The sequence below is a fragment of the Dipodomys merriami genome, unplaced genomic scaffold (assembly GCF_024711535.1).
Source record: "Dipodomys merriami isolate MVZ:Mamm:240054 unplaced genomic scaffold, mDipMer1.0.p SCAF_5, whole genome shotgun sequence".
NCBI classification, from domain to species: domain Eukaryota; kingdom Metazoa; phylum Chordata; class Mammalia; order Rodentia; family Heteromyidae; genus Dipodomys; species Dipodomys merriami.
The window spans coordinates 59,023,302-59,600,017 of NW_027206068.1; the positions used below are offsets into that span (position 1 = coordinate 59,023,302).

Here is a 576,716-nt window from a genome sequence, read left to right on the forward strand (position 1 = left end):
CCACTAAGCCACATTCCTAGCCCCTAAAATCTTATTTTCATATTTATTCTTATTTTTTTTTTTTGTCGGTTGTGGGGCTTGAACTCTGAGCTTGGGCACTATTCCTCATCTGTTTAGCTTAAGGCAAGCACTCTACTACTTGAGCCACAGTGCCACTTCTGGTTTTCTGGTGGTTAATAGGAGGTAAGAGTCTCACAAACATTCCTGCCTGGGCTGCTTTAAACCATGATCCTCAGATCTCAGTCTCCTGAGTAGCTAGGATTACAGGCGTGAGCCACCGACACCCAGCTAAACTCTTATTTATTTTATTTTATTTTTATTTATTGTTATTATTATTTTTGTTAGTCGTGGGGCCTGAACTCTGGGCCTGGGCACTGTCCCTCGGCTCTTCAGCTGAAGGCTAGCGCTCTACCAGTTGAAGTACATCACCACTTCTGGCTTTTTCTGCTTATGTGGTGCTAAGGAATTGAATCCAGGGTCTCATGCATGTAACGCAAGCACTGCACCACTAAGTCACCTTCCCAGCCCTAAAATCTTATTTTTAAAGCAGATTTTCTTCTTTAAATAGTTGCTGTTTCTTACCATAAAATATTTTTCACTAAATTATAATCCAACAGGTTAAATGCAAATTTAAAAAAGTCATATTTCTGCATCTCTCAAAACACTTTTAAAACTCATTGCCTATGGAGGGAGGGGAAAGAAAAAGAGTGTGTTTAGTAAATATTATAGATTTCAACCATTCTTCAAAAGTCTTAAAAGGAGGGCTTTACAGAGGATATGAACTTGATCAAGTATGCATATAAACATCACAATAAAATATTTGTATATAATTAATTTGTGTTGAGAGAGACAGAGAGAGAGAGAGAGAGAGAGAGAGAGAGAGAGACAGACAGACAGACAGACAGACAGACAGAGACAGAGAGAAAGTCCCTTCAAACTAAGGCACCTACCTCTTCTCTTTTCACTCTTTACACTGTATTAATTTCTTTCCTACTTGAATAAAAGTGGTACCACTGAATACTGCAAAATACCAAAACAACAACAAAGAAAATCCCAATCCCACTGTAATTTGAGAAGCAGTATATTACCATTAATTACCTTAGACAGGTATCTACAAACTTTTTCTGTGAAGAATCAGGGAGGAAATATATTACCCTTTGAGTTTTTGTAGAATGGTAACAGCTACAATAAGTAAACATAGATATATAAATATAGATATGGGCTGGGAAGTTGGCTCAGTGGTAGAGTGCTTGTCTTGCATGCCTGAGGCCCTGGGTTCAATTCCTCAGCACTACATAGCAAAAAGAAAAAAGCCGGAAGTGGCGCTGTGGCTCAAGTGGTAGAGCGCTAGCTTTGAGCTGAAGAACTGAGGGACAGCGCCCAGGCCCAGAGTTCAGGCCCCACGACCGGGCCCCCCCCGCAAATATGGATATATCTATCTATATATATTCCAAATTTAATGTATTTAAAACAACAACAAAACCATTGTCCATTCTTATCATTTATTTATACAGTCATGCAATGAAAACTTTCTAGAACTTTATGTCAAGGAAAAGTTAGTCTCTTCCCATGAAATAATATGCTTCCTTTGACAAATGAGAATTATATAACCTCGTTTGAAAATTTGTCATGATTGCAAGTAATTCAAATTTAAAGTTTAACTGTCATGATGATTCCAACTGAATTCCTGGCATTTGAATATAAGCCTCTAGAAGGTAAAGATTTTTGTTTATTTTTGTTTCTATTCAAGGAACAGAGCTCTAGGCAGAATGAAATGGTGTTTTCTGTTTTCTTTTTTCTTAAGCATGTAAACATCATATAGCTCTATAGTTGGTTAACCTGTTTCAGTAGCAGCATAAAGCAATATCCTATACTCTTAAACACTCTTAAGAGAGTAAACTCTTAATTGGTCTTTACTGAACCACAGAGTGTAGTGTAATTTTATTATTTCAACTTAGACCACTCTGAAAGGTATGAGACAAAGACTCAGGGCAGAGATGTTTTCTGCTTTCTGGTGTCTCTTGATAGGAAGGTAGAACATGGCTGAAATACAGTATCATGCTACCAGAAATACTTATCCAATAGGAGCATGAATGTGGCACTCCAGCAAAGTGCACCTAAAAAAAATAGAATGGATCATCTTGAGATCTGCTGAGTAAACCATATGCCTCTTTAAGTTGCCACCCGAACTCTAGCTTCTTGCCCTGTGCTCCACTCTAAAAAGACAATCACTTGTATTTTTGAACTCTGCTTCTTTCCTGATGGATGCCCCACTCCATAGCCAACTACGCTGCTTCTGTTCATTTTCCTACTTGGTAGCTTGCTCTTGCTTTGCCTTCTTTCTTGCTCTGGTGGGAGTGGGGCTTAGGAGTTCTAGAGGGGCAGAACAGGGCCAGAACAAAGAAGAATCCCAGTGCTCAAGGCACCTCAACACCTGTTTCTGATAATCCCTTGTTACTCAAATGTCATCTGCGCCTCCTCTGTAGGAAGGAGAAGCCTTACAATAGGCACTCTGGGCAAACTTCTGCTCTCTTGCTAGAAATAGACAGATACTTTTGGCGTTGGTTTTTCTTCTTTCTTGGCTTCTTTTCTTCTTTTACTGCCTGGGGCTGGAGCAGTGAGTTTCCAACTAAAAGCCAGGGATACCGCAGTGGTGTCTCTAAACAAAGCTCTCCAATTTCTTGAACTGTAAAGGAAAAATGTGTAATTATCCCATTAAAAATACAGTTTCCATTACTTGCCAAAACTCTTGTAATTGAGTTTGCTGGCAACGGACTTCAGGATTCTGGATATGGAATGCAGTATACTCCATTTCTATCTTGCCTTGATCATCTGCATTGAGAGACTTGGAATAATATGAATCTTTAACAAAGGTAGTACCATGGGATGGAGTTCTTCTTATGCCTTTTCTACTTGAAAATTTGTGTGGCAGGCAAAGACTATTGGGATAAAACCCACCAGGGTTCAAAACCAATAGTTGTAGCAGGAGTAAATCAATATACAATTACCCAAGGTGACTGACAACCCATATGCATTAATTAATAGCATTTGGGAGAATGGCCTTGCCATATAGTAGCATTAAGATAGGGTTTCAGTTGACTCCTTTACTGAAAGTTTTGTAATTATTACTAAGATTAGGTGCTGGTAGCTCTTACCTGTAATCTTAGATACTAAGGAGGCTGAAATCTGAGGATCGCAGTTCAAAACCAGCCAGGACAGAAAAGTTCATGAGACTCTTATTTTGAGTTAACCAGTGAAAAACTGCAAACAAAAGTGTGGCTCAAGTGGTAGAGCAGTAGTCTTGGGCAAAACAGCCAAGCCAGAGTCTGAGGCACTGAGGTAAAGCTCCAATACACACAAAAAAGTTACATACTTGTATAACTATATATCATATTTTCACAAGTCCTTTTTGTTGAGTTATAAAGATAGTGCAAGGTGGGAAGTGTGCATTATTTTCCTTGGATTGCTATAAGTTTTATGCTACAAGGTTTGAGAAACAATGCCTAAACTTAAAGTAAGTAATATTTTTTAAAAATAGAATTTGATTTTCACATTTAATATTACAAAGTAAAATATTTTTGATTTCTTAATTTTTAAAAAAATTTTATGCATTTTTGAAAAAGTTCACCTATCTATACATGTGCATATTTTGCTTTTAGAGGCAAGATCTTACTGCTTATAGCCCAGCTGGTCTCAAATTCTTGGTCCTCTTGCTTCATTTATCTGAGTGCTGAGTTTATAGACACACAACACTATGTCCAGCTGCCATTATGTATTTTAATTAAAGTTGAACTACATAAGGCAAATGGAAAAAAATGTGAAAACCTACATAAATAGCTATAGCAGCAGACATGATAGTAAGATTAAATATAATCTGATGATGTGCTACAGTCACACAGCTATGTGTGTTACATTAATTAAAATCAAATGAGGGCTGAGAATGTAGCTTAGTAGTAGAGTGCTTGTCTAACATGCATGAAGCCCCAGGTTCAATTCCTCAGTACCACGTAAAGAGAAAAAGCTGGAAGTGGGGCTGTGGCTTAAGTGGTAGAGTGCTAGCCTTCAGCAAAAGAAGCTCAGGGACAGTGCCCAGGCCCTGAGTTCAAACCCCAGGATTCAAACCCCAGGACTGGTACAAAAAAAAAAATGACGGGCTGGGAAGGTGGCTCAGTGGTAGAGCGCTTGCCTTGCATGCCTGAGGCCCTAGGTTCGATTCCTCAGCACCACATAGGCAAAAAGAAAAAAGCTGGAAATGGTGCTGTGGCTCAAGTGGTAGAGCGCTAGCCTTGAGCTGAAGAGCTGAGGGACAGTGCCCAGGCCCAGGGTTCAGGCCCCATGACCGGACCCAAAAAAAACCAAAAACAAAACAAAAAAAATGACATAGGAAGTAAAGCTGGGGCTCAAGTGGTATAGTGCCAGCCTTGAGCAGAATAAGTCAAAGGACAGTGCTCAGGCTCTGAGTTCAAGCCCCACTACTGGCATACAAACACACACACACATACACACACCTATGTGCATGCTTGCATGTGTGTACACACACAAACCAAAAAATTCACCTCCTTAGTTGTACCAGCCACACTGTAATTGCTCATGAGCCACAAGTGGTTGTTAAATACTGTGTTGGACAGAGTATATAAATAACATTTGTTAATATTGCAGAGAGTTCTTTTAGATAGCACAGACCTTGAGCTGGGGATATGGCTTAAGTGGGAAATAGCACTGACCTAGACAGCTTGAGTTTGTGAGGCTTTTCCTTTAAATGAATACAAAGTAAAACATCAGTAAAAGAAGTAAAACAGGGGCTGGGAAGGTGGCTCAGTGGTAGAGTGCTTGCCTTGCATGCAAGAGGCCCTGGGTTTGATTCTTCAGCATCATATAAGCAGAAAAAGCCGTAAGTGGCACAGTGGCTCAAGTGGTAGAGGGCTAGCCTTGAGCTGAAGAGCTGAGGGACAGCGCCCAGGCTCAGAGTTCAGGCCCATGATCGACAAAAAAAAAAAAAAAAAAGTAAAACACAGTAAAAGAAGCAGAGGAGGAAGAGAAGAATGCTGGAAAGTAGGTCATGGTCAGGTGACCATGCTGTGCAAGTTGCTGGAGCAGAGAAGTGGATGTAATAGAGAACCTCAAAGAGTTAATTGGAGGTGGGTTGGGAGTATTGAGGCAGGAAGTTTTTCAAATGTTTCCCCAAAGGAGGCTTACTGGAGAAGTGAGAATTCTTTACCCATCTTCTCAATTCTACAGGTGCAGGATGAGGATGAGGGTGGTTTGTTACTCTACCTGAGAAACAGGCTGGTCAAAAACACAAGTGTATTTATTATATGTGATAGTTCTGAGTTCCTATCTTGATTCCCTCTCTGAAATGGTTCACTTAGCATGCTCTATTAATGCTGCACACGAATGCACCCTTCACCCCCTTAAAAGAGATTGATTATATCTACTTTGTAGGGTTACCCTAAAGATTCAAATATATAATATAGGTAAAGGCATTTGGCACAATTATGTTTTGTGCACGTTTAGTGCTCAATATATTTTGGGCATTGTTACTGACTCCGAGAACCCGTCATTATGCAGCAACAGGTAACTCATTACAAAGTAAAAAGGACAGCCACCACGATCAGAAAACGAGATGTTTGCCTTGACAATTTCAGACATGAATTTATACTGCTTCATCTGTCCAGAGAGGGGGTGCAAAGGTCAAGTTCATTACAAATGAAAGTGAGGAGAGGAGAGGACAGGATATTGGATAAGTCCTGATCATAAATATTGAAGTTACTAGGGACCACTGTGTAAAGTCGGTGTGAGGACAACTTCGAAGAACACCAGATGGAGAGTGGTAACAATAATCGGATGGCGTTTCTTTTGAAGAGAGGTGAATTCGTGGGCACGGGAGACAAAATGAAAATAACCCTTTCTCAAAAGAGTTATGGAGAATGGCTGTCTTCAGTGCAGAGCCAGGTTTTTACTATTAAATGACAATACATTTAAGGCCCTGGGCTCTACGTATCCGGCTTTTTCTCGGGAACATTTCCCCCCTGTAGCCGTGGCTTTCTTATCCTCTCCTAACCTTACTAACCAAGCCGAGGCCGAGTCGAGGAGGGGGTGCAGGGAGCACACTCCAGAGCTGTTCCTAACTTGGAGCATCAGGGAAGAGGCCAACGAACGACATCATTTTCCCGGGGCTACAGGCTAAGTCGTGCCCATAAAATATACTTATTCCTTCCATCAACCGTAAGTAGGGCGCCTCCTAAGCGCTGGATCCCAGATACACGATCGAAGTCCAGGCCGGGACTCGGCAAGGAGCTAGCACTGCGCTGCGCCGCCAAGCCCAGAGCGCCCGCTCCAGCTTCCGTCCACTTGGGAACCTCATCGACGTCGGGGGCGGGGCTTAAGGGGGCGGGGCGCAACGGGCGGGGCCAGGAGGGAGGGTGAGGTCGGGGCTCCCAGGTCCCCTCGCGCCCCGTGGCCAGATGCTGACGTGTCCTTTCCTTCCCACTACACCTCCCGACACCACCTCGGCGGGCTGCCCCGGAAGTCCCGCCTCAGACTTAGTCCGTCACCGCAAATCAGCTCTTTCAGCGCTTCCTGGAGCTCCCCACCTTTTTTGAGATTAAGGGGCGGGGCTTCGTGGATAGGTTGCCTATTGGCTTGAGGTCCGGCGGGCTCCGTGCGCTAATTGGACGGAGGGCGGTGGCGCTCTGGCACGCTTGCGCGGCGAGTAGAACGTGTGGCGGCGGCCGAGATCGCGTCTCCTCTTTTGCTCCCATTCCCGCTGCTGCTCCGGTGTGTTCCCGGGGAGTGTCCATCCCGTCCGTCGCCCGCAGCCTGGTCGCCCGCCTGTCCCTCGTCTCGGCGCCCTCTCACCGACGCCGACACTCATCTTGACACTTCCAGCCAGGCCCTCCGCCCCGCTCGCTGCCTTTCCAGCTCCACACATGGCCTCCTCGGCGCAGAGCGGCGGCTCCTCCGGGGGACCCGCGGTCCCCACCGTGCAGCGGGGCATCGTCAAGATGGTGAGAGTGGGGCCCCGGACCCGGACCCCTCTGCCGCCTTGGAGCTGGAGTCAGTCCTTGACTCCTCTTCCTGTCCCGCCAGCCTGCATGGTCTCCCCTGTCCCCTTCCTCACTTTTCACCCACCCTTGGAATCCCCTCACTAGACCGAACCCTGTGCGAACCTCCTTTACTCTTTGCCTTCCGGACACCTGGTCCTGGTGAGGAGGGGGTCACGGTGATTTTCGTGGTCACAGCTTTAGTTAGGATCTTCTCTAGCTTTTTACCGGGGCAGATCCAGTACAGATCTCATTAGCGGAGGAAATTCGTGGATAGTTCGTACCATCCCCCTTGTTCTGCTCATTTTGACATATGCTGAGCAGTTTGTAGTTTTCTGAGATCCTCACATCCTTCCTCTCTTCCCTGGAACCTTTGGATTACTTGGCCGTCGTGAAACTTCTGTCCACCAACGCTGAGTTTCTTACTTACTCCTAAGTTTTCTCACTTTCTGGCTCTGATTTCCAGTCTCTTTCCCTCCATCTCTTGTTTCCAAGTCAATGGCCTGAGAACTCCTGATCTTTGTATGCTTTTGGCTCTTAAAAATTTTAGGCCCGCAAGAATCTTAATTACCACTATAATTTCCTCAGCTCCTAAAGCTATAGTGACCGGTTTAAGAAGGGCAAGTGACTTGCCTTAAGGGCACATGGTGATTTGGATTGGAGCCAAGACATGAGCTCCTGTGTTCTGATTTCCAATGTAGGCCTGTGAACACTATAGATTCTGCCTGATATATACCTGCATTTTCTACGTTCTTGAGTTTGAATTAATTTAATTGTGCAAGGTTCAGCCCTATTTAGTTCTGTGATAATTGTATAGTATAAATCTGCTTTATCATCTGCCTCCTTTATTGTTCTCCACTAACTCTCTCAAATCTTAAAATCTGACAATTCTTGGTTGTTACCAGATTTTCTGGTTGCAATGACTGTAAACTTTTACATTTCATTTCAGACTGTGACTCCTAACTTTGCCATCTGGAAAGGCAAATATATTTTAAGATATTTTCTTCCAAAGTTCCACAGCTTTTGTTGCAGAAAGTTAAAAAAGATTCTGTGTTAATGTCCCTTTGTCTTTAATTGGGTTAAAATGTTCTGTGTGTGTGTGTGTAAATTTAATTTCAAGATTCCCCCAATTCTTAGGTATTCATTTCTTAGGTAATAATCTGTTGCCAGCTGAGATTCTTGGAATGTCCAGTATTGCCTTTTTATTTATACATATATAACAGCCAGAACTTATTAGACATGTAGAGGAAAAGGGAATTTCCAAGGCTGATATATTCTTCCTTTTTTAAGCCTGAAGAGGCTCCTGTGTCATTAGGTTTTTCCTTTGTGTAGGTTTTCCCTTCACCATAGCAATAAAGCATCACTTGACTATCTAGTATTGGGATTGTTAGCATGGGATAGATTTTTTTTTTTTTTTTTTTTTACTTGCTGAGGTTTGAATTTTTTGTTTTTAAATCAGTACTAGGGATCCAACCCACAGCCTTAGACTGCCACTTGAACAACACTCCAGCCTTACCCCCCCCCTTTTTTTTTTTTTTTGAGAAAAGGCCTTCCTATCTGCCCAGTCTGGCCTCGTTATGGAGATCCTCTTGTTCTTCCTTATGTAGCTGGCATTACAGCTATCCACCACCCAAGGCTTGACTTTTTTCTTAAAGCCCTTCTTTCTTTCTTTTTTTTTTTTTTTTTTTTTTTGTCGGTCGTGGGGCTTGAACTCTGGGCCTGGGCGTTGTCCCTTAGCTCTTCAGCTCAAGGCGAGCGCTCTACCACTTGAGCTACAGCGCCACTTCCAAAGCCCTTCTTTCTTTTGATAGTGATGGAATGTATATTTGTTTCTGTCGGTGCTGGTGACTTCCAGCACCTCCATGGATATTAACGATCAGCAGTCACTTGTAAGTCACATGTTCACCTGACGTTTCTGTCCAAATTAACTCATTTGTAATTCTTAGCAAGTAGGTATCAAACCTGAGGTTTAGGAAGAATAGAAGGAATGGGTACCTTTCTTATTGGTAATAAGAGGCATATCTGAGACTTTAACTCATGCCTGTCTGCTAGCACACAGTCTCTAGAACATGCTGTGAGGCCTCTGACTCCAGGGTATTACTTTTTAACACAGAGGGTGGGGCCTGTGATGCATGGCCACAAATTACAGGAAAGTGAAGCTGACCGTAATTGAGTTGAGAAAAGATTAGATGTTTCTCCTTGCCTTGTCCTGGAGCTGCTATTGTGGCAAGTGACTTCATTTGATGCTTTTGGTGGTTTGTGCATAGGAGTGTTGTGTGGAAGACTTTTGAGTCCGGGAGGTGGCATTTTACAATTCACTTATTGGAACAGTGCATGGATAGCTCCAATGCACAATGACCACACTGCAGGGGGTGAGTGGGTAAGTTTGGGTCAGCCGGTAGGGGAGGGAGGACTAGCACATTTGTGCCAGGCTTAAAAGTCTTGTCTAAAATGAAAAATGGACCACTGGCAAATTGCTCTGTGTGAGGCTCCTCTACTAAGCAAAGTTGTATTTTCCTGGAGAGTAATGGTTTCTTGTGGTATTAGGAAGTGCTTTGTAAGAGCTCTACAAAGGAAGATTGAGCTCAGTGGAAGGAAAGCAAGAGAGAAACACTTTCATGAACAGGAAAACAGAGGATGCTGCTTTTCTGTCTTTTGAGGAGAGGGCAGAAGTTGGAAGGCTGACTAAGCAGAGGTGTGCCTTTCAGTGGAAGCCTTCAGATTCCTGTGGACTCAGGCTAAGCCAAGATCTTAAATGGTCGAGAGTTGAGGTTTGCTGTGATAAGAAGGAATTGTCCTTCCTCTTTTGGCAAAAGAAACTGTTACGGGATGTAGAAGGGCCACGTTTCTTCTGGTTTCTCCCTTGCTGTTTTGGCTCATGAATGCTGTGTTAATATTTCTTTTTGAAGGTTGAAGAAAAAAGTTGAAAACTAAGTTGTGAAAATCTTCCTCTCTCTCAGGGTGTGTGTGTGTGTGTGTGTGTGTGTGTGTGTGTGTGTGTGTGTGTGTGTGTGTGTGTGTGTGTGTGTGTGTGTGTGTGTGTGTGTGTGTGTGTGTGTGTGTGTGTGTGTGTGTGAATGGCTGTGTCTGCTACTGAGATTAGGGGGACAGAGTTGGTTTTGGAATGTTCTAGGAGGAAGTAAGTAGGACGTGGACACATGTGTGTGTGTGTGTGTGTGTGTGTGTGTGTGTGTGTGTGTGTGTGTGTGTGTGTGTGTGTGTGTGTGTGTGTGTGTGTGTGTGTGTGTGTGAATGGCTGTGTCTGCTACTGAGATTAGGGGGACAGAGTTGGTTTTGGAATGTTCTAGGAGGAAGTAAGTAGGACGTGGACACAGGCATTTTCAAGCTGAAAGACCCAATAGGATGATGCGAACTGGAGGATTTACGTTTTCTCAGTTGGGATGAGACTAGCAAGTATGTGGGTGAAAAGGTATAACTTGGATAAGTAAACATCTTTGTCAAGTCGTATCTTATTTTCTCAAACCTGTAAGATTCTAACTCTGGGTTTTTTGAACAAGTCATTAGCTGTTTTTTAACTGTAACAGAATATTATCAACAAACCTTAAATGAAGTTGGTTTTGGAGCATTTAGTATAAACTTCAGTCACTCCAATTAGCAGCTACTTAGAGATGGCTATTTTCTTTAGTTTTACTGACCTGGTTTACTTCTGTTTTTTCAGGTTTTTTTTTTTTTTTTTAATTTTAACTTTCCCTTCAATTTTAGTCTGTCTGTATGTCTCTTCAAGCAGGACAAGCAGGAACATATATTGGGTGGCTTTCGCAACTGCTGAATGAATTGACCACGTTCTCAAGTCTTCTGTGTATCTTAGAAGCAGTCAAGCAAGTAGCATATCTTACCTTCCTTATGGTATGGAAGGACAGAGGATGGAAGACAAGGCCAATCCCAGTTAGTTCCCACTTTCTCCCCTACCCTTTCATTGAACTACCTCAGAAAAGGAATCTGCCAGTCTTCTTGGTTTTATACAAGACCATGGTTCTCATTGGGTGACTTAAGACAAACGGATACCTAGGAGGAGGTGACCGTAATTTTCTCTTTCTGTATGACTTAGGCTGTCAAGTTGTTGTCAGGCAAAATGCAGACTTTTTGCTGAGTAGCTTAGTGGAAATTTCTAAGTCTTCCTACAATTTTAATTTGTTTCTCAAGTGTCTGAAGTAAGAAATACACATCTTTCAAGAACTGAGTAAAGACCAGGTTGTCTTCTGTCCTTTCTATATGCAGTTAATTTATACAGGAGAAAAAATAACCTTGCTATGGTTTCAAAAATACTCTTATACTGCCATTCATATGGACAAGGTAGCTGATTGACACTATTTTAGAGAAAACTTGCTTTATACAAAGACTCAGAAAAGTTGATAATTTTTCTCCAGGTATTTATTTATTTATTGTGCTGGCATTGGGGCTTGAACTCTGGGTCTCCTGCTTTCTTGTTCTGCTTGCTTGCTCAGTAGATGTTCTACCACTTGAAACATGCTTCTCATTTACCTTTTGGCTAGTTAATTGGAGATGAAGCCTCACAGACTTTTCTGCCTGGACTGGCTTTGGACTGTGGTCCTCTAGAATTATAGGCATGAGCCATCAACAATCAGCTTCAGTTTTTAAAAAATTTTTATTAAAAACTTTTTTTTATACCACTATCACAATATCAATATCACAAAAATGTAGTTCGACCTAAGACTAAATTTAGGGGAAATGATGCAATAACTTTGGCAGTAAGTAGGTTTATTATTTGGATATAATCATTTCTCAAACATAATTAGGTTTTATTATTACTATTATTATTTTTGTTGGCATGGGCTTGAACTCTGAGCCTGGATGCTGTCCCTCAGCTCTTCACCTCAAGGCTAGCACTCTACCACTTGAGCCACAGCTCCACTTTGAGTTTTCTGGTAGTTAATTGGAGATAAGAATTTCACGGCGGGGTTGAGAAGGTGGCTCAGTGGTAGAGCGCTTGCTCTGCATGCATGAGGCCCTGGGTTCGATTCCTCAGCACCATATAAGCAAAAAGAAAAAAGCTGGAAGTGGTGCTGTGGCTCAGGTGGTAGAGTGCTAGCCTTGAGCTGAAGAGCTGAGGGATAGCGCCCAAGCCCAGAGTTCAGGCCCCACTACCGGACCCCAAAAAAAAAAAAAGAATTTCATGGATTGGCTAAGAGTCTCAGGCTGGCTTTGAACCTTGATCCTCAGGTCTCAGACCCCTTAGTAGCTAGGATTACATACCAGTGCCTGGCCTATTATTATTGTTTTTAATATCTCCATTTCTGCTTTTTATCATATAGACAACTCTGTACTTATTGTTAATGTCCTTACTTTATTATTTTTGAACTGTATTTAAGTTCATTTTGAAATAAACATGCAGATAACCCAAAGGGGGAAAATTATAGTAGTATCCCATGTAATAGATACTGTAGACTTTGTCCTATAGATGTAAGTAGGCCTGGCAAGAGAGTTAGTATAGGAACATTAAGTTATTACTGTGCCTAAAGGGCTGTCTGTCATTTTCTGTGAACAGAAAGCATCCCTTGGGCTCTAGGTATGCTGACAGTAGTGACTGATGAAATAGAAGGATCTGCAGTCATATAGTCATAGTTCCTTTTTTTACTGAACAAATAGTTATTGATTGTATCTGTCTGGGCACTGGAGAAATTGAAGTTAGAAAAGCAGTCCTTCCTTCAGGCGAATGGGAGAGCCACACAGTGAAGTAAACAAGAAATGGGTGTGATAATAGAGACATCAGTGATTTTACACAAACTAGGGCGTGAAGGAGGGCCACAAGAAATCGTTTGGTCCATGAGGGGACAGACATTTATGCTTCTCTTACACTTCTTTACTTGTGCCCATCTTGATAATTTTGAATGATGTGTAAATATCCAAATAGTTTCTTGGTAGAGGAAAGGTTCTTTGCCCCTGCCAGTTTAAAAACTGTGTTTAGGAAAGAATTCTCTCAGAAGATGGCATTTGCCCTGAGAGCTGATGAATATCAAAGAGACAGCTAGAAGGGAAGTGTGTTTCTGCCTGCTAGAACAGCAAGTATGAAGCTCCTGGGGTTTCCATTGATAATTTTTCTTCAGTTTTTAAAAAAAAATAGTAACTCTTCAGTTTCTTCAAGTTCAGTATCCTACATAGATGGTATAGGTTAAGCTAAGTTATTATGTAACATGTGTTTAAGGGTGATAAAAGGAAGAGAGGCTGTAGAGGTGGTCATTGTTCTGGTATCCTAGTGAGATCAATAGCTGACATTCAGTCCATTGAATAAATGTAAAGAATGGGAGACTGCTAAAATATACTTGCTCTAGTCATGTTCTTAGTGAAGCAAGACTAAGGTTTTCTGATTGCCTGTCAGTGAGTTCTGTGTGTTCTTCAGTCACTGGTTCCAATGAATGGGATGCAGATGAGAAGTCAGTACCCAGAGTTCATAGGATCTATAACTGTTAGTGTTTATACTTGACTAGCATTTTGGTAGTGTGTGAAGCTTAATGCTGCTCCAGGCCTCTGGATGTACTTTTTAGCCTAGCACGCTTTTAGCTGTCAGAGTTGGTGAAAAGCAAAGGTTCATGCTTCAATGCTCACACTAATGGTTAGGACAGAACAAGTTCAAGTACAACTTACTTAGCATGGCTGGGGGCTTTAGAGGACAGTGACCAGTGCTGGTGGTAAGTGGGCAGTTGACCTCATGCAGTCTTACTTCTCAGTTTACTAGGAGGGTGAAGTGTGGAAAATGAGAAGTTGTTAAGTTTCCAGTTGTAGGTTCAAAAAAGAAAACTAGCAGATTTTTGAATTTAGGTAGAAATTTTCTTGTGTGTGTGTGTATGTATGTGTATGCATGCGTATGAGTGTATGCCTTTATGCATGTATGTGTATATTTGAGCGCATGTGTGCGCGTGCGCCATGCCAGTACTAGAGCTTTGAATTCAGGGCCTGGGCATTGTCCTTTAGCTTTTTAACTCAGGGTGGTGTTTTACCATTTAAGCCGCAGCTTTACTTTTAGCTTTATGGTAGTTAGATAGATAACAAATCTCAAATTTGTCTGTTTTGTTTTGTTTTTTGGTCGGTCGTGGGGCTTGAACTCTGGGCCTGAGCGCTGTCCCTTAGCTCTTCAGCTCAAGGTGAGCACTCTACTGCTTGAGCCATAGTGCCACTTCCGGTTTTTGAGTTTATTGGAGATAGGAGTCTCATGGACTTTCCTGCCTGGGCTGGCTTTGAACCTCAATCCTCAGATCTTAGTCTCCTGAGTAGCTAGGATTACAGGAGTGAGCCACTGGCGCCTGGCTCAAATTTGTTTGCCTAGGTTGGCTTCAAACCATGATTCTCCGGTCTCAGCCTCCTTAGTAGTTAGGATTATGGCTGTGAACTACCAGTCTTATCAGATAGAACATTTCTATATTCTCCTCTGTGTCCACTTCTAAGCCTGGACCAGCTGTCCAGCTGATGGTGTTTCTGACAAGGGTACAGTTGAACTTTTGGGGATCTGGTCTTTGAATTCTTTTACTTCTCCAAGAGTCTAACTTAATTCTGGGCCTTCCGAGGGAAAACGAAAGCCAGACCTCTGCATCTTTCCTTCTTACTTATGATTGAAGGTGGATACACACCCAGTTTCTGTTGTTACTTTCTTTCTTGGGAGACTGACATATGCTTTTTGTTTTTGCAGTACAAACTGATGTGGATTCCCAGGTTGTGAACATTTGATGCAGATGGAGTGTTGTGGGATTTCAGTCACTTTCAGTGAGACTCAGTACGACAAATTAATGTTATGTTTTTCTCACTTAGCTCTAATGTTTAAGAAAAAAATGAATGGTAGTCTAATTTGACTTTTTTTTTCAAGTTAGGAAGTTAAGCAACTTCAAGAAAAAACTATTGAATTGAGGGGATTTGGAGAATCAGTTCCTCTGTCACTTGAATTATGCCTTCAGCCCTGCTTGCTCTGGGTTAGATTTTAGGTAGGGTCTTAACATTTTTGCCTAGTGTCAGCCTTGTCTGTAATCCTACCTATGCTTGCATGGTTGGATGAACCACCATGCCAGCCTTGTTTGTTGAGATGGAATTTTGCTTATTCTTTCCGCAGGCTAGCCTTGTACCTGCCTCTTGAATAGTTGGCATTCTAGGCATGAGCAAATAAATCTAAGTTATTAACAGTGAAACAGTGTGTCAGAGAGGAACATTTTGGGCTAGATGCTGCTGTTCTCCATCTGGGTGATGTGTTGGTTAAGATCATCTACTTTGAACTCAACTTTTGTCTAGTGTTGCAGTTCAACCCATCATCTCTAAGTGTATTCCCATAAGACTGGTTACATAAGAAACCCTGTATTGTATTTCTTTTAGGCATGCTGAAACAAGGCTGAGAAATCACAAACTGTATGGTAGGCTGAACTCCAAAGTGCTCAGTGTCCTGCGTGAAGCATACTCCATTCTCTCTCTCCTTTATACCCCTATCTTTGGTGAAGGTGGATTAGTTGAAATATGGTTTTCTAGTATGGAAGATGAGAAAATGTGGATTTAACCAAGTGATTAGATGGTGCTTAAGTGGAAGATGGATAGAAATAAGGGAAGTTCTGGTGCCCTTGTAGGAATTGATATAAACTAGTGCGAGTGTTGCTTAATACTCAGAGGAAGGTGATACTGTTGGGTTTTTTAGATTGGGTCTTGTGCTTTTTTCCTTAGGGTTTGCCTCAGTCCTTCTAATGCTATTTGCATAGTTGTGATTATAGGCATATGCCACTATAACCTGATTGTTGAGTTTGGAGGTCTTGTGAACTTTTTGCTTGAGCTGACTGTGAACTTGGATCCTTCTGATGTCTACTTCCTGTAGCTGGGATTACAGGTGTGTACCACCATATCCAGCTTTAGGGCCATCTTAATGTATACTTTGAGATGCTGAGTGTTGAACTCAAGGATGTTGAACAGCTAGGCGGCTCCTTTACCACTGAGCTACATCCCCAGCCCATCTTAATCTGTTCTTGTTTCTTCCTTATATGGTTTTTTTTCTTAAGTTTATTATTACTATTTGTTTCCCCTTAGATCCTTTCTGAAAGTAGATGTAGAACCAGAGTAAAAATCCCAGAGATTTCCTGAATAGGTCATTGCATCAGGACTGACCACCTGGAAGACCTTTCAGAGGCACTGAATTAGAATCCTAGGGAGTGGCCTAGAGCCTGTTGTTTTGGAAGTCCTTTCTAAGTGATTCAGGAAGTCTTATCTATTTGGGATCTCTGTGTGCTGATTTTGAGATCCACTGATTTTTGTCTGGCTTTTTAATTTTAATTTTTATTATTATTGTTGTTGGTTGCTTGAACTCAGGGACTGGGTGTTGTCTACTGAGCTTTCTTTTTTTCTCAAGGCTAGCACTCTACCACTTTGAGCCACAGTACCACTTCTGGTTTTCTGGTGGTTAATTGGAGATAAGAGTCTCACAAACTTTCCTGCCCGGGCTGGTTTTGAACCACAATCCTCAGATCTCAATCTCCTGAGTGCTAGGATTACAGGGGTGAGCCACGGGTACCCAGCTTTGTTTGACTCTTGTATGCAGGTGGAGGACTGGATGTGTTCATGTGTGTGCATGGGGGCGTGTGCTCTGGGGCTCATGAGGGGAGGACAGCAGATGAGCATTTGTCTTGATGGTTCTCAGGGCACTGCATTGATTTTAATCTGTGGTTCAATTTGGAGTTAGCATCCTCAGGTTTTGTTTCCAGTGCCTGGACTCCTGTTCCTGGGTCATAACTGACAGCTGTGAAGTTGTTTTAGATGTCTGACTTAGGCCATATGCTCCTTTTAACACTTGTCTGCCACTTTCCCTTGTATTTGCATAGATTCCCAAGATCTTCTTATGATTTGGCACCAATAATTTGGCACATTATTGCTGTGGAAGTCTTCTGTGTCATTTGTAAATATGAAGACTCTAAGTTCTGCATTCTCTGTTCTTGGAATCCTGAGTAGACTGATACTTGAACCTCTTGCTCTGGGTATTTAGATCTATGCTGTTCCCATTTATAAAGCTCCATTCTTGACAATAGTAGCATCTCCCCAAATATTCTACTCAGTGACTTTAGTTTTTATTCTACAAGCGTATCAAACATGGAAATTAAATTTTCTTGGCATTATCAGATTTTTTTTCCTTCTGATTAGAGATCACATTTGCAGTTCCCATAGTGGCTTTTCTTCATTTGATGAACAGTTTCTATTTCATTCTGGAATTTCTTCCTAATGTTTAGATGGATGATACCCAGTATTAGTAAACTTTTTTTTTTTTTTTTGCCAATTCCAAGGGCATAGTGGGAGATGTCCTTTCTAAATCTCTTCTGCTGGCCTCAAACTGCACTTCTGAGTTTAGCCTCCTCAGTAACTAGGATTATAGGCTTAAGCTACCATGCCTGGTTTGCTGTCCTTTTCTTAATGTTTGCTTATTTTTGCTTTTTATTTTTTCTGTGCTGCTCCTGGGGTATGTACTCAGGGCCTGAATGCTGTTCCTGAGATTTTGCTCAAGGCTGGTGTTCTACCACTTGAGCCATAGCTCTACTTATAGCTTTTTTGGGGTTAAATGGAGATAAGAGACTCACAGACTTTTTTGCTTTGGCTTTGAACCAAGATCCTCAGCTCTCAGCCTCCTGAATAGCTAAGATTGTAGGAATGAGCCACTGGTGCCTAGCTACAAGGCTTTTTTTTTTTTTTTTTTGCAGTCCTGGGCCTTGAACTCAGGGCCTGGGCTCTTTTCCTGAGCCTCTCTGTGTTCAAGGCTAGCACTCCACCACTTGAGCTACAGTACCACTTCTGGCTTTTTCTGTTTGTGTGGTACTGAGGAATCCAACTCAGGGCTTCATGCATTCTAGGCAAGCACTCTACCACTAAGCCACATTCCCAGCCCTCTATGCATAATCTTAATACCGTTTAACATCTTGTTTACCGTTAATGTATTCTTCTATGTGTGGTGGTTTGGCAGGTCAGATGGACCTTTAGGAGCCCCAACTCTTATCTGCTTCTCTGGGTTCTAGAGAACTACCTGAGGTAGCGAACGGTCATCGGTGGAAGTGAGAGGAAAAATCTCTTGGAAATCTGACTTTCCTTCAGGTGGAGACATAGCTCCTCTTTTTTTTCTCTATCTTAGATAAGCAGGTATGGTACTTTGTGTGGATTGTGATGGGAGATAAATGTTTAGTTTTCCTGGCGCTGAGCCTCAACACCTTGTAGTTCTCAAAGTGATAAGATGATGAAATTGAATATCTTTGGTTCTCTTATCAGGAGGAGCCCCTGTTGGTCATACCTGAGTTTGGGTTCATAGATGACTTTGGAAAGCTCAGAGGGTGGGACTGCTTACCAGGGTGTTGAAAATTCCAGAGTGTTAGAATTTTTAGTTTCATCTACCTCATTCTAGCTGGAGGGAAGACTCCACGTAGAAGAGAATGGCTATAGATTGGTCTCTGTCACTATTGGCCAGTGATTTTCATGAACTGCGCCTACGGAGTGGAACCCTGCTTCCCTATTTGGGGACATTTGGGGGGAGAACACATTGGGAGGGCTAGAAAGGAGGCCCAGAGAGGGAGAGGACATCGAAGCTTTTCACTCCATTCTCCAGACCTTCCTCTCTTCCATCTGGCTGAGTACTTCCATCTTCCAGAGTTTGGTGATCTGGTCTAACTGAGAAGAGAATTTTAAGAGCAGATGTATATAGCAGATGAGTCACAAGAGAGGCCGGAAGCAGAAGTGAGCATATGAAGTAGGGACACTTAACTCTCTGAGGGCTCTGCTACTAACTCAGGCAGACAGAATCAACATTGATTTGGAGGACACCAAGGTTGTGTCCACAGGGAACTGGACAATTGTTTGGCATGGGAAAAGCCTTCACATTTGGTGTCAGGAGTGTTGATATGATACAGGAGAAAACTCAGTTTTTTTTCTTAGGACACTACATCAGCAAGCATGACAACATCTGAACATGGTGTTTTAAGCAGGGGATCTGCTCTGCAGTTTTTCAGGTGGGAGCAGTGCCGGACACAGCTCAAGAATTGGTTCCCCTAATCTTCCAGGCTGTGGGTATGTGCACCTAACATGGATTTTGGCAACGTTTAGTGAGGTAATCTTTATTATTGTTTAATAATCAGCTTAAATATTTTAAATTTTATATTTAAAAGCAACTTAATTTCACTAGTGGAAGTAGAGAGAGAGAGAGTCATGTTAAGGAAGTAGGCTACTCGTGACACTTGGACACTTGTTAAATGTGACAAGGCAAATTTCTATTTAAGGAGGCTGGGGGTCTTACAGCGGCAGAAGTGGGGTGGTAGTGATGGTACGTGGGGGAGAATTTAGAGTTTGGACTCAGTTGTAATGCCAGGAGGATGAGTGGGGATTTGTAACTAAGAAGCAGTGCGTGTAGGGTCAGAGCTTAGAAAATGGCTAAGAGGAGACACTTGAGGATAAGGGGGTATCTGACCAAGTACCCCAACATGGCTATAGGAATGGGTCAGGAGATTTTCCCGAACTCATGTAGCAGATGCGGGCAACTTGCCCAAAGAGTAAAGGTATCTGGGGAGTCTTTTGCAGAGAAGAAAATGAAATGACCTTCCAAATTTTCCAAATTTGTTCCAGTCTCTGGAATACACTAATGTAATACTAGTAAGCTTTTCAACCTTCTGAACTTTCTGCAGAAGACAAAACATTTTCTTATAGTATATAATACCAGAAACAATTTGGAGCACTAACCCAAAACAGAATCATTGTGCCAAGTGCAATTTATCTGTGTAGCTCTCTGGGTCTTTTGTGTGTTCCTCCTGTGTGGAGTGCAAGGTAGAGAGGGACTACTGGCTATGGCCCCTGAGGTCTCAGAACTCTGGGCGCAGTTATTACTTGTGTTGCTGCTCTGGGCATATGAGCTCCTCCCAGCCCATGGCGATCCTCTCTGGTGAGAGCTTTAGTCTCCTGAGACCTCATGGGCACTACTTCATGGGCACTGCCAGGGTGCAGGCGCATCCCTGGTGAAGCCAACCTGCCTTGTACCTACCTGTCTTCTGGCTTTCTAGCTCCATGTTACACAGCCACGCAGTGTGTGGGGTGAGTTCAGATACTTGCTTTCTAGGGTTCCTGGGAATTCCCACATTGATGCTGGCAATGAAGAGAAGCTAAGGGGCAATGGAGAAGGAATAATAAGCTCTGGGATCTGAGGACAAAAAACTCAGCAAAGTGATTTTTGCAAGTGGTTGACAGCACAGGACTAATCAAAGATGCCCCATGACACTGAGCCTTCATAACCTGTCACTTGATGTTTCTCTGTTTTATATGCTAAAAATCTGAATTACTTTGTGATATGTTAGAGGGAATGCCCCCTTTACCCTCTCAAAAAGTGAAGGGATCTCAGCGCTGGACTTAAGCAATGGCGTAGGAAGTAGAGTATTGTGGGTATTTTACAAAAAATGGACGCCCTGTCTTTGTTATGAGCAGTACTTGCAGGTGCATATCACAGGCATGGAGGACTAACAGCTTTGTGTGAGAACTTCCTAAGGAAACTGGAGGTGTGCATGTTGCTGTGGAGGGTAGCTGGGCTGGGACACACATCACTGTATGTATGTATGGGGGCAGGGGAATGAACCGTTCAACATTGTCAGCCTTGTTTCCTGACTGAACATCAACCTCCATTCCTTTATGAGCAGCAAACTTGGACTTTCAGGTTAAGGAGAATCCTGGCATACCATGTGAATTCAGCAGTAAAAAGTCTATGTCTGTGGTAAATTCGTGATGTGCACTTAATTTTGACATCTGAAATTTACTATCAGCCTTTCAAAGAGGGACAGTTTTCAAAGAAGCTTAGAAATGAATTGGAGAAATTAAAGCTTTTCGTGGTTAACACACACGTTTACGTACTTCCTTCAGTTCCTACACATACACCAGAATAAACATTTGACATTCTTCTGAGCTGACTCACTGAATAATAGTAAACATTTATGCTCAGTAATATAGCATCTGTGGTGCCATACTTGAGTCAAGGTGTACATGACATTACAGAAACAAATCCAGTGAACAGTAAGCACAGTACTGTCATTTCCCTGCGATACTTCAACACTTTCATTTAACTGTCTCTGCTGAAGACTCCCTCTCATCATTTGATTACTGTTGCATGTTTTGTACAGGACATTTTGCTCAGGGACGCAGCCCTAGCAGTGCTGTGGCTGTGGTGGGGAGGTACCAGTGGCTTAGAAGGCCACCCCCCTGTCGGGAGCTGTAGCTGCACTTCTGTCCTGGCACTGGTCATTGGAGTTGGGGAGACAGCTAAAGAAAGCAGGGCTGGACATAAGGATACAGTTAACTGAGCAACTCTGGCTTCTCAGACTTCTTCACCTGTTTTGGCTCTTGTTCCACCTCTGCCTGCCCTGAAATCAGAATTTCTTCTGTTACTGGAAATGCTATTTTTTTCCCTTGGGTTTCCAAAGGTGATGGTTGTCTTTGGAATTGCCTCCTGTACTTTGTGGTGCTAGCACAGAATTCTGAAAGAAAGAAATGCTTAGGGTTTGCTACCCGTGTGCTCACCTGGAATTCATTATGAAACAGTGGGCATATATTCAAAAATTTATTATTTGAAACCCCCAAATAGGCTGAGGCCAGGTACTGTGGAAACAAACTTATTTTTGCTCTACTTTATTCCTAAGAGTCAGCTTAAGAGTGAGTACTTCTGCATTCCAGTGTGGGAGTTTTACAAACAGCAAGCTCTTCCACCCACATCAAGAAGGCGGCCCATAATTATTCTCACACTGTCTTACCATCAGGTATCAGATCCCACTGGGCTCACCCCCACTTCACACAGGAGTCTCAAGTCCCAGCTTGTGACACAGATGTCTGACTGAGCAGCTAAAATCAGGGGAGTCCCCACCCCACTACAGGCTCTCCAGATTGCTACCTTAGCTTTTTTTTTTTTTTTTCCTCTCTTTTTCTTTCTTTCTTTTTTTTTGGGTCCGGTCATGGGGCCTGAACTCTGGGCTTGGGCGCTGTCCCCCAGCTCTTTAGCTCAAGGCTAGCGCTCTACCACTTGAGCCACAGCGCCACTTCTGGCTTTTTTCTTTTTTCTTATGTGGTGCTGAGGAATCGAACCCAGGGCCTCAGGCATGCAAGGCAAGCACTCTACCACTGAGCCACCTAACCAGCCCCTCTCTTTTTCTTTCTTGTTTCGGTTTGGACCTAGGGCTTGAACTTAGGACCTGGATGCAGTTCCTGAGCTTTTGTGCTCAAGGCTACCACTTGAGCCACACTTCAGTCTCTCTTTTTTTGCATTGGTTGTTTTTGAGATAAGGTCTTGATTTATGCCTAGTCCAGCCCGGGCTGTGATCTTCCTCTCAAGCTTCTGTGTATCATGGGGGATGATGAAGGGTGTGCCACTGTGTCCAACCATTGTGCTTCCTGGGAGCTGGGATCACAGGTGTGTCATTGAATCCAGCACTTGACTGAGTTTTCGAGCTGTTATGCCCAGGCCTACCTTGAACCATGATACCCAGTGTTTAAGAATTCTTACAAATTATATTAAGTGAAGTAAGCCAGGCCCAAAGAAACATAGGTCCCATGGTTTCCCCTTATTTGCAATAACTAGTATATGTCTGAGTCAAGCAGAAAAGGTCAGATAAGTTGATGTTAGGCGAAATGAACCCCAAGATAAGGACTCAAATGGTTTTTCTTTCTTGCTATTGTTTCTAATGTATTTATAAGATGATTTCTTTGTTGCTTTGTATGTCCTTCCCCCACAGATAACCCCTGCTCTCACTGTATTTGATGTTGGTATAATTTGTGGAGGGGAAGGGAAAAAACAAATGGTTTAAGTAGGGATACAGGTGGACCCACTGCAACAATGAGATGTACAAGTAGTTATGTTGAAAAACGAACTTTACAACTTTGGCTGGGGAGGGGGGTGGGATGGGAAGGGATGGGAAGGGGAAACAAAGGAGGAGTTAACAATGCTTGATAAGAAATGTACTCATTATCTTGCCTATGTAATTGTAACTCCTCTGTATGGTATTTTCACAATAAAAAAAAAAGAATTCTTACAGTAGCCTGGCATGATGATCTTTGAGTCTAGGAGTTGGAGTCCAACCTGGGCAACACAGTCATCTCAAAGTATTTGGGCTCAGGAGCTTGTTGCTACCCTCACAATGACAGGATGTTGGAGCTGAAAGAGTGAGAACAGAGTAAAGAAGATGAGGATGGTGGAGGGGAAGTAGGGGGATGTCAAGTCAGTCTCATGGGCTCTTGGACACTGACTGAGACCTTGGATACTGAGTTCCAGAAGCAAGCCTATTTATTTAAAGCCAATTTATTTAGTTCACTACAGGGGAGGTTAGTACAGGTACAGAAAACAAGGTAGCAATCTATCTTGTGGTTACAACCAGAACATGAGACAGTTTGTATACATAGTAATAATTGACTCCCTTTTGTTAGGGAGCAGGGGGGAGTGGTGAACATTTAACCAGAACACAAACATTCATCATACTCCCAATGTTTCAAACTTTATAGGGTCCAAACAGCTCTAATTTAAACATCATAGGGTCCAGTTAATAGTAATTTACACATCTGTTTTTTCTTGTCTGTTTGACCTTTCCAGGGTCCAGTTCTCAGTCTTTTGAGTACTTAAAAGGTGGCATTCCAACTCCTAACCCTTTTCTGGTCACACAGCTCAGCCTCAGAGTTTCTTACAGTCTTGTGCTCGCTAGGGAGGTGTTCCTTATCCCCCTCTCCCCCCAGTAATTTTTCAAACAAAGTCTTGCATCTTTGGGCTAGGCTTACATCTTCATGCTACTTATGGCCTCCTGTATAGCTTGTATTATAAGCATGTACTACCATCATACCTGGCTTATTTGTTGAGATTGGACTGGTTAATTTTTTTGCTTGGGCTGTCTTTGCCCACTGTCCTCTCAGTCTCTGCCTTCTTAGTCGCTGGGATTATAGGAATGAGCCACTGTACCTGACTCTTTTATATATATATATATATATATTGTTAAAAAGGTGATGTATGGAGGGGTTACATTTACATAAGTCAGGTAATGAGTATGCTGCTTTCCTTGAACTCTCTGTTTCCTTTTCTTTTTTTCATATAGACCTTGAACACTAGCCACCCTTTCTCAGGTTAGTGGATGGGACTGAAAGTTCCATCCCTGTCATTTATTCTGATTGGTGCATCTTCAGGCCATCTAAGCTCTGCCCCAAGTAACCTCATAAGCCCAGACTGGTGAACTGTCAGAGGTCTCCATGGATGACAGAAGTCAAACAGTACATTCCAGGGTTTCTAAGAAGTACAAATGCAAATGAACACCAAATGTACTTCACATTATACCATACCCTAGTAGTGTATATTTTCAAATGTTTAAGAAACTGATGACTTAATAAAGCACTTAAAATTTTCTGGTGGTACCAATTCTTTGGGCAAGTACACCAGTCTATCATTATTTAGCAGGCATTAATATAGATAGGCTAGTCCTTTGGAATTCTAACACTATTATTATTATTTTTTTTTACTGGTCCTGGGGATTGAACTCAGGCCTGGGCACTGTCTGCTTCTTTTGCTCAAGGCTAGTGCCCTACCCCTTTAAGCCACAATGCCACTTCCAGCTTTTTCCCAGAAGTTTATTGGAAATAAAGAGTCTCAGGGTCTTTCCTGTCTGGGTTGACTTTGAGCCATGATCCTTAGATCTCAGCCTCCTGACTAACTAGGATTACAAGTGTGAGGCACGGTGCCAGGCCTTCTAACACTTTTTTTTGAACAGGCACATGTCAGTAACATACACACTTGCACATATGTTATTTAAAATAGACCTTCACATCAAAGTCAGTCTAGAATTTGATGTTAGCTACATTATATTTCATTATGTAAAATACAATATTAATTTTTCCAACAGGAATCTGCGGGTGGAGAGGCAGGATTTTCTTTTGTGCCTATCAGAGACTTCTCTGGCTTGATTGATGGTTGCCTTTTCCTCCGATCACCTCCCTTCCCTGTCATTGTGTTCTTTGCCCATTAATTTCCATTCTCTGTGATCCTGCTTTTCTAAAGATAAACGGAAGCAATATCACTCTCATTGGTGTCAGTTTAGGTACTTAGATTTGTTTTTATTACCATGGTATTTGGATATAGGCTTTGGGATATAAATCTACCAAGAGATTCCTATCTATTAATCAAGAGCAAATACAGGAGTCATGGAGAATATAATCAGAGAAGAGATGACAGCATTTGTTTAAGCCATCAGCACCCCTTTGGGGGATATGGGAAGTGACTGAGGAAAGTGGGAAGACAATTGAATATTGAACAGTTAATTAGGAGATTCTCCAAAGTGGTCAGGGATATAGATTTGAGTGGTTTCTGTTGAGAATAGAGTAGGCTTGACAGCTCATAGGAAGTAATCAATTGAGTGGTTAGAAATGAATTAGGCAAGACATTCTTGAGGGAGGTAACAAGGGAAATTTGACATCTGAAGCAGGCTGGAGAGAATTCTGACAGAAATATGAACATGAACTTCCTTGGGGAGCACAAAGCAATGCTGAGGAAAGTTGGATGTGCGGTAGAGGTCAGAGGGTGAAGGTTGGGCTATTGCACTCTGGGAATGGTGGGCTATCCAGGCAAGAGGAAGAAAGATGAGGGTTTCTGAGCAAAGCATTTATGATTATAGCATGTGCTTGGGCTCCTGTTCTGTAAAAATCCCTTAAGCTTATGAACATTTTAAGGTTTGTATCCTCTTTATCTAAAGTCTAGCACTGCACCTGGTATATAGTAGGGCCATTCATTTAATATAAAAATAACAAGACAGACCCAAAAACCCACAACAATATAGTCTGTGATTATATTCTGGGCTCTGGGCCACCATAAGATGAGACACCTTTCTTTTTTTGCCTTTACAGAGCTTGCAGCCAGAGAGGAAAACTGATACTAAATATTTGTACTGATTTCATGCTGCAGTGAGTGGTGTGGGGAGGTTTGTGAGCAGCAGGGCAACTGTGGGCTCTCTGGATGGGAAGGGCCTCTTTGGGAACCATGTTTAAGCTGAATATGTTAGAGAATAGAGATTGTTGAGCCAGTCAGTGTGGGGTGGGGAATAGTCAAGGAAAATGGACAGCACCTGTCAGACTTTATTATATGCTACTCAGTTACCTGAGAATCTCATTACAATGCAAATTTCTATTCATTCGGTTTGGCTAGAGTGTGAGGGACTGTCTCGTATTTCTAACAAACTCCAGTGCTTGCTAGTCTGTAACTTCCCTTTGAGGCTTTCTGTGTCTTAGTTTCTGTCTTTTCTGTCCTTTAGCTGCTGTGGGAAAATGGTGGTATCCGACTGACTTTTTTTCCTTCCTCTTCAGTTCATGGGCAAAGTGGATGCAGTGATATAACGTAACTGTTTAGTGCTTTCAAACTGTAGTCAGCAGTAGAGACTATGTGCCCTCCATGTGACATATTACTCTGGGGGTCTTGCACTTTGATGGACTGAGCCTAACTTTGATGGACTCAGCCTACATTGTAGAGAAGGCCAGATGTACAAGGACTGAGAAGAAAACTGGATTGTGAGTTGGGGATGGAGGTGGGCTGGGGACTGGGGAGATAGATCTTAGTGGAGAGTGCTTGCAGAGATAGATCTTAGTGGAGAGTGTTTGCCTAGCATATAGAAGGTCTTGTTTGGTCCCTGGCACTGCAAAGGAAACAAATCCAGTTACATTGAAAAATTTCAGAGAATTTCTCTTGGCTTTTTCCAAACATCTTTCCCTTCTAGGTTAACAAGGAGGACTCAGACCTTGTTCTTGGTAATCTGATTCTGATCTGATCATAAAGTAGCACCTCATAGTGTGATAAGGGATGGCATCAAGATTGCAAATCTCTACAGTGTTCTTGCCTTTTACAGAAAGTTCTCAATTACTAGTACTCTAAACTTGATCAGTCTTCTCCAAAGTCTTGTAATTCTGAGGATTTTTTAAGTATATGACCTAGTTCTATTGTGCTGATAAGTAATTAAAATAACCCCACCAGATATCTGGCATAGAAAGAGAAGGGGCTCTCCCCAAGGCCCTGGGTCTTCCTGGGGCAGAGTCTCAGATAGTGCACTCAGAGAAGGCTGAAATTCTCTGACTTGAAAGGATCTAGCATTTGATTTCATTAGGAAGAGCATGAAGGGGCCATGCAACTCAGTTTTGTATGTGTGTATGAGTGGTGTGTGTTTGTAGGTTTAGAGAGGGAGAACAGAGATAGGAGTCAGACAGTCAGAACCACCAGTGAGATCTGGTTCTCATGATTTGTTTGTTTCATCAGTCTGTACTATGTTTAGTACCTTAGATGGTGTTTCTTTTTAACTTTTATTTGGAAACATTTTCAAACTTGGAGAACAATTACATGAACAGTAGGATTAACTCCTGTATCCCCTTCTGGAGATACCAGTTCCATTATTGCCATCATTTCTGTATTTATTACACAGCCATTATTTATGTTACGTAGATTTTGCCAAGTTGCAAACACTGAATTCATAAATACTGAAATTTTGCTTTAGGTTAGGTTCCTTTGGATTCTGGTCACATTTTTATTAGCTAGTTAAAACATAACCTTGATCTATATTGCTTCTGTTTAAAGACACCTTCTTTGTGTGTGTGTGTGTGTGTATAATATTGATTGCTTAACATTGTTTTTATAGCCGACAACATGGTGCTTGAATGAAAGTTATTTAACATAGGAACACATGAAATTTCTCTTTAAGGTACAGTCACAAGATGTACACTGTGCATGGCATTAGACTGTATGAGTAGGCAATCCACAAGTACAAAATTTCAGAAATGAGGAATCTGTTTTATAAGTTTGCCCAGAACTATTTGCATGTGATTTTTAGATATAGTCCACTACCTTTCAAGAATTAAAGAATTACCTTGAAAATCAAGGATATTTTTCCACATGATCATAATAAAACCATGAAGGTAAAAAAAATGAATACATGTACAGGGGCTGCCGTCTAACTCAGACTTCCTTTCAAGATTTTGCCAGGTACCTTAGCAATAGTGTCCTTCAAGGTGTGGGATCCAGTCCAGGGTAATCCTTGGTTTTCATAGGAATAATTCTTGATTTGTTCCTTGATGACCCTGACAGTTTCCAAAAGTTACTTGTCAGTTACTTTGTAGCACAATACACAATATTATTTGTCTTGCTTCCTCATGAAGAGACTGGGACTTTGTGTGTGTGTAATATTGTACATGTGTGACATATGTACGTGTGTACTGGGGCTTAAACTTGGCCTGGTTGGTATCTCTGAGGTTTTTTTTTTTTTGCTCAAGGCTAGTGCTCTACCACTTGAGCCATAGCTTCACTTCTAGCTTTTTGGTAGTTAATTGGAGATAAAAGTCTCACAGACTTTCCTGCCTAGGCTGGCTTCGAACCCTGTGTGTCGCAGAGAGTGAGAGACATTTTTGACAGGACACCGTAAGTGATGATATATTCTCAGTGCAGCATGGTAGTGAGGCACAGTACTATTAATTCTGATAACTAAGTACTTGCTTAACATAGTGGCAGTCCAGGTTTCACCAATGGAACATTAGCTTATATTCTCTAATAATGAGTCAGTTTAACCTCTCTGTCTGTGTGTCTGTGTGTCTGTGTATCTGTCTGTCTGTCTGTGTGTCTGTTTGTCTATATTAGGTGGTACTGGGGATTATGCACAGGCCTTGTGCTTTGCTAGGCAGGGGCTTGACCTTGGTCATACCTCTATCCCTCTTTTGCTTTAGTAATTTTCAAATAGGGTTGTATACTTTTTACCTGGTCCAGCCTCAGATCATAATCCTATCTATACTTCCTGCATAGCTGAAATTACAGAGATGTACCACCTTGTCTGGTTGGTTTGTTGAGATAAGGTCTTGCTTACTAGTTTCTCCTAGCTGACCTTGAACAGTGGTTACTCTTATCTGAGCCTCCCAAGTATCTGAGAACATAGATATGAGCCACTGCACTGGGATTAATAAATATTGTATATAGTAAGTTATTTTATAGTGTCCCCTGGCTTCACCAGCACCAGCTAGTCTGACCACAGTGAAAGGAGTTAGGGCTTTTTAAAGTAATGTTTCCTTTTTGTTGATGCTGGTGATTGAGCCCTCAACTTGTCCTTACTAGCTGTGTACTACTAAGCTGTGTCCCAGCAAGGGCTTTATTTCACCGTGTGGATGGCATATGGTGAATTGGCTGTGGAAAAGGTGCACTCTTAAAGACTGCCTTGAATCCTGGCTGAAAACTACTCTTTGTGGGTTTTTTGTTGTTGTTGTTTTTTGTTTTTTAATGTGGACCTGGGGGAACCTTTGATTCTAGGCTTTTTTCTTTGAAACGTTCCCAACTTCTTAAACTTCTTGGAAAGCTTCAGCTGGATTTATTTTTCTCCTCCAAATTCTGTTCCCCTTCAAATTCTGTGTGCTTTTGCTATCTGTCTGTAATTGAACTTTAATGCCCCCCACCCCTCTCCCCGCCTTACTGAGTTTTTAAATTCAGGGCCCTGAGCTTGTTAGCCTAGTGCTCTATTTCATAGGCATTTCTCTAGCCCTGCTTTCTGCTGGTTATTTTGTATTTATTTTTTATTTTATTTTATTTATTTATTTATTTTGGGTTCAGTCGTGGGGACTGAACTCTGGGCCTGGGCGCTGTCTCTCAGCTCTTCAGCTCAAGGCTAGCGCTCTACCACTTGAGCCACAGCACCATTTCTGGCATTTTTCTTTTTGCTTATGTGGTGCTGAGGAATCAAACCCAGGGGCTCATGCATGCAAGGCAAGCGCTCTACCACTGAGCCACCTTCCCAGCCCTGTGCTGGTTATTTTGGAGATGGAGTCTCATGGACTTTACTACCTGAGCTGATCTTGAACCATCAACCTCTAGATCTTGGCCTTCTGAATAACCATGATTACAGGTGTAAGCCACTGATGCCTGGCATTTTTTTGGTAGGGGAGTTTTTATTTTTGTTTAGGCAGTGTGAAAATTGAATCCAGGGACTTGTACATGGGTTCTGCCGAGCTATAGCCCCTGCTCTGTTCACTTTTTCTGTGGTTTATTTAGTGTTTTGCTTTGCTTTTTAAAAATAAATCTCCTCCCCTCCCATTATTAAGTTTCTTTACCCCTATAGTATGCATTTGATTCCTTTTTCCTATGAAGCACTGTTAGACCTAAATTTCCAATTAAATCTTGGTGTTCAGAATTAAATCTTGGTGTTATATGGATCATGTAGTAATATACAGCACACTTAGACTTGATACTGTCATTGTTCAAAAAAATCATAAGTAGGTTTGTGTGTTTATGTGTGTATAGGTCGGTACCATGGCTTGAACTCGGAGCCTACACACTCTCACTTGTTTTTTTCTGCTCATGGCCATTTTTTTCTGCCATTTGAATCATAAATCCACTTCTGGCTTTTGCTGGTTAATTAGAGATAAGAGTCTAAGATTTGTTTGCCCAGGCTAGCTCCAAGCCACAATTCTCAGATCTTAACCTATATATCTAGGATCACAGACATGAACTATCAGCTCCAGTTGTGCACTAGTCTTTTTTTTTTTTTTTTTTTGGTCAGTCATGGAGCTTGAACTCTGGGCCTGGGTGCTGCACCTGAACTCTTCTGCTCAAGCCGAATGCTCTACCCCTTGAACCACAGCGCCCACTTCTGGCTGAAGAATTGAACCCAGGGCCTCATGCATGCGAGGCAAGCACTAGCACTCTACCACTGAGCCACCTTCCTCTTTTTTTTTTTTTTTAACCACTTTGTTTTTGTAGATGATGACACTTAATGAAATTTTTGTTTTTTCATGAGCACAGAGGATTAAGAGCCCTAATCACTGCAGTAATTTTCCTGTACCTTTAAAACTCTGAGTCCCCTTTGGTAGAGGGTTCAAAGTTCTCTCTGATAATCCTTTTACGCTTTGGAGTCCGTTTAGTTTGGGTTAATAGTTCAGTAAGGTAACCCATGGACTTTTGCCCAGTCTGATTTTTTTTGTTGGCAATGGAATTGATTTTTCTGAAATGACACTGGCTCTACCTGTCAGTTCTATAGGCTAGTTCCTTTCTGACTTCTTCTGAGTTTTCTGAGTAGCAGGTCTTGATTTTTTTTTTTTTTTTTTTTTCAGGTCTTGATTTTTGAATCCATGAGATCAGCAGCGCTCAGTGTCTGATTGGAAGGGCTGGGCTCTGTCAGGGACCATTGTCTTGGAGACAGTCTTGCTTCCAGGAGCTTGAGTTCAGGGGCTGAGGCATGGATTGCTTGTGCTCACTTATGTAGGGCATCACTACTAGCTCATGGTTCTTATTGCATATTAAGTATTCGGAGTTTATTGGAGAGTGCACTGGGCCCTGATATATCATCTTACTATGCTGTGGTTTCCTCACTTGTGAGATGAGGATAAATAAAAGTGGCTTCTCAATTTCCTTACAGCACAGTAGGAAGGTAGTAGAGAGTTGGGAAGGGAGGGAAGAACAACCTGTGTTTCCTTAATGTTTATTGAGTTACTTGTCAGAAGTTATCTACTTAGGTCATTTTCTGTGGCTTAACACAGTACTACAGACTGGGCAAGTTCAAAAGAAAAGAGGCTTTGGCTCACCATTGTGGACTAAGGTAGAGACCTCAAAATGTGCTCACCTTGTTTGCCTGAGTCCTGAGCCTACAACAGGCCATAAGATGGCCATTGTCAAGTGTTCTTGTGTGTGTGTGTGTGTGTGTGTGTGTGTGTGTGTACATATGCGTGTGTGTGTGTGTGTGTGTGTGTGTGTGTGTACATATGCCCATTGATCCATATCCTTGTTTTCCCTCCTTTTATAAAGCCACCAGTAGTCATGGGGGCTCTACCTTTGATTTTATTTAATCCTCGTCCTCCATCAATGGTTTTCCCTCTAAACACCACAGTTAGGTTGTTACAGTGCTGGGAATTGAACCTAGGTCTTTGTGGTAAGCATGCACTCTACTACCAAGTCAGCCCCTGTGTTTTAGAAGGAGGGAGCAGAGTCTCACTGGTGGCCTTGGAGCTCTGTGTAGTTGAGGCTGTCCTCAAAACTCAAGATTCTCCTGCTTCTGCATCCCACCGTGCTTGGTTCCTCAGCCTAAGAATGAGGATTAAATTTGTCTGTGAGTTTTCAAATGGTGGTTGTCAAACATCTCATTGAAGCAATGCAGATAAAATAGTATCATTTTTATTTGTAGATGAGTGACTTGTAGATGATCACCAAGTTCAAGGTGTTTTTCATTTAGTGTGTCTTCAAATTAGAAACTGAGAATTTTTCTTTTCTAGAAAATAAAAACGGCAATTTTACAATTCATCTAATGCTAACAAGCTAATCACAGATTTCCTTACATTGGCTATATTCTTTAAACAAGTCTCCACATTAGCACCAACTACCTAGCATTTTTCTTAAGGTCAAAGATAACTTAGAATCCGAACCATTATATGCTCATATAAAATGATTATATGGTAAATTAGACCAGGTTTATCACCAGCATTTATAAAAACAGGCCTAGGGAAAGACCTAGGTCTGGGGACACATGCATGTTCTTAGTGCAGAGAATGTTTAACCTGTGCCGATTATTACAAAATCAATACAGTGAGAATATTCGCAGTGTCTTTAAGTTTTTTTGAAGTGTACAGTCATTCTTGGCTACACCATCTGAGGCTGTTTGCCAGAATACTTTGTCAAATGTGATTTCAGTTCAGTATGAATTTAAGAAGTGATACTTAACTATGATAACCTCTGAGGACAGGGGTTCTAACCTAGACACTTAGATCCACTTTCTTAGAGTGGATACTTAGCTAATAAAACAGGAACTAGATCACAGATTACCTGTGTAACATTGAACCAAGTGGTGGGAACATTTCCATGGTTTTTATGTTTACTTTAGTACCCCATAAGAAATGTGATTTTTTTTTGTTGTATAAACTCTTCTAGTCTCTTTTAGTCTCAAGACCACACTTTGAGATACTTCTTATATTAAAACTCTTAGCTTTTGTTTGTTGTATTGACATTCAAATGGGTTTTAGTGTTGGTCCTTGCACTCTTACCACTGAGCCATGCCTCTAGCCCTTATTTTTGCCCACTATGTTGAAATGGGCTCTAGCCTCCTGCTTGAACATGTACCTGGACACAGTCCACTATGTTAGGCTTTCCTAGTAGCTAGAATGATGGACATGCACCTTCTCCTTGTCCAGCTCTTTGTTGAAAATAGATCTCATGAACTATTTTCTGCCGAGGTTGTCTCAAACTATGATCTTAACAATCTCAGCCTTCCAAGTAGCGAGGCTATAGGTGTGAACCACCAGTACCCCATACTAGTCATGTTTTTTTGTTTTGTTTTTTTTTTACCACTTGCCATGCCTCAGTCCTTTAAAATGGGACTCTCTTTGGTATAGACTTGTGTTGCTTTTCTGAATATAAAATGAGCAATTTGAATAACTTGGAATTGTCCGGAATTTATTTTTACTCAGCTTTTGCTGTTTAAACTACTATAAAACTTGTTTTGATTTTTCCTTCTTGTCATAGTGCTTTATATCAGGGCTTGGCAAGCTTCTTCTGCAAAGGGCTAGGTAGTAAATATTTTAGGCTTTATCAGCCATATGGTCTCTGTCACAGTCGTCCAACTCTGCCATTCTAGTGTGAAAGTAGCTGTATACAATATTGCAAACAAATGAAGTTGACGTGATCCAATAAAACTTTATTTATAGACACTGAAGTATGAATTTTATACTCTGCACGTTATGTGATTTTCTTTTTGAGCCAATCATTTAAAATTGTGAAAACCACATTTTAGTTCATGGATGGAGTGAGCAAGAACAGGTGGTGAGCTGATTTTGGCCATTGGCCCATAGCTTTCCTGTCCTGCCTTTTATCATTGTGAAACATTCTTCCTTTGTGTCTCCTTTCTTGGGTGTTCTATGGTAATATTGAACTCTCAGTCTCTGTTTGCCTGGCATGTAATGTTGAATAAATGTTGCTTTGATTTGGAACAGCCAGCTCATGGAATCTTTCCTTTCTTAGTGAAGTAGTCTCTGACAGCTGCTCTGCTGGCACATATAAATGGAGATTTTTAATTGGTAAAAGGATTAATCCGTAGGTAACCTCAACTGCCATTTGAACAGAGAAATGAGCTCACAAATGCTTGTTTCTCCACACAGCATAGTAGACTATCATAATTGGGAGTCTTCAGTTCTAGTCCTTGCTCTTACCTTGGTATTTCAGGCAAAAGTCACCTTACCTATCTTTATTCAGATTTTTCAGTTGTAAAGTAGAAGGGTCCAGATTAGATGCTTTCTTTATGTCTTCTCTTCATATATGATCCTTCTGAGATGTAAAGTCCCCTAAACTGCACAGAAAGGGCCAATTTGTGACACAGCTGGCCTAGAAGTCTATATCCTAAGCTAGTAAACAGCAGGGTTGGGTTTCCAATTCACTCATTTTCATTGTGGGGCCCTTTAATTTAGGTTTACTTCTTGCTTGCCAGAGTGAGAGTGGGAGGGAGTGAGCCCTTTGTAAAGTATGAGGTTCAGACATCATCTTTAGAAAAGCCCTGTTTAGTCCTTGGTGGTTACTCCCCAGTCTTTCTTCCTTCCATCTCTGGAAACCTCTTATCTACTTGGGGGTCTCTGAATCGCTTTCTGGACATTTTTGTATAAATGGAATCATCCCATATTGGCCTTGGTGTCTGCCTTTGGCATAGCATAGTAGTTTTCTCCCCTTCCCTTCCCTTCCCTTCCCTTCCCTTCCCTTCCCTCCCCTCCCCTCCCCTCCCCTCCCCTCCCCTCCCCTCCCCTCTCTCCCTCCCTTCTTTTCCCTCTTTCCCTTCCTTCCTTCCTTCCTTCCTTCCTTCCTTCCTTCCTTCCTTCCTTCCTCCCTTCCTCCCTCCCTCCCTCCCTACCTCCCTCCCTCCCTTCTTTATTCCCTTCCCTCCCTTTCCCTTCCCTCTTCTCCCCCCTCCTCCCTCCTCCTCCCATCTCCTCCCATCTCCTCCCCTCTCCTCCCCTCTCCTCCCCTTCCCTCCCCTCTCCTCCCCTCTCTTCCCCTCTCCTCCCCCTCCTCTCCTTCCCCCTTCCCTTCCCCTCTTCCCCTCTTCCCCTCTCCTTCCCCCTTCCCTTCCCCTCTTCCCCTCTCCTCCCCCCTTTCCTCCCTCCTCTCCTTCTCCTCCTTCTCCTTCTCCTTCTCTCCTCTCCTCCTCCTTCTCCTTTTCCTCTTCCTCCTCCTCCTCCTTTCCTCTCCTCCCTCCCCTTCCCTTCCCCCTCCCTCCCCTTCCCCCCTCTCCTCCCCTCTCTTCCCCTCTCCTTCCCTTCCCTTCCCCCTTCCTTTCCCTCCCCTCCCCTCCCTTCCTCTTCCCTTGTCCTGGGGTTTGAATTCAGGGGCCTGGCTGCTGCCTTTGAACTTTTGGGCTCAAAGCTAGTGCTCTACCACTTGAGCCATAGTTCTACTTCTGGCTTTTTTGGTACTTAATTGAAGATAAGAGGCTCACAAAGGCCGGGCGCTGGTGGCTCACGCCTGTAATCCTAGCTACTCAGGAGGCTGAGATCTGAGGATCTCGGTTCAAAGCCAGCCCGGGCAGGAGAGACCGTGAGACTCCTATCTCCAATAAACCACCAGAAAACCGGAAGTGGCGCTATAGCTCAAGTGGTAGAGCGCTCGGCTCCCAGGCTCAGAGTTCAAGCCCTACGACCGACAAAAAAAAAAGAGGCTCACAGACTTTCCTGCCTCCACAGGCTTTGAAACACAATCCTTAGATCTTAACCTCCTGAGTAGCTATAGCTGGTTCTGATCCTTTTTGAATTGAATTCCCCTTTGTAGATAATGTAAGATACTGTATCTAATGGTTTTTCCACTAATTTGTTGAAAGGGCTACTCTCTCCACTAAATTATCTTAGCACTTTGGTTAAAGGGCACCGGTGGCTCAAGCCTGTAATCCTTGCTACTCAGGAGGCAGAGATCTGAGGATCGCAGTTCAAAGCCAGCCCGGGCAGGAAAGTCCGTGAAACTCTTATCTTCAATAAATTACCAGAAAATTGGAAGTGGTGCTGTTAGCACAAGTGATAGAGAGCTAGCGTCGAGCTGAAGAGCTGAGGGACAGTGCTTAGGCCCAGAGTTCAAGCCCCACGACCGACCAAAAAAAAAGAGACTAATTGTATGGGCTTATTTTGGACTTTCTTTTTTTTAATATCTATCATCTAGTGTCTGCCCTGGTCTTTTGTAGTGGTTTTTCATATTGGCAGTTGTTACTGTTGACATTTACCTAGTAAGGCAATCCTTATTGCAAAGCTAATAAGATATTATCTTCAGGCTAGAATAATTGTTGCTGGAAACCATGATGGCACTGCTGGCAAACTTAAGGCTCTTTTTTTTTTTCGAGACTAGGTTTTTGTATAATAGGTATCAGTGGCCTGGGAGTTAAAGTGTTAAATGCACCAAATCATTTATCAGTGTCTAGTGAAGATTTAATGTGGTGTTGCTGTTGCCAGGCAACATTTTAGTAGCTGCCCATCTAGTGTTTCAGTGTAGGTAAATCTCCCATAAGCCTGTCAGTTGGGTTTGAACAGTTTGACTCCCCATTTTCCTTCTCAACTGACTTGGTTCAGCCTTTGTAGCTGTCTGACTCATGCCCTGAAGCTAGGTCCTTTGAATCACACTGCATCCTTCTGCAACCTTTATTGGCAGCGATGAGAAATGTCTAATCCATAACCTCAATCAAACTGACTCATTGTGACAGCTGGTTTCATAAACCTTCTGCTTTATCAGGTAGTCCTAAGATCGTTTTTCTAGAATATGTCATTTTATTAATCTAATTGGATAAAGCAGCAACCATATGACTTGTTTTCTATGCCCTATAAATTAGCAATTAGGGATAATTACCACATCCATGAAAGTTTGCAACATGAATCAGTCAGTACTGACTGCTCTGGCAGATCAATTACCCGTGACAGTTTCTTCTCAATCTTAACACAATTCTGAGATTAAAATTCTGATAAATGACATGTTTTACTTGCTTGTGGTATTTACCATTTGTTCTACTCTAGAATATTAGTTCTCCCAGAACAGATAGTTTCATCTGTCTTACTTTACTGAAATGTGAAAATTGCTTAGAAGAACAAAGCCCTGCTCATAGTAGGCACACGGTATGTATGTGTTGAATTAATAAATGAATAAATAAGCCTTATCAGTGAACATACTTATAAAAAAACTCAACTTAGATATTAAGTATTTCACAGAAGAAAACTGACTCAATGCTGGATGAAATACAAGTTGATTTATAGCCTCTTGGTCTTTCTCATATTTTACTTAAGACATTTTAAGTATTTTCTACCTGAGGGTATTTCCGCTGGGTTTTATTTGGTGGAGAAACTTTGGTAGGAGGAGATCATTAAAATATCTTTATTGGGGAAGAAATGGAATAAAAACTGTTGCTAAGTAGGGCAGGTGAAAGAAGATTAGCAGTGCTTGGCAAGTGAGTGGAGGAGGCAGAGAAGAGGCAAATAGTGTGTTTTGAACATTTTCAGTTCCTATAAACAGTATAAGGGAAAGGAGATCTTCCTTGCTACAGATAGGTCTTTTTCTTCCACAGTGATCTACAGACAGAGGCTTCGCCTACCTTTCCACCAAGGCTACCAGCTAATGAGGGGAAGAGATCGGAGAGGAAAGGTATACACATACCTACCACCGGAATCTGTCCCTGTTGCTTTGGAGATTCGATTGGCGACTGCTGCTTAATAGTATAAAATGTACAGAGTAGTTGAAAAAGTAATCTCTCTCAGGTTTTAACTCAAGTATATCTGATGCAATAACACAAAGAAGTTCTGATGGCCATCTTCTGAATAGTATTCTGGGAGATGGGAGAGTGTGCAGAGTTTTGCCAAAGTGCCCTGAGTGGGGCTGGGATAATAGTTGTAGACTCATTGCCTCCAAGGATCCAACCTGGCAGAGACAGGTATTCTAATATTTCAGGTGAAAGAGGGTTCTTCTCACTATTTATTCTGTTCTTGAGCTTTCATCAGCCTTTGTCAGACATGAGAAACAAACATGGTTTCTTGGGCAGGTGCTTGTTTGTCATAGTTTATCTTGGACGGCCATGGTGAATTCTCTTGTAAATGGGCTTAGCTTTCCCAGTGGGGCTTTACCAAGAGGTGCTGGGTCTCTTGGAATGCTTTATTTCTGTGAAAACTTGAACTTACAAGAATTAAGGAACAGACACTGGATATTTGTGGTCTGTGTGGTATATGTAGCTTGGCTTCCTTAGACACCTTCGGAATGTATTTAAAGAGGAAGTATTCAGTGAGTGTGTGTGTTTGGGTTTGGAGGTTCTGGAAATTGAACCTAGGGCCTCAGTAATCATTGGCAAGTGTTCTACCACTTGAGCCCCCACTCCAGCCCCTAAAATGTGCTGTTGCTACTATATATATGGCTTTTGCTACCCATAAGGAAGAATTGATTATAAATTGGTGGATCAAGCTCTTGACTTTGACTTTTTTGCTCTGTTTCAAGAACTTCAAGATATCCTCTATTTTAGCATACCTGTTCTTTCTTGGCTTTGAAAGATTTTTTCTGTTTAGAACCTTTTTTTCTGAGATGTTGCCCAGGGGATGGGTTCTCAGGATAGACTGTTTAACAAGGTTTGGCTAGAAGTTTGAGTTTCATTGCTTGTTAACACTAATCAAAAGATAAAAATAAAGAATATACCTCATACCTGGACTAGTTCGACTGTGTGTATATGAGAGACAGAGAGAGAGGGGAGATAGAGAAGGGGGGGTACATATGGCCAAAGAGGAAGGAACTCGGTCTCTTTTCACCTAAGGCTGTCACTCTACTACTTGAACTACACCTCCATTTCCAAGGATCTCCGTCTCTGTGCTGAAGTCATTGGAAATACTGAGATAAATCAGAGCACTAGTTTTATAAAAGTAGAATATTCATATTTGTGCATTGGACTTTGCATGATATAAATATGAATGCTTTCATGTCAGCAGAGGTGAATTTTAGTGAAGAAAATGAGCAGAAGCAGCCTGTTGTTGTTTGGTTCATATAGTAGACTTAATTAAATCGGAGTTCAGAAATAGAAAATGAAGCTATACTGCTTAGGGATGTATATCTAGATGAACTGTTCAGAAAATCAAACAAGGTAGGGTTTATCATAGTGGTCAGTGGGTGTCAGAAAGGGCTCCTAGGAGAGGGTCACAGAAGAAATCCAAAGTTTGGCACTGTTACAGGTTTTCAATTTGGGTTGTGGTTATTCAGTTGTTTTCTTTTCTTTCTCTTTAACTTGTATGTTTAAATTCATGTCTGAATATATGTTAAGAGGGTGAAATGTCAGCTAGTGAGTATATATGCCTTTCTTACGCCTTTCTGGTTCTGTTCCCTTCAGATCGTTCCTTTATAGTCTTGCTGGTCTCTTCTTCTGTTGTTCTGTTTGCCAAAACCTTCCACCCTTCTATCTGCCAACCTTTCAGCAGCTGTTGGTTGTTGGGAAGCCTGGCATAGAGTTTGCTTTGGATCCAGTGAAGCCAGTACCTGAGCCCACCTGTTCTTCATAGTGTGTCTTGCCAAGCAAAAGCAATTTAAATAGCTTGAGTCACTTTCCTGCCCACTCCCACTTTCCTTCTATTCTCCCACTTGAGTTTTCTCCCCTTTTTTTGTCCTTACAGATATTTTAAAGCTAAATGCTAATGAGCTTTAGGGTCTTTTCACAGTTCTGTAGATTCTGTGCTGGCCCTCTTGATTGGTGAGAGGGAAAGGAGTCTTTGTGTGCTAGATTCTCCTGATCATCTATGGTGTGGACTCTATAGATTACTGCATGTCTGTATTTTTCTTTTGGCTTTGGGAATGCTCAGTTCCTCCTGGATGGTATGGTGTGGATTGGCTTCTTCCAGCCCCCCCCCCCCCCCCGCCTTTTTTCTCATTTTTGGTGGTACCAGGGTTTGAATTCAGGACCTCACACGTATGTAAGAAGGCACTCTGCAACTTGAGCAGTGCCTCCAGCTCTTTTTTCTTTATTATAGGTAGTCTTGTTTTTTGCCCAGGCCAGCCTTGGACTGTCTACTTATGGCTTTTTATGTAGGCCAGACCTTAGGCATGTATCACTATGGCTAGCTAGTTGTTTGAGATGGGTCTTGCTAGCCTTTTTCGTAGGTTGACCTTTAATCTCAATAGCTCTTGATCTTTTACCTCCTAAGAAGTTAGGATTACAGATGGGAGTCACTGACTCTTGGCCTCCCCTTTTTTCCACTGTTTTCTAAAATGGAAAATGTGGATGGAAATATTAACTTCTTAATAATTGAACATGAGTGTTAGTGCTTGCTGAGATGAAATTGCAAAGATCATTAACCTTTGTGTCTCACGTGACTTTTTACTATAGCCTATTTATTTTGTTTAACTCCTGTTTGTATTTTTGTTTCCATCATTTCTGAATCAAAGCTTTATGTAGGTACTTCTCATATAATTAAAGGTAATTTGGTTTATTTAGTCACTCAACACATATTTAAAAATGGGCCTCTAGTCTACTGAGCACTGTTGGGCACTCATTAAAGAGCAACCTACATTGTGGTGATTTTGCCTCCAGGTCGCTAATTTTCTCTTTTGTTCCCTTGCTTAGGTGCTCTCAGGATGTGCCATCATTGTCCGCGGGCAGCCACGAGGTGGGCCTCCTCCCGAGCGGCAGATCAACCTCAGCAACATTCGTGCTGGAAATCTGGCCCGGCGGGCAGCTGCCACACAACCAGATGCAAAAGACACCCCAGATGAGGTAGGTGCTTCCCAGGGTCTTCCTTATGATCTTTGTAGCAGGTCCCATCTCTTCCTGGATTGATGCAGTTTTTATATGTTTTCTCTTTTTTTGTGCATTTTCAGTATTATTATATCTTGGGATTGATGACTCTGGATTTGCTCCTGTGGGTCTGCACCTGTTCTTGTACAGACTGATACCTGAGCAAAAGTCACAGGCTCATGGCTTTTTCTTTAGTCCTTTCCCACAGAGTTAGGTTTGTCTGTGTTTTCACTACTCATTCTCTGGGCATAAATGGAAAACACTTTTTTGTTGTCAGAGCCATTTTAAGTTTTTGTTGGTTATAGAACAGCTGTGAAAAATCTAGACCTGTCCCTAGAGACAACTGCTGTTATAAGTGTCTTCTTCCAGAGGCATTTAGCATTTACAGAATGTCATTTTCATAAATGGTAGAGAACCATTATTTCACGTATTTCTTTCTTCCCTTTTTTTTTTTTTTTTGTTGGTTGCCAGGCTTGAACTCTGGGCCTGGGCCCTGTCAACTCAAGGCTAGCGCTCTCACGGACTTTCCTGCCTGGGCTGGCTTTGAACTGCGATACTTAGATCTCAGCCTCCTGAGTAGCTAGAATTACAGGTGTGAGCCACTGGCACCCAGCTCTTCCTTTTTTTTGTGTGCTGGTAATCAGGCTTGAACTCTGGACCTCTTGCTGTTATTCATCTTTGTTCGCTGCTCACAGCTGATGCTGTACCACTTGAGCCACACCTCAAGTTCTGACTTTTTGTTAGTTAATTGGAGATAAGAGTGTCTCAGATTTATCTTCCTGAGCTGGTTTTGAATCCACAATTCTTAGATAACAGCCCAAATCACTGGCTCTCAGCTTATTGCACATCTTAATTTGGGATCCATATACCCCTAAAGGAATCTCATGAAACTGTAAATTTAAAAAAAAAAATTGATTTTTTTTTTTTAAAAGGAGGGAGTTTCCTTTGGTTTCTCAGTAACACATCGCTTTCCACTGTGTTCTAGTGATGTGAGAAACTACTACTTCTTCTTCTTTTTTTTTTTTTGGGGTCTGGTAGTGGACCCTGAACTCTGGGCCTGGGTGCTGTCCCTCAGCTCTTCAGCTCAAGGCTAGCACTCTACCACTTGAGCCACAGCGCCACTTCTGGCTTTTTTTCCTGCTTATGTGGTGCTGAGGAATCGAACCTAGGGCCTCATGAATGCAAGGCAAGCACTCTACCACTGAGCCACCTTCCCAGCCCCATGAGAAGCTACTTCTGAGCATTTGCCCCACTATCTTGTTCACATCCTGCACACTAGCTCCAGTGCCTGGCCATTTGGCTTCTTTGGTCTGGCTTTCACTTGTTAAGTTCTTGTGCCTATGAATCTCCTTTTGGCCAGGTTTAGTCTTCTTGGTTTCTACATTTAGAAACATTGAATGCTGCTTTGGGTATGAGAAATGGAATTCCTTCATCCTTCATTGTCCTTTGCTCCATTTCGATGACATTGGGAGATTAGTAGTCAGCTCTCCTATGCTCATCCCTGCTACAGAAGTGGAGAAGAAAAAGTGAGAGTTCATGAGGAGCTTTTCAAGAAGGAAAAGCATTTAGTGTTTTCTATCTTTAACAAAGGGTATTTTGTTTAAGAAGATCATAAAGCAGCAACATTGTAGATAATGGAGATAGAGAAAAATGACTTTATTAACAGCAATCAGTTAGATTCTCAGAATGACTTAACTAGATTAAGATCAATTCTTTCTCATTGTTCCTCTAGCAGCAACCATATGAGTGATAGTGTATACCTCAGAGTTGCCCAATAAGGATTAAATAACAATATATGAAGTGTTTAGGGCATTATAAAATACTTAATAAATGTTAGTTGTGGTAATCACTACTGCTTGTTTTAGACCAAGTAAAAGAAGATTAAATCTGTCTTTCAGCACTGCTAACCAAATGGGTAAAACAATATTTCCTCAGGCCTCTTCCTTTTAGCTGCATATTGTATAACATAACCCCTCTGTATGGTATTTTCACAATAAAAAAAAACCAAAAAACCACCAACAAAACAAAACAGTGTGGTTGCTGCTGAGAGGTGAAGAATGTTGGCCCTTCTTGGAGTTGATCAAGTTCATTTCCCCTGAAGAAAGAAACAGTGCAGTCTCTGAGAAAGAAGGGTTGTGTTTTAATTTCCTGTTTTGTTCTTGAGAATGGGGCAGAGAAACACAAGGCTAGTTGGGACTTGTTCTCAAACATCATAACTGTAACAGAACAATAGAAACTGACCAGAACTATCCCAGCATGAAGGATAGCATGTAATCGTACCTGACATTCCATTATAGTTCCCTGTATTTATGCATTCTATGCTCTTCTAGAGCAGCTTAGTGTCACCAATATTTTTGTGGTAACTTGTCAAAGATCCTGTGGGATGAAGTATTCGGTAGCTGTAGATTTTACCCTTCCTAGCTCATAGTCATTTCTCTTCTCTAATACCCAGTCTCTCCTTACCCTGCTGTGATTTAGTTTTCATTCTACCATGCTTTCAGAGCTGCTCTTACATGTTACTAGGGAGCCCAATTGTTATCCCAAACCAGAAGACTGATTATCCTTGCTCTAGTTTTAGTCCTCCACTCCCCTGATGCCAACAGCCAGGCCTTTATCAAGCCTAGAGATTCTGCTTCCTTCAAATCTCTTATCCATCCTTGCCATTTCATTACTATTGCTATTGTTCTTTGTTCAACTCTGATAGTGTGCTTGGAATGTTGAAATAATAGTCTCTTTGCCTTTCTTCTCCTTCCCTCTCCTCCTTTCTCTGTAGGCTCCCAGATCCATTGACACATAATTTCCATTTATTCTGTGGCTCATTGTTATTCTCAGATGCTTCGCTGATTCCTCATTACCTTTGTGACAAACGTACATATGCCTGAGCCTGGAATATAGCCTATTTGTGATTTCACTTGCATTCTCTTCCTGAAGCCCCTTTGGCTGCTGAGGTTTAACTATTGCAGCACTGGGTTTTCCTCCCAGGCTGCTTGAGTCCATTCTCCTCTCACCTTCAGCTCCTGATGCTCTAGTCACATTTCCTGTCTATGTGGCCTGGTGACCACTTCCTTTTAGGATCTAGCCACTTGAGAAGACATACCCACATTTCCTTCCAGGTCTGCATGTTTCTTTCTACTAGATCATAAGCTCTTCAAAAGGAGGGACTTTTTACTGTCGCCTTTCTGCCCTTGTCCCCTTCAGCAGCTGACACAAAGCAGCTATACAGTGAATAACACTAATGTGGGTAAGGAGGAAGAGTATCCGTGTTTCCCTTTTGGGGTTGGATTGCACAATGTAGCACTACCTTTCCAGGCTTTCCATTTATATATATAGAGCATTTCCCATAGCTAGTTTTCACATTTAAGGAGAATTGGAACATTATTACTCTTTGCTTTCCTTTGTATCATTGCCCCTTAAATCATTCACTTGATTATTCTGTCTTCCCTTTCTTTCAGTGATACTCAGGTTTCTCCTAAGTCCTATGGCAGCTTTACTGTATGTCTTTCTCCTAAGTCCTATGGCAGCTGTGTCTCCAGCCAGCACTGCCCAGTTCCAGGCTAATCCCTACTGTTGCCTAGCTACTCCAGGCAGCCTAGATACTGTATTGATGGGCACTGTGGGAATTATATATTTATTTCCCACAGATTAATTGAGCTCCTGCTGTGTGTGAAACTCTTATGTAGGCTTCATAAGTCCAGAAATGAATGTAACAGTCCTACTTTGCTTAGAGATTTGAGGATTGGGGTGGTGAGGGAGCACTGGTAGAACAAAATACTCAGGTGGTATAATGGGATGATTAGAAGAGCAGGAGGAACAAGACGTCATGTACCAAAGTAACAGCTTTTAAGTTTACATTGTTATGAGGTTTGATTTTTTTCCCTAGTAGTTTTAGGAGTCTAACCATAAAGAGAAGATTGGAATTAAAAAGTTTTATTTCACAAACTTTAGACATTATCTCAGTTTGAATCTGGGTATGGAGAGCAAGCTGCCAGCTTATACCTACTATTGGGCCTTCTAGAGGGAAGAGGCTGTTTTGAATCTGTTACTAAAAGGCCACTTGGTTCTTTAATGGGGCTCTGGGGCATCATTTGAATAGATTGCAGTTATTCTTCTATTCTGACTCCAATAAGTGCTTTGAGCAAATCTCTCCATATTTCCTCTTCTTTGGGGAGGTAGTGTGGTCCCAGGTAGCCTTCTGTCTGGCTGTGCTGTGTGGATACAAAAGCACTGGCCCCAGGTCCACAGTGATTCCCACAGTACTTGCCTGTGTTCAGTGGAATGATGGTCCAGTGTCTCCTGACAGGCAGCCTCTCTTCTTAGCTAATATCTCATCTAGTTACAGAATTTGCTCAGCTCTGTATAGAACAGAGTTTAAAATGGAAAGGAAGATTATGGAATCTCCATGGGTTAGCTCTATATTTCAGGGCCTCCAGTGTGGGTTTATCTTATTGCCCAGTGACTGGCCATCTGTAAACATGAAGGTTTAAGATGAGGCTGTTCTTTCAGCAAGCACTAAAAGCTTTTAGACAACTTCTGTTTGGTGGATAGAACCTGGAAGATCTCTAGGGGCAAGGTATTTATTTCCTTGTGAACTGACCCTTGATAAGTGAACTCTCACCAAAGTAGTGGCTTCCTTTAGGAAGACTTGTGTTAGCAGAACTTTTCCAAGCATTTAAGAACGTAGCATATTACTAAATTTTAAATATTAGCGTGGTACTTAGGACTAGGTCTTCAGTCAGGCTATATGCAGATGTGTTGTAGAATAACTTGAACACTAAGGTAATAAAAGTGTAGGAGGCTCAGTACCATTTATGATATGAATGATAGTTAGAATCATGAGTCTCACCTCAGACTGGTGAGTTTTCAGAAGTGGGGAGTGGTGAAAATAGTAATAGGTGAACTTTATATTGCCATTGAGTGTTTTTGTTTTTTGGCTTATTGGTACTTTGAAAGGGCATAAGGTAATTAAGGACAAGGTAGTTTGGAGGTATCTGAGCATCTGTATTCAGGACTAGTTTTTCTAAACAATTCACAGTCTATGTTAGGTAACTGCTCTAGTTTTCATGACTACTGATTTCTGGCTAGTCGTGCATGTTTTTCTTTTAGAAAAGCTTGAGCTTGTTGAGTGACTCCATGTAATAATCTTCATTAACAGAAAGGTTGGCAGAGGCTTTCTTTTTAGGTCACTAATTGACTGCTCTGCTTTTATCATGTGTATCCCTAATTTTGTGATTCCAAGGGATTCTAATGGGAAACTTATGTACAGTAATTTGTTAAAGGGGAAAACACTTGTATATTTATTTTGCTTTTTTTTTTCAGCATGTGAACTCCTACAGACCACATGCCCATCCCCTTTCTTTTTTTTAAAAAAATTATTTTTTAATTTAATTTTTGTTATAAAGTTGATATACAGAGGGGTTACAATTAAATAAATCAGGTAAAGAGTACATTTCTTTTTGGACAATATCACCTCTCAGTTTTTGTTTTTAACATTCTAACCTTTCTGTTCAAAGGAAACTTGGTGTACTGAGCTAGGTGCAGATTGCAGGTTCAAATGCTGTGGCTACTTTGATAGGGCTGCTTCAGAGGAGAATCTCCATTTATCTTTGTGAATTATTTTGTTCACATGGAGACTGTAGTCTCATCTGTGGAGTGTGTGGCTTTTTCACCTGTGTCTGATGTCCTCTATGGGTAAGCGGAGATTAGCCATTATCTAGGTGATCCTTATCCGTGGCTATCACTGGTGATCTCCCAAGATTCTAGGATCTGTTCAGAGCTTCAGATCAAAGCCGAAAAAGGAGACATTTGGGAGTCTACACTCAAAACACCACTGTTGTTTTCCTTCCTTGTTTTTTTGTGGTGCTGGGGATCAAACCTAGGGCTTGTGCATGCCAGGAAAGTGTTCTACTACTGAGCCCTATTACTGTCCTTCATAAGGTGGCAGAAATGTCAGAAATAAGGCTCTTATTTGAGCAGAGGACTTACTCCAAGGTAATAGTACTAAAACCTTGTTTCCACTCTAATAGTGCCTTGAAATGGTTTCAGGGAAAGTACTTTGCAAACAGGAAAGAGGCAAACAAATGGAGGTAGTAGTTTTTATTTATGACATGCTCTGTTCTAGGAGGTTCTAGAGCCTGGGCTTCCCATTCTGGTAGTAGGTTGATATATTGAAAGGAATTAGAGTAGTGGCTGGCACATGCTATGTACTGTAAAAGCGTTGGTAAATATCATTCATGAAGTCGGCTGTAACTGAACAGTGATGGAGGAAAAGTGCTATTTATGCCAGTGTCTGTAAAGCTCCAAGGCCTGTTTTTAAGTCTTGAGCTAATTCATGTATGTGGCCTCTTAAGTGTGCAATTTGTGTTGTATGTATTTTGTTTCCACATTCTCCTTGGCCCAGTGAAGGACCAGGACCAGGCAGTGATTAAAGATGTAAAGTTGTTTGAATGCTGGCTGGGGTCTGGAATAGACAGCCCTGTGACATTTCTGTTTTGTCTTTCAGCCCTGGGCATTTCCTGCTCGAGAGTTCCTTCGCAAGAAGCTGATTGGGAAGGAAGTATGTTTCACAATAGAAAACAAGACTCTCCAGGGGCGAGAGTACGGTATGATCTACCTTGGAAAAGGTGAGCAGCAAGGAGGAGCCAACTTGCTTCTCTTGGACTGTCAGGTTCCTCTAAGGATTGGTTTTCTATTATGTAGTACAAGGCCAGGGTGGGTTCTGGTAACAGTAGCTCTTGGATGGTTGGCTGAAGGTGACATTGGAAGTGTAGGTACTAGGCACATGGTTCTGAGGAACAGAGGCACACTCCCAGAAGTCCTGCTCATTTATTCCTATGCTGCCTTTTTGGCCCATGTGGCATAGCACAGTGTTCTTCCTTATGTTTAGGGTATTTGCTTGTGGAACTCAGTGGCTTTGTGCTTTGAAGTCAGTGTGTTAATTGAATTCCTATAGATTTCCTATATTACACCCTCTTGTTCTTTATCTTGTGGCTTTTTTCTCCCTCTTCCTGGGACTCTTCAGTAAAGGAAGTTCAGTTCAGGACTGTTGTTTTTTGCAGACCATACATTTTATAATAGAATAGAAGAAACTGGCTTTTGAGTTGTGTAGCTGTGGATTAGAATTCTGACTTTGCCATTCTATATTCTCATCCCTTAGCCTCTAGTTTCTTTTGTAAGCTCTTACAAGTTTAAAAAAGATATATGGAAAGCACCTAGCTTTTGCATGGTCTTTGATTCAGTAACTCTGTATATGTGTTTGTGTGTGTCTTTTCTGTGCATAGACTTATAGCTGTTGTTTAGCCAAATGCTTCCTAGGAAGCATTTGTGGTCCATTGATTAGGTAGACAAAGAATAATATTGGGGAATGGACAAAAGACAATGAAACAAGTGAGTGTTTTCTAAAAAGCAACCAGGAAGAAGGTAAACATTAGGGAAGCTGTTTTCTTTTTTTTAAAGTTTCCTGTGTCCTTTTAATTAAAAAAAGAACCTTCCTAAAAATCACATGTAACTAATGTGCTTTAGATAATCTGTTTGATTTAGGTAGTCAATATAGAGGCAAACAATTAGGGCTGAGTGGCCAGGCTAATGACATTCTGTTTAAGAATGATTTTAATTATGGAGGTTTCAGAAAAATGAGTTGAGAATGATCTTGACTTGCTCTTTTCATGGAAGAGAATGGGTAGAATTTGTAGGTACCCATGGAGAAAAGCCACCTTTTCTATCAAAGTGGGTTACTTAAAAAGTTGCTACTTTGGCTTGGTGGCTTGGCTCTGGTTAATTATTCTGCTAAGACAATATCAGCAAGTAAAGAAAGAGAAAAAGGAAATGCTTTGGGATAAGGAAGGATTTTTGAAATGTAAAGTTTTGTCTTAAGTGGTTGTTCCAAATGGAAGAGGAATTAAGATGCACCTGAGATTTTTTTTTTAAGAAAGTAGCAGAGCAATGGAAGAATCATAACCTCTTCAACTATTGGTGCTGAGAAAACTGGGTGGCCACATGTAGAAATATGAAAGTAGACCCTAGCCTATCACCATGCACTAACATCAACTCAAAATGGATTAAAGACCTTAACATCAAACCTGATACTCTGAAACTACTGCAGGACAGAGTAGGAGAGACACTTGAACTTATAGGCACAGGCAGGAAATTCCTGAACAGAGTCCCAGGGTCACAACAAATTGGAGTGAGACTGGACAAATGGGACTACCTTAAAATAAAAAGTTTCTGCACAGACAAAGAACTAGCAACCAGACTAGAAAGACAGCCAACTAATTGGGAAAAAATACTTACCAGAGAAATATCAGACAAGGGTCTTAATATCTATTATATACAGGAAACTCAAGAAACTAACCCCTCACACATCTAACAAACCAATCATGAAATGGGCAAAGGAACTAAAGAGAGATTTCTCAGAAGAGGAGATAAAAATGGCAAAGAAACACATGAGGAAATGTTCATCATCCCTGGCTGTAAAGGAAACGCAAATAAAAACAACACTGAAATAACACCTTACCCCAGTCAGAATGGCCCACATCCTAAAGTCAGCCAATGACAAATGCTGGAGGGGATGCGGAGAAAGAGGAACCTTACTGCATTGCTGGTGGGAATGAATACTAATACAACCACTTTGGACAACAGTCTGGAGATACCTCAGAAAGCTAAATATAGACCTCCCCTATGACCCAGCCATACCACTCTTAGGCATCTACCCTGAGCAACAGGAACCAGTTTACAAAGACACATGCACCTCCATGTTTATTGCAATACTGTCTACAATAGCCAAGATTTGGAAACATCCCAGATGTCCTACTCACTACTGATGAGTGGATCCAAAAATTGTAGTACCTGTATACAATGGAATATTATGCAGTCATTTGAAAGGACAAAATAATGACATTTGCAGGGAAATGTATGGAACTAGAGCAGATTATTTTGAGTGAAGTAAGCCAAGAACAAAGAGACAAATGGCACATGGTCTCCCTGATATGTGGATACTAAAGCCAAAATAGAAGAAGATATGGCAAACAGGACTCAAGACACAAAGGACAGCCACCCATTTTGTCATATCATTGCTAAATGACTCCATGTTCTTGACTATATATATGGTAGATATATGCACGCAACAGAGGGAAGCCAGGAGGAGGAACAGAATAAGTGGGAACAGCCCACACTAAGCAAAAGGAGAGAAATGTAAATATCACCTGATGTGGAAAAAATAACTTGTAATGTCAAAGTTCATAGAATTCACAAACTGTAGACCATGATAATGACAATTTGCCTTGTGAAAGTTAAAATGTGTTTGTGACTCTTAACTATCACTATTCCTCAATACTGTGAAATATGTGAAATTTATGTAATCACCTAATCTCAATTAAAGAAAAAAAGCTGAGAGGAGAGATGGGTTAGGAGAGATGGGTGACAATTTGCCAGATACTTGGTGCTCATATACTGTTTTGTAGAATGGGAACTTCTTTGTACAACTACTTAAAGATAATAAAAATAAAAAAAATTAAAAAAAAGAAAGTAGCAGAGGATGTATGCTTTGAAGAGAAATTAAGACACACTGTTCCAAAATGGAAGAATGAGACAGACCTGAGCTTTTTCAAGAAAATAGCAGTGGGTATGAGTATGTTTTGGGATTGCTTCATCTTAAAGTCTTTTTTAAAAAATTATTTTTATTTTTATGTTTTATTTTTGTCGGTCACAGGGCTTGAATTCTGGGCCTGGGCGCTCTCCCTCAGTTCTTCAGCTCAAGGTGTGCGCTCTACCACTTGAGCTACAGCGCCACTTCCGGTTTTCTAGTGGTTTATTGGAGATAGGAGTCTCAGGGTCTTTCCTGCCCAGGCTGGTTTTGAACTGTGATCCCCAGATCTCAGCCTCCTGAGAAGCTAGGATTACAGGTGTGAGCCACCGGCGCCCGGCTCATCTTAAAGTCTTTTAATGGTCACTTTACAACTAAGTATGTAAACTGCATATTGAATATATTCAAATTAGCCAGTCATGAGCGTATTGTGAATCTGAGCTTGGCCAATTGGAACACAGAGACAGGACCTGTTGCATTAGGGATAAAGAGAGAGTAGCCTTCCTGCTCTATGTGCTTGCTTGCCAATTTTTGGCTGATGGTGCATAGAAGTAAACTTTGTCAGGTTCCTTTCAAGTTGGTGTAAGCATTATGCCCACCTTTGGTCCTCAGCTCCACACAGACCTGAGCTCCTCCCTGCCCTGGAGTTCCTGCCATACAGCTGGCCCCTCGTTCTCCCTGACCAGATCCTCTTATCTTTCATCTATCTTACTTCCTAACCCCCAGACCCTGCTCTTACCTAGATAGTGGAGGCTGTCATGTGCTCTCTTTCTAGGAGAAATATGGCTTCTCTAATAAACCTTGTAATAATCTTTCTCCTGTGCCTGCCTGCCTCTGTGTGATCCCCCGGGATGGATGTGACGGATCCTTTCAGTTGGTGCTCTTATTCCTACATAACACCCCAACATCCAAGCCATCTCTTAATACCTAGAATTTACTAAAAAGGAGATGGTTTGTTTCTGACTTTGAAGACAGGTTATCTACTCACTGGCTCTGAATGGAATTCCCCTGATTTTGACACATTTCTAAGTTGATAAATAAAATGAGATCTTTGGCTTGTAAATGTAAATGTCTGTTTTTAGTTTTCTGTCTACCAAATCTTGTTGTCTCCTTTGAGAATTCAGCTTAAGTAATATATTTTTTTTTCCTTTCTGAAGGAATTCTTTCTGAATAGAATTCACTTTTTAGAAGTGGGCTATTTTAGAGTGCTGTGTGAAAAGGAAATGTCTGAGATACTGGTGTGTTGTTGATTGGCAGGTTTTTAGGCACCTTTTTAGTGCCTGCATTTTATTCTGTTTACCCTCTCAACTCTTGGCATCAGAGTACCCAATTTTTTCCTAATCTTTACATCCTTTGTTTTATCTTTCTACTTTGGGATTCCTGTTGCTTTGAAGGTACCCTTGTAATATTTACACAGTCTGTGCCTGGCTTCAGCACTAACCTCAGTGGAAAGGGTTAGGTGATCTATGCTCAGCATGTTCTTTGTATAAATATCATTCCTTACAACTCTTCTTGGGAGAGGAAGTGGCATGCAATTTACCTTTGCAGAAATGTGGACATTCTAATGACAAGGCTCTGTGTGTGTATGCTCATGCATACGCTTCTTACTGTAATATAAGTGGAGATGTAGTGTACTGAATATAAATCTTACAGAGTTTTACTCTGTGCTGACATTAGCGATCAGCTAGACTGCTGTGTTTCAGTTTATCTGGGAGCTTGTTCTCTTCCATGTTAAAGATTTTTATGCAGTGATTCCTTCGTAGATGTCTTCTTTTATGGTTTCAGTTGACAAGCAAAGATTTAAGAGAATATACCAAGCCTAAAAGCTTTTTCAATACTGTGGAAATGCAATTAATGTTTCAGATGCCTAAGTAGAACCTAATCAGGTTGAGTTTTATGTTTAACTTTATTTTTCTTGCCTGTTCTGCTGGCTGCTGTGAGAGATTAGAAATCTAGATGCTCTCCTTTCTGTATCTCTGTGAGAGCAAGAGATAGACTTTCTTAAGCAGTGTAGCTTCTCAATGGTGTTCTTTTGGAGCAGAGAATGGGACATGGTGTAGAGGGGTTGGACATTCTGGTGTAAGTGTGATCGACAACCCTAAATGAATGTGTCTATTTGATACTACGAAGTGAAGGGAATAACTTTTTCTAATTTCTACTCTGAGTTAGTGATTAATACACAGTATTTAATTTTCACCAGAACTTGTTGAGGCAAGTGCTCTCTCCGCTGCAGAGATGAGTAAATCAGGATGTTGAGAGATCTTGTCTTTTCCAGTCTCGTCTTTGGCCACTGTTTCCTGTTCTCTTGAGTTGCCTGCCACATGTGTCTTGCTTTCTTGACAGTCTCCCATGGTCCCAGAGATTGCCTTTGGCCTGGGAGAAATACTAGAAAATAAGAAACTCCTGAGAAGAAGATTGATAGACCTTTAGATCCTAGAGACTAGTCATATCGGGGAAGTTTCCTGAAAAGGCCAGTGCTGCATCCTTAACTGTCCATTTCTCTGAAGCATTGTTCTCCTTAAGAGCAAGTGTGAAAGTGACTCATTCCCTGATGCTTCTTTTATTAGTGGAGCCAGTTTGAAAGCTGTACTTAATTTCCCTTCCTCCTTCCTCAGATACTAATGGGGAAAACATTGCAGAGTCACTGGTTGCAGAGGGCTTGGCTACCCGGAGAGAAGGCATGAGAGCCAATAAGTAAGTATTCAATTCTCTTCTCTGTTTTATTTGGGGGCATCAAGGACCATTGGTTAGTCAGTTGTAAATTGTCATGCTTCATTTTTGTGTGTTCTCTCATATAAAGGGATAACATCAGGGCTGGGAAGGTGGCCCAGTGGTAGAGTGCTTGCCTTGCATGCATGAGGCCCTGGGTTCGATTCCTCAGCACCACATAAGCAAAAAAAGCCGGAAGTGGCGCTGTGGCTCAAGTGGTAGAGCGCTAGCCTTGAGCTGAAGAGCTGAGGGACAGCGACCAGGCCCAGAGTTCAGGCCCCACAACCGGACCCAAAAAAAAAAAAAAAAAAAAGGGATAACATCAGTTGCTTCCTATGTCTTCTGAAATATTCTGGTTCATGGATTATGTTGAACCAGGAGGTCACTCAGTATTCATGAATGGTATTGATGTGTATACTGCCTTGAAAACAGGCTTTGAGACTAGGCAGTTCTGCTCTTTGTATTCGTCTTAGCCTGTAGATTTTCAGTCCCAGAGTATTTGCCATCCATCAGCCCCACATATTGTTACACCACACATAGTGTTACACCAGGCTGTGTTCTAGACATCGATTCTCCAAAGCCTTTTAGATCTGTTTGGTCTACGAGCTATAGATGGTTAATTAGTAAGTAAAAACATATTTGTCTGCCGGGTGCTGGTGGCTCATACCTGTAATTCTAGCTAGTCAGGAAGATGTGATGGTCAATTAGTAAGTAAAAACATATTTGTCTGCTGGGTGCTGGTGGCTCACACCTGTAATTCTAGCTAGTCAGGAAGCTGAGATCTAAGGAGCACAGTTCGAAGCCAGCTTGGGCAGGAGAGATTGTGGGATTGTTATTTCCTATAAATTACCAAAAGCCAGTAGTAGAACTGTGGTTCAAGTGGTAGAGCTCTGGCCTTGAGCACAAAATGCTCAGAGATAGCATCTAGGCCTTGAGTTCAAGCCCCAGGATGGCAACAACAATAACAACAACATCAAAATGTATTTGTTTAGGCAATGGAAATTGAACTTGTTTTAAGGGAATTAGGTATATAAGGTTTATGGCACATATATCATGTTCAAGTGAACTAGTGTTCGCGCTCTAAGTATAATGGATTGCAGCTGCCTTTAATTAACACTTTAGTCTCTGGAAAGTGCATCAGAAAGTTAGAGGCTATAAGCATGTTGCTTAAATCATTAAGTCCTTGTTGTATTATATAACTGTAGTAGCTGAAGAAAAAGCTTTGGATAAGTATTTGTATGAGTTTGACCAATGATGAGCCTGAGCAAAGGCCCCATTGTACTTTTTGCCTGCTTTCTGTGTGCATAAATTTTGGCACCAGGTCACTCACTGTACACTTCTGGTATTTTCTATTGCTGGACTTTAATTGGTGTGTTTCCATGTGCGAATTTGTTTAATTAAGATACTTGTTTTAGGTGATGTTTTTGGAAGCATGCCACAGTTCTAACTTAAGGATGATTAGTGTTGTAGTATTTTTGTTTTTGTTTTCTTTTAGGAAGAAGTTAGTTTACAATCAGTGAATAATGTAAAAAGGAATCTTACAACAGTTTTGTACTATGTAAACAAAGAAACTGCTGTTGGAGTACTAATCTCTGAAGACTTAAAGCCTCCTTTTTCCAGTTTTGTTTCTGTCACTCTTGCTACATTTTCATATCTGACTTCTGGCTGGGAATTTGGATTTCTGAGCATGTGGCAGCTTTTTGGTTGAGATAAAGAAGTACTGAAGACTTAGCTCAAGAATTGGTAGGTCAGTCTTGTATGGATAGGTAGGAGGAGATTCAGTTAGGTCTAAAGCCATTGTTTGGAGTCATGCAAAAGACTTGCATGGTCCCTAAATTTACTCTGCTATGAAAGAGTGAAAAGTCATTTCCCTCCAGTCCCCCTTTCTTTTCCTGGTAGTGTGGCTTGAACTCAGTGCTCTAAGCTCTCACTTTTTCACTCAAGGCAGGTGGGGGCACACCTTCATTTCCCACATTTTGCTGGTTAATTGGAGATAAGACTCAGACTTATCTGTCCAGGCTGGCTTTGAACTGGGATCCTCATATCTCAGCCTTCTGAATAGCTATGATTACAGGCATGAGCTAACCAGTACTTACCCAGTACTTACTTGGTTTGGTCTATTTACTGACTTTAGCTGTTGTTGTACTAATGTAGTTTGTTTTTTTGCCTGATAAAGGAGAGGCTCAGTGTTCAAACTGTCCCCTGCCTAGCTGGCCGAAATGAGTGTACCAGTTGTTTAAGGCCAGTGTTATCTGTAACAAGGTACACTGGGCATGTCCCAGCGTTGTTTTGTAGATACAGAAGGAGTAAGGGTGCCTGTGCTCTGCTGAGCTGTGCCTGCTAAGCAGCTGAATGTGGGATAGTTCAGTGAAACTGTACCCGTGCAGTGGCTCCCCTCTGAGCCTCTCACTCGTTTCCTTTTCTACTCACTGGTGGTGGCAGTGCTTGAGTATGTTCATTCTGTCTGCTCCTAGAATCGAATCTCTTGTTTGGAGAAACAGTTTGGAATCTGGAAATTGTGCTTATGGTGATTTTCTGTTGATAGGTTGAGGTTTAAGCCATAGATCTCAAAACAGACACTTTGGTCTGTTCCAGGGAGAAGATGCTAAAGAAACTCTGTGAATTCATTTACCACACATTTGTTTTTCATGTCCCAGCCCAGAGCAAAACCGGCTTTCAGAATGTGAGGAACAAGCAAAAGCAGCGAAAAAAGGGATGTGGAGTGAGGGGAATGGTTCCCATACCATCCGGGACCTCAAGTATACCATTGAGAACCCAAGGCACTTTGTGGACTCACACCACCAGAAGCCTGTCAATGGTGAGTCTTGTAGGCAGAGACAACTATAACTCAGAATGATTTCTTTCTGTTTGTTCTCTTTGCTTCTTGAGATTTATAAAATCTAGTGAGTCTTTTGCTTATTTAGTATCCGGAGGAAATCCTTACAGTTGAAACAATACCGTAGCATTTTGGAAGGGAGTTTGAATTCCATTCACACAGGTTAGGTGCCCTTGCTGTTGTCATGTGGTAGCGTGTTGATATTTTGCCTGTTGGGGATCTTCTGTTCTGCAAAAAAAGCTACTGGAATATACATCCCTGAAGCTTGGAAGTAGAAACAAGTATTCTCAATAAATGTAAACATATATTTATGTACTATCTGTTTTTTTTTTTTTTTTGGTTCTACTTTGGACCTTGTTAACTACAGGTTCAATAAAGTAAAAGGATGACCAATCCTGAATTTTTAAATTATGTTTTGCTAATATCTGACACTCAGATGAACATCCTAGATTTTGAAGAACAAAACTTTGTTGGGAGCCATGAGGTGAGGGCTTAGAGGGTTCAGAAGATGGAGAAGCAGGTTTGAACTGTTTCATGCAGGACTGGTTTGTGTGAACCCTCTGGATCTGCCAGGACTTCTTCACTTCTGAGAAGGATGCTTTCTTAGGGTTTGGGGAAAAGGAACTGGGTTAGATACAGTCTGATTGGGCATTGTATATTCTTGAAGTGATTTTGCCCTAGGATTAAAACTGTATTCTGTCATGCAGCGATTATCGAGCACGTGCGAGATGGCAGTGTGGTCAGAGCCCTGCTCCTCCCAGATTACCACCTCGTTACAGTCATGCTGTCAGGGATCAAGGTCAGATGTACACTGGGCTATGTGGTGGGTATGGGATTTGGGGAAGTGTTTTGGTTCTTTGTTCATTTTTAATTGGGGACCTTGGATCTACTATTTCTTCCTATCATGGGCCATTGACCACAGTACTTTATTTTGTCTACAACTTTGCAACAAGAAGTTCTAGTGTGATTCTTTTTCCTTTCTCTTCCCCCTTTTCCTTTCCCCTTTCATCCCTTCCCCTCCCCCCCCTTCCTTGTTTCTTTTAAGTACATTGGATTTGTTTAGAATTGGAGTTTGTTGAGGATATAAACCTAGAGCAGGAGAGATGAGTGGGTCTGCAGGTTGCTGGATATGGCTCATATTTATATATTTTTATTTATATATATTTATATTTAAGGAAATTAGGGTTAGAAGCTAGGCACTGGCAAATGTTTTCACGGAAATGGGTCATTTCCATGACCCATTAATGGGTAAATTACTTTTTTTCACATAATCATATGTCTTTTAACAAGAAGGCTATAGGAACAGGATGTTTTCCAAAGGGTTAGAAGAGCTAATGCAACATCCTTCCTCCCTCTCCCCACTTCCCCTAACTTAGCTTGTGGAAGGTGTGCAGGTGAGGGCCTTGCCCTCTCTGCAGGTGATTGGGTCTCATCATCAGGTTTTTTTTTCTCAACTGCCCTTACTTTCCTTTAGTGCCCAACTTTTCGTCGGGAAGCAGATGGCAGTGAAACACCAGAACCTTTTGCTGCAGAAGCCAAATTTTTCACTGAGTCTCGACTGCTTCAGAGAGATGTTCAAATCATTCTGGAGAGCTGCCACAACCAGAACGTTCTGGGTACCATCCTTCATCCAGTGAGTGTACTGTGTGGCCTGGGTTGTAATGGATTAGGGGGTGCTCTCAAGAGTTTGAAGGGTTGCAGTTTGTAAGTCTGTTCTTTCTCTCTTACATCCATTTAGATATCTTGACATGATTATCATCCAGTGATTTTGAGGTATATGCTAGGGAGATATCATTTGTTTTACAGAATTGGCAGATCTGTGCATGATCTTGTCTAGGAAGTTGTTAACTGGGTTCATAAGGAGAAGGAGAACTCCATCACATACTTTTCTACATGCTTAATCCAAGAGATTGCTAGTAGAAAGGCAATCTTTTTACTATCATCTTGTAGGGAAACATCTTGTAGAAGTTGAGCAGAAATTAATGTACTGTGGTCAGTGAGATTTCCTGTAGAGTTAGAAGTCAGCTATCTGGAGTATTGATTGACAAATCAGAAAGAAACTGACATATGGAAAAAATATTTTGCCTATACAGTTACGTCCTAACTTGGATTTGAGCAGGAACTAGGTTCTTTATGTCCTTGTAGTTCTGACTATTCGTACATTGACCCTGTCCCATACTTTTTTAGATGGATTCTTCTTGGATATGGAATAACTGTTTTGTAACAACTAAGTGACTTTTCAGTGCTGTAACCTATTCGTAACCCAACATTTAAGCTGCGGTTACTTTTTTCGGCTAGATAATTCTTCCAGTAGTAAAGTTGTTGGAACGCTTGGTTTGGAGTGGGCCAAGGTCATGTGTGTTTCTTTGGAAGTGCTGTCTGGTCGTGGCCTGCCAGATGGCTCTGTCACAGTAGCATATGAATTGTAGTTGGATGGGCAAAATATGCCTTACACAATTCCCTACTCAGCCCATTCTTTAGCTTTCTCTTTAGAAAAAAGAGGAAGAAGTGCTGATATGAGGCAAGGGAAGAATGAAGTGTAATCTTTCCAAAAGATGAACATCCTTCTTTGCTGGAAGAAGAGCTACTGAGATGTCAGTTCCATAGAGTGTTACTAACATTTATTCTCCTTTTAGTTGAAAGGCACTTTCCTGTGAGTTGTTGGGATATGAAGCCCAGGCTATGCAGAGGGGGTCTCACTCAGGATGGTGTCTTCCATCTGAAGGGTGGTTTTTTTTTTTTTTTTTTGGTGCAGGTCTGTGTTTAGAACTCAGAGCCTGAGTGCTGTCCCATACCTTTTGTCCACTTGAGCGAAAGCTTCCAGTTTTCTGGTGGTTAATTGGGGACAAGAGTCTTATGAACAGTACATCTTAGGCTGACTTTGAACCTTGATCCTCCGATCTCAGCCTCCTTAGTAGCTAGGATTACAGGTGTGAACCACTAGTGCCCTGGCTCACACTACTTTTTTTTTTTTTTTTTTAATGAACTACCAGTAGATTGTGGCAAAGTATGTCAGAGATCTAGAGAAAAGGATTCTCTTGTCATAGAATCTAACTCACGTCTGCCTTCTCTTACACCTTGTTTCTCAGAACGGAAACATCACTGAGCTCCTCCTGAAGGAAGGCTTCGCACGCTGTGTGGACTGGTCCATTGCAGTTTACACCCGGGGTGCAGAAAAGCTGAGGGCAGCCGAGAGGTAAGGCCTGCCAGGGAAGTCTTCCAGCCAAGGCTTTTGTTAAGGTTCTTAGAGAAAGAAACGTAGCCATCTTCTCTACTGTCTGTGTCAGTGTCCGTTTTATTTTACTACAGGAATTGGGAAGTCATAGAAAGGAAGGATGTAAATTAAATTAACCTTTGGGTTTGGTTTAATTTAATGCAAGGTAGGTAGTAAGTGCTTAGTTTTTCATTCAGACAATATTCTTTACTTGATTTGCTTTTTAATGCTTTCAGGCCACGTTTCTAAGTTGTGTGTTTTTTTTGGCATTTGGAATAGAACTTGAAGCTCATTTCAGGATGTTGGACCTGCCTGTCCTGAGTTCTCTCAAATAGATTGGCAGGCTAGAGCAGGGCTGTGATGGTAGAGCCTGTGAAGTTCTAAATGAGGATTAGACTGCATTGTAGGACTAATGCCCTAATTTGTAAAAGTGAGTTTTAATTATAAGTGATAGGACAGTTCTAAGATGTTTTTATAATGTTTTCAGCTTAGTGTTTTATGATTGAAAGCAGATGTAGAATAACTTATTTGCAGAAAAGTGAGAATGGAAGTTGCAAAGTTTGGTAGCTTGTTCAGATATCCAGGCCAAGTTTTTCTAGATGTTTAGGTAAGTATCTTCTATTTGATGGGGTAGATGAAAGAAAATAAAATAGGTGGATGGAAATACTGCTCAGGAAATAATATTTCCAAGTTGTAAGCAGTAATCAATGCAATGGTCCAGTCAGGGTTTAAAGAACCTTATGATGATATGAAGTTAATCTTAAAACTGGAACTGGGGCTGGGAAGGTGGCTCAGTGGTAGAGCACTTGCCTTGCATGCATGAGGCCCTGGGTTCAATTCCTTAGCACCACATAAGCAAAAAAGAAAAAAGCTGGAAGTGGCGCTGTGGCTCAAGTGGTAGAGCTCTAGCCTTGAGCTGAAGAGCTGAGGGACAGTGCCCAGGCCCAGAGTGTTCAGGCCCCACGACCTGAAACAAAACAAAAAAAACCCCTGTAACTATCTTTTTAATGTTATTTAGTGCAGCTGAGAAATGTACAAAAATAGAAATTGATTAATTACAAATTCCATTCCTTTCCTGCAGTCTTTTTACATACTCCAGTATCTGTAATCAGAAATATTTGCAAGTGTTTATGAAAATAGATTTTAATGTGGACCTTCTGATATGGCATGCTTGAAAAATGTATATTGTCTGGTAAAGAAACAATGCTTGCTTAAAATTTTGGGAGGAGTTTATGTTGTTCTATAACTACAATAGAAAAATAGCCTTATCAAATATATTGTTCCAAATACTTCTCATTATGTTGTGTTCATTGTCTATGTGTATTTGTCTCAGCCCATCTCCTTTCCCCTTCCCCTCCTCTTCTTTTCCTCCCCTCTCATTCTATTACTATTCTGAATTATTATTTTGGTTGATCATTTTTGTTTTTGAATTTTTTAAGATTCTGCCATTTTAAAGAAAGCAAGTACTTATTAAGGTGATATCCACAAGTTTTATAACATCTATAGAAGATTTTTATGGACTTTTTTTTTTTGAAGAGTACTCATCATTATAAAGCAGGCTTGGACCATAATTCAGTATTTGATTACTTGCCTGCTGTTTTGAATGTTATATTTGAGGTAGTTCCATTCTTGGTAAAATTACATACTCTCTATGGAAGTACTTTATATGTTTTACATCTGCTACATTCTTTTTCTTTTTTCCATTTCAATGCATTTTTCAAAAAATAAAGATGCAGCACTTTTTCAAAAATAGTACCTTTCTATTGCATATGTATCCACTTGTAAATAGTTTAAATAGGTATTCACTGCTTTTTTTTTAAGGTTTTACACATACTCAGTTTCTTAGTTTAACTTAGAAAAAAGATTTACTTGTTTTAGTACTTTAAAAATAATTTTTCTAGGCAGTAGAGGTATGGCTCAAGTGATAGTTATAGACTTGAGTAGGAAAAGCCAAGTGAGAACCTGAAGCTGTGAGTTCATGCCCCACTACTGGCACAAAACAAAACAACAACCACAAAAGAGCTTCTGGTAGTATGTTTTTCTAAATGCTTATTAATGAACTTCTATAGAGATTTTTCTTCATTTTTCAATTCTGTGTGTGTGTATGTGTGTGTGTACGTGTGCACACACGTGCATGCGTGTGCACATGCAGGTTGCTGGGGATTGAACTCAGGGCTTTGCATTTGCCTCATAAGTGCTCTACCGCTTGAGCCATGTATCTAGCCCCTTTTATGTTAGTTATTTTTAAAGTGGGAGAGTCTCACTTTAAATCTAGACTGCAATTCTTCTACTTGTGCTTCCTTTGTGGCTGAGATGACAGGCATATTATCATTGTGCCCAGCCATTGCTTGAGATAGTGTCCTGTAAACTTATGCCTCAAATGGCCTTAAGTTAAGATCTCCTAATCTCTGCCTCTCATGTAGCTAAGATTAGAAGCTTAAATCACGGCATCTGGCTCATGATGCATCTTTTTTTTTTTTTTTGTTGGTCATGGGGCCTGAACTCTGGGCCTGGTCCATGTCCCTCAGCAGTTCAGTTCAAGGCTTAGCGCTCTACCACTTGAGCCATAGTGCCAATTCTGGCTTTTTCTGCTTATGTGGAGCTGAGGAATCAAACCCAGGGCCTCATGCATGCAAGGCAAGCACTCTATTACTACTAAACCACCTTCTCAGCCCCTCATGATGCATCTTTAGATGCACTTTTTATATAATTGAAATGGCAATTGGATAAACTTGTAATTCTTAAAACATGTTTGTTTATATATGTTCATTCTTCTCACTTAAGAAAGTAGTTGCTTTGTATGTCAGCCTACATTGTTGTAGAAGATACTGGGTAAGTTAATTATTTAGATAGACTTGTGCTGTATATGTTCAAACAATTGCAAACCTACATCTCACCCCCTCTCCTAGCCTCAAGTTTGTAGTATACAAGTTGTCTTGGATTTTTCTGTCCTATCCAGTCTACCAACCTTGAGTTTGTAGCATACATGCATCTTGGATTTTTCCATTTGCTATACACGTTTTTGGATTTTTAAAAAATATTTTTCCTTTCCTGTCATTCTTTTTTGATTTGAACTGTTAGTCACTGATATATATAGAGTAGCATTCTGCACTTACTGCTCTCTTAATGGTGGTAGATTCAAATGCAGTGGACTTAAGCTGTCCGAATGATCTTGCATCTTGCTTTGTTGCCAGGTTTGCCAAGGAGCGCAGGCTGAGAATATGGAGAGACTATGTAGCTCCTACTGCTAATTTGGACCAAAAAGACAAGCAGTTTGTTGCCAAGGTGAGTCATTGTCAACATGTTGATATACAGAGTGGACATTGCCAAACAGTGTGTGTGAGTGAATGTGTGTGTGTGTGTGTGTGTGTGTGTGTGTGTGTGTGTGTGTGTCTGTCTAGGGAGACAGAGCGAGAAACCATAAGAACAGTGCATTTTCAGTGTAAATTAGTATAACTTCATTATGTTCATGGATTTGAAGTAGTGAATATAGCTCTCATATTATTGGGATTCTTTTTTTTTTTTTTTTGGGTCCTGTCGTGGGGCCTGAACTCTGGGCCTGGGCGCTGTCCCTCAGCTCTTCAGCTCAAGGCTAGCACTCTACCACTTGAGCCACAGCTCCACTTCCGGCTTTTTTTTTTCTTTTTGCTTATGTGGTGCTGAGGAATCGAACCCAGGACCTCATGCATGCAAGGCAAGCACTCTACCACTGAGCCACCTTCCCAGCCCCATTATTGGGATTCTTTGTATCTGCTTAGCAAATGGTGTTTTTGAGATTCCCTATATATACAAACACCAGTTTCTGTTCATTCAGCTTTGAAATTCAGGTGGTTTATTTTTATTCTAGCAGCTCTTCCTTGATGAGTTTTGAGTTGGCTTGCTTCGAAGGGAACTAGAACAATATATTAGAAGTTCTAATTGAATCAAAGGGTTATAAAAATGGTTTTACTTAGATTTTGGTAGCTTGAGTGGTAGAAAAGTTCTTCAAGTTTTGCCAAAATTCTGTCTTTTTCTAGCTTATTTATACTTTGCCAAGAGACACTGAAAATTTTGTCTATAACCATAATGTGGTTAAATACTTATATTGTCTTGGTCCCTATTAAATGACCATTTTAAGATAGAAAGCCAGTAGGTGGCACTGTCAGCCTGACAAATCCCAAAACTTTATCTTATAATGGCAATTTTTTTGCAGTCTCTGAGGAATTGGCTGAATTTTTTTTCCAGTCTTTTTTTTCTTTTCTTTTCTTTCTTTTTTTTTTTTTAATGATGTCTGTCATACTATGTCACAGAGTGCTCAAGTAGCTTTTTTCCCTCCTTAGTAGGTGTTAGGTGGGGGTTAATCATCCTATGGTAGACTTGTGGGGAGCTCTTCCTGCAGGTTATGTTTCTGTGCATCTTCTACATCTAGAGGCAGATCAGAGTGGACCTCTGCTTCCTTCCTTTCTCTGAGGAAGGTACTAGTGTTCATGTCATTGCAGCCTGCTATGTCTACTTGGAACTCTTGCCTATACTCTTGTAAGTGAGAATGGGCTACACAAAGGATGATCATTCACTCACCAATTGAGCAGGCTTTCAGTTTATTCTCATTACTTTGAAGGTCTATGGTGTTAGTGATGTGGATGAGTCTCAGAGTGTAGTTTCACTAACCTTCCTCTATTGAAACTGAGTTTATACAAACATTGGAAAGATGAGTTGTGGGCTTTCTACTGGTAGACTATGGAATTGCTATTGAAGAAAAAAATTCTAAGGATTAGATGATTGAGCCAGTATTGATTATTGATTGATTGTCTTGCCATAGCCCAGGGTGGCCTTGAACTTGTTATCCTACTGCCTGAGCCTCCCAAGTATTGGGATGACATGTGTAGACCACCGTCTTCAAGTTGTATTTGTCTTAAATATGCCTTTTTCACAACAAGAAAAGGAAGAAGGGGCTATAACAGCATTGTTTCCCTTTTTAAAAAAATCCAAGATCCCAATTTTTTTTTTTTTTTTTTTTGTGGAGGCTGGTTCTGGGACTTGAATTGGATTCAAGCCCCTGTTCTCTTGTTTTTTTGCTCTACCACTTGTGCCACACCTCCATCCTAGCTTTTTGATGGTTAGTTGGAGTAGTCTCGTGAACTTTTCTGGATTGCTTCAAGTGTCAGACTTCTGAGTAGCTAGGATTATAGGTCCTAGCTACCAGAGTCTTTTTTCCTTTTGTGAACAAGCCAAGTCTTTTATCATTGCAATGAAGTTTTATTTGTTGTTATATCAAAGTAGAAGAAATTGCCCCTAGAAATCATCTGAGGATTATGAAGAATATCCTATCTCCTGTAGAACTTTAAACATAATTTGTACTTATAGGTCTGCTTAGAGAGTAAAGAGAAAAAAATATATGTATTTTTTGGTCAGTTGTGGGGCTTGAACTCTGGGCTTGGCTGCGCTTTTCAGCTCAAGATAAGCACTCTACTGCATGAGCCACAGAGCCACTTCCAGTTTTCTAGGGGTTTACTAGAGATGAGAGTCTCACGGACTTTCCTGCCCGGGCTGGCTTTGAACCATTCATCCTCAGATCTCAGCCTCCCGAGTAGCTAGGATAACAGGTGTGAGCCACCATCGCCTGGCAGAAAAATACATTTATGGGTAGATAAAACCTTTCTGAGGTTTAAAAATTCCTCTCTCTATATTTTTTTCCCCTCCAGTACTGCTCTTGAACTCAGGGCTTGGGTGCTGTCCCAGAGCTTCTTTTTGCTTAAGGCTGAGCACAACTCTACTTCCAGCTTTTTGGTAGTTTATTGGAGATAAGAATCTCAGACTTTTCTGCCAGGCTTTTTTTAGTTGGGATCCTCAGATTTCAGCCTCTTAAGTAGCTAGGATGACAGACATAAGCCACTAGTGCCTAGTTGTTTTGATTTTAAAATAGGACAAATCATAAAGAATGTAAGCAAAATACTCATTCTGCCTGACACTGAGAGATAGCTTTGTGTTTTTCTAAATGAAGTTGGCCTTATAGTCTGTCCCAGATTTAAGGAAGCTTGGTCCATGGGTTAAATCTGTTTCTGCTTGTGTTGGTGCATTTAACATTGAAAAGAAAGGAGAAAAAAACCATTTAAGTGTCATGAAGAAATTTTGGAGCATAGCCTTGGCTATTTAAGTATTGTGTGTGATTTTACCTGATGAAATGGTGGTGGCAGACTTAGGGTTGTTTAAAACTCTGAGATTCAGCTGGCAAAACCTGGAATACCCACCCACCAAGTTTGGAGGTTCCTCCTGTGTACCAGTCTTATTTGAATGGGAAGAACTTGAGATAAAATTTTAATCTAGGCTTGACTAAAACTTACAACAGTGTCAGCAATGTTCTTAGAGATATATGTTCTGATCAATGTTCTGGGTCAAGTTCCTTACCTGAAGGCAAGGCTAGCAGCCATTTTCAGCATTTGGCTAATTTGTATCTCTGAATAAAAACGTTTATATTGCTGTTTCTTCATTTTCTACTTGTAAGCACAACCTCTTTCCTTCATACCATGGAAGGAAAATGGATTAGGTTTTCTTACTTAAATATATATATCCCTATGGGTGTACCTGTGCTCTTCCCTATCCTTTCAGTATGATTATATCATAAATTTTGTTAAATTAATACTCATTGTTTACTTTCTAAGTGTAAGAGCTACATAGCATATTAAAGTTAACTTTCATTTCCTATATAAGTTTTGTTTCTCCTGGAGTTAATACTTTCAACATTTACATATATATTACTAACGGCTCTCAAACTCTGTTGTGTTAATCTCCTCTCCAGACAGTCTTTCAGTCTACTTAATCTTACCTTCTATAGTACTTTATTGGAGCCTTGTGTCCTGCACCAATCTTGACTGGTTCCTCCTTTTTTTTCCTATTAAAAAGCTATCTGTCATCTTTGGAATTCATTCTTATTAGGAGGGACGGCTTCTTTGCATTGCTTTCCGGTTGGAGTTACGCTTGCTGGATCCCACGCCTTTACTTTAAGACTTACCTGCTTTATTTTGGTTGCACACATTTTCTCTAACTTCATGGCTAAAGTGCCTGCAAGGTAAATTTTCTGAGACCATAGCTGTTTTCTACTTAAATTTGGTCTCTAATTTGGCTGTGCATAGAATTTTCTTTTGAAAGTCATTTTCTATCAGAACAGTTAAGCTGTTTCTTTGTTATGTAGCTCCTAGGGTGTGGCTGCTCTTTTCTCTCCTTCCCTCATTTTCTGTTCCTCTCTTCTCCCTCTCTTTTGATTTTTCTTGTCTTCCTACAAGGGTTTAGCTGAGACTTTTTGATTCTAATATTCTAACGTTTCACAACAATGCAGCTTTAGTTAACGGTATGTGAACATTTTATGATTTATTGTTTGGACCTTTAGTTTGGGGACTTTGTTTTTCAACTGTTCTGCTGATTTATGTAAATTTCTCTCTTCTCCCAATTTTTTTTTCTTTTTTTCCACTTGAAATGTGGCCCTTTTATTTGAACTGAAAGGTGTCATTACAAAGTGCAAACAGGTCTTTGGTACTTATTGAATACAATGAACATAAAAACAGCCTTGGGCCACTGGCCACAGTTAGAAAATAAATAAATATATACACGGCCTTCACCTCTCACAGCTCACAGCATCGACGGTGGCTACAGAGTTCACCCCGGAGCTGTCTGCCGTCTTGGGTCATGAAGACAGAAGATCCAACTGGTCATTCTGCAGACATTTTGGCTTGAGTTACAGAATTTCATTTCCTCGTCCTCCTCCTCCTTCCTCCTCCTTCCTTTTCCTTCTTCCTTCTTCCTCCTTCTTTCTCCTCCTTCCTCCTCCTCCTTTTTCTTTTTTGTTAGTGGTGGGGCTTGAACTTGGCCTGGGAGCTGTCTGAGTGCTCTACCACTTGAGCCACAGTGCCACTTCCAGTTTTCTGGTGGTTTATTGGAGATAAGAGTCTTATGGACTTTTCTGCCCTGGCTGGCTAACCATGATCCTCAGATCTCAGCCTCCCGGGTAGGTAGGATTATAGGTGTGAGCCATTGGTGCCTGGCTTTCTTCTCCCATTTCTAAGAACTGCAACTGCTTTTATTTAGATGTTGGACTTTCTGGTCTTTTGTTCCATTTCCTTCCCATATTTACACCATTTTTTTTTTTTTTTTGGTTGTTATTTGTTTTTTGTTTTTGAGACAGGATTTCCGTGTAGCTCAGGCTGGCCTTGAACTTTCTTGGTCTTTCGTTCATGTTAGATTTCTTTCTGTTTATCTTTCAGCCTTTTTTTATTGAGTATTTATGATACTGTGTTTAAAATGTCTAAGTGTTTGGTTCTCTGAATGTTTTTCCCTTTATTTTAAAACATCTATTAAAACATCTATTTCTTTTTCAGATCATCTAGATTTCTGAGTAATTTATTTTAATGTTTTTGAGATTATTCTTACATATTCTTTGTTCTCCCCTATCCACCTTTGGTTATTTTGGTCCTTTTTTTTTTTAAATATGAGAGTCTTTCATCAGATATTTGATGACTCTTGCTTGTCTCTCTTATTTGAAGATGAGGTATTAAAATACTGGGTTAGAAGCATTGAACCTGCTGGGTGCTGATGGCTTACTTTTGTAATCTTGCTATTGAGGAGGTTGAGATCTGAAGATCTTGGTTGGAAGCCAGCCCCATCAGAAGAGTCCATGAGACCCTTATCTCCAGTTAGCAAAAAATTGAAAGTGGTGGAGCATCAACAAATCTTAGGTGAAAAAGCCAAGGGGAGAGAGTGAGGCCCTGAGTTCAAGCCCTTAATACTGGTACCAGAAGAAAAGGAAGAAGCACAGAGTCTATGTATAGACGTACATCTTGAAATCCAGAAGCTTCTTAAATTTGAAATCAATCCTAGTGTTTGTCCCCACTATCATACCTGCTTGAATTCCTGATTTGGCAGTTTCTGAATCTTTTGTTAAGCTGAGCAAGGCAGGGGCTCTGCACCATACATCAGATTGGTGGTTTCTTACCACTGGCTCAGAATTTAGCTTTTACAAACCTGTGGAGTCATTTATTTCACAGATTATAGCTTCCAGATATGTTTACATAGAGATAGGGAAAGCCATCTTGTGGCACTATTCTTTTTCTCTACCCTTTTACTCTTTTGGAGATAGTTGAATAGGTGTCTTAAATAGATCTACGGTCTTCCCTTTCCCCTAGCACTGGAGCTTGAACTCAGGGCTGTGAGCTCATTTGGCTTATTTGCTCATGGTTGGGATCCTGCCACTTGAGCCACACATGTAGTCTGCTGTTGTGCATTTAGAGATGGAATCTAGACTTCTCTGCCTGAGCTAGATTTGAACTTTGACCCTCCAGGTCTTTACCTCCTGAGTAGCTAGGATTTATAAGTGAGCCACCAGTGCTCACCATATCTCCATATTTTTATTTAGAGGTGTATAGGGAGGGAACAAAATAAATCTTTACACTTCTTTAACTGGTACATAATACTCCAATATGAAGCTGCACCGTAATTTATTTATTCAGTCCTCAACAGGTCGATATTCATGTAGTTGATTTCTCTCGTATTAGAAAATAGAGTAAATCTCTCTGTAAATGACAGTTATTTCTTTAGAAATGATTTAAAGCACAATTAATAAATAGTTATTCAGAAATGCCAGCCAGTATATGCCATTATCTTCTTATATGTTGTAGAATACACTAGTGGTTGGCCAATTTTTTTCTGATAGGAATGAACAGGAAATACTGTCGAATTTACAGGCCACATGGTTTCTGTGAAGTGAGTTGAGTAGCTTTGGGTAATATTTGCTAACATGTCTTGTAGATCAGTGGATATCAGCATTGAATTAAAAGGGAACAGTGTAGTTGTATTCCCTTTCATAACTGTGGAATTCTACTATAGTTCTGTAGTCATTTTACACGATTTATGTTCGTAATGCCCAAAAACTTATTCAGGAAATCATATAGAAAGTTGTCAGGTACTTGAGACCTTTGTATCCATAGGAAAGTCTTGTAGGCTTTGCTGAAGTAGGTTTGCTCTGAGGATCATCTGGTTATGAGGCCTGGATTCTCTCTTCAGCAGTCACTCTTTTTTTTCTTTCAGAATTTAATTGTATGAGACATGGCTAAAACACCTTAAAATGCCTGACCTCTTCTACTGTGTGCCTTTGAAGCCTCATAGTTGATTTCTGGAGCTAATACAAAGCTGTAGATGAGTAGTTTGCCAAGAATCTCAGTTTGAGAACCTAGAAATTTAAAGTATTTTCTTGATACTTGTAGTCTGTTGACAGACTGGTTTCCATTGTCAGCTTAGGTCCACTTAAGTGGTTTTACTTTGCAAGAAAAGAAATGCAAGGGAGGGCTTGCCTTGTCTCTCCAGGTTAGCAGAGAAGCATGTTCCCTTCACAGCGATTAGCTGAGCCTGCCTGAGACTTTTGTGCCTGTCGTGGCCTGCCAGTTCCCTGCCTGCCTTCCCTGTGGCGTTTTAGCTGATCTGTGCTGTTTGTAGCCATATGGTCCCCTGAGCACGTGGCTTGGCTTCCCTGTCCCTGCTGCTGGATCTGTGGGCTTTGCAGATTTCACAGACCTGAATAGCACTATTGGGGGGGGAGGGAAAGTGGAAGCATGTCCTCAAGAAGTGTCTTCTCCTGCCCCGTTTCTTAGAGGCCTCTTGCTAGATTTTCTGCCCCCATGTGATAGCTGAAACTGCCCTAAAATAATACTTCAAGAAAAAAAAAAATCTAGAAGTGATTCTTGCCTGTAGGGAGCTTTACCCTGTATGGTTCTCTTGGGAGCAGTAAGCAGTTGACAGGCATTGATAGCCAAGTCCACTTTGGAGATCAAATTCTACACTGTCCATGGATGTAGCAGATTTTACAAAGTAAATGATTTTTGCCTTATACTTAGGAGTATTAGCATCTTAGCTCTAGATAGAGTATATTAACAATCTCAGGGAGTTTTCCCACCCAGTTTTTCTCTTGTGGTAAAATTCATTGGACATGTAGTTTATTGTCTTAACTTTATGTGTTTATTTATTTACTGTCAGTACAGGGCCTTGAATTCAGGATCTAGTGCTCTCCCTTAGCCTTTTTGCGTGAGACTAGTCCTCTACCATATGAGCCATACCTCTACTTCCTGTCTTAAATATTTCTTCCTTTTTTTTTGTTGTTGTTTTGCTGGCACTAAGAGGCCACTGGTATGAGGCATGGCTAAAACGCCTTAAAATGTCTGACCTCTTCTACTGGGTGCCTTTGAGGCCTCAGTTGATTTCTGGAGCTAATACAAAGCTGTATTAAAGGCCAGTGTTCTTTCTTGCCTTGTTTTTACTCAAGACTAGTGTTCTACCATTTGAGCCATGGCTCTACTTTAGTTTTTACTGGTTACTTAGAAATAAGAGTCTCATGGGCTATTCTGCCTAGGTTGGCCTTGAACTGAAATTTTCAGATCTCAGCCTGTGAGTGGCTCCGATTACAGGGGGGAGCCACCAGTTGCTAGCCTATCTGAACCATTTCTAAATTTACAGCTCAGTATTATTAGGTATATTTATATTGTTGTGTATCACCACTATCCATTTCCAGAATGTTCGCTCTTAGAAAATTAAAACCCACCAAACAGTAATTGCCCCTTCTCCCATTCTCCTTTCACTAGCCCTTGGCTGCAATGTTCTGCTTTTTGTCACAATGATTTTGACTGTTCTAAGCAACAAATACAAGTAGAATCAATGACACTTATTTTTTCATGACTGGTATATTTCACTTAATGTAAAGTCTTCAAGGTTCAGCCATGTCATAGCATATGTCAGGATTTCCTTGCTTTTTAAGGCAGAGCAGTATTGTATGCACATACATTTTAAGGTTGTCTAGTTACATGTTGATGTGGGTTGCTTCTCAGTGTTGTGAGGAATGCTGCTGTAAATATGACCACATGAATATCCTTTTTAAGATGTGTTTTCAATTCCTTTGAGTATGTACCCAAAAGTAGAATTGCTGGTAATTGTATTTTTTATGTTTTTGAAAGGAACTGTTTCATTATACCACCTTACATATTCATCAAGGGTTTCAATCTTTATCCCTGACTTAATTAATTAATACATGTATTTGTTTATTTTTTTGATAGAAGCTATTCTAGTAATTAGGAAGTGGTACAGTATTTCATTGTAGTTTTAGTGTAAGCCTACCTAAGTGATTAGTGATCCTGGGTACTTTTTCCTGCGTTTATGATCTCTATAGATCTCTTTATGAGAAATGGCTGTTTAACTTATTTGACTAGTTTTTGGTTTAAAAAATTATTTTTGCAGTGCTGTGTATCAAGGAGCATTTGTCCCTCTCCCTTTTAAAAGTGTGATTTGCTTTGTTTCATTTTATTTTGGTGGTATTGGGTTTGAACTCAGGGCCCTGCTTTGCTAGACAGGTTGTTTGCCACTTGAGCCACACTCCTGACTCTTTTGCCTATTTTAAAATCACTGTGTTATTTCATTGCTAAATTTTAGGAACTCTATATAATCTCACTGTCAATGTCTTGTTTGACATATGATGTGGGAATGTGGTCTCATTCTATAGGTTGGTGTTTTACTCTATTAGAAGTGTTTTTGTTACATAATTTTTTTGTTTTTTTAGTTTTAGGAGATCTAATGTATTCATTTTTGTAGTTATCTGTTTTTGGTGTCATATCCAATAATTATTACCAAATACAAAGTTGTAAAGTTTTTTCCATGTGATATAATATTTTACTCATAGTTTTTGCATTGAAGATATGATCCATTTTAAGGTAATTTTTATGTTAAGGCTTAACTTAGTTTCTTTTTTTGCTTTTTATTTATTTTTAAATTATTTTTTATTATCTTTAAGTAGTTGTATAAAGAAGTTGTCATTCTACAAAACAGTATGTGAGTACAAAGTGTCTGACAACATTGTCACCCATATCTTTTAACCTATCCCTTCTCTCACTTTTTTTCTTTAATTGAGATTAGGTGATTACATAAATTTCACATATTTCACAGTATTGTGGAATAGTGATACTTAAGAGTCACAAACTCATTTTAACTTTCCCAAGGCAAATTGTCATTATCATGGTCTATACAGTTTGTGAATTCTATGGGCTTTGACAATACAAATTATTTTTTCCACATCAGGTGATGTTTACATTTCTTTCCTTTTGCTTAGTGTAGGCTGTTCCCACTTATTCTGTTCCTCTTAACTTAGTTTCTTTTGCTTGTGGATATCCTGTTTTCTCAGCAGAATTTGCTAAAAAGACAGCCGTCCTATTATCCTGTTGGCATTCTTGTCAGTAGTTACTTGACCATATATGCAAAGTATTTATTTCTGTTCTCTTATTCCCTTGGTTTAAATGTCTTTATGCCAGTACCATATGATTTTAATTTCTTAGCTTTATAGTAAGTTTTGAAATAAAGACGTATGTATTTAATGTTCTTTTCTTACATTGGTTTGGCTCGAGATTCAGTATGAATTTTATGGTGGATTGTTCTATTTCTGCAAAAATTATCCTTGGGTGTTCACTTCAGCAGCTCATACACTAAAATTGGAATGATACACTGTAGATTAGCATGGCCTCAGCTAATCTTTATTTGCATGTTAAAATAAATATACAAGCAAATACATAACCATCTTATAATTAAGAAGTATATTTAGGATCTTGATAAGAATTGCATTACATCTTTAAATCACTTTGGTATTGGTATCTTGATAGTATTGTCTTCAATCCTTAATGTAGTATGTGTTTCCATTCATTTAGGTTGTCTTTATTATCATTCAGCATTGTTTTATAGTTTATAAGTTTTTCACTTCCTTGGTTCATTCTTGGGTAGTTTTTCTTTTTGATGGTATTGGAATATGTTTCTCTTTTGGATTATTCATTGTTAAGCTATAGAAATGGAACTCATATTGGTTATGGATTTTGATTTTGTTTGTTTGCTTTTTGGTCCAGTTGTGGGGCCTGAACTCTGGGCCTGGGCGCTGTCCCTCAGCTCTTCAGCTCAAGGCTAGTGCTCTACCACTTGAGCCACAGCGCCACTTCCGGCTTTTTTCTTTTTGCTTATGTGGTGCTGAGGAATCGAACCCAGGGCCTCATGCTTGCAAGGTGAGCGCTCTACCACTGAGCCACCTTCCCAGCCCTGATTTTGAATTGTACTTTGTGAATTCATTTATGAATTTCATTTATGGAACCATTAAGGTTTTCTACACATATATCACATGAGAAACAGTAATAAATGTTTTCTTTTTTTCCTTTCCAATCTGGATACCTTTTATGAATTTTTCTTGCTTAATTGCTCTGGATATATCTTCTACTACTGTGTTGAATGGAAGTGCATTCTGATAAGGTTTTTAACCTAGATTTTTAGTATTACTTAGCTTTATTATATTCTCATAAATCTGAAGAAAAATTATAAAAACAACAAAATACTAGCTCCTGGCTGCATTTTATCATAGATTTTTTTTTTTTGGTTGGTTGTGGGTCTTGAACTCTGGGCCTGGGCACTGCCCCTCAGTCCTTCAGCTCACGGCTACGCTCTACCACTTGAGCCACAGCACCACTTCCAGTTTTCTGGCAGTTAATTGGAGATAAGTCTCATGGACTTTCTTGCCTGGACTGGCTTCCTCAGACATCAGCCTCCTGAGTAGCCAGGACTACAGGTGTGAGCCACCAGCGCCTGGCTTATCATAGAATTTTTAGTTAAAAGGAAGTTGTGAGGGTGTCTGGCTGGAAAGATAGTCCCTACTTCGTGGAGGAGGAAGGGCAAGACTTAGTTTGCAGCTTTTATTATTAACAAATCAATTTGCTGACCTAAATTCAAAGAGATTTAAGAAAACACTTGCCTTGTTTTAAAAGTTGCATGACAGTTTTAGTACATATATTTCAGATAATTCCCACAATACCCACTACTACGAGCCCAATTTCACTGAATTTTACATGTGTGGTTTGTTTGTTACAATGAATGCATCAATATTGGCAATATCTTATTAACTGGTCTTTACTTTGTTTAGGTTTCTTTAGTTTTCCCTGAATGTCCTTTTTTTTCTTCAAGTATACTATATTGCCTTAGTTGTTTTATTTCCTTAGGTTCTTTGGGATATGACAGTGTGTCAGACTTTCCTTGTTTTCTTAGATGGCTTTGAACATTTTGAGAAATTCTGGTCAGGTATTTTAGAGGCTTTTCCCTGTTGAAATTTGTATGATGTTGATTTCTTTTGAAGTATTTGTAATATCTGATCTGATGGATAATTAGATGCCTAAAGGCGCTTTCATTGGTATATTATTGTGATAAATACTTATATATGTATGTGTATATTTGTATGTATGTATTTTTTGAGGTCAAGGGCAATCACTGCACTTTTGTGAGGAACTAGGGAGGATATACATACAACCTTAGGAGGATTTCATGATGTCAGAGAGGTAGAAGGTCATATGTATCTCATTTTCATTGGTCTCATCAAAGGTAGTGCCCATAGAAGCCTTGTTGGGCTTGTAGTCCTTTGCTTCTATGTGGTACTGAGTTTGGAGGCAGTATTGGAAATATTGGTGGTTGTATGTAAGGGCTGTTAGCGGGTCTCTCCAACTCAGAAGCATTTTAAAGGTTTTTTGTTCATCTTGTATATGCTCTTTAGAAACTAAACAGCAGCTCTGGCCACCCAGAGAGCACTATGGGTGGACTGTGTATTGTATGTAGCTAGGCAATGTGGCAGGGGGCCAGAGAGAGAAAGATGGATGTGAACTTCCTTTGACAAAATTCAGTAGTTTTCTTGACTTGTGGCAACCTTTAGTCTATGCTGTGTCATCATTAAACTATTTTTCTCTTTGCAATTAGACTTGAAGAGATGGAGATGGAATTGGGTTTAGTGCATCTGTCTTGAGTCCCGCTCATGGCTTATTTCACATAGATTTCTGCTCCCAAGTCTTAAATGATCTGGTCTGTTGTACATTAGGGTGGTAGAGAGAGTGAGCAGTGGGGGCGTGTTTCAATTATGTGGATGGAAAATGCCCTCAGAAATATCACTGCTGGTGAACAGGAATTTGTATAATAATCTACTCTGCATTTTACTTATTGCACAGTGTGACTATAACCAGTGTTTCATTACTTATTCTCTGTCTCTGCTTAGGAGCTGCTTGCTATCTGGATAGTAATGACACAGGTTACATAGGAACAGAAAGCCATAAACACTTTTCCTATGCATGCGTATGGACACATGCGCTCACTCACCATCCCCCTTTCCTCCGAGAGCTAAGCCTTCCATTGCTGTCAGCGTCAGAGTACGTAGTTCCTGAAGAGGAGGTTTCTAATCAGGGAGATGCCTAGCAGAGAGTCTGTTGCTGTGGCCTAAAATTTACAACACTGAGAATCCATTTTCTGCTGCTGCTCTAACACATTGTAAGGGCTGACGAATAACCAGTACCTTGTCACAGGGTGTGCTAAGATGTTCACAGAATTGGAGTGAAGGTGTGAGCATTTTGATACTTCCTCCTTGCTGAGCATGACTGGGGCACAGAGAATGTCACTATATTTCTCATGTCTTGATTATAAGAATTTCTCTATGATTTTGGCAATTGCCTGTTTAACAAGAGTTAGTTAGGGTCTGAGAGGAGATGTGAATCTATCCAACACTGAGATTTTGGAAATGGGGTGAGATGTGTGCATTTGAGATGCCTGAAGATTATCTTATTATCTTTTGGGTATCCTTTTGAAGGAAGAATTATATTGATTTACTAGGCTACCTATTTTTCTGGGTATGACTTGGAGGAATTCTCTTCTCTTTGAAGTTAGAATAACAAAATAGCATATACCATGGAAACTCACTCTTCGAATATTCTATTATCCATTTTCTTTCACACAAATGTGGAATTTGTGATGCAGAGGGAAAGCATTTGCTGGGGCTTTTCTGTTTTGGATGTTGTCCACTACTGGTATCATTAGGCAGTTTCACCTGGCACTAATGTGAATAGATGGTAACAAATGAGATTTCTCTTTGTTTTCAGTTACTGAATCAGTATTTCTGGTTGTGCCTTCCTGACAGTTTTTAGGTTCTAAAATCATGTTGGCATAAAAGGCCCTTTGATTTGGAGCATCCTATATGCTTCAGTACTACCCCAGACATGGGTAACTAGTGCTGACTATGGTGTTGGTGTGACCATATACCAGCCTTTCCTTACCCCTGAGTGTTGGTCAATCTTTTTTGGCCAGATGAATTTTGGATTCTTTCCTCCCTGGGCTTTAGTGTTTAGTTTTCTCAATTCCCAGATCTGTGATGAAGGATTATAGGAAAATGATTATTATTATTTCAGGTTCTTCTGAAATTATAAATCCTATGTTTAGTAGAAAATTAAAAATTTCCTATTCTTCCTACTCAGCCCCTTCATTATAGAGCTTGATTCAGCCACTCCACTCCTCCTCCCCACATCCCCTCTCCTCTTCTTCTCCCTCCTTTTCCCCTTCCCCTTCACTCTTCCCCATTCTTTCCCCTTCTTCTTCCCCACCTCTCTCCCTCCCTCTACTTCTCCCTCTCTTCTCCCTCCTTACCTCCTTCCCTTTCTCTTTCTCCCCTCTCCACTTTTAGATAACTGTGGGAGCTTGAGCTCATGGTTTCTTGCTCTTGCTCAGTTTTTTGCATTTAAGACATGTACTCTACAACTTGAGCCATGCCTCCAATTCTGGCTTTTTTCCCCCCTAGTTAATTGGGGATAAGAGTCTACAAGATCTGGTTCTGAACTGTGATTCTCAGATCTCAGCTTGTACATAGAATTATAGGCATGAACCATCAGCTCCTGACTTTGCCTTGTGTTTTTCATTATTTTTATTTGATGGCACTTGGCTCCTGCCATTTTTTTTGTCACGCATAACTTCTCACTTGTTTTGGGTTCTTACTCTTTTTTCGGATTGTCCTTTAGAGCATTCTTTATTCTTTTGGTATGTGATTGGATGATTCTTTGGGAAAGATAGAGAATAGTTGCACTTAGAGGAGTCTGCAAATTGATATGAGTATTTTGTTTCTGAAAAATAAGTCTTCCAGGAAATAGAGAGGCCTTCTTTAAGATGCTTACCAGTGTGACATCCATTATGGCAAAGGAGAGTCTAGCTGCTTTTGTTTTATGCATAAAAGAAGAGAGACATTTTGCCAGTCTACCATCCCTGTGTGGCAGCTGACCCTATAGTTCAGCCACCTGGTGGTTCCTAATGGGGGCCTGATTGGAGCATAGAAGTGTTTGATTTTCATTCTGCAGATGGAGTGGATGGTGACAGTGTTTTGTAGTCAGCAGCTACCTTGTAGCAAAGTATTGCTTGCAAAAAAACCCCCAAACAGCCTTGAAACAACAGGGTCTGAATATAATTGGGTGAATTGTAGACTGCTGGCTGTATTATGGGTTCTGGTTATAACCCTGATGTGGCACTGTCCCAGTTTGAATGGAATTTATTCTGTATGGAATGTTCTAATAACCTTCACAGAGAAATATTTGTGCTTTTGCCCTTCAAATGGATATCCTTGTACCCCAGACTGGAAGTTAATCGTTTTTAGCTGAGAAACGGGGTGCAATGTTAATGATTGTGGTTTCCAAAAACAGACATGTCCATAGAAGTGCTCTAAAAAGGTGGCTTTTAATGTAGCTGAGGTAGTATCTTAGTAATTTAGTGTTTCTGTCTGTGAGATTAACAACTGAGCCTTTCCTTTCCTCTGCCGAGATGACAATTCTTTTGCCCTTCACTTGCCTTTTGAAATCTTTTATTTATTTATTTTTTCTCATCTAGTACCGGTACTTTTTTCTAATGCAACCCTGGCCTCTTTCCCTAGATTCATACTGAGATATAGAGGGTTTGATTTTAGTTTAGCACCTGTTTCAAGGAAAATCTCCAATAACGTGTAGAGATTGAATTTTGTTTCTTAAGCTTTATGGTTAACTATATGTGTTGGTCAGGGCCAAAAGCAAGATTTTTTTTATCATTCATCTTTATGAATGATACCTCATTGAGAAATTATCATAAGGTCTTTAGGAATCAGTGATTATTACATAGTTTGCAATATGCCTTATGCATTGTGGCATGATGAAGGATGGTGTTGGATTTATCCCAAATAGCTGTTTATCTCTCTGTTAGTAATTGTGATGGGCCTGGCTCCTTGATGTGTAGTGGGGAGCACTGAAGCCAGTTTAAGCATTTTTTTTTTTTTTTTGGGTCAGTCGTGGGCTTGAACTCTGGGCTTGGGCGCTATCCCTGTACCCTTCAGCTCAAGACCAATGCTCTACCGCTTGAACCACAGCGCCACTTCCGGTTTTCTAGTGGCTTATTGGAGATAAGGGTCTCACAGACTTTCCTGCCTGGGCTGGCTTTGAACTGCAATCCTCAGATCTCAGCCTCCTGAGTAGCTAGGATGACAAGTGTGAGCCACTGGCGCCCGGCTCAGTTTAAACGTTTTGCCTTCTTACTTACAGGTGATGCAGGTTCTGAATGCTGATGCCATTGTTGTGAAGCTCAACTCTGGAGACTACAAGACCATTCATCTGTCCAGCATCCGACCACCAAGGCTGGAGGGGGAGAACACACAGGTGAGAGAACAGAAATAGTCTCTTTGCAAAACTCTTAGGAGACGGAGCTAGAGAATTAAATATGGTACTATATATGAGAATGCAAAAGAATAAGTATTTTATATACTCAAAACATTTCCTAATTTGCAGCTTGGCTACCATTGGGCAGGCCTCCATGTCTCCTGACCATATCTACTGCTCCGCTACATTTCAGAAACGGGCACTTTTGGCACTCTTCCTGAGGGGGTTTGAGTACAGTTAAGATGGGATATGTAAAATAGTGGATATGTTTTATTTACTGACAAGACCTTAATTTTTCTAAGACTAAGGAGAGGAAAAAAATCTGTGTCCACCCACATGGTAGCAGGACCTGTTCCTGTTGATAATTTTTATTTGCTACTTACGTTTTTGCTGTAGGACAAAGTAGATCTTTGTGTATGTGTTCTCTCCGGTAACCTCCTCATTGTTTGAAAGTGTTAACTCTTACATGGTATACTGACTGCTGTATTTGTTGTGTCTTTTGACTGTCATGCTTAAATGAACAAGGTGTATGACTTGAGCATATCAGTACTGAAAAATTAATTCTTTGCATGAAACCTAACAAGATTTGGTATTCAAAATGTCGATTGGCAGTTCTTTTCCTCTTTTAAATTTTTTGTGCTTATTTTCTTTCCATCTTTCTGAGTTGTGAGAGATTGGGCATAGGGATTAAACTGAACATTTTCTTGGGTTTGTTTATATCTTTGTTTTTATAAACATTGTTCACTCTCTTGTTATTGCCCTTTGCTAACTTAAGCGCTTGTTGATTAGTTATAGAACTAGGTCCTCAGTGAGCCAGGGCCAGAGGCAAGTGTTTGGACAGTTTTCAGAAATTAAACATTGTGGAAAAGCAAAGGAGTGCTGTGGATCTTTAAATTTTTTTTTTTTTTTGCTTTAAATTTATCCCTTTTGTAGTTGTAAAGATATATATATATATATATATATATATATATAAAATTTGCTTTCCAATGTTTGGCACATATACATGTCATGGTACATTCACAAGTTGAGATTCATACTCTGTTTCCATTTGTGTGAGAGTTTATAGACAGCCCATAAGAGTAAAATAAAAATATCATGATTGGCCTGTGAATCAGATCATGCATAGGAACACATACAAGACTGGTAATATGAATGTCTGGCCAATCAGTTCATTCTCTTTCTTTTTTTTCTCCAAAGAGAAGGCAATTTAATGCAGCAAACAGTATTGAGGTAAGGTTGAGAATTTAAATGCATTGAAAGCATAGAAATGCCAAAATGAGGTTGTCTCAGTAACTGTAGCTGTGCCTCATTGCACAGAGTAAATATACATCTCCAATTTTATCAGTATTGGGAGTAGTCCATGATTCTGCATCTGTGCCCTACAGTTGGAATTAAGGTTCCCACAGCAACCACAACTCTGAAATTCTTGAATGTTAATTTTTGTGCCTGCATCATCAGCCAAAGCATTATGATAATGTAGACTATGTAGCTGAATTTGAAGCTGTTTTTAGGGGGCTAGGGGTATTCTAGCTTAGGTAGGATGAGAGCATCTTATCTGAAGAAGACCTAATCACTGAGAACTTTGAAGTTATCCCAGGGTTCTTGGGAGCTCCTTCAGTGGGTAAAAGATGTACTTCCCTTAGTCTAGTGGCTGATGAGAAGTTATTGAAATATATTGCCTAGTTTAAGCAACATCCTGATTATATAATTTCTTGTTCCCTACCAAAGTGAGTGAGTTTCCTTTCTTTTCCCCTGCTTCTCTCTTTCTCTCTCCCTCTCCTTCCTCTCCCCCCACCCATCTCTCTCTCTCTCTCTCTCTCTCTCTCTCTCTCTCTCTCTCTCTCTCTCTCTCTCTCTCTCTCTCTCTCTCTCTCTCTCTCTCTCTCTCTGTGCTGTTTACTCCTTAGCTCTTACTCCATTTTAAGAAAGTGTTATGTAGAGCTTAGCTATAATAGTCTACAGCATATGGCTTTTAAGGGAAATGAGGAGTGATTTTCATTATTTGTTCATTAAATTCCTTTGGAAGCTGGTACTGAGGGATCTCATCAGAAATAAGGTAATATAACACACCTTGAGTATAATGGTAGAGGGCAGCCTGGGAAGGCTTCCCAGGCCAACTATTGTATCCTTGAGTATTCAAGAATGAGAAATTAGCAAATGAGAGGAAGGGCACTCCTATAATGGATCTGTCATACATATCACATAGGCCAGCTATTTATCTCTGTGGCTATTTCAAGTAGCTCTGTTTTAAACCTAAAATATTCTAGCTTTTATGGATCATACGTGACTTACAATATCCAAAATATTATCATTTAAACATTTAACGAGTATGAAAACATTAATAAGATATGTATTTGTTTAGTCTTACTACTCTTTTGGAATCTGGTGTATATTTTATACCTGAAGATCATCTCAATTCCTTTTAGCATCCATTTAGTCCAAAGACTCAATAACTACATGGGCTAGTGGCTGCTGTTAGGGACAGCACAGTTCTAGAATTGAGGTGAATGGTTTAATCATCTTCAGTATTTATTGGTTTCTAGCTACTGTGCTGAATGTAACAGGCAGTGAACAGATACTGTCTCTGTTCTCATGGAACTTTTAAAGTTTAGTAGAGAAGCACACAAATCATTTCACTTATATTTATATTGTGTAACAAAAGTAAAATTCTGGAAAGTGCATAAACTGCAAAAATTTCTTTGAGGAAGTGACATTTAGTGGGAGATGGCAGGTTTTGGCCTGGAAAGCAACGATGACAGGTTTTAGTGGAGTTTTGTGGAATGAGAATGGACAGTCATGGGATGATGTGTGAGTCTTGTCACTTGGATGATATGAAACTATAGTCACGGCTAGATCATACATGTTCTACACATCTCATGTCAGAAGAAGGAATATGGGTCTTATGACGAATTGCAATTATTCCTATGTGACCAGGAAGCGAGAATAGCTAAAAGCCAGAAAGTGGTGAGAAGTGGGTTTGCCTATTAGTCAGGGATCATGTATTGAAGACTTGTATGCCATGCTTTTTAAGTTTTATCTTGAAAAGTTTGAAGCTGGAGAATGATATGTTTGGATTTAAGAACTCTTGTCTTGGTTTGAATTTACAAGATAGGAAATTTGCATTTGTAAGAGAAGTTTGTTACTAGATCAGAACTGATCTGCAGCTAGGAGTTCAATTGAGCAAGGATGTGGAGGAGAACAGTGCAATGAATGAAAACTATGGATGTTGCTTCAGCAATCCCTCTTCATCCTGGAGAGTTACTGTAGTTGCTTTTCTACTTAAAGAATTCCCTAGAGCCCTTACAGAAAGTGCTAGACTCTGTTCTATGTTTATCGTAAAGTTAACAAAGATTTACAATATAGATGTAAGGAGAGAAATCATCTCCACTTTGCAGTGGTACTGTAATTTTATGCACGTAAAGCCTGAGCAATAGGCATGCACTTGGAGTAGGTTTCTAGTCTCCTTTATTACATTCCAGCTATTCTTATAGTTACATAGGAAGAGATGTTGGAGCCAGGACATCTTTTAGCCCACATGGCACCTTTGTGCAAATTACAGAAGGAAGCTTAATTCCCCAGGGAGTCTCATCACTGGGCATATGCTTGGCAAAAAGAATGGAGCTGAGCTGCAGCTCCTGTTCTCTCTTTGTCCCATTGGCCAGGTGCCCTTGTGTCAGACACAGTGTGCCCAAGACTATGTTCTTGCCCTAGTCAGAGCCAGGCTGGGAGAATCTGAGGAAAAGGTCAAAGGTGTGTTTTGGGAGTTGGGGAGTGGTCTTGAGCTTGTAGAAACACTATCTATTACAGGTTTGTTCAAAGATGAAGGTCTATTACAGGTGAATTTTGGAGGGCCTTGAAACACACACATAGGAGATTGCCTTCTATTACTGGGAACTTTCTGGAGGGGTAGATGGCTCTGATAAATAATCTGATACTTTATGATATTGAGACCTTTCCTAAACCAAAGAATCGAGTTGGGGAGCATGCAGATTAAGGGACGCTGAAGGAGGAGGCGAAGAGGGGAAATCTTCATGTGAGCATCCTCAAGGGCAGGCAGATGGTGTGCAGCAGTCCGCCACAGGGAAGCCTTCCTTTGAGCTCCAGATGAGGAAGCTTTGGGGCTTACCCTTCAAGAAAGCAGGAGGAGATCCTTTTATTGTTCCTCTTCCTTGTGCCCTAGCAATTCTAGTAGCCTGACATCAGCTCACATAGATTTTTCATCAATATGAGGGATAATAGGACAAATTGGGTATATCTTTTTTGTACACATAGATAAGTTCATTTCTCTTGAAATTATATAAGAACACAAGGTTTTGGTCAAGGCAAATAGAATATGCCTACTTCTTTTTTGGTTATTTTCTAATTGGAACCAAAGAAAGTGCTCGGACTGTTTCCACCCAAGGCAACTGCTTTCCAGTATTGCCCAGGAACGGATGGGTAACCTCAGGTTCTGGATTTGAATCAGAGCTTGGTTTGCAGATGGAAAGTGTGTTGGAAGGGTAAAAATCTGAGTGGGTAATATTTCTCTCAGGAAGATTCCAGTTTGATGTGCCTGGTGGTACTGATTGTGTTTCTGAATTCCTCGGGGGTAAATCCAGTGTCACTTCTTTAGGAGATCTTCCCTTCTCCAGGCTGAAAGCCAGTTTAGAACTCATATGTGGTGTTCCTGTGGACTTGAACAGGCTTTAGAGGTCTCTAAAGGTAGAGCTTGTTTTATCCAGTTGTTTGCCATAAAGAAATAAGTGCTAAGTCTTGGAGAAAGACTCTGGATTTTCTGAGCTGCTGCCTTAAAGGAGATAGCGCATTGTGCAATCTCAGGGCTTCCCTGGGAGAGCTTGGCTTTGATCTGAAACTGGAAAGCCTAGTGCTCTATTGCCCAGGGCTGCTGGGGGCTTTGTGTTATACTTGGAGTGTTAATGACAAAGGAAACAGCCCCCAGGCATCCAATGAAGGGGCTGACTTATTCCCCCCGTGAAGTCTGCTCTCACAGTGCTATTGTAGTTGGCACAGAGATACAGAACTAAAATTTACCTCAAAAATAGGTACATAATTTACCCACCTTCAATGTATTTAGTGTATAGTTTGCTTTTAGTTGTAGGTCTTTTCCTTAAATTTCTCTCCTCAGCTTGTCTGACTCTCTTCTCTGTCCTCTTCTCCACACCTGACAAAGTGCTTGAACTTGATGGAGAACCAGGAGAGCCTTTTCCCTGCTGGTAGTCCAGTGCTATCTATCGATGTTTAATCATTTCCACTGCTCTATGTTTCAGCCTCTTGTGAACTCACAACTAAAGATTCTTTTACAACAGGACCCTTAGATTTTCAGACCTAGGTCCTAAAGATATACCCAATCTTCCTAATCCTTTCAGCTTTCATTTTGGGAGTTGCCAAAATGACCTTCCCCCCAGCCTCTTGGGCAGGCAGATGGTAGAGACAGGCAGGTAGGTGTATTATCACTGATGCCCTGGGATTCTTGAGAAGGCTTTTTACCAGAGGCAGAACTGTTTGGGTTCTGATAACTCCATCCATTGTGCAAGGCTCCAGGGTGCCTTGCCATTTAGACACGATTAACAGCAATTCTGAACCTATTCCCTCTAGTTTAGATTTTTGAAAGCAAGATGACTGGTCCCTTTGGACCCTCAGGCAGAGGATGCAGCTGCTGAGATACATACCAAGAGAAAGCTAAGGGGTTGGAGCCCCCAGGTGAAGTGGGGCAAATCAATAAACCCACTGACTATGATCTTGTGCTTGTGACTGGGAGCATAAGGCAAATAGCAAATTAGAGAGGGATTCCAGCTTGGCATTAAGGACCTTGGAGAAAAGCAAAAGCTCTTTGAAATGGATATAGCATTTCACCGGTTTCCAATGGAGAGATTTGGGGACTGCAGCAATGTGATCAAAAGACGTAGAATCTGTTAGAGCATTGGCAGAGGCATTCTGTACCAGTTTCCAATTTGTTTGATCTGGGCATTTTTGAGAACACTTGAAACCCTCCCTTGTTAGAAGCCTGAAAAAAATTACTATTAGAAGATTATGGGTGGGTCTTAGTTCACCCATTTAAGATTTCAGAATGTGTACATCTGGTTTTCAAAGATTAATATCTAGGTGTCATCACTTGAAACATTGCCATGACGTGTCCCTCAGTTGGAGAGGTCACTGGTGGGCAAACCTGACTCCTTGTGATGAGGTCAAGGTATTGGGTGTCTGTGTAGTTAGTAGTTTCCTAAAATGTACAGTCCATTGATCTAAGTGAATTTTAAATTGGAGAAGACAGCATGTGTCTGTCTTACTGCCCTTTGATTTTCTTTCTTTTCCCTCTTACACATTATATTTTCTTTAGTTATATATCCCTCTTTGCCAGTATCTTGCCTTTGTCTTTCAAATATTTTTTGTGGGATTTTAACAATCTCCTAGTGGGTCTTGGTGGTTAATCCTTCTCTGAACTTAGTGAATTTACCTCCTTCAATCTATCTTTCTGGTTCATCATCACTATCACACAGCTCTACATTTTCAGTTTATCTAAATCTTCCTTGTGCTGCATGTTCATATTTCTTGCCTCTTCTCAGTTCTGTGAGCTGCAGTGAATCTCTAGAGTTGACAGCACCAAACTCTCCTGAGGGAACCCTTCCTCGTGTACTGCTTCATATGTATGTGTGTGTGTTTGCATGCGCACATACATGCTGGTACTGACTGAGACTTAAACTCAGGCCTTGACACTGTGCTTTAGCTGTTTTTCTTAAGGCTGGTACTCTACCACTTGAGCCACACTTCCAGCCTTGTCATGATAATTGGAGATGAGCATCTTACAGACTTTTCTGTCCTGGATGGCTTTGAACTGAGATCCTCAGATCTCAGCTTCCTGAACAGCTAGGGTTACAGGCGTGAGCCACTGGCGCCTCTGGCTTGTCCTTGTTTTTTTTTTTTTTTGGGTCCGTTCGTGGGCCCTGAACTCTGGGCCTGGGTGCTGTCTCTCAGCTCTTTAGCTCAAGGCTAGCACTCTATCACTTGAACCACAGCACCACTTCCAGCTTTTTTTTTTTTTTTTCTGCTTATGTGGTGCTGAGGAATTGAACCCAGGGCCTCATGCATGCAAGGCAAGCCTCTACCTCTAAGCCACCTTCCCAGCCTTGTCCTTGGTTTTTGAAGGTTCCTTTAGGCCAGAGATTTCTTTCTATCCATGTAGATTTTCTTTTTTCGTAGCTTCTTATATGGCTTATTTATGTGCATACCTAGTTTCCATTGTGAAGTCTAAAATGAGGCTTTGTGGCTCCTATTTCAGAATCATACAGAATGCTGTGAATATAGTAGGCAATTATTAAATGTCTACATCAGTTTCTGTGAAAGTAAGACAATTCCATATATTGCTTTTGAGTGGACATCATTCTGGCCACCTTCAAATCTCCTGCTAATCCCTTGACCTGTTTCCCATAGCCATTTTTAGGTGGAGTCTGTGTACCTGTGTCAATGTCCCAGAAGGGAGTTTTTGCACTTCTGTTTTTCTGTGTGTGTGTGTGTGTGTGTGTGTGTGTGTGTGTATGTGGTATGTGTGTGTGTGTGTGGTGTGTATGTATTTGTGTGGTATGTGTGTGTGTGTGTGTGTGTGTGTGTGTGTGTGTGTGTGTGTGTGTGTGTGTTTTCAGCTTCCTAATTTCATTACTTGCTTGCTGGCTAGTACACACATGGCTTATTTTTCTGTAAGCATTTCTTTCCCACTTTCACTTCTGGTTTAGTCGTTACCATTGGGTTGACCAGCCCTGCCTCTTCCCATGTACTGGTTTTCCTTATAATAGTATATCCCATTAGCACAGTGGAGATTGAGTTCAGTTCATCAGAGGGGTTAATTTCAGGATTTTAAGTGTTTGAAGATCTGTCCCCAGTTGGCTTTCTTTGAACACCTCTACTCTTACTCAGGCTTTTCTGAATATCATTTGTTCAGGTAGTTCAGATATGCTGATTCATTGAAGTCTTGGGTGCACTTTTTGCTGAGGAATATATATATATTTTCCTGTTGTTGACCTTGTTGGTTGTCAGATTAGTTTTTTGCTGGAACTAATTTTAAAATCAATTAGAGTGCTTTCCCTTCATCTTTCTCTCTTTATTTATGAGATACTGATTGCAGAGCTACCTACACTGTGTTTAGATAAATTACCTTTTTTTTTTTTTTTGCATAACATTTATATTCAAGGCAAGTTTAGTGCAGTCATCCAGTGCTTTGCATTTTCACAGGCCAGGACTGTAGGCTTCATTCCTTGGTGGGCTAATTAGCTTTGGTCTAGGAAAATTTTGTTCAGTTCAGAAACCAGACGTTTAAGTCTGTTATGTATAATAGGCACTGCGATTCTGGGAACTTATTAGTAAGGTGGTTATGATTTTAGGGGCTAATATCTAATCCTGAGCTGTATATATGTGTGTTATGGTGAGCAGGTAGACTTGAGATGGGATGCTGGATAATGGATGAAGCATCAGTGGCCCATGTGACAGGTTCAGCTGAGGTTTTTTTAGAACTCAGACTAGAAGGGGATGCTGAAGGACACAGATGCTTACTTTTTGCTTAGCAAATGACAGGCCTATTGCTTAGGCACATTGTTGGTGTCACTTTTCATCTTAACTTTCCTTTGAAAACCTGTGGTCAATTTATGAGGTGTTCATGTTTCATAGTGCTTTATTTTCCATTCTGCTATGATATCTGTCTATTTCTGGATGCACATGCCTTGGCTACCTTGGTAGAGGTTCTATTGTGGAATTTGTATGTAGGTTAGCAATGAAGATGCTGTAGACACTTTGTATTCCTTATCTTTTCATTTCCTGCTTGAAGTTAGTGGATGTGACCTCCTTCATCCTGGTTTCCTTGTATTGGGCACTTACTTAGTGAGGCCAAGTGCCTTTGAAATGTGCTGCATCTCTTTATCTAGACACTGGTCCTCAGAATTTGTTGCTTCTGTTGTTCTACTGATTCTTCTTCTTCTTCTTCTTTTTTTTTTTTTTGGAAAGCCCCCTGTCTCCCTTTGCCCCTTTTCAAATCCCCTCTGTCTTTTTTCATTGTCACAATTTTTTTTTTGGGGGGGTCGGGTGGGGTCAAGATTTCTTATCTCTTCAGATCTCTTGCTAGCTAGCTGCCTAGTACATAGTTGATAGGCAAGTGTTGGTTATGTAAAGTCTCCTGGCATTGGCCCTCCTAATTCCTTAGTCATGATTTGGGGCTTCCAATAGGGCACAGTACACCAACACTTGACTGTCTTGATTTTACTTCTCATCATTCCTAGGTCATTTTTCTCATTAGCAGAAAGATTAGGAGGAAGGCTGGACTCTTTCCATGTGCTGTCTCGTAAGGTGGGCGCAATTAGAAGAAAGCCACATTCTTATTCATATGGAGCTGCCTTTAGCATCTGCTTCTCCAGCTGGAGGGGCTTGTTTTAGAATGACTGGTGTTCAGGAGCTGGAGGTGGAGCTCTGTGGAAGGGCTGCTGCCTTGCCCAGGGCTCCCTTCCCAGCCCCTTGCTCCCTCAGTTTTTGGCTCAAGGCCTGCCACTGTGGATGGGTTGCACACCTTACTAACGACCCTGTTCTTATTGGAGTCTTTTTCTTCTACCTTTCACTGTAGCTGCTGTAAGGGAGCGCACTGTGTTCTGCATGGAAGAATTGGCAGGCAGCACTCTTTGCTGGTTTGGCTATTGGGATGTCCAGAATTATTAGGCCAGTTTGTACTTCTGAGAGGAGGGAGATTTGACATCACTCAAAGCAGCTTATTTTATTCATTCCTTAAAAAGGGTAAAGAAGTTATCCCAGTGCTTTGTTATTTCTTTCAGTATGTATTAAACCAATAGCTCAGCATTTTCCTCAGGAAAACATCCGAGTTCCTGCTGTGTGAGTGAGGTTGGAGCAGGCTCTGACTTGCCTAGCAGATAGCTCTTGGTGGTATTGCCTGCTCCCTCTGGAAGCTTTCAGCCTTACCCTTTCTTCCCTTTCCCCCTCCTAGTCCTTTAGCCAATACCCTCTTGTTTGCATGCTATATTTCAGTTCTTCTGGTGAAATCTGGGCCCATGAGAGCAGAATTGTGGAAGAGGTAGGTGCTTCAGTGAAGCTACTTCCCCCTCTGTATCAGCCCTGAAGTCCACTGTTAGGATGAGATATCATTAAGTACAGCATGTAGAGGAGAGGCATTGGGTCCTTTTGGAGAGAGTTGTCTCACTCCTTGAATATAGAAAATAGCAGGGTACCTGATACTATTGATGGAACCTGAAAATCTGAAAATTCAGTGTAATAAACTCTTGCAACTTTTCTATTTCTTACCTTTATCATTCTTTGAGAGTCAATGATAGTATTTAGTATCTTTTTCACTTTTCCCCAACATGTTCTGTCCTCTCTGTCTAGGAATGTACTCAATATCTAGACGCAAGCACGCTCATTTCTTCCTGTGTGTAACCCCAGAACTGGACAGGGAGACTAATGGTCTGATTCTGTATCCTTTTTCTTACCTCATGGTTTTCAGATGTTTTGTTTGCTTTGCAATTATTTCTAAAAGTATAACAGTATAAGTATAGATTGGTGTTCTTGCTACTTTTGTTTTCATTAAGATTTATTTGAATCACCTTCACCATCCCTGCTGGTCCTTCCATTTCGACTTGCTGTACTCCCTCCTGGAGTGCAGAGGGAGTTGGTAAACTTCACATTCCTGAGGAGGTTATTCCTGGCCAGTACACTTGTATCATTCTATTACTTGTTCCTGTGGGGAACATCCAGCCTCCAGGTCCTGCAAGTACTGTAAAATCATTTAGTACATGATGAAACATGATGCTCGCATGCTTCTCATCAGCTGCCTGTGGTTGTTTGCCTGTGTTGATAATTTTATATGGCCTGCAGGTGATGTTGTAAATGTTCAAATGGCCCCTGACAGAAAAAAGTTTCCCAATCCCTATATGTAGACCTTACAAAGGAGTTCTTGCTGTATACTGTATGCCTGTCATATTGTATTGCGTTTAGAGCCTGCCAAAGAAAGTTCATTGCTTGTCTTGTGAGTTCAGCCAGAGAGAGTGGCATTTTAAACCTAAATTTACTACTTAAAACATGGGCAACTACAAAACTGCATTGTGTTCCAGTTTTCTTGAGAAACAAGATTCAAGCTGCTTATTAAATGCAATCTCATGTTCTAGGAAACTACATTTGTACAATTTAAGCAAGACTCTCCCAGAATTTGCACTAGTTGATATCTTCATTGGTAAAATCCCTGAATCTGTAGCTTCTTATAAGAAAGAGCCTCACTCGTTGAGATGGGGGTCTTGCCTTTAAGAAAATGAGCCCATGCTACACACTCATGGAAAGGCTGGGAGAGGGAGGCCCTTATTCTGGCTTGTTTGTAATGCCAGGTCTCAGACTTGGCATTTGCCACTAGTGGTGGGAGGCTTTAAAACTCCAGCATTGAGAGACTGCAAGGTTTCCTTCCTTGATGTGTGTGGGAGGAGTCAGGCCTCTGACAGATAATGTTTTCCAGCTTCTCCTTCTCCCTCTTGGATTGTGGGCTTTACCTTCCCCCCACCTGATCATCATTACATCTCTTGTGGTCAGGATTAAATGAAGGCCTGGAGGATTGGGAAATGAGGTAATTAGTTCGACTTTCCTTAAGTGCACATGGATGATGTCCTTTCTGCTTACTTGTGACGTGGAACCCTGGCCTTTTCAGGGATATAGAGCCTTTTGTGGTAGTAGAGGTAACTGATATTCATGTAACATGAAACCTGGAGGCTATAAAATAAGACCATAGAAAGCATTTTGACTCTCCTACTCACACACATGTGCATTTTGTTAGTATCCTGTATGCCAACCATGCCTCAGAAATGTTTGTAAAAAAATTTGCAGCTGTAGTCAACATATATAGACTCTTTTCTTCTTCTTTTTTAATTCTTGATTCTAGGAATCAAACCTAAAGCCTCAACATGCTAATCCATCGTTTTACCACTGAGCCATGCCTCTAGCCCAAGACTCTCTATCTTGTCATTATGTCCTAAGTAGATACATTGCAAATACTCTGCCATTTTATATAAGGGATTTGAGCTGAGAATTTTGGTACCAGCCGTTCCAGAGAGTAGAGGTAGGGTGGGATAGAGGAAGAAGGGAAGTAATGACTGAACCAGTCCTCTGGATATTAAGGGGTTTTTGGTGTCCTGATGGCCCTGAACTGCCTTGGAGTTTTGAAGTGGGGAATAGGAACTCATTGCTATTTCTGGTTGCTACTTGACCTTGGTATATCTCTCTTTTACCTTTGTCCCTTCCCTGCTAGGAAATAATGCTCATATATACGCTTTCAAGGTATCCCTTGATGCCCAGTTCTGCAAGGGCAAATTTGATTGTTAGCTGTTAGTTTCACTGCAAATATGGCTACCCAACATTATTGCTTCTCATTTGCTCCAAATGAACTCCAAGCCTTCTGGGTTTACATAGAACTTCTCTGAGGATAAAGATTAAGTAGATCTCTGTTGGTGTGGTATATTTTGATTGAACTGCCTGGTTGCAGTGTGTGTGTGTGTGGTGGGGGGGTGGCACTACTTGTCTTTCTGGTCTCCCCTGCTCCTAGGCCCTAGTTCAGATGAACAGTTATATTCCCTGTTGGCTTTCACAATGAACTGTGGTTGAACTTTTCTCCATAGTAGAGGCCAAACCAGTTTTCCTTAGGTTGTAGGTCCGAAGGTACTTGTATTAAAGTCTCTGTGAGTGAGGTCCAGAATGTTCATTTTTCTTTACTGCCAGACACTTCAGCTTGAGAACTATTGTTCTAGATTGTTGATCCTTGGTAGTGGGAAAGTGGGGGTTACCAAAGCTGCCTCTCAGCTGCCTCTCATAGACTCAGACAATGTCATTTTCAATTGAGCCAGATTTTGATGTTATGCTTTTCTCTGCTACTTACTTTATGAGCACCCTCATGTCCCCAGGATCACAGAGCCAATTGTTATGCAGGCATGTTGCTCTTGGCTTAGAATATATGAAGTACCAGTGAAAGGGCACAGGAATGTTCTGAGATAGAGAACAGGGCTGTCTAGGGAAGAGTAGAGTTTCTTAGAGTTTTTTGTTTTTGTTTTTGTTTTAACATACAGTTGGGACTGATGTTTCAGGTGGGGCCTAGTATTTATGGTTTTAGGGTTGGCTGATTTCACTGCAGAATACCAAGAGAGAAGGTTTATGAAGTGGTACCTTATTAGGTCTGGGTTCTCACCTCATATGTGACTTTATTAGTTGTGCTGCTAAGGCAGAGAAGAGGGGATAGGTTAAAAAAAATGTGCTTGCATGTGCAGACAGATAGCCCTTATATTAGAGGAAAATACAAGTGTGCTTCATAGCACATCCAGTGCAGCCATTAGTTCAGGATCCAGTCTAGCATGTCTTCAACTGCTTTTGAACTGTAATGGGAGCACAAGTCTTATGCACATTTAGTGTTTGGGGTGGTTCTGTATTAAGACAGGAGGAGGAAAGCAAGTCTTTTGTTAAGGTCTTACAATAGCAGGTCTTCTGCTCAGTTCTATTTAGGCCTCAGCTCTGGACTCTACAGGCTATGAAATGCTGCTAGATTTACTCATTTATGTTAAATACATGAAGACATGATTTAAAACAGCTTGAGGGAGCTGGGCACTAGTGGCTCATGCCTATAATCCTAGCTATTCAGGAGGCTGAGATCTGAGGATTGCAGTTTGAAGCTAGCCCAGGCAGAAAAGTCCGTGTGATTCTTATCTCCAAGTAACCCCAGGAAACCAGAGGTGGAGTTATGGCTTAAAGTGTTAGCGTGCTAGCCTTGATTGCAAAAGCTCACAGACAGCGCCCAGGCCCTGAATTCAAGCCCCATGACTTCGTTGTGGGCGTATTTTTATTTATGGAATTATGAATTCCAACTGCCAGACAGACTAGGGTGTTGTTTTGTTTTTGTTTTTGTTTTTTGGGGTCAGTCTCAGGGCTTGAACTCTGGGCCTGGGCGCTGTCTTTCTGCTCTTTTTTTTTTTTTTGGTTGATCGAGGGGCTGAAGCTCTGGGCTTGCGTACTATCTCTCAGCTCAAGGCAAGTGCTCTACCGCTTTGCCACTTCCGGTTTTCTAGTGGTTTATTGGAGATAAGAGTCTAACAGACTTTCCTGCCCTGGTTGGCTTTGAACCGTGATCCTCAGATCTGTCTCCTGAGTGGCTAGGATTATAGGTGTGAGTCACTGGTGCCTGGCTTGACTAGGGATGTTTTGAAGGGCCAAGAATTCCCTCCTTCCTTCTGTCCCATCCCCTATTCCTCCCTCCCTCAATTCCTCCCTTCATGCTGAGGGTTGAGCTCATGGCTTTGTGCTTACGCTACCCCTTGATTCACAAAAGGTTCCTAGCTCTTTTTGCTTTACCTTACATTTCAGAAGGGTTTCCTGCTTTTGTGTCTAAAGTAAGCCTCAGACCATGATCTTCTTACTTCTGCTTCCTATGTAGCTAGGATTACAGGCCTATACCACCAAGTCCGACCTTTTGTTCACAGAGGAAGTTTGCTTACTATTTATAGAAAGAGGAGGTGGCAGGACATTGAATAAAGCTGTGATGTCCCTAAGTACTTTCACAGTCCAGACAGGATATGAGGTTGTGGGCTTCTTGTTTAATCCACATCCCACTTGGTTAGACAGATGAACAAATAGCCATGGGGACAATTCTGTAACTTGCTTATGGTTCTTTCCCTGGTAAACCAGGGACCAAGGATTTAACTGCTTTCCAAAGGTGCCACCAGAACGTGGATATTGTGTAGGCTGATCAATGGTCCTCTCCCTTAGTGTTGAGTAGACCTTTCTACACTCAGATGTTCATTTTCTGCATTCTACAGGAAGCTACAATTGCTTGTCTGTGTTATTACAATGTGTGTTTGTGTTTCAACATATTGTTAGAAAATTAGGGCATTTCTTGAAACCACTTTTTGGAGACACCATGATTAATGTCAAGTAAGTGCTATTTCTTATTTCTCATGAGTATTTACCTCCAGATAACTGGGTAAACCTGTATCTTCTTTATTTTTATTTTTTGGAGGTGTGCTAGGCATTGAACATAGGGCTCTGCCCGTGCTAAGCAGGTGCTGTACTGCCTGTATCCCCTGCTCAACTGTATCTAGTAAAGTAATGTTGTCTCCTATGTGAGGTTTTCCTAGTAGTAATCTCTCTGTTCAGAATAGTCAGACTAACCCTATGAAGGGATTGTGTGCTTCCTTTTAAGTAGAGTCTCAATACTAGTCATTTTTGTACACAGTCCTAACTCTAGGGAGTAACTGTTTTTACATAGTACATTATCAATTTAATTTTCAACCATTATTTTTATACATTAACCCCATTAGACAGATGTCTTACATTTCTGCTTTTATCTTAACATCATTCTACACTTTAGAAATTTGCTCCTCATTATAAATGTAATACATTCATTTTATGAATTTGGGCAAATTTAGAGAAGAAAATATAAATTACTTAAATCCCACCACCCAGAGGAATATCTCACTGTTAATATCTCCTGGCTTTCTCACCAGCATCTCTGTTCATGGTTTGTAATAGAACACTTCCCCAGGCCTTTAAGTAATTTTCTAAAACAGAATTTTTAATGGGTATGTAGTTTTTAATAATGTGATGTACCATAATTTATTTAACCAGTTTCTACCTAGTTTTGGAGACATAAATTATCTTCAATTTTTATGATTGTATCTTTCTGCTTAGAATGAAAATTTGCCTTGAAGTGGAAACCTGAGCATCAGGTCCATTCAGAGCAGTGGTGGCCACCGTGCAAGCTGTCTCCACAGATACTGCTTCCCAGAGGAGCTGATACTCAGTCTCACTGGCAGTATATTCTGTAGTCACCTAATTCCTTATCTGGTTGAGCTTTTTAGAAGAAAACTGGACCTAAATCCCTTGTGATTTGTTCCCCCTCTCCCCAGCAGCTAACTATGGCTGCTGTAGAAGTAAATGGTAGAGGAGATGGCAAGTCTTCTCCTGGATACATTGCCCTCTTTGGCTGCCTGGCTAGGAGATGCCAAATGAGACTTGGGTATGTGGAAACAGTCTCATGTGCAGCATTGCCTTGTCTTAGCCCATGTGATGCTCCTTCCCTCCTTCCATAGAGTTGTGCACTTGTGAGTATTGCACAGTTACGCTGTACATTATTTAATTGTACCCTATTGTGAGAAAAAGCAGCCACCCCCGAGTAAGTGTATGTAAAGCAATTATATTTAATTAACACATAATAGCATTAGTGACCGGAAGGCAATTACAACCACAGTTGCTATTTTATAAAGGAATATAGCATGCCTTGGTCTTGTGGAGGAGGATGCTGCCCTGTCAGGGATTGGGACATGGAAAGAAACACATGAGGGCTCCCCACAGCTTTTCTGTCGCTATGCGGAGCCTGAGCATGCCCACAGTCTCGCTTGAGCTCATGCAGTGGAGTGGCATTTACAAGGAGCTCCCACTTACGTTGTTGAGGGTTCCATAGGTTCCATCCAAATACACCTTAAAGCAAAAAGCTAACCCTGGACAACCACAGATTCATCATAATACTCTGTTCTGTGCTGCCAGTTAGGGTATAGAGAATATATTAGAAGAATCCCAACTCAGAAGTGACTGTAACTCTTTATGGCTAACATCTGTGTGGCATCCTTAAAAGATACTTTCCGGTGTTCTCATGCTCAATTTTGCCTTCTTTTCTTGTCTTTTTTTTTTTTTTCCTGTGTCTTTTCTGGAAGTCTCAATGTTTACTCTGGTAGCCTCATGCCCCCTGGCTAAGGACTGGAACCTTGATTACTCCCAGTGCGTTTTCCTCCCAGCCACTGTCAGTCTGGCTCTGACCTTGCAGAAAGCTGCTTCCCTAAGGCTCAGCTCTTTATCTGGGTGAAATCCATCAGTAGGAGCAAGTTGTATCTATTTACTGTTTTTTCACTCAGGTTTTTTTTTTTCTTCTTCTTCTTCCCTTCTCTCAGAGATGATCATCATTACTTTATGCAAACGATGCAGGGAACCTGGGAGACCAGAGGAGATGGAATACAACTGAGTTACCAGATGCTGGCTAGCTACAGAAAGTGACTCTTGGGAGGTCTCCCACTCTTTCCTCCCCGCTTCCTGATTCCACATGGTAGACGTTCTCTATGTCCCATATTACTGACTCTCAGGAGAGCTAGGTGTAGGTGCTTGTAGAGAGCTCTTTTACATCCATAGGGTAGTTGTTCTGATATATGGGAAGTATGAGTGGAGATGCTTGAATTTGTTGTGCAGGTTTGTAGCTTGGAGCAACATTAGTTCCCTCTGGTTCAGTTTTGATAAAAAGAGCTGTGGATTTGAAATGAAATGTATCTGCAATTTCAGGAAAGGAAAGGATGGACTGAGAGCTGGAGATCATTTAGTAATCCTTTGACACTTGTATCAGTCCTTCTCTGAGGTTCTGAAGAAGAAATTAGTACCTTCTCCATTTATAAAACTAATTTTAACTCGTTGACTCCCTGCCACACTTGAGTAACTTTTTGAAAGTGTAATATTTTACCCTGAACCCACTAAATATTAGGCATTCTTTCTATATTCTTTACTGTCTTTTTACTAATAAGAGAATATTTATGGGAACTAGAAGGCTGATTTACTTATTTTATTGTCTTAAAAAAAATAAAGTTGCTTTTCCCCAGTGGTGAGTACTTTCCAAGACCCATACAACTGTCATGAATTCTTGGATGGTAATTATCTGCCCTTCCTCAGCCAGCATCTTCAAGGACCTGCTTGGATTTTTCCAGCTCTAATGAAGCCTCTAGCTGCTTTGTACCCTGGGTGGGTGGTCATAAGTCCACCTAAAATGCCCACACCCAGGAACAGTGTAACTTGTGTTAAGGGGTAGAGCACATTAGCTGAAGAGATGCAGAAGTGAAAATGGCACCTGACTTTGCCTGACTATGCCCTGACTTCTTGCTTTAGAAACCTTTTTGTCTGTTTGAGGGCTCATTTTCTGGTCAAGGTGCTCCAGATATTCCAATGTCCTGATGTAGAGGCAAGAAGTCAGGTTGTTGAAATTGTCTCTTGAGAGAGTGCTCTAGAAATAGATAATAGATCTGTTGTCCCAAGTCTTAAAGGCTTACTGGTGGAAGAATAGTCAGAAGAAAGCCTTGGAGTAGAAAAGTGCCCTGAGGCAGTACTCATTCCTCCCTGCCTTCTTAGTTGCTAGCCTAAAGGAGCTATATCACTTCCTGTCACCCTTCCCTTCCCACTCTATGCCTAGGCAGCTGTCCATAAATTAAATTCTCCTTTCCTATAAGCACACATCTCAGGCTGTTGTTGTTGTTTTAAAGGTTCCAAGCAAGTAGGTTTCTGTAAATCTCTCTTGCTCTGAGAATAACTGTGATTGATACATGCTATGCCCAACCGTGTGTGTGTGTGTGTGTGTGTGTGTGTGTGTGTGTGTGTGTGTGTGTGTGTGTGTGTGTGTGTGTGTGTGTGTGTGTGTGTGTGTGTGTGTGTGTGTGTGTGTGTGTGTGTGTGTGTGTGTGTTCATCAAATAGCAATTGGGTGGACAAGGCTAAAATAAATGCTACTTTTCTTGACATTATAAGATATTCTACTTATTTTTCCTACTAATCCACTTAATATCATCAAAAGAAAGACAACTAGACACAATCTGCTTCCTGATAGCCACTAGCCACATTTGGAAAGCTACTGAACTTTTGAAATGTCAGACTGGTATGTGCTACAAGTATAAAATAAACACTGGGTCTCTTAGACAATTTGAGGTACTTGAGTTATCTTTTAAATGTTCATTTTTTTAATACATTGAGCATGAAATAAAAAGCACACACAACCTGGAATGTAACGAGAATAAAAAGCAATGAACTTCTATCAGTTTCACAGCTCCACTAAATTAGAGCCAGTAGCTCATCTGTAGATCAGGGAATGAAATGGATTATTGGCTGCTGTGAGTCTGCTGGGTAGCAACATGGCTTAGTCAGCAGAGCAATGTAGAGGAAACTTTTAAGTGTCAATACTTTCAGTGCAGAGGTTTGTAGCCCTTGACTGTACATCAAAACCATGAGGAGCTCTTCATCAGCATATATGTAACAGGTCTCCGGAATCACAATTTCCAAGAATAGGTCTTTTTTCTTTTTTTCCCCCTCTCAGAAAGCTTTTGTTACTTAGCCATCTCCTGGAAGTTGGGAGAGAAAGTCATCAACATAATCTGAATTTTTTGTCCTAAAGTCAGGCCAGTTGTTTAAGGGCAAGTGCCTTAAGGTGGCCTTAAAGGCACGAGATGGTGGCCTGATTTATGAACCTTTGAGAACACCTGTAATGGAGCTAGGATACTTTGATTTGTCTTATTTGTAATTAGCTTTTTCAAGAAATAAAAACTGGGTGGTGTGATAAGGTGTATAGCCCAGTGGTAGAGGACTTGGCCTAGCATGTATGAGACCCCTAGTTTGATCCCCAGCACTGCAAAGCCAAAATAAACAAAAGTAAAAAGGCCTTTTTAAAATATTGAATTTTTTCCCTCACTTTTTACAAGAAGGCTCCTTGAAGTGTCCTTTTCTCCATCTGTCCTTTACTTGCTCTTTTTATTGTTTGTTTTGTTTTTAACATTACTTATGGACACTAGTGGCTCATGCTTATCATCCTAGCTAGTCAGGAGGCTGAGATCCAAGGATTGAAGTTCAAAGCCAGCCTGGACAGAAAAGTCCATGAGACTCTTATCTCCAAACTGTTGAAAGTGGGGGAAGTAGAGCTGTGGCTCAAATGGTAAAGCATCAGCATTGAGTATAAAAGTTAAGAGACAAGACCTAGGCCTTGAGTTTAACCCCCCAACCACCCACACTTAACTCCTAGGGGAGCTTTAAAAAAATAACAAAACTAATATCCAGGCTTTGGCCAGAAGTCTTAAAATGAATCTCTGGGAGTAGAGAACAGACAGTTTTGTGCTATAAGTGAAACAGGATTCAGCCATAGCTTTGTTTTTTTTTTTTTTTGTCTGTCATGGGGCTTGAACTCTGGGCCTGTGTGCTGTCCCCGCACTATTCACCTCAAGGCAAGCGCTCTACCGCTTGAGCCATAGCACCACTTCTGGTTTTCTAGAGGTTTATTGAAGATAAGAGTCTCACAGAGTTTCCAGCTGGCTTTGAACTTCGATCCTCAGATCTCAGCCTCCTGAGGAGCTAGGATTACAGGCGTGAGCCACCGACGCCAGGCTCATTCACAGCTTTGGAGGATGGCTTGATAGTATGCTTCTGGACCAGCCCTTCCTCTTTCTTCCTCTTTCTTCCTTATTCTTTGCTAACATTTCCCTCTTCTGTGTTTGTTGTGACCTCTTTGAGAGATCAGTTCTCTTCTGTGGCTTTAAAAGGTCTGCTTGTTAGAGTGGAGCTCAGGAGATTCCTCCATTCTTTGAACTTTGCTTTTAATAAGTGACTGTGTGCCTATTTAGTGTTCTTTTGGGGTAGCTCAGCTATCTTTAAAAGTCTTATTATTAATACCTACTGTGTTTCCCTAGAGTCAGGTAAAGTTTCCTTATGGTTAAATCTAATACCCTGAAATTATTGGACTATTTCCCTGTTTTCAATTTGAATGCTTCCTCTGGGGTTGGATGATACTGAGAATGCCTTTCTGGTAACCTGAGCAGTATGATTCATCACCTAACTTTTCTTGGCCAGAAAGTAAGTCCTTTGAGGATCTCAAACATGGAATTCTTTCACTTTTTGGTAATGAGATCCACTTGACTGGCAGCTAGAGACTGGACAGGGGTAGTCTTAGTTGAAGGATGTTGTAATCTTAGGGTTAGTGGGCATGAAAACTGGGCCAATTCAAGGCAGAGCCAATGAGACCAGAGGACAGCTGTGCCACCAAGACATGACTTTGGCTGATGTTTAAATTGCATCAAATTAAAGGGTATTTCTCATTCTCCATTGTCGTATCACCAAAGAGCAGAATTAGTGTCATTTTCAGCAGCTTTGAGCTTCTATAACTGCCACTCTTCCTGTGAGGGTCAGTAGTCTTTCCCATTCTGAAGAAGCAAGAAACTTCTCGGTTGGAGGATTCTTAGGAGAGCAATCATTCCAGGTCCAGTGAATCCTGCTCATCTTTTTTTTTTTTTTTTTTTTAATCTCCTATTCCCTGTATTGTTTGTTGCTCTGTAAAATCTGGATTAAGAAATTTCTATTAACCCCTCCTGTCAAGATAGAGTAGAAGTATTTGGATGTGTGGAGGGGATGGAGCAAGCACCATGTACTTTTTCTTATGTGAAAGTGCTCCATAAGAATAGGTCCCAGGAATGTTCTGTTTACTCATTTTCCAGCAGTTCAGTTCATTGGGTGGCTAATCACTCCTTGCTCTGTGTTGGGGATTAGGAATGGTCAGAGGCATGCAAGATGAAGCCCCTGCTGTCACAAATGTACACTTGAATAATGGGAAGAAGGTGAGTACATGTGTCAAGGCAGGGTATGATGACACTGAGAAGGGATATAACCTGAGAGGTATGGGGATTCAAAGGAGAAACTATCTTTCTCTCATTCATTGCCCTTGGCCACTTCCGGTGATTCTGAACTCTGGGCCTGGGCGCTGTCCCTCAGCTCTTCAGCTCAAGGCTAGCACTCTACCACTTGAGCCACAGCGCCACTTCCGGCTTTTTTCTTTTTGCTTATGTAGTGCTGAGGAATTGAACCCAGGGCCTCATGCATGCAAGGCAAGCGCTCTATCACTGAGCCACCTTCCCAGTCCCCCGATGATTCTTAAGTTGGATCTCTTGTGAGGCAGAGACCAAAGTATAGTACATTCAGAGAGTAATTTATCTGTCATAGGATAGGACTTGGGAGGTTATGTATTAACTCCTTATCCCCCTTATATTTTGTCTGTGTTTCATCGATTTCAAGTTTCTTAAGCTTTTTCATTACCCCAATGTTGTAGGAGCCAACCTCTCCAAACCAACTTTTTTGGTGAAGATTGTTAGATAGCTCCATACCAAAGATGGAACTGGATTGTAAGCTGATCCAGACCCCATAGACCTTTAAAGTGTTGGTCATTGGATGTGTGCTTACATGTTTTAAATTTAAAGGGATTCCTTTGTACTATATGGAGACCTCAGTGTGCAAAGGGTTTTCTCTTGAAGCTTTGCTTTATACCTAGACATTTCGTGAAGGCCACTTCTCAGGCAACCCTTGTCATTTTGCTGAATGTCAGCAAGCATTTACTGTCACTTCTCTGATGCCAGAGAGGAAGGTGATGCCTTTACTTTTCTAGCAAAATAGCCCCCGGCCTTTTGGTAGCACTACATTAAAGGTCAGTATCCCCTTTCTCCTTCTCTTGCCTCCTCTGTCCTCCCTGTCATCTTTATAACCTGTCTTTTTTGGAAGCTGCTTTTATAAAATGCACTGGAGCTGTGTTTTAAAGAGCTTGGTTTCATTAAGTATAAGAGTACTAGTTTGTTGATGGCAAGCTTGGGCTGGGTGTCTTGTTCCTTGGGAGAAAGTCCATGATTCTTGGTTGATTCTTGGAAGAGAGCTGTAGTGATTTTTCTTTCTTTTTAAAGTTAAATGTGTTTTACTGAGAGTCTGTGTGCCTGTCATTCTTGGATTATACCACAGTTTAAGCACATTGTAATTTTGAGTAGTTTTCTTAATGAAATTAGCCTAGGCAATCATGGTAGTTTTAGTGGTAGAATTCTTACCTGCTGTTGAGTTCCTATTTACTTTCCCAGGCTTTGCACCTGTCTCTTAGCGATTGGAATAAAAATTGTACATGGATACAAATATTTTTCAAATGTGTAATGATGCTAGTTTTAATGAAGAACCAGAGTTGCTGTAAAAGCCTTTTTAAAATTAAGTTTGTATATGGTGATTTTTAATGATAGGAGATTATAATATATCTTTCATGATGATGATTAAGCTGTAAGTTTAGTCAAACATCTGTTTATTTTGCAAAGTGATCATGAATATTCCCTTTGCAATTAACATTGATTTAGGGAAGATCTATATAATTAATAGATATTGAAGGTGTACTAAATATATTTAGAGTCCTGTTTCTTGCTATTTCTCCCATATTTTCATTCATTTTGTTATTTTTGGGTGGATTTAGAGACATTTTATTCTGAGGGCAGCAGGCATGGCTCAAATGGAAGACCTATCTAGCAAGTGTGAAGCCTTGAATTGAAACTCCAGTGCCACTTCCTTCCTGTAAAACCACTTTGTGCTTATGTTTACTTCCCTTAGTGAATATGTATTGTGACCAAAAACCAATGTATGCCATGCTGTTCTACCTAAGGATGCCTATTATGCTTGTACATCTATATATTGCCAATGTTCTAACTTTGTTACCTGCACATTGGGTATGAAATAAATACTTGATACTCAGAAATAAGTGATCAGACACTTATTTCTGGGTCTTTTGGCCTGTCTTACACAAGTATCAGTTTGAACTTGGCTATTATTACATGACAGTGTGGCATTTTCCATCAGAAGCTCTGTGCTTTTGCTCAAAGTAATCACGTGTGTGCAATCATCTTTTCACAATAATGTTGTTGCTGAAGTCCCTTGTCAGATAGTAATCTCAAATCTTGGTCATCTGGGGCTGCATTCAGAAGATAGAGGTAAAAAGGGAAATGATTTTGGAGGAGTGTGAAGTGAATAGTGAAAAGAGAAACTTTGGAGATAGAATAAATAATACTCCTGTTAATAGAGGCATACCTACAGCTCCCCAAATGCTTAGATGGCTGCTTGGGAGCAAGATGACCTCACCTGTGATTGATTTTCTGTTCCACTCTCTCAGAGCAGGCTTTCCTTTCTTATCTTCAGTGGCATTTGTAAACTGATAGGAAAACTAAGTCCAGGAACTGTACATTTTTGTAAAAATAGTGTTATTTCTTTAAACATCCTTGGCAAGTACTCCACAGGGTAATGATTCGGGAAACGGTTATAAGCAGGGACCCCTATTCAGTTCTTTTTATTTGTTTTGGCAGACAAGTTTAAGGATGTTTCTATGTCTTATTTTCAGAAGTCTACTACTCATGTTACCAGAATCTTCTGAGTAGCTTTGCCTGCTGAAGCATGCCATCAGTGATTCGTGATGATGCAGGCAGACATCTTGTTAGCACAGGAGAAAGTGACTGGAAGGTCATGATTAATATATGCTTCTTGTTCTCCTTCCCATGGCTGCCACAAAGTTACCTACAAGCGATTTTTATCTTGTTTTGATCACTGAGTGCCTCCAATCACAGATTGACCCAACTCCTGACGTTGTGTGGTATGATGGAGTGCTGACTAGCATTGATAATCCTGGTTCTCTGTGGCTACTTAAGGGCCAAAGGGTTGGTGTCATAGCGTGCGTGCATGCGTGTGTGCGCGCACGCGCGCGCGCGTGCGTGTGCGTGTGTGTGTGTGTGTGTGTGTGTGTGTGTGTGTGTGTGTGTGTTCGGTGGGGGGTGGGCTTATAGCTTTTGAGTTTGCTTATACTGCTTGCTCAGTCTGAGAGCTTTAAGGCATTGTGGAATATTCAGCATTTTTTATCTGAAGAGGAGGCTGAGAAGGTGTGCACACCTGTATGTGTCAGCATTGTATGTTGGCCATCAGTACCTGTGGTGTGGAGGGCACTGGGAAGTCTCTGGGAAAATAGTTGTGGCAGAGAATTTTGTATCTTTAGAACTCCTTTTTAAATTTATTTTGTAACAACCCTTGCCTGCCATTATCAGGTTATTATAATTATTTTTCCTGCTAACCCACGTAATGTCATCAAAAGGAAGACAACTAGATACTCTGTGCTTCCTGACAGCCACTGGCCACATGTGCCTACTGAGATTTTGAAGTCAGATGGGTAGGTACTATTAGTATTAAGTACGAGTTGCCTTATTATTATTATTATTTTTTCTTTTTTCCAGAGCTGAGGACTGAACTCAGGGCCTTGCGCTCACCAGGCAGGCGGTCTTCTGCTGAGCTAAACCCCAACCCTAGTATTAAGTAAATTAATCTTTTAGATAATTTGAAAACAAAAACGGGTAAAAAGTCTGCATTTAAAGTTGCTTTTAAAAACACAGTACAGCTTTGACTGTATCATCTTGCAGAAGCAGGGTTCATAATTTAATCCTTATATAGAAGAAAGGTTAAAAATTTACTTTAGCTCTTTCCTGACAGAAATACCAGGTTTTCTGAGCCCAGCCCTTGTGGTCTTACATCTATTTCCATAACAACGGGCTGTTGTGCCTCAAACTCCAGGAATTATGCTTTGATTTGAGAGTGAATAGCAGGAACCAAAGAATGCTCAAATGAGAAATCTGTTTGTAATGTCACAGACTTATCAGAGGAGGGCATGAGAGATGGAAAGGAAGAATGGAAACACAGGCATCCTGCTGGCAGAATGAAGGTCTCTTTCCTTCCCAATTTTCTGGGTCTTATTTCATTTGGAGATATTTCAGATTAGTTTATGTGGCTGGCCTTTTCTTACTAATTCAGTCTTCCCAATGGATATTCATCATTTGAGTATTGTGGTTTCTTAGGCCAAACAAATGTCTGATCTTTATTGTACAAAAATACCTATTTATACCCTGGCATGTGACTGCTGCTGTAGTACCCTCTTCCTATTAAGGCAGACTGTCTGCTTGGGATGTATTTCTTAGCACACCCCTGATGATTCAGATATACCACACCCTTAAGAAGATAAGCTGGGAAAGGGAGCTTGGAACCAATATTGAAAGGTCTTGGAATCCACCTATAAGGTAGTTTTGGCTTTATTCTTCAGGCTGAGAAGTCACTGAAGGTTTTTAAGCAGGGACTTGACATGATCCCAATATTGTGTTAGGAGTGTTTCTCTTGCAGTTAGGAGGATTTTGCTGGTATTAATGAAGAGCTGTGGAGCATCTGAATGGGCAAGAAAAGCACGGAAGAATGCTCACATCAGGAGACTGCAAGGTCTGTTGATTGATTAAATTTGAGGCAGTGTCCTCAAGTTATAGATCACTGGATACAAATTTGTCAAAACCGATTTAAGATTTTGATCCAGCAGATAGGAATTTAGTTAATAAAAATAGGTGGTGCTGTTTTGGGAGATTGGGTAAGCACAATTACACAAGCGTTAGATGGTGATATTCCGTAGGAGGTTAAGTAAATGAGGTTTAGGCCAGGCACTGGTGGCTCATGCCTGTAATCCTAGCTACTCAGGAGCCTGAGATCTGAGGATTATGGTTCAAAGCCAGCCCAGGCAGGAAAGACTGTGAGACTCTTACCTCCAATAAACCACTCAGAAAACTGGAAGTGGTACTGTGGCTCAAGTGGTAGAGCGCTAGCCTTGAGCTGAAGAGCTGAGGGACAGCGCCCAGGCCAGAGTTCAAGTCCCACAAGTGACCCCCCCCCCAAAAAAAAAAGAGGTTTAGCTAAATAAAGTTTCTTTATGTGGCACCAAATGATTGATTGAATTGCATAAAAGCTTATTGTTAATCCCCCAAAGAGTTCTCGCAGCTGCAGATAGGTCATAGAATAAGCTTTAAGAAGTTTGGAGAGTTGGGTTGGAGGCCTTGTAGGCCTTCACTGTGCTAGTACCTAAGGAGAGAGTTTCAGAGATGCTTCACTGGTAAGAGACCATTGAAGAAGATTAAGGAAAGGAAGACTCATAACCCCTTGCCAGAAATCCTTTGTGATTGAATTTGGAAGTGTTTAGATTTTAGAAAGATTATATGGTACCTGTGTGGTTATATTAATTACATACTATTCCCAAGGGGTTGTGGATAGCAACCCATAATTAAGCTTAGTTTTTTTTTTTTCTGTAGTGCAACATGAATATTCACAGTAAATCAGACAAAGAACTGAAAATATCCTCACATCTGTTTAGGTGAAGTTTTGCAGCAGATAATTCAGACTAGGTTAAGTTTTGCCACCAAAATAATCTTTTGGTTTATAGAGCTTTATGGAATTTGTAGTTGTGAATAAAGAACTTTGCATTTTTGAATCTATTCTGTTAGAGAACTTTAACGAGGACAGAACAAAGGTAGAAAATCAAATGTAGATACTCCCTTAAAAGGATGAAATTTATACCAGTCTGTGTGGACTCAAGATAGATAATTCTTTCATATTTCCCCTTCATTAAAACTAGTTTTATTTTGGAGTATGTGGAATGATCATCTATAGATTATCTTTTCTTCTTTTGAGGACTTAAATAACAAAATAATATTTTCTCATAATTTTGGAGTTAGAAATCCAAGGCCAAATTATTGTCAAGTTTACTTTTTTATGAGCCGTCTCTTTTTGACTGGCACATGACAGTTCTTTGTTCTCACATGGGTGCCTCTTCATCAATGTGTCTGCATCCTTATGTCTTCTTATTCCTTAGGGCTCAACCTAATGATCCCATTTAGTTTAATTACCTCATTAAATTTCTTGTCTTCCAATACTGACATATTCTTAAATACATGGGTTTAAGATTTCAACACTGTTTTCATGATAGAATTTTACTGGCTGATCAATGATTCTGAAGGGGTAGGACATACTTGGTCCTTGATTGATGTTACTAAAGTAGATCTAGAAAATCAAACAATATAAACAGCTCCATTTTAAGTGTTATTCCTATTTGCTTTCCATGGCAGACTTCTTTATTGAAGCCTATTCAGTCTCCTTCCTCTTGTTGAAAGATGCAAGAGCAGAGATAGACTTAAGGTTATAGATGATCAGACTTGGTACAGAGAAACAGTCACTAGAATGTAGTTTCTGTAGAGAGCTTTTTGTAGATTTTGGCTTTGCTCAGAGCATATGAGAGATTTAGCATTCTAGCCCATTAGCTAGCCTATTAAACCGTAGAGTTGAAAGTAGGTGTATCCTCAGTGCTAGAGCAGTGTGTGCTGTTTCCAGTGTCAGATGACAAGTGGAAGCTGTCTTTCTGGCTGTGCAGAGCTGATGGCAGGAAAACGCTCCTAGTATTTTCCCTGGCTATATAGGAGTTTAACCAAGGAGTAGGAAGTGGGAGGTTTTCCAAGGCAGACTAGTTCACAAATTAAGAAAGTAAGTTAGCTAGCGGGAACGTCTAGCTGATGTATGAAGACTGAAGGTTATAGCCTTCATTTGGCCTGGGGACCATTGTGTTTAGGGGGGGCTCAGTGTCTTCATTTGTTTGATAGATAACAATGTGAAGTTGGTGTGACTCACACCAAGATCCCTGTTCTAGCAAATCTGCAACTAGAGCAGGATTTGGAAAATAAGGTGAGTCCTTGCAGTTTTCCAGGATTGTTGTTACGAACAAATGACCCTATTGCGTTCCCTGGTTACTCAGCACCCTCTGGACACTGGCCTAGTCATGGGCAATTGGCTGTCCAAATAGCGTGTGTGGGTTTGCAGCCGGAGCTCTTAGTGAGGATGAGGCACAGTGCTTCCCCAGCTGACTGCTCTAGGGAGCATTACCCGGTGTGCAGCTGTTGCCTGAATTCTAAGTAGCATCCGAGTGTAAGGCTGGCGCTTGCCTCTCCCCTTCCTCTCTACTTGCTGCTCTGTGAATATCTGATCTATGGGGTTGGGTGTTGGCTGGGATCCAGCGAAGCCAGCCATGTTTTTTAGATGTGCCATTTCAACTTCCTCCCTTCAGATCTTTCCTTTTAGTCAACATCTTGAATGTGGTTTTTTCCAATCTGAACTGGAGAGTTTATTCAGCTGGGATTCTGCTGGTTCTGCTGGTCTCCATATAAATCATGACTGATTTTTGTTGTGTTCTACTTTAAACAAAAATGTGGAAAGCATATGGCATGTAGGTCAGCCTTGTATGGTTTGGTTTGGAATCAGCATAATCTATGTCCACCTGCAATTCAACAATACATTTGTTAGATACCTATTGTGAGCTGGGCCTGGAAAATAGGTGAAGCATTTTGCTCCCTTTAGAAACCCAGCCAGCCTTACTGCTGCTCTGCTTTGTTCGCTGTTTCTTCAGTGGTCATCTCTGGGATTTTAGATGATTTCCTTTAGGTGAAAAGAAAAATTTGGAGGTGATAAGTCAGAGGGCTGACACATTTTGTGTATATGTGAGAGATCGGGGTGGGGGGGGAGAGGTGGGGGAGAGAGAGAGAGAACATATTATATAAAAGTTTAAATAGTAAATATTGAGCAAATATTTGTGGGCCATAAAGCCCTTGTAGTTGAAATCAGTGGTATGTATAGACTAAACCCAGATAAAGGGCTGTAGCTATGTTCCAGTAAAAAGTTTTTGTTTTTGTTTTTTTGGTTGGTCATGGGGCTTGAACTCTGGGCCTGGGAGCTTTCCCTGTGCTCTTCAGCTCAAGGCTAGCACTCTACTGCTTGAGCCACAGCACTACTTCCAGTTTTCTAGTGGTTTATTGGAGATTAGAGTCTCACAGAGTTTCCTGTCTGGGCTGGCTTTGAACTGTTATCCTCAGATCTCAAGCCTCCTATTAAAAAGGTATTTTTAATAATGAAATTTTGAATTGCATAAGAAATTCACTTTATATCTTTCTTTTTTTACTTTTTAAAAATCATCAAAAATACAAAAACAAAAAGGCCACATGTAGCCTGTGGGCAAGTATTTACTCGCCTCTAGCTCCAAGTGCCTAGTTTTCCACCTCCATACCCAGCTCTGCTTCCCTCCTTCTGATGGTCTGAGGAGTGTCTCCTAAAAAAACCGCTGGCATAGCATCGATTAGGTGTGGTTTCCTGAACTCCTGTTTGTGTATTTTGGCAACACGGAGATAAACAGGGTATTGACCCAGTGATCTTGACTCACTCCTAGTTTTTTAAGGGACAAATAGTGATCCTCTTCAGAGCTACAGAGCACTGCAAGTTCAGTGTCTGCTCCCAGGTAATGAATTCCTGTCAAGTGGCTCTGAGTTTGCTGTGGAAGAGACTGTTTTACATTCTAACTGGAGTAGTTTGTGCTTTGGGAAGATGATCTGAATGGGAAATTTTACCAACAGCCATAAGGATAATAGGAAACAATGTACTTTTTTTTCTGCAAAGGTAGAGGGAATGCAGAAGAGGCTCTCAGCATCCTTGGGTGCTAGGAGCCAAATGTTATTTGTAGGTGTTTTTGGCATGAAATTGAGATGTAGATTTTTCCTGAAATTATCGTTTAATTGGGAAAACAAAAACACTAATTTCCTCTCTCACCTGACACAAAGTCCCAGTCCCCTTGCCCTACAATCAAACCTTGCTTATTTGAATATTCGTGGTATAACAGGGCCAGGGTGAAGGTAGGCCAACAGAGACTTCTAAGAGTACCTGAGTGCCTAGTGCTTTTTAAAATTTTTGTGCCAGTACTAGTACTGGAGTTTTATTTACACACTGAATATAACTGTGATCATCAGCGATCATCAGCTCTCAGCCCCCTCAGTAAATAGTACTACAGGTGTGAGCCCCTGGAGCCTGGATCACAGTGCACTTTTCATTTCTGAGAACCTTATAATGCTTGCAGAAAATGAGTATATACAGCAAGTAAAGTTGATTGGGTCTGGATTTGTGGATTTTTTCCCCCTCTTTGCTATGTTCATTAAGACACTTGTTACTCTTTTTTTCTTGAAACATGAATATGTATTTCAACTCTGATGTTCTATCTCTTGAACCCTGTCTAGTAAATAAAGCTTTAATAATGGGTTACTACTAAAATGGTTACTTCTTTTTCAACATTCCACTTATCCAAATCACAGTGAGAAAATAAAATTTTCATCTTTTAACAGTCAAGATAGGTACCTTTGGCAAACTTAGCATGTCCTGTAGCTCCTTTAAACACACTCAAGGCCTATTTATTAGCATTTTATTCACATTTTGCCCAAAGTAGATGATCAATTAGAAGTGAATTGGAACCCTAAGCCTGCTAGCAAGATAGGAAGCAGAGAAAGATAAAACAGATATTAGATTCTCTGAATATGATGTGTCATTTTGTGCCACTGTGCCATTTGCTGTTTGGAGAATAGAGAGTGATTTCCCTGTTAGAATTGTATAGATTATCTTCGTGAGTGAAAATAGGGCTCAGGTTGAAGAGGTCAGATAGAGTAAAATAATTTTTCTTTTTTAAATGGGCCATCATGCTTCGGAAGCTCATGTTTTGTTTTTCTCATGGGGTGTTTTGTTGCTTTTTCACTACATCAATGCCCTGGTTCAGACCAAATTTCTTACAGCTTTTTTTCATTCTGTGTGGTAAGTTGTATTGCAGTAACAGAAGCCCACTGGCTTCTCACTCATGTCTTAAAAGGTAGGCTAAGGCTTTATCCCAAAATCTCTTCACATTGTAATCCAGTCGGCTCGATTATTTGTTAACTGGTATTTCTCTCAGCACAAAGAGAAGTGTGGCAATCAAGAGCAGACTCATTGTGATTTTGCTGGGCACTCTTGAATCTTCCAGGGCAAAGAGTTAAAACCCTTGCACAAATCATATGACCAAGCCTTTCAGTGTGGTTTGGAAGTTATTATCTTTTTGTAAAGAGGAACAGATAGTGTTTTGAAATTATACCACCAATGATATCAAGATAGTTCGCCAAATTTATTCTGTCACAAATGGAAACATATTCCTTTATATGAAGAAAAAAGTTAAAAATGACTTTTTGATGGCAAAAATCATGTTAAATTACGGGTCAATGACCATAGCATTCAAAACTTAAAGGAATATAGTATTCAAGTTGTGGGTTTTATTTTCTTTAGCATTTTCACCTTCACAGATGCTTCAGTTTTTTTTTTTTTTTTAATGAGTAATTGTTCGGGGCTGGGAAGGTGGCTCAGTGGTAGAGTGTTTGCCTCACATGCATGAGGCCCTGGGTTCGTTTCCTCAGCACCACAGAAGCAGAAAAAGACAGAAGTACTCAAGTGGGGAGTGCTAGCCTGAGCTAAAGAGCTGAGGGAAAGCGCCTAGGCCCAGAGTTCAAGTCCCACAGCCGACCAAAAAAAATTATTTTTCAAAGGAATTTCAACTCTACAAGTCAAATTATGAGTACAATTCATCATGATCAATGTTACCCCTTCCATTGTTCTCATCTTTTCCTATCAGAAACTTTAATATTTCCCCTTGTTCCATAAGCTTGTTCTAATTGGCTTTGGGGCCAAGTTTTTGGTGCAATTTCTGGAACCTACAGAAATATGTGACACATAGTCTTCCACCTGCCACCGATTTGTATTTTGGGTAAATGATGCCAAGAATTATGTATTATAACTGACATCCACTTCCTTTGGCCTGAAATAGCTGAGTAGATTCATGCTAACTTAATTCATGCGTCATTGCTTATATATTGGATAGCACAGTGCTCAAGAGGAGAGTGACATCTTGTTCTCCCGGAGCCAGTGGAGTGGCAGCTGAACACCTCTACCTGTGTGCGGTTGTAGTGTGGAGGCAGCTGATTAAAATGAACCAAAAGGAAATTCTGCCCAGAAAAAGTACATTTCTCTTTCTTCTCGCCTCCCCTCCCCTCTTCTCTCCCCCCTGCCTTCCCCCTTCCCTTCTCCCCTCCTCTCCCATCCCTCTTCTTCCCCCTTCTCTTCTTCCCTCCCTTTCCTCTCTCCCTTTCCTCTCCCTTGCCTCTCCCTTCCCTCTCCCTTCCCTTCCCTTTTTTTTCCTTTCCTGTAGAAAAATAACGTTTGGTGGTTTGATATGAGCCAAGTGCCACTGCTAAAACCCATTGTAAAATCTGACTGTGTCTTTTGCCCTTGTCAGCCAAGATGAGGACTTGAAAAAGTGGAATCTGCCTGTTTCAGAGGCTTCTCAAAAATACTCTCCATCTAATACTGGGCAGCCAAAGGGGTTTTGCATTTGGAAGTGAAATTTAAAATCTCTCTTGCTTCTGGTGAACAGTGGGATGTATGCAGAGTGTCTGTGTCTGTGCCCTTCAGAATGTGCAGCAGCCGGCTGCAAATGATGGTCTAATTTGATGTGGTAGCTCCGTTTGAAAGCGGAAGCTGCTGGTTTCAGACCGGCTCCCTGTAGGATAATGAATTGTCATGCCTCTGCTGATTATCTAACAAGTTTGTACAACGTGTAACACAAGCTGACAAGACAAACAATTTTATTAATTTAAGCCTGCTGCTAATGGGATTGCAGTGCTATATGAATGTAGAAGTATTATCCTCAAATACAAGACTATCCTACTTTCACAAATACTTGTAGTCTGGGGTTGGTAATAGAAATAGTCTATTACTTTTTTTAAACAATGTTTAGTATTTCCATTTGTCTTAAATAAAATGAAATTCAGTTGGATTTAAAGTGAAAAAATACTCATGAATATCTAGGGATTTATGGAGCTCAAATAAAATGAGCTGTAATATCAGTCTTTGAAGTGTTAGAGTTGATAAATGCCAGTGGGCAGTAGATAAACTGAGGGCTTTTACACACCAATTACAACAAGAGGAGTTTTTGTCTTAAATATGTGTGGAATTTGGTCTTTAGTTGGGAGAGTGCTGAGGCGTCTGGGGAGAAGGCTTTTATTTTCAGTATGTGGCCTTTGATCTGTAGTATTTTAATTTTAAAATCTTTCATGTTCTTAAATATGAATTTGACAATTTGGAGTAGTTGAATCATGCATTGTTGACTGGTATTGATGCTTATGAAAGGAATTTATCATCCAAGAGAAACTGGGCTTGTCTAGGTGGATAAGAAGGAGGCTTCCTGTGTATTCTATGTAATGTGATCCTTGGATCTGGGAGATGTGTTTTTTCAGTAGGGAAAATAACCCAGCATAAGCGCCAGTGAGTTTTAGAACCCGTAGGACTACGCAGATGCTGGGATAATCTCAGCAAGAGTGGCTGTATTTCAGAGCTTCAGAAGATAACAGCCGTGGGCTCTCCTTTGAGAGCCTTGCTCAGGGAGGGTAGCAAGGTAGCAAGCAGCCTCTTGTCACTTGTGCAACCCACCACCATGCAGGACTTCAGAGAATGGGGGCTATAAAGTGTGCCAAGTTAATGCAGCAGGCACTCAAGAATTTAGGGCAGATGTAAGAGCCTTTTTTTTTTTTTTTTGGGTTTGTGTTTTTGGTTCTCATGAAAAGTAAATCTAAGACGTGTGTGGGGGCAGTGTGGTCTGCATTATGTTTTATTTGTATTGGGACTTTAAGTGCCCTGTTTGTACCCCAACAGTGATGCCATCATTACTGCTTGTTCTGCTGTTTCCTTTCTTCTCGTACCTCCCTCAAAACATCTGTGCTAGGATTAGCTTAGATGCTTCAGATCTCATTACTGTTTCAAAGCATCTGGAACAGAGGAGGAGGGGAGCCCCGTAGGTAAGCTGTGTCAGTGCATTTTGGGTAATATAAAATAATCACAGACTAGAGAACAGTCTGAGGGTGTGTTTCCTGTCAGCCCTCCATACTCTCTTTCACCTTGCTCCTTGCTGTGTCTTTTTGCACGGGTTCAGTTTCTTTTTCCTACCAGCCTCTGCTCATTTTTTTTCTGAGATTCCTTTGCTCCAGGAATTTTCTTCTATTGGGTTCTATGACAGCATAGAATCTGGACTTCCTTTTAAGTAAATATACTAGCTCCCCCACCCCATCTCACCCCCAAATCAGATATAAAGTTTCTTTATGTCTTAAGAGGTAGAATTGCTACTTGTCAGGAATAACAGTATATTTGCATAACAGTATAAATTTCAAGTAATTTCCAATTCTATTCTCAGTACTAATAAAAGTTATTCTTCATTTAAATGTAAATGGTATTACTCTGCCTATATTTTCCACTTCCTAAAAGCTTTTTTTGGACAAAGAACTTTTTTATAATTGAGATCAACATCCAATCATATAAAAAGGTATAATAATCTTAAGTGTATAGCTCAATTAATTCTATATATATGTGTGTGTATGCACATACATACACACACGGATGTCTACATCAGAATCAAAACATAGAATACTATTGTATCATCCTTTAAGTGTCCCTCGTATCCATTTTCGGACAAATTTTAATGTAACAAAACTTCTATTCTGACATTTGTCATAATCAGTTAGTTGCACTTAATCTTGAACTTCATTAAATGGAGTCACAGAATAGGTACCCTTTAATTTTGAACTTTTTTCATGTACAATAATGCCTGTGAAATCCCATCTATGTTCTCATTTGGATCAGTTGTTCTCTTCTGTAAAGGATGGTCATTTAATTTCTGTCTTGGGTTTATTATGATAAGCCCGTTAATGAACATTCTTATCTATGTATTTTGATGAACCTGCACCTTCATTTATGTAACAGTAATTTTGGGTGATTGGATAGATGAATGTTTAGCTTTAGCTGATACTGCCAAATAACCTTCCTAGTGTAAATGTATGGGAAATTTCTCCACACCCTTGCCCAGACTTAACATTTTTATGTTTTTAATTCTTGCTGTTATGCTGTTTATAATAGTAACTCATTTTGTTTTCAGTTTGCATTTCCCTGATAACTAGTGTGTTGAGCAACTCTTCATAAGGTTATTGTGTATTTGGATATCTCTTTTGAAGTATTTGTTTCCCAGTGAAAAATTTTAAAATTGGACTGTACATCTTTTTCTTATTGGTTGATAGAAACTCTTTACATATTCTGAATGTGAATTTTTCATTGAATGTGTGTTGAGAGTATGTTGTACTAATTTGTGGTTTGCCTTTCAACTCTCTTGGTAACTAATCACTTTTTTCTCTTTTGGAAGTACTGGATTTAAACTCAAGACCTTGCACATTCTTGTCTTTCACAATGTCACTGAGCCATGTCTTCATCCCTGTTTTTTACTGTTTATTTTTAGGGAAGTTTCTTGTTTCTTGCCTAGGCTTATATCTGGCCTGTTTTAACTTTCAGATTTTCTGTTATTGCTAGAACAAAAGCATGCACCACATTGTCCAGCTTCCCTCTGTGGAGATAGAATTTAAAAGACTTGTCTGTCTGAGATGGCGTGGTACCTTAATCTTCCCAATATTAGTCCCTCAGGTAGTATGGGATGATAGGTACTTGCCTATGTGCCCAAACTATCAGTTATGAAGTGGGTTTCGCAATGTCCAAGCTGGCCTTGAAGCATTATCTTCAGATTCTCATCCTCCCAGGTGGCTAGAATTACAGGCATGAACCATAGGTGCCCAGCTCTGATAGTCTTTGATAAGTGTTTCTGAAAAGGTTTCCTGTGCCCGTATTGTCTTATTATGTTGTGAGGGAAGCATTGATTTCTTTGATTGAGATCTCAAAAGTTTCCCTACCGGTTGATGTTTGTTGGAATGCAGGTTTGAGGTAAGTGTGGAACAATTGCTATACTACAGGTTCTTCCTGACTCCCAGGTGAACTGAGGTTTTCTAGTATAAAATATATAAGATAGAAATGATAGTAGCCACCATATACTGAAAACTTGCTAAAGAGCATTTAAATATATTCAAGTGAAAACATAGCATTGCTGATAGGTATTGCCACTAACTACATTTTACAAATGCGGATATTAATGCTCACAACCATGTCCTGTATACCGTGGGATCTTGCTGCTTCATGTCCTTATTTCCATCATAGGTTGGGTCTATCCTCCATATGGTTATCATTTTTACTATGCTCAAAGCACATCATTATGAAGTCAGCTATAAATGAAACAGTCTGTATCTCTGTGGAATTTACATTCCTGTTTTATTTCTACTGTAAATTACCTCTATTGAGTTAGAGGTTAATAGTATATCAAGGCATTTACTTTAATTTTTAAATTTAGCAGCCTGCATACCTGACTAGAATTAATTTTTGTAATTTTATTATTAATAAATTTTTAGGATGTATAGCAATAGTACTGAACCCTTGGTTTAGTTTCTACACTTACTGCAAGCCGGTCTTGTGGTTTTGAGAAATTAATTTTTTAAATAATAAAACCATGCTGGTATGTTTTAATTAATCTGGTGTCCATTGTGATTTAGTGAAAAATTGAACACCATTTTCAAGGGGATATGCCCTTTTTACTTTCAGATTTTTAAAGCAACAGGTACCTGTTGCTTATTAAACAGTATGTGGAACCAGTTTAGTGAACAGAAGCATCATCTGAGTGTAATATGCAATGTGGAAGATGCACCTCTTGGACTTTCCTTCTCCAAGTAACCCCTTCAGGGCATTTGGTAAATGTTGTGTGGGGAGACATGTTGAAGCAGTACAAATTCTCACCCTTATCAATGGACCTGTGGCATGGTACTTTGTTCAATGAGTTACAAACAATCAATATTACTTCTTGCTTCGATAATTGGTTATTGCGATTTCAGCAGTGATGTCCCTTTTAAGCTGGTTTCTGTGTCTTTGACAGGTCCCAATATTCTTTGATCACTTTCTTGCTTTTCTGCATGAGGCCTATCAATCCATCTCCACCTTAACTCTACAAGTCAGCCATTTCTTTAAGGAATTTTGTTTTTTTTTGTCATTTCATCACTTGAGCCACATCTTCAGCCTAGTACTTTTTGCTAACAACTGGAGATAGAGTCTCAGATCCTCTAGGTCTCACCCTGCCAGATGTTTTGTTGTTCCTTTGATCAGAACTAGAGAACCAATGTAACATACACAAGAAGTATATACATATAGTTACATCTATTTCTGTAGCAAAGTGTTGAAAACCATTATAGTAATACTACCTTCTCCCTCTCCTGTTCTCTCTTCCCTCTCTTCTTTCCTTTGTAGTTACACGTACTGCTGAGCCATACCTCCATTTCTGATGTTTGCTCATTATTTTTGAAATAGGGTTTCTTGTCTGGTCACAGATATCAGCACAACTCATGAGCTCTTTGTTTGTGAAAGAGTTTTAGGAACCTTTTTCTGCCCTTATTGGCTTTGAATTGTGATCCTAACAATCTCATCCTCTCAGATAGCTAAGATGGCAGGTGTATACCTGCCAGCTTTTTGCTTTAGTTTTCGAGGCAAGGTCTCATGCAGCTGAGACTTCCCTCAAACCTCCTACCTTTGCCTCCTAAGTACTGGGAATACAGATGTTCACTATCACATCCATTTGCAACCCTTCAGATTCAAATCCAACTCTAAGATTCATCTTGCCCACTCAGTTTGCATTTGAACTTCTTTGACATGTTTGATTCATTAATCATTAATCTGTCTCATTAATCTGCCCTACTTATGTATGACTTGAGGGACTGCATGAAAAATGGAAAAGGAATAGTCGAAGTGTTGAATTAGTTTGTATCTGAAACTAACTCCACCCCTAGCCTCTGCGATATTGTGAGGACACTGTCTTTAAGTCAGTGTTTAAATGTGTAAAATAGGCACTGTAGTGGTGACTGTCCATCACTGTTGCTTAGTAACAGAGCTTGAATGAGATAGACCTTTAATAAATACTCCTTTCTTTTGGTGTGCTTTCTAGAGGATTCTGATCACTTGCCTTGTTAGTCATTCAAGGGCAAAGCATTTTATTTGACCATAAAAACCCTATTAAGTTTGAACTTTGCTATCTTTATGTGCCTTGATGACAATAGGAAAATCAACAGAAGAATACCTGCTTCTGTTTCTGTACCATTTGTTTTGCCTTTCCATCTTCTCTTTTCTGTGCCTAAGGGAAACTGTCCTGAGGACAAGGTAAAGGGAACTCAGTCTTAGGCCAGCAGGGGCAAAGTTAGCCATTGATCTTAGGTGAAAAACTTCAAGCAAAAGGACTGAGTGTCTCAAGTGGTCGTTAAAAAATATTCATGATAAAAAGAAAGTCTTTTGCAAATGCATTTGAATCAAACATCTCTGTATTTAGTAGTAGTCTTTTAAGTGTTAGCTTTTTGTCTGACGCTGCTTTCTTCAGTAATGTTTTCAATCAGAGACCATTGTATGTGTCCAGGCTCCCAATGGTTACTGCTGTTGCAGAATTACTGCAACAGCACAGTGAATGACAAACTACATTTTAATTGCAACTGTTTTGATTAAATGTGTAGATCTTCAGAGTTTCGGTTTATGGCATGATATAAATTTTGGGAACATTTAAACAGCACAAAAAGATTTAGGAATAGATCTCAAGTGGTATATTGTGCTCCATATATACCTTAACTAGGGCTTCTGGAGAACACAATTTTCGTCACATCCCCATATGGCTTTCTAGGCCACCTAGCTCTGTCATTTTGACCATCAGATACAAGATTAGAATACTGGAAAAGTTTAAATATTTTGTATGCATCTAATTACAGCTTAACTTGCCTGACTTCAACTAAATTAATCATCCAGAAGTGGTTTAACAGATTTCTTTTTTTGTGAGGGTTGTGGGGAGGATAACAGTTTAAAGAAATCTATATGTAAATTCCTCTGTAAAGGAAATCCCTAGATCCTGGGGGTTAAGATCTAAAGCTGGGCATGATTATCATTTTGTTAGCTATAGTGTTATAGTTTCTCTTTGTAATTTCAACATAGAAAAGCTGTGGGCACTGCCCTGTCTGGTATCCTAGGGTAAATACTCTTGGATTAGCTGAGAAAGGGACCAGTAAGGAAGGAAAGCTAAACAACAAACAAACAATGAATGTGCCAAGCATAGAAGTTGATTTGCAAGATCAGATTTTATCTTTGGCTAAATTTCATTCCATAGTTGACAGCTAGGATCCATCGAGTCCTAGCAGTCATTCAGTCTTATTTTTTAACCCTTGTCTTTCCCTGAAAGCTGTCAAAATTAGCTTTATGCCTCTGTAGGTCTGTCTTATTTGTTCAAAGCCCTTGTCTTTTCAAATGCTACATTTTTTTTTATGAATAGCAGGTATGATTGTTATATTGTATTCTCCCAAGGCCTACATCTTGATAAATTTTTGTTCAAAACTATCAGCTGCTTTTTGTGCACCCTCTAGGAATTTGTTCCAGAAGTTAATTGATTAAATTGTGATTCTTTGGTACTGATGATGAGAAATGCCTGTGGTTCTTATTTATAATTGTTCTCATACTTGATGGAAGGATTTTTGGCGTGGGACCAAAAGATTTGGATTTTCTACCCTGGTTTTCTGCTTTCTTGTTCTGAGGTCCTAGATGAAAACATAACTAAAGTTAGTGAGCTTAGTTTCATATCTGTAAACAAAAGGATTTAGAGAATATTGGGAGGAGCCCATAGGAGCCCATGGAAAAGTTCACAAGACTCAAACTTACCATTTTACCGATCATTTCTAGGTGTTCCATAGCAAAATAAAACAACACTTAGACGGCTTAAAAAAAACAGCAATTTATTTTCTCACAGTTTTGGAGGCTCTAAGTCTGACTCTAAGGTGTGACCGTTGGTATCCTTGGCTAGATTTGGTTTTTTCTTGAGCCCACATTTATTGCATTGAAGGTAACTCTTCCATTGTTATGTGCCATCTACCCTCTTGTCTATTCCTAATCTTTCTCCATTTATGAGAGCTGGTGCCAGATTAGAGTCAGCTCTCAGGACTTCATTTTACTTTAATCACACCCTGAAAAGGCCCTAGCTTCAAATGTAATCAAAATCTGAGATACTTATTTGGATTAGTGCTTTTATATGACATTTGGAAAAACACAGTTCAACCTATGTTACATAAATTAGACATTTAGTCTAGTAGAGAGAATGCCCTAGACTTTGTATTTACAATGGCTGAGCCCAAAGAAGTCCTGACATAGGAAGCTGGCTGTTTGAACCAGGCTTTACATTCTACATTGAACTCATAGCTGGCTTGTGAAACACTGATTTTTTTTTTTTTTTTTAAGAAATGGTTGTTAAAGAAATTGTATACTCAGTGAGTTGTGCCCTTTGCTATTGAGACTAGGCAGCTAGATTGACTAAATATATGGGTGTTTTCATCAGTTGCCCACAATCTTGGTCAGAATTCTGTCTCTAATAAGTCTCCTAAAAACAGCATTTAAGAAGAGAGCCAGGCTGTGACTGGGAAAGTCACTGTATTAAGATCTCCCAGAAAGTAGAAATAGGCTAAATATTCAGAAATAGAGGAATAATCAAGTAAATTTTGAACAATTATTGGCCTACAATTCTAAAAATTGAGATTTCTTTTAGTAAAGTGCAAAGATCTTCAGAGTACAGTTTAAAAAGTGTGCATCTGAATTTTTTATCTATCAACATTACAAAGGTTATATCTCTAATTGGAACATTATTTAGGATACAGTGTTAAATGATCAAAAAAGGCCAAGATTATTTTATTTGTATGAGTTATATTGTACAGAAATAGGTGAACATATGGCAAGACTGAAAAAAGTACTGTTGTAGGACAGAGTCAAACAACTGTTCAGATAAAGAGTTGAGTGAAATTTTTAAAATTCTCCTAAGGCTTTCTTTTTATAAGCTATCTGTCTAAAAGACTCTTATGTAATGGCTGAGTTTTGATGAGGAAGTAGCACAATCAGGCCGTTTTTGGGATGACTGTGATTCTTAAACTTTTTGGTCAGACTTTACTATGTTACTATAAGTTTCAGAATACCCCCTCAAAACTTTTGTTTGTATTGACTAATTATAACTATTGCTACTTCCTATACTGGAAACTTGAGAAGTTACAGAATATCAGTTGATTTTAAAAATAGTAAACCCATGTTATAATATAAGCAACTTTTTTTTTTTAGTAACTCCCCAAATAATTGAAGCGTAACATTATTTCTCTCCCTACTCCTGATGAAGAGGGAGTATAAATCTTTCCGTGTGCCTTAATACAGAACAACTGGACTCCGCTATCTGCCTTTTGATTCTCTCTCTTTGGCTTTGTTATTTTAGTTGAAATATTAAAAGGAATTCTGACCTTGCTGTGTAAGTAGTTGGAAAGGGAGAAAAAAGACAGAACTAGAGGTCTCTAGTCTGCATTTTGACAATGATGCTCTAAAATAGAAACCTTTCCCAAGTGACACTGAAGTACATTGACATGCCTGTGAATTCCCTGCTTACTATCTAATCTTTTTTTTTTTGTGTGTGTGTGTGTGGGGGGCGGGGTTTGGTTGTAGGGCTTGAACTCTGGATCTGGGCGCTGTCCCTCAGCTCTTCAGCTGAAGGCTAGCACTCTACCATTTGAGCCACAGTACCACTTCCGGTTTTCTGAATGGTTTATTAGAGATAGGAGTCTCAGACTTTCCTGTCTGGGCTAGCTTTGAACTGTGATACTCAGATCTCAGCCTCCTGAGTAGGTAGGATTACAGGCGTGAGCCATCAGTGCCCAGCTTTACTATCTAATTTTAATGGGAGCCATTTTTTTCTGAACATTTGGAACTGCTACTATTAAGTTTTTATCTGTGTAGAACTGGCTCTCAGACATGTCCATATGGCAGAGTTGGAGTATTCATGCTTCATGGAAATGGTTAATGTTCTCATTTAAATCTGGGATGATTCTCCTGTTATAAATTACATGTGTGTGCTCTAAAATCAAGTATAGGAGTAAACCAAATAGAATTTAGACAAGGTGAGCACAACTATTATTTCTAGTTATATTTCTATTAATATTAATTTGTTATTTGTACATTGATTTTTATTGATATTTGGTAATAAATGTTCTTTTTTGGTTAAGGCCAACTTTTGGTCATTAGTCTCAAACAAGCAGTGTTCTCTTCACTATTCTCTTTATTTAACGTTCAGTGGTAATGATGATATATTTTCTACATTCTATTTCAGAAACACCAGTATCCTAGGAAAGCATAAATTGAGACCTATTGAAGTACTTCATCATAATTTATTGTCATTTCATCATAGTCTATTAAGTCTAATTTCAAATAATGATAAAATTATTTATGAGATAGCATACAATTCTAAACTGAATATAACTACTTCCACTAAGGTAGTATAAGAGTTGCTGATGTTTTACCTATTCATAATTTTAAAAAATGCTTTAGATTTCCTTTTGCCAGAAGAGCCGCCTCCTCCCTTCTGCAAAATGTATTTCCTACAAAATTCCTACAAAATGTATTTCCACATTTCTTTTGGGTAGATCCATTGAATAAGTACAATGTCTGTGTGAGTGTGAACTCCACATACCCATTAGTTTTCAGTTGTTGCTGTATTGCAGATGCTGCTGAAGGCATCCTCTCTGCCCTGGACCTCCACCTTCAGTTTGCTTGGTGTAGAATAGAATAACCAAAGCAAATCAAAACAAATAGAACCTTGATATGCTTGTAGTCGAGTAGGGTTGTTATTAAAAATTTCTTGTTAATAGTTGTGTCTTTGTGCTTTCATTGAGCTGGTTTACAGATACCCTGTCTTTCTTCTTTCCTATTTACATTTCTGTATCAAAGGGAAGAATTTGATATGAGAAAAGAATAATTTGTAAGTTGGTACCAAATGATGTTTCCAGGACTGGTTTGTAGGATCAGATGTGAGTTTTTCAAATTGGAACCTTTTCTAATAGACCCCTGGGAAATGTCTTAGCTAAATTGCAACAGTGACTGGTGAAGTTGATCGAGGTAAATTGCTCCCATTGCTGAGGGTTCAGAAACCAGGCAGTGGAAGTTAAAATTCCACGGGAACTCGGGCAGAACTATTGCAGATGGTTTCCCCTTTGATTAGAGTAGGGGGTTGGTGTCACCATTGATATATGGAAAGAGATTAAAGCCCGTTTTTTGCAATGAATTGGCCACATGCTCTTTGAAAAACAAAAGAGAAATTTATGAGAAGACCATCAGGAAAAGTTAAATGATTATTTTAAATATTGGCTACAAATGACATCTAAGAACATACTATGATACAATTGGACTCTGCACTATTTGTGTCAGAAAAGTAGCGTCAAGAGAGGTTTGTGGTCTTCACTCTCAGTGAGCTCAAAGGTTGAGGGATTCCCACGATATTTTAAATTCTACTTCATATTTATAATTTTAGATTTTCATTTTGAAAAGTAGACCTAACTGGTTTTAACTATGTTGGTGATATGTTAGAATAAAAATCATTGTGCCAAGTGTATTGCTGTTGGTGATGACTTGATTTATATTACACTAAGACATCATCTGCATGTTTGGGAAATCCCCTAAGCTCTGTGCAAAATGAGAATAATAATCATAGAGTTATGTGGCAATATTAGGTCCTTTGTAGTTGGTAAATCTCAATATTAACAACATCTATTTTTCTTGTTCTCTGGCAAGTACAGACAATATTGAATTAAGAAGCAAGTGTTAAACCCTTCAATTAAAGATTTTTGTGGCTGAGGCCTAGAGAACTTCTTGTGTTTTAGCTCTCTGTGATACTTGGGGATGCTTTGTTTACAGATATTTTAGAAGATCTAGTCTTTTATTGAAGTCTTCGTCAAGGAGGATAAAGGATGTAATGACCCTTAGATAAATGGTGACAGCTATGAAGACATCATTTGTGTGGGCAGAACTTAATGTAATTAACAGCTCTTTCCAATCCATTATTAGGTCATATTTTGCTACATTTTCTTTCCTTCATGAAAAGTATTGGGATCTTTATTTGCCATTCATTTTTAAATATCATTTGGATGAACTGGCTTCATATAGTTACAAAACCAAAATTTATGTTTAATATATGTTGTGGGCTGAATGATTGCCTCAGAATTCATGTTTGAAACAATCTCCCATGTGGGAGGTGGGGACTTGTAGGAGAGGTGTCTAGATCACAGGAGCAGAGGATAAATTCCTAATATAAAGAAGCCAAAAGGGGGAGTCTGTTCCACTTTTTGCCACTTCTGTCCCCCCCCCCCCCCCCCGGGCCACTTGATGACAGAGAGTTCCTCTCTCTTTGAAGACATGCCAGCAAGGCACCATTAAGTCTAAGGGACTTTATACTCAGTTGTATTCAAGCCTTAAGATCTGTCTGTTTATTATAAACGACTCAGAATTCTATTATAATCACCTGCATTCTGTTACAGCAGTATGGATGGACTAAGACAGTGCCAAAAGTTGTGACTTTGGGTTATGTAGGTTGGCTTTGGTTTGGGTGAATTCTTTCTTATATATTACTATTTAGTGGTCCTTTTTTTTTTTTTTTTTTTGTCTCTCAGGTTTGTTCTTGGCACATATTTGGTGTAACTAAATATTTTCCTGTTTCCCCTACTGTTCTGTCCCTGTCTAATTTAGGCTGAGTTCCTCCAGGCTCTAGTCTGTATGTTCTATGGTTTGTAAAGTGCTGTGTACTTTTATAGCCTCTATAAATAACAAACTAGAGCTCATGGCAATAACATTGTAGAACCAGCCTGTTTAGATATAGTATGTTAAGAAGGAGGGAGGGAGGGAAGGAAGGAGAGAGAAAAGAGAGGGATAGAAAAAGAGAAAGAGGAGAGAGAGGTCTATCTAGGGAACAAAATATCTAGCATGTGCAACTGTTCATGGTCACACACTCATTTTACACTGTTTCCAATTTTGCTGATTCATCAGTAGATGTCTTCTCCTTATCTTTGAACATTTTATCTGTAGACTAAACATGATGTTGTTTCCCTCTCTCACTGCTCCCTTCTCCTGTAATGTAGTAGAGTTGAAGAAGGCAAGACTGCTTCACAGTATGATGAGATTCCAACCAGATGCTTTCGTGCCGGGGGCCCAGCTTCTTGTCCTGGTTCGAGTAGATCACCACAGCTGCCTTCACACACTTGGAAGATGTGAACATAAGAGCTAGAAGTTATTTCTATTAGTCCTGTCAATATAGTTTGATGAATGCAAATGTCTTTAAAATGGTAGACTTCCAATTAAAAGGCTCCAGCAGGGAGTCTGTTTTGATAATGAAAGTGATTAAGAAGGCTCTATTTTTTTTTCCATTGGTATGAATGTTCAGCTAAAATAGCTTGACTTTCTGTCTGTAATTGGACTCTGCTAATGAGGTTCTAATAACTCTTAGATTCTAATAATGATTCTAACATCTATTAGTTCTCTTCAGTGATCAATGCTGGAGACCATAAGAACACAATTTTTGGATTGCATTGTCATATAAGGTTTTAAATGTCATCCATTTTCCTTTATTCTCTCATTCTAAGGACTCAACAGAACTAAATGTATATTTCCTTTCATTCTGTAATCTAGGTGCATCCTAGGTTTTTTTTTTTTTTTTTTGGGTCAGTTGGGGCCGACCTCTGGGTCTGGACACTGTCCCTCAGCTCTTCAGCTCAAGGCTACTGTTCTACCACTTTGAGCCACAGGGCCACTTCTGGCTTTTTCTGCTTATGTGGTACTGAGGAATCGAACTCAGGGCCTCATGCATACAAGGCAAGCACTCTACCAACTAAGCCATCTTCCCAGCCCACATCATAGGTTTGAATAAAGCCGAACATTCGTGGTTTATCAGTGTTTATGTTTGAAATTGCCCTCAAAACCTACAAGTTTTAAGCCTGGAAGCATTGGCTTTAGTATATAAATGGGAGATGCAGAGTAAACATACCTACAGAAATAAAACAGCCTTAGCACCATCTGAAATCCCATTTGAAGACCATGCAGTCAGTTTAATCCCTCTCCATGTAGAGCTGACAGCCACAGGGAACAGCATGGTAGAAGCTTTTCTGCTAAAAGTGTGTTGGATAATTGAGTATGCTCCATCTCCTCAACCCATATAATCTGGGACATATATTGAGCTGGGACTATTGGCAAGGATGGGCTGCTATGGCTGTCTTATAGCACCTCATTAACAGCCTGTCTCCTTCTATATTCCCTTATTAGACTCAGTGTTTGTTCTTTGTCTTTAATAAACACCTTCCTTTTCACTATTTTTAACTCTTGTTCACTGTTTATTCTCAAAGGACTTTAGACTTTTTCGTGTGTGTGTGTGTGTGTGTGTGTGTGTGTGTGTGTGTGTGTGTGTGTGTGTGTGTGTGTACGCACATGTGTGCATGCATGCATATGTGTTTGCATGCTTGGGGCTTGAACTCAGGAACTGGGCATTTTTTGCTCAAGGCTAGTGTTCTACTCCTTGAGCTACAGCTTTGTTTCTGACCTTTTGGTGATTAGTGGAGAGAAGAATCTCATGGACTTTCTTGTTGGGACTGGCTTTGAACCACAATTCTTAGATCTCAGCCTCTTGAGTAGTTAGGATTATAAGCTTGAGTCAGTAGTGTCTGGAAGAGTCTGCCTTAGCTCTACTAGGAAAGGATTACCAGGGGATTAGAGAACTGTTAGGGCCTGCTTATTGACTCCCGATGGTAGCCTCTGTTAGAAATGTTATCCTGTTTTAGCCATGTGGCTTAGTGTGGGTCAACATCAGAGTGGAATCATTGGGGACTCTTAGGGAACAAAGGTTTTCTATGATCTTGATAGTTGAACAATATTTTCAAGTGAAAGACTAAGAATTTGAATTGACTAATCTTGTGTTTGTGTGAGCTATTTTCCTCTGGTTTCAAACTTGTGTCAGTGCTGTTTATATTCTCTGTAGCTCATTACACAGGGAATTTGTTGTTGTTTTTTAATATAAATATCAGAATATCTGCATAGTCAAGTGAGGTGAAGATTGTGTATAGTTGGACCCCTTCCCCACATCCATTTAGTATCAGTCAATTCAAACTGGGCTTCAGGATGGTCAGAGGCATTGTCTGATCAGGAACAATTTATGGTCAAGATCCTTCCCTTTTGAGTAACACTGGGGAGGAGCAGAGCTAGATAGACAACTTACAATGGTTAAAAAGTTGTGTCTCTCCTTCCCCTGCCCCCCCCGCCCCCCCGCCAGCATTTTTTTCTCTTTAAGAGAATGTGGTCCTATACCAAGAAGTATATGTGAATGTAGCAAATCTTCATCGCACCTCTGGATTTTATAAGGAATTGCCTCCTGAAGAAGTAAATACTACATGATTTATGTAGGTATTAGGAGATTCAATTGGGGATAGATGAGGCCTTGCTTCTGCTGGTGCAAATGTGTCAGCAACAGCTGCAGAATTAAGAGTGGTCAGGAGAGAGAGCTTTGGGTTTTTCTCAAGGCCTGGTGGAGTGTCTTTTAGAAGTGGCAGTGCTGATCAGCTCCACTGTGCTTCCTCAGGGTGGTGACTAGTCACAAGCCTTGGGCTGGTCTGTCTGATCACAGGTCAGAGTTTGCCACAGGGCATGATGCAAACACCCAGTTCTGTTGTAGTCTTTGTCATTACTTGGTGACTTTCACTACCTAGGGTATTGAGAGACTGCACAATTCTGAGGATTATTCTGATGTCGATTCAGCAGGCTGTCCAATTAATTCTGATTACCTCTTTTATTTTTCTGACAATTCTTCCATAATATCTCTTCTGGCAGGTATAATCTGATCACCTACCTTACTAGTTCAGGTATATTTATTTCACAGATCTTGTTCCCTAGTGGGGTTCATCAAAAGTGTCTGTTTTCTCTTTTTTATATCATATTGGTGGAATCTGTCCTTAAAATTCTGGGCACTGAATGCAGAATTCTGTGTATACGTATCCTCGCATAGCTTCTTCCTCCTTTTGCTTTACAGAGGCGGCTGTATTAGCTGCCCTTTTGTAGCCTACTGGAGTGTGCACTGCTTAATCCGCTCTTGCTTTTTAAACTCTGAGCCTATAATGAATGAAATAGTTTTGACTCTTCCTGATAAGGGTATTTATGGGTCAGACTGGCAGTTAGTGTCTCCTTTAGGTTGAGGTATTTGTGTAGAGGCATCCTTCTGAATGGAGGGAAGTAAAGTGAGGTATTTGTGTAGAAGCATCCTTCTGAATGGAGGGAAGTAGAGCTGCCTGAAGACTGTTTTTGTGCCACAGAGCCTTCCAGCCTTGTGCCACGCCCTGTTCCAATGTGCAGGGTGGCATGCAGTGAAAACCAGCACCCAAAGGTTTTAAACAGGCAATTAAGCTCATTCATGCTTCATTCATTCATTGCTCAGATTTTTCTTTAGCACTTCTGTAGAATTTAAATATTTCTTAGCATCATGTTACCTACTGAAGGGGTACATAGATATTTCTGAAGGTAGATAGGCATGGTGGGTGTGTAAGCAGGACAGAATGCAAATAAATAGTACATGGTAGAATAAAAGGGCTTTTAGAGAAAGCAGTGCATTCAAGAAATTCAGAACCTGAGAAATTTGAGGGCAGGAAATTGCATAGCTTGGGAGTACTATGACTGATGCTGATGATAAATAGAAAGTATTTTGTATGTTTTACCTGTGCCAGACACAGAGCCAAAAGTCTTTCCTGTGCTGTCTATTTAATTGTTCACAAAGTCTAAGTCCTATAAAGACTGAGCCTCATTGTCTTTATTTTGCATGCTAGGAAATGGAGACTTAAAAAGTTTAAGGTTCTTGTGCAAAATCAGATTGCTGGTAAGTAGAACACCTGGTACTAGAACCCAGGTCTGGTCCAAGGACTGTACTTGTACCCCCCATATCTCACTGTTTGAATTGACTTGATTTTCAGTTCACTGCTTTATCTGGGTCACCCGTTCTTTCAATTAAAAAAAGTGTGGTGAAATGAATGTGTTGAGTAATTTGTGTTGTGCTGAATGCTTATTTCGATTTCATGCTATACACTTAATTGCTTCTCTATGCTCATTGCTTAATTACATAAAATGCAGTAGTTCCTTTATCATCTTTCTGCAAAGCTGCCCCTTATTTACAGTGACTTAAGCAGACCAAAAAGCAAGAAAGGTTGCTAATTTTTAATTTTGGTGGCCTAAGTTCTGGGTAATGTTTTCTTTATGAGTATACTGGTAATCTCTGTGGTCAAAGCATGTGTCTAGTCAGAATGCAACTAGCCAGCAAAATAGCATCAAGCAGCTGTCACTGCAGCATCTTTTCCAGGCACCAGGAAGACATCTGGACTTAGTATTTCCGTGTAAGAGAAATGGTTCTTGCTAATCATGTTGTCACAGGATCATATATCAAACTGAGCTGGGGGCTGTGTCTCTGCCAATTGTCTTCTGATCATTATTCACCCTGAGTTGGTGGAAAGACAATGATCAGCTTGGGGGGCTACAGGCTAATTCTTGATATACACATACTGTTGTTTTCCTAAGGGACTAAGTTTAAGTTTAATTAATTTTAAATTTTCTCTGCATTGGTGAAAGTGACAGTAATAGGTGATGCTTGGCCAAGCCAGAAGCTAGTTAGGTTCCTCCAGTGTTAATGCTCTTCCATTTGGTTGTTAGATTTTACTCTTTAATTACTTGAAGTGCATGTCTACTTGCAGGTAGATTGATTAGGCTTGATAGGAATCATTAAAAATGATGTAAAGAAAAAGGTAAAATAGCTATATAAAAGGTATTTATGCGTGCGTGCGTGCGTGCGTGTGTGCGTGTGTGCGTGCGTTTATGTGCACATGTGCTTGTACCAGTATTGGGGCTTGAACTCAGTGCATGAGTGTTGTCACTTAGCTTTTTCTCTCAAAGAGGGCACTGTACTCAACTTGAGACACAGTTCCACTTATGGCTTTTTGCTGATTAATCAGAGCTAAGAGACTCATGGCCTTTTCTGTTCTAGCTGTCTTTGAGCTGCAATCCTCAGGTCTCAGCCTTCTGAGTAGCTAGGATTACAGGTGTGAGCTACTGGTGCCTAGCAAGAATAGTGTGATATGATAGTTATTGCCAATAATACTGCCTTTTAGCTGTGAAAGGTAGATCTTTGTATTTATGGAATATATCCTGCCTTCTTGACCTTATTGCAGATTTGCTGCACTTTTTTAATTCTTAAAGAGTATGTCTAACCATCCCCCCCCTCCATTTTAACACCATAATTGACAGCGACATATTAAGTAATGATGTGTCTTAAAGTAAGTGGAATCTTATATTTGATTAAATATGATGGCTCTATTATGCATCATTACTTGGTTCTCAGTCCCCATTCTCTTCTCTATTTCTGTCAGCGTGGTAGATTGCTCAGGTAGATTGCTCAGTGGAGTTGGAACAACTGAGTTCATTTGGTGTCAGCCTGACCATCTATTTTTAAAAAGACCCAGGTTATTTACTGTTCATCATTGGTGGTTTTCTACCCATCAGATAATTTATCCAGCACTTCATTGGAGCATAGTATTCACAGATATAATCAATGCAGAAGGACATTGGAGGAGTGTGGAGCATAATCAGTGAAAACTCATTTAGATTTCACACTGTTTACTGTCATCACGGTAAAGTGAGAACAGTTGTTATGTCCTTGAATCTCAGAGACATGGACCTAGAGGAGTCTGAGAGTATGTGTCTTACTAGTCAGGATTAGGTTTATAGAAGTCAGGTGAATAATTTTTTCATATGAGGAAAGGCTTAGCATTTCTCATCCATTCAGTAAGACTTTTTTTTTTTTTCTTTTTTCTTTTCTGTTGGTCATGGGACTTGAACTCTTGGACATGAGCACTGTTCCTGAGCTCTTCAGCTCAAGGCAAGTGCTCTACCACTTGAGCTACAGTGCCATTTCTGGTTTTCTGGTGGTTAATTGGAGTTAAGAGTCTCACAGACTTTCCTGCCTGGGTTGGCTTTGAACCGCGATCCTCAGTTCTCAACCTCCTGAGTAGCTAGGATTACAGGCATGAGCCACCATCGCCTATTCAGTAATACTTTCTTGTGCTTGTAAACTCTTCATAGTAGATAGGGAAATTTGTAACCTGTGTTCTAAAGAGATGCATCTTTACTATGCATTTATTTACTTACCCCCCAAATCCCCAAATGTAATGCCTGTGATCTTTTCTCTTAAACATGGTAATTTTTAGGGCTTGAAGAAATGAGTGTATTGGATATGGTTTAGATATAGATCTAAAACATTTTTCTTATATCAAGTCATTACAGAATTACCCCACACTCTCATTTGTATTACCACAATGCAGAATGTTAAAACATTAAAGGGTTATTTTGACAATTGGCATGTATGTGCTTAGAAATAAACATGAATCATGTAGTTTCTGTTTTTCTTAAATTAGCAAGCAGTATGTGAAACAAATACCTTTAGCTATTGTCTTGCAAAGAAATCATGGGAACCAGAGATATTTGTTTAATATATTTGCTTTGGTAGTAGGCTGAACCCTTAGTCCTCTGCCAACAAAGTGTCGTTCTTTGAGAGTTTATATTTGAATCTCAGATGATTTATATCTACCTTAAATTTCTTCTTTATTTATACAGTGGGACTCATCATTTAATTTGAGTTAGTATTATTTTACAATAAAATTTCTTTTGTTTTCCATTTGAGAATCTATTTAATAGATACCAGTATTTTTATTTCCAGATTATGCTACCCTGTTTGATTGTTGCATGCATATTTGCGCGTGCGCGCGCGCGCACACACACACACACTCTCTCTCTCTCTCTCTCTCTCTCTCTATAGAAGCCACTATTTGGCTTTTAAACTTAGCCTTTGACTCATTACAGTATAATCATACTGTGTTGTCTGTTTGCTTAAGTGAATGTATATACAAGCACATATTACATTAATGATCTTAAAATATCTTTAAAGTGTTGCCTTAACAAAGACTATTTTTTCCTTACTACTTATAAATGTATGTTCTCAGCTTTCAAAATTGAAGTACTGTATTTGAGAGTGAAAAGTACTTATTAATGAGAGGGAGTAAGGATGAAATAAGGATTAGGGTTCTTCATTGTAAGCACAGTCTCAAAATTCAACCTTGAGGTCTCTTGATTCTACACATGAAATGGCTGTCACTGAGTATTTAGAAGTGAAGATATCCCAGTGCCTGTAGCTCATACCTATAATCTTAGCTACTCAGAAGGCTGGGTGTACAACCTCCAATAACCAACCCCTAAGAACTTGAAAGTAGGGGCTGGGAAGGTGGCTCAGTGGTATAGTGCTTGCCTCCCATACATGAGGCTCTGGGTTCAACTCCTCAGCACCACATAAGAAGAAAAAACTGGAAGTGGCACTGTGGCTCAAGTGGTAGAGAGCTAGCCTTAAGCTGAAGAGCTAAGGGACAGAGCCCAGGCCCAGAGTTCAGGCCCTACCACCGACCGAAAACAAAACAAAACAAAACCTTGAAAGTAGAGGTAAGACTCTCCGTGGTAGGCAGAAGCTGAGCAAGAGCGTGAGACCTTGAGTTCATCACAGAAAAAAAGAAGTGAAGATATTTCTTGTGACCTTAACTGAACTTTGTTCTTTCTATTATTCCTCCTTATTTCTGTCTCTTCAAAGAATGTGTCCCTTCCCAAAGATTTGTTAAAATTCTACCTGGGAATGTGACATTACCTTAAGTTGAGATTCTGACCTTGAATAATCAAATAAATACAGTGAGATTATATTGGCTTAAGGTAGGCTGTAAATCCATTGCCTGGTGTCTTTATAGGAATGTTAGGCCACAGACCAGAGGGAAGAAAGCCATCTGAAGACAAAGGCAGAAATTGGAATGATGCAGCTGTGAGCATTGCTAGCAACTACTATTTGAGAAGCTAGGAGAGAGAGGCAGTAGTGGGAGCATGGCCCTGTCAGCAGCTTAGTTTTAGACTTTTGGCTTTAAAGAGTGAAAGAATAAAGTCTGTTGTTTTTAGCTATCCAGCTTGTTTTGGCAGCCCTTGTGTTTTATGGTTTACATTTCATGATTAAGAATGACTTTCCTAGTTGGGTGCTGTGGGCTCATGCCTATAATCCTAGCTAGTCAGGAGGCAGAGATCCAGAGGAAAGCATTTGAGGACAGCCCAGGCAGAAAAATACAAGAGACTTAATCTCCAAAGTAACCAGCAAAAAGCTGGTTAGATGTTTTAAGAGCCTGAGCATGAGCAAGTAAGGTGAATGAGTTCAACGCCCTGAGTTCAAAGCCTAGTACCTACAATAAAACCCCCAAAGAGATCATTTTTTTTGTTTTTTGTTTTTTCTTCTTCATACAGTAATAACAAGAAGCAAAAGGAAAAACCAGCTTTTAAACTAAATATCATGTAATGTAAGTTTTCATTTTGACTTTTAAAATTTTTTAATCAATCATAACAACTGGCATTGCTGGAGGTGATTGGATGAGGCTCACAGTCACTATTGTCCTTGTTATACATAAGGTCATATTTTGCCCTACATTGTTTCAGTGGCATTAGAAAATGATTTTTTTTTTTTTCTGGTTGCATCTTCCTATTCCACATGTGAATTCAAGTGGTACTGAGAAAAATTTCTTAGAGTGATGAGTGTCCCAGGAGTTGTGCAGCCTCTGTTTCTCTCAATGACCTTTTCATAATTTTCCCAGCTTTTTTCCAGTAAGAATTGTCCCTTTTCGATTAACTAGCTCAGTGGATGTTATAAAGCAAAACAAAAGGTAGTTAAGCAAAACTCCAAAGAGCCTAACAAACCTTATACTTCTCCTGTGATGATGTGCTGCATGTTTACTGATATTTAAATTATTCTTATGCTGTGTTTTTTTTTAAATAGTTGTATTGATATTTTATTGATGTTGCAGGAAATCCACACATACCTAAAGTATACTGTTTGGAAACATTTCAGAAATAACAAAAACCATGAGTTGTTGCAGTCAAGATAGTGAGCATGTCCATTACCTCCACAGAAGTACTCTTGTGCCACTTTGCATTCTTTCCCACTGTACTGCCTGTATAGTCCCTGACCCCTGAGTTGCTTTGCGTTTGTCAGTGTACATTTGATCACATTTGCTAGTGTTCAATATAAGTAGAATTAGACAGATGTCCAAATTGTTTAAACATCTACTTCTTTTGCTTAGCATCTGTATTGTAATATATATCCATAGTTACTCTTTATGGAATAGTGTTGGTTTATCCACTTACTTGTTCACAGTCATTTGTTTCCAGTTTTTGCCTATTTATGTGTAAATATTTATATATTAATAAATATTTTTATATAAGTAATTTTGAACATACACTGTCTTGTTTCAGGTAAGGACAGGATAGGGAATGATTGGATCTTAAGACAGTATTGGTACTGTTTCTTTGAATACTTTCTGATGGTTCATTTCCTCACCTCAAAGCTTATGTTTTCTTCACACTCATGAATTGATCCAGCTTCTGCTCAGAGGAAACCATAGGGCAAATTCCAGGGGTTATACTTTCTCTCTTTCTTTATGTTGTCCTCTTATTATTTTTTTAAAGTTGGAAATGGGATTTTTAAAATTTATTTTTTATTTTGTCAAGGTGATGTACAGAGGAGTTACAGTTACATAAATAAGATACATTTCTTGTCTAACTTGTTAACCCTTCCCTTATTTTTCTTCCTCTTTCCCTCTCCCTCTAATCCCCCCCCCCAAGTTGTACAGATCATTTCCAACATATTATCTTGTGAATATTGCTGTTATATTGGTTCCCCCTTTGTCCTTTGTCTCACCATTTTGTTGTTCCCCTTCCCTTCCTTAGTTCAGAAAAACATGTGTGTATGTGTGTGTGTGTGTGTCTAGATATAAATATAGATGTACATATAGATACAGACATAGATATATAGAATACCCAGGGCACCAAAATCAAATGCAGTGACAACAGAGGATAAACCATAGAGGGAAATAAACACGATAAGCTGGGAAGGTGGCTCAGTGGTAGAGTGCTTGCCTAGCATGCATGAAGCTCTGGGTTCAATTCCTCAGCACCACATAAGCAGAAAAAGCCATAAGTGGACTGTGGCTCAGTGATAGAGTACTAGCCTTGAGCAAAAGAAGTTCAGGGACAATGCCTAGGCCCTGAGTTCAAGCCTAGGACTGGCAAGAACAAAATGAAGATATTGGACATAAACACTAAAAAAGAAATCACATAGTAAATTGAGAACAACAGCAACAGACAAGGGCCTCATATACTTAGAACTCAAAAAATTAAACCCCCCAAAGGCAAATACTCAAAGAAACAACTGTCCCATTAATAAGTGGGCTAAAGACTTAAAGAGAGACTTCTCTGAAGAGGAAAGAAGAATGGCCAATAGAGACATGAAGAAATGTTCAACTTCTCTAGCCATAAAAGAAATGCAAATCAAAACAACATTGAGATCCCCCCTCACCACAGTTAGAATGGCTATAATCAAGAAATCTTCTAACAACAGATGCTGGAGGAGATGTGGCCAAAAGGGAACACTATTGCACTATTTATTGGTGGTAGTATAAATTTGTTCAACCACTCTGGGAGTATGGAGGTTCCTCAAAGAACTACACATAGAGTTCTCCTATGACCCAGCAATCCCACATTTACCCAAATGAAAACAAACAAGGCCACACAAAAGCTACCAGCACAACTATGTTTATTACAGCATAATTCACCATAGTTAAGCTATGGAACCAACCCAGATGTCCCTCAGTAGGTGAATGAATCAAGAAAATGTGATATATGTGAATTCTGTGCTTCCTTCAGAAAGAATGACACTGCCCCATTAGTAAGGAAATGGAAGGACTTGGAAAAAAAATCATATTAAGTAAAGTAAGCCAGACTCTTACTATTGATGATATTGTGCCATCTTGGAATTCCCAAACCTTGTCTCTGTACACCAGAAACTCTTGTAAGGCAGTGAGCTAACAATTGCAAGGCCCACTTGTTTGCTGTCTCATGGATCTTTGTCCTTGATTGTCTGTATTTCAATTATTCAATGTGTTTAAAAGCTGTTTAATAGAAAAATGAGAGAGGGAGTAACAAGTTTGACAAGAAATGTGCTCACTACCTTATGTATATAACCGTAACCCCTCTGTACATAACCTTGACAACAAATTAAAATAAGAAAAAATCAAAACACACAAAAAAGCAGGTTTATAACACCCCTCCCATCCTTTGGCATATTTTATGTAAGAAAGTACTTTTTGCAGTTTTAGTTTTATATATAGATCTATAGCTATTATGTTAGACATTTCTTATTTTCTTTTTTTTTTCTTAATTATTTTCTTATTCTATGTGTCACTTTTTTCTGCATGGCATTAAACATAATTTTTTTCCTATTTAGAATTACTTATTATAGGAAAACATCCTGAATGTTGGTTAATAGTTCCAAAGGGCTAAGCAGTTTTATTTTCCTTTTTAAAAATCAGATTCCTTGATTATTTATAAGCAGAATTATTTTATTGGCTGTGACTTGCATGACTTTTGGATGGGTTTTACTGTTAAACTATATTTGAATATTTTATTTAAAATACATATTGTTTTTTGAGAACTGTTTTTGTTTTTATATTATCTAGAATATACACTATTTTAGGTCATAAGTTTCTTTTTTTTTTTTTATAAGTTTATTTTCTTTAGGAGCTGGGCTTACATATTCAGTTTCCCCTTCTGATTCTCTCCCTATTTATTTGTTAAATGCTCAAGTTGGTGCTACAAGTAGAAGTTTATTTCAGTGCCATGGAATGAGCAACATTTTTATACAGTACTGCTTGGTATTATCTCCTTGCTCAGCCAAGCCATAGATTTAAAACTGCTTATTAAAAGCCTCACATGCAGTCCATTTCTCATTGCCTCCTGTCCTCTTGGCTGGGGCAGAATCTGGTGACATCTGAGTAATTCATTTGTTTGTAGCTGACCTTAAACACATGGCATAGGTTTTAAAATTGCTTAATAAAAGAAGCTGCTAATTTCCTCAGAAGTTGTATGTGCTCAATTTGATTTCCAAAAGTAATGTTTATTTTTATGTATGTTTTCTTGTTTCATTTAAGATTCAGTGTTGGTTTTCATATTAAGAAGCTGGAAAATAGAGTACTGGTGACTTAAATTAGAAAATAAGTGTTCTTGGTGGCCTGATGATACCATAGTTTATTAGGTAAAACAAATATTTTTAATAGCCAGCAAAAAATTCTGTTCCTCCCAATTTCCCAGGTCTTTTCCAAGAGTAGTATAGCAAAGACTTATGCAAAATAAATAAATAAATAAATAAATAAAATGTGTGAATTCAGTTTGCCTTTGTGTATAGATTTAATGAAGAAATGATGGAGGATACTTTGCGGGGAGGGGGTCCTGGTTCCACTAACCGTGCCGTTTAAACAATCAGGTACAGGAATAATAGAAAACAGTGGGTATTTCTTCTAATCAAAGATTCAAAGTACTTACAGAAATGGCCAAACAATAGGAAAGAAGATATTGAGGTTATATTCATTCTCCTTGCTTAGAGCTTATGCAGGACTCCAGATCTGTCCCATTTAACTCCAACTCAGGACAGAAATTTCTGCTCAGGGACCAATTAGTTTTGAGACTATCATGGCCTTTGGGATCTGTGGGTTTAGGGAAAGCATATTCCTCTTTACTCCTGTTGCCACCAGCAGCATTGTGATACATTTCTTCTGTCATCTGCTGTATACTTGCTTTCTGGTTTTCAGTCACTAGGGTCCTTTCCATCCTCATTCACCGTGAGTAAATTTTGTAGCTTGTTAGGTTAAGTAGTTAGCCAGTGACCCAGCTTGTTCAGAGGGAAGATCTAGTTGCTGCTAGTTGCTTCTCTGATGTGTGGTCAGGTGCCCACCTAAGTAAGAGGCAGAAACAAATCTTAATATACTATTTTAGATTGATATCTCAGCATTACATACAGACTATCATCTTAGAGTCTACAGAAGTGAGCCTTGAGAAACCCAGGAAGAACGGCAAAGTTGGTTCAGCACTAGGACTACTAGAAGAGTAGTTTCTTAGCTTCATAACTCAGCTTAGCTTTATAGTGCATGGCTTGATTGGATCTTCTTCCTCCTCCCCCCCCCCCCCCCCCACCTGTGGTTGTGTCTCACTGATACACTGGATGTGTAGACTAGAGACACATGCTACTTTAACTGGATGACACTGGGTGTTACATTGTTGATTTTAAAATCAAGGAACCACTGTATTCTCTGGAGTAGAAAAGACATCCAAATGAAAATGCAGTGTATTTATCAGCTTCTAAAAGTAAACAGTTGATTTTGAGATTTTTGTAGTATAGCATAGAAAAATTTTGCTATAACAGAGTGATAGCCTAAAAACTTTTGTGAATGTTGGGTTTTGTCCTCACTTTATCTGTACCCCTGCCCTTGTCTGGAGGAGAACCCAAAGACTGTTTTCTCTATGAGCTCTGTTGGCTATCCTACTGGCTACTTTGGGCTTTCTCAGAAGTTAGCACTTAGTTTTTACCTTACATCCCTGGTACTCTACCTGAACCAAAGGTTTCTTGAGCTTACCTGTAATGCTTTGTTGTCCCCTGTCCAGTTCTGTTTGCCATTACTTTGGCATCCTATACTAATATTTTAAACAGGAGATTGTAATCAGAATGACCTAGGCCTTGAGTCTACTTCTGTATTTTAGTGGTGAATCAGCCTTAGGATGAGGAGTTGAACTCCTTTGTAATCTTCAAATGGTGATAATTGTTGAATTCCTAGTCTTTGGGTATTGAACGAGTCTCACATAGTGACTATGAGTAGACATTAAAATATTACATAGCTCTTTAATACTTACTATTGTCTCTCAAGTTTACTTAGTAGCTCTGCTCACTTCGGTTCCCTAAGGTATCTGAATTCAGCCTTTAGCTTTTCATTTACTATGTATCCAGCTCACATAGTGGAGAACTACTAGCTGCTTCCCTTAGGTCTGATGGATTTTTTTCCTGTTGAAAGACTTATCCTAATATTCTTGACTTTCATTTCCAATGGCCTATTCTCAAGTGTCATTTTAAGTTGATTTGTTATGCTAATACCTTAACAAATAATGTACTTCCTAATTAGTGTATATGTAATAAGACAAGGTACTGCTGCATACTTGCAGGCCAAATTTTCTATGCAAAAACCCTTAGCTCAGCTTTACAGTGGTATTGGGATTGTTGCAGCATATAAAAAAAAATCTGTTCTCTCTCTGACATGAATGATAGTGACATATTACACTAGAGTAAATCATGAAAGCTAAGGATACATGGTTGTGGGAGTCATTTGAAATTGGTTTGGACAAGTTGCTGTTGAACAGAACACCTTTAGAGCAGTTCTGGTCCTAATTACATCTTTCCTCTACCACCCTAAAAGCTTCCTATCCTGCCTCCTGATTTCTAGATGTTCTCTTCTCTAATCCATTTCTATATTGGGTGCAAGGTTAATCTTTGGGAAATATACCTCTGATTCTGCCACTTTCCTTATACTAAACTATTGAAAAGTCTTCTATTTTATAAGAAAAAAAAAACTCTTAAAGGTTGCATACCTATTTCCTATCTGCCCTTTATGCACTCCTTGCTTTTAGAGTGTTCTTTTTTTGGGGGAGGGGGTCCAGTCGTGGGGCCTGAACTCTGGGCCTGGGTGCTGTCCCTCAGCTCTTCAGCTCAAGGCTAGCGCTCTACCACTTGAGCCACAGCGCCACTTCCGGCTTGTTTTTCCTTTTTGCTTATGTGGTGCTGAGGAATCGAACCCAGGGCCTCATGCATGCAAGGCAAGCGCTCTACCACTGAGCCACCTTCTCAGCCCCATTAAGAGGAATTTGGGAAAGTTTAAGGACATTTTTTGTGTGTATGTCATTGGGCACACTTCGTTGCACCCAGTGTGCTAAGTGGTAGGATCCCACTCTGGCAGTGATGTGTAGCTGGAGCAGAATGGCACAGTTTTACCAAATTCCATGTTGCTTTTCTATTCCTGTGTGTGCGTGTTTTTTTTTTTTTTTTTTTTTTACGGTGTTGTTTGTTTTTCCTTTTTCCTTTTCCTGTTCTGCCTCCAGCTGGATTGCTCTTTTGCTTTCTCTGAGTACCAGTGTTTCCCACCCTTGGGTTTTCAGGCAGACAAGACCATCTCCACCAAACTCCTTCAGATCCTTTGTGTTTGAAGTAACCCCTCCTGCTGAGTTGCCTCAGTACTTTATCCCTATCTTGTTTATGGTACCATTTTCTCTTTCACGTTGTAGGCACAAGTCTCATCTCCATTATTAGACTTTAGCTCCTTTGAAGGTAAGATTCATGTTTGATTCATTTCTGTATCCCCAGCATGCAGCATCATACCTTGTAGGTCATAAACACTTGTTTTATATGAGTGGAAGGAGAAATCTGTCCCTGTCTTGAATCAATGGCAAGTTTAGGAATTGTTTATTACTTCAAAATCCCCACTAGAGAGGCAGAACCATTTTATGGCAGTTTTGGTTTCTCATTTGCTTTATATGTCATGTAATTACTTTCTTATCACATTGGGTTAAAGTATGGTAGCTTCTGGTTATGAAATTGAACATGTGAAACAAATCAGGCAGTCTCATGTAAGTAAGACCATAGTCTTTGGAGGAAGCTATAGGCTTGGCACCCGAGTCAGGTTTCCTTTCTGCCAGTTAGGATAATGGATTATCAAAATTGTCAAGGTCTTTAAAAGTACATGGGTCCCAGGTTCCTGATCTTCAAAATAACTTGGGGCTCAGTGCGGCTAATTTGTCCAAGAAAACAGCAGGAATCTCATCAGAAATAATTTTAACATTGCACTTCTGTTTTATTTGACATTTCAGATTTGGACTTTGAATCATAGCCTCTTCTTCCCCCTTTGTAACTCTTCTTCCTGACAATAATGAAAGCCTATCCTGATGTTCTCTGTTTAGAGTTTAGCTCACTAATCATAATGACACCATTAGTCTTCTTTATCTTTTGCTAGAATTGTTTCAGTGCCTTAACAGGCAAATTAGACAATGAGAAGAAGAAATCCTTAATTTTAGATTCCTTTTTTTAAAAAAATCCAGTTTAGTCATTTAGAAGACCAGAGCAACAGGCATCCTAGTTCCTGAAAAACGGCTTCATGGTACACTGGGGATTTCGTTGCCCGAGGTGTCCTATGGCTGAAAAGTGAGTTCTTTATGATGCTGGCAACATTTAGAATCCTACTGAGCCACAGGAAACTCAAGTTTTATGACCTCTTTGTTAGGCTGCACTGCAGAGACACTAACGTTGCCTAGTCAGAGTGAAAGATTACTAGATTTTTTCTGCAGGACATCAAAAGTAAAACTAGGATTGGTTATATGGGAACATATTTCTGCTTAATGTGAATAAAAGGAACTTTCTAAGGAAAGGAGTCCAGTGAGAGAATGGGCTGTCCCTGGAGGTGGCTATAGTTTCTTTTTGTTGTAGAGGTTTTGGTAGAGGTTTATAGTTGGAACATGGATGGGGGAGAGGGGCTGGGCTTTAAAGATTTTCAAGCTCAGCCGGGCGCTGGTGGCTGACGCCTGTAATCCTAGCTACTCAGGAGGCTGAGATCTGAGGATCGCGGTTCAAAGCCAGCCCGGGCAGGAAAGACCATGAGACTCCTATCTCCAATAAACCACCAGAAAACCGGAAGTGGCGCTGTAGCTCAAGTGGTAGAGCGCTGGCCTTGAGCTGAAGAGCTGAGGGAAAGTGCCCAGGCCCAGAGTTCAAGCCCCACGACCGACAAAAAAAAAAAAAAAAAAAAAAAAAAAAGATTTTCAAGCTCCTGTATAACCCACAGATCCTGTGATTCTTGCTGTCTTTAATTCATGAATGTGATTATATCAGTTCGCCATAGAAATAATAACATCACTAGTCGTCTTTTTGTCTCTCAGTTATAAATGACCTAGCTGAGTCCTGCTGAAGCTACTTGACCATGTAGCAATGATCCTATTTTGTTTTAAAGTCTCCATTATACCAACTACTAGATTCATCAAGAAAAAGTAAAACTGGTTTATTGCTGTGATACTGATTTTCATATAAATTTTAATTTATTTTTGTTGGTCCTGGGGCTTGACCTCAGGGTCAGGGTGCTGCTCCTGGCTCTTTTGCTAAAGTCCAGCACTCTACCTCTTGAGCCACAGTGTCACTTCTGGTTTTCTGGTAGTTAATTGGAATCTCATGGACTTTGCTGCCTGGCCTGATTTTGAACTGCAAGTCTCAGATCTCAGTCTCCTGAGTAGGTAGGACTGCAGGTGTGAGCCACCAGTGACCAGCTTCCTTTATAATTGTAACATCCCAGTTATACTAACTTGATGGGGCAGAGGTAACGGCAGTAGTTTGGTTCTATCAGAGTTAGGAAAATAAGAAAACATTTGGATTTTTTATTTGTAATGGAAATCTACACGTGAACTAGATTTATGGTTCGATTTATAAATCCTACTTTTTATCCAAGAGAATACCTTCTGGATAGCTATTGAAGAAATTAAGTCAGATGCTTTTATATTTGGTAGAGCTTTCCTTCCCTTACTAATAATTAAAAGCAATTGTAATTAAATGTCATTGCAATAATAATAGAAATGTCTCCAAACATACTCAGATTTGTGATCTCATAAAACATGGAGAAAGGGGCTGGGAAGGTGGCTCAGTGGGAGAGTACTTGCCTTGCATGCATGAGGCCCTGGGTTTGATTCCTTAGCACCACATAAGCAGAAAAAGCCAGAAGTTGCGCTGTGGCTCAAGTGGTAGAGTGCTAGCCTTGAGCTGAAGAGCTGAGGGACAGTGCACAGGTCCAGAGTTCAGGCCTCTCGACCAAAAATAAATAATAAATAAATAAAAAACATGGGAAAAGTTGCCTGAGTTCTTTTCAATAATCCTATTAGAGAGGGAGAAATAGGAGATGCTGAAATTTAGTAGGTACTTGCAGAAACTAGTCCAGATTATCTTTTTCTACTTAGGACAAGTTGCCACAGTAGTTGAGCCTGGGTTGTATATTGTTTATTCAAGAAGTAGCCAGTTCTTTCTTAGGTCTCTTCACCGTCAAGCTGCAGTATTTGGCTGCCTCCTCCAGGTTGCTCATCATTGAGGAGGCAGTAATCTACTTTGTAGAGCAAGTAATGTACTTACTGGTGTTGCTTCTCCAAGCCTGAGAGAGTAATTCAGAAATGCTTTGTCTACCTTCTTTGTGATTGTTGCATGTGATCACAGTTGAGCCTGGTTGGTTTTAGGGAGAAAAGGGAAGTTATTTTAATGGGATCTTCATCAGAACCAGACAGATTTCTGTGGTCTGTATACTTGAGCTTGGAGAAGAGTATCAGGATTCTGCATTCTCATGCTGGTCTGTACTGCCTTTCACCTGAGGACTATGATAACATATTGGTTTTCACAAGATGTGTAATTCCTTTGAGGTTAAGATACCTTTAAACAGCCCTGGGAGCTTATTTTTCTATTTAAACCTCATTCTGTCATAGGTTACAATCCTTTGGGGGTAGAGAGGGGTTGTTAGTTTGCCTAAAATAGAATTTAATTGGCTACTGTACAGAGTAATGATTTTTAATTTGGCAGGAAAGTCATGATTCAATCAGCCTATTAGGTCTTTAAAGTTGTATGGAAGTTAGAGAAAGTAACTAAAATCCCACTTCACATGTTTGAGTGTGGGTTGTGCATGTGGTTGTGAGTGTGGCCATCAGGAGTAGTGGGAGTTTGGGGCAGGCATTCTCCCACTATCCCCCACTAACATTTTCTTAGTGGCCTGGGCTGCCCCTTAATTTGTTATAGCAGTGTTATAGAACTGTCCAGCAGATGAAGTATTGTCTTGTTCCCTAATACTAAATAGGAAATTGGCCTATTGAGGGAGGGATAGTAGTGTAATTGGCCAGTGATTTTGCCTTCAGTTGAGTGAGTATATTGCAGGAGAGTAGGACTTGGACTAAGATGCTGCTCATAGGAAATCAATTCTGCATATAGTTTTGTTTAAGCATGGCTATCATTCACCTTCTGAGGCATATATGAGTTGCCATCTAGTACAGCACACCTCTTTTGGTTATATTGTGGAGCTATGTTTACTGTTCTCAGGAGACAGTGGACCAGATGTGCCCACTATTACAAAAGTCATGTCTGACAGCTGTTCTGAAACTCTCCCATGTCCCTGGTTCTTTTTCTTCCTTTTAGATTTTGAAGCCTTTTATATATAAATGATTTTTGTCCACAAGGATTAGGCTTCCTGTCTTTGGTGATTGACTAGATACTGGTCAGTAGACCATGATTAGTAGAGTCTTGGGATTCTCATGTTCTCTTGATGAGTGGCCTTGTGTTACAACAGAGTCATTTGGTGTTATGGGACATAGATTTTTTTCCACATTAAACTTTTACAGTCTCATGACTAACACATAAACTTGGTTGCCAAAGCCAGGGAGTTGGGAGTGTTGGAAGTCAAGTACACTAGAACATTCCAGGGGACCCTTGTAGTAGCGGCTGTACTTGGAATTTACTCTCAACCTTTCTTGGCTCATATACTTCATGTGACAATTCATGAGCGAAAACAATTTTGGTCATCAAGTATTTATTGAACATGTACTATACTTATATCATTTTGTTCACTCCTTTGGAGATTTATTAACAAAATTTCCCCTAGTTGGTGGTGAATTTAATTTAACGTTTGAGGTGGTACTGAAGTTTAGACTCAGGGCTCTGTGTTTGCTGGGCAAGAGCTGTATTACTTGAGCCACTCTCCCAGCCCTTTTTGCTTGAGTTTTTTTTTTTTTTTTTGGTTGGTCGTGGGCCTTGAACTCTGGGCCTGGGTGCTGTCCCTCAGTTCTTCAGCTAAAGGCGAGTGCTCTACCACTTGAGCTACAACGCCACTTCTGGTTTTCTGGTGGTTTATTGGAGATAAGAGTTTCATGGACTTTCCTGCCCGGGCTGGCTTTGAACCGTGATCCTCAGATCTCAGCCTCCTGAGTAGCTAGGATGATAGGCGTGAACCACTGGCGCCCAGCGCTTGAGTTTTCATATAGGATCTCCAGTGTTGCCTCAGACTCCAATTCTCCTGTATACCTCCATGCCCTGCCTGGTTATGTCTTTAGTTTAGTTTGAGCTTAGGTAGTTATTGTGAATGACAGTGTGACCTAGCCCATTTTTTAAAGTTGTCTTCATGTTCTTTGTATCAATCAGAAACATTAAGTGGAAATATTTAACTTCTAAGATATTTGTAGATTAATGCTATGACCACATCTGGATGTATATTGTAAGTTATAAAGACAACATATTGAAAAGAAAGCTGTTAACTTTTATGAGCTTCTATTCATAGGCTATATTATGATAGCTGCTTTCTATATATTAGGTGATTTAAGCCGAAGAGGATCATCTCAGAATTCTTCCTTTCGTCCCTCCCCTCGGCCCTAGAGAAGCCTTCATCTCCCATTTCATCTATTGTATAAGCTTTTTAGCTCCCTGTTTCAAGTGTCATACTCTTCAGTCTATCATCCCACACTGCTTCTCATTTGGTCTTTGTAAAATTCAAATCGCATCACTCCCCTTCCCAAAAGTTTTCTTCCCTTTTGTATCCGACAGGTTAACATCTCTGCCTGACAAACAAAGCTAGGCACTTCATGATTTGTCCCCTGGCTCCCTATCCAGTATTACCTCTTGTCATATCCTTTCTTGAACATTGTGTTCTTTCCTGCTGCCTGTTTCCTTTCTCTCCCTCTGGAAAATCATCTCATCCTTCAACTTTGAAGGCTGAAGGGTAGTACATCTCTCTTTCCTACTTATAACATCATGATTTCTTAAAACAATGAAGAAGTACTTCTAAAAAGATAAAGTATAATTTCAGAACAATGAACTATCCTTAAATCTGGAGTAATTTGCAAGCCCAGCTCACTACACTGCTCTGCCTTGTTTTATTTTGTGAGTATGGGAATATGTCACCATCAGCTGTCCCTGCTTCACAGACCTATGTTTCCGACCCATGTCTAGGTCATGAAATTTGTTGGAGTTGTGAGGATGTGACTGAAACAGGAAAAATTAAATTCAACTTATTGAAATGTATTGGAATAGAATAATTTTGAGAGAAAGCCTTGAGCAGATAACAGTACAAAAACTTAAAGTAACCTGGTAATCAGGGAAGCGAAGCTGGTTAGAAGAAAAGGAAGGAAGAGTTTTGATTGACCAGTGGGAGGGAAGAAAGGAAATCCAAATAAAAATTAATTGGAAGATGAATAGCATAAAGAACAAGGGCAAGACATGTTGCCCTCCTCCAAGACTGTTTAATGACTACTTCAATTTTGCAAGCTGAGTTCCGATTAGTCAGGGACAAGAGTAGTATTGATTTGTTTTGTGACTTCCGATGTATTCTCTACAAAGAAAGAAGGAGAGAAAAAAAATGCTTATACAAGTTTATTAATTGTGAGATGGCATTCTTCAAGATATATGACCCGTGATAGCCACTGAGGAATTTGAGCTCTTTCGACTTAGAAGTATCTTTTTGGGTGATTATAATTGCTAGATAGATGTTCGATAGTCAAGAAATTTCTTTAGCATTCTTGCTATTGAATTGGTTCTTAATGTTTATTTGCAAAACCTCAAATGTGTGTCTAAAGCCTTGAATTCTTTCTCAGAGTTATCCATTGTATACTCCCTAGATATGAAATATCAATTTTACAGGCTAGCAAAATGGTATTTAATGGTGGCTGACAGGGTAGTGTTTAAGGACAATATATATTGGATACTTAAATTTTTCTATTATCTGACTCTGGGCACAGATCATTGAATTTAAGTTGTATTGAGATTGCAGAAGATCTGGCTGCCTTAATAACCCCAGCTCTGCTGCATGTTTATTTAGTCTCAGGACCTTCCTATGCCTTTCTGCTTTCCAAACATGTACAGAAGAAAATAAAACAAATTCAGTTTTTACCTCCACATCTACTTGCATTAGGAAATATGTCCTAAGAAATGTGGGGGGTGTTTTTCAGGATGCTTTACTTAGCTTCAGACATGCAGTAGACTATTGAAAGGAAAAACACATTTATTTATTTTTTTATGCAGTTTAAAGCAGCACATTTTTATCTAGATATATTTTGTGAACTAGAAGTCCAAGCGTGGCTTAGCTGAGTCCTGTGCTTAAGGTTTCCCAAAGTTGCAATCTAGATGGCAGCTGGGGAGAGGCTCTTTTCTAAGGTTCAGAGCTCTCTTCCAGAGTCACATGGCAAAATTCCTTTCTTCATGATGGTGTAACTAGTGAGCAGTACTTAGTCAAGGCTAGGGGCCTCTTTATTTTTATTAAGTAGCTATGTAGAAGTCTAGTTATGAGCACAGTGGATCTTGATCAGCTCTATCCCTTCCATTGTTGTCCCCCATGTTTTCATCTCCCATCCCTTCTGTCAATTTATGTACTTTTAATTTTTACATAATATACATTGACTATAATGATTGTATTTGCTCCCTCTTCTCCATTTGTGTGCCCTTTTGGCCCTCCATGCTTAAAAACAAAATGTTTCTCTCTTCAGGCATACATTCTGTTGAACTGTACATTAGATCTTCAGAGGCATTACACCGTTGAATTCCTTCCTAAGTATACCATCCCTTAGTCAATTTGTTTGTGTACATATGCATAGACCCTATATATGTTATCATGTATATTTGTATTTTAGATATAGCTTCCACATATGACAGAAAACATATACCATTTATCTCTCTGAGCCAGGCTTACTTTACATGATTTTTTCAGAGGTACACCCGTTTCTCTATAATGAAATAATCTTATTCTTTATAATGAGGAAAATTCCATTGAATATATGTACCACATTTTATTCATCCATTGTAGGGCATCTATGCCACTTCCATAACTTAGCTATCATTAATAGTACAACAGTGAACATGGGCATGCAAGTGTCTTTACTATATCCTGACCTGTATTATTCTAGGTCGATATTTAAAGTAGAATTACTGGATCACAGAATCTCTAAAATGCCTTTTATAGTGGTTGCACTAGTTTACATTCCCACCAATGAAGTAATAGGGTTCCTTTTCCCCCATCCTTCTCAGATTTTGTTGTTGTTTGTATTCTTGGTGGTAACCAATTTCACTGGTGTGAGATGGAATCTCAGTGTAGTTTGTTTGTTTGTTTGTTTTTGGTTGGTCATGGGGCCTGAACTCTGGGCCTGGCGCTGCCCCTCAGCTCTTCAGCTCAAGGATACAGCTCTACCACTTGAGCCACAGTGCCACTTCCAGCCTTTTCTGCTTATGTGGCACAGAGGAATAGAACCCAGAGCCTCATGCATGTTAGGCAAGCTTTCTTCCATTGTACCACCTTCCCAGACCCTCAATGTAGTTTTGACTTGAATTTCCTTTCTGGTCAGTGATGTTGAGCATTTCCTCGTGTATTTATTGGCTATTCTTGCTTCTTCTGAGAAGTCTCTATTTAGAACCTTTGCCTACTTATTGAATTATTGATTTTTGGATAGGTTAGTTTCCTTGTATATTCTGGATTTTAAGTCTTTGGCATACCAGTTTTATGTGATTCATTGACATCAGGTTTATTTCCATCTCCTAGTTCTGCTGTTTTTGATTATATTTAATGGTCCAGAGTTTTGCCACATTTCAACTTAAAATATGAGGACTAAATTTGGTAAATTTAAAACTCTGCAAAGTATAGTCTTTCATACCCATATAATTTTCTCTTGAATTTCATTTTAAATTGATCATTGTGTATTTTAAGAATATGCAATGTCTTCTTAATGGTTTCTTAGATCAAATGCGTTGTTCAGTTAGATAAGTAAATGAAATCGTCTGGGTTACTGAGCATGACTCATTTAAAAATCTCATTTGGAACAATTTCTTTGTCCATTCTTTGTTAACCATCTAGTGAGCTGGTTTTATTTTTCAAAAAAGTTAAAATTAACCAGTGAGAAGAGGATTTGGGGTAACAGCACATCCCCAAGACTGGCTTTCTTTGTGCCTTTCCTTTGATCTGTTGTTGGTTTTCCTTTGATCTTTTCTTAGCTAGTGTGTGTGTGTGTGTGTGTGTGTGTGTGTGTGTGTGTGTGTGTGTGTGTGTGTGTGTGTGTGTGTGTGTGTGTGTGTGTGTGTGTGTGTGTGTGTGTGTGTGTGTGTGTGTTGTTTCTCTCTGAGCATGGAATATTTGAATTAACAGTGAAGAAGCTTAGAATGATTAAGTTGATTTGGTATCCTCTGCATAATATAGGGGTGTGTGAATAAGATATTTAGGATTGGTCCAGATATATGTATTTTTAATTTTTCCCTCTTAGAGACGGAGCCTCTACACACACTTTCTTCCCATGTGTGTCATGCTTTTATTCATCCGCCCCATGGAACAATTTCTCCAGACTTCTCTTGCCCAGACTTCTCTTGCCCTTTTGCTTAATGTTATAACCTCGATGTAGAATCACAAGGGATGATAATATCTGTAATCGGCAAACACCATATAAAGCTCCTGATGAAATGGGATTTAAAAAAAGCACAGTCATTATTATTTTCTTTATTCTTTTTGTCTCCACAGTTTAGACTTAATGATGCTTAAATGAAATGAAGTAAATAATGATAATGTACAAAGATGTTTTGAAGGCATTGGAAACATGAATGGAGAAGGTGTATTGTTCCTTTTTATAAAGTTCCTGGAATTCTACAAATAAAATCCACTTTTACTGTGTCAGTTTATGCTTTCTAGGATCTAGGAAAATGACTGCAAATAAGGAAACAGGGTATTTTCTGTAGTGAGATACACCTTAGTTTCTTTTTTGAGTTTTCCCCCCTTTCAGTCAGCTTTAAAGAGAGTGCTAAATGATTTCTTTTTGGGTCATTTCATGTAATGGTCAAGTGTTTGCTGATCAATATAGAAAATATAGAAGTTCCATTGATGTAGTTTACCAATTATGAACCAGTGGCCATATGGTGACTTTATGTTGTTATAAAATGATGTTAGGTAAAAAGCTTTGTTGCTAAAACTGAAAAAGTTAGTCTAGATTAAGTTGCTGGACCTTTCCCATCTATTCAGAATCACTGTTGAAGAGGCTTGAATCTTTTTATTTAAAAGTTGATCTAGTGGATTGAATAGTAGTACTAGGAAGGGCATGAAAGATTGGAGGTGCAGGTATAGGGAAGAAGTTAGTGGTGATCAGGTTTGTCTAACAATTGCTCTTCTGGATACTGATTTTTTTGTTTTTCTTCCTTCCTCTAACTGCTTAATTTTGGTGATGGAGGGGTCAGGACATGTCACTGTTCCATCATTCCAAACTCCTAGTTTGGAGTTTAAATTTTAAACAGCTTATGCCTAAAAGATATAATGAAACTTTTATATCACTGTAGATTTATTACTTTAAATTTTTGAAAATGAACTTTGAAAGATTTCGTTTTCATTTTTAAGACACCCTGCTGATGTCACGGAAGAATAACAATTAACGTTGGGAGAGGGGTGGACAAAAAAAAATCCTCCTATACTCAGTCAAGCATTTTCTGTAGGCCTTTAACTTCCATTTTCTTTCTATGACCTGATTTAATGGAGACATTTCCACCTCAAAGGAAGCTCTCAAGAATGCATGTATTCTTACTATTAGGCTGAGGGGTACAGCTTTGATGTTCTCATACCCTTGGTTGAATGTGAATGTTACAACATGACACATATTCAAGGAATCATAGGGAATTGACCCATTTTATGTAACATTTATAGGCTGATGGGCATTTAGAGCTAGAAGGAACATCATTTACATCTAGCCAATTCTTCTTCTTTTTAACAGGCGGAAATTGAAGTCCAGAGAGATTAAGTAATTTCATTCAACAAATATTAATTGAGTGCATGAGTACCATGTGTCAGATGCAATACTTGGTGCTGGGGGCTACAAGATGAATACGTTTAAGTCCCTATTGCAGACAATACAGGTTCTCAGATCATATGGTTTATAATTAGCAGATCAGGGAATAGAATATTTGTGAATCATTCATGATCTCACCATTTTGGATTCCTATGGTAGAATTTATATATACTGTCTATCCCTTTCCCTACCTTTTATTCATTCAGTAAAGATGACTGTCACTTATAAAAACTTAGTGCAGTCTTCTCCCTTAAACCTAATACGCCCTTTTAGACACCACTTTTGGTCATATCTTCTTTCTTCAAACTATCTTCTCCCTTGGATCCCCGAGATTCTGATTTGTCTGCCCTTTCCCCCTTTTAGTGTTCATTTCCAACTGCCATTTTCTATTCCTTAGGTGCCTATGCTAATCTCTGTAGCAATTGGTCATGTGTTTGTCAAGCCTTATTAGGTCAAGTAGCATCTCATAGAGCATATCTTCTCTTTTCAAGAATTTAGGCACTTCCTGCAAGGTGTAGGTAACTCACTCCTCTCATTCGTGCTGCTCAGGAGGCTGAGGTCAAAGGATCATAGTTCAAAAGGTAACCTGGACAGGAATGTCTGCGAGACCCTTATATCTAATTAACTACCAAGAAGCCAGAAGTAGAGAGAGCTGTGGAACACTAGCCTTGATTTAAAAAACAAAACAAAAACTCTGAGGGATAGTATTCAGACCTTGAGTTCATGCCCCAGGACCAGCACACACAAAGATTTTTTTTTTGGCACTTCCTCTCTCCCCCACCCCCCTTTCTTTTCTTTGCTCATATATATTTCCTAGTCCTGAAATCTTTTGGTGTGTTTGTCAAGCTTCTCCCTTTTCCTCTACTGAGAACATGCATATGTTTTCCAGTAGCTGGCACAAAAGTACATTTTTATTTAATTTATTTTTTTTGGTTGGTGGTGGGGCTTGAACTCTGGACCTGGGCGCTGCCTCTGAGCTCTTCAGCTCAAGGCTAGAGTTCTACCACTTGAGCTACAGCGCCACTTCTGGTTTTCTGTTGGTTTATTGGAGACAAGAGTCTCATGAACTTTCCTGGCCAGGATGGCTTTGAAGCACGATCCTCAGATCTCAGCCTCCTGAGTAGCTGGAATTACAGGCATGAGCCACCAGTGCCCAGCAAGTGCATTTTTAAAAGTGAGATCATTTTACCCAGAATAACTTTATACTTGATCAGGTAAATAAGTATGTGTGAAGGCTTCCTGCAACCCAGCAGCCCATTCCTCCAGCTCTTTCAACTGGGTTTTGTGAGCCAGGGCTGTTCATTGCTGCCAGGAATCTGCCTGTGGTGATTCCCTGTTAATGGAAAATTTATAGTTCTATCAATTGTCTGTCAGTGTATTAATTCAGTTAAGAAGCTTAAGCATAACCCTTAGTTATACTCAAATCGATCGGCAAACTTTTTTTAATTCATAAATTATAAACACATAAACTTAAGCCTAGCCCTGTCTAATTAAATCTTGATTTTATAATTAGTATAAGATGAATTATTGAAAAATTTTACAGCTAAAATAAGAGAATTTTTACACTTCTTACTCTGGCATAGAGAATATCCTACATGGTTGTATTTTGCCCATGCTTAAGTTCATTATAAAGATTTGAGGTGATTGGCATACTGGTAGCAAAAGACAGTTTTTGCCTTTTGTAAAATATTGAAGTAAAAAATGGGCATGCTGTGTGGTTTTCTCTAATCATCTACTTGTTATGTGACCATTATAATTCTTTTGGGACTGACATGCAGAAACCATTTGCTGAGTAAGAATGTTTTTCTCTTGATTCCTCATTTCATTTAGGTTGTAGACCTCTTATCCTTTGCTGCATACTTGTCCTTGGTCAAAATCAATAAAGTTAAATCAAGCTAAAAAGAGGAATATCTTCCAAAGAAGTAATGATCATGTATTACCATTACACTGCTAAGAAATTATGCATAGTTTTATTATAGCCTTGTCTTTAATAACTGCTTAATTCTGATAGCAAACCTTGCACGTTATACCTTTGAAAAGCATAAAGGTGGTAATGTAGATTTTGTGTGCTTGTTTTTTTGTTTTTTTCTTGTAACCTCCTGGTCTTGGGTTGTGTTCAAATCAGGAAGATTTATTAGGTGAACATTCTGTAGCTAGGTGGCAAGGTGTTCTGGCTTTCTCATTAGCAGTGACCCTGGATAGTTTTCTCACATTCAGCAACATTTATTAGCCATCCAGCAACCTTGTCATCTAATGGTGAGGTGGAGCTCAGGTTCCAGGTAAAGAGGTCACCTTGTGTACCTTTCCCTCAGGCTGAGGATTGAAGGTTCAAAGGTAGTTTCCCCTTTCCATTCACTTATGAGCTCTGTTCTTCCACATATGAACTCTCTGCTTTTCTAGGACCTAGACTTGATGGTTAGAGGGCAGGATTATACTTTTTTGAGCTGTTGGAAAGGCTTCATAGAATTGTTGGATGCCTTGTGGTAGTGTCCAGAGGCCACCTTTTGCCCCTCCATTTTCTAGTGATGTCACTGAGGGCCTGCATTTCCTCAATCTTCTCTTCATTTATAAAACTAAAGGTAGCACTTGCTGTTTTCTTCAGTTGTATGAGGATTAAATGTGTATCCAAAGGGCAGAATGTCATTTTTCACATCAGCCTCAAATTACCTATTGGTTTGTAAGGTGCATATGTATCACCTTAGGTCAAATGTGCTGAGAGAAGAGAGGAATTAAAAAAAAAAAACTATTAATTATCCTTTGGTGGCATTGGAGTTTGAATTCAGGATTCAGAGCTTTTTACTTGTCAAGTGGTCTGCGACTTGAGCCATGCCTCCAACTCTGTGCCTTTCATGTTATTTTTAGGGGCCCATATTTTTGCCTGGGTCCTCTCTGGGATTATAATCTTCTTCCTTATGGCCTCCCATGCAGCTGGGACCATAGGTACATGCCACCACACCCAGTTTATGCATCTTGCTAATTTTATGCCCAGGTTGACCTTGCATTACCATATTCCTGATCTCTGTCTCATATGCTGTTGGAATTACAGGCATACAGCTACTGGAGAGAATATTTGATCAGAGAATTTACAGAAGGCTTTCGTCAGGTAGTGTATGTCATTTGAACTTGGCATTGCAGAACATTTGACATTTTGATTGATAAAGAGAAAATATTTGGGGTTTACAGAACAGTCAAAAATAACATAAAGAGGACTAGGAGATTCATTCATGGGACTTACTCAGCAAGCAGACAATTTGGAATATAGTTGTTGGGAACAAAACTGGGCCAGTGTGCTTGATTATCTCCATAAATTGTAACTGAGCAGTCTCTTTTAGCACTCAACCAAAGATCAGGCTTCATATCTGAAAATTCTCATATGAGTGTAGAAATTAAATTTGATGGCATGGCTGATGGGTCTCCCAGATTAAAGAAATCAGTGAGATAGTATCTTGCTTGAGTATGCTCCATTTTTTTTATTGTAACACAAAATTACGTGTAGTACAAAAGTTTAACTATATTCATATTATTATGCAATATATTTGCTGACCATTTTCGTCTTAGCACTGCACTATGAATATAGTCACCTCCCATTTCTCCATTCTGCAGCTTGAAGCCCCAATGAGCTCCACTATGTTTTTTCTTTTTTTATGACTGCCTTAGGAGATGCATTTCAAGTACATTGCATGTTAAGATACGTGATAGCAAATCTAGGCTAATTTTCCATCTTGCTAGAGTAGAAAAATGACATTCTGCTGATATTATTGGACCTCCAGTGTGTTTTTCTATCCTCTCTAATCTTTACTTTATTTACATCCCACTTCATGTGATGTAGTAACCACATTGGCACATTTAAGCTAACTTTAGTTTTCCATCTTTACCACAATTGTGATTTACAAAACTATGAATGTAGCCTCCTGTGGTTGGGCTTTAAAGCCACAGAATGATTCACTACCCATGAGAGTGTTCAACAACATACCAGGCAGGAAAAAATTATAGGTTATATTGTTCCCTTATCGTGTAATTTTTATATCTTGTAGGCTCCATAGATAAGACACATACTGGCTTGAAAATCTTCTTTTTACTAGTTGCCAGTTGTTAAATCTTTGAAGCATTTCTCCTCCATCATGTATCTTAACTGTGGAAGCTCTTCTTGTGCATTTGGTCTCTTTGATCAGCTGTTTGTGTGCATTACAAAGTACAGGTGTTCATGCGAGATGGAGATACATGGTAAGGAATAATCTCTGAAGAATGTGGTTAGTTATCAGGAGACTTGTACTGCTACTGATCAGTGGTCAATTTTCTTTGTCCATTTATATGGAGAAGGTGCTGTGTATCAGCATTTATAGTAGTTATTGAAACAGAAAACTTTAAGACATTTTGTACCCAGGTGTGAGAATACTAAGGAGATAAAAGTGAACCCTGTGGTAGCATGTAGATCATACTACAAGGCATAGCTCCCTCTCCTTGGTTTGGGGCCACTTAGAGAAGAGATTAGAAATCTGGAAAAACAGAAGTACAGAAGGGGACCCTTTGACACTGGAATGCAGACTTCTTCAGCTGATGCTGTCTTTATGCGGGAAGTAGTCATTCTGTGGATCTGGCAGCCCTGTCAGAAGGCACTAGCCACATAGGTTTATTATACCTCCATTGACATTCTAGATCAAATCTGAGAACATGTGAATGACTGCAAGCTGTGTTCACTGCTGCTACTGGAACACACTGCTCTTGCTGGGAGGAAGAAGTGCTGTTCTGGACAACTGGAAAAAAGAGTTTATCTGTTCTTTTTATCCTGTCTCCTTACAGCAGCCCTTTATTAGCAGAGCATGACAGGATCCTGGGAACTGTCCCAGGATCCCAAAGGAGAATTTTTAAAAGATCAGGTTGGAAACTTGAAGGACAATATTTTGACAACTTCTACCCCTACTTAATCAAATTCACTTAAGCTTAGTGAGCTCTTCCTAGGCGTTAGTTGCTTTGAGTGGGCATACATTGTATGTTGAACTCAATGGACCTCTCCAGGTCTGCGGGGGTATAGTGTAAATGGAAAGCCTGTGGTAAGCCTACTTACCACTTCACGATCATCGTGACTGGGCTGCAGGTGATAGATAGGAAGCAACTTTGTATTCTACGACTGATGGATCTTCTGCTGTGTGTATTATAGGCATGTCATTTCTTTGGTTTCCTAACATGCCAGGTCTTTAAAGCAAAACTAGTAATTCTAGCTTTATTGGTTGTAGTAGAGGTTAGAATGAATATGTTTAATGTGCCAAATACATAGCAGACACTCAAAGATGGTGGTGTTCATTTGCGTTTTGATGCTGTGTTGTAGAAACTGAGAGTGGAACAAGCTCTATTTATGAAGGAAGTTAAGTTGGAAGACCACAATAGGGTAAGTAAGTGTAGTGTTGTCAGTGCTATCACACAGTATATGATTGACATCAAAACATTGTTAAGTAGGCACTGTCTGAGCTTCTTTTATGGCTAGAAGCCATATGGCTTGAATTTAGTGTGGCATTACGTAAAGCAGTAGTAAAGTTGTATTCTTCCAGAATCAATTTTACTAGGTGCCAGTCTCATATCTACATTGTTTCCTACAGGTGAAAACAGTTGTAAGTGACAGCCATGGTTGGAGAATAGAAAGCTCCTTATTAATGTTCTCCATTCTCCACCCACAGCAGCCTGCTATTCTCTTGCCCTTATCAGGGTCCTTTCATGCAGTAGGCAAGGCCTTCTCTCTCTTTCCCTTTCTCTTTTTCTTTCTTTCTCTTTCTCCTTCTTTCTCTTTCTCTTTCTCTTTCTTTCTCTTTCTCTTTCTCTCTCTTTCTTTTTCTCTTTCTTTCTCTTTCTCTTTGTCTTTGTCTTTCTCTGTCTCTGTCTCTGTCTCTTTCTCTTTCTGTCTCTGTCTCTCTCTGGCTTTCTGTCTGTCTGTCACTCTCTCTCTCTCTCTCTCTCATTGTGTGTGTGTGTGTGTGCACGTAAATATAAATGAAATGCATGCCAGCTAGATGCTGACTCCAGATGTCTGTGTGGTTCATAGTCCTTTCAACTTCACTTGTTTGTATTTCTCTGTGGCAGTAATCTGGTGATAAATATTGGAGCATTTTGATTAATGTCAAGCAGATTATACAGTAAAGGAAAGTAATCTTCATTCTGTCTAAAATTCGACTGATACCTGTTCTGAAAAGGTATTGGTCTAATTTTACTCTGAATATATAAGCACAGGCTTGAGGGTAGGTTGAGTTTGGTGTATAAAATATGTGGCACTTGGAGAGATGCAACTGGCAAGACAGAAACTCAGTGTCTAGAGGGACACCTTCATGCCATGCACTTGGATAATTTAGTCTCCTCTTTTGCATTGCTCAAGAATTTATTACACGAATTTGACTGGAATTCTGGCTCAGTTGAAGTTTCCACTGGCACCAGCTAAATAATGGTGTCATATCCAGCATCATTTTCCCTTCTGTGTTATTCCAGGAAGAAGCTTTAATAATAACTATTATTTTTTAATATGGTGAAGAAAGGAAGACATTCACAAAGAAACATTTCTCTAACAAAATGATATGATTCTCCAAATGGGCTTGCCCGATCCCGCTGTCGGTTTCAGAGAAAATTGGTTTCCTATTGTAAGAGATGAATTTTCTTTCCCTCCACTTCCTTTCTTCTCTTCTAGAACTGTGGGAGGGCTTGTGGCACATCACGGTGCTGGACGGGTTTCATCTGGCTTGTAGCCTATACTTTAAGTAACGGGGTTGTCTCTTCTAAGGGCATTGGCTCTCCATTTATAGCCTGGGTATGAAGGATAAGAAATGTGGGGAGAAGATTTCTCCATTACTAGAAAACATGATTTAGGGCCAACTGGTTAATTATGAGCCTCCAGTGAAGAGGAAGGTGGTGCCAGAGGGGCAGAGCCCCTCTGAGATTTCCAGGTTGGCTCTCTGTTTCAAAACCCCAATTTAGAGACTTTTGAATGTTCTTTCCAACCAAGGAGATTCCCCTTTAATACAGATTCATATCGCAGGTAGGGAGAAAGAGGCTCTGCTAAAGAGACCCTAATTATTTTTTCATTTCTTCTCTGTTCTACCTACTCACTTGAACAGATGAGAAGTGTGTTTCACAAAGTAAAACCTCAAATCTGGTTTGTGTCACTGCAGGTTAGTCTTTCCGAAACAAAGGGAGGCTTCGTGATCCTTCAGTGCCTTTTCCTTTATTTTTGCTTTTCTCTTCACCCTCAAAAATACTAGCTCAGAAAAGTGTCCTTGATTAGACTTAATTAAATCTTAAATTCTATAATTTTGAGGAAACAGTTTTTTTTTTTACAAAGTTTCACACTATAAGTTACCTCTTTCATATCATAGCTTAGTATGATATTTAGTGTAGATTAGTCATGAGCTCAGCTTTACTTGAACTCAGAATGTTATCGCATGTGTTCTGTAAGAATTTCTCATGACTTAGCTAAAGATAGATTGTTAAGAAAACAGAAGATTGCTTTAAAGAATTAGCTAATTCAAGCCGGACGCTGGTGGTTCATGCCTGTAATCCTAGCTACTCGGAGGCTGAGATCTGAGAATCACGGTTCAAAGCCAGCCTGGGCAGGAAACTCCATGAGACTCTTATCTCCAATAAACCACTAAAAAACCGGAAGTGGCGTTGTGGCTCAAGCAGTAGAGCATTTACCTTGAGCTGAAGAGCTGAGAGACAGTGTCTAAGCCCAGAGTTCAAGCCCCATGGCCCCTCCCCACCCCCCAAAAAAGGAATTAGCTAATTCACAAGAAAACATACTAATTATTTGGATTTTTGTGATTTTTCTCTAATATCATGCAAAAGAGTATTATTTTTGCATTGGAGTTGGGGTTTCACAGTTTTACAGTGTGATTTTGAATCTAGATGCTTTCTAGTCTTGATTCATTGATGGATGTGTCCTTACATAGCATAGGATCATTTATCTTCACAGTAGCTTTCTTGCAATCAACTAGTGTTATACAAGAGGCCTTCCTATATTCATTTAATTTGCTAACCTTGTTACAAAATTGCAGTAATATTGTACCTCACTGCATGATTTATTAACCAAGTTCATTTGTCCTCATAATCACAATAGATTTTGATTTATCAAAAATAAATTTATTTATTTATTTATTTATTTATTTATTTATTTATTTATTTATTTATTTATTTATTTATTTATTTATTTATTTATTTATTGCTGGTCCTAGGGCTTGAACTCTGGGCCTAGATACTGTCCTTGAGCTGCTTTTGCTCAAGGCAAATGTGCTACCATTTGAGCCACAGCCCTACTTCTGGCTTTTTTTGAGTAGTTTATTGAAGATAAGAGTCTCATAGTTTCCTGCCTGTGCTGGCTTTGAATCACAATCCTTAGATATTAGCCTCTGGAGTAACTAGGATTACAGGTGTGAGCCACCAGTGCCCTGCAAAAGTAAATTGTAAAATAATATTTTCCTTTCTCCCGTGCGTTCTTCCTCTCCTTGTGTTCTCCATTTTCGTCTCAGAATATTAGCATTTTCTACAAATGTGGCTCTATACCGGACACTTACTAGGTACCGTGAAGATCTATTTTCTCTTATGAGGCCTGGTAGAGAAGATAAGACCTATGAAGTAATTAAATTACAGTAATATAAGGCAGAAAGTGATTAGTGTTGTAACTTTGGCTTATCTCTTTTTCTGTCTCTTGACATTTTAGTTCTTGTTATCAGCCATGTTAGATGTTGTAAATCTTAGCTAAGTAGCTTTACTTCTTAGTAACATTATAAATATAATTTGATTTCCCACAGAATTTTATTTGCTGAATATAGAAATACCTTAATTTGGACCTATAATTGTGGTTTATATACTTGGTTTTACTGCAAAAACTATGTGTGTATATTATATCTATCTACATAGATATCTGTATCCATCTATCTATATAAATCCTGGTGACTCTTACTCTGGTGAGTCTTAAGGAGAAGCCGAGGTGAGTTGCTAAGTAGGAGGCCAATAACTCATACCAGAACCACTGCCTGGCGTGCTGGGCTTCTGTTCTGTGGATTTGCAATAAGCTGCCACCTACTTCTGATCATTAGATGCTAGGTGATATTTGAGGAATGTTTGGCTACCAGGGCACTGGCCTTATACTTTGTTCTCTTCTAGGATGCCGTGCCCTTTCTGTTCCCTTATCCCAGACTTGTCTTTTTAATCCTTTCTATTTCTCTAGGAAAGGTGGCGCTGTTTTAGTTCCCTCTAGGAACATATTTTTATTTTCAGAGCAGTTTATGCACCAGAGAAAGTTGTTTCTATGCCTATATAAAAGGATAGATGAGACAGTCCCCCGTGCCCTTTTCACTTTCTTCTCCCTTCCATGAGAAGGGAATCTGAGAAGCACTTTATGTTGTCTGCCTATCTTCCTACTTGTGAACCAGGGCTTCCTTATGCATTCAGGTCAGTGAGAGGTGGTATTATTTTATTCCACTCTTTCTGCAGAAGAAAGGGAAGAAACTGCATCTGAGTTACTGCTTGTAAAATGATTTGTGAAACGTTAGTACCTTACGCTATTTTTCCCTAAAATCTTCACAGAAGCTTGGGCTGGGGGGGAAGACATGATGCTTGGCTCCTGTTATTTCCTCTTTTCCCTCTCTCCCCTCTTTTCTCCCTGTCCTTTTCCTTCTCCATTCTTAACTGCATCTGAGCAATAAATAGCAAGCACTTCTGAAAAGGCTCTCCGTTGGCTTATGTAATTGAGTAGAAGAGCAGTCTCCAGAGGAAGATTTTTTCCTTACATGATAGTCTTGAAAATGGTACTTTAATTTTGGGATGTGCAAGTCCTTTGGAATATAATCATATGCTGTACATTGGAGATAACAGGTCAGTTTCTTCAAGGACATAAGGCTGCCTAAATTTGCTTTACTTCTCTCTTTATCTTCTGATACTGAAGCTGTTCCCCTACTGGCAAGTTGCCAGGAGGCATTTGTAACTGGGACTGTTTCTTGGAATCACCACTCCTTGTGCTCTTCTGCTGTCATCCTGGCCAGTTTAGGTCCAGACCCCTGAATGTGAATGTGACCCATGAGCCTGGACAGAGAAGGAGTGAGGCTGTGTCTGTTCCTGCTCTTCCCTGGCACGGTCAGCTTGGCTTGCTTAGTGAGCTTCTCAGATTCCATATTCAGTCTCAAAACTTGGAGATATTTGGAAATTGTGTTTTCCTGCCACTACTATATTTCTAGATATCTTACAGGGTCAAGGAGCATTGACTTCCCTAGTTATTAACCTACTTAACTGTTTGTTTGTTTTTATTGAACTATTCTGACATTAATCAAACACTTCATTGTGGCTTTCTGGCCTATCTAAACCTCTAGCTTTTTTCCCCCTTTTAATTGCCATTGACTTAAGTAGGGCTAACTGTTTCTACCACTACCTTTCCTTTCTCTTCTCTCCCCCCTCCTTCCCTTTACTATACATATGCACACACACAGCAGCATTTCTCATGAGGCCTACATACAGGTCTTGCTTCTTACTTGAAAATTCAGATTGGTGGTGATTACACCAGTACTTTTGAATGAATGTCTGCTGTAGGCTGTCAGTCTGTATGCTTATGTGCTTCCAGGTTATTCTTAGGCTTACTGCTAGAGTCAGTGATTGTCTTGAGGCCATCCAGTTTCAAGAGAATGCACCATGATGAACTTCTAGGATAGTAGCAGCCAAAATCCTAGCTCTTCCTTTGATAGTTAAGTGACATCAAGTAAGTTACTTACACTTTGAGCTTTGCTTTCTTTATGATAAAATGGCAATCATGATCATTGCCAGGTAAAATTGCTGTCAGCATTATCTCTGTGTAGTAGAGTTGTCATTTATAGCTATTATTATCATATTTAAATTGTAGGGTTTTTCACACTATGTAGTATTAATAGAGCCTTAGCACAGGATAAGCAAGAGGAAATAGGGTTATCAGAAAATTGGAGGGTCATGCAAAAGACATGAAACATTTAAGGGAACTATTTGTCTTATATAACCAGCTCATCTGATCCTACACCTATAGGCGTTTTAAAGCAGATTTAATTTCTTCTTTCCCTTCCTTCCTTCCTTCCTTCCTTCCTTCCTTCCTTCCTTCCTTCCTTCCTTCCTTCCTTCCTTCCTTCCTTCCTTCCTTCCTTCCTTCCTTCCTTCCTTCCTTCCTTCCTTCCTTCCTTCCTTCCTTCCTTCCTTCCTTTCTTTCTTTCTTTCTTTCTTTCTTTCTTTCTTTCTTTCTTTCTTTCTTTCTGAATTGGATATCAATTTCTGTTGTTTACCATTTCTTCTTTGCTTCCCAGTGTATGTATGAAATGTATTGCCTTGTAAATTTAGCACTTACCCCAATCTGTCTCCATAACAGACGTACTTACATCTAGTTGAGAAGTAAAGATGCATTTTCTTTGCAACAATTCCTAGGGGAGTGTTTGGATATGCAATATGCACAGCTTCTGTGCCTAGTCCTTTTAGATGTATTAGGAAGATAAAAGATAACCTCCCATTTGGCCAAGGTGAATCCAAGTTTAAGCCTCTGCTCCCCCCTTTACCCCCTGCAGCTTTCTAGTTAGAAGACCTGCCTTTTATAAAAACGTGCTACTACACAGTATTAAGGACCACAAATGAAAATTCATAATCTTTGTGGATTCTGTCTTCTGGCTGCCAAGGGAATTCAAAGGTCCTTGATTGTAAATATGCCCAGGGCATGTGATACAGTTCCTATTTTAAGTCTATAATTCAAATGGAAATTTCAGCTTTTTTTCATTAAAATGGCATGTAAGGCAGAGCTACTGGGACTAGTCCATTATTTACTGTTTGAAATTTTATGCATTTTAAGTCTGATCATGTCTGTTATTCTTACTTTAATTCAGTTGTAAGTTCCAAGCTCATCATGGAGTATCATTCCACTTGGCTACATTAATTAATATATTAAATTTGTCTCATTTTTAAAACAAAAGTCAAACTTCCTTTTGACCTGTTTATTGGAGAGCACATTTTTGGTTAAGTTATTCTCTGTGCATCACAGTAGGCTGCATCATGAAATAGTATCTTTTTTTTAAATTGAGGAAACAGTGGAATTTAATGTAATTTCTATGCTGGAAGGAATGTCCAGTTGTTCTCCTGTGAAGAGAAAGAGAAGTATGAGATATTTGAAGCATTGCGAGTTGAAAGTTTAGAGATCAGCTGGGTTTGGAGATTTCCTGTCCCTGAAAACTAATAGCTTAAAAATTAGTTTATAGTATAATGTAACAAGCATCTAGGTTCCCTATTAGCCTTGATATTATCTATTTGATTCAGATTCTTTCCCCCTTCTTTCATATTAAGTATTACAGGCATAGTTGAAAGTCCCTGTGTATTCACATCTTTAGGCTCCTTTTTTGCTCCCTCCTTTTCTTTTCTTCATCCCACCTCAATATCATTAACTTGGTTTTTCATTTCTGTGCATTTTTATACCTTTACTGCTGACATAGATCTATGAATAGTGAAATTTTGTTTGTATTGAGCTATAGTCTATATTCATGAGGGCTTACAAAATCATTCACTTTTCTTTCTCAGTGTTTTTATATTTGTTCCTTTGTTATTTTTCTCTAAGCAGCATAACTGCTCCTATTTCATTGTATGACTGTACTATAGACGGTGCTAATGTGAATGTTGTACATTTGTCTTGTATATGTGAGCATTTTCTAAGGTCTATACCTTGCTATAAGTATCACTGCCTAATTAGATGGACATACATCCTCAACTTGAACCGCACATTGCCATGTATCTCTGTGGCAAAGTGCCGAAGGAGTTTACAACATTGTAGAATTGAATCAGTAAGTGGCATTTTTGTTTCCTCACATTCCTTTTTTTTTTTTTTTTTTTTTTTTTGGTCCGGTCGAGGGGCCTGAACTCTGGGCCTGGGCGCTATCCCTCAGCTCTTCAGCTCAAGGCTAACGATCTACCACTTGAGCCACAGGCCACTTCCAGCTTTTTTCTTTTTGCTTATGTGGTGCTGAGGAATCGAACCCAGAGCCTCATGCATGCAAGGCAAGCGCTCTACCACTGAGCCACTTTCCCAGCCCCATGTTTCCCCACATTCTTAATTTTTTTTTTTTTGGCCAATAATGGATTATAATATAGTATCTCAATTTGTGCTTCCCTGATTATTGTTACAATTTTTTCATACACATTGTATACTAGAAGTTCTGTAGTGAAGTTCTTATACATACTTTTTATCTATTCTGCCATTAGTTTCTTTCTTATTAGTGTTTTTCTTATTGATTTTTCAAAATTCTTGACTAAGTGAATAGAGGTAATTAGAAGAGAATCCCACCAACTTTCATTCTCACAACTGGCCCTCCACCTAACAGAAGTTGTAGCCACACAGCTGTTAATGAACGATAGGTTATTCTAGGTGAAGCCATTCCTTCCATGGATAGTCAAAGACAATTGCTTTCATGTTCCTCACTTCTCTTTTATTCATGTCATTTTATTCATATTTATTCATGTTATTTATTCTCTTTTATTCATGTCATCTGGACCACTGCTTGCCATTTCTTCTATGTAAAATCACAAATGAAATCCTCTTCTTGACCTTGTTCTTCTGAGAGTTATAACTGAATTTGTACTGTTTTGAAAGAGTCATATACTTAGTTTGATTTTTGTCTTCCATTCTCTCATGTACCTATTCCTAGCCCTATCCTGGCTTTTATCCCTACTGTCCTATGAAAACTGTCCTTGGGAAATTAGTAGCAACCTACCATTGGCTAGATGCAAAGTTTTAATCTTAGTCTTACTTTATTTAACTGACTTTAAGCATTTGGCACAATTGATTATTCCTTCACAGTCACTTTTCTTGGCTGCATAACACAGCACTCGGGTAGTTCCCTCATGCCCTGCTTACTGGCTGGTCCTTGTCCATCTCTTTTTGCAGAGTAATTACCTGTGGGTTAAATTATCCTTCTTAATCTCTTAGCTTTAGGATCGACTTACATCCTAGCAAATCCCAAATGCATTTCACTAGATTACACCTTTCTTCCAAATTCCACATTTGTATATCTAACTGCCCACTCAGCATTTCCATAGGATTATCCAACTGCTGAAGCTTATTAGCATGTCCACAACTACCTTATTTCCCTCCCTGCTTCTAACTTATTGTAATAATAACATCTATAGTGCCATCCAGTCTCCTAATTTGTCTCTCATGCTCTACTCTTTTCTTGTTACAATATTAGTTTCCAGCATTCAAGCCAGAGTGATTCTTTCAAATGCTGTCACATTGGTGTCTTCATTTCCTAACACCTTCCCTCCTATGTTCTTCTCTAGATCCTGGTATTTTTGTTGTGTTCTGAAAATATCAGGCATGATTCTGATTTTCACTGGCTGTTGTCTTAGCCTGTTTTCATATGATGGGTATCATATACATTCCTTGAGAAAATCTGATCTTCTTAGTCTGTCCTGAGAACATTAAACTTATGAGCACCTCCACTTCCATGTATGTATATGCATGAGTATGTATGCACACATGTATGTGACAGTGCTGGGGCTTGAACTCAGTTCCTTGATGCTATTCCTGAGCTTTTTTGTTCAAAATTAGTGCTGGGCTGGGAAGGTGGCTCAGTGGTAGAGCGTTTGCCTTGCATGCATGAGGCTCTGGGTTCGATTCCTCAGCACTACATAAGCAAAAAGAAAAAAAGCCAGAAGTGGGGCTGTGGCTCAAGTGGTAGATCGTCTGAAGAGCTGAGAGACAGCACCCAGGCCCAGAGTTCAGGCCCCACAACCGGACCCCCTCCCACTACCCCCCCTCAAAAAAAAAGTTAGTGCTCTACCCCTTGACCACAGCTTCACATTTGGGGTTTGGGTGGTTAATTAGAAATAAGAATCTCATGGACTGCTGAGCCTGACTTCCAATCATGTTCCTTCTGTCTCAGCCTTCTGAGTAACTAGGTTTATTATGCATGAGCCACTGGCACCTTGCTATGACTCTATCACCTAAAAACAATCTTTACTTTGATCTTTCACTTTTTTCATGATATCTTTTTCTTGAAGAACTTAAAAAACCTTATTGCATGCTCTCTCTGTCTCTCTCTTCTTCCCCTCTCCATCTTTGCACAATATGTTTATTTTGTGTTGCTTAAGAAATCCTGCTCTTTGTCAAGGTAATTACGTTTTGTGGCTATAGATTTTAAAGATAGTCTCAGTTAGAACTGAAAGGTATTCAGGACAAGTACTTGGTTGGAGGTCCCTTTTATGTTCTTCAAATCAACAATGACCAGATTTGTCCATCATTTTGGCAACCCACCAAATATACATTTCTGGAAAAATGCCAGATGTTTCTTCAGATGCTAAATTGTGGGTGTTGGGTCTTGCTCAGAGGGAGAGGGACAGATGACTGAAGTTACCTCTTCTGTCTCTGATGTGAGTCATTGCAGGGTCTATATGCAATGTCATTTTTCAGAAGGAACAGTGATTACAGCACATCTTGGTTTGTATATTACCCACCCACCAGATAAAACTAGCATTCTCTTCTATTTTTATTTTTGAAAAATATTTCCATGTAAATTAGAACCTAAAGCAGGCAGATCTTTTTAGCAGACAAGATTCATCTAAAGTCCTGTTTTCTCAGAATACATTCCATACCTCAATTGCCTCTTAGAGATTTCAAAGGCTTTTATATACCTGGTAATTTGGAGGAATTGCTTTTATTTTGTGGTTTCTTGGGGACTTCTAATACTCTCTTGTAAGATGTTTGCAGATGTCAATAGCTTCCAGCTCTGAAGGGTTATAGTAACAAGATCATTCTGTTTTCACTTGTGGTATCTTGTTTTCTGCCTGTGCTAGTTGTTCTTTCCTGCCTTCATCAGAGATGTATAATCAGACTCTAAAGTTGTTCTTTTTTTTTTTTTTTTTAAATGAGGTGTTTGTTGGTATACTATTTGTTTCTTTTGGCCGGGGGGTAAGGGGGTACTTTGACTTGGTCTAGTTCTGCAGAATGTCTTCAAGGCACTACTCTCATTTATACAACCTTTTTTTTTTATGTATAAGTAAGTGTAAATCTTCCCATGGTCTTCATTTAAATGCTTGCAGGAAATCTATTTCTTGTCTTTTCATTTCTAGTTTTGGAGTTCTAATTAGTATATGCCTTTCTAAAACTCTGTGGTTTTCAAAATATGTAGGGAAAAACATAGAACTGGAGATTCTGTGGCAAATCAAAAGCCTACATATGGCAAATGTCATTATTTTGTTCAATTCATTTTTAACAATGTTTTCACCATGAAATTATTTGGCTACTTTTCTGTAAATAGATTTTCCTCTGTTGCTTAGTGAACATGAATATATTGACACATCTTTACTCCTTAGGGCTGATTCTGATAACAATTGATTTTTGTCTTTATTAAAAATCTTGTTTGGCTGTGGGTAAATCTCAATGGTAGAGTGTTTGCTTATCACACACATGGTTTTAGCTTTAATCTTTTGCACCTTGAAAAAGAATGGAGTCTTGTTCATTACTGGCACCTAGCATCTTCTGTGAGCATTATAGATACATCACTGGGTATAATCACTAACTCTTTCGGGGATTTGTATGTTCCATTTGGCTCCCTAATAGATCTCTTTGTGGTCTTCTCTTTTTACTTGGCTTCCAGGATATGTGTATCTGCCCTGTGTGTTACTCAGCATTCCTTCAGACCAGGCAACTCTCATCACTCCACATTTGTTATTTCCTATTTCGTTTGTCTAAAATTCTCATTTAGGATCTTATCCTGCTTATAATGATGATCCTGACATTCTCAGACCTTTCTTTGACCTTGGCCACCTTCCCTATTTGTATTTGAACTATTATGTAGATTTTCACATGCCTTTTGGGAAAAAGAGGTGGCTTCACTTCCTGGGAAAATGATAATTAAGAGAAAAAATTTGTATTCTGCAGTGGAAGTAGACAGCACTGGAATGATGTACATGAAGCTTACATTTCCTTGTAACTAAAAGAGTCATTTACCTTCTCACAAGAGAAATGTCTTGGCTATATCAATGTATTGAAATGTTTTATAATATGTTTGATGCATCAAGGCTCAGTTAGCTTCTGAGAGGAAACATCTATTTTTATTCTGTTATCTTCTGTATTGCTATTGGGATGAGTTTAGAAGGAAGATATTAAAATGATGAAGCTTTTCATTCGAGAAATTGGCTATTTAAGAGACATAATAAGCTATGAATATCTTCATTGAGTACAGAGTGGATTAGAGAGAGCATCTTGTTTTCTCAGATGCAAAATAGATGGCAAAGGCACATCAGGCAGCTAACTGTAGATGGAGAATCATTGGTGTACAGATCAGGAAGAAGCAACATCTTGCTTTTCTACTTTCTGTAATTGTCCAATATTAGCTTGGACCTGGAGATGCTCAAATCTAGTACTGCTGTCTCAGCCTTTTGTTCTGCATGTTTCTTTTGGGGCAATTTAATCCAACTGCAGTTACTGCTTATGTACTACCAGGAAGTTGCTGCACATAGTTGTGAGCAGTTAAACAACAGTGTTAGGATGTCTTTTGTGTTGGACCTTAGAGGCCTGTATGAGTCACTAAAATAATTATGTCAACCTATGTAGCTCTACTCTCTTACTTCTTAAATGAATCTACTATGAATTCAGTCTCTATATCTCCAATAAAAGGCCAGAAGTATCTCTAGCCTTCTTTGACCTGTCATCAGGACTCAATATTGGATGTCTACTCTTTCCTTCCTGTTGTCAGTTCCTGTTTACACCTTTCTTATGATGGTACTTCTCTCTCTCTCTCTGTCTCTCTGTCTCTCTGTCTCTTGTCTCTCTGTCTCTTGTCTCTCTGTCTCTGTCTCTCTGTCTCTCTCTCCCTCTCTCGCTGTCTCTCTCTCTCTTTCTGTCAGTGGGGCTTGATCTCTGGACCTGGGTGCTGTTCTCAGCTCTTCAGCTCTAGGCTAGCGCTCTACCACTTCAACCACAGTGCCACTTCCAGCCTTTTCTGTTTATGTGGTGTTGAGGAATGGAACCCAGGGCCTCATGCATGTGAGACAAGCTACCACTGAGCCACCTTGTCAGCCCCTCATATCTCTTAAGTTTCTATCTATTCCTGCTTTTGTGAGTCTCAAGGTCCTGAGATGAGTAAGAGTAGGGAGAGAGACTGTTTTTTTTTTTTTTCCTATATCTCTTATTCAGTTTTTTCAACTTCTAATTTTCTTGTTTTTGTATCTGTCCTGAAAATGTACATTAAGTACCCCTTTATGAATACAAAATTTCTTGATTATTTCATTTTTCCACTTCCTTGAGCTCTTACAGCATTTAATCCCTAGTATATAACAGTTTATCACTTCATCAAAATTGATGTGTATATATTGCTCTTCTGCCTTTGACTAAGATCAAGTGCAAAACAGCTGTATTGCTGTTTCATATCTGTAAAATTTCATCTGTAACCATATTAAGCTCCAAGATTTTTTCAGTTCCACATGTGTACATACATACATGCATAGATACACATATATTCACCCACAGAATGCTTTATGTGCTTTGTATGTAGCTATTATTTCTAAGTGTGATAGAACTGTATATATAGGTTTATATATATGTGTGTATAGTCTCCTAAGGTTTATAGAATTTATTTTATATTCTAGTTTATTTTTCATTTAAAAATTCTCTCTTTTTAAAATTTATTTTTATTGTCAAGGTCATGTACAGAGAGGTTACATATGTACTATAGTGAGTACATTTCTTGTTGAACTTGTTACTTTCTCCCTCATTTTTCTCCCATTTTCCCTCTCCCAAACCCCTACCCAAGTTGTGCAGTTCATTTCCCTCATATTGTCTTGTATCGTTGTTGCATTGATTCACTTTTGTCCTTTGTCTTACCATTTTGTTGTTCCCCTTCCCTAATTCAGATAAATGTATATATAATACCGAGGGTACCAAAATCAAATAGTGACAACAGGGGATAAACCATAGGGGGGAAAACGAAGAAAGAAAAAGAAATCACATATGACATTAAAAACAACCACAACAAAGAAGTACCTCTTGTTTCCTATCTTGGGATTTCATTTCGCTTAGCATCATCTTATATGGTCATATACACATAGCTATTGAAGTATTTTGCTCATCTGCTAGGACTGTCGTAGACTACTAATTTTTACAAATGAGGGCACAGGAGCTCATGACATAGAAGTGAGAGAAAGGAGGTGAGAGAGGATTCTGAAATTGATTGCTTATGAGGAGCAGTTATGTTGTGTCCAGATGAGATCATTACAACTATTCCATTGCTTCTTTTTCAGTCTGTTATGTAAAATAAGTAATTCTATCCCTGATAAAACATTTCAACTAAATACTTATTAACCATTTATTATCTAGTAATTATTTAATATATAAGGAATAACCTGTTTCACATGTATTCTATTATACTACATTAGTATCTATATTCATTTGCTTTTTCATTCACATTATCCTATTTGGCTTTTAGGATAAGAACAAGAAGCTACGTCCTCTGTATGACATTCCCTACATGTTTGAGGCCCGGGAATTTCTTCGAAAGAAGCTTATTGGGAAGAAGGTATGCAAGAACCAAAACATATTTGCAATTGGTTAGACTTAATCTAATCCTTTGGAGGCAATTATTTTAAGCTGGCTCTTTCCCAGCAGATGACATTCCCTCACTAAGTCAAGTTGAATTACTTTGATAGGAAGAGAGGCGTGTCTATGTGTCAGTAAGTGGTACCCCTTGAGAGAGGTTTAAAATTGGGGCCCTGACCACAGTTTGATTGCCGGTGTTCTCACAGCAGGATCCAGGCTCGATTCCAGTTTCAATAATTGCATATTGCCCTGAGCTCCATTCACTCAACTCTCTTGTTTGCTCCAGCCACCTCCATTAAAAATCTGAGGCTGTGGGCTTTACCTGTAAGAGAAAGTTACTGCTATTTCATATTTCCCCTATTTCAGAGGGACAGGTTGACTACAGGAGAGGAAGTCAGGGTCTCCTGGAATAGGAATATGCTTCCTGTGAAGAATTAGGCATGAATGAATGCAACCTCCACTTCTCTGGCTTATAAGGTTTTCCATAGCCTGTCCTCTAGATATTAGTAGACAAGGTATATATAGATTGTTATGTAGCATATTGACTATGTTCAATAGCTTGCGTACCCTAGGGGGCATATCCTAGTTTTCTTAGGCAGAGAATAATCCTAATAGTCTATGAATATTACAGTTGGGAGTTTTTGAGCATCCTCTTAATTGTCCTGACATCCTTGTTCTTCAAATCCCAGGAATATCTTTGTCCTTAGTGAACAAAGAACATAAATGAAATTGTTCCTTTGATGATAGTTGAGAAACTGTTCAGAGAGGGACTGTGATTCATGTCTTTCTTTGCTTCAGTTAAGATTCTCTGAGAGACTTCTTTTGGATCAATTTTTATTGTGTCTTCAGAATGCTAAGGCCAATCACCTTTTTGTCTGGTCTTAAAACATTAAATCCATATTAGTATTCCTTACCTAAACTATTGATTATGATAGATTTGATAAAGGTCTAGCTTTTGAACGAATGCCAAAATAGTGTAACATAAACATAAAAATAATCAGGTTTATTATATCATATTCAGTAGGATGATAAATTATAGCAAGAGATTTTGAAGTTAGATATAAGATGAAATTTCTAATTTTCGGGAAGGAAAACCAAACTGGATTCCCTAAAATGAGTATTAAATCTCCTCAGGTTTCTTCAGAGAATAGGCTCATTTGTCATTGTATAAAACTTGACAGAATGTTGTATTCATTCATGAAGTGTAGTGCCCAATGATGGCTGTAAGTCTCTTTCAATTTCAACATCTCCAGTTATCTGATGTAATGTCTAACATCTCTATCTCACCCAGTTGACATCTTATCAGTCATTTACTGCCTCATAAACAATTGCATATAGACAACCTTACAAGTATGGATTCTTCCACACAGAGTCATATGGCATGGAATAGCAGCCTCCATTTGATCTGTGTGCATCCAGTTGTGTGCATGATTTCTTGGACTGTTTTCCTACCCTGATTCTGTTTCATCCCTGAAAACATAGATCACAGCTTGTTGTAGCTGCTGCTGTATGGTCCTGGAAGGTTAGCCCAAGGCTTTGCTCTCAAGTACTGTGTGCCAGGCCCCTGTACAATCCTTCATCACAGGATAAAAGCACTGACCTCAAGTGTCAGACATGGTGTCAATTCTTAGGCAATTAGGGGAAGAAACCTTGTGTACTGGTTCCTACGCAACAGAGTTGATTGGATACTATTTGTGCTGAGCCTGAGTTTTGTCCCCCACAGTGACATTGTATAAATGATGAACACTGTATCCTCGCATAGGGAGTTGGATGTAGCTCAGCTCTGCTGGGCTGGAACATTCCTGATGCCAACTGCTTTTCCTGACTCACCACCTGAAACCACTTGCCTGTCTTCTGGGCCTGTCAGTTGCAACAGTGAACACCCATGCGCAGTGGCATCTGGGAGCAGGCAGGGCAGTGCTGCCTCAGGAGGGGTGGCTAGCACATCATTGCACATTTCTGCCAATTCCCTTCAGACCTCTGCAGCTGTTCAGCGTGGCACATGGTGATTAAGAGTCACCACAAGGGAGCACATGTGCCTATGTGCACGAAAGCTGATTAGGGCAGCCAGTCACAGCTTAAGGAAGATATGGAGGGAAAAATCATCTTCTTTGCCTAGGCCTTCCCAGAGAGTCCATAATATGACATTTTTGAGAAATGTCTAGCATATGGAGAAATAAGATTGACGGCCAAGTGCTAAGGTGTTTTGGCTTTAATGGCTCCCATCCCAGTTATAGAAATTCACATTGATTTTAATCAATTTACATTGATTCAATTCTGGCTGTGTACCATAATTAAAATAAAGCATACTGCTTTTGTAGACTTGGTTTTAGCATTGGGAAATGGAGCTGTTATTTGCCTTTCATTGGGTTGGGCCATGAAAATCCAGCATGATCCAGTCTTTCATGATGGTCCATAGATCAGTACATTATTGTTTGGTTTGCTTAATGATTTTTCCTTAGCTCTGTCATTTCAGATTTATTCCTTTCACTCCAGTCAACAGAAATATATCAGTGTGTCACATAACAGTAGTTTTTCATTGTTGTTTGAATCGCTGTTATTGCATTTTCACCCCATTGTACAGATTCAGGTGAAACCTTGTATGCTGAGACACCTGTATTTAACTTACCCAACAGGAATATGTGAGTGTGCTAAAGGGTGTGTGTGCACGTGCGTGTGTACACATACACTGTTTGGGTTAAGAGATTGGTAGAAAGTGTGTGTGTGTGTGTGTGTGTGTGTGTGTGTGTGTGTGTGTGTGTGTGTGTGTGTGTGCATGCTCTCTTTTGCTCTTCCCTGTTTACCCTCTACCATCCTTATACTAACATCTTAACTAGAGGTTATTCATGGTAAATACCTCTCGTGCTGATTTCTTTTTTCTTTTTTTTGGCGCGGGGGTCTAGTCGTGGGCCTGAACTATGGGCCTGGGCACTGTCTCTCAGCTCTTCAGCTCAAGGCTAGCCTTCTACCACTTGAGCCACAGCGCCACTTCCGGTTTTTTTTTCCTGCATATGTGGTGCTGAGGAATTGAACCCAGGACCTCATCCATGCAAGGCAAGCACTCTACCACTGAGCCACCTTCCCAGCCCTCGTGCTGATTTCTTTAAGGGTTCATCATGAAATAGAATTTGTAATGATTACAGCATGTCTTTTTTCCAGACTTATAACCTCACTGTGTGCTGAACCTCAATGTGTGAGTAATGTATTGAGATTGACTCCTCTCTAAAAGAACAAGAGCTAATCTTCTAACGGTATTTTTTCATAATACTGAGGGAATACCTTATAGATGAATTTGTATGCCCTAGTCATTTGCTTTCAGCACATCAAGGTAATGACCAGACCCTTCTTCATTGCGGATTCCCCCCAATTGTTTTGGGAAATGTTGTTTTAATATTTTCTTCCATTAAAGTGTAAATTTACTCATTCCTTATAACTCTTGATTGCTTAATTACAGATATTTGTCTCTCTATGCTATTAGTGTGAGTACTGCAGTTTTAACTCAGTGTCTGGGCCACTGTCACTTAGACTTTTTTCCTTAAGGCTGACATTTTAACACTTGAGGCATAGCCCTACTTCCAGCTTTTTGCTGCTTAACTGGAGATAATAGTCTCATGGACTTGTTTTATTTGTTTTTGTTTTTGTTTTTTTAACCTGCTCTAGCTTTGAGATATTCAGCTTTCAGCTTCCTGAGCTGCTAGGGTTTAGGTGGGAGCCACTGTGTCTGGCTTTGCAGAATTTTTATCACCATAGGAACCATTTTGTTCAGAGTTGAAACTTGTTTTACTATTTGCTCAGAAATAATAGAAGCCAGAATATACTTAATGTTTTAGTGATAACAATAAATAACTAATAACAGACTTTTGGATCATCAGAGATCTCTCTCCTATTATATGTGGCTTCTGTAAGTTTTGTGGGGGAGGGATAGTACTGATGTTTGAACTCACACTTGTTAGGCTGAGACACACTACCATTTGAGCCATACCTCCAACCATTTTTTCTTTCATTATTTTTAAAGTAGGTTCTTGCTTTTTTTTTTTTTTTTTCCTCAAGCTGTCTTGGACCATGATCATTCTGTTTATGCTTCCTATGGGATGACAGGCATGTATCACCATGTCCAGTTATTTGTTGGTTGCAGTGGAATCTCACAAAATTATTGTCCAGGCTGTCTTCCAACTACAAGTGTTCTAGATTTCAGCCTCTTGAGTTTGTAGGATTGAGTTAGAACTAGTTTATGAGCCACTACACCTGGATTCTTCTAGTAGCTATTGGTATTAAATTAATTTCATTATGTCCATTAGGCCTTACATCTGTTTTGTTTACTCTTTGTGTCCATTACACAATAGGTGCTTAATAAATTTTAACTGAGTGAATTAACATAGGGACATTGGACTCAAGCTGTAGAGAAGGTTCTATACTTAATCCCAAATAATATACAGAGCAAGGGTGAAGTAGGACTTACCTGATTTGCCTGTGGTTAGTGATAGTTGTATGGATTTGCATAGATTAGGGTAAAATTTTAGTAATACTGAGTCAATCTGGAAATGATTGCTACTGTATGTAGTGTTATCTCTATCCTGGGATAATGTGCTTCTGTGAAGTAAGTTTGTACTTTTTTCTTATGGGACAAAATATTTTAAATCTGTAAGCAAATTTTAGCCACCTTTGTATTATTTTCATACAATTCACATTTATTCTTTGAACTACTTTTTTTAGATACCTTATATAATAATAGTTTAAAGGATTTGACTTCCATTTATTGAATCTTCTCTTTGTGCTACATAAGTAGCTCTAGTAGCAATGTTTGTTTTTACCTACATCTTACAAAATGTGTGTGTCAGTTCCTCCAATTTTTTGTGGGTTGTGGGGCCTGGGTGCTGTCCCTTGAGCTTTTCTGCTCAAGGCTAGAGCTCTACCACTTGAGCCACAGCGCCACTTCTGGTTTTCTGGTGGTTAATTGAATATTAGAGTCTCATGGACTTTCCTGCTTGGGCTGGCTTTGAACCATGATCCTCAGATCTCAATCTCCTGAGTAGGATTACAGGCGTGAACCACTGGTGCTTGGCTCAGTCCTCTTTTTATAGCTGAAGAAACTGAAGCCCAAGACAGTAAATATTTTACCCAAATACTTCTAATTGCTCTGCTAAATTAAACGCTATTTGTTTTCCTGTTCAAAATACTGACTCTGATGTTGATCTGTCATGGTACGTATTAGGAGCACTGTTAGTTCCTGTATGTAACATGCACTTTACATGCTGCAAGAAGTTAATTCTTCAGCCACCTTGTCCTTTTAGGAGCTTTTAGGAGGTGATGATAGCACTATACATCAGACTTTAGAGCGCTTCCAGCCCTCTAGACATTATCTCATTAGTCTTTGAGATGTCCCTGTGAGGGGGTGTTCATCAACTTGTTCTTACAGAATCAGTGTCAGATTATATGCTCTTTTCCATGTTACACAGGCTTTAGGAGGTCAAAGGCATTATGGCATAGCTGATGATGAAGCTGGATTTCCTTTCTCTTCAATCGCTTGGAATAGCTGCAGTGTCTGAAAGTGTCTGGGAGGATGGAGGGGAGTAGAGTTTGTATTTGTTTATCAGCCCAGAGCTTGGGGACAGGTGAGAAACACTAGGTGCTAGCTCCTCTGACTAAGGATGGGTCTCTGCAGGTACTGGGAGCCATGTTGTTAGGAGGGGCTGTATTTTTATTCAGCTACTACAAGCTCCTCAAGGGCAAAACACCTTCCTGAAGGAGTAGACCTCATCCTCCCTGTTTTGTTTTTTTGTTTTTTTCCTGGACTGGTCTTTTCCAACTGTGTACATGGCTGCTATCTGTGTTTCTCCCTGTATTCTGGAATCTGCTATGCTGAGCCCAAAGCCGGTAGGGTAGGAATTCTTTTCTTAATTGCCTCTGATGTGCTTTAGTTTGGATTTTTAAACATTTCTTTTGTCATCTCCACATTTTTCACTTCATATTAATTTGATTCATTCACGCCATGGAAAAGTCCTTTACATTAATGATCAAAACAGGCCCTAAGGTTGTGAATGCATTGTGATTTAAATTGACAGGTTTATGTGAGGTGACTTGTCCTTGCCTTCCAGTGCCAGCTGTTACCATCAATGTGGCTGTAAATTTTTGAACAAATGACTGAAGATATTTCACCAAATGTAGCGATGTTTGGAATGACTTACAATTTCTGATCATATCTTTTTTGAGTGGGCATTCTTCCACCAGGACACCATAAGACCTTGCTCATATGCTTTAGAGACCAGGATTCACTGTATAATTCCTCTGTCATGTAGGTCTCAGGAATGATCCTACACTTTGACCCCTTGAACCACTAACTTCCTTGTCTGAGGATGGATGAATAACAAAAATGACTTGAGTTTCCAGTTTCTGGAGACTCAGCACAAAGTAGCTTTCTTCCTGCTGCTACCTAAATGCTCTTTGTGATAATGAGCTCTTGTTTTCTCTCTCTCTCTCTCTCTTCTCTGTGTGTGTGTGTGTGTGTGTGTGTGTGTGTGTGTGTGTGTGTGTGTGTGTGTGTGTGTGTGTGTGTGTGTGTGTGTGTGTGTGTGTGTGTGTGTGTGTGTGTTTCCCTGCAGATTGTGAAAAGTACCTCAGTGCTTTGGGGGCCATCAGTGTGTTGAGCTGAGTACACATCTCTTTTGGTGAAGTGTGTTATTTGTATGACGTATATTGTAATATCCTCTTCAGTAAGCATCTGTAAGGAAACTTGAATTTTCAGTTGCATTCCTGGAAATTTCTTCTGTATGCTCACCTGTGGGAAATGATTTATTACCTACCAGAATTCTCAAGATTTTGATTCCTCTAGGCAATACTCTTGTATTACTTTGCTTGTCATTAAAGACTTGCTTCCTGGACCTCCCAAGTTGCTCATAGTTTTCTGGAGAAAGTTCCTACATTTGTAACATGATTTGTGGTCAGCTTGTCTTCAGCTACCCACTCCCTGATCTTTTCTGATAGATTTCTGAAATGTTGTCCTTGGAGTTGGAACTTTCCATGTTTATTTTCTGCAAACTGAGATTTTATTTTAGGGGGAGATTTGTGCTGATTCAGCTCAGCTGTGTTTGGGGGTAGGGAGAAGACAGGATTTTTTTCCCCCAACTTTAAAAATAACCCTTATGTGCCCAAAAAACCCCCCCCAAACCCTATAAAATGTGCTGAATTGCAAAATTTCCAACTTCGTACACCTCCTGGTTTATAGAGAACTGATTCTTTTGAGCTCAAGTTCAATGGTAGTTTGATGTTGTGGAAGACCGTAAATCCAGACTCGTTCCAGATGTGTATATTTGAGCAGGAAACATGATTCACTCCATTTTTTTCCCCTGTCTTTTTCCTCCATAATTCGATTTGCTTTTGAAGGCCTATACACGGATGATACAGGCACGTTTCCTAATTAGAATTTGTTAAATATAGTTGTAAAATAACATATCATTCAGAAATAATGAGTTTTAGTTTCCAAAGTTTCTTTCAGAGTGGTGCTTGTTTTGTTTGTTCTGTAAAGTTAGACCCGTCATTGAGGTTGCTCAAATATTTCTTTCCCAAGTATGTGACTTGCTTGTACATGTGTAGGAAGTTAGCGCATACAAGGGCCTTCGTTCTGAGGTAAAGTTCTTTCAACTATATAGACGAGTACTGGCAATGTGAAATGCCTTTCATATAACTCATTACAATAAAATAAATTCTCTCTCTATATATATGTAAAAATGCATGCACTTCTTATATGGTGGCACTTTTTTTTTTTTTTTTTTGCCTTTTTACAAAACAGAATTGGTAACTAGACCTTCCTTCTTTACTTTCTGCACTATCTAGGTATCTCCTACGGCAAATGTTCAGATATCTCTAAAATGCAGCAGTTATAATGTTCTATGCAGTTGATTGGCCTTCTTGATGTTTTCATAGTGGTTAGTGTACTGAGTTGAATGATCTGAATTTTCATCTGTCTGCAATCTTAGAATATGACCTGATGGGAAATAGTATCTTTACAGATATAATTCAGTAGGTTAAAGCTAATGGTTACCTTGCATCTTCATAAAGAAAGACTAGGGGAAGAAGGCCAAGTGACAAAGGAGGTGGAAATTTGCTTGAGATGGTGATGAGTCAAGGAATATCAGTGACTATCTAGAGGCTCCAGCAGCTAAGATGATGCAAAAAAGGGTTCTTCCCTTAAAACTTTAGGACCCTGTCTACACCTTGATTTCAAATAGAAGCCTCAAGAATATTGAAAACATACATTCCTATCATTTTAAGCCAATTAGTCTATGTACTTTGTCATGGAAGACCTAAAAAACAAATACAGAATTTCTTATAATGTTTGACCAGACTTCTAATTTCTGGGCTTTTACTTCAGTAATGACCTCTTTTCCAGTGCAATCCATGGTGTATTTCTCATGGCACAATTTTTACCTGTAGTCAGCTGTCTAGTTCATCTTGCTCCCTTTAATTGCTGTAATTTCTTTTGGGTAATAAGCTACTCCTCCTCCAGGCCAGCTGACTGCTAAGAGTAGAGCAGTTGGTACCCACCATTTCCACTTATTACAGTAGGCTTGCCCTAACGCAACTACCTTGTCTTCCTTTGTTGAAGAATACAAGCTGGTATTCCTTTAAGAGGCTTCACTGTCTCATGGCCTTCTTAGTTATGGAATTTCTGTTTTGATCATTAATGACAGAACTGTCAAGATTCCTGACAGTAGCTTTTGATAGGCTGGGCACATCTCATTCAAGGTTGATGAATAGAAAACGAGGAACAATTATTAGAAATCTCTTCTGGAACACATTTGTGACTGTTTTGGCTGTGTAGTGTGAGTGTTATGTAGAACTCTGCTGGAATTTTTCTTCTGTAACCATAAAAATCCAAAACTTTGCCCTCATTCTGGCCTTTTTGGATGATCTTGGGCTTTGTTTTTTCACCACTTTTGGCTTAACAAGTAGGTTAAATTGACCTGGGTTGGGCTCGTGAACAGGTAATCCTTCAAAAATGATATGTGTTGTGTTTATTCTCTTTCGGGACTCAATCCCTATTCCTACTCTTAACACATTAGCCAAATGAAGTCAATTCATTTTTATTATTCAACAAGGATATTTTGAGGACCTTTTGGGAGGTAAAATAAAGATAAATAGCATCTCTATTTTAAGCTGCTTCGTGTATAACTGGGATAAGATGACACCATCACGTGAGAAGTTGAATAAGAATGATTTTGAGTGACTGCTAAGATAATAGTCTCTTAGCATTATTTGATGAATATTAATGTGAATTATATAGATCACAGCTATTGGTCTCAGATAGGAAAGCTCTCCCATGTTGGGTGACCTTATGTAATAAGCCCTTAGTGGCCACACACACTGTTCACACTTACTTAGGAATATTTCCATTCCTACCTTCTTGCCCTGCCTGCAAATACCTGGTTTCAGTTGCTGACTATTGGATACCGAATTACACATTCCAGTAGACAGCTGTCATCTATTAGGTCCACCTTATATTTCATGGTTTCACATATTTTTTTCTCTACCCACATGCTGTATTGACTTTGTTCTTGATCTTTCTTAATGTTACCACTATCCACTTTCCCAAAATTCAGAATCAACATCTTTTGACCCCTACCCAGTTTTCTTAGTAACTGGATTCACCAGTTTTGTGCCTCCTTTATCCTCCTTTTCACATATTTCCCAGGGAGAATCTTTGAGTCTGTACACTGTAACCTCTCATTTTAATTATTGCAGCCCTGCCTTAACTAATTTCCTGCTTCTTCTAAGCCTGTCATCTTTCACACTATTGTCAGGATTGCTTTCTGTTTGCACAGTCCTAATATGCCATCAACTCTACTGATACCTGATTGCCTGCCAAAAAGAATGAACATAAAGTCAAGGAAAGGAATTGTATATAAAATGGTATAATTCCATATAAGGATTGTTTGCATTTTCATCCTGGCTTTCTACTCTTACCATCTATACAATATGTCCCAAAGACATCAGTAGTTTTTTAAATTTTTATTGTCAAGATGATATTCAGAGGGGTTACAGTTACATTAGAAGACCTCAATATTTTAAGGACATGTACAACTGTTCTGCACTTTTGTGTTTGCTTCTTGGTGTACACTGTGGTGCTGTCTGTACTTATGTAACACTTGTGGGTCTGTTTCTACAGTAGTGCTTCCCTGATTTCCTTCCTCACTGCACAGGGCAAGCAGTCTGTCAAGCCTCCTCATCCCCATACTAAATGTTAGATGATGCTGAGGAGCATGTTAGTATCCTTAGAATCTTGATGAAGGAGGTGGCCTTTGTCCTGATCCTTTGAGCATTTTATAAAAAGATCCAAATATTTGCTTGTGGAGAAGGGATGTGGAAAACTCATTGTGTAAGGTAGAGAGATGCTTTCCTTGCCATCTACTTTTAATTTTTTTATACTGATGCCCTGGGCATAGTACTGTCTGACTATAATATAAGCCAAGACCTTAATAAAAGATTGAACAAATATTCTTTTCTTTTGTTTTTCTATCTATGAATTAAATTATTAGCATCTTACTTCATCTCATTGTTGACAGCATGCCTGATGTCTAATGTAGTCAGCTTCCCATTGTTAGGCTGGAGTTGAAAATCTTTGAGAGGCAATCTGGGCAGTCATTCCTTACTGGTGAGTGGGGCTATTTCTGTGTCTTTTCTTCTTCATAATCGAGAATGTACGCCATTGTCATTTGTTCTCCCTAAAAATGACAGGAGGATTTACTCAGCTACTAGACACTGTTAATATTATCTGGCTTGAATTACCCACTGTTATTTTATAGCTCTAAGTGGCAGCAGCCTGACAGACACTGACTGTGCTCTGCTGGTCCTATGGCCCCCAGCACGGGGCTCATGATGTTCCCATTCACCTAGCACAGTCCACATGGGTTGGGAGTAACAAGCCACTTGCGCCAGTTTGCCACATTTCTAATATAGGGTTTAGCTTTTAGTCCTGCAAGTTGCTGCCTCATGTAGGTAGACCTGTCAAACCTGTCCTGAAAGACCTTGATGCTCAGTGGAGTCCTAAGAAAGAGGGGGTGTGGGGGGGAAGTACCGTTAAAATTCCCATTTCCTCACTAACCAGGTTTGCTACTTCTGGAAACCTCTAGTCCTTTAAAAATACCACAGAAACAGGGTGCCACTGGCTTGGGCCTGTAATTCTAGCTACTCAGAAGACTGAGATCTGAGGACCAGGGTTTGACCCCATCCCTGGCAAGAAAATTCATTTTAGAAACATCTCCAGTAAAAACTACCAAAAAGCCTGAAGTGGTGGAGCATTAGCCTTAAGCAAAAAAAGCTCAAAATAAAGAAAAGTGAGGAATGGGAGAGACTGCACTCCAGAGACACCATGGGCGCAAGCAGGTTTTGGTGAGTTGGGGTACTTCTTTACTTTGCTAGATGGAGCTAAACTGCCAAATGGAAAAATCTTATGTACGCTTGGTGTGCTCACAAGGCCTCTGTTTGTTCATTTGTAAAATGGGCATGGTGTTTGACAGCTGCACTTCCTTGGATGTAATAGTATAAGGAAGGAATCTTTGCAGACAGCTGCATTTGCAGTACATTTTGGGCAGGACAGAACGGATGGAACTGTTAGTTCCTTGGGATAGAAATAGAAGCCAGCACTTCAAATGCAGACTTGTATTCTTTTTCCACAGTTTGTTAAGCTACATTAAAATGTAGAAGTAGAACATTTCTATGACTTCAGAGACATGAAGTTAGGCAGTTGAAGATTGTCTATGTTATATTCTTATGTTTGGGATACATGAATTTCTTCCAGTATTCCTTTGTTTCTTAATTAATTTATAAATTGAAAGCAAGCTTCATCTATCCTTTTAAAAGAAACTCTTACTTAGGGACACAGAAAGGCTTAGTCAGTCATCCAGGTATGTTCAGACCTGATGGTACATTGATTTGCAAATGTGTAGTTTTTCTAGGAGTGACTGTGAAGTGGGCCGGATAAAGGGTGCTGGCAGATTACTGCACAGGATGGAACCCCAGACCCAAAGTGTATTCATCTCACTCCATTTATATGTTAGCCCTTAGTTATTCTGCTCTAAAAGACAATCTCCAAGCCTTTTCATGAGGATTTGCTGCTGTTCTTGATGTTGATTGATGTATTTGATTCTGTTACAGCTCTGAAAGTTTAATCTTTTTGTCATCAAGTAGCTGTTTTACTTTAAAACTCAATGCATGTGAATACTTGATGTGAGTAAATGTGTATCACACACATTCCTTGAGTCTTGTTACCCTCAGGTGATTCTTCATACTGACCATGAACAGTAAATGCTATGGGTCTGTTTGCTGAGGATACAGTAACACAAATCTTTATTTCTGGGGAATAGCTTTAATTTTATCTTTTACCCACTGTGATTTCCACTCCACACTCTCTCAGAAAGCTAGGAGACTGAGTTCCTTCTTTCCTTGCTTCTGCTTATGGTATAGAATTATGTCCTAATATCTGGAATGTTTAAATAATTAGGGTTAGCATTTTCAGCAAAGTCCTCTCCTCAAAGATCTATGGCTCCAAATGTTATACTCCCATCTGAGGGCTGGCATTTGTTTCCCTCTGTCATTGGGTCAGTGCGTTAAATTTTGAAATATGACTTTAAGAATCAAAATTCATCCAAATGATTGACTTCTTGACTTTGGCCAGGTGCTTTTTCACATTTTCTCCCATGGCCAGTGGTGGAATTTGCTTGCTGCAAGCTGTATGGAAAGAAAGCAGCATGCAGTTTGAACTCCACAGCATGGGAAGTTTTTTGAAGATGAAAGAGCAGATGAGTCGTATTGCTGCCCTTCAGTATTTCTGATTTGGTAGTAGTTAATCATATCTTTCCAAGGGGAAAATGGTAACAAGATCACTGAGCCTGGATACATTTATTGTCTCACTATTCAGGGGCTGAAATTGGTCTTGATAGCATCATTTATCCCCTATCTCAGAGACACAGACTTGTTCCTTTTTTTCTGTCTCTCTAGCCTTTCTGCTTTTGTTGGAGAAAAAAAGAAAAATAGAATGAGGAAAAAGTTGAGTCTGACATTGCTTAGTGTAGATATCCTCCACTGAGGGATTCTAGTTGATGGGCCAAGCCAAAGTGTGCGGTTTCTAGTGGGTGCTCTATGATGCACCAGCTTGATGCTTCCTCAATTACAAAGAACTGTGGGGTGCAGGGGTATAACTGTTTTGATGACCTGTGGCCTGTATCAGGGTCTATAATAAACTATTGGCTAGCAACACAGGATCAAAATTTTTTGGTCTTTGTTTTCACCTTTGCATGTTAAGATTGCATTTTGCATTGGTAATGTTTTTTGTGGTCAGGCAAAGATACTTTTCTTTGCAGGATTTTAAAAAATGTAATTGTTGTTAAGCAGCCAGGAAGATATAATTTAAAAAATATATTTTACATAACTTGTTCTTTACATTTTAAAAATAGATGTAGGAAGGATGTGTAGGAAAGAAATAGAGGCACAGAAAGCACGTATATGGATATAACAGTAGTTCTTTTTTCTTCTAAAGATTTTCCAACACAAATCAAGAAAATAAATGGATTTGGTTGCTTTATTTGCTGAGACAGATATTTTGAAGTCATTGGCAGGAAAGCCAATATGGGAACATTTTTTTATAAGCTATTACATAAAATAGGGAAAAATTTAAGTTATTTAATCTATCTTTTATCCTTTAGAATGTTTATAAACTAGAAACCAGAAACATTGTTTTTCTCATGTTCTGATGTTTGTTTCTTTATTATTTTTAGTATATAATGCATTTACTTATTTCAAAATTCTTACAGTAAGAGTATAGAAGGTCTTTTGTGGTATTTCACCAATTTAGTATCTCTCCTCAGAAGCAACATTTTCTTGTGAATCTTGCCAGACATATTGTAGGGCTATATAGGCAAATGTGTTGGTGGGCGTGCGGGCTGTCTTTTTTTACATAAATGCTAGCACTCTAAGTGCGGTTGAAATTTTGTACATGTAACCCAAAATAGCTCTACATTTCTGTTTCATTTCAACATGCTTACAAGTACTAAAACATCATCTTTGATCTGCACAATTTAGTAAAAGCTCACTATTTTCCTACAAACTTTGGGCCTGTTGTTTTCTATTGTGGTAATTTTCCTACTCGAAAATATAATGATCAGTTCTTCTAATATTAGTTACATTGTTCACTTTATCTTTGGCTATGATACTATATTTTATTGTTTTGTTATAACTAACATTTACTGCCCAATTTGTTGGTCACAAAACAATTTGTTTCTTTAAAATATCTTGAAAACAAAAGGGAAGGAAAAAAGAAAAAAAAAACTTTACCACTCATGGGTAGCACCTGATATTACTAGAGCATATATTAGTCCAATCTTTTTGATGCATTTGGTTATTTGCATAGTTTTCATCTTAGCTAGTAATTATATGGTACTTACTGCCATGTAACCTTCATGATGGTAGTTTCCTTGTGTTGTTAAATAGTCTTCTTTGTGAGCTACTTTTATCATTTAATATCAAACAAATGCATCATCAGTTTCCTGTTGTCAGCTATTTGGGGTTAAGTAGGTAGGCTTTGGAACCAGACAGACATTGGATTGAATCTCTGGGGCAATGTTTTCTCACTCAGGCCTGTTATGAAAAGTTAGATAATATATGTTAAGCACATAATACAATGCTTGGAGTTCAATCAGTAACAGCAAACTACAGAATTGTGGCTTAGGAATATTAACAAAAAGGAACAGACAAATAAAATGAATAGTTATTCTTTATTCTGATAAAGCAAAGTGTGAGAGGGAAGGGTAAAGTAAAATTTGCATTGGAGAGAAGAGATAGGAGGAAGTTAACTGGCATTCTAGGAGGAGTTCAGTCTGTTGTTTGTCCTCCTCCCTCAGAAAACAAAACCATCCCAGGTATTCAGAAGCCTGGGCTATAGTCTCTTTCATCCTAGGAGTAGAGAGGGTCCCTGGAAGGGAGAGTATGGTGAGAACCTTTTAATATTTTCTTTCTTTCTTTGCTGAGTTTCCTGGCACATTTTTCACAATCTGATATATTGTTCCCATGGGAACTAGCAAGATATCTGAGGAAAATTTTAATCTATTATAACCCAAAGGAAGCTAGAGTAAACTATCCCCCCCATCAATTTTTGTACCCTTAATTCCTCTGAAAGTGCCAAAATTAAAGCTCAGAATTAAGGATCCTTATTCACCTAAGCTCACCATCTGATCAGAATTGCTTGAACATCATCCAGGTGCAAATGTTGCATGCCTTGAGGTTTAGCTACACAAGTGAACACTCAATGAACATCCCTACCCCACTTGCCTGGCAGAGTTGACAGATTTCTTTTTAAAAGCTGCTGTTAATGGAGAAATCATTGATGAGTCTGGGTAATGATTAAGTTTGAGGTAACATCATAAAATCAACTTTTTTTTTTTTTTTTTACCACATGAGCAGCATGTTTTGTTTAAAGTATCTAAATATGTCAAATTTGAAGTTTGGCATGGGTCATGTTGTACAATGAAGATTCTATAGTTATCACTTAGCCAATAATGCTTTACCCTGGTATTCAGCATAAAGCAAAATAGAGTAGAATATTGGTTTATTAAACAATATTCACAAACTTCAAAGAAAAAAAGGCAAACATTATGCAAAAACAGTGCTCTACTAATATATTCTCCTTTTCTTTGATGTTACTTTTAAACTTCCACGGATTTTTAAATGGTATCTTTTTAATATTAAGTGCTTATTCACCAAAGTACTTAATTAAATTTGTTTTCATTATTATTCTGTTTCAGTTCCTTATTAAATATATGTAGTTAGCATTAAAAAAAGTAAAGTAGCATGTTTCATTTCTGTCTCCTGCACATCTTGGTTTTTCTGAAATGTACTGTTCAAGTATAGTATATTTAACTGAACTTCATGTCATTTTCCTTTCATTTTGCAATTATTTCCAAACTATCTTTTTTAAGAGATGGTTTGCATGAAGATCTTGGCCAGTGATTGCAGTAAACTCTTGTCTGTAGTTGGAAAGATCACCTGCTGATTGGTACTTTACCAACCTCCAATCAGGGATGCTTTTTCTCATTGCCTGAGTATTATTTCATTATTATCTATAGCTGCTAGGTGGTTTTCCTTTTATTTTTCTTTCCTATGGAACATTGCATAGTGGCAAAACATTATTAAGTATCTCTGTCTCTTTGGCTGGTTTTTGGTAACCAGGATAATAAGTTTGTAGCTCAAATTATTACCTTAAGAATAAGTCAACTCTCCTATTCTTGACATAATGACTTGTCTCCTAGACATAAAGGAGTGTTTTTGGAATAGCCCAAGATCTTCTTTTATTATTGTGTTAGAAACGTTTATTATTAGTTTTCTCATCATGAATTCTTAGTGGTAGGTGTAGGAGAAGTGGCAGGTTAGCAAGCTGGTGTGAGGAGCCCCCCTTCTTGCATAGAAATTATTAGAAGACTCATCAAGGAAAGATTTCTTGCTGTCTATACCAAGGATATTTCCACAGGCCAAGTGACCAAGACATGAGAATCCTTGAAACCTGGGTTGCAGGCAAGTTTATTTTGAGAGGGGGTATGCAAGGCAATGCAGGAGCCCTCCTGCACAGTTTTTTTGTGCCAGACTTTCCATACTTCACATTTTGATTCTTTTTTTTCCCCCCCATTCTACACAGTGGTTCTATGGTTTTTCTCAAATAGCTACTAGGAGTTAGCTGTTTCTCTTGGCTTATTGATTCCTTATTTTGAGACAGTGTTTTTTTTTATCTTTATTTTTGTTTTTAATGCATTTGACTGAGGTTCTTTGAAGCAGACAAATTAGGAGATAAAGTTATTTCTTTTATCTGATTTGATTCTGGTGGCTTGCATTTATTAAAGATAGCTCTTTCACATTTACCATTAATTGCTCTGTCAAATGAACTCTTGACATACTTTCTCTTATTACTTATTACTATTTTTATTACTAAAGTGGTCCAAACACAGTTTGTCTTATTGTGTCACAGTCTTAGAAGAAATTTCTTGAATAAATTATAATAAATCCTTACAGTCAGTCTATTCTCTATAAAGTAGTGAAATCTTGCTCAACACTGCCATGGAAGTGATCTTAACAAGCATTTTTTCCCAAGTAAAAAGTGACTAAAGATTACAAATTGTGTAGTTTTATTTAATTAGTTTTAAAAAATTTTATTGTCACTCTGATATACAGAGGGGTTACAGCATTATATGTAAGGTAGTGAGCACATTTCTCATTGAACTTGTTACCCCCTCCCTCACTTTTCTCCTACTTTCCCTCCCCCTCAGGAGCTCCCCCCAGTTGTACAGTTCATTTCCAACATATTGTCTTGTGAGTATCGCTGTTGCATTGGTTTGCCCTTTGTCATTTGTCTCATTGTTTTGTTGTTCCCCTTCCCTTCCCTTGTTCAGATAAATGTATATATAATACCCAGGGATCAAGAAAATGTGTAGTTTCATTATATGAAATGTTCAGAATAGAGAAATGCACAGGGACATGACTAGATTGGTGATTGCCAAAGGCTAGGAAGTTAGAAATGAGTAATTGTTTAATGGATGCAAGGCTTCTTTTTAGAGTGATGAAAGTGTTCTGAAATTAGATAAAGGTAGTAATTGCTGACTGAAGTGGTACAAGGTGTTTTTTTCTTGTTATTGTAAAGGTGATGTACAGAGGTTATAGTTATATAAGTCAGGAAATGAGTACATTTCTTTTTGGACAGGGTATTTGTCAATGTTAATGGTAGTTGGTATTTTGTATAGTATAAGAACACCACCACCAAAATGTAGGAGTCCCTTCATTGAAGAATCACATGCTTGCCTAGTGACTTCCTACTTCATGGAAAATCTTCTTAGGTAATCTTTCTCACTGTCAGTATGGACACAAGGACTTTGATAACATGCTTAATTGATTCAAGTCCCTTTTATAATTTCTCAGGCATTCGCTCCCATTTACCCAATCTGTATTGAAAATCTCCTACTCTTCTTTAAAAACTATTCCTGGTTGTTGCTGGTTGTTGCTGAGGGTGGGGGGTAGATAGTCTGAAATTCTCCTATAAATGTTTCTAAGGGTGCAGGAGCTTCCCGAGACACAAACTGTGCTTTTTCATATTATAATCTCTCTCCAGATGATCTGCTTCTCTGAAGCTCAGCTCCTCATGCCACATTCTATGCTTATCTCTGCATTACTTTGAGGAGAAAAAAAAACCCTACGAGATGATAGGTTTTATTGACTAAACTATGATGATTTAAGGAAACAGCATGTATTCAGGCTACTTTTCTACTAAAGGGGAACTGGATCACAAGGTACAAATGAAGAAGGGGTACAAGTTCTTCAACCTAGCAGTTCTTAGGACTAAAAAAGGAAGAGCCGACCAGGCTAGTCTGCTGCTGCAAAATGTCAGTCTATTGGCAAAGCAGAATTTTAGATCCTCTTCCACTCACTCCCCTTCTGACCTTAAGAAGGGCTAACGCTAGGTACAACAAGCATCAGCCTGTAGTATGAGACTGTTGGTGATCAGTGTGCCAAAATGCACTTCCTTGTTACATTGCAAGTAGGGAAAACATATGGCAGGCAGGTGGTGATGGCAGGATCATTATCAGCTCACAGTGAGATTGGCAGTTCATTTGCAGATAGTGATGCCCACCTGCCATGGCAACAGTACACCACTGGGCACCAGAAGTCCTCTGATCCTGTCCTTCTACTCGCAGTGCTTAGCCTGCTTGTCCCACATGATCCATACTGGTTGGCACACACTAATGAGCAGTGGCCATGGCCTCAGCATGGGAACTGCGGTGATACTAGATGACCAGCATTGATGAACCCTGGTTGAAAGCTGGTTTCATATTTTCTCTGTTGGTTTTATTGTTTTGTTTACATACTTACTTGAGCTTATTCTGCAAATTTCCTTAAAACGTAACTGCATTTCCACTTTAAAATGTAATTTAAAATTTTAACCTTAACTTTGTGCTGGTAGTTTATACTTGTAATCCTAGCTACTCAGGATGCTAAGACCTGGAGGATCATAGTTTGAAGCCAGCCTGGGAAGGAAAGTTGGAAAGACTCTGTTAGGAAAGATCAAGCGGACTCCAAGGGAAGAAAGAATACAGAGATCTCAGCAGACCGAAATCAAACTTGAATCATTGCTGGCAAAGGGTGCCTATTAACACTGAACAGAGCTCGTGATAAAAGGGGCCCGGCAAGTGGGGTGGTGTACCATGGTTTAAGTATAGTCAAATCAGGCAGCTGTGGCAAAAAGGTTCTGCCTGGGACAAACGGACCAGGTGAGGCTTTTCTGAGCACTGTTCCAAGTTTCTGGTGGGAGCAGGGCCAGTGGGCCAGGAAGGCAGCCATTGGGTTATGAAAGATTTCCATCAGACTCTACCTGCAATTAGCCAGAAAAATGTTGGGCCAGAGGTGTGGCTCCCATTGTAGAGTGTCAATTGTGTTGAATAAAGCTGAGGGGAGAGTATGAAGCCCTGAGTTCAAGCCCCAGTACTTGCAAACAACAAAATAACCCTCAACAGAAACGTACAATGAAATGAAATTGCCCTATATATATATATATATCTTCAAATTTTCTGTTCTTACTTTCATTTCCCACAATAGGACTGTGTTGAAAATACCATTGTGCAGTAGCTTTTTATATACTGTATTTCTGTAGTAGATTTTAGCCATCTCCCTTATTTTCAAACGCTTCGTCATCATCATTGTTGAGAAATGCTAGTAGTACAACAATGAAAAAGAAATAGGGTCTGTCTACATTAAACTCTTTGTCTCAGTTTGCAGTTATGCATCAGTGTAATATGACACTGCTTTTGTTAGCTACTTTTGTTTTGATACTGTGAATTTTAGAAGTGGAATTGTTAGGGCAGAGTAAATCCACATACTAAATGTTAGTACAGTTGACATCTTGACCTCCAAAGAAGTAATAGTTTCGGTTCCTGACAATGCTGGCAAGTACTATTGAGAGAAGCTCATGAAAATTATAGGTTTAATTGACAAGAGCATGGGTGAAAGTAATTCAATTCAGTATCTGGAGAACTAGATAGAAGTTGGAAAACTGTGATGGGATGTACTGAAAATTCTCAAAGGATAAATCTATAGGTGACAGATCTCGTAGGGAGGCTAATTCCTCATGGAGGAACTATGTCAAAGCATATGACATAAAAAGACTTTCGCAGTTTCCTAGGAAGTCAATAAAGGGTAGTCTTAGCCCTCTTCTACAGGATACTCTTAGAAACTTGTGGTCTCTATACATGCAACTGTGCCTACAATGTTGGCTTTCCTTTTAAAAAAATAGAGGGAAAAGTTTTTCATATTCTAAGAATGGTGGGCTATTTTGCCTGATATAACTTTGATCTCTTTTCCTTTATTTGCTGGTTTTTGGACTTGAATTCTAATTATTAATGGTTTGGGGAAACTACCTGCTGTGTCCTCTAGATGCAACTAAGAGATTCCCAGTTGAGAAGATTTTGACTTAGCGTTGCTTAATATTTTCCTGGGTTAGGCTGCCTAGCTGATGTTAACTTCTGGAGTTGTGGATGGTGCAGTCTAGTTGTCTTAAGATGCATATAGTGTAAGTGATGGTTAAGTGTATGGTCACATTGGTGTGCACTCCTCACCATCATCCATCTCCAGAATTTGCTTATTTTGTAAAACTAAAATGCTATATTCATCAAACACCTTTCCTTCCAGCCCCTGGCCACCACTGCTTTATGAATTTGTCTACTATTGGTACCTCAGTATCCTTTTTTTTATAAGTAATACTTTTTTGTGACTTAACATAATGCCCCTGAGTTTCATTCATATTGTAGCATGTCAGAAGTTCCTTCCTTTAATATTCCCAGGTATGTACATACAGGATGCCCATCTTATTCTTAAGTGTATTACACATTGTTGGGCCAAGTATGATTACACATAATAATAAATAAAAATAAAAGAAATTAAAATAAAACTTTTCAAGTCCGTAGAGTTAGTCCCTTGTTATTGTCAGTAGTTTTCTTCCCCTTAATTTTACAAAAATCTGCCTTTAGAAAAGTAAATAGTGCCCAAACATCAAGGTAAAAATAAATTTGCTTAATTTAAATGATACAGTAAAAATGTACATTCAAAAGGTGGCATACCTCAGGGTAAGTGTGGCATTATGGGAAAAATGAATCAAGCATGTTGCAGTATAGTGCAGAACTCAGTGTCCTGAGTAGCTGCAGCTTTTCTTCAGCAGTGGTCTCCTTGGAACCATACTTCTACAGATCCTAAGGGTCTGCCTAAGGTACCACATTTTGTCTATCCACTCATCAATTCATGGATATTCCTCTTGCTTCCACTTAGGCAGAATAAATTCTGCTGTGACCATGAGTACTTCTCCTTGTGACCCTGCTTTCCATTTGTTGTTACATACCCAGAAGTGAATTGCTAGATCAGATGGGGATTCTGTTTTCAATTTTTAAGGAACTTCAGCAATTTTTCTTGATGTCTCTGATAACAGGAGTGAAAACTGTTGGACTGGGAGATGACATGCTTTTCGATGTAGATAACTTGAGCTGATTTATATCATAAATCTTGGCTGTTTGAGATGTACAAACTGCATCCAACTGAGTCTTACTCTCCAGTGATAACTGCCTACTTTCTAAATATGCATGCATGTTTGTGGGGTAGGACTTGTATATATGATATAGAAGTGTGGCTTCTAGTCAAGAGAGATGAACTTGGAGATGGACAGATTTGGTGCAGGCTATTCTTGAGTCAGTGGCTATGCTCTGTACTCCGTGCCTTTGATCAGAAACCTGGGCCCAGGTGCTCTAAGTTCTGATTGAGACCAAGGGGAAAGTGCTAAGTCTACAACAAAATAAAAGTCCCATTGCAGGCTGGGAATGTTGCTCAGTGGTGGTGCTCTTACCTACCATGCTTGAGGCCATGGGTTGGATCCCTGACACCACAAAAGAAAGGTCCATGTTTTGACACCTGGATATTTTGGAATGATTTTTTTTGGGGGGAGGGAGAGTGGTCAGTTGTGGGGCTTGAACTCAGGGCTTGGGCATTGTCCCTGAGCCTCTTGTGCTTAAGATTAGTGCTCTACCAATTGAGCCACAGCTCCACTCCGGTTTTTGAGTGGTCAATTGGAGGTAAGAGTCTCATGGGGACGTTTCTGGCCTGGGTGGCTTCAAACTGTGAACCTCAGATCTCAGCTTCCTGAGGAGCTAGGATTATAGGCTTGAGCCACCTGGCTCCCTGCTGGAATGATTTCTTTGTTTTTCTTTCTTTCTTTCTTTTTTACCCATCTTAGGGCCTGAACTCTGGGCTTGGGCACTGTCCCTCAGCTCTTCAGCTAAAGGCTAGCACTCTACCACTTTGAGCCACAGCGCCACTTTGAGTTTTTTCTGCTTATGTGGTGCTGAGTAATCAAACCCAGGGCCTCATGCATACAAGGCAAGCACTCTACCACTGAGCCACTTTCCCAGCCCCTGGAATGATTTCTTAGCCACAAAGTTGATGATCTGTACACAAAGTGATCGATCATGAGGCTATTCTTTTTTTTACTAGTATACATTAGTTGTATAAGGGAAGTTTCATTGTGACATATATGCCAATGTATGCCAGCCAGCTTCCCCCCTCCCCTTTCCCCCTCTTTTTTCTGTCAGTCGTGTGGCTTGAACTCTGGGCTTAGGTCTTGTCTCTCAGCCCTTTAGCTCAAGGCAAGCCCTCTACTGCTTGAGCCATATCACCACTTCCGTTTTTCTGGTGGTTATTGAAGCTAAGAGTCTGATGGACTTTCCTGCCTGGACTGGCTTTGATCTGTGATCCTCAGATCTTAGCCTCCTGAGTAACTAGGATTACAGGCATGAGCCATCAGTGCCCGGCTCAATTTCCCATCTTATCACTCATTCTTATCCCATTCCCTACTTCTTAAAACACAATTTCAACAAGTTTTATCATTCTCTTTTTCGAACATGCAAATAAACATTCACCTTTTTCCTACAGTAGCCTTTCTCCCACCACTGATAGATCCTTTTTCCTACAGACTGCTTTACTTTCTTGTCACTCTTGTGTGTGTATGTATGTATGGATGTATTCACTGTGGTTTTTAGACATGCATATATTAAATTTTGCTCAGATGGACTATTCTATGTGTCTTTGGCAGACATTCTAGAAAAATGATTGCAGTTATTGTCATAATTCTTCTTTGAGGTCATGGTACAGTTCTGTACCATTTTACCTTTGGTTTTGAGTTGACTTCACATGAATGCATATTCCCTTTTCTTAATGACTTCTCAATGTTAGCCTGCGGGCCTGCTTGAGAGAGTGCTTTATACCATGCTGAATGCAGGTAGCTTTCCCATACTAGCTTTTTTCACCCAAGCAATACCTAGCAGAGCTGTGGCAATTTATTGGAACTCTTAGCTGGATGAATATTTTACTCCCACATTTATTGCTTAAATTTCTCAATTTGGCCTCTTTATTAATGGAAACATTGCAAATGTTCATAAATGGTTAGATATTTATAGAGGAAATGTAATATAACCTTTTATTTTTATCCATTCTCAGTGATAAGCCCCCTTCCCTCACTAATTCTTTCTACTACTGCTGCTTTTTTAAAGACTGGGTGACATTGTATGTATTCTCCACGAAGGCGTTAAGTGTCTCCATGTTTTCATACTGTTTATGTGGCTGGAACTCCTCCAGGGAGACTGCTGGACAAAGTGATTTAATTTCTCCCGACTGCTGGTGACCTTGGAAATTTTGGGTACAGATGACTTTGATTGACACTGGAGAAGAGAAAAAAGACCCACCCTAGAGTTCCAGCCCTCTAGAGGAGAGGGCAATGATGACAGGTCTCTGTGATAGAGAAAGCAGGCAGGTGCATGTGGTACAGGGCCAGTTCTTGGTCATTCTTCTGAGGCTTCAGTATTTCATCTTAGGGACAATCAGTGTGGTATTAAAAGTAGGAGTTATGCCAGTGACATAATAACAGATTACCACAAACCTAGATTAAACTCCTTAAATATACTTGTAGGGTTATAAGGATTGAAAAATCAAGAGGTTTTAATGAAAATGCTGGTGGCTGTGAAGTCATTTTCAAATGGTGGTGTTTACTTTTTCTTTAAGGTCCCCATCAGATTTAATGAAAAATATTTGTAATTATTAGCCCTGTATTTCCCTGTTGATTTTTGTATGTGTATGTGTCTATTATCTGCCCCACAGTTAGCAGTACAATATATTTTCTGGTCCTGTTCTTATGTTTCTTGTCAGGTTGTTATCACTATTTGTAGAAATGTTGGCCAGTCTGGAATAGCCCCTTATATAAAATGTTTTACTGTAATGTTTTAGATTTTATGCTTGTGCATGCATCTAATTAAATACTTACCGTACTGGAGGTTTATCTTTAAGCAATGAGGTCCATTTAAATGAGTGTCTAATGTCAGGTAGGGACACTTAACATTTCCTCTTGCTCTGTATTAATCTGTATTTTACCTCTTCCTTCAGTACAGATGAAAGCATCTGCCCATCTAGGTATTGGGGCAGTGGATTGATACAGGAGACTTGTTTTTTTTTTTAATCAAAAATGCATCAAATAAGGAAACTGACTATGGGTTTGTGAAAGTTTATAAGCACTCTAGGTTACCAGTCCATTGATGAAAATGAAATGTGCTTAAAAATAGTTCTGACTGGTAGAGGTGGGAAGCGTGATTATAGATGGGAGAGCAGCAAAAATACATCAAATAAACAACCAGCCTTAGCACCTAATTACAATGATTTGGAAGTGGGTATTCCAGAATACATTTAGCCTGGATGGGAGAGGTAGTCCAGAAGCACTGGTTTATGTACCTTAATCATTGCATTGTATCTAAGACAAAACGTGTATAGTGATGAATACAAAAGTTGTTTTGATGTAAGAGATCAGGGTTCAACAAAAGTCTGAATAGAACAAATAAACTTCAGCTTTTTTATAGTTATAAAATTTGATAAAAATAGTTATTTGTAAATAGTACCCATAATCAACAATAGCCTTAATTTTAAAAACCAAGGTAGAAGCTTCTATAACTGGGTTGACAAATCACAGGTTAATTTTAAAAATCCAATTATGGGAATAGTAAAAGTTGTTGAAAATATGCCTTCACCTAACTGTTGATTCAGAACTATGGCTTACAGTGATAAAGCATTTGTTTAGCATGTTCACCTCCCTCCCTGAGTTTTATCCCCAACATAACAAAAATTAAAAACCAATGAAGAAAACCTCTATTGAGTAGAAGTATTTTACAATGGTAGTTTTCTTACTAGAGGATTTTTTTTTCTGTCTGTGTACAAATTTATCCTGTCATCAGAAATTGTTTTTTGGAACTGAAAATGTATGTGGCATATTTTTCCAGTCTAGTCAGGTAATACCAAAAAGAAAATGAAAGATAAACATTTTACTTTTTTTCTCCCATTTCTCATACCATATTTTGTCATTCTTGGTTTAAGAGTATTCATAGGAGCTATAAAATGTAAGTCAATATCAGTTCACAAGAGGAAAATAAAGGAGGAAGTTAGAACCAGAATGTAGGATGATAGAGGAACAAGGCACTCAGAGTTGTAGGAGATATGTTGGGAATGAAGAGTATGAAATTGCCCAGACCATCACTATGTGTGGTGAAAATTGATGTGTGCTATACGCCTAAAATACTAAAAACTCACTACCAAAAAACTAGTGAAATATTGGTTTTATATTGTTTATGGTTATAATTTATAAGTTATCTTTGTTGCTGCTAGGAAAATTTAGCATAAATGTGTGGCTCTGATTGGTGACACTCATTAGATTCCTCCCCTCACAATGCTTTTCTAACAAGCAGGAAAGGTTGACACTGTTTTTGCTTGAATTGGAGTGGGTCACTTTGCTGGGAGGTAAGCTGAGAGCATGCTCAGAGACATGACCCATAGACCCTGTCCATACAATTAATTTGGAAGCTCTTCCATGCTTAGATGTATAATTGACAGGTGTTTGAAAATATTTGGAAGTATCTATCGCTTTTAGAATTTTTAGAGTAATTATGTAAGGTACTTTTAGTAAGGAGAAAAGGTGAAGAATACATAATTTAACTACTGTATAGCAGCATTATATGTGAGGTTTACCAAGTCCAAAGCATGTAAAAAGAAGGGCCTTGTCTTCCTCATTTTGCTAAGCACAGAAGTATTTTGTCCAGAATACGTCTCGTTAGTTAACCTATAATTAAGATGGTTCACAGCACTCACTTCAATTATCTTAGTAAATAAAATATCCAATAACTGGTACCTGCAGAATTAATCTGTAAAACATCTAAATAAATACCAAGTACTATATCATTCTTTAAAATAAACTCTACTTATCTCTAAGTTGGGATGAATATGTATGAGGTACATAGTCTTGTTTGCTGTGATTCCTTAAGGAGAAAAGTATATTTAATTGAGTCTTTCTAATGATTTCAGGCGTGTAATGATTTAAGTCAACATGTATCTTACTTATGCATATGTGTGGGTGTATTTGTTTATTTATTGCATGCATACCTATTTAGCACTTACTCTGTGCCAGGCACGGTTGTAAGAAAATAAGTTAATCAGAAATAAATGACACTTCCATGGAGCATACCTTCAGTCATACTCTGTTCCAAATACTGCGCTGACATTGATGCTTTTCTTCCTACCAGAGTAAGATGGGCACAGCTGTCTGTCTTATGAGGAAGCACAGGATGCTAGGTGACTTTTCCAAGTTCATGCAGCTGCTCTGTCAGATTACCGAAAACACACCCGGCATCCTGGTTATTCCCTGTCTATGGTCTTCCCCATGCTGTGTAAACTCTTCACTGATTTTTAGTTTTAGGCAGCATGAATTACATTTAGGCCCAGATGGTATTTTTTCTCTCTCTCAGGTGTGCACAGAGGTTTTTCCATAACTTCCAAAAATTTTGTCATGAAAATGGTCATAAAAGAGCTTATTTCTTGAGGCAGAATATTTATTCCATCTTTCTGTGAATTTATGATTGGCTGTGTGGAATAATGAGTGGGATATTATGGTAATTATGCAACATAGCTTCTCAATAGCACCATTTTTTATTAAAACATCTCAGGCTATGACATGGAAATGTTGTCACTGGACAATTGTTTTTCTGTGTACCTCATCTTTAAAGTTTAGGTAGTTGACATTTTATCACTCAATTATCTTCATCAACATCAAAGTCTATGAAAGAGCCCTTGGTGATTTGACATTAGCAATTAGTGTAAAGAATATACATAGACTATTATTATTCTATGTATAAAGTATATACAGAATATATAGAATTTTATAAGTGTGGTCCAAAGCAATTTTGCTATACTGAACTGCTCCCAGGCTTTACAAGAGACAGACTGGATTATAAATGCAGACTAAACTTGCCATCTTAATGGACCAAGGGTGAATCATAGTGTCTACTATCCTTTCTTTAAGATTCTCTTGGACAAAAACAATTAATGGTGAATACTACAGTGTATATTTTTGCTTGCTTAATCTTTCATGGTAGCTGGTTTTATTTGGCATGAGAACATATCACAAATTTCAGTATAGTTCTTCTATCTTAGTCTTCTGTCACCATATCTGCAGTTGAAATAACTACACTTTTGTTACATGAAAGAACAGAATCAGAAAGTGGACCTTAAAATGCCTAACCTCCTCATTCCAAAGTTGTCCTTCCAAATTTTATGTTTGAAAGAGTCCCTGATCACATATATTCATTCATTCATGCAATAAATATTTACCTTCTACTTTGCAAACCAAATGCAAGATCTCTTGGTGAATAAAAGAAGTCTCCTCCTGGTGTATACTATCAGTGTTTTAATTATAATAAATGCAAAGTGGAATTTACAAAGATTTAATAGGATACACTGCATCCTATCTGGCCAAGTTATCTTTTATAATTCTACCATGAGATGATACCATAAAGTTCCAGTCTAGTGCTCTCCTTTGTCAGATGAGGAGAAAATAAGACTCAGCAATGTTACATGACTCATTTGCCAGAAAGTGACAAGTAGAACCTAGCAGGAGCCCAGGGCTCCATGTGGTCATTACCATAAACAGGTCTGAGATTCTGGGTCAGTTGTATAACCTTTGGTTGCATATGTAAAATACTTGCATTTCAAGTATTTCAGGTGCATCTTTGCTTCAAAACAGAGGACCACTTGTGTATAATTAATGTCTGCTCTTTAACTCATGCCAGGCCATATGGACATACAAACCGTAAATTTACGTTATCATTTATTCAGACGATATTACCAAGATTCCTAGTCATTTTCATTGAACCTGTTTAAACTTCATCTCTTTTCAAGGTGATTGACATGTCAGTGATGAATAGCTACAGATAAAAAAACTGCAAGATAGAGAAACACATCTTAGAATCCACATGAGAGGGACATGTATGCTAATTACGCATTGACTTTAATTCCTGGTTTGTCATAGTTGCCTGCAGGTGTGTGTCTTGGCTATGTGTTGTTCTCAGGGCCTCATTTATATTTGAGATTTTCTTTAATAATGTTGCATCCACAAAGAGCTCTTTAATCTTGGACTCATTTGCAATTCTCTTTCTCTTGATATTGGAAATAATTAATTGGCAAATTAATGTAGTTGTTGTTTCTTTAGTTATTGATGATTGCAGGTTGTAGGGTTTTTGTTTTTTGGATATTTTTTCTTTCTACTTGGGTTTTGCTTGTTTTGTTTGTCTTGTCTTCCCATGTATTTCTTTAGAAGACCGTTCTGGGACAAGCTTGTTGGCTTGGGTGGTGTACAGATGTTCACTTTTGGCTTGTTGTTGTCACTATTGATGCACAGAGGTGTGGTGTTTGTACTGAATAGCTGTGGTCCACCCCTCACCCACCCATCAGTGGCTGAGGAGGAGGCTTGGCATTGGCAGGTACAAGGTAACCTTGAGATTCACTTAGTTTATTTTTAAGCAGGAATGATTTTTTTTCCTCCTCTGCTAATAGAATTGAGGACTTGAGCTCGTTAGATGCATTGTGTGAAAATACAAGGATACGTGGACCTTCGTCATCTCCACATATTTGTTACATTCCCACTCAGTGCCCTAAATTGGATGATGCCCTGTGGCTATGCCCTATTTAAACTTGCCCCAGAGATACTGTGCATTCCATGGTTTGGCCACCCTTGAACTTCGCTTACACTTGTGATTTCCTCTGTAGTTCTTGGCCTGACTCCAGATCTCTTGTTGCTTTCTTGGCGTCTTCCAGCTTCTGCAGGTTAGCTATAGGGCCTTGACTGAGCAGTTCCAAATATATCAGCTTAGACATTGTGAATATTTCTCCCAGGCATCTGAGTCATCCATGACGTTCTATGCAGCCTTCTCAGGCCTGGCCTCTTCAGTGGCCTCTGGTAAACTCGGGTCAGTGCATATTGGGAAACTGCTTCATATGAGGTAACAGTTGTTTAATCCCCCTGTTTGATCATATTCCTCATTTTTACCTGAGTCCTTAGCTTTACAGAAGTTGGTAAGTCCCTAGTAACAATCTTGATGTAGATACATGATTTGAGGGGTCATCCTTCAATTGTGTTGTTTTCTTTGTTTTTAAAAGGAAGGTTCAACTTTAGCCCCTAATTAGCCTAGTCTTTGATATAGGTACTTTTTGGCTTCAAAAATATGATATGTGAGTCTTAAAATATGTTATCTGACAGTTGGATTTTTTTTTTTTTTAATATTCTGTCCTGTTGCTTAAACTCAAGGCCTGGACACTATCCTTGAGCTTTTTTGCCCAAGGCTAGCTTTCTATACTTGAGTTACATTTCCACTAACCAGCAGTGTGGGCAAACTCAATGCTTATGTATGTGCTGTCTTTATGCTGGGTGGTAAGAAGTGAAGATATATTTTATTTAGAAGAGAGATTATAGTGGTGGTAGCTGACACCTGTAATTTTAGCTACTTGTGAGGCTGGGATTGTTGGGATTGCAATCCCACATAGTTGGCCTCTATCCTGTCCTGTGCTAGGGTAGGAAATGAGACCCTATCTCAAAATAACAAGCAAGAATCATACCTGGGGTGTAGTTCAGCCGCAAAACGCCTGTCTAGCAAGTATGAAAAACTTTGTTCAAACTTTGAACAAAGGTGGGGAGGAAATCTTGGACAGTAGAGGTGGCCAACATAATATCTTCAGTGTAGATATGTAAATTGTTATGACTTTACCAAAACCAAGCATGAAGACATGTTTACTAATTAATCCCATATACTTGTTTCTTGAGATACATGAGCATAAGATAAATGGTAACATGAGAAAAATTACTGCGTAGTATGACCACAGCTGTTTATTTCATACATGGTAGAATTAAATGGTTTTCCCATTTATAACCTTTTATTTGTATGCATGTTTTTAAAATTCAAAATGATTCTTATTGTCTGCCTTATCCTTGATGTAGCTGCCACCCCCCAAGAAAACTTCTTCCTAACTCCAACTGTGTTGCTATTGGACCTAGTTACCTGTGTCATTCTGATTTACACACTGTTAAATCAATTCCAAACATCTTTGTGATTGTCATCTTGTTCTTACTAGTTCTTAACTTGGTCCAAGAGAGGATAGTATGACAGGCCAACAGTCCATCCAATCTTTCTGGAAAGACAGGTCATGTTGTGCGTGACAGGACTGGGCTTTTAACTCAGTGCCTCTTGCCTGCAAGGCAAGTGCTCTGTCATTTGAGCCACATCCCCAGTCCCAGGTCATAGAAGTACTTAGGGGTTTTCATAGAAATGGTTAAGGAACTGTTTTTCCGTAATATCTGGCAGTGCCACAGGAATATTGCACACCTCTTCAATCAAGTAGAATTTCTGTGGGGCTTCATGTGCTCAGCCATTTGATCTTTTTTGGATTAGCATCTTTCTTTTTAAAACAGCCCTTAAAAAAGAGTTTTAGGTTTGTAGCAAAAATGGAGCAGAAAGTACAGAGATTTCCATGTTTTTCTGCCCTATACTTGTACTACAGTATCCCACAACAGAGGGATGTAATTGTTCTGGAAGCTGATGAATCATTATCACCCCAAGTCCATGGGCTTCCATGTTTGATATTATACCAGCTACGGGTTTCTACCATTGTATAGCAATATATAATTTACTATTGTAACAGAATATAGAAAGAATAGTTTCATTGCTCTATAAATCCTCTGTGCCCTGGCCATTTATTGCCCATTCCCACCTACCCCTAGCCACTGGTGTCCGCTGATCTTTTCTGGTGGACTTCTTTCACTTAATTATGTGCATTTACAATCCTCTGTGTCTATTCATAGCTTACCAGCTCATTAGTTTTAGCATTAGATCCATTGCCTGGATGTTCCACAATTTATTTATTTACTGATGGCATTATGGTTGTTTCTAAGTGTTGGTAGTTCTCAGCTATGTTAACATCCATGTTCAGGTTTTTATGCTAAATTTTTGGCTCTTTCAAGTAAATTCCAAGGAGCTACCTTTACATTCTTGAATCAGATGGTAAGGGTATGTTTAGTTTTGTAAGAAACCAGAAAACTATCTTCCAAATGGTTATACCATTTTGCACCAGAGGGTGAATGAGAGGTTCTGTGACTGTATATCCTTGCAAAGCATTTGGTGGTGTTAGTGATCTGGATTTTGGAGAGTCTGTAGTGGTGGTTAAATTAGGTACTTCCCCCCAAAATTGTTTTGAGGTGATGGAAATGGAACCTGGGTCTTTGCCATTGTTACCAAGTACTGTACCAATAGTGCACCCATATTTCATTGTTTAAATTAGCAGTTCCCTTACTGCATATGTTGTGGAATGTCTTTGCTATTGGTATGTTCTCTATGAACTGTTCAGGGTTTTTTGCAGTAATTTCCTTATCATTCAGTTTTAGAAGTTCATTGTATATTTTGAGAAACTAACCCTTAGCCTTTGTCTTCTGCAAATAATTTCCCTGTGTGCTACTTGCTTTTTTTTTGTAAACATCTTAGATATAGAAAATCCAATTGAGTTGATCTTTCACAATTGAGCAAGCATATGTGACTGCTAGTAAAACACATTGCAGACTTCCAACTCTAATTCCCTTGATTCTTTTATTTCCAGGTCAATGTGACAGTGGACTACATTAGACCAGCCAGCCCTGCCACAGAAACAGTGCCTGCCTTTTCAGAGCGTACCTGTGCCACTGTCACCATTGGAGGAATGTAAGTGGTCCAGCTAGCAGGCATCAGCTTTCATCTGAAGTAGCCAAGAGTTCTCTACTTAATCAAGTCTCTCCTTTCTCTCTGCTTTGCTTTCTCTTGCTCTTAACCCAGTGGTTTATAATTATGTGCCTGTGTAACACTTTAGATTTGCAAAGTACTTTATAATCACTCATTAGCTAATCATATACTTTCATTATCGTTTTTTAAGATTTATTAGGCTCTGTGTGCTTTGCTCCATGAAGTACACATTATTACTATTAATAATTCTATTTATTGAATATCAAGCTGGCCCTAGGTACTATCCAAAATTAGTTCAAAGGATTTTCTGTATATTAGTGTAGGAATTTGAGTTGTAGATGAAAGAGGGGGCTTGGAAGGAGGAGAGGAAGAAAAAAGTAGAAAGGAAGAGGAGTATAGGTTAACTGTATATATTCTTTGCACTAGAGGACTGTAACCAGTTGATAGAGTGCTGCTGTTCTGGCTGTGCTATGGTTATATACGCCAAGGTCTCTTGGTTGTCTGGTTGATGAACAGAACCGCTGAAGAGAGCAATCTGACAGGGGAAGGAAGAAGCCTGCTGGGCTAAGCTTCCACAATAAATATTAAAACAATCAGTCAGTCCCTGGTAGCAATTCTTACTTTGCATAAAATATACCAGCATGGTAATTGTTTCATTCTCTATTTAACAGTCTTAAATGATATTTGTTACCAAACTGGTATTTTTCTCATTTTAAGGGTGCATAGTAGAGGGGAAGAAAAGAATAGGTCTCTCTCTTATCAAAACAGGGATTGTTTTATTGAAAGCACAATGGAGCCCCTTAGGAAAAATACGTCTAAGCTATAGCCGCCTCTGAAAAGATGCAGATTTTGTAGTTGTTTAGCTTCTAGAAACTCAATGATCAAACTGGAGCCTCTTCCCCCATCCTTGTCTCCACATTTGGAGTAACTATTCTTAGCCAGTTCCCACTGCTGTATTTATTATTGTTGTTAATGTTGACACAATTGGAGGTTTCATTTTGCCAGGAGAAGCTCAATATAGGCATTTGATGTCATTACCTTCACACCATCACAGACAACAGGATTTGTGAGAAGCAAGTCTCTGACAGATCACATAATATTTTTGAAATGTGAAAAACTAGGACATGTTTTGGTGATTAGTCTATCTGTATAACTTGCAATAATGATTTATTGCCACCTTTATTACCACCTCTTAGGAGCTAGATTCATGCTTCTTTACCAGAAAGAGCTGGGATGTTTATATTTCCCTGCATTAAAAATTATACTGGCAGAATTGGGGAGTTAACTCCATAGACTGCTGCTCCTGCTGTCAGATTACTGGGGCAACAGTTTCACATCTGTAAAAACGTACTTCTTTACTTTTGGCAGATGGTCTCCACCAACGTTTATTTAGCACTCCATTAGAGTGAATTATCTCATTTAGTAACCACCAAGGTAAATTTACACTGTGTAAAAGCATATATCCAGACAGTGTTTCTATGGGATTCTTACATTTTTATTTAGGATAATTTGGAATAGCTGGCTTCAAGAAAATTTTCCTGAGTAGAGGATGTGGCTGTGGCACTCACCTTTGACATTCATGTGCATTTATTTTGACATTGACATTACTCTCCTACGAAGGTCCCTTTTCCTCCATATATTTGGTACTTGTTGCTTTGTTGATAATACCTGGGTTTCATTGTGGTTTTGCTTTGCTTTTTTCTGTTGGTTCATGATGATGAATATTTTTTCCTAGCTCTGCTGGCCATTTTAATCCATTTTGAGAAATGTCTGTTCTAATCATTTGACCCTTTTTAATTGGATCACTTTTTTGTTGTTGAGTTCGTTGGGTTTCTTACATAATTGTGGATATTAAAATTTATTGATATTATTGAAGTCATCTTTTTCTCAACTGTTGTCTTCCTAGAAACAGGGAAATTTGCCGTCTTTATTTCCTGTGTGACTGTGATATTCAGCAGATGATAGGAGCTGGTTTAATAATTTGTTGGCTATATTGCTAAGGTCCCTTGTTAAAAGTAGTATCTCAGGGAGGACTTGAATGTTTTATTACTCAGGTGGCTTCAGGTTTTTGTATTTAAACCTCCTCAGTATTAAGATCTTGTATTGATAGTTTTTCTCTTATTTGGATATTGGATGATGGGTGCCACAAGTAGATGATCTCTAACAAGTAGCCCTGTAATGTAATTCTTGTGTTTGTTCATTTATTTATTGGGTCGGTTGTGGGGCTTGAACACTGGGCCTGAGTGCTGTCCCTCAGCTCTTCAGCTCAAGACTATCACTCTACCACTTGAGCCACAGCACCACTTATGATTTTCTGGTGGTTAATTGGAGATAAGAGTCTCACAGACATTCCTTTCTGAGCCAGCTTTAAACTGTGATGCTCAGATCTAAGCCTGCTGAGTAGCTAGTATTATAGGCATAAGTCACTGGCACCGGCAATTCTTGTGCTTTAACTTGACTCCAAGCTTCTGTTTATTTTGCCTTTGTTTTGTTATTATTTCTGTTTATCCTTTTCTGAGTTTACTTTGAAAATATCTTCAAACAACATTGTAGCACATTGAGGTAAAACTAAAGTGTACTGAAAGCCTTCTGATTTAAGAGTTAGTTATTCAAAACCACTGGCTGGAGAGAGGGATTCATTAAGTATAAAATATGCATATGTTTCTGAATCTCTTACATATAAGCAGCATGGATCCCCTATTTGATAATCCAAGTGAACTGCTCAATCTCTTTGAAATTAGGACACAGAAACACTATTATTTCTGAAACTTGTATCTCCTCATTTGTTATAATTGCCCTACTCTTTCTTTTCCAGCCACTGTAAAGACATTCTTCTTGATTAAACTTTTTTAAGCATGCAAATATATATGCCCATATATACTTTGTATGCTTATATTTTAGTGATTAATACAATTTATAATGGGATATATATAATTAAGAAGCACAACCAACATGAGCTAGATTTGGGGACGAAGAGAATGGTCTAACGGCTTGGAGCCATGTGCCTAATTGTGTTAAAGTATCCCTCACAGGCTTCATGCTGGTTGTATGAGAAGGATTAGTTAAGAGAGTTTCATGTCACTGCCTCTCTGAAAGGTGGGCTTTGAGCCAACTCTTAATAGTGTGCAATTAAAAACACACAGTCTAATGATGTCTGTCATAATCTGAGGATTTACATACCTGTATTTAGGCCTGCCCTACACCTCTTGATTTTCCTGTTATTGAAGACTTGAGCAGACCACTCTGGCCAGAAGAACTCTTTTGAAGTTGTTGATTTCAGGAGGATGAGAAGAGACAGGCTGATGAGATGGTGTCTTGCAGAGGGCTATTTCAAAGCAGATTTTCAGATGTATTTCACATGCCAAGTATGTGAATTGTTTGTATGCCCAGAAGGGTTCAGTGGAATCCTTCTAAACATACATATTGATGTGTAGGAGGCAGATCTCAAGACCCTGGTGTGGGGCCTTGCTGGTGTGACACAGGCTTCAGCTCTCTACCTTGCCCTCTGGGGAACCTTGTTTAATGGAAACAAGGTTCATCATTTCTCTAATAGATTAAATTTTTTTCTTGATTAACTTTACTGTGGAGTTGGCAAGAGTTGTTATCTGTTAATCAAAACAGTTTAAATAAAAAATAAAAAGATCAAACCTTGAGTCGGTTCTCATTCTCTGGCTCCCGGGTTGGGAATTAGCTGATCTTTTCAGGCTTGGTTTGTGACATGAAGCTGTCAAGATGGCGCTTCTTGTTAATTACTTTTTATTGTATTTAAGACACTTAAATAACTCTTCTTGTGATTTAGTCTTCTATGTAATTAGCTGCAGTGATTAAAATCTCATTCTTTCATTCTTGCCAGAGCCTTCTTAAAGAGTGAGTTTTTTCTAGGGTGACCTTTCCCTGTACTGGACTTCCCAATAACTTTGAGCTCCAATCTTGCAAACCCATATAATCTATTAAGTCATTGTGCATGTCTTTCTGCATATCATATTTTCTAAGAAAAGTGTGAGAAGAAAATCTCTTCACTCTTAGAAAATGTAAGTAATGTCAGGATTTATATGTAACACTTATCTTCATCCTCATCCTCATCCCTGGAAGACTTTCAGATACAAGAGAATACAATGGTACCAGGACTTTACCCTAATTCTTTCATTTTGTGATGTTTTGAGTGTTGCAAACTGCCATACATTTGAAAAGGGGAAAGAATGGAGATGGAATTATGGAAAAGGAACCATGGTGATACCATGTAGGGTAGGTTCTTTTTCTCTGCTAATAAAGAATAAAAAGGTGGGAAAGTGTCTAAACATAAAATTTATTACAAAGTCAGAGGAAAGAAGCGTTAATAAAAGCCGAGACTGCAGTTGGGGGTCCAAATCCCTTTGTCTGAGCCCTGCCAGATGCTAGGTCCATTTCCCTCCCTCTTGGAGTAGTGTATCTTTGTCCTGATTGGTTGAGCCATGATCAGAAGTCTGTCTTGTTAGATCTCTCTCACACTGACCAGGAGGACAGAACTGTTAGGACTCATCTTGCACCTGGCACTTTTTTTTTGGGGGCGGGGGGAGTGGTTGTGGGGCTTGAACTCTGGGCCTAGGTGCTGTCCCTCAGCTCTTTCAGCTGAAGGTACGCGCTTTACCACTTGAACCACAGCACCACTTCTGGTTTTCTGGTGGTTAATTGGAGATAAGAGTCTCACAGATTTTCCTTCCCCGGCTGGCTTTGAACTATGATCCTCGGATCTCAACTTCCTGAGTGGCTAGGATTACAGGCATGAGCCACCAGTGCCCGGCTACCTTACACCTTTTATAAAGGGCAAATGTCACTGTTTGGGGATCCATCTGGAATGGATTTGTGTTGTATCCTGTGCAGTTACCTGCTATGTGGACTTTTGTTCCAGTAGCCATTTTCTTCCCTTAATACCTCATGGGTCAGCTGCAGATGCCTGTTTATTTTCTGCATTTTAAGGAGATGGTTTATTTTTGGAGCAAGTTACACTCTACTGGTTTGTAGATGCTTATAGGATGCTTGCGCTCCTATATTTCCCTTCCTTCATCCATGCATGGCTACTCGTTGATGCATATATGAGTGTAGAGCCTCACACCTCAGCTACTGGCAAACTTCACTGGGGCTGGTAACATCTGAGGCGACCTTCTTGCTCTAAGGATTGTCATCTGGCAGAATCAACACCATCTTTATGAATGAACTTCCACTCAGTCTTTCTGGATTTGTCACAGATACAACTTAAGTTTATTATATTCATATGATCCAGACTTTTAAACTTAGAAAGAGAAACACTTCCTTTGCCTTTTTTTTTTTCCTTTGGTTTTTGTTTGCAAGGATACTTCCCTCTCCCCTAACCCCCAGTTGTTCCATTAGTGACTGAAGCATTGGGTTAGGTCTTGTCTTTATTCTAAATAATCCTCTTTTAATCCTAGTTTGTTTTTGTTTGTTTGTTTTTTTACCCCAGTCACAATAGGAGTAAATGTCATATAATCCTCAGCTTTTCTGGCTTGAGTTTCATAGCTTTTCAGCATTCTCGGTCAGCCAAATCTTAGAGTTTTCAAAAGGTAAATTGTAGCAGTGATGTTTTTCTTTGCTAGCTCATGGAGGGACCTCTGTTTCATAGCCTACTCTTCTTACCCAGTAAGGCCTCCAACATCCTGAAGGCTCTTTTCCTTTACCTGAGAAAGAATAACCTTTACTGATAGTGATCTAGCTAATAATCCTTCTCCCACAGTGTTACTATTTACAGTTCTTTATCTTTAGTGGGGTTATCTAAATATTGTTACTTTTGGCTTGTTTCATTTGCTTGTGTCTATTGTTTGTTTTGTTCTATCCTGCTTTGAAGAAAAAGAAGACACTAGAATGAGGATTGAGAGAGTTCCTCCTTCTAACAGCAAGAAATCTCTAACCTACCTCTAACCATATTTAAGCCAGGCATGGTGACAAATGCCTATTCAGGAGCCAGAAGTTGGAAGATTGAGATTTGGACTCCAGTTCCCACAAAGTTAACAAGACTCTAAAAAACAAAACAAAGATCATTCTTACTGGAGAGATGACCTGCTTTCAATCTATTGGAAGTGTATAATAATCTTTCCTATCACAAAAATAAATAAAAAACAAAGCACTGTGGATGTTGCTGAAGGAGGAGAGAGTCTCCTGAGTCCCTAATTCAGTCCCCAGTACATTAAAAAAAAAAAGAAAAGGCAGTTTTGATCATTTTCTGGAAGTCTTATATTGCTTGACCTACATAATTGTGTTGCTTCCTTTAGCACTGAATAGTGGAGATATGCCTGCTGCCATTCTGAGGACATCTGCAGCATCCATGACAGTAACAATACTCTGGAACAAAATAGTTGAATAACTGGGCATATACTCAGCTAGCTCAAGTATAGCAATCATTTGAAGAGACTTGTAGGAACTTGGCTATTGAACAACACAGGACTCAGGATTAGAATTAGGAATATACTGTTGAGTTTCAGACAAATCTGTCTCTTTTGTTTAGATATTTTGTGGCTGGCTGTCTGTGGAAGCTTTATGCTGCCAAATCTTATTTCCTTAAAAATCCTTGGTTTCAGAATGCTTCATAATGATCATCTCTGTATAGAAGTTGAATGTAGCTTTCTATAATGGCACCCACAGATCTAGAAATCAGTAAAACTTACTGTTGAGGTATGTGAGAGCTCCCTCCCTCCTTCCTCCCTTCCTTCTTTCCCTCCTTCCTTCCTCCCTCCCTTCCTCCTTCCCTTCCTTCCTTCTTCCCTCCCTCCCCTCCTTCTTCCCTCTTTTCCCCCCTTACTCCTTTGTTTCCTTTACTTTCCTCCCTTCCCTCCCTCCCCTTATTCCCCTCCCTCCCCGAGTAGCTATGATTACAGGTGTGACCTGACTAATAATATTTTTTTTTAATAGTACCAATTGAGAAACATGCCAGGCTATATGCATCTTGAGTATTTCCTGAACTGATCCTTTGGAAACTAGCCTTCCTGGTTTTTCTAAGTAGACTATGGGGAGCCTGAGAGATAATAAGTTTTTTTTTTTTTTTAAACCAAGGAACCCATTTGAAAAGATTACTTCTTGGAATGTTGAGAGACACTTCAGGGAGTGGGCTCAAACAAGGGACAAGTCGCCACTGTTAAAGGTCTTCTAAGAACTGCTAGATGTATATTTATTATTCAGGAAATATTTGTTGAGTTCTTACTAATGTCTTGCCCTGAGGATGTTAGGAGGAATAAAACTACAACCAGTCTCCAGCTGGATGGTCTTCTGGTCATTGTTCATCCTTGAATTTTTTTAACCTTAGTGTTAGAGCCTCAGATACCCTGGTGAACATTCCCTACCTTTTCCAGTCATAGAATTGTGTTTGTTAAAGAGTTTTACTATAAGACACATAGGGATTTTTATTTAATAAGGACATAGAAAAATTCACCTCTGTTCAGGATTTGCCCGGGACTTTGTTTTGTTTTGTGGCACTATGGAGTAAATTTAGGACCTTTAGTTTGCTAGGCAAGTGTTCTACCTCTTGAACCTTAACTCCAGATCATTAGTTTATTTTTCAGCTAGGTTCCCACTTTTGTTTGACTTAACCTCTGTCTTCTAAATCACTGAGAGTACAGATTGTACCACTACTCTTGGCTTATTGGCTCAGATGAGGTCTAGCTAACTTTTACCCAGCCTGTCTGGAATCACAGTTTTCCTGTTTCTACCTCCTTCTAAGTAGCTGGAATTATACAAATGCATCACCAGGTCCAGTCATTGCCACAGCATTTTACTGAAATGTCACCTGAAAGTAGACTAAAATATAAATGAAAACTAATTCTTCTTATCACTTCCCTTTGGGTGAGTCATTTACTTACTTGTCATTAGGCTATATGTGACCACTCACTAAAGTATCCTGTCTTTTTCTTCTACATAGGATGTAGTACCTGGGTCATTCAAGGTAGAGGAGCCCAGGGAATCCCTTCAAATCGCATGATCCTCATATCAGCAACTCTAGGTGCCCTGAGGAGCCTTCAAGATCGCTGTCTTTCTTAAGGGTTTCACCTGATGGAGGCCCAGAAGCTGTCTTGCTCTAATGGTTTCTCTGAGTGTGGTTATCCTTCTATTCTTTTAAATTAATACTACTCTTTTTAAGTTTTCAGCTTTAAGCATTATCTATTCACTACCTGTATTTTATCAATTTTGTCAACAATGAATTTATTAATCTGTTTCTGGTTAAATTTATTTGCTTTACCTTTTTTTGAAAGATAATGATGTTGGAACTTTCCCCCTTTCTTTTCCACTTCTAAAAGCTTAATTTTTTTCTGTTAAGATTTATATCATTTATTGCATTTCTCATCTGTAACTGGAATAGTCTTCTATACATTGTCTAGAAATTTATTACAGAAATTTAATTTTGCCCCCATACAGTAATAATATCTAATTGTATTTGATACTATAATATGTTAGAGAGAGAAGTTTAAGAGTGATTATTAAACCTGTAGAAGAAGAAATCTATCTCTCTAAATCTTTATAAAGAACTGCTGACTTGATTTTCTGTTTTTTCCTTTCTCTTTTCCTCCTGTGTGGCTGCCACTAATCTTCACATCTTTTCTTATTAGTTCTTTATATTTTACTGAAGGATTGTGATTTTTCTTGTGTGAATGATAAACTTTCTGAATTCCTACATATGTAAAATGTTTTAATTTTGGCTATATTCTTTGTTGTTAGTTTCATAAAATTCTAGCTTCAAAATTAGGTAGCACCCCCTCCCAAATGTCAGAGTCATTGCCTCCTATTGTTTCATGAATGCTTATGAGAAATTCAATTTCCATTTCTATAAATGTAGCTTTTTAAAAAAAATCCTCTTCTCTGATTCTCTAGGCTTTTATAATTTTCCACTTAACTTTGGTTTTTTGAAACGTTATTGTATTGTTTCTGGTATATTTTTTTCCCCCAGCTGCATACTCATTGGACTTTTTAATTTTGAACACTTACTTTATCTAAGAGTTTGGTTTATCTTTTTGAGACAAAATCTTTTTTCTCTCAATAATATCAAATTCATTTATATTTTCTAAAACCTCTATAGAATCATATCATCTCAATCTTTTATCATTTTATGTATATATATATATATATATATATTATTGTAAAGATACTGTACCAAGGGGTTACAGGTATACATGGGTAAGATTATAAGTACATTAAAAAGAACAGCGACAAAGATTAAACCTCTTATGTCCCTATCTTGGGGTTCATTTCACATAGCATCATCTTATATAGTTATATGTACATAGCATTTCACCATTTCTGCTTGTCTGGTAAGATTATCCTAGACATATACTAGTTATTGCAAATAAGAGAAACCATGGGACCTATGTTTCTTTGAGCCTGGCTTACTTCACTTAATATAGTTTTTTCCAAGTCCTTCCATTTCCTAAGAAAAAGGGCTGTGTCATTCTTTCTGATGGAAACATAGAATTCCATTTATATGCAATTCCACATTTTCTTGATTCATTCATCTACTGAGGAGCATCTGGGTTGGTTCCATATCTTAGCTATGGTGAATTATGCTGCGATAAACATTGTTGTGCTGGTAGCTTTAGTATGGCCTTGTTTGTGATTGTTTGGGTAAATGCCCAAAAGTGGGATTGATGGGACATAGGGGAGCTCTATGTGGAGTCTTTTGAGGAACCTCCATACTGCTTTCCAAAGTGGTTGAACAAGTTTATACTCCCACCAACAATGCAATAGGGGTCCCTTTTGGCCACATCCCCTCTAGCATCTGTTGTTATTAGAGTTCTTGATTATAGCCATTCTAACTGGGGTGAGGTGGAATCTCAGTGTTGTTTTGATTTGCATTTCTTTTATGGCCAGAGAAGTTGAGCATTTCTTCATGTGTCTATTGGCCATTCTTATTTTCTCTTCTGAGAGTCTTTCTTTAAGTCTTTAGTCCACTTATTAAACGGGCAGTTGTTTTTTGAGCATTTGTTGTTGGAGAATTTAATTTTTTGAATTCTAAGTATATTTTAGATATAAGACCTTTGTCTGTTGTATTGCTAGTGAAGATATTCTCCTAATCATGGGCTTTCTATTGATCCTGCTAGCTATGTCCATTGCCATGAAGAAGGTCTTCAACTTCATGCAATCCTATTTGTCCAACCTTTCTTTTATTTGTTGTGTTTCTGGGATTTTATTAAGAAATTTCGGCCTGTGCCAAGGAGCCCTGGAGTTTCTCCTATTCCTTCCTGTAATGTTTTCAGGATGTCTGCTTGACTTTAAGGTCTTTGATCCATTTGGAGTTGATTCTGGTGCAGTGTGATATATAAGGATCTAGATTTAGTTTTCTACAGAAGTTTAACCAATTTTGCCAGCACCATATACTGAAGAGGCTAGCTTTCTTCCATTCTATTTTTTTTTTTTTTAGTTACCTTATAGAAGATTAGGTGGCTATAGGTCTGTGGGTTCATTTCTGGGTCTTCGATTCTATTCCATTGGTCCTCAGCGCTGTTTTTGTGCCAGTACTAAGCTGTTTAGATTACTATGGTTTTGTAGGAGAGTTTGAAATTTGATACTGATATTCCTCCAGCACTGTTCATTCTGCTAAGGATTGTTTTTGCTATTCAGCGTCTTTTATTATTCTATATGAATTGTTTCTTCTATATCATTGAAAAATGAGGTTGGGATATTGATAGGTATTGCATTGAATTTGTAGATAGCCTTTGGCAGGATTACCATTTTCAGTATATTAATCCTCCCAATCCAGGAGCATGGGAGGTTTTTCCACTTCCTTAGGTCTGTTTTAATTTCCTTTTTCGGGTTTTTTAGTTAACTCCTAGGTATTTTATTTTTTGTAGGGCTATTACAAAAGGAGTTCTTTTCCTGATTTCAGATGCGCTCTTCTCGTTATTGGAATACAGAAAAGCCATTGATTTTTGAAGTTTAATTTTATTACCTGCTACTTTGCCAAAGTTTCAGATCAGCTGGAGTAACATGGGAGCAGAGTCCATTGGGTTCTTTAAATACAAGATCATGAGACAGGCCATAGGCTGGCATCGAATTTACAATCTTCCGGCCTTAGTATCCTGAGCTGGAGTACAGATGTCCATTACCACACCTGGCTGTCAAGCAGACATTTTTCCTTCATGTTGCATTAATTTTATTCTCTTTGACTTTTGTCTTTTATTTCTGGAAATTCCACTAGTATTGTAGCTTTTGCTTATCTTATTGTACTTGTATAGGGATCCTTTCTGTGTGTTTGATCTCTATTCAAGTCAGTATCTTCACATTGATTTTCCAGCCAACCATGCATATTGAATTATTCCCATTTATTGCCACTTTCCTGCCTATCCAATAATACTCATTGGATAATTCACTTACAGATATTTATAGAATATCTGGTATGCCTTAGTCACTGTTGCAAGGCATCATCAACATATTGGTGAATGCAAACTTAACATGATTTCTGTTCTTGTGAAATTTATAGACTGTTGTATTAATCTAGCTCATTTTATTTTTTTTCATTTAAATGTTTTGTTCTTTAATTGTTCTATTTTAATAGCATCCTCTTTAGCTTAGAGCTAGTGTAATGTCTGTGGATATTGTCTAAAACTAAAATAAATAATTTCCACTTCTGTTACCTTATCTTTTTATTCTGTAGTTAAATATTCTATTAATCTTGTTTCTTTCTTTCCTAAGTCCTCAAATCTTTCATGAGCTTTCATTTATATGTATTGGACATTGATGTGTGTGTGTGTGGGTATGTGGTCCTGGGGCCCAGGGCCTGGGCGCTGTAGCTGAGCTTTTTTGGTCAAGGCTAGGACTACTACTTGAGCCACAGCTCCACCTCCAGATTTTTGGTCATTAATTGGAGAATCTTATACATTCCTTCCCTGGAATTTTGTTTGTTTGTTTGTTTTTGCTAGTCCTGGGGACTAAACTCAGGGCCTGGGCACTATCCCTAAGCTTCCTTTGCTCAAGGCTAGCACTCTACCATTTGAGGCAAAGCTTCCAGCCTTTTCTGTTGATGTGGTACTGAGGAATTGAATCCAGGGCTTCTTGTATGCTAGGTAAGCACTCTACCACTAAGCCACATTCCCACCCTTCCCTGGGCTTTTTTGAACCATAACTCTGAGGTCTCAGCTTCCTGAGTGGCTGGGATTTTATGCATGAACCACTGCTATTCGCCTCTTCATTTATATTTCTGAGGAAGGGCTGAACATAGGCTAGTGTTCCTCTTCAGAGACACAGGCTGCCCTACCCAGGTTATCTCTGGCATATTGTATCAGATTGTATCAGAACAAGCAAATCACAAACCCCAGTAAAATTGCCAAGGCCAAGAGAGGCTGTTGGACCAGCTTTTGTGTATTTCCCAGGGCTGAGGTGTGAGAGTGGGGGCAAGGGGGGGAGTAGGCAGTGATGAGCTCTGCAGCAGCTGTCTCAGATGCTCTGCCTCTGTTTGTATTCAGGTCACAACTGTTGTCCAAGGTCATTTCAAAGTTACATCTCCCACTGTCCTCTCTACCATGACACATGTTTCTTTGAAGTGAATTATCTGCTGTGACATTGATAATTTGGACAATGACATTGTATAAGATGACAAGTCAAGTCTGTTAAAGGATTTTCAGAAGTACTGAACCAATAAGGCATAAGATTTGTTACATTTAGTAGTGTAGAAAGGTTTTTTTCCTTTTAATTCTGGAAATCTAAATATGAGAAATCTACAGTAGTAATTTCCTTTCTTGTAAGTTGTGACAACTTTAGTGTCTTTAAGAATCTTTATGCTTCTTCCTCAGTGGTGAGTTATAGAAATATAGTGAGATAAATTGTGAAGAGGGCTTTTTGTTAAAGTAGGGGATTAATGAAGAAGGCTTAAGCTTGGATTGGTTTTTATATTTTGATAAAAATGGTTCCTATTGTAAGCAAACACTCTAGTATCTTATCTAGAAGGTTAAAATGGGACTGGGGATTGAGGCTACTTTGCCAGTAGGCACTCTTCTGTGTGTGTTATTTTGTTAGGGTAGGCTTAAGTGGTCTTCCTATTTTCCCCACAAACCTGCATTGTTTGTGGGGAACAACCCCTATTTTGTATACCCTTCAAATATGGCATAGCAGACATTCCTGTACTTGTTCTGTGGTATTCCTTGAGGTTCTTCCAAAGCTTAACCCCTCTACTCTTAGCTATTCTGTGGGCATCAGGAAACCAGAAGAGGTGGGCACCAGTGGCTCATGTCTATCAATCCTGGCTACACAAAAGGCTGAGATCTTAGGATTAGTTAGAAGCCAACCCATGCAGGAAAGTCCATTAGCCTCTCATCTCTACTAAACTACTCAGAACAGGTCAGAAGTGATGCTGTGACTCAAGTGGCAGAGCATTAGCCTCAAGCAAAAACAGGCTAATGGGACATTGTCTAGGCAGGCCCTAAGTTTAAGTTCTAGGACCAGTACAAAAAAGAAAAGAAAACCAGAGGAGGCCTCTGACCTGCCCATCTCCTCTGAATGCAATTCCTAATTAATTGTTCCCTGTTATCCTTAATGCCTACTCCATGTGGTATTTATAATTGGAATGTTACTGCTTAGTGTATGTGCTACCATTTCTCTACCAATCTGATCCCATGTGCTTTCTGCCTTTTGCATTTGTACAAACTCACTGCCACATTATTAATACAATTTCTTCTTTCCCAGTACTATGAAAGCTTTATTCTTTTCCATTTCTTTCTTTCCTTTGTTTCATTTAAGATCTTGTAACCGATGGCATGTGGACAGTCCACCATTCTGACCTCTTGCAAGCATTCTTTCTTTATTTCTTGGGGATAATCCAATTGATGTGATAAGGAGAAAAGGGACATTTGACATGATTACCAATGAGCAAAACTTGTGAGTTTTCTTTGTACCATTTCCCTACTCCTTTCTCTTTACTATTCCTGTGGTCAGCACAGTAAAAAAAAAAAAAAAGTGTTAAGGGAAATAGGAATGGCATTTTTATAGATTTTTCTGTCTCCCAGTTGTGCTGCTGCTTAAAAGAGATTTGCTCCAGTTCATTCTGAGTGATCTCTTAAAGAATAAAAACATTTTCAAAAAAGGTTAAAAAGTAGGAGAAAATTCCCATTTTTTAACCATAGTAATATAATAGCTATTATTTTGAGGGCATCCTCTTTTTAAGAATTTAATTTAGGCTGCTGGTAGTGGCACACATCTATAATCAGAAGACTAAGGAGTTTGAGGCCTCCCTGGGCTATCTGGCAAAACACTGCCTCAACAAATAAACAAAAAGTATTAGTAGGAAGTGCTTACTCACCACTATAACCCCAGCTACTCCAGAGGCAAGGTAAGAAGGGTTGAAGTTCAAGACCAACGTAGGCAAAAAGTTGGATAGATTCTATCTCAACCTGTAAGGAAACAAAAAAGATAGGCACATTGGTGCATATCTGTTATCCCAGCTACCCAGGAAGCAAAAATGGGAGGATTGTGCCCCAGGCTGGCCCAGGCATAAAAACAAGACACTATTTACGGAGAGGGGACAACTAAAATGTAATTAAGGAAAGGATGGAGAGGAGTGGGAAGGGAGGGAGGCAAGCAGGCTCAGAGTCTGCAGCAAGCAGTAAGCCCGACTCTAGTAGCATATTTTCCTCAAAAAAAAAGGAGCAGAAGGACTTGCACCACTTAAGTGTAGATGTTGAGATCACGGCTAAGGTAAATTATTGTTGGGTATGAAAATTCTCTGGATATTTTTTAAGTCAGCTTTGGAAGTAAACAAACCTGGGGTAAATAAAGCTGGCTATTAGCTGTATAATCTTGGGCTAGAGCTTATTTTCTGTAAATTAAGAGATATTAATAGTATACATTGACATACTGGTATAAGATTAAATGTGATCATGGTTAGCATAACAATCATTTAAGTACTTAGTGAGCCCTGAGCCTGCCACCCAGCCAGGCACTATTGAGCTTATTTCAGATCATATTGTCTCTTCTGTCCATTCTACTTTGTCTTGGATCCCACTTTTCTCATACATTTCTGGCCATTTCTTTTTCCTCAGTTTTCATTTATAGGGATTTTGCTTGTGTTTTTATATTCCACTCTCTTCTTATTTATCACACTTCCCCTGATCAAGCTCTACCTCAGATAATACCACTCCCTAATAGACTGGTCTAAATGTTAACCTAGTATAGTACACATAGTTTAAAAGCCCAAACGAAATGTCCCATTGAATTATGGTTGGAATTTTCCTGTATTGCTCCATTTTGTCTTATTGGCAGTCAGTTTTTTCTTACTTTCAGTTGGTATAATGGTTTACCTTTTCCCCTTCAAACTGTATTAAGTAGTTACTATCAAGTAATCTGTGTTTGCCTTATACAATAATGACCAATAAGCCCTTGCATAAAAAGGTTTAAATGATAGGTGTGGATCATGTTTTAAATCTTCAAAAAGCCTTACTACGTTTACTGTTTAGTACATATACACTGTTGACTTCTTACTAAAATAGCTTATTGGCTACTGTTCAATACAAAGGGTGTGCTAGCCAGTTCCTTGTGCTTTAGTTTCTTATCTACTCACTACCTGGGTGTCTGATGTTGTGAACATAGAGGGCTACCAACTTTGTGCCTTAGGGAATGGGCGGCATTTAGAATGACAATCCCCATGATCAGTGAATATGCTTTTAAAGTAAAGAAATAAATTGAACTTGGATGGATTTAGCTTGACTGGATATTGAGAGGTAAGTATATATGGAAAAATGTGTAAATATTTGAGAGCATGGGCTTTTTAAAGGAACTAGGGATTGCCTTCTACAAGATTTCAATGTGGGTTTTGCATGGAGCCTTTTGGCTTTCTGTTATATCTGCTTACATATAAATTGAGATTCAGCAGATTCTTGCTCTAATGTGTGCTACTATTGTGCTAAAATTGTGATTTGTAAGCCATCTCATATCAGGTCAGCAGCAAGGGGAGCTATTTTATAATTCTCATCCCATCCCTTCCCTTTCCAAAGAAAGGATCATCTTGGCATTGACTTTAGAATTGCTTTTCTTTAAAAAAAAAAACAACAAAAAACTATGAAGCAATTGTGCAATGCATTTCTTTTGACACCACTTTTCCAGAAACCTCCCCCTGAAATGTTTGTGTTCCTTCATGTGTCACTTGGCACAGTCTGCAGCCATAGAAACATCAGAACACAGAGTGAAGGTTGACCACAGAGTCTCTGTGGTGGTTTATTGTATTTCAAAGCAAAGAATTGAAACCCCATCTCTAGTCCCCAGTACCACCAGTGTAGGAGAGAATAGAAAATTTCAAAACTCTTAACCTTTTGATGTGCCCATATACTACTTACACTAGAACTATGCATGTACTTTTGTAAGATATCCTGTGCAGCAGTTCTTAGTAAAAAGCAATCATAAGCCTCTTTTCACATATTTGGTTTTGTAGTTAGGATCCTGTATCTTACCTGGAGAATTTCTGTACTTTGTTAGCAGTACAAGTGTAAAGCATTTACCACATTCTAGGCCTTGGGCTTGGTCCAGGTGCTGGTACACTCGGGGAAATAAAACATTCCCCTGTTATTGGGGACATAGTAGATTCTTCCCCTTCCTCACCCCTTACCCCCTCACTTATTGTGAGTTTCCACTCTAAGAAACAACCTATGCCAGAACAATTTTCTTCTAGTTTATTTAGAATGAATGGACTCAGTAGGGAACACTGTTAAGTGTAACAATAACCCCATGGCATTTCTCTGAGCAGAATGACAACCTTCTCAAGCCTTTACTATTATTTTGGATTTTTTCCCCCTCAGAACCAAGCATTGTGGACTTGTTTTTTTTTTTGTTTTGTTTTTTTTTTTTGGTTTGGTTTGGTTTGGTTTGGTTTGGTCAGTCAGGGGGCTTGAACTCTGGGCGTGGGTGCTGACCCTGAGCTCTTAAGCTCAAGGCGAGCACTCTACCACTTGAGCCACAGCACCATTTCCGGTTTTCTGATGGTTAATTGGTGGTAAGAATCTCAAGGATTTTCCTGTCCAGGCTGGCTTTGAACCATGATCCTCACATCACAGTTACCTGAGTAGCTAAGATTACAGGTGTGAGCCACCAGCGCCCAGCAAGCATTGGTTATTTTTAGTCAACATTTGTATTAAGTATTGGGGTGATGTGAAAGTGACTTTCTGGGGCTTCCCCATCCCCAGCTTGGATGTTACTAGACTTCTTTGGTTTGGCTGGTTCTGCTTTCACTGTCAGAGCAGATCATTCCAGATGCCATTATGTAATTTTCTGTCTTGGGGTATGTGTTTGTGTGGGCGGGTGGTTTTGTTTTGTTTTTAAGTGGTGGTTAATGTCAAGCTAATAATAAACTGGGTACGTAGGCCTGGTTTTGTCATAACGGCCACGAGTTATTTGTCTCACTTCTTCAGAGAGGGGGAGAGCCACCTTCTCCCAACCCAAGAGGTGTCTACATTTTAGAGGGGCTCTTGTCATCACAGCGGCTGAGGAAATGCCGGGGAAATGTGAATAGGTGAAGATGAGGAGTCCTCTGCCTGGTTGCTATTACCATTGATTACTTGACTTTCTGCACCTTAAATAGAACCATTAGAGATGAGTTTGCTGTTTGTGAAACAATAAGAAAGTTTAGTCTACTCCCTACTTCTGATTTTCAGGTTGTGGTACATAGGTAAGACACTTTGACATCTTTGTGATTCTGTGGGCCTTAGGTTTTGCTTATTCATTGTGTATGTGTTGGATATGTGTGTGTGGGATATCCTGGGGCTTGAACTCAAGGCCTGGGTACTGTCCCTGAAATGAACTTTTTTGTTCAAGGCTAATGCTCTACCATTTGAGACACAGCTCCACGTCTGAGTTTTTGGTGGTCAATTGGAAATAAAAGTCTTAGAAACTTTACTGCTTGGGTTAGCCTCAAACCTCTATTTTGCCTTCTAAGTAACTAGGATTATAAACATGAGCTACTGGTGCCTGGCATGGTCATTCATTCTTGAGAAGTTGAATATATTTCTTGAAATATTCTATTTCTGTTGATAGAATGGGGTCAGAAAACCTGATAAATCATCAGGGTCACTTACAAAAAACAACAATGCATGCTCCAAGTTTAAAATACAAATGTGAATATGTAGTGTTTTTGTAATACTGATTTCACTTTTACAGGTTCTTGCGTTATTGGTCTGGAGTGGACCCTGCCTTTGTCTTCCATAGTGATTCCAATGTGAAGGCAATAGCAATAACTATTGAGACAGGAAGGGAAGTCTAGCAAAAACAGGACCATTCAAAACCAACATTTTTGCCCTTAGATTGGGCCTATAGTATCGCCATACATAATAGGGTGATTTTAAAAAATATTTCCTAATGTATATTTTATTGGATCACTGAGTATCTAAGTACAGCCTTTTATAATTTTAGTAATGGTTTCTGTACCAACTCTAGTAGAGTACAAGATAGTAGAGCAATGGAGGACTGATAGTTATTTCTTATTCTGCTCCCATTACACGGTATAACCTCAGCAAGGTGTTTATTTACCCTCTTTTTCCAGGTTCCTTATTTGGCCATTTTGCAAAGTAGCCTTGTGTACCTCTTCCAATAATCCAAAATTTCTTTAAATCTCTGGTTTTTGACAGGTGGGCCATGTGTTGCTGCTGGTAGGACTGGGTATTAAAGAAGCAGTAGCAGTGAAGTCCCTTTCCATTGGCTTTAATATGTAGCCATGAATTTTTCCTGCACTTCCTCCTCCCACCCTCTCACCCTCCCCACCCAATGGTCATCATGGGAGTTGGCTTGCCTAGGAATCTGCATATACTAGGCTATTTAATACTTCTGACTTCACGAATGTATTTAGACTTTTACTGTTTCAGTTCATGTATAGTAACCTATATAAGTTACCTCAAAAACTAGGTTGCCATTTAGCCACCAGCTACCAACATGACCTATCCAGAGTAGTAGCGCAACGCAATAGTGATGTAGTGAGTCTGTATCTCTTTATAACTGATGATCAAGTTTCTAGGCTTTTGTCTGTTTAGAAATGAATGTATTAGAACCAGGTTAAATTAAACAAATAGAGTATTAATTAGACCAAGGAAAGAATGAAATTTAATTGGGACACACAAGTCCCAGGTATCCTGGGAAACATAAGTACAGACCCTAGGAATGAGCAAACTGAGGCCTGGCATTTACTGCGATTTGTAAAGTGATTAAGAATAAGGCCAAACTTGAAAGGCAAAATCTCCTTATAGAAACTTCAGGATAGTCATTAAAAGGAAAAATTCCAAAGACAGAGACTTGAAATAAATTGTTGAGTTAAATACCAGGTTACTCAGATTCGGTAGGTAACAGTTAAACTTTTGGGGTTTGAGAAGTAAGAAATTTAGAATATGGCTTTTGCTTTGAGGATAGAGACTGTAATTGCTATTTCACTGACTTGCTTCTTTGATGGGAAGATTTGGGATGAGGACTTTGCCTGTGACTTATGGCCTTGGTTATTGGAATGACTGGAATTGTAATCACTAACTGTTAGTTGTGCTTTTACAACTTGTTTCTTTGCCAATCGTGAAACTACCTCTGTCTACCTGCAAGAGGTGCCCTCCTCCGCCATGGATCTTGCCTCTAAATACCCTGAGCTATTTGACTTCGCCACTAGTCTTTACTGTCTTTGTATAGACAGACACATGGCTAGTAAATAATTCCTAGCCCTATTGACTGAGTGTTGGTGACCCCTTTTGCCAATTATGGATTCGAGTCCTACTGGCCTCAGGAAGCTGGGATATTTCTAATGTACCTTCCTGCTCTACAGAAACTCATAGGCAGTATAAAGTATGAACTTTTTTTCTTGTCACTGTTGCTAATTAACCAAAATTGTATTTCTAAGTAATTTTTTCAAATTCAAGTATAATTTATCCATGTATTGGCCTTTATAAACACCAGTTGTGGGATTTACTAAAAACTTAAGCCAGTAGATAAATACCCATGAAGCCAAGTATTTATTGTGTTTTATTTTAAGATTGATGTTTCTGAAATTAACGTGTGTTTTGATGAGTAAAGCATAATTATTTGGAAGCCTTCAATCTAAATTAATATCCTGGAGTAGATTTGTGGTTTTATGTTGATGCCCTTCTAGCTATAACCCCATTTGTAACACTGGTTGCTCTCTGTCATACCTTTCTATTTGCAAATTTGGCTTTTATTCAGCCAGCATAGACACATAGAACAAACAAACCCATGCTATAATGTTAAATATTTTGAGTACCATTTATAGTTGTTACAGTGAGATTGAAGAATTGGGTCACCTGGACTTTGAGAGCTCTTCAAGGCATCTTATGTAGGAGATAGCCAAATCTTATTCTTCTAGTGGGTTGGCAGAGAGCACACTATCAAGAACAAGTAGGGCTGGCTCTCAATATTCACAAGAATTGGTACCAGAATCCACAGATGCTCAAGTCCTTTATGTGGAATGGCCTAGTATTTGCATATAAGTAGGCACTTGAAATCATGTCTAGATTCCTTGTGCAACCTAATACATAATAATAAAGAGTTGTTATACCATATTGTTGAGCAATTAATGGGAGTATAAAACATGGGTATATGTTCAATACAAGCAGGATTTTGTTTTCTGTTTCTTACCTGTTGTTATTTGGATCTGTGGGTGTGGAACCTACAGATAAGAGAAGGCCGAGTATGCCCATTTAGTTTGGCTTGTCTGAATTAGAACTATTTTCTTCAACAGTACACTGCTGAAGTTTGTGTTTTGAGGGAGAGATGTCATTAGTTTAGGTGGCTAAAACAGTAGGTACATGGCTCTGGAGGCTGTGATTTTTACATCTGGAGACTCTGAGGGAGCCGTTGGAGTGCGAGGCAGAACCCAGCTGTGCCCACTGTGCCATGGTTTTGTTTGTCACACAAGTGACAGTGTTCATTGTAGAGTGGAAGGTGCTAATAAGAGTTGCTCATGTTGCTACCCTTTTCTCCAGCCCTTGTTACAGTTAACTTTCAGTTTTACTTGTTGAACAGTCTTTCTGGGAGTCATAGTTCTTTATTTATGGTGGCTTCAGAAATCTGAACTGAAGAATGGCTTCTACTCTCTGGAATCCATTAAACTGCAGGCATTAGGAAACTATAAGCAGGGTGTAATTATAATTAAATATATCTAAACTAAACTTGTTTCCTAGGTACAAGGTATTAACAGCCTCACCTTACGTCCCCTACATTACAAAAAAAAAGAATGAATACAATTTGGCCACTTGGCCAGAACTCCCTTCTCCCTCATGTCTCTGTGAAGGTATTTGCTCTAAAATTCTGTGCCATGTGAATTTAGGGTGATAATTCCCCATTCCTCACATAACTTGTATGTGACCCATTCTCTGGCTCCCTTGAAATAATAAAATTGCTGTGATAGCCATCCAAACAGGTTTTTTAAAAAATCAGGTAATTCATTTTTAAATTGGAACTTGTTTCTTTTTAATCAGCCTTGTAATATATTACAGACATCACTCTCAGCATTGGCTACAGAAGTGATTTAATGCTGGGTTTTTAATGACTCCTTCATTAATCCTAGTACTCTGGGATTTAACACTCACTGGCCTTTGACCACTGGAAATGATGAAAACTTTGATTTCACGCATATTGGATAAAACTGGCCTGTTGCCGGAGCCATGAATCTTGTCTTTGCAGTGGCGTGTGTGATTGAGAGTGCTGCGGATGGACGGATGCACTCCCTGGCCACACTTGGAAGCTAAAGAGGTGACCATGATATCTCTATCAGCTCAGGGTGACCTCTTCCCAGCCCAGCTGGGTTCGAAATAAGAATCTACACTGACAGCTTTGTCTGCGAGACAGCTCGCCAGACTTACCAAGTCAGAGCTTACCTCTTCTTTTTCTTCTCCTTCCTAAAGGTGCTTGCTTTGGGAATGGCTACTGTAATGTCTATCCATTGAACTTTTTTCATCTAAATAAAGTCACAATATTTTACTGTGGGAGGATGTCTTTAAGTATATCTACTGTACCTCCCTCGTTTTGCCAACAGGGTACCTCAATCCAGTAGGAGTGACACAAGCAATCCAGTGTTAATAATAATGAAAATGAACTGCAAAATTGTGACCCTCTGCACATATAAGGCTTGCTATATGCCAGGCGGGATCTAAATACAGTCATTCATTTTCCCCTCTCAGAGCTTCAGGAGGTAACATTGCTCAGCAAGTCCAGTGTTGCCCACAGCTTCTTTCTAGCCCTCCTGCTGCTGCTAAAAGCAGAGATGACAGTGTTGGTTGCACTCCTTCATCCTAATGGAAGAATCGTGAGTGTTCTTTGGAAGAGAGGTGCCAGCTTATTTACTGTGCAGTCTGTAGCCAGTGTTAATATGCTGAATAAATGCCAGCTTCCTTCTTTTGTCCATCAAAAAAGCACTGTCCAGAGAGAGGAAGTCACCTTATCCTGGCAGTCCTCATAGAGGCTGTCATATCTCAGAACACACACTTTCTCAGCTGCTTTGGTCTCATGAGCTAGCTTGGGACATCCAGGTCTTTTGCAGAACCCTTAACCATAAGCTACTTTAAAAAAAAATTTATTGTAAATATAGTGTACAGAGGTGTTACAATTACATGAATAAGGTAATGAGTACATTTCCTATTGGTACCTCCTCCTTTGTTTTTCTCCTACCATCCCTTCCCTCTCCCTCCCACCCCCCCAAGTTATAAAGTTCCTTTTCAACATAGTGTCTTGTACATCTCAATGTTAATGGGTAAACCTATATTCTTATTTCAGCATGTTGTTATTTTCCTTCCCCTCCCCCAATTTTTTTTTTTTAACACAATGTGGCAGCTATGCCAGTTGCTGGTGGCTCACACCTGCAATCCCAGCTACTTGGGAGGCTGAAATCTGAGGATCGTGGTTCAAAGTCAGCCGAAGCAGGAAAGTTTCTATGAGACTCTTATCTACAATTAATCACAGAAAAAGCTAGGAGTGATGCTGTGGCTCAATTGGTAGAGTGCTAGGCTTGAGCAAAAGGAGCTCAGGAACAGTACCCAGGCCTACAGTTCAAGTCCAGGACCAGCCAAAAAGAAAAAAAAAAAAAAGTATGGCAGTTATTCCTGTATGACCCCTAATTGGTGTTTTATTATGGGAAGTGACCTTTTAAAGAAAGATCATTTTAAATAGTATTGCTCTAAAGTAGGGCTTGGCAGACTTTTTTCATAAATGCTAGATGATATTTTCAGCTTTGAGAGCCATATGGTGTCAGATGCCCCTATTCAACTCTGCATAACAGTATGCCACAATTGAGTGTGGCTGTTTTCCTATAAAGCTCTGATAGCAAAATCAGACTTTTAGTTTGCCTGCCCCATTGTAAGAATTTACGGTTGTGGCATGAATGTGTACCTGTAGGAAAAGTAATGTGTTCAGATGAAGAGAGGAGAGAACCTGTCTCAGTGATACTCATCATCTAATGATGAATAAATGCAGAGTATAACTTCAGTAAAATTTCCTTGAGATATAATTGTTTAAAGAAAACATACTTGTAGATTAATAAATAATTATGAATGGATATTTTGTGTTTTCACTTATGCAAAAACGTTTATTCAGGATGAACAAGAACCTTTACCCCACAAAATTTTCAGGAAATCAGGCATTGTTTTATATGCACCTGTATTTCTTGTGTTCTTTTGTCCGGACTAATAACAAAAGCTCAATTTATAAGGAAACGGCTGGTTTGGGCACTGTATTTGAGAGTCTTTTCTAACAAAGATATTCTAGCTATTAGGGATAGAACCATTGACTATTCTCTGTATTTGGGGTTACCAGACACCATCTGCCTCTCAACATTGACCTTGTTCTTCTGGCTGTTTGGTCCCAGAAGCATGTCCTTATTTTTCTGGGTGTGTTTATCATTTTTGTTAATGCAATCTAGATCCTATCCAGAACAATCTTGAATCTACAAAGCGGTGAAGTCTTCCCTGTTTAAATTGTATTACTTTACTATATATTTAATTGTCCAATTCCTTTCTTATTATCTTTCTCCCTTTTGTCATTCTCAGAATTTCATTACTGACTTACTTACCTTTTCCTTTGTCTTACACCTTGCACACTGTGTTTTTCTGGTCTACTAGAGACAGTTTTTCTTTATTTTCAGATTATTCATTTTCAGATGCAGGTAGAATAACACCTTTGTTCTTACTGCTAGATAAAATGCATTAGAAAAGCTTCTTGTTGGATGATGGGAAATTCCAGACCACAGCCATCACTATTAGGGTCAAAATACTAATTTTTATGGCACAGTCATACGTGAATGAAGATGTAAATGACCTGGTTGGTGTTAGAAGCACCACTTGTATTTGTTAAATGTGAGAGATTAGATAATCTGTCTCTATGCTAATTCTTAGTAACAGATGGTGGACAGTTCTGTATCTTTACCACAATATTCACCTGGAAAAAATGAGATTGAACTCAGATTTACTATCAGGTAAGAATGCCAATGAGAAAATGAAATGCCACTGGTGACTATAGTCAGATGTCCCTCTAAGGATGTCCTAACATAAACTAGCTATTTCTCACTAGTCTTCATGTTTGTGGTCATGAGACTTTTTGCCTCCTTTCAGTCAAAAATTTGAGGTCATTTCTCCATGTAGTTAGTTAAGGAAGATCAAGATTGGAAATAGGTTTGGAGAATAGGGAGACAAGGAATATGATAGAGAAGTTGAGATTGATTGGGATATATATGTAGAAATGTAATAATGACTCACTATCTCCTTATAACTAATGTTAGCTAATTTTAAAAATACTGGGGCTGGGAAGGTAGCTCAGTGGTAAGTGCTTGCCTTGTATGCATGATTCCCTGGGTTCTATTCCTCAGCACTACATAAGCAGAAAAAGCCTGAAGTGGTGTTATTTCTCAAGTGGTAGAGTGCTGGCCTTGAGCGGAAAAGCTGAGGGACAGTGCCCAGGCCCAGAGTTTAGCCCCCAAAACTGGCCAAAACAAACCCCAAACAAACAAACAAACAAACAAACATGGTCCTCAAAGCATTGCTGCATTATATAACTTTTTTTGTATGTTTTTTAATTGTAAAAATGTTGTACAGCCGGGCGCTGGTGGCTCACGCCTGTAATCCTAGCTACTCAGGAGGCTGAGATCTGAGGATCGCGGTTCAAAGCCAGCCCGGGCAGGAGAGACCGTGAGACTCCTATCTCCAATAAACCACCAGAAAACCGGAAGTGGCGCTGTAGCTCAAGTGGTAGAGCACTCGCCTTGAGCTGAAGAGCTGAGGGACAGCACCCAGGCCCAGAGTTCAAGCCCCACGACCGACCCAAAAAAAAAAAATGTTGTACAGAGGGCTTACAGTTACATAAGCGTAATGACTACATTTCCTGTTGAGCATTGTTGCCTCCTCCTTTCTTTCCCCCTACCATCTCTTCCCTCCCACCTCCACAATTACCCCCCCACCCCACACCCCCACCCAAGTTGTAAAGTTCATTTTCAACATAGTGTTTTGTACATCTCATTGTTACAATGGGTCAACCTGTATCCTTATTTAAGCATTTTGGTTTTTTCCTTCCCTTCCTCAAATTAGAAAAGTATATATACCAGATGCAGTGCACCGACATCAAATACAGTGAAAATAGGGGTTATACCATGGGGGAGGAACATACAAAGCAACAAAAAAAATCACATGGTACATTATAAATACATTAGAAACAATAGCAAGAAAGAAAAAAGATATTTGTGTCCCCGTCTTATTATATAGCTTTTATTCAAAGAAAGCTATTCCACAAATACACTGTTGATTGTTAATCTTGAGAAATGGACATTAGAGATAAAAATGAGACACAGGAACTGGGAATCTTCTTTCTTTTATCTTTGGTATAAGTACAAACTGAAAAAAAGGCCAAAGTCCTTTCTTTGGCTTTACAATCTAGGGGTCAATCCTGATCCTGCAATTTTTTTTTCTCTGAAATGATTTCTTTTCAGTATTTTGTAAATCAGAGCTTCACTTAGCCTCATATATGGTGATAATTTATCCAGTTCTTTTTTTTACTCTCAACTTGCCATATACCTGTTTTTTTCATTTCCATTTGTATGTTTTCTGAGAGCCAGCCTACTTAATGGTAATGCTGATTAAAATTATTTCTAACCTTAAATGTAGCCTAGAGTCACCTATCTGGGCAGCTTATTAAAATACATCCTAGGCAGTCCCCACCTTTGGAGAGTTCATGAATTACTGTCTTCTTATTCTTTTCCTCCTTGTCCCAGTCAGTGGTCAGTGAGGGTGAGCTTGGTAGAAGCTAAGAATCTAAACAGAGGTCATTTTTGAAAAGTAGTCTAGGTTGATTGGACTGTTATTAGAATTGATCACTACTTAGTGATAGGTTAGATGTGCTTAGTTCTCAATGTGCTTTAAATAAGCCATCCTGATATAATGGATTGGTAAATTGGATTGTCAGTGACCGTTCCAGAGCCTGTAAGTATTTCAGATCAGGAAAACTAAAAGTTCTATGGTTCCTTTTTGACTCTTCAGTCAAAAGCAGTTTTCACTATGCAGAAGTAGAGGGTTGTTGTTTATGTAGTAAAAGATTCCCTACCTAATTATTTCTGGTTATTGCCTTCACTCTACTTCACATACTCCACCAATCAGATTAAAGTTAATGTAGGATCCTTCTAGATAAAAGCCAGTCTTCTAGCTTTATTACCACAGACTTGTCTCTCTCCAGCTCTTCCTTTGTAGTACAGCCATTTCAAAATACTATGATAGAATACTATTATTTTACCACCACAGCTATTTGGGCTTTCACAGCTGTCTTCAGTCAAGCTCTCAACTCAATTTTATCTCCCCTCACTGTCAGCAGTCTTTCTCTACTTTTTGAAATAAATATACACTTGTCAGGAGCATGAGTGTAACTTGCATTCTCAGCCTTAAACTTGTCTTCCTCGTTTTTGCATTCTTGTCTCTTGCTTTCCCCTCTCATGTGTCACCTGCTTCCTTTTCCAACTATGTTTTCCACCTTTATATTCTCCATTTTGTTTTGTTTTGATTTGTTTTGGTTAATTGTGGGGATTGAACTCAGGGCCTTGGTGCTGTCTCTGAGCTCTTTTGCTCAAGGCTAGTACTTTGCCACATTAAGCTGCAGCACCACTTCCATTTTGTGAGTGGTTAATTGGAGATAATAGTCTTGGACCTTTCTACCTGGGCTGGCTTGGAACCATGATCCTCAGATCTCAGTCTTCTGAGTAGCTAGAATTATAGGCACCAGCCACTGTTGCCCGTCTTCCATTCCGATTCTTTAGTCTTCTGGAGACTTTTCCCACTTTGAACTGATTTTTAAAATATTTTAGTTCTACTAAAATATTGGTCTACTGTTTTTATCTTATTGTCTTCATATCCATGCCAGTTAGAAGAATTAGAAGGAAATTTAGCTCTCTTTCCAGTAGATATTCATTGCTTTGGCTTTGACCCTTTCCTGTTATTCACTACTAATGTTTCCTTCAAGTAAGTTTTAAATACTTCTCTAATATTTAATACTTATTTTTATTTTTCTTATTATACAGAATTGAACCCAGGGCCCCCCACATGCTAAGCAAAAGCTCTCTAATCACTTGAGCTATGCCACCATTCCTTGAAATTTCCTCCACCAGTTTTTTAATAGATCAAAATCCTGAATTTCCTTCTAAACCTCTCGTTGCTTCTTTTCTGTTTTGTGTGTTTCATAACGGTTTTTGCTTCTCAGACTTCTCCTCTTCGTCTGCCTTTCCCCATCTCTCTTCATAATGCAGAGACTTGAACTTGGGTCTTCATACTTGCTAAGCAGGCACATGAGATTTCCTGTTGCATGCTTCCTGCCCCTAGCAGGGATGATGGGCACACACCATCACACCCAGCTGTTGGGTGAAATGGAGTGTCTTGAATTGTTGTCCTGTCTGGTCTTGAACTATGGTCCTACCAATATCCTCCATAGAAATGTAGTAATACAGGTATTAGCCCCTAACTCTAGGCCCTCATTGTTCTTTTTACCTTGACTAAGTCTCCATACCTTCTATGATTTTAGTGTCTCTCATCTCATGGTTTTGATTTTCTGTAGATGCTCTGTTTTTCTACCAGGCTTTCACCAACATATTCAGCTGCTCACTATATATCATCACTTAGATACTGAAACACTGTGTGGCTACACATGAGCTCATAGTCTCCATAGAAAAATCAAATGATTCCATCCTGGTTGATGGTGTAACTATTCACTTACAGTTTGGGGTATCCTATTACCTCTTCCCTTACTTCTACTACCAGATTACATGTGGTGCAACTCAAGAATGTTGTATCCTCCTTCAACCAATCTCAGTTCCTGTTCTTGATTACCACGTAGTGTAGCTCAGGTCTTTCAATTCTTTCCTCTTCTCTGCCTGGTTTTTCCTGTCAGCATGAAATAATACAGTCATCTCTATACTATAGAGGCCTTACTGCTTCTAATTTCATTCTTTGAGCCATTTTTTTACATAACTGCTGTAATTCTCTTTCTGAAGTACAAATCTAATGATTATCTTTCTGATTAAAAGTCTTGATTTATTATTTCAATCTAGGGTTATACAAACCTATGATCTGGCCTGTGACTACCTCTACATGTTTATATTTTAAAGTTTTCATTCATGATTCTTGCAAGTCAGCAACTTAAACAATCCTTCCTTGGCCTTGGCCTTTCCTTTGCAGCTTGAATTCAAGCCTTATACTACTACCTGATCCATATCCTGGCCCTAAAGCTTGCTACTCTTAAGTTCCAAGTACTCTGCCTATTATGTGCATTCCACCTACCTGATGATTGCTTGTGCGTCAGAATTTTCCTTCTTTACTTGAAGTACCCTGTCAAACCGAACTATGACCTGAGCATTTTGTAATACAGATCACAGCACTTGAGATACTCAGTTACAAATGTGTGTGTGTGTGTGTGTGTGTGTGTGTGTGTGTGTGTGTGTGTGTGTGTGTGTGTGTGTGTGTGTGTGTGTGTGTGTGTGTGTGTGTGTGTCCATCTCCTTGACTCCTTTTCTCTCTCTCAGAGCAGTTTTTGCTCTGTAGTGAATCTTCAAGTTAACAAATGTTCAACTATCTCCCATGGCTCCATCTGGGTTATCATTATTTCTAGGCTCAGCAGAGTTAGACTTGAAATGAGGACATTCTCTGTGTTTTTTTGTGGCATCATTTGGACCATATGCCTAGGACCATATAGGTCCTTGAGTCTCCTTGGTATGATCAAATAGAAAAATATGACTTAAAAGGTAAATTGTCTCAAGCCTAAATTTAAATTTGAAATTTCATATTTCCAATGTAAAACTCAACCTCATTTACATGTCATCTCCAAATTGTTCCTATTCCTTATGTCACAAACTAATGACAAGCATTTTACTTTTATGTTTAGTTACTTTTAGATTTAATTTATATACTTACACTTTATATACTTATTTATATACTTATTTTCCTTCTCTCCCTCCTTTCTTCTCTTCCTGTTTCCCTCTTATTCAATAGATCCTTTACTAAGTAGGCACATGAGATTGCCAGGAGCTGTTCTTGTTTTATTTTAATTGTTATTAGCATCAATTATGGACAGAGGTTTCATGTTAACGTGTCTATTCACGTATACAATATATACTGATCAGAGTTATTCCCTTTGTCATTCTCCCTCATCTGACATTCCCCTTGTCTCAGCATTCCATTTTTGTATATGTATGTGAGTGTTTTGACAATATTCTTTCTCCCTGAATCCTGTTCATCCATCCCCTTTCACTAATACCTACATCCATGTTTCAACTTACTCATATTCATTTTCATTAAAATACAGGTTCATTGTTTGGTGAAGTTTTAATTTAGTGAAGTTTATCATACACACACACACACATACACATATCTACACCTGTATATCTAATTTATCTATCTCTCCACACACTCACACACTCCTCTAAATGTTCATGTGTGTGTTTGTTATGGGTCTAGCATTCACATACAAGTGAAAACATATGATCTTTGTTTAATATGGTGCTTTCCAAATCATTTTCCTGGAAATGACATAGTTTCATTTTTCTGGTTTTCTGGTGGGTAATTGGATAAAAGAGTCTCTCACACTTTCCTGCCCAGGGTTACTTCACACCGAAATCCTCAGATCTCAGCTTCCTGAGTAGCTAGGATTACAGGTGTGAGCCACTTAGGCCCAGCCTAAGTGGTTTGGAGTTGTATTACTTTCGTAAATGGTATGGTGCACATTTCTTCATATAGTTGTTGGCCATTTGTACTTCTTTCAAAATTTGTCTGTTCATTTCATTTGCCCATTTGTTATCTGGGTTGCTGATCCTCCCCAAATATTCTGGTTACTAATTGCTTTTCTTCTCCCCATCTGTAGGCTCTCATTTACAGTTTTGTGACTAGTACAACCTTTGTTGTCCATGAGTTTTTAATTTGATGTGATTTCATTTGTCAATCCTGATACGTGTTTGCTGAACTGGTTTTTGTGGCATCATTTAGAACTATAGTTTTCTATTCAGAAAGTTACTGGTAGGTCAGTAAGTGCTAATATTTTACCTGTTGTCTCCTATAGTAGTTTCAAAGTTTTAGATTTTGTATTAAAGTCTTTGATCCACTTTGGATGAGAAATATGGAGGTCCAGTTTCAGTCTTATGCATGTGGACACTAGTTTCCCAGGATGGTTGTATAGCTACAGGTATAAGGATTTATTTCTGCCTCTTCAGCTCTGTTTTTGTACCAGTACCATGCTGGGGTTGTGTTGTTTTGTTTTGTTTTGTTTTCTGTTTTGTTTTTTTTGGAGGGGTCCGGTCGTGGGGCCTGAACTCAGGCCAGGGCACTGTCCTTCAGCTCTTCAGCTCAAGGCTAGCTCTACCACTTGAGCCACAGCGCCACTTCCGGATTTTTTTTTTTTTTTTTGCTTATGTGGTGCTGAGGAATCGAACCCAGGGCCTCATGCATGCAAGGCAAACCTCTACCACTGAGCCACCTTCCCAGCCCTGTTTTGTTTTGTTTTGTGTGGGGTTTTTTTGTTTTGTTTTTTATTTTTTGGTCGGTCGTCGCAGGCCTGAACTCTGGGTCTGGGTGCTGTCCCTCAGCTCTTCAGCTCAAGGCTAGTGCTCTACCACTTGAGCCACAGCACCACTGCCAGCCTTTTCTGTATATGTGGTGCTGAGGAATTGAACCCAGGGCCTCATGCATACAAGGCAAGCGTTCTACCAGTGAGCCACCTTCCCAGCCCCACCATGCTGTTTTTTGTTTTATGTTTTATGTTTTTTATTGTGAAAATACTGTACAGAGGGGTTACAGTTATGCTAGCAAGGTAATGAGTACATTTCTTTTTTTTTTTTATTATTGTGAAAATACCTTACAGAGTGGTTACAATTACATGGACAAGGTAATGAGTGCATTTCTTATCAAGCATTGTTTCGTCCTCCTTTGTTTCCCCTTCCCATCCCTTCCCATCTCCCTCGCCCACCCCCCACTTCACCTCCCCCATCTCCCCACTCCCCCACCCCCTCGCCAAAGATGTATAGTTCTTTTCGACATAACATCTTGTACATCTCATTGGTGCAATAAGTCAGTTATTTGATACTTGCAGTATTTATAGGGTTGGATTTGTTTATTTGTTTTGTTTTGTGTTTTGGCTCAATTGCTTTGATAGTTTGGGATCTTGTATGCTTCCATATGAATTTTAATATTGATATCTCTGTCTTTGTGAAGAATGGCATTGGGAGCTGATGGATATTACACTGCATTTGTAGATTTTCTTTATCAGTTTGGCCATTTTTCACAATATTAATTCTGTCAATCCATGAGCATGATGGTCTTTCCATCTTCTAGTGTCTTCTTTAGTTTCTTTCAGGGTTTTTGGTTTTCACTGTAGAGGTTCTTCACTTCTTTGGTTCAGTTTAATCTTAAAATTGGTTGTTTTAGTCTTTATTTGGATATTGTGAATGGAATTATTCTCCTAACTTTCCTCTCCTCTTGTTTATTGTTGATGAGCATAAAACCTACTGATTTTTGTATGTAAGATTTATATCTTTCTTATTGATAAGATTGCTTTTCAGATCTACAAGTTTAAGGTTGTGATCTTTGGGGGATGTAAGATCATCTCATCTGTAATTTTTATAAGGATAATTTGACCTCATCTTTTTGTATTTGCATACCTTTTATTTCTGTCTTGTATTATTCTGATGAGAAATTCCAATGTTAAATTGGGTAAGAGTGGAGGTTGTGGCTTATTCTTCTCTTATTCCTTATTTTAATGGAAATGATTCCAAGTTTTTCCTCACTTAGCATCATATTCTCACTTAGTACTCTATACTATATTAATGCATTTTTTTCTATCTGTAGTTTCTTTAGAACTTTTATCATGAAAGATTGTTGAATTCGTCACTCAACTTTTCTCTGTCAATTGAGATGATTCTATATCATTTTTGTGTTTGATCCTACTGTATGTATATGTCTATCTATCTGTATGTACTGTATTATGTTTGTTGATTTATATATGTGGAATTAAACTTACATACCTGGAATGAAATTAACTTGATCATGATGGACAATCTACTTAATTAGTTGTTGAATTTGGCTAGCACATATGTTATTGAGGATTTTATGTCTATATTTATTTTTAAAAAGATTGGTCTATAGTTCTCCTTTCTTTGTTGTTACGTGGCTCTTAGGTATTGGAATGTGTTTAGCACTGGCTTCATTGAATGAATTGGGTGGTGACCCTTCTCTTTTGGAGAACATGGAAAATGAGGACTACTGATACACTTTCTTCTTTAAAGGTCATAAAAAGCTGAGCTGTGAATATACTGGAATTCATTTGTTTTTCACCCTAAGCCAATATTTGTATTTGTCAGGTGGATGCGTTTCTCATATTCAGTATATGCTCAGTTCGTGTCTTTTGATCCAGTTCACCATTCCATACCATTCTTTTCAATTGGGGAATTGCATCCATTACTATTTAAAATTGAAGTGTATAGTATAGTTCTTGCCTTTTGAAAAAAAAATTTAAATGTTAGTTCTTTCTCATTCCAGTTATGGTTACTTATTCATCTAGTAGGATTTATCTCCTTTTAAAAATATTTTTTTTTCTGGATAACATTCAGTGTCTTCTCTGTTGCTGGTTTAGTGGTGAAAAATTGCTTAATTTTTTGTTAATCATGGAAATTTTTTCCCACTAATTATGAGTGATAGATTTGTTGGTTACTTTGGGCTGACATTTGTTAACTTTTAGCACTCCAAATACATCATTCCATTTCCTCCTTGCTCTAAGGTTCTGTTGAAAATCTGCTGTTATTCTGAATGTTTATTCATTTTAAGTGACATATCTTTCCTCTTCTGAAGCTTGTAGTATTCTTTCCTTGTTCTCTGCTCTTTCTATTTTTACTGTGTTTTTAGAGAGGTACTTTTCTGGCCTGAATGGGTTCTCTTTTGTAAGTTTTGGGGTGTTTTCTTCTAGTACTCAGTTAAGTATGTTCTTTATCCCTTTAGTTATCATCTCCTTGCCTTTATCTATGTCTGTAGTTCTTAATTTGTATTTTAATAGATTCCTAATTTTTTTGGTAAAATTCCTTTTATATTCATTATATATTGACAGGTTTTGAGAGTAGTGGACAGAAAACAATCCTGGGTACTTACTTTTTCACCTAGTTTCTACCAGCAGATTTGTCTTACAGAATTATAGTACAGTATCAAAACCAGAAATTTGCCTCAGTGCCAGTGGCTTATGCCTACAGTCCGAAGTACTCAGGTGACTGAGTATTAAGGATCACAGTTCAAAGCCAACCCGGGGAGGAAAGTCCATGAGACTCTAATCTCCAATAAACTACCAAAAATCTGGAAATGGAGCTGTGACTCAAGTGGTAGAGGGCTCACCCTGAGTGATAAAACTGAGTGACAGTACCCAGGCTGTGAGTCCAAGTCCCAGTACCAGTGCAAAACAAAAACAAAAAGATCTCCGGAACTTATACATTTATACATTTGTATTTCTGTGTCATTTTATGATTTGTCAGTTCAGATCACCACTATCAAGGTAAAAATCTTAAGTTATCACAAAGGTCTCCCTCATACTGCCCCTCCTACCAATATCCTTTTTTGATATGTATGTGATCCTCCAAGATGGACTTTCCTCTGTTAAATGAATTGAGTTATTCTCGTTGTCTAGAGCTATATTAATTTCTCTTGCCTTTTCCTAACCTGTATCTGAAGCAGGTTGTCATGTGGAAAGATGCCTGTTTTATGACCCGATACTGGAATGTTTAACCCAGTTTTGTCATTAAATATTTTTATAATTTCTCTGGATCTTAGTCACATGTGGAATAGACCACACATGTGGAGTAGACCACTAAGATCATTTTAGCAGTAAATTGACTTTTCAATGCTGAAGTAATGGAGTCCACCCTACCCCCTTCTCTTGGCATATACTTTGCAGTAATCTCTTATTGTTTTCATATTTTGTCAAGTCCATAGTTGTCATCAAGAAGTATTCATAATGACTTTATTGAGATGCTTTGCTGCCACTTATGCCTTTCAAGTATGAGCTTGATAGGTCAAAATAGTACTTGACAAACTGTATGTTCATGTGAAGATACATCTGATTTTTTATTATTCTCAATGCTTGGATATGAGAGTAAACTTTCGTGTTTACATAACAGTCAGTTACAGGGACCAGAAATGTGGAAAATTGCTCTTAAATGTCAGTTCTACTCTTGAGTCAATTCTTCCTTCTCAAATCAACTCTTTGAGCACATTCTCGCTAATGAGCTAACTCGAGATTGTTGCAGATGAAAAACACTTAGCCAAAGTAAAAGCAACTAGCCAGTACTAAGAAACCTAAATCCAGACTTCAGTTTCTGTGATGGGGGAATGCTGTACTGAATCCTTTTCCATTTGTGCATCCCCACTGTTCCTGCAAAGCATTTGAGTAATGCTATTTTAAGGAAGTAATAGAAATCAAAATGTTGAGGAAAATATGCTTATTTCATAAATTTGTCAAGCATCTAACTCCCCAGGCTCTTGTGTAAATGCTGCCCGAAGGCCATTCCCAAAACTGAAGTGATATGAAATCCATTCAGCCTTGAATGTTAGCCTCATGTGTTGCATGGATAGATGGTTGATGCTGTGTCAAATGCGCACTTCCGTTACAATAAATCCTAGTTCGTGTTAAATATGGATTATAATAGCATCTGATATGAAGGGTATTTTGTAGATAGTTGAGATTTACCCTCTCTTATAGATGTGGGAATTAGCATAGACTTGGTAAAAGTTTGTGAGATGAAAGCCTGAGAGCTGGGTTTTAAGAGGCTATATTTTCTGTTCTACTTCACTGCTCTGTGTCTTGCTGGCTTTATGAAATAACTGCAGAATTGCTGTTGGCCAAAGTGCTGGAGAAAGTGGAGAAAGTGGGGTACCAACTTCACTATTGAACAACAAATATCAATACATCATGCATGATAGACCACATTTATTCCTCTCAGTCCCTTTTTCCATGGGCATCTGTTTCACTGTGATTTCTCTCCTCATTTATTTTTAATAATTTAGATAAAGATTTTCCCTATTATTTCATATCAAGAGATCCTATCTTCTGGTTAGACTTTAAACAAATAACTCTGCCATATTGTGATATGGCTTTTTGAGAAAGTTGGTTTTTTCTTATGTGAGTTTTAGAAAACAAACACAATAAACTAAGCCAAAATCTAATATTTTTGGTGCCCACAGCTATGACATTGTTTTAACTGTTAAGCAGTTTACTGCCAGTGATTTGTTTTATCTATTAAGAATATGAATGTAGTTGGGGCCCTGTTTTGGTGTATAAACATGCCATCAACAGACCTTCACATTTATCTGTTCATTCTTTTAAGCACCTTTAATTGATCCCTTTGTCTGAATATAGTATTGGTTTTTGGCTGGTAGGTAGGTATGGCTTTCAGATACTCTCCTTTTGTATATGCCACTCTTTAATATGTGGCTCATGTCTATCCTAAGTTGCTTTTCATTGTTCAATAGGGAAGTAGGCTCAAAGCCTTCCTTACTTTCTCACTTTTTTTTTTTTTTTTTGCTTTTTTGCCACACCTGAGGCTTGAATTCAGGGCCTGAACTTCTTTTGCTCATGGCTAGTATTCTACCACTTGAGCCACAGTGCCATTTCTGGCTTCTTCTGTTTATGTGGTACTGAGAAATAGAACCCAGGGCTTCCTGCATGCTAGGCAAGCACTCTACCGCTAAGCCTTCCCAGCCCTTCATCACTAATCTTTTGCCACATGCTTTTTCTAGCAGAGTGCTTAAGCCATTATAGGCAGGTTGAGAAACCTCACACTCACATACTCTAATAGAGAATGCATCACTGTGTCCTTACTTAGGAAGTAGTAAGGTGACGAAGACTAGAAGCCTTCCTTCTTAGACAGGAAAGAGTCAAAGATGAAATACTGACTGCTACCTGCCCTGGATTCTGCCACTGGAACTGGCATGGGATGATACAATGAAACACAGTCTCAAGGCCTTTCCTGGGCCTTATAGACTTCTTGAAGCCTTAGTGTAGAGTCCACTTCTCACCTGGCCTAGGCTCCCTTGTTTCTTGGGAGAGAAGAAAAGTGTGCCTACTATTACCCATGCTTATGGGTCTTATATTTTTTAAATTTTGGGAATTATTTTTCAATGTGAATCTGTGTACTGCTTTGTGTTGCAAAGAAAACAACTTATCTCAACAAGCCAGTTATGTGGGGGAACATAATATAGAACTTATATAGAACTGACCTAAGACTAGAGTTAGCAAGCTAGGGAAATAAGTAGGGACCAGGACAGCTATCAAAAAGGTCAAGAACCAGAAAACAGAATGATTGTCTTTAATTAGAAGTGGTTTGATGAGGGATACCCTCATGATCTCCATTGGAGAACTCTTGCTGAGGGCAGCATTGGACACCATTGGGAATGAATCCTAACTGTCCTCTTTGTTTTACTGCCCTGGCAGCAGCATTTTATAGCAGACTCTACTACATGTCTGTTGGGATCAAGAGCAAAGATAGCTTTGGATATTCATCTTCCATGGTATACAATTATCCTTGCATCCCATGAAGACTATAGCAGTTGTATATGCCAAAGGAAGATGGTAATTGACTGTTATTGCCATTATTCAACACATGTGTATTTGGCATTCTGATTTGTATTTAAAGATCATATTTTACACTAAAGCGGAGATTACATCCCATAGGACCCCTTTCAGGTCAGTGAGTTTAGTCTGGAGTTTGAGATGGTGATGGGGGAAAGAAGAGCCACGGTGTGACTCTATAAATTCAATTCAGGCTCTCTACCACCCACCAGTACGTAACAGAAGGTGAGGATGTTTTTGCCTCATACCTGTGTCCATAGTTGTTATACTGCTTTCCTTTACTCCTTTTTTTTCTTTTTTTGATTCTGGGCATCAAAGCCAGTGCCTGAGCATGCTAAGCACGTAGTCTACCATTAAGTTGCACTCCCAGCTCCAACACTGCTCTTTTGTGAAATTTTATTTCTCCAAGGATAGCAGAACAGAGAAAATAGGAATAAAGGAAACATACCTATGTCTTCACTGAACATTCCTGCTGTATGTTGGAATATATATTGAGAGGGCATCGTCGAATCATTCATCCCTCAAATAAGGCCTCTGAATACCCAGCTAGCAGGCAAATTATTGTAATTAAATATCTAATATATATATTTTAGCTAGGATATTAGTATTAGAGTGGTCAAATTTATAATATGTAGATAGATTATTTTAATGTGTTGATACATCTTTAATGCATCAAAGGTCTGTTAGATAATTCATATGAACATTATATTTATTCTTGTTTTATAGAACGTTAAAAGCATTGCAGTATAATAAAGGGAAATGGACTGCGACTCAGAAAGCTCTTAGATGTCCACAGTGATGCTGTCATCTTCCATTTTTCTCTTAGACACCTCACAGTTTTCCTTGAGTTACTTTTGGGGTCTGTCTTGATCTCTGTATGGAAGCATTTGGATTACTTTATCTCTGTGGACTCTTTGCTCAAAAATTCTATGACTCAGTCAGTTATTACTTTGTTTTCATCCAACAGCCCACATAGCCCCCTGGGAACTCAGTGAGTGAAATCAATCTGCTAGCCAATAAATATTTATTGAGTGCCTACTAAGTGTGTGGCTCTGCTTGGGCCAGCAGGGAATATGATGATCTAGGTGGTAAGACAAGCTATGTAAATGGAGAATGATAATATACAGCAGGGACAGAGGAGTGCCAGGTAAGATGAATGCCAGGTTTTTGTGGTTAAGAAGTAGACTGTGTACTAAAGCACAAAATGGAAGAGGGTTTCCTAGAACAGTGATAGAGAGGTCCATGAAGGCTGGATTGCAGAATACTTTTAATAATCTATTACCTGTCATGCGTGGTGCTATTTTATTAGAAGATAACTCGATTTGGAAGTGGAAAGCCTGTCTTCTGATTTTGGCACTGCCCCGTACTACAGGGTTACTTGTGGCAAGTGTGAGTGGTTTACTCTTTTGGGAAAGCACTAAGGACTAGGTAGGCTATTGTGCATTACAATGTGGATCCTAAAGAAGATACCCTATAGATGTATGTTTCATATAAAATGGTAATTAAGTAAAAATGAAAGAGCTGTACTTTTAGACATTGTAGTTTAGGTGTTAGAGAAGTGTCTTTTCCACTAAATGGCTCCAGGAACCTTTAGCTTTGTATAGCCTCCATGGTTGGCTATAACTATAGTTTACAAGTGGTGTCACCTTCCTGTTCCTGTGGCTTTTCATTTGTAAAAGAGGGGGTGATAACAGTCCCTGTCTTACCAGAATTAGGTGAAAATAAGCTGAGTTATGTTCTTCCCCCTTTGATATATCTCCTGTTGTCACTGTATTTGATTTTGGCACCCTGTATCTTGTATATACATTTATCTAATTTGGGGAGGGGAAGGGGTATAACAAAAGGCTGAAATAAGGACACAGGATGAGCCATTGCAACAATAAGACTCAAAAGACACTATGTTGGAAATGAACTTTACAGCTTGGCCAGGGTGGTTGGGGGGTGGGGGGGAGAGGATGGGAGGACTGAGGGAGGAAAGGGATAGTAGTGAAAAACAAAGGAGGGGGTAACAGTGCTCAACAAGCAAATGTCCTCAATACCTTACTCATGTAACCCCTCAGTACAGAATCTTTACAATAAAATATAAAAATACATAAATGTAAACTATTTGCCGTGCTCAGTACATAATAGTTGTACTATCCTGATCCTCCCACTGCCTCTCATTCACTGCTGGTCCGTTCTATCTTGATAGTCCTCCCTCTCCATCATCATCATCATATAATAAGTTCATATTGGTCTGCATACCGGAAACTTCCATGCAGGTGTTCCATAGTCACAGTGATGGGTTTGAAAATAGGAACAACTTCTCATCCTAATACTCTAAGGTGATCACACTGACACTGCAAGGAAAGCTCCTAAGGAAGACTGGGTAGACCACATGAGAGAGTGTGGGGGCCACCACTGGAGTAGCAGGAAAGAACAGAAGAAGGCATTTATGAGAGAAAGAAAAGATTTGAGTTCAAGGGCTGTCTTCTGAAATGAGAACAGTGTCAGGCCTAAGTGGTTGAGACTATGACTCTCCAGATAGACTGTGATTTGGTAGGATTCAGCAAAGCTTTTAATCTAGGAAAGTGAGTTTTATTTTTGAAATGTTGAGTTTTGCGTAGTGATGAATCATACAAATTCACATCCCCTGCAAATAGTTGGAAATGTGAACACATGGTATAGTTAGCAGTGAGCAGGCCAGTTTGGCTGGATTGGAAGCATGTGCTTGTTAGATTGTTTACTTCCTTCAGGATAGGTCTTGCAGTCAGTTGTTTAGGAGGGATCTCCTGTCTTTGAAAGAAGCACATTTTCATATGGAGATTGTTGCATTCAGGTACACTTACCCCTGTTCTGTCATAGAGGAAGATTGAGACGAGTTCATGCTGTTTCATTTTCTGAACTATATTTTTCTTCTTTCCTCTTTTGGTGCTTGTGAATCAGGGAGAATACTAGATGATTTGAAGATGGACCTTATTTTATTGCCTTGGCATTCATATGTTCCTCATACTTTGACCCAATATTCATCCTTGTCCTAACTTCTAGATGTTTTGCTGACTTACAAGTACACTAGTATTCAGATAGAAGCTGGCATAATGAAGATATAATATCAGTTTTACTTGTCTTACAAAGCCATAACCACAATGCTGCTGAATAAATGAAACTATGAAATAAAAGGTGCAATAAGATTATAGCACTTCAGAAATCCTGGGGGTAGAATAAAATAGTCTATTTACTCAACATAACTATTTGATGTAACTATTCGATGTTATACTTCTTCTCCCTCTTTTTCTAAATCAGTTTGGCCTTTTCTTCAACAGTATACTCTGAACTAGCCAGATTTATGTAGTAAGTTACGTTGGTTAAATGTACTTCTAACTTTTTGTTGTTGTTGTTATAATCAAGGTGATTTACAGGGGAGTTACAGTTACATAAGTCAAGTATTTAGTGCATTTCTTTTTGGATAATGTCACCCTTTTCCTCAGTTTATCCCTCCAAGTTTATCCCTCCCATCCCCACCCTCAAGTTATATAGTTCATTGTCAACATGGTGTCTAGTGAGTACCACTGCTGCATTTGTTCAGTGTTTGTCCCTTCTTAATTGTAATTCTTCCAACCATATTTTGTCTTCCAACCATATTTTGTCCTCTGCTATCTTGTCTTTTTTGAAGATCAAGTTACACGTGTTCACCTAGGTAGTTAGTCCACAAATAGAAATAAGGTAATGGATACAGAATGGCTTGGAGGTAACTCTGACTAGAGAATTAGCTATTTGGCAAGGTAAATATGAACTGATTTTTTTAATACCCCTTTTAAAAGTCCCTAGGTATTTTTTTTCTTTCCCATTTGAAGAGTATTACCGGAGTTTAGTGGGATGTAGCCTCTGAAGCTAGAATGACTTTTTTCAGTGCTCAAGTATAAGCCTCTTACTAATAATGAAGTGTAGCTGGATATTTGCTTTATCAATTTAAGAATTTATTTGTCTATGACACAATAATTCCATGAAATGACTTTCCCCCTTAATTTCTTTCCCCTTCTCTTTCTTTTTTTCTCCTTCCACCCTTCCCACCTTCTCACCGTTTCCTTTCCATCTCTACCTGTTCCTTCAATCTCCACCCCTCCTCTCTCCTCGGTCTTCTCTTCTATCTCTTCTCTTTCCTTTTTGCTTTTTATCTTGACATAACAGTCTCATGGATTTGTCTGCCCCAGCTGGCTTTGAACCATGGTCCTCAGATCTCAGCCTTCTGAGTAGCTTTACAGGTGTGAGCCCTGCTCCCTTCTATTCTTATAAACCATTTCTATCACCTTTGGTTCTAACCATGCATCTTTTTAAGTTCTTTAAGTAGAACTTAAGTTTATTATCTGTAATTATTTCTTCCTATTCTCATCTCCCAGTGAGAAAGAGTGATTTTGATTGCTGACACACTCACACAGTCATTATTCCAAGAGTTCTTGACTTTCATATCTCAACTCTAATCTTTAGAAAATGTTCTTAGTTCTCATTTGTGTGTGGAATCACAGACCTGTTCATATTTGGAATGCTCACAAAAATTGAACCGACACTAGAGGGGTGGTTTAAGAGTTTCTTGAACTTGATTTGCTTTTAAGTTCTATTCCATAGTTTCTTATTCATGTCTGGCTGTCTGAGGTAGTGTTTTCTATGGGTCATGCTGTGCCTTGTGCTGCTGTGTTAGCCCAGCTGGGCTGGTGAATTGTCAAAGGCATACACTTGGCTCTCAGAGCTTGCAACAAGAGTGTTCCGCACCAAGTTAATACAGCTTTGATAATCTTTATTTTCCCTTTACTTCATTCTGGTTACTAAAGCCTGGCTAGGAACATGTAAGCATTTGAATCTTCCTTTTTGTGTTCTATCTGTATTGTAAAGGCTGGGAAAGTCTCTGGTCACTGTTCAGATTCACTGTGGCTATCTTGGCACAAGACTTGTTAAATGGAAAAAGGAGCATTTCAGTCTAAAAACTTTAAAAATCAATTTGAGTCACTTTTAGAACTTGTTTAAACGGGATAAGTGAAAAATGGGGAAGATGAGGGAGGAGAGATTTAGGAAATCTATAAAGGATTGTGCCACCTCAAATGCTTCCAATTATTGATGTTTCTGATATAAAAATCTCCTTGTACAGATTCTGCTTGGCATTGTGAGACATGCTTCCTGGCTGTCTGTGGAGAACAGGGTGCTAGGAAGATAGTCAGAACAAAACATCTTTGATCTAGTGTGTACTTGGGGATCAACAACATCAGGGGGGGAGAGATACAGTGTGTCCGGGAGAGTCATCACACTAGTTTCTGGAAGCTATCACTTAGTGGGACTTTCTTTTTGAGTCCTGATTTGAAAATAGTCACTTACTGAAGGATTCTTGTTCATTGTTCATTATCTCTAGGTCTCTCCCATGTAGACTTTTGCTGGATTTTTTTTTTTTTGCTTATAAAAGCCTGTCCCAAGCCTGAAATTGCAAGGTTCCTGCTTCAAAGAATATGGATTTTAGAGGTCTTGTTGTGAACTTTTGGAGATCTGAAGAGGCTTGGCTTATGGGACTATGAGATGTTGAGCATTTTCTCTTCTTGTTCACTGTGTTTGGGGATGAGGGAAAACACATTCTCCATATATATGAGCAAAGATGGAACTTAGGTTTTTGAAGAAAATTGTTTTCCAGTCTTCTAAATTTTCTATCTCCTAGTGGAATTCTGTAATGACTTCTTTTTCCAACTTGTCTCTAAAAACTGACACTTAGTATCCTATAGCTTGCCAGAAAAACATCAGTACTCTATCACTTCTATGTAGCCCCATGTAGAACTTTTCCTGAATAGGTGATGAGAAGCAACACCAGCCTCCATTTATTTATGTATGTATTTTTTAAATTTTTGCCAGTCCTGGGTCTTGAACTCAGGGCCTGGGTACTATCCCTGAGCTTCTTTTTACTCAAGTTAGTGCTCTACCATTGAGCCACAGCATCACTTTCAACTTTTTCTGTTTATGTGGTACGGACTGAGGAATCAAGCACTCTACCACTAAGCCACATTCCCAGCTCCAAGACCAGCCTTCTTCAGGAATTAGTGTTGGGGCTCTGGCAGCTATGCTTTTCCAGTGTGGCACTTGTGAGATGCTTTACTTGTACCAGAAGTATAGTGAGTATGTAAAGGAAAGAGGGCTAGTTTCCCTGGTATTAAATCGGCAGCACATTTGAGGGACAGAGGTTTAGGGTACATTTGAGCGTGACAGAGGTTTAGGGTACATGCCTAATATTTCATAGGTTATGGGTATGCTTTGTTTTGAGTGCATGATATGTAACACAGGACCTTGAAATTATTGTAAAGAAATTGTATGTGTACGTGTATTTCTTTCTGTATATGTGTAATACATGGATATGCCTGAGGTATGTATCTCGCTACAGATGGTGTGATGGTTATGAATATATTAAAATGTTAATTATTTTTCATCATTTCCTTTAACCTTGACTAATACATATTGCAGACACATTTCTTCATGGGTTTGCTTTAGTTGAAATGTGTACCCACATGTGTTTGCCTTAAGGAAAATATTCTGCTTTTTAATCTCCATGGACACCTCAGGGACTGATAAAATGTGAATGGTTTTTAAGTGGAAAATGTTAGGCTCAAAGACCTAGATAAAGATCTGTAAGGCAAAGCTACAGAGTTATATGTTATCCTTTTTAGATGGAGAATGAAGGGGAAGCATGCAGGGTATGTCAAGGTATTATTCCCTCTGCCCACTCTTGATATCTTTATCCAGTTAACCCAGGTTCTATTTTACTATGTAGTATATTCTCTTTGAGTTTGCTCTCCTATATTCATCAAATCGTCCAAGTTACACAGATAGAGAAGTATGTTTGTATGGAGAAAATTTTTATCTTTATTCCCATTTGATATATATGTTATTTTTTTAACCAGACAGACAAATGCATAATATCATCTAGTTGCTTGTGTCAATCATCCTTGAAAAACTTCTCTATATCTTCATTTTTAGGCTCTGTGGAAAGTTAGTAGTGGTTGGTATTTGTAGAATATGGAAACAACTGTTTGTTAAAACACTTAGGGCAGATCAGAGGTGGTAAATCTACTCAAAATATAATAGGCAGGCCTCAGGTGTCAAGACCAATAGGAAGATAAGGCTCAAGAACAGAGACCGGTGAGTACAAACATCTATTTGAGAAGAAGGCTCAGATCCAAGGCCTTGGAATATGAATATTCATTTAGAAGGAGGTGACAGCAGTGATAAAGATTGGTTCCATTTAGGGGTGTTGGTCCTGGAGTTGAAAACACTGAGGATAAGTCTCCTCCCTGTCAGAGAGGGAGTTACAGAGATGGAAGGGGAGAAAACCCATGTTGAATTGGGAGTACAGGTATCTGTGTTAACACATAATATAGATATACTGCCTTAGCTTCTCCAAGAAGGACGAAGTATGCAAGAAATTATTGGGAGAAGATTCTGCTGAGGGTAACCAGGGAGGGAGCTGTGGGAAGCTGGGTGAATCTTCAGACTGCCAGGCAGATCAAACACTTCCTTTCCTACATAGAGAAGGAAGAGAATGGAGGAAGATTGTAGAACAAAAGTCTAAAACAGTGAAGCAGTTCTGGAGGAGTTTCCTTAAAACAGATATACATGTGCAACAGTGTTGAAAGGTGGGGCCTATAAAAAGTAATGAGGACAACTGAATGGAGTCCTCATAAATGCATTAATGTAATATTCCTAGGAAATGGTCAGTTATCCTTAGAGTAGGCTCTTATAAATTGAGCTCAGCGCCTTGTCTGTTCTCTTACATATACTTCCTAGCTTTTCTACCATCTTATGATGCACCATGATCTTAGACTTATTAGCCTCTAGAACCATGAGCCAAAAGAAAAGGAAAGATTTATTGCAAAGTGTGTTATAGCACCAGAAAATGGATGAAGACAGTCCTTACGTCCAAATTGCCCATCAGTAGAGGTCTGTGTCTCTCAGCACTCGGCCTGCCTTAGTATCTCTGCTGGGTTTAGTTATTGGCTAGTAGCAGCTGGTGGGAAGCATAGCCTTGGCTGTAATAGCAGTGATGGATTTCAGAGCACAGCAGCTGGGTTGTCAGTCAATTATGCTTCCTGTACTCAGAGATCCAAGAGGCACATTTTCATGTCTAGCACACATGGTTTTCAGTAGTTACAGAACAGATACAGAATTAAATGTATAGAAATAAACATATATCAAAACATATAGCTCCTTCAGTAAGTGGCTAATTCCAGAGCTAGGGTAGACAATACAAGATAAGCTTGGAACACATTTTTCCAGAAAACAAGGAAGTGCCCAAAGGACACTGAAGCTATCCTGTACCTACTGCCACTTGCCAAGTTGAGAACTATTTGAACATCAAAATAAAGAACAGTAGTAGCAGATTATAACCTTCCGAATAAAAAGGGATGCTATGAATTCATAGTAATAAAATTAGGTAAATAAATAACTTGGAAATTTTATGAAAGATGAGAAAGTGTTTACTCAGAAAATACCTATTACTTTCAAAGGGAAAATGAGCAACTTTAGAGTGGAGAAGCCTGGTAGATACCACTCCAATCAAGTGATTAAGTATAACAATATCAGTGAATAATAACAACGCTGTATAACTTCTGTGTGATTATGAAGACAAGCCAGTATACCTGGCCAGAACATCTTTGAAAAATATTGAGGTCATGTAAATCAAAGAAAGACAAAAGAATTGTTTCAGATAAGAGAGATATGGAAATTTAATGAAACATTTGATTCTGAATCACAGCAGCCTTTGCCCCTTCAACACCCCCTTACCCCCCATAGACACACACATATACACCTATGGCATCAGGTTCTCATGGTCGGCTTCAATCCAAAAGTACTAAGTGAAAAATTGCAGAAATAGCAAATTACAAATTTTATAGTATGCCATTCTGAATAGTATGGTGGAATCTCTCGCCATCTTCCTCTGCTATGCCCAGGATGAGTCATCCCTTTGGCTAGCTATATCTATACTGCATATGCTACCCTCTCCCTAGTCACATAGTACCTGACTTTATTCTCTGATTGACCACTGTGACCTAACCATTTAATAATGGCCCCAATTCTCAAGAGTAATGTTGCCAAGCTTAGCTAAATTTTTTTAAAAGGTATAAAGTTCCTCTTAAGTGAAAAAGAAATACAGAAGGCAAGAAAATTTTTACACTAAATTTTCCTTACAGTTTTTAATTATTCTGTTTTATTCATTACTGTTAGTCTCTCTTTTTTTTTCTTTTTTTTCTGACTCTTACTGTTCCTCAACTATCATATTTTGTGGGAAGGAAATCTTGGAAAATTCAGTTGTTCCTTAGTATTCATAGAAGATTGGTTCAAGGCCTCCCACAGACAACAAAATCCATGAATGCTCAAGTCAAGTCCCTAATATGAAATGTCTTAGTATTTGCATAAAAATTATCTATATCCTTCCTAATCTTGAAATCTTTGCCATAAAACATACTACCTAATTCAATATAAGTGCTTTCTAATAGTTGTTACACTGTATTCTTTGGGGAATGATAACAACAAAAATGTCCATGTATGTTCAGTACAAATAGAATGTGAGATTGGTTGCATGCACTATATAAGACTCATCGAATGAGGAACTGACTGCCTGTATAGAGTTCAGTACCATCTTGGTAGCAGGCATCCACTCTGTATCCTGGAACATGTCCCCCATGGCTATGACTGGGAGACTAAGAATTCTGGAACAGGTTAAGTTTTTTTATTAAATGGCAGTTAATGTGTCTATGTTTATGTTCTTGTTCTACTTGTGTTTTGAATTTGTAGGAAAATAGCCTGGTTAATAGGAGAGGCACACTTGAAATTCGTGAGGATGGTGGTACAACTTACTTTCAAATGGTTCAAAGAAAACTTGTTCTCTGACTATTTGTAGCCTTTTCTCTAACTCCAAATAGGTACAATATTACCTACATACACAGTAAAGTAACCTAAACAATTTTAGACAGTTATCTCACCTATCAACTTATATTATTTATTTTTTTCGGGGGGGGGTGGTCCGGTCGTGGGGGCTGAACTCTGGGCCTGGGCGCTGTCCCTTAGCTCTTCAGCTCAAGGCTAGCGCTCTACCAATTGAGCCACAGCGCCACTTCCGGCTTTTTTCTTTTCGTTTATGTGGTGCTGAGGAATCGAACACAGGGCCTCATGCATGCAAGGCAAGTGCTCTACCACTGAGCCACCTTCCCAGCCCAGCTTATATTATTTGTTACTTCCAATGTTGGGTTTGTAGTAAGGGATGGGAACAACAGCAAAAATGTATTTGTTAGATTGTTACTTTTTAAGATTCCTACCCTTTCATATGGGCCTAAGTCACCTTTTGTCATGTTTTCAGCACAGAGAACCTGATGGATTCAAAGCTATCATAGAGTAGGAAAGTATGAAATGATGACAATGGACTTGCTATGTAGAAAGTGGGTAGGGAAGATGTCAATGCTTTAGGTCCTTTGAGAATGTCTGCAAATTGAGCCCATGTCATTGTCTGTCTATCAGTAATACCTGACAGTTCCTGATGGAAACTTCCCTTACAGTAAAACACTCAATTTCTCTTTTAGTTTGGAGAAATATTCTCTAATGTTTCTCTTTTTCTAGCTGATGCAGAGTGATGGGTTACTGTGAGACCTCCAAGGCTGGGTTAGTTTTCGTTTTATATGCTGATTGTAAATTATTCATTTGTGCCAGACATGTGTAATTGGAATGGAATTACTGATACACTCAAGAAAGCAGAACTTATAAATTTGTCTAAAGCAGCATAATATCATGGCACACAATATAATGTTCTCTTTTCTTACTGGGCGACTGATCAATGCACTCGTTTGGGTTCTGAGCCATCTTTTGCCAGGGGAAAAATCTTCTGACCTTTCATTAGCAGCCAAAAGAAATGAACGAGACACTCAAGTACATGTATCTAGGCTAATTCCATTTTCACTCTCTCCTTTTCATTCATTTTTCAAATTGCAATCTCAGATAATGGGGAAGAGAGAGACAAAAGCAGAAAAGGCATGTAGAAAGTTATTGTCCTCATTTCTATGCTGGGAAACTTTGGCTAGAAAAAGTCACGTTTGAATACTATATTTACAAAATAAATAGGTGTTTTTTCTCTACCTTAATTCTCAAAATTTTCTGGATAGTTTTAAGACAAAATTAAAAGCAATGATATAATTCCACTACATTTAGAAATTATTTTATCCTAAAGGATTTTGTGTGTGTGTGTCTCGGTCATGGGGCTTGAACTCTGGGCTTAGGTGCTGTCTCTATGCTCTTCAGCTCAAGGTGAGCGCTCTACTGCTTGAGCCAGAACACCACTTCCGGTTTTCTAATGGTTTATTGAAGTTAAGAGTCTCACAGACTTTCCTGCCCAGGCTAGCTTTGAACCATGATCCTCAGATCTCAGCCTCCTGAGTAGATAGGATTACAGGCGTGAGCCACTGGCGTTTTTTGTTTGTTTGTTTTTTTAAATCCCAAAGGATTCTATTTTACAGACCTGAGTGGAAACCTTTCCATTCAGAAACCTTTTACAAAGTAATGTGCTAGAAATTGGTGATTGTATAGAGCAAGGAAAAGCGAGCCTTTCCCTCAAAGGCAATGACTTAATAATTGCAATATTATTGCATAATTATTGATGGTGAGTTATCATAGGGGATGCATTAAGAAGAGAATGCATGTGATTCTCACATGCTGGAATGTAGTAAATAGAGAGTAAAGAAAGTTTGTTATCATTTCATTTATTTTACTCTCTTTGTTGTAAGCACCGGTACCACAACTGTTCAACTGGGGAAAATCCTTAATTAGGGTAAGTAGCTAAAAGAACGTGGCTGGGCTCTGATGTTAGGCCTTAGAGGACAGGGACAGATAATGGTGGGCAGAGTGTGGAGTGTGAATTGGCAATCTGTGAACTCAATAATGGCAAGCCTTAACAACAGCAATTTGCTGATATATAAATAAAATAAGAAGCTGGGCACTGTTGGCTCATGGTGTTACTCAGAGGCTGGGATCTGAAGATTTCAGTTTGCAAACAGCCCAGTCAGGAAGACCAGGATACTATCTCCAGATAATCACTTAAAAGCCAAGAGTGGAACTGTGGATCACTGAAGTGGTAGAGTAATCAAGCACCCTAAGTGGAAAAAGCTAAGAAAGGCGGGGCACCGGTGGCTCACGCCTATAATCCTAGGTACTCAGGAGGCTGAGATCTGAGGATTGCTGTTAGAAACCAGCTCTGGCAAGAACGTCCATGAGACTCTTATCTCCAATTAACCACCAGAAAACTGGAAGTGGTGCTGTAGTAGAGTGCTCACCTTGAACTTAAGAGCTGAGGGACAGTGCCCAGGCCCATAGTTCAAGCCCCATGACCAACAAAAGAAAAAAAGAAAAAGCTAAGAAAGAACACCCAGGCCCGGAGTTCAAGTTACAGTACTAGTGCTCATGCACACATGCATGTGCGCACATGTGCATGCACACACACACACACACACACACACACACACACACACACACACACACACACACACACACACACACACACACACACACACACACACACACACACACACGGACAAGGACAAGGACAAAGACAAAGACAAAGACAATGAAGAATAAGAAAGTACTGTGCCCTAGGTTCCCTGCTGGCCAGGCATATATAGGTGCTAAATCTAGGATTTGATTTGAGCAGCATTAACAGGACTGGACCATTAAACATTGTGCTTTTTTTGTTGTTGTTTAGTATTTGCTAGCTTCTCATATAGAGGCTTATTTGAATGAAATTTTCCTTTCTTGCTATATCATTCTTGCTTTCTCCTTCAGACCCCATGTTGACTGTAAAATGCCAATGCTCAGTAATTGAAAATGCAGTAACAAATATTTCTTTATTCTCTTGGCATTTAAAATCACCAAGGCATCTCAATCTGTCACAGTGGAATTGTCTCCCCGCCCCCTCCCTCTTCCTAGCTGTCTCACTAGCTCTTTGGTGGGTGGAACCTCTTTCTGGCCCGGGTAGGGCTCCTTGGTGACAACCTTAGTTAAATCCTCACCGTGTATCAACATCTACATCTGCTGATTTGGGGCTGTTGCCTTCTCTGGGCTGCCAAACACAACTCTGATAATGACAGCATTTGCCAGCACGCTCAGGCAGTGACTCAGGAGACAGGGTGGCCAGCAAAGCAGCCTCTTTGTGGGAGTGGATTTTGAGAAGTGCTAATTCCGTGGCGGTTTAGAGATATTAATATCATGCTGGCAGTAGATAAACAGACAGTAGAGGGACACATAATGGAAGAGAATCAGCCATAGCATCTTTTCCTCCTTTTCTCTACCAGCTAATTTTTTTTCTTTTTTTCTTTAATAAATCCTGTTTTCCTAGGGTTAGATGAATAGAGCCCTTAAATGGCTTAAACAAAGAAGAGATGCTATGCTAGTTAATCCAGTTGCCTGTACTTTCCCCTCCCCTGCCCCCATGACATTTTTATGGGGACCACTAGTGTGTTAAGAGTTAACTACATTTTCAAGCAATTCTAAATCATAGCATATGGCAAAGTAGCCTATTGCTTACTGTACCCTCTCCCTAAAGGGCAACGAACCAGATGGTATGAGTGGGGCTTTTGGTGTAATTATGACAGATACAAAGAAAGACATAACCACCACTCTCACTCAATAATATCATGACTCTTGCTTTCCAGCATTTGCTATAGTTAATTTTTTCACAATTTAATTTTACAATTGGCTGTTTGTGTCCATGCTCCCATTCCAGATTGGAGAGGAACCATGCAAATATGCTTCATTGGTTATCTTAGCATTATCTTTTGTTCTCTCCTCTTTTGTGCTGAAGGCAACTTACAGAAGCACCCTCATTCCCAGTGGGAGCAGTTTTCCTATTTTTGTGAACAAAAGATTCCATATATGCAAGAAGTGCTTCAGGTCAGATTTTAATATGAGGTCTTCTGTAGTCTCATTGGCAGACTGCTCCAAAACTGGTCATCTCAGGTTTTATACTTTTTTATTTTCTCCTTCCCCATGTGGTTTTCTTCTATAATACAGCCTCCCTCCTTCCCTCCCTCCCTCCCTCCCTCCCCTCCCCTCCCTCCCTCCCTCCCTCCCTCCCTCCCTCCCTCCCTCCCTCCCTTCCTTCCTTCCTTCCTTCCTTCCTTCCTTCCTTCCTTCCTTCCTTCCTTCCTTCCTTCCTTCCTTCCTTCCTTGCTTCCTTCCTTCCTTCCTTCCTTCCTTGCTTCCTTCCTTCCTTCCTGCCAACCCCCCTATTCATTTGTGGCTCTCTTCCAGACTCACTTCGGATAGGAAACCACACGTATCCAGAGTTGAGAAGAGAAGAGACATACTTTGACTATTATGTTAAACTGGTATCTCTTAACAGTGCCAAAGTAAAACAAGACATTTTCTAGTTACAGTTTAGTATAGAAAGGAGATTTTGAGAAATTTAGGTCATGCTTTTATGTGTTTCATTTTTTTTATCTATGTGCCTGATATTTTAGAGCAGACTTTTCTTGAGGGTAGTGGCTTGTTTATAACATTCTGTAAATAGCCTGGCCTGATGTGGGCTTTTTACAGATATTCTTTGCTAGTTTTTATTTATGGATTGATATAGCATCTGACTGTACTAACCAGGAAAGTGCTGAGGTAGGGAACTTTGTTTGTGGTTCATCTTTGTTTATTTGGATTTCTAGCTTAGCAACTCATTGGTCTTGAAATCCTTGGCTTCTCCTTCACTCTGCCAGAATGCATTAAGACCTCCAGGTGCTAACTGTTATTATTTCTGTTGACTGAGCCCCATATGCACCTTTAGTGCTCACTGACCTATCTTTCCTGTTGCAGAAACATCGCTGAGGCTCTTGTCAGCAAAGGTCTAGCCACAGTGATCAGATACCGGCAGGATGATGACCAGAGATCCTCACACTATGATGAACTGCTGGCTGCAGAGGCCAGGTGAGTTTGAAAAATGACTAAACACATTGGGTCCTACAGCCCTGTTTTGTTTTGTTTTCTCCTGTTTCACTATTGTACTTGTACCTGGGCAGAATGTGTTAGAAAAACATGTTTTGTTAGAGCTTGCATCCTTTTTTTAATTCCTATTTCCACCCTATGAAGTCCAGAAGGGCACACTCAGAACTTGCTTTCTAACCTTCATTAAGTACCCTTGCACATCCATTTTTTCAACATACGTAAAATCTCCCTGTGTTGATGTTTAAAAAGGAATCACAGATGTGCACACTAAAGCAAACATCTTCATCACCATTCCTGGGACCAATAGGAAAACCCTGCTTATGTGTATAATTCATTTGTCTGGGTCTTTTACCTTCAGAGGGCTCTCCCCCAAGTTCTCCCACTTGTCACCTCTAAACCTTTTGTCATGTACAAAGGAAATGAAAACATTTATTAGGAAATGAGTTTTGGTTTGAAGCACTTCTGACAGCTGGCAGGAGAGCATAGGAGAGGCCTTGTGACATTTTACTTTTGTCCTTCATCTCTGTGGCTGGTTGCCCCAAGGACTTGCAGTCTGCTCCGCAGTGTGATTTGCTGTTGACATTCCTCAAGGCTCTTGCTCAGAGACACTTTTGTCACTGTGGTGCCATTGGCTGAGTGATTCCTAGACTTCCTGGGAAACAGCAGGAGTTGAGCTACTTACAATTGAGCACATGTGAATAACTCAACCAGCAACTTGTCCATTGTTTCCAACTGATTCCATGAGTTTGCCTTGCTAGGTGCTGTTTTTGTGACCTCAGGACCCACTTAGAATTTGTTCATTGCCAAGTTATACACTACAGTTAGAAAAGGCATGAGTTTCACAGTTGGTCATTAGTATCATTTTTCTTGCTATTTGGCCCAGAACTTTGCCCTGATATATGACATTTACCTCTAACACATTGCACTTCGTGAAGGCTAGAGAATCTATAGAATGTATTACAGAATGTCACCTAAGAAATAAGTCAGCCAGCCCATTGTGTCTTCTTGATTCTTTGTTTTGGACTTTTCCATATGCTTTGTATAGGAAGTGATTATTAAGCATGAAGAGTTTACATCTTTGATTATTTAAGGCTTATTTAGTAGCCATTAAAAACAAAGTGTAATGCATGCTTATAATCCCCACACTCAAGAGATTGAGGCAGGGGAATTGTTTTTTGTTTGTTTGTTGTTTGTCAGTCATGGGGCTTGAACTCTGGGCCGGGGCACCGTCCCTTAGCTCTTCAGCTCAAGGCAAGTACCCTACCAGTTGAGCCACAGTGCCACTTTCGGTTTTCTGGTGGTTAATTGGAGATAAGAGTCTCATGGACATTCCTGGCTTTGAACTGGGCTGGCTTTGAACTGTGATCCTCAGATCTCAGCCTCCTGAGTAGCTAGGATTACAGGCATGAGCCACTGGCGCATGGCTGAGACAGGAGGATTGTGAATTTCAGGCCAGCCTTATATACATGGAAAGACAACATCCAAAAAAAGCTATAATAAGAACAGTATAGTAGTAGTAGTAGTAATAATAAAATAATAATAATAATAATAATGTGGTATAGATTGGTAATTAGTCTTCCTCATAATACTCCTTTCTTTCCCTTTCTGTGTCACTACTAATCCAGGTAAGCTTAAAGAACACATGATGACAAAAATGTGGCTATAGTTTTCTTAATAATGTGTAATCATCTAACTAGCCCCTCACTAAACAGGTGGGACTTATGGTGTGGGCCCATGGTCAGCTTGTCATCCTGGTCTGATAGCAACTCGAGCAGGTGAGGTATTTCCAGAGTAATAGAAACACTGAACAGCACAACGGAATGCGATTCATTGTCATATATCCTGTGCTTGTTTTTACTGTGGCACTATTAAATATTTAATTCTGATAGGCAGGTAAGCTGCTCTGAAAAGTGAAGCCAGAAACAGCCTTCTTATTATGTTTTTAGAAATAGCCATGGTGTGAGGAATGTTACAAGTGTTGTTTAATGAGTACACCTATATAGGGAAATTTCTGAAGATTTAGATTTTAAGAAGAAAACAACCTCTTTAGTGCTGATTTTGTGCTGAAGTAATATAACAAGATGGTTGCTTGCTAAAGCAGTGAGCTGCCTAGAGATAATTTTGTTGAACCATTGCTTTCAGACTGATGGTGGAAAAATTGGCTTCAGGGTCATTGCGCTGTTGCAGGTTGAGTAAATGGAGAGAAATTAACGCTTTCTCAAAGCCAGGAGGCATTGCCCTAAGGCAGTACAGGCCTCATAAAGAATTTGGGGAAACAGCCAACCTGCACTGTGAGTGGGTTTTCCTTTGGAACATTATTGTCAGGGAACCCTAGGATGATGGCGCTATGCCATCTTGTAGATGCTAACCCCCAGCCAGGAAAAGGGAAGTCCAAGAAAGACAAGAGCTTCTGCTCAGTAGGGATGGTGGTTTTGTAGCCCATTAAAAAGGATTTTGAAGGCAGAATGGCCTTTTTTTTCTTTCAAAAATAAAGTTGACCTCTTTCCTAGACCACCTGTCTCCTGACACTGCTTTATTTTAGTTTGCCTTCGAGTTAATGCACTCTGTCTCTCCCTGGTACCCCCTTCGAGTCCCCTTAGCATTCTTACTTGTTCTGTCACTAAGTTACAGCATGTCTGAACTTTTTTACATGCTTCTGCTGCTCCTCATTCTGCCTATGGATCGAACATTATCTGAGTTTAGGGTTTTCTTCCCCTAGATAGATTAGCTACATTTTTTTTCCTGTTGAACTCTTGCTTTGTGATTTGATGACCTTGTCAATTCAGTTTCTCTACCTCCCAGCTTTGCATCCTCTGCAGATCTCATTAGTGAATTGTTTACTCCTTTACTGGACCATGAATAGAGACCCTCAACAAGAAAGGCTTTGGTGTTGACCCCAGGTCTCTCACTGCATGGACTGTCACTTAACTGTCTTTTGTTTATCATCCCTCCGCCACTTTTTAATCTTCAGTAATTGTGTACTGAACCAAGCCAATTTGAATTAATTTCCCAAGTAAAATTTCTTGCACTCCTGTGTCTAATGCTTTGGCAAAGGCCAAATTAATAACATCTGCTGCATTTGTGTCAGTTATTCAATCTGAAACTCTTCAAGTGGGTGAAGGTGACCATGCAAGGCTATCATTTTCATTAGTTTCTCCCCACAAGGGTGCCAATTCCAACAGATTTTTCTGCTCCTGACCTTGGTCACTGGTTTTTCTCTCGTTATCGCTAGTGATATCAGCAGTGGTACAGAGTGCTCTTCCATTGACTTTGCTTTCCAGTGCACTGCTTGGCCATTAATCCTTTTAGAGAAACATTGGTAAGCTTTAGGGAAAGGGCAGCCAGTTAACTTATATGACTTCGCAGGTCAGCTCAGCTGCCTGTCTAGGAGTTGATGAGCTTTCTTAGAGCTCTGAGGCGCTACTTCCCCAGGCTGGGGCTGGGGTGGGGGGGCATAAAGATCTGCCAACCTTTCTCATGATTTGATGGGAGCTTAGGGAGTGCTATGTTAGGTACTCATTGGGAGAAGATAGAAAAATGAAGAATACTCATGTACAGTTTGCCAGTTGCTTTCCAGCATAACCACTAGCAGCTTTTCCACCTCTACAGCTCAGCTCTCATTCGTTTGCTGACCCTTGGAGGTGTCTTCCTTTTGATGTCTGCTTATGGAAAACCCTCATTATGTCTCTACCTGGCTCATCTAGAGGAAGCCACATCTTTTTGTTTAAAGGATAAATAAGCCATTAATTCCTCAACGGCAGCCTTCCTTTCTAGCTCAGTTGTCTATCATCAGCTATATCCTCCCTCATTACCTTGTGTCCCAGTAAGATAAGGTTTTGGCATTTGCTCGCATATTCTCAGGCCTTGTTTCACTGATGGGCTCCATTGAAAAGCTGTTGATTTTGTCCCAGGATTTTGAGAGCTTCAGTATGTTTGTCTTCGGGTTTAGGGTTTTTTTGTTTGTTTGTTTTTCAAAAGAAGTTTTAAGTATAGCTGAAAATTAGCTGACAGTTTCTTTATGTACATTTCTCTGTGACACCCCTGGATCTGATCCCCCATTTTAGAGGCGTCATAAGAGATCCTGAGGGAATATAACACCTCATTTCTTTTCTGAATGATTCTAATGATTAATTCCCAGATTGGTTTTCCATCATTTCTAAATTCTCATCTTATTTCTGTATTTCTCTGTTCACTGGTCTGCTGTATTCCTAGTCTGGATAAGTGTTCTAAACTTTTCCCAGAGATTTTCTTTTTACTCCTTTGGGGAATGTCTTATACCTGAGGTATTCCTCAGAGAGTGAATCATTATAAGGACTTACTATCCTTTCTGAAGAACTATAAAAATACCTCATATACTATGTATTTTGATTTTGGGGAGACCAGAATGGAGCTAAATGGTTTCCATGTGGATTCTTGTTGAACATGGCATGGATACCAAAGACAAGCTCATAGTGAGTAGAGTCAGATTGATGCCTGGCTGTGTGACATGTTTTCTTTAGGTATGCAAACATGAGCCTTCTCCCATCACTTCCTTTAAAACTATAATACTTTAGCCAAGCATGATGGTTGGTGCATGCCTGTCATCACAACACTTGGGGGATTGAGGCAGGTGGGTTAAAAGTTTAAGCCAGCCTGGGCTACATCTAGAGACCCTGTCTCAAAAATAAGCATTTAAAGAATTTCTAGAAACTGTTAGAAGCTATGGCTTATTACATGAAAACAAAGAAGTTCTGTTAGTTCAAAGCTTTATTCATTCAAGATAACTTTTAATGTAAGATTTTATGACTTCAAGATAAGGTGTGTACACACACACACACACACACACACACGACATTAATGCACACACACACACACACACACACACACACACACACACACACACACACACACACACACACACACACACACACACACACACACACACACACACACACACACACACACACGACATTAATGCCCCAGCCTGACTTTGAGGAAGCAACTGTATGGAGAAGATTTAAGTGATTCGTTCTAGACATACATAAGGAGGTTAAGGTTGTCTCAGGAGAATAAAAAGCTAGACACTCTTACTCAGTTTCTTGCCTGGCTCAGTGAAGATTCAGAAAACTGTGATGATGTTCTCTTTCTCTGAGAGGCAAGCACAAGCCAGCCCTCTTCTCAGCTCTGCTTTGGCTCCTCTTTGCAGTCCCCTCTGTTTGAGCAAACCCTATCTTTAAACTAGTGTTCCTACCTTATTGCGTCTCCAAACTCCAAACCCCATAAGTATCCAATCCTTGGCCTTTTTTCAGTGTGATTGACAGTGTCCTCTTATTGTAGGCTTTTTTCCTGAAGCTCTGGGGAAACTGTGCTGGCATTTCTATCACATAGCTTCGATGCTTGTTGGTGACTCTTCTTTCCCTAAGCCATTTTCCTGTGCATTAGTAAGAAGGATACAGCTTTCATTGGTTATTTCTCCTGGTGATAGAATTACTGGAGCAGAGAGGTCTTTCCAATTTCCATACATTTATACCCATCACTTATAAACATGTTTTACTGCTTTAACTGAAGTGTCTTTATTACCACTGGGAAGGAATTCCTCTTTGTCTTCTATTTATGACCTAGTGGTTTTCTGACAAAGCAAGTTTTTCCATAACATTTTATAAGTGGAAAAACTTCTGATGGAGCTTCTTATATCCATATCTAGATTACTCACAGAATATAAACATTATTCTCTGAACTTCTTATTGCTAAATTAAATGATATAACCTTAGGGGCTAGGACAAAACTCGGTGGTAGAGTGCTTGCCTAGTATGTCCTAGACCTTGGGTTTGATCTCCAACTCTGCCAAAACAAAATAACTGAAAAGACAAAGCTTCAACTCCTTTTAAAATGAAGAATTTATACTGGGTTGTCCCCATTTGAACTTGGAAGCAAGTTTCATTTATTTCTTTACCAATCCATTGAGAAAACTAGTAGGGAGTTGTGTGTCTGTTTCCAGCAACTGTTTGTATGTTTGAAACTTTAAAAACTGAGCTGTCCTATCATAGTGTAGGGACATGGGTTAATCCATCTTCCAAGATTGCAGATAGATCTTTCCTCTGTGAGGATCACCTATGCAGAGCTGCTTTGTCTTGCATGTGATGGCTTTGCATTCAGTTCTTCTCCTTATTCTCATTTTCTTGAGTATATAGCATGGATCCTAGTACTAGGAATAATAGTAGTGAACAAAAAAGATAATAGATTTAGCCCTGTACAAAGCATGCAATCTCAGAAGGACAGGCATTAAATAATTTTAATAGCACCTTTGGATATTGCTATTTTTCCTACTTCTTCCTTTTTCTCACCTGTTTTCTTAGCCCTTCCTTTTCCCACTATTATTAACAGTACTTGCCTTACTTCTTTTTTATTCCATCTTTCATTTCTATTAAATTTTCCCATGAGAGTATCTCCTTGAAATTCATCTTTTCTGTTCCGCTTCTGTTCTTTTCTTTTCAATGGTACACCTTTATTTAATGGTACACCTTTAAATAAACCAAGATTTCTCACTTTGAATCTAATGACCTCAACAAGAAAAATTCTCTTTGAATAAAACTAGAACTATTGAATAGTATTAAAAACAGAGCTTTTACTTGAAGTTTTCTCCTTTTCCTTCACTGTTTAATAGTAGATTCCTATAGCACCAGGATATTGTTGGATTTTTTTAGCTCAAGCATCATAGAAAGAGTCAGGTGAATTATCTTCTGCCCTCTTCACCCAGCTGCATTACTTCATACCAGTGCAGGTTGGAAACCAGCATGCAGAAAGCAGACTGGCTTTTCTCTTAAACATCATCCTGGCCTTTTCTTTTTGTTAACCCTTTGTTAAGCCCCACTGTTGTTTGGGGCTTGCAGAGTGGTGTCATGGTCATGAGGTTGCTGATGGGGGGAGAAGAGGTGCACTGTTAGGGAATAGGGTAGATCAGCTATTGCAAGTGGATGTGATAACAGGAAAATGCATTCAAAGAGCTGGTGTGGGGAAGTGATTTGACGACACAGCTGAATGTGGGGAAATTTAGCTTTTTTCTTTCTTCAGAAAAGATGATGCACTCAACATCCAAATAGCAGTAATCAATCTGCATTTAAGGCAGCACAAATGGCCACTTCTGGAGAGCTGTATAATGCCTTCATTCCAAAGAGTTTTCTCCTTCAGGATATTAAGAGGATCTGTCACTCCCCTCGTCCTCTTTTCTTCTCTCCCCTCCCCCTGGTTCTTTCTGACATAAGGCAAGTTAGTAGAATGTACTTTATAACCACAACTCTGGGGTGAAGTTAGAAGAGCTCTGCATGTTCTGTTGTGTACCAGTCTTATGTAGAAGTTTCTATAGGTCATGGGCAAATGATGAGCTGGCAATAAGAAATCGGCAAGAATGAGGAGGAGGGAAGAGGAACAAGGAAAGGACGAATAATTTGAAAATACATTGCAACTATGTATGAAGGAGGCATAAAGAATTACAATGAAAGCTGTTAACCAAAGAGGTTTGGGGGAGGGATTCAGGAAAAGCGAGCAATAGAGAAAATTATTCTGATCAAAACATAATATTTGACCATCTGAAATGCCATAGTGAAACTGTTATTATACACTAAAAAAAAAAAAAAAGTGACGGGAAAGTGAAATAGGCTCTGTGAGAGGAAAGGAGGCCAGTAGGAGGGGCTTGGGCTAACATGGGGGGAGTGAATGAATAATGACTGTAGTTCAAATAGTTTGTTTACATTGCATGAAAATAGACCTGCTGAAAGTGGTTTAAAAAGACAGGAATAGGGAAAGGGATGGGGGATTGATTGGGATGTATTTACATGTGTGGAAATGTCACAAAGAACCTATCCCTTGTACAATTAATCTATTTTAACTGAAAAGAAAAAAGAAATCTCCTTTGCCTAATTTCTTCTATAATCTTCGTCTATGCTAGTTGTTTTCCGTCAAAGGAAATTCTTCTAGACTAACCTTGGTCATAGTCGCTGCTATGTCCCTACAATGTTCAGCTGTGATGAATTTTATCTATTCAGAAAAGCTGTGACCAACACTTCTCACTGACCTCTTCCTAAAAGAATCTTGCTTCTTTCACAAGATATTTATACATTTGAAGACCATCATACTGGGAATATCATTTAATATCATTTTAATCCAAAATAAGCTGTAACTATGAAATGATAATACTTAACCATTGACTTCCTTGAATATCTTATAACTTGACTTCCTAAACCATTGGTTCTCATATAGCAACATCAGTGCCACTTTGGGGACTTGTTAAGGTGACCCTTTCCCCACCTCAATCTGTTTAATATGTTCTTCAGGTGGTTCTGATGTACACTAGAACTTGGAGGGCCACAACTGTAAAAGAAGCTCAGTTGTTTGTCTTTTTAGCAGGTTAATTGTTCAATCTTCATTATTGTTGGAGTCAATAATGGCGGTTATAAGTAATAGAGAGTAAGGTATGAAATAGCTAAGCTACGGATGTCTACAATACATTAAAGCTCTTTTTTTCTCCTTGGCTCCTTTTTCTCCTCTCTCCCACTCTGCATTTGTGCCTCCTTAATTCTATTCCTTCTGAGTAGCTCTACCAACTCTTGGCTAATTTAATGTGAAATCATCTTGAGTGGTGTAGGGCTTGCTTGGTTTGGCTCCTTTGCAATGTCATCTGGCTGAATGGGTCTGAGAGCTGAGTTTCTCAGAAGGTCTATATTCTTTTCCTACTTCTGTCATAATCCTTATAAATCTCTTAGGAGGATGATAATTCAAATAATTAATCATTAATACATTAGGGCATACAGTTTTATAGCTGGTTGTAAAGGGAAAATCTACTTCATAGCTTGCTTGCTTTGTAAGGATTCTTTGCATCTCAATTTCTTACCAATTGCCTTATGCATTTCTATTTTATCTTAAGCTTCCTCTGACACCTCCTCCCCTCCTGCTTTGGACCCCAAAGCTGAGAAAGATTACTTCCCATTCTGTTTTCCTGTACATCGAATTTAGAGAACCAAATCTCTGGAGGATGGCAGTGAATCCTTTCCAATCAGTTTTGCTCACCTACTAAATTGGAAAGAAAGGCTGCTTTTCCTCTGTCAAAGGGCACATTAAAATTATGTGTAACTGATGTATACATTCATGTCATAGTGGCAAGTGTTCATAATACATAGTTTTGATGTCAGTGAGCAAGTTTTGCTTGTTGAACCCAATTATTTAAATCATAATTTAAGTTGCAAAAGGATAGATAGATAGATAGATAGATAGATAGATAGACAGACAGACAGACAGACAGACAGACAGACAGACAGACAGACAGACAGACAGACTGACTGACTGACTGACAGACAGACTGACTGACTGACTGACTGACTGAATAAGGAAATGAGCACCCAAAGCCAAGGGTTATCCATAAATAAGAATCCATAGAGCCAGGCATGTTCTATCTGATTGCCTTGGGGAAAGGATATGCAAAACAAATACAGAAATACTTGCTAGCCTTGTGCCCCAGTAGTGTAGTTCTCTGAATTTATCTTAAGATTAATTAGTGAATTGCCTGTCAGTTTATCTAAAAGCTGTTCCTCATGGCAGTATTTATAATAGTAGAAGGATTATATTCACAGAATTACCTAGCAATAGGGGATTGAATAAATTATGAAACATGCATACATATGATGGATTTACTGAATAAACAATAAAAATGATGTGAAGAAATTAATAACACAGGGAAATGTTCATTTAGCTGTTGTTCCTAGTAAAATAAAAATGAGCCTACAAAACTTTTTCCACAGTGATGCCATTTTTTAAAAGTCTAAGTGGGCGGATATGTGTGTATAAGCACTCAGAAAACATTAAGGGAGATTTATCTTGGAATAGGATTATGAATCATTGTTTCCCATAATTTTTTTTTCTGATGGGCTTTGTGATCAGGACAGTGAAAGCTATAAAATCAGAGTCTCTGAGGCAGTTTCAAGTAATCTTACCTTTCTGTGGCTTTTAGACTGCTAATGGCTACTTCTGCACAGCACTAATAGTCCTTCGATCCTAATGTGGGACCAGTATCTGTAGCAACTGTTTAGTCTGTCATTGTACAGGTTATTCTCTGCCATGAGCTCATAATCCTTCCTCTCTTGTTTTCCTGCCACTGCAGACCCATTGTCATTTTTAGCACAATAGCATGTGTCTTCATTTCTTACTTATATTAGTCTTAGATGAGAGGATGACCTGGAGTTCTTTGTTACTTGCTTCACTGCCTCATAATACATACTGAGTCATTAGTCTGCCTGCTTCCCTTGACTGTAGAACTCAATTTCCTCATTTGCAGTCTGTGTGCTCTCCATTTTTTCTGTCTTATCAATAATTCTCATTTCATTGAAAATTCAGCCGTATATATAATCTTACCTCAACACATACCTGGACCTGTGCCTGCTCAATGTCTTACTTTCTAGTACAGTACTTTCCAGTTGCCCAGGAGCCAGTATATTTATTGAAAGGCTAAAGGAATTGTTCATTGATGCCTTGTTTCAGTGATCTCTGTGTTTGGCTCAAGCTAAAACACCATATTCATTAACACGCCCTGAAACGCAGTGAGAAGTGCCTCAGAGTTTTAGCCAGTTATTCACTCTTTGTTCTGATTTTCAACCTTTTCTGTTGAGATTATTTTCCTTTCTTGTGAGTCATTTATCCTTTATTGTAGGGTAGCAGCTCCTGCCACTTGGTTCTGTTTTATTGTTTAGAGTGGTCAGAATCCTAGTCTTCCCCAATCCTCCCACTGCCATGCAAACTCTTGCCCAATTCTTCCAGCTCCAGGGGACTCTGGGGCTGCCGTGCTAGATGCTTGGAGGTTGTCTGCTTCTTACACACTGGTTAGGCCATCACTTCGTCTGCCCTGGAAGCAGACAACACATTTAGGAAAGGAAGCAAACCTCATTTTGTTGCCCCACAGTCACTTTGCCATTGTTCATGTCTTCCATATGCAATCTTTTCAGCATTCTGTGTTTGATAATCGTTCACCAGGCATGTATTTGTTCAGCTTTAGCAATCACATTTTAATTGAACTAGGGATTGCCCTGTGTTTATCTAATACTATGAACATAGGTCTGTGTTCATATCATAGCAAATATTTTTAAATGTTTTTATTGTAAAAATAGCATACAGAGGGGTTATAGTTACATGAGTAAGGTAATGAGGACATTTCCTATTGAGCATTGATACCTCCTCCTTTTTTTTCCCTTACCATCCCTTCCCTCCCCATTTCCCAACTCCTCCTTCCCTCCCTACCTCAAGTTGTAAAGTTTGTTTTCAATATAGTGTCTTATACATCTCATTGTTACAGTGGGTCAGCCTGTATCCCTATTTAAGCATTTTGTTTTTTCCCTTCCCCTCCCCAAATTAGAAAAGTGAATATACCAGATGCAAGGCACCGGAATCAATTACAGTGAAAACAGGGGTTATACCATGGGGGAAGAACATACAAAAGAAACCAAAAAAATCACACAGTACATTATAATAAGTACATTAAAAACAATAGCAAGAAAGCAAAAGCCACTTGTGTCCCTGTCTTGGTTCATTTTCCTTAACATCATCTTATATGGTCATATGTACATAGCTTTTGACCTTTTCTGCTTGTCCTAGACATATACTAGTTATTGCAAATAAGGGAAACCATGGGTCCTATGTTTGGTCCTGGCTTACTTCACTTAATATAACTTTTTCCAAGTCTTTCCATTTCCTGACAAATGGGGTGATGTCATTTTTTCTGATGGAGGCATAGAATTCCATAACAAACATTAAGGGCAGTATCTTAACCCTCAAAGGGCCTTCATTCTAGCTGTAGAAATGAAGATCAATAGTGAAAGTTGTGTGTTACAATTTACAGTTGCATTCTGAACGGATAGATGTATGTACATGCACATCTGCAATTTAGCTATCATTTCAAAGGAATTCATAGATACTCCCTGCATCTTAACTGTAGCTCACCTAGAGCCCCGCTTCAAAATATTTATGTGACATCTATCTTATGACTGGTAAGATTGTATTTACAGATATGTGACAGAATTTTCCTTCTATACAGTGAAAGACCTAGGGGACAGATAAGATCAAGAGGAAGTAAAACCCCAGGGAACACACATAATTATGAACTTACATAGAAGGCTTCTAGAGCAAATGGGCCTAATTGAATTCAAAGGAATGATGTGGAAATCGTGCAAAGACATAAACTGGGACCACGTAAGTGAAGACCTGTGAAAGTCTAGCATAAGGATTTCCACTTAGTTTCTCTGAGTGGTAGTCTTTGTTTTGAATCTAAATAGGGTAGTGAAATGATGAAATAAATTTTGATGGAGAAGTCATGGTGGTGATATGCAGTGTAGGATCAAAGTGGTATGTATGCAATATGAAGAAGGATTGAGTGAATTGATTTAAAATATTTGTGAAGTTACCTTGATATAAATTGCTAAGTGCCTAAATTGAAAAGGTGACAAAATGGTGAAGTGAACACTATTAAGGAACAAAGTACTACCCGTAGGGGATAAAACAAAAGCAGAATTGTGGGACATTGTGGTCTCTAGTGACCAAGACAGCAGCGTTCAAGGGGAATTAAAGATGAGGAAGCCCAGCTAGGAGCTCCTGACCTACTAACACTGTCACCTCCCTGCCCCCATCATCTCCCTTCCACTCTCTAACATATGCCATTTCTACTTTCCATTACTTTATTGTCTTTAGATCTTTTTATCATGAAAGCAATTCTTTTTTTTTTTTTTTTTTTTTTATGAAACTGTTGAAAGTTTTTTCTCTCTAGGAAAATTCACATATATACTTCAAGGTGACTTACAGATAGTTATTCCTAGCATCCTAGCTGACGCTCACTAATGTCCCCAGGGTAAGAATTCCTGACATGACAACCATTTTATCATTGTGATAAAATTGGCTCTTGGACTGGGAATGTGGCTTAGTGCTAGAGTGCTTCTTTAGCATGCATGAAGCCCTGGGTTTGATTCCTTAGTACCGCATAAACAGAAAAAGCCAGGAATGGTGCTGTGGCTCAAATGGTCGAGTGCTAGTGTTGAGCAAAAAGAAGCTCAGGGACAGGACCCAGGCCCTGAGTTCAAGCCTTAGACTAGCCCCCCAAAAAAAAAAAGTTCTCACTCTAAATCCTTTTAATTTCTTGGCAAACTTACAAACTCTTTGTTCAGAATAACATTCTGCCATTACTGACTTGGTAAGAAGATATCCTGATGATTGGGCTATTAATTAGTCCGGGGCACGCTGGTTCTAATGGTACTGACATCCAGCTTGGAGAGGTGTTCTTGGAATTCCTTTGGTACCAGGTGAGTACACAGTGTCAGCTGTTAGGTGTGAAAGAAATGCAAGATGCTACTCCTGCAGTAGGAATGAGGTTATAGCTCTTAACAGTGCTCATCTACCTTTGCAAAGTGGTGAGTCTTACCTGCTAGCAGGAGGGTAGTGACTGTAATATGAATGAATTTCAAACTTGGCTATTACAGAAAGATTTAGTGATCTGGATGGAGATCATCTCCCAGTATGTAAAAACTGCACTGCCTTTATGGGTCCTAGGAAAACATAGAAAGCTGTTTTCATTCCTCTCCTGACAAAGGTGGTTTGTCTATTCCTGGTATTGCTAGTCCTTGCCATCTTTGAAAGCTGTGAATGGAAAAAGAAAGCTCATCAGAGGAGCAGGTTGTGTTCTGCCCCACTGCTTCTATTCTCTGGGCCAGACTAAAAACGAATATGCCTTTGTGACGAAGCTGTGATATAATAGAAGTTGAGAATTTGGGAGTTTCATTCCTTGAAAACGAATATAGATCTGTTCTTAATTGGAGGTTGTATGAGAAATTTTTAGTTTTCTCAGTGGCACAGGATGCAGACATGCTCTTTTTCCACCTATCCATGTCACAAAGATAGAGCTCTTGGCCTGTGCTGGAGAAGCAAGATTATACAGGGTGCCAGGGAAGAGCTCCTTGGAGACATGATGTGTAGATCATACATCTTGCTCTCCATGGCTCCATTCCATAGAGTACTTTAGCAGCCCTGTCATAGACCCTGTGTCCTAGAATAAAGGTGCATGCATTAACCCCAACTCACTTGCAAAGTTATTTCATGCAGTTTTGAACAAGTATGGTCAAAAAATAAAGAATTTAAAAGGAATTTCAGAAACAAAGATTTTAAGTTTCTGTGAGCATACACTGCTCAGTTGATGCCGAGGAGCTCAGTCCTTTGCAATCATCACTTGTGTTTAAATGGCTATGTGATCTGATGAGTGTTTCCCTATCCTTAATTTTGTGAAAATATGCCTCCCCCAAACAAATGATGCCCCAAAGGCATCATTAGTGTGCTTAATTTAAATGATAAAGTGAAAATTTTAGATTCACTGAAAGGCAGCATGTCTTTAGTGGAAGTTGGCTGACATTATGGGAAAAAATGAATCAAACCTTCACAGTAGTCAACATACAGAGCATGAAATATGACTTCATTTTAGGGAACACTATTAATGGGTACAACACTAACTTTTATGACAGTAATGTAGCCTACTTTATACAGTTTCAAGTTATGTATGCTTAGACCAACTGTACACATGGTAGAAGTAAACTTGAGTAATTTTAGAGTATTGAACTTTTATGTATTCTGAGCATTCCTCAGTGGTGATCCTTGTGATGTGATATATATCATAAACGAAGAATTTGCTGTATTCCTTTGCAAAGAGCAGCAAATGTGCTCCCACTTCCCCAGAGTTGTTCCCCTAGATTCTTTTTCAAGATGTACCTGCAGTTACTATCCACCTTCTATCAGTCAGAGGGAGCTGTTGCTGAACATAGCCTACTTAGGGTCATTTCTGCAGCAAGATAAGAACAAAAACCAAAGTGACTATGCATGGGAAGGAGACCCAAAAGAAGAATGACCACTGTTGACAGATCCCTCACACTTGGTAGCTTGGATGGCACCATTTTTTAACTCAGAAGTTAACTGCCTACTGTGAACTGGGTATTTTTATTCTCTTTTGTGAAGAATTAGTAAAACAAGAAAAGTTACTTGGTTTCAGTGTCTATGGTTCGTTTTAAGGGGGACAGAGTCTTCATAGCTCATTGTCAGTTTGAATTCCTGGGCTCAAGAGGTCCTCCCCTCTCAGTCTGCCTGGGAGCTGGGGGTTCCACCACACTCCCCTCTCAGGTTATAGCTCCTGTTACAGTGCACCTTCCTTGTTGCCTTTTAATGTGTCAGAAATTGATCTAACAACAATTATAGCTTAAGTGCAAAAAAAACTCTTTGAAGAATTTCTAAAATTAATGCCTGAAGGCAAGTAAGCATCTGATAATATGCTCTTTAGGAATAAGATAGAACATAAATTAGATGCTTTTAAAAAAAAAGATGGGGGGGCGGGGAGGATTGGGTGGGGGGGCGGGGTGAGGATGGGAAGGGATGGGAAGGGGAAACAAAGGAGGAGGCTACAATGCTTGATAAGAAATGTACTCATTATCTTGCCCATGTAATTGTAACCCCTCTGTACAGTATTTTCACAAGAAAAAAAAGATATTAAGACTTAACTTTAAAGAATTCTACTGTCACATGTATATATTATTGCCTATGTTTTCTAGTTTTGTTAGCCTCAGCCATAAGTCTTAGTCTTAAGATCTCTGCTACTGGTGGCCACATGGGAGTGGGGGGGCTACTTTAGATACCAGAAAGAAAGCAGAAATGTAGTTTAGTACTTCACGGCTTTTGCCTTGAGAGCCTTGCCTTTCTGTCTTACTGCTCAAGCCCTGGGCTCTTTTCCTTCTACTGTGTGAGATCCTCTTCACCGCAGGAACAGCCACGGGCTCTGTAGTGCTCTTACATGAACTTGTCTGTTCAGAGGACAGACCCATTTATTTTCCTTCTCATTTTTGGAAGAGGATAAGGTGCCCCAGCAGACCTACAGAAAACTCAGTCTGCCTCCCCTTACAGCTTTCTGTAGGCTGCTCCTTCCAGTTGACCATAGCATAACTAGGAGAGCCTATTGAATGGCTTCTAGCCATTGGTTTCCATCTCAGCTTCTGTTCTATTGGTTTGCAAATGCCAAAATGTGCCAGGGATACACCTTGACAATGATCTCTAGTCAGTACCCCTCAGCAGGATCCTGAATGGTAATAGAGTACTCATGAAGGAAAGTAGTCTATTTGCTATTTCTTTTCTTTCTTTCTTTCATTTGTTCATTCTTTTTTCTTTATGCCAGTACTCAAAGCTTTGAACTCAAAACTTTGCACTCTTGTTTGCTTTAACTGTTCAAGGTTGGTACCTTACCACTTGAGCCACCCTCTGCTTCTGGCTTTTTGCTGGTCTGTTGGAGATAAGTCTTACTTACTTTAATGCCTAGGCTAGCTTTGAACCAAGATCTGAGGATCCTGGCATCCTGAGTAGCTAGGATTATAGCTGGTGAGCCACCAGTACTTGGTGTTTGCTTTTCTAAATGGGATCAAGGAACTTGGGAAATACCTTAATTTTGGTTAGCCTTTCAGAATAGAGTGAGAGAATATGATTTTTAGTTCTTGTTCATTCTGTTCTTGCCAACGTTGTAGAGTAGCAACTAGATGTAAAGAAATCCTGTTGTTTCTGAACCAAAAGCATTTCAAATTAGTTGAGTTGAATGACAGATCTCCTGGAATGGCCCAGTGGTTCAGTGGGTGATAGAGGCCCAAGCACACCTGAAATATAGCCAGTCAGTTAGTATTGCACAACACCCAGCAGTTGTGTGTGTGTGTGTGTGTGTGTTTTATTCCCCTCATTGTAGGTCTGAGTGAAGGAGAAGGTAGAACTGTGGTCACTAGGTTGAGCAAGGACCCACACACTGACCCTCTACTCTAGCATCTTTCTTGCCACTTCCTTGTGTGTGGGGGGTGGGAAACCCCTAAACCTTCTATTTTATTTTTTTTATTTTTTTATTTTTTTTATTTTTTTGCCAGTCTTGGGACTTGAACTCTGGGCCTGGGTGCTGTCCGTAGGCTGCTTTTGCACAACACTGGCACTTTACTACTTGAGCCACAGCACCACTTTCGGCTTTTTTGGTGATTAATTAGAGATAAGAATCTCATAAACTTTCTGCCTGGGCTGGATTCAAATCACAGTCCTCAGATCTCAGCCTCCTGAGGAGCCAGGATTACAGACGTAAGCCACTGATGACAGGCTACCTCTTATTGCCAATAGTACACAGGAAAGCCTTGTCTAATAGTGTAGGCCCCTAGCGATTTCCCAGTCCACTTTATAGTGTGGTACTTCCTTGTCCCACAGTAACCATATACCCAGTGAGGCTTATGTTTCTGTCCCTGAAGCTACTACTCAAAGGATTTGGAGATAAAAGGGAGAAAATTGGAGCAAACCAACATGTGGTCAAATGTGTGGCAGAGCCCAGAGTCCCCCTGCTAAATTCTGTTATTACAACCTGAAACTGATTGGGAATGAGGCTTAATATCAGTTATGAGGCGTTTACTAATTTTTTTTCCAACTGTTAAATGACTTTTCTGTACAATATTGCTTCATTCAGGGCAACTTATCTTTTTACCTGGAAGGAACTTATTTCCATTAGAATTGGAACACTAGCTCCATATTTTGCATTTAAAATGTTTCATGTGATTAAATGCTGAAAGAAACACTATTACTTCTGTTTCTTAGGAGTGTGCTCTTCCAACTGATTCTTCTTTTGTGCCCAGAACAATGCCTTTAATTTGGAAACAAGTAAGGGAGCTCTCTGATTACCAGGCACACTGTTAACAGAAACTGGCAGCCAAGTACTGGTAACTGGGCTCAGGAGAAGAACAGCTAGACATTGTTTCTCCAGCAAATGCTCCTCACAGAGTAGCTACTTACTAGCATACACTGTGACCTGTACATTGACATCTACCATTTTAATAACCCTTGCTTAGCTCCTCTTTTCCCACCCTCTTCTGTTTTTGTATTTTATCTGTCTTAATTGAGTTTTCTCTTCTTCCTTTACAGAGCTATTAAGAATGGGAAGGGATTGCACAGCAAGAAGGAAGTGCCCATCCACCGTGTTGCAGATATCTCTGGGGTAAGTACTGTCCCTAAATCCAGCAGTGGGGCTCTGAGGCTCCCAGAGCATGTGTGAATACTCACAAAAGACCTCAGCCTCTGTGTTTTCTGTAGCTTGCTGTTCTTCAGGCCCTGAATTTGAATTTTTCCAGAGTATCTTCTTAGGCATTCATGGGGATTCTCTTTCATATTATGCAAAGATGTTTTAAATTCTTGTTACAAACCCATGTTTTACAAAATACTAGAATGAATTGTCTCTTATTTTTTTCTATACTATGAACTTTAGAAGAGACTCCTTCCCAGTTGTATAGAAATAAAATTAGCTCTTTAAAATCCCTGTTTAATTCTCACCATGAATGGATTGTCTTCATGGTAAAGATCAACTGTAGGTTTTAGAATAAGTCTAAGAATTAATTGTGATTTCCTAATGACTCTGGTTGCTTGCAAAAAGGAGAGAATGAAGAAATGTATGAATATCTTTTGAGATAATAGCAATTGATTATAACAAAGCATTATTGACATAAATGCTTCTAAGCACCCAAATGAACATTCTGCAATAAACCTTATCCTTCCACATTGAAGATCTGTTTGGATGAATAGGTCTCTGTTGGTTGAGTGGATATAGTCTTCAGCATTTAGTGAGTACCTACTACATGCTAGGAACTGCACTAAGAATATAATCATGACTCCACTAACAGGACAGTGACAAGTACCAGTATTGATTTCAGTCTGGTGGCTGGGGAATATACCTATGATGTCTTTTCATTTCCCATCACTACCTGTGATGAAGAAGATCAGATTGTGTCTGGGCATAGAGGGCAATATCATCTGGAGAGCTAAAGGAAAAGGGGCTAGGAAATCTTTGCCTGTACAAACAGGGTATTTGCCTTGGCCATGGAGAAGAAAATGCTAGTAGAGACAAATGCTGCTAGAGCTTAGCCTGACCTAGAGCAGTGATGAATTAGAGGGTAATGGCTTCTCATTAATGTTGTGTTACCAGGCTTGGCCGACTCTTTGTAGTTCCTGGTGCTCTGTTACTGCAAATGTGTCTGGCCGTTCCTCCTTGCTCGGGTATCTTGATACTCTGTTTATTTCAGGCAATAGGATCTGGTGAGCTTTTCTTTCTCTATAGCCAGTTAGTGCTGATGATGATTAAACAAGACCACCTATGTCACATGAAATGGATTTCCTCAGTCAAGAAGTCAAGATCTCTATTAAGCGGGTGTGATGTATTGATATGCTTTTATTGTGGCTTAGAATCCTGAGAAGTCTAGAAGCTTATTGCTAATGGTCTTTGAGCCACAGGTGACTGTATAGTGTCTGCTGAGACTCATTGTTAACAACTGTGACATGCCCAGTGCAATGCTATCTGGCCCATTTTCTCTCTGGCTTACCCTGCTGAGTTATTCTTATACATATATTACTAATTTCTATAGGTACATGCTATGGTGTTCTCGACAGTATTTTCTTTAACATTGTTCTTTTGCTAGAGATATTAGAGCAGTCATAAGACAATTGGGGGCTGCTTAGCTTCAGGGAAAAAAATGTTACAAGTCTGTATTTTACAAAGTACAGTGGGGGCTTATATTCAAAGACCATCTCCCCATTAAAAAGCGCATAGAGAATCCACACTTTCGGACTTTCTCAGAGCTGAATTAAACCTTGGGATAGTATGTCAATTCAAAATAAAAATATATATATTTTTTTTGGGGGGGGGAGAGTCAAATAGAGAGAAGAAGGGTGACCAGTGTACTCATGACCTTCAATGTTCATATGTGAAAATGGAACCAGGTAACCCTGAGGGCATGAGTGGGGTTAGGAGGGATTGGGGAAGAATGATGGAAGGGGAGGATTCATCAAGATTAATCAAGGTGGCACTGTACTGATAAACTCACATGTTGAAATTCCTCTCTACAACTCCTTGAAAATAATTTTTATAAGAAAAAAATAATAAAGATATATTTAAAATAAATTAAAACTTTATCACTCTTCCCTGTGCTTCAGATGGAAACAGTTTGGGGGATAGGTTGTTCTCTTCTGGTTAGTCAGGTTCACGTTCTTGCTCTGATTTTGTACCTGTGGGGAGAAGAAGACCTAGAAAAGAATGTTAGGTAGAGGTGGGTCTGTCTGAATTTCTTCCCAGGACCTCTGAGTTCAGGATCCTCAAGCTCTTTATTGCTGCCTTTGAATCTTAGGCCCCCTCTGCCTTTCTGGTCTTTGTGCTTTTTTAACCCTTGGTTTTTGTGTTTGACAGCAATGGATCTTGTGAACTTGTCTTCATTTTGTCATTATTATTCTTCCTACCTCACCAGCTCTCCCTTACACTGTGGCTCAATATCATACCTATTTTTAATCTCTTCTATCTGGTTATTAGAGAATTGGTTTGCTCTTAAGTTATTTAAAAATAAATGCCAGTTAAATTTTGCTCAGTTACCACATAAATAAGAGAGGAAAGCTTGGGCAAGTAGAAGACTGGAAGTGAAAAAGCTATTCAATTTAAATAGATGTCAGGTATGACCTTGTCTGCCTGAATCACAAATTATTCAGCTAAGATTGCAATTTTTTTGTGCCCTCTGTAATAGAGTAGGTTTGTCTTTTTCCCCCTTTTCACCTTCCCGTCTCTCCATCACAGTGTTAAGTATGAGTGTATATTGGGTGCCCTTGTGCTGTTTAAGTGAGATGTATGGCTTTTCCGCTCCCTGGAGCATGCTGGCAATTTTGCTGTCTGAGGGACAGGTAGGCATGCAGGGTCATATGGGCAAACAGCATATAGCCTGATGGAGAATAAACACCAGGAATGATGGCAATGTAGTATACACTTATATAATGGCTTCATAAAACTTTCTTAATCTCTTTTAAATCTCTAGCTGTGCTCCCCCACTGCCCCAGATTGATTCCCCCTCTTAGCTGCAGGTCATGATAAATGGAAGTTTCTCTTGAGATGACAATGTATGCACTATGCTGCCAAAATGAATTTACTATGAACTGTTATTGGAACACAGTACCTCACTCCACCCTCCTTCCCACCCCATGCCTATACTTGGGGAAAAAGAGGACATAACACACTTTGTCTCCTAAACACACTAAACAACATGCAGTATGAAGGAAGTTATATCGTAATGGTGAGACAAAGAATGAACCTGCACTTCTGTCCTTGTGTTAACTGCCTCTGTCTTTAGGAGTTCAGTCTGCACTCATTCTTCTTTGCTTCTCCTGTATTTACAAACTTATTTCAGCATGAGGGTCAGGGTGTATTAGAATGCTTTTGCTCCCAATGATAAGAACCTACTTGGCTACTTGGGAAAAGTAGGGAATAAGTAATCCAGGCATAGGAGAGATTGACTGATTCCTTACAAGGTGAGCACCACTGACCACTGAGGTGATCCCATAAGCAAGCCTTTGTTTACTAATCCTGATCATGTTTGAAATTAGGTTGAGTCTTACATAAGATATCTGTATATACACCAATTGGATGAATGCCTTCTTTGTCTAAGACTTTAGAACAACATGGTCCTCTGATACTATCATACTTAATTTTAGGTTAACTACTAAGAAAAGTATGCCCAGGCCAGTAATTTAGGTCCTGAAGAAGTGGCTAGTTTCATCATTTTCTCATTGTTCTAGGTATGCAAACTAGGGTCTTACAAATCCCAGCCATTGCTATCCTTTCTATAGTATTCTGCCCATGAGTTTGACTGACTTGGTTCTAGATCTGGTTTGACTGGAAGGACTGTACTCTGGTGACTGCTTCACTTCACACATCCATGTTTCCATTATATAGAACATTGGTTTGTTTTTCCCTGATCCTGTCTCAGTACAGAAAAAGGTTGGGCTTTGTGTATCTGTGGCATGTAAGGCTGTTCTTTATCTTAGGTTTATTTTGTTTTTTGCTATAGCCTGCTCTGTAATAATTACAATCTCCTGCAGATACAGAGTATAAAACAGGAAATAAAATGAGGCCAGTGCATGGCTAACTGTTGTTCTGGTAGATCAGAAAAATTAGTTCTGGTTCTGAAATGAGAGAAAGAGAGCTCTCCACTCTTCAAGGCAGCCAACACTGTGAATGTACATTACTTCCTGCCCCCATTCTGCTTCCTCTTCCATATGTGCATGAGGAGGCCTTGTGTGTGTATTTGAGTTCTTCTCTCTTTTTGTCTGTGTTCTTTCTGCACTGGTGCATAAGCATTTATGATTGCTTGTCTGTTTGACAACAGAAGAAAAAGATAGAGCCTATACTACCATCCTCTTCTGTTACATTTCTATAAGCCATAAGGAGGGTGAGATAACCAGAATGGGGAGGGGGTTGTATTTCTCTGAATATTTTCTGTCTTTTCATATTAAGTGGTCCTGACCACTCATCTGTTAATTTCATTCACTATTCTTTACTTGTGGAACATGCTGTACTCAGCTGGACATTTATATCACCTTCTGACTTGGCTACATACTGTTTTTTGACCTCTTCTGCATGATTAATTTTGTTGGAGATGCATAGTATTACTATTAAAAATGTGCCTTGGAGTGTTCCAAGGGCTAGCTCTAGGGCGTCAGACTTTGAGTTGCTTTTATTCATGAAGTAAATCAAGTAATGAAAACTTACTAAGAAGACAGTGCAGCTTTAACTTGCAAATAAAAGCATAGAACTGTTCCTGTAAGATAATAGACAGGAAGTAGGTGGACTCTTCTTTTTCGAGCAGCATTTCCTGACCTTTTCCTTCCACATCTGGTTTTCTGTTGAATTCTTTTTTAATTTTTTATTAATATTATTTTTTTGTAAAAATACTGTACAGAGGGGTTACAGTTACATGGGCAAGATAATGAGTACATTTCTTATCAAGCATTGTAGCCTCCTCCTTTGTTTCTCCTTCCCATCCCATCCTCCCCCTGCTCCCCCACCCAATCCTTACCCTCCCCCCCACCAAAGTTATAAAGTTCGTTTTTCGACATAACAACTTGTATGTCCCATTGTTGCAGTGGGTCCACCTGTATCCCTATTTAAACGATTTGTTGAATTCTTACACCTGAAGAACACTACCCTTCTCCCCAGCAATAGATATCTCAGATCATCCTCCTTTTGGGGACCTTTATGGCAGTTATCTTTCCTCATTATCTCATGGATGTAGCCTTGGTAGAAGAATTTTTTTTTTTTTAATCAAAAGAGTTAAAAGTAGTCTGTTGCGTAAGTCCAAGGAATGTAAAAGCAGCAACTCTTCCAGGAATTCTGCAAGTTCAGTCTGTGTTAATTGCAGTTTCTGTTGTATGTTTTCTGGTGTACTCTGGACTTTTTCTTACATGATGCTAAGGTTCCTTTCGGCTGCCTTTCCACAAATGCACCTTCTTTGAGCTTTATTTTACAATAGCTCTTTCTTTTTTTCTCTCTTAGTCCCATACCATGTCCTAATTATTTCTTTTGCAGTCTAAGTTATTGTACAGATGGCTCAAGGTCAAGACCTGTGGTTCTGCCTGAGGAAGGGCGGGGGATGGGGGTGAACTCTGTGACCTGGAGGGATCACATATCGAGGAGCTCTCCTTTCAGACAATAACCTTGGCATCTAATGCCAGGCTCTGCATTTGCTACCTTGGGAAATTTTCATGGGAACATGTGCCTTCATAGCAGGCCTGTATCTTTGTGTGTAATATTAGGAATTTGTGATTTATGGTGGTTGGAATATGTAGAGTTCTCCATGTTGCTTTCTTCAGTTTCTGCCTCATTTGGTTGCCCACGTTGTTTTTAATATTAGAAGCTAGTAGAAGATATTGCTCACTCTATTCCTCCTTTGAAACAACATTGGACCCCAGTTGGACTTCAGTATATAGCTAATTGATTCCAGTTCTCAGCACAAAAACATGCCCCAGACTATCACACCACAGTGAGAGCTAGCTTAGAAGTCCTCTCCCAGGCCAGAAGAAGTTCCAAGGCTCTTTCTGTCAGCCACTTGCTCTCGCTCTCATAGTAGAAAGGAGAGCATTGCTTTATTGAGAGCTGAGAGGAGAGGCGGGGGTGGCGGGGTGGAGGTGAGGGGCGGGATTGGACTTGGGGGGTGTTTGGTCTGTAGATTCTTTTCAGCTACCTAAGTCTTATGTGGATAATTTGTGTGTGTATTTTTTAAGTCTCCCTCTTTCAAATTCCCCAAATTATAAAAGTTTCACAGTTTTCTAAATGTAAAAGTATTTGTGATTTCTATGGGAACTTTAGCAAGATTGCATTTAAGCATTTAGTCAGTGGTGATTGTGTTTAAGTTCTTCTTACAGATTTTAATCTACTTTTTGGCTGTTGTTTCTTTGGTGTTCTTTGTACACTGTAGGACACCAAATTTAGGACAGTGTCTCTGACTTCATTTAGTTAGGAGTTACTCAGAAAAATATTTGAAGACTAGAATGGGCAAGATGATTACTGGGTGTCCTTCCAGTAGAGAGCCTGAGGCTGTCTTGCCCTGTGGGAGTGTGTGATTATAGGAGTTCTACTCTTTTGATTTTTGCCTGGGCTGTTTTGCACCTTGGTAAAGAGAAGGAACTTCTGAAGGGCTGTGATGGTGATGCAAATGAGTCCTGCAGAATAGTCTCTGTTAGAGATGCAGTTAGTTCTGCCCTATGAGAGAAATGGTTTCAGATTTTACATTTTAACTCTGCATATTTTCAAGTAGCAAATTTACTTCACCATTCCTAGTGACATATGTATTCTTCAGAATCTCCTATGGATCTGTTTCTTTAACTAACAAGTAGATGAAAATGAAGTCCTAAGTGATTATGTCTTTTTCATCTGTGTAATGTCTGGTTCATGCCTACATCTTGCTTGGTCTGCCATTTTGTTTACTGGGAGGACTCGACTGTCCCCCTCCACCCACTTTAGATCACATCTAGAGCTTCAGGAATATTAGACAAGTGCCCTACTATTTAATTACATACCTAGCCCTTAGTTTTAAGAGACAGGATCTTGCCCTGTAGCCAAGCTAGTCTGGAACTCACAGTGTGTCTGCCTTTGCCTCCCAACTGTTGGGTTTATAGGCATGATACCACATCTGGTACTCACTGACCTGAAGCGCTTTTGTCATGGAAACATCAGGTAAGGCAGCCACAGACTTGGACTTTGAAGGGACTCTGTACAAACTGACTTTTGTTGGGTGTACCCCAACATCTCTGGGGAAATGCTAAGTTACAGTTAAGAGACAGAGCTGCTTATTTGTTGCTTCTCATAATGAAAACATCTTCCTTTCCATATGTTCAGTAACCTTCATATATCACTGACATGAATTGTTCTTAGGAAGTCTTCTGCTGTGAGAAAATTATTTTTTCTTGTTCCCTTCTGATCCCTTGTTTAAATGTGATTTCACACATAGGAATGCATGCAGAAGAGCATCATAGCAACAAAGTCCTAGGTCTTGTTTCACTGCACTGAGCTATATAATAGCCTTTCTTCCTTGGTTCAAAGAAAGGAGCAAGGATTTTGAAGGAGTCCAAGAGCTTTTTTTCCCTGAATAAAGAGAATTGACTGTAAGCAAAGATACTGCCACCACTGCTTTGTGGTCTTCTGTCTTTTCTATTCTCTTGGCTACATATGGATATTGCTCTGTGATTTCTATTTCATGGATCTAACTTTGTTAAATGAGCCTATTATAGGCTTAGGTAAATGAATGTAAGTGTATTTTAAAGGCAGTTGGTAACACTCCCAATCACCAGGTTGAGTTGTGTGATTAGATTTTCTGATCTATACCGTGGTTGCCCAGTGATAGGATAAAACTGAAATATTTCTGAGCAGTCCCAGCTCCAATCTCTCTCTCTCTCTCCACTTCACCATCATAATGCTACTTAGCCCTGGATTGAACTCATTTTTATCCTGTGGCTATTGCTTATGTAAACATTTCAAAGTAAGTCATTTTACTAACATAGACATTCTGCTAACTTGTATTTTAAGCTTTTATTTAGCATGCTTCCAACATATTCCCTACAGAATTCCATACAAAATTTTGGAGACCTTGCAGTGTTGACATCCAAATCTTCTTGAAGTGGGGCTCAGGGTGGCTGTGAAATGCCCAGTGGTTTAATGCCTCAGTTCTTCAGGAAGTGGTATTTTTAGGAAGAAATTGTACGCTTGGTGATATAATATTGGAATTGAAGTTGCCTAAGACCATAACTGTTATCAAGGTTTCTAATTTTGAAGACTGGTGTTCTACTACTACCTGTGTACTACCACAAAGTGCTCTGATATTTGCTTGCAGTTTCTTTCTTCTTGTGTCATATTCATCTTCTACTATTCACTGATCATAAATTAAGAATTTGATCTCTGTCATTAATCAGCAAGTGTCGAGAAGAATTTCTTTTAGGAATTTGGATTCTTCTCCCCTTATGACTATGTTTTCCTCCTCCTTCAGCTATGTCTCTTCCATGTCTCTCTTTCACAGACATCACTGCCCTTCTGAAGCATTTACATAATCATATTCCCATGGGTTTGCACCTGTTTGCCAGTTCAAACCAGCAGATAAGTGGGACAACAGATGAATAATGCCTGTGCAGTGATATTACATACTTAATATTTTAAGATTAAATAATTAATATTTCAATACTACCATGGGGGGAGGAATGAGTTTAACCAACAGATATGACTAAACCCAAGATGTCTTCACCACCCTCTATTTTTATAGTCAGATTATTCTGAAGCTAGTTTATAGAAACAGATTAGAAGGGCACAGTCCCAAAAGAAGATAACAGGCTAACCAAAAGCAGTAAGATATAAATAGTTTTGGTAACAGATCCAGGATAGCAGAAAGAGTAAGTTAAGTACCCTTAAGTACTCATTCCTGTCTTTTGGCAGGGCTATTGTAGAAAGTCAAGCATACTCCGACTAAGCAATAACACCACCATGTTTTTCCTGCCGACAATATTCATTCTTCATGCATTCATTCATAGTTCCCACAGGGACCTCTGGCCCTTAACACCTATTGATAAATTGATTGGCAGATTCTCTACTTGTTTAATACATGTATAGTGATTTTTTTTTCTCACTAGTTCCTAACGGCATAAGAGGGGTCTTTTTATATCTATCTTCAGTGCCTAGTTTAGGTTTGAATTGCCGATAATGAGTTCCAATAGGGTGAATGAGCAGGAGGGGCAGATGGGGGCAGAGGAGTAACCCTGTCTCAAAGCCCTAGATTAACTCTGCTGGTTAGTAACTAAAGATAGGCAGGCTGATAAAGTTTGTATATCTTATCATATGGAGTCATACTTGATAGCGTGGACTTTAAAAGCAGATCCCTGGAATTCAAATCATGGCTCTATTGCTTATTACTTTGTCATCTTGAGGAAATTATTTAACCACTCTGTTCCTTCATTTTCCCATCTATAAAATGGGTATGGTAATGGTACTTAGCTCCTTAGATGTAATGTGTTTGAATGAATTAATATATGCAAGTATTTGGAATTAGTGGGGATATAGTTCCATGGCAGAGTGCTTGCCTGGCACAGGCAAGGCCCTGGTTTCAGTCCCCAGCTACCACTACCAAAAAGCAGAACCACTATTCGGTACAGTGGATATAATAAGAACTTAACAGAGAACATTGGTTCACTTTGTGTGTTGATTGTTGTTAAATTGCTTTGCATTCTGACTAGCACACAGAAAGTCCTCTGTGAACGATAGCTATCATCATCATCTGTAGTATTTCTATTTCAGACTCCTTATCCAATTCCAGTTCCAAATCATACTGCTCCCTCTCATGAGCTCTTTTACTACCACTTTATCTCTCATTTGACATTGAACATATGCCATCTCTGCCTTTTTTTAAAATGGATTCTCCTGTTGAATCAGTGAATGAATAATCAAACAATAAGTATTTATTGAGAGCTTTTTATATGCCAGACACAGGACTGGGAATTGAGGATATAATATTAAATAGGACAGATGTAGTGTTTATAAGATACACACAATTTGTTATATGATTATGCAAGTAGAGTCCTAAGAGAGTGTATACTAAAGTCTACAATTCTAGGTGGTCTATCAGTGGGACACTGGCTGGAACTAGACTTGTGGCACTGAATATGGAAATATAAATTTGAGATCTGGGATTGGTGGACTGGTAGAATTATCTGATTTATTTAATTAGTGTTCTAGGAAGGAAAGTTAAAATAAACTAGGTGTCATACATCAGCATTGTAAATATCTGGCACACGTAGCTGGTTGGTGATGGAACTCCTTTTTCTGGTATGGAAAACCCTAGCAGAATGGATTCAGAAGGAACATGAGTCATTTTTGAATGTTTTAAAATTAAGCCATCCCATGAGTGATTCAAATGGTATATAGCCCAGAAAAGTGGCTTAGGCTTCAAATGTGAGTTGAAGGCTGTTGGACATGTGGCTGTGAATATTCATACTGGCCTAGAGCATATTCAGCGAGAAGAGTCTCTAGACTTGGCTTTTATCTCCAAGTGATCATATATAGATGAGAGTGGAGGTCACTAGCCAGAGAAACTTTCAAGTTTGATGCCCAAGGTGTTAGGGGAAAATTGGGTATGTAAAAGAGAAGAGCATCATCATACAAGACCTGACTCTGCTTTGGAGGTTAGTTAGGTAAGATGAGATTGAGAACTGTGCAGGATGGTTTGGCTATGGATTTCTCAGTTGGCTTTAGGGTTTGTGTGGGATGGAGTGTAAAATAGTTACCATCCCAACTGGAGTAGTGGCAAAATGGTCTCCTCTAGGTCTATATTTCTAGTAAGTGTTCATATTGGTGTGTAATTTTGAATGTATAAGTACTCTTGAGACCATTGACAGTTATGTATTTACTGATGGAGAAAGAAATGGCAGTAATGTGGGATCCTTGACTGAACTAAGTTCTTATTGTGACAAGAGTTCTTCATCTCAGTTCTCTATCATCACTCACACACATTGTGGTTTCCCATTTATAGACCAGCAACTTAGAGTCTAAATCCTCAGTACAATACCCACCTGAAGTTACCTCATACCAAGATTGTAAAGCTACTGGCTGAGGATGGAGGTAATTCTACATTTCACCTTAGGAAGAATTTTTAAGGGATGGTTTCACTGATGTTTAAGCCTCTTATCACATATTTCCCATATCCATGTGGACTCCTGGGGCATGCTTTATTAGATCGGTTACTGGGCCTGACTCTGAGGCTTTTTACAGCATGCTGCAATATTACTAGAAACATATTTTAAAATTTCTCACATCATGCTAATGTGTGAGTTTTCTTTGTCTATTTCATACTTTCTTGGCTTGGAATTATATATATACACTAAACTTTTGTTCCTTTGGAGAATGACTACTTCTTTCTCCAAAAGTTAAAGATCATATGTTGGGTAGTGGGGACAGGGGTCCCTAGCATCTGCATCATGAGGTTGATGTAATCGGATCATGAAGCATTGTGCTGAGATCCCCTTTTGTTTGAATGATGGTGCAGTTTCTACACCAGCTTCCAACTACATAGTTCTACATCAATTTATAGACTGTTCATCATCAAGAATACAAAATAGAAGTCAGACCCTGGTGACTCATACCTTATAATCCTAGCTACAAGAGGCTAAAATCTGAGATTGCAGTTCAAAGCCAGCCCAGGCAGGAAAGGCCATGAAACTCTTGTCTCCACTTAACTAGCAAAAAGAGCCATAGTGGAGCTGTGGCTCTACTGTCACTGTCATCACTACTAGTGATAGAGCACCAGCCTTGTGTGGAAAAAACTCAGGAACAGCATCCAGGCCCTGAGTTCAAGCCCCAGGAATGGTACTTTAAAAAAGAATATAAAATACACAGCAATAGAATATCAGATTATATAATATATAGGAATATATATATAAATGGTTTAAAAAAACTAATTTATCATAAATAGTGTTAAACATTGGCTCTGAAAAACTAGAGGGACAGTTATCCGATCTAAGGAATTTGTAATTTATCTGGGCAACGCTGAACCAGACTTGAATGTTAACATATTTTCCTGTTTCAAAACAAGAACTTAATATATTTTTTACTTCCACAAATTTTCTGCCAAAATTTTTGGCTTTAAGTAAAGGAAAAGAAGAAAATAAAAATCATCTACAACACTACCAACAGAAAGTTTTCCATGCTAATGCATCTGTTCACAGAGTGGGATATTGGATATTGATTTTCTCTCTTTCACATTCTCTCTCTCTCTCTTTTTCTCATTCTCTCTTTCCCTCCCTCTCTCTCTCCCTCCTTTCCTTCTTACCTTCCTATTCTTTTGTGTTTTGAGAATTGCAAGCTCAGGAGAGGGACCTTCTGTTTTATTCTTAACTATGCCATCAGTGACTAGAAGAGCATCAGGCACATAGTGCTTAAAAAAATGAGTGAATGCTATAATGTGTTGTTTTATAATTGCTTTAATTTACTTGTGTTGTTTTGTCATGTTATAAAACAACTGTTAGCCAATCGTAGTTTATTTTCTTAGAACAATTTTATAACATAGAAATCTATGCCAAAGAATGACATACATTTTCTTTTATATTTATGTGTTTTGTGTGTCTGTGTCTGTGTCTGTGTGTCCATGTCCATGTCCCTGGGGCCTAGGCACTGTCCTTGAGCTCTTTTGTTCAAACTAGCACTCTACCCCTTAAGCCTCAGCTCCCCTTCGAGCCTTTTGGGTGATTAATTTCAGAAAAGGGTCTCATGGGCTTTCCTGCTTCAGCTGAAACTGATCCTCAGATCTCAGCCTCCTGAGTACCTAGGTTTATAGGCATGAGTCACCAGCACCCAGTTTATGTCTTTTTTGAGTAAGATTATTATGGGTTTGTTCTTGTTGTTGTTGTTGTTGTTGTTTTGGGTGTGGGGGTGGGTGTTCCTGCGACTTCAGCTCAGGACCTGGACACTGTCCTAAGCTTTTGTGCTTAGTGCTGGTACTCTAGCACTGAGCCATTGCTCCACTTTCAGCTTTTTTCCTAGCTAATTGGAAATAAGAGTCTCACACATTTTCCTGGCTTTGAATTGTGAGCCTCAGATCTCAGCCTACTGAGTAGCTAGGATTATAGCCGTGAGTCATCTGTGCCTGGCAATTGTGGGGTTTCTCTTTTTTTTAATATATTTTTTTTATTGTAAAGATACTGTACAGTTACATGAGTAATGAGTACATTCACTTTGAGCATTGTTACCCTCTCCTTTGTTTTTCCCCTACTATCCCTTCCTTCCCCACCTCCCCAACTCTTCCCTGCCCCCCAAAGTTGTAAAGTTCATTTTGAACATAGTGTCTTGGACATCCCATTGTAACACTGGGTCAACCTGTATCCTTAGGAAGTGGCGCTTGTAGCTCAAGTGGTAGAGCGCTAGCCTTGAGCTGAAGAGCTCAAGGCCCAGAACAGCGCTCAGGCCCAGAGTTCAAGCCCCACGACCCACCAAAAAAAAACAAAAACCTGTATCCTTAATTCATCATTTTGTTATTTCCCTCCCCCTCCCCAAGTTATTAATAAATAAATAAATAAATAAATATAAATAAATATATATATATATATATATATATACACACACACACACACACACACACACACACACACATACATATATACAAAAATGATGTAGGGCACCGGAATCAAATACAGTGAACACAGGGGTGATACCATGGGGGAAGAACATACAAAAGAAACAAAAAAAAAAAATCATAGTATATTATAAGTACATTAAAGACAATAGCAACAAAGATAAAACCTCTTGTGTCCCTATCGGGCTTCATTTCACTTAGCATCATCTTATATGGTCATGTGTACAAAGCCTTTGACTTTTTCTGTGTGTCCTAGACATATATTAGTTATTGCAGATAAGGGAAACCATGGGACCTATTCTTTGGGCCTGGCTTACTTCACTTAATATAATTTTTTCCAAGTCTTTGCATTCCCTAACAAATGGGGCAGTGTTGTTCTTTCTGATAGATCTGATGGAGACATAAATTCCATTTTGTGTGTGTGTGTGTGTATGCATGTGTACCACATTTTCTTGATCCATTCATCTACTGAGGGGCAGGCATCTGGGTTGGTTGCATATCTTAGCTATGGTGAATAATGCTGTGATAAACATGGTTGTGCTGGTAGCTTTGGTATGGCCTTTTTTTGTGATTGTTTGGATAAATGCCCAAAAGTGAAATTGCTGGGACATAGGGGAGCTCTATGTGTAGTCTTTTGAAGAACCTCCATACTGCTTTGGCAATTGTGTTTTTAATTTGATGCATTTTGAGATTCTTCAAAATATTGAACACCTTCTGTTTATGAATAAATTTCTTCCATAATAATTAACATTTTTCTCCATGTTGCAATAGTTAGAGCTCTTTCTTCCATTTAATAGATACAATAAAAATACTTTAAAAGTTTGTTGGACCAATATTAGTAGGTCCTACACAAATGAACTTTCAAACAATGGTCAATTCTTCATTTCCATGGGTTTTTTATTCATATATTTAGCCAGTTGCAGATGAAGTATACTTAGGAAAAAATTGCATTGGTACCATCTAACCTTCATTAGCATTCATTTTAATTTTTTAAATTTTATGTCGTAAGTTACCTGCTGGCATTTTTCTCCTCTCCTTTTCAAAGGTTGCATTCTTGTCTGGAGTGGGTCAGGGTTTTGCATGACATCAATTTCCTTGCCCCTGAATTCTTGATTTGCCCATGAAATGAAAATGTGTGCTTCATCAGACCATCTTTTAAATTCTCTACTCTACACATTTTATTTTAATTATCTTTCAAGCCATTTTCTGGTTCTATAATAAGTTTTTACCTTTTTCCTATAGAGACATTGGAAGTGATAAAATTGATCTGAAACTTTTAAAGAAAAGGAGTATTTCATAGCTCTAAGTTAGCATTGTAATTGATATCCAAAGTTGCAGCCTCTGGTTGATGAACAGTATGCATATTCTCAGTGCGATGTGACATATCTAAACTGTTTTTAAGTCACTCTCATGTCTCATTTCTGAAGATGGTATTTTCTATAAATTCAAAGTTTGATTCTTAGGAAAGCACCAAGGGTTAATGTTGCATCCAGCTACCTTTTTAGGTTTCCCTGTTGGTTGTGTTATCTTTACCAGCCCAAAGAAGTGCTACCTTGAGTTATTTTCTTACAATTTAATGGTCTATTTGACATAAAGTGGATGTTTACAATTTGAATAAAGTATATGCTTTTAGAGAATAACCTGAAAATAATTGAAAATCATATTTCACAGTGCGTTAAACTCTCTTTGCAAACATTTTTCTTGACTTGATATTTTGAATCACAAAACAAATCGGTATGTCTTTTTGCCCATTTTTTGAGTAGTTACCATTATTTCCTATTAAATAACTTTCCTTTACATAGTAACTAAAACATTCACTGATATTAAAAATATGATATATTGCTATGCTGATGGATAATGAACGTAGTTTATTTACTGATTCAAACTTCTGTAGGATAGTATCTCCTGAATAGAAATATAAAAGCAATATGTTTATTTCCCTGACCTTAGAGAGATAAGACATCCCTATGAAATGTGAGTAGGTTGTTTCTTTGTTTTATTTTTTGTTTTTAAAGATGAGACTAAAAAAGAACTGGGTGTGGCCAGGGGCTAGGTGAAGGGAAGCCTGGGGCACTCCTGTGTAAGAGGTCAGTGTGAACAGTGGGAACTTCAAGATGTGCACTATCTGCTGGGAGGACTCTTCTTTATAGAGTCCTAGTATGAGAACCATGAATATTAATTGAAGTAAACATTGCAGTAGTGTTGTTGAGAAATTAAGACTGGGGACAAATAAGAAAAGGTAAGGACAGTTTGAGATGAAGTAGGGAAACTGAAAGAAATGGGGCTCATTTGTGGGAACTTTTTCCGGATACTGGATTAATTATGAGCCGGCAGACTTCAGGGAAACATAACTCAGCACTCTTGGCCCTCCCTCATCTTCATATTAGAGGAAGAGGATTGAAGACTGTCAAGCTAAAGCTTTTCCTGCTTTATTCAATGTATGTCTATACTTACTCCCCTTTAATATGAAGCACAGATACGCATCATCTGCAGTTTCTATACCTAAATTATATTTCAGAAGTCTTATAGAATAAGCCAATGACATTATGTTTCAAGTTGATGATAAAATGCAGATTTTACTACCAAAAGGCAATGACTTCATTTCTAAAGGTTAACTGAACGGTTCTCACAGCATAATTTCACCTGGTTAAATTTGGGTAATGAAAGTCATTTAATAAAAGAGCAATCTGTAGACCTATGTAGAATTTGATTGAGAAGCAACTATTATTCACATTAAACCATTTCACCTACTTTTGTTTCCAGGTGTCAAAAAGAAATGCCAGTAGGCATAAGTGCTAGTGGTACTTATTCTTTATTGGAACAAAACATCTCTTCTGTCTAACCAACAGATGACCTCAGGTTCCTGGTGCTTCTTCTTACTATGGCCTAAGAACTAGGCTTTCTTACACTATTTTTAGGGAAATAATGAGATTGTTTTTCCCCTGGGCTCTTCTTATCCCTTGTTTTTTCATTTAACCATTCTCTATTTAAACTGTCCCTTAATACATTTAGTATATAATTATATTAAAATAATTGATCTAAAATATAATTATTGAGTAACTGGTTAATTTCAAATTTACAATTTTCTTAGTTATTTAGAAGCTAGTTGGCTTGAGGTAGAGAAGTTCTTGAGTTAAAATATTTCATATTCTTCACATACAATTCATTTTTGGTCTTCTATTTTAAATTTTAAGGTATATTATACATACGCTATATTAGTATATAATTATATGAATTTTTACAAATGTGTGTTTTAAGAAACATGTACACTCGTAGCAACCATCACCATAGCCAAGATAATAATACTCTCATCACTCCTCAGAATTCCTTTGTCCCCTTTGAATTCAATCCCTAGTTTTGGGCAACACTGATATGTTTTAGTCCCTATAGTTGAGCTTTGTTTTCCTGTTTGCTTGCTTGCTGGTTTGGTAGTTCTGGGCATGTCTAAATGTTCATTTCCTTTCACATTTGACTGGAGCATTTCTCCCCCATATTGGAGAGATGAGGCCACACCACACCGTCACTACTGGGCCTTGTAGCTTCCTTCCTATTTTGTCAGCATCCTGTTCCAGCTTCTTCTGCCTTTTTGTGTGTCCTTAGTGTGCATGTTCCCCTTTAGAAACTTCACCTAACCAACCTGGCCTCTCTAAATTACAGATACAGGAGTAGATTTAGGGAGGAGAAATGCTGCTCTTTCCTTTGAGGGTACCACAGATTAGAAAACTGGCCTCCCAACTTTGTACTTGCTCCCAGGATGGAGCTCGTGTCTAGACTGCAATGTTGGAGGGAGGTGTGTGAAGCACAGACGGTGCTTAATAGGAAAGATCATAGATGGCCTAGATGCTGCACCTTTTCTTTTTTTTTAAACTGCTGTAACATTGTTTCGTTTTAGTCAGAGTGCTTTTCTCCAGGGTTTTTTTCCTGTTTGCTTCATTCCTGTTAAATGTGTAACTTGTTGAAGTTTATGCCTGGCCCCCTCACACACACAACACCTCACTGTGAAATATTGATAACTAACCAGAGAAAGTCGGTTTCAGATTTTTTAAGTGCTTGGTGGTAACACTAAAACTGGAACACATTCCCAAGTGTGCTCCCTCCCAGAGTCCCATTTATTTCAAGAGATTATCATGCTGCACAGCTGGCTCCTCACAGAGAATCATAAACTCATTCTGCGAATTAAAATGTCACTTGTCGCCATAGAGCCTGCCATGTACAAAGGAGGAAGAGGATGGCATGATGGATGGTTTTTTTGCCTTTCTAGTTGGGGATATCTTCATAATTTGTCTTCCACACAGTTGCAGAAGTAATTTCCCTGGTCTGTACAGCCCTAAAAACATAGATAACTATGGCAGTAAATGATCACAATACATCTTAAAATGAAAGAACCCATTTGCTTCAGTATCCATAGTGATAAGTTTGCATCTCTGCACACTCTTATCTATATCTGTCCTCTTGTCCACAAGGATTTCACTGCTTCAACTTTGAGATTGGTTGTACCCAAATATAATTGTGTTGTGGAATCCTTGGTCCTTAGTTTGTCGCTGATTCTCCTTAGGGGAGAAGCATTGGGGCTGGTAGCAAAATACATGGTGGTTCCAAAGAAGGCTGTTCAGAGTGAATTGATTTTTTTTCAACATTGACTTGCTCCAGTGCTGGTAGATTATGCTCCCACCCTGCAATCCCTACTAACATCACAAGCATTCCTGTGATGTTTGTAAGAGTAACTGTGATGATGATAACTAATTAGTGAAATTTGTTATTAACAGTTCCCATTTGAGACTTGCACATGATCCTTTTGAGTGGCTAATTGTTAACTAATATGTTTAATCTCCTCTATTTTCCTATGCTCTATTAAGTGCTGCAGTGTTTGCTTTTTACCAATGCTTTCTAGTTTCCTGCCTATCGTACAGAGCTTTTAAGTGGAAAAATGATAGAATTCATTTTGCTAGTATCTATGGGATATGAATAACTTGTTCCAAAATTCCACAGAACTTTGATATCTGTATAGGTCTGTGCTACAGGTAACCTGGCTAGTGTCCTATCAGATAACCTGCTGTACAGAGTTTATGCATCTCCTACTTTACTCCCTACACCCAATGTTCCTACTCTCTCCAACCTAGTCACTCATTGTAAAATTACTTGTAGTATATATTTCTGAACACAGGAAATTTGTTTGCAGTAAAAGCTAGAGTCTTGTCTTAACTAATGAGGGAATTTTCTTTTCCTCATTGTCAGATGTGTGGTACCTACCCACATTTGGAAGAGATTTTGCCTGACAAGCCAGAAGTGGATAGCATGATGGAAATATATAATAAGAGTGGTAACTGAAGAAACGGTAGTAAGACTTGAATTTAGGGCCTTGAACTTGCTAGATAGGTGCTCTACCACTTGAGCCAGGGCCCTAGCTCAATTAGGATGTGTTTATAACCTTTTCCTCTCAAAGGATCATCCAGCATTTCTTGAACATCATTCTAAAGCCTGTTCTTCCAAATTTGAGGTATAGATATTAACTTGGCTTGAAATGAAGTCACCCCAGGCACATTTATTGCATCATTACTTTCTCAATTTCAAGGTGCATTGAGGAGGCAGAAACATTCCTTAAAGAGATGCCATCCACAATAGCAGGTTAAATGTGGCTAATGCAACCTTAAATTAGCTTTTCTAAGAGTACAGGGAAATACTTACGTACAGTTTGTTGTGGAGCACAGGTAATGTGAAAACTAGCAGTGCAACAAAAAAGACTTCTCCGCATAGAAATAGAGTTGCTTCCTGATTACTTACACCAATGGAGAGGAATATTGGTATAGATAACCAAGAACCATAGTTAATTTATCTACTTTGATTCTCAAAGCCTTGAGTCAATGTAAGAAACTGTGACACTAAATTCACAAACCTTACATGAATAAGCCACACATAAAACACCTAAGGGCAAGAACCTGCATATAGCTTTCTAAGCAAAAATATTTGAGATTACCTTGAAATGAGGATTTGGTTTAACAAGCCCCCAATATTGTTGTCTCATAAATATGAGACCTATAATACTTTCTGAGATTATGCCATATGGACTATACCCTTTTTTCTTCATTCTAGTTGATTTTTTTTCTTTTGTATTACTATATATTAATTATGCGACATCTTTATACATGTATATAATGTACTTCTACCATAGTCACCTCCCATTAACCTCCATTGTTCTTATCTCTCATTGCTCCTCTTTTCAAAGATTTATTTTTTTTCTAAATATATTTTGAATTTACATTTTTCCTTTTTATTCAAATTTTGTGGGGTTTTTTAATTTCTAAAGACATTAGATTTACTAAATCTGGGTGAGTTATGATTCTGGATTGTTGGATGTCATGTTAATGACATCTTTTAAACTTAAACATCACTTTATTTCATCTTTAAGGTCCCTCAGGCACCTGCAACTTTACAATGGGGCCTAAAGTTGTCTCTGTTATGCTTTGTTTCTCATAGTGAGATTGTCTCTTATCTTCTTTTTACTTACCTTCCTTTCTCTTATTAACCCTAAAAAGTAAGTATGAAACTAGAGTACAAAACTAAAGCATATTACTATACTTGGACCTGCCCTTTGAAAGGAAAATGTAAGCACATTCATTTACTTTGATAGCAATACAATCAGAAATCCTAAAATAATTTGCATGACTAAAATAGAAAGGAATGGTTTATTATTCTATCACCTGATAAAAATTGCTAATATTTCTAACAATCTTTTCTGTGCACTTGAAACAAGTATAAGAGGTTTCAGGATGTTTTATATTGAAAAGGTGGGTGCTTAGCAGAGAAATGCTTATGATCAAACCATTCTGTGACTATGACTGAGTTGAACAAAGAACCAACATCTTTTAGGTTTTGTTTTTTCTTCAGTTTAATTGTCTTCATACGATCATTCTTAAAATTCTGTCGACTTAGATGAAATAGCCATCTTTCCTCTTAACGGAGGTTCCATGGACATCTCATGTCATCTGAACCTTTGAGGAGCTCTTTTCTTGTCTTCTAATTTTGCATCTGAACATAGCTGGTACTAATAGGCTTTTAAATTTTGCTTTCATGCCTTCAGTTTTCTTTTTTTTTCTTTTTTTTTATTGTGAAAAACTGTACAGAGGGGTTACAATTACATGGGCAAGATAATTAGTACATTTCTTATCAAGCATTGTAGCCTCCTACTTTGTTTCCCCTTCAGTTTTCAAAATTTACTTTCACTCCTTATTTTTGTGTGTGGACTATGGCATCTTCCCATGTCGTTTCTGGAATAGAGCCATTGTTGTAAGTTGAGACTTGGTGAAGAATCAAGAATATCTCTGGATTTTTGTTGCATAGATAGCAGTAAGATCCTCTGATTTCCCCATGATTATTCTCAGTCTAAGTATCTCCCCTGATGGCATAGTAATGCTTTGCTTACCAACTTAGGGACCGTAACACAAAAGGAAGGAGGAAATACTGCAACTTCTTTGTTAGTATTAATATTAAAGGCATACCTACAGGTATGCAGGTATGCATATTTAGTGTTTTATTTATACACATCTTTTTCAAATAACTATATCCAAAAAACAGCAACAAGGAAAAATCTGTGTTAAAAATGTAGATCACACCAATTTTAAAGAAAAGTCCATCTCTCTTAAGACATTAGGTTACCTCATGATTCGCAATAGTCAATTTGATAATTGTTGTTGATTTATTGGCTCAGCTCATGAATATTGTCCCAGATATAGACTAGTATGGCAAAAGGATTTTAATCAGGTAGTGCTTTTGTTCTCATGGAGCATTTGTCTTGCTTGACTATTCTGGACTTTAGCCAACTGCCAGAAAGGCATTTTCTTGCTTTAATGTGTATGTACAGCAGAATATGTGTCATGTTTTCAATGGAGGAGTTCCTAACTCACTAAAGCTCATTGTGAGCTTACAGTTTACCAATGTGCCATTAGAAACGCTGAGGCTGGATGATTGTCTCCTCTTTTGAAGGGAGGGATGAATTGCATTACTATAAATATTGTTTTCATCCCAACCTACCTCACTGCTTCAGAATGAGAGAAACCCCTTTGGCTTCTGAGAAAACTGAACTACTTGATGGCTTGTTAAATTTTTATTATCTAACATACATTAATTTAAACATAATAGCTTTGTTGCTAGTGGAGTCAGAAAGGAAGAGCTTGACTGAGTGCAGACTTCCTGTGTCAGAGGAGTCAGGAAACTGTGTGGAACTTACTATCCTCGGAGGGTTTACAGTTCTGCTGGCTGGGCTGAAAACCTCACAAGTTCTTGCATCTAGAGACTATTCCCCCAGCATATGTGATATGATACTTTGACGCTTGCTTGCTCTATCATCTCCTTAATTAGCTTGAGAGGCTGAAATAATTTGACAGCCCTTAGCTCCTATGTGCTGCAGAGCTTTGAGGCTCAAAAGGTCCACACTTGATACTCCTGAGAGTAGAATGCATAAACTTCATTGATGCATGAAAACAGTTTACAAAATTACTCGGCACTTTTATGCTTTTATTGTTTCTATAATTATTTGTCCTGCCTCGTCTGAGGTGTTTGTCTACAGGGAGGAGGCCTGCTGTTACAGATTTCCCAGGGCAATATGCCTCAGGCTCTACCTCTTCCTCAAAATGCACTTGGTCCAGGAACTGCTGTACTGGTGTCCAAAGAAGGCTGGGCTCAGGTCAGGGTTAAGAAACTAGAAAGAGTTCAGGATCGTACATGACCTGTTTGTAATTGAAGATGGACTTCTTATGGTTTCCTGAGAAAAGTTTTGGGGGCTATGTGACACAGTGTCATACACATAGATTGCCCCTTCCTCCCTATTTTCCTCCTTCCTGCCTCCCTCCCCTTTTCCTTCCTGCTCTCCTCCTCCACCCCCTCTCTAACTACTATGTATCTTCCTTTCTATCAAAGGTTAAATTAACCTCCATAGAAGAATAGTATTGATCTTTTGACCTCCCTTTTAAGGTTGAGAGAAGATAAAGTCTACTTGCCTGAGCAGGAGTGAACTCAATTTCTAAGCAACCTATATCCCTTGAATGCAATGAAAATGTTCTAGAAACTCTTGTTCAACTCGTTCTTCTGTTAAGGTTAGATGTGTAACACGTGACTTGTCACATTTTCAGAATAACCAGTTTTATAGAACTATTTGCTTAGTTTCCTGTGTCTGCCAGATTTTTGGTAGAAAACTGGAGTTTTAAAAATTCAGTTTTATGTTTTTCTAAGCATGTACTCTACCATTTGACTCATGTCCCTAGCCCTGTCTGCCCATGTTTTTATCCTAGCAAGAATAAAATATTTAATGGGGCTCCAATGCTTTCCATTGATTCTTTTCTTTTTTTTCTCTTTTTCTCCTTTAGGATACCCAGAAAGCCAAGCAGTTCCTGCCCTTCCTTCAGCGAGCAGGTCGTTCGGAAGCTGTGGTGGAATATGTCTTCAGTGGTTCTCGTCTTAAACTTTATTTGCCAAAGGAAACTTGCCTTATCACTTTCTTGCTGGCAGGTAAGTCTTACATGTTGTATGTTACCCTGAAAGTTCTTCCTGGAGCTCAGAAGTCATCTCTGAAGGCCATACACCTTCTCCCTGGGGTTTAGAAAGGCCCCATAGCCCACCTAATGCTTTTATCTCAAAATAGGATACAAAGCTACCATTTCAAGATTTTCTGATTGTTCCTTTGTTCCAGCAAGCACAGAACATACAAGAATAGCTTAAAACATAGCAGAGAAGCTCATCCAGCTTAGGTGAAGTGAATTCTAGGCCTACAAAAAAATTGTAATGACTGAGTTCTGATAGTTGGTATTAGCCACTTTAGACTGACCACCCCACTGTGTTTGACCGGCAGGCCTCGGAAGAGCTGAGCCACCATGCCGCTGGAGATCCCCAGGCAATGCCAAGTGCTTCTCTATTCTTCTTTTCATATGTCATCAGGATCCCAATCCTTTATGAAAGCCCAACCATGACATTACTTTCTCAGGCTCCTGCATCTATAGTGATTTCTTGTTGACTGAGGGTGACATGCTAGGGCGAGCCTTCCTTCTTTCTTTGATGCCTGAATGCTTCTCTCTCTTACCCTATCTTTTCTAGTAGCTTAATGTCTCCCAGGCAAGACCATGTATGAACTGTGCTCTTTGAGCAATTTACATTTATGTATTCAAGCAGCCACCCGCTTCATTTCTTCACTGCTGTCAAATAATAAAATTATTTATTTGCACTCAGTCCTTCTCAGGCAGCCTGACTCTTTGAGGGAAAGCTGTCATTTCCCTTCACCCGCCTTCCCCCTCCCATATTCATCCTCTCACAATAGACATGTGCCGTGTGCTCCCCAGATGCACGCTCCCTTTTCTGTTGCTGTCCTGTTGCCTCAGCACTTCTTCTGTTGAATTCTTGAATAGAATTTGCTATGGGGAAAGAGAAGCAGGAACCATGCTTGTTGCCTCCTGCCAGACAGCCTCGGCTTCCTTTTCCTAGAAGGCACTGAGAGTTTCTTATCTCCATAGGGGCTCCCAGAGGCCCCAGCTAAAAAGGATTGAGTTATGTGAGATAAGAATACATGCCCTGAAGCTTCTATTGCTGCTTGGCAATGCTGTATCCATGAGGTGCTCTTGTAAACTCCTGTCAACTTAATGACCACTATACAGCTGGATGGTCTTCCTGAAGTGACTAATTGAAGCATAACACCAGACCCACAGCACCAAATTCATACCTTATTGGAGGGCTGCACTTGTGCTTCTGTGGATTTCATTTTGCACTAAACTGAGGCGCCACAGAGTAGTGAATAAGAAAGTCCTTTCAGAGGACCATTTGTGCCTAAGAAATTTCTCATTGGTGAATTTTTGTTGACAAGTTTGAGATAGATAGATACATGGATAGATTGATTCACCTCACTCATATACAGAAACAGTTAACAGTTTACAGTTGGCAGTTTAGTCCCAGAGGTGAAGAGGAGAAACTATGATTCTTTCTCAGAAATTTGGCTCACTAATCCATATGGGAAAGAAAACTCTAGCTTTCTTAATATGGACCTATCTTGGCTGGGGCAGAATCCTTCCCATTTCACCTGCTTAAACAGAAGCTGTCTGATCATTTTGTATCAGCCAGCTCCTCTGTGGTCTTGGCATTACCCTGAGATTCACATTTCCAAGGCATTGCCTGAGTTAATGTACAGTTTGAAAGATAGATTACACTGCAGCAAATACCTGATAAAAAGTATAATCTTTACATTTGTCCTTCTGCCATTGTTGTATATGCTGTTATATTATACACATCTTTGGGTTCTTTAGAAACTTGGCAGGACTACAGGGTCTTAGAAAAAGTCTTAAGAGAAAACAGAATTTCAGTTTGAATCCTGACTCAACTGTGTCCAAGAAGATGGTTTTTAGAAGTTTATTTGCTATGTGTGAAGCCTTACTGTACAAGTTAATTATAACTAGAAATTATTCCTTGCCTCCAGGGTTAAGATGAGCCCAGAATAAAGCTATCATGAAGTAGATCACCAGTAGTTACGGGGTTAATGTTTTTAAGGTTTATTTTGTAGTCATTGTTGTGTGGTAAAGAGGTCTTGCTGTGTTGCCTAGGCTGGCCTTGAGCCAGTGGTCCTTTCCCCTCAGCCTCTTAAGTAGTAAGGACTGTAACTACTACCACCACTGATCCCAACTGAGTTAGCATTTGTATAACTACTCCTCATGGGCAGAGCCCTTGTTGTGCAGTAAACACCCAGTTGTGGTTTCCAAAGGAAGGCTCTGATCTGTCCCTTGATGGGAATAAAGAAGGAAAGAAGCTGTGCCAGCCTTCTCTTGCCTCACATTGAGCTGCCTGACAGGAAGACTCCTGTCTTTCCCCCTAGGCCTCTGGAACAAAGAACTTCACATTGTCCCACAATGTGAATAGGAAGAATGACCCATAAGCTCAGGAAATATGAGGGAAGAAGGGATATGTATATAAACAGTACTGTTGGACATCAGATGAGAAAATTGTGGAGAAAAGACAAAGGAGGGAATGGGAAGTTCTTTGCATGGAGATCAGGAGATGCCTTCCTTAGGAACTGTTTTGGATGGCAGAGAAGAGCTTGCTATGTTGAGGAAGAAAGCAGTAGGTGGACACAGTACATATTCTAGGTACATGGATATGGGGAATATGGTATCTGCATTCAACCAGGTCAAGAAGAAGCAAGTGAAAGGAACTGGCCTTTCTCCCATGAATTTTTTTTCTAAGTAATTGTTAGGGTTTAAGTAAAGAATGCATTGAGTTGACACTTAATTGTGGTAGATAGATTGGAACAATTGAGTCAAGTGTCTAGGAAAGCAGACTATTCAAGGTAGAGGCTTGGATTGTGATGTTATCAATTAGTGGCAACATAAACGTAAGAACTGGTTTAGGGAACAGATAATTGATTTGGTTTTCAGTATGTAATGTTTGTGGTTTCTGTGGTAAAGCTAAAGTTCCCACAGGGGAGCTTAGCAAAATGTTCAGGGAATGGTCAACATAGGGCAGGAATTCAAACTCCTTCAGTACCTTTAGGCTACTTTAAGGAGAAGTAAACCACCGCAGAAACATGAGCATGGAAAAGTAGGCCAACATTTTTTACATGGTTAGAGGAACAGAAAACCATGACAGTAGTCTTCTGGAGTCCAAGAGAGAGAATTCCAAGGAATCACCAGTGCCAGACTTCATGTAAATGATTAAGCTTACAAATCAGTGAAGTGCTTTTTATAATGCTAGTCATTCAGGAAGTTACTCATGATTTTTGTCAATATAGTTTTTTTTCCTTTTTAATATATGTTTTTATTGTAAAGATACTGTACAGAGGGGTTACAGTTACATGAATACATTTCCTATTGAGCATTATTACCCCCTCTTTGTTTTTCCCCTACCTTCCCTTCTCCACCTCCCCAACTTCCCCTCCTGCCCAAAGTTATAAAGTTAATTTTCAACATAGTGTCTTGTACATCTCATTGTTACAGTGGGTCAACCTGTATCTTTATTTTAGCATTTTAAGACCCTGAGGTTCTTTTTTTTTTAAGGCATTTTTTTATTGTGAAAATACCATACAGAGGGGTTACAATTACATGGGCAAGGTAATAAGTGCATTTTTTATCAAGCATTGTTGCCTCCTCCTTTGTTTCCCCTTCCCATCCCTTCCCATCTCCCCCCTCCCCACCACACACACACTCACCAAAGTTGTAAAGTCTTTTTTCGACATAATGTCTTGTACATCTCATTGTTGCAATGGATCCACCTGTATCCCTATTTAAATGGTTTGTTTTTTCCCTTCCCCTCCACAAATTATACCGACATCAAATACAGTGAAAGCAGGGGCTATACCGTAGGGGAGGGCCATATAAAGCAACAAAGAAATCATCTTTTAAATATGTTAGAAACAATAGCAAGAAAGAAAAAGCATTTGAGTCCTTATCTTGGGGTTCATTTTGCCTAACATCAACTTATCTGACCATTTCTGCTTGTCTCAGACATATACTAGTTATTGCAAATAAGGGAAACCATGGGACCTATGTTTCTTTGGGCCTGGCTTACTTCACTTAATAGAATCTTTTCCAAGTCTTTCCATTTCTTAACAAATGTGGCAATGTCATTCTTTCTGATGGAGGCATAGAATTCCATTGTGTATATATACCACATTTTCTTGATCCATTCATCTACTGAGGGGCATCTGGGTTGGTTCCATATCTTAGCTATGGTAAATAATGCTGCAATAAACATAGTTGTGCTGGTACCTTTAGTATGGTCCTGTTGTGATCATTTGGGTAAATGCCCAAAAGTGGGATTGATGGGTCATAAGGGAGCTCTATGTGGAGTCTTTTGAGGAATGTCCATACTGCTTTCCAAAGTGGTTAAACTAGTTTACACTCCCACCAAATGCAGTAAGGTTCCCTTCTGTCCACATCCCCTCCAGCATCTGTTGTTATTAGAGTTCTTGATTATAGCCATTCTAACTGGGGTGAGCTGGTATCTCAATGTTGTTTTGATTTGCATTTCTTTTATGGCTAGGGAGGTTGAGCATTTCTTCATGAGTCTATTGGCCATCCTTCTTTCCTCTTTAAGTCTTTAGCCACTTATTTATTGGGCAGTAGTTTCTTTGAGGATTTGTTTTTGGGGAATTTAATTTTTGAGTTCCAGGTATATTTTAGATATGAGACCCTTGTCCATTGTATGGCTAGTGAAGATCTTCTCCCAATCCGTGGGCTTTCTATTGATCTTGCTAACTATGTCCTTTGCCATGCAGAAGCTCTGCAACTTCATGCAATCCCATTTGTCCAACCTTTCTTTGATTTGTTGTGTTTCTGGGTCTCATTTAAGAAAATTTTGGCCTGTGCCAAGGACACCTAGTGTTTCTCCTATTCCATCCTGTAATGTTTTCAGAGTATCTGCTTTGACTCCAAGATCTTTGATCCATTTGGAGTTGATTCTGGTACAGGGTGATATATAAGGATCTAGCTTTAGTTTTCTACAAGTGATTAACCAGATTTGCCAGCACCATTTACTGAGAAGGCTGTCTTTCTTCCATTCTATTTTTTTAGCTCCCTTATTAAAGATTAGATGGCTATAGGTCTGTAGGTTCATTTCTGGGTTTTCAATTCTATTCCATTGGTCCTGAGGTCTGTTCTTGTGCCAGTACTTTTAAGGATCCTTTTTGCTATTTGGTGTCTTTTATTGTTCCATATGAATTTTTGTATTGCCTCTTCTAGTTCCTTGAAGAATGAGGTTGGAATATTGATAGGTGTTACATTGAATTTGTAGATAGCCTTGGGAAGTATTGTCATTTTCACGATGTTGATCCTTCCAATCCAGGAGCATGGGAGGTTTTTCCACTTTCTTTTTTTCTTTTTCTTTTTTTTTCTTTTTTTTTGCCAGTTGTGGGAGCTGAACTCTGGGCCTGGGCACTGTCCCTCAGCTCTTCAGCTCAAGGCTAGTGCCCTACCACTTGAGCCACAACACTACTTCTGGCTTTTTTTTTCTTTTTTTTTTTTTTTTGCTTATGTGGCGCTGAGGAATTGAACCCAGGGCCTCATGCATGCAAGGCAAGCACTCTACCACTGAGCCAACTTCCCCGCACCGATTTTTCCACTTTCTAAGTTCTGTTTTAATTTCCTTTTTCAGGTTTTTAAAGTTTTCATCATAGAGGTCCTTCACTTCTTTGGTTAAGTTAATTCCTAGGTATTTTATTTTTTGTGGTGCTATTACGAATGGAGTTGCCTTCCTGATTTCAGCCATGCTTTTCTCATTGTTGGCATACAGAAAAGCCATTGATTTTTGAGGGTTAATTTTATACCCTGCTTTAATATAGTTTTATTACCCTTAAGTAACTCAACTAAAGGCAGATTCCAGGTGATAGGTGAGCACATGTGGGCAGTAAGGAGCAGACTTATTAAATACAAGGTTTTTAGCTCCCCCAAAATCTAATGTAGCCTGGAAAGTAAAAAGTTAGTAATCCATGAAAGATAACCTTGCAAGGTAGCATTCTAATTATCACAGATGTGAGTACATCTATAAGTGTAATTCTTGTCCAAGAATCAGGAAGGTACATATAGTGCATATAGTACATATAGTACATATAGGTAAATACCTTCCTAATACCAATCGTAGAATGTAGAACTCAATGAAATCTTCCTGGAAAATGAGGATATAAAAAAAGATGAAATGAGAAAATATTATAGGAAATGAGGGGAAGGAATGAAGAAAGGCTGTGAGGTAATTAGGAAGAGAACAATGAACTGAGGAGATCAGATTAATTGGTTGACTTGAGAATGTGAGTGAAGTGTTTGCTTTTAGGGGGGAAAAAAAGGCCCTTGGTATTGGCTCAGTTGGTAGAGCACTGGCCAATGAGCAAAAGGAGCTGCAGCAGTGAGGTAGCAGGTATAGACAGGGCATCCATGGAGTAACAATGTTTGCTTGGACTGTGATTTTTGAAGTACAGCTTGTACATTCCGAAGGTATGCACTCCACATTTTGCAAAAAGACATTTTGGAAGAAATAGTTTGGGGGGAGGGGGGAGGCATGCATTATTCTCAAAGGGAAGGTCAAGAATTGTTAAGAGCAACCCCTTTCGTGCTGCTCTCATTAATCCCGTCCTTTCTGAGAGCCCTCTGAACTTCAAGGTGGGTGGACACTTTCCATTTTTACATGGCCTTTTTTGGGCAGACGGCCCCACAGCTTGATAGGGAGTGGCATTTGGCCTGAGCCAGCTGGCCTCTCTGTCACGGTTCCTGCACCCCTGTACATGGAGTGATTGCTTGGTCAGATGGGATAGCAGGTGGGTCTGGAAAGTCAGCTGCAGCTAACAGGTCAGAGCCTCCTGAAAGCATTTGCCCTTTAGTCCTTTGAGCACCTGGCCTAGGTTTGGTCGAGCAGACGACCTTACACCATCCAAGCTGGTCCTGTTCAAGGTCCCTTTTCCTGCTACTGTGCCACCTCTGCATATTTATTTCAGTCTTGGAGGCAGATCACAGTCCATTCTTACAGGGAAGTCAAGATTTCCAGGCAGCCTGCATTACTTACAAGCATCTTTTTTTCTCATCCAACTATTAGGGAACCCCATACATAACTTTCATTAGAGCAGTAGAAGTTTACACGCACCCTCTTTTTTGCTTATCATCATTTGTGTGTATCACATTGTATCTATGTGCCTCAGTCTCCCTTTAGAGAGGAGTAGGGTACATATTTGCAAGTTTATTTGTCCTAGTTTTGTGTGTTTTGTTTTTTTGTGCCTGTCATGAAACTTGAACTTGGGGGCCTGGGCACTATCCCTGAGGTGTTTTTTTGTTTGTTTTTGTTTGGGGTTTGGGGGGGTTGTTTGTTTGTTTTTTGCTCAAAGCTAGCACTACAGCACTTGAGCCACAGCTCCACTTCCAGCCTTTATTTTTTGTGGTTAATCAAGATAAGAGTCTCATGGATTTTCCTGCCTGGGCTGACTTTGAACCATCATCTTTAGATCTCAGCTTCCTGAGCAGCTAGGATTACAAATATAAGCCACGGGCACCTGGCTCATGTTTTTATTTAGTAGCACCAGCAGACATAAATCATGTGTCCTGTTACTGTGACCTTTAGATGAAGTTTCCTTATTTTGAATCATCTTCTTAGCTCTTGGGTAGTAGCTATGCTGAGAACACAATTCAAGAAGTTGTCCTGTTGGAAGTGGCGCTGTAGCTCAAGTGATAGAGTGCTCGCCTTGAGCTGAAGAGCTGAGGGACAGCGCCCAGGACCAGAGTTCAAGCCCCATGACCGACAAAAAAAAAAAAAAGTTGTCCTGTTGACTAAGCGTAGCAAGTGTTAAGGATTCCATCTTGTAAACCAAGTGTTTTCTCCTGAATTGAAAGAAAAGAACAATCTGGGAATTCAGTGAAAAGTAATCTAAAGAGTCTTGTATCAGATATTTTTCTTTTCTTTTCTTTTTTGCCACTTCTGGGGTTTTGCTTTTTCCCTTATGGCTGGTGCTTTACCAGTTGATCCACACTTCCACTCCAGCTTTTTTGGCAGGTAACTAAGAGTCTTGTGGATTTGACTGCCTGAACGGCAGTCAAATCTCAGAACTCATTCTCCTCAGTAGCTAGAATTATTGTCATGAGCCACAGGCACTGCCTTAGATCTTTGAAATCTTCTGCTAACCTACTGAGTGAGTCTGTCCCTTCCCCCATTTGCATTTTGATGGTATAGCCGGAAGTCTGATCAGTTACAGACTGAGGCAGGTGGCCAATGGAGGGAGCACACAAGATGGATGTCATCCGCCTTGCATAGAACTTAGGGGACAAACTACCCAGAAGGCAACAGCCATTTGGCAGGAGGTTCATATGTAGATCACAGCAGGTGACTTATAATTAACCAGTTACCTAGTCACATGAAACAAAACAAAAAAATGAGATTTTCCTTTGCCTGCCCTTTGGCTTTTTTTTTGTCCTCCCCCACCCCCTCCTCTTGATAGTCCAAGGGTTTGAACTCAGAGCCTAGGTACTGTCCCTGAGCCTCTCTGTGCTCAAGGCTGGCACTGTACCACTTGAGCCAGAGTGCTACTTCTAGCTTTTTCTGAATAGGTTATTGGAGATAAGAGTCTCATAGACTTTCCTGCCCAGGCTGGCTTTGAACTACAATTCTCAGATCTCATCCTCTTGAGTAGCTAAGATTACGGACATGAGCCACCAACACCTGCTTGTCCCCTTCCCTTTTGATTACAGTTTCCCTCTTGACCTGTGAGAAACAGTCCCTCTTGACAGTAAGAAACGACCTAGATATCTGGGATTTAGTAAATGATGGTGGGTTTGTGTTTGGCAAACTATAAAGATTTGGCTGTATGTCCTTTCACCCTGAGTACCTTTGAATAAAGTGCTTCATTTGCTTCTCTCTCTTTATAGTCTCTTCTCTAGCCAATCCTAATTGAAATATCAACTGCCTGTTTCAATAGACCAAAAACTTCTAATGAGAGGAAGGGAAGGAGAGGAAACAGGAATATCCTCCTGCCCCCAAGAATGGTGGATCCCCATTGATTACCAGTGCCTAACCAAATTACACAATTAAAGCCAATGTATGTTTAAGTGAGAAATCCTATTCTGCTATCACAGAGGTGCTAATGAATCAGACTGTTACTGTGGTTGTGTTTGTTGCGCTCCTATCCTTAATTAAGCAATTACAGGGTCTGCCGATACTTATGAATTCCTTTCACATGCTTTAATTGAATTGCAACTTAATGGATATTTGTAAAGTGGGGTATTCTTTCTCTTGAGACTTCCCAGTTTGATTCTGTCTCCAATGCCTACTTGTTTTCATCTGTGTCCCATTACTGGAAATGGGCAGCTTGACATAAGACTTTCCTGGAGCTACTCTAGTTCTTTACTTTTAATAACAACAGTAGAGGAATTATAAAAATTATGTTCATGTGAGAGGATCCTAGAGGATCAGAAAGAATTAACATGAAAATTTTGGGTTGTGTTTTTATGAGGCCAAGTTTTCCCAAATGAGTTATTAGAAGCTAGTCGTTGGTAGATGATACATAAACAGGATAGTTTTTGTTCTTGAATAGAATTTACTCTATAATGTTGGCAGCCATATGAGAAACAAGGAAAAATAAAATAAGAATTATCATAAGTATAGGCAACATACCAGGAGAGTTGTCTTAGCCCATTTTCTGTTGCTATACCAGAATACCTGAGAATGGGTAATTTATAAGGGAAAGAAGTTTATTTTGGCACATGGTTCTGGAAGCTGGAAGTCCCAGTGCTAGTGCCAGCATCTGCTCTGCTTCTATTGAGGGCCTCCTGCTGCTTCAGCTCATAGTAGAAGAGCTCAAGGGCAAGTGAAATAAGCAAAAGGGACAGAATACAAGGGTAGCATTACTTAATGATGACCTACTCTTGTAGTAACTGATCTAGTTCCTTGAAAAAGGCATTAATCCCTCTTCATGGCATAATCATCACTCAAAGGCTGCCAGAGTGGCAATCAGAATTTAGAATTTTAGAGAGGAAAAAACATACTCAAGCCATAGCAAGACTATGGAAGAGAGAACAATTAATTGGAGAATGATAAAACTTCCCAGGGAGGTAGCATGTCATTCTCCAAGAAAATCTGGAATATTTTCTTTTGGCATTTGGCTATAATGATTCATCTGGGTAGAACAACTTTGCCTGTATCGGTTCTCAGAAAGAATTGTCTAAAAGAAAAGGATATATTCATCAATCACTTTTCCCTCAGCTTTTGTACTTGTGTATGAACATCCTTTTCAGCTCACCTGCCATTGAACTGCCTGGTAATGATAGTCCCCATGAACCTTTGCTGCTCTGCCCCCAGCTTACAGTGTCTGCAGGCATACCATCACCCACTGGTCATGCGGACGGAAGTGCAGCGCTCCGATTAGAACTTGATTATCTCCCATCTTTAGATCATGAATCATCCCTAGAATGAGCTGCGTCATACTTGTGGGACATTCAATCTCATGGTTATTTAATAATTTTTATATCCTTTGGGCACAATGCTAGCAATGTAGAAATACATGATAGATTTGCAGTGTGTTTATGTCTACTAAAGTAAAACATGCATAAACTTGAAGCAATCAAAATATTTCTTACAGGATAAAGGTAAAAAAAAAAAAAAGTCATGAAACAGAGTAAACGTCGTATCACTGTCAAAGGAGCTAAGGCAATCACACAGAACTGCATGATCCAGAGAGGGCCAGCACCACAACAGAACAGCCTGGAGTGAGCATTCCATGGGGGAAAGGGAGAAGGGAAGGAGTACCCTCTTATGAAGGACTTCAGTCAAGTACCCAGGGATTGGATCAGAGGAGAGTGACCCAGATGGTTTTAAGAGCCTTGATATGCCATTACCTAAGGTCTGGCCACAGGCTTTCAGAACACTGGAGTTTTTCAGAGGTCAGACTTTCAGGATATACTGGAATGTTCCAGAGTCAGAGGGCAGCTTGAATGTGTCCAGTAGCTATTCCGAAGCTTTTTGATTGAGGCAAAATAATAAAATGATCAGTTAAAAAAATAAATTCAGCAAAGTTAAAGGCATTTATAGCCATGGAGCTAAACTACTTAAAGAAGGAGTCTTGCTTTTCTGGAAAGAAATAATTCCTAAGTATTTCCACTAACTTGCTTCTTTTGATGTTATGCTGGTTACCTGGAAGTGAGGGAAATCGCAAGCCCCATGGCAGTTCTGTGCCAATTGTAACAGGGAAAGATAGGTCTGGTAATAGCAATACTTATAACATCAGACTGCAAAAGGAATAAGACCTCCCATTTAAGGTGTTCAGCCTTCACCATCTCAGTTGTGTTTTGTGTGCCAAGAAGAGAGATGTGTTGTTTTATCCTCCACTAAGGTAAGCCCATTGGTTGTTTATGAATAGTGAGAAGATTCCTTCTCAATTCTCTGACTAGTGATCTCACTCTTATAATCTGAAGCCTTCTACTAGTGCTTTTTGCTTTGAGTTTTAATGTCGATGAGATAACAAGGAGAAATCCAGTTTGGGACAAAGTCTACTTACGCAGCGCTAACAGGAGCTGGTAGAGCCTGTAGACTCTGACTAAAGTGAACTTTTCTGTCCTTTTCAGTTCTTTCTCCAGTCCTGGGGCTTGAACTCTGGGCCTGGGCATTGCTTGAGCATCTTTTGCTCAAGGCTAGAACTCTACCACTTGAGCCACAACACCACTTCTGGTTTTTTCTGTGTATGTGATACTGTGGACTCGAACCCAGGGCTTCATGCAAGCATTTTACCACTAAGCCACAATCCCAACCCCCTTTCCTCCTATTTTAAGGAAGATCTATGTCTGAGTCTGTTGAGGCTTGTCTTGGCTGCTTCTACCTATTGAGAATGGAGGGCTACAGAAGGATGGGAAGCTTCAAGAAGCTTGATGGCTTTTCTCCACTGGCATATTTCCAGTACCACACCTGTCTCTGGTTGCATTCATTCTATTCATGCAGCTTTCCCAGAATATTTTAGTGTGGATTTTTCAGCTCCATCTTGTCAACTTATTGACATTTTCCAGCAGCCACTTAGTAGAAATGGTGGCAAGCAGCAGGATCCTGAACTGGGCTGCTCTCCACCAGCCAGCGCCATGGGGAAGTCTATTTGGCCAGGCTAGTAGTAGAGAATGGCAGTACTGGATGCAAGAAGAGTGGAAACGACTTGGTAATTTGAAATTAAAGGGAAATGCCTTGAAATCTAGTAACAGGAAGCCCCAGGGTGAGCAGTACACATTGCCTGTAAGACTTCCATCCTAGTTGCTATGGGAACTACCTCTCACATCCCCTTTTTAAACAGGTTAGACTGAGTTTAAAAACATAAGTAAAACTGTTCCTCATAATTGAACAATAGCCTTTGCCCTGTTCCTCAGGTTCCCAACTCACTGATGACCTTGAATTTTTTTGTTAAGTTTTCCTGGAGTTTCCCTAGCTGTTGGGCAGGATTTGAGAGCATTTGTATACAGTTATTAGTTCTGCATGGGAATCAGAACACATTGTCTACTATGGGACACAGCCAGAGGTATGTCCTTCCCTGGGTCTTGAGGAGGTGCCACCGATTTTTACCCCTGGAAGTGGAAGGACAACTACCACAGAATATACTTCATCCTGATGTAAACATGGAGACTGAGGAGTCCCAGAGAGCTGTTTTCTCATCTCTGTGCCATGAATCCATTCCAGATGCTGGTTCAGGGCTGCCAAACACAGACCTCGTAGGCATAAGAACACATCACAGAAGTTCCTTTCATATTTGGAGGGCATCTGAGACAACCAATTCTCAGTCTTGTTCTTTCTTCATTGGAATTTTTCCTCATTTATTTAAATTACTCACTTAATCCAGACCTTGTAAGTCTTAGAGATTTTTTAACCAAAGTTTGTGGGTTTTTTTTTTCCTGTGATAGAATAACTGACTTCTGTATCTTGTACAGCTCCCTGCAAGGTTTGGCTTCTGCAAAGGACTTTATGCAAGCTTACTAGCTTTCTGGATTCCCTGTAGTTTTCCCCTTGATTCCCTGTAGGTTTTCTCTTTATGTGTATTACAATAATGCTTTGTAGTACCATTCCTGAATAAACCCTGTTAATGCTTACCTTTACTATATGCAGGAAGCTGTGTAAATGGACTAGTCAATCTGGGAGTAGTGGTGGAGAAGTTGCCATTTCCCTGCCCTTGAGTGCCTCCTTTTCCTGAGCTTGTGCATCTGCTGGTGATTTTTCTAGGGTTAATTTGGGTGTTTTTATTTTTAAATTGGAACATGGTGTCTGTCTCTTCTCTGTGTGTGTTTTGGATGCAGACCCTGTGCTAGGCATGCGGTTATTAACTCCACTGATATACCAGTTCGCTCATTAGCATTTGCATTTTAAATTACAAGCTAGAGCAGACGACATTTATGCTATATTTGTACGGTTGCCTTCTTCATGAATGATGTCGCATGTGCAAGGAATGCAGAAATAACTCTCCTAAGGCCCTGATATATTTTAGTCTGTTTCTCAGCAAACTGCTATCTCTTTTTACTCTTGATTTTCATTGTTTGATAGGGAGTTTTTTTTAAATGCCTTTCCTAGTTTAGATCTGTTCATGAGTGCTACTGATTGGGTAAAGCTCACAACAGACCAGCCCTTCGTATCAAAATAAGCATATTGCGTAAAGTGGCCCTCTTCCCTGCTCACATGGTGTTCCTTGTAAGCAGCCTGCTTTGATTTAAGAGGAGGGAGTTTTCTCCTGCTCAGCTTAGTGGGTAGGAGGAAAACATGGTAACAGATACTTGTTCTTGCTGTATTTTTGTTCAGATCCTTCTTTTGTACAGTTGATTAATCAGTAGTTAATAATGCCTACTATTGCTTGGCGCTGTAAGAAGGGAAAAAAGGGAAATAGTGTATGACTTCAAAGAGCTTCATTTTAACAAGAAACGTTTAGATTTCACCAACTATAATATCTAAATATTAGAGTGTAAAATGCCGGTTTAGCCATAGGCCCTTAAGTAGAGTTACCAGTAGTTAAGTCCTCTTGGGAAACTCTTCCTTTTGGCAGATAGTAACTTCCACATTAGATTACAAGAACCAGATCAGAATCCTACAGTCGCACAATCATGGATCATGGCCTTGTGATCAGAGCCTTCCAAGGCCTGACCAGTTTTGCCTTAGTTATTGCTGATTTATTTGGGCAAACTGAGGGCAAGAAAGTAAGCTTTGTTTGATGTGTCTGTCTGTGTCCATGCCATTGCACTTTTCCTCTGTAGTCTTTAATTTTGGTTCTCTTTAATTTTGGACCATTGCAGGGTCCTTTCTTACCCCCAGCCTCCACCCCCCATGCTATTCTTAAACTAACACAACCCTTTAGATCTCAGCCTCCTGAGTTGGTAGGACTATATCATGAACCACTGGCACCTGCTTAAGTACCCTTCCTGTTGATTAATTTTAAAACTATTTTCCTAACTTTTCTTCTAAAGAATTTTCTCTCATGTGAAACTCAAATTGGTTACTGGAATAACCAGGATATGAAGAGTTGCCTTTGGGACTGATGATATATAAGTACACATTATTAATTCAGAACCTGATCCCTGGTTCTGGGGAGGTACTTAGTGGTAGAGCACTTGCCTTATATCATGTAAGGCTCGTGCTTTGATCCCCACCACCGATTAATAACAGGAAAACAAATCCCTTTGTAGATGCTTTACAGTGGTAAAAAGCAATTGTTTGGTATGAAAGAACAGCATTCTAAGCTCAACTCAGTGTTGACTTATTTCATTATGTGAGGTTGGCTTTACAATAAGCATATCAGGGTTACTCCTTATTTCTTTATAGAATAGGTCTTATCCAGTTGAGACTGGGATTAGTAGCCCTTGTTCCTTTACCATAAAGCACTTGATCTAAACTACTTTAATCCAGATTAGGTTTTTTGAACTCAGAGACTGGACTTGGGTGCTTTCTCTGAGATTTTGTGCTCAAAGCTAGTGCTCTGACACTTGAGCCACCATTTTACTTCTGGCTTTTTGATAATTAATTGGAGGTAAGAGTCTCATGGACTTTCCTGCTCAAGCTGGCTTAGAACCTTGGTCCTCAGATCTCAGCCTCCTGAGTCGCTAGACTTACAAGTGTCAGCCACCAGCATCCAGCTTAATTCAGATTAGTTTTGCCTCACATTTTTTATAGATTATTATTTGTAATTAGTTTTTTTTATAATGAGCTGAGGAATCAAACCCAGGGCCTCATGCATGCTAGGCAAGCACTCTACCACTGAGCTGCATTCCCAGCCCTTTCACATTGTTGATACAGGTTTACGTGTGCCTTTTAATTCTGTCAATTATTATTGTAATCATTTCTTCTGGGGTTTGCTGACTCAGGGCTCACTGTAAGAAATCCATACCCAACACTGTAAACACCAAGTGGATCACCAAGTGGAGCTCATAGTCATATAGTCCTTCCACTTAAAATATTTAAGAGTTCTAGGAAGGTAAGTTCCTACTTGATCTTCACATTAAAACAAAAGTTCTCATGAAGGTAATGGTGGGAAAGGCAAAATTGCTAATAAATTCTGAATTACCTCTTTAGGTCCATTTTTGGCAGCTTTCAGGTTTGTCATGAGCCTTTTTGGCTTCCATCAACTTCTGTTTCTAAACATGAACATTTTGTACATCAGTCTTTTGTTTCTTTTGGTCTCTGCCTATTACCTGGTGAACCTGTTGTCTAGAAACTATGCTGTGTCTAACACTTCAAGCCTAGACATCAGAGAATAATGAGTTGTCCTCGGAGACAGGAGTGATAAGGTAGAAGAGGAAACATGTTAACTGGCATCACCTGTGCAGTCAGGTGAAGGCCCATTGGGTGGTCTGAAGCAGGAATCAAGTGTTCTTTCAGTAGCATTTATAAATGGTACTTAACACTGGTGATAATCATTTGAAGCAGACATCTCACTACAGAGCCATGGAATCCCACAGCCTGTCTTTCATTGTTTCCCCGTGATGTGTGCTGCCCATCACTCGCCATCCTGCAGAGCTGGTGTGCCGGAGGTAAAGGGATGTGCCTTGCCTGTGTCCCCTGGCTGCCAAGTCATCCAGCCCTCATGGTTTTCCCCACCTACCTCCACTATGTCCTGGCTTCTGACAGCAACCTTGAATTAAGTGGGTTAGGAATAAACTGCTTGAATGCATTTGTGCAGATAGCTTCTCTCACCAGCTATCTGAAGTGCTTTTTGAAATACACGGGAGCCCTTTCTTCGTAAGCTGCTTTATAAGCTGTGAAGTCCATTGTTGCTGTTCTCTGCAGCCAGCGTGTCTCTAACCAAAGTAATGTCTACTTGGCACTGGGCCAGGGCTGGGTATTGCAAACTCGCGTAAGCAGCAAAGCCGCCCACCGGAGTCACTAGCAGCTGTTGCAGGTTGGAGGATTTGCAGAAATTGAGATTGCTGTTCCCAGATATTAGCACTTGCCTGGTGATGAATGACCGAGTCTGTGCAAGGGGACTCTGTATGCCTTCCTTCGGCCTTTTATTCTCAGCTCTCTATTGTGGTGCTTGCTCAATGGCCCCGTTGTAGAGGAGGGCGGCTGGATGGGGGTGGGGGTGAGTGGCCTGCCTCTGCCGCCATTCCCTCCCTCAGTTGGCCTGAACTGAGACATTAAGAATAGCTCTTTGATCCACTGAACTGGTTCTTGGGGCAGGAATTTCATGGCACATAGCACAAATGCCAAGGGCTAAGAATCTAACCTTGAGAGGGTAGAGAAGTGAACTTCACCTGTAAGAAAGTAAAATGAGCTGCTCTTCAGTTACTACTCTGGTGTCCTTTGCCTTAACCCATCCATCTGTGCTAGAATAGCCAGGGAGGTAAGAGCAAAGACCAACACTCTGTAATGATAAAGTCATTACTGAGTAGTGTGTTTATTTTCTGATATTATTGCCCAAGAGTGAAATTTTTAAAGGGTGATGCTGCTTTGTATAATTTCTTCTTATCACATATACTCATGCATATTCATGTATGCATATGCTGAAGCTACTGTTAAAATGCCATCTTTCTAGAGATTAACCTCCAGACTCAGGCAGGAAATGTCTCCATCTAGGGTGTCCACTCTCCTGTCTCCCCGCTTCAGCCCCTACCCTTACTCCTCACGTTACCCTTTCCATCACCACCGTGAAAGGTACTTGAGGGCAGAGTCCTTGCCTGTCTTGCCACCACTAAATCCACCACAGCAATGTCTATAACAGTGCTTGATGAATGGATGGATGGGTAGATAAAAAAGCCAACGTTTAGGGGCTTTTTTATTGTTTTTAAGTTCAGAAAACAAAATTATCAAGCTGTAGGTATGGCTCAGTGGAAGAGCACCTGTCCCCACTGTTCCCATAGAGAAAGAGTGTTAAATCCACAGCATCCCTGAAGTCACAAACACCAAACTGGGATTCTCAGGACAACTGGGATGATGCCTGTATCTGCCCTCAACTTAGCTTCTCTGGGCCCTTTATTATTTAATTTTGTTCATAGAAGGAATGAGCTGAATTAGTTTTCTCTAGCATTTATTCCTGGTCTCAATTTGCAATAATCGTAACTTTTACTCAGTGACTATTTACTATAATGCTATGGGCTCAGTTTTAATCACAACTTTATGAGTTAAATGATATTATAATCATTTTACAGTGAGAAAACTGTGACATAGAAAAGTATATTAACTTGCTACATGTCACATAGCACATTTTCTTAATCTTATTGTATGCCCACTGGTTTAGAAAGCAAGTACACACCTCAGCAATAAACACAGTTACCTAGATCCTAGCACCTATATTTCAGCAAGGGCTCTTTCCAGACTTCCTTCATTCCTGTATTCTTCACTAGAAACCAACCCAACAGTGTCCTTCCTGTGGCATGACCATAAGCAAAGCTTAGAAAAGAGACAATAGTAGTTTTGCATTGTTTTGCAATATATTAATGGAGGTATGAATTTTAGTCATCATTTTGACTTTGAATTTGTTTTGTGGCCCCAGAGATGACGCCATCAGGAACACATCTAAGATGAGATGAGAGCATGGCTTGGATGTGTGATTGTAGAGGGGAACACAGGTCAGACCTATGGGATGGGTTTATGAGCAAGGGCATTTATGGGCAAATTAAACTTTAGCCCTGAGTAAGCAAAGTCCTAAGCCAGTTATTACTGCTTGGCCACTTCTAATGGGCCCTGTGCAACTCTTATAAATTATTCAGCTGCTTTACTAATAAAAGGCCATGCAACTTGCCTAGTCCTGGTGATACTCAAGTAGATGGCATAGAGAGCACAGGTTAGAGGAACAGAGTATCTGTAGCTCACCAGAGAGCCCTTCTTTCTAATTTGGACAGAAGAGGGTTAAACAGACCTCTTTGAGTAGCAGACTTTTGAGAGAATACGTAGAACCGTGTGGAAATGAATGGCTACAGGGGGCTGTACCAAGAGATGGCCCCTGAGGGTGTCTGGACTGTTCCCACTGACATACCTTGCACAGGGTGGCATGATCCTTACATGTCCCAGAAGATGCAATCTCTAATCATCTGAGGAATTTTTCCCTAATAATTCTTACACTTGTTAATTTTCATACAAATAGTTTTAAGAAAAGTTAGGAGAATAGTATAAACATTCTCCATTTTCTCTGTTGAATTGTTAACATATTGCCTCATTTACTGTCTGCATATATTTAGAACCAGAAGATGTTAACCAGAGTGCTATTTACATCCCTATAACATACTTCTATAGACAGTGCTTCGTGTGGTCAAAATACTTGATCTAGCCACAGCCTTGATATTTATCCTAGTTTAGAAGGTGAGCTGTGGCAGTATTAGGAGTTTTATGGCCCTAGTTGAAATCTTAGCAAGTAAAAGGTAGAAAAAAATAGCAAAATATTCCTTCATCTCCAAGTATTTGGTGAAGTCCATTCATCTGAAAGCTGGAGGAGACTATAGAGAGATCCCAAAGCAGGTGGCTTCCCGATATGTCAGCTTAGAATCATGAACGACAGCAGCCCAGTGCTCTATACTGTGTTTCTCGGCATAGATGTGATTTGTAGCATAAAATACTTGAAGGAAAACTCTTCTAATTTTTTTCCTTTCAATTTTGCGTGCCATTCCTATTGTATTTATTTTTCCTTATCCTCTGCATGTCACGTCTTCCAGAATTTCTAACTGAAATGAATAATTTGTCATTATGTGTATTTGTCCTCATTGATTATATATTTATCAACTTCAGTAGGCTATGTTTTTTTATTCCTTGGTGAATGGTCTTGACTTTATACCAGCAAGAATTATCACAATAAGGATTGAGGTATGACTCAAGAGTTGCCAGTCTGGCAAGCTCCAGAGCTCCGAGTTCACATTGCTTTCTCTGATCCTATAGAAGACTGCAAGGTGGTTACTTTTCAACACAACAGAAAAATATTTAGTGTAGTGGAGTTGGGATAGAGAGCCTATTTCTAGAGAAATAAAATAAATGAGGAATAAGTTAAAGATATTTTAACAGAAAGGTCACAATAGAAAGTTCAGTGGTTATATAATTACCAGTGGCTCATACCTGTAATCCTAGCTACAAAGGATGCTGAGACCTGGAAGGCTGAGATCTGAGGATTGTGGCTTGAAGCAGCTCAGGGAGGCAAGTCTTATCTCCACTTAACCACCAAAAAGCCAGAAGTAGAAGTGTGGCTCAAGTGGTAGAGTGCCAGCCTTAAGCAAAAAAGCGAAGTGACAGTGCGCAAGTTCTGAGTTCAAGACCCAGTCCCTAAACTAAAAAGAAAAAGAAATAAGACGGCTTCTCATCCAGATTCTGCTGCTTTCTGGTGGCCTTAAAGGGGCATGTGCATGTATTTTCATCTTCTCTGATTCACATTGTCTTCATTTTTGTATATTGTACCCTCAAATTTCACTGAGTACAGCTAATAACCCTAGCTCTGTCATTCTGGATTAAATTAAGTGGTAGCTGATATTCTTTCAAGGCCATGATCTTATGAACTCTTCTTCTTACTCTTATATTTTTGAGTTTGAAATCAAGTCAGCTGATCAGCAAATTGAGTTGATTACATTTTCACCCTAGCATAAATGTAATCTGTATGAGTTGGTGATGACAGTTTAGAAGACAGCCCCTGTCCTCCCTCAGTTCATCAGATGAACGCTCTATTGAATGACAGAGCTTCGTTTTAAAGTGTCCTGAGCTCAAAGGTGAGCTAGCCAAGGGCTAATGCTGATGCCATCGATCCGTTTTCAGAAGAGCAATTAGGGCCCTAATGAGATGAGGACCCTGAGTGTCTGGAATGGCACCAGAGAGAAGTGGAAACACTGTGTTGAACTGTCTTCTCAGCATTTCAGAGACAGGCTGCTTGTTAGAGTTTCATCTTTTGTTCATGTCTCCCAGTAGTTCATGTGGAACCTGGGTCCCTTCATACTCTAGGTCTTTAAGGTGCCCAGTTCTTGGGTTGCTAGATTTGTTGCACTTACTATTGGCTTTATCTGAATTTTATTTTTCTTTGCTGGGACCCATCTTTAAGACTACGGATTTAAACATATGAGCTGAAATACACATAAGTTTAAAATTCCATTAAATTTTAGTTCGCCCATTTCACACATGTGGCATATTAAGGGTTCACCTTTAACAACAGCCCAATTAGTAATTGCCAGTATTACCATGTATGCTGTGGAATTGTTAACAGTTGCCATGAGAACCTTAACTTTTTGACTCATTTTATATGACCAATGCAGATATGAAGACTGGAAGCAGAGGGATGAAAAGACAAGGAGCCGGCAAATAAATGAAACCCTTTTTCATTTATTTCTTAAATCACTTTGAATGGTAAATTCTTGGTACCCATTCAGTTTTTCCTTTCTTGTACCCTCATGATAGTTTGTTTCTTCTAAGTAAGTAAAACAGTTTGACCTTTATTTGCATCAAACTTAAAAGCAGTTCAAGTTCAATACTTTGCTAGAAGCTTGCCTTTAATGAGCCAAGTTTAAAGGAGGTGGATTTTAATCTCTTAGTGTTTGGAAGGACATGAGATGTGCATACACAGTGAGAAAGTAAGTTTACAGCCAGCCCTAACTATTACATTCAAAACTGAATCACTATCCCAGTAACATTTAGGAACAACAACAAAAAACAACAAAAAAACTGAGTGTGTTTCTTTTTTTGTTGCTGTTTTGTTTTGGGGAGCAAAATGGGGGGGGCAGTGCAAAAAAGCATCTGATGGCAGCATGTGCCTGTATGTGGAATCTTGAATTAGAAAAACACGCCAATTACTCAGTAGTTCAGAAGTCATCTGTACTTGTTGTGGACTGAAGCTATTTGCATTTGGACACCCACCTCCTTCCCCCTCTTCCAAGCTCCCGCCCCACTCAGGACAGGGCCCCAGCACAGGGTTAAATGCAGGTTACATCTCCTAAGGAGGAAAAGGTGCTTCCCTCAGCCTTTGTCAGCGCTAATGCCAGCTGTGTTTAGTGCTCCATCACTTGATTTATTTTTCTTTCCCTTGTTATTTGATGGGGCCCCTTTTATGCTGAATAGAAGATAATGAGGGTTCCCCCCTCCCTCTTAGCTTTCCTCCTCTAGTTGTACTCAAAAGACAAATGGAATGCTGAGGTAGAAGTTCTTGACTTGCACTTCAGAGTAGCATCTGGAAAGGGACTATGGTCACCAGCCCCCCAAGCCCTTGCTCTCCCCCTCCTCTAGGAAACTCATGAGCTCCTCTATCTTGGGGCTTCTCTAACTTGTCTCCTGTGGGTCCAGAGCAGGGCATTTCTAAGGAGTTTCCAAGGATGACACCAGAGACTCACAGAACACTCTTGAGTAGAAAGGGTCTAGACTTCCCTTGAGAGTTCCTTTTTTTCCCCCCTTAGTCTTGTATTTAGGCACTTGCCTCAGTTTCATACTCAAGAAGTGATGATGATAGTGTGTCCTTATGATCAGTAAATCATCCCTGTGAGGTGCCTATAAACCTGTGGCACATTTGTACGATACAGGAAAGCCCTAACTGGTCCTTCTGAGCAAAAACTTGATACATGATTTGAATCCTGTCTGCAAGAATGCCATGTTGTAGGAGGACCCCAGGCTTTGACATTTTATAGCCTGTCTTTGAACTGGCCTTTGTATGTGATCTCCTCTTGTCCTGCCCATGAAAAGCAAATCACTGTCTTCAAGTGATTTCAGTTCCCTTACTCCTGCCCCAGGTATCCCTTCCGTGTGCTGAGGCCAGATGTGCAGTGCTCTTCCTGAAGCATTCTAGGCTGATCTGTCATTGCAGCCAAGTCTTGGTGAGCTATGATGGATGCTTCCTGCCTTGGGAGTTTGAGTCAGGTTATCTGGAATACAGCAGAATAGGGCCATTAGCCTGCCACCCAATAGGACATGTAAACTGTTGTTCCTAGCACTAGTTGATGCTGATTGAATCTACGGTCATGTAAGATTACAGACTCTTAAATGAATCTGAACTTCACACCCATGAAGATGGCTGTTATCAAAGAAACAAAAGATAGTAAACACTGTCAAGTGTGTGAAAAGTTGTGAGCTGTTCAAGATTGTAAAGTGGCACAAATATTGTAGAAAACTGTATGGAGATTTCCCAAAAATGTTTAAAAAAATACCAAACTGTACCATATGATCTCACAATTCCTTGTCAGGGTATACATATCCCAAAGGACATGACCTTTCCTAGCCACACTCCTGTGTTCATTGTAGCTCTCTTGATATGGAGATATGGAAACAACCTACTTGTCCAGCTAGGGATGAATGGGATAAGAAAACATGATCATTATGCTAGTGAAATAAAACAGTCACAGAGGACAAATAAGGCATGATTCTACTGATGGTAGTAACTATGGGAACCTTAGCAAATGGTGCTGTCTTATATTTAAAAGAGAAAAGGTGTAAAAGTGAACTGTAATCTCAGCTATTCCAGAGGCAAAGGTGCCCTCAAAGCTGGACCAGGCAAAAGCACCAAATGGGATCTTTTCCTGGTCCTATTTGGGTCTGCAGTTTGGAAAATTCACACTAGCTACATAGAAAGAAAAAGCTCCTATGAGCCACAGCTCTACTTCCAGCTTTTTCGTGGTTAATCGGAGAGCAGAGTTACACAGACTTTCCTGGCCAGGCTGGCTTTGAACTACAATCCTCAGGTCTCAGCTTCTTGAGTAACTAGTATTACAGGCATGGTCTACCATCACCAGGATCATCATCCCCGTATTCTGCTAACTTGTAGAGAATAATAACCCTATCTTTCCCCCAGATCTCCCCAGAGTTCTCATACCTCATTCATGTTCCTTATTTAATATAGACCTCCAGAGAACTCTCAGTTCTCCATGTGTTGCTTGCTCCTGTTGTATCTGTACCTTCTGGGATTAACAGTTCCTTATAGGTAATAGGTACTGGATAATTCAGTGCCAAACAAGTGGAAATTTTGCCTACTGTGATTTTGTTTGTGTTTTGTCATTTTGCTTTGCCCAGGCTGGTCTCACACTCTTGTTCCGAAAACTTCCCAAGTGCTGGGGAACAAGCATATATCCCTACATATGGCTCACCTACTTTTTAAGCAAGTTGTTTCTTTCTTTTTTGTGTGTGATGTGAAGGTTTTAATAGACAAATGTATGAGGTCATATTCAGATATTTTGTTAGCTCAGAGAAATTCACTTACATCACTTTTTTAAAAAAATTTATTGTAAAGGTGATGTACAAGGGGGTTACAGTTATGTAAGTCAGGTAATACACACATTTCTTTTTGAACAGTATTACCTCTTCTTTCTCCCAGTTTTTTCCTTCCTAATCCCTCTTCCCCCACAAGTTGTATAGTTCATTTTCAATGTAGTGCCTAGTGAGCATCACTGCTGGTAAAAATAAATTAGTCAGCAAGAAAGCTATGTATATATTCTTACCTACAAGTTTATTGTATAGAAGCTTTTGGTCTTGATTCTTAATTCATATCCTTTTACATTCAAAAATTTTCTTCTGTAGTTGTATTTTTGGCACCAGCATACATTTCTAAGAGTCTCAGGAGAGTCTGTTCTACCTCCAGGAATGAAAACCACACATAAATAGAGTTCATTGCTGATTTCCAAAGGGTAGGCTGCAGTTACACAGGGTGCAAGCTGATGGGACCAACTAGGGAACAGGAGCGAGCAAACGTCTTTGAGAAACTATTAGCTTTAGGCAGAAATTAAGAACTCTTAGCTTTCTTGTATTTTTCAGGACCCATGGCCATACCAGCCTCTGGAGATTACTGAGCAGATCTGTCAGCCACCAAGGAAAGCAGCTATGTTAGATTTCGTAGCTGTTTACTCTGGCTTTCTGTGCTAGTAACTCATTTTTGACATGACATTTAACAACAAAGTAGATTTTTTTCCTGAAGTTGCTTATCAAAATTGAAAGTGTCAGATACCCAATATTTTGAGGCCAATAATTAGCTAGAACATTTTTTACTTATGTAGATGCCTGTAAAACATTGTGTCTTTATTGACAGACTCTGGACAGTTTTTTCCTAGGATGGGTAACTGTAGTACATATAAAAATGGCATACTGTTAGTAGAAAAGAATGTACCTGGAGTGAGGTGTTGGCTCCCTGACCTGTCATCCACCAAGGACTGCTAATAGAAGCAGAAGCCTAGTGCTGGGGGCCCCTTCCCGCCTCCAAGCATGTATAACACCCACATCCTCTTCTCTCTCACTCTTTTTTCTTTTTTTCTTTTTTTGTGGGTTGTGGGGCTTGAACTCTGTGCCTGGGTGCTGCCCTCAGCTCTTCAGCTCAAAGCAAGGCTCTACCACTTGAGCCACAGTGCCACTTCCCATCTGCTTCTCATAATAATTCCTCTTCCAGTTCTTCTGAGCTTTCATTTCTTGCCTCTTTATTTATCCTGCTTATTATGTTTCCTGTCATCGGATTAGAAACCAAAATCCAACCTACCTGCCTGCCTGCCTGCCTGCCTGCCTGCCTGCCTGCCTGCCTGCCTGCCTGCCTGCCTGCCTGCCTGCCTGCCTGCCTGCCTGCCTGCCTGCCTGCCTGCCTGCCTGCCTGCCTGCCTGCCTGCCTGCCTGCCTGCCTTCCTTCCTTCCTTCCTTCCTTCCTTCCTTCCTTCCTTCCTTCCTTCCTTCCTTCCTTCCTTCCTTCCTTCCTTCCTTCCTTCCTTCCTTCCTTCCTTCCTTCCTTCCTTCCTTCCTTCCTTCCTTCCTTCCTTCCTTCCTTCCTTCCTTCCTTCCTTCCTTCCTTCCTTCCTTCCTTCCTTCCTTATTTCACTGGAAATGAAACTTAAAGCCTTATGCATGCTTGGCACACTCTCCATCACCGAGCTATATTCCTGTACAAGTCTGTGGACTGAGCCAGTCTTTGGTCTCAGGGTGTTTACTGAGTCACCCATTTAATCTCCTTTAACACTCTTATTCTGCCCCTTAGTTAATTTATTGTCATGATACTAATTGGGTGGTAAAAGAAATGTCAAGTGAAAAGGGAAAGTGCTTTTGATAAAATGGAAAAAAAATTCTTATCTATTCCATCTGTGAATTCTTTGCACTTCGATTTGAAGCTATTGGGAAACAAGTCTTGTTAATTTTCATTTATTCAGTGGCTGCTTATCCAATTTGGCAATTATCACTTCCTTCTCTGGTGTCTCCTGCTGCTACTCTTATCTTAGCCTTTTCACTGTTCCTCCTCCACTATAGGGAAGGAGAGGGAGAAGGAAATAAAATTTAAATAGTAAGCTAGACACTGGTGGCTTGTGCCTGTAATCCAAGCTATTTGGGAAGCTGAGAATGGGAGGTTCATGGGCTAAAAAGTTCACAAGACCCCTTCTCAGCCCATAGCTGGACACTAGTACTCGTAGGTCATCCCAAACCACATAAAAGACAGATTTTTACAAGGGGAAAGCTGTACACAGTGGTATGTACTTGTAATACCAGCCAAAACGAGAAGCCTACAGTACATGAATTGTGGCTCAGGTTAGGGGCATGGCTCAAGAGGTAGAATTCTAGCCTAGCAAGTAGTATGTCCTGAGTTCAAATCCTAGTATTGCCAAAAAAATTAAATACTATTACTAAGCTACTTTTATTTATTTGTTTGTTTATTTTTATTTTTTTGGTGGGGTGTGGGGGGTTGGTTTTGGAGCTTGAACTGTCTTGACAGTGCTTGGGCACTGTCCCTGAGCTGTTTTTTTCAAAATTAGTTCCTCTGCCACTTTGAGCCACAGCTCCACTTCCAGTTTTCTGGTGGTTAATTAGAGATAGGAGTCTCACAGACTTCATGCCTGGGTTGGTTTTGAACTGAGATCCTCAGATCTCAGCCTCCTGAATAGCAGGATTATAGGCATGAGCCACTAGTACTTGGTTGGTACTTGTCTTTTAAATTGTATCAGCAGATAGTTGGGAGGCAATCTGTAAGTTTGGAATGGGTAGCACTTACTTATTTGGGAAATAGTATTGGCTTTGTGGGGAGTGGGGGGGGGGGATGCTGTCTAGGAATGGAATTCAGTTGTAGAGTAGGAAGCATGTGTGAGGCTCTGGATTTAGCCAGGTTTGTTGGCGCATACTTCTAATCCCCATGCTTGGGAAGCAGAGACAGGAAGAGCTCAGAAGTCCAAGGCCAACCTAGACTAAATAACAGCACCTTGTTTTCAAAAATAAAATAAAACATTTTTGAAAGTTATTAGGCGAGTACCCCACAGGGAAATGAGCCCAGGAGAGCATACTTCCCTTCCTCCTGGTTCATTAGCAGTACTTATTGAGTGTACACTGTTCTGGAGGTTAAGCTGAGAAGCCAGCACCTTCAGGAAGCTATTGGTGGGGTTGTATACAAATCTTTTCTCAGGAAGAGTGAATCTTCAGTTTTCCCAACTGTCTTCTGACAGTGAGAGTTAGAGCCCTTCGTGTTACCTGCTCAGGTATAATGGCAGTGCCTTCCCTGTTTCTGTACTTCTCTGATTAAACACAGCTCTATTGATTTCTTGAAGCTTGGTTGATAGAGACTCAGGACAGACCATCTGCTCCGTATTCTCCTAAGTCTTCAGCCTTGCTTTCCCCCTGAACGTCTTCTTCCATGTGACCATTTTCCCAGAGCTTTGTGTTTGTGTTGGCAGAAGTTAGGATCTGGAGAGCAATATTTCTTGAGGATTAATTGCCAAAGTAATTATATTGTAAAATAATATGCATGATGGATACTTAATATATCCCTCTCCAGGGAGCTGGAGAGCTTCATTGATTTGGAGAGATGAGCTCTTTCCTTCTTTAGGAGCAGAACTTGGTATGAAAAAAACCAAACTGATGGCATATACCTAAAGACCAGAGGAAGTGGAGAACAATATCGTTAGCTATTACGGATGTTGCTCCAAGGAATGCCCCATTGTTCACACCTCAAAACTTACAGATCTTAGGCTAGGAGTAGTGGCTTATACCTCTTAATTCCAGCTACTCCAGATATGAAGGTATGGAGAATGACTGTTCAAGGCCAGCTGGGCCAAAAGTTAGCAAGAGTTCCCAGCTACTTGGAAAGCATAAGGAGGAGGATCACGATCTTCAAAAATGAAAACCCTCTCTGGAAAATAAACTAAAGCAAAAAAGGTTGGAGGCTTGGCTAAAGTGGTAGAGTGTTTGCTCAGCCCAGGACAAAAAAAAAAGGAAGGAAGGGGAGAAGAAGGAATTACAAATCTCTAGGAGATACCAGGAGGCAGGCTGGGAGACAGGCAGCATGTCCCTTGTTCAGAGTCTTGTTTTAGACTCTGCAGAAGGAAAGCCATGGAGAATCTCCTCTGACCTCCTCCTACCACTGCTGGCACTGTTTTGAAGGCCAGAGTCTCAAGAGCTGGTTCTGGCAGCTCTGTGAAGTCTGTTCTTTCCTTTCTGGTTGAGTAGGGCCCACATAGCTTCTGTGTGTGTGTGTGTGTGTGTGTGTGTGCGCGCGCGTGTGTGTGTGTGTGCGCGTGTGTGTGTGCGCGCGCGTGTGTGTGCGCGCGCGCGTGTGTGTGTGTGCGCGTGTGTGTGTGCGTGTGTGTGTGTGTGTCTGGTTCAGTAGGACCCACATAGCTTCTGTGTGTGTGTGTGTGTGTGTGTGTGTGTGTGTGTGTGTCTTGAGTAGGACCCACATAGCTTCTCTGTGTGTGTGTGTGTGTCTGGTTGAGTAGGGCCCACATAGCTTCTGTGTGCGTGTGTGTGTGTGTGTGTGTGTGTGTGTGTGTGTGTCTGGTTGAGTAGGGCCCACATAGCTTGTGTGTGTGTGTGTGTGTGTGTGTGTGTGTGTGTGTGTGTGTGTGTGTGTGTGTGTGTGCAGCATCCACAGAAGGAGGTTGCCTTATTTATTTTGGGTCCATGAGCTTGCGTAATGTGCCTATTTAACACCCTCCTAAAAATGCTTTTCAGCACATGAGCAAGTAACGAAGCCCACTAAATCCTGCCTCTTCTGGGCACAGTGGGCTGTTTAAGGTTGTTCCCGCCGCCATGTATTTATGGACAGGGGCTGGAGTTATGACATTTATCTCTGTTGCTTAGGGCACTGATTTATATCTGCCTGCATCTCCCTTGGAGAGCTGCACCTTATCTTGAGAGAGAGAGAGATGAGAATGCTCCCATAACTCATCCCACCGGGCACCCGGACTGTCAGTGTGAGGAGCCACTTTGCTTTCTAAGCAAGGGCTTGTGGGGGGAGGCAACACCAGTTTGTATATACAAAGAAGCTTTGGTGGTAAAATTGAAAACTGTCGTTCCTAATTAGCTCTACTTGGGGTGCTGTTTGACCTGCCTCTGGGCATATCCTCCCCATCCTCAGGCTTCCTGGCAGGAATCCATGGGTTCACAGACTCTGTTTATTGCAGCCCTCCTCCTCAGTGAGGAGCTAGTCTTCCTGCTTCTATCCTCAGCACCCTTCTGATCTGTCTTCTTTGGGCAAGGGAAACCATTCTAAAGTGCCATTAGTACTCAAGAGATGAGGGTAGGAAGAATGACTGTAACATTGCTTGTGCCATCCCCCCGTGTCACACTTCTCGGGCATTCCTTTGCCTTCAAAATGAACACTCATGGCCCATGATCCATACGCTGGTCAACTTGTAGCCTTGTCCCACTCCCCTACCCAAGCCCTCTTCCTGAGCAGAAGCCCCAGGAGGTAACAGAACCAGTTGTGCTGACCTCAGGCTTGTCACTTTCTGCTAGTTCTGCAGTTTCCTTCTGTCCCTCATCACCTAGGGATTCTGGCATAGGTATTTGCACAGAATCATCTGTTGACAAGTCTGTCACTTCACTGGCCCCAGTGTGTCCAGTCTTTGGTCCAATGTATGTCACATACCAAGTATTGCATCTGTGAATGCTAAGCAGTGAGTCCATATAGCAATCCCCTGCCAAGTCTCTGCTCCTCTTTCTGTTCTTCATGACTGTATGCTTCCTGAAATCCAGAGCTTAGGTATCCCCCTTTGTGTGTAATATGATAAACCAAGAAGCCAGATACCAGTGGCTCACACCTATAATCCTGTACGAGGGTGAGATCTGAGGAAGCTAGGTCAAAGTCAGCCCAAGCAGAAGAGTTCATGAGACTGCATCTCCAGTTAACCAGTAAAAAGCCAGGCTGAAAATATAATTCAAGTGGTAAAGTGACAGCCTTGAGCAAGCACAGGGTCCCTGAGCTCAAGCCCCAGAGCTAGCCAAAAGAGAAAAAAAAAAGCTCTCTGAGACAGCAAGATGGATGGTGGATGGATACCTTATCTGTAGGGACAAGCACTTGCAAAATCAGTAGTCTAAGCAGTGAGCAAGCTGACTAAAGGGAAGGTGAGGTTATATACGGAACAATTCTGGAATTTCATTTGAAATAGAGGTGATGGGGTTAAAATGGTCAGGAAAGGCTCCTTGGAGGGCCTAGAGCTTCCGCAGAGCCCTAAGGGCTGTTTTCAGGTCTGTCAGCAGTTATTACTGGCCTGCTGCTGATTTCCAAGGTTAGGAACAAACTTCAGTTTAAGACAAGTTATCTCCTCATCATCCTGGGCCTGAGTACTGCAGTTCGGGCAGTTTGATGGATGTATGCACATCAGTGAGCATACATATATTTTTGTTGTTGTTGTTTGCCACTTTTCTGACACTGTCCTCCTTTTTTTATTTTACTATACATCAGTTGTTATCTTCTTCCTCAGCATGTGGGGTCCATGGAGGCAAGGACTCGTGTCATTCCATGCCCTGTCATATGTGCCTCAAGCATTGCCTAGTTCATCATGAGCATTTAATCCTGAGAGACTTTAGGGAAACCTAGCATTCACCAGTCTGCTCTTCAGTGGTCTGTGGCTGTGGGGCAACAAAAAAATGAAATGCGTGATCTTATAGTTCTATTCCTAGCTCCCCAAGAAAGTCAGTCCAGCTGGGTGCCAGTGGCTCATGCCTATAGTCCCTAGCTACTCAGGAGGCTGAGATCTGAGGATCACAGTTCAAAGCTAGCCTGGTCAGGAAAGTCCATCAGACTCTTATCTCCAATTAACCACCAGAAAACCAGAAGTGGCGCTGTGGCTCAAGTGATAGAGCGCTTTCTTTGAGCTGAAGAGCTCAGGGACAGCACCCAGGCCCAGAGTTCAAGCCCCATGACCGACCAAAAAAGAAAGAAAGTTAGTCCAGAGGCATCGTGCCATATTATCCCTGTTGTTTTGAGCCATAGGAACAGAGAAGCCTAATGACCATATATGTGGTCATCTAGTGGAACCAACAGAACCACCCTTGGTACTGGCTAGTTCACAAACTCCTGTCTTCTCTTGCAGAAGACCTGTACATCATGACAAAACCCATCCCAGCCCTGTGGGACTAGTAGCCTGTTAGGTGGCTCTATTATTGAAGAGTGTCTGTGATGAACTGAGACTCGTTCCTCATCTTATCCTTTGGATGCCACAACTACCACCTGTGGATTCAAAGCAGACACTGATCACATGACCTCCTTAGTTTCTGTTGTTTAGGGGAGATTGTTGTTTCTGTGGCACCTGGACTTTTGAAACAGCACCAAGATGGATGTGGATGTGTGTCCCTGGCAGTCTTGACTATGCATTAGAGGTTCTGGGTTTTCCACAGCAAGATTTCTCAGGATCAGGCTAGGAATTATGTTACAATGATTATACTGTGTGCAATTACTGGAATTCTGATCAGCTGGGGCAAGGGTCTGTGTTGGAAGCTATGGGGAAGAAACATACAAGGAAAATTCTGTACACCAAAAGGCCCAAAAGAATCTCCTGCAATTCTGAAAGAAAACCAGAAGAAAAGGCCCACCCAGACCCTTCATCCCGATCAATTCACACTGGTCCTTGCCACTCAGCAATTTAGTACAAAACTCTTCTGGATCACTTTAATAGGTACTTTTTCACCAGTGCTGTTCATATGCTTTACAGTAAATGATCTGACATAATATAAACAATAGCCCTGTATTCATTTTATAATATTTTATTTATTTGTATGTTTGTGTCAGTATATGGGGCTTGAACTGAGGGTCTTGTGCTCTTACTTGGTTCTTTCTCTCAAGGCTGTGTCTCTACCACTTGAGCCACAGCTCTACTTCTAGCTTTTTACTGGAGATAAGAGTCTCATGGACTTTCTTGCATTGGCTGGTTTCAAACCATGATCCTCAGATTTCAGACTCCTGAGTAGGTAGGATTACTAGCAAGAAACAGCCCAGTTGTCTGTGTACATGGCACTCCTGAAATCCTTCTGGCATGTACTACACAGCCACATATGGTAGCCTTGAGATATGAGGGTGGACTCTGACCACTGGGTACTACCTTTGAGTGCCAAACTGAAAGGCTTGAGATCCACATTCTCCATGGAGGTCCCTGCTTCTGTGTAAAGGGTGGTGTAGCCACTGGATGCCTTCTTTGATTTACGCTTATGCCTTATTATCATCTGTGCTGCTCCTTCTCTGTAGAGCTCTGCCTGCTGCATTTAGAAAGAGGCAGTGGGGCTTTCCCTGTCTGCAGCTGCCTTCCACCTTCCCCTGGCCTCTGCAAAATAGCTAGGAGAGAGCTGCCGAGGAATAAGCCACTAGACAATATTATTAGGTGTTAGGTATGAGGATAGAGTAGAACCAGTGACTCCTGTGCCCCTAAACTTTCTACAGTTGCAAAAGAATTCAGTCTGAGAGGAGAGGTAGACAATGCAGGGAAAGTGAGAGAAGGTGCAGCATGCTAGCCTGTTCACCAATTGCTGCTCTTTTTACAGTTCTAAGACACTGTTTAATTAGCCAATTAATAAAAATGAATATGCCATTGGAAGCTACATTTGTGTGGGGCTTTGTGTTGCTGTTGTCAAATTGGCTAATTTAACACCAACCTAGATGGTGGTGCTGGTAATAGCAGCAGCCCACGAGTTCAGGAGAAGGTGGGGCAATCCCCTCCAGAGCTTCTCTAGGCTTTGCTGTTTGCCCTGTGTCTTCACTGTGCAAGGAAGTTAAATAAACAATAGCTAGACATCCACTGGCCATGGCCTCCAGGGCTCCATAGTCTGCTTGCCAAATCTGCTTGGGTTCTGGGGAATACCATAACAAAAGTTGTCTCTGTACACTGCATTGCAATCATTATTTTCACTCTACATTCCTACTCATAGAGCTGTCTGTGTATTTAATTGTCCTTGAATCCTGTTCTAGCATTGGTGCCTCATTTCAAAGCATAGAATAAGCTGGGTTCTCACTCTGGCCTGGCTAGTCTCCTCCTGGGTTGAAGCCTTTGCAATTTACACTTTCTTCTGGATATACTGTGGCTCATTCCTCCTACTCATTCAGGCCTTTAGTCAAATATTGCCTTCTCCATAAGGGCCTTCCTCGTTCTCCTGTGTAAGATTTCAAAACCACCTTCCAGCCCCCTACCATGCTGTACAGATGGTACTTGTTTGTCTAGTTTTCTCTACTTAACTGGATTGTTAAGTTCCCAGAAGGTGAGGAGTGTGTGTGTGTGTGTGTGTGTGTGTGTGTGTGTGTGTGTGTGTGTGTGTGTGTGTGTGTGTGTACACACATATATATTTCCAGTGAATAAAACAAAGCTTGGTACATAGTAGGTACTTGATATATATATTTGGTTAATGTATTTTAATTAAGATTTATCATATTCCCCTATGGTTTGGGAATCTGGAAAAATACATCAATGAGTATAAGCTTTCATTCCATCTTCATTTCTTGGCACACATCAAACAACCGACACATCCATTTATGTTCTCTCCTTCCCCATCTCTTCTCTTGTCTCTACTCATCTGTATGTTCTTACACAGACAGGAAAAAGGAAAGAGAAATCAGTTTGCTATCCTAGGCGCTACCCATTTGTGCTCTGGAACTGCCTGGGTGGGGTGACAAATTAGGGCAGACAGTACCTCTGTCACTTCTTCTCTGGATCCATATGACACTATTGGGCCAATATTATCAGTGCTGTCACAGAAACCTTTTTTTCTCAGGCTTCTAGAATAGATTCTTGTTGATTTCCTTGCCATAGTGGAGGCCTTGGCAGTACCCAAGACAGTACATTACCTGGGATTGCCTGCGTTAGCATGACTATTCCCTACTCACCAAATGTAGTTAGCAGCATCTAGCATTAGCCAGAAACAAACACACACTCGCTCTTGCACACATACACACATCTCCTACAGCTCTTTGGGGTTTGATGCTCCTCTGTGAGAACCACTTCTCTGTAGTAGATTGAAGAAAACATTTCATCGCAGACATCTATCATCTAGAAAGGAATGAGAGCACAAGTTTTGTTGGCCCACTAAGGCCCCAGCAGAAGTTAAGTAAAGATAAATTAATAATGAAGTCCAGTCATCCTGGTTATGTGAATTTTTCCAATTCAGCTATGTTCTACAGCCCAGGGGCATCAGAGACTGAGAAAGTAGACAATAAATCTGTATTCACCATGATCCCTCTGTTGATCTATAAAGAAAAAAAAAGGACCAGGTTGCTGTCTATATTCAGATCTCTTCTGAATGATACTTTAGGAGGGAGGTTGGGGCCAGATTCTAAGTGCCTTTAAGAGACTGTATAGATGCTGCAGTGTTACAGAGAAATTGAAATGAAAACTCAGCCTCTAAAAGATTCAGAGATTCTGGGATGCAGCTTAGGGGAGTCCCAAGGGAAGCTAGGGGAGTTTTCTACTCTTAATATGTCCTTTCATTTTAAGTTGGACTTGGGAGATACATAAATAAATCTCTGGCAACAGTCAGGCTTCCATTAATTAAATGTATCCTCCTTATGATGGACCATGAAAACACATACATGCAGGCCCTCTGGGTTTTTCAACATACAGTAGCATTTTATCTAGATAGCTTATTAAATTTAAAAGATAATGTAAAATATATACATATATTAAAGCTACTTATTTAATCCAGTGGGGTAAAGTTATAATATTCAGTGTTTCCCCTCCTCATCCAAGAAGGATACGTTCCAAGAGCCCTAGATGATGTCTAAAACCAGAAATAATACAAAACCCTATGTTTCTCTTTTTTTCATAAATTAAATTTATAGGAATATACTGATGTGAAAGTGGTGTTAAAATGCTTTCTTCTATCCTCTGTGTGTGTGTTTTTGTGAAAGTACCTTACTGTACTTTGTATCTTTACCTTTTTACTTCAGAGATGCACTTTATAGCATCTCTAGCAAATCTAAATTGCTAGCAGCAATAATACTCTTGCCCTTTGGAGATCTGATTAGGTAAAATAAGGGTTACTTAAACACAAGCATTGCAGTACTACAGCAGTCTATCTGAAAACTATAATTGCTACTAAGTGACTAACAAGACTGCTGGAGATTCTTCTCACTATCCATAAATGATACGTACTTTAAAACTTAACAAATTCTTTATTTGTGGATCTTACATTTTAATATTTTTGTACTGCAGTTGCTTGTGGGTAACTAAAACCATAGAAAGCAAAACTGTGGGTAAGAGCAGAGCAGTATTACCTGAGAGTATTTGTAAAATAATGGATGGTATGTTTCTTATAGTAACTATGAATGGTATTTATTTACATTTTCTTTATAAATGAAGTTACAAGAAAGTGGGATCTAGATTTAGGGCTACTTGAAAAACAAAATGTAACCCAAGAATAGAGAATAGAAGAAACTTTAGAATAGCGAAACAAATAAAATTAAATTCTTGATTTGAGTGTTTGTTACTGTAAAAGGCACATGCAGAAGTCCTCATTTTCCAGAAAGAAGGAAAGAAAGCAGAACCTAAAACCAAAACAACCAAAATTTGAATACTACTTTTGCCATGTGAGATTGTCTAATCAGCCTCATTTTCTTCTATTGCCATCATCAGCTTCTGTTTGTTCTGATGCTTCATTTTTAGTATCTTCATGGGCTTATGAAAGCAGGAAGATTGCCTGGGTTAGAACAAGCTTCTCTGCCATTTTCTGAACCAGAATAAATCAGCACAAATGCCAGCTCCCAGTCTCCCACCAGGCCTCTGAGACCTAGTTGGAAGCAAAGGGGTCAGTTTTACCAAGCTAAATGAAAATCAACAAACAAGACACTATCCTCTTACAAAGGAGAGTTGACCATTTTTGGAGGTAGAAAGCAGCTTACAAAGGGACCCTTTCAGAGCTTCTATCCTGTGGGTGGCAGAAATCTGATCTTGTAAGCATATAACTACTATCATGTCACATGACTTGTTGATAGTCATAATGGCTTAAAGGTAGGATAACTACATTGTTACATATAAGGTATGCCTTTTCTTGTTATTAGAAAAGAGAAAGTAATTCCCAAGAAATGTAACATAAAATTGGAGTACTCTTTGCATAAGGAAATAGGATGGATTCTCCCACTACTTAGAATTGCTGTGTTGGAAGGAAGATGGTGAACAGGATTGAATATAATCAAATAAATTAAGCCTTGAAACCCAAATAGTGCTGTGTAAGCAAGCCAACTACAAATCAAACAGAGAACTGTTTGCTAAAGAATATGTGATCTTAGTTGAAGCCTAACAAAACCAGACTCTTTGTATATATGTGTATATTTTCTCTTGACATGTGCAAAGAGTTGCTGCATTTCCCTCTTCTCAGACTTCTTTGGTGAAAAGTATCCATGAAGAAGAACACTAAAGAGTAAATGTTCCCAAATGGGAACGAGTAATTGCTATCAAGTGTAGACAAGCTTGTTGGACAGAAGGTGGGCCCTGAGTAGTTTTAAGGATCCCTAAATTTCTGGTATTGTGTATATATGTGTATTAGTATGTGAGTGTGTGTGTATGTATATGAGAAAAAGCGAATGAAAGAGAGAGAATGTGTTTATTTAGTTTGTTGTCCTTATTTTGGTTACCTTGTATAAATTCTTAGATTTTGTCATGCTGTGGGTCATAACAATCAAGCACAATCTTTTTATTCTCTGGCTGCACCCAATAGGCCACTTTGATAGCCTTTCTGGTGTAAGTGTTGAAATCTATCCAACTGTCTTTTTTGTGTGTATATGAGGAAACAAACACAATGAACTGAGTGAAATTGTCTTAGGCACAAACTGTGTTAGTGGCACAAGAGGGACCTTATACATTCTCAGCTCTGCAGCTTTATACTCAAGCATAACACGTTAACTGATAACTCTCAGCTCCAGGGCCACAACTACTTTAAGTATCTGTTCAAATGATACCATACTCTATTGGAATCTATTTTACACACACACACACACACACACACACACACACACACACCACAGTGGAGCAGAACATATAAATGACACCATACTCTATTGGAATCTATTTTACACACACACACACACACACACACACACACACACACACACACACACACACACACACACACACACACACACACACACACACACACACACACACACACACACACACACACACACACACACACACACACACACACACACACACACACACACACACACACCACAGTGGAGCAGAACATATTTTCTTCCTATTTAGAACCTCAAGTCAAATCAGCAATTACTTTCTAGTTTATTCCAAGTGCTTTCTATTTGATCTATTTTTCTGTACATTGTTAAACACCCTTAGGCCAAAATCATTATGTTCTGACCTGAACAAGGAGATTGGGGCAGCTCTATTCTAAGCTGCTGAAAATACAGAATTGGGCAGCAAGTGGTCTAAGTTGGATGGACTGTAGATAGTGTCTGAGTCTAAGAAGTAAAACTAGGAGGCACTTACCTCTGATACATTTGAGGGAGAGCATTTCTTCCTTGTGAGATGCATCCTACAAGTTAGCATCTTGGCTCCCCTCCTATATACCATAGCACCCTTCTGCCATCAGAAACACTGGGAACTTCAGTAGCATTCCTTCATACATCATTGGCTTCATACATCAAGTGCTGTTGCACAGTAGTCAGGATTGTCGGTTAGTAGCAGTAGAAGTGTTGGAGAAGTCAGGAAGTAGACACTGAGAGAAGAGCTGAACTCTTCTTTCAGTAGGAGTAATATTCATTGACAGGAATATCTGGGGAGAAAAATCCTATGCCACCTTGATACTTCATGTACAAGTTAATGCCAGGAATGGGAGTAGTGGGTGAAAAAAAAGCCTGTTTGCTGAAGTCACGATGGAGAAAATCATTAAGGAATGTAATTTCTGCTTTCATGTAACTGTCACTTGTTGCCATCCGGGCTGTATCTTTCCGGAAGCATGAATAACTGCAGCTTGATTCACTCCCTTCCTGAGTTCCCAGCTGTTGTCTGTTCTTCATGCTTCATAGACCTCAGCCAGGAACACATCCTGGAATCCAAGAGATGCAGACACCTGCTTCCTGTTCAGCACCCTGTCCCTACTGCCTTATCCCTACTCCTGCCATGCTCCTCATACTGAGCCATAGTGTTTCTCTTACAGTGTCTGTTTTTACATTAGAGTGTAGTTACTCTGCATTTGCACAGAAACTTCCTAAAAAGTATTTCCAAGAGGTAGCTCTTTGGGTGAGTTCATGGGCTGTCCATCACCAAGTGTGGCCATTTTCAAGTATGCAAAAACTTCCCCAGGAAGATTATCCTTCATAAGGATTAATTTATGGAACACTTTTCAGGGTGTTTTCCCCTGTGTTTTTCTTCCTGGGTGCTTATTATGATGCTGTGGGCTTGGAAAAACTATTGTTACTGCCATTTAACTAGTGAAAAGCTAAGACTCCACAAAGTCGTTACTTAGCCAAGGTCACACAGCTTCATTAAGGATGAAACTGGCACTTACTACTCCACCATTTCCTCCCTTTCCTTTTCAGGGACTGAGGGAGGAGACCAATTTGATTTGTCCTCTTTGGATCTCAGAACAATGTTTCTTTTTTTAAAAGAATATTTTAAGCTTTTCAATTCCGATCTTCCATTGAGACAAGTTCTTTATTCTTCTGCCAGCGAATTGTGACCTCCTGTCAATCAGTTATCTCTGTCTCCCTTTAACCCACTGTACTCTGGCTTGTGAAAAGTGTCTCAGCAACAGGAGACAGCAGTCCATTTTGCCTGATAGGTGTATGTTATATAGTAGAAGCCATTTTCATAGTAGTAACAAGTTGAAGATTTTTTTCAAAGTAGAGATGAATTCTAAAACAGCCCACTTTTTACTCTTTAGATCCCTTTGATTAGACATTGATAGAGAAAAGGAGAAAGCTGTGATAATGGTTCTCAGATAGATCACAATTTTAATTAAAATGAAATCTGACTGATAACATGAAAAGCTGTATTTAAATAGTGGTTATACACACAGATTTGGAATAATCATTATTTTTTGATGATACCAGAATTGGTTAGGAGCAAAGTACATAGTGGGCAGTTGTATTTTCTGAGGCTTAGCAGCAAGATCACAGCAGAAGAATTGGGCTGTGCTCTCCCAGGGATAGTGGAATGGAAAACTGAGGGTGGTTATCGATGCACTCAGTCTTTGGAGGCAGAAGGATGCTCAGGCATTTGAGGGAGTGGGCCAAATGCCAAATATCCTGCAACTCACAGGACCATCCACCACAAGGAGGAAATGTTCCACCCCAAATGCCACTCATGCTCCCATGGAGAACTATTTTGGTGGCTCTCAGAGGGAACTTCCTTCTGAGGCTTCCTTGCTTTGGAAGAGCATCAATGGAAACAGGGACAGCATCATTCTTTACTGACTGGGCTTGAGAGTTCTTCCTTTGCAAGTCTTCTACCTCTGCACTCACATGCATCCTCTGCTGCCTCCATATGCACATGAGCACCCTGCCTTGTAACAGTTTTAACACTCCTTGGAAAATAGTAGGAACTGAGTATAGTTGGTAGGTAAGTTAGTCATCAAATAGATCATTGTACCCAACTACTAAGATCTGAGGAAGAGGATAGGTACAGAGCAAACATTTGTCAAGTAGGCATTGAGTGCCCCAGACAAGGCAAGAGTGTTAAGTGCTGAGTTTCTATCTTATGGCCAGACAGACCCAGCTGACAGTAGTGCAAAAGCACTTGATTCAGGAAGAGATGACATAATAGGCCAGAATGCTCCGTTTCTTGTTCTGGTTCTACTTCATCGTGTATGAAATGGAAAAGTTGGACAAAGAAAATCAAGGGTCTTTTAATAAGTCCATTTTGGAAATTCTATAATATATCCCTTTCTTGAAGGGGACAATTCAATATTATACATTATAAAATGGGGATTTTTAGTCACCAGAATAGGCTCAACTTCAGGTCTGTCTTTATAAACTCTATAACCTAAAACAAGGTACTTGGTTTAGCCTCTTCTTCCCTGGTTTACTCACTTGTAAATTAAAATGGCTCTAAACATTAAATAGCATGATGCATGGAAAACAAACAACAACAACAAAAAAAAACACTTGATCCGGTGTCCAAAGCAACAAAAGTTAACACTGAAATTGTAGTAGCAATTGTGCTGGTTTCTTCTTGAGTATTCTATTTATTCTCTTCAAGTCCTTGTAAACCAAGTCTAGTTATAGTAATACCAACTATTTTCTAATATGTTTTTTTCGAAGTCCAGCATAGTTTATCCGATTATCTGTTCACTCAGAAAAGACATCCAAAACCAGAATTCTGTGGTATAAATCAGGTCTCCACACAACCTGAGTAAGGTGACGTGCATTCAACCTGAACTGACAGGATACAGTGGCAAGAACGCCTGCCTGTCAAAAGATAGGTTTTATAATCTCTACTTTATTGTGATGTCAGTTGCCATGTGACCATGTGACCTTGTGTAGGTCATTGAACTGCTACAGTTTCCAGTTCCCTCCTGTAAAAATAAGGAGTTTGGACTCAACAATTTCTAAGGTCCTTTCCAGTTGTAGTTTGTGATTCTATGAGTGCTTAGGTGATAGTGAAGATGTCTTTAGTATCATTTCTTCATTTTATTTTATTTTTTTAGGTTAGGAAACCTAAGCGATGTGGTTTTATTCCTTAGGTCTCCCTGCAGTTTTTGAGTGTCATGGAATTGTAATTAGGTGAATATATTTTCTAGGTCATTTGTGCATGATCTTGCATGAAACCATATCACCCATTCCATATCTTGTGTTGAATACTTGCTGTCTCTCTTTTTGAGTTTTACCATGACTGACCTCTTAATTCTTGCCTCTGAAAAGTTTTTACCAACATATGGACTGTCCTCACATACTCACTTTCACGATCACAGGAACAGTGAATTTAGGTGTGCAGATTAACGTACCTATAACAATCTTACTCAACTTTGTTTTTATGTTATAAATGTAGCTCTGAGTTCTTTAGCTGTAACTTTGCCCTGTAGCTCAGTTTCTTTACTGTTTGCCTTGGTCACTAATCTGTTTACAAATCTTAGACAGCTCTAAGCTTTCTCCCTAGAAAATGAAAGATAGATATGAAAAGAAAAGAATTATAATCAGAAGTGGAAAAAAAGGCCTTAATAAAACATTATCACTCAACAAGGCCAATCGTATGGCTGGCTGGCTGCTGCATAAAGGAACAGTAGTTCAAAGTGAGTTTGAAAAGTCGGATGTCACATTCTTGGGAAATACTTCACAGACTAGTTGTGGATGACTAGATGTTGAGTCATGGTTATTCCCAGGGATTAATTAACCTATAAATGATCAGTCTGTGTACATAAGAAGGTTTTTAAACAGTTTTATTAGATTCACAGGTGCTAGCCCCTCCCCCCAGCCCATCCTGGACTTATAGGGAAGGAACACCTAAGGGGCATTATAGGAAGCGCAGAAAGATGCGGGGAGGCATATCATTTTTGTATTAATTTCAACTATAAAATACACAATAAAACATACATGTCTTTTTTTTTAGTATATGTGCTGCCGAAGCGAGCACAACATACATGTCTTAAGTGTACAACTTTATGAGTTTATATATGTACATATATCCAACTCACCACTACCCATGTGAACATGTAAACTATTTCTAGCACCTGATCAGGTCCCCTCATGGCTCATCTTTCTTTTTTTTTTTTTTTTTGGGGGGGGTCTGGTCGTGGGGCCTGAACTCTGGGCCTGGGCACTGTCCCTCAGCTCTTCAGCTCAAGGCTAGCGCTCTACCACTTGAGCCACAGCGCCACTTCTGGCTTTTTTTTTTGCTTATGTGGTGCTGAGGAATCGAACCCAGGGCCTCAGGCATGTAAGGCAAGCACTCTACCACTGAGCCACCTTCCCAGCCCTGGCTCATCTTTCAAAGAGGGTTCGGACCTCTGTCATCCTAAGTGCTTATCTACTCTCGCTTATCTACTCATGGCTGGTACTCTACCACTTGAGCCAAGCCTCTGCTAACAGATTTTTTTGTACTCAGGTGGAGATAAGAGTCTCATATTCCATGAGCAAACAGCTAAATACATTAAAAGTTTACATGCATGACTAACAATTTCTAAAAAAAAAAAAAAAAAAGAGTCTCATATTTTTCTTGCTTGAGCTGGCTTCAAACCATAATCCTTAAGTCTCAGCATCCTAAGTAACTAAGATTATAGGCATGAGTCACATGTGCTCAGAACATGTATGTTTTACAAATATTTCTTTGAGGCTGGACATGGTGATATACACTTATAATCCCAGTTACTTGGAAGGTGATGGCAGGAAGAAGATCTTGAGTTTGAGGTCAAAGGTCAAGGTTTGACCTTGTCTCAAGGGGAAAAAAAACAAACAAAAAAAGAAAAATCAGAAGACATAGACTGTTGGCAGCATGTTTAAGGCACATGTTTGACTACAATGTAAAGACTGGGTTTTAAATGACTCCAAACAAGGTAAAGAAATGTGGCTGAGATATGATTGTCACTGGTATGATGAGAGATATAGCAGCCTGACTTAGGCTACATAGTGGGAATTGCCCAGTAGAGTTTGAATCTGTAGACTTTGTTGTTGGTGGTGATGGTGGTGTAGTGGTTATAGAGCTTGAACTCAGGGCCTGAGTAATGTTCCTGAGCTCTTTTTGCTCAAGGCTAGAACTCTGCTGCTTTGAGCCATAGCACCACTTCCAGTTTTCTGGTGGCTAATTGGAGATAAGAGTCTCACAGACTTTCCTGCCCTTTGAACCATGATCCTCAGATCTCGGCCTTCTGCATAGCTTGGATTACAGGTGTGAGCCACTGGAGCCGGGCTAAAGCTGTAGACTTTCATTGACCATTTGGTAAGAGGGGGGAAACGAGGAGGTCAGTGTTCTAGCTTGTAAGCAATAAAAAGTTTCGACACATTGGATGTTAGATGTCTGTGGACATTTTCAGGTCTAGGTAAAATCAATAGAGGGATAGAAATGAAGGCTAAAACTTTGAGATCCATCAGTGTATAGTGGGACTGAAAGGGCTAGGCATAGAATTTGGAATGAAAAGCAGCCCAAAACACACCACTGTGAAGCTCCAAGTGTTTAGAAGAATCAGGAGAAAGGATGAGAAGGCAGAGCCCAAGTGGAGATAGGAAGGGCCCCAGCAGAAATAGTTAATAAACCAAGCCCCTGAGAATGGAGGAAGGAGCCATAAAAGCTTTTGTCCAAGCCTTTCTGTTGCTAGCTATGTGAAGAGGCTTTGAAGCTACCTATGGGAAGATATTCAGGAGTACCCAGCCACCCCACTTACTGCTCCATTTCCCATCTTTTTTTTTTTTTTGTTTTTTGGTCCAGTCGTGGGGCTTGAACTCTGGGCCTGGGCGCTGTCCCTCAGCTCTTCAGCTCAAGGCTAGCGCTCTACCACTTGAGCCACAGCGCCACTTCCGGCTTTTTTCTTTTTGCTTATGTGGTGCTGGGGAATGGAACCAAGGGCCTCATGCATGCAAGACAAGCACTCTACCACTGAGCCACCTTCCCAGACCCATCCATTTCCCATCTTAAATCTTTGGATTTTCCTCCTACAGCTATATATTATGTCCAGATATGTGCCTGTTTCCCTCAGTGAACTGTGGCCTCTTGTGAGAGGCATGGTACTCCCTCTCCTCTTTACTTAGCAAAATCTAACCAAGTAGACCTTTTATGAGGTACTAGGTCACTAGATGGCTGAGTTGCTTTCGTTTCTAATACCACACTGATGTGGATGACCTTCCCTAACCTGCCTGCCTCAGTCTCCTTGGATGCTGTCTGACTTGGCTAAGGACACATGTAGCCAGTCCCCAGGCTCTTTGATCCTGCTCTTTGGCCGTGGACAGGGACAGACTGGGCACCCGACTCTGCAGCATCTCAGGGGCAGCCAGCAGTATGGCCTCTTAGGGACCGCCACTGTCTTCCAGCAAGCTAGGTGGCTTCTTCACTTACATAAGATGCGTGTGTGCTGGCAGGGAAGAGCTGCCTGAGTGAGTGTTTAGCAAAAATGATTTGTGTGGAGTTATTTTGAGACCCTAGGGGAGGGAATGGCAGCCAAAGCCTGCAGTATTTTAAACTGTATCACTCATCTGCAAAGATTAATACATTACAGCATCTGCTCCAGAACATTGGTAAAGGGGAAATACAAATGTTAGGGTCCCAGCAAATTATAAACTCAGCTCTCTCCAGCCACATAAGGTGACTTCAGTCATTTCTATCAAACTTGGTATCTCAAGATTTTCTCCCAACTCTTCCAGTCTCATCTGCCCTATTGATACCTAGTGGATTTCCTTCTGGAAGAGCAATGTGATGACCTTCTTGTTGTGAGGAACAAGTGGACTTTGTAGGAAATAGAGAAGTGAGCTTACATTCTGTGGCAGCCCCGAATGCTGGCATTATTAGTGACTAGGCTTCTTGAAGTTTCAGGTTGGCGAGAAAAAATCCCCTATAAAGCAGTCACCTTCCCTCATGACTCAAACACAGACAGCTGTCTGCTAAGCCTGGGTGAATTACAGAACAGAGGATTTTCCAGTTTAGTGACATTAGGGGAGACAGCCTCCATATGAAACATTTCTCTTGTTTTTGTTTGTCTCTTGGCTGTTATGCTGTGAAATTTGCCTCACCACTCCCCACCCACCCTGGTGCTGACAGCTGTCCTCTTTGCCATTCAGGAGCTACTGTCTCTTAGGAGGGCTGGCTGAGAAGGAAAAGGCCTACTTCCTTCCCCCGGGTTCCTACTTGCATAGCCTGAGCATTTCTTACATCCAGTGATCTAATTGCCTTCTGACATAGAAGGATCCATTTGGGCCATGGGGTGTCCAGGCACTTGATGGATTGCAGAAAGCAGAGCCCAGAAAGGAAGAACCCTGGTATAGGCCTGGCCTTATTTTTAGAGGATATAAAATTACTTATGGCCAAACTTATGAAAACAAAAATACATTATTATATCAAATAAGCAGCCACAAAACATGTAGCTTCCAAGACTTGTCCATCTTCCTTGCAAAGATATTCAGCCCTACATTTTTCTTTATAATTTAAACGCCCCAGTCCTGGTCATAGTGTGGAGACATGGATGGCGCACACTCAGGAGAAGGATTGCTTGTGCTTGCATGCATGCCTATGTATGTGTGGGAGAGACAGAGTCAGAAAGAGAAATTGGTTCCTTCTGTCTGCATCACTGAGGAGCCAGTAACTACAATCCAAAAGGCTTCAGCTGATGTTGTTTTCTTTCCTCTTGTGATACTAGACAAGAATGGCCTGACAGCGAGGAGTGGATATGGTGGAGAGAGAACAAGAAACACAGGCACATTAGATAGCACACATGAGCCAGCATCTACTCAATTTTGAAAGGGCTTTGGAAGAGACAAAAAGGGTGTGTTCACTTGCTGAAGAAGGGGTTGGCTCTTTCCCTCTTAGGAGGAATGTGACGAGACCACTGGGAATGAGACTGAAAAATCCAACCACAGCTGTCTTTGCTTCACCCATTTCAGACATTGTCTCTGTGTGTTTGTGCCCAGTAGGAACAGTAGGTAGGGTAGGTACAGTCTGTTCTCAGTCATCCCAAGTGACTGGGAGAAAAGCCCTTCCCTCCTCTTTCTCTCTCCTCTCCTTTTCCTTCTTTCCTTGGATGAGTATGCACACACGCATGCACACACATGTGCACACACACACACACCTGCACTCTTTGGCTGCTATAAACACCTGTTATCATGATTGGAATATGTACTCAGTTAAGAACTATGCATGGAAAATTTCTCTCCCCACACTCTCCTAAACACTCCATCACCTTTTCCTGGACTATCATTTCCCCTTATTAGGAATCCTAATTTGGAGCAGGCCCCTTCCCCAAGCTGTCTTTTAGGCATGCAGTGATAAGCATGCTTAAACCTTCTCTCCCTGGACAACCAGCACAACCCTAATGGCTTATGTTAATTTCTCCTGGGCTGCAGCTGCAAGGCAAGGGGAAGCTGGCCTATCAGGGACCTAACTTGCTTTTTCCCTTCTTTTCTCCTCTTCTTTCTATCTGAAGCTTTGTATGTATCCAGTGTCACAGTTCAAATCCTGGCACTGCGGTGTGCTCTGTTGCCACACTGGGACAAGAGTAAAAGAGCCTCAATATATATACACTGGGCTTTTCCTGAGCACCAGCCATGCTACAGGCTGGAATAATCTCTGCTGCAGTGTCGCATCAGTAGAAAGTAAAGGATGCAGAGAGCCTTTTCTTTCTCCCCCAGGTCTCCCAAACAGGGGAAATAATCACTTCAGTAGAACAGTCTTTCCCTGAATTCTGCAAAGTGGATTCTAGGCAGTGGTTTGGATTTGCCATTCCTTTTATCCCCCAGAGCCAGTGATTGAGAGAGGAAATGAATAGACTGCTTGTCACAACACCACCAGAATCTCCACAGTGCCAAGGGCTGCTACTGAGAGACAGCGAATGGAAAGGGGGCCAGGGAGGCAGGAAGCCTCTGCAAGGACAGCCCTACCTCCCTCACCTCTTGGGAAGGCTTCCCTTCCCCTCATGGAGTCCTCCTGCTGTCACTGCAGTATCATGGTGGGCACTAGTAAGGAATACTGCTATGCCATCTCCCTTCCTTCCCATTCGCCCCTAAAACAGCCTATTTTGCTGCCTAAACTCTAACAATGCAGAGAAAGAATGCTTCTCACTATACACCCCCTTCAGACCTTTTTAATTAAATCAACCAAAAGATTTCCAGTTTGAAGACTCCCTTCATATTATGTAGGCTTGAAGAGGAAAAGGAATAGGATAGTGGAAATCAAAACTCTTGTCTCATGGGGGCCTTGGGAATGTTAGCCCAAAGAAAATAAGACATGAGGATGAGAAGAAATAGATGTGTCTTCACATATTTGAAGGGCTGTCCAGGTGGGTAATGGATGTTTTATGTGGTCCCAGGGAACTACATCAGATCTTAGAGGACCTAGGATGTCAAAATGTTGAGCTGTGATTTTATTGGGGAAAGCACAGGAAGCCACTCAAGAGTTTTGAGCAGAACATATGCTTTAGGAAGATTATTCCGGTAGCTCTGTTTGTGAAGAATCAGTAAGGGAAAAATGGAGGGCAGGCAAGAAGAAAAGATTCTTAATCAGAAATGGTAAGAACCTAAACAAGCAGTTATGTTGGTAATCTTGAGCCAAGATGTGCAGGGGAAATAAATAGGGTGCAGTGGTACTCTATTGCATCCTGTGTACACAGGATCCTGTGCACATACTCACGTGGGTGGACAAGGAAAGAAGCAAAGAAGAATGAAGTTTTCAGCCTGGGATGACAGTAGTCCTGAGACCAAAAGAGGAGATATAGGAAGAAGAAGGAGACTTTGGCTTACATACATTGAATTTGAGACTTGACTAGGGTATCAATGAAGGGGAGATCTCTGTAAGACATTTGGAGGTGAGACCTAGAAGTTAGAGGATAGTTGATGATTGCAAGTCTGTGGTTCTTTGTAATCACCAGTATAGGAAAAGTGAGTGTTTAGAGCCTACAAGGCCTAGAGACCTAGAGTAAAACTATAAGGGAATGTAAGGGAGCTCCCCCTGAGGAAATGGTACAGTGTTGAATTTGTTATTGAGATACCTATTAGGACTTAATATTATTAGTGAAAGATAGCCTGAGTCCAAAGCCTGAGGCCTGAAGACCTTTGTACATTCAGTGTGATAGTGATTGGCTGGGTGTGGGGGAATAAGAGGAATAAGATGGTAACTCTGATGTTTTCAAGATCCTAGCTTATGAAGTATGTTTTTTATGGGAAAATCCAGGTCTTGGGGAGTTGAGGTGGAGGGGAGTAAAGGAGAACAAGATTAGAGGTACAACACAAATATCAGGAAGGGGATATCATAGAACAGACGGCAGGAAAGAAAAGCAGAGTGCACATACTGCATCCATGTCACCTGCCACAGCAATGTCCCTTAGCCCTGTGACCTTTTACTTTTAAGATTATATGATCATAAGGGGATTTTTTTAGTATTTTTTTCTTTTTATTATCTTTAAGTAGTTGTACAAAGGACTTTCCATTTAGTAAAGCAGTTTATGAATGCAATATTTTTTCGTGGTTTTATTGATAGTATATTTTACCTGTTTCTTTGTTTGGCTGGTTTTTGGTTAGACCTGGGACTCGAACTCAGGGCCCAAGTGCTGTCCCTGAGCTTTTTCCCTCAAGGCTAGCACTCTATCACTTTGAGCCACAGGCTTCACTTCTGGTTTTCTGTGGTTAATGGAGATAAGAGTCTCATGAACTTTCCTGCCCTGGCTGGCTTTGCGATCCTCAGATCCCAGCCTGAGTAGCTAGGATTAAAGGCACCTGGCTTATTTTACCATGTTCTTATGTTATACTGATACTCTAATTCTTAGAACAGAGTTCAATTATTAGCCTTGTGTAAACACACATACATGTATATAATATGTATTAGACATTAATATATGTATATCTATGAGAACAAACATAGTATTGATTTTTTTTTAACTAGAACACAGTATCCTTGAGAGCACGAATTAGTAAACTTTCTGTAAAGGGTCAGACAATAAATTCTTTAGATTTTGTGAGACGTACAGTCTTTGTCACAATTTACTACTCTGTCCTGAAATGAGTGGAATATGGCTGTCTTCCAGTATAATCTCATCCATGGAATCTGAATCTCCTGATTTTATTCTTTGGATTTTTATTCCACTATTCAAAAATATAAAACCATTCTTAACTTGTGAGCTGACAGTTCTCAGAACTGTGACAGGCTATTTCATACTTTAGATGTAATAACCAAAAATAAACAAAAAGTTGAGGATAATAGCTCAGCCTATAATTTCAGGATTTCAAGACCAACTTAGGCTATATAATGAGGCGACCCTATCTTTAAATTTAATGCTATCATTTATTTTCATCCCAAAATTCCATTTGTTTATCAAGCAGGTAATAACCATGTGTCTAGAATTGTTCTTTGCTCACTGAGAAACTTGGATCTTCAGAGGTCCTTTTTTACTTCCTGATGTGTTTTTTTTGGGGGGGGGGATTGTCCTTCTCTCCCCACCCCCCTTCTTTTAAGTTTGTAAGATAAAGTGCTATTAGAGTTTCTCTGCTCTCAGATTTTTTAATTCATTCTTTTGGTTCTTGGCCTTAATATTTTGACTCTGGATATTTTTTCTTCTACTTCCCGCTAGTTCAGTGTACTAATTTCTAGACATTTGGAATTCACTTGCCTCAGGAGAGGAGGAGCCAAGCAATTTTCTTTGAGTGAAAGCTGAAGGAACACAATAGTTTTGACGTACTCTGAACACATATCAGGACCATTTTGTTCAAATAACACAACACAGCTTGGTTAGAAAAAGTCATTCTAAATTTATGCAAGTAAGTAGCTCTTACATTTGGCAGCCAGGTGTATGCCAGAATACCTTCTGGAAGCTTGCACTTGCAAGAACCAAATGGGTGTTTCCTGTGCCTTTCTTCCCATCCTGAAGTTTAAAATCTCTAGGAGCCTGGACAGTAGATTCAAATTTTTCTCTTTACCTATTAACATGAAATAGAAAAAAGACCAGGATAAGGAATCCTTTGCTACCAGAAAAGTAAAGGGGGGAAATTCTTAAGTTTTATTTGATTCAAAGAGAAAGTTCCATGTTTAAAATTGAAGTCAGTGAAAGCAAAGTTGAGGTTCTCATAGAAACCAGCTCCCCCTCCTTGTTCAGATGGAGGGCTTCTGCTTGTCAGACACTGTCTCCAGAGCCTGTGTTACATAAAGTCTCTTAGCCATATAGGAGCCTTCTCGTCATTCTGAAGGCCATTGTAGCCCTAGCCTTTTCACCTCAGAATCTTTTTTTGTTTTCTGCTTGTTAATGAAGACTTGAGGTTGTTCAACAGATAATGAATGATAACTCAAGAGAAGCCAAATTTGGATAGCACCAATTCTTCCCATGCCCAGTTCTTTTCTGCTACTAGTTGACAATGATAGTGCAGCTGTTCCTTATAGCAAACCCCTCAAATGGGCACATGTTTTGGCAAGCCAGAAGTTTAGTCCCCTTTCGCAGCACCGCAGAAACACACTGGCTAGATTGTTGATGGCTATGCTTATGGGATGCCAGAGGAAGGGGAACGCTTCATTCATTCAAAATTATTGTGTAGATCTTGATCTGCAGTGGAGAGAATTAGAAAAGGTTTTCCCAGTGTTGGCCTATGCTCCTTTTCCCTTTTAGTGAGTCTGTGGTGTCTAAAGCTAACTATAAATCAGCTTTGTGAAACAAGGCATTCACATTGCTAGGTTCTGGCTAGGCTGAGAATGAGAAATCCAGTTCAAGGCCTTGAAGCCATCCCCTTCTTGTCTCTATCACCCACAGTCACCAGTGATATATAGCACTTAACACATACACGCCTTGAGGTCCTGGAAATAAGTGTTACTAAAATTTCTCATTAACTCTCCAAGTGTTAATTCTTACGTATACAGAACTCAGGAACATAAAATTGTTATAACAGATTTGTTTTATCTATATCTGCTAAACCAACCCCACCCTCCACCCCCCTGTTACTGGCATCTACTGTTTGCCAAATACTGAAGATAGAGAGAAAACTAATATAACCCTTTCCTCAACTAACTGAAAAATGGGGATCTGTTAACAGGGTAACAACCTCTATTATGACTTCTGTCAGAGAAACTTAAAGTATGTTTAACAGCCAACCACTGCAGTTCCTGCCTGTAGATGCCTCCCCTTTACTCCTCTTCCTTGCTTCAAAAGGAACTGCAGTTCCCATTGAGTTGTAAAGACCTGGTCTTATTGTTCCTACACCCAATTAACTTTAGTCCCTGGACTTTCAACAAATGCATCAAACATCACAAAATCAGAACAGCCTAATAAAAGTCTATCCTGAAAAACTACGAGCTAAAAACAGCTTCTTTCTTAGTTCCTGCTTGACTCCCTTGACTACAATTACCTGAGATGTTTGATCCCTTTAATTAGGATTCTTTCATTCTTCCTTTAAACCTTTATTCTGATCATTGAAAAGCCTTTTAGCAGTGGCATGTTCCAGAATTGGCCCACAAGATGCTACCTCCCCTGAGGAAGCAGAGATTTAGAGAACAAGGAAGAGAGAATAAAGACTTGAAACAATGCAAAAATCTTGATTTTATTTCTGAACTTTTAATACAAACTTAGGAACTAAGTCTACCATTGACTTTTCTCTTTGGATCGTTTTAGGAGTATGAGAACATGGTGCTAAGTGAGGTGGTTGCAGTTCTCAGTTAACTGATTCATTGACAGCATCCATGCACTTACAACCTCCAGGTTGTTTTAACACCTATGAACAGGAATTTAGAGTAAGCTTTTGGTACATGAGATATGTTATGAAAACTAACAACTGGAACTGATTTAGCTGTAAGTGATAACCACATTCCTTAAAATTAAGCAGATGGCTAGTCTATCTCTGCCCTTCATATGATGATCAAGGGTCCTTATTCTTTATGTTTAGGAAGCAATAACTGTGTCTATACTACCACAAAAAGATTATTGAAATAAGACTGAACAGAATTAAAAGTGCTGATTTTCTTGACCTGCATATACAGTTTAAGTGTAACTTGTATGTGTAGTGGGACTTGTGAGGTTTTTTTATTTTTATTTATTTATTTATTTTTAATTCTTTGTTGGTGGGAGAAAGGTGGCGAGGAAAGTACAGAAATGGAACTAATTGAATCCGGGGGTAAAAACACTGCTGAGAGCCTGTGGATTATAAATTGAGTAGCTACAGCAGCAGGAACTCAGGCAGAGGTATTGGAGTGCAGTCAGTGTGACAGGAAGCTTATTTTGGTGTTCTCTCGGTGCCTTGCCTTGTCCTTGACAATTACTCCAGGGGATGTGTATATAGAAAGAAGGGAGAGGTAGCCATAGTTTCCCATCTGAAAACTTGACAGCATTCCTGCCTAGAGTCTTGGAGACTAGAAATGAAGATGACCCAGTACATGAAACACTCTGGTCTCCTGTCCCTGCTGTCTATCCCTCCTGTCTAAACTCAGCCCCACTTTATCAGCTAGCAGGCATGTTGCATCTAGATAAAGCCTTTTTGTTGTTGTTGTTATTGTTTTTCTAAAAGTCTCAATAGAACTACTATTCTTTCTTCTCCAGGGTTTGATTGACAAAAAATGTGTTGAAATACCTGGAAGCAGTGTTTAACGCAGCATTAATTACATCTGAATATTATTAAAGATTTTTAGAAAATGAAGTCACAATTCACTTGTCTGGGCTGCTTTCACCATAAGCAGAGGGGTAGACCTAGTGACTGACTAGTTTGCAGCTTTAGGATTGGGCAGCATTTTCAACGCTATTGGGAAACTTATTTATAACCCAGTAGTCATCCCCACACTGTTTTTCCGATATTTTGTCCAGATTTGCTTTCCCCTAATAATTACACCCCCTGCTTTTAGGCTAAGCATTTTCCTTCCTTTCTGGTGTTTACACCTTTCAAATATTTGCAGATTGTTATCATGTCACCCTCTTAGTCACCACTCAGCTGAGCTGTACAGATTTAGCACCTTTTATCTTCCCTTTAAAGGCAGGCCTCCCTGCCCTGAGTCATCTTCTCCTGTTCTCTTTAAACATGCTCCAGTTTTCTGCATTTCCATGTGGCCACAATGCTGCTAGTACTGTTGACAGGGCACACAGGATCATTTTTCTCCTCCTCTTGTGTTGGGAGCTCAACATGTCTGCTGTGCCTGTTGAACACAATGTTGACTGACTGCCTCATTTCTGGGTTTAAACTGTGTTCTCCAAGTATGCCAAATGAGAGGCCAGTGGGGTATACATATAGGTATGCTTTGTTCTCCTTGTTAACATGTTATGTAACTTTGGAAGGGTAGGCTGTAGTTAAACCCCTTTCCTGATGTTTGCATGAAACACTTCTGTGCTTGAAATGGATCACTCTAGATCTTAGAGTCCTCAACTCTGGTAAATCAATTCATTGTTTCTTTTTTTTTTCCCCTCTCTGTGTTTTTACTTCTCTTCCAAAGTAGTTTTTAAAAGGTTTATTCATTCAACTCCTTTTGAGGATCTCCTATGTTGTCACACAGGTATTATACATAAGCAAGAATAAAATCTGAAAATGACACAGTGCCTGCCCTGAAAAGCAATTTCCGTTAAGAGTTTTATTTCAGTTACAAACATGAGACTCTCACAGTTCGTGGTGGTAATGAGGAGAGAGCTGACTTACAGGGGCATCTAGGGAAATCTAACAGAATCATCCTAGGTAGGATTAGGTCTCTTAGGTCCTAGAACTGGAGGATGATTCTGGGTCTCAGATTGTCCTGAAAATCTTCAGTGTTTAATTCAAGTTAGTTTGCTATTTATTTCCTCCTTCCTCTGGCTCCTATGCCCAGTTCCAATTCCAGAAGGGTACTTGTCTTGGCTCACTTGATACCTACCAGTTTGGTTAAAACAGCTTCTTTCTTCTTGCTGGCCTGACTGCAGATTGGCCTTATTTGAATCTAGCTCAGAAGCATCTGTCCAACCCTTCTCTGTCATCCTCCACCTACTGCTCCTGTTTCCCATTTCCATTTGTGGAAAAGGGAGAGAACAGGCCAACATCGTGTGGTGGTGAACATAGCTGCCCGAAGCAAGGAATGCGGCCTAGTGAGCCCCATGATTCACTCCCACTGCGTTTCACCCATAGTCTCCCAGAAAGACTTACATCTCATACAACCCAGTTATTTACATATGTTAACACCCTGCAACCTAGACCAAATGGCAAATTTGGGAACATACCTTATTCAGTGGTAGAGGAAAATTATCTTTTCTAGAACAAGGTCTTTTTCAGCCACTGCTTGGCCCAGAGGAGACAGATGTATTTGTGAAATAGGGGAAGGGAAGGCAATCTAGGTAGTGTGGTTTTAAAGGCCCCAAGTGAGCAGAGAGGAGTGTTCTGCTTCATGCCTCCTGTCCCTTCCATGTAGCAGTAAGACATGGTGGGCATGCATCATTCAAAGTAGTTTCTTTCCACTAATTGTCTTTCCTTTGTTAGTGCCTAGCCTCTTGTTTGCTGGACTACTAAGTGTCTTTGGGAAGCTTTCATGTTAACTCTAGCCAGGGCAGATCTGCCATGCTTCCTCTTAGCTCCCACTGCCCAATTGAAGAAAATACAGATACACTGTATGGAGGCTTAATTATCATAAAACTCAACATACAGTGTAAAATATTCAGAGTGATACATAACCTTCACATCACCATCAATGGAATCTCTTATATAGCTATTATCTTGTCATTAGCAAGTTTTTCTTCTTGCTCTAAAGCAGAATGACCAAAGTGTTTGCATTAATTGACCTAGTTAGTCAATGTCTCTAAATGTATAATTTTTTTAATAAGGATGATTATTACTCCATTGTCCAACATTTTAAGTTTGAAAGAAGGCATCCTGTACTCTAGGAGTCAACAATTAGGCAAAGAAACACAAAGGACACATGAGCAAAATGGTAGGATTTTATTGCAAGGCAAGACTTTGCAGATTCTTCATTTTATAGACAGACTGTGAGCCTGGAAAAGTTGACTAGTTTTCAGTGGCTGAACAGGAACCAGAACCGTGATGTACTGATGGCTAACAATGGAATATTTCTTCCTGTACCCTACACAAATCAGACAAAATATCCTTTCTTATTGTGCTTCATTTTAAGCAATCTTAGTTAACCATTCATATGCTGGAAAACCTAGAAAAAGTATAAAAATTTGTTTACCTTTAGGCAAGATGATCTGTGTGGTTTGAGGTTAGGGAGCTCCCTAACATTGGAGCTGGAGGAAGAATATGGGACTCACCTGCTTCTTCTGTATCTGCTTGTGGCCCCCCTGGGTCTTTCTTTTCATTCTGACACAGCTCATCAAAGATAAGAAAAGTGCTCAAGAATGTTTATGGTTTTTTTTAGGCATGGCATTTTTTAAATTAAGTATTTCTGCTTTTGAGTAGTTTATCAGTGTCAAGGGTGAGCCAGGTACCTACAGCACACCTGTAAGTGCTGGGCACACAGCTGAGTCGGCATATCCTGACCACAGGCAGCACCATGCCAGCGCATTATTGGAAAGGACAGCTATTAGTGATGATATGTAGGGTCTAGAATTACGCGTTTTCCTCACTGGCTGGGGAGAACTTTGGGAATTCCAGTGATGTCTTTTCAGTCCAAAGCCCTTCGTGCCTTGGGAGCTCTCCATCACTGCTTGTCAGTCTGCCTAGCCCAGCTGCAGCAGCCTTGGGCTGTTTTCTGAGAATCTACCTTTCTTCCCCTCTGCTTACTTTCTTTATCTTTGTTGATTTTTTTAAGTCCATTTTATCGGATGAGGCAACAGCACAACCCAGCCAGCAGTCAGCAATACAGGCCTCATTTGAAGGAAGGGGCAGCATACTCTAGGTTGACTTGCTCCCCAGTCCCTGGGAAGAGCTGGGGGGATAGGAGGGAAGAGGGGGGCTGCACATGTTTGCCTGGAATGTAATAGCAGTGACTGCCTTTCCAGCAGGAGGTTAACATTTGCATGGTCTCTGGACAGTGAATCCCTTACTGTCTCTTGATCCCTTAGGACACAAAACAAGTTTGGAACTGATAAACCCCGAGGCCGAACAGCTTTCAAACAATGCAGCAAAGACTCAGAGCTCTGCCCAACCTTTTAGCCTTCTGTTTTGTACCTCAATCTCTTCCAGTGCTTCTCGTGCTGTGTGTTGCACCCCACTAGTCTTCCATTTCATTGTTAAAGCCATCTTGATTTTTTTCTTTAATAAAATAGAGTAGAAGACAGGCTATCATATATCACATTTAGTCAAGATTAATTAAAGCATACATGCCCATAGAAATGCATATGTAATCGATAATTTAAAAACATTAAAATTCTGGAACACCCTCACACTATCTTTTATCTGCAGGTGTAATTGGGTTGAGCAAATGTAAATCACTCAGACATTCAAATACATTAAAATCCTTCCTGCTCTTCTGGCTTTGAGGTTTGGTCATAGGTCCTGCTCCCTCTTTAAAGCATCCCATCTAGAGCCTCCTTATCCCTTGATAAGGGGTCACTTCAGAGGCGACGTGTCTAAGAGAAATTTTTTGGCTATGTCTGGAATAGATGTGAATGGATGTTTACTTATTTCCACTTTAAACAACCTGCTCCAGCTTCTTCCTCTTGACAAGCTGGAACCCAGCTGCTGGGGTGCAGAAAAGCAACATAACAAAGGCTTCTTTCCTTTTCATCTACATACAGTGGGTGGGTTTGGTTTCTACAGGCCCAAAGGACCCTCTGTTGAAAATGTTTTGAATGTGTTTCTGCTTGATTTGTTTAACTCCCTGGGCCTATTGAGCCTCATCTTTTCTCCACTTCATCACCTGAGGGTCTCCAGAATACAAAGAGTAAAGTGACAGCTGAGAAGAGCCATGCCTTTCTAGACAAAAGCCTTTCCCCTAGCTTCTGCTGCCCCAGTATTGCCTGATCTTGTTCCAGCCCTACCCCACTGCACCCCAGCTCTGCTTTGAGGTATGGAACAGACTGAACACTTGCCCTTGTATTACTCTTGTTTCTGCAGCAATGCTTTATCTACGCGTTTGTGGCAAAATAGTTCAACAGAATCATTTATTTTTCTCTCTGGCAATTCTGCTCTTGCTTAGTTTGCAGATATAAAATGAAAAGTGTTTTTGGCTATTGATGTTGTGGAAAACATGGGTTATATTTCATTCCATTTACTCTAGCTCTCTTTCTCTCTCTCCCTTTGGGGTTAATCTCAGGTTTTTTGGCTCCTATGGTTCTTTTTTTATAACAAGTCCACACCTCCAGCCACCTGGCTCTGAAGTACAGAGAATGAGGCAGCTCTGGTTATTTTCTCAACCCGGTGACATTTGGGTAGGACCTTCAACTGGCCCTTTCTTTCAAGATATGGGCGAATGCTCACTGATACCAGCTCAAGTCTCACCCATTCCCCCTCCCGTCCCTGCCAATACTACCCACCCTACCTCACACTTCACCTCACGTGATCTGGCCCATTGGTGAGACCTGGGGGCTCAGAGAGAATGCTTTCTGATTTGTGCCTGCTGAGAACCAACATGTAAGCTACTTCCTTTCTTCTAGGCTTTGGTGATCTTTAATCCATATCAGAAACATGAATAGCCACCCAGCTTTACCCATTTAAAAAAGTGTGCCTTCTGTGGAGGCAGTGGTGTGACCCCTTCTCCCTAAGGCATCCATCAGATGTGTGCAGCTGTGTAGATGCTCTGCTTCCGCTTCCCCAGGCCAAGCTTCTGGTCCTTTCACTTGTCTATTCATGGTTATGGTAGCATTCCTAGCTCTGCATTAGTGCAGCAAGAGGGACCACCAGCTGTTTAGACACATAGACAAAAGCCTTCTCTCCTGAATTGTCATTTTCTTTTCCTGTCTCTCTAGCCTAGTTCAACTTTTTGCTTCATAATTACAGTTGCAGTATGAATTACTTTGAAATATTTATGTCTTACCCAGATATCAAAATGCAACATATTTCATGGTCTGTCAGAAACGACCACTGTTGGTGATAAATATATCTTCAAAATGAGTGATTGAATCAAAGAAAGAAAAGGCAGGCAGAGTGAGTTAGTGAGCACTTCTTTTGTGTAGTCATTGGATACAAACAAGAAAAGGATAGGTTTCTGTCCTCAGGGGTCTTAGAGGCTAGCCATAAGGTCAGGAACACTGAGATTTTTAAGCATGGGAATTGCTAAGAGCAATAATGCTAATGATGATAAAGAGGATGTTGATAGTAGCCAAGTATAGGGAACCTTTCCATGTGGCAGACATTGTTCTAAATACGTTTTACATAAGTAATCTCTTCCCAAGCAAGTTCACACAGCCAGCTCAAGAAGTAAATAAATTATATCTGTCTTATAAATAGAAAACTGAGACAGTGTTCAGTAATTTGGTCAAGGTCATGAAGCTAATAAGTGATAGATTAGATCTAATTCTGGGTCTCCCTGACTACAGACACCTAATACTTGATCAGTATTCTGGGTTCTTCCCTTCCTTCCCCACCCCACCCCTTCTGTCTCATTCCAAATGAAAACCAGTAGTACTAGTATCCAAAATATAGCCTAAGGACAGAAGGCAAAATGACACTGAATTAACACTTTGGAATTTGATTTGAAGTGTAATAATAAGGAGAAAATGTCTGGGAGTCAGCTGCCCAGTAGCTGGGCTGGCAGTATAACATAGGTGAAAGAGCCATTCATGGCTCAAGCCAAAAGACTAGAACATTTCACCACAAATTTTCCTTTTTTCTTGACACAGGCATTGAATGTCCCCGAGGAGCCCGAAACCTCCCGGGTTTGGTGCAGGAAGGAGAGCCATTCAGCGAGGAAGCCACGCTTTTCACCAAGGAGCTGGTGCTGCAGCGAGAGGTAGGGCTTTACCGCGTGTCTTCCTGAATGGAAGGGCCCAGGGCCTAGGGGTTTCCTTGGTGTCATTTTCCTGCCATGTCAGAAATCAGTCTGTTCCCTTTTCTACTGCTCATGTTCGTGAACGTCCTTGAGCCATTCTATGCCTACCTGCCCCTTATTTTCTTGAGCCCTACATCACTGACCAACCACCTCTAAGTTGCTTCTCCCCACTGGTGACTTGGAATGTGTGATACACACCAGGCCAGGTGAGGCCAGCCAGGATACTAATGCAGAGAGCTTACAGCTTTGCAGTCCTCCTGTTTGGCGAATTAGCCTGAGCTGCCTGCCTCCAGCTGGATTTAGAAGCTTGACTAACCCTGTCAGGGGCCAATTTTCTTTGAACATTTATTTGTATCTTTGAGTAATTGCATTTTCTGTAGCGGGTTTTCTGACTTAATTTAATTGTATTTCTGCTTCTGCCTGTTGGGCTGGCTCTTGCAAGCAGGAGTTAGGCTCTCAGCTGCTGTGGGGCCCTTCTACCTGCTAATTTTGCTCAAGTCATCATCAACAGATCCATCTTCTTTCTAGGAGTATGCCAGCCATTCATCCTGTTAGGTGGGCACAAGAAAAGAACAGCGGGGAAGTGTGCCGGGCTCAGACTTAGATTGAGACCTGCTTTTATCCCTCTTTTACAATCTAATCTATCAGGTTCCTCCAGCCTTTTTCAATACCAGAATTTACACAGAGCTATAGGATTATGTATTCCTAGACATTTTCTCTCCCATTGGTCTTTCCAGATACTTGAGAGCAGATGTATAGGCTTCTTTAGGATGTTCAGTGATAACAGATACCTGTGTAGAAGCTTCAGCATCTCATTTTGATTTGAACAACCAGAAAATAAATTAGATGTGAGAGGCAGGAGAGAACAGGCCAGCCTGAGGAGCTTATCTTGGGCTCCCCTGGCTTCAAGAGACCCAACTCTTTGACTTCTGACTAAATGATGTTTTTGCTGTTGGTGGCTGCCCCCTCTTTGAGATTTCTCTGTCACTGCCTTTTCATTTTTGTGAAAGAAATAAATTTGGCAAAAGAGATCCTGAATTCTTAATTCAAGAGATTCGTGCTTCATTTCCCAAACGTCATGCACAACAACCTGGGTAGTAATGTATCTGACGTGTAGGCCATGTTAATATTAGTGCCCTATTTAATCACGCCATCAGATTCACATTGCTCTGTTTTGTTTTTGTAATGAGATATATTTACTTGTGAAGTAGAATGCCTTTACATTGGCATTCCTACTCCCCATTTTGTAATTCACACTGTAGCTTGAATTTTTATCAATTAAGGATAGCCCCCACCCTCTGCTACAGAAATGTTTCAAGAATCCACTCTTAGAGCTTGGTACTAGTGCCTCATGCCTGTAATCCTAGCTACTCTGGAAGCTGAGATCTAAGATTACAATGTGAAGCCAACTGGAAAGTCCATGAGACTCTTACCTCTAATTAACCACTAAAAAACTGAAAGTGGAGCTGTGGCTCAAGTGGTAGAGTGCCAGCCTTAAGCATAGAAGCTCAGGAACAGTACCTAGGCCCTGAGTTCAAGCCTTGTTCCTTCTCCCCTCCCCCCCAAAAGACACAGAATCCACTCTGATTACTGTCTACCAGGCCACATTGCAGATTTTAAAAAGGCCCAGAGATTAGGTGGAAGGGAAAAATACTGTAGAATTCCCCTCTGACTTTCATTAGTGCATTGAAATGTATGACCTTCTGAGGGAAGCAGCAGCAGATCCTTTGTTTGTTTCTTGTGCTTTGGATAGGGGAGGAAACCCCTTATTGGATTGCCAGAGACACCTGCTGGCACAGTCTCATTTATCATCACTTACTTCTATGTCAGTTTCTCACCAGAGTGATCGCTCTATTGTTTCACATCTCCTCAAGTTCCTTCTTTATTTTTTAATTCTTGATTTTCTCAGCCACTTTTCTTCCTAGTTATATACCCAGCTCACTGGTCATATTCAAAGTACAAGGAGTTCAGCAAAAATACTGACTACTAAAAGGAATGAGTTCACCTAGGCCAAGAGTTCAGGCCCCACAACCGACCAAAAAAAAAAGAAGAAGAAGAAGAAGAAAGGAATGAGTGGCCGAGCACTCTTTACTGTCTTATGCTTCTTGTGATTTTCCCATGGTCTGTTTATCTGTTAATGTTTCCTGGTTAAAGAGTCAAAGTTTTTCTCCACCTTTAATGCCCCTGCCATATGAGTTTACAGATCTTTAGTCTCATCCAAAATTGGTATTTATTTATCTTGATTATAGTGGCCAAGTCTTTCATAGCCCTATGCTGAAGGTCTCTCAATAAAGAACCTTTCTGCATTTTCCTAACTGCTTTTATGATTATTTGGGCAGGCTGTTTTGAAAGATTATTATCCAGAGGAAATCAGAATAATACCTAGACTACAAATAATTAAAGATGTTGACTGAAGGAACCAGTTTCAGCCAACTTTCTTGAGCACTTCCATCATAGGATGTACAAAAACTGTTTTCTGAATGGTTGAAGGAATGAAGAAAAGGTTTTGTTTTGTATGAGTACCATTTATTTACTTTTTCCTGGGTGGTACCTTTACCTGTTTCATAAGTTGTCTTGTCGCACAGTGTTTTTTTTACCCTTCCACTCTCCCCCTAAAGATCTAGCAAAGGAGAGAATCCATGCATCATTGCCCCTGGAAACAGAGTTCCTTCCTATGGACTCCAGGAAGAAAAAACAGGCCATGGTATGGAGGCCAGTGGGTGAGCCCGCAGCCTCCACTGTGACATATTGCCCTTCAGGAACTCTCTTGGGTCAAGCTATTTCTGGATGGCTGAAATTGAACTGATTGTTTGTGCCTTGTCCTATTCTCTTGATAACCAAACGTCACCAGGTATATTGAAAATGTGACTATCCTTGGCTCTGCCCCATCCTTCCATGTAATTTTTTAAACATTTGTCCATATTATTTCATCTGAAACCCAAATTTCTTTGCCCTCTGCATGCTCTCCGCAGTTACTGCACATAGACATTATTAAAGGAAAAGAGAAGCACACAGATTTTATATTTTAGAGCACTTCTTCAGCCCTCTGTATGATACTATAGCTGCATAGTCTTCCAATTCACTACCATGTATGAAAGCATAAACTGACTGGAGAAGAATCAAGATTGTGGAAAGGACTATGTAGTGGGTTACTGCCACAAGGCCAGACTTCTGCCAAGGAGGTAACAAGAAGTTAGCTTGCAAGGTACTAGGCAGTGAAAGATGGCACCTTGTTTAATGAAGTATATTGTCCTGTTTAAGAGTTGGCTAAGCAGCAATCCTTCCCTGTTTCTCTGTTTTGAATAAAAAATTATAGTCTTTTTTTTTTGGGGGGGGGGTCCGGTGGTGGGCCTGAACTCTGGGCCTGGGCGCTGTCCCTCAGCTCTTCAGCTCAAGGCTAGCACTCTACTATTTGAGCCACAGCGCCACTTCCAGCTTTTTTCTTATGTGGTGCTGAGGAATCAATCCCAGGGCCTCGAGCATGCAAGGCAAATGCTCTACCACTGAGCCACCTTCCCAGCCCCAAAAATTATAGTCTTTTTATACCCATTCCTCACATCTATGAAGTTCAGCCAAGGCCTAAGTTTCCACTTGTCCTCCTTTAACTCAAGTCCTGATCATCACACTTTCCTTACATGTGTGCTTTGATGCCACTACTTAGTCTAGAGCCACTATCATTTCCAGCCACCTCCCAGCCCACAGTGTCTTTCCCCCATTTCATTGTTCCACTTATTTTTTTTCATCTATAAGGTGCTTCTTCCAAGTCATTGGTTCCTGTTGGCTTTGGCTCTTCTCCCTGAGTCAGGAAGAAGTCTGGTCAGGGCTGAGGTCTAGTATGCATATGATATGGCTACCCTTAGAGCTGAAAGAACCAGAAGTTATGCACGTAATTTTCTTCGTGATCCTGGAGCCTAGAGCAGCCAAGGACCTCTTAGAGGACTTACCTCTTACTCAAAGGACACCCAAAGACTTCACATCTCTTCCAGCCTGGCCCAATTGGGTGGCAGGAATGAGCAATTCTAGCCCCGCTGCCAGTCTTCACAAAATTTTGCTGAAAAACTGTCATACTATTCTTTATGTATTGTCTTTATGGGAGTGATCACACTAACACTTAATGCAACTAGGTTTAATAATTATGTCTAAAGTTACATGGTCTTCAAAACATATTTAGTCAAGTTTGCTAATGTTCCCCATGGAGTAGAGTATGATGAACTGTGTTTGTGATCACCCAGAAAGAGTGGGTTGGCTGTCTTGTCCCCATCCTTGAATCTGGGCTGCATCTGAACCATATAACTGGAAATGCTTATATATTGATCTGCTATAGCGATGACTGAGCTGTTTACTGTGTCCCATTGGAGAGCATATGCTTGGTGATACCTCCTCACCCCCATACAGATGTCTATTTAAGGCAATCCCCTGTTACACTGCCAGGGACAGGAAGATCTGGAGTAATTTCCCAGATGGGGAGTTGTGCTCGTTGCTATCATCTTTCCAGTAGTGATGAACGATAGCTTTAGCTAATGGGTAGATAACTAGCTTAAAAGTGCAAACTCCTAGGTTTTCACACTCCAGTTATCCTGTGGCCCTGGGTGTGGGATTCTTTCCTGCCTTGGTATTTCTGTCTAAAAGACTGAGCTGGCAATGCAACCATCATCTTCCTTCTGAGGCCTGTGTGAATACAACAGGTGAATGTCTTGACACTGCCTTCCAGCAGGCTAGCTAGTCACTATCTACTTACCCACATATCCCTGCCTGCCATTGCTCTAATTGTAGCAATATTGGGGAAACCTGAACTTTAAAAAAAAAAAAAAAAAGATCCGTAAGGTATTATCAGAAGAGATCAGACCAGTGTCACACCTTTTTTTTTAGAGATAGGGTCGCATTATGTTGTCCAGGCTGAATTGGAACTTTGATCCTCCTGCCTCCATTCCCAAGTGTCAAAGTCAAATTGTAACTCATTTCAGCTCCAAACTTTAAAAGGTATGGTTTGCAGCAGACGAGGGAGAATCTCCAGGAGTTCGTGATCACTTCCAAGCCCTTCCTCACCACCCCTTTTGTCCTCTGTCAGACAGTCCAGATCCTTGCTGCTGCCTGGAAAAATAAGTCCTCATGCTGGACAGCCCAGCTGAAAACTCGGCTGCTGCCCTGACCTATTTCCCCTCTTACTGCTAGCATCAAAAGGGAGGATGTCCCCCGGGGAGCCCATTCTGTGAGCCATAGTAGCACTGGCACAGCCTGGTTTTCCTGTCACCCTTCCCTGCATTTTTAAAAAGCAAATGCACATAAAAGTATTATAAGCAATTGTTGCCATTTGAGAAAACGTCTGCATTTCAGGGAATGTGCACATATATACACACACAAACCACTTATTTATTCAAGGTTCAATGTCTGAGAAAAAAAGCTTAGCATAAAAGAAAAAGCAAGTCCATCTCTTAGATTGTAGTTGTACTGTATTCTGTCTGAAAGTTCAAGGTTGAAAGTTGATCTAAACCTGTGTCTTTCACATTGATACCCTCTAGCTTTTCCCCACAATGTCCCTCAAGTTCCCAGCTTCCTATTCTACCTGCTTATGTGGCCCATTCCCCTCCAGGGAACATCATGGAAGGAGAAAAAGCACAGTACTAGCTCTGGATCATCGGAAGATAGTTCAATACTGGAAAGTCCAAATGGTCCAGGACATCTGGCCTAGATAATGCCACTAAAACCGGCTCAATGAGCCACTAATAATTACCTGCTGGTAAAGTAAGCCAGTCATGTGCCACCTACTTGCCCCAAACACTTACTCAAGATTATCTCAGCCACCATCTATGAGAAAGGGAATACACAGTTCCCTTCTCCCACAAGATCTTAAACACTGGTTCGGGGCTAAGGCTTTTCTTATCTCCCCATCCACCCTCATTAACAGCTCATCCATGGCCTTCAAGTTCAGTGTGTTCTGGGCCAAGACTATTTTCTTCAAAACAGGACTCAGGTAAAAATCACCTGCCTTTCTAGTGATGAAAACTTAACTTTATAGTTCAAGAAACTCAGTGCAACTACCTTTCTTCACAGCTGGTTATAAAACAATTACTAATATTCAAATATTTACATTCCTATTTAAGTCCTTTTTCTGCCCCAGATTTTGCCAATTTTGCTATCAGAAGGTGCTTTTTTTGAGGCTGTATAGCATTATTTTTCAGTGGCATTATATCTGAGATTACGGACTTTCCCAAAGGTACAACATGGGTGGATTTTCTCCCATGAAGCCTTCTATTCTGATTCTGAGTGCTTGCAAGACTTCAGGGAAACCTGCAGGATGTGGAATGGCCCTACCTCACCTAAGTGTCTTCTCTGAATTTGTGTAGTTCCTGAAGCCGGATCATCTGTTGGTTTTATTTTTCAGAGTCTTACTTTTTATATAATGATTGCTTCATATACTTTTGAAAATAGATGACCATGTTCCTTTTCCTAACCTCCCTAAGGAGACAGATCTGAGTATATTTATACATTGGTTTAAAAGCTGTGACTCCACTGCCTCTGAGATAAAATCTTATGTCCTTATTTTACACATATTCCTAGTTACTTCCCCACCTTGGAGTCTCACCACCAGTCACTTAATAAATTTCATCCTATTAGAATGGACCTGTTATACTTGAAGTTTCCCATAGATCGACAGCTAAGATATACTTAGGTATTTGTTTAATCAAGGTTCCCAGTAACTGTAGTGTTTGAGAAGAAGACCTCTTCTTATTTGGGCTGTGGGTGTGGGTGCGGGTCTGTACAAGCATATGTGCATGCATTCATGCTCCCAGTCCTGGGGTTTGAACTTGAGGCCTGGGCTTTCCCTTAGCCTTTTTGCTCAAGGCTGGTATTCTGCCACTTAAGCCACAGTTCTACTTAAAGATATTTGGTGGTTAATTGGAGGTAAGAGTAACATGGATTTTCTGCCCCGGCTGGCTTCAAACCACAATCCTTAGATTTCAGTAGTGAGGGTTACAATTATGAACCACTGGCACCCAGCTTCTATTGGCATTCATGTTTCTTCAGGTAAGTTTTTGCAAGCTCACTCACTCTCTCTCTCTCTCTCTCTCTCTCTCTCTCTCTCTCTCTCTCTCTCTCTCTCTCTTCTCTGTCCCTTGTATGTTGCCATCTTCTGCTAAAACTGTTAGGTGAAGGGATTTTTTTTTTTATCTTCAGGCCCACAACTAGTCCACAGATAGATTGTAAGCTTTCTGTGAATATCAAAGTATTATCTGCACATTTGTAGACCACAAATGAAAATAGCATCACAACAAGAAGTAAGGTAAAAAGTTCAGTTGAGAGGTGCTGTCACATTGCCCATTTCTTCCTCTTCTCCTAGTTGTTGTATTTCCCCTGTCAGCTTTCAAACTCCTAAGGTAGCTTAGTCTCCAGTCACCAGTGGGCCAACTCAAGCAAGCTCAGCGCATGTACTGGCTCCAGTGGGATTCCTTTCTGCAAAGCTGCTGGCTCAGCTCAGCTGTTTCCCTCTTCAGCTTAGAACTTTCACAGCCAGTCAAGCATAGAATTGCATCCATTCTTCTGAAATAGCTGCTGAGCCTAATTTGTCATTGGCTTGGCCAAGATTCCGTTACCTGTAATCATGTCATAAGGACTGACTGGTGTAAGTTTGATAGGCCTCACTGCCCTCCAAAGGCTGCTTTTCACACCCCAGGCTGCTGTTAGAATTGGAGGTAGGACACGCCCATAAAAAAAAAAATGCCTCCTTGAGACACTTAAGGTCTCAAGGATGAGATTCTAACCCTGGGAAGAAAATCCTTTTTAGCAAAAGAATTGTTTGCCTTTCCCCCAGAATTGGACCCTACTGTTTGTAAATTTTTCTTTGAGAAACTTTTATGTTCCTCTACCAGGTCATTTTGTCTGTCTAGCCGCTATTCCTATCCAAAAAATGAAGTAAGAAACATTTGGACCTGACTATTGTACCTTCTTTCCCCAAGTAGAATCAGCAGAACCCTTGGCAATGCCAAGACAATCCTGGCACTAATTCTTCCTCTCCATCTTTAATTCTGACCCATATAACTCCAGAATAAAGATGGAAAAGCTCAACCATTTTTTTCCTCCTGCTGCTTATTTCAATCTCATCTAAAGTAAGGCCTATGGGTGAAGAGGCTGGGCAGAGATTGAGTGCATATACTGTTTGACTTTTAAGATTATTACAAAGAAAAAAACATGAAAATCCTTTAGACAGAGCCTTGGCCAGCTGAACCCTGCCGCTAATGGTGTTTGATTTTTTTTTTTCTACCGTCTGATGTGAAATGATGTTCCTTACGAGCCATCCCCATGGAAGACAGAGAAGCCCCACAATGCTTAGCTTCCTGGTCTACCAGGAGCTGTGTAGGGCTTATGACCCAGAACAAATAGAGAAATGTTACCAAGGGAAAAGACTGCTGGACTCCCTCAGAGCTAGGTAAGGTTTATGCTAGGAGAGCTAGTTGCCATTTATTTTAATATAGGTGTATTAGATGTTCCTGAAACAGCAATTTTGGTTTCTCTTTCCTCTTCAATCATCCTGAATATTCACTGCTTCCGGAGCTTTGGTGAGGATTCTCTTAAAAGGTAGGCAGAGGCATCTAATATTCTTAATATAATAATAAAGTGCTGAAGGAAAGCAGCTTGGAATTTTCATTTCTCAGGTGGAATGCCTTATTATGAAGTCCATACCCTTCTTTCTGAAAGCCTAGTTTGGAAAGTCGATCTCTATTTCATTTAATATCTCCTGACAAGCCTCTGCAACTATACATGACCTCATATAGGCCTGCCCACTACCTGATTTTAGCTTCAGGACCCAAACATGTTAGCCAACACCCACATAAACTTGAGTGTGAGTTGAACATGCTGATATGTTTGTAATCTCTTCAGTCCTGGCACCTCCTTGTTCTGTTTGTCCCAAACATCCTAAGCTACACCCACTGCCTGAATTTTCCCTTTGGTGTTACATAATTCAAGTGATACCTTTTTAGAACATCGCTCATAGTATATATGAGAGCAAGGCTGCCTGAGCCACCAGCAAAGAATAAGCAGGTTGAAGATTGTGTTTGCTCTCCAGGTAATACTAACATTCCTATGTTCCATGTGTGACTCAAGGAGAGATGTGCCTGATGAATGAGCTGACGTTAATTCTGCCCTGTTCTTGCCATTAGCATGCCTACTCCCTATCTGTTGCTTTGGTTTTCCAAACCTGGCTCTATTGATGAACTTCCCACTTGCTACTCCACCCGTGACAGTTTCTGGTCAGCTAAGCTTAAATGGATTTTGAAAATGAAAGTGACCAATGGCCTGTTATGAAATGCTTTGGTGCATGAAATAAGATTATGAGCAAGGTGGAGAATTAACAACAGAAATACCCTTACCTGGCCCAAAAAAAACATGTGTCTCATAGTCAGAAAGGAATAGCTCATTTTTAGGCTTATCTTCAGAACCTTTAAGAGCATCATTTCTCCTAGGTCTCATAATAAAACTCTTAATAACATGTGAAGAGTCAGACCTGGCTTCACATTCCAACCTTGCCATTTCTTGTGTGTTCTTAGATTCATGACCTACTTGGTAAATATTAAGCACTTGGTGAAAAGCAGCTTGCACCCATTTTCATTATCAATAGAAATTTTCTAATGGCTTTGCTAAGTAGGAATCAAAGTTTAATGGAGAAAAAACACCATACCCAGAGTAGGATGGTAGGCTGGATACATAGGTAGTATGTATGCTGTGAATTAATATTCATATTGGAATTAACAAAAAGCAGTACTTAGACTTCTTTCTGTAGCACCCTTCACTCCCCAAGCCTATTTGAGCCAAAGATGACAAATGCAAATATTCTCCCATTCTTACTCTTCATTCTATCTTGTACCTGTAGCTGACACTCCCCGTCGGTCTTAGCATTATTGTGCTGGCTTGGGATGCAGATCTCTCTTAGGGCTCCTCAAAACTACTACCAATTGAATAGATTTGGCATTTGGTTAGGGACCAATTTGTTTAGAAACCTTGTTTTAAGTTCTCAAAAGAGTATTTCTTTAAATATCTTTGATGTCGGTCAGGGTTATTCTAGACAGCATCTCCTTGCCTCTGATTCTGCATGGTCCTTCATAGTGAAACCACTTCTTTCTACCCAGTGTCATGTTCATTTGGGAAAGCAAAGATCTAACCAAGATTATGCCTGCAAGTTCTAAACTTTGTAAGAAGTCTTTTCTGGATTTTCAGTCTACAGACTGATAAGAGACAACCATCACCATGAGAGCAAGGAGGTAGAAGCACTGGAATATCTTCTTCATGTCTGAACATCTCTGGGGGGTCTCTGCTTTTCACCATTTACATAGACTTCTGAGCTTGCTTGTTTCCCAGTGTCACACCCACTTTCAAATGAGGGATACAGTGGTAGCCTTCTAGATCGCCTGTGCCTCCTTGTTCTTGATGGAATAGCAGTGCTCTTTTCTGTCCTACCCTGCCAATCCACAACCATAGATTGTTATTTGTTTATCCTTCATCTGCATTAAATTGCCAGAGTCAGAAACTAGCAGAGTGCCAGGAGGAGCCCTACAAAATTTCTAGGTGTTAACCAGGACAGAAAAGAGACAGGAAAAGAGCCCCAAGTAGAATTATTTAGAAAGTTACTGCAGGAAAAACGGCTGTCTGTTGTACTCAGAATGAAAGATTCAACTGGAAGCTGTTTCGATGTGCCCTTCTTCCCAGGTTAGCATGCTGTTTTCTTCTTCTTTTCTCATCTTTTATTGCAGTCAAATGCTTTATAGTGGTTACCAGAGGATCTTGGCATAGAATGTACAACTAGAGATGGAAGATCATGCAGCTGAAACTCCTAGTCCCTCCCTCTATCCCTTCCAGGACAGCTGCCTCTGCCACTGCACTTCACAGTTCCCTGTAGTGTTTACAGTACTAAGGTGCTGTTACCTCTCCAGTTAAATAAGTCTAAAACCACTGACCCAGGGTTTTTATAGCAATAGTGCAACCTTATATGAGGAAATGCAACAAATAGTCCATTACTGCTGATTGGATATGGATTTTTAGCCTGGCCACCTGCCACTTGGTAATTTTAGAATAGGGTCACTTTCAGAACTGGAAGATCCCTTGTAGGAGGGAACTGGTACTTGCTAAATTGTTGTTTCTTATCATCATACCCTCCCATAGCCATGTACCCCACCTCCTGACTGGAGGGCAGTCTCCTGGCCTGCTTGGCAGAGAGTGCCAGAGCTCTTCCATCAGCTTCCAGGAGTGCAGACATGGCCTTTTCCTAATGCCCAGGGTGCACTTAAGTACTTCCTCCTTCTAATCTCAGCACTTCCACTCTCCACACCTCAGCAGGTTTGTAACTTGCTTTTTATTTGGCTGTAGGTTTTGGTCCTTCAGGTATTTGTGAGAGGAAGGTGGGGAAACTGGTGAACTGTGGTGTCGCTGATTTCAGAATTAGACAATTATGCCCTGAATCCTAGTCTCTGGGTAATCATTTAGTCAAGAGTGTCAAGAGCATCCTAGAAGTCTCTGCTACTTCCACACACTAGTTTTGAAGGCTGGATTCAATTTCATGTTGGAGATGCGACCATCTCCCTGGTTTTGCCATCTGCAAAACAGGAGTAACTAAAGAGAATTAAAAATTCAGGCAAGGTGGAGAGGTTACTGAGGAGAGCCAGGCCCCACAGAGGCACTGGGCATGTTGTATGGCCTTGAGGGGGATTTCTGGGCAGAAAGCTTGTCATTTTTACTATTTTCCCCCTCTCACCAACATCTGAATAATTAGACCCAATTAATGGCCGTGTAGCATCCGTTGATGGATAGTGATCCATACCCAATAGCACTCCTTCCCTCAATTTTCTGAAGAGTACAGAATTTTAAGCTTTGGTCAGTAGTCCCTTTCTTCCTGCTATCAAATCTATTTGGCAAATTGCCTTTACATAAACAGGACACAGACCGGTTCAGCAAATCCTAAGCAGAATCTGTTCCAGAGGAGTTAAGGATTCTCTCAGTCTGTCTTGTAGCCAACTGGTTGAAGATCCAAGTAAGACACTAAATGCTGTGCTATGACCATCTATTCTAATACTAGCACATCTGTCCTAATACTATCTCCCATTTCCTTATTGTCTAGATAAGACTATGTTTGCATATCGTTTGTGTGATGAGTATCCCTTTTGCCCTAGGATTAAGACCAGTCCTCTAACATTTCACCCAAGACTTTTGATCTTTATATTTTATTGTTCGATGCAAAGTTTTGAAGGATAGGCCTGAATTCATGAAGCCATAGTCAATGTTATTATCAACTATAAGGCTAGTTTTACCTCATCTGCTGCCTATCTATGTGCTCTTAGCATGTGACCCAGAAGTGGGTTAGTAAGGTATTGCTAGAGGTTGCCCTTAAAACTTTTTTGCTTGTCCATCAAGAACTATAATTCCTATCTGGGTTAAGATGATACCACTAAAGTAGGACAGCCTAAGAAAATCATGAGGCCTTGAGATCCCTAGCATGTCTCATTGTGTAGGCATCTAGGCTTGCATCAAGGGCAGCCTATGGCCTCCTGTGCCCTTTAACCCTGATGAAGCATTGGAGCGTTTAATAAGGTATTGAGAGGCCTTCCATGGACAGCCTTGGAGGTGAGTGAGGTCTCCTCATGACTCCTTCGGAAAAGTACTCAATCAGTCTAACACCATCTCTAAGGAAATACTGCAGCCTCATACTGCTCATACTTTCTTCCTCTTTTCATTCTCCTCTACACACACACACACACCAGTGTGTTTCAGTAATTTGTACAGTATCGTTCAGAGATGTTGGAAGATCAATAACAATTCACCTTTTCCCTTATTGATTAAAGTGACGGCAAGGAAAAATGGCAGGCAATACCAATTCATTTGTCATGAGCGACCCATTTCCTACTGAGCTGCCTGTGAGTTACCAATCCGCAGTTGGGATTATTCATAGTCCCAGACTTCTTTTTTTAATTTTTAATTCCTGTAGTGGGCCTTATACTTGTGAAGTAGGAAATCTACCACCCGAGCAATGCTGCCAGCAGCCTATTTTTGCTTTCATTATTTTTTGAATAAGATCTGGCTTTTATTTATGAGCCAACCTGGACTAGAATCCTCTTGATCTCTATTTCCTGAGTAGCCAACATTGCAGGTGTGATCCACCATGTACAACTTTCCAAACTGTCTTAATGTGAGAACCACTGTGTTTGGCTCTTGTAATCAAAAGTTGGCAAAGAAGAGGATGATTAAAAAAGAGAAGAAAAGAAAATTGCTGTAAAGCCTGTTTTTTTAGCTCATGTGGCTTATCTGGGAGCTTGCCACGTGTTGTACCATCCAGGAGCAGCAGTGTTACACCAATTGATGGACAGTGATCCATACCCAGTAGCACTCCCTCCCCCAGTTTTCCAAAGGGCACAGAATTCCTTCATTATCTATTTTACATAAATTAGCATGGTGAATGAACAGGCCATGTACCCTGTGAACTGACTCCATTGTTACTGAAGGTAGGAAGATTTCTCCTTCATCTGTGTTCTACCAGTAGTAACTGCCTCACTCTGGGAGAATTCAAGGAGTCAGAGTTGGGCCTATGTGGGTTTGGGGCATGAAGGAAAGGTTCTTATGCTTGAGCAGAAGTGGAGATGGGAGCGGGGGGGGGGGGGATGAGTAGGGGGGGATGGCTCTGTGTCCACTTGGGGATGAACCGTGGAGATGGTTCTTACATGTACCCTTAAAGGAAGGGTGTGTGGTATGTCGTGGGGGGGAGGAGATTCATGCATACTGAGAATACCTTTTCATTCATTGTTAAGATGTCATTTCAGTTGGCACCTGCTAAAAGTGCTCACCTTTAAAGCTCAGCATTACAAATGGCGAACAGTTTATCAGTTAGCTCACCAGGGAGAGACCACAGTTGTTTGAATCCCAGGACTGTTTGTTTTTTCCTTTTTTGTTTTGGGGAAAATACTAGGGATTGAAATCAAGGCCTCTCACTTGCTAAAACTGGTGTCCTGTCACTTGAGCATACCTTAGTTATTTTTGAGGTAGGATTTCACTTTATGTCCAGGCTGGTTTGAGCTATGATCCTTCTTGTGCTTCCTTGACTCACTGGGGATGACAGGTGCTTGCTACTGTGTGCAGCCATTGTGTTTTTCCCAAATTGGTATAACAGAAATTTCCCACCATACCAGCCATTGGCTCAGATGGTCTGTCAAATTTCTATGCCCAACTGTCCTCCAACCTCTGCCTCTTAAGGAGTTAAGATTACAGCTTTAGCCACCATGTGTGACAGTTTGGGATTTTTTTTTTTTTTAATTCAGGACTTGTTTGTATTAGGCAGGCGCCCTACCACTTGAGCAAGCCACACTCCCAATTCTTTTGCTTCCATTATTTTTCAGGTAGGTTCACACACTTTTTGCCCTGACTAGTGATCCTTCTACCTATACCTCTCAAATACCTTCACAGGTATGCATCACCAGCTTCTTTGGTAGATCAGGCAATCAAAATACAATCCTTTCCCATCTCTACTATCCAAGTAGCTGGATTACAGGCATGAACTACCAAAACCAGCCTGCTGAATTCTGATACTCTTGAGGAGATGTGACTACAAAGCCAGAATCTGGATAACCTGGCTGATGCTGGTTTGTTTTTAAGTATCAAAACTTGGGTACGTTGCTTCTTACCCAAAAGTAACACAATGCCTACCATACCCAACATGGTCCTTAAACTCTCCCTTCCCCTCTGTTAGTGCTTCTGACATGAGGCACAGTAAGCCAGTTCCAGAAATGTCTGCCTATGTAGAGTTGTGCTAGAGGAGTATTTATTTGCAGGGCTTCCTAGAAGATAACCCTACTCAGTCACACACTTACCTGAGTGTGCTATTAGTGGTGATCAGTGGGAAAGTGCTTCCCAGAGCTGGTCATTGCCATCGGTCTTCCACAGCAGCCCAAGTGCGGAGCCAGAAGCACTGCCATCTCGCCATGTTTTCCGAGTGCCCAGTCAGTTGAGGTCATTATTTTGAGAGTCCCTATCCCAGTTGGGAGATTTCACTAGAAACCCTGTGTCACTATGTCAGGTAGCTCCATGGTCTGTGAGTACTAGATCTGAGGGCGGCAGCCAGCTTTCTGTGAAGCTGGTTAATTACAAGTGAAGCTGCCAATAGAGTAACTGTTCTTTTCCCATGGATCATTAAGAAACTGTTCTGTCTTGGCATGGGTAGGGCAAAGGAAATGACAATTCCATCGTCTTCCTCAGCATGGGTAGACAACTTTTGAATTTGAACTTTAAAATGGCTGAGGATAACGAGAAGGAAAAAAAAAAGGACCATTTCTGTGTGGTGTGCATATTTTACTCCTATGCTGTAAAGTGGCCCCTTGCATTCACATCACATTGGCAGCCACACTATGAAAGGTTCAAGGCTTGCCCTGAGTGAGACATGCTAGTGGCACAGCCTCTAATATTTGCAGCACACTATAGACCTGGCCTGATTTGGAGACAACTAGTGCAGCAGATGGCAAATAGTCATGCTCCACTGGGGCTTGAGACTCGAACCATCTTCTTCCGCCAGCCAAGGCAGCCTCGTTCCTGCTATGCTTGAATACAGAAACCATTTCTGGTGTTTTAGAAACTCCTTGTTTTAGACCAAGATGGAAGAGGGCAAAACGATAGAGAAAACTTAGTCTTGTTATAAACATCTCCCTGTCAAATAAACTCAAGTAGAGTTTTTCCTGGTTAACTAAAAGAATTTAAAATAGAAATCTACAGTTCATTGACTGTAAAAATAAAAAAATAAACAGGTTATAAATAGAAGTAAGAATGACCCTTTTAGTTCCAAGAACTTAAACATATGTTTTCATAATACTGAGTTAGAGCCTTTATAGCTCAAGTGACTCCAGAGGTTATATAGTCAAAGCCAAACATTCTGCAGCAATTGAGACAACTGAGGCATGAAGAAGTTAATCACTTGGGCATATCACATAGTAAATTCAAGGTAGAGCTCAAGTCTCCACATTCTTGATGTGTGCCTCTTACTTTTACCTCTACAGTATATCTCAGACAGCAGCCGCCGCTGCCACCTAATTATGTAGTTTAGTACAATGTGAGAATATGACAGTGGTGTCTACAAGAGAGTGGGTGAGTGTATGTGACCAAAGCAGGAAGAAGAGGAAAACAAGTGGATTCTCTACAGATTGTACTATTCTAGTGGGAAAAGGACTGGAGGCCAAGTCTAAGGAAGTCAGCAGAGCTTCAGCATTCTCTAGGAGATTCTGTCCACACAGACATCACAACACATAAGGTCAAAATGCATACCAGAGCCGGGAGCACAGGTGTCTGAGAGGCCTGGAATTTTCCATCATTTCCCCTGATAGGCAGTTGTAGAAAAGCTGCTATTCATGCCAGAAACTACACTTTACAGAAGCACAAAGGAAACACAACCACGGAGAAAACTGTTATAAGTTGAGAGCGTTTTCTTTCTCTCTCTCTCTCTCTCTCTCTCTCTCTCTCTCTCTCTCTCTCTCTCTCTCTCTCTCTCTCTCTCTCTCACACACACACACACACACACACACACACACTCACACTCTCTCTTTCTATTTCTCTTCTTTTAGGGGTGAAGGGTTACATTGTTTGGATTTTTCATTGACAGTTGAGGGAAGGTGAAATTTACTAGCTGGGATTCCCTCCCTGGGATGGCATGGGGTTCGCCTGTGCTATCATCATTGTCCCTAGCATTCTGTGCTTGGGGACCTGCATCCTATCTCCTGAGAGCAGGCTGATGGGAAACTTTCCCCACCCTGTAGTTGAGATGGGGTCCCCATCTTGTTAGCAGTGACATAAGTTTGTCTTTTCAGGGGTGGTAAAATCACATTTTTCAGCAATTTAATTTTATTACATGATTCTCCCCCCTCCCCTGCTTTTTTCAAAGCATAGTTGCATGGAGCTGAACATACACATGAGGCTATAATTAGACCTGGTGGTGTGGTAGAGTAGAGAAGGCACAGACATATAAAGGTTTATCTGCTACCTAGTAAACACAGGGGGGTGTCAGGGCTAGAGAATTCAATAGTAATAATAAGCATTTATATGGTGCAATGACAGCTTTAATACAGGGCATAATTTTCTGGGGATTGCTATTAGTAGTTGTTCTGCCTGTGAGCGGCCCCCTGGTGAGGGGCTTGGAATACCATGCAGAGTTAAGCTATATTAAACATCAATTAAAACAGTGTAAAATAGAAACTGAATTAAAATATGCAAAGGCCAAAGTGACTGTGAGCATGTAGACAAGCGCTGGGGATGGGATGGGAGGGGGTTAGGACTTGGAGAACTTACTACACTGGTAGATGCATGTGTCCCATGGCTCCTGCCTTCCTTAAAACACCAGGCTTAGTAGGTTACTAGAGAGTGAATCATGGAAGCCTCTAGCTTCTGCATAGGGGTTTCAGAAACTTCTCATAGCCATAGCCATCAAGTGATGAGAAATGACCAAAGTCAAGCAGTGATGTCAAACAGAGTTTGTATATTGATGGGGACATTCTTTATCTGTGCTGTCCAATCCACTGGCCACATTGGATATTGAACATATGAAATGTAGTTGACACACTGAGAAACAGACTCTTGAGTAAGATTTAATTTTAAATCTACAGCCATACATGGCTAGCTGTCCACCATGTTGGACAGCTCAGAACTTTAGACCAGTACAGATCCAACCTAACATTCTGGAAATGTAAGGTCTACATTGCATTCTTGTTCCTGAAAAAATTGCCCCTTTACCAATACCCCTCAGTTATGTTTCCTCAATACTTTTTTGTGTGTGTATATGGTTTTTTTTTAACCTCACTCTTAATACTCTTACCTTATATCTTCCAAATTCCATGCTGAGAAATAGTAAATTCCTAAATCAGATTAGCTTTGGATGTGCATTATTTCCTGACAGGCCCTACTTAAGTTCATAAGTGTTGCCTCCTCTATCAGGCAGAAAACAAGAACTGGCTTTAGATCTCTGGCTGGAGACCACAGATTGTGAAATTGTCACTGTTACCATGGGACATCAGATTCCATTGCCATGTCTGACCCATGCATTCCCCAGAACCCAAGAGGATTACAAGGTTATTCCTAAGTCATCCAGGGAACTCTCTCCTCACGTTCTTTAGTCCCTTTGGCATTGATTTAAAGATAGCTTTTCCCATAGCCAGCCCATTCTCCCTTGCTAACTCCCTTCCTCTGGAATTGAACCCAGTGTTTCTAGCATAAATGTTGCCACTTGAGCCACACACTTTGAGGGTCTTGCAAACCTTGCCGAAACTAGCCTCAAAGTTAAACTCTCCTGGCCTTCTTTTCCTCCCAGTTAGAGGTGTGCCTTCACTCCCATAGATCTCATAAATCTTTTGACACATGTTGAACATGGAGTGAACCCATTCATTAGGAAAATGTATTATATTGAAACAAAGTACTGCACTGACTGTCAAATCCTGTTTTGTGTTTATTTAGTTATTTATTGAAAATCCTTGAACTTGGGGGTCTTGCTCTTGTTAGGCTGGCACTTCACCTCTTAACTACATCTCCAACCCCAGAAATCCCATTTCTACAATTCACTCACCAACTCTATGACCTTGAAAAAAATCTTTTGTTGTTTTGTTGTTTTACCTCTGTGAGGCTTCATCTTTCCCAATTAAAAAAGAAAAAAAGAAGAAGTGTATTGGACTAAATGACCTACATGCCCTGATACAGTGTAGTAATGAGATGCCAAGGAAGACCAGTGAAGCCCTGTGATTCTGTAATGTCTCCCGTTGTTCCCTTTCTGGTGTCAGCCTGCACTGTGAGCAGCCTTAGCCTGCATGCCACCAGGGTCTACTTATCACCAATTCATACCTACATGTTGCTGCCCAGCACCATACACACCCTGAACCAGGCTGGTTGGCATTGCACCTCTTGTGGTTATACTACTTTGTGAATCTCAGAAAAATCAAGAACAATCAATCCTTAATTCCTTTGGGTCATCCTCACAGATACCAGTTTAACCTGTTGTTGACTTAGGTCCAGGGCCCATAAGGGAAGAGGGCTACAGAAGTTACCTGTAGTATATAGGTCTCGGAGTTGGCTCAGTGTCTGTTTGCCAGCCTCCCTGTACCCAGCAATAACAAGTCACTGCTCCAGAATTGTCCCCAGCCGCCCAGAGCCCCCATGGAGCTGCCAACACTGTACAGCTCACAAAGGGCCCTGTAGCATCCCTAATTGAGGAGCTGGTAAGCGGACGCCCTCAGTAGAGGTATTTTTAGCTGCAGTGATACAGCCTCATCTTTTTGCAGGATGTTTTGTTTAGTTATTTTCTTAAATGAAATAAGTAAAATTGAACACTATAGTACTTACACTCCAAGAAGTTTTGGTGCATCCCCTCACTGTAATTAAGCCTCCTTGGAATCCAGGTGCTGAGGCTGAGTTTACCAGAATATTAGGCCCAAGAGACAGCATGTACAGAAGCAAAAAGGGCTAGGAATAATGTGCTGGTCTCGTGTAGAGGTGCTGAGGGCTCTGCAGGCAGCGTGGGCAGCTAGGATCCACCCTCCTTACAGGCCACTCAGGCCTTGCACGGATCTGATGCATCTAACGAGTGGGGCTTGACTCCTGAGCAGAATCCATTCTGTGCTTTGCTGGCTTTTTGTGCTTGTGCTTCTCTTCTTTCCTCCTCTCTGTTACTTGCCATGTTTCTCCCTCCCTCTTCTGCTTCCCTCTCTCCTGCCCGCCACAAGGCCTGTGTGCCTTCTGTGATTAGAGGGACTAGGGGACATTCACAGATCCCACTGCAAGATCCTAGATTGATAGGAATATGGTTCTCAACTCTGGTGGCATACTGGAGGCACAGAGCAGGGAAGCTCAGGAACGCTGCTGGTGGTTGGACACCCCCCCCGCCCCCCATCAAAGATTCTGGCTTCATCAAGCACCACATTTTATTAAGTTTCCCCAAGTATTTTAGCTGATACCCAAAGAATTTGATAAGTATGATAATAGTATTGTAGTTACATAAGAAGAAGCACTTTTTTTAAGAGAAAAAGTATAAAAGGTAGAAGGATGAAAGAATACATGAAACAAAAATGACAACTTTGAGAATCGTTGAATCCAGGTGATACATATATTAGAGTTCATTGCTACTCTGTTTTCAGGGTTTCAATTTTTTCATATCAGATTTTTTAAATAATTAAAATGTTTGTAGGATTTTTTTCAAAGCTATACTAATGTGCAGCTACAGTTGAAGCATTAGATTCAAAAGATTACATTTGGATCCCTACACCTAGATCATCAGCTTAGGCTTGTGGACGTCATATAACATAAACTTGCTCTCCTACCAATTCATATGAGCAGTAGGTACTCTGGGAGACAGGATGGGCACAAAGAGCAAGGTTAGACTTATGTCTATAATCAGAATTTGGGATGAGCCAACTAGACAGTACTGTTTGACCTCCCTGTAACTAGCCTTGTGAGTTACCTGCCTTGACACTGCCCCTGCTTCATGCCCTGTCCTGAGGGCCTCATTGGACACACCAGGAAAGTAGAAGACTATTGCCTCTGCATTGTAACTAATACAAGCCACAGGAGACCCCTCATCTCCCCAGAGTACTCAACACTTTCCCCAGTGGGATTCAGCTACAGCTGGAGTGAAAGAGCTGAAATTTGTACCTCAACCCTCCATTCCTAGGAGTACACCTGCTCCCAAGTCTGCCTGGGTGTGGAGACTCCTTTGTGTCATCAGTGCTATGAAGTAGCAATGGAACAGTGTCTTGCTACTGCCAAATTAACTGGAACTCTAGAGCTCAGGCTGCAAGCATTCGGCTACATATACACACTATTGTGACCGGGACCTTGGCTTAGCACACCTCTCTAGTCAGAGGCAAGATGTTTAGCTCTTCTTTATTTAGGGGTGTTTAAGGCGTAGACTTAAATATTAAGCTAAAGGGTACTGAAGTAGAGAGAAAGCTGTGGACTCTTGGGCTCATTCAGCCAGCCCAAATACATTGTTAACCTGAGTATTTACAGAGCTGCCCAGCTCCCAGGATTGCTCTGAGATGGGACTTCTGTAAATGCCTGGGGCATCTGTTTTCCCCAAAGAGTCTTAGTTTGTAGCCTTAACATTTCATTGTCCCATGCCTACATCTGCATCAAACTGGATGATTTTCTGCTTCAGCCCACTCCTAGAGTAAGTAGACCCCCTGTACCACAGTGTAACTCTCCGAGCCTACAACATAGCCTGGCTGTTTATTCACAGGACTCTAGGCAGAGGGAAGCTGGTGCTCTCCTACATGTCTCCCCACTGTGTCCTTTGTTCTCCAGCACCTGGCCAGACCACAGTCACCGTACTGATTCCAAATACACATACAAGGAAGACCTATGCTCAGAAGTGCCACTAGGCTAAGGGGCAGAAATCTGACATTTGAACAGCCTTTCATTCACTCAGCCTCATGAACCTAAACTGTAGGGCGATCTGTAGCCTGCCTGAGTTTGCCTAGAAAGAGGCCTGTGACTGACTGCAGAGTGTGTGACTAGAGAGAGCAGGATATTTGGTTCTCGTATTTCCCTTTGGAATAATGTGTATCTCTTTGCACCTTGGTTTCTCCCATTTAATATTCGTGAATCTCCATCTGTCCTCTCTCCTTCCTTGCCTGGGCCTCTGAGGAGAGTGATAATTTTTTAAGGAAGGTTTCCCCTATTTTTCCAGGGCAGTCATCAATACTTGGCCAGCTTTCTTGGAGGTAATGCCTTCTGAGCCAGAAGGAACCCCTGAGCAGTAGGTCAGCTTAAGCAGAACTATGGACAAGTGCTTCTGGAGCTAGTGGCAAGACTGTCAATTCTATCAAAAAGTCTGCCCAGGGCTGGGAAGTTGGCTCAGTGGTAGAGCGCTTGCCTTGTATGCCTGAGGCCCTGGGTTCGATTCCTCAGCACCACATAAGCAAAAAGAAAAAAGCTGGAAGTGGCGCTGTGGCTCAAGTGGTAGAGCGCTAGCCTTGAGCTGAAGAGCTGAGGGACAGTGCCCAGGCCCAGAGTTCAGGCCCCACGATCGGACAAAAAAAAAAAAAAAAAAATCAAAAAAGTCTGCCCAGCTTCTCCTTGCCTTCCTCTCCAGTCTAGAGCACAGTTCTCCAGTCTCCTGGATGTGTATTAAGATGTTGAATTCCCATTGCCACCTCTAGAGATTACAATATGGCCTAGAGTACACTCTCTCAGTGCTGCTTCTGTGCACCTGGAGCCTAGCAGCACTGCCCACAGAGCTTTAACAGGGAGCTAGAGCAGCACTTCTTATGGCCGAATGAAAGCAGGAAAGTAGAACACTTGTACCCCTTGGCAAATCCTGAAACAAACTCCCGTACTCTACAGTTGGTTTAACCCAGACACCCACAGCCCACTGCTGCTTAACACTGGGCAGATGAGTAGGCCTCTGTTTTGTTTGAGGAGGTTCTGTGAGAGAACCCAATCCAGAGCTGTATCTGCAGTTCCCTGAATAATAAGGTTAAATCCTAGCTCAAGGAATGCTTGCCTGCATCGAACCCCCAGTTCTCGTCTCATATCTCAGCCATCAGTAGCAGAAGAGCCTATGGTAGCCATGAGAGATCTGGCCAGTCACCAGTTGAAATCTGAGGCAAATTCCTACCTTCATCCCTATCTTCTTAGATACTTCAAGCTTTAAGTTCTTATTTGTGCTCTGCCTACTTGGCTGGCTGTGCTTGCACTTGAGTGGCTTGTTTGCCTGGACAGGTCCAAGCTGTCTGAGCCATCAGCAGCTGCACCTCCTCCCTCGCGCCTTCTGTCTGAGCCAACCTTGATTCACAGTAGTGCAGATGGCCCCAGCCGTACCCAGTGATGTCTGTCACTCCTAGGCCTCCCCCTGCCCTGCTTTCCTGAGATAAGGGGACTTGCTGGTCCAGGCCTTGTCACAGGTCACCTAGGGCCAAGATAAAGACCACCCTTAGTTCACATTCAGGCCTATTAACCCAGGTGGCAAGATTTTAAGTTTATATTGTGCACAAAACACTTTCCAGCTTGTATCAGAGCTACTCTGTTTTTACAACTGTCCTTAATTCCGCCACTCTGTTTCCTAGGTATTATTAGGAACTGAGGAAGAATTAGATATCAGAAACCACCTTACTGTCTCTTCCTCCTTTTTCTTCTTTTAATACATACTTAGCAACTTCTCAAAGTACTGCTCCTCATTTTCTCACTCCAGTTCAGTGTGCTAAAAGGCAGTGTCATGCAGTAAGTACAGCATTGTAGACAATTACTCATGTCTGTTTGTCCCTTTTTAACAGAAATGAAGTGACTGGTAACAAGCAGGAGGAAGGTCATGGGTGACATTGTATGGAGGAAGATATGTGACAGTAGCCTTAGGGTCCCTTCAGCCTTTTCCCAGGCTGGGTTACCACTGGGCCGCATGAGTGTGGAGCTGCACAGGATTCTGGATCTTGCAGCCTCCACTGAGTGAGACCATAGTCATCTAGTCTGGCAGAAGCCTACAGAAGGGAGGGAAGCCTGTGGCAGCTGTTCTACAGTGGAGACCGCTTCTTAAGTAACAAGAAACATAAGCCCCCAAGGCAGACCTTCCCTACAGAGGAATATCATGTTTGAACATATCTGCTTTACTGCTGGTGTGTTTGCTTCAGAATAACCATAGTTTCAGTCATTGGTAAAGATAAAATATCTTGCCACCCAAGCACCAGTAGCATCCTGCCTAAAGAAGACAGAGGCTTGGAGAGCATCTGCCTCTGTCCTGAGCATTTGAAGCCAGTCATTTGGTGAATGAGCTCACCCAGTGTCCAATGGGCATGGGCCCTTTTTGTCTTGGTATGGAATTAAGAGGCCTTGTTCCACTGAAATGTCATGGTTACCTTCACCCATAGCTGGATTCTGCTCTCTTCTGTCTAATTGGGTACAGAGGAAATACCCTTTAGCAAAACAGAGCACCCACAGACTTTATTTCTCTAAAGCCATATGGTAGATTCTGTGTATCTACACCCAGACACTTTTCCCTCAGCCTCCTGAGTGCAGAGATTACAAGCATGCCCAACAATGCCTGGCCAAGAGATGAATCATTTTCCCCCCTGTAGTGCGGGGTTTTATAGGACTTTGTCTATGCTAAATAAGTACTAAGCATTCTACCATTAAGCTACATCCTCAGTCCTTATATTGACTGATGGTATTTGTCCTAGTCCTGAAAGGAACCATCATATTCACATCTAAAACTTTTAGGTAACAAGAGCTAGAAGTCAGAGTCTAGCCCTGGTGCTGGTTAGCATAGTGTCAGAGGAACAGCAGAGCTCCAGGAGGGCTGTATAAGTAGAACTGCTTTATGAAGCAGGCAGATTGTTTTCCTGGTGCCCAGTACAGAGCTAACCCTCAGGTTCCAAGTGTTGTTGCATCCAGTGAGGTTTCAGTATCGTGCCTCCAGCAGCTCTCTCTTAGTCTCAGCTGTGAGTGGAGAAACGACCTGCGGCACTCTGTGTCCACTGTTCCCCATGCCACACCTTTTCCAGCTCTTGTAGCAGCACCGCTCAGGGCAACCACACTTCTGGTAGTCTGGAGCACTGAGGCCTGAACTTCCAGGAGGGAAGTGGAGTGACCTTGAGGGGTGGACAGGCTCAGCACAGACAGCATTTGTTTTGGTTGCTCATTTCCACATGTTAAGTGCTTCTGGTTGCTTCTGACCTTCTTTGCCTCTGTTGGCTGCTCAGGCCCTATATCTGCAGTGGCAGGGAAAGGGAGAAGCTTTGCGCTTTACTCTGGCACTCGACAAAGGTTCTCTATCCAGCACAGCATTGCCAATGGGGAACTGCTGAGGTAGCACTCTAGAGAATCACCCGGAGACCCCTCCATCGCGTGCCAAGCTAAACAACCCTGCCTGGGCACTCCTGAAAGGTACCTCCCTACAGCTCCACACACAGCACAGGGCACCACCTTACGGGAAGGTCCTGAGTGCCAGCAAGAGGCATCTGAGGAGAAACAAATTAATGCAGGAAGGGGGAGTGCCCGCTTAGTCTTTTAAGTGGAAAAGGAAAGGTCAGCAGAGCTCTATGGGGCCTGGTTGCATTGTTGTTGACTCTGCCTTGCTGCAGCAACGGGGTCCAGCTACCTGGCTCCAGCCCTAGACATTGCCAGCCCTTCCAGCTGCTGACATCCTAGCACCAAGAGAAAAAAAAAAATGCATGCTCTGTATACACAGATGGGTTTACATGTCAGCATGAGCCCCTTTTTAGCCCTTCCCCAGGAAAGGCAGTCCATGACACAGTAATTTAATTAAATTTGCCTCCCTCCATGGCCCACATATTTGAAGAGGTTTGGGGGAAAATGAATCTGGCTGAGGAACATTACCCTGCCGCTCTGGCACTGCCCCAGAGCTGAGCCGCAGCTCCATAAAGGGTCTTGCCATCCTGAATACGGCCCAGGGCATCTGTCTGCACTGCACTGCAGGCTCTCTGGCCAGGCTGCCTGCTGGCACATCTGGCAAGGCGGCCTCTGGAAGTGGCCCGTCTCCATCACAGCTAAGCCACCAGGGGCAAAATAAGGGGACTCCACACCCCCTTCTCAAGACCTGCTGGCAGCAGCTTCAGCAATAGCCAGAGCTGCACTGTTAGCTCTCACTACAGATCCAGAATAGAGACGAGTCCCCACCTCAGGAATAGCTAAAACCCTAACTTCATTCCTGTGCTTCTGCCCTGGAAATGTTCTAAATGTCCTAAATAATCTTGAGAGACCTAAAAATAAGTCCCCCTATTCCAGTAAACTTTATTCCCATTTTATACCTCAGTTTCTCATCCATTTTTGTCCATTAGGACTACACTTAACTCATACCCCAAAAATCTGCACCTGCCTCCCGACCAGATCAACAGTCCTCTCTTGAGTTCCTCAGCTCATCAGGAGGGCTCTCCTGTGGCCATTGATTCCAATCTGATGTGCGCCTAGTAGAGAAAACTTGTGTTCTATTGCCATTTTCACCTCTCAGTCTTTTTTGACCTAGGTCTGCTGTAGCAAGTCTGCTAGAAAAGATGAGCATTCTCTTTGGTTGTCTTTCTCTCTCCCCATCAAGAGCACATCCTCCTGGCTGGCTAATCTCTCCTGTGTAATGATAGAAGCTCCTCCAAGAGAAAGGGAATTCTCTGGCACAGTTTGTCTCAACACCAGCATAACACAGGCTGTTGCTTAGGAGTGGGAATCATTAGAGTCAGACCATTCTGGGAGGGGACTGGTCTCTAGGGGAGCTAGCAGAAATTACTAACTCCTTAATAGATGGAAACTCATTTACTTGAAGCCCCCGCCCTCCTCTTTATTCCTTTGCATTCCACACCTCCCTTCTCTTCCCAGCTTTGAAGTTGAAAAGAGGTAACTCCACCCCATTCAAGACTGCAAATGTCTGCTAAATTAACTTGGTTAGGAGTGATCCTTTGCTGAAAGCAACTGTTCTTTTAGAATGTTTCTACTGGGACTTCACTTAAAACTATCGTGAAGGAAGCACAGTCTAATTAAATATATGGTGATAAAATTATAGCCAGGACCAAGAGAGGATTTATTGAGATGGGAGAAAAGACAGTTTACTGGGTTCTTGACCTCGTGTTTCAGAGTAGGCCTCCAAGTCAATGAAAGCTTATCCTCTGAAGATCCCCGTGTGTGTGTGTGTGTGTGTGTGTGTGTGTGTGTGTGTGTGTGTGTGTGTGTGTGTGTGTGTGTGTGTGTGTGTGTGTGTGTGTGTGTGTGTGTGTGTGTGTGTGTGTGTGTGTGTGTGTGTGTGTGTGTGTGTGTGTGTGTGTGTACGTACAGAAAGTAAGCAGGGTAGAAACAGAACACCAGACTTCTCTTCTTGTCCAGTGGTCATGGTTTTGCTTCTCTTAGCCTTCCCTACATAGGAGCAGGTACCACCTTACTGCACTGAACTCAGAGAGAGAAGGGAAAGGCTACTTAAATAAAAGAAAAAGCATTTGATCTATTAGCTATTCGAACCACCATCTAAACTCACATGCCCTAACTACTTATGGTTGCAGGGAAAGGAAAAGTTGTCTGATTTCTCAACTCGAGCTGTTTGAATGAAATCCTGAGTGGGCGCCATCTGTCTCGGAGCATTAAGCACAAATAAAAGTACTGGAAGGGATTGCACAGACTCCTGGGGGGAACTAACCACTTTGCCTTTTCTGTGCTTGGTGCCCCATCTGGAGTTGAACATCATGGTCACCCTGCTGGATTGAAAACCTACAGACCAGAAGTCTGGTCTCTGCATCACAGCTACACGACACTGGGCAAGTCATTGTATTCTAGATCGCATTTTCTCATAAAGAAAATGAGGCAGCTCAAATGTAAGGTATTGTTGGCTGAGTCCACATCTCTGAAGTTAAAAGCAATAAATCTGTCTCAGTATCTAGGGCCATCCCACATGTATTGTTAGCCAACTTTGATAACATACCTATGATATGAAGGTGCTCTCAGCTGACAAGATTCCACTAGTCAGAACAGATGTGGACTTTGAACAAGAAGCAGAAAGAAGGATTAAGGGAAGAGAAAGCTATCAACCAGGTACATCAGGCTCAGGATGGGACATCACCTTGTCTTTTTGTGTCCATACTTTTCGGACACTTTTTCTGAAGCTTGTGCACCCCGTATACCCAGCTGTCACAATCACTTCCCTCCTAAGAGAAATGATGAAATACAAATACGCTTTGAGGTCATTTAGTCCTGCACTGTCCCTCTGACCCCCTCTCCTCATTCATGAATGAATGACTGGAAAAATGGTCTTCTTTCCCTGGTTCCTCTAGCAGTCTCTTAGGCTTTTCTTTTCCTTCCTTTTTTCATACTGAAGACTTCTCTGTTAAAAGAGATGAATTGGAGGAATATGCTGTCATGTCAGAAGGAAGCCATTGTCAATTCACACAGGCAAACGCTAATAGGATAAAGTATTAGCCGACTTCCTTTAAGTCTAGAAATTAAGTCTTCTTGGAATGGTAATAGATTATAACTTGTAACCTCTATGGCTTGCAAGCTGAAAGAACAGGCTGTTGGTATCTGGGGCCTCGGATGCATTGTGAGGGATTCACTGAGCATTTCCTCCAAAAGGGGCTACGGAATCCAGGAAACTGGGAAACTGATACTTGGATGCTGGCTGTAACTGCCTCTGTGGAAAGTTGCCTATAACTCCTTCAGTTCACCGACAGGGGTGAATTGTCTGAACAAGAGCCACTGAATGGTCTTAATGAAAATAGAGGAGAGTGGTAGGTAAAGGAAGTCAGGCCTTGAAGACTGGGAAGAAATAGCCTGAGGCCAGGAAACCAAACTTTGCCCAAGGAACAGTTAGTGCCGTTAAAGCTCTTCTCCTTCTCTCTGCTGACTCACTGAGCAGGTAGAATGACTTATCTGGTGACTAAATCAGGACCAGCTCAGAGACACAAGGCAACCAGAACTGAGACATTAAAGGGACTGGAAAAGAGAGTACAGATTAAGGAGCCACCCTGGAAAGGAAATAGCATATGAACTGCTAGAAACCAGAAAGGCTGTCATTCTTTTTGGATCATGGAGAATTTCCTAGGACCTGTCATGACACATGAATGGATTCAAATGACAGCTATGAAAGAAAAAAAAAACTGATATAATTAATTGAAAGGTATACTAGTAGGAATGTAAGAAGGCAAGTGGGTATGAAAGAAATGAGAGGATCGAGGACTATTCTATGGCATTTTGCAATTGATTGGAACATGAGTAATTGCTCTGGTATTGTCACTGGGTACACAGAACAAGTGAACTTGAAAGACTGAATATTACTTTGGTCTATCCAGCCCTCGTACCTGGTGTTAGAGTGGCCTCTCATCTAGGTGCTTCCCCACTGAAGGTTCTTTGAGAAGGTAACACTGTCCTCTTAAGTGCTAACTTGCTTTGACAAGACAGCTTCTCCCAGGATATCCCCACAGGCCAGCGCCTACTCTCTGACTCATTGCAAGTATCCATGTGCACTGAACTCATAAGTCATCATTATTTCTATGGGCAACCACGATTTCTGTTAACACTGGAATGATCTTTTTGTGCATAAATATAGTGAGCTGCATCCTCTCTTCACTACCAACCCTCTCCGCCCCAGGAACTATGCCTTAATAGAAATGAGGTGATAGGCTCTAAGTAGAACATTCGGGGGTTGGGATTGGAGTACTACCCCGAGGGTTGGATTGCTTCTCCAGGAACAGACAGCCTCTGGGACAGGAAACAGGACTGTTGTGGTTAGGTAGTTTGGCCTAGGTACTGGTAGCAAAGTTGGCATGTGTCAGAGGATAAAACCTGTGATCATCCTAAAATCTAATTCTAGCCTCTCGTTAGGAAAGCAAAATGCATTTAGCTTCTCTTGGAAAGTTGATCTCCCTGCTTATCATCTCCTCTGTTCCGTGCCATCAGTTTCACCCTAAGAGTTCTTCACCATCCATGGTCCAGCCAGCTTCTTGCTTGTTAAGGCAGAAGAATCTCCCTGGCTTCCCTACTCAACTGCATTGCAGACCCCTGCCTGTGTGTTTGCCACACTTCACTTGCTTAAATTTTTACTCCCTGTCTATTCTCTAAGCTCTCCAATCCTGCTCGGAAGATCTAATAAGTAGCCTTTCTGTGCCAATAGACTTCTCCCTCCTGGTACCTTCCCCTCTGTATCTTCGGGCCTAGTAAGGCTTCAGAGTCAGGAATGATTTTATTACTATCTACTGAATAATACTGCTTCCGTTGCACCCTACTGGAGAATCAGGTGAAAATTCAACGATTTTAGGAAGCTTGCTTTCTTGGTAAGGACCAAGCCTTCCTATGTAGAAATGCCTTGTCTGGCCCCTCTGCTTATGCACCACTACAAGCAGAAGCCCCTTTCCCAAAGCTGGAAAATGTGGGCAAAGTGTGTTGGGCCACCTGCAGAGCTGGTTTAGGGACAGAGCACAAGGCAGAGTTTTCCTGGGGTGGAGAATGCAGCAATCTTTCCCACAGTGCTTGCTTGTAGATAGTTCTGTCCCTTAACTTCTAGATGACCATTCTTCCTCTAGAATAGTGTATCTAAGCACGTTCTTTCTTTGAGCATAGACAAGGTTCAAGAATAGATGTGGTGATGGGGGCTGTTCTTTTTTGTCTGTATGGTTATATAGACCATGTAACTAACAACTATGTAGCATTTACTATATAATGTCAGGCATGGTGGTAAATGTGAGATAGATACAGGTATAAATTATAATTTCAGTTTTCACAACAATATGAAATTGTGAGGTAGATAGTAATATTACTTCCATTGTACAGCTGAGAGAAAAATACTTGCCCAAAGTCAGAGTAAAAGTAATTGAGCTGGGATTCCACCCAGGAAGACTGGCTCCAGAGTCTGCTTATAGGCATTATGCTACACTTTTGTATGTGTATGTGCATAAGATAGATTTTTTTTCACACACATACATATTTAGCTGATCTAGCTCCTATCGTCCTTAACCCTAACCAAGTAATTTACTTCACTTTAACTTAAAGCAAAGATGAAAATAACAGAAATCCCTTGCCCAAATCATTCTTCCTCCTGCAAGGGAAAAGGTGCTTTCTAAATGGATAGAGACCAAAAGAGTTGCTTTGAGCCAAAAAGTGCTTTGCAGTTTAGCTAAGGCAGGATTTAGAAATGGCGTGAACAATGCCTGCATTAGCCAATGCCATGGAGTGCTGAGTGTCAGCAGAGGAGATAAAATCAGACATATGTTTGGATATAAATGTTCTTTCTTTCTCCCTTCCTTCCCTTTCCCCCCACCCCTCCTTCATCTTTCTCTTCCCTTTTGCTGCTTTGTTGCATTGGAGCTTTAATTGTGGGCCCTGGCCCCCTGAGGTAGAAGCCTAGAGTAAGGTTTACTTAGCCTTCTTCAGTAACCAGTCATCACCACTGAAGGAAGCCAGAGGCCATGTACTGTGGCCCTCTTCCCTGCCAACAATAGGAATTGTCTTGCAGAGATACTCCACCCGGTGTTCTGTGCAGCACCCAGCAAGTTGCTGGCCTCAATACATGTTAAATAGCCATGATAAAGCTAATGTCTCTAGGCCTTAGAAACTAGCCTGTCTACCTTCATTGATAGTAGGATGCAGCATTACACTGAAGGGTGATAAGAAGCCCTGAAGCAGATTATAGAAGTGACAATCACAGCATGGCATTTAAAGCACTAAGGCTGGGAAGATAGAGCAGAGTGAAGTAATGAAGGACTCCCCCTCCCATCACCACCAATATCTCCATTTTGTGGCCAAATGACTAGAAACCACTACTCTATGAAAAATTTCTATGGTACAGCCTTCAAGACTTCTGACAATCCTCTCCTGTACAAAGCTTTCCAGCTGAAGTTTGGAAAGAAGCCAAGCCATCTTTCTCATTGTAAACATACCATCTTACCTACTTCATCTTTTCTCCCATAGCTTTACTCTGGGATTCCGCAGTTTCTGTCTGCCATTGGGTCTAAGAATCAGGAAAGAGTTACATGTTGTCTTGAGAATCCAACCCTTTAGTGAGCATATGTGAAGCTCCTGTGCTCAGAATTTTGTTCAGGCCTTGCATAGTAATAGTAATAGTTGGGTGACAGAGTGAACAGCTTGTGGTAAAAAGAGACCACAAAAATATCTGTAGGAGATCCCATTTTGACATGGAAAGAAACAGTTTCTTGATAGCCAGTGAGAAAACACAGTTTATACCTGGGAGACTAATCTTGGGTTTTAGTTCTGCCTCTGTCGCTAACTAGCAGTGTGATCTTGGATATGTCTTTCCGTTTCTCTGGGGCTCAGTTTCCTTGACCATAAGATGCAAAGAGATTAAACAAAATGGTTTTTCATGGCCTCAAATTCTATAATGAAAATTCTGTAATTCCTTATACTTAGCCACAGTTTGCTGTAACTAACCTGATGAAGAGCTATCAACCCACGTTCCATTCCCAGGTAACCAGCCTTAAAGTTCGGCCAGGCCCAATGATGAGTCACTAAAGCAGCCTTAAAGGCTCAACTTTGGATACTCATGAGGCGCCTCTGAAAAGCTGCCCTATGTGCCTGCTTAGAAGAGGATAAACTCAGCATTATGGCAAAGAAAGGCCCCGCTCCAAATGCTGAACTGGTGCCAGACGGAAGGGTGGGCCATTAAGGAATTGCCATTGCAGCACTCAGGGGAGGAGTCATCCTCTCTAGTCTCCCCAAGTCTTGTAAGGTTTCTTCTAGAAAACATTTCTCCTTCAGATTCCAAGACCTGATATACTTCTTATCCCTAGGATAAGTGCCATTCTTCTTAGTTCTTTTCCCACAAGTGTTTTTGGCCCATTCTCTTCAAGCCTTTGTTTAGCAAGACCCTTTACATTGCAGAGTTACTGCCTAAATTCTCTGACATCCCAGATAACTGCCAAAGAGGGGGTTGCTAGGAAGTCGGCTCCCCATCCTCCATTGCTGAAGCAGCAACTTCTCCAGTTACCTCAGAATGTACACCCAGGAAGCTGTTATGAACAGCGGGCGTTGTCATGTGGCACTAGGAAAGGAAGTCATTTTCGCTTTTCATTTGGTCCTAGCCAAGCAAGTCCCACCCTTTGGTCTGCTGCAGTTTTCTCTCTTTATTGAGGTAGAGTGCTAAGAGAGAGGCCTAGGGAATGTACCTTTGCTGCCTGTATTATAAATGCCTATGTATATGTGCTGCTAGAAGCACTGATACCCAGAAACAGTCTCTTATGTCCAGGAAGATTCAGAATTGGCCCTTTCTTAGCCAACTGCTGCAAAGTGCTGCCTCTTTCCCTTCCTCCTCAGTGCCAGAGATCATACCCACTCAATCCCGATTCCCTGCATTAGTATAAATACTAGCGGTGAAGAAACACAGGGTCTCCACGCATGGAATCTCTCTGGAACTCATTACTCTGTGAGCCTCAAGAGTTAAACCCCACCTCCACCAAGACACATTTGACTATTACACACCCAGAGAACTAAAGCAACACCGCCTGTGGGAAATTGCAGCCAAACTACATTACTGCAGCCCTCTTAAATCCAGGCCCCCCTGGGTCCTTGGGTTGAGCTGGTGCTGCCTGACCAGCAGCTTCTGCTGAGGTGGCATTTCACTTCTGGCCAGGTCCCAGGAGCTGAGGCTGACCCATTTCCCCTGGTTTTCCAGGGCATAGGGAATTTGGTTATACCCCCAACAAAGCCAGGTACTAACACATTAGCTCGTAGTAGGTGCACTTGAGTCGGGGTGCATTTATTTAAACTAAGGAAACGTTGACAGCTTTAGCATTTTCCCACACTTAAAATATATTTAACATTTGTCTTTCCCATATCATAACTCTTCCCACCCTCACCCCACCCCCCATTTTTCAAATAGAAATTATTTAGTTTAATGCTCATAAGAATGTATAGGTTCCGGTCTTATTCAATTTAACCCTTTGGGGACAGTGAATTAAAAATTGAACAATATTTATTAAAATACAAAAATACACTTTTCTCACATTACAATCAGTGGTTTTGTTGTTATTGTTGGCATTCTCCCCACCCATACCACCCCCTTTCACATCCGAACCCTATATTTCCTCTTAAAGCTAAAATAACTGAAAGAAGTTACATATTAAATGGACCAGAATAACAGAACTTGGCCTTCCCCTTCCCCCTTTCCTTACACCACCTCTGGAGGTAGGCCTGGGGGGGAGAAGCTTCCCCAGTGGTGCCCATTCAACAGGACTACATGCAGAACTCACTCATGTATGCATGTGTGTCACTTTTATTTTAACTATGAATTTCACAGTTTTTGTGAAGCATCCTGGCAGGCGAAGGCTTCCGTACTTTACTTGAGCCATGCCCTTTTTGCCTCTCCTTTTTTCTTCTCTACTCATGTTCTGCCCCCACTCCATCACCACAACCAGTTTGCATCAGCTGTAATAATCCCTAATGAATCAGCATTTAGAATAGTCACCAAATTCTAAGCATGAGAAAAGCTTCTACTCCCCCAAGCTCCACGCTCCCAGCCTTTTCCTCCCTCTCCACCTTTAAAACAAACAAGACCTTTTTGAGGAATTATAAAATGCCATCATTGTCTACAATCATTTGTCAGATACCTGGAACAACAGGTGGACATGGCACAACACTAATTCATGGCCTCCCGTGAATCATTCTCTGCTTCTGCTCTCCTTCCCCACTCCTTGCTGCCGCACCCCCTTCGGGCTGCCTCCTTCTCCTGGGAAACCCTGAATAGACACATGCCTTGCAGAGTGGGTTAAGCCCAATTGCAGAAATCTGGTGCAGTGTGAAAGCATTTGACTGAAAGCCACACCAGTCTCCCTTCCTTCTTAGCTCTGTCCTGAAGCACTGTCAGGCAGGGATGAGGCATATGCATGTCCCAGTGCAGTGCACAAACCTAGGGATTTGTGCACATGGACAAAGACTCAGCCCCTTTAAGTATTCATTTGATTTTTTTTTTGGCGGTTTTTCCTGCTTAAATATGTTTACAGATTTATCTTCCCTTTGGCCTCTGAAGGAAAAAATAGTTATTGCCTCTCAAAATTTTGGCACAGTACAAATTCATGGTGCTTTTTTTTCTTTTGTATTTTTTTAGTAAGATAAATCTGCAAAGACAGCTCCTGACTTAAGAAAGACGTCTGTAGAAATGGGTATTCCTGTATCCTATGAAGTTATCTTCTTAAAAAAAGATAATGCGGCCTATCCTTCCTACCCCTTAGTGGCCTGCACTCTGCTCCTTCTCAGGGGTGTTTGCTATTGTTTGAGTTTGTTTTTATCTTAGCACTATCCACCATAAACCAGAAAACTCTTCTGGCAGCACAGCAAGTTGACTTGTAGCTTGTACCCACAACATTCCCAAGATTCCCCACCCTCCCCATTTAAATAGAACTTACAAGTTAGAAAATAGTTTTGTTTTGATTTTTTTCTTTTTAAATTTTAATATAATCTTTTTTTAACCAGCCCATAGATTTAATATATAAGCATATACAAGAAAAAGTCTCTCCCCACTCTGTACAAAAAGTTGCTGTCTCTTTTTTTGTGCATTCTATTGCATTTATAAGTTTTGGGGGGAGGGGGAGTCATATTTGAGTTTCCTGTACCTTGTCCTTGGTATGGGTCTGAATTATATAAGGTTCAGAGATAGTGGTGACTGTGGGGTGTAGAGAGTTCCCCAGGCTGTTTTCTGTCCAGTGGGCCCCATGTGCTGGTTTGTAGGTGTTGTAGTTAATATGGTCATGTATTGTGGGCAGCACTACTGCCCCCTCACCTGATACACCGGATGGAGCTGCTGTTGCTGCTGTAGATGCTGCTGGGATGTCTTCATCCACCTGAATAATCTCAACTGTCCGGGCGGCTGTGACTGTACTCCGCTGCTGGTGCCGCTTGCGAAGTTTATAGAACACAATCAACATGGCGGCAGCTAACAGAGTCACTGCCACAAAGCAGCCAATGATGATCTTGGTGGTCTTCATGACTTCATCCAGACTGGTTTGCATCTTGTCGGTGGTGTCTGTCGCGGGTACTGCCACCTGCTTGGGCACACGGGTGGTCTGAATGAGCACCGTGGTAGAGGTGGTATATGCCGGCTGGTAACCAGTGGATGTGGTAGGAACTGGCTTGTACTTTCGCGTCGTGTCCTCAGGTGAGATCTCCGTGGTCTCCACTGTGACCGTAGTAAAGAAGCTGTAGTTGGAGGTGTTGAGCTCGGCCGTGCTCACATTGAGGTAGGCCGAAGCATTGGAGTTGCCTGCCACATTGGTCACCATACATGTGTATACTCCAGTGTCTGAGAGCAGCACACGGGAAAAGTTCAAGGTGCCATCATTGAGGACAGAGATCCGTGGGTGGCGGGAGGCGTGGCTGAGCACTGTCCCATTGGGCAGCAACCACTTCACAGAGGACATGGGGGGAGTCCGACACTTAAGTTCCGCCATCCGATCCTCAGAGATATTGAGATCGCGGGGAGCATCCATGATAAAAGGAGCAGAGCACTGGAAGGAGGCCTGGTCCACCTCCACCAGGTAGCGGCCTCGCATGTGCATGGGAGCGTGGCAGCGACCACAGCAGGTGGAATTGGTAGGTATATATTCCCGAAGCCACCAGGCAAGCCACAGAATGTCACAATCACAGTTCCAAGGATTGTGGTGGAGGTGCAACTCCACCAGGTACCTCAGCGGAGTGAAGAGGTCATGGGGCAAAGAAGAGAGGTTATTGTGGGCCAGGTTGAGTTCCACGAGCGAGGCCAGCCCATCAAAGGCATTCCGCTCAATCAAGCTGACCTGTGAGTTCATGACCCACAGCTTCTTGAGGGAGCTTAGGCCATGGAAGGAGCCAGGCCTGATCTCAGGGAAGTGGTTCCCTGACATCTCCAGCTCCTCCAGCCCCACCAGGGGGGTGAGATTGGGCATATCTTTAATGTTGCACATACCCAAGTTCAGGTACTTGAGGTTGAACAGCCCCTCAAAAGCCCCCTCTGAGATATACTCCAGCTTCTTGAGCTCCCCCAAGTCCAGGCGCATGAGGGAGGGCACTCGGTTGAAGGCATAAGAGGGGATGCTCTCTATGGGGTTGTTGCGAAGCCAGAGCTCCCGCAGCTTGGACAGGTACTCAAAGGCCCCACTGGGGATGACTGTCAGCCAGTTGTCAAACAGCTCCAGGGTGTTGAGGCTGGCCAGGCCGTTGAAGGCTCCCACCTCTATCTGCCTGATGGAGTTCCTGCCCAGCTGCAGGACCTCCAGGTGGTGCAGGTGTCGGAAGGTGTCGGCCTGGATCATCTGGATGTTGTTTTCCATGAGATTGAGGTACCGGGTGTTGGAGGGAATGCCCTGCGGGACCTCAGAGAGGCCCCGGCGGGTGCACACCACCTTGCTGAACTGGTTACTGCAGAAGCAGACGGAGGGGCAGTTCTGGGGCCCGGCGGAGGCGGCAGCAGCGATGGCTGCACAGAGAATGCACACTTGCGCGGTGAGGTAGACGACGGGGAGCAGGACGGCATTCCAGGTGTGGTGCACAGTTACCTGCCACAAGAGCTTCATGGTGTGGCACGTTCATAATTCACCATCGCCTGGGATTTTGGCTCGGAAAGGAGAACCAGCCCTACCCCGGCTTAAGTGAGCTAGGAGCTCCTCTTTCCATCTGGAGAAGGAGGTGGGGAGGGGGCGATTAGAGAGACGGAGCAGATCGGTCGAGCAAAAGCCTGCCAAACTACCGAGCAGAGCGGCCCCTCATCCAGCAGCCCACCCTCAGGGCCAGCCCTCCGAAATCTGAGACTTCTCTCCCACCTTGCAACCATCCCCACCCAATTCGCTGTCCACCTACCTCGGAAGAAAGGCAGCAGAGAACTGGCGCGGTGTCCTTAAGCTTTCTCCATGGGAGCCGGGCACCTCGTTCCCATTTTGACTTCTTAGTTTTAATTAACAAAAGGGGGGAAGTCGTGGGGGTGGGGAGGGCAGAGGGGAGGGGAAAAGGGGGTGGGGGAGACAAAATGGCTTCTAGTAAATCCGGAGCCCGAGCCGGCGAAGCCGCGGAGTTGAGGCGCGCTGGGGAGAGCCAAGGCCCGGCGGGCTATGCAGGTGCATGCCCCCCCCTCAGCCCGGGGAGCGGCGCCACCAGCGCTTCCCTGCTTTGTCCTTGGACCCTGGCACCGGCGCGCTCCAGCCGCGGGGGAAGGCGCTTCATCGCCAAAGTGTGCCTCCGGCGCCCCCAGCCCGCTCCCCCGGCCGCCGCTGGGAGGGGGTGCCGGGGCGCCCCGGAGCCGCCCAGGCCGCGCTCCTTGGCTCGCTGGCTCGCTGGCGGCGGCGGCGCTCCGCGCTCCGCTCTCCGCTCTCGTGGCGTTGGCCGCTCCGGGCCGGCGGCAGCTGATTGCGGTCGGTCGTGAGCTCGCGGGGCGGCGAGAGTTAAGAGGAGGTGTTGGCGGCAGCGCCTTGCCCTCCCCAGACACACACCCCCTTCCTCCTCGCCTCTTCTCGGAAGGGTTAAAAGACAAAAACTGGGCTGAGTTCTCCAGTCCGCCGTCTGCTGGCGCGAGGAGCGGTAATCCGTCCAGCCCCTGAGGGGCAGCGGCGTGGGCACGGGGGCCCGTCCGCCGGCCGAGGAGCGCGTGGCGCCCGCGATCGCGCCCGCACCGCAGGCCCCTTCAGGGAGTCCGGGGGCGGGCGCGGGTCCGGCGGCGGGCGCTGCAGCCCCTGGCTGCGCGCGACCGCCCGCCGCCGCCCGTCACTGGCCGGCCCCCGGCGCGCCGCCGGCCCGGGCTTCGTACGGAGAGGACGAGTTCGCGGCTGAGGCTCCCGGCGCCTTCAGCGGCTGCGCTGCCAGTGGACTGCTGCAGCAGCGACCGGAGCGCTGGCGGCGGCGGCGGCGGCGTGAGCAGCGGGGGTCGCAGCTGCGGGAAGCGCTCCGGAGCCCGGGAACATGGTCCCAGCTGGCTAGCGGCGGCAACGACGGCGGCAACCGCGGGGCCCCCGCGCTCGGCGCCCACCGTCTCCTCCTCGCGCTGGGCTCGCAGTGTTGCAGGCAGCAGCCACGCAGACTGCTCTCTCATCCTTTTGTCCTTCAGTCAGAACGTGAATGTACTGCTGACGCATACTGTTCTGGGGAGAAGATTAGCGTGATGCAGTGCTCTTATGTATGAACACCGCTCCCCCGCCGCCGCCGCCTGCCCTCGAGGGGTTAACGCCGGCGCCTTGCAGCGCCGCTCCGGCCCGCGCTGCGCAGCCCGGTCTGCGCTCACCGGCCGCCTGCCTGCCTGCCTGCCTTCCTCCCTTCTTCCTTCCTTCCTTCCTTCCTTCCTTCCTCCCTCCCTCCCTCCCTCCTCTCCCCACCCCCACCCCCCTCCCCGGCCGCTTCCTCCCCGCCCCCTCCGGACGAGGGGAGCGGGCCGGGCGAACGAGCGAGCGAGCGAGCCGGCCGGACGAGCGTCAAGTGTGGGGCCGCGCGCTAGTCACAGGCGTTCACAGCTATTTTGGTCGGGCTGGAGCGAATCGCTGAGTGGCCGCTGATAGGCTGGATCGGTGCGGGGCTGCAGCGGGAGACTGCTTGCCCCCGCCCCGGCCCGCGCCCGACGCCCGACGCTGCTGGGCTCAGGGGCCGGCGAGCTGGGCGCGCGGCGGCCCGCGGCGGGGCTGCTGCAGTTGGCCGCTCTCCTGCCCAGCCCGCGTCATCCTCTCCCTGGCCGAATGCTGACAGCGCGCCTCGCCTCGCCTCGCCTCGCCATGCCGCCGAGGCAGCAGGAGAAGCCGGCTCAGGCTCAGAGTTGGGAGCTGCATGGGGGACAGAGAGGCAGCCCGGGCTGCTTGGAACCAGAACACCAGAGCCTGGCTTCACCAGGGCACGGGTGCCCATCCTTCTTGCCCCCTCCCTTGCACGCTCCCTCACCCCTCCTGGGCTCCAACTGGGGCTTTAAATGATAGTTTTCTTAATGAGGGCTGCGGGGGCGGTAAACAGTGGAAGGAAAGACCGAGTGCCGGGAGCTGGGGGAATGACAACCTGGGAAGGATTGAGGTGAACTCCCAGAACCCACGGCGCAGCCCACGGTTCATTCATGGACCTGCAGCCTTGCCTCTGTGTCGCCCCTTTTCTCTCCCTCTGCGCGCGGGGAACCACGATGGATGCGCCTGTCATCTGCCCCTTGAGCTTCCCAGCCCTTTGCCTGGGACTCCCTGGAAAGAACTGCGTAGCAGCCCGCGATAGCAGTTTGCTTGCTGGCTTTTCCGTGACAATCGACAGACGAGACCACGCTAGATCGGCCTTTTTCTATTCCTCCCCCCCCCGCCGCCGCTAAGTCGGTGTGTGGTGTGTGGTTAAACCCTGGGATGGCCGGCCAGCTCTGCTTCCATGCTGACTTCTCCCTTCCCACCCTCTCCCTGTGGAAGCCTGCTTGTTAAATCTGGCAAGCCTGCTTGGTAAAAATCAACCCTCGTCGCTTGCACTGAGGCTGCTGTTTAAGAACCATGATGCCTAGGATTTCTTAGCTACCTAGACTGTATCAAACCTGTAATCTCATTATTATCTGTTGCCTGATGACCTAACCCCTTAAATATGCCATGACATTGTTCAAGTCCTGGAAACAGTTGCATTGTAGACAAGTGGTGTCCCATTCTTTTAATGGATCTTTCTATTCTCACTTGCAGTCACATAAGAACATTATTCATTGATATTTATTGAAACCTTACTGTGTGTATCACTGTTAATCTTCCCACTAACTCTCTTGTCCATTTTATAAATGCATCAAGTGTGTTCCCTAGGGTCACATAACAAATGGTAGAAGCAGGATTTGAACCCTGGTCGGTGTCAGAGCAATTGGATGTGGAAATGATTCCCCAAAATATTCTCCCAATGGGACAAGAACTCAAGTATCATCTATCTACTTAAACAGCCATTTATTGGAGAGGGGTTTCTTATGTACTGCCCACCACACTAAGAACTTTTACAGCTGTTCTTGGCATAATTTTCATTTATCCTAGTCAAATAATTGCACTGTTGTCTCCAATTTATGACTAAAGACACTTAGCTCAGGCAAGCAAATAAATTGTTTACAGTCCTAGAGCCAAAAAAAAAAAAAAAGGGACAAAGCCAGCTTTTCAAGCCAGTATTCAAACCCTAAGGCCAGTATTTTCATATCTAAAGAGAATGCCCAGTGAATCTGCTCTTCCTAAACCATATGGTAAAGGCAAGGTTAGAGTAAGACTGAAAGCTCAGTGAGGGTTATGACAAAGTAAATTGTATTGGGGCAGAGGGGACAGAGGGGCTCAGAAAATAAATCTCATCTGTGTGTGTGAGAGGTTTCTCTTTTGCTACAGCTGGCACTGAGCTGGTAGAGAGCTCTAGTGCCACAGGAGACCTCAACTAGAGTCTGATGGTGAACTGAAGTATAGCTGTCCCTCCCTCCTCAGGCAGAAGAGAGGTTCTGCCTGGGCTGGTATCCTGCCTGTGTAGGCAAACCTAGACCCCATCTGTTCAGCTCCAGGCCCAGCAAATGACAGCTGCTGCCCCTGCACATACAAAGGTAGGTGGAAGGGTGGGCTAACTTGGATCAAACCAGTATGTAAGCGTGAACTTTTCTCACAGTAAATGTTTGTGACTGCTAGTGGTAAGAGGGAATCTTGCCAAGTTCTACACTGGACTGCTTTGCCCTCTGTAGGCCAGCTGGGACCACACAAGCACCTAAAGCCTCCACGCTGGTCTGAAAAGGAGGTTGAGTAGACTTCAACACACAGCCTCCTGGCCTAGAGTAGCCCTCCCTGCAAGCCTCTAAACCCCACAAGCTGTGGGTTTGGGGGAGAGGTGCCCCCTCACAACATCTGTTCCTGACTACTTTCTTGATTGGAAGTGGTGCCAATAAGGAATAAGAAGGGAAGAGGGATGCCGGAACCTAGGGGAAGAGAAGAAATGCTGAGTTGAGAACGTTCACTCACATTTCACACAGAGACTGCTGTGAGAGAACCAGAGTGCTGAAGACACCAGTAGAGTCTGGGCAAGACCTGTGCCAGCAGCTCAGTATTGAAGAATACCCAAGTTATTATTGGAATGCCCAAGTTACGATCACATTTCTGCTACTGTTTGGGCATGATGAATTTTGAAATATCTCTATAAATCTCTATCCTTCATTTGTAAAATCAAGGGAATGGATTAGAAAATGCCTTGAAACTCCCACAGTCTATGATTTCCACCCCTTCTCAGACATGTAGCTTTGGGAAGAAAGTTGAGCCTTCTTAGGATTGTAGCCAAGCTTGGAAATGGGCCATGAAGTTGAAGAGAGAATGCTTCCTTCAGTTTAATGTAGAGATCCATGGGGCCAGAGCAGAGCAGATGAGACTGTTTTCCCAGATACAAAAAAGGCTCATAGATCATAGAATGTTAACATTAAGAGATTCGACTCTCTCTCATTTTACAGATGTTAAGGAAGCTCAGAGAAGCACAGTGACTTACCTGAAACCACATGACTAATTAATGTCAGAGTCTGTCCTTTCCGAGCTTAGTTCTTCTGTCAAAATGTCAGCATATGGCTAATGGCCATTTAAGTCTGTGTTCTGTGGTGTTAGAGCCCAGTATTATACTTTCCTGCATTTGGGTGAGGATGGGTCTTTGATAGAGTTGCTCTGCCATTATGAGTGACTTGGACCCCTGATAAAGTGGAAGACATGGTCTCCTGGAGGACTGCATAGGCAAGATTACAAAGGACTGACCAGGCTAGACCACTCCCTACCCTTACTGGCATTGCATCCCACGGCATTATCCTGAGCAGCCACTAGGTGTCCATAATGCTTCATAGGGTTTCCCAGGAATGGCAGGGTACCATCTTGTTCTAAAAGACTTATGCAATGGACATGGTTGTGCTGGTGGTTTCACTGGAACATTGTTATCTATTGGATAAATGCCCAGTAGTGGAATTTACTGGGTGTTAGAGTATTTCTATGTTTAGTTTTTTTGAGGAACCTCCATACTGCTTTCCAGAGTGATTGAACAAGCTTATGTTTCCACCAACCATGAATTAGATTTCTCCTTTTGGCTGCATCCTCACCAGCATTTGTTGCTTGTTTTCTTTTTTTTCCGGGGGGGGGGTAGTTCCAGTCATGGGGCCTGAACTTGGCCTGGGCACTCTCCCTCAGCTCTTCAGCTCAAGGCTAGTGCTCTACCACTTGAGCCACAGCACCACTTCCGGCTTTTTTCTTTTTGCTTATGTGGTGCTGAAGAATCGAACCCAGGGCCTCAGGCATGCAAGGCAAGTGCTCTACCACTGATCCACCTTCCCAGCCCCTTGTTTTCTTGATAATGGCCATTCTAATTGGAATGAGGTAGAATCTCTACATTGTTTTGATTTACATTTCATTTACAAGCAAAGATATATTTCTTCATGTGTCTATTGGCTATTTTTACTTCTTCTGAGTAATCTCAAAGAGTCATTAGCCCCTATTGTAATTGAGTTGTCGTTTCTTTGAGAGTTTAATTTTTTGAGTTCTAAGTATATTCTGGATATTAGACCCTTATCTGATGTACAGCTGATAAAAATTGTTTCATGTTCCATAGGCTTTCTTTTTAGTTTGTAAGCTATGTCCTTTGCCATGCAGAAACTCTTACATTTGATACAATTCTACTTACCAAGTCTGTCTTTGTTGTACTTCTAGATCTTTACTTAGAATGTTTCCACCTGTGCCTAAGAGCTCTGATGTTAACCATATAGCCTCTTGTAACCATTTCATGGGATTTTAGAAACAGGTGGAAAGCAAAAGGAAAATAGTATGGAAGGTACTCTCCAGAGTGGGTAGTGAATTAGTAATGACAAACAGCTTCAAAAGTATATCATTCCTATTGTGTTTGTATGCTTCTCTCCTTTCACTCACAATGTGAAAACACTTCTCCAGGGTCAACTGGTCATGAACTTTCTGAACATTGTAAAGAAAAGGTTATTTTTCTTGCCTGTGATCTCATGGTGAGGCCAAGCTAAGTTATTACTTGAGTTTAGGATCCAAGGCAACACAGATACTCTAGAGTTACCCACTCTTCTGAGTACCCTTAGATTCTACTGTTGTTTTCCTTCAGGACTCTGTTCTTTAAGGAAAATCAGAAGGTGAGTGGGTGGTGGGCTGCGTATGTAGCTCAGTAGTAGGATGCTTTCTTTGTATGCCTAAGGCCTTGGGTTTATCCCTGGCACAAAAAAAAAAAAAAAAGGAGAGAGAAAGAGAAAAGAAGGAGGGGGAGAGGAAGCACATTCTCTACAGGTTCCACCAGAGCAATTTGTAAAATCATCAGCTTAAAAAAAAAAATACAAGGTGGCTATAAGAACAACAAAGAATGTTAAAATGCAAGGGCTTTCTTTCTCCTGAGACTAGTTTCCTCACAGCCCACAGTTTCCTTGTGAGATGTTTTAAGAGAAAAGAAAAACCTCCCAACTACTATCTGCTCTCATAGGAGAGTCATTTTGATAAGCTTCTCTAGCCATAGCCACCTGTCAACCTTAGGAACCTTGATACTGCCCCTTCTGCAGATACATCTTTTCATGATGGTTTACCTTTAATTGTACAGCAGTGATGATCATTTTAAGGGGAGTATTTATAAGTAATGAATAGACTGTATTAGTTTCTTGAGGCTCCTGTAACAAATTACCACAGAATTGGTGCCTTAAACCAGCATGTTCTCATGGAAAGTCAAAGTTCTAGTAAGGCTATGCTCTTTCCCAGAGCCCTAAGGGAGAATCTTTGCTTACCACTTGTCTGATGGATTTCCTTCCCTCATGACTACATCAGTTCAGTATGCCCTCATGATCACATGCTCTCCTTTTTTTCTCTCCTGTTAGGACATACAAGTGTATTTCATTTGATTTCAGCCCCACCTGGATAATTCCGATACTCTTAATAGCCTTAACTTTATAATTATATCTGGAAAGACCCTTTACTCTTTTTTTTTGGGGGGGGGGTCCAGTCGTGGGGCCTGAACTCTGGGCCTGGGCGCTGTCCCTCAGCTCTTCAGCTCAAGGCTAGCGCTCTACCACTTTAGCCACAGCACCACTTCTGGCTTTTTTCTTTTTGCTTATGTGGTGCTGAGGAATCGAACCCAGGGCCTCAGGCATGCAAGGCAAGTGCTCTATCACTGAACCACCTTCCCAGCCCAAGACCCTTTTTTCTAAATACAGTAACAGTCACAAGTTCTGGAGACACATTAAGACAATAACAAGGCCAGGTTTCAATCTCAAATCTGCCAGAGCCCAGACTGAAAGGTGATGCTGGGATATAACCCAGGTAACTTCCCTACATCCTATGCTTTTCAGGAGTGGAAAAGCCAACTATATGACCTTAGAGAAATGCTGACAAAACATACTCTGGAAATCTATCCCTTATTTTCTTTCCCTTCATTCCATTTCTTAATAATTTTCTCTATCCATTGTATCTAGATTTAGTCCCAAAGATCTTGGAACATTTAAGCATTTACCAATAATACTAGAAGTACCTCTTGTCTCAACTGTAAGTAAGTCACAGAAATATTGAGCTTCATGTTTCCTAAAGATTAAGAAACAGATCAGATCAGAGTCAACAGGTATGTGAAACTGCAAATGTAGATGTGAATCCCAGAGTATGACTCCAGTAGTGGTTCAAGTATCAGCCATAAGTTTGAACATTAATCAAGGATCTGTATCTACAATTACAATTAGCCTCTTTACAAATATACACATGGCATATGTATAATGTTATGCATATTTTGGTTGGGAGAGCTGAAATATTTTTTCTCCAAAGTAAATTCTACAAATCATGTTACATAAAAGTATAAGCAAGTGCTATGTGTATGTGTATGTAGTGTGTGTGTGTGTGTGTGTGTGTGTGTGTGTGTGTGTGTGTGTGTGTAGGCATCAATAGCATCTCCAGTCAGACTTACCTAGGTTCAAATTCCAGATCTGCTTCATGCATACTATTCTTTGTGGGTCCTGGGGCTTGAACTCAGGGTCTGGGCACTGTCCCTGAGCTTCTTTTGCTCAAGGCTAGCATTCTACCACTTCTGGATTTTTTGGTAGTTTATTACGGATAAGAATCTTTCAGGGCTGGGAGGGTAGCTCAGTGGTAGAGTGCTTGTCTTGCATGCATGAGGCCCTGGGTTTGATTCCTCAGCACCACATAAACAAAAAAAGTCGGAAGTGATGCTGTGGCTCAAGTGGTAGAACGCTAGCCTTAAGCTGAAGAGCTGAGGGACAGCGTTCAGGCCCAGAGTTCAAGCCCCATGACTGACCCCAAAAAAAAAAAAAAAAAGAATCTTTCGGACTTTCTGCCTGGGCTGGCTTCAAGCCATGATCCTCAGATCTCAGCCTCCTGAGTAGATAGGATTACCGGCATGAGCCGCTATGCCTGGCAAAATGTTTTAATTCTTTATGCCTCTGATTCAAATATAAAACAAGATTAGCTTTACTTTTTTATGGTATTGTTGAAACAAGTCAAAGAAATTAGTCAGTTCCAGCAAATAATATTGGTATCACTGGTACCCATTTTCTAATATGGATATTTTCTAATAAGGATACATATTTCTTTTTGGAGGGGGGTCCGGTCATGGGGCCTGAACTCTGGGCCTGGGCGCTGTCCCTCAGCTCTTCAGCTCAAGGCTAGCGCTGTACCACTTGAGCCACAGCGCCACCTCTGGCTTTTTTCTTTTTGCTTATGTGGTGCTGCGGAATTGAACCCAGGGCCTCAGGCATGCAAGGCAAGCACTCTACCACTGAGCCACCTTCCCAGCCTCATATTATCTAATATGGTTACTGAATGAATTTTTTCTCCCTTCCTTTATTTGGTTTTTGGTGTTGGTTTGTTTTTTTTTTCCTAGACTCGCTTGATCCTGGCATTGCTCCAGTGTTAAACTTCTAGTTTTTCACCCAAGCTGTAAGGTGTTTTTCGCTATTTTTAACAGTTAATAGTTTTTAAATTTAGACTTACAAATAGCTCCAAAATAGTACCAAGTTCCCATATACCCTTCACTCTGTGTCGTCTTACAACTTCTCACATAACCACAGAACATTTATTCAACTATTAATCTAAAGGCAAAGTTTTTACTCTTGCCATTTGTAATCTACTGTCCACAAAAACCAGAGATCTTTGTAACATATCAGATGGTTACTGGCTTACTTAAAATAGTCCATTCTCCTCCTGAAGTAATAGCCAAACTGCTTACCATGGCCCACAGGTCTTCAGCCTTCATCTTCTGCCTACCTCTCTGCCCTGACATTTGGTCTTTTTTTTTTTTTTTTTTTCTAAATCCCCACACCTCAGCAACAAAGGTCATCTTCCTTTTCCTGGAGTACTCTTGAACTTGTCCGTCCTCTACCTAGACTGTTCTTGTCCCACATAAGCAGATGGCTGGTTTCTTCTTGACCAGAGGCCCCATGAGTTCCCTAAGTAGCCTAACCAATCTTAGTTACATCACCCAGTTTTATTTCTTCACTACTGTTTTCCAAAATAATTCATTTATGTATTTATTATTTGTTTATCACAAGCCTATAAAAGGACAAGATGGGTTTTTCATATCTTGTTCCCAAATACCTTAATCACAGTAGTGAATTAATTATCTCAAAAGAACAAAGACTGTTCTTTGGCCAGGTGCAGGTAGCTCACACGTACTCAGGAAGCTGTGCTCTAAGGATTGTGGTTCAAAGCCAATTTGGACAGGAAAGTCTGTGAGACTCTTATCTCCAATTAACCACCAAAAAGCCAGAAGTGGCTGAAGTGGTAGAGTGCCAGCCTTGAGCACAAAAGCTCAGGGACAGCATTCGGTCTATGAGTTCAAGCCCCAGAACTGGCAGCAAACAAAAACAAAAACTGTTCCTTGGTGGATCCTGTAGATAAGAGCTCAGGCCTCCCTGATGGTATATCAATAGCTCTAGCCCTGTTCTGAATATAGTGAGTGAAATGTAGATTTTAAATGACTAGTGTGTGTGTGTGTGTGTGTGTGTTTTAATAAAAGAAGAATTAAGAATTCTAGTGACCTTAAGGTTTCTCCGGTCCCCAATTTTTGGTTTCCTCGCCTCTTACTGACAGACTCATGATAGGAGCTTTATGGAAGCATCATGGAGGTACACAGATTCCTGGCAATCATGAATATGTAAGGAATGAACCCACATATCTGTGCTCAGGTAGGTGCACATATGCCTGTCATCTTCAAATTTGCTAAAGCGCATTTCCCCAAAGGGAGTGAGGGCTGTTGAGCCTGGAATAGGGAACACCAGGACAGTGAGATCAAATGCTTTGAAAGTGGCTGTGCCAACGCTTTTTGCTAATTAAAGAATGTTAGGACAATCACCACTAGCAGCAATAAAGGGCGCCCCATTACCTCGCTTTATGGCGAGCTGAGTAAATTTAAAGGCAGCTATAAATACCCCCACAGAGCGCCTGAGCTCAAACACAGTGGGTGCCTGGGCAAGGAGTGGAGCCCCGAATTTCTGTCTCCCTCTGTCCAGAATTCTGTTTGCTGTCACGCCACAAATTTTGCATGACAAAAGAACACACAATTGCATCAGCACACTTAATTTGAAACACACTCTCAGGCAGACAGCCAACAACTGTGGGAAGTGACTGGGAGCCCGGCCCCCTGGGTCTTTCTCCAGCTTTCTCTAGAGCTTTCTTTCCGTTTGGCTCAGAGGGAAGATGTTTCATCTTGTAACTCCAATTTCCCTCAACCATGGGTGTGTCACACATATTGTTGTTTTAAAAAAAGAAACACGGCTTAAGGCCATTTTCTCCAGAATATTCTAGGGCCCCTCACTGAGCAATTCACTGCTCCAGAGAAAAACGGAAGCACTTAGTGTGAATAAATGGGAACATACGTTTTTACACTTACCCTATGGAATTTCTGGCTGAATTTAAGAGGTATACTCAGCTTGGAACTTCCTCTGTGTTTTTATCTGTTCCGTTCGCCTTGAAGCTTGCTGTGTCCTCTTGTGTGATTTCTTGCCTCTCATCCATGGCCTCGGAGCCATTCTTAATCCTCTTGGTTTGCAGAGCAGTGCCATGCTGGCACTGCCTTCCCTGCCAGCCTTCTTGGTTTGCTCAGCTTCTTTGTTGATCGTCTTCTGTGGCCATCAAGCTGCTTTGAATAATTTGTTAATTATTTTCAATCTTGTCTTGCCAGCTTTGGCTAGGGTTTTCCTGGTCCCAGTTCTCTATTCTGTACTGGCCTGGGGATGGGGAAGGGGGCTGGGGAGTCCAAAGGAAAAAGTGTGGAATTTTGTCAGTCTCTAGGGTGACCATCCGACCAAATCCCATCTTTGCACCAAAAGTTGGGTGCTTTATCCTTAAAAGTGGAGGGGAGCACAGCCTTGGGAATACCAAAAGAACCAGCTCTACCGCTGGCTTCCCCGTGAGTCGTCAGATGGGCCGTGAATGGGTTGGCTGACACCCAGGTTCCTGGATGCTGAATTTCCTTTTCATTATATATAATGAGAGTTAGAGCTATATAGCCTCTATCCTTTTTGGGGTCCATGTTTCTAGATGAAAACTACCTTTATATCTAGATGATCAGCAGGTGAGGTGGGGGTATGAATGAATATGAAATAAACTAGAACACTCAAATACTCTGTCAGATAGGTAGGATTGGAATTTTCCCAGTTGGTTGATTAGCATATTCTCTCTTAGCTGTGTAACACAGTTCTGAATTTGGCTAGAGCTAACTCAGGGCTAAGAGTAATATGAATATGTTAAATTTTATCTCTTACCCTAGGTTACCATCCCCTGGTTTAAACCCTTATCTATATCCATGTTTGCTTCATAACCAGCCAGATACACATAGGAACCTCTTGCCTTTAAACTGTTTTCCTGAAGGATGCCAGGGTGTGACACTCAGCTTCTGGTGAGGGCGCTGAAGCCTCAGTCATCTTGAGGTTATCAGCTGAGGATCTGGGGTTCTCCTCCCCTGCTTGCAAGCCCGGACACTGACAGCCTAATACTGTGTCTCTTTCTGGGTAACTGTGGCCAGCCTGTGTGGCAGCTCATGAGACTGCTTGATTTGTATTCAGTGTGCGAGAGCTGAGAGAAAAGCCCATGAGGAGTCCTGCCAGCCTGTAATTTTGAAAGGGCTCTTTGTGCAAATGAGCAGTGCCTGCCTGAGCTGGACAGAGCCCTCCCCCTCCTCTGCAAATGTCCTCTCTGGCCAGGCAACTTGGTGGTGCTTTAGAGCTGGCAAGGAGCCTGTGGGGATCCCTCCCTAAGAGGAGACCATCTTGGGATCCCAGACACACGAAGCAACTTGAGCTTCCTCCTTCCTGCCCTGGCTTCTGGCTGTCTGCCTCCCAGAGCTAGTCAGTGGGATCTATTCAAGGCTGTATCTGTGCAAGAGTGAGACAGGAAGTGGAAAAGAGAGGATATGAATATGAACACACCAGCAAAGTGGCGACGTGCTCATTCTTCTCTGGTGGGAGCTCAGGAGGCCTAAGAAGGTTGTAGCCTGTGCTCAGCACACCACTGCCGCCCATCCTGCTGGACTGCCCCATCTCTCTTGCCCAGCCATTTTGATTTCCTAATCAATTAGAGCTGCCTTTGTCCCCGACTGTCTGAAAAGGCAGAGAAATAAAACCCGTTGTGCCTGTACATCTAGCGGCTGCAGCATACGGTTCTTTATCAAAGTGAGACCAAGAAGAGTTCCTGCTCTGATAGGAGCCAGGCCGAGCCCTGGCAGTGGACACCAGCAACAACCGTGCCCCATTTTTAACACCTTTCAAGGAGTTGGCTCCTGCCACTGCTGTCTCCAGCTGACTCTGTCCCTTTTCAAATGTTATTTGTTATTAATGAGTTTTCTAAACACATAAGCTTGACTCACTCGCTTAAGTGAACAAGACCATTCTCATTAAGTACTGTTTTCTAGGAAGGAAAAGAATTAAGCGAGTGTTGGAGAATATTCTCAGGTGTCATGCTCCCTTGTGAGCCTAGAGAACAAGAATCCTGGCAAGCGAGGTGTTGGTTTTTCTGAGTCTTTGGCTTCATGATATCATCTCTGTTTTTGGCTGATCTTTCCCCAAGGCTGCTACAGAAGGTGGCTGAGTTTTGTCTAATCTGGTGGCACACCTCAGAGCTGACATCAGTTCTCCCTGACCCCTCCTTCATCACCTTTTGGCAGGTTAAAGCCCATTGCCTAAATTTGAATATATTGATCGAGGAGCCTAATGTCCTGCTGTTTAGACAAAAATACAGTTCCGAAATTGGCAGCTTACGGTCTGGCCATTGCAACTGATGCACATATTGTAAGCAATGTAACACTTTCCATAAATGTCCAGTGTGACCAAGCAGTATTTTCCCCCTTTCCCTGTACTGACAAAACCCGCACTCCATTACTAAGCATCTCTCCTATCCCCTTCATGTTATTTGGACCCCTCTGGCCAGGGGTAAGGTAGAACCAATGGAAGGGCAGCTTGTGTGACAAAGAGGCTGAGTCCAAGAACAAAAGCTAGCAGAGCTGACTTCTGCACTAGCCTCTATCACTTCTCTTAAGCAGTATTTGCTCCCAGAAAGGAACAAAAACACAGCCCCAGTCAAGGTCTCTCCCCAGACTTGCTTTCACATCAGGATACTTGGAAGAAAAGGCTCAAGGCAGCGTTCCCCATTTGATCAAAGGAAAGAGCTTTTGCCAAAGCCAACTCCCATCTGGAGTTGGACCATAGCCACACTGGGACCACAGCACTTGTGGTTTGTGGTTTGTGGCTCTGTGTGGTCAGGTAGCCTTGTAGCCCTCACAAGCTTCAAGCATGGTGCAGCTTCTTCAGGACCATTCACAAAGGCTCAGACTCTGTAGACATGCATCCCTCGAGGCTCCCCAGAGACCTTTCTACCCTGGACTAGGTCAGGTGAGCAGCAAATGTGAAGCCAGTCACTTAAGCTGGTTACTAGGGAATTTTCAAAAGCGCTGTCTCTCCTTCCCTCCTCCTATCTCTTCTCTTCCTTAGACCCAGAACAATTGAAAAGAATTTTCCAAAAGGGCCTTATTTGGGATGAGAAGAAGAATAAAAAGACAGGGTTTTGCAAACAGGTACCAAGTGCCTAGTACCAAGTGCCTAGTTCTGGTGTTCCTTTGTATAGTATGATGACTATAGAGCACATTATATATTTCAGAACAGCTAGTAGAAATGATACATGTTTGATATGATGGATAAGCTAGTTATCCTGATTGGAACATTATAATACATGAGAATTTAAATGTCACACTGTACTCCATAAATATGTACAATTATTATGTCAATTTTTTATTTTTTTATTTTTCATTTATTTTTTGTCAGTTATAGGGCCTGCACTCTGGGTCTGGGCACTGTCCCTCAGCTAATCAGCTCTAGGCTAGCACTCTACCACTTGAGTCACAATGCCACTTCTGGCTTTTTCTGCTTATGTGGTACTGAGGAATCAAACCCAGGGCCTCAGGCATGCAAGGCAAGCACTCTACCACTGAGCCACCTTCCCAGCCCCTATGTCAATTTTTTAAAGAAAAACTTGTTTCTTAAAAAACAGTCTATTCCTACCAGAAAGAAAGAAAAAAGAAAGTCAGCCTCACAAGAGATCACTTCACCCACATCTCAGAGGAGAGATGGAGCAGCCTCTCCCATCTGGCCCTATATTTTCCCATGTAGCTGGAGTGGAGTTAAAGAAAGTGTCTGTTTCTATATTGATGGCTCTCATTCAGTCGCTATGTACATTTGTCTCAGAGACCTGCTAATGCCATTTGAGTTTTTCAAATCCTTATTTTGCAAATCCATTTGTGTCCTGGGTTTAGCTCCCGATTACAGGATTAGCCAAGATTATAGGGTCTGTCTGATGTCTTCTCCAAGCTTCCTATCTGATTTATGGCTACAAATTGAGAAATTTCCACACTGATAGAATGGTCACTAGGGGCAGATATGGGCTACTGAGGGAAAAGGAAGCACTGGAGTGGTGCCCGGCCCTGAGGTTTGGAACAGAACCAGTTAAGAACCTGAAACCTCCATGTCTTTTAACTTCACAGCCATGCCAGACTGTGAGCTTCCTCTTTCCTCGGCTGGCTTACCATGGACCTGACTTTTCTTTCTCCCACCCCCAGCGGTGTCCCTGAATGTTCTGAGCCTCTGGGTGACATCCTTTGCTAAGAGCTGTCCCTCTGTCCTCAGCAGTCCTGTGGCCTCCACCTTGTCAGTTCTCATTAGACAGCTCTTCTGTTCTACACTGAGGATCCCAAAAGGCTGACAAGAAGGACAGAGAGGGGCTGGGGACGCAGAGCAATTTCTACAGCTCCTTTTAAGGGTTCCAGCCACCTAGTTTTGTTTTGGGGGTAGAAAAAGACATAGATAGATGATAAAGAGCTGTGAGTTACTTTATGTGTTTTATTCTGCAAGTAACAAATTTCTAAGCTGCCTAAATAGTGGATTTATTATTTCATATATAAACTCGGTCTTAAGGGGAGACTGCTCCAGGGCTGAGGTGGTTTAACTACAAGGCAAGTGGCTTGAGAATCAGGCACCTTAATTCTTTCCATCTTTCTACCATGATCACAAGTGTCAGCTGTGTGCAGTGGCAGACTTCTAGACAGTGAGAACTGTCCAAGGCTCAATTATTGCTAATTGAAAACAAGTGTCTTTCTTGGCTGCAAGATGGTTGCCATAGCTCCAGGCATCGCATGCTTATACACCAAACTCCAAAAGCAAAAGTGTCTTATTTTATGTTTTTCTAAAAGGAAAAAAAAATCCCTCTCCAAAACTTGGCAGCTGGCTTCCTTTTGCAACTTCTTACCCAGGTCTGGATGACATACCCTAAACCAATATGTGGGAAGAAAGGCAACTTCTCTCCCACCTCATTAAGTTGTTAGGACTAAGAATTTCTTGAGTCCATAAATTTAGGTAGGAAAAATACATCTTTCTTTTTAACGTCTATCTAAATTTAGCATTGACATTGACTGGGAATGTAAGCAACAAATCATAATAAAAACTGGTATAACTATGACTTTTGTCACTACTTTGGAATCAGAGCAGTTGGTTTGTTTGTTTGTTTTAGAGCAGTTTTCAAATGTGTTTTAAATCCTGTTTAGTGTGTTGCTTAAAAAGTGCACATATTTGCTATTTGGGTGGGTTTTCAGAAACATCTTAACAACTGTGTGTTATAATAGGTTTCCTTTACAGGGTGGGGTTGTTTCTAGGGTGTTCTGTTGTTGTTGTTGTTATTGCTGCTTGTTTTTTGGTGTCTGAACTCATGGCCTGGGTGCTATCCTTTAGTTTTTTCATTTCTGGCTTTATGGTGGTTAATTGGAGATAAGACTTTCTTTCCTGGTCAGACGTTGAACCCAGATCCTCAGATCTCATCCTCCTCTGAGTAGCTAGGATTTCAGGCATGAGCCACTAGAGCCCACCTTCTTTTGGTTCCTTATATATATTTTATATATTTAAAAGTATCATGAAAGGAGGCTGTGGCACATAAAGTAATTTTGACCAATCAGCATTTTTCTGAGCCAGCAGAGAGAAAAGATAGAAATGGCCGTGGGCCTTTCCATGGTGAATGACACAGGACCAGGCAGCCTCATTTGCACCTGTATGACCCCTGTCCTGCTGTTGTCCAGCTATATTCCATTCATAGAAGTGTCTCCCAATTTCTACATATGTTTATACCTTCAGTCTATGTGCTTTGGCCAAAGCCTAGGGTCATGTTACTTCCTGAATATTTTCCTATTAATCACTCTTATTCCTGAAATAGTCTTAACAATTTTCTTAAATGGAGAAGTAGAAAATGGAAATGGAAAAAATAGCAATAATAAATACAATATGTACAGTCCATAAAAGTGATACTGAATTCTGGCTAAAATTCTGATGTCCACAAGCCCCTGCTCCTCTTCTGTTAAAGAGATGCTGAGGACAGATTAGTAGCACACTGGGATTTCCTCCTTAATATAATCAGAGCTGAGAGATAATTGAAAAAGAAAAGCTCAGTTTGTGGTTCTCGCCTTGTGCCCTATCATTGACCCAACTAAAACATTTTGGTCAGGAAGGAAAAGCAGATTATGATGGACTCCTTGCTCAAAATATTAGTGACCCCCCCCCCACCTTCAGAGAAAAGGAGGTTCGTTGTGACTTATTTTTATGCACATGAATCTAATGAATAGTTTCCTTATCTTTTGTTATTTGTTTAAACAATATCTTATTGTAAAGGTGATGAACAGAGGGGTTACAGTTACATAAGTAAGGTAATAAGTACATTTCTTTTTTTTGGGGGGGGGTCCAGTCATGGGGCCTGAACTGTGGGCCTGGGCACTGTCCCTCAGCTCTTCAGCTCAAGGCTAGCACTCTACCACTTGAGCCACAGCGCCACTTCCGGCTTTTTTCTGTTTGCTTATGTGGTGCTGAGGAATCAAACCCAGGGCCTCTTGCATGCAAGGCAAGCGCTCTACCACTGAGCCACCTTCCCAGCCCAATAAGTACATTTCTTTTTTTTTTTTTTGGTCGGTCATGGGGCTTGAACTCTGGGCCTGGGCGCTGTCCCTCAGCTCTTCAGCTCAAGGCAAGCGCTCTACCACTTGAGCTAAATAAGTACATTTCTTGTGAACAGTGTTACCTCCTTCCTCGTTTTCTCCCACTTTCCCTTCCCACCATTCCTTTCGCTCCCAAGTTGTAAAGTTCATTTCCAACAGAGTGTCTTGTCAGTATCGCTGTTGCATTGGTTCACCCTTTGTCCTTTGTCTCACCATTTTGTTATTCCTCTCCCCTTCTCCAATCAGATAAACATATACACAAGACACAGGGCACCAAAATAAAAAAACAATTACCAGGGGCTAAACCAAAGGGGGAGGGGGCGGGAATGAAAGAAAAAAGAAATAAATTCACACAGTACATTAAAAAAAATTTAAAGCCTTATTATTTCCATATCTTGGAGTTCATTTCGATTAGCATCATTTTATCTGGTCATATGTGCATAGCTATTGAGGATCCTCTACTAGGACTATGCTAGACATACACTAATTATTACCAATGAGGGAAAACATGGAGCCTGTGTTTCTTTGGGTCTGGCTATTTCACTTAATATGACTTTTTCCCAAGTTTTTCTATTTCCTTATGAATAGGGAGATGTCATTCTTTCTGGTGGAAGCATAGAATTCTATTGTGTGTATATACCATTTTCTTGATCCATTCATCTACTGAGAGCCATTGGAGTTGGTTCCACATCTCAGCTATGGTAAATAATGCTGCAATGAACATAGTTGTGCTGGTAGCTATACTGTGGCCATGTTGTGATCATTTGGGTAAATGCCCAGGAGTGGGATTGCCGGATCATAGGGGAGCTCTATGTTTAGTCTTTTGAGGAACCTCTATATTGTTTTTCAGAGTGGTTGAACCAGTTACATTCCTATCAGCTGTGTAGTAGTGTTCCCTTTTGGTCACATCCCTGCCAGCATCTGTTATTTGTTTACCAAATAAGGAAAGAAAGAAAAACCCCTTTGTTTACAGAACCCTATAGACTCCTCTCCCAAGTTATTTGAGCTGATCCAAAACTTTGGCAAAGTAGCAAGTTATAAAATTAACCCTCAAAAATCAGTAGCTTTTCTGTACGCCAACAAGGAGAAGAAGGTGGCTGAAATCAGAAAAACAATTCCTTTTGTAATAGAATAATATACCTAGGAGTTAACCAAAGAGGTAAAGGACCTCTATGATGAAAACTTTAAAAACCTGGAAAGGGAAATTAAAGCAGATTTAAGAACCCTCATGCTCCTGGATTGGGAGGATTAACATTATGAAAATGATAACACTGACAAAATCTACCTACAAACTCAACGCAATACCCCTCAATATTCCAACAACATTGTTTAATGAATAGAAGAAGCAATCCAAAAATCCCTATGGAATGATAGAAGAACCTGAATAGAATAGAAACAATCCTTAGCAGGAAAAATAGTGCTGGAGGAATATCAATACCCAACTTCAAACTCTATTATAAAGCCATAGTTATAAAAACAACTTGATACTAGCACATAAACAAGCTTGAGGACCAAATGGAATAGAATTGAAGACCCAAAAATGATCCCACAGACCTATGGCCACCTAATCTTTGATAAGGGAGCCAAAATCATCAGATAACAGAAAGACAGCTTTCCTTAGCTGCTAGAATTTGGTTTAGGACCAACTTGAAGTATTCTCACTTGTGATTCATGATACTCACTTTTCCTTCCATTGCTTCTTTCTCCCTCCCACCTCCCTTCTTCACTTAGCAGACTAGGATTTGCCTGTCTCCATCCTAACAGCATCTCTTCTGGTCTCTGTAACCCCCAAAAGCATGCCTAGTGTATCTAGTGGTTAACTGATTAGGCTTCATATTACTCAGTGGGGCTTGAGCTGGGAGGACACTGTGGCAGATAAGGAGATCCTCCATATCTTCCCAGAGCTTAGAAAAAGCTAACTGAGCAGGAGCTTGAAAAGTCCTGTCCCCAACAGGAAAGTATGGTGCAGAGGGATGGAACTGAGCATGCAACTTCAGGGTTCTGAGGCAAGGATTACACCAGAGCCTTTGAGAGCTGAAAGGAAGATGAAGCTCTAATCCCATCCCCTGGCTAGAGAACAGGAAACACAAACCCTGAGAACTTAAATGGCTTTCTTTAAAGTCACCTCAGCATAAAGCAGGAGCTGGGATCTGCCCAAGCTGTTTCCACTCAGTACATGCAGTTACTCTCAGGGGACAAAGCACACAACATGAAACAGCACACAGTCTGGGTCACAGACCCACCTTGCTCACCTACCTATACTCCTTTTTTGCCTCGTCTTTCTTTGCTTGTCATTGTTTTATCCCTTATTGCTGTGTCTGTTCTTCCTTATCAAAGCCCATGCTGAGCAAAGCCACTATCATGAAGAAGAACAGAGCTCTAGTGCAGACATCTCAAGTCCCCAGTCCTTCCCTTAGTTAGCTCTGCTTCCCCCTGAGCCCTCTCCTCTTCTTCCCAAATGACTTTGTGTCTTGTATTGAAACTATCAGGAAGAGGATGTTCTTTTCAGTAATACTAACTCGGTGCCCTGAGGGCCTTTCCTTCCTGGGATGCTGTTGCTTACTCTTGTCCCTTAGGAGTTAGAGGTCCCTAGAGTGGATAAGGAAGCAACTGTGCTACACATGGGGTAGAAAATAGGGGGGCTTTCTCCTCCCATCTTTCCTCCCTTCTCCTGTAAATATTCTTTGTCACCATGTACGGTCTGAGGTCTCATCTCCATTCCTCTTCTGCAATCTTTTCTGGACCTCAGAGAACATAAACAACAGAATCTCTGGGGACCGTGGGACCACAGCTGCAATTTCTGGCCCTGAATTAGAACTGGCAGCAATTTTTTTTTTTGTCTTCTTTTTTTAATTCAGGAAACCCTGTTGAGGAAGACAGGCTGACACTTGCTGACTATTACACTTTTGTAGAATTTCTCCTTGAGCTCTGTTAGTGGTGGGCATGTTTGTATGTGAGTATATAGCACCATCCAAGAGTAGGCTTCATGCATAGCACCTCAACTGACGCATATCTTAATGACTTGCAATGGTAAATGGTATTGTCTTTGAGTTAAGTGGTTCAATTAGCTCTGATTGGAAAAAGTGGGATGAACTAGGGAAATACTCAGCCTGTTGTTTGGTAACAGCCTTGGTAGCAGCCATGGGAGAGAATACATCCCAGTGGTAGCCCGACCAGGTAAATGGCTAGAGGAGCCCATAGCCTGCCCTGGACCTGGTTTTGGTCAGGAAGATAAGAGATCAGAAAGCTATTAGGATACTGCCCTCTCACATGATTGGGGCGTATCCCCACTCTGCTATGAGAGAAATAGTCCTTACTTCCCTGTATGCCTTTCCGGCCCTACTGGCCCAGCACATTGCATTTTCTGCTAAAGAGGAGTTTTGTGGCTCCTGGTCCCAGCTTGTTCATATGGCTGTTTGTCCCTCTTTCTGTCTGGAAAAAGTAGAATCTTAGGGATGTTTCCAAACTCACAAAGCCCCACATGGTTTGGCCCTGCAGTTTATTCCTGGGGCTGTGCACAGAGCCAGGGAGGTCTTTATCCTTCAAAGTCTGCTCCCTCTTCACCTCTTCTCCTTCATCTCTTTCTCTGCTGCTCTTCTAGAAGCAAAGCCAGCATCATTTCAGCCTGAAGAATTTTTCTCCTATCCAGGCCTACATATCATGATGCTGTGGAGGGCTCCATGATTGATATATTATTGTATGTCAAGCCCTAGTAGCTGCCTCCTCTCTTAGTTGCTCATTCCCCAAGCTTCCCCTTCTCTCCACCTTTTGTCCTCAGGGTCCCCATGGTTTGAGGCCATTCAGCTCCCCAAATACCTCCTCTTGTCTCACTGATAATATTGGAGGTCTGAGTTCCCTCCATGCATCTGTTCACCTGAACAGCATTCTGGCCAGCTCTGTGGTCTTGGGAATAAGAAAGTGATCTTTGCATTCTGGCCCTGTCCCTTAGTAGCTGTCTAGTCTTAGACTGATGGCACTTGACTCTTTAAAGGTCAGGTTCCTCATCCTTAAAATGGGGATGATAAAAATGAGTCAATTTGTGGGAGGAAATTTGCTAGAGAGCACCAGTGGGCAAAGTCCAGGTAATGTTAGGTTTCTGCTAAAATGCAAAGGTGAAAGAAATTCTGAGCTGATGACTTGGGATCATCAAATAAATGCCTGAATCAAACTGCTTTGCAGCAGGGTAAACACCCCATGCAAAGGAAAGGTTTGCCAGGTGCTGGTGGCCCACACCTGTAACCCTAGCTACTCAGGAGGCTGAGATCTGAGGATTATGGTTCAAAGCCAGCCCAGGCAGAAATGTCCATGCGTCTCCTCTCCAGTAAACTACTCAGAAAAAGCAAAACATGGTTCTGTGTCTTGAGCAAAGGAAGGAAGGAAGGAAGGAAGGAAGGAAGGAAGGAAGGAAGGAAGGAAGGAAGGAAGGAAGGAAGGAAGTAAACAAACATTTTGAGCAAAGGAAGGAAGGAAACATTTTCCAGGCAGTGCTACATTCAGAGCAAAGAACAGCCTCAGTGGCTTTTCTCTTTGTAAGGAGGTAGCCTCTGGAACCACAGGATTACTCCTATCTGGTTTTCTTAAGGCTGGATGGAAGGTGGGAATGGAGTGAAAAGAAAGAGGCACGGGACATTCAGTTTACCCAGTTCTCATCTTTCTTTCTCATCTTCCTCTTTTTTGCATTATGACAAATTAAAAAAAAATACTGTTTTCTATCATTTTTCATCAAAATGAGACAATGTGATCCAGCAGTTGGAGTAGAACACTGCATCATCCCTCTGCCTGCCCTTATTCCCACATAGTCCTCCTCCCTGCGCTCAGCCCTGCAGGACTCCCTACGCTGGTTTCAGCAATTCAGTTACCACACCTGAGATAGGTAAAGTGCAGTAATGGGATTGAACCATCCAGAAAGATGATCTCATTCATGTAAAATCTGCAGAACTGAGCCCTAGGTGAGTCCCTAGGTCCCTTAGTTGCCCAATAATTTTATCACTGGAATCATCATTACAAAAGTACTGCTTTACCCTCTAGTTCCTGGATGGATTTTTTTGCTACTCCCTTGGATTTCCTTTGGTCTTTGGGCCCAAATCCCTCTTGCATTTATCATGTCACCCGCAAATTTACTTTCTGTGCTTCTGCCAAGCTCCTTTTCTGCACTCTCACCATCTACCTGTGCCCCAGCCAGTCTTCTTCGGAGAAAACCACTGTTCCAAAAAGAATGACAAAAAAAATGGCAACATTGAAGTCCTGGGGTGGGAAACACATTGGACCTCCTGAGCTGAAGAGGAGCCCCATTCCTTCATATGTCTCAGCTCCTCTCTGTCCTGCACCCATTTCACATATCAACACCCCAAATCCATCTCTGGGTCCATGCTTGTGTGAAAACCTCATATCCAGTGAATATGAAAGAAAGAGGTAGGTGAGGCCTTCTAAAGGGAAAGTGCAGCCTGGTTCTTCTTTGGTCGGTTCTCCTGTGCATACTCTGCCTCTGAGGATCCCCACAGGCTCCGAGAACAGATTTCCCTTCTCAGCAGTGTGTCATGGGGCTGCTATTCAAGTATACGGTTCTGCCCTTGAGCCTACCAAAGATTTTGACAAAATAGAAAACTAAGGTTCAAATTTTTTTACAAGTCTAGAGAGATGGGCTGCAACTTAGAAAACGAAATGTAATTTTACCATTTGTAACATATGCCAAGTCCTGTGTTTAAGTTCAAAAATCAGTTACACAATTACAAGATGAAGGTGACCGAGCTTGACAGCAATTCATTTGAAAATTACCCCAGGGTTTATGTACCACAAACTGTATGCTAACAACAGTGTGACTGATAAAAATTGCATTAATAGAGAAATTGTATAGATCGAAGGAGGTAATTATTCTACACTGTTTAAACAATATCTGGGATATTGTTGTTAGGCTTTTGTATTACTGTGAGCAAATACCCAAGAAAGCAATGGAAAGAAGGAAAGATTTATTTAGGCTCATAGTTTCAGAGGGTTTTATCTATCATAGTGGGAAGACTTGTCTATCATGACAAATCAGGAAGCACAGAATAGTGGGAGATGGCAATGCAGACACCCCCCAATGACCTACTTCCTCTAGAGCCCCGCCTGCCACCCTTCACATTCCCCAATAATGCCCTCATATTATGAATCCATCAACACATTTATTCATTCTTAAAGTCTCTAGACATGCCAGCACAGACACTTGTAAAGATATGCTTTATTAATCTCTTAGACCTTTCTGAATCCAATCAAGTTGACAATTAAGTTTAACTATCCACAGATACTGTTAGTATTGCGTCTTTTAGAGGACTCTTGATTCCATGGACGAATATTCTTAGGAAGGCACCTGGGTGGTATAGCATGTGGGGCTCAGGTGCAGTGAGTAATGGAAATTACCAGGGAGGGAAAGAAAGAGCACAGCAAACATTTGAACTACCAGTGGCTGCTAGGTAGAGGGCGGCCAGGAAGGAACACTTCTTGTGTACTTGTGTTACTGAGTGCTGACTAGTCATTTGATAAGCCTTTTCTCATTCAGTCCTAAAAGCAGCTCTTTAGTGATATTTGGACTCAGCGAACTTTCCCAGAGCCACACACTGATAATGAGAAAAGGGAATCCGATTTGTTCCAAATTGCTCCAGAGTACAAAACTTAGACTATTATGAAGAAGTTCAGCTTAGTGGGTTTTCACTTGAAAGAGGACTTTTGCTCAGCAAAACAAGTTTTTCCTAAAGAAGATCCTCATCTGAACTGATCTCTGAGAGGTACGAGAAGAACATCCACCCTAGGGATGGTGGTAAAGATAGGTGACCTTCAGTTCCAGGGGAATGTTCTGGAATTTCCTAGGACTTTGTGAGGGCAGCATTTGAGAGTGTGGCACGAGACACAGTTGGTAGGTGGGGAAAGAAGACCAGAGCTGCCAGCAGTCTACATATTTTGTTCAGGCTTCCAGATTATAGATCATTTATGCCCATCTTTAGCCTGGCACCCCTGTTTGTTCCTCTCAGCTGTCTGAAACAGGCTCCTGTGTGGCAGCTTGTCTGTCAAAGCTGAATCTATCCCTCCTCCCTACCTCCACATCTCTGACACAGCTCTACATCTCTGACACAGTACCCAGGAAGAGTACTGTCAAGAAGCCCCATCCTGCTGTTCCTCCATTGACACATGTCCCCTCCCAATCCCATCCTCTTGAGGGGGTGGGTCACCACCATCCCAGCCCAGACAGAACTGTCTTCCAAGCTGGGCATGTTGATGAGGTTATGTGTGGATCTGCATGCTCACACTGCAGCCTGATCGATGCCTGTCAGAGCTCAGCATCAGAGTGACAGCTGCATGCCGGGCTGTTTGCTGAACACAACTCGTCCGTCAAGGGAAATCAGACGAAATCCATCTCCCTCTCCAAAGCCTGGCCTGATGGGCTGTGCCTGGAATGCCAGTTCTGAATCCCACCCCTCCTTTAGTGCCCTGAAGATGATTTCCTCTGGGATTTCAGTGTTCTATCGGTGGATTCCCCTAGGGCAGAAGGTTTATATCAACAAAATTATGTGAAGTGACCAATACCCAGTTCCTACCCATTAGCAACTTCCAGTGTATTGCTAATGTCTACTAAATGGCCAGAGTAGGTCTAGAACACTGGCATTAACACATAATCATCTTAAACTGATTGGTATAAAGTGAAGCTTAAAGAAAATGAACTTTATACAAATTTTTTGTAAATGTATATTGAGTAGGATGTAGGTAGCTTAAGTAAGTATCATAGATAATTTAGCGGGAAAGGGCCTATTTAAAGTGGCATTAGAGAGGTAGTTGTGGCATTTTTAAGGCATTCAGAATTGACAGGGGCATGTTTTTGGCAACGTTTCTGTGTTTATAAACCATTTGGGGCTACAAGAAGCTCTATTGCCCATGTCTTGGCGGCAAGCCAGCAAGCTGCCTCTCTTCTCTCCCTAAAGCCTCTTTTATCCCATACAAGCCTGTACCTGAACCTTCAAGGAGCCCCTCACCAGCCCTCCAGCCTCTCCAGCCCTCCCATTTCCCAGGGCAGTGGCTCTTAAGTGAAGGGCTTGGCCTTGTCTCCATCTCTTTTGAAGATGGCACAGGTAATTCTTTCTCTTTACTTGCCTCCAGAAAGGGGTCTAAGCAGCTCCCAGGGTTCAGAAAAAAGTACAGCAGGCCCTTAGGGAGGGATTATTTTTCCCCACTACTTGGAAGACTGGAACACAAAATGGTTCAAAGGGCTGGGCAGTGAGCAAAAGACATCAGCCAAGGAGCAAGAGGTGTAACATTGCAGCCCGGAGAAGTGAGGCTTTTTTTGGGGGGAGGGGGGGTGGGTAGAGCTTGCAACCTGCCAGCAAAGGATAGCGATCCTGGATGAATGGCAGGCCAGGGACAAGCCATAGTTCCAGAATGCTCCTTTTTCTGCCTGCCCTCAAAGGGCCTTTTATAAACCAAAGAAGCGCTGCCCTGGGGATGCGCTTGCTGGAATCAGCTCCCTGCTTGGGCCTCCTCTCCACGCTGCCCTACTTCCGCAAGCTGAGCTCTCCCCCACCCAGGCCTGTGGAGTGCAGCAGTCAAAGCTTTATTGCCCACACGCTGGAGCTGCTCTGCAATAAAAGAAAATAAAACAAGGTAATGGGAATGGCTAGTGCAGGGGGCAGCCCCCCAGAGAACCAGACCTACTGCTGCCTGTCTTCTCTATAACACCCATTACTGTTAGGGCTGCTGTCAGGAAGCAGTCCTCAGTCCCCTGGGCCTCCTTTCCAGGACTGAGTGAGTGGTCCGTGTGGTGGTCAGCTCGAACAGCCACAGTAGCAGGTGCAGAGGCAAGCTTGCGCGGGGCGTAGACCCATGCCTCTCCCAGGACTTGGCCTAGGGACTGGAAGGCAAGGAACAGAGAGGCACCTTTACCCCCTGAGGCAAACCAGAGTCGGGAAGAAAGGAGTACTTACTGCCCATAGTGTGGCAGAGGGACAGAAGTCAGCATCTTTAAAGACAACTTGAGCTGTACTTTGTCTGCAAGTGTTGGCAGTGCAGAACTTGGTAGAAGAGCTGGAATCTGGAAATGCCCACAGGGAAGTGAAGAGGAGCCCCGGTACCCGGCTGACTGTACTACAGGTCCTCACCTCAGATACTTACTGTCCAGTGCTGCAGATATTTATGCCTTGCACAGAGGATGGCATTAGCAGTGGTTCAAAGTCTCCAATAATTTTCATTTTGTCATGCAGCATGTCTGGCCCTTTGACCAGAGAGCTTTTAAATCCCTCTTCCCTGCCTTTCTCTTCTCTCTTCCTCTCCCTCCCTGGTTCCTCCATTTCCAGGCTTGATCCAGACTTGTTGATGAGCTTCAGCTTTACACACACACACACACACACACACACACACACACACACACACACACACACACACACACACACACACACACACACACACACACACACACACACACACACACACACACACACACACACACACACACACACACACACACACACACACACACACACACACACACACACACACACAGCACTAAATCTTGCCTGCCTGCCTGCCTGCCTGCCTGCCTCGCGACCCACCATCATTTTCCAAGCTCACCTACGCCCATGAATGCTTAATTTAAAACTTCTGCTGTCTCTCAGCAGTTTGTAATTCTGCAGCCGATCTCAACAGTGGAAGCAAAATGGGCTGATCAATGTACTCAGGAAGGTGAGCAGAAAACTATACCCAGTGTATGTGTGATGCGGGTGAGGCTTTCTTTACCATTAAGTATAATAAGATGAATATCTGCGGTGTCCAGGTGTTCTAATAGGATGGATATCTGTATGATCTATCAGCCTGCAGGGTGGTTATGAGTTGTAAATTTCCTCATCTCCACAGCAATAAATTCTCTGGGCTTTTCAATAATGAACTCAGATTTTCTCAGGTGGGAAAGCCAAAAGGGTTTCATTTTTGGACCGAGGGTAAAAGAGGCAGGTGCAGTGAAGGCTTGGAGAGACAGCAGTACACACAGCTTATACCCATCATGCACTACTTCCTTATCCACCGGCTGTTCCCCTCACCTAGGCAGCACTATGGGTCACAATTTCTCTTGCTCTTGTCATCTCAGCACAGCTGATTCACACACACACATCTAAAGGAACCCCCGTAGCTTCAGAGGTTTACATTTCTGATGTTAAGCCCCTCTGTGGTGTCTGCTTGCTAGTTTCAGCAGAGGAACCTATTGACCTCATGGCAAGGGGATTTCCTGGGGACCACCTTCAGATGCAGACCCAAAAAGAAGAGGTTACAGCTGGTGGCTCTCAGGGTGTCAGGGAGGTGATGATGAGTTCCCAGAGTTGGATTCCAGCTGAGCAATGAAGAGAATAGATACAGTGAGTCCTAGAGTGCTCAGCTTGGGATCATGGGAGAAAGGCTTAGGCAAATTAAGGGAGCTGACAAATCAGCCTTTCTTGATTTGTCCTTTAGCAGAGCAGCCAGGCCAGCGGGAAGACAGATGCCTTCCCAGGGGTCACGTCCTGGTGTCTCTCACCTTGTCTTTATCCTCCACACTCTGGCCAGAGCCTCCACCTCAGCTTCTCCAAGAAACATGAGACATCTGGGAGTATGATTGTCCCAAATGGCAGTGAGTTGTCCTGTCCACATATTAGTGATATGAGTCAGGCTCTAGAATGTGGCAGGGTGAAATTCTAGTTTTGTCCTCTGCACTTATCAAAACACCTTGGGAAAATTCTTTTTCAAAAATTAATTTTGGAGCCAAGTGCCAGTGGCTCATGCCTATAATCTTAGCTACTAAGGAGACTAGATCTCAGGATCACGGTTCAAAGCCAGCCCAGGCAGGAAAGTCCATGACACTCTTATCTCCAAGTAACTACCAGAAAAGCAGAAGTGGTGCTATGGCTCAAGTGGTAGAGCACTCGCCTTGAGCTAAAGAGCTCAGGGACAGCACCCAGGCCTCAGAGTTCAAGCCCCACAACCCCCTCCCCCCACACACAGAATAATAATAATAATTTTGGTCTTAACTGGTACATAAAAACAAAAATCACACATAATAATAGGGTAGTATACTTCAGTGCATGCATACAGTGTGTGGTGTTTACATGAGAGTAAACATTTCTATCTGCAACTTTTTATGATGAATGTTTTCAGAATGTATTTTCAACTCTTTGAAAATATGCAGTATATTATTGTAATCTGTAGTTTTCCTGCTGTGCAATGTAGCACATCATAACTTCTCACTCCTAACCGTAACACAGTACCCATGCCTTTCCCTTTGGCAAGTTGTTTGCCATCTTTAAGCCTTCAGTGGCTTATGAGTAAAATGAGATTTTAGCCAACTACTTCATGGAACTGTGGTAAGTTGAGCTTACTCAACTTACAACATGCATGTTTGTGGACTTCATTCCATGCATAGCACACAGGTGTAACTGGAGAAATGTTGATTCCATTCTCTCTTCTATAATAAGGAACTGCTGCACATTCCTTTAGAGGTAGAACTGACAACTGCAGAGTGTTCCTACCTAGAGCATTTATGATCTACCCCCTGCTGAGCCCAGCTGTTAGAACCTAAATTCAGGCTTATCACTGGAAGGATACAGCTCTTGTGTGTCAAGCCATTGAGCCCAGCGACTGTATCTCTGAGATTATCTTCCTTTTATGTTTGTCTTTTAAATCAAACATTCTCAGAAGCAGTGACAAATCAATAGGTGCTGGCAATTGGCGTCTGTATGTCCTTTTCATTCATTCATTTCGCCCATTTTGGCCTGTGTGTCAGGCCTCACGTAGAAGTTGAGGACCACAATGTTAAGTAAGCTTTGTTTTCTGCCATCAAAAAGTCCATAGGCCAAGAGCTCCGCAGCCACTAGAAGAGCGTTCCAAACTTTGAGGTGTCCAGGATTATCTTGGAACAACTGAGGATTCAGAAAAGATTGCTGAAGGAAATGGTACTTAGACTAAGTCAGGAAGAATGTGATAGGTATGCTTGCCCTGATTTAAACAATATCGATACAGATATAGATATATATTTCTGATTCTGGGTTAGAATGTGCCATTGTCAAATCAACCTGCATTTTCATTCTTTCCCATTCCTTTCTCCTAAAGGTCATGATAGTAACATAATTTTTGCACAATATGTTCAGGTTGCTTTTCAGTCTCTGGTTCATCCTCCCAGAACTTTATCAAAAGAAGTTTAGGCAGCTGGTTCCAGTATCTCATGCCTGTAATCCTAGCTACTCAGAAGGCTGAGAGCTGAGGACCATGGTTCAAAGCTAGCCCAGGCAGGAAAGTCCATGAGATTCTTTTTTAGGGGGGGAGGCGGGGGTCCGGTCGTGGGGCCTGAACTCTGGGCCTGGGCACTGTCCCTCAGCTCTTCAGCTCAAGGCTAGCGCTCTACCACTTGAGCCACAGCACCACTTCCGGCTTTTTTCTTTTTGCTTATGTGGTGCTGAGGAATCGAACCCAGGGCCTCAGGCATGCAAGGTAAGCGCTCTACCACTGAGCCACCTTCCCAGCCCCTCCGTGAGATTCTTATCTCTAATAAACTACAAAAAAGCCAGCAGTGGAACGGTGGCTCAAGTGGTAGAGGGCTAGCTTTGAGCAAAAGAAGCTTAGGGACAGCACCCAGGCCCTGAGTTCAAGCTCCTGGATCAGAAAGAAAAAAGAAAAGAAAGGGGGGAGGGAAGAAAAAGACATTAGGTTCTGCTGTTCCCCCATCACCTCATTTCTCAAGGCCAGCCCTCTGAGGCTTTCATTTAGGGCTGTTGCTCCTTCTGTACCGTGTTCATGCCATCATCTCCTCTCTCCCTCTCTCTAATATCTGTTTACACCTCACTAACCTCACCATCATTTTCTTTTTTTCTTTTTTCTTTTTTCTTTTTTTTTTGTCGGTTGTGGGGCTTGAACTCTGGGCCTGGGCGCTGTCCCTCAGCTTTTCAGCTCAAGGCGAGCGCTCTACCACTTGAGCTACAGCGCCACTTCCGGTTTTCTGGTGGTTTATTGGAGATAGGAGTCTCACGGTCTTTCCTGCCCGGGCTGGCTTTGAACCGCGATCCTCAGATCTCAGCCTCCTGAGTAGCTAGGATTACAGGCGTGAGCCACCAGCGCTTGGCCTCACCATCATTTTCTATACTAAAATTGTCCTCCCATTCCTTCTCCTACCCTATACCTATGTGCTCCTTATGAAACATTTCCCTGTGTTAGAACAGGTTTTCTTTTCTCCCCACTGGTGAACCCTGCCTGTCCATTCAGGCCTGGCTTCTTCCTAAAGATTCTCCTCACTATTTCTCCTTTGCACCCTTCTAGTACTTAACTGTCTACACCACTCAGTTGTCATGCGTTTTACATGGCATTTTGTCACTAATTGATACGACGTGACTTCACCGTGTCTTCTCAGCTAAATTTCAGGCTCTTTGAAGTTTTCTTCCTTTCAGATCAACTGCAGTGCCTAATTCATTGCTTTTCTACTTAGTAGATACCAAGTGACTATTTCTTGGTTGGTTGATTTCTATGAATTCTAGGCCTCTTTATATATCTTTAATGATTTTTATGTATTTCCCATTCCCTCAGCATTTGTCTCCCATTTTAAGGGCTCCTAATCACTGGTGAATGTTCTCATCTCTTATCAGCTCAGCTGGGTATCCCTAGAGCTTCTCCAGCTCTGCTGTATCTTTCTGAGCCACAGTGATTTGCCTTGCAGTGTGCCTGTATTCTATTATAACTTTCACCTGCCTTTTTTTTGCTGCCTGCCTGGCCTTGGAAGCTGTCTTTGTTAGAAAAGCTCTAGATAGCAACCAGGAATATAACCATGTGGAAGGTATTGGCCAGAAGCAGATGATCCCTGCCAAGCACAGCCTCCCCCAGGATTCCAGGATCCTCCTCCCTCAAGCCCCTTGAAGCGTTGCCTAGAATTCTGTGGCACATGCACCATTTCTGGGGGCTGGGGTGAGTTCAACAGAAATAGGAAAACAACCTCATTGGAAAATTGTTAACATGTAAAAGGTAATGGATTAACAAAAACAAGTTGATACAGGACAAACATGCGCACTCAGAAAGAGTTGTTGGTTGGTCAGAGTGAATCAACTTCCTGGAAGACAGAAGTGATGTAGGGTTAGGGTACCCCTTGAAAACTAATGCATATCTTCTCATCTGCATTCATGGGCAGCACCTTCCAGAAAGGAGTGCTGTGGGGCTCATTATCAATAAATGAACAGACCTCTGACTGAGTGGACTCTGCCTTTTCCTTGGCTGCTGTTTGTCCAGCACTCACAGCCCTGGCGCAGGTTGTGGCTTCTTGGGCAGGCAGAGATGTAGGAGCTGTGTTGGGCAGCTCCCATAACAGTCAGATCCACTAGCCACAGCAGAGAGTACTTGAAGGTGAACAGAAGAATGAAGAAGAAATAGAGCTGATGAAATGGACTCACAGTGCTGTCCAATATGCTTCCTTCTTTAAAAGAAAGGAGATGTTGAGAATCTCATTGGTTTTTCCTTTCTGTCCCTGCTGCCGCATCCCAGTTACTGCTAGGATCGAGGAGAGAACTGGCTTTCCCTCTCCCTTGCTGTCATTTCCCCTCCCCTCCTATGTTTTCCTGTCCCCTGGCTCCAGGCAGCAGCTTAGGAGCAGCAGACAATAAGAACACCCCCAGACAGCGTTGAAAGAGATCAGATTGTTTAAATGGTATTTACATAGAGTGGCAAGGTGGTAGCCGGAGTCTCAGTGCTTTGTTTTGAGGGCACTGTGGCAGGAAGGCTATGGCAAGACAAGCTGTGTTGACAGCAAAGGCTATATCCAAGTGTCCTCTTTCAGAAGAGGCAGCTCAGCTGATGCCAAGATCAGGTCACTGCTCCTCCTCCAGGTCAAAAGGGCTTGGATGCTAATTGTGACGTCTGGCCCATCTTAGCCTCTGTAGACACTGAGTGTCTTCATTTCCTCTCCATTTTAGAGAATGCCCACCTTGGAAGGGCCTATAAGGAGCAGAGTAGGTGTCTGTGGGATTCTGCTTACCATAACAGAACTGGGAAGTGGAACAGGGCAAATGAAGTTAAGGGCTCATTTAGGGGAGACACAGCCAGTCACTCCCTGCATGAGAACAAGCAAAAGCAATATGGGTGGATTGGAGCCCCTGTGAGCCAACTACTGGCTCCTAGAACCTTGTTAAACTGTGTTGTATTTGTTGTATTTGGGATATCTGATTGAAATTAGAGGTAGGAGGTCTCTGTGAAAAAGATAGGCAGAGTGCCATCAACAGCCAAACCACTGACCCATCCTACATATCCCTATCTATCCTCTGATCTGGTGGCAGTGGCTTTGAGAACTTTCAGAAACTAGACAGAAGGTCTAAGAGTGTGAAGAACCACTGTCAGGGGCAGTGGACAAAGTAAAGAGGAAAGCAATGTGGTTCTAGTATGGATAAGTGGATAAGACCAAGCAGCCTCGGCCATTGCCTCCTGCCCTTCCCTGGGCAAGGACCACTGCAGAACAGGAGGGCAAGAGGGAGGGAAAGCCACTCCAGTCCTACACTAGGCATTTTGGGGGGGGGGGGAGGGGAGAAGATTCTGGCCTATTAGAGCTCCACTTGAGAGGGTAGGTGATGCCATATTTTAATTGTTGTTAGCAATAAAATGTCAGCAGCAAGGAAGCCCCACCCTGTCCACACAGAGTAGAGCAAGGGCCCAGTCATTAACCAGGCTGATCTGGCCTCTGGCAGGCTGTATTTATCCTTATTTTCTGTGTACGTGCTCAAACATATAATGGGTGGCTTTTACCCATGGGCTTTTCTTTGCATTACAGAGAGGCCAGCAAGATCACGGGCCCTTCAGGTCATAGAAAGCATGAATCCAGTTGTCCTGTGTGCAGAAGGGTAGACGAAAAACAGCCTCTAGCTCTGGCACTGCGAGGGCTCAAAGACCAGTTTCCCGGGCTGAGCATAGCATCTCAAAGGATGCTTCCTTTTCCCTGCTCTAAGAGGTTTGCAATGGTTTGGAAATGTGCATCAGACAGGAGCACAGTCCCCCAAAATGCTCAGATCTCTCTCCTGGGCCAAAAAGCAGCTTGTTAGTAGGGTCAGAAGAGAGGCTGAGACTTCTTGTTCCTCTGTGTCCTGGCCAGAGCTGTAGGTTAACAGGGTTGCCGCTAGCCTGCAACAGTGCTGTTGTGCAGATCAGAAGAGGGTCCCCCTCCCTGGGCAGTCATACACAGCATACCCTCTGCACAGCCTGCTGAGGCAGGAAGGCCTGCTGCTTGCTGCCCGGACATACAAGGGAAAGGGTGAGTGCAGGGCCTGGAGGCTTGCTCAGAGGAACCACAGAGGTGTAGCTCCTTAGCTGGCCTGATGGTCATGGAGACAGGCAATTGCCTGATCCCTGACTGGGTTGTAGAATTTTTACCTTTGCATATTTTTCTGACCTCAAGAGGAATTGGTATCTTTGCTCTTTTTTCACAGAGGTCAGGTGATAGTTGTTGTGCTTGTTTGTTTGTTTAAACAGTTGCTCCATGGCCCCTCCCCTCCTGCATAGGATACTCTAGCCCTGTGCTGACAGCTTTTGAACAGTCCTCAGGGCCACAGCCTAGTTTTGAGAACTCTGAAGTGACTGGGTCCAGAGTTAGCTTCCACTCTAAGCCCCAACAACACTGCTTTCCCTAAAGATTTTTGCAGTTGTCCAAAAAAACTTGAAACTTTCTGTAACCCACTCGTGACTTGTAGCTCCAGGGTCTTTCAGCCCTTAGACTCAAACGTTCCCGAAGTGACAGTGACCAGGCTTGTACTAATTGTCTAACTCTTTGCTTGGAGAATTTAGCACTGAACAGTGCTTTAGGATCTAGGGATTGAAGCTTGATGGTATTTTGGGCCTTATTTCAGCCTGTGCTCCAGTCCTACTGGCTTCTGTCCTGTCCTCATACATAGTTCTTTCTCAACTCCTAGCTCTTCACTCCTTCCTTGCTGAGTGATCTGCAGTCAGGAGGCTGGATGTGTAGGAAACCAGAGGGAGGCCTACACAGCTGCGGCCTGCTCTCATGCCTGGATAAATAGAGGAATCCATCCTCGCTCCAGTTATATTCAGTCCAGGCAAAGCCAAGTGTGAAAGAGCCCCTTCTGCTCATGATGTCTGGGTACCTCTGAGTCATCAGCCCTGGCTGCCCTGACCGAGGCCAGCTCTGCCCCTCTGGGCTTCTGTGGGCATGCCTGCTGCAGCAGGGCAGCTGTGGACCAGCCCTCCACCACAGATGCCGTTAAGGAACAGGCCTTTCTCTCATTAGTTTGGTGCCACTGTGAGCCCAACAGCAGGAATTTCCCTTCTCCCATTTTGTTGCTGGTGATGTTGGGAAACTAGGACCTTTTACTTGGTATCTGCCTACTCAGTGCCATTAACAAGTGTCCATAACACTGATTATGAGATTAAGAAAGCCAGAGAGGTAAAACCTATGTAAATGCTGTCATGTTTCAAGTGTAACCACATCTGTTCAGGGTATTTGTGAGTAGGGAGTTTGCAGCTGAAGTAGTGGGAACATTCTAAACCAAATGAGCAGCATGTGCTGAGACCTGGAACAGCAAATGATGTGTGGAGCAGGCTCCTAGGTGTTTGACATGACTAGATCAGAATAATGAGGACCAGAGTAATAGAAGTTGAGACCAGCAAGTTTGCAGTTAGGAGGAGCTTATACCCTGCTGTGCTGAGAAATTGACCTAAATGGAAGGAATTTTCACAGTTCTAATCTCTGTCTCTCAAGTAGGTAGGATAATAGGTTTGAGCCACTGGTACCTGGTTCAGATATATATTCACTTATTAAGTTTTTATTGAGCATGTAACTTCATACTAGGCTCTCCTTTGCTCACTTGCCACCAAAGTCCTTTGAGATAGGAGTTCCTCATTATTACTCCCATTTAACAAATAGGACAACCTAAACCCAGAGAACTCAAATAAGCTCCTCAAGTCCATAGTATAGTACAAGACAATCTGAAGCAGGTGTCCAATCATTGTGTTGCACTGCTGGTCATAAACCACACTCCAAGGAAGCATGGAGGGGCTGATAGGGGCAAGGCTGGAGCAAGGCCACCACTGAGGGGGTATTACCCACAGGTGGGACATGAACTTAGGGAGGGGAGACGAATCCAAGAAGTGGAATCAGTGTGGGCCTAGAGGCAGGTTATGGATGTGTAAGGAATCTATGCTGCTACCTGGAGTCAGAGAAGCAGGGGAAAAGTAGGCTTCGTGGTGAAGATCCAGGATTGGACTCCTACAGTTGAAATTCTCATGGAGTTGAATTCTGAAGGGAGAAGTGGAATGGAGGTAGCAGTTAGGTGTATGGTGGCAGGAGAATGTGCAGGGGCTGTCCAAAAGCTGAAAGTGGATCCTAGGAATACCCATGTTCAAGGATGGGTCATCTTGGTGGAGAATTCATAGCTTAGATAAGAAAGAACAAGGAGAAAAAGCCAAGCTTGAGGATCACAGAGATCTAAAAAAAGAAAGTTTTGGAAAAATAGGGGGTGTTTTGTCAGATCATTTGAAAGGTCAAAAATGATGAAGTCTGTGAAGAAATTATTAGAATGGCAATTAAGAGGTTCTGATGACCTTTAAAGTAACTGTGACAGTGGAATGCTGACCGTGGGAATCCAGCTACACTGGATAGGGGATTGAAAGGAGGGTGGGCAAGTGCTGAATGTGTGTGGGTGAAGAGAGAAAGGTGAACTCTAAAGAATGGGAGGCCAAAGCAATGTTTTCCTAAGGTGAGTGAAGTGTTTCTACGTGAGAAGAGTGGCACTGGTGAGAAGGGCACTCAGACAGGGAATGGCAGATTACTGACAGGAATAGGTTCTGTTTCTATGTTCTACTGACAGAAGAGGTTATGGGCTAGAGCATAGTTAGTTTTTCCCAAATAGATGGAATGAAAGAAGTAAGCATGGATGTCAACCTAGCGCTTGTGTGTGTGTGTTTGTGTGTATGTGTGTGTGTGTGTGTGTGTGTGTGTGTTTATGCATGCGTGCCTGCCTGTCTGCCTGTCTTGTCTGTGTTTGTGTGCATGTACACACACACATGCACATGCATGCATGCATTGATATTGGGTCTTGAACTCAAGGCCTGGCCACTGTCCCTTAGCCTTTTCACTCAAGGATGGCATTCTACCACTTGAGCCACTGCTTACTTCCAGCTTTTTTCTTGTTAATTGGAGATAAGAGTCTCACAGATTTGTCTGTGTTAGCTGATTTCAAACCATGATCCTTAGATTACAGCCTTCTGAGCAGCTAAGACTACATGTGTGAGCCACAGGTGCTCATTAATCCAGTGCTTTTTAATAGAAAAATGTGGCCTCCCACAATGACCTAGGCAAAGGACCCTGAGAGTTGGGGTCAGAAAAACAAAATGCACAGGAAAGGGGTCTGTATTAGTCTAGAGAAGAAGTCTTGGAGTCATGATACAACTACTTGCAAATGAGAACTGCCATTTGAACTTGACCTGATTAGACATTTGTTTACTTTCAGACCAGGTGGGAGATTTGAAAATGTCAGGCAGTTAGTTCCTCTATAGATCACAAACACTAGTTTGGCTCCATCCTTTTAGAGAAAGTATAAGCCTGAAGCCAGAGAGGTGTTTGGGCTGTGCTTCCGAGAACACCACTGAGACTGACCTCCTGGTTCAGAGCCCAGGCCTGGGGTAGAGAACACAGTCTCTGATGGAGACTGTGATAGAGAACTCTGATAGAGAACACAGCACCTGATGGAAAGCAGTCTTTGAAAAGAGCCCATGTTTTCACTGCTGCCAGGGTGCATGTGGACGAGCAGGAGCCAGTCAGGTATGCCCTGCTTTTGGAAAGATCCCAGAGCTTGCCTCTGGCTCAAAAATCCCTAGGGAAAAAACTCCAATAGTGGTACCCTACACCAGAGCCAAGGCAGAATGAGCACCCCTTGATTCCTCCACATTTCCTGTAGGAACCCCAGGAAATAGAGAGTTAACTCCCCCTCCGGCCTCCAGGCTGGGGTTTTCCTGAGAAGATGAACAGTCTGTCTTCCTTATTGTCTGCACCAAAGGAACAGATTGCGTCAGTTTGTAAACTGTGTTACCGCTTGCAAAGGCCTGGAGTCAGCAGGTTTGCATTTCCCGGCAGACTCCACCGTTGCTGATCGCCCTGGCTGCTGCCTCTGTGCCTCAGGCAAGACCAGAAGCCACCCCTCGCCCTTCACCCCACCATCCTACCCCCATCCTGGAGGGAAGGAGAATGTACTCAAGGAGAGTGAAAGAGAAGCCCTTCTAGTCCAGCCTCCTTGCTCACTACCCAGGCTTTCCCTCCATTTCCAGGAGCTCCTTGGCCCCTCTCACTAGTGTGCCAACCTGGGCTGGACTTCCAGGCATTCCTAGGACTTTGGCATGGGCCAGGGCACAGATGTCAGAAAAGAGGTTTTCTGGAAAAGCAATCCACTCTGTGCTTTGGATGTGAAAGAGTCATCTGGTTTAGAGGGGAAGGGAGGAGGATCCAGAACAGAGGAGCTGGTGGGGAGGAAGCCACACTGTGCCAGCAGCACCTGGAATATCTGTCCAGGCTGCTGCCCACCGCTAGCCTGCCCACCTCCCACTGGGCTGATGGCAATGAGACCCAGGAGGCATTTTGCACTCACTGCCTCCTGGCTCCCCAAGCTTGCATTATTAATGGCATTGTGTTAATGTGCATCAGCTCCGAAAGAAGCTGGCGCATGTGTTGGGGGGGGGGGGTGTCAGGAGTGGAGGGCACACGTTGCCTGTGTTAAACTGCTACTGCTAACTATTATTAAAGTGAAGTGTCTCTTCAAGTTCACGGCTCTAGCTGTGACCACATATTACAGCCTCCACACAGCCTCCGTGGCAGTGGACAACCCAGCTCGTGGCACAGCACTGTCTGTGTGGCAAGAAAACACTTCAGTTATATTCTGGTTTCTCTGGATTGCTACTCACATTTGCAGTGAAGCTGTGGACCAGATGAGTGGGCTGTGGTATCTTTGTCCATTTGGTGTTGCTATAACACAGTACATGACACTGGCTAGTTTATTTTTTATAAATAGGATTAAATTAGGCTCACAGTTTTAGAGGCCAACAGCACAGTACTGGCACCAGCATTTGGCTTCTTCTGCAGGCCTCATGGTGAGGAGTATTACATGACATAGCAGGGGGCTGGGTGAGTAAGACTTACCTGGCAAAAGAACCTGGTATCCTGTGGGATGCCCATGGATGCCTTCCAAGGTGATGTCCCTTCTACTAGGCACACTGTTTTGTTAGATCTGTTTTGCTTTGTGATAGCCTGGCTGTCCTCAAACTCATGATCTTCTGCCTCAGTCTCCTCAAGGTAATGGCATTTGCCATCACACCCAGCTAAGTCTCGTTACCTGTCAGTACCATCAGACTTAGAGTACTGCTAAGTTTGTAGTTCAGTCTTCCAACCCATGAACCTAGGTGTAGACAAACCATGCCCAAGCCACACAAGTCAGGAAGAGGCTGGAGGGTCCCACACTGGTATTTGGGTTCTCTCTCTCAATTTCCCCCTCCCCTTCTACCAGCTGTTCTCTAGGACATAATGTTGGTAGATAGGGCTTCTCTACTTGCTTTTTTCCCCATTAAACTTTTCTTCTCTTGTATACCTCCAGTCACAGCTCTCCTGTGTACTGTTATCACTCCAGCTTCATATCCTAGCCTCAGAAAATCCAGAGCAGAGAGAATCTCAACATGGTTCTGCTCTTATTCATAGATGAACAAACAGAGGCGAGGGGCTGGGAGGGTGGCTCAGTGGTAGAGCGCTTGCCTTGCATGCACGAGGCCCTGGGTTCAATTCCTCAGCACCACAGAAGCAAAAAGAAAAAAGCTGGAAGTGGCGCTGTGGCTCAAGTGGTAGAGCGCTAGTCTTGAGCTGAAGAGCTGAGGGACAGCACCCAGGCCCAGAGTTCAGGCCCCACGACCAGATCAAAAAAAAAAAAAAAAAACTGAGGCGAGAGCAGGTGTGACACACACATCCTGAAGGAGACAGAGCTCTAGCACACTGGAGCCCAAGGCTTCTCTTAGTACCTATCCAGGCCTCTTGCTGTGCTCCTCACTGGGGTGTGTCTGTGTCTGTGTCTGTGTGTATGCATGCGTTAGTGGTGCTCGAACTGAGCCTTACACTTGGCTTTTTTACTGGAGGCTGGTACTCTACCACATCCAGCTTTTTGCTGATTAATTGGGGATGAGTCTCACAGACTTCTGCCCAAGCATGAGCCACCAGCACCCAGATTTTTTTTTAATTTTTATTTGTTGAGGAGAAGGGCAGTGTTGATAAACAAGAATATGGCCCAGTAGCATGGGGAAAGATAAAGACTTTTACCTCTGACCATTGGGTGCCCCATGATACATCCCAGTGCTGGCTTTGAGTACTCCTGCTCTGCCCTCTGGAGGAATTTGTACTCAGCACCCCACATAGTGCAGGAATTCTTCCTTTCCAAATGCCTCAGGGAAAAGGTGGGGGCACCTATGCAGTCCACCTTCATAAAAGGAAACACCCCATGGCTGTGTTCCAGGCTCCTGCAGACTCCCTGCCTCTGGGGCTGAGGCTGGCTGGAGGAGACACACATTGCCTATGCTGCCTTAGGCATTGTACATAGGCAATGCAGAACCCTTGTGGGGAAAGAGTACCAGTTCTCCATCTTCTTGGTTAACAGCAGGAAAGGCTGACCTGTGAGTATTGGGTCCCATATCCAGAGTCATTATGTGGGACATGGATTCCCCTATAGTCTTCCTTTATTCTACATGTTTTAAATTCACTCACCCTTGGTGCTTGTGGCTGCCTTGTTTGATCTAGCCTTCAGCAGGGACAAGCCTCTACTGCATGCTCTCTCTTTCCCACTGTACCTCCATGGCATCGGGGACCTGATAAAGCTTCAGGACACAGTGTGGGTCTGCATCTTTGCTCCTTAGGACCACTAGGCATCTAATTTAGCTCCTGCACCAGCAGAGTTAGGATCAACACAGCTAGATGAACCCAAGGCAGGCAGTTTCTTCTGTGCTGTGATGCCCATGCTCCTAGATAATCTCCCCATCCCTAACACACACACACACACACACACACACACACACACACACACACACACACACACACACACACACACACACACACTCCTTCCCTCTTTCTCTCTCAATCTCTCTCTTCCTCTCCCCCCCCCTTTCAGGAAAGCTAATTGGCTTGAGAGGACCAGGAGGATTAGAGAGAGAGAGCGCGCATGCTAGCATTTATACAACTATCAGCAGCCCTTGCCTGGCTTTCCCTTCTCTTCCTTCCTCCACACCCTTGGCAAGCCCCAAGTGGCTCCCCAGCCCACACTGCAACCCAGGCAGGAGTGAACCTCCCCACTCAGAGCAGGGAATGACTCAGCCCCACTGCCTGTCTGCCTGAAGTAGTTCCTGTGGTAAGGAGCTGGACAGAATCCAGATGAGGGGGAGAGGGGAGAGTGTGGGGGCGGAAACAGGGACTATGTGTATATTTCTGGAAGCTAGGGCATAAAAGCCACAAAGAGAGGGGCTCTAGGAAATGACACAAACTCCTGGCCATCTCCATCTTCCCGATTTGTTCCCATCCATGGCTCTAGGGGAAAACCCAGCCCTGTTCCTCCATGTATCTCGCTCATACCCAGCCTCATCCTAGAAGGGTGAGCCCACAGCCCTGCTGGGTGGGCTCGAGGTATATGTGCGTTGCCTGGGCACCAGGAGCTCTTCCTTGGTAATTAGGAGACATGCAAATTAACAGCCTGTGCCGTTTGTATTAATTTGGTAAATAAGCCAGAACAATTTCATTAGTGGCACATTAATGTACTTGGGAACAGGAGGCCGTGTCCCATTCCACAGCAGGGCCTGCTAGCCATCCCAGCCTACAGACTGGCCAGGTCCAGCCTGTCTAGCAGCCTGCCCACTGAACATGACTGGCTGGTGATCCCTAGGGAAAGACCCCATACTAAGCAGAAAGGCATCTTCCTGTTCAGGTGAGTGAAAAGACATTCACATGCCTGAGCTCTTCCCGTCAACCCTACTTGCCTTACCTTGACCCCCAGTATTTTATGTGAGGACCCCTACGTGTAAGAAACCCAAAGCTTTCCAGTGAGGGGGAGGAGATTGAAAAGACTCATTAAGTAGGAATTGTTCCACAATTACATAAGATCCAGTGCACAGATTTGCCATCAGGACAGCTCCTGGATGCAACTATCTTGGAGATGTAGAGCCAGCCAGTGAGCTGTTGGCATTGGTTGATGGGAAGATGTTGCTCCAGTTACTAGACAAACCCTTTCCCCATTTGATGATTAAGAGAACAGTCTAGGAAAGATGTGTGACTTGCCCCAAGGTTCACAGGTGAAGCTAAGCGTTGGATTTTCCAGTCCATCTAGACTCCAGAATCCATCACCATATCCCCCCTCACCTCCCAGCATGTATACCCAGCCCTGGAGAGATTCTGAATATAAAGCTAGCTTCATTCTCTATAGAACTGACAGAGTAATGGTAATTGAAGACACTTGAAGGTGAAATAAGTGCTCCTAGGAGGTAAGGAATAACCTTGATTGTGGTCATGGTCACAACGATGAAGCATTTACATGCCAAACCCTCTTCTAGTGCCTAACATTTATATTAGTTCGTTCCGTTACTCATTATAACACAACAAGATAGGTGGATTTGAACTCAGTTCATTCCGTTGTAGTCTGTACTCTTAATCTCTATGCTAGATTCTTCTTCCTAAAGGCCAAAGGAAGGGCAAACTCACAGGTGTTCAGATGGCTGCTCCCCGCAGGCCAGGGTCAGGGTTGCAAAAATCTAGAGTGGCTTGGCAAGCACATTCCCATCTTAGGTTGAACAAAGCAACACTGCCTTCTTGTTGCAGCTCTCTTGAGTATAAATAAACATCCTTTCTGTGGTCTATTTACTGCTGTGCTTTTTGTGCTTCTGGCAGTTTTGTAGTTTAAAATGATCCCAAGCAAATAGTGGTGCAAGAAGACTAAAATGTGCCTTAAGGAGAAAATGTGTGTGCTAGATAAACTTTCATTCAAGCCTGACCTGAGGTATCATGCTATTGGCTGAGAGTTCGGTGTAAATGAATCAGTGATTGATTTCTGCTCAGAGAGAGTGATGTTGAATCCTGGAAGAACATAGATCATAGGACTGGCCCAGACCACATGTCCAACAGCCACACAGCCCACCCCCAGTTTGCAAATAGCCAGAAGTAGAGGGCCAGAGGTACTCACAGACCAGGCAAGTGAGGAAGCCCCATAGTGTCTTCAGTCTTGAGGGTCACAGCCAACTTTCCAGCATGTTGGCTGCCCACTTTCATTATTACTTGTTATACCACTTCCTCCGGGTGGCACCATCTGACCCTACTCAGAATCTCTCAGGAAGTGCTCACCTCCCCCAGAGCCCTGTACCTCTGAAGCTTCAACATGTGCTCTAGACAGGAGACTATCTAGAGACTGAAGAAAAGAGCCACCATCTGTCCCTTGCTAACACTATTTACATCCCTGCATACACTACCTCCAAGGCCATGTCCACCACATGCATATACTACAAATGCCCACATGCACACAAACTTTGCTCCCCAGCTTTCTGGAAGCCCACAATTATCCAAGGGCCAAACCCTTTGGTGTCACCTGCCACTGTGGGATGGCCTTCACAGAAACTGTGGATCCGGTTATCTTCTGAAATGCTCTGAGATGCCGAAGAGACAGGTAACTATTACAGAGCATTGAAGTTTACACAACACTCCATGGGATAGAGGCCTAGTTAATGCTGAGACTAGCCAGTTGGACAAGAATGAATTTATCTTTTATGTGTCAGGAAAACACCTCTCCTAACTCCTCTGTCTGGTGTGAGGCATCTGGTAGGAATAACTCTCTCTATATATAGATCTTGCAGATTATATATAACTAAAATTTATTTACAATCTCAAGGTCAGTTCTTGTGCTTTTGCAATTTGTGGGTATGTACAGAATAGCAAATATATACATCTACATATATGTGTGTATATATATGTAAACATACATATGTATATGTATACATATATTTGAGTCATCACCTGGAGCAGTACTATACACCTATAATCTCAGGTATTTAAGAAGCAGAGACTCAGAAAAAAATCACAATTCAAGTCTCTACTGAGGGAAATGCTAGCGAGACCCTATCCCAGCCACTGGTCAGCAAAAGTAGGAGAATTGTGGTCCAAGGCAAGCCTTGGGCAAAAACATGAGACCCTATTGTAAAATAAAGCATAGAAAGGGGAGGGGGAGAAATGGCTTAAATAGTAGATGCTTACATAACACGTGCAAGGCGGCCCTGAATTCAAACCCCAATATTACCAGGAAAACAAATAAAGCATCGGGTTACCTAGTAAACACATTCTCATGTTACATTGAATAAGGCAATATTGCCCCTGGTTGTTGCTCTCAGGAGTATGACTAAATGTCCTTTTTGAGGTCTATTTAGTGCCATGCTTTCTGTACTTTTCGTTGGCAATTTTGTAGTTCAAAATGATCCCAAGCAAATAATGCTACAAGAAGACAGCGACTTGCCTTAAGGAGAAAATCTGTGTGCTAGGTAAACTTCATTCAAACCTGACCTAAGGTAGCTTGCTATTGGCAGAGATTTCAGTGTAAATGAATCAACAAATATACATTGTATTTAATGTGGGTGTATTTAAACAGAAACACGTCTACAACAAGGTTATATATTAGTCAGTTGACAAAAATGGTGACCAGAGGCTCATAGGAACTCAAGCCTTGTACTTTCCCTGGTAGCAACGATTCAATATTTTCTAGTTCAGTGTTCATGGCCACATTATAAAACTATTATGGATAACAAGGATGGATTCTAGCTGTGTATCTATTATGTCTTTATTTGCTATATGTTTATAAGCTGGGCTTAAATGATCTTGCCTCTGCCTCCCAAGTAGCCACCTGGCTCATTTTTTTTACTATTATTATTATTACTACTACTTGGAAATAAATATCAGAGAAAATTAAGTATTAGAGTTAAACCAAGAAATAGAGCTTGTACAGACATGGATCCAAATGATGTTACAGCTAGGCCACTGGTTCCTGGCAGTCAGTATAAAAGAGGAATGTGGTGGTGAATACACACACTTGGGAGCTCCTTGCTTAACCCTCTGCCATAGAAGAGTCAGTGAGTTCCAGCACTTACCCAGGCCAAGGTGTGTCCAGAAGGAGAGTGAACCTAGTGCAGAACCTGGCAAGAGAAGCTGGGAACCAAGCAAGTATCGGAACCAGCAGGAACACCAGCCCAGCCACCTTCCCCTGAGAGCCTGTGTTTGATTGAGAAATTACGATGGTGGTGGCAGCTGTAATGAAAGGGGAAGCAGAGCCCTGTGGGCGACAGCTTTATCTCCCTCAACAACCAGAGATGGATCCGGTGGCAGCACACAGTGCCCAAGGCCAGAGATTTCTTTCCTCAGCTGCTGGCTGGGCCCAGGGACTTGTCAAGCTTAAGATAGCATGCCGATTGCAGGTGGAGAGAGGCTGGGTATATATGGAGTTTCAAGAGGAGCCTACTGCTTGCTTCCTGGCAGGTTGGCCTTAAGTGTGGTAGTTAAAGGCAAGCACCTGGATTCCGACCTTAGATCGTGGTGTCAGTTTAGGATCTGACTATGGCCACATCTCTGAGCGTCTTACATCAATCCTAGCCACCTGCTGCCAAGGACCACTCTGGCCCACTGCGAACTGCCCAAGGGCCTGGAGGGAAGCTATATGGCTATGCAGGGCAGCCAGCCTTGATCTTAGGAAAAGCATACTTGGCTGCTAAAACCGGAAGATGAAAGATCAGGGAATAGGGAAAGTGGTGCATTGTGGGCCTGGGCCCTGTGTTGGCTGGGAATTGAACCAGCCCCATTTGCTTTTCACTGGGCTTGTGTCCCCTGAGCCTCCAAACACAAGACAAGCAGCCTGTCTGTTGCTGCTGCCATCTCCTCCAAATTTCTCTGAGATCACATGTTGGGTAAAACTTGGCAAATTAAGACAAAAAGGAGGAGGTCTTCTGAGAGTGACGGATCAGTTCTTGTCCTACCTCCACAGTCTTTCCCTCCTGCCCAGTCCTCTCCCTGCAGGAGGCTCTGTCTTGCAGCACAGCCTGAACTCTTTGCAAGATGGGTGTGAGGCTTTGCACATAGTACAACCTGCCCAAATGTGTATGTCCTTCAGTAAGTTAATTGCTAGGCTAAGAGAAGACAAAGCAGAGCCTGTCTGCTGGAGGCCAAGATAGAGGAACTGTGGGCATTCTAGCAGAGGCTCTGCTCTGACTTGTTCTACTTGTGTCCGCCCTGCCTTAGTTTTTCCCTACAAAATCAACCAATTAGACTGGGTCTGATCCTGCATTTCCCCTTCTGTACCACTCCCCAATTTCAGGCCTGTTGAACTTATATTTCTACTTAAAGAATTAGCAGTGGGCCTCAAGTGGGAAGACAGTGTTGAGGAATGGGGGGAGGTCAGATCCTGTCTCCCTGGCCGCCTCTTTTTGCTCCCCACTCTCTTCTCTTTGTACCTCTGGAGAGTCATGTCACCTTGCTTCTCCCGCTTTCCCACCCTCATCCCTCCTAGCCTTCTTCCACCAGCTCTAGCTCAGGCTTTGAGAATTCCCAGGTATTTAGACATTCATTTTATTGCTTAATCGAGCTTGAAGCTGTTTAAATTAATACAAGTTTTTACACTTAGCAGCAAAGGCTTTTATAGTCCCTTTAGCAGGGGAAGAATGAGGTCAGGAGAGAATCAAGGAAGGAATTTGTCCTGGGCCATTGCCTTTCTGAGGCAGGGGCACATTAGCCACCACCAAGGACAGAATCCTGAGGGCATCCTGAAGGAAGAGCAGAGCAGTCGGGGTCTGAGTTTATTGTAGTGACCACATTCGTCCTGCTGCCCCTTCTCAGGAGTCACCTATGGGTTGCTCCCGACTACTCCTATGAGCTAACACTGTTCCTGCCTTACCTGTCTCTTCTCTCAAAGGCACTTTAATGACCTTCATTAAACAGTAATCCTTTCAGCTCTTCTACAGAGAATGCAGTCTCCTTTTCCCTAGAGATTGCCTTGTTCCCTGAGGCCTTCCTGTCTTCCTTGCACACACGGGGAATGGGTGCTGAAGAAGGGTGGGTGCACCATGCTCCCTCTGCTTATGGAGGATCGCTCTGACCTGCAGCTGAGTGTACACATGGCTGGTGGAGTTCTCCCTCACGCAAGCCAAGAAGAGGGAAATACAACCCAGTATTCTCCAAAAGGAAAGGAAGGGGAAGAATGAGGTGATGAATCTGGTTCCAGCTGTTTCTGCCACATTAGCAAAAATGTCGAGGCAATTGATTGGCCTCCCCTGCACACTCAGGACTGTTCTCACCAGCTGACACCCCCCCATGTCTCTGTCCCCAGGTGGAGGTAGAAGTAGAGAGCATGGATAAGGCCGGCAACTTCATCGGCTGGCTGCACATGGATGGCGCTAACCTGTCTGTCTTGCTGGTGGAGCAGGCGCTCTCCAAGGTCCATTTCACCGCTGAACGCAGTGCCTACTACAAATCCCTGCTGTCTGCTGAAGAGGCCGCCAAGCAGAAGAAAGAGAAGGTAACAAGTATGGTGCTGGTTCCCCAGCACATGCCCACTCTCCCCCTCCCTCCATAAATGTCTGCCTCTAAGAACCAAGCCCACATGGCTCCGTTGCCCCCACACTGAGTAGCTGAGGAGGGTGTTGCCACACAGTCAAGGGAGAGCGGCCAACTCAGGCAACCTTCGCCATAGCTGTGATGGGCCTGGACCTGCAGCAGGAGTGGGATACTCTATGAAAAGTGACCTTGGAGCAGGAAGAAAAAGGACTGAGGTCTCCCAGGGAGGAGGAGTCTAGAGCTGCCCTCCTTCCCTAGCCCTGGCCCAGCTCCCTCAGTGCCCAGTGCCCCCTCTGAATTTCCTTTACACCCCCCTGCTGGGAAGCGCTTCCAGGAGATGCATAAAGCTGTTAGGACAGCAGATTTACAGCCCATCAGCCTCTGCAGACACTGCATGGAAGAGGCGAGGGGTGGGGGGGCACAAAGCAGCTTTGGGAAACAAATTGACAATTAAAGAACTTGGTGGTTTAGGGTGGGAACTGGGCCCTGCAACCCCAAGAGTAGGCTGTCTCCATTGACTTACAGCTCAGCCCCAATAATGGGGATAAATCAGCTGGCCACCAATTTGTCAAGGCTTCTCTGAGCTTGAGGAGGATTTCATGGGACAGCCAGGCGGAGCCATAAATTTATTCCAGGAATAAACGTTTCCTTCCCATGGGGCAGCCATCTGGCTCAAAACTCATCTCCCACAGCCAAGATCCAGACACCTGCCAGCAGGAGTGGGGGGCTTTGTGCTTCTAAAAGGCACCGTGTTCTTCCCTAATCCACTCACTCATGCCTTCTATCTTCCTCCTGGGACTAGCCAGGGACAGCCCTCCTGTCTCTTCTATCCCCTGGGAATGAGAGCAGGCAAGCCACCTTTTGGTAGCAGGAAAATGCAGGTGATGGACTGCAGGAGGAAGCAGCTAGAAAACAAGGACAGGAAAAAGGGACTGTCCAGGCCCTGAAGGAGCCAGCCCCATGGCTTCAGAAGAGCTCTTTCCCACTCCCTGTGCTCTAGCTCCTGCTCCCATTGAGCTCTTGTCTTCCCAGCACAATGGGAGAAGCATCAGGAAAGGAGTCTCATTCTTCTTCTTGGATGTCCTTGTGACAACTGGACTTAAGATTGCCACTCCTGTGTCCTCTGGCTGCTGTTGGGAGCCAACAGGACCAGGGCCTCAGGGTACAGAGCTGGACCTGGGGGAGGGGGGGAATGGAGTGGGGGAGAGGAAGGGTCATGGCTGGCTTGGCAGCCCCTGAGGCCAAAGCCTTGAGTGGAAGACCTGGCTCTGAACCCATTTTCTGGCTACTCAACACATGACATCTCATTTGAGCCTAGAAACCACTTCCTCTCGTGAGTCCTTTGAAAGGATCCTTCATGTCCATCCCAGGGGACCACCCAGAGGCAGGCAGGCACACGAGAAAGATTATTAAAAGGTTTATTAGAGGAGCCATATTTCCCAAGAGAGGGAGCACATGGCACCTGTCCTATTCATGTAGCAGAAGGATCTGGGGGTAGGAAGTCAGGTAGGTGCATACTCTGGTGAGTCTGGGCTGAGAGAGGGAGGGAGGAGGAGCTCTCTGGCTGGGAGGGGCCCAGGTAGGGGTGGAGCTGAGGACTAAAGGTGGGCATTGTGCTAACATCCTTTCCTAGTAGGGGCCCAGGAAGGCTGCAGGGAAGACCAGGGAGTGGAACCTGGCCTGAGATGGAGGGCTAGATTTCTTCCCAGCTTGTACCTTGGGATTCTTATATACTATATAGGAGGTTTGTCTGAAAACCCAAGTTGTCATTTTGCTGGTGCCACTTGATGATGAAGAGTTATTAGCAGTGATTAATTACTTACTCAGGCTGCACATTTTTATTCACCCCATTAAAATGCAGTGCATGATGCTCGGTCGCAGGGTTGGCTTGCCTCCTGGGTCTCTCTCCTTCAAATCCCCATCCACTTAAGAATCCTGAGGGTCCAGGCCGGCTTTCCTCCTCCTGGTGGCTGGCTCATGGACACAGCATTTGCAGAGCTTTGCAGCTGCCACTCTCAGCAAGAATTTGGAGGGCAGCTGGGGACTGTAACCTAAAGGGGTGTCCGGTGTGGGAGATAGTTCACTTCACTTGTGACCCTTTTTAGGGCTGATTTAGCTGGAAGAAACCGGGTCAGCAAGGTAAGGGGTTTTATTCACATTAGAATGCGTCACTATTTGTATCTATGAGCTAATGAGTAAAGGAAGGAAATTCCAAGAGTTTTTGTGAGATGGAGCAGGTGAGGAAATCTTTGGGTAGTAGTGTGATTGTGTGTGTGTGTGTGTGTGTGTGTGTGTGTGTGTGTGTGTGTGTGTGTGAATGTTTGTATGTCTGTCTCTGTGAGCCTGACCACGTGTGTGTGTGTGTGTGTGTGTGTGTGTGTGTGTGTGTGTGTGTGTGTGTGTGAATGTTTGTTAGTATGTCTGTCTCTGTGAGCCTGACCACGCTGCTTTCCCAGCTGCAAGGATTTAGATGCCTCCCTGCTGGGTTTAATCCCTCCCTGTGCCCTCCCCTGCTCTGCAGGAGGCTGATAGAGAGTGACCCCCCCACACCTACTCCTCAGGGGTTCTAGAAAGGCCTTAATAGCTGGGAGAAAGCCCTGATGGCAGCTGCTTACACTGTCTCACACACACACACACACACACACACACACACACACACACACACACGCATGCATGCACGCACGCATGCTCACTCGCACACTCCTGCCCAGCAGGGCCTTGGACAGAGCTGTATTGGCCATTGATTGGCTTTTATTAAGCTTGGCTTTCCTGCTGAGGGCTTGACTGCAGCCACTCTGGATTCATGCCAGCCCCACCCCCGAGCAGGGATATTAAACATGATTTAGAAAGGCTCTAGCCAGTGGAAACCCAGTCCACATTCCCCATCTCTTGCCAGGAGGAGGACCTGGGGCTCCCCTGGGAGGAAGTACTGGGAAGAGAGAGGGCCAGGGCTCCCCCTGGGGAGACCAGGAAGAGAGACAGCCTCCACTGCTGACCTGGCCCAGCCCTGCCTGTGCTGGGCATGGTAGTCTCCTTTCCTGGAGCAGCTGCAGTAGTGCCTAGGGGACTGAATAAGACAGGAACTTGCCTGGCTAAGGAGGACAGTATTTCCTGCTGTGCCAGTCCTTGGATTTCAGCCAGGACTGAAGAGGGTCAAAGACGAGCTCTGCCTCAGGACAAAGCTCCATCTTAGCGCTAGCCTTGATGCAGAAAGATCATAAACCCTACTGTCAATCAGAGAGCTAGCAGAGCCTCTTCACATTAACGGCTTTGAGGTGGTCCAAGAGCTGGGCCGGGCACATTCATGGATGGTCTCCCAGGGTCCCTGGGCCCTGCTGTGCTTAGATCAGACTCAGATCTCCTCTGCCCAACATGTTGTGCCACGCCGACTCCAGTGGAGTCTGCTTAGCATGGGAAACCATCTATCAGACCATGATAGGGGTTTCAGAGACCTATTGACTGTGGGGGTCCTTCCCCAGCCTTTCCTATGCCAAGAGTCAAAGGGTAGAAACCTAAGGCACTATTTGTCTGTATACACAAGTAGTGTTCCTTCTGGAAAGAATCTGAGTTTTCCTAGATGAGGTCCAGCAAGAGGTATATCTACCAAGGGAATTTCCCAAGACAAAGCATTAGGGATTTGAGCCCCAAGAGGCTTGGAATGGCTGTGGACTGTTGTCTGTCTCCTTGTGCACCAGCTCTACAGAAGGGCTATGTCAGTGAAGGATAGGGACTTGGGCAGCCCAGCCCAGCTGACTTACTCCATCCCACCAAGAAACTACTTGGTCCAGACTGCACTGACCATCTCTCTGAGAGCTATTGGCTGCCAATCACAGGGAACAGCTGAGCTATCCTCCAGGAGTGAGAAGGAATCCTCGTGGCTTCACCATCCAAAGGGCCAAGCTTAGCCTTCTCTCAGAACAGGATTGTTTTCCTCCCTAAGCAGCTCTCCTCCTTGTTCTCTTGGGTGCTTCTTGGCAGCCTTCAGGCTCCAGCTACTCTGGGTGGAGAAACCTTGGTTTCATTGTCCTCAGCTCACATGGCAGCATGCCCAACTTGACCCCAATACTGAGGACCGAAGGCCATCCCTGAGGCTTTGGTTAGCATCATGAACTCAGCGTGCTGCCCACCTGAGCCAGCCTCACATGAAGCTCCACCCATGTCCCTAGAGAGGAAACCCAAAGCTGGATGCTGTCCCTGAGGCTCTCTTACCTGAGGACTCATTAGCAGTCTCTGCTCTCACCTTGTCAGCCTGCTCCCAGTCCATCCGCACAGCTTGGGACGCTGATGGGGTTAGGACAGAAGCTCTGGATGGCTCCTAGTCCCAGGCTCACAAGCTAGCCCTGAGCCCTGTATCTTTATCAGGCTGAGTGCTGAGGAAGATGGGAGCTAGAAAGAAGAGTGAAAGAGCAAAGAAGGTTAGGGCCACTGCAGAGATCTCAGAAATTGAGCATTAAGAAATTGAGGGACGGGAGACGAGACCTGGGTGATGGTGGAGAAGGGGCCAGACTATTGAGTCAGGGATGACTGGCTGATGGCTCAAGGCTTTAGTGCCAGTCCATGTAACGTAGTGATGACAGTCTCACCTTAGAAGCAGTTCCAGTGCAAGTCCCATCGATCCTGGGAGCTGCAAGGGTCCCAGAAGACTGGCAGCCCAGTCGATAAGAATGACTGGCTGAGTAGACACTTGTCTGGAAAACTTATAAGCAGGGAGGCCCAGGAAGAAAGCTTCATCCTCATCAAGACATAGGCCTTGGACACCTACATGGCTGTTCCCCAAAACCCGCTGACAGGGAAGTCATCACACTAAAGGTCTCCTTTCCCTTGAGGCCAGAGGGCTCCTAAGATATTAGGCTAAGAGTCTAGGATCTGCATGGAGACTAAGCTGCAGCCTGCCTCCTCTCCTGCTGGCCAGAGACTGCATGCTGATGATGAGGGCAGTGGTACTGGTGATGCAGATAGATGTTAGGTGCCTGGAGCCTGAGAGGTAAGAAAGGGTTAGGAGTTATTTGTGATGCCACAGACAGAGGCCTGCAAGTGCCACATGGAAGGCACTGCAGTTGAATGGCACCAGGCTTAGGTCTAGATAGGTCTCAGCCATCCCCAGTTCTCCTTGGACTCGAAACATTCTTACTGTTTTCCTCCTCTTCTGATAAAACACAAATACATACCACACTAAAAGCAGAAGTGTGCCAGCAGCTCGTGGCTCACACCTGTAATCTTAGCTACTCACGAGCCTGAGATACGAGGATCTCAGTTTGAAGCCAACCCAAGCAGAAAAGTTCATGAGAGTGTATCTCTAATAAAGCCACAAAAGGCCAGATGCAGAGGTGTGGTTCAAGTAGTAGAGTACCATCTTGAGAAAAAAAAGTAGTCAGCAAGAGCTTGAGGCCTTAAGTTCAAAACCCCGTACCAAAAAAAGAAAAAGAAAAATGTATGGGGTCTGGGAACCATCACCCAAGGAAGTTCTGTAATTTCAGCATCCTTGCTCTTCAACTCCTTGGAGTCACCCAGCTGGTGGCTACCTAAGCCAATGCTGGGTAATTTTACAAGGGAAGAAAGGAGACCCAGAGAATGTACATGGCTGGATCAAAGTCAAACACAAGTCAAGCAAGAGGCTACATCTAAGCTTTTCCCACTGTTCAGTGCTGCCTGTTTCCTCTAGGATGTAGTTCTACCACTCCTGACTGCAAGCCTGTGTCCTGTGTACCCAGTTCCCATTGGTAAAATAGTGATAACATCATAGCCACTCAAAGGGTTGTGCTGATTAAGTGATTTGGTATTTGGAGGACATGCAGTGTGGTACCTGACAAACATAAGTTTCTAGATGCTTAGACCAACCCTGGGCTTTGTGTGTGTCTGCTGGACCCCATGTGTGGTCCAGTCCCCACACTTCCCACCCGCTTCCTGCTGCTCAGCTGGAAAGCTACCTCTTCCCCTGCTCTGACAGACTTCACTACTTGGATAATCTCCTGGCCGCAGGATTGGACTTGACGCGCTGTCACGTTGAATCAGCTTCTGCGCCACTGCAGCCCTGACAGCACAGGGCTTGGGGAAGGAAGAGAGAGGGAATGGTGGAGAGGGCCAGGTCAGAGCAGCCTGCTGGAGGTGAGAGGGATGGAGCCGTGGCAGGTGCTGAGGAGTATGAGGAGCCCAGACTGGCTGGCACACCTAGGATTTGAGTGACCCTGCACAGTGACAAGAGGTGGGGACATGGAATCCTATTTTGAGGGGTCCTCCTACTCCAGTGTACGTGAAGATCACCTCGGAGCCTGCTTTTTTTCTTATTTGGTAGATCTGGGGTGGGACCCAGAGCCTGCAATCAGTTTCTAGTTGCTTCTGATGTATGTCACACTCTAGAAACACTGGATCCAGCAGAGCTTCAGGGGGCCTTCCTCCATTTCCAGGGGCTCGGCCCAGTAGCTCCTACACGAATCCCCACTCCCCAAGTGGCTCCATTTGCCCACAGCCCCTTTCCGGGTATCCACTGGTACCGCACTTCGTGTCTGCCCTGCCCTCTGCTGCCGCACCTGCAGGTCTGGGCCCACTATGAGGAGCAGCCCGTGGAGGAGGTGATGCCTGTGCTCGAGGAGAAGGAGCGATCAGCCAGCTACAAGCCAGTGTTTGTGACGGAGATCACTGACGACCTGCACTTCTATGTGCAGGATGTGGAGACTGGTGAGTGCCCAGGCACTGCTGGCTGCCAGCTCCCAGCCTGACCCACTGGGCGGACTCCAGCCGAAGGGAGGGGCCCAGCCTGGGGCTCCAGGATCCTCCCCAGGGCTCATACTGCTTCTGCCCCCTGGACGTCAGGGTCATCTCAGCAACTTTTAAGTTAACCCTGGAGTGTACCCAGGTCTGCAGCAGACCTGAGGGGGTTCTCTGAGGATGGGTGAGATAAGATTCGTCTGGGCAGTGCTGAGACTCTTAGGTAATGGCTTTGCTCCTACACACCCCAGGCTGGTCCAGGTCTGAGAATTTGTGGCTCTGGTAGTCTGTCAGGAGGCGAGGAACAAATTGCCTATGTAGGGTCAGGAAACACTGGCTGGGGCAGCTCAGCCTCCCTTATACCAGTTTCAGGCAGGGAGGGGTGCATGGAGGGATGGGAGCCTGGGCTGGCTTCTGCCTGGGTTTCTTCTTCTCCAGAGATTACCACAGCCAGAGTAGTGACCAGTTTCCATGGCAACTGGCAAGCTCATGGGAAAGTTATCCCCTGGCAGTCTTTGTGAAGGACCCTCTCCTCCTGTCTCTGATAGCTGTGACTGGCCAGGGTCCCTAAGGCACAGACTTTGGGCTTTGCAGGGAACAAAGACTTCTCCTGACAGCAGTGGGCCCAACTCCCCACCTCCACCTTCACTCCTCCACTTCCCGCCTCTTCATGCCACCCTGGGCAAGAAAACAGAGGATAAAAGTCTCAGAGCCCACTCTGGGTCCAGGGAGCTAAATCCAGGCAGAGGGGCTGCAGATGTTGGCGCTTGAGGGGGCAGCCACTTGGAAGGTGGGATATAGCCCTGCCCAGCCTGTCTGCCCCCACCCCAGGTCCACTCCAGATTGCCAACGGCCTTATCTTGGCCACTTCCTCTCTAATGATATTTCCCAGGCAGCTGCCTTTGTGGCAATGTCATTTCACCAAGGAAAACTTGCCCGTTCCTTGCCCTGGGCTGGCTCTGCTTGGGAAAGGAAAAAGCAGGGGAGAGTGGAGATGGAGTTGATGAGCCTTTGGGATTCAGTTCTTCTAAGGTCATCCACAGTCCTGGTGAAAGCTGTCCCAGCAATTGCCTTGGAAATGAACCCATGATGCGGCCTACCCCTACATCTGGGTTGTAAGAGCAGAAAAGCCAATCTGATTGGCCCTCAGAGAGAAGGGGGAAAGGACAGTGATAGAGGGGTGAGTTTTGTTTTTTTAATCTATTGTAAATGTGTGGAAATTTAACTATAAAATCCCCCTCTGTGTAACTAATGTAAGGTAATAATAAGAGAAAAAAAATTGAATGGGTCTCAGAGAGCTTGGGAGAAGAGGAGGATTAAGTAGGCACTACCCAGAGTACAGAATATCCATGCAGGCTCCACATAGGCAAGACCCACCGTAGCTAACCCCCAAATCCCCAAAGAGCAAAATTTGAGGGTTCCTGTGACTGCCTCATCATAGGGCCTCACCTGGCTGCCCTGTGAAGCCAGGACACTGAAGAGAGTGACATTCAAGAAAGAAAGAAAACTAGGGCAAACCACGTGTTCTTAGAATGGTAGAAGAAAAGGGATAAGGCACCTTTGGCAGGCTACCTGGTTTGTGGTGCCGGGATCCTTCTGCCCTTGGGTGGCTCCAGAACATCCATGAAAATGAACTCCGGGGTCTGCTGCCTCCTCCTGGGGGACCTCCTCTAACCCTTCACATCAGCTAAACCAAAATACTGACCTTGGGTGAATATGACCATCTAGACATTGGCTAAGGACCACTCAGAGGCTCTTGGCAGGAAGTACAGGACTGATTTTATTGCCTGAGGGCCAAGTAAACCACAAAAGAAGACTAGACCAAGTATGGGACAACCTGTCAATGTAGAGGCTTCATAGTCTTCTGGAGTACAATTATGGGCAAGGAACACTCCGTCGCTGGGCCCTGAGTGCTCACCACTGGGTAGGGAAGGACGGCTGCTGCCTAAGAGTTTCTCCTATTCAGAACCCTGGTTCGGGTAGAAGCTGGGGCCCTGGCCAGCCCGAAGCCTAGGAATGGACATGTGTGCATATGCAGAGATCATTTGCAGTGCAGTTGAATTATTAAGCACCCTCCGTGCACTAGGGATTCTACTAGGTCTTGTGTGAATAAATAGAAACAAGTGAGTATAGTCTGTGCCCTGGAGCTCATAGTGTAGTGTCAGAAACAAAAGCACAGACAAGGGACTTACAGGGCCACTGGTGGCAAGCGTGACAACAATAACATGTGTTCCACACCTGTTCCAGCATGGCCTTCAGCCCTGAAAAGAAAGGGGAGTCACACACTTAGACCACACATTCACAGTCCTGTCCACCTCTGATAGAAAAGGGAGCAAAAAAGGTCTGAACCTGAGCTAGAATCAGGGTCAGAGGGCCATAAAGCCTGAGACAGAATTTCTCAGCTGAAACCATTGGGAACTTGATGCCTAGCAGAGCACCCAGCAGGAAGGAGCTAGGGAAGAAAACTGACCCCAGCAGACTAGCAACAGGGATTTCTTGAAAAGAAGCATTATGTGTTGGGTACCAATGGTCTGATTATCCTAGCTGAGAGGCTGAGATATGGAAGATTATATTTTGAGGCAGCCCAGATATACACATATGACACCCCTTCTCAACCAATAGCTGGTCGCAGTGGCATGTACCCATCATTCTAGCTATCTGGGGGGAAAGATGGGTCATAAAAATGGAAGGTGGGGAAAAGGGGGTAGTCTAGCCTGACAGCACTGAAAGTTCTGCTTTCCATGCAGTGTGGATCTCCCAGAGTGATGAGCATCACAGTGACTCTGATTGAGTACACTGGAGTTCAGATCCTGGCTCCCAGAACTCTCCATGTTTCATGGCTCTGAATTCCTTTGCTGTCCAAGGTTGTACAAGATCCTTCCTTTATCTCTACTTTTGCTCCAGGAAACATTGGGCAGAGTAGCCTCGCTACTCATATTCTGGTGTCCATGCTGTCCGGCTCTCACCCTGAAGGAGGCTACTTGACTTTGGCCTGCCTCCTCAATCAAGGCTCAAGGCTCAGGCACCTTCCTGAAGGCCCCTGTAGTCTTGGCCAGTAGGTTGGAAGGTTGGAAGTATCACCAGTCACACTTTTACATATGGACAACATGAAGCTTTTTGAGTGGAGACCACAGAGGACTTCACAACATGGCGGGGGGGGGGGGGGAGAATGAAAGAATCAGGGCTCTGGTGACCTCCAGAATGTCATTCCTTGCTCCATTCCCCACCATCCAAGAATGAAGCCCCCTGGTCTTACCTCCCTCTTCCTCCCACAGGCACCCAGCTGGAGAAGCTGATGGAGAACATGCGCAATGACATCTCCAGCCACCCCCCTGTGGAGGGCTCCTATGCTCCCCGCCGGGGAGAGTTCTGCATTGCCAAATTTGTAGACGGAGAATGGTGAGCAGGACTATCCTGGGGCCTGGGCTTGCAAAGCCACAGCTAGGTTTCAGAAACTTGCTTTAGGGTCTGCTTTCTGCTGTGATGTTAGTAATAGTCTCGGCCATATGTAATAGCTCTCCCATATGTCCCTCCTCACCACCCATCTGGGGCCTGCACTTTGCCCCACACGCCTCTTGCCAGCCAGCCTCGAGGTCAGATGATAAAGTGGTATTCCTCCCTTTGCCCTGGGGAGCTCCGTGGTGGAAGTGCTGGCAGGCTGGCTGCCTGGGACTGTCCCACATAGCTCTCACCCCTCATAGGAAGAAGGATGTCATGAGAGGGAGAGGGGTACAGTTCACAGCGAGCACAGACCAGCCATCTGACCCTCACCCCTGCTGTCTGGGACAGCAACAGAAGCACTCACGGGCCCATAAAAGGCCATTTGTGTGTAATCTACCCAGGGTAGGCCCCATGGCCTTCCCAGGGTGACGAAGTGACTTGGATATGTTCCCTGTTGCGGCCTCCCAGACAGATCTGCTGGCTAATTACAGCTGCTGTTTGGTGTGCAGAGTTTAAACAGCAGACATCAATCTAGTCATTAGTCTTGTTGCTTTATGCCCCAAGGACACATTAATCTGCTCCACATGCTCCCCTCTCCCTCCTCTGCCTCTAGCTCTCCTCTGACTCCATTAGATGGTGGCCACAGTGCCCTGAGCTGGGCCTCCATAAAGTCCAGAGACCCCAGGAGGGGAAGGTTGTGGGCACCTGCTTAGACCACATTCCTCAGGGCCATCCCTTGAGCTCTGCCCGTGATGCCATTGCAGGTACCGCGCCCGAGTCGAGAAAGTGGAGTCTCCTGCTAAAGTGCACGTCTTCTACATCGACTATGGCAATGTGAGTGTCGGGGACCAGAGGTGGAGGAGCAGGCAAGGGAGGGACCATCAAGTAGGAACCCCTCAGTCAAATCCATGTAACTCCCACAGGTCCCTCAGCTCGCTGACAGACTGGTGCATTTTGAGTGTCTCTGCTGTTCATAGGCCAGGCCCTCTGAGGGACCAGGCAGAACAGGTGTCTATGGCCAGAGGCCTAGGAGCACCAACAGGTCCCACACGTAAGCCCTAAGGATGAATGTCAGCCATAGCCACACTTCCTCCTCAGCCTAACAACTTGAAGAATGGGCCCAAGGCTTTGACACCCTATACCTCCTGGTGCTTATCCTGACCTTAGTGTTTTTCCTCCTTTGGATCCCAGCACATCCCCAAACATAGGTGGCTGGAAAAGCACAGCCAAGTGACCCAGTGAACGATACCCTTGGTAGAAAGGCTGATAGGCTGGGCCTGGGAATCTGTTGACAACCTCTGGGGACATCTATAGATAAGGCAGCAGGCAGGTGAGGCGCACTACCTGTGGTATGGCTGTGGCCATCTTCATTCCTTCCATCTCTCTTCAAGAACGAGGGATGAGAGTCTAATCACAGTGATGAACCAGGCTCCCAGCTTGTCACACACAGTGAACCAGGTCGTGCCAGGCTGGAGTGACCCTACATGCCTGGGCCAGAAATCATGCACAAGCCCAGTCGTGTGTTCCCTGCCCTGAGCAAAGTTCAGTGCCATCATGATTATTTGAATAGGAGCCACCAGGTGTGCCAGCACAGGGCCCAGACTGAGTCACGGCTCCCCACCCACCGCTGCCTTCATCCCTGTCCTCCCAGGCTTCTCCAGCTGGGAAAGCCTGTGCTTGGGGAAGAGTGGAACCGAGTCATGGGGCGAGCGGTGGAATTCCCAGGGGCCTGGCCTGAGGGTTGTCCTTGAGAGCAAGAGGGCATCAAGGATGTCATGCTCTTGGCCTCATATGTCTTCTGCAGAGAGAGATCCTGCCATCTACCCGCCTGGGTACCCTGCCACCTGCCTTCAGCACTCGCGTGCTGCCAGCTCAAGCCACAGAGTATGCCTTCGCCTTCATCCAGGTGCCCCAAGATGTGAGTCTGCACATCAACCTCTTTCTAAAACAGACGGACCATTGACATGCAGCCAGTGATGCAGCCCTCATAGGCTGGCTGGAAAAGATGGGGACTGATGAGTCGTCTGTTGCTGATAGGTCTCAGGACATGGGCGAGATTAACCATAACTAGAAATTGAGGAGGCTCCACAGACAAGGTGACATGAGAGCATTTTTAATAATTCTTGAGAAACAAACCTGCTGTGAGCCAGGAGGTTGTGTTGGAGCAGAGATTCAGCCGCTGTAGCTGGATCCTCAGGGGCTTGCAGACAGTGGAAGGAGATGAGAAAGGAGAGGTAAGTTAGGGCCTAGATATTGTGGTCTTGTCTGCCCTGGCAGGCAGGAGGGGAAGTGGTAGCATTATGAACCAAAGCATGATATGCTCAGATCTACTTTTTAGTTACTTCCAGTGGCATTATAGAGGGGGGAGACTGAAGGAATGGTTGGGAGATGATCCTAACAATCCAGGCTAGAGAAAATGACAGCCACATCAGGCCCATGCAAGTGAGATTCTAGACACAGGCAACATGGGGCGGGGAGGGGAGAGAAGAGATTTAAGGTGGTGCTAGATTTCCCACCCAAGGAAAAGAGAAGCAGCTTGGACTGTGGGAACTTAAGGTAGCTATATAGGATTATCAGTTTGAATGTTAAATCTATGGGAGTGTACAAGATTGTACAGTGAGAATGAAAGGTGTGGGAAAGAGAGAGGTTTGAAAGTGTGGTATTCTCATGGCCTGAGAGCAAGCAGGAAGCCAGGGGAAGAATACACAGTAGGAAGGCAGGACCTAAGCTCTGGGTCCTAGCTTGCCACTGGTTTCTAGAAGGGGAGATCCAGTTTTCTGTGGCCAGCTGAAGTTGTATTTCAGGGAGGTGCCTGGTGCTCAGGAAAAGAATCCGAACAGCCTGGCCAGAGGCAGCATACTAGAAGTGAGTAGGAAGGTGGAATTAGCTTTTCCTACTTTTCATGAAATATGCCAGAGGGTCAGCATCACAGATTGGGCTGAAAGGATGTCTGTGATGAAGGGGCAATATGATGATGAGGAGAGCCCAAGATGGCAGCAAAGACAGATGAGGCATGGAGCTGGAGCAAGACCAGAAGGTAGGAGTTGAGAGGGGCCCGGGCAACAAATGCAGGGTTAGTTTGGGGCAGAGAAGCCACTTTTCCTTCAAGACACAAGGCAGGTGTGCCAGAGAGAAGAATAGCACACACGCAGGGATCTAGGCTGGGAGATGGGAGTCCTTTGAGGTCCATGGACAGGCCTTAGGGCCCAAGTAGCTGCTGTGTGGGCTTTGTTCAGCTCTTACTGACCTGGCTATCTCCCTGCTTAGGAGGACGCTCGCACAGATGCCGTGGACAGCGTAGTCCGGGACATCCAGAACACTCAGTGCCTGCTCAACGTGGAGCACCTGAGCGCCAGCTGCCCCCACGTCACCCTGCAGTTTGCTGATTCCAAGGGCGATGTGGGGCTGGGGCTGGTGAAGGAGGGGCTGGTCATGGTGGAAGTGCGCAAGGAGAAACAGTTTCAGAAAGTGGTAAGTGATGTGGGCAGGGACCCCCACTCCTGTGGGGGCATATCCCTAGTGTCTCCCCTTCCCCAGCACCATCACAACAGGAGACTGGAGACTACACCCAGAGCCTGTGCAGGAGCCAGGAGTGCACCAGCCTCCTGGTCCTGCTGAGGAAAGATAATGGATTTGAGATTGTTGGGGTTTTAAAATCTAATTAAAGCCCAAATTAATTGGCTGCGGGTTTGACTAAGAATGCAGCTGCAAACTAGAGCGGAAAGTTTCCCTTTGCATGTGCCCTGGGTGACAGCTAGGGAGCACTGCCAAGCCTGGTATGGAGAGGGTCAAAGCCCGACTGGCCATCTCTCCCATTCACTTCCTTTCTCTAGCATATATTGCCAAGTCCTAATGTGCAGGGTACTGTCAGCCAGAACTTCCCAGGACCAGCTAACTGGGAGCCACCATTGATAAGATAGTGAAGTCCACCTTGGAGCAGGGCTTCCTACTCAGGAAATGAGGGTGGTCCAGCTGCTTGCTACTTCCTGAGGTTGACCACAGCCAGAGGAGGCAATACTTGGGGCCCGCCTAGCTCTATTCACTTATTGACCAATAGGTTGCTTAGCGGCCCCCTGACTCAGCCCTGTACATGTCCTAGGCCCTCCCTGGGCTCCACACGCACTGTGTGCACAGCAGGGCCAGTGTGTGCTGTGTGGAGAGAACCCTCCAGGCTTACACCAAGTCCCACGCCAGGCAGAAGATGTCATCACAGATGAAGGGGCATTTCCTCAGCCCTCCATTTACCAAAACCCTGGGGTGGGGTCAGGCATACTCAGACACCATCATGCAGATCCTGCCAGATGAGGAGACTCTATAAACCTTCCAAAGAGAAGGCTTGGGACCTCCCGAGTGACCCCTTCCCAAGGCTGGCACTGGCAATAGAGCAGCAGATAGAACCCAGTTCCTCTCCATTCAGCCCACTGCTCTGCTTTGTCCAGCTCTGCTTTACTTTTTTGCCCCAGTACCACATTTGGTGGTTTGTGGACCAGTGATGTTGGTGGCCATATCTGCGGCTCATTTAGGAGGAGACACTAGTATGAAATGCTACTGTGTCTCAAGAAAAGTATGTCACCGCCCCTCGCAACCCTACTCTTGAGACTTTGTGGTTTTACTCAGATCTTCAGATCCCCATAGAAGGTCTCTGTAGATGTTTCTTGGCTGTTTCTCAAGTTCCTTTGCTCCAGTCCCTGAGGCAAAAACACACATCAAGAGTTCTCTCAGCAAACAGTTACTGACTGCCTATCATGTATCAGTGAGAAGAGATGGACAGTATCCAGCTCTGGGTGTCCATGGATCTTATATCCAAGAATATTAAATTATGAATAAATTAAATAGCATGTTAGGAGATGATAAGCACAATGGAAAAAGTACGGTACAGGAGATCAAGAGTTGGGGGGCGGGGGTAGGCACCAGTGGCTCACATCTATAATCTTAGCTACCTACTCAGGAGGCTAAGATCTGAGGATCATGGTTCAAAGCCAGCCAAAGCAAAAGAAATCTGAGAGACATTTATCTCCAATTAACCATCAAAAAGCCAGAAGTAGAGCTATGACTCAAGTGGTAGTTTGACAGTCTTGACTGAAAAAAATAAGTGACAGCACCTGGGCTAAGTTCAACCCCCAGAGTACCAGCACAAAGAAGAAGGAGGGTTGGAGTATAAATGGGGTCATTTAATGCTGTATTAAGGTGATACTTGGAGAGATGGGATAGGTAACCAGTGTGCATGATGGGAACAAAAGTCAAGGCACATAGAACAGCCTAGAATGGAATGAAAATCCTGGAAAACTCCAGGGGCTAGGCTCCTCTGGGGAGTCATGCGCAGGGTCATTGGGCTGGCTGTTCAGTTGAAAGCCCCACCCCAGCTTGACCGCTCCCTGTCTTGTATCCCTCAGATCACGGAATACCTGAATGCCCAGGAGTCAGCCAAGAGCGCCAGGGTGAGTTCTCACTACAGGGACTCAGTCAGGTGCTGAGTTTACGGGCTTGGCCTTGTGGGGTCAGTGGGTTCCATCGGTTTCCATGTCTCTGAAGAGCTGTGTTGTTTCCTTTCACAGCTGAACCTGTGGCGCTATGGAGACTTCCGAGCCGATGATGCTGATGAGTTTGGCTACAGCCGCTAAGAAGAACCATGCCTGGCCCCCAGCACTGCTCATGCCAGAACCTCTTTCCCTGCTGGGGGGGAGCTTTCAGCTCCAGACCCAGTTGGAGGCAGGGGGCATAGATCGAGTCCAGCTTTGCTTCAGTGTATGGAAACACTCTGTAGGGTGGCATCGGGGCTGGGGGCAGGTCATCATCCTCATCCTCTTGGATGACGGCACTGCCATCCACAAGCTCTCCCAGATGATTTTGTATTTTTACTTGGGGGATTGTGGGGTTTTGTTTTGTTTTTTTTAATTGTCCTCAAATCAGGAAAAACCATGAGAGACTGTCCTAGTGAAGGGAGTGATCCTGACACCCAAGGCCAGCTGCCTGGTGGCACCACCTCTCACCCTAGACTGCCCTTCTTCCCCAGCTCTGTCCAGTTGTTGATTATGTGATTTCTCTGACAGTCCGTTCTCAGATGCCAGCGTGTCCACATCTGCCCTCCAGCCTATTCTGTATTTAAAGCTTTTGAGGCCCAAATAAAGTAGTACCTGCTGTCTGCAGCCCTTCCTGTCACACTGAAGCCAAGAGCCTGGGGTCTCTGCATCCCAGGCCTGGAGGAGACCTGAGCACTTCAAAGACCTCAGATTCACAGCACTGGGCCAGAAGAGCCCAAGCTGAAGCCAGCAGGGGTTGCTAGGCTGGCTGTAGGACGGCCCTGCCGGAGCCCAAAGGATTTCACATGAGGAAATTGTGAGGTGAGGTCCCAATCCTGCTGTGGCTGGCTCACAGTAGGATAGGCACAGTGCCCCTTATCTTACCTAGAGAGTAATGCTAGACTGCCGGCCCAGACTAGGAGGGATCCAGGCCCCTAGTGAGGCAGACTGGTGTACTCCATGCCAGCTCCTAGCTCTGTTCTGTCTAACAAGTTGTCTCCCAAAGACCTCAAGACTGGGCTTGCCCAGAGCTACTTGAAGCCTTTGAAGGAACAGGAAGACACTCCTAGCCATATTGTGCCCAGCAAAGAGCCTGCCACACATGCTGGAAACCCCCAGAGGAGAAAATAGAGGGGAGATGAGGGATGAGAAGGAGTTCATCTACAGAGCTCTTAAGCCGAGCACCAGTGGCTCATGCCTGTAATCCTAGCTACTCGAAGGTTGAGATGGAAGGATCACGATTTGAAGCCAAATTGGTCAAAAAAGATGATGATAACTCATCTCCAGTTAGAACTGTGGTTCATCAAGTGGCAGAGCATCAGCCTTGAGTGAAAAAGCAAGAGCACAAGGCCCTGAGTTCAAGCCCCAGTACTGGCACCAAAAACAGATGAGCCCTTTGCTCCTCTCCCCCTCATCCATGGCCCTCCTGGGCACATACTCTGGTAAAATGTGGTGGCACATCTTCCTGACAGTCTGTTCTACCCAAACATTCTGATCCAGGGAGATACTCCAAGCTGCCTTATTTAGTCTTGCAGTAGGAGTGCCAGTGCAGATTAGCCTGGCCAATTCTCCCTCCAAAACCAAAGGTCCTGCCCAAACACTCCAATGGTTCTGACCAGGGTTCACATGGGTGTCTACCTAGGATGCCTGTCTTTAGGCAAAGGTGTGTGCCTCTTGGACTCAGGGTGCCCCATTTGAAGGAAAGGTAAGCGTGAGAAGACCCAGGAAGGACAGTGGGGAGGAACACGAGCCTCTCCTGAGCTCTTGGTTCTGCCTGCAGCCCCTCAGTGCTGCTCAGGACACGTGCTTGTGCTGCTTGCGTCTGACCCTTCCGGGCCCAGTGAACTGCATTCCCTATGACTGCAGGCTTTGGAGGGCCCACCAAGTGAGCAGGAACATGATGGTGGCTCTTGTGGATCTCTCCATCCCCACTCCTGGAGGAGCTGGCCTGCTCGCAGCACACAAGCACACTCTTACCATGACCTCATTGTATTTTGGTCCATGGAGAAGAGCTTGCCCATCTCATGCATTTCTCTACCTCCCAGGTGTTTCCAGTAAGACCAAGTGGTAGAATGCAGTGAATTCACAGCGAGCACAATTGGCAGAGGGGCAAGATGCCAGCCTACTCTTTTGTAGAAGGGTCTGAAATCATCTCCCTCTTGTAACAGTTGCCTTGGTTACATCTGTGCCCAAGGATAAACCCTCCTTAGTTTTCCAGTTGAAATTATGCCTGAGCCTTCCCACTTCTTATTTCCTTTCTTTTCCAAGGCTGGTTGAAGCAAAGGTCAGCGCAGTCGCCAGGTGTTGCTGCTGCATGTCTGGCATGGGCCCAGCTTGGTGTTGCTTTCTTGATCACATCTGTTGAGTTCTTTAGGTTTGTCCTGGAACCCGGGTAAGGCAAGCCACATGGGCAGGTACAGAACTAAAAGACAGTGTCATGGTGCATGCACGTTAGCCTGGCTGGTCTTATTAGCATCAACCTTGGCAGCCCTTTGTAGCACAAATGGCCACCTGGGCTTCTCCCCAGCCCTTCCTTTGAGTTACAGAACTTGCTCTTCTTCCCCATTCTGCTTCCCCATCCACCATTCTACTTGAACAAAATCATCCACCCTGCCATGTCTCCACTTCAGAGAGAGTAAGACCCAGAAAACACCAAACAGTATTGGGCCCAGTGAATGCCAAGGCCAGTTGTAGGCTCACAGTGAGTATGTGGATCAGATGAAGGGGCAGCAGATACCATGCATGTGTGAAACACAGCCGTGGGCAGTGCCCTAGGATTCCCAGGGGCTAAGCCCCTGGTCTAGGTGGCTAAGATGACTTCACAGGGGAGAGAGAGAAGTCAGGACTTAAGTGACAGGAAAGCATTGCTTGTCTCTGGCAGGCTTTGGGAGTTCTCCGGAGTCCAAGGCCCAGTGCAGCAGAGCTTCTGGTTTGGGACAGCTATTGGGGAGGTGCTGGAGCCTGAGATGCTGCCTGCCCCAGTGACCCTCACCTTCCTCCTCCCTGCTACATGCAGGACCAGTCAGAAAGGCAAGCAGGGAAAGTGAGCCTCACATGGCTGCTTCGCTTTATTTATTGGTTTGATTATTTCCACGTCCTGGGGAGAGAGTCAATGGACCCCTTTTCTTACATGAGCCCATGTTGGGAAGTGATAGGGAGGGGCTGGGGAGCTGGAGCCTCAAGAGTGGTTATTGATGTCCTAATTACAAGAGGATGCTAATTTAATTTGAACCTAATTACAGTGCACTACCCTGGGTGGCATGTGTTTTAATAATTAACGTCCTTCAGATGCGTAGGAGTATAATAATATTTACACTAGGTTGGCCAGCAGCCTGGGGAGGCGGGCTGGGGGCCCATACACAGCCTTCCTCCCCCTTCCCCCCTCCCCCCGCCCCCAGGACAGCTTGGCTGCTAGCAGGTGGGGAAGATGGTACATGAGTCTTGGTCGCCTGCTATCTTGTCATCATTCCCAAGGAACATATTTGGGCCTCATTGCCAGCTACTTCCTTGACCCAGCAAGGCCACTTTGCTCTGCAGGGTGCTACACTGGAACGCTGAAATCTATCAGGCCAGCAGGATCTCAGCTCTAGCCTTCCCTTGCCTCCCCATTCATGCCCACCAGGCCCTGTTTTCTTGCTTCTGTGCCTGCCTTAACCCATGCCTGGAAAAACTCGTGTACGGGAATGGTTGGGAGGGAAGGAGAGCCACTGGATCTTGCTGCTTTTCTTTTCCTTTCTTTTTTAAGGGAATATTTCTAAGACATTGACATTCAGTTGGGTGTCAGTAGCTCATGTCTATAATCCTAGCTACTCAGGAGGCTGAGATCTGCGGGTCTCAGTTTGAAAGCAGCCCAGGCAGGAAAATCCTTGAGATTAAGGCTGGAAGTAGAGCTATGCCTCAAGTGGTAGAGTGCCAGCCTTGAGTGAAAAAGCTTAAGGGGCAGTGCCCGTACCCTGAGTTCAAGCCCCAGTATTGGCACAAAAACAATATAAGACATGCATAAGACACATGTATAGGGCACAACATATAAGGGCACATTCAAATTTAAGTGAGATATACCCATGCAAACAACACTACATCAAAGATAGACTATTGCCAGCCCCTCCCCCAATCAGCAACACCCACAGGTTAACCCGTTCTGACCTAGTCTATGGGTTGTGCGTGTTTCTGCTGTGCTTTTGTTGTTGTTGATCAGTTTTGCCTGGATGTAAAATTTGCACAAATGGGCCCACACAGTATATATTCTGATGTGCTTGCTTCTTTCATTGATGTCTGTGAGAGTCATCCATGTGGCAACATGAGGTTCTACGTATGCATTCTTGTTTCTGTGTGTTCTGCTATATGATTATTATACACCTGCTTCTTATAATCAAGATACAGCTGCAACAGTCTACCAGAGTTAGCTCCAGCAGTCCTACAAGGAGAGATGCTTATCCTAATTAGCAGCTGGGGGTCAGGAGGTTCTACTGTCTGAGAAGAGCCTATGTTGTATCCCCAAAATAAAAACCCAGAGCAGCAGCATCTCCCACACCCAGCTTCCAGGGGTTGGGAAGAGGGCTGATCAGCAAGTGTAGGAGCCAAGCAGCAGCAGCAGCAATAAGAACCAAGGTGGAGGATATAGAGCACTGGCCTAGCATGCAGGAGGCCTTGGCTTCAGCCCCACTACATCAGAAACATCTGGGGAGCCCATTAAAATACAGCTGCCAAGAAACAATGCCAGAACTCCACTGGGGGTGAGGGTGGGTTTAGGAACTGTGTCCTCTATTGTAGGAGAAAGACAGTAGACAATGTTGGAAGTTTTTTAAACAACAAAATCTAGCATGTTAAGCAATAAGATGGTAACCCTTAGAAGAACAAAAACATGATTAAAAGTGGCTCTATAGGTAGGATGGGGGTGGGGCGGGAGGTTCTGTTGAGTTTTTAAGATTGTGGGCAGATATTTTGGGGGGCCCTTTTTTGAAATTCATTGTCATGTAAATGTTGCATTATCTAAGTTCCACTTCATACCTGCCTCTAGCCTGGAGGCTATACTTCGGGAGATTCTAAGGTAGTTCTGATACATAAAGAGTTCAGAGATTAGCTGACATTGTCCAGACTCAGTAAGATAGAAAGAGCCCTAGTGGCTCCTGCCTGTATCCTAACTACTCAGCAGCTGAGGTCTGAGGACAGCAGTTTGAAGCCAGACTGTGCAGCGAAGTCTGTGAGAATCCATCTCCAATCAAAGAGCCTTGAGCAAAAAACTCTGGGACAGCATTCAGGCCTTGAATTCAAGCCCCAGGACTGGTGCACGTGCGTGCAAACACACACATATAGCAAGGTGATTTGCCAAAGGTCTCAGCTTATTAATGGCAGAGAGAGTCCGGAATAGAAAACAGGGTTCCAACCCCAGGTCTCATTTTTCTCTACATGGTTCTCCCCTTCGGTGAGTGTCTATCTCAATGGGTCTGGCCCTTGGTGGACCTTCAAGGCAGGCTGGGATCCCAGTTGAATTAAAGGAGGCAAACTTGCTGCTGTAGGCCCAGAGCCCTGAGGCAAGCCGAGTGCTTCAAACCTCAGCATGTTCACAGCCCGTGGTTTCTGCAGGGCCTTTGCCGGAACTGGCACGTGGGAGGCTGCAGCTGCTCCTGGGGCCAGCTAGCACCAATGTTCTCAAGGGGTTTTCCTCAGAATGGGAATGGGTCTGCCCCGAGCCAGCCAAAGTTGCCAAACAGTCAAGCATTTTGTCATTTCCCGCACTGCTTTGTCCAGGCACTGTTCTGGAAGCTAAAGGAGGCAGATGCTGGTGATGGCAAAAGCTCATCTAATAGATGGCTGTGTGTCTATGGCTGTACCACCCTGAGCATGCCCGATCTCGTCTAATAGATGGCTGTGCAAATGCTGTGACATTCACTCAGGGTGACAGTGGGCATGCCCTATGACCCAGCCATTCCCTCCCTGTTTGGAGGCCAAGAGCTGCTTGTGTGTGTCTTAGCACTCACCAGACACAAGAGCACACCACTGTTGTGTTCCTTACCAAACAAAATCTGGGCATGAGACACAGTGAAGCATAGTCACATAGTAGACTGAGTTGTGGCTGCATAAAACATCATGGAGAGGGGTCTTACAAATCATACTGTGAATAAAGCACATCACAGAGGAGTTCATCTCATATAATACTATTATCATAAGTGATACAGGCATAGTTGCTGATGCCTGTAATCTAGCTACTTGGACAACAGAGATGGGGAGGATCAAGTTTCAAGACAGGCCGGGGCAAAGAAGGTTGAAGATGTAACTCAAGTGGCAGAACCTTTGCTTAGGAAGTGTGTGGCCAGTCCCCAGCACTTCCTTCAGAAAAGTACAAAATCAAGGTGTATCTTAAATGGGTATTTTGAGTCATCACGTAATACTCAAATTGGGATGTCTTAAAAAGACATTACTGCGCTGAGAAGGTGGCTCAGTGGTAGAGTGTTTGCCTCGCATGCATGAGGCCCTGGGTCTGATTCCTCATAACCACATAAACAGAAAAAGCCGGAAGTGATGCTGTGGCTCAAGTGGTAGAACGCCAGCCTTGAGCTGAAGAGCCCAGGCCTAGAATTCATGCCCCACAACCAACCAAAAAAAAAAAAAAAAACAATCACTGGGTGCTAGTGGAACCACAAAACTGCTCAGGAGGCTGAGATCTGAAGGTTTCAGATCAAAGTCAGCCTGGCCAGGAAAGTTTGTGGAACTCTTATCTCTAAGGTGACTCACTGGTAGAGTGCTTGCCTCTCATGCATGAGGCCCTGGATTCAATTCCTCAGCACCACACAAACAGGAAAGGCCAGAAGCAGAGCTGTGGCTTAAATGGTAGTATGCTAGCCTTGAACACAAAAGTTCAGGGGCACTGCCTAGGCCAAGTTAAAGCTCCAGGACCAGCAAAAACAAGACAACAAATGCATGCCTATTTGGACCACAAATATTAGCCAGTATTGCCTTGGGTGAACACATGTAGAAACCTACTACATGGGTAACAAATGGGAAAACAAAGGGTAATTGATGAGTGAAATGAAGGATACTGGAGATCCAAATTACTGGGAACATCTTGTCTTGGCTGGGGAGGTGGGAGCCTCACTGAGCTCCCATGGTGGTGTGAAAGCTCAGAGGAGAGAAGACTTCTGGGAATCTGGTGGGAGTGGTAGTCTCCATCTCAGGAGAAGCACTTCACCCTTCTAAGGCGCTGTGGGAAGTTTCAAGGTTTAGGAAGCAACTTCAAGAGAACCTGAAGCTGTCTTGATGCGGAACCAGCCTAATGAAAGCCTTCTGGCTGATGGGAGTCTTAAAGACTGTTGTAACAGAACTAGGAACCTTATCCTCACCAATTCTAGGCATTGCCAGCTAAAGCCTCACCTGGGGGGGGGGGGATGCACACACACACACACACACACCAGGGATAGATCTGATAAGATGTGCAAGAGACCCTCAATTACAAATCCCTGTTTCCAGGTGGAGGTACAACTCCCAGGATTTGCACAGAGTCTGTGGTGTGTGGGTTTCTGCAGGTTATACCCCTCTGGAACTATAACTCAGGTCAAACCCGAGAACATCAGCATCCCAGAAACCTCCTTCCAACGCCACCTTACAAAGATCATGATCATTTTGATCTTCATTGCTATCATTTTGGCTGTTCTTTTTTTATTATTATTATTCCGGTTGTGGAGCTGAACTCTGGGCCTGGGCGCTATCCCTCAGCTCTTCAGCTCAAGGCTAGCACTCTACTACTTGAGCCACAGCACCACTTCTGGTTTTCTGCATGGTTTATTGGAGATAAGAGTCTCACAGCCTTTCCTGCCCAAGCTGGCTTTGAACCACAATCCTTAGATCTCAGCCTCCAGAGTAGCTAGGGTTACAGGCATGAGCCACGGGTGCCTGGATTAGTATTGGCTGTTCTATGTGTTGGCATTTTTACATTTTTTTAGTCAGGCATAGTGGTAAACTCCCATAATCCCAGCACTCCAGACACACAGTTTGAAGCCAGCTATATAGTGAGTCTCTTTAAAGATGCTGTTTCCAAAAACAGAAGATGGAGGGGTTTCAGAGAGGCCCTTTACCTAATGCTTGGAACCAGAAATAATAGTGGGTTGGATGGGGCCTCAGAGTTCCTAAATCAGGACCTTGGACAGGGCCAGCAGGAGCGAGGTGTTTCTAAGAAAAGGTCTGGCCCAATCACTATGCTAGGGAACAGACTGGCATGGAACCACTAGGTGCAGTTCCCTAAGCAGTTGGCCTGACTTTCTGGGTCTCAGTCCAGCCCCCTCCACTCGGAGGCTGGTCTGGGATGGGGGAGGGGGGGGATCTCCTACAGCTACCTAAATGCACAGGTCTGGAAGTGGAGTCCAGGGATACTGAACTTTCCTTAAGCTTTGCTGTTCTCCATTGTGTGGAAAGAAAGAAAGCCAATGTTATAGTTCATCCAAATCATACTTCTGCTTGACCCTGCCTGAGTTTGCATGCTCAGTCAGGGATGTCTCACCATAGAGCAAGATAATATTGCAGGGCCTGGGCTCCCCTTGGAGCCTGATCAGCCTCCTCAGGCTCCCCAGCTTTTCCTGCAGTCAGTGTCTGGGTTTCAAAGGATGTCTTGCTGAGCCTTAGGCTGTGGCCAGTGGCTGGTGGATGCTGACCATGTTAGTCGGGATCACACTGAGTTCACACCAGGAGAAAACTTGCAAATGAGGTTTTTGGTTTTTGAGGTTTGTTTGGTTTTTTTTCCTCAAGGATCGGTGCAGCACGGTGGTAGAGGACATGACTTTGATGTCAGGCAGGCTGAATCTGTCCCAGCATGCCACGCACTCACTGAGGGCCCTCAGGCCGTGGGGGCTGTTCTCCCATCTGCAAATGGAAAGACAAAGAGATAGAAACTCCTACCTCTCCAAGAGAATAGAAGCATAAAGTGACATTTGCCACGACGCTCTCTGCACAAGACCCAGTGCAGATTCCATGCTTAGGGTATAGCTGAGGGAGAGCAGCTCCGGCTCCTTGCCTAAACCCAGGTAACCAGGCCTGCTCAGGAGTGGGACCACTCCAGAACTATTTGGTGAGAGGAACTAGTGATGGTGTTACGAGGCCCAAACACAGGGAAAAAACAGTGCCTGGTGCTAGTGGCTCACACCTGTAATCCTAGCTACTCAGGAGGCTGAGATCTGAGGATCGCGGTTCAAAGCCAGCCAGGGCAGGAAAGTCTGTGAAACTCTTATCTCCAATAAACCACCAGAAAACTGGAAGTGGCGCTGTGGCTCAAGTGGTAGGGCGCTAGCCTTGAGCTGAAGAGCTGAGGGACAGCGCTAGCCTTGAGCTGAAGAGCTGAGGGACAGCGCTCATGCCCAGAGTTCAAGCCCCACAACCAACAAAAAAAAATGTTTTTAATTAAAAAACAGCAATAAAGAAAACCCTCGTTTCCACTTCCTGGAGTTCATTTTGGTAAATCAGAAGCATGTAGGCATTTGCCTTTGTGTTTTTCTCCAGAGTATCCTCCTTTGGTCTCACTGTGGATGCCTAAAGTTCTGTATAGTTTATCATATCCTCATGTATTTTAGATCTAGTTTCCACATACAAGAGAAAAAACATACATTGTTTGTGTCTCTGTGCTTGGCTTATCTCACTTAACATGATTTGTTCTAGGTCCATCCAGTTGTGACTAGTTTTTTGTTGTTGTTTTTTTTTTAACTAGTAGACCTGATACCTGCAGCAGAAAATGAGTCTTCCCTTGTTGAGGTAGCTGTGGGTGGGGGCAGCGAGTGGGGCAGGGAGCAGGGCTGGGCAGGGAGCAGGGCCCGTGCTGGAAGTATGCACCAGCACCCAGCGGGAAGGCCCAAGCCAGAGGCTCCTGGAGAGCATGGAGGCAGCTCTCCTGCCTCAGAGGTTCATGGGAATTCCATGTGCATATAAGCCCCACTGCTGGGAAAGGGGAAGAGATCTCAGGATCCTCGAGGGGCAGGGCCAGTGTGAGCTGTGTGGAGAGAACCCTCCAAGCTTAAGCCAAGTCCCACGCCAGGCAGAAGATGTCATCACAGATGGAGGGGCATATCCTCAGCCCTCCATTTACCAAAACCCTGGGGTGGGGTCAGGCATACTCAGACACCATCATGCACCTCGGGAAGGCATTCACACGTGGCAGAGACAGTGGATGGGTCTGCCTGCGTGAAATTATGTAGAATGTGAATGTGGGGAATTCCGTGGAAGTCCACCTCAGTGAGCCACAGGTGTGATCTCGGCTTAGGGAGAGAACTTGTGAGAGGAGCCCTTAGGGCAACGACCTGTGTGAAGTCTGGGGCTGTACTTCACCCACCCAGCTGGGAACATCTGGGAAGGAGACTTGCAGCCACATGTGGTAGGAGAAGACCATGGGCGTCCTTGGGCACAAGCCTGGCCGCCTCATCTCATCTGGCATGATCTACAGATGACAGCTCCTGGGAGAGACCCAAGGCAAAGATCACAAACAATGCCATGTCTGATCAATCGATAGTGGCTCCCTGGGGTGCTGTTCTGAGAAAGGACTGAAGGTCATGCCAGAAAGTCAGCTGTCATCAATTATTGATGTCTACCCAGAACGTGGGAAAAGGGGACAGCCACGTGGATACCATATAATTACTGTCCTTGTCTTTGTGCAGAGGGCTCAGGACTGTCAAAGTATAGCATCCTTGCAGCAGGCATGGGCTTCTGGAACAGAGTACTAGCAACTTCTCTGGAGGTAGTGGCACCCAAAAGAGCCAGCTCTGAGCCTTTTACTGCTGATGTGTCACGAGCATACTGCAACTCAGTAAATGTTAAGTAAGCATCCATGCTTTGTTGGGCACAGGACCTGCAGCTGAGCCCATTAAGGCATCTGCCCTGTCTGCAGATGTCACCAGCAGATAACTGGACCCATTAGATTACAGCAAGACAGTTTCTTGAGAAGAGACAGGGACATTTACCTGGGCAGGGACTTCTGCAGAAGAGAGAATAATCATGGTCTTGAATCTGGAGGGGAGTGAGCTCCTTTGTCCGTAGGTACTTTTCTGAAGACCACCCTTCCATTTTCCTCAGGTAGGGGCAGGCCTTCCTTCCCATTAGTAGGCCTTGGGAACAGCATCCCACACTTCTCTGTGCTTATGAATCATCTGGAGATCTTATTAAAATGCAGATTGTGATTCAGTTAAGTCTGAAACAAAGCTAAGGATTCACATTTCTAACAAGCTCCCAAGAGATGCTTTTGGTCCTTGAGTCGACACTGTGAGGAGCTAACTAGCCCCTCTCTGCACCATTTTTAGGTCAGAGGCAACCAGCAGCAGATAGGTAGGTAGAAGAGCCCACCTGGCAGGGCTCTATAGGATAACCAGACCCAGGGTCAGAGTGGCTGGGCTGTTTAGTGACCAAGGATAGCACAGAATGGTGGCAGAGGTACACCTTGAGATGTGGACTTGCTGGACTATGAGCCCCCAATATGACTGTAGTGACAGTGATAGTTAAAGGTCCGTGGGCCCAATGATTGATTTATAAGCAGTGCTGTAAGGGAAAATGTTTTGTCCCTATAGATACTCTCTAAAAGATGCTCATGTTTTGTTAGTCTGTATATCCCTGGCCCCACCACAGTGTCCATCAGAAGCAAGAATTCAGTGATTATGAATAAGTGAATGAACAAGTGTAGCTCAGAGGGGAGAGAGACACAGGGCCCCAGGATATGACACCACCCATCCTCAAACCAACCTGGTGGGGGCATGCGACCCCACAGGAGAGTCTGGGAAATTCCAATCCGCCTTGTTGGAGAAGGACAATCCTCTGGTCCTCTGTTGCTCCAGGTTGATGCTTCTCTAGTTCTTAAAAAAAAAAAATTACCAGGTCTGTCTGCTGTGCTGAGAGTGGCAGAGCAGAGTCAGGCAAAGTTTAGGGGTAGTAATATCTATTATATCCCTGGTGTGTCCGTGGGGCTCTTCCCTCTGCGTGGCTCTGCGCCAAGCGCATCACTCGCCTGCATCCCACAGCTAGGGTGGTACCCAGTCTGGCCCAAGGTCACAGGCGGGACTCGGATCCTGGCAACCACGCCCATTCCCAGGAGACAGCGCCCCCTGGGGGCCCCGGGAGGAGGCGGCGGATGGAGCCGGGAGCCGCGTCCCCGTCCTAACTGTGGCAAGGGGCGGAGGAGGAGGGCGCGAGTCGAGCGGCGCGGGGCGGACGGTTCGGGCAGAAGTTTCTCCGCGCCTTTCACGTTATCAGTCTGCAGGGCCGTAGAGCCGGAAACCAACGTCCCTGCTCCCAAGGGAGGAAGAAACGAGAACGGGGAGGAGAGGCAGCCTGGCCAAGGTCGCAAGACGGGTCAGCAGCTGGGCCAGAGCCCGCGCCGCGGCCCCTCTCCCCCTCCCGCTCCCCTCCCCCTCCCCCTCCCCGCTTCCTTCCCTCCTCCCCTTCTCCCCTCCTCCTCCCCCATCCCTCCCTCCTCTCCTTCTCCCCTCCCCTCCCCGCTTCCTTCCCTCCTCCCCTTCTTCTCCCCTCCTCCTCCCCCATCCCTCCCTCCTCTCCTTCTCCCCTCCCCTCCCCGCTTCCTTCCCTCCTCCCCTTCTTCTCCCCTCCTCCTCCCCCATCCCTCCCTCCTCTCCTCCCCTCCCCTCCCCGCTTCCTTCCCTCCTCCCCTCCCCCGCCCCTCCCCCATCCCTCCCTCCTCTCCTTCTCCCCTCCCCTCCCCCTCCCCCTCCCCGCTTCCTTCCTGCCTCCCCTTCTCCCCTCCCCCTTCCCTCCCCTCCCCCCTCCCCGCTTCCTTCCCTCCTCCCCTTCTCCCCTCCCTCCGCCCCTCCCCCATCCCTCCCTCCGCCCCTCCCCCATCCCTCCCTCCTCCCCTCCCTCTCCCCATCCCCGCTTCCTTCCCTCCTCCCCTTCTTCTCCCCTCCTCCTCCCCCCATCCCGCTTCCTTCCCTCCTCCCCTCCCTCCCCCTTCCCCCTCCCCTCCCCCTCCTTTCTCTGTTCCCCTCCCTCTCCCTTTCCCCTCCTCTCCCTGCTCCCCTCCCTCTCCCCTCCCCCTTCTTTCCCTCCTCCCCTCCCTCCCCCTCCCCCTCCTTTCCCTGTTCCCCTCCCCCTCCCCTCTCCCTTCCTTTTCCCTCCTTTCCCGGTTCCCCTCCCCTCCCTCTCCCTTCCCCCCTCCTTTCCCCTCCTCTCCCTGCTCCCCTCCCCCTTCTCTCCCTCCTCCCCTCCCCTCCCTCCTCCTCTCTCCCCTCCCACTTCTCTTCCCTACTCCTCTCCTATCCCCCTATATCCCCGCCTCTCTTCTCCTTCCCACCCTCGTCCTCTCTCCCCCTCCTCCTCTCTCCTCCTCTCTCTCCCTTCCCTTCCTCCTCCTCTCCCGGGCTTCCGAGCCCGGCCCCAGCGGTCGCAGGTGGTGGCTGTGCGGACCGATCGCCCCAGGCCGTGCAGATTCGAGTCCTGATCCGTGGGCGCCTGACGGCCGGACACGGCGGGTGCAGGAGCCTTCCCCGGGGTACACGGCGGGTGCAGGAGCCTTCCTTCCCCGGGTACGAGACCCGGCATGCCCGACTTCGGCACCCCTGCCCCCGCCCCGCGTCCCAGAACCTCCGCCCCCGGCTCTCCCCTCCCCGCCCAGCCCAGCCCAGCCCGCCGCCGCGCACGCCGCCCTCCCGCGCGCTCGGCCCGCTGGAAACGTTCGGGGCGCTCGGCCCGCGGAGCGGGGACAGCCGGGAGCGAAGCGAGCTCGCGGCCCGCACTGGGAACTCCTCAACACGCAGCCCCGGGCCCCACTCCACCGCGGAGGAGCCCTCGGTGATTCTCGCACACTAGTCAGAGCTGCTGATCTAAACATTCTCTGGTGTTCATTCATCGTCTAGCCTGCGGGGCGCCGCCATGCCCCAAGCCTCTGTTGGCCTGTCCTGCGGCTGACCCTCTGCACCATGCTGTCTCCTAGCCTGCAGTTGGCAGACAGGAGCGCTTTGTGTGGATCCGCGCAGACCCGGGCATCGGAGCTGGACAGCAGGCCCCAGGCCCAGGCCAGGCCCCCAGCTAAGGGGTCCCCTGAGAGGGAGTCTGCTGCGCCTAGAGCCCCCACCCTCACACTGAAAGCTCAGGGAAGTGGCTTTGCTGGGTGCTTGGGTGAGGAGCTAGCCTTGTGGAAGATAGGGCCGTTTCAGTGGGGGCCACAGCCCAACTGGACTGGGCTTTCTGTGTGAGACGCGCTCACTTCTCCTTCACTAAGAACTGTGGCTGTCTACACTGTAGATTACCCAACCCCACACACACCAAAATAAAAACAATCAATGAGGACAAGATGAAAACTTCTGACAGAGAAGCTTTATAGGGTAAAGGGGTCCCCACAGAATGAAGGAATAGGGGCGGGCGGCCCCATATGCCACATAGATCAGGCCAGGGTGGAGGTGGGGCTTAGTAAACAGTCCAGAGCCCAGCTTTCCTTGGCTGTATCCCAGCAGGCAGGCAAGGGAGATGAGCTACAGGCACCCTACCTAGTCAAATGGCAGGTGACAGGGGCTAGAGCCCCTCCCCTCTTCCTGCCCTCTTCAAGTGAGTCTGAAACCACAGTCCTCACCGCCGTCGCTTGGAACCTGATGTTATTTGATGGCATTTCAGGTGCCAGAGAACCTTGCCTGCCATGAGGTGCTGGCTGAAATTTATGCACCAGTCCTGCCCTGATCTCAGGGAGAATATCTCACCATAAATTGGCATGCCATGGCAAACAATTAAAAGAGAAAAATAAACCTCCATGCAATCTCAGGGTGCTTGGAAATGAGGAATTACAAGGTGGTGGCATGAAAAAATTATATAAAAATCTATTTTTACATCACAATAATGTGCTTTTATACGGGTAGTAATTTCTGGATGTGCAATAAAGTGGCTTTTACATCAGGCAAAATCAGAGTTTATAGGCAATCGGTGCTTTTATCTGGGAAAATATAACTCACCCGTCCTCACACCATCCATCCTGCAAGGCAGCCGGCCTCATCTTCCCCAGTGCCACCATTACTGTAGAGATAATTACGCAACTCAAATGTGGGCCCTCTTGCCTCCCCAGATCCTTTGAACCACATCTTCCAGTGTCTGTCATTGCAGCCTTTCAAATATGAGACAGGCCATAATGTCCAGAGAGGAGGGGAGAGGCAGACGTTGACCACTGGCCATATTCATCCAGAGAGGATCCTGTAGGTTCTGAGAAAATACGACAGGATCAGCCAGCATTCCATAAACGCTCAGGGTCTGGTGGAGGAACCTGAGCCCCCGTGTCTGCCTTCAAGAGCTCACAGGCTTGTGATATTCATGATGCAGCAGGGGAAATTCAGGAGCTGAGAGAGCACAGAGGAAGAGGTTGGGATGGGATATAGCATGGCACTGACCCGGAGCTACTCGGGGAGGATACATAGAAGAGAGTGGATATTGAGAAGTCCCAGCCCAGCAGGGGTTTCTGATTGGGGCACTGAGGCACACCTATCGGCCAATCAAATGCAGAAGTTGAGGGCTAAAACTGCCTTCCAATACCATCTAGTCAAGACTGTTATTTAGACGGGCACTGGTGGCTCATGCCTGTAATCCTAGCTATGCAGGAGGCTGAGATATGAGGATCGTGGTTCAAAGCCAGCCTGGGCAGGAAAGTCCGTGAGACTCTTATCTCCAATAAACCACTAGAAAACTGGAAGTGGTGCTGTGGCTCAAGTGGTAGAGTGCTCACCTTGAGCTGAAGAGCACAGGGACAGTACCCAAGCCCAGAGTTCAAGCCCCACAACCAACCAAAAAAAAAAAAAAGACCATTAGTATTCCTTTGAATATCCTTATCATCAGTTAGGTCACTATGGGAAATGAGAGGACACATTCTGTCCAGCAAAGGAATACACATAAGTGAGTATTGTCTAGGGAAGTGCATGAGAGATGATGCAGTAGCCCAAGGCTGGCAAGAAAGGGGAGCTGATCCCACCTCTAGCCTGAAGAGGCCAGGGGTGTGACGGCTCACTGAACTCTGGGAGAGCAGCTGCTATGAGCTGGAGGAGGAAATCCCTACTTCACCTTCATGCACCAAAATCTGTGTCAGTGCACCCATGACCACTACCAATCTGAATGCCCACACAGGTCAGAGAGAGCAGGGCAGGGAGGTGACCTGGATGTCCAAATAAAAGATGTTCAACTCCCACAGATTGGGATTATTGGGCAGTCTGGTTATTTGGCAAAATGGAACTATTGATGATGATTCACATCATCATCTATTTAGGTCAACTTTGAAAGCTTATTCCTACAGTTTTCTCTTCCTTTTGGTCTGAGACTAGGATTCAACACCCCCCCCCCATACCTGATGCTTTCTCGCATTGGCTAGTGCTCTACCAACTGAGACAAGTCTCCAACACCTTCTTCTCACATTTGTGGTGTATTGAAACTTACATTTGGTGTCTGACAAGTGACATGATGCTCCGTTTCACAGCCAGGGAGTCTGAATAATACAGTGGAAAAGAATTCCAGAAAAGAATGCAAACAGAGCGCTGGCCAGAATGTCCCGCCTTGAGGAGAATGGCAGTTGAGAGGCCCACCCTTTAAACCAGACCCACATTTCAAACCATTTCCACTATTGTGCTCCTGGCACGCGCTCCAAAGTCATCCTTAGGGATTCTCATCTGGGGACAGGTGTGAGGCTGTCTTGGCATTATTCGCTGTGATGGGAGGTGGAGGACCCATTTCTGAGAGACAAGCTGGGTAAACTGCAAAGTGTGGGTGAGCACCACACAGGAAGAAAATGGATGATCACAGAGAACATAGAAGAGTTAAAAGCAGTGTTGAGTAGGAAGAGAATGAAATCATAATTCTGAACCCATCCAATAGATAAAAAGTACACACACACACACACACACACACACACACACACACACACACACACACACACACACACACACACACACACACACACACACACCATTTTGCAAGCATTCATCAAACCAAAACACATTAGAGAGGATAGGGAGAGGAGGAGAACAGCCTTGAAAGGAAACAAGCTAGGCCCTCAGTAAAAGAAAATAAATGAAGCTGGGCACCAGTGGCTCACACCTGTAATCCTAGTTACTCAGGAGGCTGAGGTCTGAGAATGGCAGTTCGAAGCCAACCTGGGAAGGAAAATCAATGAGACTCTTATCTCCAACAAACTACTCAGGAAAAAGCCAGAAGTGATGCTATGGCTCAAGTGGTAGCAGAAATTCAGGGATAGCATCCTGGTCTTGAGTTCAAGCCCCAGAACCAGAAATAAATAAATGAAATGAAACAAGAAATAGAGATAGACTAAAGGGGCAAGAAGGCCTGAGCTCAGGTCACAGAAACTGCTCTCTGTGTGACCTTCAGCAGGCATGTCACCTGGGGCCCGCCATGTTGTTTCATAGCCCCCAAGTGCAGGACAGGATGGGGTGGGGGGTTGCTTGGACAGCTTGAAAGAGGCTCAGCAGTGTGTGTGTGTGTGTGTGTGTGTGTGTGTGTGTGTGTGTGTGTGTGTGTGTGTGTGTGTGAGGTGAATGGGCAACACACATGAGATGAGGTACAGAGCCCTGACAATGACCCTCCAGTCTACAATTGCCCGCTGCCAGTCTTGAGATGGAGGACTGCAGAGCCCAACCCCCTCAGGATTCCTCTCTTGGAATTAAAACCTCTTCTGCCTGAAAATGCAAAATACTCGAGCAGCAGCCCCGCATGTGGTTAGCAATCTTAACAGTTTCAGTCATTAACTCTCAGAGCTGGCTGGAATTTGTTTGTGGGATTAGCTCCCTATCATGGGAAAGCTGAGAAAAACAGGCCTAAGGGATGTGCCTCAGGCCTGCGAGATGGTGATGGGAAAGGGAGGGGTACTTCTAAGGGTGACAGGGGGCCTGGGGAGTGGCCTGGGCTCCCCAGCCAGAGATCTCAGTGTGAACAGAGCCCCAGGTGCAGGGCGTGGCTTCAGCATCCCAGGGTTTCAGGCCTGGGGGGCATGCCACCTGTCATCTTGATTTATTCCCTGCCTTCTGGCCTAGGTAGCTATGGCTCCTGTTGCTACTTTATTCAGCCACCTTTCTTCACACTTCTTTGTATTCTCTGGCTCTCCTGCTGTGATGCAGGAGAAAGCCTTGATGTTAACTTTTACTACATGCTCACAGCTCAAGACATTGGCGAATATCTCATTTGTTGCAGGACTAGGTCAGTGTGCATCCTGGCACAGAAGCAGCTGTCTAGCAAGTCACTTCTTCCAGCAGGCTCCTGCCCTCTGACCTCATGCCCTCTGACCTTGTCAGCTGCAGCTAGGAGAGAATTAGGAAGGTTGTGTGTGTGTGTGTGTGTGTGTGTGTGTGTGTGTGTGTGTGTGTGTGTGTGTGGACACATCCAAGTCCTGACTCCAATTACTTGTGAACATGACCTTGTTTGGAAACAGGGTCTTTGCAAATGTAGTTAACTTAGTCCAGTTGGGCTGCTATAACAAAGATAATGCAAGCTGAGCACTGGTGGCTCACGCCTGAAATACTAGCTACTCAGGAGACTGAGATCTGAGGATTCAAAACCAGCCCTGGTAGGACAGTCCAAGAGAGTCTTATCTCTAATTAACCACCAGAAAAACAAATTATTATATATCTATATTCTTTTTTTTTTTTTTGTCGGTCATGGGGCTTGAACCCTGGGCTCTCAGCTCTTCAGCTCAAGGCTAGCGCTCTACTGCTTGAGCCACAGCACCACTTCTGGTTTTCTGGTGGTTTATTGGCAATAAGAGTCTCACAGACTTTCCTGCCTGGGCTGGCTTTGAACCATGATCCTCAGATCTCAGCCTCCTGAGTAGCTAGGATTACAGGTGTGAGCCACTGGCACCCAACATTGTATTTGATTATTATGTGATACTTGATTATATTATATTTGGTGCTGTGGCTCAAAGTGGTAGAGCACTCGCCTTGAGCAAAAGAGCTCAGAGACAATGCCCAGGCCTTGAATTCAAGCCCCATGACCAAGAGAAACAAACAACCAAAAATAATGCAAACTGGAGGGCATATAAACAATAGAGATTTTCTGCTGGAAGCCCAAGATCAAGGTGTGGTTGGCTATGTCCATGCTCAGACTGCTCTGCTCAGTGCTGGTGACTCCTGGCTGGGTTCTTACCTGGGGGAAGAAGCCACAGAGCTCTCTGGGTTCTGATCCAGGCTCTGTCCTCATGACCTGATCACTTCTCAAAGGGGATTGGGCATTAGGTTTCAACGTATGAATTAGGGTTGGGGAAAGGACAGGAAGGTTTAGATCCTAAGGAAGGATCTGGGGATGAGATTATTGCAAATTCAAGATGGGGCCTGGTATCTGGAGCCTCAGAGTCGCAGCAGGAGGTTCTGCAAAGGCCAGCGCAGAGGCAGAGGGACTGGAGTCACATCAAGGGACACCTGGAGCCACCAGATGCTAGAAGAGGCAAGGAATTCTCCCCTAGGCTTTTCTCCTAAAGGAGCAAGTTTCTGCTGATTTTGCAGAAAAGGGGAAAGCGAGGCACCAAGCCACCTTAACACTCCTCGGGCACAAAGGGTTGAATGCACTGCTGTTCCAGCCAGGGCCAGGTGCCCTCCTCCTGGTGGAAGCGGGTCCTCTTGCCTCCCAGTGACCCCTCAGTCACACAAAGAGTTGGGGACCCTAGGCTGGAATCACCCTGCTGCTGCCCCCTCGACTGTGTTCTGGGAGATACCGCCCATCACCTGTCAAGCTTCAGGAAGGGCAGCACCAAGCTCATGCCCTCTCCCAGGTCATTTCATGCCCCATAACATGGGCAATCAAATATAATAGCCACCCAGCAACCTGCCTGGGGCCTGCCATTGCAGCAGGCAGCTGCCGAAGTAGCTGCCTTGCAAATAAACTAATTCCCAGCCCTGGTGGGGAGAAATAACAGCATCAGCGAGGAGCAGGAGCCAAGTCCAGTTCTGCAAAGAGCCCCAGCCAATGAGGAGGCTAAAAATAAGCAGCTCTTCTCCCGGCGTCACCCCGCCTTTCCCTGACAGCTGGCCACACGGTGTCTCATTCTTGCACGGGCTTTGGGTCCAGGCAGGTGTCTGTCTGCTCTGAGGCTTTGCCTCAGGCTGGGCTGGGTGGCCAGGGTGGGGAGAATACAGGCTGCCAGATGACAAGGGAGAGGTTAAGAGGTCCCTCTGGTTCCCGGAGGCTTTCTGGAGGGTCTGGCTTGGAGATACAGCCCCGGACTGCTTCCTGTCAGCGCTGTGAGCATCCACTGTCACCAGCAAAGGATGCTGAGCACCTGTGTCGGATCTGGGTCCCTGGGGACCATCTGTGTATTGGGGGGATTTGTAGCCCTCACCACGGCCTCTTTGAACATGATCCATGACTTACAGAGAGCAGCTCCCGGCATGGGCCCCAGACCTCACATTCTTCCAGGAGCCTCTAGAGCCATCCAGTGTAATGCTCCTCTAAAACAATGAATTAGTTAAAAAGAAAAAAGTAGCAAAGAATGACCTTTTAGCAAGGCATTGGGTGAGTTACTATAGGTTGAATATAATTTGTCATCCCTCTCCTCCTCCCGCATGCAGTCTTATGTGTAATGATATTAGTGAATAAAAACTTAATCGGACTACAGTGTTTAGGAGTGAGGCCTTTGCGAAGTGATTTAGATTAGAGTGGGTCATTAGGATAGTCATCCATGATTGAGTCCTGGTGGCTTTATAAGACAGAGATATACAGAGGACCTGCCACAATGTGACACTGCGTAGGGAGCTGTGTTCAGAGCCTGGGCTCAGCTGCCTGGACCTGCAGCCTCCAGAACCCTGAGCCAGAAGAAACCTCCGTTCTTTGTCAAAACTAGCCTGCATTAGGTATTTCCTTACAGTCATGAAAGGCTGACTAATGAGGAAGGCTCTGCAAAGGGTACCCCTGAGGATAAGGATTGGGACATGGATTTATCTCAATTATGCTGCTGTTGAAAAATCCATTTGCAGAATGCCTCTTTCCAATGGAATCACACTGAATTGCAGCCTCACAAAAACATTCCTGATGTTGTTTGGTTTTTATTTCAGTCACCTGCCTCAAGAACTCTGAAGCAGATGGGGAGATTCTGTCCTGTTCTGTGCTGGGAGTGGGCTGAGACCCCGGGGTTTAGGGAAACAAGAACATAATGGGGCAGATCTTGACGCATGGGCAGGAACTCTTCCATAGGGCACAACGAGTGGCTACCTGTGACTCATCAGGTGTCTGGTGAGGATGCACTTAATATGGTGGTAAGATGGCTCAGGTTCATTCAAGTCTCAGTGCTACCACCTGCTGCCCCAAGTGTGTCTCTGAGTGACTCAACTCCATGACTCATCGGCTCACCTATAAAACAGAGTTGAAAAAGCCGGCCAGCGGGGTGTACATTTCTCATCTTCGTTATTCAGAAGGCTGAGGCAGGAGAATTGTTTGAGCCTAAAAGGTTGAGTGACGGTATAGTGAAACTAACATGCCAAAACATATTTTAAAAATAGAGAAAACAGACCAAAGGCAGGGATGGGAAGGCAGGGTTCTATCTCCTGGGACTGAGAAACAAGGGGTGGGGGAATGCCAAGGCTCCTGCTGGTACTTGGTGAGGATCAGCGTTTGCTGTCAGTGACTAGGAATAATTAGGAAGATTATCTATGATGCGCTCCTCCCACATCCTGTCCATCTCAGCCCTAAGTGGCAGCAATGCACCCGTCTGTGGAAGGAGCTTACAACAAGGGACATAGCATTCCTCTGTTTCTCTCCCACATTCCTCTCTAACTTGGACATTTCAATTGGAGCTTGTGGCTACCTTTGTCGTATCCAGAAGAAGTGAACTAACCTTGCCTTCTGGAAGCTTCTGGAAGGTTGTCGGAGGCTCACAGGAAGTAGTGTTGTGTGTCAACAGGTCTAGAAGCCGCCCAGCAGAATCTACCATGAGGAGGTATGCTAGAACCTTCCAGGGACCACTGCCAATGCCCAGGAGGATGACCAGGACATGGGTAGGTGGAGAAGGAGGCACTGAGGCCTGCCAGGCTCCTGGGTTCACTGCTACACCTCTCCAAATGATCTACCCATGGGGGGGAGCTATGACTGTCCCCTGGCCACCAGAAGCTGCAAACTGTCCCCAGACAGATTTCCCTGCTGGCCTGCAGCTTCTCAGGACCTCCAGGAGGGGAAGGAAGGGATAGGGAGTAGCAGGGTCTCCCGGTGTGTTCTGCCATTTGGAAGTGGGTTCCTCACTCCGGGAACTCTGGCCCCACTGTAGCTATGGGAGCAGAGAGAGACCCATCCAGGCTGCTGGGTCAGAGCAGGCCACTGTCCGTCACTCTTACCACGTTTCCATCAGGAAAATGGGAAACTGGGATCTTCTTTCCCCAGTGGGCAGAAGGGTGCAAGAGGAAGGCCTGCGTGGAGGTGCAGCGGAGGACGGAGGAGGCGAGGGGGAGTTTGGGGCAGGTGTTCAGGCAGCTTCCCTCTTCCTCTTCCTCTTCTCGGAAGAATTCCAGACACCGCCTCCAGAAGCAGACATCTTGGACCCACCTGAAGTCCCCACCCAGGCAGTACAGAGCCAGCACGATGACAGCGGCATCCTGCTGTAAATGTGTCACACACTCACTTGTGTGTCGATGAGACTGGCGGCATATGCCCCTGGACTGTGAAGCCCAGATAGGTTGAGTAACGGACCCAAGGCCACACAGCTAGTGAGTACTGAGTTCATAGATGGGGTAGTCTGACTCCCAGGCCATGTTCGCAGCACCCTCCCTCCCCCACGTTGTGAGCTGTGTCTTTTTCTGGGGTGTCTCTTCTAGTTAAATCCCAGGACAACCCTTTATCCCAGACCTAAGAAATCAGGAAGATGGGCTGGGGGTACATAAATCATTTTCTCTGTAGGGTTCTCAGTAGAATCACTCAGTAGAGTGACTTAGCATGAGGTTGGGGACAAAATAGAGATTCAAAACAGTGACACACAGTTATACACACACACAGAGAGAGAGAGAGAGGTACCTCGAGGCAAACAAAATGGCCTGAAACCAACAGATGAACAGAATACTAAGAACAAATGAGAGACCAAAGGAGATAGGGCTGGAAGCCAAAGTGATTTTTTTTTAATGCTCCTTTTAAAATGATTTTGAAAGGAAGGCATGAGAAGATCCCTAGAGAGACAGATGGACAGGAAACAAGAAATGTGTCATGCGCAGCCTCGGCCCCCAGAGGCCTCAGTTCTGCTTGGCTTGTTCAGCCACTCGGGCTGCTCTCCGCTCTTTCCTCCTCTCTCTACTCTCACCTAGGTGCCAAACCGTGAGAAGGGTCAGTAAAAATCACCTCCTTAGCTCAGAGGCGGGGCCTGGCTGGCCAGGAGCTGAGGTGTGGGGTTCAGCTGCCGCTCACCCATTGATGTTCCCAACCACCAAAGCTATCTCTCTGGGGACCTGTAAACCCAGCCTCATAGGCCAGCTCTGAGGGGACTCAAACCACCACCCAGACAGAGCTGTCTCCACCAGCAGGTCCTCTTGTGGGCTCCATGAATGTGAACCTAGGTGTGACTGAAGGTGTGAACTAAGGGCACTTCACACCTGAGTTCCCTGAGTCCTGACACTTGAAGTCGGGCATCCCTTGTCTCACCAAGTCCTGGGACAACCAGACAGAGGGGAACTGGGAGGCTCCGAGGCTCATTTACCCCATGTCTGGCTTTTGTTGTGGCTGCAATCCATATTGGAGCTGTGAGCCTTCCCATGGTCTCTAGGGTCAGCTTGGGCTTCCTCACAGCATGGAAGCCTCAGGGTGCAGTCCCTAATGAGTTATGGGTGATTCAAGCCTTTCAGACAGAGAATTCCCACCAGCCTGCAAGGCAGAAACTGTATGACCTGAGAAGTCACAGCACCAACAGAGCCACCTTCCAGCCTCGCTAGCCACAAAGGCCCACCCAGGGTCTCAGGGAGGGGAGGATGATCCTCTCATGCCATTAAAGGTGACGCTGTAAGAGGAGCATCTGAAGAGGAGGTAGTATCCTAGCCACCTCTGCGCCACGTAAACAAGGGGCTCAGCTGACAGAAGCTGCGTGGAACCAATACCCATGTGTTTCACCAGCGGGGTGCAAGGCCAGCTCCCTCTTTCCCATCAGCCTGACAGGCAACTATTCAATGCCTTCAAGATTCAACCCCACTTGATGCTTTGTGCAAGCATAAAAAGGCATTTCTACAGTAAGACTTAATAGATGTCTGAAATGTTTGAAGTAAAAAATTGGCTAATTTTCTTGGCCACAGGGCACACGGGGCTGGAGTGAATGCCACTAGCAGGTGGCTGATTTAAGATGCGGAGAGCATTCAGTGTGGTAGCTGCCTCCTGCATGTGCAGTATGCCGGCAGAGTCGAGGCCTCGCTGTTTTCCCCTCCTTCCTAAGTAACAGTAATATCCTTATGCATTCCTTTCCTTTTTTAAAATCTCTGTTCAACATCTATCCTCTATATTTCAGCTATGTTTATCATGTGTACAAATTACTTGTTCTATATGTAGTTTGTGTTGCAGTAAATACCAAAATTTAATATTGTGTGTGTATGTGTGTGTGTGTGTGTGTGTGTGTGTGTGTGTGTGTGTGTGTGTTTGTCTGTGTGTCTGTCTGTCTGTGTTGGTAGTAGGGCTTGAACTCAGTGCCTTGCACCCTTGTCTGGCTTTTTCTGCTCAAGGCTGGCACTCTACCTCCACTTTCGGCTCTCTGCTGGTTAATTGGAGATAGACACTTCTATCTCAGCTGGTCTTCTGCTCTCCATCCTCAGATCTTAGCCTTCTAAGTGTATAGTATATACATTGGACATCCCTAATCCAAATGTCCAAAATCCAAAACTTTTTGACCATCAATATGATGCTCCAGGTCTGATGGTTCAATCAATGTGCACAATTTTGTTTCATGTCCAAAACTATTGAACATGTTGCATAAAATGACATTCAAAGTCAGGCACCAGTGGCTCATTCCTGTAATCCTAGCTACTCAGGAGACTGAGATCTGAAGATCGAGGTTCAAAGCTAGCCCGGGCAGAAAAGTCCATGAGACTCTAATCTCCAATTAACCACCAGAAAACCAGAAGTGGCACTGTGGCTCAAAGTGATAGAATGCTAGCCTTGAGCAAAAGAGCTCAAGGGACAGAGCCCAGGCTCTGAGTTCAAGCCCCAGGACTGGCAAAAATAAATAAATAAATAACAACATTAAAGCTATTCTTTGTGTTTAGATTTGGATTACATATCCATGATACCTCACTTTCTATATGCAAATATTCCAAAATCAGGAAAAAATATTTGAAATACTGTACTTCAGCTACTAAACATTTCAGATAGGAAACTCTCAATCTGTATTAGAAGCTAACAGATGCTGTGGTAGGGGTTGCTAAGCCAGGGAAAGGAGCAGAGTCTGGAGGTTGGGAGTTTGAGCTGTAATAATGAACAGGGTTGTTAGAGAAGGGTTTACAAAGAAGATGACATTAGACAAAATCTAGAGTATAATAGCAAGCTGGCAATGGGAATGTACAGTGTTCTAGGCAGTGGGAACAGCCAGTGCAAAAAGGCCCCAAAGTCTTGGACATAAACAGAGATATGTTTTGGGTTTAAACATTTTTAAATCTCTCTATCGTTGTCAGAGCAAGTTCTTTCAAAGATACACATAAGGAGGAGCCAGCGGTGTAGGCCAGGCTCCCATATTTTGGTTGATCTTTAGGGTCAGCTGCTGCTTCTTGGGTGGTCAATAAGAGGCATGTTCTTATCTTCCTCACAACCAACCAAAGTGGACCCGGGATCCACTTCAAAACAAAGGGAAATTTGGCTCCTAAAGATAAATTCAGATTTCTAACCCTTTTAAAAAGAAGTTGCTTTTAATCCAAATGGAATACTTCATAATTTCTTTTGTGGGGTGGTTATGGGGCTTGAACTCAGAGCGAGCTGTCCCTGAGCTTTTCTGCTAAGGTTAGTGCTCTACCATTTGAGCCACTGCTCCACTTCTGTTTTTCTGGTGGTTAATTAGAGATAAGAAGCTCATGGACTTTCCTGCTGGGTTGGCTTTGAATCCTCAGATCTCAGCTTCCTGAGTAGCTAGGATTACAGGTGTGAGCCACCAGCACCCAGCCACTTTACAAAAGTTAAGGCCAGTGTTCTTGGATGACTTCTCTGTATGTGTGGGTTTTTTTGCTTTTTTTTTTTTTTTTTTTTTTTTTTTGCCTGGGGCTTGAACTCAGGGCCTAGGCACTGTCCCTTAGCTTTTTTCACTCCAAGGTGACAACTACCTGAGCCACAATTCCACTTCCAGTTTTTAGTGGCTCACTGGAGATAAGAGTCTTACTGACTTTCCTGTCCAGGCTGCCTTTGACCTGAGACCCTTAGGTCTCAGTCTCCTGAGATCATAGGTGGGAGCCACTTGATGCCTGACTCCTTGCTTCTTCTTTTTTTGTTTTTTGAGGCCAGTATATCTGTGACCTCTTGAGAGGGCAATTCTCATGGCCAAGCACACAGCCAGATGACAACAGGACTGAGCAAATCCAAGCTGTCCCTTTGGCAGCTCCATTTTGAGTCAGGTGTCTTTTCCAGAGTGGTTGTTGTGGGTTGGGGCTAATGATCCCTCTGGGATCTCAGCCTGGGAAGCCTGTCAGGCTGGGAAAGGGTTCTCTGACCTTTCAAGGCCCTTAGACTTCCCCGCTGAGCCCAGTGTCAGCCGCATCCTCCCTATTCTGGACCTACAGCTGCATCCCACATCTTTCCTCCTCCAGCTCTTTGCGGTTAGAGCAGAGATCTATGGTCCAAACCACATGGTGGCCAAGCCTCAGAGTGCTGCTCTGAAGGTTGGGCATGGTGCCTGCTGCCCACAGGAGCAGTGAGGAAGGGAGGAGGTAAGGATTGCTATGTGCAGCCTGCGTGCAGGTAATGTCAGGGAGATTACCGTTTCCCAGCAGTGAATTAAGGCTTAAGCTCGGAATGCAACAGGGCAATAGTCCCCCACTGTCCCTCAGTCCACTGTCCCTCAGTCTGGCCTTGAGAATCCTGAAGGACACACAGGACCCATGGTGGGGCCTCTGGGTCGGGACCAACTCCTCTAGGCTCTTTTAACCATTTTCTATCTTTCCTTTCTTTCACAAGCTGTGATAATTTAACCACGTTGGGAATAAGGAAAGATAGCTGGGAGTGTAAATGTAAAATGGCTTAAATTAAAATATAATTGAAATAAATTAAATTAAATGGGCAAATTTCCGGAGCTCATCTCTCAGGCCAAATTATTACGGAGCTGCTGAGAAGAGGGCCTTGGAGGGCGCTGGGGCCACCCAGCCGGGGAGGTAACTTTCAATGGCTTCCAGCCGCTTCTCATTAGAAGCCAGAGGCTCCAGGCCAGCCACACCCACATCCCCTCTTTGTTTTTCCCTCCAGCAGGGCTGCTGCAAGGTGACTTGGGATCCCTAACCCTCAGCTTCCGGGCCCTGGCAGGTGTGCAAAAGCAATACTGGGATCACTTTGATTTCCTTAGCCTAAAGTTGGCATGAGGGAGGGGTCCCTGCCGCTCTGTAGGGCCCCAGCCTCCCCTTCCCCTCTCATCTACCCTTCAAACCTCAGGCCACAGCAAACCAGACTCCAGATATGGGTTCAGTCATGGCCTTGGCCTTCGTTCAACTTCCCACTTTATTTCTCTGCCCTCCCCCTCCCCCTATCCAGGTAGGAGGCTGGAAAAAAAAAATGGTTCCACAAGCACAAGGTTTCTTTCAAGCCCAGTTTGAGGTGAAAAATTCCTGTGCAGACCAGGCACCTATGGCTCATGCCTGTAATCCTAGCTACACAGGAGGCTGAGATCTGAGATCGTAGTTCAAAGGCCTAAACACCCAAGAAAGCTGGAAGTGGAGCTGTAGCTCAAATGGTAATTCACCAGCCTTGAATTAAAAAGCTAAGGGATAGCACCCAGGGCCCCTAGTTCAAGCCTCAGGGACTAAGCACCAGGGTCAGTACAAAAAAAAAAAAATCATGCCAGGGCCCGGTGGCTCACATCTGTAATCCTAGCTACGCAGCAATCTGAGATATGAAGACTGTGGTTTGAAGCCAGCCTGAGCAGGAGTGTCTGAGAGACTCATCTCCAACTAGCCAGCAAAACGGCAGAAGTGGAGCTGTGTGTCAAATGGTAGAGTGCTAGCCTGAGCAAAAATGCTCAGGGACAGCATCCATGCTCAGGCCCCATGTTCAAGCCCCACAACAAGAACACCACCAACAGCAAACAATCATGTGCATTTTGCATTTGGTTTCATAATGCATTCCCACTTATTTTAGTATGCAATGACTTATGTTTACCAGCGAGTGAAAGTGACAGGCCTGGAGGCAGTTCCTTTATTCTAGATCTAGTATCCAAATCCAGATGCCTGGTGCCTCCACCTGAGAACCAGCCTCACAGCCGCCTGCACCTCTGGCCCCCTTATTCTAGGCCTGAGGCTTAGAAGTGGGAAGGTCCCCTTTACAATGATGGGGATGAACCCATGGGAGCACTATGGGGGGCATTATGCTAAATGAAGCAAAGCATATAGAACAGCCCCACACTTAAATAAGTAAAAATTTGAGTTCCAGGAAGCAGAGCGGTAATGGCCAGGGCTTAGAGAAATGGTAGTTCCTGGATATGGACTTCAGTTCTGCAAGATGAAAAATGGATGACATAGCTGCCAAGGGAATGTGCTTAAGGCCTCTGAATTATACCAAGGACGTACCTCTCCCCTTTTGGCCCATTCTTTCTATGTATCCAAAGATGGAATATAAAGGATTGACTCCCACTGTGTTTTCCCAGGTGCATACAAATGTCAGGTAAGCCACCAAATACATGGGCAGACTGCCTGATGCAGGCAGGACAATAGGCCTGCCTGTAAATATTCCATTGTGGGCCCAACCGAAACCTAATGGCTTTTTCATCAACCTCTGTCTCTGCTCAGATCTCATAAAAACCCAATTCCTGTTCCACTTCTTTGCACAGTCTCCAAGCCTGGGAAGGTGGTGCCTCTCACTGCTCTATCTCACTAAACAGTCCTCACCTGTGGAAGATGGAGTCCGGCCTGTTTCCTTCCTTTCTCCTCCATTTTCCTAATACTATGCACTTAAAAAATGTTTAGGCTGTTGATTTTACACTGTGAAGATTTACCATAATCATAAAGAACAAAGCAGCCAGGAGACCGTGGCTAATGCCTAGAATCCTAGCTATAATCCTAGATCTCGGTAGGCTGAGATCTGAAGATCATGGTTCAAAGCCATCGTGCGCAAAAAGTCTGAGATTCTTACCTCCAATTAACCACCGAAAAGTTGCAAGTGAAACTGTGGCTGAAGTGATAGAGCATCAACCTGATGTGAAAAAAAAAAAAACCAAAAACACCAAGGGACAATTCCCAGGCCCTGAATTCAAGCTTCAACAATGGCAAAAGAAATAAAAAAGTGCTAAAAGAAAAAGAAAAAAAAAAAAAGACCCAAAAACAAAGGATCTAGATGTGGCAGCCCATGCCTATATTCCAGATGCAGGAGGATCTTGAATAAAGATGCTATATATAAATATGTAACAAAAACTCTCCCCTTGGCCTGCTTCCCAGGGAGATGGCATTGAGTGAGGCAGGCACGGTCCTCTGGGCTGTCTCCAAAAGTTGGGCTGGAGGAGCCCTGCAAAGCAGTTGCCTCAATGCCTCGCTTCTATAGATGGAGGAACTGAGGCTAAGGAAGGGGATTCCACTCTCTAAGGCTCACAGCTAGAGCCTGGTTGGTCCAGAGGGAGGATTCTGAGAGTACCACCCCCCACCTACTTCTCAGTTGGTGACCCAGCAATGATCAAGTCCAGGGTGGGTCTGGAAAAGCTTTCCTCCCAGCACCAGCCCCTCACCCACCCTACCCCTCTTCTAAAGGGGTACCCATAACCCTTGCTCTTTCCTCAGGCTGCAAGAAGGCTGATTAATTAATTAATCCTCGTTAAATGCTCAGGCACAGGCTAATGGGCGATAGGCATCTTCATTATTATTTTTAATCAGACTTTGCAATTTTATAGCTCCCATCACCCACAGCCATCAAGTGTCTCTCTAAGTTAATTAAGCCTGCCTGGGATGAGCTCAAAGAGGGAGGAGGAACAGGCTTGGCTGCAGGAGAGCCGAGAGGTCCCTATTCCCCTTAGGCCCCTGCTTTGGAAGGATGTGTGAGAAGATAGGTAGGGGGACTGGCCAGCCTCTGCTAACCCTCCTCCCTCTCATCTACATAAGCCCAAGGGAAAGCAGAGAATGATGGGAGCAGAGATGGCCACAGGCAGCGCCAATGTAGTCTCTGGCTCTTACTCAGAAGCAGGTTTCCTGAGTAGGCGAGAGGACTGGGAGCTACAGAGATCAGAGCTTCCTTTCTGTGAGGAGCAACTCTCTATGGAGTTCCTCTCCTCCACCCTTCTCGCTTATATCCTGCAACACGTTTTCACTGAGCAATGTATTTGTTCCTGTATATATTGATAGGCTTAAATCTGGTTCATAACTTCTGCCTGCAGCATAGTTGTCTATTGTAAAACCATGCCATGTTTTATTTATTCATTTTTTACTATTTTGCTATTTTAAAGCAATAGTCTTTTGAGGGCATGCCTGAGTACAAACATGTCTACTTGTTTAATGCTAGTGCAGAAGCATGACCACTAGGTTACAAGCTATGCACACTGGGTGCTGTCCATCAGCTCTTCAGCTCAAGACTAGCACTTTACCACTTGAGCATCTTTTAATAAGTTTGTTGGCCATTTATATTTTCTGTTTTGTGAATTATACAGTTGTATCTGTTGCTCTTTTTTTCTGTTGGGTCATTTAAAAAAATTGTTTTTACCATCTTTTTATAGATAGTATGTAAATACTGGCCTTCAGTTCCTTTACTATGTCTTGTCAGGGGCCTACTGATTGCCTTTTAAACTGTTATAAGTCTAGGATAACTTGTACCTATAGAATGTACAATTTTAGATTTTCATTTGTAAAATTTCCCTCATATAAAAGTCTCCTTTTATGATTTGGTTTAAAGTGGAAAAGGTGGCCTTCCATAGTTTATCATAGTAATTTTAAAGTTTTTTTCTTTTGAACATTGAGGGCAGGCCAGCTCTCTGGTCTTTTAGAACAGCACTAATCCACTCCGCAAGGGCTCTGTCCTTATGACCTCTGACCTCCCCAAGGCCACCCCTCCTGACGCCATCACCAAGGGGCTCTGAATTTCCACCCGGGAATTTTAGGGAACTCAAACGCTCAGTCATTTTTAGTATTGTTCTACCTGCTGGGAGGAGAATTTGGAATCAAGAAGTACTTAGGAGACCCCTGTAGAGGTTCAGGGACCATGCAGTGGCTTGAACTGCAGGGTAGTAATAAATACCAGGAGAATCAATGGTTTGGGAATCTATTTTAAGGTATGCTGTTAGAATGTGCTGTTAGATTAGATACAAGATTAGAGGGACAGAGACATAAAGGAACTGGGACACAAGATGAAATGTCCTTTTCTTGAGTGGGAAACAGGGAAATAAGAAGAGAAACAAAGAGTTTGGTTTGGGATATGTTAACTTTGGGAGTTCCACAGACAAGCTAAATTAAGGGAGGCAATGTGGAGCAGGGGGAAAGGTTGGGAGTTCTCAGCAAATGCTACTTAAGTCTTTAAACTTAGAAGAAATCACCTAGAAAATAAGAAAGGAAGCTGGTCGCCAGTGGTTTACACCTGTAATTCTAGCTATTCAAGAGACTTAGATCTGAGAATCATTATTTGGATCCAGCTAGGGAAGATAAAGGCAGATAAAGCCCAGAGATACTTATTGCCAACCAATCAGCAAAAAGCCGAAAGGATGGGCACGGCTCAAGTGGTTAAAAAAACCTGTCAGCAGATAAAGCCAAGTGAGAATGAGAAACCCTTGGTACTGACACAAAAAGAAAAGAAAAAAATATGAAGGGGGAGAGAGAGAGAGAGAGAGAGAGAGAGAGAGAGAGAGAGAGAGAGAGAGAGAGAGAGAGAGAGAGAGAGAGAGAGAGAGAGAGAGAGAGAGACTGAACATGATCCTGGGGCTCTCAGCATACCCAGTCTTACAGATGAGGAGGAGATGGAGATGGAGGAGGCTGTAAACAGATAAACTGAACCTGCTGAGAGAGCAAGGAAGACCAGGACTGGGAGACTCCACCATGGTAAAGTGGCTAGTGACCTTGTATTGTTTCCTGAATAGAGAGGAGCTCAGGAAAACATAGGCCTTCCCTTCCTGCCTTCCCTCCTTCTTGAATTATTATTCAGCCCAAGGCTATTGAGTGGAGCTGGGCCAGGTAGGCCAGGTAGGTACCTACAGCTGGAGTCAGCAAGCAGAAGGGGAAGCCTGATGCAGAATGATTGCACCTGAGTGTGATGAGGAGCCTGGCGTGATGATGTCATCGACAGGTGATAAGTCACACGTGGAGGTTGAGCCAAGAAGGAAATATAGTGGGAATTACAGAGTTCAGGGTTCTCATTGAAAAGCAACTGTAAACATGGAAAGGAGAGAAAGAAAAAATCCTATAATGTTGGACTAGAATTCAGACACATTGATATGAACAAATATATATACAGAGATAGATGGATAGAGAAATACTGATGAACATTTGTGGAGAGAGGGATGTTCTATTGAGAGGGACTGGAAACATCATCATTCCATAGCAAAAGACTCAGAGCTGGGTGCTGGTGGCTCATACTTGTAATCCTAGCCACTTAGGAAGCTGGGATCTGAGAATCATGATTTGAAGCCAGCCAGCACAAATAGATCTGAGACCCTTATCTCAAATTAACAAACAACAAGCCAGAAGTAAATATGTGACTCAAATGGTAGAGTGCCAGCCTTGAGAAAAAAAAAATCTAAGCAAGAACATAAGGCCCTGAGTTCAAGCCCTAGTAGTAGAAACATTTTTAAAAGGGGTTCTGAGCTTGGTCTGTAAAACTGTTGTTCCCTAAAAAGAACTATATAGATCTTTGTAGAAATAACCAACTCTAAGGTAGTTGGTTACAGTATCTTGTACTAGAAAATTCAGAAAGTGCTCAGGGATATAAAAATATAGTTTGAATGGGCTTTCACTGGTCAAATCTGGGGATCTTTGAACATCAAATTAAATATCAATAACATTATAATTCAAGAAATAAAAGCAGGAATCCATGAGTCTGTACTAAGAGAGAGATCAAGACAGAAAGGCAATGACAAAGCTTTTCCCTATAGTAGAGTGCCAACTAATAAATACGACAGAATGATGAAATCAGAAAATTTGGCATCCCTCATGGAATAATTAACTCAGCTGAGAAACATCAATTGCTGCTAAAACTAGTGAGAGGAAGATAAGAGTAGCAGGATATTACAGAGCTTCAAAATCCTTATTGATTACCAAGGGGGAAAAGAGGCTTTCAGAGCAGAAACCTGGCAGTCTCTACCTCAACCCACTAATCAAGGTTAACATCGTCAGTGTGGGACAAATTGGAACCATGTACCACCTGCCAGGGCTCAATGAGAAGAATGCAGCATCACTCCTGTGATACTCCTGCCAAAGAAACATTACCTGAATCTAGCCAGGAGAAAACAGACAAACCTGAATGGAGGTACACGTGGTAAACAACTGGGCTGAAATCTCATGATGGTCCAGGTGATGGCCGTCAATGAGAGACCAGAAGAACCATTCTGATCTGAAAGAGACTAGCTATGAAAAGGAAGCAAAGCATTGTGTAGTCTTAAGACTGGTTCTTTTGGTAGAAAAGACAAGATTGAGAGAGTTGGTGACATTGAATGAAGAGGGCAAAGCAAGGGGTTGTACGTACCAATGTTCATTTCCTCTTTTTGTTGGTGTATTGCAGGAGAATGTCCTTATTTGTAGACAACATTAACTTATTCTAGGGTGATAAAGATTGTATCAGCAACCTATACACAAAGAGTGCAAGGGGAAAAAATAAAGCTTTGGCACAGTCTTTTAAGTTTCAAATAGCACAAAAGAAAAAAAGAAAAACAAAAACACAAGAAAGAAGGATGAGGGAACAAATGAATCTTTGAATGGAACAAATGATTTGTTATTGTCATTTTGGTGTCAGTGAGCAGAGAAATAAAAGGGTAGGGTGGAGGGTGGTAAAGGGTTAACCTGAAAAGACTTAAGATCAGCAAACCAGTGTGGATCCTGACTTCAACAAATGAACATTGCTATAGCCTCAATGTCCCTGTCCACCCACGGCTTTATATTGAGTGCTTGATCCCAAGGGCAGGGCTATTAGGTGGGGCTGTGGCCCTTTGTGGGATGGGGCTTTATTGGAAGTCATTAGGTTATTGGGGGTGTGGCCTGTTTCTCTCCACTTCCTGACTTGTGATATAAGAGGCTTGCTCTGAGCTCTTCTTCTATTTGCATCCAGCATCCTCCCCAGAGCCCCAAAGCAATGACTCCTCCTGCTCTTCAACCGGAACCTGCAGAACGGTGAGCTAAATAAAACTTTTCTCTTTAGAAGTTAATTGTATCAGGTATTTCATTGTAACAACACAAAAGCCGAGTATGTTTTATGACAATGAGAGGAATCTGAATACAAACAGAATATTGGTGATGCAAGGAATCCTTGCTAATAGTCTAAGTGTGGAAACGTCATTGCAATTGTGTAAGAAAAAGTGCATTGTTTTTCATACACATAAAAGTACTTGAATATACGTGTGGGAGTGAAATGACATGCGGTCTGGGATCTGCTTTACAATACTTCAGACAAACAGAGGATAGATAAATCAACTAGAGGAAGACCTTGGGTAATTACTGAATTTATTGTGGGTGTTGTATTAGTCAGCTTGGGCTGTCATTGCAAAATACCACAGATCTGGTGGCTGAAACAAGAGAAATGTGTTTCCTCACAGTTGTGGGGGCTGGAATTCTACAATCAAGAAATGTCTCGGTCTCTCTTGAGCTTCCCCGGCGTGTTCTCCCTCAGTCTGGAGTTAGGGCTCTAACATACGGATTTGAAGGGGACATGATATAACCTGTACCTGGCACTGTCTCACATTGATGAATGGGGAGAATGCCCACTGAAAATGAGTCTTTGGGAATTGTTCAGGGAATGGAAAAGCAGATGGCATCAGAGAAATGTTATTCTTGGAAGAAGGCTCTAGGGGCCAAAATTTATTCTTTCTTTTTAAATGATTGTTATTATGACATATTCATATGCCAATGGAAAGGATCCAATACAGAATAAAAATGTGTGTACGATCAAATGTGTGTAACAAGGGGAAATGTAGAAACGGCAAGACAGTGGAAAACAGGAGCAAAAAGAGGCACTGCCGTGTTTCTGGTAACTTAAAGAAGAAAGGCAGACTCTGGGCAGGGAGTCTCTGGGCTGGGGGCTGGGTGGGTGTGGCTGTGGCAGTGTGGGGCTCCTCCTCATACAGATTCTGTCCCCCAGCGAGATAAGAAGCAAGGGCATCTGTGAGAAAGCAATGGAGATTTTAGAAATGAGAAGGTGTGAATGTTCCGGTAGGCTAGTGCAGGGCAAACGGGACAGAGAAATGGCGAAGTGATCCAGGAATTAGTTGATGGATGCCAGCCGCTCCAGAATCATTTGTTGAAACTCCTGTCTTTCTTATATTGACTTGCTTTTGCACCTTTGTCAAGAAATCACCCCGGCATTTTTGTGTTAGGTGTGCTTGGGGTTCTATCTTCTGTCTCACAGCTCTTGGGCAGTGTTGCACAATCTTAATTACTTTATGGATTATGCCTCCTGTATACACTTTATTTTATTTTATTTATTTTGGTTGGTTGTGGGGCTTGAACTCAGCCTGGGCACTGTCCCTGTGCTCTTCAGCTCAAGGCAACTGCTCTGTCAATTGAGCCACAGCACCACTTCTGGTTTTCTGGTGATTAATTGGAAATAAGAGTCTCACAGACTTTTCCTGCCCAGGCTGGCCTTGAACTGTGATCCTCAGATCTCAGCCTCCAAGTAGCTAAGACTACAGGCATGAGCCACCAGTGCCTAGCTCATATACTTATAAGCTTATCCGTGTCTGTGAAATGCCTTGCTGGATTTTGCTAGAAATTACAGTAAGCCCATAAATAATTTGGGAGGGAGAGAATTAATGTGAGAAAGCAATGGAGATTCTCTATGCCAATATGAAAGCAATGGAGAATCTCTTTCCTTACTGATTCTTCCAATCCATGATGATTGCTCTCTAAGTATTTGGGTCTTTGATTTTGTTTTTCAGGAACATGTCATCAAAGTAATGAAATTTAGATAGGGTGAAATTTAGATAGAGAGATCTTCAACTGAAAATCATGGCCTTAATTTTCAAGTCAGCCTTACTAAAATTTAGTAAGATTTTGAAAAAATTTAACTGAGAAATTATCTCAATTTGGTATGCTTTGAGTTGTTCTTGAGTCTTTCACTGTACTTGCGGATATGTACTTTCTGTATGTCCTTGAATTTTGCTCATGTACCCAGGTCCTTGGATTATGAATTGCTACAAAGTTTTTGCCACTCACATTGTTATAAAATTTCCTCTTCCAAAGAAATCAAAAAGGACATCAAGAAATGGAAAGGCCTTCCATATTCATGGATAGGTAGAATCCAGATTGTGAAAATGGCCATACTGCCAAAAATGATATACAAATTCAATGCAACTCCTATCAAAATCCCAATGACATTCTTTACTGAAATAGAGAAACAATCCAAAAATTCACATAGAAAAGCAAAAGACCTAGAATAGCCAAAGCAATGCTAGGCAAAAGAAGCAATGCAGGAGGTGTCATAATACCAGATTTCAAGCTCTACTATAGAGCCATAAAAAAACAGCTTGGTATTGGCACAAAAATAGACCCAAAGACCAATGGAATAGATTAGAAAATACAGAAATAAAACCACATACTTACAGTCAGCTGATATTCAACAAAGGAGCCAAAGACATACAGTGGAAAAAAACATACCTCTTCAATTATTGGTGCTGGGAAAACTGGGCAGCCACATGCAGAAAACTAAAAGTGGACCCCAGCCAGTCACCACGCACTAACATCAACTCAAAATGGATTAAAGACCTCAACATCAGACCTGAATCTCTGAAACTACTGCAGGACAAAATGGAGAGACACTTGAACTTAGAGGCACAGGCAGGAACTTCCTGAACAGAGTCCCAGGGACACAACAGATTGGAGAGAGACTGGACAAATGGGACTACCTTAAAATAAAAAGTTTCTGCACAGCTAAAGACATAGCTACCAAACTAGAAAGACAGCTAACCAGTTGGGAAAAGATATTTACCAGCAATATATCAGACAAAGGCCTAATACCCATTATATATAGGGAGCTCAAGAAATGAATCCCTCCCAAAACTAACAAACCAATCACTAAATGGGCAAGGGAGCTAAAGAGAGACTTCTCAGAAGAAGAGATAAAAATGGCAAAGAAACGCATGAGGAGTGATTGTTTCTAACACATTTATAAGATTATTTTTTTGTTGCTTTGTATGTCCCTCCCCCACAGTGTAACCCCTGCTTTCACTGTATTTGATGTCGGTATAATTTGTGGAGTGGAAGGGGAAAAACAAATCGTTTAAATAGGGATACAGGTGGACCTATTGCAACAATGAGATGTACAAGTCGTTATGTCGAAAACGAACTTTACAACTTTGGTGTGGGGGGGTTGGGGAGGATTGGGTGGGGAGGTGGGGGGGAGAATGGGAAGGGATGGGAAGGAGAAACAAAGGAGGAGGCTACAATGCTTGATAAGAAATGTACTCATTACCTTGCCCATGTAATTGTAACCCCTCTGTACAGTATTTTCGCATTAAAAAAAAAAAAAAAAGAAACGCATGAGGAAATGTTCATCATCCATGGCCATAAAGGAAACGCAAATAAAAACAACTCTGAGATACCTCCCTTCCCCAATCAGAATGGCCTATGTTCTGAATTCAGACAATGACAAATGCTGGCAGGGATGCGGAGAAAGAGGAACCCTATTGCACTGCTGGTGGGAATGTAAACTAATACAACCACTTTGGAAAGCAGTCTGGAGGTTCCTTGGAAAACTAAACAGACAAACCCTATAACCTAGCCATTCCACTCCTAGGCATCTACCCTGAGTAACAGGAACCAGGATATGACAAGGACACCCATACTTCCATGTTCATTGCTGCACTGTTCACAATAGCCAAGATATGGAAACAACCCAGATGTCCCACTACAGATGAATGGATGGATCCAAACATTGTAGTACCTATATACAATGGAATTTTACGCAGCCAATAGAAAGGATACAATAATGGCATTCGCAGGGAAATGGATGGAAGTAGAACAAATCATGTTGAGTGAGATAAGCCAAGATCAGAGAGGCAAATGGCACATGGTCTTCCTGATAGGTGGATGTTAGATTCAAAATGCAATGAGATATGACAAAGTAAACAGACTCAAGATACCCATACACACTGAAACCAAAAGAGGTCAGTCTTGGAAGAATAACACCAAATTGTAATACCCAAGCACCTCTTCATATGTACATAAAATAATAAACAGACTGAAAATAATCCCAAAGACAAGGAAACAAAGGACCTCTTCTTAATTTGTTATTGTTTTTAGATGACTTTGTATTCTTTACCTCATATATGGTATAGACACATGCACATCTGAGGGAAACTAGGAGGAGGGTACAGAATCAGTGGAAAGCGGGTGAAAAAATACAGCAGAGGGACCCATCAGCGGCACTGGACAGTGATGAAAGTGAACTAAGCAAGTCAGAGGTGGTGATGGGAGGGAGGGAATGAGAGAGAAAGAAGGAACAGCTATACTAAGCAAAAGCCAATTTGGAAGAAATAGTTTTATAGTTAAAGTTTGTAGCGTTCCTAAGCTTTTTGTAGATGAAGATAATCATGATTATCATTGTGAAGGTTAAAATGTGTTTGTAACTTTAGCTCAGTATAACTCTGCCACAGTACTGTGAAATGTATGTAATCAGAAAATAAAATTTCCTCTTCCTTCCATTGATCTCTGCGCTCTCTGGTATTGCTTGCGAATTCTTGGAGGCATGGCTTCTTTCTACTTGCTGGTCCTGTTGTTTTCTAATATGTTCTAATGCTAGGGTACAGTGGTTCAGTTAGTACATTCACAGTGTATATGACCATCGCTGCTATCTAGTTCTAGAACATCTCTGACTCTCAAAGCCAACTATAACCAGTTAATCTTTTACTCTCCACCTCCCTTCCTGCTGCCCCACCCCCCCTGCAACCACCCCCTTCAACATTCATCTCCTTGTGTTTGTTTTGTTTTGTTGTTTTCTTTTTATTTAGGTCTAGATTCACATTTGAGAGAAAACATACTATATTCATCTTTCTGCTTCAGGCTTATTTCACTTAGCATGATGATCTCTAGCTCCATCCAAATAATGTGATACTCCATTGTGTGTGTGTGTGTGTGTATGTGTGTGTGTGTGTGTGTGTGTGTGTGTGTGTGTGTGTGTGTGTGGCACGTCTGTGGATTCCACAGCTTCACTATGGATTCCATAGCTTATGATATTTTAAGTTGCACCGATGATATAGCATATTTCAATACTTCATTCCTTTGCCCCCTACCTTCCTTTTGATGGCTAAATAATATTCTATTGTGTGGCTATACTACATTTTGTTTATTCATTCATCAGTTGACCTTGGGTTTGTTCCACTGGATATTTTGAGTCCTCAGGTTTGCTCCATTGGATATTCTGAGTCCTCTGAAGTAGGCATTCGGGTACCAGTATTTGGTAGACACACTCTCTGTTCTGTGGAATATATATCTAGGCGTGAAATTGTTACATCATGTGCTAATTACATGTTAAACTTATTGAGGAACTTCCAAGTTATTTTTCATAGCAAGTGGACTGTTTTATATTCCCATTAGCCATGTGTAAGGACGCTAACTTCTCCACATGTCCACTAACATTTGTTACTTTTCTTTTAAAATTAAAGTAATAGCCAGGCCCAAGTGGCTCATACCTGTAGTCTTAACTACTCAGAAGGCTAAGATCTGAGGATCTTAGTTTGAAGATAGCCCAGGCAGGAAAGCCTATGAAACTCTATCTCCAATTAACCACCAAAAAGTCAGAAGTAGACCTGTGGCTTTAGTGGTAGAGCCCTAGTCTTGAGCACAAAAGCTTGAGAACAGCACCCAGATCCTGAGTTCAAGCATAGGAATGGCACTGGCACACACACACACACACACACACACACACACACACACACACACACACACACACACACACACACACACACACACACACACACACACACAGAGGATAATAGCCATTTCAGTGGGTATGAACTGAATGGAATCTTGTCTTTCTTCTTACCTCTCTAATGACTAATGTAATATTGTTGAATATCTTTTCATGTGCTTTCGTACATTTATATTTCTCTTTTATAGAAGTATTTTCTTAAATCTTTTGTCCACTTTTAATTAGATTATTTCTTTTTATGTTAGTTTTAAGAGCTCTTTACATATTCTATGTATTAGACCTCATTTAGATACATGATTTGTAAACATCTCCCACTGTGTGAGTTCTTTTTTTTTGTGAGTACTTTCTTTGTGGTGTTTTTGGTCTTTTGATACACAAAAGTTTTTATTTATCTGTATTCTGATGAACTGCAATTAAGCTATTTTTGTTGATGTTCCCTGCAACTGTGATGTTATATCTAAGAAACCACTGTCAACTCCAACAGCATTAAGATTTTCCCTGACATATTCTCCTGGAGTTTTAGATCTTAAGATTAAGTCTGTGATCCATTTTGAGTTATTTTTTCCCCTAAATTCCAGTTGTCACTGTACTTTATTTCCTTCATGGTCAACTGCCAAATTTGCTTATCCTTAGACTGCTTTTTAAATGTGTATCGTGTCTAAATTTATCTTGGGTACAGAAAAAGGAAAGTTCTTTGTGTTAAGAAAAACATGAATCTAATTTTTACCTCCATTGTGTCTTTAAAGGCTATTTAAATCACTTTCTTCAATTTAGTCAGCCCCCAAAATGCACTTTAAAGCAATGTGAGTAATGAGCAAATTGTTAGCTTTTGGGCGATTCTATTTGCAGAAAAAAAATCACATTAAAAATTTTAAATTTATTTTTAATAGAGACATAAAAGCATGCCAATCGCACATAGCACTAGGGCATGGTGTTGCTGAATTAAACTGCATACACGATGTGAGGTAAACATCACCTTTATGCTATGCTATGGATGTTCAGGTTCTCCTACTAACATGTCACAGAGCTTATCTGCTTGCCCTTACCCTATTCAATGCTCTTGGCATGGTTGTCAAAAAGCAGTTGACCATAGATGAATGGGTTTATTTCAAGATCCTGAATTCTATTCACTCAGTCTATACACTGGTTCTTATGCAGCACTATTGAATTTTGGATAATCTAGCCTTGTAGTAAATACTTAGTAAGAGCTTTTCTATTTTGATTTTAAAAAGTCATTGAGAATTTTGATAAAAAGATTATTGACTCTGTGCAGTCTGTTTGGGGAATACTTAGCATCATCTTAACAACATTGTCGCCCAACCTCTGGATATGGGATGTATATCTATTTATTAGTTCTTTAATTTCTTTCAATATTTCTTTCAATGTTTTATACTTGTTGGCATATAAGTCATATTACCTCGATTAAATTCAATGCTAAGAATTGTTTTTATACTATTGTAAATGGCATTGTTTCCTTTTTCTTTTTCTCCCTTCCTTCCTTCCTTCCTTCCTTCCTTCCTTCCTTCCTTCCTTCCTTCCTTCCTTCCTTCCTTCCTTTCTCTTTCCTTCTTTGGCTGGGGGGTTGAAACTCAGGGCCTACTGTTTGCTAGGCAGGCACTCTACCACTTGAGCCACATTTCCTGCCCCTTTTTGCATTGATTATTTTTATGTAGAGTCTCATTTTACTCCAGAGCCAGCCTGGACTTTAATCCTCCTATTTGTGTTTCCCTACATTGCTGGGGATGACAGGTGCACGCCTGTATGTCCAGCTGTTGTCCTTCCTCTGTAACAGATTATAGGCAGATGCCACTGAGCCCAGCCACTGAGAGAGATGAATTCTTGAAAACTTTAATACTTACTCTGCCCTTGGGCTGTAATCTCCTAATCTTTGCTTCTTAAGTATAAAAATGGCAAAAAGTAGACATCCTTATCTTTTTTATAATCTTGGGGGGAACTTTTGATCTTTCACCATTAGTATAATGTTAGCTATGTTTTTTTTCCTTTCATCATGTTAAGGAAATTCTTTTGTATTCCTACTTTTCTGAGTATTTCAATTTCAAAGGATACTGGATTTTGTACATTGCATTTTCTCCTTCATCCTCTTAATGTAGTGTATTATGTGGTATACTAATAAAGTGCTTGAATTTCGTGCGTTGAGTCACCCTAACATTCTCAGGATGAATCCTACTTGCTCTTTTCAATATGTGGCTGAATCAGTTTGTTAATATTTTGCTGAGGATTCTTTTTTGTTTTTTTTGGGGGGGGAGGGTCCGGTCATGGGGCCTGAACTCTGGGCCTGGGCGCTGTCCCTCAGCTCTTCAGCTCAAGGCTAACGCTCTATCACTTGAGCCACAGTGCCACTTCCGGCTTTCTTCTTTTTGCTTATGTAGTGCTGAGGAATCGAACCCAGGGCCTCATGCATGCAAGGCAAGCGCTCTACCACTGAGCCACCTTCCCAGCCCCCTTGCTGAGGATTCTTGTATCTAAATTCATAAGGAATATTGGTGTGTAGTTTTCTTGTAATATCAGTCTCACTTGGTACCAGGGCGCTGCTATCTTCATAGTATGGCTTTCAAAGTGTTTGTTTCCTGTCCATCTTCCATAGAAATCACTATTGGAGCCATGCGATGCTGGGATTTTCTTTTTGAAAAATTTTCATTAGGTTCAATTTCCTTACTTGTTACAAACATTCAGATTTTCTACTTTATTTTTTTAGGGAGAAGCAAAGGTTTATTAGGATGTCATTAAGTAAAAATGTCAGGGAGATAGAGGAATATGATATTTACCGTCCCACATGGGATTGGGCACAGGTTTTTATGAGGTTATTAGGGTTCTGCTGATTGGTAGGGAGTGTGTGTGGAGGTCTTGTTGATTGGTTATCTTTTCTTGGAGGGAGTTTCAAAGTAAATGTGATCAGGAACGCTTTTCCATCCTCGCTTTTACTTCCTTATTCCTTCTGGCCCATTTCGTGTGCTGGCCTCCATAGTTTACCCAGTATTTTCCATGTCTTCAAAGAGGCTCGACTTGAATAAAACTATGGAAGCCAAATCAAAAGGACTAAGAGCACTGGAGGACCACACGATATGAGATGAAAACCATATTGTATCATCATTTATAACTGTATGGTCACTGACACCAAGACTCCTACAGAGCAGAAATAATTCTCCTGGGCAGAAATGCAGAAATTATGTCATTGTGTTGAGAGGTCGTGGCCCCAGCTGAGCCAGGAATTCCTTTATTCCTGGCAAAGATTTCTTGCCCAGGCAGTTAGTGATGTGCTAAGGGATGCCATGTGTACATGTATGAATCTCTCCTGGGTTCATTCATTTGCCATCCCTTAGCTTTTCTGTAGATCCAGCCGCAGCCATTCCAGCCTGAATTCCTTCTGCTTCCTGGTAAGCCAGACATCTGTGACTATCTCCACTGTCATCGCTGGTGACACCAAGCTCTGAGTCTGCTGGCCTGACAGTTGTGCAGAGTGCTCTGGGACTGAGCGGCAGCAGCTTGGGAGGCCTGAGTCTACTATACCCTGAGAGGCTGTACAGTAGGAGGTTCACAAGTCAAGTCAAGGTGGCTTGGGATTGGAGGAATTTCAGACTGTAGACAAATCATTGTAAAGAACCACTTCTCTGTGTGGTTTAATCCTCCCCTTTATTCTCCCGAAGTGTTTAAAGCTAAATAACTCTAGTAAGGACTGTTGCATGGCTCTCTCCTGGTGCTCAAAATCTTGCTGCTGGGCCAAACTCAATTCTGCATTAGAGAGAGATCTCTGGCCTGCGATAGAAGTCTGAATTCTAGGTGAGCCTGGACAGAGTGGCATGAGCAGGAAGAGGTTACCTGAGGACTCCCAGAATGAAGGAGGAGGAGGGGGCAAGGCTTCCGGAGTGTGGGAAGAGGCCTTGGAGATCCAGCAGGCCAGAAGATTAGGCAAACCTCTCCCAGGCTTTGCAAGGATTCTCAGGGTCCTTCCAGCTTGGGGGGGCAGAGGGGGGCAGCAGTACTCAGAGTCCCCACGAGGGGGCGTGCGAGCTCAATCTCTGCGGCACAGGAGGCTGACCCGCCTTGAGCACTCAGGGGCGGGTGGGGGGTGGGGGTGGGGGGGGGGAAACAGGGTTGGCTGACCCCCTTCCTTGCATTGGTCACCAGTAAACCCCTATAGCCCAGAGGTGGGCTTTACCTCTAATGTACATTACTTAGCAAGTTACACAGCAAGTTTTCTTTGGCTGAGTGAAAGAGCTTTGTGCCCAGTTACACCAATTGTATTTTACAGCCCTTTCAGCCCATTAAAACATTTACAAATGAAAAGAAGCCTTTGGGACAGGCCAATACCTGTCTGGGATCTGTTGGGAAAGAGAGAACAGAACTGTGGGGCTGTGGACGGGAGTGGAGAGCAGGAGAGCAATTAGGGAGCAGCCAGCCCACTGCCCTGAGTAACAGGTAGGATGGACCAGCTCCCAGACAATTTCCTACTCTGGATCAGTTTCCTGAGAATGTTTCTAATTAAGGAAACTCCACCTGAGGCCCAGAGGGAACATGATACAGTGAGCAGCCAGTAAGGGACCTTGCTCAGGCATCCTTCCCTGGCTCAGGAGCAGGCAGCTTCAGGAGCAGGCAACTTCTGGTGGGAGTAAGGACCCAACCCTCTACCCACCACCACCAAGAAGGATTGTTGCTCCTCCAGGAGGCTGCCTGCTCCCAGACAACTGTCCCACAAGCCTCATTGTTAGCTCAATGGGGACCATGACCTTTCCACACAATGACAGCTGCTGCCAGACCCTTGCTTAGATAGAAGGTGGGCGCAGGTCTATGAAGGGCCTTCATTGCTACTTGGGGAGTTTACCATGCTCTAAGCCATGAGCTTCAGCCACGAAGGCGCATCATGCAGAACTCCACTCTTTGAGGCCCCTCTTCTACTTGATACCAACTCTTTAGCAAATGTTTCACCAATGAAATGATGTAGCTACAAGAATTCCTGACTCCTGCTTTTCACTCTGAGTTATATTGCCTTTCCTTCTCCAAGATAGCTACCTGGCTTTATTACTTCTGCCCAGTTTCTGCCCTGTGACCACCACCCCTGCAGTCCTCCTCTCCCCCTCCTGCTTTATTTTGTCCACAGCAGCCATTCCACTTGCCATATGGGTGTGTTCATTGTTATTCTTCCATGGTAACATCCAAACCTCACAAGGAAGGGGGCAATACCTAATGAAAAATCCACTTCTAGCTGTAATCCCAGTTATTTTGGAAAGTGGAAATTGGGAAGATTGTAGGTATAGCCCAGACAGGACAAAAAAAAAAGATAGCAAGAGGGAGGAAAACACAAAATAAAATAGAAAAGAAACAAGCCAAAGCTTTGTGTGGTGGTACATGCCTATAATCCCAGCTACTCAGGAGATACGGGGAGGAAGGCAGCCTGGACTACAGTGTGAGACCTTGCCTGAAAACTAAAGCAAAAAAGAGCCAAGTGTAGGGTTCAAGGGGCAAAATTCCTGCGTAGCTAGTGAAAGACCTTAGTACTTAAAAAAAAAAAAAAAACTACTCTGGACTAGTGGGGGGAGGGGTTGCTAGGGTGCCAGGTGGAGGCAAAGATAAACATAGAGAGAATACTCCCTCCCCTAACCATTGCCACCTCCCACTGAAAAGGATAAGATTTCCTGTGAGGAATTCTAGTGCTAACAAGCAACCACATCATTCTTCAGATGCAATCTCTGCTGATGGCATTAGTTTTATAGAAGGAATTTGAAAAATATTTTCTAAATATGCATATTTAAGGAACTCAAATTGATGAAAGAATGACCTTTATCAAATAAAAAAAGAACATGACATTCAAGTAGGGAGAAATAAATTCAGGAAGAAGATCTCTTGTAAATGAAGACTAATTAGCCATTGAAAAATTTATTAGTGATATTGTAAATGATAAAAAAAAGAAAGAACGAATGAGCCTAGAATGAAGCATAGAGATATGAAGAGATGAAAATAAAGACTAATTAAGGCCACATGAGTGATTGAAAGAGGCTCCAATGTATGAAAATTGTAATCTCAGAAGAAGAAAGAGAAGAAGTAATATTTGGAATGCTAAAGCTGAGAATTTCTAAGGTTACAGAGGGCATAAATTCTTTTTATTACAAGTGTCCTGAAGGGGCCATGCAAGGTGAATAAAAATAAATCTACACCTAGACACACTGTACTGAAATTGCAGCACATGAAGCATAGCTAGACAATCAGTAAAGCTGCTTAGAGAGAAGATAAAAACACTTTAAGGCTTGTCTATTAGACTGTCAGCCTACTTTCCCTTAGTAACAATATCTGGTAGAGGACAATGGAGCAATACCTTTAAAGCCCCAAGCATTCATGCAGCTAAATTATCATTCAGGAACAAAGGCAAAATAGATATTTTCTGACACTCAAGACTCAGAGAATTTACCTCCCACGACGTTCATTACAAGGAAAGCAATTCAGCAAGAGGAGAAACGGACCCGGAAGCAGTGGGAAGTGCTAAACAATGGTGAGAACAGACATTGACAAAATGTTAGTAAATGTAATTAGCTTCCAACTTTAGAAAGTTTTTGTGATATAAAAAAATTAAACTATAATTAAAAATATTGGAAGGGGGGCTGGGAAGGTGGCTCAGTGGTAGAGCGCTTGCCTTGCATGCATGAGGCCCTGGGTTCGATTCCTCAGCACCACATAAGCAAAAAGAAAAAAGCCGGAAGTGGCGCTGTGGCTCAAGTGGTAGAGTGCTAGCCTTGAGCTGAAGAGCTGAGGGACAGCGCCCAGGCCCAGAGTTCAGGCCCCACAACCGGACCACCAAAAAAAAAAATATTGGAAGGGGTAGTGTTTGGTGAGGAAAATACACCAGCATACTTATATTTGGAAGCAAATAGAAATACTTTTTTTTTTTTTGCTGGACACTGGTAGCTCATACTTGTAATCCTAGCTACTCGAGAAGCTGAGATATAAAGATTTCCACTCAAAACAAGCTAGGGCAGGAGAGTCTGTGAGATTCTTATCTCCTATTAACTAGCAAAAAAGTGAGAAGTGGAGGTGTGGATCAAGTGGTAGAGTGCCAACCTTGAGTAAGAAAGTTAAGGGATAGTGCCCAGGTACTGAGTTCAAGACCCTGGGTTGGCACGCACAAAAAAAGAAATACTAAGTTTTTGACAATGCTAGAATAATTTATACTTCAGCATGTAAAAACAATGATTGAAAAAGAAAGTATACAATCCTTATAAATCAGCAAAAGAAGCAAAAAGATATAAATATAAAGGACAAAATAAAGTGGTAGAAATAAAATCAAGACATGGAAGAAAATCTAGACATGGAAGAAAGTGGACTATACAACTCCTGGGTGGAGATGGGAGGGAGGGACTGGGAGAGAATGAGGGGACAGAAAACGCTGTGCAAAAGCAAATGCACTCATTACCTGACACATGCAATTGTCATCCCTCTGAACATCACCTCTATAATAATGATAAAGTAAATTAATTAAAAAATAAAAATAAAAAGAATAAAATTAAATAGACTGGCATGGCTCAAGGGGCAGAGCATTTTTCTAGCATACTCAGAACGCTGGGTTCAATTCCAAGTACTGGAAAATAAATAAATAAATGAAAACTTAAATCAAAGGCATGTTATCAGTGTTAACTGATGAAATCAACTATATTCATTCGTTTTCTGAAAGAAAATAAATCTGGCTCTTTATTGCTTGTAAACTCACTAAAACAAAGACATAAAGTAAGATTAAATTTAAAGACATGGAAAAGATATAATATGCTAACTAAAGTTAGTGAAAAGAGCACAACTCATGTCATAGCAGATTTGAATACGGTCATACTAGTAGATATAAACAGGGGCATCACATTATAATGCAAGGAACAGTCTAGAAAGATTTGAAGCTCATAATTTCTATTTGTCTTATGATACAGCCACAATTTATATAAAACAAAAACTGATAGAATTACAAGGTGAAATTGATAAAACTATAGACATATTGGGATGGTTTTAACACACCTCTGTAGAAACTGATTGCAAGATTACAATATACATACTGTGGCTTTTGTTCAGAGTTCTTGGCTTATAAATTCCTTCTCCAAGGCAGCCATTGAAATTCAGATGGTCATCAGACTGGACTGTCGGGGAGATCTTACCCCATGCCCAGGAAAGCTGCATAGAATGCCAAGGCAAATCTGAACAGTAAGGCCTTGCTGGACTTCCCTGCCTATATAGCCATCTTGCATAGAACAATGAAGTCTTGATGAAAACCCAAATGAACTGGGTCTGCTGAGCTGCTGCAGAGCTGAGCATGTGGAGTACTAGGGCAGACATGGAACTCTGTACTCCTTCCCTAATACCTTGCCTGTACATCTCTTCATCTGTATCATTTATGCTATTCTTTACAGTAAACCAAGAAATGTGTCTTGCTAAATTCTGTGAACCCCTCAAGCAAATTAATCTAACCAAGGAGGGTCTATGAGAACCCTGATTTATAGGTGCCTTTTCAGAAACATGAACAAACAATGGCAAAACAGCCCAGCACTTGTGACTGACATCTGAAGCTTGCTTGGGTGGAGGTGGAGAGCCAGTCCTTGAGGACTGAGTTCTCAACTGATGGGGTCTGACAGTACCTCAAAGAACGTATTGTCACAAGTGATTGGGTTTAGAGGACACTTGGCTGGTGTCTGCTGCAGAAGTGCTGGGTTGGTATGTGAGGGAAGCCTGCATCCATCCACTCAGCAGAGACCTGTGCTATGATGGCTAGGAGAAAAAAAATAAGCTGCATTCAATTTTTAGCCCTTCATCCTCAGACTGATAGAATAAGCAAATTAACAATGGAATCTAGTAAATAAAGTTAGAAGATTGTAAGTTTATAACTCTATATTTACTAGACACTGGTAGTGTAGATTTAGAAATTTAATAGTATATATTTAGAAGTGTATATTTATTAGTATATATTTAGAAGTCTACATTTAGAACAGACTTTTTTTTTTGCTGGTCCTGGGGCTTGAACTCAGGGCTTGGGCTCTGCCCTTGAGCTTCTCTGTGCTCAAGGCTAGAGCTCTACCACGTTAGGCACAGTACCACTTCCAGCTTATTCTGTTTATGTGGTCCTGAGGAATTGAACCCAGGGCTTCATGCAGGCTAGACAAGCACTCTACCACTAAGCCACATTCCCAGCCCCCTAGAACAGACATTCTTAAGTTATTTAAATGAATCTCAAGCTATTCTATAGATATTTGCTATTTTTTCTGACCACATTGTGATTAATATTTAAAATGAGTTAAAAATGTGATCCAAATAAGTAAAGCAAACAAGCAAATACCATTTTCATAGTTGAAACACTTTTAAATAATTTATGACTTGAAGAGGAAATCAACTGCAAAATATAAAGTATTTACAATTAAATAAGAATGATAGTACTGTACATCAAAATTTATGGATGCATTTAAAGTGGTCATTAAGAATAAAGTTATAGCCTTAAATAACCATATAAATAAGCAAGAAACATTAATAATAGCAGATCATAATTGAGTTGTGTATTCACTTCAAAGAACTGGGGAAAAAAAAACCCAACAATGAAAAACCAATGAGCCAAGCACCAGCGGCCCACGCCTGTAGTCCTAGCTACTCAGGAGGCTGAGACTTGAGGATCACATTTTGAAGCTAGCACAAACAATAAAGTCCATGAGACTCTTATCTCCAGCTAACCACCAAAAAGCTGGAAGTGGAACTGTGGTTCAAGTGGTAGAGCATCAGCCTTGAGCAAAAAAAGCTAAGTGACAGTACTCAGGACCTGAGTTCAAGCCCCAGTATCTGCAATAAATAAATACAAAAAAAAATGGAAGGAAATAATAAAGACAAAAGTTAAAACTAATGAAATACCAACAAATAGTAAAAGAAAATCAACAACATTTTTTTAAAAATATGTTTTTAAAAAGGGCTATATTAGTCTATATACAGGTTCATGGCCTGTAATCATAGCTACTTAGAAAGCTGAGATCTGAGAATCATGGTTCAAAGCCAACCCAGGCAGGAAAGTCTGTGAAACTCTTATCTCCAATAAACTGCAAGAAAATTGGAAGTGGCGCTGTGGCTCAAGAGGCAGAGCACTTACCTGAGCTGCTCAGAGGCAGCGTCCAGGCCCAGAGTTCAAGCCCCTTGACTGACACACACACAAAAAAGACCTATATTAAGGCAGACATGGTGCATCAAGCTGTAATCTCAGCACCTGGGAGGCTGAAGCAGGAAGAATGCAAGTTCAAGACCAGCCTAGGCTACATGATGAGACTGTCTCAAAGAAGCAAGCATATATTAGTAATAAAAAGTAAGATTAATACTATGGATATAGATATGGATATAAAAAACTCATGAGATTAGACAAGCACACAGGCCAAAACAATGCCATTTTCCAGACTTCCTTTCAGCTGTGAAAGTTATCTCTTATGAATCAGTTCTGGCCAGTGGGATGAAAAGAGAAATTGTGTAAAACTCCCTTCTTGTTTTCTCTTTCCTGCTTCTTAGAACCCATATTTGTCCTCTGAAATCAGAGCTGACATTTGGATCATGAGCTATGAGCCTCATATTAAAGATGGAGAAGAAAGGGAGGGATGGTGAGAGGGTGGAAGGGAGGGAGCCCATGGCCCTGAGATTTTAGAAGCTTCTACCCTAACTTTGGATTGCTGAGAAAAAAATAAAATTACTTGTTTAGACTTCTCTTTTGTGATTTTTTTTTGGTTGTTATTTGCAGTCCAAGACCAATTAGGGGATCTAGCAAAAACTATGACAAACAAAGCACAGGATGGGGTTGGAAACCATTCCTATAAAAATCAGGACCAAGACAAAACTCCTACTACCACATCTGTGCAGCACGACACGGGAGAGCCTATGGAAAACTACAAAAAGAGAGAAAAGATGGTGTTGGAATTCAACAAACAGAAAAATGTTGCAAATGCAACAATTTTTTTTGGGGGGGGGGGTCCAGTCATGGGCCTGAACTCTGGGCCTGGGCGCTGTCCCTCAGCTCTTCAGCTCAAGGCTAGCACTCTACCACTTGAGCCACAGCGCCACTTCCGCCTTTTTTTTCCTGCTTATGTGGTGCTGAGAAACCGAACCCAGGGCTTCATGCATGCAAGGCAAGCGCTCTACCACTGAGCCACCTTCCCAGCTCCACAAATGCAACAATTTTTATGTAGAAAATTTAGGTATCCAAGTAAAGACAATGGACTAAACATAGAAACCTCTCTCTTTTTGTCTCCTGCTATGCCACTGAAATGATAATAAAGGGATTTTTAAAAAAGCATAAATCCCTAAGGACAGGGAAAGTAGAGCTTAACACTGACATCATTTTAGAAGCTGGGTCCCAGGACTCCATTTCCATCCCTCACTGACAGGGCCTTTGCGGTCTCCCATGGCATCTCCAGAGGGCTCCGGAGCAGGCAGACCTCCCTGCTTCTGTGGGGGATGTGAAGGTACAGGTACAGAGAGCAGCAGGTTGAAAGCTGGCCAGAAAGCAGTGAGATCCTTTCCTACTCTGCACTGCTGGGCAGTGCCCCTTTCCACACTAGCAGAAACCTGAGACACTGTTCTTCTGGGCTGAGAAAACAGAATGTGATGCTATGAAGACTGTGTCTTAAAAGGGGGACTTGAGGTCATTTGTGCTGTTTTAAAAGCTGAAACTGCCCAGGCTGCTTCCCTGTGAAGTTCCCAAGAAGAATGAGCTGCTGTGGCAATCCATACACCCAACCACCCAGAGGAGTCACGGGCTCCCCACACCCACCCACCCCAAGGGGTTCAAATAGCTTTGCAGTTTCTCATTCTTCTCATTTTGGGTCAACTAAGGAGGGACAATATCTGAAGAAAGCCTCTAACATATTTAAAAGATATTAAGTCAAATTAAAATAGCATTTAAAAGCAAGACGGCAGATTGGCAGGGTGGTGTATATCTATACTCCAGCATTTGAGAGACTGAGGCAAGAAGATCACGAGTTCAAGGATAGCCTGTACTATATAATAAAACCTTGTCTCAAAAATAAAACAATGAAACAATCAAGATGAAAAAACACAAAAAAAGGAAGGGGGAAGGGCCAAGAGAGGGTAATGAAGGGTGAATAAGGCAAAATACATTATACACACTTATGAAATGTCCTGATAAAATCCACTAGAAATGTATCCCCAAAAAGCAAATCAGAAGGAACAGATTATGAAAGCAGAATGCTTAAAAAATGGAACTATTATATACACCATTTAAAACAAAAGCTTTATATCCAGAAGTTGGGAACAGGACACAGTTCTATTTTTACAAGATAAGATGTTGAGCTGGCACAATTCTGGCTCCTCCTGAAAGCACTACCCTAAGAACTACTTGGGGAAGAGCACTACCAAAAACACTTCGAGGAACTTGAGAACTGTAAGAGTTGTCCTCATGCCTCTTCCTAGCCATCTCTTTGAAACAAGGAGTACCTGCTCCATGCACAGCGGCTGAAACTTGGCCCTCTGATCCTATAGTTGCCAGAGTTCAGAAACATAGGGATCAGCCATGCTTGAATTTCCTCTTCACCATTCTTTATAATATCCCAGGATCCAGAAGGGTGTGTGTGTGTGTGTGTGTGTGTGTGTGTGTGTGTGTGTGTGTGTGTGTGTGTATGTGTGTGTGTGTGTGTGTGTGTGTGTGTGTGTGTGTGTGTGTGTGTGTGTGTGTGTGTGTGATTTGAGTCACCTTCTTTTGGTTTGTTTTTCAGACAGGTTCTCTCACAATTCTGCCTGGGCTCTATTGTACAGCAATCCTCTTTTCTTTACCTCCCACAATAATAACTGGTACTATAGGTGTTGCTACCACATCTGGCAAGTTGTAATCTAAAAGGGTCACCTCCCAATGCTAATTTTCCCTGGGGAGACAAATGGGAGTATGACGTTGTTCTGTGGCTAGGACTGAGGTTTTCTCATCTCTAAATCGTCTCTGTTCCAGAGCTAATGCCCCAGAGCTAATTGGGATCAACAAACACAGAAGGCTGGCCTTGTTCATTGGCTAACAGGGTGGCCAGTGACCCAGGAACTCAGAGGAGCACAGACATTTCAAAGAAAAACAACATATTGGATTTCAGATTCCATCAGAAGCATAAATACCAGAACAGATGGACCACATTTTCTAATTAGTCTCATAAACATAGAATAATAAAGGAAGATATTAGCAATATAAAACAAAATAAGAAAACATGAAAAAAAACACCCAAGCAGAAATACTCATTAGCTTTGAATAATGTCACAAGGGAAATGCAAGATTAGAAATGGAAAAATATAATCATTAAAATAAAGAAAAATAGGGCTAGGGGCTTAGCCCCGTGGTATTGAACTTTCCTAACATACATGAGGCCTGGGGTTTAATCTCCAGGACAGCAATAAAAATTAAAAACAAAGTAGATAGGGTAATTACAAGTTGAAGGGTAAACCGGAAGCTCAGATGAGGAAACCCTAAAAACAAATAAGGAAAGGACAAAAATTTTTTTAAAAATAGAAAAGGAGAGCTAAGAGCTATGGAAATGATTAAACAAAGCCCACATTCCAGGGGGAAGGAATAGGCCCTACTTTTTGAGAAGTGTTGATAAGTTTATGGATGTTTCTAATGTATCCTTCTTGAGATCAATGAAGATTGATAACTTGTCCCAAGTTTAGAAAATTCTCAGACATTATCTCTTCCGTTCTCTATTTTCTCCTCTAAGAACTCTTGTTAGACATACACTAGTTTATCTCATACCTCTTAACTTTTTCCCATAGTTTCTATGTCCTAATTTATATTAAATCATTAATATTAATCATGTCTCTCTTCCAGTTTTCTAGTTCTCTCTTCAACCAAGTCTTCAGTTAGGTCCAATATACTATCTACTACATTCCAGTGGAGAGTGAACTTAAAACCTTGAGCTTGTTACACAGATGGTTTGCCACTTGATCTGTGCCTCCAGCTTCTTTTTTTACTTGGTTCTTGTGTGTGTGTGTGTGTGTGTGTGTGTGTGGTTTATGTGTGTGTGCACGCACGCTGGTCCTGGAGCTTGAACTCAGGGCCTGGGTACTGTCCTTGAGCTTTTCTGCTCAAGGCTGTTCCACTTCTGGCTTTTGGTAGTTAACTGAAGATAAGACTCTCATGAAATGTCCTACCCTAGCTGGCTTGGAACCATGATCCTCAGAGCTCAGCTTCCTGTAATCCTCTGCTAGGATTACAGGCCTGAGCCACAGGTGCTCAGCTTGCTTTGATTATTTTCAAGTAGAAACTCCCTTTATGCCAAGACTGACCTGTGCTTTCCTTGTGTCACCGGGGATAGCAAGCATGTGCCACCATGTCCAGATCCTAGTTGAGGTAGAGTCTCTCAAACTTCTTTTGGCCTAGGCTGGTCTTGAACTGAATTTCTGGGTCTTTGCCTCCCAAATAGCTAGGATCACAGACTTGAGGCACTTCTCCTAGCCAATGAAGAATAGAAAAGATTTGAACTTTCATTTCTAAAATCTATCTATCTATCTTATCTATCTATCTATCTATCTATCTATCTATCTATCTATCTATCTATCTATCTATCTGTGTCAATCCCTCTCAATCAATTTTAATAGTTCTTCATTGATACTATTTTTTTTGGTAATTCAGTCTTTCTTCTTTTTTTTTTTTCCCCATAGGGAAATGTTTGAATAAGCTTCATTTAGAAACCAATAGACCAAGTAGTCAAAAAAGTATCATTTTGGCCATATACAACATTAGAAAACTCAATTTGAATGTTCTATATAGAACCCTCCACTTACTAAATAGAGAATGCATATTATTTTCAAACATTTATTTTGTTTTAAAATTCATTGAGTTATGGGTGACATCGAAACCACTTCTACAAAGCTGATATCATTGAGACTATGTTCTCTCTATACATGGCAATTAGATAAGATATTTAAAATAAAACAATGATAAGAAAAATCAAGGAAAACAACACATGAGAAAACAAAATAATGTGTTATTTAGGAAAAGGGTTTTTTTTTCTTAAAGAAGAAATAAACATAGTCACCAAAATATTTAGATATGAAAAAGTTTTCCTCTTTCTCCTTTTTTTCTCTCACAAGAGTGTGCCTAGGGTTGGCAGAATGAGTAGGAACAGACAAGGCAAGGTATGTAGCAAGCATACCAAGCAGAGGACAAGCAGGAACAAGGAAATCATGGAATAAGATGGATTGTGTCTGAGCACCAAGGAGTAAGAGATAATACAAAACACAACAAGACTTAAACTCAAGTTGTTTTTTTTTTAACATGATAGTTGTGACTAGATCATGTGGCAGTTCAAAAACAAAAAGTACATTGGGAATTCTCAACACAGGGGTTGACTTGTTGAGGAATAAGACTGGTGACCACCATTATCAAGTCACAAAAGGGAGACTCCTTCTTTCATTTCTTTCCACATCTCCTACAAGTTCTTTATGCTCTCTATCAGATTATTTTATTCTCTTGATATCTTTGAGGACTTCACTCTATTGTTGGTTGTTTGTCCTGTCTGTGGCTCATAGGAGCTGTTTCCTTGGGTGTCTGGTAATCATTGACTGTGAATTTACATTGTTAGACATCTTGAGAATCTTGAGGCCTTAATTGAGTATGACTTCAGGAAGATTTGTATCTACTTTTTTCTAGATGTTAAGTTATGTGCCACCTGACCACTGTAGCCATCTTTTGAGATGCTGACTTAGTGCAGGGGTTTCAATTCAGTTCTTCTTTGCTTCTAGCCCAAAGGACAATGACATCTCTGCTGAGTGATTATTCATTCACTTGGTTTCAGCACAGTTGGTCCCTTGGAGATTTCACTCACTTGCTGCAATCTCAACAGTACAAGAAGAGCCATGTTTCCCGCAGGGTAGACATGAACTGTGACAAGAAGACCGTCAGTGTATCTAGGCTGCTACTTGCAGAAGTAGAAGCCCCTGGAAATCTTTGCCATGAAAAGATACAGCAAACCAAATAGGATCAGTAAAAAGAACTCAGTAAAATTGCTGGAAGAGATCAATAAAGAAAAATTCACATACACAATTGGTTTCTACCAATTAGAAAATATAATAGAAAAAATATCATTCACAAATCCCAATATACTTTAAGATAGTTGGGAATAACTCTAACAAGATATGTGAAAGGCATTTATGGAGAAAAATGGAAAAACATAAAAGAAGATCTGGATAAATGGCGATTTAAAAAAATGTTCATGGGCAATATTCCCAGATTAGAAGATACTATCATAAAGATGTCAGCTTGTCTCAAGTTAATCTATAAATTTTAAGCAATATAAATGAGAATTCCCATGGACTCTTTTTTAATAGAACTTGACAAACTTATTTTAATATGAATGTGGGGAAACAAGAAGAAAATAAGAGCTAAAACAAGTTTGAAGAGGCGTAACGGAGTATTGAAGGAGGGACTTTCCATACCAACTATGCAGGCTTATTATAATATATCATAATAATATATTATATTTACCAAGACAGTTTAGTATTAGCATAGGAACAGAATAGTTGGGCCCTGGATAAAAACAGGCTACTGTTCAGAAAATAAACCCACTTGAATTTGGAAACTTGATACATGAGGGAGGTTGCATTCTGTTCATGAGGGAGAAAAATTGATTTATTTAATAAGTGATATTGAGACAAATTATTACTTTTATGGCATAACAAATCTCCATAGACACCATATAAAAATTTGCTGTGGATTACACTAATGTGAAAAGCCAAACTTCAAAGTTCTTAGAACATTTTTGTGATATCAAGTGAGGAGGAGAAAGCTCTCTTAAAAAGGACATAAAATCTCCCAATTCCAGAGAATGATTGATAAATCATTCATCCGAAATCTAGAACTTTGGGGCAGGGTAGAGCTCAGGTCAGTGGTAGAGTACTTGCCTACCATGTGCAAGGCCCTGGGTTTCATACCCAGTACCACCACTGTAAAAGAAAAAAAAATAGGACTTTGGTGCAAGAAATGGTACTGAGATTGTGCTCAAGACATAAACTGGAAAAAAAATGTTTGCGACACAATCAGTGAATTAGCATCCTACAAATCAAGTTTCTAAAAGACATGATTTAGAACAAATAGCAAATGAGTCAGATATTTCACAAAAATAGGGGCCCCAATGTCTAATAAATTATCTGAAAAGTGGCTTGACTTCAATAATAATGAGAAAACTGCGTGTTAAATACACACAGAGATAGTATTGTCAACTATTAGACATTTAATATTAATAAGCATGTTTGTGCTTTTAGAAGTTTAAACTAGTATAACCATTAGGCGGAAAAAAGCCATTTGACAAAATCTAGCAGTGCTGAGTAGATCCCAACATCCAGTCGTTCTAGTCTGGGGCTGGTTCGCAGGGAAAGTCATACATATGCATAAAGAGACTGTGCAGGAAAGCTCACCATTACCCCAGCCCTGTCTGTAATAATGAAATACCAGAACCACAGGAGAATGGATAAATCATGATGTAGCCATTTAAAAGAACACAGCGTAGCCTTCAGAGTAAATGAGCAAGAGCCACATATATCAAGTGAGCATGTCTAAAACCACAGCGTCTGAAGAATGCATACTGTATGAGGCCATTTATAAAAAAGTTTCAGAACATGCAAAACAATTCTATGTATTTTTTATGGCTAGGTTACTGTATAAATTTGAAGGCAACGTATAACAACATGGATGGGAAGTAAATACAGCACAATGTTAAAAATTGATAATGCTTGATCAAGATGTATTATACTCATAAACTAATATACTGAATTGAAACCCATTTGTACAACTATTTAAACATTATTATTATTTTTTTTTGGGTCCGGTCGTGGGGCCTCAACTCTGGGCCTGGGCACTGTCCCTCAGCTCTTCAGCTCAAGGCTAGCGCTCTACCTCTTGAGCCACAGCGCCACTTCCGGCTTTTTTCTTTTTTTTGCTTATGTGGTGCTGAGGAATTGAACCCGGGGCCTCATGCATGCAAGGCGAGCGCTCTACCACTGAGCCATCTTCCCAGCCCCTAAACATTATTTTTAAGAAGTATTTCAACTGAAGCATTAAGATATGGGAAATATGGGGCTGGAAAAGTGGCTCAGTGGTAGAGCGCTTGCCTTGCATGCCTGAGGCCCTGGGTTCAATTCCTCAGCACCACATAAGCAAAAAAAAAAAAAAAAAGCCAGAAGTGGCGCTATGGCTCAAGTGGTAGAATGCTAGCCTTGAGCTGAAGAGCTGAGGGACAACGCCCAGGCCCAGAGTTCAGGCCCCACAACCGGACCCAAAAAAATAAATAAATAAAATAAAAATAAAGATATGGGAAAAAAAAATTGATAATGCTGATAAAGTGAGTGGGTATTTTATTATATATTATATTCTTCTTCCTTGTCTCGTTTTGAAATAATTCACTTAATGAAAGACCTAAAGCTATGTGGGGAATGATTAGTAGGGAATAAGATCAGTGAGTGTCTTTTGCAGTGGAATAAATGCAAAGTGATGGGTAACTAGATAAGGGAGGTAGTTGAGAGATGTTGTGTTAATTCCCTTTATTATCATAACAAAATACCTGAGTCAGGCCAACTGCACAAAGTAAAAAGGTTTGTTTAGCTCATAGTTTTGGCTGGTGAAAACCTAAACAGCTTGTTGCAGGCTCCAGCAAGGGCTGCAGCCCCTGGGCTGCATCACTTCATGGCAAATGGTAATGGTGAGAGGAAGAGACCAAATTGCCAATAGGAAGCCAGAGAACAATTCGGGGGATGGACTCACTTTGCAAACCATCTCTTTCAAGGGCTCAACGACAATCTTCATCCCTCCCATGCACAGTTCAGTTTGTGACTTCAGGACATCCCACAAGTGTACCACCTTAGCTGGGTGCTGGCGCACAAACTGGATGCCTGTGGCTCAAGCCTGTAATCCCAGCCACCTAGGAGGCCGAGTTCTAAGGATCGTGGTTCAAAGCTAGCTAGGGCAGTAAAGTCCCTGAGACTTTTATTTCCAATTAATCAGCAAAAACAAAAACAAAACCCAGAAGTAGAGCTGTGGCTCAAGTGATAGAGCACTAGCCTTGAGTGAAAAAGCTTAGGGACAACATCCAGGCTCTGAGTTAAAGCCCCAGGACCAGTACATACCGCCCCCCCCACCCGCCCCCCCCCCCCAAATACTGTCATTCTGAGAAGCAAACTTCCCAAACTCAAACAGCATCCAAACTATACCAAATAAAGAAGGCAGATCGGCCAGTGTCCTGTGAACCCTGCCCGATCCTCGCCAGACCAAAACAGGAAGGGGTGCAGCCGAAGATCAAGAGTCTCTTAAGATAAATGCTGGTCTGGAAGTGGGGGACAAAGACAGTCACCTCCCAACATGGAACCCTGTGTCCTTTCATCTTCAAACCTTGTAGAATTGTCACCCCACCCAGAATGCTGTGGAAAGCAGCTCCCCTCCCCCCCTCCAGGGGGCAGGGCAGGACGGAGGGGGGGGTCCCAGGAAATACTTAAAAGAAAATAGAAGTAGTGATTTTGTGACAACTACTTTAAGGAAATCTGCTGTCAGGCAAAGGCAGGGGTGCTTCGTGAATGTGGGGGTGGATCCTAGCTTCTCAGCAAGGTGGAGATGGGGTCTGCCACTATCAAGAACCCAGGTTCCTAGGCCGGTGCTGTGGCTCATACCTGTAATCCCAGCTATGAAGGAGGTAGAGGTAGAAGGATTGCTGTAAGATCATGAGATTTCAGATGAAAAAATCATTAAAAAACAAAGAAGGCCGAAGAACATGGCTCAAGTGACAGAGTACTTGCCTAGCAGGTTCAAGGAACTGAGTTCAAATCCGACTACCACCAGAGAGAGAGAGAGAGAGGAGGAAGAAGAGGGAGAAAAAGAAGAGGAGGAGAAGGAAGAGAAGGAGGAGAAGAAGCGCCCCCCCCCCCAGCTTTTGAGTAGTCTTCACTTGAGTTCAAGTTCTTTCTATCTTTGTAACTATGTAAATTTCAGTCATATCACTTAAGCTGTCTGACCCTCAGTTTCCTCAGGTGCACACAGGGACATTCTGCTTATCTTGCAGAGATGCTAGTAATCACTGACTTGAGTCTGGAGGCCTTGAGCTGCTTTAGTTCACTTTTCCACATGGCCACCTCCACCCTTGCTCCACCCAGAGTTTGGGATCCCACCCTCTTCTGTGGCTTGGATCATGCTGGAAGGTCAGGAGAGGTTAAATCAAAAGCCAAAAGGCAGGAAAGCTTTCTCTTTTATCTCATAATAACACGTGATGACTATTAAGCTTGGAGGGGACAGTCTGTGGCTTTCTGTGTGATCTCAGGCCCTAGAAAAACCTAGATGAGGAGACATCCAACTCCCTATCAACTAATGAAGTCTTTCTGGGTGCAGATGGAAACCAATTCAGTGGACAGGTTGAACTGTGGCTGCCTCCAGACCTGTGCCCTCCCAGCCTTCCCCTTGAAGCACACAGCACCACCACAAAGTCAGCCTGGTGCCTCTCCCATCCCTCGCCCTCCCCCCCATACACACCAAGAATCCTTCTCATCAGTTCCCCCAAACCACCCACCTCAAGCCTTCTCCATCTCTTGGTGGATTCTTCTGCAAAAGCCCCCTGAACCACTTCCCTGCCTCACCCTGTCGCCCTGCCCCAGGGATCTGAATCAGGAATCCAAATATCAGGTCTGCAGATTTCACCCTGTGGGCCAAATTGCCCTGCTGCCTGGTTCTGTGGGGTTCACACAAGCTAAAAATGATTTTTTTCCATGATTTAATGATAAAGAAAAGTCTGAAGAGTAATATTTTGTGACACAAGATATTATGAAATTCAGATTTTATTGTCCATAAGTGGAGTTTTATTGGAATACAGTCACAGTCATTCATTCCTGTATTGACTGGATCCGCTTCTACAGGCTGGCCGGTTGCTGGGGCGACTGTGTGTCTTGAAAAGCCGAGCGTATTTCCTACTGGATATTTGCAGGTGAAGTTTGCTTGTGTCACCCCACCTCTCTAAGTCCCCTAGAGCCTTCTGTTCTCCTACGCTCCCAAGGGCAAAACCCCAAGTCCTTATTTTGGCTTAAGGGCCTGCCTGTTTGTCTGTCTCACCCATTGTCTCTTGTTCCCTCCACTGCCAAATTCCTATCCTGCTGGCATTGGCATTATTACACATACTATGTCTATTTCAAGGCCTCTGCTCTGCTAGTTCTGTCTGAAATGCTCTGCAGGACCAGCTCCTTTGTCTCTCAAGTGCCATCTCTTTAGAGAGATAGTCCCTTTCTACTCTTTCCCCTGAGTGATTCCATCTCGTTCCTATTTATTTCCTTCACTGCCCCTGTCATCATGCAGCCTCTCCGTGTTCAATCTATTGTCTGTGACACCCACCATGATATTAGCTTCATCTGGACAGAGTACATATTGAATGCTCAATGGATGCTTGTGAATGAATGAATGAATGAATGAATGGAGCCTTTCTTGGCCCAGAAGCAGTATATGCATTGCACTAAGCAGGGTAATTTCTGTCTCCTAGACTGAGACAATCCCTGTGAATTCATACTCAGTGTTTTATTCTCCCCCTTGAATTTATTGCTATTACATTTACATTACATTATTTTCTATTAGATTATTTTCTAATATATGTATTATATATGCTGTTATATTACTAACAACTCTGAGTTGTTTGTTTGGTTATTTTTTTTCCAAGGGAATTGTTAACCTTAAGATCATTCTGCAAGGAATCAAGGACACAGCTGGCATTTTAACCAGAAATAGATAAATTGAGGGAAAAGGTTAGGTTGGAGAGGTGAGAAAGAATGATGAGAGGGTGGCATCTGTTAAGATGCATTGTACTTATATACCTAATTATCTACTTAAAGATAATAAAAATGCAATAAAAAAGAAAGTACAGAGGCCCTTGCTAGTATGCAGAGACTCAACCTATTTTTTTTTTTAAATTAAAAAGATTAGTCATATCAACAACCAAGCTTAGTGACTGGTACAAGTATAAAAAGCTTCAACTCACTTCCTTTTCTAATTAATACAAAATAAACTCACCCACTAGGTACAATATTTGCCCTTCTTGTAATGTCATAGACATTATGAATATATGGATAGTACATTGACCAGGCTGGATTGGTGAGATTTTGCTGAGTAAAAACAAAAGCTTTGTCTGAAACAACACAGGTTTATTTCCTGCCTACCTTGCACATCCATCAAACATGGTGGTCATTCAGGGATCTAGGAGCATGGAGAAGCCACCATCCTGAATGTCAGTGGCTGTGTCAGAAAGAGACCTCTGGATGTTCCACACCAAAAAAAACCCCAAAATCCCAAAGTTACACTGTGATAGAGAAGAGCAGTGAACACGGGCACTCACCAACCAGGCTGGTCATGTGGACTCAGTTCCCAATCACAGGGATAGGAGTGCAACTGTGTCCTGAGCTTGGAGATGTTTGGGGAATGATGGGTAAGCTGAACAAATGGCAGTCACATGTTATGTTTGGGGCAGACAATGAGAAGCAAAATAAGACTAAAGTAGGAGAGGGAAGCATAAGGAAGACAGGAATTGACAAAGGAAGACGTGGCGGGCTTGTCTGGGCATGCCAGTGAGGCTAACACTTCTGGACACAGACTTGTTCCATTGAGTGGGAAATTTCCATGGGTCATCTAGTGTCATAAGGTTTGAAAAGCTTACTATACTTTATGCATAGCTCCTTAATTACTCTTTCCTTTTCAACATCAGTAGCACCCTTCTGTATGGTAAGGTACAGCAGTCCTCTCCAGGTAAAATTATTCTTCAGTGAGCAGGAGCATATAACCCCTGGGGGACATGGCTGGCTCAGGCATGAACACTGGAACAAACACAGTTACACACAGCATTTCAGGCATAGCTAACAGTAAGGACTGTGAATAAATAGAAGACTCAGATTTCTCTTGAAGGCTAACCTAAAATATGTTTTCTATTCATGTCCAACCTTCTGGTTAGTCAGTATCTTCTTCCTTTGGAGCTAGCTATTCAACAGTACTTTCTGTGATGATAGAAATGTTCTCTCTCTCTGTTCTCCTTCAGTGTAATTGATAGTGACTTAAAAAATGACAGCAAAGTAAAACAAGCTCTATTGGAGTTTGTGTGGAGAATGGCAATCATCATGCAAGGGGGAAGGAAAGGGTGAGTGGAAAGGGTGACAGAGGGTGGACATTGTTGAAGTATCTTATATGCATGTATACAGGTGGAACAATGAAAGCTGTTGAAATTATTTTAAGAAGTAGGTAGTAAAGGAGAGTGACAGAGGTAGTGAGGTTGATGGGGCATATTGTAGACAATGTTGCAGTGATACTCTTTCTAAAAAATAAATTAAAAAAAAAAAAGCTTTAGCCAGACACTAGTGGCTCACACCTATAATCCTGGTTACTCAGGAGGCTGAGATTTGAGGATCATAGGTCAAAGCCAGCCTGGAAAGGAAAGTTTATAAGACTCTTATCTCCAATTAACCACCATAAATCTGGAAGTGGAGCTGTAGCTCAAGTAGTAGAGTGATAACCTTGAACTATCACTCTGTCCCTTCAATTTAGGGACAGAGACTAGGCCCTGAGTTCAAGTCCCAAGACCAGCACACACACACACACGCACACACACACACACACACACACACACACACACACACACACACACCTCTCTATCTGCACCATTATTAGTCACATGGGACTATTGGGCAGTGAATTTCTATTTAATTGGTGTGTGTGCATGTGTGTGTGTGTGTGTGTGTGTGTGTGTGTGTGTGTGTGTGTGTGTGTTTGTGTGTATCTGTCTGTCTGTCTGTGCGTTTTGTGCTGGGGATCAAAACACTCTACTACTGAAGTATCTTTCTGACCCTCCTCTCGTTAATATTTAATTCTAAATCATTTAAACCTAACTATTCGCCATATGCACCCAGGAGCTACCATGTTGACAGTATAGCTTTCAGTAAAAAGGAGTATTATGATTTTTGTATTCAGCCCTTGTCTTTGTTATGTCAAGAAGAGAAAGCTATGCTCCAGAAAGACCCAAATAAATCAAAGTTATGGTGTGTTTAATCCAATATTCCTTCCTAATTCATACTTCTTTGTTCAGACCCTCTTTGTTAGTGGAGCTGTCTGGACTAGTCTCTGATTGGGTGAGTAGATGGATCACTGTCCAGAGGATATTCTTCAGCCTATAGGATCCCAGAGTGACAGGGAAGCCTATCAGAATCTCAAAGGAAAGTGATGATTGGTTCCATCTACCAGGCTGTTTCCCCTAGGCTTTGGAAAGATTAGGTCAGTCAACATCAAGTCAAGGAAGGAGGAGATAAATAGAAGTAGAGAGAGAGGGGAAGAGAGAGGGGGGAGGGAGAGAAGGAAAGAGGGAGGGAATGAGAGAGCGAGAAAGAGAGTATGCTAGGTTTGACAGCGGTCCTGTCCTAATTCTATTTCCCAAGTGTGTGTGTGTGTGTGTGTGTGTGTGTGTGTGTGTGTGTGTGTGTGTGTGTGTCCTTCAACAAACAAGCAAATAAAGTGTCATTTCTCTTAATGGGGATGGATTCAATAAGAAACTAAAGTTCCTTTCAGTCAGCATATCTCATCCTTGGCATTGTCACTTGGACTAACAGTTCTTCCTTTCAGGGCTATATATTACAAGATCTGAAGCTGCATCCTTGGCTTCTACCTATCTGATCCAAACCACACTCACCCACCTCTACTCAGGAAAATCCCAAATGCCAAGAGACACTTTCTGAATGCTCCCAGAACAGGGGCTGGTAACACAAACCTCCCTCTTTCCTCCCTCCTCAAGAATCAGTTCTGTAACTCAATCCCAAGTCCACCTCCTCTGGCCTCCTTAGGAGGGAGAAAAGATAAGAGCAGTAGTTATTCCTAGCAACATCACAGCTCTCCCTCCTTCTCTTCTCCAGGCTAAATAAAGATAGCTTTTTTAGTCTTTTTCCTAGACTCTGATTCACAGATATTGGTAGAGACATCTAAAGATGAGCCTGAAACCATTTGGTCAGGAGGGACAGTGTTCCTTAACTCTGCTTATTTATAGAGCAATGTGAGGGAGGGCAGGATCATCTGATCAACTCAGACTGTGGAAGCTTCCTAGTCAAGGAAATGGTCAGGACAGAAGGGATCCTTTCCAGTTCCTTACCAGGCTATGCCTCTGTGCTCCACGAGCCAACTCAGCCCTCCTAAACCAGGAAACTCCTAACTTAAAAATGGGCCAGGGGGAGATTCACACGTGAAAACAAATGCCTCTTCTCATCCTTCTGAGCAGTCTAGCTTTCCTGGGATCACTTCACTGGGTATTCTCAGGGCCAGCTCAAACCTGATGAAAACAGAACTCCTAGTTTTCTTCAGACCCATGCCTTTGCCACTATCTTCCACAGTATCCACCTGGCTTATTGAACCAGGAGCCCGATCCTCATCCTTGACTGATCTGGTTCTCTTGCTACCATCTAGTCAAACACTCAGGACTTCAAGTTCTGCCTCTTTGAATCTATGCACCTCTTTCCCCACCACCATACTTACCTGTGCCTCCCTGAGTTATTTTATCAGCTTCTCAATGATGGATTGATTGATTGTTGATCATGGGGCTTGAACTCAGGGACTGGGTGCTGTCCACCAGCTTTTGTGCTCAAAACTAGCTCTCCAAGCTGTGGCTCAGATTAATTGGCAATAAGAGTCTCCCAGACTTTCCTGCCCAGACTGGCTTTTCAACTGTAGTCCTCAGATCTCAGCCTCCTGAGTAGCTAGGATTACTGGCAACTATTGAAATGGACTCTTTATCTCCCCAATTCACACTGCAGCAACATGACCTCTTTCTAAAACATGAACATGTTTTCATGCTTACTTAAATCCTTTCATTGCAATACTTGGGTAGAATGAAATCTCTGCTGTGTCTACAAGCTCTCCATGACATACTTGCCAGCACCCACGTCTTACCTCATTTAACTCTTGCTCAGCCCAGGTGGTCTTCTTTCAGTTCTTCAAAGATATCGGTGCCCAGTGTGGACCATGGGTCTTTGCATATGTCTGGCTTTGCACATATCCATCTTTTTTCCCCCCCAGAAGAACTGGGACCCTATAGAATCCAACCAGGTTAAATTGTATTGTTATATTCACCTTTTGTTTTTGTTCTTAGTGGTGGTGGTTGTGGGGCTTGAACTCATATGCTGTCCCTAAGCTCTTTTGCTCTAGTGCTCTACCACTTTGAATCACAGCTCCACTTCTGGTTTTTGAGTGGTTAATTGGAGACAAGCATCTCCTGGGGTTTTTTCTGCCTGGGCTGGCTTTGAACCATGATCCTCAGATCTCTGAGGAGCTGGGATTACAGGTATGAGCCACCAGCGCCCAGCTTATTATATTTTTTTATAGAACCTTGATACTCCCTGTTTTTGGCTAGGTTCCCCTAAAGCAAGTTTTTTTTTTTTTTTGTTTTTTGGGTTTTTTTTTGGTCGGTTGTAGGGCTTGAACTCTGGGCTTGGGTGCTATCCCTTAGCTCTTCAGCTCAAGGTGAGCGCTCTACCACTTGAGACACATTGCCACTTCCAGTTTTCTAGTGGTTTATTGGAGATAAGAGTCTCATGGAGCTTCCTGCCAGGGCTGGCTTAGAACCACGAGCCTCAGATCTCAGCCTCCTGAGTAGCTAGGATTACAGGCATGAGCCATCAGCGCCCAGCTCTAAAGCAAGTTTTGAGTGGGTATTGAGGATATGGCCACACAAATCAGGAGTACAGGAGTGGGGAGAGACAAGAGAGGAAGAAAAGCTGGGGTGTGGTGGCAGGGTTATCAGGTTAACAAAAAGCTGTCTCCTCCAGGACTCTCTCACCTTTAAATCACAGGAAAAAATGTAATAGGTTGAGTTAGAAAAGTTGGTACATCTCTAGTTGAGAGTTGAAGTTACTCTGTGGATTGAATGGTAGCTTTGTTGTTTTGTTTTTGTTTGTTTTTCTTTTGTCAATTTGGATTCTTTTTGCTCTGAAAATAGACATCCTTGCCTCTCTTGCATCCTGCCATCTTCTCTTGTTATCTAGATGACATTTCTCACTCCCTAAACCAATGTCCATGAGATCTTGATTATTGAAAATTTTGAGAAACATTCTTACTGGCTTGTGATAGTGGAACCCAATTATAACAAGTCCTCATTTAAAGCATCCCACTTCACATTTGTCCTCTCATTATGTCTACCAATCCCAGAATAAATGTCCCTTGTCCTATGTTCCCTTGATACTAGCTCTTGAAAGATCTTTTTTTAAATCTGCTGCCCACATTTTTGAGTTTAGTGAATACCAGGAGTTGTGCTACATTCTGTCTACAAAGTCAATCTGCTCTGTGCTTGCCTCCAGCCGTTCACGAGGGAGACTAACTCATAATCAACTGAGTGTTTCCAAACAATGTGACAAGTTCAGGGATGGAGTGAGGGTTGGAGTATCATGGAAATATCATAAAGAGACACCTAACTGCCCTTGCAAGTTAATAGAGCTTTCCTGGTTAGCTGAAGCTAGGCAGGAGTCACTCCAAAGGGAACAAGTGAAAGGCCTTTCAGGTGGTCTGAAGGTGAGAGAAGCAAGTGTGGAGCTGTTGGGTAGAACTGAAACAAGATGTAAAGGGAAGACATCAGCAGAAGAGTCTGAGAGGAAGACAGTAGCCAATTCATGGAAGATTTTATGCATCATGTTAAGGCTTTCCCATGTGGTGACTGTCCCTTCCTTTTCATTAGGCACTTCTTCACTGATCTCCTATATTTGACTTATATCCCCACCATACTACTCTAAATGCTCTCTTGAAAGGGCCCATTACATTCCCTCATTTTACCCACCAAGTACATGTTGTACTCATATGCACAATATGAACTAGGAATCTTGGAGCTGTCATAGGATGGAAGCAGGCACTCACTCCTATAATCTCAGCTACTTGGAAGACAGAGATTGAGAGGATCCCACTTTGAGGTGGGCATGGTGAGGTGTGCTTGTCCTAGCTATGAGGGAAGTATGAATAGGAGGATCAAAGTCCAGGCTGTTGGGATAAGGAGAAGGTCACAAGACCTTATTTTAAAAATAACGAGGTGTTAGAGAGAGAGGCATGGCTCAGTTGGTAGAACACTAAACAATGAGCAAAAGCATCAGGTACTGAGTTTGAGTCCAATCTCAGACCAAAAACAAACTAAAACAAAACTAAAACTAAGAGGATTGGGGGCATAGTTCAAGATGTAGATCTGGGGGGGAAGGGAGGCAGGGGGGAGAGATGGGAGGGCAGGAATGATAAGGGGAAACAAAGGAGGAGGCAACAATGCTTGATAAGAAATATACTCCTTACCTTGTAACCCCTTTGTACAGTATTTTCACCATAAAAAACTTAAATTTTTTTTTCTGTACCCAAAGCCTATTAATCTATATATAGTCTTCTAACTCAACATATTAAAACATTTCCAGGAGTCATGATCATCATTAAGGAAATGAATGGGGCAACGGTAGAGACTATTTATTCTCTCCTATGTCTGCATTCCAGAATCTACTTCTATCATGAGGATGTCATAGAATACGGTAAGTTTCCATTTTTTTAAACTACTGGAGTCATCTGATGTTACACACAACCTTAACCAATGCAGAGGTGATTTCCTTAGGTCTCCTAGCATGGAAAGTATAATTTTATACCTTTTCTCAATTCCTCTTCCTTGTCTCTTTTTATTTTTTTAAAGTCACAAACACCTTTTAATCTTCACAATGATAGTCATCATTATTTTAATCTTTCTAAGCTCTTACATCCACTAAGACCCTAAATCCTGTTGAGACTTTCTGTATGGTTTGTCACACACTCTTTCCTTCTTCCACCAGCCTCTTGATTGGACACTGTTTTCTTGGTTCCAGCTCCTTCCATTCAAGTCTGTAGAACCCCCAGACATCTGAGATGTTACAATCATAATGTCATTCTTATCTTCAAGCCCCAAATTTGGATTTCAGTTTTGCTTAATAGGATAAAGTTCCAACATTTCGCTCTGTCATAGGCAGCTCCATAATAGAATCCTGACTTGAGTTTTCTTCCTTGTGATACATACTCCATCACAGACTATCATCTCCTAATGTCTTTGCCTTTGCATTGTACCAGAGATGTTAGGGTCTGGCTATACATTAGAACAGTCTAGAGAGCTAATAGCAGGACTGGTGACTAGTGGGTCAGTGCTCAAGACTCAAAGGTATTGTTACCTTCTACTCTAGAAGAAGGAAGAAAGAGGAAGCTCAAGACATCATTCTTGGTTAGATGGCCTGTAGCAGCCCCACTGGGCACCAGTGGCACATGCCTGTGATCCTAGTTTCTCAGGAGGCTGAGTATGAGGATCACAGCTCAAAAACAGCCCAGGCAAGAAAGTCTGTAAGGCTCTTATCTGAATTAACCATCAAAAAGCAGGAAGTGGAGCTGTGGCTCAAGTGTACCAGTGTACCAGCCTAGAGTAAAATAGCTAAGGGATAGTGCTAGGCCCTGAGTTCAAGCCACATGAAACAAAACAAGACAGAAGGCCTGTGAGACATACAAACAGCTAGTACTGCTCTCTACACCATTATCCTAGTCTTTTGAACTATATTACAAATTAAAAATACTTTCTGATACATGGTACATAATGGCCAATAAATCCCAAAATATAAACAAAAAACCCCCAAACCTATGAATACCTGGGTCTTATCCCAAATGAATGAAATGTGAATTTCTTGAAAATGGGATTATCTTCATATCAACTGTAGGTTGAGCTCAGGTTAACCCCCAAGGATTATAATGGGAAGCTAGGTTGAAAGCACTGCTTTATCTAGTTGCTCACATCTTTCTCCCATTCCCTCTCCCCATGCCACAGTCCCCTGGTCTTTGGGTTTTAATCCAGATGTCATCCCTCCATGGACCTGACCTACTTTCTCCAGCCTGTATGAACCCTCCTTTTTCCAAGTGCCAGTTGAAAAATCTTAGCCAGGCCAGCTAAGCTAGTGCTCTATTCTAGCTCCTGGCCTTATGCCACTGGGTCCTTGGCAGGTTTTCCACATTCAATCATTTGCTACTCAGCTACCTTCACCTCTACCCCAAACATCAACAAACACAATTGTGCCTTTCTCAGAAAACAAGGCTTCAACTTGAGGCCATGCCAGGTGATAGCCTTGGCTTGGTGCTCCCCTCTGAGAGACTGGAATCCAGGGAAATCTGGGGAAGTGGACTGTGGTTAGGGGCAGGGATGGTAGAGAGGTGAAGGATAGGAGTGTGAGACAGCCTTTCTAGACTCTCAGATGCAGATCTAGGAGTCAGAAAGATGAGGATAGGTATGATGGTGCCACTAAGGGGCAAGTTGGGACTATAGGCTAGGAAGTGTTGACAGCAATACACTGGATGATGGCCATACACTGGAACTGAGAGGTAGACAATTTGGGAAAACAAAAACTAACTTTGGGCCAATTGAAGTAGTAAATGATTGAATAAATGAATCTTTTACAGAATTGTTTAGAAGAACTTAGGGGCCTTTGGTACTCTTGCTTTGTACAGACTGCTACCAGATAAGAAAGAATAATGCTTCATCTGGGAGCCAGTAGCTCATGTCTATAATCCTGGCTACTCAGGAGGCTGAGATCTGAGGACCAAAGTTTGAAGCCAGCCCAGGAAGAAAAGTTTGTAAGACTCTAACTCTAACAGAAGTGGAGGTATGCTCAAGTACTAGAGAACCAGGCGTGAGTAGAAAAGCTAACGGACAGCGCCCAGACCCTGAGTTCAAGCCCCAGTATTGGCACGTGCACACACACACATACACAAATAAAACTAAAAATAAAATTGAATATATCTAGAGCTAAAAAAATTAACCCCTCCAAAAACAAATCCTCAAAGAAACAACTACCTCTTTAATAAGTGGGCTAAAGAATTAAAAAGAAACTTCTCTGGAGAGGAAAGAAGAATAGCAAAGAATAAATACATGAAGAAATGTTCAATATCTCTTGCCATAAAAGAAATATAAATCAAAACTACATTGAGACTTTGCCTCACCCCAGTTAGAATGGCCATTATCAAGAAAATAAATAATAACAGATGCTGGCAGGGATGCAGCCAACAGGGAATGCTACTTCACTGTTGGTGGGAATGTAAACTGGTTCAATCGTGATCCTCAGATCTCAGCCTCTTGAGTAACTAGGATTATAGGTGTGAGCCCCCAGCACCTGGCTTAAATTAATTTTTTTTTTAAAGAAACAAAGAAAAAGGCTTTGGGCTAGAAGCAGTCACCTACCTAACCAGATGAAATCCTAGGAGAGCAGCTGCCACCCCCTGGGTAACTCTGGATTCTAGGAGCATGGACTGTTCTTAACTGGGTCAATTTCCACTGCAGGTCAGGATGTTAGCAGGTGTCCATATCTTCGCTGATGACGCTGGTTATTCTACTCCATCAGCACATAAGACAGTGGTGGAAAGGTCATGAGATGAGGAGGTTGGGGGAGCAACGTTCCTTGTTTTAGTTATACCATGACTTAATGGCAGTACTGGGATTAGAAGCCAGTTTAAAATCCCAGCTCGTAGGGTTTCCCTCAAGTCTGTCCATATTAATCAATTTGTCATTATGGAGTTCAGAATAAGGCCTGTTGTGGAGAACTGAGGGGCTTTCCTCCTGACCTGTCTGTATTGTGCAGGAGGCCCTAGGTCTTCTCTGCCTGAGCCTTTTCTTGAAAAGGACGTGGAAGCTGATGTGGGACTCAGAGCAGCTTCTGGGAAGACAGCAGGTGAGTCACTTGGTCATTGGCCTTTTGACCTCATTGCCATTAGCACCACCCAATGAGATTGAGAGCCAGGCTTCTGGGTCCCACTGGAAGCCTGGTGTGAAGATCAGCTCAGTAATAAAATCCACCGCTCACTTGATCAGAAACAGCTTGATTGCCTGAGGCTAGCAGTAGAGGGAGAGGTTAAGATCTACTCTAGAGTGTGATTGTATTGAACAGCCCCACCAGTTGGGTGTACTATAGATTTCCAGTCATCCTAAGATCAAGAGGTATCCTAGATCAGAAGCTCTGGATAATCAGGAACCCCAGTACTTATGTTAGTCATTCTGATCCTCCCCTTTACATTAAGTTTCTAGGCAGGCACTTTACTACTTAAGTCATTCCACCAGCCCAGACCCTTTATAGTAATTTGAACTGAAGACATAGCGATAAATGTAGAAGTAAACAGCAGCAAAGGTAGTGCTGCTCCAACCTGGGACCATGTAGCTCCTGCTGCCTTAGAATAAAAAAGTCTAAGCAGTTAATAGAGTTACCTTAGGTACCGCAAGCCTAGCCGGTGCTTTTCTTTGTATCCCAATGCCTGCCATGTATGCACGTATTTTATTATTTATTTATTACATCTCCTCACAACAAACCAAGTTACATGAGGTGGCCTGATTGAGAACCTGTTACAAGATCCTTGCAGTGACCTAGGAGACAGTAGAATGCAGCTAACCCCTTCTCAACTAGAGGATAATGAATGCTACTCATCAAGACCATGGGGAATGGCAGGATGAAATCCATTTGCTGATAGGCCTGGGAGGCAAAGCTAAGAGAGTCTGGGGACAAGCCATAGAAAGAACTAGCCATATAAGCCTTTATGTATGGAAGGGGCCAGTGGCTGCCACTAGACACTGCTGTGGGTCTAGATGAGACTGAGGTCTGCAAGACCCTGGCCATCCTACCTAATAGCTCATTTGGCTGCTGGTGGGTCTGTCTTTTCCTTCCTCATTCCCCCTCTACCTTCTCAGACATACTTTTTGTTATCACCCAGGTTAGGAGAAAAGTGGGAAGGATAATGCCCCAGCACCTCCCTTCCTGAGTCTGGGTGGCCTGAGACATATCTTACAGACACAGGGAGGTATCTCTTAGCCCAAGTCTGCAGAGATATCGCCATCAGCATCACTCCCCATCTCAGGCATGAGAGGTGGTAAGCACACTGTAGATGTTTCCTGAGAATCCATGTGTGCCCTGGTGGGTGTGTGGATATGACACACAGGTTTGAGGAGTTTCAACCAACCAGAGAAGATATATAATTTATTTAGAAAAGGCAACTCAGAAAAATATATAAGCCAAACTAGGTGATCTTTCCAAGTGATCCATGTAACATACCACTCAGTCAGGGAGTTAGGATACCTGATGGCCAGGAATGATGGCTTGAATGTTGATTTAAAACCCACATCCGCTGGGTGCCGTTGGCTCACACCTGTAATCCTAGCTACTCAGGAGGCTGAGATCTGAGGATCACAGTTTGAAGCCAGCCAGGGCAGGAAAGTTCATGAGACTATCTCCAATTAACTCCAGAAAACTGGAAGTGGAGCTGTGGATCAAGTGGTAGAGCAATGGCCTTGAGCTGAAGAGCTCAGGGATAACACCCAGGCCCAGAGTTCAAGCCCCATGACCAACAAAACAAAACAAAACAAAACAAAAAACCCTACATCCCCAGGAAATTGAAATAAGAAGTTTTTCTCTTTGTTAAAAATAAATAGGGCTGGAAGGTGGCTTAGTGGTAGAGTGCTTATCTTGCATGCACTGCATGGGTTCGATTCCTCAGTGGCACTGTGGCTCAAGTGGTAGAGCACTAGCCTTGAGCTGAAGAGCTGAGGGACAGCTCCCAGACCCAGAGTTCAAGTCCCCCAACAGACAAAAATTTAAAAAGAAATAAATAAACCCCTATATCCTGGCACACAGAGATTAACCATATGACTTGTACCAAATAAGGGTCTTGCTAACCTGCAGCCGACAGAAAATGACAATCCCAGTCTGGCCATACAAGACCTCATATCCCCCTCCCTGACATTAGTGATGTTAATGCAGTTAATGTCAGTGTCCAAGAGTTAATACACATAGCCCAGTTTTCCAGGAATGATCACCTGGCTAGGCAGGAGGAGTCAGAATTTGACCCAGGCCTTGAGGGTCAGGTAGACTTTGACATAGAGTGGAGGATGGAAGCAAAGGGTTGGAGCAGGAGGTTCCTAAAAAGAGGGACTACCAGTCTTTGTTCAGCTAGTAGAACAGAGGGAGTGCCATATGGTCAGTCTCTTGCTATGCTCTAGAGGGGGAGCCAGACAGGCAGATAATGGACACGGCTTAGTGGAATAGAAGCTGAGAGTGAGGGAAGAGCAGGGTAGTGGGCCCAGATCATAGAGACTTGGCACATGTCTTGCTTGGAAAAAAGCTTAGAGAGCGATGCAGAACCGGATCATAGAACCTCACCCAACCCTTGATTGCACTCGAATCCCAAGGCACTAGGATGCTGCTTTTTGGGTTTTAGTCAGAGGTCCGTGAGTGATAGGAAGGAAGGAGCACACATGTTGTCCTTTTGGAGACTAGGGCTTTCAATGTCACCATTTGCTTAGTATCCATTGCTCAACTTCTGACACTTTAGAGTCACCAGCAAATGTGTAGATGGTGGAGAATGTGGGCTCATGACTCACAGAGAACCACGGTGGGGACAGGAGCAGAAACAGGATGTGTCATTTCTTCAGCACCCTTCTGTTCCATGTCTTGCCAGCTTCACAGTAGCCCATGGAGTGGGCTTCATGACCTCATTTTATGAAGTCCCTGTGGCTTACGGGGAGAAAGGCACATACAGGGAGAGGACCACGAGGGGCATGGCCAGGCCTGTGCTTTACAAAGCATGTTTGTTGGTCTGGCCTCTACATGAGGGCTTATCCTCTGGGACAGCTGTGTGAAGGAGCCATTGCTTCACTTTTTAGGGGAAGGGTGTGCTCAGTGAACAAAGCCCCTGCTGTGGGGCTCTCTGCAGGCACACAAAGACAGAGACCTTTGAGGCACCCCTCCCTAAATCTCAAGCTCACCTCTACACCTACCCAGAGAACGCAGAGCTGAGATCTGCTCAGGTTGGGAGGAAACAGCCAAACCCTCCCAGTGCCCTTCCCAAGGCTCCTGAGCTTTCTCCGCGGAAGGTGAAGTAGGGGCCTTCTCCAAGCCCAACAGGGCTTCCCCTACCTACCCCTCACTTGCTGCCCTCCCCAGCCAGATCTCTGTGCTCCCTCACTGGTGCTCTGGGAGTTCAGATGCTCTGTGCTCACCTTTTTGCTTCTGCTGTCAGCCCTGGGCTGTGATGATTGCCGGTTTGATTTCAGCTGAATGTAGGTAGGTGTCAACCTCTGAGACTGAGTCAAGGGCCTAGTTAGTGGGGGGACAGACAGCTAGGGAGAGTCTCTAAAGCCCGGGGCTTGCCCTTAGACAGCTCCCTCCCCCAGCCCCAGCCCCAGCCCCATTTTGCTTGCTGGGTGGGGAGAAGAGCCAGGAACGGGATGGGGAGAAGCCAGCACACTCTCCTCCAGCCTTTCCCAAATGATGAGGCACCGAGGTGCCACAAGGGCCCCCCTCCAGCCCTGCGGGTAGAGGGACCAGAGTGTGGGGGTAGACAAAGGGCAGTGCAGCCGGGGAGATCCCTATAGAACCTCCTCACCCCCACTCCCCCAGCCCTGCACAGGCAGGTAGGACAGATTGAGGGGGAGAAAGGGCAGGGTGTCCCTGCCGCAAGGAGACCAGGGAAAGCGGTGGGATCTGCCTGCGGTGGCGCAGGACTGAAGGGGTGAGAGGAGGAAGTTCGTCCTTCATCCCCATCGAGGACATTAAACCCTGACTCAGACCTGTCCTTGCGGGCCGGGGAATCTGGCACACACCCAGCAGGCTGCTGAGACAGTCCGAATGCGAGGTGTGCCCACCCGAGGCTGGATAGACCCAAGTGTGGTGGTGTGCGCGTCTGCGTGTCCGTGGGTGCGCGCTCGCGTGCAAGGCGGGGGGGGGGATCTAGTTGTCCCCCACCCCACCCCCGCACCCTCTTCTCCCAGGTTCTATATTTTGCCTGCCTTTGTTCTCAAAATAGTAGGCAGGCCGGGCCCGCGCTGCCCGGGGCGGGGTGGGGGCTGTGGCGCTGGCTCGCGAGTTAGCTGCAGGGTTACAAACAGTCTCTCCCTGCTCCCCCGGCCTGAATTAATGTGTTACTATTTTGGGCGAGCCAGTGTTTCCAGGGGAAACCTAATGACGCAATGACGTCAATGCAGGTCAGCAGCAGACTCTCCGGGAGGGCGGGCGGGCTCCCGGCTCCCAGGCTCCGCGCAGTCTGCGGGGCGGGAGGGAGGACCGCGGCCAAGAGGCGCGGGCGGCGGGACTGGGGGCGCGGGGCTCGGGGAGGGGGGCGCGGGAGCCCTGGCCCAGCCCAGGACCCGGACCCCCCAGCCCCCCACCAGCACCTGAGCACCGGCAACTTCCCGCTGCCTGGACGGAGTTTCTCCGTGGCCTTCGGTCATCCAGGAGGCGGTGTGGAGGGTAAGCAGGGTATCCCCCCTTCGCCCACCGCCCCCCCCACCCCAAGAAGCTCGTCTCTGTCCAGGGGGACCCAGAGGAGCCAGCAGGTCCGGATTCTCTGTGGGGGCTCCACGCGGGGCCTCCCCACACACAGGTACGCGCTAGTCCTCCGGGTGTCCCCAGTTTGGGAGGGAGACGTACTCCTCTCATGTCCTGGCACCCTAACTGGGAGTCCGGGAAAGAAACAGGGGTGTTTGAGACTTCACCCCCAGCACCCCCTCCCCCGATCTGTCTCATCCCCCTGTTTCTGGGCGTAGGAGCTGGCTGCTCCACTTGAGCACCTTTCCTGGCCACAGGCTTGGAACTGGGGCTTCCCACCGGCTGTGCCTCCCTTGAGGTCTCCCTCTGAGGCCCAGAAACAAAGCGGGAGGGACATCCAGGCCACACGGGCCAGGCCAGGGTGATGGGAAGCCCCAGCGGAGCGTCTGCAGCCTGAGGGGGGCCTGCGTCCCTGTGCAGGGAGCATGCAGGGGACCGCTTGCGTGTGCTTCGTGTGTGGGTTCTGGGAGCCTAACCTCGCCCGTCCAAGAGTCTGCATGCACCCGCTAAAGTCTTCTGGACGAGTGCACATGGGCACACCTCGTGCGTTGCTCCTTGCCATGCACCGGTGGTAGGTGGTATTTGCCCACAGTGTAGGTGAGCTAGGGACCCTCCCTAGGTCTAGGATCTCCTTTCTGCTCATTCCTGACCACTGGCCAAGATTGCAACCTACTTCCAGCTGGGCTGCGACCACAGCGTTGGGTGGCTACACACTGCTCAAAGCTCAAAGTGCCCTCTTGTCCCAACTCCATCTTGTACCTTTCCTTGCGTGGAGAAGAGGGGATCCGGAGGGGAATCCCTCTCTAGCTGCCCCCTCTCACCTGGGACAGATCTGCAAGCTGCGCTGGCTGCTCGTGGCCTTGGAGGCCGGCGCTTGCAGCTTTCAGCACCACGGCGCGGACAGCTCCCAGCTTGTTGGGGGCACCACAGCCTCATTCCCTGGCCGCTGAGCTCGGAGACTGAGTGAGCACCCCACTGTGGTCCCTTGGGTGGAGACCCAGCCCCCCACCCCCAGCTTTTAGCCTTTTCAGCTTCTAACTAATTCCAGAATCCATTCCTAGGCCATCCTCCTGCCCCACGCCCCCCAACACACACATCAAATCCTCACTTCTGCTTTCTGGATGCTACAACCCTGCCACAAACTCCCCTTTCCCACTTCAGTTCACTGAATAAAGTGAATAAAGCTAGATTGTTTTCTCAAAATGTAAGACAGCCTTCAGAAAGCATGAAGGAGGGGAGGTGTGAGAGGGAGTCTAGGATTTTCTGGATTCTAGAAACTCAAGTGATCTCTACCATCCCTCTCCAGACATCCTCATGGCCCTTTCTCTGTCTCTTTTCCTAACTCTCATGAAGGTGGAGGGACTGGGGTGAGTCTCCCATCTCCTCTCCACTTCCTGCAGCAGTCAGAGGTTCAGATGCCTTTGGGGGCTCTACAGAGAATGATGTATGAGTAAGTTCTCCTCAGAGTTATGCCCTAGGCTGCCCAGAAGTCTTTTGTGGGGGGGGGTGGCTAGAGGGCTCTATATAGACCACACACTAAGTTATGGCCACCTAGAAAGCTTGGAGACCACTCAGAGCCATATCCCAGCAAGGAACCCAGTAGACAGAAACTCTACCTATGACTCCTTCCATTCCTGGGCTCTTTGAGTTGATAAATACCAGTTGGCACCACTGGACCTCTGTCCTCCACACTCAGAAACACTGTCCCCATACTATCTCCTTCACATAGAGCAGAGAAGATCTGTGGGAATGTCTCAAGATTGAGTGATCACCTCTCTCAATTCAGAGACCTTTTCTTGGGCAGCTGGAGACAGAATTGTGACCCTTTCCACTGCTTGGGCATCACATGCCCATTTCTCGGTAAAAATTCTCCATTTTCAGACAGCAGAGATTGGGCCAACCTTGTCAGATTCAACCCAGGGGCAGATTTAGATATTATCTGTCCTTATGAAGTCAACGTGCTGGGGAAGGTCTGAGCTTGGGGAAAAGGATGTCTCTTTATAGTAGCCCTGAGGCCTGGAGCACACAGGCACACTGTCAGCAGAAAATGGCCTTTTCTCTAAAGCAGATGTTTTTCTGCCTGCTGTTGAGCTACCAGAAAGAGAAGAGGAAAAGTCCCCAGGCTGGTGACAAGGGAAGCAGAAATGGCCATTCTAGTCTACTGGCACTTCTATTTTATAGGGTGGAAACCTAAGCCCAACTCCCAAGAAATTCTGTTTCCTTGGGTTCCAAGGCATACAAGGAAATAGCTATTCTCCCAACCCATAACACAAAGAAGTATTGTGACCAGGTTAAAGAAGTAGCAGTGGGCTGGGAAGGTGGCTCAGTGGTAGAGTGCTTGCCTTGCATGCTTGAGGCCCTGGGCTCAATTCCTCAGCACCACATAAGCAGAAAAAGGTAGAAGTGGCACTGTGGCTCAAGTGGTAGAGTGCTAGCCTTGAGCTGAAGAGCCGAGGGACAGCGTCCAGGCCCAGAATGCAGACCCCATGACCAACAAAAAAAAAAAGTAGCAGTATGGCTAGGCACTTGTGGCTCATGTTACTCTGAAGGCTGAGATCTGAGGATTCTGGTTCAAAGCCAGCCTAGCCAGGAAGGTCTGTGAAACTCTTATCTCCAACTAACTTCCCCAAAAAGCCAGAAGCATAGCTGTGGCCCAAGTGATAGAGAGGTAGCCTTGAGCAAAAAAAGCTCAGGGGTAGTGCCCAGGTCCTGAGTTCAGACCCCAGGACTAGCATGTGCATACACACATACACACACACACACACACACACACACACGTAGCAATATGGACAAATATGCAAACAACAATAGGATATGCATTCCACTGAAGGACAGTGCCCTCCCCATGGTCTTTCAACCAAAATTCAGTTCTCTGGAAGTGCTAAGCTACTGACATCTGCCTAGCTCCATTCCTGGCTTTGTTCCAAACTTCCCTGGCTTGCTGGCTTCCCTCTGTGCTTAGCTGGGCAACATCTGTGCTGTGGCCTTAGGGGAGACTGGCCAAGGTCAAATAGGTACAGGGATGTTTGCCCCATGTATATGAGTCTGGCCTCTCCTTTGTTGTTCAGAGCAGAGACCTCAGGGAGGACAGGCAGAGAAGGGGAGGGGCTCCATTCTGTTGGCATCCGCACATGACATTGCACTGGACACCCAGAGAGAGACCAGGCCACTGTGGTTCTCCTTTTCTGTTAGCGTCATGGTCTCATGACCATCTCTCAACATGAGAGTTCAAATGCACCCTTCAGCCTTGTGCTAACCTCCTAATTAAACAAGTCCTCATACAGTACCTCACTTTTTCGATCTGCCTAATGGGGACTAGAAGAAGCCAACTCTGAAGCTATGGCTTCTTCTGAGGGTTCCTGGACAACATTGTATTAACCTCTGAAATGTTGATGTCAACCTTGCTAGGAGAACTGGCTCCTCTGTGCACTAAAATGCTGAGGGTTCTGAGAGGCTGAGGCACTCTAGGGGATGGGAAAGGTTGACCCAGGTCTAGTAACAACTTCTCTGTCTCCTGGTCAAGATCTCTTCCTGCCAGGATCTCAGTCTGTCCTTATAGATAGAAGCCCTGGCTGCAGTATTTAGAAATCAGCTCTGAGCCAGCGAGCTGCCTGTAGAAAACATGTGTAAGGAAGAGCTCCAGGCCAGCCAAAGCCATTGGTCTTGACCCCCAGCTTAGAGCTCTAGATAGCAGCCTTAGCGCCTATATATCTAAAACTATATATAGGAAACAGGGATGTCTGTGGCAAAATGGTAATTGTTATAAAGTTTATTCTTGGGGCCAAAGTGCTTGAAGTGTTCCTAAGACCAGCAGAAGGTCTTTGGATCACCATGCTCCATCAGATGGACCCCAGGCCCAAAGAAGACAGTCCCACTGTGCTCTCTTCCCCATGCAAAGCTTTCTCAGAAGGCCTGAGGTTTGAGGCCCACTTTTGGATTCTGTAGGCCTGGGGGCCAGGGTGGGGGGCACTCACAGTCTAGAGGTTTCTTCTAACCACTTTCCTGAGGGTGAAGTTGGTAAAGTGGGAGGACTTTGTTTCTGGGCAGTGTTTCTGTTTCCCCAAAGACCACAGGAATATGGTGGCGCTGATTCTGAAGAAGGGGTGTGAAACTCACCTTGCCCTCTCTCTTGCCGATGTGACCTTGGGACCAGTCATTTCACCTTCTGGCAGACTGTCCTCCTCATGGACAGTTGTTAGAGTTGGATGAGGCACCATGGAGACAAGTATGCCATAGGGGCAGGAGGAGGGTATTGTTAAACCTGAGATCCCTAGGAAACACCAAATCCTGTCACTTGCTGTCTGAGTTCTACTGCTCTTCCACTAATGGAAACTCAGATGCCAGAGAAGTAGAAGCCAGTAGAAGGTGAATCCCATCCCAGAAGGCTGAGGATTTAGTGTTAGACTCCACAATCTAACTAAGTTCTGGCCCCCTATTAGGCACCCTGTTGTGAAGGAAAGATCCCCTGCCATAAACTGTATGATGGCCTAGCTCATGACACTTGACAATGGACAGATATGTTGGACAGTAGTTTGTGAGTCATACTGATTCACAACCTGGAAAACTGTACATACCATGCAGGGTCACAAGGATTGCACCAGCAGGAACTATAGGGAGGCAGGTTTAATGGGGACAGGAGAGTGGGTGTCCCTGGTTTCTATAGGAAATTGTGAGTAGCTTGTTTGGCTAGAAAGGTAAAGTCCACTATTCTGAAGATCAGGGGGAATGCTGCTGGCCTAGTTGCTAGGGGAACTAGCCAGATGGGGGAGTGTTCCTCATAGTATGGGAGGTGCGTATCTAGAGAATGAAGGGAAACTCATGGTTAGGACCTTGAAATTAAAGATGTCAAGGAAGTCCTTAACATTTTAGACTTCAGGCTCTGTGATCAATTTCATTTCATCTTCATGATACCAGTGTGTAAGTTACATTACCGATGAGGAAACCAAAGCCAAGTGGAAGCCAAGACCATCCAGATCCATCTGTGTGGCAGGTCACCTGATTCTGTAGGGTATGCTCACCCTGTAATGTCTGCAGCAACTCAGAATGAGGCTAGGCTCAGGCAACTCAGCTGTCTCCAGACACCTGGAAGGTGTCTTGCCCTTTGGAGAGCAGAATTCTCCCCAGCTTTGCTTCTGGTTGTGATATAACTGGACAGAATCTAAGAACCCTTTGGACACATCTTGGTTCTAGACTGTAGAAGTAGTAAATGGATCTGCATTTGAAATCACTAGCATTGCTATTCTGGAGGTCAGGATGGGTCCAAGAGAATGGGGTTGAGCTGGCTAGCTGGGTGAGAAGACCTGGGCTGCAGCCCAACACAGCTCCTTCCTGGCTATGTGTTTTCTGGACAGACTCTTCTTTCTCTAGACTCAGGCTTCTTGGCAGTAATTACAGGGGTTGAATAAGCTTGAAAGTTGTTTCAGTACCATAGTTCTATGAATCCTCAAGGACTCATATCTGAGTCACAAAAGGCCCCCTCTGCCCAGAAGAGGATTCCAAGGCAGAAATCCTCCATGTACCCTCAGCAATCAGGGGAAGTCACGTTGACTCTGTCCTTTGGAATGAATAGCTGGTGGCATGGTAGACCTGTGTCAAGATCCATCCTCACACCACCTCAGCTGGACTTTACTGGCCAAAGTTATCTTCTAGAAGATTCTCTGGGGACAGAGAAGTGTTATTTTGCCAACTGTTTTTCAGAGTCCTGAAATCCAGTTCAAAGCCTGGTCAACCAGCAGGCTCTCTCTCATCAGTCCTGGCTTTTCCAGCTCCTTGCTATGATAAAAAACAAACAAACAAACCTTCCTTCCTTTCTTCCTTTCCTATAGAGTTGCTTGCTTGATTTAGCAAGTATACCTAAATTTGAATGTCAGATAAATACTCAGTGGTGTGTGTGTGTGTGTGTGTGTGTGTGTGTGTGTGTGTGTGTGTGTGTGTGTGTGTGTGTGTGTGTGTGTTGGTACTGAGGCTTGAACTCATGTTCTTACATGGATTTTTGCTCAAGGCTGGTGTTCTACCTCCTCCACTTCCATCTTTTCACTGGTTAATTGGAGATAAGAGTCTCATAGACTTTTCTGTCCAGGCTGTCTTTAAACCTTAATCCTCAGACTTCAGTTTCCTGAATAGCTACGATAAAAGATGTGAGCCACCAATGCCTGGCTAAATATATTTTATTTTATTTTATTTATTTTTTGGGGTGGAGGGTTCCAATAGTGGGGCCTGAACTTGGGCCTGGGCGCTGTCCCTCAGCTCTTCAGCTCAAGGCTAGCACTCTACCACTTGAGCCACAGCGCCACTTCTGTCTTTTTTCTTTTTGCTTATGTGGTGCTGAGGAATCGAACCCAGGGCCTCAGGCATGCAAGGCAAGTGCTCTACCACTGAGCCACCTTCCCAGCCCCTAACTGTATTTTAAAATATACATATGTGCCAAATTTCCCAGTACTTAGGACCCAGAACCATACTGGAATGTGTCCTCCCAGACCCCAGACCTCATTCCATGAAGCTTAGAGTTTCTATTGGCTCCAGGGACAGGAGTGTGCTGATAAAACAGAAAATAATAACGACAACTGCAGAGGAAACTGAGATCCAAGCTCAGGCAAGCAGGGGCAGCAGGCCAGATTTGAACTGAAGATTTTTGTGTTTATTTCGTGCTCTTCTCTCAACTCCTGGGTAGACGCACAGAGACCAAGCAGGAGGAAAGAGGCTGGTGCAAATTTGCAGGCTCCTTGCCCTGGGTCAGGTGGCAGCACTGTGGTGTGTGCTCAGAACAGCAGGTGTGCCCTGTCCCTGTGTGGGGCCAACCAGCCCACCATGTAGAGTCCAGGCTGCAGGCCAGATTGCTTTGCAGGGGTTGTGTTTGATTCCACCTCTCAGTCTGCTGCAAATGCAGGTCCTCATGGCTTCCCCTTTGGTGGCCTGGCTGCTACTAAACCATCTGCTCCCTAGCTGGGCTTACAGCTGGGAGTTTGTTTACAAAAGCTAGAGACATCTCCTGCAGGCAGCCAGCCTGATCCGTGAAGACTCCAGCGGTCACCACATAGGAGAAAGGTGAGGCCTGGTGCTTCTATGGCCACCTTTCCAAATTCCACAGAGATTGTGGTGACTTAGATCAGCAGTCGTTGAAACCAAGGTTGGGATGGGGATGGGGGGAAGGGTCAGATAGAGAAAAAGGGATTTTGAATCTCATATTGAAGATGAGGTTAAATTAACCTCTCTGAGATTATATGACATGGCACTGGAGGATGGGGACTCAGGGCTGGCTGGCTGTGTACCTGCTCTTCATTTTGGATTCATGATTCCTCCTCCTATCTGTGGCCATTCCTTGGAGGCAAAGCCTGAAGACAATGGTTCCCATCTTGTCTATTAGAATTACTGGAGAGCTTTAAAAATACTCAGGTCCAACTCCAGAGATTCTGCTTTAATTGTTATGGGAGTGGCCCGGACATCAGTAGTTTTTAAGAACTCCCCAGGTAGTTCACATGAGCACCCAGGGATAAGAAACATCACTGATGAAGACAGAGATGGCCCTGTTTAAGTTTTCTCCTGGACATCTCTCATATTGGAGTCCTCCAGAGATCTTTGAAAAAATACTGACCCTCCCTCTCCTAGACAATACTGATTTAAATAATATAAATAGGAATTTTAAAGGTCTCTAGGTGATTGTAATACTCAGGAAAGTTTGGAAGCCAATGGCATAGGATATATCTGGGTATGATTAGTGATCAAAAGCATCAAGTAATTTGTATACACATTAAAATTTGGCCTAGAGAATGATCTGATGAAGAGGCAGATGTGGGCATATTTTTAAGTCAATCTCTCTGCTCTTCATATTCAGTCATTTTACTGATAATCTCTGAGCACTTGCTGTGTGCTGGCACCATACCAGGCACTGCTTATTCAAAGGAGTACATAAGGGGTGAGACAGGCACATAGCCGGGCTTTTGTACAAATGCTATCTATTTAGTAATTAGAAAGGAGTTTTGGTTTTTTTAAACCATACTGGAATCTGAGCCCAGGGTCTTGTACTTGCTTTGCCAGCCCTCTACCGCTTGAATCCTAACTCCAGCCCTTTTTGACTTATTTATGCACTTGCAGGCATAAACTATGATTCTTCTATTAATATTTCCCAGTACTTAGGATGGCAAACACACAAGTAGGTCCCAGGCTGACTTAGAACTGTGATCCTCCTAATGTCAGCCTCCTATGTAGGCAGGATAAGAGGCATTTGCCACTGTGCCTAGCTTTTGTTGGTTGAGATGGAATGTTGAAAACTTGTCAAAGCCGACCTCCAATTGCAATGCACCCAATCTCCCCTTCCCAAGTAACTAGAATTTTATATTGATGTTATTTTTAAATCTAGGCTTTCCTGTTATTTCATTTCAAGATAGTAAAAGGGATGTTATCAAGTGTTTGTTATAAAAGAGGATGTTTTAATTCTGGTTGAGGTAGAGACCATTCTAGTTCAATCTCTCAGCCAATGAGTTGAATTCTTCTTACAGTAACTCTTGTTGCTGACTATCTAGCTGTGCTGACACCACCAGAGTGAGAACTCATTACTTCTGCAGGTAATCTGCTATGTCATTGGGATCTGGATGTTCAAAAGTGATTTCACATAAGCAATGGAACCTGAGCATCTCCTACAATTCCTGGTTATGTCCTCCAAGTTTCAATTTGTGTGTGTGTGTGTGTGTGTGTGTGTGTGTGTGTGTGTGTGTGTGTGCTCGCACATGTACACACCAATACTGGGGCTTGAGCTCAGGATCCAGATCCTATCCCTGAGCTTTTTTGCTCACAGCTAGCACTCTTCTACTTGAACCACAGATCCATTTCCAGATGTTTTTGGGTGGTAAATTGGAGATACAAATCTCACAGACTTTCCTGCCTATGCTGGATTTGAATCACAATCTTCAGATTTCAACCTTCTGAGTAGCTAGGACTTACAAGTGTGAGCTACCAGTGCCTAGCAGGTGTCATTTCTTCAACATGAGACGTCACTGCTATTTCTAGCTGTCAAAAGTCTCAGGTACCTCCACCCCCTACCCTCACGGTGGTACCTCCTCTCCAGACAGAATGTCTTTTCTCTATGGAATATGATTTTTGTTGCCCTTTAGTATCCTGGCCATTCTAGGCACTGATCTAAGCATGAGAGATTAGAGGAACCTAGAGGCTCGATTCTGTGTGCTATTTTACAGACAGTTGACTGACCTTTGGCTATTCACTGTGCTCAGATCTAGGGACACAAAGATGATTTCTAAGCAACTGCTGCCCATGGGAGCCTAGCCAGAAGTGACACAATCCCTCAAACAGATTCAACAGATATTCCATTTCCACTTCCCCTCCAAGACCCCACCGTATTTGTAAAAGGAGGGTTTTTTTTTTTTTTTTAGGAAAAAAAGGAAACAAAAAGCATTACAACAGCCATGAGCCGATGAAGAGCTTCCATCAAATTCTAGAAGAGCAAGGGCAGGTGGAAGTGTGAGGTGGCCATGTAGGAATCATTAGCTTAGAACTCTCAGAGAAGAGAGTGGGAAAGGAAGGGAGCTCCCAAGAGGTGGTCACCAAAGGGCCAGATGTGGCAGAAAGAGTGAAGAGCTGCTACTAGAACAGAAGGATTATGTGAAAGTCCACTTATGTAACAGCTAATACCTACATTGAACAAAATATAATGCAGCCAGGGTTCTCTCCTGCAGCCTGCCAACCAAGCAGTTTCTTCTTAAGATAATGGGCAGAGCCCCATGTCAGAGCTAGCTTTCACTAAAACCCAAAGCCAAGTTTAGCTAGTGAGAAAGCCTTACCCATATGCCTCAGTTCCCAAATAATCAATGTTGTCTTCTTTCTTTTTGTAAACTGGGCTTGGACTCAGGGTCTGGACCCTGTCTCTTTTTTGCTTAAGGCTGGCACTCTACTACTTGAACCACAGCTCCACTTTGGGCTTTTTGCTGATTATCTGGAAATAAGAGTCTTCTGAACTTTTCTACCCAGATCGGCTTCAAGCCGTGATCCTCAAATCTCAGCCTTCTTGAGTAGCTAGAATTACAGATGGAGGCCACCAGCATTCGGCAATGTCTTATCTTAAATATATGAATAGCTAGAGATGAACCATCCCTCAAGGACAGTCCCCAACATCATCACGCTGAGAGAAATGAAGGTGGGGAAAGACCCCTGAGGAAATAGAAATAATGTAAGGAACAGCAAGAACTCAAAACAAAGCAGGCAAAAACTAAAACTATGTCCACAGAGACTGTAATAAAAGGGAAACTTCAGAAGACAAGAAAGAATGTGCAGAAATTAAAACATTTTAAAACTGGCTGCCAAAAAATAATATTCAGGAGAATTGAAGATAAGGTTAAAGAACTCTTCCAGATAGCAGAATATTTTTAAAAATCAATAAAATTGGAAAATTGGCATTGAGGAAATATTGCAGAAATCAGAATAAGAAGACAGATGTAAGAGATCATAGAAAATGAGTGTGAAAGGTTGGCATTCCAGAAAGTGAGAACATTGAAAATAGAGGATAAGAAAATGATTAAATAAATATGGGAAAACTTGAAACCCTGAGATGTAAAGGTGTTTAAGGAGCCCACTGAGTCAACCCAAAATAAAGAATAAAAATCGATCTGCAGCAATGTGCGTCAACCATAAGTTTCAGGAACAAAGAGAGCAACCCGAAAAAACTTCCCAAGGAAAACTAATATAAAATCCCAATGAACATTACAGTAACACGAGAATTTTTCATAGTAACAGCATTGTCTAAAACATAGAGGGAACAGGCCCTCAGAGAAAAGGTAATATCAACCCAGAGTTCAATACCCACACAAATGGCCATCTCGCCTTAGGGTAGAACAAAGACATTTTTCAGACAGGTAAGTATTCAGCACCTTATTTAAGGGAGTTATTAGTGTACCCTAGCAAAAAGAAAGGAATAAACCAAGAGAGGCAGACAAAAATCCATAAACAGGGGCTCTATTTGGAGTACCATTATGGAGAGTCGCAGGCTGCTCAAAAATAATCAGAACACAAAGGGCAGGTGTGGTTCAAGTGGTAGAATGCCTACCTAGCAAACACAAAGCTCTTAGCTCAAAACCACACCAGAAAAGGTCTTTGTATATGTAGATAGCAATCATGAGCACATTCTTTGAAAACATATGCAGGTAACTAGACCCAGAGGTTGGGCTGTAGTTGTTACTGGTGGACTTCAGTGTTCCCAGAGCAGCGTAACCAAGACAGGCTGCAGAGACAACGAGAGGCTGAGTGGATGTGGGCCACTTAGCTCTACAGACCCTGTCAGGAACTTGGATCTCACCCTGTTGGCAATGGAAAATGATAAGATCGAAGTTGTGTTTGGAAAAGTGGCAATAAATGTGGGGGAATGAAGGGTTATCTGTTTAAGAGTCCACAGCACTAGTCCAAGCAGGGAAGTGTCCGAAGGTCTGAGTTATGAAGCATAGCAGTGGTAGGGGAGGCAGGAAGTACATGAATATTTAGAAGATAAACCTGTGAAAGACTTAGGTGATTACATGTACTGAATTAGGGGAGAGGAAGAGACTTTCCCTGGGAGAAGTGGGTAGATAGATGATGTGTGGCTCAGTAAATGAGTGGAGATTTGGCAGTAGAGATGAGTGGTGGAGTGTGAATGTGCCAGATCTGAGATGCTTCCAGGAAAGCCAGAAAGCATGTACAGGAGGTTGTGGGAGATGAAAATCCAGTGCTCTGGGGAAAGGTCAATTGTGGAGCCATAGACTTGGGGAGCCATCGGCCTGTGGTCTACAATGGCCTGTGAGCATCTAGCAGCAAAAGAATGGATGAGGGACAAACAAAATTAGCATTTAAAGCACAGGCTCAGCAGGGTATGGTGGTACATGATTACTGTTAGGTTTTTAAAGAGAGGTAGCCGAGTAAGAACAGCACCATGCATGTGGTATTCAGGTAAGGGGGAGGTTTATTCATTGTTCTGGCTGGCACCAGGCCATCTTGGTCCTCCACACAGTGGGGAAAGGCCTGGGAAAGAGAGCTGGGAGAGCTGGGAAAGAGAGAGAGCTGGGAAAGAGAGAGAGCTGGGAAAGAGAGAGAAAAAAGCTAGAAAAGAGAGGAAAGAGCTGGGAAAGAAAGGTGGAAAGAGCTGGGAAAGAGAGGTGGGAAAGAGAGAGCTGGGCAAAAGAGAGAAAAGAGCTAGAAAAGAGAAGAAAAAGAGAGAGCTGGGAAAGAGAGCTGGGAAAGAGTGAGCTAGAAAAGAGAGAGAGAGCTAGAAAAGAGAGAGAGCTGAAAAAGAGAGCTGGGAAAGAGAGAGAAGAGCTAGAAAAGAGCTAGAAAAGAGAAGAGAGAAAAGATCTAGAAAAGAGCTAGAAAAGAGAGCATCTGGGCCTGGGCTAGGCCTTATCTAGAGTATGGGTGGAGAAAGGCGTGGCCACATCAAATTCAGATGTGACCTCAGTGGATGCAGATGTGACCTCTTCCAGATGTGCCAGTTGCCTAGGTAACGCAGGAAACTGGGAGGAGACTTTGCTGGGAGGAGAGTGGAGTCTGCTCATCATCCAGGAGCGGACCTTACAATTACCTATTCCAGAACTTGGGAGGCTGATGCGGGAAAATGGCAAGTTCTGGATAGGCCTGAGCCATATAGTGAGTTTCTTTCACAATATAAGAAGGAGGAAAGCCTGGGTACCAGTGGCTCAAGTCTATAACCCTCGCAGTTCAAAGCCAACCCAGGCTGAAAAGTCTGTGGGATTCATCTCCAATCAACCACTAAAAAGTGAGATGTGGAGGATGTCACACACACACACACAACACACACACACACACACACAACACACACACACACACACACACACACACACACACAAAGATGGAGAAAGAGAGGCAAGAGGAGGAAGAGAGAAAGAGGAGAAGGCAGAGGAGGAGAAAGAAATAAGCAAAGTAAGTTAGAAAGTCAATGAAACAGTTCCAAAATTAATTAACGGACTGATATCCAGGCATCAGAGACTTATCCCTATAATCTGAGCTGCTCAGGAGGCTGAGATCTGAGAGTTGTGGTTCAAAACTAATGCAGTTGAAAAAGTCCTAAAGATTCTAGCCCCAAAATAACCAGTATTAGGAGAGAGTGAGGAAAAGGGTGACAGTGTCCAAAAAGAAACATAGTCTTTACCTGACTTGCACAACTGTAACCCCTCTGTACATCACCTTTATAATAACAATAGAATTTTTTAAAATTTGACTTAGTGGAGAATGGTGAAAGGGAATAGCATGGTTCAACCTGAACAAACTGGTTTGTTGAATGGCAACTCCTTTGCATAATCACTTAAATATAATAAAATAATATATTTTTAAAAATACAAAATAACCAGCAAAACATGGGCTGGAGGTATGGCTCAAAGGACAAAGCACTAAGCAAGCACACTGAGTGAATGCAAGGCCCTGAGTTCAAACCTCTGGTGGAAGACAGAAAGAAAGCAGGAAAGCAAGAAGGAAGGAAAGAGGGAGGGAGTGAGGGAAGAAGAGAGCAAACAGGCAGTCAGGCAAGCAGATCAATAATACTTGACATAATGCTTGGCATCTTTTATATATTAATGATTCATTTTATTTCCATCACTACGGAATACCTATTTTTTGTTTAGATTATTTCATAGCTTATTAATAAAGCTATTCAAGGATTGCCACTGGTAAGGAACAGTTAGACAAGGAAGTAATTAAAGCAGTGAAATAAAAAGGAAAAAGAAACAAAGCACCGAATTAGATCACAAGAAGTAAAACTATCAGCAATGTAAAATGATATGATATGGGCTGCGAAGCTGGCTCAGTGGTAGAGCGCTTGCCTTGCATGCATGAGGCCCTGGGTTCGATTCCTCAGCACCACATAAGCAGAAAAAGCCAGAAGTGGCACTGTGGCTCAAGTGGTAGAGTGCTAGCCTTGAGCCAAAGAAGCTCAGGGACAGTGCCCAGACCCTGAGTTCAGGCCCCACAACCGCCAAAAAAAAAAAGATATGATTATGTAACTTGAAATTCAAGAGAAACAACAGAAAAAAATTGAGTATTATCAATTTTTTTATAAGATTGCTAGTATAAAATTAATATGGCAAGTTAATAACATCTCCATATAAAACAAGAAGAAGCTTAAAAATCCAATAGAAGGGGAAAATCAATTGCAATAGTAATAAGCATTCAAGGTTCATTTGATATTTTAAAACATTATCAAGGAGCCCAACAAAAGAACTTATAAAATACAAATGTAAAAAGCATTCTTGAATTAGAAACTGTTGTTTCTAAGTCTTACAACAATGCCAATTCTTCTTAAATTATGCTTTACATTTAATTTAGCTAGATCATTTTTATCATACTTACAGAAGTTTATTTTCAAAGTCATAGGAAAAACTATAAACATTCACAGATATAGAGGTAGTACTCTCTCTGTCTCTTTGTCTGTCTGTCTCTGTCTCTGTCTCTGTGTCTGTCTGTCTGTCTGTCTGTCTCTCTTTCTCTCTGTCAGTCCTGGGGCTTGAACTCAGGGCCTGGGTGCTGTCCCTGAGCTTTTTTTTGCTCAGGGCTTGTGCCATGCCAGTTGACCCACAGCTCTACTTCCACTTTGTTTTGTTTTGTTTTGTTGGTTTTTGTTTTTGTTTTTGTTTGGTGCTTACTTGTAAATAAGGGTCTTGCAGACTTTCCTGCCCAGGCTGTCTTTGAACCATGATCCATAGATCTCAGCCTTCTGAGTAGCTAGGATACAAGCATGAGCCACTAGTGCTCAGCAAGATAGTTTTTTTTTTCCAGGTACTTCTTTTAAAGGAGAAACCTAAGAAGAGATCAGTTCTATGTGAAAACATAACAAAAATAGAGAGGTACAGATGGGTGTGTTGACACATGTCTATAATCTTAGCACTGGGGAGGCTGAGGTAGGAGAATCAAGTTCTGGGACAGCCTGGCCTATATGACACCTTGTCTAAAGAACAAAGAATAAATAAGCAAAAGGAAAACCCTCATAAACAACAAATAAAACAATTTTTAAAAGCCTGAAAATATAGAAATACTTAAAAGGAAGCAAAACCAATTCTTAATCTCATTACCCACAGAAAAATCATATTTACATTTTGATATTCTTCTACATGCTTTTCTGATATATTGTTTTGAAGTAGTATCCTACTTGAAAGTAGGATACTTTCAATCTGATTTTTTTGTTGTCAGTCCAGGGGCTTGAACTCAGGACCTGGGCACTGTCCCTGAGCTTCTTTGCTCAAGGCTAGCACTCTACCACTTGTGCCACAGTGCCATTTCTGGCTTTTTCTGCTTATGTGGGACTGAGGAATCAAACCCAGGGCTTCATACAGGGTAGGCAAGCACTCTACCACTAAGCCACATTGCCAGCCCTAATCTGATTTTTTATATTCAATAGCATCTCTTTCCATGTCACTGAATATAAATTTATATTAGCCTTTTTAAATGTGCAGATGCATCCCAGTGTTCCAATGCTATATACAATGTTTAATAAACATGACTGTATAGATAACTATATGAAATTGTTTTAGCATTTTTATCTATGAGAAAAAAATTCTTAAAAATAGAATTGAAGCTGAGTGCCAGTGGCTCATCCTAGGGTCCTAGCTACTCTGAAGGATGATATCTTAGCATCACAGTTCAAAGCCAGCCTGGGCAGAAAAGTTCTCAGAACTCCATGTGCAATTAACCAGCAAAAATACCAGACTAGAGGAATGGCTCAAGTAGTAAGGCACCAGCCATGATCAAAAAATCTGAGTGAGCCAGGCTCTGATGGCTCATGCCTGTAATCCTAGGTATTCAGGAGGCTGAGATCTGAGAATCATGGTTTGAAGCCAGTCCAGGCAGAAAAGTCTATGAGACTCTTATCTCCAAAAAACTATTCGGAAAAAGCCAGAAGTGGCTGTGTGGCTCATGGAGTAAACCATTAGCCTTGAGCAAATGAAGCTCTGGGACAGCACCTAGGCCCTGAGTTCAAGCCCCAGGAACTGCACAAAAAACAAACAAACAAAACAAAACAAAAGACATAGGCCCTGACTACTTCAGCCCCAGTACTGGCACAAAAAGAAAAAAAAATAATGAATAGAGTCCAAGAATAAGCATAGTTTATTGATTTATTTATTTTTGCCAGTCCTGGGGCTTGAATTCAGGGCCTGGGTACTGTCCCTGAGCTTCTTTTGCTCAAGGCTAGCACTCTACCACTTGAGCCACAATGCCACTTCTGGCTTTTTCTGTGTATGCGGTACTGAGGAATTGAACCCAGGACTTCATGCATGCTAGACAAGCACTCTACCACTAAGCCATATTCCTAGACTATAAGCATGGTTTAATAGCTCCTGCTACACATGGATAATTTCTCCCTAGAATAGTTAGAACAGCTCACCTCTCTCCCTGCCACCATATATTTCCTCAAGCATTACCATTCTTGCTAATGCTTGCTATTCTTATAGGGCTGAAAATTAAATCTCATTTCTAAAAAGATTCATACTTCTTCAATTACTACAAAGACTGATACATTTGTATTGCTTTGTAAAAAGCAATTTATATCTTAAGGGCATTTGTCTTTGGGTGTCATATTGCACACACAGAGGTTTTCCTACTTGGGATTCTTAATTCATGCTTTAAGTTTTCTATTATGAAAAATTCTAAGCATTATAAAGGAAGGCAGATAGTATAATAAACACATATTATCTACCATCCAGCTTCAACCATTACTAACATGGTTTTATCAATATCCCGCCCAGCTTCCCTCTAGTATTTTGAAGCAAATTCTAGGCATCATATCATTTTTCTGTAAACATTTCTGTTATATAGTATCTTTAACATATGGAAAATTGTGTGTTTCACTAAATCAAATCAGAATCAGAAGCAAACAGTCTTCTTGTTATCCTAGCAGTATTTCCTGAATAGCACATTCCTTTCCTGCTGACTTGAAATGACAATTGGATTTTCTGTTCTGCTCCTTTGATCCTTTTACTCTGACACTGGGACCTTACTGCAGCAATTACTATGGGTTTAAGGTATACTGGTTTTTTTTTTCATATGTGCAAGCCCTGCCCCGATTCAATCTTTGTTTCCAACTTTTATGAATTTTCTCTTACATCCTCACCCAAATTAGTGTTAGATTCGTTTAATCATTTTTTACTCAAAATTCAGTTGAGATTTTGACTGCCATGATGAGAAATATACAGTTGAATTTGTGAAAGATAGACATTTTTGTAATAAGGAGTCTACCTAGGACCCCTGATTAACTAAAATTATTATAAAAGATGTTAGCTTGTCTGTCTGAAAACCTGTACTCTTTCCATTGGGATTATATTGCTTATTTGTTTCTTCAAGGTGGTGCTGGGGATTGAAGCCAGGATATTGTGCTGAGTTTATCAACTCATCCCTTGGTCATTTATATTTTGGTTGCAATTGTGAGCTAAATCTTTTTTTTTAACTACATTTTTCTAGCTGGTTGTTGTCACTAAACAGAAATGCTAATATAATTTTCAGTATTGCTTTTCGAGTCATCTGCTTTTAAAAGCTCTCTTATTAATTAGAGTAATTTTTACTTGATTTTTGGGTTTGCTTTGGAGTCAATTAAGTTTTTAATTCTCCCTTTCTAATAATTATACCACTTTTTCTTTAATGGCTACATTGACTAGAACCTACTTCCAAATAATGCACTGTTTCACAATTGCTCTAATCTAGGACATCCTTCTGCAGCTATGAGGCAGATTTTGTTTTGGAGGATGATGCTGCCTGCTGCTTCAGATTTGTTCTTTGTCCTGTTTTGGAATTATCCCTCTATTCCTAGTTTAAATGAGTAGACTAAAAGAATTTTTAAATTCCTTTATGTTGCATTTGGGCTAGCTGCTTAGGAGGCTGAGATCTGAAGATCACTATTGGAAGCCAGCCTGGGCAGGAAAGTCCAAGAGACTCTTATCGTCAATTAACCACCAAAATGCCGGAAGTGGAGCTGTGGCTCAAGTGGTAGAGTGCCAGCCTTGAACAAATTAAGGAAAATGCTCAGGTGCTGAGTTCAAGCCCCTGTACTGTTTCATGCGTGCATGTACGTATGCACACGCCATGCGCGTGTGTGTGCGTGCGTGCACACACACATACACATCTATATATTGGATTTGATTAAATGCTTTTTAGGCATCTCTCAAATGGAAATGATGATCTCATTTTTCTTTTAGTGTATTCATGAGTTAAACTGTAGTACTGAGTAGATTTCCAGATGTTGACTACCCTCATATATCTGGAATAAACTTCACTTTATAATTTATCATTTTTATTACTCATCTCCAAGATTCTATTTGTAATACTTACTTTTAATCCCTGTTCATGTTGGTAGATGAGGAAACAGATTACTCTCAAAATGCTTAGGGAAGAGGGCTGAAGCTCCAGAGAGACCGGAGTTGAGAGCAGAATACATGAATAGGCTTTGGGGAGAAGAGGCGAAGGCAAGAGGCCTAAGGAAGCTGTGGGACTGACACATGGCGGCAGGACGGCCCTGAGCAGGAAGGACAGTCCAGGCTGCAAGACTAGAAGGGAAGAGGACAACACAGATCTCCAAAAGCAGTAGGACACGAGGACAGGTTAAGATTGGAGGCCTGGATGGTTTCGAGTCAAGGAGGCAAGTTCGCCGGCAGAGTGGTGGGAGAGGGCTGGAGGCCAGTCGTGAAAGTTGGAAACAGTTGCTGAGAGACGTGGGGACAACAGCTAAGGTTAACCGACCATAATTTTTTGTAGCCTTGTAACCAGAGACACAGGCCTGAGGCTCAAGTCTGGGAATGGCCACTTGTCCCAATACACCAGTTAAAGAGAAGAATAATAGGAAAGGTGAGAGGAAGGTTTATTAAAGCAGGAGCTTTGAGGGGAGGGGGCGAAGAGGAAGAGGAAGTGCTTCTATCTCTCTATAAGGTACTGACAGGAGCTTTATGTTTAAATAGCGGAAGAATCAAGGCAGAAGGAGAGGTATGCACATAAAGTCCTAGGCTTAGTGGATGGTTGTATCGGTTCTGCTTCTGCAAGAGGCTCTGAGTTCTGGAGAAGTTGCCATGACTGTCATCACTTGAGGGCAACAGCCTAGCTTCTGTGACATGCGACATGACTGTTCCTGCTCTAGGGTGCGCCTCACTGACATTGTGTGTGTGTGTGGGGGGAAGGGATCCTGTGAGGTTCTGCTGTTCCTGGGGAGTCATTTCAGACTCACAAAAAAGATGTTATTGATCAGCCTTGTCCTTCCTGGAACCCAAGGTGACTGCAGGGGAACAGACTCAGAGCAAGAAGAGACGTGTGAGATGGAGGCAGGGATGCCGAGCGTTTTTCTTGCTCTTAGTTAACTTTTGGGTTCAGAAGAGAAGTTGGTGGGGATTTTTTTGTTTGATTTGGGCGGGGGGGGGGTATTTCTTTTTAAAGCAAAGCAGTTTCTGTGAGAGCATCAGTGTTCAAGATTGTGTCATAATTTTTCTAGGGAGTACTATGAAAGTCGAAGGGGTTCATTGGACTGACGGGGGTTAGGGTGTTGATGGACTAGGGAGCATGGAGCGCAGACCCTGAGGAAGAGACGTGTCAGTCCCGAGGGCTGGCAGGGCGATCTCAGAGCGGCGGGGAGGGGACACGCAGGTCTCTGTGAGAGGCCATCCTAGTCTATCATTGCTGTATATTTCCACCTGGAGGCAAATTTTTCCATTTTTGCCCCGTCACAAAACAAATAGAACACATCCTGGCTTCAACTAGAGCACTTATGTAACCAATTTCATGCTCTGCCACGTTCTTGAAAGAAAAAGTCTTTGCTGTTGGGGCTGTTTTGTTGGGACACTAGGACAGGATTCCCAGTGGAATCTTTGAAGAAACTTTGAGGGGATACCTGAACCCCAGATCTGCACTAGAAATAGGCAAGTTGCTGTTTCTTTGCTGCCCCCTCTCTCTTTGCCTCTCCCTCCTCACCCCCTCTATTTTTCATATTGGGGCTTGAACTCAGGGCTTGGGTGCTGTCTTTTAGCTTTTTCACTCAAGGATGTCCCTCTGCCAATTGAGGCACAGCTCCATTTCTGGCTTCTGGTTGGTTACTTGAAGATGAGAGTCTCATGGACTTTCCTGGCTGGGGGGGGGGGGGGGGTTGAGCCACAATCTTCAGATCTCAACCTCTTGAGTAGCTGGGATTACAGGCATGAGCCAGCAGCAGGCCCCCCTGGCTGCTTCCCCCAACTCCCCACAGTCTATCAACAGCAGCTCTCTTCCAGTCACCCTCCTTGGCTGGCTCAGCAAGTCTGTCTGCTGAAACTGCTCAAGGAAACAAGCCCCAGGCTCTTGGTCCTCTTTCTGCTTCTTCACTGTGTCCTTCCTCAAGCCCTACCTGCGGGCTCTGCGGGGTTCTGGGGCCTCTGGTTTTCTCAAAGTATAGCTGCACATCCCTCCTCAGCCCACACAGCTTCCCCGGTAGGGCCCCTTCCTCCTGGTCCCACGCTCCCCGCCTGTCCCTCAGCCCCCCTCCTCTTCCTCCCCTTCTAGACTTTCTTATTCCTTCCCTTTCCCCTCTTTTCTCTCCCCATTTTCCCTTCTCTTCCTCTTCCTTCCTGATCTAGCTGGCACTCACCACAGTCTCCTAACCCAGCCTGGAAATGTGGAAATATGGGTTATTGGCTTCTTGCCAGCCAGCACCCCCCTCCCCCAGCCATCTATGGTCTGCCCCGTTCCTCTCCACAGCCCTCTTCATTTTTGTTTTTTAGTTTTATGTTATTTTTGATTGACGCATAATAATTGAACATGTTTATGGAGATAGTGTGATGTGTTGATATATGTATACATTGTGTAATGATCAAATCAGAACAATTAGCATATCCATCACTCCCAACATTTATCATTTCTCCGGATGCTGTATTTCAAAATAACCAGAACAGAGGATTTTTAATGTTCACGACGCTTCTCTTTTCCCTTCTGTTATGCCTCATTACTTAAAAATAATTATAAAGTTAAATTTCTTTCCTCATGGAAAATAAAACATGATCATAGTAGAAAACTTAGAAAACAGAAATAAAGACAAAAGAAAAAAAGAGAAAACACCCATAATTTCCCTTACCAGTGATAATCACTGTTACTATTTAGGACTATAAATATAATATTTAGGACTATAGCTTTCTATCTTTATATGTATGCATATAGGTATGTGTATATATATGTTTATATGAGTACATATATATATATACATATATTAATATACATCTAATGTATACCTATTTCTTTCCACTTGATCCATCCAAACTGTTTTGTAACCTGATTTTTAAACCTATTTACCACCAACATTTCTGTCTAGTTTAATATTTTACTAATTTATGATTTTTAGTCTAAAAACTACAAGAAATTTGTGTAATGGGTAAAATCTTTTAAACATATGGACTTGAAAGATTTGCCCCACCAAAAATGAGGAACTATTTTAAGGCTGCTGTAATTATAACTGTATAGCATGGTAGAGGATAGACAAATAGATAAATGGGAACAGAATATATGAAAGATTGATTTATCCATGGTGAGGATGGGCACTGCAGATTCAAGGAGCTAGCGTAGACTATCCCATGAATTGTGTGTGGACAGTGCTTATCTCTACTGAAAAAAAACATTGAACCGCCTCCCTAGCTCACACCTATGCAAAACTCAATTCCCTGTATATTCCATACTTAATTTTAAAAGGCAGAGCTATATGACTTTTAGAAAGCAACAGAGATCATCTTTATGATCTTTATTATGATTTCATATGTCGTGTATGTCATGACATATGAAATAAACACATTAAAACTAAGGGTCTCAGCTGGATGCTGGTGGCTCATGCTTATAATCCTAGGTACTCAGGAGGGTGAGATCTGAGGATTGCCCTTAGAAGCCAGCCTAGACAGAAAGTCTGTGAGACTCTTATCTTCAATTAACCACCAAAAAAGCCAGAAGTGGAGTTGTGGCTCAAGTGGTAGAGCATTAGCCTTGAGGGGAAAAAAAAGCTCAGGGATAGTGCCCAGGCCCTGAGTTCAAGCCCCAGGACTAGAAGAAAGAAAAATAACAATGATTAGGGTCTCTTTTAAATGAATCATACAAAGAGTGAAAAAATGTAAAGCCACAAATTGTAAGAAAGTATCAACAACAAATTAAAGCAGACAAGGCCAAGTGCAGCTTGTTTCTACCAGAAACAAAAATATGAGCAACAATGAAAGGGACAATGGATATAAGACACAAAAAGAAATTTTATTAATACCTTAGCATATATTTACTGACACCTACATTATGCTGTGCAGTTTTAGTCTTGGAGTTTATTGATGAATAAATAAATAAATGTCCCTGCCCTCATGTAGATTACATTCCATCAAGGGAAAACAGACAAAAACAATAGATATTAGATATAAGCAAATTGTAAGCCAGGTATAGTGGTTCACACCTGTAATCCCCGCACTCTGGAGGTGAAGACAAGAGAATAACAAGTTTGAGCTAATGTGGGCTACATATGGAGACTCCATCAAAACAGAAAGAAAAAAAGGAAAGGGAAAAAGAGAAGAGAAAAGAAGTAGAAGGGGAGATGAAAGAGGGAAAGAAGAAAGGAAGGAAAGGGAAAAAGAATGAAAACGTAGAAGGCTAAAATGTTGTAGCAAAACCAAAATTAGAGCTAGAAAGGCTGGTAAAGAGTTGCAGAGCCCTGAGAGGGGGCAGTTGGACTTGTTATTAAAACAGATTAGCATAGGTCCGGTTGAGAAGGTGAGACTTGCACAAAGACCGGGAGTGAGGGAATAGTTCTGGGAAAGTAGCTGTAATTGGTGGTATGTAATGTGCACATACTCCCCACCCCACACATTCAATCCAATTAATTTTTTCCTTTTATACTTTAATTTTCAGGGTCTTGGTAATGATATATCTGGGTATTTTGTTTTGTTTTTTCTTTGTGTTGACTTGCTTGGAGTTTCCTGAACCTCTTAGCTCTTGAGATTGATGTTTTTCACCAAACCTAAGGGAGTTTTCAAACATAATTCTTGAAAATATTCATTTCTGCTCAGTTTTCTACCTTTTTTCTTTCTGATGCTCTACTTATATGATAGATTGTGTAATAATGCCCCTTGGGTCAGTGAGTCTCTGCTCTTTTTTCATTTTTGTCTTTTGTTTTTTAGTGCTTGGGATTGAACTGGATGTTGCATCAAGCGCTACATCCCAGCCTATCTCTGCTCATTCTAAAAAATCACTTTCCTCTGTGGTATTAAGATTGGATCACTTCTGCTTATTTAGAAGATTACTGACCTTTTGTTCTACAGACTTCAATATGATATTAAGTTATCCAATGAATTTTTAATTTTAGATATTGTAGTATTGAGCTGTAGAATTTCCATTGGGATCTGATTCCATTTTTTTCTGCCAAAGCTCCTATATACATTCATTCATTATTTATATCCTTTTCCTTTAAGCCTCCATAATAGTATTTAGAAGTCCATATCTACTAATTCTGACATGCCTATTACTTGGGGACATGTTTCTTTTGGCTTGCATTAATTATGAGTCTATTTTTCCTGCTTTTTTCTCATATCTAATTTCTCATATCTCATATCTCATTTCTTATTGTATGCTGGACATTGTGAATGGCACATAAGCTATTGAATGTGCTCTGGTAGACATTCTTGATCCTGGCAGTCTAAGTTTTTGTCTTTGCTATGCTTTCTTCCCTATACCCTAGAGCATAGTTTTGACTTTTTTTTTGCCAGTCCTGAGGCTTGAACTCAGGGCCTGGGTGCTGTCCTTGAGCCTCTTTATGCTCAAAGCTAGCACTCTACCACTTGAACTACAGTGTCACTTCTAGCTTTTTCTGAGTACTTTATTGGAGATAAGAATCTCATAGAGTTTCCTGCCCAGGCTGGCTTCAAACTGCAATCCTCAGATCTCAGTCTCCTGAGTAGCTAGAATTACAGGCGTGAGCTGCAGGCAGCCAGCAGTTGAGACTCTTCAGGTGTGGATTTTATGGGATTACTCTTGAACGCTTGAAGTACTTACTGAAGCATTTTACTACTCTTTATTCTCCAGGCCCTGCATCAGCTGCAGCCATCTCTTCAGCTAAGCCATGATTCGCTAAGCTTTGTGAGTTCTTGCCCTGTGCATAGCAACCCAGCCTGGAGCCAGCCACCCACCAGGGTCCCTTGTAGATACCACAGTCCTTCTTCTCACCATTCTGGAAGCTGTAAGTAGGGGACCATCTGTTTCTCTGTGCTCCCAAATATGCTCTTATCAGGACACAAATTGGATTAGTGCCTATCCTAACAACCTCATTTTCATTTAATCACCTCTTTTAAAGGCCTTATCTCCAAATACAGCCACATCCTGAGGTACTCAGAATTCGAATTTGAACATGTAAATTGAAGGAGGGAGGGATATAGGACTGAAGTAATCCCATCCTAGCTATCCTGGCCCTCAAATTCTAGCCACTTCCACAGCTTTGCTCTCTGTTCCATACGCACTGAAAAGTGTCCTGGATAGATATCTAAAGCAAGTAGAGGCTTCACCTCAAATATTTCCCCAGTCCCAATAACCTTAGTCCTGGGGCAAAGTTGCTGTATATGTTTTTGGTTTTTGTTTGTTTGTTTTGTTTGTTTTTTGTCAGTCATTGGGGCTTGAACTCTGGGCCTGAGCACTGTCCCTCAGCTCTTCAGCTCAAGCCTAGTGCTCTACTACTTGAGCCACAGGATTGTTTTCAGTTTCCTGGTGGTTTGCTGGAGATACAGTTTCATGGCCTTTCCTGCCCGGGCTGGCTGTGAACCTCGATCCTCAGATTCCTGAGTAGATAGGATTACAGGCCTGAGCCACCAGTACCTGGCTGTGTATGTTTTGTTGCTCCAGTTAGGAGGGCAAGTCCGATATCCAAGACTCCCATGTGATAAAAGCCCAACTCCAGCTTTTCACCTGCTGTGCCCCAGGTCCTGTACTCAGAATTATCCTCAATGCCGAACATTTTCCTGACCATACATGTGGGTTTATTTTTCCTCTCTGAAATGCCACAGTCTGGCTGTGGTGGCTCAGGAAGTGTCTGTCATCCAGTCACCTGCGTTGGGTCCCCCATCCCAGGGCAGCTCTGATCTCCCTTCCTACAGTGCTTGGGTTGAGATTGAAAATATCTTCCCTTCGCTTTTCCCACTTCCCTGTCGTCTCTCTGCTCCATATATTGCCCTGGAAAGAAGAAGGTCACATTTTCAAGGAGATACTTCTTTGATGGGGAGATAAGCAGAAATACAGAAGGAAGAGCACAGAGACGCTGGTGGGAATTCAGGAGAAGAGATGTGAGACAGAAGCTTGAGAAGGAAGGCAGGGAAGAGGCGCACATAGCTTTACTTCATGGCTGCACCTAGGCCTGTGCTTTTGGCCCCGGCTCTGAATATAATTTTTGAAGTCTTCCATCTGTGCACCAAGGATAATGCCACGACCTAGGGCCAGACTTGCTAAGAGTAGAGAAGACCTGAAAGCAGGGATTCTCTCCACCATGGGACAAAGGGGTTTAGGGGTGACTTTCCAGGTCCAGTATCTTCCCACTACCATCTCAGGAATTGCAGCCCAGGAAGCTGTGTTGGTCCCAGAGGACTCTTGACAAGACTAGCATGAGGTCAGTGTGCAGTGGGCAGGGCTGGGAGAATGACCACCTCCTCCAGAGGATGCTTTCCTGACAGCCAGACAACCAGCTCCCATTTCCCTGTCTTCCATTTCCCTGTCTCCACCTTCCTTCAGACCAGCTCTGGTTGCATTTGCTAGAGCCAGCTCCCAGCTACTTGACCAGTATTCTGGGCCCAGAACCATCTCTGGGAGCCGCTCCTGGAAGGTCCAACAGCACAACTCCCAGGACCACGTCTAGGTGTGCTATGCTCAGCAGTGGGGCCCATGCTGTTGTCGCCATTATTGTTACTTATTGTCCCCTCTGAGTTCAGAGAATGATGCTTCCAGGCTAGGTCTGCACTTATTTTGTCAAAGGGCTGGGGGCATCCAGGGAGAAATGTCCACATGGCCCTCCTTACTTAGAGAACCCCAACGAAGGGTGACAGCTTTTGAGTTTGAGGCCCTCCCCTCCCCTCCCAGTCCAAATTCCCTGATACAGGGAGTTTGGGGAGGAGTGTAGAGTGGGAGTGGGAGGTTGGCTTTTCATTAGCATCGGAAAGGAAGGAGCCAGGAAACTAAGAATATTAATAGAACAGAATGCTATAAATGGCACCATCTCAATTCATACATCATTCAAGTACACAATAGTTATTTAAAATCTAAACATTTCCTGAACAAGAATAAGATTCCGATGTTAAATCACACAAGTATTACTCTCTTTAGCTTAATTTTATGGCTAATGTAACCATGAAGACAATAGGAACTTATAATAGATCTGGAAAATATTATTACTGAGTTGATAAAATAATATAAATACTGGCTATAGATTAGTAACACTTAGATAAGAAATATTTCCATTTTAATATGAACTAAGGAAAACAAATACTTAATGGAGAAGATTACAAAGGGGTAATTTATTGCCATGCAGTGACAAAGCAAGAAATATGAGGCTGAAATGAGGGAAGATATATAAAAGTCACATACCTGGTGGTGAAGTCACAACATAAAAATTTCCAAGAGTTCAATTACAGTGTCTTGTCTGTTTCCTATTGCTATAACAAAATACTGGAGACAAGGTAATTTGCAAAGTAAAGAGGTTTCCTTTGGCTCACAGTCCTGGAAGTTCTGGAGCCAGGTGCTATCATCTTTGAAGTTTCTGGTCAGGGCTCCATGCTGCTCTGTGCACAGTAGAAAGTGGAAGTGAGTCCCTGTGTGGAAGACAGGAAGAGAACAGAGTTCACCTGCTTTGTAACAATCCACTTTTTTGAGAACCACTCTAGTCTCCAGATAAAGGCATTAATGTCTTAAAGGCCTTGCCTCCCAACACAACTACATGAAGATCCAAATTTTGACATGGATTTTTGTGGGTACAAACACATCCAAACCAGAGTACAAAGGAATCAATGATATGCTTCTCTCCCGGAGCTCGCTGGGAAGGGAGGGTCATTTGAGGCTGTAACAGTTTTAACAGGAACACACAGTCCTTATAAGGAAGGTTTGGCTGTCAGTTGCTACTTACAAAAACCCTCTGTCACTTGTAGAGCTGGGAGTAGGCCCGAGCAATGAGATAGCGATATGGCTCTCTGAATAAGGCCTTTAAGCCCAAACCAGAAGTTGAGATGAGGTCTCACCCAGTTCTCCTCCACAGTATTGTCCCCTTGGAGCCTAGGTCTCAATACCTCACTGCCTCTTTCTCAGGCCTGCCAGAAGTTTAGCCATGTGCACTCTGTTTGTTTTTTTTTTTTTTGTCGGTCGTGGGGCTTGAACTCTGGGCCTGGGCGTTGTCCCTCAGCTCTTCAGCTCAAGGCGAGCGCTCTACCACTTGAGCCACAGCGCCACTTCCGGTTTTTCTGGTGGTTTATTGGAGATAGGAGTCTCACGGTCTTTCTTGCCCGGGCTGGCTTTGAACCGCGATCCTCAGATCTCAGCCTCCTGAGTAGCTAGGATTACAGGCGTGAGCCACCAGCGCCCGGCCTTGCCATGTGCACTCTGTTTGCCATGACTTCCTTTCTTTCTCTTGCTCAGGTTTCTGGTCTCTCCCCAGCCTCCCTCTGCATGGAAGCAGGGGACAGAGGGCCCCCACTGTAGAGAATGGGGCCTACTGTTCTACCTGTCCCCCGGTGGTAAAACATGGCTGTTCACGAAGAATTTCCCCACAGACATTGGCCAACCACCCTCCTTCTATTACCCTGAATCTTAGAACAGGGCCTGGATCCAGAGTGTGCCTCTAGCATCCTGTCTCTACACCCTCCTACCTTCTCTCTCTTTCCTTCCTCTCTCCCTTCTTTCCCTTCTTTCTTCTCTCTTTTCTTGACATCCCATCAACATGAATTATGAGTGCTGGGTATATATAGCAGTTAGCAAGAGAGACAAGACTTCTCTCCTTGAGGAGTTACAGTCCAATGGGGACAGGCAGACATTATACAAACCAACCAAACAAACAAACCCATCACGTATTTGCAAGAGGAGATTAAGTTCAAAAAAAGGAGTCCAGGGTACTGTGCTGTGGACTAACAGGGTAGATTTAATTTGGGTGCTCCTGGAAGGTCTCTTAGCGGGAGTGGTAATTAAGCTCCCTGCTTCAGGCTCCGGGGGAGCTATCCGGGCAGAGTGAGAGAGGCTGTGTGCCTGGCAGAGGGGACAGCAAGGTCAAAGACCCCGAGGCAAGCTTAGAGTGTTCAAGGAGCTGAGAGAATGCCAATCAGGCCAGAGCATCCAGAGACAGGGAAAGATTGGCACAGGAAAAACCTAGGGAGCCGCCAGGTGATCATACATGATTTAATTTGGGGAATGGCAAGAAACCACTTAAGGATTTTCATTTTACTTTTTTTTTTTTAAGAGCTGGGAGAACCAAAGCAGATTTGCATTTAAAGATCTGTTGCAGATTGGTGTGGAAGGAAGGGTGTGGGGAGGCCTGGAAGGGAGCCACTGTCACCCCCCCCCACAAAGGTCTCCAGGGCACCCCGTGTCCCCCACAGAGTAGGAGGGGGGGTAGGATCCAGTGTGCATTCAAGAGACATTTAGGCATTTGACTTTGAGATATATTAAAAGTAGGGGATGAAGAAGAGGCAGTGCCGTGGTGCCCTCCATTTTTTGGGTAGCCAGGAAGATGGAGGCTTCCTTCTCTGGGATGGTTCACCCTTTCTTTCTTCAGTGGGTCAGACATGCTCCTGTTTGCCATTAAGTGACATTAGCACTGGCCTTTGACAAAGGAGCTGTGGGCCATCCCAGGTCATCCGGGCCGTGGGCAGAACTGGGCCTAGAATCCAAGGGGCTTGACCTATACCAAGAGTGCAGCCCCTTGCCTTGTCCACCAGCAGGATCATAGCTCTGAGTTTCCGGGCTCAAGGAAGAGGGATCCTCTCCCTGTGGGCTCAGGAGGCCACACCTTGGCGGCTTGGAGAGGCTTCTCCTCTCCCACATCCTCAGGGCAGATTTCTTTATTGGAGATGTCCACACCACTGAGACAGTGCCAAGGAGCACATCAGCACAGTGACCCCCAGATCTCCTTCAGCTTCTATTTCTTTGTTCCTCTGTCACTTTTGCTTTTCACATACAATTCTCATTATCAAGTCCTGTACCTTAAAAATCTACAGTGCCATTGAATGTCCCCTGCACGTCGTGGGTCTCTAACATCCGTTAGATTGGACTGCATGAGGAATATGACTTAACCACCTTACCCCCCTCCTGGGACTGCCCTGTCCTCATCACGGGGACCCCCTCTCCCCAGCCCCCTCTGGCCCCATTCTTGAGTATGACCTCTCGTACATTTGCTACACCAGTATCTTCCTTCCATCCTCTGGGCCAGCTTGTGCCCAATACTACTCACCAGAATGACAAGAACATTTCTGTTTTCTTCCCTACCAGCAGCTCTCCCTCTTCAGGTCAACTTCACAAATCTTTCCTGCTCAAAACCTTCTGTCCATGGACCTGCTGGAAGAAATATAAATTCATCAACATGGCCTGAAGACTAAGCTTTGTGTATGTGTGTGTGTGTGTGTGTGTGTGTGTGTTTGTGTGTGCACACATGTGTGCATGCCAGTGCTGGGGCTTGAACTCAAGGCCTAGGCTCTGTCCCTGAGCATTTTTACTCAGAGCTGGAGTTCCATTACTTGAACTACAGATCTATTTCCATATATATATATATATATATATATATATATATATATATATATATATTTGGTGGTTAATTGGAGATAAGAGTCTCACAGACTTTCCTGACTGGGCTGGCTTTGAACTTCAGTCCTCAGATCTCAGCCTCTTGAATAGCTAGGATTACAGGTGTGAGCCACCAGCATCCAGAAGGCTTTTTTACCTTTTTGCTCATTTCTCTCTTGCTACTCCTACAAACCAGCTCCACTGCTGTATGCTTGTGCTTCCAGCCTTTCCCATTTCCATCTTTGTTCTCCACCTCCCTTGTCTACTCTGCCATCTCCCCACATGGCTCAAACATGACTTTGGAGAAGCTTCCTAGTCTCCTTCCCTTCACCCCTTTCCGCCTTGTGCTCTCCTTCCTGGGCTCTTCCAATACTGGGACCCCCTCCCAGCACCTGCCATCACCACCCGCTTTTCCCCCGTCATTTGTGCCAATGTAGAGGTTACCCAGGACAGAGGCCCAGCTCCAGGAGAGGCCAGTTAGCTCACAGGATGGTTTGTTGTTGGAGGTACTTAAGCCTCCAGAGAGAGCTGTTTCCACTGCCCTCTCTTCTGGAAGCCCCTGGGAGGCCGAGTCTGTGACAGGCCCATCTCTGGCACGGGGCATGTCACGTACAGGTTCTCATTCGATCTCTGCCAGCACAGCAAAGTGAATGAAGGGCCCTGCTGGAAGGATGTGGGGAAAGGGATTATGGCAGGGTTGGTAGAGATGTAGCAGGGAGGGATTTGGAGAAAGCAGAGGGGAAGAGGATGATGATGAGGGCTTTCTGAGAAAGGGAGAGGAAAGGAATTTCTAGGGTGCAGAGGGGAGAATAGTAGGGTTGGAGAGAGACAGGACTGGACTTCGAGGAGGGGCAGAGCCTGATCTGATGAGGTTGGCCTGACTGAGCAGAACTGGGAAAACAGGATGGGGCAGATGTTTGGGGTGGAGGGAGAACTAGCGAGGATGTTAGTGCTGGGGCCCCTCTCCCATTCCCACCTGCAGGGAAGTTGCCTGAGGAAAGCCCTTTCCAGAACTCTGCCTGTAAGGGAGGAGCTAGAGCCGGAGGGGGAGGCATGGAGCACCCCCCTCCCCCCGCCATTCCATGTTTCATGCCTGTCGAATCCCAGAGGAGCACTGGGAAGCTGACACACTTATTCCCAGAGGGATGCAGAACCATGGCAGGACAAGTTGGGCTGGCCCTGGGGGAGTCAGTGGCAGAGAGTGGGGGGTCTGAGCAGCCTTCTGAACAGAACCTGGGGACTACTGAGGTGCAGTGCTCAGTCCCAGCTCACTCTGAACCTGTGGGTTGGGCCCACCCATCTGAGCACTGCAGAGAGCTGCGTCAGCCATCTTTGGACAACTGGCTAGCTGAGGAAGTGGAGCAGGCTGAAACCTGGCGTTTCTCTGCCTTCCATGCTGTCTAGGATAAGACTCTGTTTGGGCTGGTGGCATTCTGCTTCTTCCCCCTCTCTTCCTCCTCACCCCTGGGAGTGAACTTTTTCCTCCTCCATATCCTGTTCCACACAATCCCCACTTCAGTGCCCCAAGCCTTATGTGTCTTCTTCCTTCAGTGCAGTGAACTCTAAGGAAGGGCTTGGCTGGCAGACATTTTTACCTCCACCAGAAGAAGTTTCCCTTGTTTCCTGTTTGCAAGGAGAGCTTCCTGTTAGAGCCAGAGGGAGCAGTTTGGAAGGCAGGAGTGGAGGTGATGAGAAAGGGAACTTTCTTATAGACTCTTCCTCACATGCAGGGAGGCCCATCCCCCCAGCCTGGAGTGAAGGACTGTCTGGAAAACTTCTTCAGGGTCACTGGTTTAAAAGGAAAAGTTAGGAATTCCAGGATTTGTTTTTTGTCAGTTCTGGGAGTTCAACTCAGGGCCTGGGTGCTGCCACTTAGCTCTTTTGCTCAAGGTTAGTGCCGTACCACTTTGAACCACAGCAACACTTCTTGTTTTTGAGTGATTACTTGGAGATAAGAGTCTCATGGAGACTTTTTTCTGCCTGGGCTGGCTTCGAACCATGATCCTCAGATCTCAGACTCCTGAGTACCTAGGATTATAGGTGTGAGCCACCAGCATCTGGCATGGATTTAGTTTAGTTTTTTTTTGGTTTGTTTTTGTTCGGTCATGGGGCTTGAACTCTGGGCCTGGGCGCTGTCCCTCAGCTCTTCAGCTCAAGGCTAGAGCTCTACCACTTGAGCCACAGCGCCACTTCTGGCTTTTTCTGCCTATGTGGTGGTGAGGAATTGAACCTAGGGCCTCATGCATCCAAGGCAAGCACTCCACCACTGAGCCACCTTCCCAGGCCGTATATTCAGTTTTAACAAAGGTAGATACCTAGCTACAGGAAGACTCATGCTCAGAGCTGCTCTGTTAATAGAGCAACAGGAATGTGGGCCAGACTGACTTCCTTGCCAGCATGTACGTGACAGTGCAGGAAACAAAGTGAATAAGATCTCAGAGGAGGGGCCTACAAAGAGGATGACTGCGTGTCTAATTGCTTCACACATCCAAGTGCTTCCTAAAGTTGCCAAGCACAGAGACTTGTGTGGTGACTGTGCATTCTCTTACTAAGTACCTACTGAGCACTTATTATGTGCCTGGCACATCTCCAGATGCAGAGAACACAGCAACGACTAAGACAAAGTCTCTTCTCATGGCAACACGTTCTAAAATAAAATCTCAAAAAAGAAGGTAAAAGCAGAGGGAGAGAGAGAGAGAGTCACAGAGAGAGAGAGAGAGACAGACAGACAGACAGAAAGGGAGAAAGAGAGAGAGATTAAAGAGAGCAATTAGAAATTGACTCACTCACAATTATGGAGATGACAAATCCCAAGATCTACAGTCTGCAACCTGGAGACCCAGGAGAACAGATGGTATGGTGTGTGTGTGTGTGTGTGTGTGTGTGTGTGTGTGTGTGTGTGTGTGTGTGTGTGTGTGTGTGTGTGTATGTGTGTGTGTGTGTGTGTGTGTGTGTGTGTTTTCCAGTCCTGGGGTTTGAACTCAGGGCCTAAGCAAAGGCCCTGACCTTTTTTGGCTAGCACTCTACCACTTGAGTCACAGCTCCACTTCCGTCTTTGTTGTTTTCCCCAACAGTTTATTGGAGATAAGACTCTTATGAACATTCCTGCGTGAGCTGGCTTCAAACTGCTATCCTCGGATCTCAGCCTCCTGAGTAGCCAGGATTACAGGTATGAGCCACTGGCGCCTGGCATGATGATATAGTTGAAGTCCCAGGTCAAACAACAGACTTGAGACGGAGAAGAGCCAATTATTCAGTTCAAGTCTGAAAGCAAGAAAGAAAAAATGTTGTTCTCGCCTGAAGACAAGTCAGGGAATGAATTCTTCTACTCCTTTTTGTTGTATGTAGGCCTTCAAGGCTGGGGTGAGACCCATGCTTATTAGCGAGGGCTGTGAGTTTTGCTGATCTACCAATTCAAATGTTAATCCCAGGGGAAAAGAGATGTATTCGGAATAATGTTTGGATTCTTGAAGGAAGAGTGAAGGAAAGGGAGGGGAGAGGAGGGATAGGCGAGGATGTTGAAAAAGTGACAATGATCAAGATACATTGTATTTTGTTAAATGGCAACTCCTTTGTGCAAGTACTTAAGACAATTAGAAAAAAAGTGTTTAAAGAATAATGTTTGGCCCAGTGGCTGGGTGCTCTGTGGCTTAGCCGAATTAACCACTGCTGAAAGTAACCAATTTGAAAAAGGCCCCTGGGGAGATGTGGGGATGAGTTGTGAGGATATACAGAAGACCTACCCAGGCAAAGGTGACAGAAGGTGCAAAGGTCCTGAGGCAAAGCGTGGCGGGCAGTACAAGAGTCAGCACAGGGTTGGAATGGGGCAGGGTGGGTACAAGGTAATATATGGCTTCCTCAGCCACCATACAGAACATGAGTTTTGTTGTTTTGTTTTTTTCTGAGAGAGGAAAATACTGGGTGGCAAGGGTGGGGAGGCTTTAAGCAGAGGCAGAACTGATTGACAGCCCCGCTGTGGTGTGTGTTGTTTGTTGGTTCTTTTTGAAACAGGATCTTGGTATGTAACCTGCGCTGTCCTCTGTAGTCCTGTCTGGTCTCCACCTCGGGATCCTCCCGACTCAGCCTCATCACACTTAGACTCTGATTTCATTTTTTATGGATCGCTCTGGGTTGGACACTGGACCGTGGGGCTCAAACGTGGAAACAAGAAGATCGATTAGGAGGTGAGAGACTCTGAATGGTGAAGAGGTGACGAACCCAGTGATATTTGCTGATGAAAGGGAGATGTGGTGGGGTGGTGGGGGTGGGGGGGAGTCTGAGGTTTGCCCTTTGGCTGGCTTTTCTGATGTAGGAACCAGTGATTCCTCAGGGAAAGTCCTCAGGTGCTGTGCAGGTCTGTAGTGAGCACTTGGTAAATAGCAGCATGGGGACTGGAGACTGGGCTGGAGAAGCCTGGGAAGGGAAGGCTGCGGGGGTGGGGCTGGCTGCAGCCACTGTCCACCCTGTGGAAGACAGCAGTCCCACCGCGTGACACAGCTGTCCTGCTTCTTCTGGCCACCTTAGGTTTGAGACCTCACCCTGGAGAACACCTGGAAAAGGGAGGACTCCCCCAGCTTGTTCCTGAAAGTAAGTCCCTTGGGAGACGACGTAGGCCACCTGAATCACACAGGGACCTTGCCTGTCTCCGCTGTCGCTGGACCCTGCTCCTTCACATCCCATATTCTGCTCCCTTCCCTGGACAGACGCCTGCCCAGCCATGTCTCCAGGCTGTGTTGGGAGTGTGGGAAAGCATGGAGCCACCCTCTCTAGCAGGGCCCTGGATGCCTCCCTGACCCCTTCCACAGGATCAAGAGATGGGCCATCTGGGGCCCAGAGACACAAACCATCCACTCTGCAACCCTCCAGTGTTGGCCCCGCTGTGGCCCCCTCCGCTCTCCCTCACTGTGGGCCACAGGTAGGGCAGGTTAGACCCAGGCTGGCTGCTGGGGGACTCATCGGAAGCTTTGCTGAGCCCCAGGGGGAGTGGAAGCTGTACCAAGACTTTCTGGAATGGCTGTTCCGGGGGGTGGGAGGTTAGGCCAGGCCCTATATGGCCTGGCTTGGAATTTCAGTTTTCACCCGGACGGGTGTCCACTAAGTCCAACAGGGGGCCCGTGGCTGCAGCTCAGGGCTGCCTGCCTGGTGTCCTCATCCACAATGGCATCTTTCTCTGCTGTTTGGAGATTCCAGGCGAGTGCCCAGTGGAAACTGAGGTGCTGATGCTGCAGAACCCAGAGCCTACAGGACAACCTTGGTCACACACACCAGCTGACTGAGCCTGGGTCACAGTGGGAGGCTGGAGGAGCCTCTGAGGCGGGGAGGGGGTAGGGAAACGGGAACAGAAGGGGAAGTGTGGGTTCAAGCAGCACCCTGCATGGCGGTGGGCCCGCTCTACCCTCTACCCGTGGTCCAGGTAAGAAGGAGGGATTGCACCTGGGATTTCAGCGGCTGACCTGCCTGGGTGCTGAGGTCCCCCCCCAACTCCATCTCTCTCTGCTCCCCACCCTTTCCCCCCCCCCCAGGCTTTGCCTCCTTAGCCAGCGGACCTCCAGGTTAACAATGCAAGCTGAGCCCTCGAGGGGACCCACCCTCCACTCCAGCCCTCCCACCATGTTGGAGCTGCTGTCTTCCTTGGATCTTTTTGCGGTCTGGGCTTGCTGTTCCTCTCAATAGCAGTCAGGAAGCCCTTACCCCAAAAAGTATCTACGGGAGGCCTGGTCCACACAGGAGATCCCTGAGGGCTCCAGGTAAGTCATACCCCAAACCTCAGAACTGAGAGCACAGCTGTGGTGTGCTGGGCGACCCTAGGTCAAGGGCTGAGGCTCTCTGTGCTTTATTGACTCCACACCCTCTGCCATTGCCTACGGGGCAGTGTCCTTTGTGAGTCTCCCCAAGGAAGGATTGTCTCCCCCAAAACGGCCTGTCCTCCATGCCCACTGCTGGCCATGAGACACAACATAGGCCTAGGCACCAAAAATCCTGTGCAGAGGAACACAAAAGTAGAGACAAAATGACGGGCAATGATTGATTTTATCGGATGCATGATGAGATGAGGAGCTTCTGTGCCTGTGCCCTCGCTGCCCCCCTTCAGCCTGCGTACCACCCCAAAATCCCTCCAATAAAAGCCTAACATTGCTGAAGTCAAGCAGAGTAGATGCCATTGCCCACCTCAGTTGGAGAGACTTCTAGAGGGAGGAGGGAAGAGGAAAGAAGGAGGAGGGAGGATGGCAGATGGTATACTCTGGTGAAGAGAAGGGTGGGGGAAATCTCAGTACCGTCCTTGTAGGAGGCTCCTAGGGCACCTGTCCCTGGGGAATAGGGGCCAAAGCAGAAGGCAGAGTCCATATGCAAGGGTTGGGTTAGGGCCCAAGGAAATACCCTTAAAGATAGGAACCATGTTGAGATAAAGGAGAGGGGACTTATATAATATGGGCAGATTTGAATCAAGTCATCAGGATCCTAACTTTCTAAAGCAGACTGGTTGGTAATGACAGTTGTGGGTGTCTTCAGGTTTTCTGTCTCTCCTGCCAATGTATGTGTGTGCGTGTGGGGGGGGACACTTTTGCTGCCATGTGGACATCCATCTCATTATCCACTGTTGGGAAAGGCTATGGAGGCCTTGGGGGATCTCTTCCCATTCAATTCTGGGGTCCACTTATGTCCAGGCATCCCAATGCAGAGGCTCAGTGTCAGACCTCCCCAAGCCTTTTGCTTGTTTCTAGAGCCACGGATCTAATAATGGCAACCTAGAAGCTTCCTTTCCCCTGCAGAAGCCACAGGGGAAATTCTAAGGAAATATGTGTGCTGCTGTGTGGTCCACGCTGAGTTCAAGGTTGATGAGGCATCCCAAGTGGAGCTGGAGGTTCAGGAAATAGAGTTGGGTCAGAAGCTATGCCTTGGTGTGACACACAGAGTAAGTGTGGGACAGGCCTACTTCAGTGGGAAAAGGCAGGGTGTTCATAGGCAATGCTGCAGAGCTGGTTCGTGCCTTTGATGACTGGAACTCCTGCCCCTGATGCCACCCTGACCTCCCCAAACCTACTGTGTGCACAGCTGGCCTCCGTCCACCACCTGCCCCCAGCACGCAGGTCAGAAATGTACATGACTCAATGGTGACATCGTGTGGTCATGATGAGGTACTGCAGCCTGCAGCCTCCACTGTGTACGGGGTGGGGTGAAAAGAAAGGAGAGGGGCAGATGTGGGAAGGAAAGCTGGAGGGAGATGCTGCCCCGTCCAGCTTGACTCAGCCTGCTGTGTCTCCTCTCACAGGGGGTTTCTGGGGTTGTATCCCAGAGCGTTTGACTTTAATTAGCCTTTATCTTGAGTGTCTTAGGTTGGAACTGTGACACTGTTCCCACCAGAAGGCATTATTCAGAAAAGACTCCTGCTTCCAATGATCATGGAAAGAACCAGCACTCCGAAATGGTCCCATCTTCCTTGTGCTAGCTGTGTGACTGCACGTGGCAGTGTCCTCATCTGTAAGCCAGCAATAGCATTGCCTTACAAGGTGGTAGACCCAGTCAGTGAGACAATGTCAATGAATCCCACTGGAGAAAGGAGATCCAGGTCTCTCGGTCTAGTGGACAGATCTGTTTGGCAGCCTGTGCATGGTTGTCCTTCTGTGTGTGTGTGTGTGTGTGTACGTGTGTGATAGAAAGAGACAGACTTGGAGAGTTGTTTGATTGAAACCAGCCATGTCTCCTTCCCCTACAGAGGGCGCTGTCTTTCTGCAGTTCCACTGAGGAAGTGGACCTGACACACTGCAGGTCTTCCAAGTCCTTGGGAAGGAGGAAGGAGATGAGAAAGTAACAGGAATGAAGGAAAGGAAGAAAGAGAGGGTGGGAAGGCAAAGTGGAAAGTCTCTCCAGTTGGCTGATGTCCCCTTCTCTGAGGTTTGAGGTGCCAGCAGTGGCACCTGGGCAAAGCAATCTTCTCTCCCAGGAGACAGAGAGCTGGGATCTGATCCAGGTGGGGCGGCTGATGGAACGCCTTTCTACCAGCCTCCTTCCTTTCCTGGGCCTTGGTTTGTGCATCTCTGAAACTAGAGGAAAATGTTGGACTTCTTCCAGCTCTCCCTTCTCTCAGCTTCCACCTGCTCCCTGCCTAGGCCCACCTCCCACTCCAGCCAGATGGGCGGGAACGGGGGCCTCATGGCTTTCCTTGCAAATGGGGGCTGGGGGCTGCTGAGTGCCTAGAGGAGAATGGAGTGGGCTGGGGATGTTCTGGCCTTGGCAGCTCAGGAGGGCAGGTGGCTGCGAAAGCCCTGCTTTGGGAAAAAGGAGGCTGAGAACCACCCACAGCGCAGACTCACAGGCTATGGGGTAGTTGTGAAAAGTACCTGGGTTATTGCTTTCTGTAATCCTAATGGCATAGACTCTTAAGTACTAAGTCAGAGGTGTTGGCACTTCTGTCAGCACTGCATATGCATGTGCTGGAAGCCCTCCTCCTCCCAGAACACCCTGCAAGTCCTCTCTGTCCATCCCAGAGGTGTCTGGCTCCCGCTGAGTAACTGGGGAGTGAAGGTCACAGAGCCTGCTTGCAGGGAATGGGCAGTTGTAGTCAATACTCACGTTTCACTTATCTGGACTGTACAGCCCCGCCCCCTTCCCACCGACCCCCAGGCCCGTGGTGTCTTCTAATCCCCTTGTCAGCAGCTTTCTTCTCTCCCTGCCTTCTTTTCATAACTTCTTCTCTCCTGTTCTCATTTCTCACTTCTTTTCCTCTTATGCTCCCAGGATATATGTCTTTTCCACCCAGAAACATTTTCAGGTGTCGATCTTCCCTTCACTAGCCCTTAGGGTCTGGTGCCCAACCAGGCAGGTTCATTTGAAGAACCCAGGAGTTCCTTCCCAAATTCCACACTCCTGAGTTCAGCCTTCTAGGGCAGTGGCTCTTGAAGTATGGACAGACCATTTAGTGACCCATAGCTTTATATCACTTAAGATGGTCAGCCTTGGGCTGGGCAGGTGGCTCAGTGGTAGAGTGCTTACCTTGCATGCATGAGGCCCTGGGTTCAATTCCTCAGCACCACATAAGCAAAAAGAAAAAAGCTCGAAGTGGTGCTGTGGCTCAAGAGGTAGAGCACTAGCCTTGAGCTGAAGAGTGGAGGGACAGCGCCCAGGCCCAGAGTTCAGGCCCCACAACCGGACCCCCTTCCCCCAAAAAAGATGGTCAGCCTGGCACAAGCGCGTCACACCTGTAATCCTAGCTACTTAGGAGGCTGAGATCTGAGGGTTGTGGTTTGAAGCAAATCTGGAAAGAAAGTCTGGGAGACTATTATCCAATTTACCGCCACCACCAAAATTAAAAAAAAAAAAAAGCCAGAAGTGGTGCTGTGGCTCAAGTAGTAAGTAAAGTGCCAGTCTTGAACAAAAATGCTCAAGGGCGGCACCCAGGCCATGAGCTCACCTAAAAAGAAGAAGCAAAAGCACATCCTCAGGTCTCAGTGCTAAGGATGAGCCGGAGGTGGTCACCCCTCCCCAGCCCCAGTGAAGGGCAGATTTGCTATCAGCCATGATAGGGGCATTTACACTGTGGTAACTGGCAGAGCCTCTGGATCAGTGCTTGTTTTTCTTTTCAGAGAGCCTGTTGTTCAACCATTCCCAGAACACCACTGGAGCCCAGCCAGACCTACTGAGTCAGAAACTTCGACGCTTTCCAGATGATTCTGATGCACACTTAAGAATGAGGATCACTGTTCCAGCCCTGGTAGAATCCTGAAAAAGAAAGGAATCAGGAGGTTAGCAATGGAAAAGCAAGATGCTGGGGGTGGCCAAGGAGTAGGGTTTCGTAAGAACATTTTGGGAAAAGTAAAGAAATGAGAGGAAAGTAAACCAGACCATGGGGCTTCTCTGAATGGAGAGGCAATAAGGCACTTGACATGAGGTCTCTCTGGGTAGAGCTGCGACCTCCAGCACCACCAGGTTGGATCAGCTGACCTCATACATTTTACATGCATCTGGATGAGGGAGCTGGGGTCAATTTCCCTGACCCTCGAGGTCAGAGAATTGGCTGAATAAATAATGTCCCTTTAGACACATATTTCTGCAACAAAGTAAAACACATTTTTGTATTTCATTAGAGATAGAAGAAAGGGAATCCAAAGAAGTTCCTTTCAGGGAAGGCTTGGAAATTAGGAATCTCATTTCTCATCTAAAGCAGCCTTCATTGCTCCCCTAAGTGTGGGCAAAATGCCTCTTTCTTTTCCTTTTCTTCGGCGCTGAAACACTTCAAATACACAGTGAAGCCCAAGGGAAAATAGAACAAAATCTGTACCCATCAAAAGAAATAGCAAATGCTAACATTTCTCCCCCTCCTTTCTCTTTCTCTCTTCCCTATCTCTCTCTCTTTCAGAAATAAGACCTGATAGACACAGTTAAAGTCTTTTGGTGACCCTTTTGTCCTTCCAAATAGCCAGCAAGTGCCCTGAAATGGGAGTGCCTACCATATTACTCCCAAATTATCCCTGGTAAAGCTCTGAGTGCTTTTTAATTTACATAAACAGGGTCACACTGACCCTGTCTTTCCGGAACTTGCTTTTTACATCTAAATATCGTGTGTCCAAGGTCAATACATGTTGATGGGTAGAGTTCTAGCACATTCATTTTATCTGCTAAGTCACATCAATTGTACAATTCATCCACTCACCTACTGTCTGTCCTGGTTTGAATGCCCAGTGTACCCTATGGAGCACGTGCTGAAATGTGATTACCACTGTGGCAGTATTGGGTGGGTTCTTTCAGAGTGATTGGGTTGAAGAAGGTCCTGTCCAGCTGGGTGCTGGTGGCTCACGCCTGTAATCCTAGCTACTCAGGGGGCTGAGATCTGAGGATTGTGGTTCAGAACCAGCCCGAGCAGGAAAGTCCTTGAGACTTATCTCCAGAAAACCAGAAGTGGCACTGTGGCTCAAGTGGTAGAGTGCTTACCTTGAGTCGAAGAGCTCAAGGACAGCGCGCAGGCCCAGAGTTCAAGCCTCATGACCAAGGAAAAAAAAAAAAAAAAGGTCCTGTCCTCTGAATGGAATCTGCCTATAGGTGAATGGATTAGCACAAGGAAGACTTAGTTTTATAACTGTGAGCTCTCACAGTTGCAGTTGTGATCCGAGGTACCCAAGAGGTTGCAATGAGAGTATTGCAAGTTCAAGACCAGCTTGAGTATCCTAGAATGATCTCCTCTCAAAATAAAATAAGAAAAAAATGACTGGGGGGTGTAGATCAGTGGTTCTGGGTTCAATTCCCCAATGATATCACTACCCGAAGGGAAAAAATGTGTTCTCTCTCTATCTTGTCGGATCTTGCCATGTGCTGTCCTCTGTCATATGACTTAGCCAAGGTGCCAAGCAGATGCCAGCACAATGCACTTGGGCTTCTCAGCTTCCAGACTGCAAGCTAGCTAAAGAAATGTATATAATAAATTATATGTAAACCAGATATATGTTATCTTTAAGTCGATGTACAAAGGATTTTCCATTCAACAAAAGGTAAATTTCTATTTTTTTTGTAAATTATTCACAATTTTGGCTTGTTTTGTATTCAAACCCCAGTCCCACTGGGGTCTGAACTCCAAGCCTTAACTTTGCCTAACAAGCATTCTGCCACTTGAGCCACACCTCTGGCCCTTCTTGCTTTGTAGGTCATTATTCAGATAAGGTCTCTCACTTGTTGCCTGGATGACCTTGGACTGTGATTCTTCTACTTATGCTCCCAGAGTAACTGGGATTACAAGTATGCTGGGTGAGGGCTCTCACGAACTTTTTTGTCTGGACTGGCCTCAAATCACAATCCTCCTAATATCTACCACCTAAGTAATTGGGATTATAGGCGTGAGCCACTGTATCCAGCCTCAGGTATTTGTTTTAGTAGCAAGAAAAATGGGTTAAAACAAAATTGTTGTTTTCAATGTGTTGTCACAAATGATTCCTCAGTGAATGAACATCCTTGAACATGTTTCTCTAGAAAGAAACATTCCCAATTGTAGACATTGTCAGTTTACTCACTGGCTCATCTAAACCACTAACAACTAGCATTGTGTTTTCAAGGTCTATCCATGTTAATGGATGGAGTTCTAGCACATTTTTGACTACTGAGTCTCATTAAACTGTACAACGATTCATCCACTCACTTATTGATGGACATATGAAATAAACACAGTATATCCTAAATTTAGCGAACTTGACTTCTTGAATTGTGTTTTCCCCTCAATTCAAAATCTGTTTTAAGGATTATCTCACTTCTACTCTTTGTTCTTTTACTTTTCCTTAAAAATCTTTGGTCGTAACATTTCTTACCTTTAATGTTTTCTAGAATCTGAACCTAGTGGCCAAGAAGGAGCAATTGGTATATGTGGTACAGGGGAGAGTTGAGAGTTTGTACAAATGTGACTTTACCTGTGTAAGTGTGGTACATGGTGGAGTTGAGTGTGTGTACATGTGTGACCTTTTGTGTCTGTGTTTGTTTGCATCTTTGTATCAAAATCAAGGAAGGAAAAGAACTGAGAAGGGCAAGACTTCCAGAACATCTCTGCAGCAATGCATCAACCCCAAGAAAGGAAGTACCCAATAGAACCTCAAACCCATGCTCAAACTGCTGATCGTTTCCTCCCTTTCATTTGCTGTAGGTTAGGGGAAGCGTTGTCCTAGGATGTCCCCTTATGTTTTCATCTTCTTGGCTTCCCTACATCTACCAAGCCCCAACCTTCTCTAAACTGTATAGACCAGGGAAGAAGGAAAGAGGTGCAGCCTAAGGGGGTGAGGCAGCCCCATGTGTTCATCTAGGGTAAAGGGCTGGCTTTGGCTCCAAGCCTGAGTTCTCTGTCTGTGCCAAAGACTGCTCCTGCCTCTGGGCCTTGGGGATGAACAACTGCCAAAGTCCTAGACTGGGCAGTGACAGTGGACCGCCTAGGTCTTGGCGATTGACTCTGGGCCCCAGGGCCAGACACAGCTGGTCTGGACTTTCTTCCCCCATAAGCCCTAAACTAGGTAGATTTAAGTCCTCTTAAATGGACTTGAATAAAGGGGTGGAGGTGATTAAAGGGACCATCACCAAACTGCTTGTCTTAAACCAAAGACATTCAAGAGGCAGAAATTTGAAGTAAAGAAAAAGGTACATTCACAGTTTCATAGATGAATTAAGGACTTTGATGCAAGGACTAGTTTTGTTGGGATACACCTGTCCCACCCCTCTCCCCTGCCTATCCACATACACCACCACCACCACACACACACACACAATATGGCCTGCAAGTGTTTGTTTGAAGGGGACATTTATCCTTAACCAAAAAGGTGGTGGCTGAAAACCTTGACTTCCTTGAACTCCTTTTAGTTCTGAACACTCTTGTCTCTAACTGATGGCTTATTTTAGGCAGGCGGTATACCTATGTGCACTCAGGACCTCACCTCGAAGACCTGCCCACCAGCCAGTGAGAACACACTGAGATGATGTCATTCTATCCTGGCTCCCAGCCTGGCAGGGGAGGATGGGACACTCTGGGGAAAAGAGCCGGTAAGTAATGAATGCCATCACTGGTGTTGGTAAAGAAGTGGTGAAGGGCAAATGAGTCAGCAGCAAGCTTAAGCAATGAACAATTGCACCACGGGTGTTTCTCAAATTCTTTTCTACTTTTAGAAAGCATGCAATGCCATTCAGTGGGCATCTTGATTCTGAAATAGCTACGGAAAATGTTAAAAATGTTGTGGGTGAAGATGTGCCCATGATGACCTCTTTTCTGAAACAATAGTAAAGGATTGTGCTGTGAGTCCTTAAATCATGTAAGCAAGCTGTTCCATGGCTTCCTCATCTGTGACACGAGAGGGAATGTATGAAAAATATCTCTGGAGGTTCCAGCCTAACATTCTGAGAATTGATGTGAAGCTTACATAGTCAGTACTCAAGACCATGCCCACACAAGGCCAAGGCCACTGGCCAGATCAGTTAGTGTGAACGAAATGTTCTCTCCAATCAATTCTTTGGCACAGGCTCACTAAAACAACCAGTTAATTGGCACTGTTTTTCATTTCACAACGGACTGGCTACATCATGAGCTGCCATGGTGGTGACCTGTCATGCTGTGTTCCTGGAGAAGTTATGAGATATGTCATAGGCAAGTGGCTACAAATAAATTATTGATGGTTTTGAGGGTTGATGACTTTTTTTTAAATCAATTAGAACAGACTCAATGTAACCCTATAATACTGCTTATGTCAGCCACTTGTGTCTGACTTGTGTCCCCATGTGAAAGGATAAGATATGGAACTTCAAAGGGTAGACAGACAGGGATTGCTATAGCCCTGAGAGTAGAGGGTGCCCATAGGAGGGTGTGTTGGCCAGCATGTGAATGTCACCTGCAACACCTTCAGATGACTGACAGAGACCCCTGAGGCATGGTTGCACATTAAGTCACTGAATCTCCATACTGCAGAACAATCCGATCCACGTGTGGTGAGACTCAACTTTGTAATCTTAGTTAGTTGGGAGGCAGAGATCTGAGGATAGCAGTTTGAGGCCAGCCACAGAGCAGAAGTTTGTGATACTCCATCTCCATCAGTTCCTAGGTATGCTGAAGCAATCTGTGATTCCCAATGACACAAGGAAACATAAAGAGAAGGATCACAGTCCAGACTAGCCAGGGCATAAAGTGAGATCCTACCTTGAAAATAACCAATACAAAAGGGGGCTGGAATGTGTTTCTAACGCATTTATAAGATTATCTCTTTGTTGCTTTGTATGTCCCTCCCCCACAGTATAACCCCTGCTTTCACTATATTTCATGTCAGTATAACTTGTGGAGGAGATGGGGAAAAAACCAGTTGTTTAAGGATACAGGTGGACCTGTTGCAACAATGAGAAGTACAAGTTGTCGTGTCCAAAACGAGCTTTACAACGTTGGTGCGGGGGGGGGGTGGGGGGGGGGGAAGGAGAAGGATTGGGATGGGGGGGAGGGGGGAGGCTGGGAAGGGATGTGAAGGGTAAACAAAGGAGGAGGCTGCAATGCTTGGTAAGAAATGTATGCATTATCCTGCCAATGTAATTGTAACCCCTCTGTACAGTATGTTCACAAATAAAATTAAATTAAATTAAAAAAAAGGGGGGGCTGGAGGTGTGGCTCAAGAGGTAGAGCACTTACCTAGCAAGTGTTAGGCCCTGAGTTCAATTCCTGGTCCTACCAATAGAAAAGGAAAGGAAAAATTAGAAGAGAAAGATTCCACCCCTTATCTATACATTGCTGAGAAAGAAAAGGGAATGAATGAAATGAAACTGTTTTTGTGAGCATTTAGGTGCCAACCCCTTTGGAGATCCCAAACCAGACACTTAAAGCAGCACCTGTTCACCAGGTACTGTGCCTCTTTGGCTGTACTGGGGGCTCATGATTGTATTTCCTCCCTCTTATATGGAAGAATCGGGCCACAGAGTTGTGGGCAGAAGTGACATGTGCTAATCCAGCACCAGGGCATTCTGCTTTAAAAGCTCTCTCTCCCTCCAGTGTGGGGACTGGCAACAGCCTGGTACTCCTCCATCACCCCAAGACCTTGAGCGCGGTGCAGAAACTCCAGCTGCAGCATGGAGGATATAGCCACGCTGTGCTGTTATAAGACACCAAAATTTTGGGGTCATGCATAATTGCAGCAACAGCCAATTTTGTGCTGACTCCTGCAATGTTTTATATAATATGACATGGTAGAAAAATGTGAGCTTTGAAGACAGAAAGTCTGAGGCTGGGCTTTTAACAGCTACTGGCTGTGGACAAATCCCTTAACAGATTTTAATTGAACTTTGCTTCTTTCTCTAAAAAGTGGTAGTTATCCATAGCTAAGATATGGTACCAACCCAACTGCCCCTAAGTGGGATGAGTGGATCAAGAAAATGTGGTATATACACAATGGAATTCTATGCTTCCATCACAAAGAATGACACTGCCCCATTCGTAAGGAAATGGAAAGACTTGGAAAAAGTTATATAAGCGAAGTAAGTCAGACCCAAAGAAACATAGGCTGCATTCTTTCCCTCATTTGTAATAACTGGAATATGTCTAGGATATTCTTAGGAGAGGATCACGATGGCTCAATAGCTATGTGCATATGACTGTATAAAATGTTGCTTATTGAAATGAACTCCAAGAAACGGAAACAAGAGGAGTTTGTGTTGTTGTTTGGTTGGTTTTTACCAGTCCTGGGGCTTGAACTCTGGGCTTGGGAGCTGTCCCTGGGCTCCTTTTGCTCAAGGCTAGCACTCTACCACTTGGAGCCACAGCACCACTTCCGGCTTTTTCTGTGATGAATTGGAGATAAGAGTCTCATGGTTTTTCCTGCCCAGGCTGGCTTTGAACCACAGTCCTTAGCTCTTAGTCTCCTGAGTAGCTAGGATTATAGGTGTGAGCTACCAGTACCTGGCTGAACAAGAGGTTTTTTTTATTGTACTGGCTGCAGTTATTTCTTTTGTCTCCCTTGGTTTATTCCCTGTTGTCACTGTTTTTGATTTCTGTACCCTTTGTCATATGTAAGTTTATTGGATTTGGGGAAGGGAAGGGGAATAACAAACTAGGGGACAAAGGGGTAAACCAATTCAACAGTGATACTCACTAGCCCATATGTTTGAAATGAACTTTACACCCTGTGGGAAAGGGCGATCAGGAGATGAGGAGAGGAAAAAGTGGGAGAAAATAAGGGAGGGAGGGGGTAACACTGATCAAAATGAAATGTATTCATTATCTGACTTATGTAACTGTAATCCCTCTGTACATAACAATAAAATTTAAATCTAAAAAAAAATAAAAGATATACCAGGCCTCAAAAAGTGGAGTCATGATTCCTGTCTCATAATGCTTTTTTATTAGGTTTGGGAATAGTAGGCATAACATACCTGGTACAGGATTTGGCACCCAGGAAATGCTTGATTGGGATTATTTTTATTTTACATGGTCCTCAAACTAACCCTGGGAGAAAAGGGAGCATGTGGGGGGGGGATAAGAGAAAGATAATTCATTATGTTGTTTCTGAGATGCCCTAAAAGGCAGAGCAAGTCCCTAGGATGCCATTTACAAGTTAGCCTTTTTATTGCCAGAGGAAAGGCAGAGTCTACTTATGGGAATGATGATTGACACCTTCAGCATATAAAACAAAAATTCAGCCGGAGAGTGGGTTCCTATCTACAAGTCTCACTGAAGCTTGTTGTTCTATTGTGTGGAGTGCCAGCCCAGGCCTTTCCCCCAGGTCCAATGGGCTAAACTCTTCTCTTAAATTAGCTTATTAGTATGATGGTGCCTGCTTCGGCTGGCTCAGCCAGGATCTAGGAATGTTCTAGAAAGTGAAATGAGGAAGAAGGATGAGCCATAGATTTTCTGTTAGGGCAAGAGGGGACTAGGGGCCCCTCCTTTCTGGTTACCCCCTTCCCCCTTCCATCTTCCCTTCCTACTAAGCCTGAGAGAGGAACAGGAATAAATTGGGAAGGAGGTAGGGACCATTCCAATTCTGTGTAGCTCTTCCCTCACTATGTCTTTTGTTCTGAAAACTGTTAAGTTCATGATGCCATTCCTACTGCTATTTAATTTGGTAGAGTTTGTGAGTTCCAAGCTCAGACTTCTCCAAGGTCTGCTCCCAGATCATTGTTCTTCTCTGAAATACCACATCCTGGCCGAGAACGTGGAATCCTAAGCATTCAATGGTCTGTCCCCTGGGACTCCTCAGTTCTGCCTCTGGGGTGAAAGCTGCTAGGACATAACACACATGTGGAGCACAGGCTCTCAGGGCCTAAGGAGACTTGACCACCACCTCAGACACCTGCCATCAGCTGGAAGTCAGAAAGGAAATAGTTGTTAAGGCCCCTACAGCCTTTGTTAAATAAATAGTAATAAAGAAGAAGAATAAAGAAATGGATTATGGGTATGGCTCAAGTAATAGAGCAATTGCCTAGTAAATGCAAGGCTCTGTATTCAAACCCCCAGTGCTACCATTAAGGAGAGAGAGAGACAGAGAGACAGAGACAGAAAGAGACAGAGAGAGACAGAGACAGAGAGAGAAAGAAAGATAGAAAGAGGCTAGGAAGGTGGGTTGGTGGTAGAGTGCTTGCCTAACATGCATGAAGCCCTGGGTTTGATTCTTCAGTACTATATGCACAGAAAAAGCTGGAAGTGGCACTGTGGCTTGAGTGGTAGAGCA

The 576,716-nt window shown here is 42.2% G+C and overlaps 2 protein-coding genes, 3 long non-coding RNA genes and 1 other non-coding gene across 10 annotated transcripts in view; 2 read left to right on the forward strand and 4 right to left on the reverse strand.

Moving 5' to 3' along the window:
* Positions 1-1,744: 1,744 nt before the first annotated feature.
* Positions 1,745-6,350, reverse strand: LOC138810127 (uncharacterized). Its single transcript, XR_011367034.1, has 2 exons — positions 6,071-6,350; positions 1,745-2,686 (listed from the first exon to the last, which is right to left on the reverse strand). It is a non-coding gene; the product is annotated as an uncharacterized lncRNA (long non-coding RNA).
* A 349-nt stretch (positions 6,351-6,699) lies between these two features.
* Snd1 (staphylococcal nuclease and tudor domain containing 1) lies at positions 6,700-453,009 on the forward strand. The gene is made up of 24 exons (XM_069996698.1): positions 6,700-7,007; positions 40,598-40,747; positions 47,268-47,388; positions 52,961-53,039; positions 55,712-55,872; positions 56,598-56,689; positions 57,365-57,523; positions 58,980-59,086; positions 62,299-62,389; positions 78,487-78,600; positions 168,989-169,078; positions 201,163-201,263; positions 253,158-253,268; positions 271,251-271,323; positions 294,151-294,292; positions 352,112-352,221; positions 436,491-436,679; positions 443,251-443,392; positions 446,698-446,821; positions 447,628-447,697; positions 448,668-448,781; positions 450,131-450,334; positions 452,257-452,301; positions 452,419-453,009. Exons 1-24 carry the CDS (start codon positions 6,930-6,932, stop codon positions 452,482-452,484), a joined length of 2,733 nt encoding a protein of 910 aa, XP_069852799.1. The 5' UTR covers positions 6,700-6,929; the 3' UTR covers positions 452,485-453,009.
* On the reverse strand, positions 32,474-32,605 carry LOC138810255 (small nucleolar RNA SNORA72). Its single transcript, XR_011367063.1, has one exon. It is a non-coding gene; the product is annotated as a small nucleolar RNA SNORA72 (small nucleolar RNA).
* Positions 385,408-390,365, reverse strand: Lrrc4 (leucine rich repeat containing 4). Its single transcript, XM_069996697.1, has 2 exons — positions 389,509-390,365; positions 385,408-389,325 (listed from the first exon to the last, which is right to left on the reverse strand). Exon 2 carries the CDS (start codon positions 389,223-389,225, stop codon positions 387,270-387,272), a length of 1,956 nt encoding a protein of 651 aa, XP_069852798.1. The 5' UTR covers positions 389,226-389,325; positions 389,509-390,365; the 3' UTR covers positions 385,408-387,269.
* Positions 453,010-460,802: 7,793 nt separating the features above from the next.
* On the reverse strand, positions 460,803-464,603 carry LOC138810128 (uncharacterized). Of its 3 annotated transcripts, none has more exons than XR_011367036.1 (4): positions 464,348-464,603; positions 464,086-464,195; positions 463,314-463,507; positions 460,803-461,232 (listed from the first exon to the last, which is right to left on the reverse strand). It is a non-coding gene; the product is annotated as an uncharacterized lncRNA (long non-coding RNA). The 3 variants fall into 3 exon arrangements; XR_011367037.1 differs by having other exon boundaries at positions 464,502-464,594; XR_011367035.1 differs by having other exon boundaries at positions 464,086-464,599.
* A 64,206-nt stretch (positions 464,604-528,809) lies between these two features.
* LOC138809768 (uncharacterized) overlaps positions 528,810-576,716 on the forward strand; it is a 53,442-nt gene continuing 5,535 nt past the window's right edge. Inside the window, exons 1-8 of one of the 3 annotated variants that reach the window (XR_011366940.1) lie at positions 528,810-528,895; positions 552,856-553,009; positions 561,642-561,736; positions 562,579-562,751; positions 563,092-563,154; positions 568,149-568,307; positions 571,927-572,067; positions 572,191-573,431. This is a non-coding gene — a long non-coding RNA (uncharacterized lncRNA). Of the gene's footprint in view, positions 528,896-552,855; positions 553,010-561,641; positions 561,737-562,578; positions 562,752-563,091; positions 563,155-568,148; positions 568,308-571,926; positions 573,432-576,716 lie in introns of those variants that run through there. The other 2 variants (XR_011366939.1, XR_011366937.1) reach the window with 2 other exon arrangements.

Excerpts from the sequence above, each read along its gene's own strand:
- Lrrc4 (XM_069996697.1), bottom strand. The coding sequence starts at position 389,225 with ATGAAGCTCTTGTGGCAGGTAACTGTGCACCACACCTGGAATGCCGTC.
- Snd1 (XM_069996698.1), top strand. The coding sequence starts at position 6,930 with ATGGCCTCCTCGGCGCAGAGCGGCGGCTCCTCCGGGGGACCCGCGGTC. Across the intron at positions 352,222-436,490 it reads AGCTGGTGCTGCAGCGAGAG|GTGGAGGTAGAAGTAGAGAG; the intron begins GTAGGGCTTTAC and ends CTCTGTCCCCAG. Across the intron at positions 446,822-447,627 it reads AAATTTGTAGACGGAGAATG|GTACCGCGCCCGAGTCGAGA; the intron begins GTGAGCAGGACT and ends ATGCCATTGCAG.